General features: G+C 38.3%; 12 protein-coding genes and 2 long non-coding RNA genes across 45 annotated transcripts; 10 read left to right on the plus strand and 4 right to left on the minus strand.

Annotated features, from left to right (window-relative positions):
* The first annotated feature begins 4,812 nt into the window (after positions 1-4,812).
* Positions 4,813-15,247, plus strand: SYNPO2L (synaptopodin 2 like). 2 transcript variants are annotated; one of them, XM_003755098.4, is made up of 4 exons: positions 4,813-5,994; positions 7,028-7,179; positions 7,816-8,330; positions 11,052-15,247. In XM_003755098.4, exons 1-4 carry the CDS (start codon positions 5,890-5,892, stop codon positions 13,286-13,288), a joined length of 3,009 nt encoding a protein of 1,002 aa, XP_003755146.2. In that variant the 5' UTR covers positions 4,813-5,889; the 3' UTR covers positions 13,289-15,247. The 2 variants fall into 2 exon arrangements, with proteins under 2 accessions (XP_003755146.2, XP_003755147.2); XM_003755099.4 differs by lacking the exons at positions 4,813-5,994; positions 7,028-7,179; positions 7,816-8,330 and adding an exon at positions 8,391-9,593 and having other exon boundaries at positions 11,052-15,243.
* Positions 15,248-17,132: 1,885 nt separating this feature from the next.
* Positions 17,133-22,224, plus strand: MYOZ1 (myozenin 1). Its single transcript, XM_012553657.2, has 6 exons — positions 17,133-17,291; positions 18,337-18,434; positions 19,265-19,443; positions 20,639-20,888; positions 21,419-21,584; positions 21,773-22,224. The coding sequence occupies exons 2-6, from the start codon at positions 18,362-18,364 to the stop codon at positions 22,002-22,004; spliced, it is 900 nt and encodes a 299-aa protein (XP_012409111.1). The 5' UTR covers positions 17,133-17,291; positions 18,337-18,361; the 3' UTR covers positions 22,005-22,224.
* A 5,053-nt stretch (positions 22,225-27,277) lies between these two features.
* On the plus strand, positions 27,278-145,713 carry USP54 (ubiquitin specific peptidase 54). 9 transcript variants are annotated; one of them, XM_031956494.1, is made up of 24 exons: positions 43,352-43,417; positions 43,944-44,130; positions 81,654-82,458; positions 84,951-85,043; positions 102,294-102,428; positions 103,281-103,394; positions 103,550-103,632; positions 104,037-104,142; positions 104,247-104,393; positions 106,127-106,276; positions 108,965-109,133; positions 111,243-111,413; positions 118,023-118,154; positions 118,328-118,705; positions 119,724-119,955; positions 123,970-124,124; positions 128,238-128,411; positions 131,343-131,462; positions 132,345-132,522; positions 135,114-136,555; positions 139,603-139,721; positions 139,937-140,074; positions 143,019-143,205; positions 144,322-145,713. In XM_031956494.1, exons 3-24 carry the CDS (start codon positions 82,312-82,314, stop codon positions 144,876-144,878), a joined length of 5,127 nt encoding a protein of 1,708 aa, XP_031812354.1. In that variant the 5' UTR covers positions 43,352-43,417; positions 43,944-44,130; positions 81,654-82,311; the 3' UTR covers positions 144,879-145,713. The 9 variants fall into 9 exon arrangements, with proteins under 9 accessions (XP_003755143.2, XP_031812354.1, XP_031812357.1 ...); XM_003755095.4 differs by lacking the exons at positions 43,352-43,417; positions 43,944-44,130 and adding an exon at positions 27,278-27,400; XM_031956497.1 differs by lacking the exon at positions 43,944-44,130 and having other exon boundaries at positions 43,357-43,417.
* LOC105751144 lies at positions 127,183-150,951 on the minus strand. Its single transcript, XR_001121418.3, has 3 exons — positions 150,646-150,951; positions 128,240-128,428; positions 127,183-127,986 (listed from the first exon to the last, which is right to left on the minus strand). It is a non-coding gene; the product is annotated as an uncharacterized LOC105751144 (long non-coding RNA).
* A 78-nt stretch (positions 150,952-151,029) lies between these two features.
* Positions 151,030-201,880, plus strand: PPP3CB (protein phosphatase 3 catalytic subunit beta). 6 transcript variants are annotated; one of them, XM_031956502.1, is made up of 15 exons: positions 151,030-151,278; positions 161,312-161,512; positions 163,099-163,223; positions 165,021-165,132; positions 166,060-166,205; positions 166,505-166,644; positions 166,748-166,825; positions 166,932-167,026; positions 170,313-170,438; positions 183,126-183,203; positions 188,567-188,593; positions 190,823-190,907; positions 193,862-193,959; positions 198,922-198,951; positions 200,279-201,880. In XM_031956502.1, the coding sequence occupies exons 1-15, from the start codon at positions 151,209-151,211 to the stop codon at positions 200,455-200,457; spliced, it is 1,590 nt and encodes a 529-aa protein (XP_031812362.1). In that variant the 5' UTR covers positions 151,030-151,208; the 3' UTR covers positions 200,458-201,880. The 6 variants fall into 6 exon arrangements, with proteins under 6 accessions (XP_031812362.1, XP_031812366.1, XP_031812364.1 ...); XM_031956506.1 differs by lacking the exon at positions 198,922-198,951 and having other exon boundaries at positions 151,092-151,278; XM_031956504.1 differs by lacking the exon at positions 188,567-188,593 and having other exon boundaries at positions 151,092-151,278.
* Positions 201,881-202,014: 134 nt separating this feature from the next.
* LOC100914408 (annexin A7) lies at positions 202,015-244,003 on the plus strand. Of its 4 annotated transcripts, XM_031956511.1 has the most exons (18): positions 204,898-206,907; positions 207,132-207,287; positions 207,371-207,495; positions 207,759-208,328; positions 208,619-208,712; positions 219,360-219,414; positions 220,789-220,987; positions 222,117-222,227; positions 224,370-224,440; positions 226,430-226,495; positions 232,516-232,618; positions 233,114-233,208; positions 236,239-236,352; positions 236,512-236,682; positions 240,718-240,888; positions 240,973-241,048; positions 242,636-242,748; positions 243,406-244,003. In XM_031956511.1, exons 1-18 carry the CDS (start codon positions 206,723-206,725, stop codon positions 243,526-243,528), a joined length of 2,598 nt encoding a protein of 865 aa, XP_031812371.1. In that variant the 5' UTR covers positions 204,898-206,722; the 3' UTR covers positions 243,529-244,003. The 4 variants fall into 4 exon arrangements, with proteins under 4 accessions (XP_003755152.1, XP_031812371.1, XP_031812369.1 ...); XM_031956509.1 differs by lacking the exons at positions 204,898-206,907; positions 207,132-207,287; positions 207,371-207,495; positions 207,759-208,328; positions 208,619-208,712 and adding an exon at positions 214,051-214,112; XM_031956510.1 differs by lacking the exons at positions 204,898-206,907; positions 207,132-207,287; positions 207,371-207,495; ... (1 more) ...; positions 208,619-208,712; positions 226,430-226,495 and adding an exon at positions 214,051-214,112 and having other exon boundaries at positions 243,406-243,863.
* Positions 244,004-244,509: 506 nt separating this feature from the next.
* CFAP70 (cilia and flagella associated protein 70) lies at positions 244,510-312,138 on the plus strand. Of its 6 annotated transcripts, none has more exons than XM_031956514.1 (29): positions 244,510-244,699; positions 246,468-246,588; positions 248,889-249,075; positions 251,131-251,229; positions 251,387-251,466; positions 254,933-255,109; positions 255,626-255,808; positions 256,489-256,583; positions 259,364-259,463; positions 264,029-264,163; positions 269,918-270,058; positions 270,844-270,921; positions 273,003-273,094; positions 277,543-277,603; positions 283,043-283,234; positions 284,620-284,751; positions 290,217-290,345; positions 293,661-293,794; positions 293,901-294,016; positions 294,210-294,407; positions 303,102-303,245; positions 304,531-304,652; positions 304,944-305,027; positions 305,491-305,643; positions 305,887-306,048; positions 306,785-306,874; positions 308,692-308,793; positions 311,284-311,331; positions 311,968-312,138. In XM_031956514.1, exons 2-29 carry the CDS (start codon positions 246,526-246,528, stop codon positions 312,046-312,048), a joined length of 3,378 nt encoding a protein of 1,125 aa, XP_031812374.1. In that variant the 5' UTR covers positions 244,510-244,699; positions 246,468-246,525; the 3' UTR covers positions 312,049-312,138. The 6 variants fall into 6 exon arrangements, with proteins under 6 accessions (XP_031812374.1, XP_031812373.1, XP_031812376.1 ...); XM_031956513.1 differs by lacking the exon at positions 244,510-244,699 and adding an exon at positions 244,728-245,134; XM_031956516.1 differs by lacking the exons at positions 244,510-244,699; positions 308,692-308,793 and adding an exon at positions 244,728-245,134.
* On the minus strand, positions 304,245-321,060 carry LOC116421947. Of its 3 annotated transcripts, none has more exons than XR_004232544.1 (4): positions 320,972-321,060; positions 310,639-310,981; positions 309,232-309,298; positions 304,245-304,669 (listed from the first exon to the last, which is right to left on the minus strand). It is a non-coding gene; the product is annotated as an uncharacterized LOC116421947 (long non-coding RNA). The 3 variants fall into 3 exon arrangements; XR_004232545.1 differs by lacking the exon at positions 320,972-321,060 and adding an exon at positions 314,604-314,698; XR_004232546.1 differs by lacking the exon at positions 320,972-321,060 and adding an exon at positions 314,181-314,279.
* MRPS16 (mitochondrial ribosomal protein S16) lies at positions 314,783-316,465 on the plus strand. Its single transcript, XM_003758777.4, has 3 exons — positions 314,783-314,944; positions 315,479-315,739; positions 316,207-316,465. The coding sequence occupies exons 1-3, from the start codon at positions 314,932-314,934 to the stop codon at positions 316,329-316,331; spliced, it is 399 nt and encodes a 132-aa protein (XP_003758825.1). The 5' UTR covers positions 314,783-314,931; the 3' UTR covers positions 316,332-316,465.
* Positions 320,434-324,149, plus strand: DNAJC9 (DnaJ heat shock protein family (Hsp40) member C9). The gene is made up of 5 exons (XM_031956521.1): positions 320,434-320,695; positions 320,992-321,126; positions 321,517-321,771; positions 323,228-323,314; positions 323,431-324,149. Exons 1-5 carry the CDS (start codon positions 320,516-320,518, stop codon positions 323,545-323,547), a joined length of 774 nt encoding a protein of 257 aa, XP_031812381.1. The 5' UTR covers positions 320,434-320,515; the 3' UTR covers positions 323,548-324,149.
* A 312-nt stretch (positions 324,150-324,461) lies between these two features.
* On the minus strand, positions 324,462-371,531 carry FAM149B1 (family with sequence similarity 149 member B1). 3 transcript variants are annotated; one of them, XM_023495363.2, is made up of 14 exons: positions 371,376-371,531; positions 368,998-369,102; positions 361,822-361,951; positions 357,554-357,696; positions 357,141-357,257; positions 342,335-342,505; positions 340,781-340,968; positions 338,508-338,632; positions 336,385-336,494; positions 335,549-335,773; positions 334,118-334,244; positions 333,828-333,947; positions 327,384-327,465; positions 324,462-325,782 (listed from the first exon to the last, which is right to left on the minus strand). In XM_023495363.2, the coding sequence occupies exons 1-14, from the start codon at positions 371,420-371,422 to the stop codon at positions 325,709-325,711; spliced, it is 1,764 nt and encodes a 587-aa protein (XP_023351131.1). In that variant the 5' UTR covers positions 371,423-371,531; the 3' UTR covers positions 324,462-325,708. The 3 variants fall into 3 exon arrangements, with proteins under 3 accessions (XP_023351131.1, XP_023351132.1, XP_012396086.1); XM_023495364.2 differs by having other exon boundaries at positions 327,390-327,465; positions 333,828-333,950; XM_012540632.3 differs by having other exon boundaries at positions 333,828-333,950.
* Positions 371,532-371,560: 29 nt separating this feature from the next.
* On the plus strand, positions 371,561-384,394 carry ECD (ecdysoneless cell cycle regulator). The gene is made up of 14 exons (XM_031956519.1): positions 371,561-371,786; positions 372,922-373,142; positions 375,128-375,245; positions 376,150-376,237; positions 376,366-376,544; positions 378,603-378,795; positions 379,211-379,339; positions 380,093-380,218; positions 380,539-380,624; positions 381,580-381,686; positions 382,046-382,238; positions 382,830-382,897; positions 383,261-383,490; positions 384,078-384,394. Exons 2-14 carry the CDS (start codon positions 372,938-372,940, stop codon positions 384,306-384,308), a joined length of 1,953 nt encoding a protein of 650 aa, XP_031812379.1. The 5' UTR covers positions 371,561-371,786; positions 372,922-372,937; the 3' UTR covers positions 384,309-384,394.
* A 24,219-nt stretch (positions 384,395-408,613) lies between these two features.
* NUDT13 (nudix hydrolase 13) lies at positions 408,614-437,053 on the minus strand. 4 transcript variants are annotated; one of them, XM_023495366.2, is made up of 10 exons: positions 436,875-437,053; positions 436,326-436,465; positions 429,118-429,212; positions 423,341-423,480; positions 420,461-420,586; positions 417,676-417,782; positions 415,129-415,254; positions 414,953-415,064; positions 414,412-414,566; positions 408,616-412,177 (listed from the first exon to the last, which is right to left on the minus strand). In XM_023495366.2, exons 3-10 carry the CDS (start codon positions 429,201-429,203, stop codon positions 411,977-411,979), a joined length of 1,053 nt encoding a protein of 350 aa, XP_023351134.1. In that variant the 5' UTR covers positions 429,204-429,212; positions 436,326-436,465; positions 436,875-437,053; the 3' UTR covers positions 408,616-411,976. The 4 variants fall into 4 exon arrangements, with proteins under 4 accessions (XP_031812382.1, XP_023351136.1, XP_023351134.1 ...); XM_012540633.3 differs by lacking the exon at positions 436,326-436,465; XM_031956522.1 differs by lacking the exons at positions 429,118-429,212; positions 436,326-436,465; positions 436,875-437,053 and adding an exon at positions 427,883-428,319 and having other exon boundaries at positions 408,614-412,177.
* A 21,284-nt stretch (positions 437,054-458,337) lies between these two features.
* P4HA1 (prolyl 4-hydroxylase subunit alpha 1) lies at positions 458,338-530,248 on the plus strand. 3 transcript variants are annotated; one of them, XM_031956525.1, is made up of 15 exons: positions 458,338-458,462; positions 479,642-479,752; positions 481,077-481,173; positions 482,553-482,704; positions 492,146-492,283; positions 507,342-507,581; positions 509,482-509,687; positions 513,481-513,657; positions 515,748-515,818; positions 522,160-522,259; positions 523,490-523,543; positions 526,101-526,166; positions 527,087-527,155; positions 527,703-527,799; positions 529,154-530,248. In XM_031956525.1, the coding sequence occupies exons 2-15, from the start codon at positions 479,677-479,679 to the stop codon at positions 529,222-529,224; spliced, it is 1,614 nt and encodes a 537-aa protein (XP_031812385.1). In that variant the 5' UTR covers positions 458,338-458,462; positions 479,642-479,676; the 3' UTR covers positions 529,225-530,248. The 3 variants fall into 3 exon arrangements, with proteins under 3 accessions (XP_031812385.1, XP_031812384.1, XP_031812386.1); XM_031956524.1 differs by lacking the exon at positions 515,748-515,818 and adding an exon at positions 516,963-517,033; XM_031956526.1 differs by lacking the exons at positions 515,748-515,818; positions 523,490-523,543 and adding exons at positions 516,963-517,033; positions 523,600-523,653.
* Positions 530,249-569,762: the final 39,514 nt, after the last annotated feature.

Raw genomic sequence — 569,762 nt, forward strand, 5'->3', positions numbered from 1 at the left:
AAAGCCTAGCTTGTTGACTTCTTGCTAATTGAGTGTTCTATGTGGGGATCAGCCATCCCTCCTGCCATGGTTACAGTCTAAAAGGCTCCTCCTCCACCCATCACATACATCTTATTTGTCACCTACCTGAATTCATGAAGAAGAAGCTGTCTCTTCTATGACCATATTTGGTCCCAGAGTCATAAGTTCTTCAGCAACCAGTTAGGTTGTCCCCAAAGTTCCTGGGTATTCACTAGAAGTAGGCAGAAAATGTCTGGGAACGCAAGGACAGAGCTCCATTACAATTGAAACAAATTAAATTTAATAAAGTATAAACTAATTTTCATGTCACCATTTAGAGAAACATAGTAACAGAGTCACTAGTACCCAGGAGAGACTTCCCTCAGGGTTGACAAACAACTGAGGCATTGGATACACAATTTAGAGCTTTGAAAGGTCTTTGGAAGTCATCTACTACAATCCCCTCATTTTATAGATGGGAAAACTGAGGTCCAAAGTGTTAAGCAACATTCCCAAAGTCTCAAAGATAGAAACAGGGCTGGCACCTCTGACCCCAAATTCAGTCCTTTTAACTACCTTGCTGTTTTCCAGAACATTCTAAAATGGGAGAATCATACATACCCTCTCAGAATGGTATCATCATTAAGCATCATCAAGGAAGACTAATAAGATAGAGGGCCAGGGAGTGATTTAATAAGTTTTAATGGTTTTCAAAGAAAGGAAAGTGAAGGGTAAGGTATTACACTGGAGTGGGGGGGAGAATATCTCATAAAATCAGGGTAACATACAAGAAAGGAAAGGAAGAAGGGAAGAACATACAAGCACAGATGCAGAAATAGATTCGGATGCAGAAATAGATTTCATTCACAGAGAAAAGTAGGAGAAAAGTTCTGAGGTAGGGATGTCAAAGAGATGGCTTCAATTATGAGAGATCATCTTAAGAAATTTTAATGAAAAACAAGTGATTTATAAGTTGACAAAAAGCCTTAAATGCTTTTTGAAAAAAGAATTCTAAGTCCCTTGAACAGATGAGCAGCATGATAAAATTGGAGTTCCAGGATAACTGTAGCAGTATTCAGGAAGCAGAAAGACAAGCAAATCTAAATTTGAGGTGACAAAAGCTTGGTGATAATTAAAGGAGAAAGAAAAGGGAAGTAACATTTATTGTCTACTGTATGCCAGACACTGTGCTTAATGTCTTACAAATATCTCATTTGATCCTCACAACAACTCTGTGAGATAGGTCCTATTATTTTGTTCATTTAACAGTTGAGGAATCTGAGACAGATACCTTTATTTGACTTAATCAATATGACAGAACTGGATTTTTGAAGCTGAATTTTAACTTGGGTCTTTCTTCTTATCTCCAGGCCTAATTTTTTTTTTCCAGCAAATATTTATTTTATTTTTTTTAATAGCCTTTTATTTACAGGTTATATGCATGGGTAACTTTACAGCATTAACAATTGCCAAACCTCTTGTTCCAATTTTTCACCTCTTACCCTCCACCCCCTCCCCCAGATGGCAGGATGACCAGTAGATGTTAAATACATTAAAATATAAATTAGATACACAATAAGTATACATGACCAAACTGTTATTTTGCTGTACAAAAAGAATCAGACTCTCGAATATTGTACAATTAGCTTGTGAAGGAAATCAAAAATGCAGGTGGACATAAATATAGGGATTGGGAGTTCAATGTAATGGTTTTTAGTCATCTCCCAGAGTTCTTTCTCTGGGCGTAGCTGGTTCAGTTCATTACTGCTCCATTGGAAATGATTTGGTTGATGTCGTTGCTGAGGATGGCCAGGTCCATCAGAACTGGTCATCATATAGTATTGTTGTTGAAGTATATAATGATCTCCTGGTCCCGCTCATTTCACTCAGCATCAGTTCGTGTAAGTCTCTCCAGACCTTTCTGAAATCATCCTGTTGGTCATTTCTTACAGAACAATAATATTCCATAATATTCATATACCACAATTTATTCAGCCATTCTCCAACTGATGGGCATCCATTCAGTTTCCAGTTTCTAGCCACTACAAAGAGGGCTGCCACAAACATTCGTGCACATACAGGTCCCTTTCCCTTCTTTATGATCTCTTTGGGATATAAGCCCAGTAGTAACACTGCTGGATCAGAGAATATCAGGCCTAACTTTAAACATATATTAAATACCTTGTATGTACTAAGAACTAGGAGATATATAGGGATAAACCAGTTTAGTCCCTTTCCTATATGAGCTTTCAGCTTTTTATTGAAGAATCAACCAGTGTTTGGTGAGAGATTAGATGATAGAAAAGGAGAGTGAGAAACTGCCAAATAAGACTTCATATGTTATACTTGATTTATAGAGTCAGGGAAATTACAAGATAATGTGGGCCCAAAATGAAGAAACTGAAAAATTGTAATTTCAAATTTCACATTTCAAATAAAAGAGCCAATATGTATCAAAATATAATGAATAGGGTGATTGAACAGTCAGGAAGTCCTGGGTGTGACTCCTTCTTCAAATACTTAACCATGTGAGCCTGGGCAAGTCATTTAAACTTTCTGAGATTCAATATGCTCATATGTAAAAGGATGGAGTTGAATTCAATGACCTCTAAAGTCCCTTCCAATTCTAAATCTACAATTCTATGTTGTTATTTACTCCATTCTCCAATCCACCATAAATATCCCTACAAGCTATCCTACTCATGCATTGATAAACTGATGCCACTCTTCTACTCAAAACTCTCCAATGGCCCATGCATGATTCCCTATCAAATAAAAGTTAAACTTTTTTCATGGCATTCAAGGTACCAATCTTATCTCATCCTATTCTATGCCCTAGAAAAATGGGTTTACTCTCCAGTTGATATATAGGAGTTTCATGTCACCATTTCCTACTTTGATAACTTTGTTCATGATGTTCCCTATTCCTTGGATGGCCTTTCCCTAACTAACAACCAACAACCTTGGCCAGTGGAATTCTTGTCCCATTTTTTCAAGCCCACATTGTGTTTTCTCCTCAAGGAAGCCTTTCCTTACCCCAATTAGTATTGAAACTCCTTTGGGACTTCCTTAGGACTTGTTTATACTTTTGTGCAGTATTTCATTTGTATTATAGTTTGTATATATGTCATAAGATCATAGAGATATGAAAGGGATCTTAGAGATAATGAAAAAATTTCCTTAGTTTAACTCCCTCCTCCATTACTATTTTACAAATGAAAATTCTAAAATCCAAAGATTAGGTGATTTACCAAAAGTTGCTCAGTGTCAGGATTAAGGTCTGAACCTAGTTTCTCTGAAGGAATAAATGAATGAAAAAAAAAAAAAAAACATTAAGTAATGCTTATATATGAGGCATGACTGTCTTTCCCATGGAAAATTTTCTTCTGAATTACTTGGTCTTTTCATACCTAATACTACAAATTCCAGGAAAGATAGGGATAGTGTTTTGTCGAAACTTTATTTCTTCTACAACAATGTTCTGCACATAATAGGTGCTTAAACCTGGTGGTTGTTAGAATGTTTTATTTTTTAATTTTCTGAACGGTTAATATAAAAGTAAAACTGTTCTGTGGATGGGAAGAGTGACCAGACCACTCATTGGAATCTAGCAGCAGCAATAGTCGTAGCAGTAACAGCAGCAATGATAGTAGTAGTAATAGCAGTAGCAGCAGCAGTAGTAGTATATTGTGACCAGCACTACACAAATGGGCTAGTGGTAGTTGCAAATGAGGTTACTGATAATTCAAGGGGGCTATTTATTGAGAGAAATTATGTTGCTTATATAACTTAAAACCACATGTTACTATGAAAGGCATTGCTCTGTAATCAATCCTGGTTTCTATTTTCTATGATCTAACTCTCTGAAGCATGTTGTTAGTTTCTAGGGACTCAATGTTATGTAAGGTTCACAGTGCCTCAGTAATTGTGCCAGAACTTTATGTTTCCCATGATTTCAAGCTTAAATGCACTCTTGATTAATCCTAGGAAGAGGAGAACATCCCAATTCCTAAAGTTTTTATCTTCCTGGGAGTTCCCTACAGTAGCAGCAGCAATAGTATAACAGTAGTAGTAACAGTAGCAGCAATAGTATCAGCAGCAGCAGCAGCAATATAACAGTAGAAGCAGCAGCAGCGCAATAGTAGTAGTAATAGCAGTATCAACAGTAGTATAGTAGTTGCAGTAGTAACAGTGTAGTAGTGGAACAGCGGTAATACAGTAGTAGCAGCAGCAGTAAAAAAAAGCAGTGGTGATGGTGATGGTGATGGTGATGGTGATGGTGGTGATAGCAGCAGTTCTTGCTTGTCCTTCCTTTTTGAAAAGAACTAATGACACTACAAGTCTTGATTTGTGTTTGAATTGGACTTAAGAAGCTGAGAGCTGCATAAAGTCATCAGCCTCACTCTCTCTTTTAGAATCATAGAATCAAGACATAGAATTCTTGGCTGCTGACTGATGTTATCCAGGGATGACGGGGATGGCCTTGGCTTCTTGGATGTCTGACCAAGCTCTAAGGCTCCCCAGTACTTGCTTCAGCAGTCACCTGCTCACTCCACCAGGGAAAGTCTTCTCACACTTGTGGTAGATACCCTCCTCACTCACCAATGGGTTTGAGACTTTGTAACCTCCCACGAGGCTATTGATTGCCAGGGCCATACATACCAATACTCCCGGGATAGACATGGAGACAAGACCGATGTTAAGGTGCCAAACAGCCTCTCTTTATTGGTAATCTCAGCAGGGTTAGCAGGAAGCAAGAGCAAGTGTGTGTATGTCTCTGCATCTCTCTGCATCCCTGAATCTCTCTACATCTCTGCCTCTCTCTACTTTTCTCCACAGCCTTGTCTGCCTATGGCAAAGCTGGCCATTTATATCCCAGTTTTCCCGCATCCCCTCCAATATTTTTTCCCCAGTTTTCCCGCCTCCCCTCCAACATTTTTTTTCCCCAGTAGCCATTTATATCTACTCTCGTCTGGGATTACTGCGTAGGTAGGTCCGCAGAAGGGAGACACCTAGAATTAATGCTTCATCCTAAGAAAAGATCTAACACCTGTAAGACACAACCTCCTGCTTCAGAAGCCAAGCCCCCTTCTACCTCCTGAGTCCCCCCTGCCAGCTGACGTGGCATCCCTGGCAATTCTCAGAAGGAAAGTCTCTGACAAGACTTGATGCTTCTCCTCAGCCTAGTTTAGGCCATTAGCCAAGATGGTTATCAGGGATGAACACTACTCATGCTACAGCTTCTCGGAGCCATGGGTAAGAGGTGGGAGAGTCAGGAGGACACCAGAGGTGAGTCCTTCAGGGACTCCCACCAGAGATGAACACCCCATGCACTCCAGCAATAGTACCAGCAGTAGTGAATGTCACATTGGGTACTGCAAGTCTCTCCTGGGGAGAACTGTTCAAAGGATTGGGAGTAGATGGACTTTGCTAATAAGGATCTGGCTGTAGCATTAGGGACCTTGGAATGGTTGTTATTCTTTGCCTCTGGGAAGGGGCACTGGCCCCCCAGTCAGTGGAGATGGAGAAGTTGCTAGAAAGGCAGGCATCTCAGTAGGACCTGGAGGATAGAGGCTGCAAGGCCTGAGTAGAAGAACATGGAGGGCCAAGAGCTTGGATTAAAATTAGCCTCAGAGTGGCACAGCCTGAGGAGTTGGGGCGGGGGTGAGCCAACAGCTATTTTGAGCACAGCCCCGATTGACGGGACATGTGTCCTGGGCAGTACCGAGCCAAGGGCTGAGCCACCCAACGTGGGGGGAAGGGGGAGGAAAGGCCTAGAGGTTGGTAGCAGTAGCAAGACAGACAGACGGCAAGGACAGGGGTTCTAACCCCTCAAGTTTTTTCCTGGGACAGTCTCTAAAAGTCAGGAGTCACAGGCTGAGTTAAGTAATGGGTGCTGAGGAAGAGGTTCAGGTCACGCTGTCAGGGGGAGCTCCCTGGGGCTTCCGACTACAAGGGGGTGCCGAGCAGAGGAAACCTTTGCAGGTGTCCAAGGTAAGGAGGATCCTTTGATGAGGGAATGGATGCAAGGAAGGGGAATATAAGAGGCATTTGGGGATAGCCACAAAAGGCTGCAAGGAAAGAAACATTAGAGGGAAAAGAAAACTATTGTGTGTTCCACATCTGGGTGAAAGGAGGTGGATCTGAGCCCCTGACTTCATAACCGGGGCTTTTGGACACAGTCCTAGGTATAGAAAGGGAGGTAGGCTTTGTCTTAGGTCCCTCGGATTCCATGGGGGTTAGATCCTAAAGTCTGGCACCCAAACGTGGGTCTGCATAATCTGTCCCCTGCTTCATCCTCATATACATATGAAACTGTAGGCAGTTGGGGAAGGATCCATGCCTCTCATAGTCCCCTGACAAATCTTGCTGGGCTGCACAGACTTTGAGATCTTCACAGATTTAGAGATCTCTCAGGGCTGAGCTCCTCGGGAAGTGGAGGAAAGGGGAAACTCTGGGTACAATCCTGGCCTGTTTGTGATAGAAAGGTATTCTAAACACATAATCCTCTTGAGCTCTCTAAAATTTGGTTGTTGCTGTGGGGGTATCTTTCCTGATTAAGTAGATATTTGAGCACCCTGAGGGGCAGAAATTATCACAGGATCATAGATCTAAAGAGATCCTCCTATTCAGCCACTTCTGTTGTGACATGGAATGTGCGGCTTCTCCAAGGTTGCACAAGTAAGTAGGCAGCACAGTCAGGCTCAGGACTTTGGAGTTCTTGCTCCCTGAGGACTATTCATGAAAGGCAGCCTTGCAGAGAGACTATAAGATCTAGCTTCTCCTCTTTGTGGCATTCCCATACTTTTTTTCTCATGCAAAATTCTGATTTCTTCCCTGCACACTCTGGTTTATCTGCTGAATCTGTCCCATTTCCTCAGTCTTCAGGCTTATCCCTTTCCTCTACAATCTCTGCTCCTGGCTGCTCAGCGTCAAAACTTCCCTTACATTGTGGTTTTTCCTGCCCTAGTCCTTCACTGTGAGCTCTGTTACATTTTATATATTTGTCTAACCTCCATTCCCTTAGATCCGAAGGAGAAGTCAGGCAGGCCGAGCGGGACTTAGAGAACAGGACCAACTGTTGTCTATCAATGGGGCAGCTTGCACTGGTCTTTCCCATGCCAGTGCCATGAACCTCATCGATGCTTCTGGCACCCAGCTCATCCTCACTGTTCGGAGGTATGGCTTCCTTATCCCTCCTTGATCAATGTCCCAAACCCTTCCCCACTTTTGGGGTCTTTCTCACTAATCCATTCTCAACTTCCTAAATTCTGGTGTATGTGTGTGTCTGTGTATCTGACAGTGTGATTGTGGGGGCTCTCAAAATGGTCAGGAGTACATGGATGGGGTGTGTGTGTATGAGTGTTGGTACTTTTGTTTGTTTGTGCTGAGGCAGTTGGGGTTAAGTGACTTGCCCAGGGTCACATAGCCAGGAAGTGTTAAGTAGGGCCGATTTGAATTCAGGTCATCCTGACTTCAAGGCTGGTGCTCTATCTACTGTGCCACCCAGTTGCTCCTCCAGTGCTTCTCTTAAACCTGGCCCACTCCTTTCCCAGCCTATCTTCCTCTTAATCTCCTGCTGCCCACATCTCACATCTTCCTTTTTCGTCCTTTCCCTCCCTTAGCCTCTCTTCTTGTCTTGTCCTCATCACCCCTACTGTATCTCCTCTTACGTTCCAAGCCTGTTCCCTGTGCTTTGACCCAAGCTTCTCCCTTCCTCAGTCCATCTCTACGTTTCTTTGTCAGCTCATTTTCCCATCTTTACCCAACCTACCTCTTGTGACCCGACACTACATTCTTCTCTCCTTTCAACAGGGTAGGAGATGTAGGGCCTGTTCGTTCTCCATCTCCTGGTGAGCTTCGAGTACTGTCTCCTTCATCCCCTCTGAGTCCTGAGCCTCCTGGGGTTGCAGCCCCTCAGCCTTTACAGCCTGGAAACCTGCGATCACCCCCAGACAGTGAGGCATATTATGGGGAAACAGATAGTGACGTGGATGGCTCTGCCACCCAAGAGAAGCCCCGCCGTCCCCGTCGCCGAGGTCCCACCAGGCCCAGCCCTCCAGGGGCCCCACCGGAGGAGGTCTCTTTGTCTGACAGCCCCGCAGAGCCTGCCCCAGCCTGTCTTGAATCCCCCGCTCTGGGAGGCAGCCGTGTGAGCTCTCCATCCTGGGAAGAGGGAGCATCTCTTCAGCCACCTCCAGCTGAAGCTTTGCTGTTACCGCACGGCCCACTCCGACCAGGGCCCCATCTCATCCCCATGGTGGGGCCTGTGCCTCACCCAGTGGCTGAGGATCTCACCACCAGCTACACCCAGAAAGCCAAGCAAGCCAGTGAGTGACTGACACCCTTCCTTGAAATTTGGAGCCCAAATTTCTCTTCAAGCCCACATTCTAAGCTTTTATATCTGCCTGCTTCATTTTTGCCTTTGAATTTATTCTGAGAGAACAGGCAAGGAGAAGTGGCAATTATAGAAGGCAATAGGGACCTTTTTCATGCTCCCCTATTGGGTGGGGGTTTTCCCCTCCTTGATTCAGAGCAGTGAGAAGGTCCAACTGGATCTAGTCGGGGGCCAGAAAGGGATGCTGAGCAAAGAGAGGAGGGCCTATGAACAGATGCAGAGATTTTTGCAATTTGGCAGGGGGCAGATAGGCATGGGGAGTGTTTGGAGGTCATGCTAGAAAACGTCAGGGTTATTTGTAGGTACGCTACCAGAGCCAGTTAAAAAAACTGGGAGGATGAGTCAAGAGAATTTGTAAATAGAGTTTAAAAGAGTGGAGACTTTGAAACTAGGGTGAAATCATGAGAGGCCTGGTAAATGGGGAAGGGTGAAAAAAGAGGTCTCCAACTCTTTATTTCTGGCAAGAATGTGGATCTGTGCAGAAGAGACCGGTAAGTACCATTTATCTCAGGCTCTTTGCTATTTTTGGTGAGGACTACAGAACAGGGTCTCAAAATATCACCCCCAGGACTTCCCTGACAACCTCCAAACCTCAGAGGGCCCGCCAATCCTATCCATTAGCCTAACTCCCAGATTTCAGGACTACAGAACTTCACAGAACACCATAATTTAGAGAGAGTCTGAGATCCCAAGGAGATTTCTAAACTATATAAAGAGACATCCGCCTCTCACATAGGGAGCCAGGCCCACCAAGGTTCCACCCTTGTTGAAATTCTTATCTTTGTCTGCTCTCTCTCATCTCTTCCCTCTTGCCCCTCACTAGTATATTCGCCTATAGGCCAGAGATATTTTTACCCAGTCACTTTTCATGCTGCTGGCCCCAGAAACTCATTGTTTGATGGGAGGTGGGCAGATGCCTATGTCCATCATAGTAAAACTTGTGGTGGGGTGGAGTTAGGGGAGGGGGACTGAGGACCCAAAATAGCTCAGTGAGCTCACTCAGCTGCCAGCTCTGGGGCCAAGACAAAGAGGCTTTAAAAGGTGTTGGGGAAGGCCCAAGCTGGTCCTGCTCCAAACAACGGTGCCTCGATCAGCATGGAGACCTTCAAACCTCTCAGCCAGGAGCCACTCGACCAAGCCAGTTGGGACAAGGCCCCAGGCTCCGGATCTGAGCGGCAGGACCAGCCATATGCAGGTATTACCTGCCCATACTGAAAGGATGCCGAGGGACTAGGATGGCAGGGTATCTTGGGGAACCCGGGGTGGGAGGTCTAAGGTTGCATCTCTTTCTGCCTCCTCTTTCCTGTTCCTCTCTCTTCTCTGAAGTTGAAAATTCCTCCCTTTCCAAGAAATGGGCTGGTGTTCACGTCATGGAAAGTGTTTATGGGCAAACCATAATGTGATATAGGGCATGTGGGGAGAGCGGGCAAACAAGAGTTGCTATTTGTGAATGTGTGTGGAAAAGAAGAGTGAGAACACTCTTCTTTGGGATCTTATATTTGAGCATGTGTGCAAACAGAAAATTTGTAAAGATGAGAACCCAGAGTAGGAACCTATGGGTATACATGTCAAGAACCTAGGATGTAGTCCATGTATTGGGACAGGCCCCTAACAATGAAGTAGCTTGGTAACTTGAGTGTAAAGGCAGTAAGAGCCCATGATTTGGGAGATGGGGGTGGGAGACCCAGGGACAGGTAGTATCCATGTCCTAGGCGGGGTCACAGGCTGCCTTTCTCATCTCCCAGCCCCGCCCTGCCCCAGGGTGCTGACGGGCACAGCAGCTGTGTGTGTGTTCCTTTGTTCCCATCCCCTGGCAGTGGTGCAGGGCAGCTCTGGCCCAGAGGACAGTGCCTTCACCTCCAACATGATGGGGGGGTGAGGGTGGGATTCAGCTGGACTCTGAAGTTTCAGCATCCACATTACTTGTGAGTAGCGTGGGTGTGGAGTTTGAGGGGCGATGACTGAGGCAGGGTAGCTCAGATGGGCTGGAACTATTTCATAAATTGTCAACTGGATAAAGAGAAACCTAATGGGGGGTGTGTGTGAGTGTGGGGTCTAACAGCCCATCTGTAAATTCTGTCTGTCTGTGTGAGCAGAGCTCTCCTCCAGAGGGGCCTTCTGGGGGCCCCAGCTTCTCATCTTTGTCTCCTCAATCCTTTTTTTAATCTCTGCCTGTGAGAAGTGACACCAGAGTCAAAAAATGGAGGCCGGGGAAGGGTTTGGAATGTTGGGGGCAGGGAGAGAGCTAAATAGAGCTGAGGGGAACTAAGAGCACTAGTTTGGGAGGACTGAAGCTGAGCTAGGAGAATGAGGGCAAGGAGCAGAGATAAAGAGACTGGGGAAGGGGGGGAAGCCAGCCAGCCATTGGTGGGAGCTTTGTCACCCAGCTGCCCTTGATTTCACCTTCAGCCCCTAGCAGCACTTTATCCCCTCTCCACATGGATGGCGTGGGGCTTTGGGGTGTGGGAAAGAGGAATAGTGTGAAGGTGAGCTTTTCCAGAGACGGCCAACATTCGATAGGGATTGTAAAGCCTGGAGGGTAGAGAGGCTGACTTGGGCAGGGAAGAGCCAGCTTTCTGGAGTGGGTGGTAAGGGAATTTTGCTGAATCTCCAGAGTATCCGCTGACCATTCCCCTCCCTTCATTTCCTTCAGAGCTACAGCGCACAGAAAGTGTCCAAGAGAAGAGCATAAAGGAGGCCAAGACCAAATGCCGGACCATCGCGTCCCTGCTGACAGCCGCACCCAATCCCCACTCTAAGGGTGTGCTGATGTTTAAGAAGAGGAGGCAACGGGCTAAGAAGTACACCCTGGTCAGCTTTGGGGCTGCAGCGGGAGAGCGAGCAGGGGGGGCTGGCGAGGAGGAGGAGGAAGACGGCATCCCCCCAACCAGTGAGTCTGAGCTGGAGGAGGAGACCTTCTCAGATGCCCGAAGCCTAACGAATCAGTCCGACTGGGACAGCCCCTATCTGGACATGGAGCTGGCCCGCTCAGGCTCAGGCACAGCAGAAGGGCAGGGACCCGGGCCAGGGGGTGGACTCAGTGAAGCCTCAGGGAGAGGGGCCCGGCTTTTTGAGCAGCAACGGCAGCGGGCAGCCTCCAGCTCCCTGGAACGACCTAATGACATCCCACCCTCCCTGATGAATGGGAGGGGTCCTCCACCACCCCGGCCACGGAGCACTCCCCCAGAGGTAGCCTTATTACCGCCCAGCCCAGGGCTGCCCCCTGCCACCAGTCCCATTCCTTTAGCCCCTGGTGGTGGAGCCCCTCTCCCAGGCTCAGCCATTTTTAATCGGTCAGCAAGGCCATTCACTCCAGGATTCCAAGGGCAGCGCCCAGTCACCACTTCAGTTGTTTTCCGTCCCCAGGCCCCAAAGAAGGCAAATGAAAGTCTTGTGAGTCCCAGTCCTTTTCTTCCCCCCTTCTTGTCACCACCCCAAGGTCCCAGCCTGGCCCCCAGCTTCTCCACCCCAAAGGATCCTGGCACCATACCAGTCTCCATTTCCACCAATGCCCCATGCTCCTCAGGCCCAGTGACAGCTACCACCTCCCTATATATCCCTGCCCCCAACAGGCCCATTACACCTGGAGGTGCCCCCGACTCTCAGGCCTCTCACGGCACAGCTGCAATGACCTCCACTGCTTCCATCTTCCTGTCTTCTCCCCTGAGGTCCACTGGACTCCCCATGGCATCCAATCCAAGTAACCCTGCCCCTGAGGCTCCCAGTAGCCGGGAGCAGAGAATATCTGTGCCTGCTCCCCGCACAGGCATCCTACAGGAAGCACGGCGCAGAGGAGCGCGGAAACAGATGTTCCGTGGGGGGAATGAAGAAAAAAAGAATTCCCCCAACCCAGAGCTGCTGTCATTGGTGCAGAACTTGGATGAGAAACCCAGGGCAGGAGGGACTGAGTCTGGTCCTGAAGAGGATGCCCTGAGCCTAGGGGCTGAAGCCTGCAACTTCATGCAACCTACAGGAGGCCGAAGTTTCAAGACCCCACCCCCTGTGATCCCTAAGACCCCACCCCCTGTGATCCCTAAGACCCCACCCCCTGTGATGCCTAAGACCCCACCCCCTGTGGCACCCAAGACCCCACCCCCTGTGGCACCCAAGCCTGCCCCCAAGGGTCTTCCTGATGGTCTGGTGAATGGGGCTGTTCCCTCTGCAGGTGTCCTTCCAGAACCACCTCGGCTACAGGGCCGAGGTGGAGAGCTATTTGCCAAGAGGCAGAGCCGGGTAGATAGGTATGTAGTGGAAACTACACCTGGTTTGGGTCCCGATTCCGGCCCAATCTTTAGTTCCCGACCCCGAAGTCCTTCTCCTACGCCTTCATTGCCTCCTTCATGGAAATACTCCCCTAATATCCGTGCCCCACCTCCCATAGCCTATAACCCACTGCTGTCTCCATTTTTCCCACTGGCTGCAAGGACCCTTCCTAGTCGAATGCAGCCTCAGGGACCCCGAACAACCACAAAGCCAGGTATCAAAGCCATCGACTTCATGAGGCACCAGCCCTACCAACTCAAAGCTGCCATGTTCTGCTTTGATGAGATTCCTCCAACCCCCAGCCCTATCCCCTCAGGGTCTCCTAAGACCACCAGAGTCCATGAGATCCGTCGATTCTCTACCCCAGCTCCCCAATCCACTTCTGAGCCTCTGGCCCCAACTGTGCTCACTCCCAGAGCTTCCACTTCACTGGATGAGCCTATTTGGAGAGTAGAGATACCCCCGACTCCTATTCATGCCCCTAGCCCAGCTCCGACTCTAGAGTCTCCTCGAGGCCTCGGAACCTCTCCCGGTTCCTGCAGCTTCCAGGTGGCCAGGCCCCGGTTCTCAGCTGCTAGCTCTGGGCTGCAGGCACATGTGTGGAGGCCTGGAGCAGGCCATCAGTGAGCTGGGCACAGCTCAAGAGGCCAGAAAAGGGAGTATTTAGCAAGGTCTCCGAGTTCTTCCTGCCACCCAAATCTTCCTCTCTACATACCTGGAGAAAGTTCCCTGACAGGATAGCTTGGTACTGCCTCTCCTGGTACTTTGTGTGTCTAGCTTTCTCTGCTTTGCTGACTTTTTTGTCTGCTTCTCAGCTCTTTCTTTGCTTCTCTGCCCTTTTCACCCTCTTAATTCTGTATTGTTCCCATTTATTTGTGTCTCTCCTTTTATGTTTTCCTGTTCTCTGTAGGCTTCCTTTTATAAGTAGTGAGTTGACTGAACCCAAATACAAAGAGAAGGCACTGCTCTTGTAGCTTTAGGCTTGGATGACTGATGAGAATAAGAATCTGTCTGGCAGGGAGTAGAGGAGCCAGGTTCTGGTCCTTGTTTGTTCTGGACTTCTCTTTTCTTCTCTTCCCCAATCCTGGTCTACACTTGGACACGTGTGTGTGTGTGTGTGTGTGTGTGTGTGTGTGTTTGTGCCTGAGGTGAGGAGAGGGTGGAGGTGAATTCCAGCCTGGATCCAGCCAGTATGTAGAATCCTGCTCTGCTAAGGTCATGTATAGAAAAGAGGAGCCAGGAGCTCGTTCATTTATCTCTCAGGTGATCTGACTAGTTCTCCCCTAAAAGATCCATTTTTTTGGCAAGGAGGGAATCTTAAACCAGATACCTGTTGAGCTGGCTCTCTGATGCCCAATCTCTAATCTCCTTCTAGTGCATGCTCCTAGTCTTCCTTCCTTTTTAGTTAACCACTCTGCTCTTGGAGGTAGGAGTGGGTAAAGAGGTGGGTATGGCAGTGGAGAAACTGAAGGTCTAGAGCAACTTTAGGGAGGGGGGAGGGAGAGCCAAGGATAGTAGCCTGAAGTTTGCCTGGAGGGCAGACAGATTCCTCGGGATGGGAGGACAGTGGGTGGCAATCTCTAAGGGCCTATGGGAGGGTTATGGGGAATGGAGAACTTCCTCTGAGCAGGGAGAAAACAAACATTGGCTTCCCAGCCTCATGGATCTAAAGTCAGGAAGAGGCCACTGCTCTAGGACAAGGCACTTGGCACAGGAAGGGGGGACAGAAGAGGAGCCTAAGTGACTGTGGGGGGTGAGGATGGGTGTTGGCAGAATGAAAGTGGGTAAAGATAGATTGTGCGGGAGAGGGAAATGAGGGCAGAACTTTAGGGATGGGAGTTGTTAGAGAGAGGGATGATACAATAATAGCTAACATTTGTATGGCACTTAGTGTGTCCAGCATGTGTTCAGTGCTTTACAAATATCTCGTTGGAGCCTCACAACAACCCTGGGAGGTAGGTGCTATTATTATCCCCATTTTACAGATGAGGAAACTGAGGCAAATAGCGGTTGAGTGACTTGCCCAGGTGTCACACAGCCAGTAAATGACTGAGACTGAATTGAAACTCGAGTCGTCCTGCCTCCGGGCCTAACGCTGTCTCCCCTGCACCACCCAGCTGCCTCCTGCAAAGCTTGTGCTGCTTCCTTTGAGTCTGTCTTGTCTGTGTTCCTCTCGTGTCCTGATTGCTCAGCTAGGGACAGGAAAACATCCAGAGCCGCCCACTCTGGCCCTTCCCGGGTCCAGATTTCCCTGCTTTAGGCATTAGACCCTGATCTCTGAACTGGGGTGGGGCGGGGGAGCAGGCTAGGGGATACATTCTCCCCCAAACTTTTCTGTTGCTTGGTCTTTGTCTCAAGAGTGAGTCCCTCTACTCTGATTTGTGCACAGTAATAAACTTTGTTTGCTACACCTGGCCAGTTACCTTGCCTCTCCGTGATGCCTTTGTGCCCACTTACTACACCACAATTTCTGCCCTCATTCATTCTTCAGCTGCCTATGTTCCTATTCATTCCCTGCTTTCTCCATCCTTTTACCTCCTCTTCATGGTTTTCCCCCATGTCCCTTACTCATTCTGTTTGGACCCTTTTCCCCCCTTTTTTTCCATCTTTCCCAGGAATACATGCCTACACATACACACACACACACACACACACACATTCTCCATTTTCCTTGAGTGCTACACAACAGAGAATTGACTCTGCAGTTAGTTCTTTGAGACTTTAGGGCCTATTGTCCCTACACTTTTGTCCATCACTGGGACTCTTGAGGTGGGGCTGGCGATAGTGAAGAAACCCCAAGACTGGCCAGAGAGGAAAGACTGCCTTTTTGGGGGGCTTTTAGGGAAGGGTGGGTGCTACAATTCCCATCCTGTCGGCAGGGGGCATGCTTATGCCAGTAATCAGCCCAAGGCTCCATGAAAGCTCCACAGACAAAATTCCCATAGAAACCTAAACTATAAGCAGAGAGCCCACAGGTTCTCCCATTTCAGCAGCAGTTCTAATCAACCACAGAAACCAATATTTTGCTGTTTTGTTTTACATTTACTTTGAATAGTAGGTGAAGTGGACAGTAACAGAAGGTAAAGGATGGGTAATAGGGACCCAGATTGATGTGGATAGCACTCCCAAAATGCAGGTCGGGGAGAGTAAGGGGGAGGTGTTCTGGCATTTGCAGAACCATTCCCTAAAATAGCTAAAGCTCAACAAGGAAAGGGTTAGGAGTATGGGGAGAGAGATCCCAGATACAAAAGTAAATATACTGGGAAGTGCTGCAGCACGCACAGACAAAATAGGGTGAAATCTAGGGTTTGAAGGGAGTACAAAACAGAATTTTTTCACAGGGTTCTCAAAATCTAATCATTAGCTAGATCAGTGTGGGGTGGAAATAATGATAGTAACTTTTGGCTTAAGAATGAGAAGTCTTGGCAGGGCTACTAGGGAATGTGAGGCGGGTGAATCACTTGAGCTCAGGAATTCTGAGCTGCTGTGGCTTTAAAGTGCCCGCACTCAATCTGGAACCAGTATGGTGAACTTTACTGGGTTAGAAGGAGTGTACCCACCCAGGTCAGAAACTGAAATCAAAGTTTCCAGTCTGATTCAGGGGTTGTGGCACTTCCAGCCTGGGTGAGATAGGAGACCTTGGCCAAAAAAAAAAAAAAAAAAAAAAGTTGGGGGGGGGGAGCAGGAATTGAAGTCAGGTAAAAGAACCTGAAAGTTAGGAAGACCCAAAGAAAGCAGGCAGGGCTGGAAAATCTAAGGTATTTCTGGGGCTTTGTCATCCAAAACTTTTGAGCTCCAGACGCAGGACTCATCAAAACAAACATTGGCTTAAAAGAGGGCCAAGAATCCACCTGCCTTTTCTTGAAAAAGCTCCTGGGAAACTGGGGGACAGTTAGGAGAAGGGACCCCACAGATCCTGGGGGCCTGTCTGATGTTCATTTGGGGAGCCTTGGAGATAAGGATCTACTAAAGGTCAGACCTGCTCCTCTTTCCCTAACCAGAAGAGCCTTCTTGGGGTTCAGAACACCCTATATTTCAGTCACAGACAAATTGCCTTTATTTTCCTCACTGAGCTTTCCAGGTTCTTTCACCTTGCTTTCCTGCTCCACATCCCCTCAGCTCCCTCGAGGAGCCACTTTTAGCTTCCATACCTTCATCTCTGTGACAAGACCCCACACCTCTTCACTTCTCCCTTCCCTTTCACTTCATCCCCAGGAGCTTCTTTGTCCTAGAAACTTTTTAGGTCTTTATCTTCCAATAAAAGGAGAGAGAAAAATGGACAAACAAGGCTCAGGTCAATTTTGAATATAGCTCAGGCAACTCCGTTGAGTCTAAGAGTCCTCTCTGTGCCTGGAGGGCGGGGTCTCAGGCCCAGGGTCTCAGTATTCCCCAATGCCATCTGAGCTGCTTTCACTCATCATCTCTATTAATAACCCCCCCTCCACCACCCCCACACCCGCCCCAGCTCAGGTTCTCAGGTCAGAGCTGCTCAGCTCTCCACAGCAACTGGACCCCTGGGGGAGACATTAACATACCCGCTTCTGCCACACACTCCCAACCTGTTCAGCCTGAGGGTCTGAAGCTCCCAGTAGGGCTGGTCCTGTGTCAGTGTCTGCAGCTGTGACCCTTGGTGAGTGCCATCCTACCCTCTTCATCCAGTTGTCCTGTGGAAGGAGGTGGGTGGAGAATGTATGGAGTAAGGGTCATCAGGAAGATTGGGAGAAAAGCCAGGGGGTTTAGGGAGTAGGGGGTTGAAGGGTCCAGGTTGGATAGTTTTGAATGAGTTGGGGGATAGATTAGACCAAAGAGATGAGGAAAGGACACTGGAAGAAGGGGAAAGGGGCTCAGGAAGTCTGGAGCTGAGTGGAAATGGGGAATTAGGAGGTGGGGATGAGTTCATCAAAAGCTCTTAACTTTAACCTGCCTGGGAGGCTAGCCCTTGCAAAATATAAAAGCTATAGCTGGGGAGGAGTTGGGAGGGGTAAGGGGGAGATGGATTGAGCCAAAGCAGAAAGATTGTGCTGAGCTGCCATTTCTGCCTGGGAAGGACTGGGGCCTGTGCCCAGAGGAGAGCTAGGGGCAGATGTTTCTCCCAACCCATCTCCCACTCTGCTCCCAGATCCAATTACAGTGACTTCTACACTGAGCTGCCCTCCTCATCCAGTTTCCTGCTCCTTTGAGATTATTGAATTATTGAATTAGGAATCGGGGAGACCCCTAGTGTTAGGTAAGGGCAGTGAGATTGTTGGGAAAAGGGTGCACAGTTATGTCTCTGAAGACTGAAGTCCAACCCACAGAGGGAATGGACAATTCCTCCTCTCCATGGGAAATATTTTTGGCAGAAACCCCATTGCCTTGGCAGAATGGGCCTCAGATTCTAGCCCTCTACGGCACTTTCTTGACCCTTTAGTGTGACCTATCACTAGCCCTAGCCCTAACTCAGTATTTAGAATCACACTAAGGCAGTGGAGTCTATCTAATGTCATGTCAAATGTCAAAAATTTTCATGTTTTCCAATGCTAGCTGGGGTTACCCATGGAACTGTGATCAGTCGGGTGGGGAGTGGGGAAAGAAAGTATAGAGATCCTATATAAGAAGAGGAAAAGAAAGAAGGCTTAAAAGGGGATGGAGTAATGAGAACTTACTCTTTTGTGTTCTTCCTATAATGTTACCAGCTGGCTGACTTGAAGAACCTGCACAATGCCACTCTCAGGAACTCCAGCCCCAAACAAGAGGCGGAAACCCAGCAAACTCATCATGGAGCTCACTGGAGGTAGGCCAGAGATGCCTCCATAAAAGGCTTTTCCCCACAAAAATCAGTCACCCTCCTCTCCCTTATCCCACCTCAGAGAGATACACAGACAGGCACACCATCTGTGGGCGATATCTAAATCTGTGTCCTGGGGGTCAGGGCAGGGATTTTCTTAGGAGAGGCTGTCTCTGGTATGGGAAGCCTCTTTAAGGATGGTGCTGCTCCATCCTTTTTGCTTTGTTCTGACAAAAGCTCCACAAGACCTTATGTTTCTAGGAAGTCTATCCTTTTGAAGCTGTGGGAATTGCATTGTTGGGCTGATTGCGTGGATTCTTCTGGTATTATTTTATTCATGGAAGGCAAGGGATGCTATAAATGTCCAGGGAGTACATAAAGAGCAGTTGGACTGAAGGGCATTTCCCTCTTTTGAAGTGACCATATCCAGGCAGATTTATTCCAAAATTCATTCTTCCCCTCTACTACTCTCTATTCCATATTGTCCTCTAAGCTCCATCCTTCCCCTACCTCCATAATTCCTTTTGTTCCTCTATCTTTCTGGTATCCCTGCCCCTTCGTGTCCCTATGCCAGTTATTCTCTCCTTTCTATCTCTTTCTTCTTAGCTCCAAGCCTTCGGATAAAAATTCATTCCTACCATGGGAAAAATTCTGCCCTAATATCAAATACTCTCCCCTTCCCTACAGACTTGGAGATTAGGGACTGGAGGCTAACTAAGGTTACATGCCTTTCTCTTGTTGAACTGAATTGAAAACATAAAGGACTACTTGTTACCCCAAAAGAAATCCTGCCCTTGCTTCATTTCCCCTCCCTTCCCCTTCCTCTTCTCCCCAAGGTGGGCAAGACAGTTCAGGTTTGAACCTGGGCAAGAAGATAAGTGTTCCAAGGGATGTGATGCTGGAGGAACTGTCCTTGCTCACTAATCGTGGTTCCAAGATGTTTAAGCTCCGGCAGCTGCGGGTTGAGAAATTCATCTATGAAAACAACCCCGATGTCTTCACTGATAACTCAATGGTGAGCTCTGTACTCTCCAAACCACCTGAGCCCAGACAGCTCTGTCGTGAAACTCGGATGCTGATGTCTCCTATGGCAGTTCTATCCTGAGCACCATTAGCCTTAAGTTCAGAGTCTTTTCCTACAGCTCTGTGGAAAGCACGAGCTAGCAGGGGGTAGGGTGCTGCATCATCTAGGAAGGGGAACAATCCATGGTGGTGGTAGGGGGGACAAGGAAGGCACTGTGAGCTTGTTGCTGCCCTTTACCCTGAGCCATCCCAGGTCTGGGAGCTTTGGAGCAGCTCTCCCTTTTAGGTTGCTTCCTCCAGGCTTGTGTCCTATGCCCAGGAAGATGGAGAGGTGTCTTTTAGCTGAGAAGCCATAAACCTTCTGCAGCTTTCCTTGCAGAATGGGGGCAGGCCGCTACAGAGGGCTAGTGATTAGAGGCACCATCACCTGCTCCTCTGTGCCAGTGGGCCCAGAGCAATGAAGTCACCGAGCTGTTCAGGTCTAACTTTAGGGAGCCAAAAAACACTTCTTCCAGCTTGCCCCCACTGAAGTGGGGGCAGGGTGGAAGGGGATGCAGTCTATAGTTGGTGGGGAAGGTCCTGAGGTCCTCCTGAAGGAGCTGGCTTGGGGTTATTTTTAGGCCCTTCAGCTGAGGCTCGTGTTGTTCTTTTAGCCTTGGATATGGTTTCAGTGTCGGGGAGATCCTGTCTAGCAGCTACTGTCCCCATCCAGGCTGACTCATCATCCCTGAGGGGAAGAAGGGGATGGGGTATCAATCTGCTGCCTTTGGACATGGAGAGGCCCTTTCCAGCCACCTCCCACGGAAACTTCTGTCTTTTGTGGCCTTCCTAGCCCACTAGACCATCTTTGCTTCTCTAACTATAGCTGAATTGACAGGTGCTCTCAGTGTCTTTTCTTCAGGAAGAGACAGGGGAGTGGGGAAGATGGTGAGAAACCTATTTCTCTGTAAAATGTAAAGCAGAGGAACTAAGGAGCTGAGGAAGAGAGCCTCCAGCTCCAGAGCTTATTCTCTCTCATCCCTCATCTGTGTCCCACCCCTGGGGTGAGTCCAGTCGCTGGGTTGTCTGTTATATGTTAGGAAGATGTTTTCTCTGCAAATATTAAGTGGCAAATGTCTTGGCTTATATCCTTTCCCTTGCTCTCATTATTGCTTCTTCACCACAATGTCTTCTTCCTCATTTTTTAGGATCGTTTCCAGAAGTTCCTCCCCACAGTGGGGGGGCAACTGGGAAGAGATGGTCAAGGATCATTCTACGGAGGAGGAAGCAGCAGAGGCCAGATGGGGGGTGGCGGCGGCTCTGGTTCTGTCGGACAATATGGCTCTAACCAACACCATCACCAGGGCTCTGGGCCTGGGTCAGGGGGCAGAGGCGGCCCTGGGAGCCAGGCTGGCGGGGGAGGGGACGGCAGAGAGGGTGACAGTGCTGCAGGGACAGGTAAGTAGTCCATCTCCCAGCGCAAGCTCTTTAGACCACAAAGCAAAGCTATTCTCCCAGCTGCCAGACCCCAGAATGAAGGAGAAATCCCTCAAGTACTTAAGTGCTTGTTAGGTGTCTGGCACTGTTCTAACTGCTAGTAATACAAGTCCAATTAATGAAGCAAGCCTTTCTGGCAAAGAGCTTACCTTCTGAGGGGAGGCCCAGATGTTTGGGTGGATCTGGGCACCTGTGAAGGTGCAGAGCCATTGTCTTTGGGCAAAGATCCTTGGGAGTCTTGTCCAAGGTCATCTCTCTGGCTTTCAGGATTAGTTGCATAAACAAACTTCTCATTCTGTCTACCTTGGGCCCAACTTCCTGTTAGGGTCCTGGAGCCTCCCAGTGGTCCTTAGGATACTGCCATGATTTGTTCCTTGCTTTCTTCTCCACCCACGTAGGGCTGAGATGCTTTTACTTTGATTGGTTCAAGTGAGCTAATATTATTTGTTCTCCTTTCTCTCTATCCCTACCCCATTTCTCTTGGCTCCCAGGAGACCATGCAGGTGGAGAGGGGAAACATGTCACTGTGTTCAAAACCTACATCTCCCCATGGGAGCGAGCTATGGGTGCTGATCCTCAGCAGAAAGTGGAACTTGGCATCGACCTGCTGGCCTATGGAGCCAAACCTGACCTTCCCCACTACAAATCTTTCAACAGGTGGGGACCAGGGAGCAAAAGAGTTGGGGAGATGGGAAAAGGTGGAATGGGTACAGAACCAAATGGGTCATCATGCTCCTGAAAGAGCAGAGACTTAGCTTCTAGGGGAAACATTATCTGTGGAAAACTGCTCTCGGTACTTCAGGACTGAGGACTCTTGTTCTGAAGCATACTTATCCTTTTTCCAGGACGGCAATGCCTTATGGTGGATATGAGAAAGCCTCCAAACGCATGACTTTCCAAATGCCCAAGTTAGACTTGGGACCTTTGTTGAGTGAACCTTTGGTTCTCTATGGCAATAGCCTCTCTAACAGGCCCTCTTTCAATCGCACGCCTGTTCCCTGGTTGAGCTCTGGGGAGCCTGTTGACTACAGTGTGGATGTTGGGATTCCCCTGGATGGAGAGACAGAGGAGCTGTGAAGAGCCTTCCTTTCCCTGATCCCAAACGATTTAGGGAGGAATTGCTATGCAGGGCACCTCCAGCTCTGAATCCATGTGTTTGTAGGAATGAGGGAAGAACAGAAGGAAGGCAAGCTCTCCCTTTAGTTCTCAGTTCATGTTCCCACTAGAAGCACCATTTTTCTAGACACAGGACTCTGTCAACTGTTCTGTCACAGGTAATGCTCAATAAACATCTGCAAACAAATTCATTCTTCCTCTACTTTAAAGTCAGAAAAAAGCTGTTATGCACAGAGACTAACTAGAACCAAAAATGGTAGTAGCCCAGTGTCTTGCACACAGTAGGGATTCAAAAAATGTTTGTTGACTTGGCCCCTTCATTATCATAATTGCACAACTCAGTTCTTGGTAACCGTACAAAGATACCAAAGCACACACAAAGGTCAGCCATACTCTAGCTACATATTCTTCTCTAATTTGGTTTCTTTGGACTTAAGTGAGGTAGTTCAAGTTGCAGGTAAAAACAATGAGTGCATTTTGGGCCAGGACCCTCATTTTAAGTTTGAATTGTTAGCTAGGAGTCAGTTCTACTTTCTTCTCAAACCTATATCCTGATAAGTATTTTATTTTCCCATATTAAGCTTTGTTTTAATCATTTTTTTAATCATGTCTGATTCTTCCTGATTCCATTTGGGGCTTCTTGGTAGGATACTGGAGCGGTTTGCTATTTCCTTCTTTACTTCATTTTAGAGATGAGGAAACTGAGTCAAACAGGGTAAAGTGACTTGCTCAGGGTTACACAGCTAGTCAGTGTCTGAGGTCACCTTTGAACTCAGGTCTTCTTAACTCCAGGTTGAGATTCGCCCCACCTAGCCACCCCTTACATTAAGCTTAAAACTATATTAGGACTTTTGTGATTGTACGTTTGTGATGAATCTCTCAAGAATGCTATAGGCATTGAAGAGGGATGCCTGATTTCACATCTGTATTACCTTTACTGAACTTTCCTGATTTTAATTCTCTGTTCAATCAGGGTCATTCATAAAGTGCCAATTATGTGCCAAGCTAGGGGATAGGGATACAAAGACAAAAATAAAACAATCTGCCCTTGGGGAGTTTACAGTCTATTCAGGGAAAATAACACAAATAAGAAAACTAAAATTGTACACGAAGTAAATACAAAGCAGTTTGGAGGGATAGTAACAACTGGTGGGATCACAAAGGCCTCTTGTAAAAGGTGATGCTAAGCTAGGCTTTGAAGGGAGCTCAGGATTCTAAGGGGCAGTGGGAAGGAGAATGGGAGAGCCTATTTTATACATGGGCAGGAGCACAGAAATGGAAGGCTGAGTGTTGTATGTCAGGAACAGAGTATGGATCAGTTAGGCTGGACCATAGAGTTGGTCTAGGAAAATAAAATATCCTCAGTATGGAATGGGAGACTGGAACCAGATTGTGAAGGGCTTTTAGTTTAAAACTGGCTACTCAGTGTTGGGACCTAAAGGCAATAGGAAGTCAGGAGAGTTTTGGGAGCATGAACTTTTGGAACATTTCTTTGGTAGCTCAGTAGAGGTGAGAGACCAGTGGGGAAGTACTGCAATAGCTTAGGCCAGAGGGACTGAGGGTCTGCATGAAGCTAGCGTCCATGTGACTGGGTCCCCACTAGGGACTAGCTACTCAGCTAGAGTGCCAGTGACCAGAACCCTGTGGATTCAGTTTTGAAATAAGAGCTATAATCTGCCCTCAGGGGCTTGCAATCTGTTTTTGCAATCTCACTGCACATTACTTCCTCTCTCCCCCCTTCAATCCAGTCTAATAACTCATTCCATCTCTCCTGTTCTTAGCACATGCCTGAAATGACCCATTCCTGACCTTCACCTTCTCCTGTCTTCCTCTTTCTAAGATGTAGCACAAGCACCATTTTTATATCAAAGCCTCTTTAAGGCACTCCTTAATGATTGCTAATATCCTTCTTCCCAGCTATGATTAATTTTATATTTACATGGTATTTTTTCTTTATGCTATGTAATTTAATGTGTGTATGTATGTAATTTATACATATCTCTTTCATTTGTTTCTTGTGAGTAGGAATTCAGCTCTAGTATCTTCAGGGTCTAGTGGAGTCTAGGACAGATTGTTGTTCAGCTATGTCCAACTCCTCTTGACACCACAGACCACACTATCCAGTGAGTTTTCTTGGCAGATACCACCAGAATGATTTGCCATTTCCTTCTCCTGTAGATTAAGGCAAAGGGGTTAAGTGACTTGCCTAGGGTCACAAGACCTGTATCTGAGATCAGATTTGAACTCAGGTAAAGAATGACAACAAGACTTTCTGATCTGGGTACCAGTGCTCTCTCCACTGAATTATCTAGCTGCCCCTGCCTAGTAAGTACATAGTAGGTTCTTAATTAATGTTCATTGACCACTGGTTGGGAAAAAAAAAAAAAACACAAAAGACTGATCAGAGAAAAACTATAATAAGGGCAAAAGAGTAAATTGTTATGAGAAATTCTAAGAAGCAAAGCCCACTTTCAGCTAATGAGATCAAGAAAGGTTTCATGGAGAAGATAGCACAAAATAAATTTGGAATATATCTATAGGGCAGCACACTGTCAACTTATACAAAAAACCTCATACCAAGTAGGTGATCAGAAAATAATGTGAGGCATTTATTCAGGGTTGGGGAATAGTGTATAGAGAGCCAGGAAATAAGTCCAAAAACCAGTAGGAGTCCGTTTCAAATAGTAATTCTGGGCAATGCTTCCTTAGATAGGGGTACCTGGGAAGAGAGAGAAAAAAGGGGATTCTGATAGGCTATAACTTTAGGAGGGCTTATAGTCTGGAAACACAGAACACTAGAACTGAAGGAAGGAAGAGTCAGAGATTCCTTGTGGATTAGCTCTGTCTAGGAAAGGGGGTCATTAGAAACTGGAGTATGGGGAGATCTTGGGGCCAGTTAGAAAATGTTATTCAGAGTAGAGATTCCCAGCAATTAACCTGGATGGGTGCTACTCAGAACAGGTTAGGGGTCCAGAGATTCTCAAGGACTGACATAATTCAAGTGCAAACAAAATCCAATTTCAGTCTTATTTTGTTATCTGACACAAATCGTTCCTGCCGATGGCTAAGTGTCAGAACAATTTCCACTTAAGGTTGGTATTTGCTTTTCTATTCCACTGTAGCCTAGCTGGGTACATTTGAAGTGGATGTCCTGTAGCCAAATATTCAGAGGAAGAGATTATTATAAATTTTTTTGATCTGAAGAAGCTTCCTGCAAGGAGTGGCTTAGAAGAGAAGGGAATGCTTACTCGATCTTAAAGCAGGTAGTGGTGACACACTCAACAAAAGCCTTGCCTAAAGATCTCCACCCATGGAGAGCCATGACTTCCTGAGGCAGCACATTAGATTTCCCCTAAATCGGCAATTTCCACCTCTTGCTCCTGCTTCTATTTCATTGCCTTTTACAACACTCTCAAATCCTCCACTGAAACACTGTGATAAAGTGGAAAGAATCCAGGATTTGGAGTCAATGGTCCCACAATTCAGTTCTGCAAAACATCCCAACTCTCCAGTGCTGCTTCCTTCTCCTCTGTAAAATGAGAAGATTGGACTAGTATGTGTTCCCTGAGCTTGATATTCCATCTCTTGCCTTCATGTCTTTGCACAGGGTGTCCCCTAGGCACAGCCATGCCTAAAATGCCTTTGCTCCTTTTCTCTACCTATAATCAATCCCTGGCTCCTTCCAAGGCTCAGTTCAGATGCCATCTCCGCCAATAAGATTTTTCTTGACCCCCAACTCCAACTTGGCGAGTGCTCTCCTTCCACAAACTACTGTAACGGGTACATATTTTAAGCCCTCATGAGAAGGTAAGGTCTTTTGGGACCGAGATCCTGTTTTTTGCCTTTTTTGTATTTATTGCCCTCAGTGTAAAAAAACATTATTTTCTACAAAACAAGCAATTAATACTGAATTGAACTGAAACCAAATTGAACCACTTACTGACTCGGAAACAGATCCTCCCCTTCCCCCTTCCCCCCTCTCTTTCCCTCCTCCTTCCCTCTCCTATCATGTTTCCAGAGCTAGGAAAACCATCTACACCTGTTGAATTCCTACAAAGCCAAATTCAAATGTCAATTCCTTCTTTAAATCTGTCCTCGTTTCTGCAAAGATGGAAGAGCAAAGTCTTCATTGAAGTCCAACTTCTCTTTGCCACTTCAGAACAACAATTATACTCAATAAAACAACTTTTTTTTTAAAGAGGAGAAAGAAGTGAAACAAACTTAAAGTTTAACTTAAGCTTAAAACTTAAACTTTAATTAAAAAGTAGGAATAAAAAAGGGCCCCCAAACAAAAAATCATACTCTAAACCAACACGTTCAATACCCCCGGTGGTTCCAAATGCTAAAGATAGCGTTAAAGTTTGCGAAACTATACATGGTATCATTTGATTCCTGCAACAACGGGCAGTGGTGCTATTATTATTCCTTCCTTACACAGTAGAATGCAGGCTCCGAGCCGGGCAATGTCTGCAGAATTTGAACCCAGCTCTAGCACCACGTGGGGCGCTCCATTTCCCGAGATGGAAAGAAGTGGTGCGGTTGTATTCCGTTGTTTGGGACTCCCTTTCCATTCCCCTCCCTCCCCTCTCAGCTCTTTCTCAGGGGTTCCGTTTTCTATTACAATGCAAGGTCCGTGACAGCAGGGATGCCTCTTTTTGTTTGTAATAGCGTCCCCGCACTTCGGCAGCGAGAGGGAATAAGCGAACGTTAAGCGCCTAGCAGGCGCCAGCCACCAGGCTGGTACAGACTCGAGGGTCGCCAGCCGAGCGCTGGCTAGATAAGCGCTTTATCTCCTCGGAGGGAACGCTCCCACGAGGGCGTGGCTAAGGCCAATCAACCAATGAAAGAGACGGAAAAACAAACAGGTCATCAGCAAATCGCGTCTCCGCAAGCGCCGGGCCCGGCTGGATGACCAATTAGTGATTGGGACAAACGGCGGAGGAGGACCATGCTCTAGGACTCACCGCCCCTGACCCGGATTCTGCAGTTAGACGACCTCTAAACTTACTTTGGACACCGCCCCCTCTGCTGTCGTCCAATCCTGGCAGTGCCCCGCCTTCTCTCTGGCTCACGCCCGCCCTCACCCTCCTCCTCGACCTATCCTCAGATCACCGCCTCAGAGACCGACCCCTCTCGCCCGCCATTTTGCCCTGCCATTCAGATTCTCGCGAGATGTCTGCATCTCTTTCCTCCCCCTCCCCCACTTCTCGCCAGATTCTTTCTCATTGGTTGACGTCGTGGAACTCCGCGGCTCTAGCCGCCTCGCGGTCCCGCGGGGAAAGTCTCGCGAGACGTGGTTGCCTTGGCTCCCTGTAGCTATAGCAGCCGCGGCTAGTGAGGATGCGGCGGCGGGAGTGGTGAGTGCGACACCCTTGGGGGGGCGGGGCCGTAGGTATAGGGGGTGTGGGGAGTGCGAGGGGTATAGGCCCTGAATGGGTCTGGCGTCGGAGTTTTACGCTCCCGGCGGGAGCGCCTGGGCCCTGGGGGGAGGGGGTGTACCCAAGCGAAGGGCAGAGCGGCTTTGGGGGGCGCAAAGGGGCGGGGAGGAGAAACCTAGTTATCAGGGAGGGGGGAAGGAAGAAAAGGGGCGGGATATGGGCAAAGGGGCGGGGCCGCAGCATAGGGGGCGTGGTTGGTCTGGGTGCCCGTTCGAAGGGCCTGGAGCGGGGGTCGGGACGAGGGCCGAAGTAGGGCTGGAGCAGTGGTGGGGGAGGGCGCCCCAGTGCAGGCTGGTATGGGGAGGGGGAGCAGGGGCGGCCGGAGGGCAGCGTGGCGCTGCGTACAGGTGGGGGGAGGGGCCGCAGTGCAGGTGGATGACGAGGTGGGTGTATCCGAGGTGTCGCCAGGTAAACTGCGCGCCGGGCTGGTGGAGGGGTTTCCGGTGTGTGCTGGTGCGGGGAGAGTGGAGGCAAGTGTAATGATGTCATTGCCCTCCTGCTGGTCCCTTAAGGCTGGCTAAGCACTTTTCCTATATAATCTCACCTTATCCTCACTACCCCCTGAAGGGAGACAGGTGCTATCCGTCATTAACCTCTTTGTACCGGTGAGGAAAATGCGGCTGACAGAGACTGAGGGGGGCGAACCCAGCTTGGAAGGCACTGGGTCTGGGTGACGTGGGACCCAGAAAGGGGATGCTTAGGAAAAGGAAAAGCAGTGCGGAGGGAGGGGGGGCCGATTTGTTTTAGTGGATGTGTTGCATTCATATTGTTTCCCCATCTGAGATTGTGAGCTCCTTAAAGGCAGCAACTATTTTTGCGTCATCCTTAGCGTTTATCACATTGCCTGGAACTTCATACGCTTGTTGATTTGGGCATTGATGCAAGTTGATGTCTCAGATCTAGCTCTCCCTTTGTTTCAAGGCTTGTGTCCCAGGTAGGGGGTGTGATCGTTAAAAAGCCTTATTTATGCTGGGACATGAAAAGAAGATTGCTTGTATGCTGCAGTAGTTCCTTACTGAAAATTATTGTTGTCCAGCATACTGCATGTAGTGCACTGGGACAGCAAGATGATGAAATGGATAAAACACATTGGAAGACCTAAGTTCAAATGTGGCCTCAGACTCTTCCCATCTGTGTGACTCAGGGCAAGTCACTTTTTGCCTCACTTTCCTCATCTGTAAAACGAACTGCAGAATGAAATAGCAAACCACTCCGGTATTTTTTGCCAAAAAAATCCCAAATGGGGTCAGGAAGACTCAGACATAACTGAATGACAACAAAATGCAACATACTCAAGCATTGTGGTGCCAAAAAAAAAAAAAAAACCCAAAAACAAACAAACAAACAAACCGGAAAACCAAACCTTGAAATGAACACTTTTACTACATATTTGGATAATGGAAAGATGTGTATACTAAAAAAAAACCCTTTTTTTCCTGTTCACTATAGAATCAATTTACATTATATTTATGGGTTACACATTTGGTGTGAAATCAGTTTAGGTTGTGTGTTTCTACGGTACTTTAAGAAAACTCAAGAGTAAGAAAAGTTTTGTCTTTAAAATAGTTTGAACACAAAATCTGTATTAAAATGATTTGCTGTTACTTGATTATAAGGTCTGGCATGTTGGAAATATATATTTGAATTTTAACAATGAAGTCTTAGGTGGAATGAAAAGGATTCAGTTTTAGGAGACGGATAAAATTGTTACTATATCTAGAACAAAAAAGTCTTCCAGAAGTTACGCTAATATTAGTTGAAGAATGGCGGTGTCATTGAATCCTGAAATGTAGAATAGTGGAGTACTAGATTTGGAGTTAGAGAACCTAGCCCTGGAAATTATTGGCTGTCACCCGGAGTTTGTGGGTTTCACTTTATTATTCTTTGAAAGGATGGGGTTGCATAACATTAATGCCAAAGTGGCTTGCAACTCTAAATCTTATTTCTTCATTGTCTTTGTATCTCCAGGGCCCAAGGAGGCAGGTCATGTATATGAGATAGACAGTTGGATTCAAAGCGAAGAAGGCCTGGGTTTAAGTCCAACTTTCCATGCCCCACTCTTTGTGCTCTGGGCTACTCTTTAGGGCTGTAAGGTGCAGACCTGCATAGGGAGAGGGAGTTTCTGCATCATTTCCTTACAGTAATGAAGCCCTAGGTTTGGTGCCAGACTTCTATCTCCAGGGCTTAGCTGTGGGGATTTAATAAATGCTTGTTGATTGATTGATTGCTCATTGACTCTAGAAATAGAATAATTCTCCATGAGGCAAGTTTGTATAGCTTTCATTATATAGCTTTCATGATTAAGCAATTTATCTTTTTATCAATATTAACAAAATCATTGTACAGCACATGCAGAATTTATGAATCTTATTTTGTAATATTTAAATGCTCGTCATTTAGAACTATTTTGGGTTTGTGGTTTCAACAGACAGAAACAGAGAAGTTTATTTTCTTCCTTTTGGTTTATAATTTTTTTTATTACTCTGTTCAGCAGATAGAAAAGTTTATTAATTAGGACAGCAATTCAAATTCCCTTTTAGCCAATCTTGGACATTAAACCAATTTATTTACTTTGTTATTTGATAAGTCAAAGCACTAATTTGTCATATTGACACCAGATTTACTAGACTATAAGGATAAGGACTATTTTATTTAGTTTTGTCTTGTTTTCCATCCCTGAAAGTAGTATATTATATGTAGCAGATATTTAGTTATTTATCAGTTAAAGTTAGTTACCACTAACTTCAAAACTGATGTTTTCCTCTAAAGTAAGATAAAGAGTTTTGGTCCAAAGATTTCTTAAAACAACAAAACCCTCACAAAAAACAAAGTTCAGTTCAATTTTTTCAATTAACAAAAATCTGGTTTTTTTTTTCTCTCTCCCCCATCTCCCCATTTAAGAAAGGTAGAAAGATTAAAAAAAAAGAAAAACATTCTTGGTTATGTCCAAAAATCATGTTTTATTTTGCACCCTGAATGTTTTTGGAGGTGGGCAGCATATTTTATTGTTGACTCTTTGGAATTCTGATCAGTTATTGTGTTGATCATAATTCTTAAGTCTTTCAAAATTGTTTTTCTTTACAAATATTGCTGTTGTATAAATTGTCCTCTTGATTCTGGCCATTTAGTTCTGCATCAGCTCTTTTTCAGCACAAAAGTATTTAATTACAGTCATATATTATAATTTTTTTAGCCAATCCTCCTCTTAATTAGTTTCCAAGTCTTCACTGCTGTGAGAAGAGCTACTGTAAGTATTTTAGTAGATCTAGGTCCTTTTTCTCATTCTTTTATTTCATGGTGTTATAGGTATAGTAGTATTTCTGGAGCAGAGGGTGTGCAAAGTTTAATAACTTTTTGGACATAGTTGCACTTTCCAGAATGACTGCACCAATTTACAGCTTCACTAATAGTGCATTAATATAAATGTTTTCCTCTGTGTCTTTTTTTTCTTTAATTGACATTTATAAAGTTATTATTGACTTGGATATTATCATTAAGTTATATTTAATAATTAAATTATAAGCTTTTGATAACTTGAATTTTTACCTTAGAAAACCTGTTGATAACCAGTACTTATATAAAAGAGGTGGCTAGGTGGCGCCATAGGGTACAGAGTGCTGGGCCTAAGTCAGGAAGATTTATCTTCCTGAGTTCAAGTGAGATATCAGACGCAGTAACTGTATGACCTTGGTCAAGTCACTTCAGCTGTTTCCCTCCATTTTCTCATCTGTAAAATGATCTGGAGAAGGAAAGGGCAAATCGCTCCACTATCTTTGCCAAGAAAATCCCAAAAGAGTCAGACACAATTGAGGGGTTTGAACAAGTTTTCAGTTATCTTTATGGTTTTTTAATGTCACTTTGCAAGTTCTAATTGTGAATTGTACTTTGCATCACTTGGAATCATATGATTACAGAACTGAAAGGGATTTAGAACTTCCCAACCCTTCACTTTTCTTGATGAAGAAACTGAGGGAGTTAAGGGACTTACCAAAGACTCCCATGTCTTCTCCGCCTCTTCCCCCCCATAAGTGATGGAGCCAGGATTTGAACCCAAGTCTTCTGACTTCATATAAACTACTTCTTTTATTATAATACACAACATAATTGCTTAATTCCTCCTGTTTCTTTATCATCTTTCTATATATTGATTTGTATAGCATAGCCTTATCCCACAATACCAATAGAAACAGTTTATTTTTTTAAGCCCCTCCCATATGTATCACCAGATTGGCCTTTGCTACCTCTGGTAACTACTCTTTAAAATAACAATATTTTAATATTTGTTTCATTTTGTATTATTGCATTAGATTTCCTTTGTAGTACTATGAAATTTATTTTATTTTGTGTATTTAAGGGCGCCATGACAGAAAACTAGGTTAAGAGCCTCATATAAATGGTTCTCCAAGACTTTTCTTTGCTCTCAAAGCCCATCTTTTTAACATTAGTGTTCTGGTGATTCTGTATTTCTGAAAATAATGACATTAGAGGAATCAAAACTGATAGTAACCCAAAGGAAGATGATGTAAGTCAGTAATGTATTGCTTAAGATGATGATTATAATAAGCTGTGTTAAAAAACAACAACAACAACTTGTATGTAACTTGAAAAGGAGATAGGTCAGTCATGTACATATAGTTAGAGCCAGGAATAGCAGACAGGTTTCAGACACCTGTAGGAAAGGTCCTCTGATGGTTTTGGTAGGTTCCCTTTGGAGCAGTTGTGACGAGGCATGAACAAGAATCATCCAGGAAGAAAGGTTAGGCATGTGAGATTGTGTCAGTAGAGGTAACATCCAGGTGCTTTAAAGGCAGAATTAGTTTTCTCTGTGGTATGAAAATCTTGGTCTCAGTGAACTTATGAACACTACTGGGAAAAAGGACAAATACACAAATAATTATAAATAAATGAAAAGGAATTTGAGAAGGAAGATATTTTTATCCAGGAGTGTTACTGATTTAGAGGAAATAGAGTCCAAAGCTTGACTTTAAAGGAAGGAAATGGAGCAATGGTGGAATCCATTTTATATAAGGTGGACAGGATGAGCAAAGGCACAGGAGACCAAGCTGAGAGAGAAAGGAGTTGGGGGAAGGGAGAGCAGCCTCTCTACATCTGGAAAGCTCTCTTTTCTCACCTTTGTCTATGAGTTCTGCTTGATCCTTTACTGATCTTCATTCCTTCCTATTACTTTACATTTTCTTTGGGTAGGGTTCATGTTTTGACTTATCTAAGTACCTGTTGTTTCCCCTTAAGTAGAATATAAACTGCCTGAAAGCAGGTGTTGTTTCCTTTTTATCTTTTCATTTCCCCCCCCCCCCCCCCCTTAGGGACTTGAATTGAATGGAATTAGAATGTGAAGTTCAAGATATGGGAATAAAATGAGGTGAAACTAAACAGACATATGGAATCCTGGTTGCAAAGGGCTTTGATTTTCAGAATTAGAAGCTGCCATTTGAGTCAGTAGATCATTTTTTCCATTAGGTAACTGAAAGCTGATGAAATTGATTATAAAGATAACTCAAGCTGCAATGTGGAGGATGAATTGGAAAAGGTTTAGGCTTGTTGTAAGAAGGCCAATTAAGAGGCCTTTACTTTAATATAGATGAGGTACATAGAGTATTTTTTTTTTTTTTTGAGAGCAGAGAACCAAAGGGGAAAGTGGTTGAACAAACTGGAGTATATGGAATGGAAATTTATTGTGTAACAAGAAATGATAAATAAGAGAAATTCAGAGGAACTTAGGCAGATATAAAGGTTACAGATTGAATAGAACAACGTATGTAGTTAATAGGAATCTAAAAATAAATAAGATCACACAATGGCAGCTGAAAAACCTGGGGAACAGGTAATGGGACATACCACTCACCTGGCAGAGAGACAAGGGACAAAGGCAGGTAGTTACATGTGTATGGGGAGAAGAATGACATTTCCTTCTCTGGTTTTTTGTAAGGGTCAGATAAAATTGCCTAGGTAAAATGCTTTGCCAAGCCTGGTAGAAACACTAGAAATATTATATTTTGCAGAATCCCATCACCACATGTATTATTTTGGCTTAACTGCCTTTGTTACAAGGGAGGGTTCAGTTCTAGGAAGCATTCTTTGGAAATGACAGCAACATCACGAAAGGCATCAATAAAAATCATTTAAAAAATAGGCTATGTGACAAGAAAAGAGAGAGTAAGTCATTAGAGTGTGATGCAAAGGGAATGGAGAGGATGACCTGAATCAAATAGCTATTACAGAGAATGAAATATTAGGACTTGGCAACTGGTTCATGGGTGTGGAAGGGAAGAGTCCAAAGTTATTATTGCTAGGTTATGAGTCTATTAGTTATGAGTTAGAAGAGGGATATGTCCAAAGACCATTCATTGGACTTTACCATAAGATAATAAATGCCCTCAGAAAGGCATTTCAATAGAAAAGTGGGGAAGAGTGAGTAGGTGGGTGAGGAAACAGGCAGTTTGCTTAAGTAACTTTTTCTAGGAAGGAGAAAATAGGAAGGTAGTGAGGATTAATTAAGTATCATACAGTGGAAAGAAAACTAGATTTAGAGTCAAGGATATGTATATGTGAATTCTGGTGACACTGTATTTTAGTGGACCAGTTACTTCAAATTTTTAATTGGTCCTCAGTTATCTACAAAATTGAAGAGACCTGATAGGTTAGAGAGAATCTGTCAGATGGCCTCTATTTCCTTTTTCTTGAAAAAATACAGCCATGCAGACATATATATATGTGTTGCTTATAATATTTTTACAACTACAAGTAAAACTTCGCTAGCATAGAGAGGCTAGAGACAACCAGGCTGTGACTCTAGAATAATACCAGTCCTTGCTCTATACACTAGCTGTTTTTTTTTTTTTTTCAATGAAATAAGAGGCAAAGTTCTTAATTGAGAGAATGGAAAGGGGAGTCAGCTTGAGTTTGAGGAAGAATTAAAAAATTTTGGAAGAGTTGCTATCAATTAGGAGAGTGTATTGGTTAGGCAAATATAAAAGGATTTCCACTATGAGAATCCTCTTGATAGTAACATCAATTAGTAGTAGACTAAGTAAGCACAGTTAGTTGTGTGCTTTTCTCCAGCTCCTTTCAGTAGGTGTGGAAACAGATAGCAGATAGTAATAGTGATCCAGGTGCTTTTGAGGGTAGATTGGTATTAGAATAAAGGAACAAGGGACTCAAGAGTAGAGGATGAGTGTATGGTTCATCAAAGGGTCAAGATGGGAAAGGAAGGAAAGTGTAGCCAGTGCAGGGGTGATGGCCTAGAAAAGAACTGAAGTGTATAAGTTTTAGAAATCATGGTGAAGGAGTAGCTAGATAGTGCTAGATAGATCTGGCCTCAGATACTTGACACTTTCTAGCTATGTGACCCTGGGCAAGTCACTTAACCCTGATTGTTTTGAAAAAAAAAAAAGTCATCATGAATATGAAAAATAGGTTTAGGAATAATAAGACAGAAGGAAAGATAGCATGATAAAAGATTGTGATCAGAAAAAAAAATTCAGAATTCATGAACAGGGAAGTAGATCGCTTGGGTGATGGCAAAATCAAGGATATGACCCTATGTGTAACTGTGGTGGGTTTGAAAAGTTGGCTATGGGAAGTGAGTCAAGTTGAGGATCTAGGAATTTAGGGGGTATCAATATGTGTGTTGGAGCCCTCTAGGATAAAAATAGGATCTGGGGAGGAGAAAAAGATTATGAGCCACACATTGAATTCATTGTTCATATGTAGTCATTCCACTGTCATTAATAATGAAGTGCTAACCCCCGCTTTTGGGATAAGAATAAACTATTTGACAAAAATTGCTGGAAAAATTGGAAGCTAGTATGAGAGAATCTAGGTATTGACTCATACCTAATACTGTATACCAAGATAAGGTCGAAATGGGTTCATGATATAGACATAAAAAATGATATTATAAACAAATTAGAAGAACATAGGATAATTTACCTCTCAGATCTGTGGAGGAGGAAGGAATTTTCAACCAAAGAACTAGAGATCATTATTGATCAAAAAATAGATAATTTTGATTATATTAAGTTAAAAAGGTTTTGTACAAACAAAACTAATGCAGACAAAATTAGAAGGGAAGCAATAAATTGGAAAACATTTTTACATTCAAAGGTTCTGGTAAAGGCCTTATTTCTAAAATATATAAAGAATTGACTCAGATTTATAATAGTTCAAGCCATTGTTCAATTGATAAATGGTCAAAAGAAATGAACAATATTAAGATGAAAAAATTGAAACTATTTGTAGTCATATGAAAAGGTGCTCCAAATCACTATTGATCAGAGAAATGCAAATTAAGACAATTCTGAGATACCACTACACACCTGTCAGATTGGCTAAGGTACAGGAAAAGATAATGACAAATGTTGCAGGAGATGTTGGAAAACTGGGACAATGATACATTGTTGGTGGAATTGTGAAAGAATTCAATCATTCTGGAGGGAAATTTTGGAACTATGCTCAAAAAGTTATCCAACTGTGCATACCCTTTGATCCAGCAGTGTTTCTCCTAGGCTTATATCCCAAAGAGATCTTAAAGAAGGGAAAGGGACCCACATGTGCAGAAATGTTTGTGGCAGCCCTTTCTGTAGTGGCAAGAAACTGGAAACTGAATGGTTGCCTATTAATTGGAGAATGTCTGAACAAGTTATGGTATATGAATGCTATGGAATATTATTGTTCTGTAAGAAACAATCAGCAGGATACATTTTCAGAGAAGTCTGGAGAGACTTATATGAACTGATGTTAAGTGAAATGAGCAGAACCAGGAGATCATTATACACAGCAACAAGAAAGTTATATGAGGATCGATTCTGATGGATGTGGCTCTTTTCAACAATGAGATGATTCAAACCAGCACTACTTGTTCAGTGATGAAGAGAGTCATCTACACCCAGAGAGAAAACTGTGGGAACAGTGTGGACCACAACATAGTAGTCTCACTTTCTGTTGTTGTTTGCTTGCATTTTGTTTTCTTTCTCAAGTTTTTTTTTATTCCTTCTTGATCTGAGTTTTCTTGTGCAGCAAAATAATTGTATAAATATGTATACACATATTGGATTTAAGATATATTTTAACATATTTAACATGTATTGGACTACCTGCCAGCTAGGGGAGGGGGTGGGGAGGAGGGAAAATTTGGACAAGGTTTTGCAAAGGTCACTGTTGAAAAATCACCCATGCATGTTTTTTGTAAATAAAAAGCTTTAATAAAAAAAAAAAAAAAAAAAGAGGTACGATAAAATACTATAGAAATGCTAGTGGGCCTATTCTTAAGTTGATATCTTTTTATTGTTCTCCTTCCAGTACAAATCTAGGAAGTTAGATGGTATCATCTTGGGATAATGTGGCTTGTTTGGGTCTGACACCATTTTTTTCTGCAGGTTCATTTTGTTTTTGCTATTAAAATTTTTTTTGGTTATTATTTTATTTTGCCAGTTAAATTATATTCAGTCTTATGTGATTTTCTACTCTGATGTTTTAACAATGAATTTATACTATAAACTAGTGTTGGTTTTGGCTCTGGGGTCTTTCCATTTGGCAGGGAAATTAAGTATTTGCGGGCTAAAGTAATTTCTAGGTTTTTTTGGCATCTTCATTGTGATTGTTTTATGTCAGTTAAATTCCTCTATGAAAAGGGTGATATTGTCTTTATTTTTACTCCTTTCTTCTTTATCTTTTAGCCTTTCTTCTAATTTAGTGTTGATTTAGATACCAAATTAGTAATAGATTTACCCTAACTAATCAGTGAGTTAACTGTAAACAGGCTGCTGATATTGAAGTGAATAAGCTGGAGAAGAAAATATGATAATCAGATGTGAGGTTTCTGAGTAATCAGTAAGCCCTTTGACTTCTTTTATTTCTTAATTCTAAACCATATTTTAAATGTAATTATTTATGTTCTTTCCTATCTACTTTTATATTGAGGTTACTTGTATCAATACATGTAAAGGCTTTGTTAAGAATTCTGATAGGATTTCTCTCTTTTCCCCTAATATAAGCTATACGCTCTTGATGTTGCTGTTTTTTCCCCCCATCTTATTTTGTGCTTATACTCCTCTGAGCCCTGCAAGATGAGATGGCCAAATATGTCATGAAAAGGGGTTCTCATTGTCTTTGGGTATATAGAAGGACCAACTTTGCCAAGTTTTTTAGAATTTTCCTTTTCTTAAGAGAATATGCGAATGAACAATCCTTACACTTAGCTGTACTTTGTCTCCTGGTTTCATTCTTAGAAAGAATATCAATATTATGAAGATCAGTTCTGGTGTCACAATTTGTTGGTAAATGGACAAAGGACTTATATTGCAAGTATCAGCAGACACATTGTTTATTGATGTTTAAAAATTATAGGATTCTTATCAGCCTCTACCTTTCGTTTGAAAGAGGGTGGAACAAGATCGAGGGCCATTTTGAAGTTTCTTTGTTTAATGGATCTCCACGACTAAAGAATTCTTCATGTGGTGGCAAACCTGCTGACGAGAAGCTACACTCTACAATTAGCCAGATTGGTGCATGGTTAGCAGACTTGTTTGCTGGAGCTATAGTCAGAACTTTTTCCAGGGTAATAGAATCTGCCAGAGTTGATAGTCTGTTGGCATAAACTTTGAAAATTCTGAGTCACCTCTATACCCTGATGAGGCATCATGGTAGAGTTTTTGAAAGTGCAAGACTTTTAGAAAATTTCCTTTAGATCAAAAGTTCTCAAAGTGTGATCCAGGGACCCCTGGGCATCCCCAAGATCTTTTAAGTTATCTTCAAAGTCAAAACTATTGTAACAATACTAAAATTTTAAAATTCCTTATATAAATATCAGTAGCTATAATCCACATAAAAGCTCTTTTGGGGGGATCCCTAGTAATTTTTAAGAATTTATTAAAACCCTGAGAACAAAAAGTTTGAAAGTTACAGATCTAGAACTGTGACTTCATAACTGAGAGCACCTGGTGTAAAAATTCTGTACTGATACTGATAGGTACTTTTGTTTTGGAGAAGTAACAGGGGAACTGAGAGGTTAAATGCATGGGAGACTGGACTTGAACCAAGATCCACTTCCCCATGGTGCTCAAGTCATTAAGCATTTATTTGGTTTTGGGTTAAGTAACTTGCCCAAGGTCACACAGCTAATAGGTGTTAATTTCTGAGGTGAGATTTGAGTTCAAGGTTCCCCTGATTTCTGGATGGATGCTCTATCCACTTCTCCAAATTGCTGTAGTTCATTAAGTATTTAGCAAGTGCTCAGCACTTTGCCAAACCCTGGGGATACAGAGGAAGGTGAAAGCTATCCTTGTCCTTTTGGAGCTCCCAGTCTAATGGAGGAGACAATATGTAAAATTCTACCAATGGGACAGACTGGATCAATGGAAGATCCTTTCAGAGGGAAGTCCCTTCAGAGGAAAGGTGGAGATGAGGAGGAACAGTGTTCTCCCGCCCCTGGAAAAAAAAAAAAACAAACCAAATATCTTATGGAAAAGAAGAGCAAGGAGGACAGTAAGTAACTAGTTGTTGAGTATGTGGGTGGGAGGAAGATATAAGAAAATTCGAAACCCCAAGACAGGAATAAGGCAGAAAGAAGAACAGAACAATATCTAGTTGAAGTGAAGGAAATAGGGCAAAGAGGAAAATTACTAGGACTTGTAGGGACAGGAACAATCAGCCAGCCAGCACTTACTTATTAAACCTCTTCTGTCCAGCTGGCACTGAGAATACAGTAGCTAACAATTAAGTAACCCCTGCTCTTAAGGAACTCACATTCTTTCAGAGGAGACAGGTACTTATATAAACATATAGATATATGTGCAGATCATGGACTTATTTTTAAACTTTATTTTCACTGACAGGTTGTATGTTCCAGAGCTTAATTCCCCCACTGGGGATTTTGGGGTTAACTATGGGGTTGAATCCCTATTCTGATGTATTCTTCCCAGGGTCAGTTGCTTAGTTACATTTAATACCATTGATGTAAAATCCTTGTTTTTTAAAATATATTTTTTCTGGTTATACATGTACATTAATTTTTTAGAGTACATAAGATGGAAGCCCTTTCCAATAATTCTTACTATAAGAATAGGAAAGAATAGCTATAACAGGGACAAAAAAGCAAAAGCAAAGCCATGGTCCAGTTGGGCAGATGAAGGCCCAATGACTCTCATTACCCAAAGACTTAAAGCATGTCATCACTTAGCAATAGTAAGTGCATACTCATTTCTGACTAAACATCCAATTGGAGTTCTTTTCTTCACCATGAACAGATGACAGCCATAGAATATGTGCAAGCACTGAAATGGGTCCCTTCATTCTAGATCATGAATCTAAAAGTAGGCTCACTAGATCCCCATGTTTTGCATATACTCACAGTAGGCTCTCATTAGTCCCCAATTACAAATACTTTATCTACTTATCTCTCTTGGCCACTAGTAAGTGCAAACGTATGGAGATGGGAGGTGGAATATTGTATGTGAAGGCCAGTTTGACTGGATTGTAGAGTGTATGAAGGGGAGTGATTTATGATAACTCTAAAAAAAATAAAGTCTAGGTTGTGAAGGGCTTTAAATACCAAATTGAAGAGGTTATATATTTGATCCCCAGGAACTGGTAGAACAGAATTGGTGAGGGCATTAGCTGGAAACAAATTTAGAATGGATGTGATTAAAAGTTAAAATTGTGAACTTGAGAGTCAAGCAGGTTGTTTTGAATTAACTTATCTTTTTTTCTCTTCTCCAGAGCATCATGTTGTGTTAAGGTAGAATAGCTATGTTAGCATGTCTGAACCTGCCTATTATTGGACCTGTCTGAGCCCTATCGTAGATGCAGAGCTTGTGACATAGAAGCAACAGGCACTTCTAGGAAGCAAGCCAAGAAACTAAATCTACATCTCTTGAACAGCCCTGAAGACCAGAAGTCAAACTTAACTTGGGCTTGGTAGGATTGATGAGCCAGAATAGCTTCCTAGTATAACGATGGTGGGTCCTTTAGCTTTTGGTGGAATAACAATAAAGTATGAAATGTTTAGAGCTTTAAACCTAAGCCAAATAAACTTAATAACTAGCCATCTTAACTGCCTGGTGTTCTTAAATTTGTAGCACTTGTTGAAAAGATTAGTTAAGTACTTGAATCATCTCTATGTGCTGCACTTTTAAGTGGTTAGACTAAACAGAGCTGGAGAAGTCTGAGGAACCAGCATTGAGGGAGAGCAATTTTGATAGTAGGTATCTTTGTTCCTCTAGGGTAGTGGCCATGAGTTGGGAACCTAATATCCATTCAGGAATGAGACTGAGCAGCACTCCATTTTGTCACAGATAATAGCTATTTTCCATATATTCTGTAATACCAGTTCAACTTGACCACTTCCAAGATGGAATAGGGAAACTATTCCTCTTATTTTTTCTTTACTTTCATTGGCTCAAGAAATCAAGTTATACAGCAATGTTGTAATGATGATCAGCTTTGAAAGACTGAACTACTCTGGGTGTTATAGACACTAGATATTTATTAAATGCCTGCTGTATGCAGAGGATACAATGAAGACTGAACTATTCTGATCAATACAGTGATCCAGGATAGTTCCAAAAGACTCCTGATGAAAATTTCCCTCTTCTCTCTTCTTTCCTTTCCTCTCTCCTCCTCTCCCACATATAATTGATATCCTTTTGCTTGCCTTCTCAGTGATCGAAGGAAGGATAGGAGAGAAGGAAAGGCTTTGGAACTCAATTTAAAAAGAAAAGACTAATTAAAGAAAAAAAAAGAAAATCAAGTTATAGCTGCAAGGAGCTGTTTGCCACAAACTCTCTAAGGGAAAAATGTAAAATTTTAGATCTTTTTTTTGGTTGAGCTACACAAGATCTTTCAGGAAACTGGCAGGGTTTCTTCCTTTCTTCCTTTCTTTTCCTTCTTCCTTCCTTCGTAATCCAACTTGAAGAATTAAAGGTGAGTATTCTTTAATGAATTTGATGAATAGTAAAGTATTTTAATTCTATGCCCATCAAACACTCTGAGACCTGAATTATTTTATAGTAAGCTCCAGGGTGGGTTCTGGCCATGGGGAATTCCCACAGAGAATCCTTTAACTTCTTTGAATCTCAATTTCTTATTTGCAGTAGTGATCTCTAAAGTTCCTTCCAGGTCTAAAATCCCATAACAGTATATCACTGATCATTGCTGGGCCTATTGAAATACTACCCTTTTACTCCTAGTGTTAAGTGTCTGTGACTGTTAGGCATGAGAGCCTGAACTATAGGTCTTTGAGTATTGTGTATTAAAATTGCAGCTAATATGCCAAACTTCACTTTCAAAGAAGCCATGCAATATGAAGCTATTCTAAAAGATATATTACTTTTATTCTAATCTAACAAATGGACACACAATATTATGTTGGTTTAAAAGGGAAAAAAATAAACTGAAATCCATAAGGTAACCTTGCTAGGCTACAGCCTAGCATCATGCATAAATTGTTAATAAAATATATTTGATATATTTGTATATGTATATATGTATGTATATGTATATGTATAATATGTATATGTATAATATACACATATTTATATATACATATATTTATATCATATACTTAGTTTTATATAAAAAATATATTTGAAAACTGAATTCTGCAGTTAGAAGTTACATAATCAGTTTTGCCCATCTTTTGTGCTTTACTCTAACTTAAACAGTTAAAAAGGCCTAATAACTAATTTATTACCTTGTTACAGTAGATTACTAGATCACCATACTTAGTATTTGAGGCATACATGTTGTGGTTGAATCTTATTAAAAACCCAAAGAATGTCATGTCCTGCCCCCAGAAACCTACTAGTTTTCATAAGAACCAGTCACATGAGAGTGATCAGCTTTTTTTTTGCCTAGTGTTTCTCATTAAGCATCCAGCTAATAACAGGACAGTATTTTTTGAGAGAAAGAGGCGAAGAGACTTTGACTGTTCCTGACTTTAAAGTGAATCCCACTGGAAATCTTATGTTGATTTGGTTAGACTGGCTTTTTGATCCATTTTCTGATTCTTCTGCATTCCCAGGTCAGCCCCTACTCTACCAGAACATAGCTAGAAATGTTAATAGTGTACTGGGTCTGTGTCTTAAAGAAATAATAAAGAAGGGAAAAGAACCCACATGTGCAAAAATAGTTGTAGCAGATCTTTTTGTGGTAGCAAAGAATTGGGAAATGAGTAGATACTCATCAGTTGGAGAATGGCTCAATAAATTGGGTATATTAAGGATATTGTTCTATAATAAATGATGAACAAACAAAACAACTAAACTAAGCCTAAACAAAAACAACTGATGAACAAACAAAAATTCCATAAGACTCCTGACAGTCCTGTGTGCTGACTAAAGAAATAAGATATGAGCAGGTTTTATTCATATTACTAAAATTAACTGTTAATTTTAAAATGAAGAATGATGCTTTAAAAATCAGATTTCAATTTAAGGAAGGAGATCAGTCAACAAGCATTTATGCAAGCACCTACTATGTGCCAGGCTCTGTGTTAAGTGCTGTAGATATAAATATACAATAACCTGCAAGAATAGCAGGGTGGTAAAGGACTTGACCTATATTTTATATTTCTGAAAGGTTTTCTCAAAACCTAGCATACCCAAGAGCAGCAGCTAGCAAGTGAGACATTTTGCTTATGTATAGTAGAAGGGAGAGAAGTAGCTAAGGTGATTTACCTTTGTCATTCATGTATTAGGAAGGATGGATTCTGCCCCTCAAAGAAGAGTAGCACAAATTATGCGTGTCCCTTTAAAGCTACCGTGACCTGCTTACTGGAGGAGGGGCAGGTTCCTGAAGATCAGGTGTGTGTCTGAAGAGATGAGCTCATCCTTCTTAAGTAGACCTGCCCTAGTGAATGTTTTCCTAATTGCAGGTCCTCCAGCTGGAGAAGCCGGAAATGGTTGAAGCTTCAGGCACTTTGTGAGTAGCAAAAAATAGAACAATTTATTGTAATCTTTTGAAACGTGTGGCTTCCAATTTCAGGGGGGTAAGTGGCACACATGCACACTCAGCTATTTTCCAAGTTAAGGTTTGCAAGAAAGTGTTTGGTCAAGGGAGAACCTGCATATAAAACTGCTTTAACTTGAATGTTCATTGGGAGGGTGACTTTCCATGAGCCACCTCATTAACTCTTCAGGCTGGTTTAACTGACCTCACTGCTTATGGAAGCAAGAATCTTACAGGCTCCTTTTTCTTATGAAGGACTCTGAGACTTGTTTTAGAGCTAAACTGATAGAATTTATTGTGATACTGAAGCTTGTTGTCCTTGATTCTAGATCTCCTTGGGCTGTCCTTATTTTCTAGATTTAGGTGCATCCCTCTGAACCCTAACCCTAAAGACATGGACTAGATTCTAATTGTCAGGTTTATTCTTAAGTAGTTTGGCTTCAAAAGGCAGTGATGTTTTATGAATTGTGGAATGAGACTAAAATAATTTTTTTTTCAGGGAGGGAGCACAGACTACTGGGTGGGAATCAGGAGACAAGTACTACTTAGAGTAATCATAAACGTTGGAGAACTCAGTCATGATCATGATCATTGAAGTTTCTATAGTGCTGTATGGCTTACACAAGACTTGCCTCACAATAGTCTTGTGAGGAGGCAGTTTGTGTTGCTACAGAGAAACTCATCAGGTAAGTGACTTAACCTCTTGTCACATTGCTAGTATTTACTGGCAGGGGGAGTCAAACTTTCCATTAGATTCACAATTTAGATTCATAGGATTATAGATTCTTAAAGTTCATCTAGCCTGACCCTCTTCATTTACAGATGAGAAAAAATGAGGCCCAGCCTAGTTAAAATTCTTTGCATTTGGAAAGGATTCTGCCCTCCTTTAAGGGGTGTGGAAATGTTGGTTACTTTTGTTGTTGTTACATTGGTACCTTAAAGGTTTGCAAAGCTCATTTTCTTCACTAATACCCTATGATATAGGTGCTATTATTATTCCCATTTTACAAATGAGGAAACTAAGATAACGACAAAAAGTTTTCTTAAACACCTACTGTACTCCCAGCTTGATACTGTGCTAATCCCTGGGGATACAAAGAAAGGCAAAAGGCAATCCTTGCTCCCTAGGAGATCAAGCTCTTAGGGGAGGTAATATCAGAATCAAGGCACTAAGCTAAGGAGGATGGGGAAAAGCTTCATGCCCAAGGTGGAACTTGAGCTGAGATTTAAGCAAATCCAGATGGTGGGGATGAGGAAGGAGTTCCAGGTAAAAGGAGACAGATAGGGAAAATGTGGGAGATGGAACATCATTTTAGAAACACTCAGATCAGTGTCACTGGGTTGCATAATACGCAGGAGGAACTAAGAGCTACCTAACTAAGATTATTTAGGGAAAAAAAAAGTGAAAGGTTAGAAGGGACAAGGTTATCAGTTGCTTTATAAGCCAAATTCAATTTTTATAATTTGATCCCAGAGGTGATAGGAAGCCACTGGAGTTCATTATTGAGAACTGCTCCTGATAAAGATCATCTTGGTCGATGAGTGGAGGATGGACTGTTGGGGAGAGAAACTTAAAGCAGGAGATCAACCAGCAGGCTCTTACAGTAGTCTAGACCTGAGGTGAGAGCTAACACCATGGTATTATCAGTGTCAGAGAAGAGAAGAAGGAATTATAAGAGAGATGTTATGAAAATTGACATGACAGAATTTGAAAAAAGATTGGATTTGGAGAGTGAGGAGTCAAGGATGATGTAAGGTTGTTAGCTTGGGTGACTGGGAAAATAATGGTATCTTTGGCTGTAGTAGGGAAGTTAGGGAGAAGGAAATTTTGGAGGGAAAATGATGAATTTCATTTTGGACATGTTTAATTTAAGATATCTGGAAAACATTCAGTTGTTTTAGTTTTAACTAACTCTCCAGTGGGCAGTTAGTTAAAGATGCAAGAGGAAAGGGCAGAAGAGAGATTAGGACTGAGAATCATCCAATCCATGGGAAATGGAGATCTGATAATGTGTAAAGAGAAGAGAACCCAAAATGGAGCTTTGGGAGTTACCCAGGTTAATGAATGTGACCTGGATCTGAGAAAGGGAGGAGGAAAAGTAATCGGGATCATGAAGACCTAGAGAGGAGAGAACCTCAAGGAGAAGAGGGAGGGAGGAGATTGGGAAGAGACTATTGGATATGGATCATTGATAACTATGGAGAGAGTTGAGAGCCTAAAAGACTTCTTCAGCTTCCTAAGCAATTTCAGAGACTCCAGGTCTTCCTTACTGCCCCCCACCCCAGCTGCTGAGCTTTTCACCCAGATCCAGGGACTCCAGAGTCTGCACTCCTTCCACTATGCTGTGTTGTCTCTGTGCTTCATCTTTAAAATAAGAGAATTTGGCTAGGTGTATCTCTATCTAAAATCTTTTCTAGCTCTTAAGATGCTGTTAAATTACTATGTGCCCTGGAGCAAGGTAAATATCTCTGCATAGCTACAGAATGAGGTAGTAATAACTGCTGTCCCTACCTCATAAAATCAAGATGATGGAGAATACACTAAAAACTTTTTTGGGGAAAAAGTGGAATTATGTAGCATGGAGACTATTCTTAGGCAGCAAGGAGAATGGTTTTTTTAAGCTAGAAAAGGTAACACAAATGATGGAAGAGGAAATTGGAACACAAAGTAATTGAGATAGAAATTGTCTTAAGATGAATTTATGGCTCTTGAACCAGGTGAATTCTATATCAGGGTGCCAAATGAATTTAAATAGATGGTTTCAGAGATTATGTTGATAATATACTGAGAAATTATGACAGGAGAATCGTTAAAAGATTTGAGATGGGCCATTGCTGCCTTCATTTTCCAAAAAAGGATGTATTCTACAAAATACAGACCTCTAAACTTGTTGACCCTGGTATAATTTGAGAATTTAGAGAATGGTTACAGAAATGAAATCAAATATTTCTTGAATAAACAAACCTGTTATCTGTAGCTTTTAGGAAAAAGAAGCAGTATAATAGAAGTCAGCATGGATTCACTAGGAACAAATGATGCCAAACTAATACTATTCCTATTTTTCAGAGAATGACTAATTTGGCGGACTGAGGTGAATGCTCTAAGATGAATGTGTATTTTTATTTTTACAAATCATTTATAACATCTGCCACTCCTTCAGATCCAATTCAATTCAATTCACATTTCCTCCTTATGTCAGGAATAAACTCTTCATTTTTTTTTTTTATATATTTTAATATTTTATAGTTTTTTTCCCTATGTTTTCTATAGTTTTATTTATTTATTTTATTTAATAGCCTTTTATTTACAGGATATATACATGGGTAACTTTACAGCATTAACAATTGCCAAACCTCTTGTTCCAATTTTTCACCTCTTACCCCCCCACCCCCTCCCCTAGATGGCAGGATGACCAGTAGATGTTAAATATATTAAAATATAAATTAGATACACAATAAGTATACATGACCAAAACGTTATTTTGCTGTACAAAAAGAATCAGACTCTGAAATATTGTACAATTAGCTTGTGAAGGAAATCAAAAATGCAGGTGTGCATAAATATAGGGATTGGGAATTCAATGTAATGGTTTTTAGTCATCTCCCTGAGTTCTTTTTCTGGGCATAGCTATAAACTCTTCATTTTCACTGGTCTCTCTTCTCACCAAACTTAACAAAATACATTTTTATTGATATGTTTTGTTTTTACACAACCTAGAATTTCTTCCAATATTCTTTCCATTTCCAGAAAACAATCCCACATAACAAATATTTTAAAAGAAAAAAAAGAGGAAGAAAAAAAATCTGTAAAACTAATCAATATATTGAAAAAGTCAGAAAATAACATGCTTATGTACCTTCCACCTTTTCAAAAGAATATGATCTCTTCAAACCATTAGTAGCATCTTCTTTTTTCTTTTTTGCAAGGCAATTGGAGTGACCCTGACTTGGCCAAGGGTCACACAGCTCTTAAGTGTGAAGTGTCTGAGGCATTTTAACTTTGGTCCTCTTGACTCCAGGGCCAGTGCTCTATCTACTATGACATCTAGCTACCCCATCTAATAGCATCTTGATAGCCATAGAATTTGAGAATTTCAGAACTAGTCCAATTTCCTCATTTTAATGATAAGGAAACTGAGGACCCCGACTAGATTATAGAAATATATACAAATATATGATTATAGAATGGCATGCAGTATCCAAAATTCTGACTCCTACAAAAATTTGTTCTTATAATCTCTGAACTTACTTGCAAAAAATATTCATGTTGGTTTTGCTTCCTCAAATAGATTGGAAGCTCTTTGAGTACAGGTATCATATCTTATAATCTGTAGCCTCATTTTCATGGCACTTGTCAATTTGGCTTTATAACAGCCTCTCTGATACTCTTTTCTCAGAGCTCTGGTCCAATTAGCCAGATCTGTTTAACCAGAACACACTAAATATATTTGTATCTTTTTACTCTCCCACTCATCTTGATGGCTCTCTGCTTTCTGAATCCTATCATCCTTTAAGACTGACGAAATTTCATCTTTTTTGTAAAGCTGGTCATCTATGCTTTTTTTTATTATAGCTTTTTATTTACAAGATATATGCATGGGTAATTTTTTAGCATTGACAATTGCAAGACCTTTTGTTCCAGCTTTTCCTCTCCTTCCCCTCCACCCTCTCCCCCAGATGGCAGGCTGGCCAATACATGTTAAATATGTTGAAGTATAAGTTAAATACAATATATGTATACATGTCCAAACAGTTATTTTGCTGTGCAAAAAGAATCGGACTTTTAAATAGTGTACAATTAGCCTGTGAAGGAAATCAAAAGTGTGAGCAGACAAAAATAGAGGGATTGAGAATTCTATGTAGTGGTTCATAGTCATCTCCCAGACTTCTTTCGCTGGGTGTAGCTGGTTCAATTCATTACTGCTCTATTGGAACTGATTTGGTTCATCTCATTGTGGAAGAGGGCCATGTCCATCAGAATTGATCATCATATAGTATTGTTGTTGAAGTATATAACGATCTCCTGGTCCTGCTCATTTCACTCAGCATCAGTTCATGTAAGTCTCTCCAGACATCTCTGAAATCATGCTGCCATTACAAAGAGGGCTGCCACAAACATTCTTGCACATACAGGTCCCTTTTTCCTTCTTTAAAATCTCTTTCGGATATAAGCCCAGTAGTAACACTGATGGATCAAAGGATGTGCACAGTTTGATAACTTTTTGAACATAGTTTCAAATTGCTCTCCAGAATGGCTGGATGTATTCACAATTCCACCAACAATGTATCAGTGTCCCTGTTTTCCCACATCCCCTCCAACATTCTGCATTATCTTTCCCTGTCCTAGTCAATCTGACAGGTTTGTAGTGGTATCTTAGAGTTGTCTTAATTTGCATTTCTCTGATTAATAATGACTTGGAGCATCTTTTCATATGGCTAGAAATAGTTTCGATTTCTTTGTCTGAGAATTGTCTGTTCATATCCTTTGGCTGGTCATCTATGTTAACTGTTATTTCTCCCTCTTCTAAACAAACATCTTTTGATATGTTTTGTTTGAAATTTACCCAGTTCATCAACAGTCATTAAGTGTCTGTTGGATGTCCAGAACTCTGCCAGGTGCTGGGGATACTGTCATTACTGTAAGGACATCTCACTTAGTTTCCTTGTTGATCCCATCTTCATTTTCTCTGACTTCTCTTTCCAAAACATTCTATCCTCACCCTGTTTGTGGTATTTTCTGTCTGAATATAAGTTCTATGAGGATATATTGTCTTTAGATAAGAGACACCCTCAGCCTATCTAAATAGTTATCTCGGCCCTAGTATCTGGACTTCTTTAGGGATTATGAAAGTGTCTGGTTACTTTTCCTTGTCCCTTTACTTTGAATATGCAGTGTTTTCTTTTTCTGATAACACCCAGCTTATATTGCCGGTATTGACAGCTGCATTACAGATATTCCCTTTGAAATCTCCTTTTTTCCTTTTGTTGATTTCCCCTTTCTCTACTCTTCTCTCCTGTGAAATACTTTACTTCTCTATCTTAAGTTGCTTCAGAATACTGCTGATTAGCTGCATACTCTAAATGGGCCTGAGAAGTTATAAAAACTAAATCTGTGTCCTAGGAAACAGAATCTGCTATCAGCAAGCAGTCTTGCTTAGCATTCTAATAAATTTCACTTTCATTTTAGCTTCCTGTTTGTTCTCCAGTCTAGAAGAAGACAATGCCATGACATGCAAGTCATGGATTAAATTGGATTTAAGTTTGGTTAGGCTATCTATGCAAAGTCATCAACCTCATTTTCTCCTCTGGAGTCATCTGGGGTTTAGGGGCAAGATACAAATCAAGATAAATGGAGATGGCCCTGGATGCAGAGGGAGACTTTTTTTTTTTTTTTTTTTTTTTTAAAGATAAGACCATTACACTTTCAATAGACTTGGGATGGGAAATACCATCCGCATCCAGAGAAAAAACTATGGAGACTGAGTGTGGATCGAAGCATGCTATTTTCATTGTTTTTTTGTTTGCTTTTTCTTTCTCATGGTTTTTTTCTCCCTTTTGGTCTGATTTTTCTTGTACAACATGACAAATACAGAACTATGTTTAAAAGGACTGCACATGTTTCACCTCTATCAGCTAGCTTGTTATATTGAGGAGGGGGGAGGAAAAGGAGAAAGGAAGAAAAATTTGGAACAGTCTTATAAAAATGAATGTTGAAAACTTTCTTTATGTGTATTTAGAAAAATAATACTATTGAGAAAAAAATAAGGTAAGAACTCTTAAGGGCTTTATTCCTGGGTGCCGAAACTTCCCTGGGCTGGTACAGAAGCCCAGAGCAGGGAGAGAGCAGGAACTGAGCTGGGGAGAAGGGAGGGGAAGACAGTGTTGCCTGTGAGAGATTATGAGGTAAACCAGATATTGGCTCAGAGGCCAGAGATGAAAGATCTTTAAGGGACTTTCTAGTAGCGGAGTGGTCTGGTTGGTCAGGACCCTAGTTCATGAGGGGGAGTAGTGGGAAAGAAAGGGGCTTCTGTAGCTGGACAGTAGTGCCTGTGTTTTCTTCCTGCTGCCTCAAATCATCCACAGAGATACAAATACCCCAAGCAGTGACTAGAACAAATAAGAATGCCCCTCAACTTCATCACTGTGGAAATTTTGCCCCTCTGGGCCCTGCTCCAGACCTGCAGTTTTCGGAAGTCTTTTCTGTACAACCTCCTATAAGGTGATCTCTTCCTTCTTTTCTACATCTTAACTAATGCTTATTGTGTCTTCCACTTGGTTGGGATGTGTATATACATATCATGCCTATCTTTATATATATTATATACACTGTTGTATGTTCTGTACATTAGAGATTTGTGTGTATATACACACAGATATTTAAAATACATATGTAACAAATACACATGTGTATAAAATACATATGTAATATATATTTGTTACACACATAAACATAGATATAGAATGCTGTATCTTAATTTTCTCTATTGTATATCTGTTGGTGCCAATGAGATTGTAAGCTCCTTAATGGCATAAACTAAGTTTTATGCTCTGTGTTTTTAGGAGACTATAATGTCTTCAGTAAAGTAAGCTTATAGATACTTGTCCAGTAAGAAAAGTTAAAATGTTTTCACAAAAGGGGCCCTTTTCCTGATTTAAAACCTTAGTACTGAGACTGAAAATACCACCTTCTCTTAATTCCTTACTTTTTTCTACCTTGTTCTCAGGTGTATTGAACCTTGACATCCATCTCTTGAATGCAGACAGACCATCTATCATACAGATGATCTGAAGATCTCAAATTGATATGGGCTGCATGGAAACATGCCTAAAAATATGAAGAAGGATTTTGACAGATTGACAGGAATGTTTGTTACTGTTTGGCAGAGCATGTTTCCATCATTCTTTCAGGCTGCCTTTATCATCTGCTCAGGCAGTCCACTCAATCGTGAGATATTTATCTTTGTCTTATTTCTGCTTAGATAAATGTGTGATACCTTATATACATACATGTGCAATCATTAGCAATGTTTTCTGAGCCTGTTGCCTCAAGGGGTCATAGTTGACCAGAGTACATGGTAATTGTTTTCCTGTCTTGATGTAGGTGATAATGTCAGAGGAGTGTTTAAAAGAATGCTAACTATTTAAAGCTCTCTCTGTTACCAAGTGGCAATAATTGTTGTTTTCTTAAGTTTAATTTAAAGTGATGATGTTTAGCATAGGTGTCCCGGTTTTGTAAAAAGGGAAATTGTCTAAAGTCTAGAATGCTGGGAAAGATGGGGCAAAAAAAATCCACATGTATTTTGATTGGAAACTAGGAGGAGCCTTAGAGAGATATAATCAGAACCTTTCATTTTATAAATGTAGGTACTCTGACTCTTCTTATTCTTCTACATACCCCACCATCAAATGCCAAGTTCCATCAATTTTGCTTCCAGAATATTTCTCATATCCATCTTTCCATTTCTTTTATCATTGTCATGATCCACATATAGCTGAATTGTTGCATCAGCCATTTAACCAATCTTACACTTCTACTTTTTCCTCCCTCTTGTTCCTCCTATTGCCTTTCACATAAAGCCTCAATTTCTTAGTCTGGCTTTCAGGGCCCTTTCTCTCTCTATATCTAGTATCACTCAGCTTTTCCACCCTTCTCTTTGCTGACTTGCCTCTATACTTTATGCTCCAATCACTTACTGCTTACATTTTTCTGCCTCCTGTCATTTTGTGTCTGAAATGCCCTTATCTGTTACCTCTGTTGAAATCCTTCTCTCCTTCAAGACTTATTTAACATGCTCCCTCTCCCTCCCCCTTCCCCACAATAAGAAGGATTTTGTCAGAATGACAGGAATGTTTATCATGGTTGGGCAGAATGTGTACCCAGCATTCTTTCAGGCCGTGAAACCATTCCTTATGCTCCCAGTCAGAATTAATCTTTTCTTCTTTAGACCTCACAATAGCATTCTGTGTTTCACTTAAGCAATTAGCATTATCTGTTTTGCATTATGGCTTTGTGTATGTGTGTTGAATCCCCCTACTCGAATATAAGCTGCTTGAACCAGAGAATTATTTTGCTTTGTATATACAAATGCTATATATGTTTAATACTGGTAAATTATTTGCCAAATTGTAGAAATTAGAAAGAGTTTTAAAGCTATTAGGAAATAAAGACTCCAATTGCACATTGGTCAGAGTTTAGTAATACCCTTTAGTTGGAGGAGAGCCCTAAACCTTATTAAGAAGGGTGAATGTAAATTTCATTGTGCTTCCACTTTAGCATTCCTTAAGCTCCCATCTTTCCAGATAAAGAAATGGGGAGAATACAAAAGAGAGTCCATTGAGAGTTCCAACAGTGATACTCATGACTTGGTTTTTAGCTTTAGCTAGCGACCATTCTAGATTTTGAGAAAGTAAATACTCTGCTGCCACCACCATTGATCTTTATCCAAAAAGTGCCTTTCACAGATTTGGGCAGATTTGAACAAAGCTTGAAGTGTGGTGGGACTAGGGGAGTAGGAAAGAGAGGTGGGAATAGATACAGAATTAGAGGGTAGTAGATGTGGCTCTGGAAGAATCCTCAGGCATCATATGGTCCAGCTTCCTCTTTTTACTTTTTACTTCCTCACTTGAGGAAACTCATCTATAAATTGAACAATCTCATTACCCAGGATAATGTAACTTGCTCTCCTCCATTTGTGATGGCTGTCCAAACTATGTGTGCTGATGTATGAGCTGTGTGAACTATCCATTCAATTGTATATCACAGCCTTACCTAGAGACATTTTTCACCTGCTTGGTTTTGTTTTTGTTTTGTTTTTTTGATATAAATAGTTAGATCAAACACTCTTTAATGATTATAGATTTCATTTAGTAGGCTCTTTAGTATTTTAGGGCATTTAGGAAATGAATAGAGTTTGCAGGCTGTAGGCCAAGTTAATATGACTTTGATTTTTGAGAAAATTCTGTAACATGATTAAGGAGATAGGTTGTGATTTTCTAGAAAAGGCATAGAGATTGCATAGTATAGTTTTACCAATAGTAGATCAGTTAAGACTGCCTTTTAAAAAATGTTGATGTGGTTCAATCTTATTAAACTGGTAGTTCTGGGGGATGATTTAGATAGGATTTACTAACGTTTTGGTGAAATATTTGAATCTCATACTCTTTTTTTTTTTTTTTTTTTTTTAATTTAATAGCCTTTAATTTACAGGATATATACATGGGTAACTTTACAGCATTAACAATTGCCAAACCTCTTTTTCCAATTTTTCACCTCTTACCCCCACCCTCCCTAAATGGCAGGATGACCAGTAGATATTAAATATATTAAAATATAACTTAGATACACAATAAGTATACATGACCAAAACATTATTTTGCTGTACAAAAAGAATCAGACTCTGAATTATTGTACAATTAGCTTGTGAAGGAAATCAAAGATGCAGGTGTGCATAAATATAGGGACTGGGAATTCAATGTAATGGTTTTTAGTCATCTCCCAGAGTTCTTTTCTGGGTATAGCTAGTTCAGTTCATTACTGCTCCATTAGAAATGATTTGGTTGATCTCGTTGCTGAGGATGGCCTGATCCATCAGGACTGGTCATCATCTAGTATTGTTGTTGAAGTATATAATGATCTCCTGGTCCTGCTCATTTCACTTAGCATCAGTTCGTGTAAGTCTCTCAGGCCTTTCTGAAATCATCCTGTTGGTCATTTCTTACAGAACAGTAATATTCCATAATTTTCATATACCACAATTTATTCAGCCATTCTCCAACTGATGGACATCCATTCAGTTTCCAGTTTCTAACCACTACAAAAGGGCTGCCACAAACATTCGTGCACATACAGGTCCCTTTCCCTTCTTTATAATCTCTTTGGGATATAATCCAGTAGTAACACTGCTGGATCAAAGGGTATGCACAGTTTGATAACTTTTGAGCATAGTTCCAAACTACTCTCCAAAATGGTTGGATTGTTCACAACTCCACCAACAATGAATCAGTGTCCCAGTTTTCCCACATCCCTCCAACAATCATCATTATTTTTCCTGTCATCTTAGCCAATCTGACAGGTGTGTAGTGGTATCTTAGAGTTGTCTTAATTTGCATTTCTCTGATTAATAATGACTTGGAGCATCTTTTCATATGACTAGAAATAGTTTCAATTTCTTCATCTGAGAATTGTCTGTTCATATCCTTTGACCATTTTCAATTGGAGAATGGCTTGATTTTTATAAATTAGAGTTAATTCTCTATATATTTTGGAAATGAGGCCTTTATCAGAACCTTTGACTGTAAAAATATTTTCCCAGTTTATTGCTTCCCTTCTAATCTTGTCTGCATTGGTTTTGTTTGTACAAAAACTTTTCAGTTTGGTATAATCGAAATTTTCTATTTTGTGATCAGTAATGATCTCTAGTTCTGCTTTGGTCATAAAAACCTTTCCCTTCCACAGGTCTGAGAGGTAAACTATCCTATGTTCCTCTAATTTATTAATAATTTCATTCTTTATGCCTAGGTCATGAACCCATTTTGACCTTATCTTGGTGTACTGGTTAAGTATGGATCAATGCCTAGTTTCTGCCATATTAGTTTCCAATTTTCCAGCAATTTTATCAAACAGTAAGTTCTTATCCCAAAAGCTGGGATCTTTGGGTTTGTCAAAGACTAGGTTGCTATATTTGTTGACTGTTTTATCCCTTGAACCTAATCTATTCCACTGATCAACTAATCTATTCCTTAGCCAATACCAAATAGTTTTGGTAACTGTTGCTCTATAGTATAGTTTTAGATCTGGTACAGCTAAGCCACCATCATTTGATTTTTTTTCATTAATTCCTTGAAATTCTTGACCTTTTGTTTTCCATATGAACTTTGTTGTTATTTTTCTAGGTCATTAAAATAGTTTTTTGGGAGTCTGATTGGTATAGCCTAAATAAATAGATTAGTTTAGGTAATATTGTCATCTTTATTATATTTGCTCACTCTATCAAGAGCATTTAATATTTTCCAATTGGTTAGATCAGACTTAATTTGTGTTAAAAGTGGTCTGTAATTTTGCTCATAAAGTTTCTGATTTTCCCTTGGCAGATAGATTCCTAAATATTTTATATTATCAGTAGTTACTTTAAATGGAATTTCTCTTTGTAACTCTGACTGTTGGATTTTGTTAGTGATATATAAGAATGCTGATGACTTATGTGGGTTTATTTTATAACCAGCAACTTTGCTAAAGTTGTGGATTATTTCTAATAACTTTTTAGCAGAATCTCTGGGGTTCTCTAAGTATACCATCATGTCATCGGCAAAGAGTGATAATTTGGCTTCCTCATTGCCTATTCTTATTCCTTTAATAACAGGCTAGAATCTAATAAGATTGAACTTCAGTAGGAATAAAGTCTAAGATTTGATTTTAAATTTCAGTTGCAGTATATAAAATGAGTAAGCATGACTAAATAACCATTTGAGAAAGATCTAGAATTTTAATGATCTGTAATCATAATTTGAGTTGTTAGCATGAGATGATAGGCCCCAAAGATAATAGTTTGAATTTTGAGAAAGTAATAGATCTTTTATGCTCTGGTTAGATCACATTTGGAGAGTTCTGGGTACCAATTTTCAGAAGGATGTTGATGTTAGTTGGAGAGTACCCAGTGGAAGATCTTGAGCCTATGTCATATGAGTGTCCACTAAAAGAACTGGAGGCATTTAGCCTGGAGAAGAATTGGAGGAAATGTATTAGTTGTTTTCAAGCATTTAAAGAATTGTCATGTGAATGAGTGAGTAGACCTGTTCTGTTTGGTAGTAAAGGTCAGAACCAGGAGCCATGTGGAAAGTTTTAAAGAAACAAATTGAGGTTTGATGACAAGAAAAACTTCTTCATTATGAGCTATTCAAAGTTGAAATGTCCACCTTAGGAAATTGTAGGTTCTCCTTTACTAAAGATCATGCAGCAGAGACTTGTTAGGTATGTTATTTTCATATTCAGGTATTGGCTGGACTGACCACTTCAAGTTGTTTCCACTCTGAAATTCTGTTTCTTTAATGAGATAAACTTTGAACCCTTGCCTCCAAGTTCAGCTGTCTTTCTATTGTCAGTTACCACTAACTAAAATAATACAAACTAGAGGCCTTCTCTTAGGTAACTTGACTTTCATCTAGCTTTAGCCTAAGGCCATTTGTTGTTTCTTTTTTTTGAATTATAAGAGGAAGTAGAAGCCTTATGATTGAGCTGAGGAATGTGAAAACATTGTCATATGTCACATTCCTCCAGGAAAATGTTCATTATCTTTTTAGATTAAAATTCAATTTTTTCTTTTTTTAAAAAATTTATTTTTATTCTGAACTTAGCAAATATAAAATAAAATGGGTATTTCCATTTACATAATAGGACAGAAAAGAGGACTATACATGAAACTGTAGATTTCTATTATGTACATCTTGCTTTAATTTTAAAGTATATAATAAATTCAACCTGTAGCTTTCAAAACTCCTGTTTTTTCTGACTTTTTTTTTTTTGTTTTTTTCTTGGTATTTTTCCTTTTTATTGTAATAATTTCATTTATTTTGAATACATATTGCTTTATGAATCATGTTAGAAAAGAAAAATCAGAACAAAAGGGAAAACCATGGGAGAGATAAAAAAACAGAAAAAAGTGAACATAGCATGTATTAATTTGCATTCAGTCTCCTTAGTTCTTTTTCTGAATGCAGATAGTATTTTCTGTCCAAAGTCTATTGCTTTGAATCACTGAATTGCTGAAAAATATCAAGTCTTTCATAATTGATTATCACTATTCTTACTGTTATTGTGTACAATATATTCCTGGTTCTTTGGTTCTGCTCATTTCCCTCGGCATTAGTTCATGTAAATCTTTCCAGACCTTTCTATAATCAGCTTATTCATCATTTTTAAAAGAAGAATAATATTCCATTACCTCTTCATGATGTTTTTCAAGGTTTTCCAGTATTCTTCTCTTCTTGCTTTTATTGTTTTTTCCTTTTTTAAAAAATTTGTGTGCGCTTTTTCCCCTTACCTGATAAGGATATGAAAGTTGATGGAACCCAGCTATATTACAGCTGTGGTAGCTAGCAACCCAATGAAGTACTTCATCTGTTACTTCGCTGGCCTCTCTTTTGTCTGCACCTCTGCATTTTCTGGGTGGTTAGAAGTTTTCTGCTGTCAGATACAAGATGCCTAGATTGGATCTTCAGTTTATATGCTCTAGGGAAGCTGGCCCAGAATGCTGAGGGGAGTTCAGGGTAGAGGACTGAAGTTTAATACTTCACCTCCTTTTGTGCTGCTAATGAACTGATTTTTTTTTTTTTTAGTTCTTTAGTTTATGACTAAATTGTAATTTTAAAAAATCCAGCAGCTTTGTGGCTGTGACCATGTGTAGCACATGGTTATGTAATGGTAAAAAAAACTTTTTTGATTGAAATTTTTAGTCAATTTTTATCTTTGAGACATATAGAAAATATAGAAGCCATAATTTTGGTTATAGCTCTGCTGACAGCATTGTTTCTAACATTGTCTTTACTGTGCTTTTAAAAGTGGTCCTTTTAAATAAAACCTAGAGGCAAGTGAGCCAGCAGAAGGAGGGAGTTATGTTTGTGACTCTATTTGCCTATTCCCTTGACAGTGGGGACCTCTCTTTTACTTTTTGAATTTATGTCCCTTTGTTTACTTAGTACACAAATTTGGGGACTCAATTGAGAACTTGTTTGACCATAGAGCCTCTTATTTCTATTTTTCTTTTTTTTTTCTTTTTCTTTTTGGAGGCAGTCTGGGTTAGGTGACCTCCCCAAGTTCAGATAGCTGGTAAGTTTCTGAAACTTGGATTTGATCTCAGATACTCTTGGACTCCAGGACTCATGCTGTGTTTTTTCCCTGTGTTATCTAGCGGCCCCATGGGTTTATTCTTGCTACTCATAGATTGAAGTCGTTAGGGAGAGGTGGGGCTTTCATATTTGGGACATTGCCTTTGTGAAAAATAATTTTTGAACTGGATCTCTCAAGTCTAATAGTACACTTTCTTCAATGGTGTTAGGTAATATTTTAAGCATTTAGAAAGAGGAGTTGGTGGCTTGCTTTTTAGTTGTCATCAAATTCAAATCGAACCCAGAAAATCCTGAAATTTTGAATGCAGATAGTGAGGTAATTATGGTATTGACTGTTCTAAATCATTGCAAATGTTTTTTCTAACTCCGTTAATTCTCTCTTTTGTGATTGTCTTTTTTTCTTTAAATTGTCTAGCAGCCTATAAACTCCATCAAAGCTTGTTAAGACCTTTGTGGTCAGGAATGCATCCAGAGGAAATAGACCCAAAAATTGCTTTTCTCAAGACTCTAATAAAGTTTGTGATGTACCTTTCATGGTTCAATAGTTAGTTCCATAAGTACACTTTGTTTATAATTAATTAGAGGCCTGGTCTTTTTGTCTATCTTGTTGCATTGTCAGTGCCGAGTCCTAGTCGGTGGTAGAGAGGGCTGTGCTGCTTGCAGTTTTCCTGTTGGGGGAACCCTGGTTTAAGAGTCACAATTTTCCTTTGTTAGGAGCTGCAGGTAGTCAGCCCCCCTTCCCTGTCTACTTCATCTCTTACAACATAGTGGTAATCCTGCTTTTTGGAGGTTTGAATGCTCCATCCGCTACTGTTGATGCCTGAGTGTGAGTACTCTTAACTGGTAATAAGAATGCTTGGCTTTAAGGACTAGATTGCTCTCTGGGAAGTAAAGATCATTCACTTATGGTATTGGAGGTAGGAATGGTGGAGGGAGGAGAGATATACTTTGTTTTGGTCTTTTTATTTTTATATTATTAATATTTAGATAATTTTTTTTACCCTTCTGGGTCTTTCTCACCTTTTAAGATAAGGGAATTGGAATTCATTTGTTGCAGTGTTTTAAAATCCTAATATTTTTCCTTAATTTAATCAAGGCTAAAGCTAAGAATTGTCTTGAATTTTTATACATAGTTATATGTATTTCTTTTTAATTATTTTCATTATTTTAGTACTTTTCAAAGATAAAGGAAGACTTATTTCAGAGAAGAAGTAGGAAGGTTTACATAGTCAGCTATTTTTCTAGCAGCAGAATGTTGTTGTTAAAACTCACTAAGATTTTGGCAATATATTGTCAATTTGGAAAAATGGCTTGCTGAGTATTTCAGAAGAGCAGATGCTTTCTCAGATTTATTTTTTAATGAGTAGATAGATTTACCTGCTATTTTGGGGGTCAAACTACTTTTAAAAGTAAAGTTGTCCTAATGAACATATTTTCAGTTAGAATTTAGAGGGAGAGAAATAGTTTCTTAATGGATTTTTCCATCAGCATTCTTTGGGATGTTTTGATCCTTTAAAACAACATTTGATATACAAACAAAATATTTTGTGTCACTTGGAGAATTTTGCTTTGAAATTTCAAGGAGTTTTATTAAAAGATCTGTTTCCTTTCCATGTTTAAGCCCATGTTTGTCAGAAGCAGTGCTGAAGAAAATCCCCTTTGTGTTGGACCTTAGGAAAGGGAATGTAGGATTGTTGTAACAAGTGTCTTAACAGTCCCACTTGTTACAGTGGGATTTTATACTGTGACAACATTATAAAGGCACACAATTTTGAAAGACATAAGAACTCTGGTAACAAAGTTGATCAATCACAGATCCAGAGGACCAATGATGCAGCATTGCCCCACCTTTTGACAGGGAAGTGATGGATTAAACTTGCAAAATGAGGTCTTAGGGGAAAAAGAATAAATGCTTGTTAATTGGGGAAAAAAAGTTTAAAAAGCTGTAACTCATAAAAAGCTTGTACTTAGGTAGCTTTTTGCAATTTACAGGAAAAAAAAAGCCTCAAACTGTGAAGCAGAGAGCAGAAGTATTATTACATTTTACAGATAAGGAAACTAAGGCTCAAAGAGTTATTGACTTATTTGTCCATGTCACACAGCTTCTAAATATTCACACAATTCTGTTTTGCTCTAGGTTTTTAAAATTTTTTTCTTTTTTTTTTTTTTTCTTCTTTAGCAGCTTCTGTTACTTTCCTAGTCATGTGCATGTTCACTTACACTGGAGAGTAGTACCAGTCAGTACCACTGTTCTCTCATCAGAAATGAGTTAAGCTGGCTATGTCTTCTCTTCCTACTTCCCTCCCACAGTTCAATTTATGCTGAAATACATTTGAGATCTTGCATTTGTTTGTATCTGTTTATAAATATACGACCCAGTTACATTAAAGAGTATTCAAAACAAAAAAGGCCTTTTGAAAGGAAAATTTAGGGAAAAACCCATGTCTAAGGCATTAGATGTGTTATAAGATGACTGTTCTAATTTTCATTTGTGATTCTTGGGGAGCTAATGAATTATTTCTGTCACTTATTTTCTCTTTTCTTTAAGCAAGACTTTTAACTAGTTTGCTACTGTTGGTGGCATGGAAGTGTTAGTAATTATGAAGTGAAATTCCATTTCTCCTTAGGCTTTCGTTACACAATGGAAGTAAAGATATAACTTGGAGCATCTGAAAAAAGAACAATGATTGTCAATATCAACAAACTGAATTCTTTTCTAAACCTAAAATATGAAGTAGCAATTTATATTCCAAACAGTTTGGTTTTTATTTTGATAATATTTTGTTTGTTTTGGGATGACTGTGCATGTGCAGTGTACTCTTGTTTATTTCAATCTTATAGATAGATACTGGGTGGCTGGGTGGGAGGAGTGTAGAGGAAAGAATGTGGAGGTGGTAGGAGGTATGGCTAAGTAACTTTATTCTCTACTTTCTCTCCATACCATCTGAATTGGAGGAAAATCAGTATATATACTGAGTCTCAACTTGACAGAGAATGAGAATTAGTGGTAAAAGATAGCTTGTTTCCATTGTAGATTGAAAGGCAAAATTAAATGAGCCTTAGTATTTATTTAGCAAGCTAGAATCCCGAGGAAATAAGAATGGCTCAGTTTAGACAGATGGGCCTATAGATAAAGACATTTGGAATAGAAAAGAGCATTTTCCTTAAATAACTAAATAAACCTTGATGTGTTACCCTTGGTATTAATTTGAGATCCCTCTAAATTGAATTATAGGGAGGTTCTTGGATCCTTAGAAGGTAATATCCTACAGTAATGAAAAGAAGTGTGTGTGATCATCACTTATTGTATATCCTCTGACAATGAGTCTTCTGTCATTTTTTTTTTAATTTTTAATTTTTTCCCCTTTTAAGCCTTCCATCTTCTGCTGCAACTTTTGTATCTATTCTAAAGCTACTTCCCATATGTAGGGTGTCTGCTACTTCCTTCTGCACAGCATGATTTCTAGCCTTAGATGAGAAGAGGAACTAGATGATCTAATGACCCAGTGTGCCTTCCATTTTTCATTGCATGTGTTCCCTGAGGAAAGGCGGAGGTCTGGCTGGACCTTTTGCCTTTGCAAAAAATGCTCTTCTGCATCACATTCTCCAACCATAAGTGGTGTCCCTCAGGGATCTGTCTCTAGTTCTCTTCTACTCTTCTTTATATTATGTCACTTGGTGAGCTCATCTTCTGTCATGTATTTACTTGCCATCTTAATGCTGATGATTCCCACATCTACTTTTCCTGCCCCAAACTCTCTGCTGACCCGCAATCTCACATCTGCCAACTGCCTTTTAGACATCTTGAACTAAATAGTTAGTAGACATCTTAAATTGTTTAAAACCAAACTCATTATTTCCCCTCCTCAGCCTTGAGATCAAGGAGTGTCTTTACCTTTTTTTAATACCCACAATGCTTATAGTACCTAGCATGTAGTAGTCACTTGATAAATGCCTCATTTACCAAATTTTTGACTTGTTTTTCATGATTTTCTTACATTACTCATTTCTCTCCCCAAATTTTCTTCTTCCTTTCTTGATTTTCAAAATTTTTTTGAGCTCTTCCATGGCCTGAAACCAGTTTATATTTTTCTTGGAGGCCTTGGTTTGTTATCTCAGTGTGTCAATGTGTGTTTTGATTTTCTTTGTCGCCATAGTAACTTCCTATAGTCAAAATCTTTTTCTATTTGCTTATTTTCCCAGCCTATTACTTGAATTTTAACTTTTTGTTAAAGTGGGCCATGCTTCCAGAGTTGGGGGCTGCAATGTTTCAAACTTCAAGAAGTTTTATACAGCTGTTTTCAAAGATACTTTTAGGGACCTATAAGTTTTCAGTTCTTTCAAGGTGGTATAATCTAAGGAGAAGCATGTTTACTACTCTCCTGGCCTGTCTGTGAATGACCACAAGCATTTTTCTGACCTGGAACTGTGAAGAGAATTTTCGCTCCACTCTGGTGTGCTAGTGCTCTTTGTCATCCTGGGAGTGCCCCCCAAGACTGTGATCCAGACTGGAGAATAGGCAGAGCAACACAGTACTGCCTTAGTGATAGAAAAGAGACCCCTGTGATCTCCTTTTGACCAGTTGTTCAACCCCCTTACAGTCTGTGGACCAAGATTCCAAAAACCACTGCTACCACTGCTGATTTAGTGGCTTCCAAGATCTGCTCCTGGCTTTTTGGGGCTGGAACTGTGCTGGCACGGCCTGCACCAGACTGCTCTACTCTTACCCAGGTGCGACAAACCTTTTCTGCTAACCTCCTAAGTTGTCTCTGGCATCTGAGGTCTGGAAATTGTGTCTGCTGCCACCAATGCGGTCACCTGAGGCCTGATCCTGGTCTGCTCAGGGCTGTGTTGGCACAGCTTGTGCCAGACTGTGCACCATTTCACCCCAGTGTGACAAATCTCTCCTGCCGACCCTCCATTCTGTCCTGGACTGAAAAATTATTCATTCTGTTCTTTTGTGGGTTCTGATCCTTCAAAACTTTAGAGTCACCACCCAAAAGTATTTGGAGGATCTTGGGGAAGAGGTTAGGAGAATCCTTGCCTTTACTCTACCATCTTGACTTCTAACATAGTCCCCCCTCCCTCCCCCCCCTCCCCCCGCCCCAAGGCAATTGGGATTAAGTGACTTGCCCAGGGTCACACAGGTAGGAAGTGTTAAGTGTCTGAGATCACAGTTGAACTCAGGTCCTCCTGACATCAGGGCTGGTGCTCTATCCACTGCACCACCTAATTGACATAGTTTTTCAAAAGAAATAATAGTGTGAAATGGACATTGATGTTTTATAGAAAATCCCTTATGTTGTGCCAAAGCAGTATGAAATAGTAGAGTTTTTTTTGGTCTTTTTATATGGAAATTCAAAATGAATTAAAAAAAAAAAATTTTAAGCCTGTCGGCCTGATTTCTGAGTAGAAAAAGCAATGAAAAGTCACAATGAGTCATTTTTTTTTCCAGCCAAGGGCACTTTAGGACAACTGAAAGAAAGGTCTACAGACATTTAGGTAGGGGCTAGCCAGGAATAAAGCAGCACTGGCTATAGAATAACAACAGTGCTCAGAGAAAGTAAAAATAAATCTTTGGTCAAAAAGGTGTTCTGGGGACTCCTATACTAGCAGTGGCTACAGGATCAAGTGCCATTTGTCAGCTTTGCTGCCTATTGTCCAGTTTGGGGTTGCAGCTCTAGAATGACAAGGAATAATAGCAATTAAGTGGGAATAAGGCCCTATCTGGGTAAGGATAAGAACTCAGACCAGGAAGACAATGACCAGACCTCTTCCTAGATTATACTTTGGAAGCTCTAAAAACTTAGAGATTCTGATCTTGCTATGAAAGTAGCAGCACATGAAAAACAAACTTAGACCAGACATTACTCCGTAGGTAAGCATAGCTCAACTCTAATATAAAGTTCAAAGTCAAGAAGTAGGCTGGGGAAAAAAGAAAGAAAGAAGAATCTGACCATAAAGAGTTATTATAATGATGGGGAAATCCAAGACACAAACTCGTAAGAAGATTATGGCTTGGAAATACCAACAAGCAAAGACTCAACGAATAAATACAGATTGAATACAAATGCAATAAGAATTCCTAGAAGAACTAAAGAAAAATATTTTTTTTAAATAGCAAAAAAAAAAAATTTTTTTTTTTTTAAATCAATTGAGTGGTAGAGGGAAAATTTGGAACAGAAATGGGAACAATATAAAAAATTATGAAAAGAGAATTAACATCAGAGAAATGCAAATTAAGACAACTCTAAGATACCACTACATACCTGTCAGATTGGCTAAGATGACAGGAAAAAATAATGATGATTGTTGGAGGGGATGCGGGAAAACTGGGACATTGATGCATTGTTGGTGGAGTTGTGAACGAATCCAACCATTTTGGAGAGTAGTTTGAACTATGCTCAAAAAGTTATCAAACTGTGATACCCTTTGATCCAGCAGTGTTACTACTGGGATTATATCCCAAAGAGATTATAAAGAAGGGAAAGGGACCTGTATGTGCACGAATGTTTGTGGCAGCCCTTTTTGTAGTGGCTAAAAACTGAAACTGAATGGATGTCCATCAGTTGGAGAATGGCTGAATAAATTGTGGTATATGAATATTATGGAATATTACTGTTCTGTAAGAAATGACCAACAGGATAATTTCATAAAGGCCTGAGAGACTTACACCAACTGATGCTGAGGAAATGAGCAGGACCAGGAGATCATTATATACTTCAACAACAGTACTATATGATGACCAGTTCTGATGGACCAGGCCATCCCTCAGCAACGAGATCAACCAAATCATTTCCAATGGAGCAGTAATGAACTGAACCAGCTATGCCCAGAAAAAGAACTCTGGGAGATGACTAAAACCATTACATTGAATTCCTAATCCCTATATTTATGCCCACCTGCATTTTTGATTTCCTTCACAAGCTAATTGTACAATATTTCAGAGTCTGATTCTTTTGTACAGCAAAATAACGCTTTTGGTCATGTATACTTATTGTGTATCTAATTTATATTTTAATATATTAAACATCTACTGGTCATCCTGCCATCTAGGGAGGGTGGGGGTAAGAGGTGAAAAATTGGAACAAGAGGTTTGGCAATTGTTAATGCTGTAAAGTTACCCATGCATATAACCTGTAAATAAAAGGCTATTAAAAAAAAAAAAAAAAGAAAAGAGAATTAACAGACTAAAAGAGGCATAAACAAAATTCTGAAGAAAATATCTCCTTTAAAACCAGAATTAGCCAAATGATAAAAGGTACAAAACCTCACTGAAGAAAATAATTCCTTAAAAACAAGAAGAATGGCTCCGTTACACGTTGCAAAACAATAAAATCAAAAGACTGAAAAAATAGAAAAGATTATGAAATATCTCATAGGAAAAACAATTGGACAGCAAATTAGCTTAAGGAGAAATAATTTAGAAATTATTGGGCCACCTGAAAGACATGATCAAAAAAGCCTAGATTTCCTATTTTTTAAAAAGTTAATTTTTTTTATTTTCAAAATATATGCAAAGATAGTTTGAACTTAATTACCCTTGCAAAACCCTTCCAAATTTTTCTCCCTCCCTTCCCCAAACTTCTCTCCTACACAGCAAGCAATCCAATATATGTTAAACATGCTCAATTCTTCTATACATATTTCCGTATTTATGCTGCACAAGAAAAATTAGATCAAAAAGAGAAAAAAATGAGAAAGAAAACAAAAAGCAAACAAACAACAAAAAAAGGTGAAGATACTATGTTGTAATTAAGTCCCCACAGGCTTCTTTCTGGATGCAAATGGCTCTCTTCATCACAAGTTTAATGGAATTGGCCTGAATCACCTCACTGTCGAAAAGAGCCATGGCCATCAGAATTGATCATCACATAATCCTGTTGTTGGTGTTAGATATGTTATTTTAAGAAAGGAATTTTAAAAAAGAAAACTTTTGATCAATCTTAGAACCAGAGAGCAAAATAAAAATTAAAGAGCCTATATATCACTTTTTGAAAGAAGTCTCAAAATGAAAACTCTTTAGACCAGTATAGCCAGATTCTAGAGCTCCCAAGTTGAGGAGAAAATTCTGTAGGCATACCAAAAAAAAATTTAAAATACCATGGAGCTATAGTAAAGGACACCCAAGATTTAATAACTATTTCTGTGAAAGAAGAGGGGCTTGGAATATAATATTCTGGAAACCAAAGGAGCAGCTAGAATTACAAGCAAAAATAATCTACCCAACAAAACTAAATATTATACTACTTGGGGGGAAATTGACATTTAATGAAATAGAGGATTTTCAGTCATTCCTGATGAAAATATCAGAGTTAAATTGACAGTTTGACATTTAAACATAAACTTGAGAAGCATAAAAAAGTACACATGAAAAAATCATAAGAAAATATAAAAAGGTAAACGTGAGGAATCCTAAGTTTAAACTTAATTAGTTTACATGTTACCCTTAAGAACTTTTATTATGACAGTTAGAAAAAGTCTACTTAGAAAGCATGTTGATGAGATTACTTTGTTGAAATGGGGGGAAAAAATGGAAGCACGAGAAGAATTTACTGAGAATTGATAAGGGAGAGAAAGAATCAAGGGAGGGCAGAAAATTATTTCACCCAAGAGAAGTGCATAAGGAAGAGTTTTAATAATAGCCTTTTATTTTCAAAATACATGCAAAGATAGTATTCAACATTTACCCTTGTAAAACCTTGTGTTCCACATTTTTCTCCCTCTCTTCCCCCACCTTCCAGCAAGAAATCCAATGTAGGTTAAACATGTGTAATTCTTAACTCTTAATTTATAAGAAATCAAGCCATTCTCCAATTGATAAATAGTCAAAAGATATGAACAGACAATTTTCAGATGATGAAATTGAAACTATTTCTACTCATATGAAAAGATGTTCCAAATTGTTATTGATCAGAGAAATGCAAATTAAGACAACTGTGAGATACCACTACACACCTATCAGATTGGCTAAGATGATAGGAAAAGATAATGCTGAATGTTGGAAGGGATGCAGGAAAACTGGGACACTGATGCATTGTTGGTGGAGTTGTGAACAGATCCACCCATTCTGGAGAACAATTTGGAACTGTGCTCAAAAAGTTATCAAACTGTGTATACCCTTTGATCCAGCAGTGTTCCTACTGGGCTTATATCCCAAAGAGATTTTAAAGAAGGGAAAGGGATCCACATGTGCAAAAATGTTTGTGGCAGCCCTTTTTGTAATAGCTAGAAACTGGAAATTGAATGGATGCCCATCACTTGGAGAATGGTTGGGTAAATTGTGGTATATGAATGTTATGGAATATTACTAAGAAATGACCAGCAGGATGAATACAGAGAGGCTTGGAGAAACATACATGGACTGATGCTGAGTGAAATGAGCAGAACCAGGTGATTATTACACACTTTAACAACAGTACTATATGAGGATCAATTCTCATGAACCTGGCCATCTTCAGCAATGAGATGAACCTAATCTGTTCCACTTAATCAGTGATGAATAGAACCAGCTACATCTAGTGAAAGAACACTGGGAAATGAATGTGGACTGCTTGCATTTTTGTTTTTCTTCCCAGGTTATTTTTACCTTTCTAAATCCTATTTTTCTTGTGCAACAAGAGAACTGTATAAATATTTACACATATATTGTGTTTAAGATATACTTTAACATGTTTAATATGTATGAGATTGCCTACCATCTAAGGGAAGGGGTGGAGGGAAGGAAGGGAAAAGTTGGAACAAAAGTGATTGCAAGGGTCAATGTTGAAAAATTACCCATGCATATTTCAATAAAAAACTATAATAATAAAAAAAGATTAAAAAAAATAAATTAAAAAAACATGGAGTTCTTTTATATGTATTTCTACATTTTTCATGCTGCACAAGAAAAATAGATCAAAATGGAAAAAAATGAGAAAGAAAAAAAAGTAAACAACAAAAAAGGTGAAAATACACTGTTATGATTTACATTCAGTTCCCATAGCCTTCTTTCTGGATGTAGATGATTCTCTCCATCACAAATCTATTGGAATTGGTCTAAATCACCTTATTGTTGAAAAGAACCACATCCATCACAATTGAACATTGCATAATCTTCTTGTTGCTGGGTATAATGTTATCCTGATTCTATTCACTTCACTTACAATCAGTTCATATAAGTCTCTCTAGGCCTTTCTGAAATTATCCTGCTGATCATTTCTTATAGAAAAATAATATTCATATACCACAATTTATTCAGCTATTCATCAACTGATGGGCATCCACTCAGTTTCCAATTCCTTACCACCACAAAAAGGGCTGCCACAAACCTTTTTTTTGCACATGCGGACTTATCACTCTTTTATGATTTCACTGGGCTACAGGCCCAGTAGAGACACTGCTGTATCAAAGGGTCTGCAGAATTTGATAGCCCTCTGGGAAGGTTTTGTTATTCATTCATTCCAAATTGATCTCCAAAATGGTTGGATCAGTTCACAACTCTACGAAACAAGGAAGAGTTTTTACAGTGGAAAAGAAACTTTTCTTTGATTGACTTAATATCAATCTCATCTGAACTGGGTCTAAAAGGGAAGGGGACACAAACACACACATTCGGTAAGAAATCAATCTTACCCAAAAGGGGAGCCGAAAAGAATGGGCTAAGTGAAGGTGATAGGAGAGTGATAAGAGAGAAGAATAGATTAAGTGAGACAGTGGTCAGAAGCAAAACAGACTTTTGAAGAAGGGACAGGGTTAAAAAAAAAGAGAGAAGAATAAATAGAAGATAATAGGATGGAAAGAAATACACAGCAATCATAACTATGAATGAGTGAATGGAGCAAACTCTTATACAATGGAAGAGAATATTAGAATTAGAACCCACCAATTTTTTGTTTAAGAGACACAGTTGAAGCAGACATATTTGGGTTGAAATAAGGAGCTGAAGCAGAATTTATTATACTTAAGTTGAAATTAAAAAAAAAGATGGGTGGCAAATTGATTCCTTCTTAAACAAAACAAAACACAAATAGACATAATTAAAAGGGAATATTAGGGAATCTACATTTTGCTAAAAAGTATTAGACAATATCGATACTGAACATATTTGTATCTGATGACATAGCATCCAGAATCTTGAATGAAAAATTAATTATAGGAGGAAGTAGCAGAACTATAATTCATTTAATTTTTCCTTCAATTTAGCCTCTTTCAGACCTAAATGTAAGTCTGAATTTAACTACTAAAAAAAAAAAAAAAAAAAAAAAAAAAAAAAGTTAAAGAGTTAAAGAGAACTACTAAAAGAGAAGTTAAAGAAATTTTAGAAAAGTTAGGTATGATAGACTTCTGGAGAATTAAGATATCCACCTTCATTTCCCTCCTCTTCCCAAAATATTTCTTGAAATATTCTGTTTAAGATCTTTTTTTGGGATTGAGGATCATGCATTATGGATAGTCCAGTGATTCATAAATTATTTTTCCTTCATTGTTTTCCAAGTCTTTGTTGGAAGGGTTGGAGGAAGTAGAAAATACTTTAGATTTTCCTTTCCTTTTTTCAGTCTTTTATCTTTATTTTAATATATTTTTTGCATCATTATTTTCACTTATTCCATTGTAATTTTCAGGGACGTTATAGGGAAGATTTTGTTATTCATTCATTTTTTATTTTTCCCTCTTGTGCCATGCTGATAATTCTCCTTCCAAGTTCCTTCCTCCCATAACTTTCATTTCTTTTCCATTTTTCCCTTTAATTTCTCATTTCATCGATTAAAACCTTTAAAAAAATTATTTATTTTTAATTGTTGCTTCATCTCTTCTTGAGCATCGCTGTTACCATAATAACTTTTCATGATGGGATTATTTTTTATCTGCTCATTCTCCTAGCCTACTTTGTGGTTTTTTTACTTTATGTTAAACCCGTTTTATGTACTTCCAAAAGTAGGTTTGAGCTGGTCTTATTGCTGCTTTCCTGGGGGTATTGAATTGTACTTTTCTAGGCTCTTAAGCATAGCTCAGAGTGGGCATTTGGAAGCTTTGCCTACTGCTAAAGTGGTCTGATCTAGGACCAAATCTGATTACTACCCTCTTCATCTGACCTCTGCTTATTCCTAGGTTTGGGTTTAAGCCACAGCTCCTGGATTCAATCACTGTTCTCAGTTGGGAAGCTTTGCTAGTTCAGATTGATAGAATTTCAAACTTTCTTTTGGTCTGGGATTCCTACTATTGTTATTCAGTGCAGGTTTCAGACTGGTGTAGAGGCTAGAAATTAGACCCTTCTCTGTTTCTAGGCCCAAGCCATACTGCTACTGCTTGTTTTTGAATTTGCTTCTCTCTCCATACTTGTTGTAGGGCTAGCAACTGCTCCCTACCCTGAAATGTCACTCCTAGGCTCGTGTCCAGTCCTTGATTTGCCCAGGATCTCTGATTTAGAATTGGCTAGGGAGCAATAGAACTGTCTGTTGACATTCCTTCCTGCTCAGTGCACAAGGTTAAATTTTTCTTTATTGAATCTGGGACTTTTCCTCCCCTACCTTACATACAGACTCACTTTGGGCTGGAATGTTCCAAACACCATGCTTTCTCTTCTTCCACCATTCTGTCTCTACTCCTCTCCCCAAGCTGAGTACCTTTTTCGCCCTCCGCAATACCTTTTGTATATATCTTGCTTTAGTTTCATCTTGGTGTCTGCAGAGTATAGCAGGGACTAAATCCTTCTCACTCTCCAAGAAAAATCAAAGAATGGAAAGTAATAGCAACATTTTACTTTTAAACAGTATCTTTCAAAGAACTTAGAGGGCAGTCACATAAAGTAGGCAGGAATCCTTTTTGCAAATAGAGCAATTTGTTCCAGAAATGGTAAGTCTACATAGCAAAATTAGTGACAGGAGCAATGCCCCAACTCAGGTGTCCTGACTCTTAGTTTAGAACTTTTTTCTCTTGCTACCCTTTCAACATACCAACTGCCCAGAGAGAAATAACAGCCATTGGTTTTCTTTTCTTGCAAAAAATCAGAACTGTAAGGATGCTGTCACTTCTTCCAGTTGGGGATGGTGGCAGGAAGTCTGCCTATTTTAATAGCAGAATGGTTCTCTCTGGGACATTGTCACAGCTGACACAGTTGTGACTTAGTAGCAAAGCATATGTTGTACTTTGTTGAAAATATAACTGTCAAAACCTTGGAATTGTTTTAATTTGCATTTGCAAAAGTAGTTTAAGAGCATTTTTTCATGTTTTAAAATTGTTCACATTCATGTTTTCTACTTTTTAAAGTATAGCTTTTCTTCAGGTAGTTCATCTTCAGTTTCCTAAAGGCTGTGACCATGATTTCTAGCAATGTACTCGTTAATTTATAAAAAATTAGATATTAGAGTTCATTATAATGGATGAAATTTTACCTGTAATGACATGTATAGGGGAAGAAATACTTGCAATATATAAACTGGTGATATGAATTATTAAAATGAACAAGAATGGGTTTTTTTGTTTTGGGTTCTGGTTTTTGCTGAAGCAATTCGGGTTAAGTGATTTGCCCAGGGTCACACAGCTAGGCAGTGTAAAGTGTCTGATTCCAGATTTGAACTCGGATCCTTCTGACTTCAGGGCTAGTGCTCTATCCACTGCACCACCTACCTACCCCCAACAAGAATGTTTTTAATGACATATTTTTTTCTTCTACTTGAAGGAAGTTGAATCAAAAATGAATATGATCTTCCTATGCCATTTCTTCCAAATGCCCTTATCACTGCTCCTCTCCCCCCAGTATACATAGGATTTATAGAAATAATGAAATAAAATGGGATCTACTTTGATGCCCATAAGATTAATGAGAAACAACATGGTATGACTCTCTTGAGATGAAATTTAGAGATGTGTTTCTGATTGTATATAGTTTTCACTCCACCAGTTCCCTACATTATGACATCATAAGTTTGGACAAAAATACATATAACTCAAATAAAAAATAAAATTGTTTATCTTCTTTTAATATTTTCTGTTACATCCTATAATTTCTCTGCTATTTTCTTTAGATTTTTTGCATTGATATTCAGTAGTGAAATCAATCTACAGTTTTCTTTTTTTTTTTCTTTTTTTTTTTTTTTGGTTTTTATTTAATAGCCTTTTATTTACAGGATATATGCATGGGTAACTTTACAGCATTAACAATTGCCAAACCTCTTGTTCCAATTTTTCACCTCTTACCCCCCCACCCCCTCCCCTAGATGGCAGGATGACCAGTAGATGTTAAATATATTAAAATATAAATTAGATACACAATAAGTATACATGACCAAAACGTTATTTTGCTGTACAAAAAGAATCAGACTCTGAAATATTGTACAATTAGCTTGTGAAGGAAATCAAAAATGCAGGTGTGCATAAATATAGGGATTGGGAATTCAATGTAATGGTTTTTAGTCATCTCCCAGAGTTCTTTTTCTGGGCATAGCTAGTTCAGTTCATTACTGCTCCATTAGAAATGATTTGGTTGATCTCGTTGCTGAGGATGGCCTGGTCCATCAGAACTGGTCATCATATAGTATTGTTGTTGAAGTATATAATGATCTCCTGGTCCTGTTCATTTCACTCAGCATCAGTTCGTGTAAGTCTCTCCAGGCCTTTCTGAAATCATCCCTACAGTTTTCTTTCTCTTTTCCTTATTTGTATATCAGGATCAATATTTGTCTCAGAAGGAGTTTGGTAAAGTGTTTTCTCTACTTTTACAAACAACTTATATAAGGACTAATTTTCTTTAAATGTTTGATAGAATTTGCTTACAAGTTAAGAATAGGCTAAGTTAAGAGATTTTTTTGTTTGTTTGATAGCTTATTTTTAATTTGTTCATTGTCTGTAATAGAGTTGTTTAGATTCTTTGTTTTTTTTTCTTGTCCCTATACTTTGTTTCTCCTTGTAAAACTTTTACCATGACCTATAATCTTTCCTTCTCATTGAACACTTCCCCTTCTGTTCTTGTCTCCTTAGAGAACCATTTCCTCTCAATTCTCTACCTTCATTTTCCTTGCTTCTTTTTCTTTGTCACTGCTCACTCCTGTCAAACCCAAATCCCCTTTCTTTGCTCCTATTTATATCTCACTGAACAGAACTGGAGAGAGTCTTGCAACTGGGTTGACTGGTTCCATCACAAATTGATGTTGTCTAATCTCAGCTGAATCTCTAAACTACAGCAAGGTAGTTTTCTAGTCAAAATTAATTTTGTATCCCCACAGAGGTTGTTTCAGACTTTCTCTTTTTTTTTTCATTCCTTTAATCAAGATGGATGATTTGAGGTTTTAGCTTGACCTCTTTTGGGTTTTTTGTTTTTGTTTTTTTGGAATATCCCTTCTTATCTTTCCAGTGGTATGGAATAATCTGTTGATTCAGGTTTCTTTTCCTTCATATTTGATAGAAAGGCTGCACCAAAGTATTGATAGCAGCACTTTTTGTGGTAACAAAAAAGACTAGAAAAAAAAAGTAGATGGGCCCCCATTGTTTGGGAGATGTGGTACATGAATGTAATCCAAGATAACATTGTTTTGTTATAAGAAATAATGAACTTGATGGGAAAAGGAGAAGCATGGAAAGAAATATATGAACCAAGACCAACGGGAGGAAGCAGAGCCAGGAAAATAATATGCATGACAACAGATGCAGACTCTGGCAATCAGTCTCTGCTTCATAAAATGTTCATTGACAGGTAAAGGAAAGAATAACCACCATAAAACAATTGAAAATAAATGTTGAGAAATGTCAAAGTACAAATTTTCTAAAGAAGAGATATGAAAAAATACCTTTGCAATAGTGGCAGCCCATGGTTGTGGAACGTTACAAATAATGTGAGTTTTTTCAATGTACTGATAATTTGCCAAATTTTTCCCCCATCTTCCTTTTTATCATTTTTATATTTTGAAGAAATTCTTCATTTCAAAGAGTGGCTTCTTCTGGGAAAGGGAAGAAGAAGAGACAAGGGAAATTTGGATGATATAACAACAAAAGATATCAAAACTGTTAAGAAAAAGCATTTTTTAGGAACTCGTATGCAAAGAACTGTACTAAGTGTTGGGAATATAATAGAATATCAAGGCCATTTCCACTCTCAAGGAGCTCATAGCCTAATGGGGAATAAGACATACAGAGAAGGGCTTACCTCCAAGTCATACAGAAAATGTCCATTGGTCTCTAGAGTTGCAGATACAAAACAGAGTAACAGGTCATCTTTAATGCCATTTTTAATATGTCTAAATACTGTCAAATGCAGTATTTTATCATATATAGTTCTGCTTCCATTTTTTATACAATTCTTTCCTTTTAACATCTAAAATCACTGTGGAGCCAAATCTTCATGATTTGGTTCATTGAAGTAGTACAACCTTTTACTTCTTTCTAATCTCCTGATCAGGAATCAAGTAACCTAGGTTTTAGGAGTAGCTTTTCCCCTAATGAACTGTAGGACTTGTTTCTAGTGTTGAGTTTGTTTTTAAATGATAATGTTGAATACCTAAGTCTTCTTTTGATTCTGACATTTTGTTAAATAACATGGTATCTGGAAGAGGGGCTAATAGTCAAAGGAATATATATATTTAGAAATAGTAGATCTCTATGTTTATAAACAAAGGAAAATGATCCTGTGGAGAGAGAAGATGCTAGAGAAAGCGCTAAGTAAGAAAAAAAGATCCTGAAGGCAGTGGTAAGGCTTGAAAGAGAATAGGAATACTTCCTGCAAGTGCAGTGTCATAATAAGTACAGGGGGAGTGATGCAGAGGGACAAGTATCAGTGTCACATTCTAGGGAGACAGAGAAAAAGAAAAGGATGAGAAAGGGCCACTGGGCTTGGTGATAAGACAAGGAATGACTTCAGAAAGATGAGTTTCATTAAAGTAGTGATAAAGGAAGCCAGAATAAAAGGGGTTAAAAGAGTGAGTCACTGGTAAGGAAGCAGAAACATCGAATGTCCGTTGCTTTTTCCAGGAGTTTGGCGTGCCCAGGATGAGAAAAATAGGAAAAGAGATTGAGGAGGTGGGAGGGTCATATATAGAGCAGGGGAAAGAAGGGCAGAGTTTGAATCCCCTGACCTCAGCTTGAGTCCTTCTTTGCCCCTTTCTGTCTGTGTGACATTGAAGAAATTATTTCCATCACATCTTCAATTTCTTCATCTGTAAAATGAAGAGATTTATTCTAGATGAATTTTAACATGCCTTTTACCTTTAAGGGGTTAGAGTGCTGGGCCTGGAATCAGGAAGACCTGAGTTGAAGTTCTGATTCAGACATTTACTAGCTGTGTGATTCTTAACAAGGCACTTAACCTCTTGTTTGCCTTACTCCATTAGAGACAAAAAATTTTAGTTTGCTATACTGTATTTTAGATTGAAATTTGGGTTATTCTAATTAGATAAGCTATTATTTTGAAATTTTTAGCACCTTTCTAGATTTCTTACAGTTAATATGTTCCCTTCATTTCCAGCGATTTAATATTTATATTACCCTATTGTTTTGTCTTTGCTGGGATGTCCTGCAGTATTTCTTAGTTCAGTATCATCATCATCTATTACTGCCATGATCTTATATGTATGTGGGTGTATCTATACATTATATATCTTTATCTTTATATCTATATATTGTCATTTGAATTGTTAATGTTCAGCAAAATGCAATTAATTTTTGTTTTGTTGCAGATAAAACTTGCTTGTTTTCTCCAAATTATTTGGGTTCTATAATGAGAAATACAATTTCCTTCCTCATAATATGGAAGGTTATCCTGTACTGATAGTTTCTTGTTTCATGAATCGTAGCTTCAGGGCAACCAGTTGACAACTGTCTGTCTCCCTTCATTTGTTGCTAAATTTACTGGCTTTCATTTTTGTCTTGTTTGTTTACAACCTTTAGTTTCTAATACACCTAGAGAAGGTATGATATAAGTTTATTTATTTTTTTATTTAATAGCCTTTTATTTACAGGTTATATGCATGGGTAACTTTACAGCATTAACAATTGCCAAACCTCTTGTTCCAATTTTTCACCTCTTATCCCCCACCCCCTCCCCTAAGATGGCAGGATGACCAGTAGATGTTAAATACATTAAAATATAAATTAGATACACAATAAGTATACATGACTAAAACGTTATTTTGCTGTACAAAAAGAATCAGTCTTTGAAATATTGTACAATTAGCTTGTGAAGGAAATCAAAAATGCAGGTGGGCATAAATATAGGGATTGGGAGTTCAATGTAATGGTTTTTAGTCAGTATGATATAAGTTTAAAAAAAAAGAAGAAGAAGAAGAAAAAGTAGTAGTAGTTCTCTTCAACTTATGGTCTGCATGATACTGACTTTCACAGCTGGCCCCACTCCCCCCTTTTCTTATTTTAATGTTCAGACTGTATTCCGTGGGTAAGTTTCAGGAGGTTATTAAAGTGGATCCTGGAAACTATACCTGTTTGCCAAGTCATTTGGGCTGTTTGCAAAAAGAAGGCTTGGTACTTGACATTCCTTTGTCACAGTTGTGCTGTAGGAATGAAGTTTGACAGGCTGACAGCTATTTAGCAAACTTGAATGGAGTATGTGAATTTTGTGTTAGGGTGTGCCCTTGAGGAAGTATGGGAAGAGTTTTTCTGCTGTATTCCAGAAACCTGGGCATATTTTTAATGCCATATTGGCCACTAAGAAACATTTATTGTTTCTGTGCTTTGTTGCAGTGGAAGAGATATAGCATAAATTTTAAGGCACATCTCTTCTTTTGAGACATTTAGTTGGAGAGACAAGAGACAGATAATTGGAGAACAATAAGCTATTTAATTAAGTACTAAATTTTGAAGTACAGATTAGAAATATTGTGTACTTTCAGAGAAACTAAAATTTATACCTATACATCTATGAGCAAGTCATTAAATTGTAGTATCACAGCATCATAGATTTAAAACTTACAGACCAATTATCTCAATTTTTCTTTTACATACCCTGGACAAATAACTATTTCTTTGGGTCATCTGTTGCTGCTTTTCTTGACTTTAATCTTTACTGTTTTCATCATCTTAGTTTCTGTCATACCTAGAAAAGAAATGATACGAGATGTTTACTTTGTAACCCTTTGACTCTTTTCCTGATGCTGTCCTTATTTTCTTCATTTTGTTGCTTACATAGACTCTGTATATGTGTGATAATTTTTGGTCACAATGAAACTTAGTATTTGTATTTGCAATTTTAGCATGTTTGGAGAAGATCCTTCTACTGGATAAGCCTTGGGCTATCCCCTTCCAGAAACATCCTTACTTTAGAATTTCTCTCTTGTTCTCTCATTGGCATTCTTTTTTTTTTTTTTCCAATTTATTTCTTTTTAAAAATTTTTTAATAGCTTTTTATTTACAGGTTATATGTATGGGTAATTTTACAGCATTGACAATTGCCAAACCTCTTGTTCCAATTTTTCCCCTTCTTCCCCCCACCCCCTCCCCTAGATGGCAGGATGACCAATAGATGTTAAATATGTTAAAGTATAAATTAAATACAAAATAAGTATACATGTTCAAACCGTTATTTTGCTGTACAAAAAGAATCAGACTCTGAAATATTGTACAATTAGCCTGTGAAGGAAATAAAAAATGCAGGCAGGCAAAAATAGAGGGATTGGGAATTCTATGTAATGGTTCTTAGTCATCTCCCAGAGTTCTTTCCCTGGGTGTAGCTGGTTCAGTTCATTACTGCTCCATTAGAACTGATTTGATTCATCTCATTGCTAAAGATGGCCAGATCCATCAGAACTGATCATCATATAGTATTTATTGTTGTTGAAGTATATAATGATCTCCTGATCCTGCTCATTTCACTCAGTTCTCAGGAACTGAGAACTCCTCAGTTCGGATAAGTCTCTCCAAGTCTTTCTGAAATCATCCTGTTGGTCATTTCTTACCAAACAATAATATTCCATAATATTTGTATACCACAATTTATTCAGGCATTCTCCAATTGAGGAGCATCTACTCAGTTTCCAGTTTCTGGGCACTATAAAGAGGGCTGCCACAAACATTCTTGCACATACAGGTCCCTTTCCCTTCTTTAAGATCTCTTTGGGATATAAGCCCAGCAGTAACACTGCTGGATCAAAGAGTATGCACAGTTTGATAACTTTTTGAGCATAGTTCCAAATCGCTCTCCAGAATGGCTGGATGTAATCACAATTCCACAACAATGTATTAGAGTCCCTGTTTTCCCACATCCCCTCCAACATTCTGCGTTATCTTTCCCTGTCAGTCTAGCCAGTCTGACAGGTGTGTAGTGGTATCTCAGAGTTGTCTTAATTTGCATTTCTCTGATTAATAATGACTTGGAGCATCTTTTCATATGGCTAGAAATAGTTTCAATTTCTTCGTCTGAGAATTGTCTGTTCATAGCCTTTGACCATTTATCAATTGGAGAATGGCTTGATTTCTTATAAATTAAAGTCAATTCTCTATATATTTTAGAAATCAGGCCCTTATCAGAACCTTTGACTGTAAAAATCTTTTCCTAGTTTATTGCTTCCCTTCTAATCTTGTCTGCATTTAGTTTTGTTTGTATAAAAACTTTTCAATTATTCAAAATTTTCTATTTTGTGATCAGTAATGATCTCTAGTTCTTCTTTGCTCATAAATTCATTCCTCTTCCACAGGTCTGAGAGGTAAACTATCCTGTGTTCCTCTAATTTCTTTATAATCTCATTCTTTATGCCTAGGTCATGAACCCATTTTGACCTTATCTTGGTATACAGTGTTAAGTGTGGGTCAATACCTAGTTTCTGCCATACTAGTTTCCAATTTTTCCAGCAATTTTTATCAAACAGTGAGTTCTTATCCTAAAAGCTGGGGTCTTTGGGTTTGTCAAACACTATCGTATTAAAGTTATTGACTGTTTTGTCCTTTGACCCTAACCTATTCCACTGATCAACTAATCTATTTCTTAGCTAATACCAAATGGTTTTGGTGACTGCTGCTTTATAATATAGTTTTAGATCAGGTACAGCTAGGCCACCTTCATTTGATTTTTTTTTTATTAATTCCCTTGAAAATCTTGACCTTTTGTTTTTCCATATGAACCTCATTGGCATTCTTGTTAGGCCAAAGGTGAAGTTGAACAGTGGGATTAATTCAGTGATTTGTTTTATTTCAATTCATTTCAAACAAGAATTTTTTATTATTAGGTTTACTAAAGCAAAGCACTGTGCTGGATAAGGGTTAGGTACCAAGAATATGAAAGTAGAAGATGATTGTCTTTTTTTTTTTTTTTAAATAGCCTTTTATTTACAGGTTTATGTATGGGTAACTTTACAGCATTGACAATTGCCAAACCTCTTGTTCCAATTTTTCCCCTCTTACTCCCCACCATCTCCCCCAGATGGCAGGATGACCAGTAGATGTTAAATATATTAAAATATAAATTAGTTACACAATAAGTATACATGACCAAACCGTTATTTTGCTGTACAAATAGAATCAGACTCTGAAATATTGTACAATTATCTTGTGAAGGAAATTAAAAATGCAGGTGGGCAAAAATATAGGGATTGGGAATTCAATGTAATGGTTTTTAGTCATCTCCCAGAGTTCTTTCGCTGGGCATAGCTGGTTCAGTTCATTACTGTTCCATTGGAAATGATCTGGTTGATCTCATTGCTGAGGATGGCCAGGTCCATCACAACTGGTCAAGATGATTGTCTTTTCACAGGGTGTAGTCAAAAAGGAAAGGATAAGATATATGTACAAATGTGTATAAAACAAGCATAAATCCAAAGCAGAAGTCCAGATAATGACTTCTAAGAAATAAATATTATGACTGTTCCTAGAATAATACCACTCTTTGGTATATTTTAAAATTCTCTTTCAGTCCTTATGGATGTCTTACTGCCTATGAAACAGTTGATATTTTGGAAGCATTTTGGTTAATTAAGATATTTTTGCATCTGTTTTTTTTTTGTATTACCTCTGAAATATGGGTAGCACTTTACATAGCTAATAGCAGAGACAGTGTAGTAATGAATGTGAAATTATTACCTTAATAAATGGTGTCTTTAACATTTCTATTTTCCTATTCCCTTATTCTATCCCCCACCCACTCTGTTGGTTGGTTTTAAATTTAAAGTTATTTTCTTTTTACTTTTGGATCTGGAGTTGACTTCAGGATGATCCTCTGCCTTCTTTCTTTAAATCAATTCCTCTCTTTTTAAACCTGGCTCCAAACTCACCTTTGATATAAAACTTTTCAGTTTTTCTTATATTAACATGTAAAAATACACTCCATGTTGTATCTATTGCTAAAGCCCTACCCTAAACATCTTGCCATGCCCTGTGGGTTTCAAAGGCTGTTACAATAGACACAAGTTCAAAACAATTTCTCATCAGCTGGAGAGGCTTCAGTATGAGCCAGCTTATGCGTCATCAGAGAGTCAGTCTCGATTGTTTGGAGGGGTTTATCACCAGAAGGTTAGTTAGTGGATGAAGGAATGTCAGTAATAGCAACTAGCGAAAATAGTGATCTAAGGCTTTAAGAATGGATGTTTGTGTCAGTAGAGGGGAGTTTCCACACTGATGAAATCATAGCTCTTTAGTACTTGAAGTATGTATGTATCTTTTTCAAAGACATTTCATTGGTGTGGGCATTCCTTCCACCATTGCAGATTATGACTTTTTATTCTGGGTGATTCTTTTTTTTTTTTCCTCACTGTGAGTGACACTGTTTTATGTATATATTTCTAAGACTTTAAATTGAAATTGGGTGCTTTCTTTTCATGGTTGACTTTTAAGAAAAGATTCTTGATTTGAGCCTTGTAACCTGATGATAAAAGATTTTTATTAATCTTTCCTGTTTCCCTGGCAGAGAATATGTGAAACTTAACTTTGGACAAACTGGGGAAAATAGTCATGTTTGTAATATTTCTCTTCAAACAACCTTGTTTACAACAAATTCCAGGCTGATAGCTTTTCCTTCCCAGCTTCTAGATTGTTTTCATAATTATATATATAACATGTACATGATATAGGGTACATTTACTTATTGTAAACTCTGTGTCAGAGAGCTATCAGAAACTGTTTAAGTTGAAAGTTGGGTATATGCTTTCTCAATTTTGCTTGATCCTGAAAAGCTGTATGTTTATTTTTGTTTTTTTAAAAATCAACTTCTGTGCGTACCCCTTTCAAACAAATTTCAGAAAAGTTTCCCAGGACTTGTGCCCCACACCTTTTCTTTTTCTTCTGTTTGATTGTTTTGTTTTGTTTTTTTTTTTTTGAGGGGGGGGGGTTGGCCTTTTTTATATCAAGGTTTCAATTTTGTAGTGAGAGGTGAGGCAACATTGGTCTTGGCAGAACACAGCTAAACCAGCAGTCATTAAGTGATGTAAGCTTTTTTTTTTTTTTTTTTTCCTTTCTAAAGCACTCTGGCAGGGCTGGCTATTCCAGTCACAGAAGAAAAGAGGAGACAGAGCTCTCTGATGTTCTGGATGGGTGACTAGAAGAATTTTTGGCAAAGGAAAAACAAAGCACAATGTGCATCTTCTTCCAGGGTAGTTGTGGAATCTTTTTGCTCTTCTGTCGGAATTGGAGTTGTTCTTTTCAAGCCCCAAAATGATGGAACAAGTCAACTATAGCTCCAGAGAGCTTCAATTCATTCCTGTTCGTCTGCTTTTTGCTACTTAGATTCTTGTCTTCAGTTCGGAGGAAAGTGGCTCTTGCTGATCCTGGATGTTTCTGGAACTGAGGATTACATCACCTTTTCAGCAGGGTTTTGTGGAGTTGTTGACACTTTAGTGAAAGTAGTGAATAGAACTACCACTTGAGATGAACATGGATCCCCTCTGTTTGCATTCCTCCTGTTTGGATGTTAGAATCTTGCTACATTTGGGAGCAGTTGAATGACAGTTCTTTCATCTGGACTGGGAAAAATACTTGGGCCCATTGTGGGGAGTTATCAGCTCAAACTTTTGCTCAAAGAAAGTGACTACTCTGCATCTCCACTTCTGTTGAGCACTTAAGCAAGAGGAGGTTCAAGCAGATAAAGACCCTCTGTGTGTTTTGGGGGCTCTATGTGAACAATGTCTTGGAAAAGGAATTATTTTTCTGTAGGACGGGGAAGTGTCCAGGGAATGTTTGCCCCACGGAGTTCAACTTCCATCGCTCCTAGTAAAGGTCTTAGTAATGAGCCTGGACAAAATAGCTGCTTCCTCAATAGTGCCCTGCAGGTAAGGAATTTTAAATTTATTTTCTTTTTTTTTTTAATTGCTGCTGTTTTATTTCTGTTAATTTGTATAAATGTTGAATGTGAGGATTTCTCTATTATCTCAGAAGCTACCATCCTTATTTGTCTAATTTTCTTTGTAATCCTGGGCAAGTCTCTTTATCTCTACCTGGGCCTTTAGTTGCCTAATTGGTATAATGAGAATAATAATACTTTCCATGTTTGAAGGGACTTTGAGGTGGGGGTCAAAAGATCTCTTAAAATTCTTTGTAGCATTAAGAGCTACAATTTTGATTTTTTTTTTATTTGTTTTTTTTATTTTAGCTCTTTTAACTAAGGAAATAAAAATCTGTTAACATATTCAGATATATTTTCCTTAAAAGTAAAAGTTTTCCTCACTTGAAACTCGGTTATTAACAAAATTACCTTTCTCTTCTAAAAGTTAAAAATCAAATCAAATCAAAGACTTTAAAAAAATGAATTGTAGCAGCCTTATGATATTTCATACTGTTAGTATGTTCTTATATTCAGTTCTTTCCTTTTCCTCTCTGTCTTAGCATTCTTTTCTGTGTTGGCTGATAAACAACATCTGGTCAAACGTGCCTGAACAGCACTGTTAGAAAGTGAATTCTCTAGAAGTGATTATCCACCCTCAGATTATTCTTTGTGGTTACTCCTTGCTACTAACCCCTTCCTTGGAGCTGTCACGTGTCAAGATTGTTCTGACCCAGGAGACCATAGGGTTTTAGGGTCACCCTGCCACATCCACAAGAAATCTAGCAGCTGTTTTTCACCTCCTAATTCTTTTGATTTGTACAAAGTAAAAGAATCTGAATAAAACCTATTTTGTTCACCTTGAAGTCTAATGCCCCCTATGCACTCCTTGTAGCAATTGAACAAGTAAAATACTCTGGGGGGGAAAAGCAGCATGTTATGGTAGAAAGAGCCCTGACCAGGGAGTTAAGGTCCCTGATTCTGGACCTGCTGTGCCATATTAGGCCAGTCTTCAGGTCTCTTAGCACCTCCTCTTCCTCATATGTTTAAACAAGGTGGAAGAATTACAAAACCTTCCACAGTTCCTTTCAATTCTCAAATTCTCTAGTTTTATGAAATCACAGACACTTTGTAATCCGTGTCCATTGTTCAAGTCCTTAGAAAAGAAATGTTTCAAGGCTTCTGAGAGGCAAACCTAGAGAGATTCTTGCTTGTAAGTACTTTCATGAAACCCACCTTTTGTAGGAGACTTTTCCATACAGTCATTCTAAACATATTCCCATATTAGTCATGTTATAAAAGAATAATCAAAACAGAAAAATGGCAAGAAAGAAAAAGCAGATCAAAAAAGAAAGTGAAAATAGTATGCTTTGATCCATATTGAGATTCCATAGTTCTTTCTCTGGATTCAGATGGCATTTCCCATCCCAACCCTATTGGAATTGCCTTGCACCACTGCATTGCTGAGAAGAGCCAAGTCTATCATAGTTTATCATTTATGTGCTTCCTTCTTAAACAATAATTGGGGCAGGAATCTATTCCAACTGACCTATGAGGTGGATTGTGTATTTCACTGAGCATTATCTGTAGAATCGAAATTCTGAGTTCTAATCTTGCCCCAGGACGTTCTGTTTGTGATTTCCCTTCTCAATGACTCAGCTGTCAATCTATAAACTGCAAAGGAGGCAGAATCCCTTTCGTAGAAGGAATTTCTTCACTTGGAGGTTTTTTACACCAATAAAATGTTTCAATTTTTAAAAAGTTAAAAAACCATTAACATTTTACAGATTGAAAACCATTATTTATTTGTATGGTTTATTATTTTAAATTTGTGGGATGAAAAGTATGAAGTATCAGTGGCTTTGATATATTTCAGTATTTCAAGTTTCAAAGGAACTTACTAAACAGTTGCCATAAGAGAAACTGAAGAATCCTTTCTGCCTTTTAATACTATCTGATGTTGCTACACACCCTCTATACAAGGGAAGACTCCTGAGATATTGCTCTCTAGGGATTTCAACTTCTGTTTTTTACATTCTTTAGAAAATAGTCTGACCTCTCACTCTCCCTTTGTAGACACAGAGTTTTCTAAAAGGTAAGAAAACAAAACTTGAAGGGCCTAATACAAAACTCATCATATTGAGGTAATTTTTAAAAAAATCTTTTATTCTTACTGTATCTTTCAGCATAGTAAACCTTCACTGCCCAAATTTCCTTCCCTAGATTTAATTTTTAGACTCTCATGATCATGTGTGCTTCTCATTTTTTTCTTTTAAAAATGATAGTTTCTCTGTTACTGTGTGCCCTTCTTACTATCTCTCTTCTTTTTAAATCATTTTTGATGTTTATCTGACATACTAATGAATATCTTCTGCTTTTCTCTCTTCCCAAAGTAGTTTCTTCATTGTGATATAGGTTGGTTTTATTCTTCATAAGATTGAGTATTAAGGTAGAGGGCATTTTTTGTGCAGAATGTTGATATGTTTTCCCACTTCCATTCAGGTTCTATGGCATTTGGACATCTTCCGTCGCAGCTTTAGGCAACTGACTACTCACAAGTGTATGGGAGATTCCTGTATCTTTTGTGCTCTCAAAGTAAGTGTTTGAATCACTCTTATTCCACTTCACAGACAGCACATCCCTAATGTTTTAATTGGCAGTCTGATTAATTCAAGAGGTGCTCTAACTTCACTATTAACTCTTCCAAGTTACTAAATTTTGGTCTTAATAGTTGAATGTTCTGAGCTCCTTTTGAGTCTGTCCAAGCTTTGGTTCATTGTTGGAATCTCTTTAGTTGGAATACTATATTGTTGTTCAACTATTTACATTATTTTCTTTTTACTAATACAATGTAATTTATGTAATCAGACACACAACTGCTAAATTCTTCTAAAGCAGAATTTTGCAGTATTTTCTATTCCCATTAGAAGTTGTGGTATTGATGATTATTGGTTTTTTGTATTATCATAGATGTTAAATTTTAAAGTACTGTTATCCTATTTGTATAATTTGACCCTGAAATTTGACATCCATTTCTAAATTCTAAAAACTCTAGTTATTTAGATGTCAGAGAAAAACAAAACAGACTGGAAAGAGGAAACTCAGAGATCTCAGGGAACTTAATCTTAGGAAAAATGATTCTAATTTTTTGTTGCTGTGTAAGTTAGAGAACTTCTCAAATGAGAACTGTGTTACTGAGGTAGTTCCCAGGGCTTTGGAGTGATGTCAGAGAAGGAGGCACTGAAAAGAGGAAGTAGTTGCTTTTTACTTGGGTCACCAATCCATTTTAGATGGGTAACTTCCCTGGCCTTTATTAGTGCAGCTGAAAGGTGGAATAGTTGTGGTTGGACAATCTTCCTGAATTCTCAAATGAGATTGCCAGAAGCCTTTTTCAATTTCATAAAGCCTCATTTGAAGTAAGTTACTGGTGCACCTGGATGGAGCCAGTTTGTGTCACTGTGGTTAATATTTTCTATTTTGGACAAAGAATTATTATATCCTGGCCAAAAAAAACTGCACAAGACACCTGGAAACATCTTTAGGATGTAAGGAAACTAGAAGAATTTTTAAATATTTTTTAAATTGCAAGTGATTCCAAGACCATTTCTTTTCACACCCACACATGTTCATATTTTAGGTTCAAATGAGGGTTGCAGATGCCACATTTCTATGGAGCTGTGTCTGGAAATCATGGCAAGTGTCAGAGTTTATAAGTATGAAGGCAGAGTTGCTAAATATCTTTTAGTAGCATTCCTTAGAGACATTTCATTTGTATTTTGCTTTATTACTTCTTCGTCCAGCAATGTAATTTTCTCTTTATCCTTTGTTTATAAGACCTTATAACCTTAAAAATTCATTAACTGTGACAAAAGATGAAGTAGAAATAATGGATTAATTGGACAGTGTTGCATGAAACTGGTAGAAGTAAGCCACTAGTATGTAATCTACTAATTTCATCTAGTTGAGTGACTTCAGCTTTGCGGACAGATGCCATTATATAAAGAGTCATTGAATTCTAGCAAAAAACCAACTATATCAACCTATTCTTATTGAAGGAAAATCTGGGCCTTACCATGAAAAATAATCTAAGAACCTTATTAGGGAAATTTAAAGACTGGAGAAATTCCTGAATGGAAGGGTCATGTTGAACAAGAAACTTAGCTCTGCTGTGAATGACTGTTGAGCGTGTACACATTCTCTGTGATGCCTCTTAGAAGCCAGGATATCTTTAAATTCAGTACCAGTTTTGCTCTCCTTCCTTCCTCTTCCTTCTTCCTTTTCATTCCTTGATCATTTGATAAACCTTCATTTATACTTTCTATTTTAGACAAACATACTTTGCCTGTCTCTTATATATTTCTCTTGCCTGGTTTATTGGGGAGAGGTACCTTATTTGTTTTGTTTCCTTCATAGTGCCTAATATACCTTTTGGAATGAAGTAAATATAGTATGTAATTATTGAATAAATGGGCAAGTAATATATGGATTTTTTTTGTAAAATGTATATTTTTGTCTCTTTCTGACCATATGTAGACAAACATACATACATATGCACCTAGACTTTTCTTACATGTTTTCTTAGATTTTCTAAAACTTCTTAAAAGCTGAAATCTTATTTTTTTCCCATGATTTTTTTCTCATAAAAGAACTCTATAGGAAATTATTTATATCAGTCCCTATTTTTCTTTTGACTCATACTTTTAAATGGAAGATGCATGTTTTGAATTTTCAGGGCTTCCTTCTAAGTTTGACATAGGGAATTTTTTCCCCATAGAATTGATGAAATAGTGAACTTTCAGATTTCATTCTGTTAGTCAAATTTAGCAAGTCTTTGTTTTTCTTGAGTATTAGTCTTAGGAAATGTCTGCTGAATATGTCAATTTTTTGACACTGAAATTTTGCATATTTAGGAATATCTATATAGTTATTTGCACAATGGATGCTTACTAAGTATTACTGAGAAATTATTAAAGAAGATGGGATCAGCTACATAGGACATATGAATAAAGGTGCTATTTACCTCTAGAGAAAGAACTGATATGGGACAACTAGATTGCACAGTAGATAGAGCACCAGCCCTCAAGTCAGGAAGACTTGAGTTCAACTCCAGCCTCAGAAACTTAACATTTACTAGATATGTGGTCCTGGGCAAGTCTCTTAACTCAAATTGCCTCGAAACCACCACCTTCCAAGACAAAACAAAAAGAACTGATAGATGTGTATGTATAGTATGATTTTTTTGTGTGTGTGTATCTGTGGCAAATGGTGGCAAATAGTGTTGAGGAGGGAAGGAGAGAAGGAAGAACAGTTTGGAGCTTAAAATGTAACAAAAAGTTAAAATTTTAAAAAATTATGATACTGTCTTACTCTCCCCTAAAATTTTCTCTGATGTTTAATCACAGAACAGAAGTGACTGGATTTTCAAAAACTTTTGGAAGGGCACAACTAAAACTAGACCTCGCCAAGTTTGAAAGATTTTGAGTATTGTCCATTGATGCACTGGCTAACTTTTCCCTGAGGACCAGCTTATCTCAGTGTCTTACAAATAGCAGGAAGACTTTTTTGGTCTGAAGTGAAGGGGGGTGTTATATAATAAACCTGGAAGACATCTATAGCCAGAGAGTAAAGCATTTTGAGTGCTTCCCAGTGGAGTTTGTATTTGGTTCTAGAGGCAATAGAGTTCTGTGAGTCTAGAGTGGCCTGATCATATCCATGCTCTGGGAATGTTGCTTTGACTACTCTGTGGAGTAAAGATAGAAGGAGAGAGAAACTCCCAGTTAGGAAATCTTTGTAGTAGTCTGGATCAGCAGCACACTTAAGTTAGTGCAGTGATTCTATGAGTGGAAAGAGGGGGATGCAAGAGATGTGAAGGAAGTTTCACTTGTTTAAAGCAGATTCAATGGGTTACTCATGTTTGGTTTTTATCAAATAGTTTATTTCAGGTATTCAGGTGCATTTTTGCTTGCTTTGGAACCCTGTACCTGAGATTTGTGAATTGATGACCACAAGAAGTCTTTTACCTCACACCATTCCTATCCAAAATCCTCAGTTTACTACTCGGGGTCTATTTCCATATTTTTTCTTAACCTTTACTGTTGCATGCCTGTAGCACAGAGCTCTTACATATTATTCATCTTGAAAATCTGCTGTTTTCTCTGCTGTAGTGCATGACTTGACTTTGGTGTTCGCTTATTTATTTATCTCAGTTCAGGGGAGGAAATCCGTCCTCTGTACTTAGTATGCCACAGTGATTTTGTTCTCCTTCCAGGGATTGTACTGGAGTCTTTACAGTGCCAGGATGTAAAACAGAGTGGTTTTTGTTATAGGCAAAGAAGAATGTGGCATTGATTGATTCAATTCAGCTAGTCTCCCTAATTAGTGATTTTTTTTTTTGTGCGTGCGTGTGTGTGTGTGTGTGTGTGTGTGAGAGAGAGAGAGAGAGAGAATATCAGCGTAAGGTAACAAAGGCAGGAAAAATGTACATATTTGGACGAATTGGTGTTCATTAATAATGTGAGTCTTGACTGAAAAGCTTTTAGACTTTTCTGATGGGAAAGGAAAAAGCTTGTAGTGGATTTAATGGCTTGTGAATTTGAGGAATCAGTCATTTAACAAATACTTATTAAGTATTTGTTATGTCACCAGCACTGGAGAAGATATTTGTTAACAATGAGAAAGCAAGGGAGAGAAGCAATAAGAAACAGTATAATTTTAAAGTAGTAGAAAGTTCATTATCATTTGGTAATAAATATTTCATCTGAATAGATGAGTAGCATTTGAAGAGATTACACCAGCTCCAGATGGGGGCCACTTCCATATTATCCAGGAACCCTAAGAGTCAGTAGGAAATGAGTCAGGAAGTCAACCCTTGGAGTCAGGAAGTTTATTCTTACATCTAACCTAAACACTTTCTACTTCCTCTGACTTGGTCATCTGTGGAGATAAACACGTGGTCAAAATTTTTTGTAGACTTGAAAACATGTTAATCGGTTCATCTTTTAAAATATAAATTCATTTACCTAGTCATCATTATTTTTTAAATCTTTTAATGAGGGTCATCTAAGTGGTGCAGTGGATGGAGTGTTGCACCTGGAATCAGGAAGATTCCTCAAATCCAGCCTCAGACACTTCCAAGCTATGTAACCTTATTTGCCTCAGTTTCCTCATCTGTAAGATGAATTGGAGAAGGAAATGGCAAAACCACTTCAGTATCTTTACCAGGAAAACTCCATATAGGATCATGGAGAGTTAGACACGACTGAAAAATAACAAGAATCTTTTAATGATTTTAATTGTCTTCTTTGGGTGAATTCATTCAAAGGATCATAAATGTAAAGTTAGAAGGAAACTTTACAGGGCAATTAGCTTAACTTCTCTCCCCTTATCCCAGCCCATTTTATTGGTGAAGAAATGTGCTAGATAGCTTAGCTACATGATCAGTTCCCTCCCCTTTTCACTAATTTTAGCAACTCATTTTTAGTAAACTCAATTACATATATTTATTCAAAGAATCTTCATTTTGGGAAGACAGACTTTTAAAGACTCTTCACCTCCATCATTCAGCTCTCAAAGATCTGTTAAATGCTAGCACAAGCACTGAAAATACAAAGACAAAAACCACTGTTGATACCTGCAAGGAGCCCTCGTCCTAATGTGAGAGACAACAGTCAAGTAGTTATGTCCGAGATACAATTGGGGTGAATAGAAGGCAGCGTCAAAGGGAAGCCCTGGAGCAGGAGAGAGGGAGTAATGGACCATGAATGGCCCTTGACAGGAGGTGGGATTGAGGTTAGACTTGAAGGAGACTGGGGAACCCAGGGGGAGCATTCCCAGCATGGGTTGTTACAACACGGAAAGGCAAGAGATAAGAGGGTCCCGTATATGATACAGCAGATAAACCCTTGTTAGCTGTAGAGTATAAAAAGGGAATAAAAACATTATTCGTTTGCTACTTGTGACCTCTTAGTGTCCAAGATGTGATAATCTGTACGTTTTCATTCCACTTGTGAAAGCAATTTGCCTATATTAGTGCATAAACACAATACTGCTTCATTGTTCTCCTCTCAAAAAAATACCAATTTTCCCACTTCTTAGAAGAGGTTTTGTGGGTTTCTTTGGGACAGGGACAATTCAGTTTAGCTTGATCAAGAACCTTTTGGGTGTAAGGTAAATGTATTTCTGAGTGTTTAGGATGCAAAGATGAAAAGAGACAACCCGGCCAGCCTTGAAGCCACTGACTACAGAATAGGGGGATATGGTGCATGGAAATAAATAATTGTGATAACAGAGCTGCATATACTAAGTGTAAAGCTGAAATCCAGATAAAACGTTATGAACAGTCTGAAAAGAGAGAGGCCACTTTGGATTATCAAGGAGTGAGTCAGTTTAAATAGTCTGAGGTGTCTACCTCTGCTGATCATCTAAAGGAATCAGAGAGAAAAACTCTAATCTAGGAGTGGGGAACCTTTTTTTTTTTTTTTTTTTTTTTTTTTTTTTTTTTTTTTTTTTTTTTAAATCAATGGCTATTTGGATATTTATAACTTCATTTGCAGGTCATACAAAATTTTTAACTTAGAAACTCAAGCAGTGGGAAGTTGCTGTGCCTAGCTTCCAGTTCATCATTGCCTGAGGTTGCCTTGTCAGGGCCAGCCCAAATGAGTTTGCAGGCCTTATACCGCTTGTGGGCCAGATATTCCCCTCCCCAGCTCTAAATTGAGGTGAAAGACATTGAATTTAGCAAGAAGTCATGCTGTTATTTAAGCAGAGTTGGACCTACAGGTTTAGATAATAAAACTACTATAGTATAAGGATGTTTATTATTGTCAGGAAGTTGCCTCAAAGGTGGCCATGGGAAGATAGAGAATAGGATTTTTATTTTGATGTCATACCTTTCAAGTCTGGAAATGGGGGAAAGCCTAAAGCAGAGCCTTGCTCCATTTGTTGTTGTTGTTTTTTAAAATATTCTCTTTACAATACATAAACTTTAGAAACATGAACAGTTTAATATACCCCCCAAAAAAAAGAAGGAAAGAAAAAAGTTCACATGAAATTGTTAACTTTGATGAGATACTTTTGTTTTCTTAATTAAAAAGTATATATATATATATATATATATATATATATATATATATATATCACAGCAGCAAACCATCCTGCTTGTCTGTGGTTCTTTCTGAACTTTTTTACATATATTTTTAAATGTTTCATTGAACACTACTTCTATCACTACACACACAACTCCATTCCTCAACCTTCAAGCCCTGCCACATTTAACAGATTGAACTTTTGATCTTTTTTGTTTTCTTGGGAATTAAACAGAAAGCAGAGAAGCTAGCCATTATCTTTAGGCCTTTGTCATTACATCTGTTTGATTTTGCTTCACTCCTAAACTCATTGGGATCAAAATTGTATAATTGGCTAGAAAAGTGTGTGATGGGTTTCTTTGACATTCCCTTCTCTTTACATTCTCCCCTCTCCTATCTTCTGAGTTTATACCTATAGAGTGTTTCTTGAAGGAAGGGACTGTCTTAGTATTGCAATGTTATCTGTGAAATATTAATATTAAAAGACTTAAAAGAAGATTTCCAGAAGAAATACAGTATTTCTAGATTCTTTATGGAGAATTTATGGACCAACATGATCAAGAATCAAATAGAATGAGAGCTGACAATAAAATAGATCTTTGTTCTATTAAAATAGCCCCCTTCACTTATAAAAAATGAAAAGAAGTCTATGAGAAGATTAAGTTGGATGCTGTATTGTTTTCATATTGGTCCTCTTTACAAGTAAATAACAGTGAGACCAATATCAGACTTTGAGATGAAATGAGTACTCTGATCAGAGATAGTACTACAGGGTAACAAAGTTTGGACTGCAGGTTGTAGTCCCTGGCAAAGTCAAAATCTAATCTATTCATGATGGGCACTAACAACTGAGGGACTCAGTCTTGAATGTATTGTTTCCATTTAACAATAGAGGATTTTTTTTTAGAAAATATAAGTACTTAAAAATTTTTTTATTAAAGCTTTTTATTTACAAAACATGTGCACGGGTAATTTTTCAACATTGACCCTTGCAAAACCTCGTGTTCTAAATTTTCCTCTCCTTCCTCCATTCCCCTAGATTGCAGGTAATCCAGTATATATTAAATATATTAAAATATATATTAAATCCTATTATATATATATGTACACACATTTGTATACAGTTAAAAAAAACTGAAAGAGAACAAAATGCAAGCAAATGACAACAGAAAGAGTGAAAATGCTATGTTGTGGTCCACACTCAGTTCCCACACTCCTCTCTGGGTGTAGGTGACTCTCTAATAGAGGATTTTTTGACCTATTCATCTTGCTAGGGTGATTATTTTATACCACCAATTCATAATAAACAATCTTTGCTGAAGGATAAAAAAAATAAATAAAGTCATTGTCATTTTGTTATACTTTGGTCTCTTACCTAAACCGTCCAGATTAAGGTTGTTCTTCATAGAGAATCAACAGGACATTAAAATAATGCCTTTGCAACTACACTTCCTGCCCAGTGAAGAGTTCTGCAATAAAAATACCATCTGTTCCTCTACCTTCCATATTTCCTTCCGTTCAAATTGGTTTTAACCCTCATTTTTTTCCTGATTTCTATTCAGTTCAGCAAACTCTTGTGCCAGCAATATACATGGAAGTGGTAGGGACAGTTAGCCTGCAAGAAACCTTATCAGCTGCCAAAAAGAGAGGCACATTAATGGTGAACATCAGGAACTCCCATTGATATAGTGCTCTGAGGTCGACAGAGTGCTTTCCTCATTATCTTGGCAAGTGGAAAAGGCCAGTGGTGTTATACCCATTTTACAGAAGAGGAAACTGAGAAGCAACAACATTAAGTGATTGCACAGCGAGTGAACATCAGAAATGGGACTTCCACACAAGTCTCTTGATTCTAAGTCCAGCATTCTTATTACTACACCATGTTGTGCTTAAATAGACATTAGGTCTCTCCTGAGAGAGGATTGGGCATAGTTAATCATCTGGGATCTTTGCATAGACTGGTATTCAAAGAAACTGGCAGCATGTTTGTCAGATAGGTGATTAGGTGATGTATCCAGTCAGCTATCTGTCCCAGGATGAATTCCCCATTTATTTAAACCAGGTCCTGCTTTTCCATTTATGCAGTAGACCTTAACCTATGTTCATGGCTTCACTCTCATGTTGGTGGAAAGGCAGGAAGAAGACTGTCCTTTAGCCTTTGTTCTGGCTGCCTTCCCTGCCTGCCTTTCCTCTGCTATGTCTGGAATCCTCTATCTTCTCGTCTCTACTCACAGGCTTCTCTGGCTTCCTCTAAAACTTCAGTTTGCTCAGATCTCAGCTTCTGCAAAAGTTCTTTCCAGGTCATTCCACATACCACCCCCTTCTCTGATCCCAGTCATCAGGATCCCTCTCCCAGATCCTTCCATCTACTCTATATATATAACTTATATGTATCTAATTTTTTTTTTTACATATTGTCTCTCCTTATTAGAATGAGCTTCTCTATTTTGCCTTTCTTTATATCACCAGTCCTTAGTACGTTATCCAATGAGTTACCTAATAGATATTTGTTGACTGACTTTTAAAAACCTTTCTTTACAAAGATTCAGGATTGAGTTTAGGAAAGATAAATGACAGAAGACAGGACCTGGATGTTTAAATACCATCACTTTCATGGCCTGGAGCTGTAGATGATTTCTGCCAATGATTCCCAACAAAGCTGAGGCCTCCATGAGACAGGAATGGAGAGACTCTGTTTAAATTCCATTGTCCTGAGTGGTGACTGGCTGGCTGGGGATTTATCCTCTGAAGGGCCTAAAAAAGACAAAAGACTGGACCCTGGTACCCCTGGCCTGCTAGATGTGGCCATTCTGGATACCTTGTTTAGTGAGATTATCTGTTGTTACCAAGCCATAGTAGACTGAAACCTAAGTTTTGCCTTTTGCTATAATAATCACAGGAATAATAGCTTAGCATTTGTATGGTGCTTCACAAGTGTTACCTCATTGCACTGTCTTAGCAGGAGATACCTAGACTTGCTCAGGGTCATAGTTTGAAAGGATCTGAAGCTAGATTTGAATGCAGATCTTCCCAGTTCTATCAGTGATTTCCTACTCTTGCTTACTGCAATTCTGCTTTAAGAGTGGTCTTTGTTCATTTTAACTTCTCAACTTATCTGCCGTGGTGGTTCTCAGTTGTAACGTTTTCATTGATTCCCAACTATTAGCTATTTTAAAAGACCATCTCTTTAGCACCATCTCTTGATGAGTGAGTGAATCCAAGAATACCATAGTCATGTCATCAAAATTACAGATAACTCAAAGGGCATTGGGATGGTGTATAATGGTAGTAGTAATCATGATATTGATGGTAACTGATATTTATATAGTGCTTTAATGTTTGCAAAGTCACTTAATCCTGTTTATGAAACCTGTTTGCAGGGTCACAAAGGGATCATGAGAAATAGAATGTTTATAAAATAGAGAACTATATAATATATAAACTATATAATTTGGTATAATGTTCAAATTATAGCATTATACATTTCATTTCCTTTCTTCAGTAGTGTTTGTGCACTCTACTTTTGGGTGAAAGCCTGAGTGATCTATATATACTTAGGTCAGTAGTTAACATATTTTATATTGTATTAGGATTTATATGAATTACCTGTGACCTTTTTTTCATTTCACAGAAGAACTTTTCCTTCTACTCTGACATTGCTTTCCATATCTCAGGTTGACATTTATGTAGGGCTGTGTCAAATTGTATGTGTATTTGGATAGAAATACAGTGGTTAGATTGTGAGCAAAAATCAAGCCAGGTTCTTCCCACTTTTAAAAGGGAATCCCTTCATACAGTCTTCATAAATTTAATTCACCAGATACTATTCTAGACACAGAGAATACAAAACCAAAAATGATCCCTGCCCTCAGAGAGCTCACGTTCTTCTGGGGGTAAGTGTGGGTGTGGGTATATATGGACATATGCAGAGACATATCTATAGATATGCTGGAGATCTGTCAATCTATGCAAAGTAATTTTTTAAAAATCTTTTTGCTTTCAAAATATATGCATAGTTTTCATCATTGATCTTTGCAAAACCTTGTGTTTCAATTTTTTTCTCCATCCCTTTTACCCACCCCTCCTTTAGACAGCAAGTAATCCAATATATGTTAAACATGAGAAATTCTTCTATACACATTTCCACACTTATCATGTTGCACAAGAAAAATCAGATCAAAAAGAAAAAAAAATGAGAGAGAAAACAAAAAGCAAACAAACAACAGCAAAAAAAAAAAAAAGTGAAAATACTATGTTGCATCTACACTCAGTCCCCATAATCCTCTCTCTGGATTATGCAAAATAAATCTGAGGGTGATCTACTACTGTGAGAAGTTAGAAAAAGCTTTATATAGGAAGTAGCACTTGAATCAACTTTCAGAGGAATCTGTGGATTGTAAGAGGTAAAGATGAGGAGGGATTCTAAGTGTTATAAGAATGGTAGTGTCTCTGTAAAGATACAGACATGGAGATGGCTTGTTATCTATGGGAACAGCAAAGAACAATTTGATTGAAAAGTAGGCTAGATGAAGGAAAGTAATGTGATAAACCTGGAATGGTAGGCTGGAGCCAGTTTATGAAAGGCTTTGAAAGCTAAATGGGGCTATTCCATCATTTAGTTCAAATTTACTCATTCTTTTTGATTAATCTCATCTTTATCAGAGTGTTGATATACACCCTTTTTTCCTTTCTAGAGAAATGAATTTCTGAGACAGACATCAGTTTTAGTCTTCATGTTTTCAAAGATAAAGATGATGAAGCATTAGAAGAGGGGCTTAAGTGCTGAAAAGTTTGGAAAGTACAGATTAAGAGGAGAAGATGAAGAATTAAAATTTCCTCTGTTAGGATTGAAGGAGAGAAGTCTCAACAATTGAGTGACTAGGAAAGCTTAAAGTATATGCAAGAAGTTATTAAGGAAATATTCCCAGAATACTTCTGACTGAGGTACCTGTCAAATACCTGAGGCTGCCAAATTTAATAACTGTACCTCTTCCTGCTTCTGCCTTTCCTTTTAGAGAGCTTATAGAACAGAGAGAAGCTTCAGAATTTTAGAGCTAGAAGGAACCTCAGTGGTCATTCTGTCCACTTCTGTTATTTTGCATATTGGAAAACTCACAGCTACAGGGATTAAATAGAGACTAGGTTGTAAGTGACAAAGGCAGGATCAAAGCCAGACCCTTCAATTCTAAACCTAGATTTCTTTCCTCTGAAACAAAAGATGAATTCTGTCTACTATATCTAACTTCAAATCAAACGTCCTCATTGTAAAGATAAGTCTATCTCATCTGAAACCAGTTCCGCTTTTGAACAGTTTAATTGTTTAGAAAGTTTTTCTTTATTATGTATGTAAAGCTGAAATTATTCCTCTATACCTTCTGCCTGTTGGTCCTAGCTTTATTCTCCAGAATCAAACAGAAGCAGTCATGTCTTTCCTTCATAAGAAAACACTTCAGATAATTGAAGACTACTATAATCCATCCTACCTCCCCTCAATCTAGCCAAAATCTTTCTCTTTTCTGTACTAAACATCCCAAGTTCCTTCCATTGATCTTGTATAACTTTGTTTTGAGTTCATGTAACCATCCTAGTCACTATCCTGTGGTTGTACTTCAGCTGTGTTGCTGAAACACAGAAATGGTTTTCATATATAATTATATACATATATAAATTATAAATATATAATATAATAAAGACAGAGAGACAGAGAGAGAAAGGAGAGAAGAGTTTTTTTTTTGTTGTTGTTGTTTTGTTTTTTTTTTGAACATTGAACTTCTAGTAACACAGCTTAAGATAACATGAGGTTTTTGGCTGAGATAGAACACTGCTGACTCTATATATAGAGCTTTCATTCTGCCATAATTTTTGTCATTTTTTCCTCTCAAGTACTGATTTCTAAGTACTTCTTTCTTTTATAGTTCTTCTGTACTTCTGTAATTGATCTTTGGGGCCCAAGTTCAGGACTTTATATGTTTCCCTATTAATTTCATTTGAACTTACCAACGTATCACTATCAAAATCATTTTGAACCCTGATTCATTCATACAGCATAATAATTATCCCAGCTACATTCATAAACACCTATAAATTAATTAAGCATTCATCTTTCATTTGATGTTCTACAGTATAACTCCTTACAAAATATTTTTCTGTCTATATACATTTGTGTATTAAATGTTGACTAGAAGAGGGTCAAGGAAGAAACTTAGGGACATTCTACAATAGACCTCTTCAACTAGGTTGTCTTTGATCTATTATTCAACACTTTTTGAGTTTTATCAGTCAGCCAGTTCTGAACTCATCTAGCCACACCAGCATTCAATTAATATCTCTTAGTCTTGTCCTTAAGAATATTGTGAGAGACCTTTGCCATGTATTTTGCTAAAATCTAGCTATACATTTTTTTAAAGTTTTCAGTTGCAAGATAGGAAAAGCATAAGGAAGAAATTAATCATCTTTTTCATCTTCCCTAAATTCAGGCAGGGAGAAATAATGCTAGATGATGCAGTAGGTAAAGCACTGGTCCTGGAGTCTGGAAACCTTCAGTTCAAATCCTTGAGATAGTAGCTACATATTTCTTCATCTGAAATATGGAGATAAAAATAGCACCAATCTCCCAAAGTTGTGAGAATAAAAAGAGGTGAAATTGTAAAGTTCTTATCACAGTTCCTGGTACATAGTAAAGGATTAATATTTGTTATCTTTATCCCCACCTCTCTATAATTTAAGTAAATTTTCATAGCAGCCACATTTATAGATACTTTGTCCTGGTACTCTTTACAATGTATCTTATTTATATTGTGTTTTGATAATTCAAGTAATTAAACCCATATGTAGGCAGAATTGTTTGCTACCCAGTTGAATAAAGACTGCTAAGGAAGCACCTGCTTCTAGCCATTAAAATCTTGTTGCTTTTGCTCTCAGTCCAAGAAAATTGCACACGGACCAAAAAGTAGTTTGTAATGAGATATACTGTGCCAGGAATGAAAAGGAAACTTCCTCAACTTTCCTCTATTTAGGGGAGTGAAGATGATCCTTAAAGGTGGATTTCCTTTTGCCTGCTTGGCTCCTATCTCCTGAGAACCTTTCAGGAGACGTGCCTCCTGCTTATGCCCTTTCTTGTTCTCTACTTTGGAGTTCAGCAATTGGAAGAATCCCAGTTTTTGTTCCTTATTGGAGCTGCCACCTGTTCATACTGCTGAACTAAATGTTCTTGGCTTTCTTTAGTATGAACAAGCTCTCCCTCTGGGAAAGGTGGGAGGAGGGTGAAAAAGGGAATGGGTGGAGGCCTGTTCCAGAACCAGTGCTCAATTGGAGCATGGCACACAGGGGGTCAGTGTGTTGCCTTAACAGAAGGGCTTTGTGTGACAGCTTCTCTCAGATCTGTGGCTCCACCAATTGCATTATGGGCAGGCTCAGGCAGCTTCATCTCAAACATACCAGCTCAATTCCTGACAATGGAAGACCAATAACAATAATTAAACTGAGAAAACAAAGAAGACAGACAGACAATTCAGAGTTTCAGTATGTAGGGAGAGTGCTGCCTATAATTAGAGGCCTCAATAAAGTAGTGCAGGGTTGAAGATGATTACATCTCTGAACATAGAGTCATATCTGTCAGGGTACATTTACAGAACTGCTAGTTCAGGTAGGGCCCAAACTTTCCCTTTCTTCTCTGGAGAGTTAGTTTATAAAAGTCTTCCCATCTTTTGTCCTCGATGAGGGAAGTAGAAGCTTTTAGAGTGGTCCCACAAGGCAGAAGTGTTTTTTTGAATTATGATCTTTGCTCAGCTGGCATTTCCCTAATGGTTTCTCTAATGGCCCACCACAACTCTCTGCACTCTTACATGTTAACCCTATAGGATGAAATGATGTTTACAGATTACTTGTGTCTTCAAATGATATATTTGGTTAGGATTATAGTGGTGATGACAAGGAAAGGTATAGAGATTTTCAAATAATTGGATTTATTGTTATGGATATTTGTTTGTATCCAAATATCTTATTTTTTTTCATTTTTTTTATTATTTTTAAATCATTTTTTATTATTGTTATTTTATGCACACACACACACATATATACATATACATATATATATGGAGAGAGAGAAAGAGAGAGAATCCCTCCTCATCTTTACCTTTTACAATCCCAGATTCCTCTGAAAGTTGATTCAAGTGCTACTTCCTATATAAATAACAATTTATTGTTATGGATATTTGTTTGTATCCAAGTCTTTATTTTATTTTTAACATGTTATAAAACTTGTCTATTGTCCACTTAAAGAAGCATGAATTTATTATTACTTAGGATTATCTTCTTCATTAACAACCAAGTATAAATGACCCCTCTTTGGCATGGAACTGAATGTTAGCCTTAACCACAGTATGATGAGTTCCCCAAAGCAAGCTGTTCAAATCTTTTTGATGTTGAAGCTACTTGTATTTCTTTCTTCCCCTTTCATCATAGTTCCAAAAGTATCAAAAAGACTGTATCAAAAGATTCTATAGGCAATTCATAAATTGCCCTCTGAAAGAAAGTTACTTTGGGCCTACCTTGATATGGACTAGGGACATCATGTTACCCAAATGTTCTGTTCCAAGAGAAAGAAGCAGCTAAGTTTTTCAAGATCTTACTCTTTATTTAAATGGTGATTAGGTTTTAAGGATGGAAATTACCTGGCAAAACAGGATACTTACTATCTAATAATGTTGAACAGTGTTTGGAAAAGCTATGGGGAAAATACATGTGTTAACTGTGGGAAGATATGACTGGAATGACTATTGCAGGATTTTTCTTCTACACCCTGAAGCCTATTAAATAACATAGAATTGCCATCCTTGCTACTATGTACTGCTTTTCCATATTATGAATCATTTATGAGGAAATAAGGACTGGTTACAAAGTGTTGTATGTATGTGAAGCAAGACTTTGCAGTTGTTAAGGAATCAGAATGAGTTATAGTAAAAAGAACACTCAAAATGAGGAGCCCTGTGTTTTAGGTCTATCTTGGACATTCATTAAATATGTGACCTTGGTAAAATCATAGGATGATAGAAACTTAGAGGGGAGCTTAAATCTCATTTAATTCACTCCCTATTTTAAAGTATGAATTTTCTCTACAGTATTTCCCAACTGGTGTTGCATCTACTCAAAAAGATACACAATAATAGGTAGCTTACTATCTCTTGGTTCCTTCCCTTCATTTCTAAGATAGTATTATTTGATAAAATTTTCTTTATTGAGTCAAAATCTGTTTGCTATTTGAGTTCTAGGTATATCATAGGAAGGCCTTTCTTGATACTTCCAGTTGAGTAGTATCCAAGTGTTCTTTACTTCTTGCAATTGCTTTTTAAATTGTTTATACATTTGTTTATACACCCACCCCTACTGGATGTAATAGAAGCTGTTTTTTTCCAAATGGAGAATAAAAAATATTTTTCCAAACACTTGCTAAGATAGTTTTCAATATACCCTTTCACAGAATCTTGTTAATTTTCTTTCTCTCCTCTCTCCTCCCCCACCCCCAAGGCAGCGAGCAATCCAGTATAGGTTAAACATATGCATTTCTACTAAACATATTTCTGTTTTTGTCATGCTGCACCACCAAAATCAAATCAAAAGGGGGAAAATGAGAAAGAAAAAAAAAACAAGTCAATATAACAACAAAGGTGAAAAGATTATGCTATGAAAGATAGCACTTTCCATCCCATGTCTATTGAAAATGTCTTGTCATTGTTGAAAAAGGCCAAGTTCATCATAATTGATCATCACATAATCTTCTTGTTGCTATGTACAATGTTCTGGTTCTACTCACTTCACTTAATATCAGTTCGTGTGTCTTTCCAGGTTTTTTTTAAATCAGCCTGCTCATCATTTCTTATAGAACAATAATATTCAATTATATACATATATCTTATTCAGCCATTCCCCAACTGATGGATACTCACTTTCCAGTTCCTTTACAATACAAAAAGGGCTTCTACAACATTTTTGCACATGTGGATCCTTTTTCCTTTTTTTTTTTTTTTTTTCCCCTGAAGCAGCTGGGGTTAAGTGACTTTCCCAGGGTCACACACAGTGTCGGAGGTCAGATTTGAACTCAGGTCCTCCTAATTTCAGGGCTGGTGCTCTCCAGAATGATCATTTCACAACTTCACCAACAATGCATTAGTGTCTCAGTTTTCTCATATCCCCTCCAACATTCATCATTATCTTTTCCTCTCATTTTAGCCAATCTAAGAGCTGTGAAGTAGCACACCTCAGAATTGTCTTAATTTGCATTTCTCTAATCAATTGTGATTTAGAGCATTTTTTCATAAGACTAGAAATGGCTTTAATTTCTTTGTCTGAAAATTGTCTGTTCATAGGGAAAGACTTGTGAAATATAAGCTTTTTGAAGGCAGAAATTTTGTCACTTTTGTCTTTGCATAGGTACAAGCACAGAGAGATAGAATGCTGGATTTGGGGACAGGGACACCTGGGTTAAAACCTCCCTTTAGACACTTACCAGGTGTGTGACCCTCATATAAGTCACTTATCAATGAACCTCAGTTTCCTGAAGTTATCCTGGATGGCATCACCTGCATGTAGACTAATGACATTCCTTTTTGTGTTCAGTTAGTCCCCTAATCTTTCTATGGTTGATTTTGACTTTTTATTGTAATACTAAATATATCACTGAAGTTTACTTTGAAGTAACAGAGCACTTGTGTAAAGATTTAACAAGAATTTTGTGCTTTTTGTACCTTCTACTTCTTCCTCACAGGGAATCTTCAACCAGTTTCAATGTAGCAGTGAGAAAGTCCTTCCTTCTGATACACTTCGCAGTGCTTTGGCAAAAACTTTTCAGGATGAGCAACGCTTCCAGCTGGGTATTATGGACGATGCTGCTGAATGTTTTGTGAGTATTTCCCTTTCTCTTTCTTTTGAAGCCTTTAGTATGATAACTGAGCCCCTACTCTTTAGGAATAACCTTAACTGTTAGAACTAGGAGTCTCTTCAATGGTTCAGAGCAATTTTCTTCTAGTTGTTATAGTGCTTGTTGACTCAGGCATATTAATTACTTCATGCTTTGTACCTTCTACTCTTGCTATAGTCTAAAGCTATAACTATAATCCTCATAGAAATCAGGGTTCCCATTAGAGTAAATAATGAGTGTTAGTCAGAAACAGATTGTCCAGAGACATGAATGTTTTGCATGCAAGTGGACCTCTGACTTAAGTATGATCTACTTTGGACAATCACATTGCTTATATTAGTAGGCAATAAGATTACTTTCAGAATTATTTCTTGACCTTAATTACATTTTTAAGTACATAAAAAGAAATTAGATCTGTTAGTTTTGAATAGTGACAGAATATCTTTTCCTCATATAATGAAATACCTAGAACTCCCTAAGGTGCCTTCTAGCTCCAAGATCTTAGGATTCTCTAAGTGATGTCTTTTCTCAGTGGTCAAAAGAAAGGTTGAGGGGCAGCTAGGTGGTGCAGTGCATAGAGCACCAGCCCTAAAGTCAGGAGGACCTGAGTTTAAATCTAGTCTCAGACATTTAACATTTCCTAGCTATGTGATCCTGGGCAAGTCACTTAATTCCAATTGCAAAAAAAAAGAAAAGAAAGAAAGAAAGGTTGAGAGGATCAATAGGAATGGGAGATATTCCTGCCACTCTCCAAGGCTTCATTTTTTCCATTCTTTTTTGTATGAGCTGCTTGGCTACTTTGCCAATTTTCCACTTTTATTCCCTCTGTGGTAGGAGAACCTTCTGATGAGGATTCACTTCCACATTGCAGATGAAACCAAAGAGGACATTTGCACTGCTGCTCACTGCATCTCTCACCAGAAGTTTGCAATGACTTTGTTTGAACAGGTAGGCTCTGTTTTTTGTTTTTTTGTTTTTTTTGTTTTTTTAATGTCCCAATCTTTCCAATAGTCTTTGGCCCAGAATATGAGGCGTCATATGTGAGGACTGTCATGATAAGGGCATCTGATGACTGTGGCTTATTTGTTTTCTTTCTGCCTTAGTGTGTATGTACTAGCTGTGGTGCCACTTCTGACCCATTGCCCTTTATCCAGATGGTACATTACATCTCTACCACTTCACTTTGGTGAGTCCTAGAGGTTTCATCTCATTGAGACTTTTGGGCTTTAATTTATGGTGGTGTAGATAATTTGAGTCCTTTTTGCTTAGGCAATTTCTGAATACCTAATGGATATTATGAAATATGGGGATTATTCAAAAATATTTAAAATAGCTGTTAGTCTTCTTTTCCCTCCTCCTCTCTTCTTTCTCAGGACCCATTTCTGTTGAATGAAGTGATAGAATAAGAATTCTTTGAATCTCCAGACCTTAGGGAGTTCATAGATGTAAGAAGCAGTTTTATATCCTTTGTCTAGTCCATGAGATATGAGAAGAAAGCAGAATATGTGAGTTAAGGCATTTGTGGAAAACTATTTCGTTTTAACTTTGGAAACTTACACCCTCCTCTCCTTTCAATTTATCACACTTAAGCAACCAGGCAATTTGTATGTTGGAGAGGCGAGAGAAGCCATCCCCAGGCATGTTTGGTGAATTGCTGCAAAAAGCCAGTACCATGGGTGATCTTCGGAACTGTCCCGTGAGTGAGGGAGAAAAGGGGGGAGAAGGGGCAGGCAAGGCAGCAGGACACAAATCATTAAAAGATATGGGGATCCAACCACGGTGACAATATCCATGTTTCAGAGTAACTGTGGAGAGAAGATCCGGATTCGCCGCGTACTAATGAATGCCCCACAGATTATTACCATTGGGCTTGTGTGGGACTCAGACCATTCTGACTTGGCAGAGGATGTCATCCACAGCCTGGGTACTTGCCTCAAATTGGGTGATGTGAGTCTCACTTCCTTTGAATATATTGATGTGAAATCCTGTGGGAAATATGAAAGCCTGGTATTGTTCTATGGTAGTTGAGATTGAACACAGAAGAGAGAATATCTTTGCCCACGAACTTTTACAACATAATATGCATAACAGTTAATACATTCAGGAGAATTACCTATATGTTAAATGAGGAAAAGTCCAGTATCTAATTTGAATAATTAGTGAAAAAAATCTTTGCTGAAGAAGTAGACCTTAAAGTATAGGAAAGATAGGAGGATGCAGCCTGGCTAATAAATACTTGTTGCTTAATGGATTTTTAAAAAATTACCCAGTACTGTGCTATTCCAGTTATGGGAGTTAATCTGAAGAAAGGACCAGAGAGGACCAGTGAACTTTATTGGAATGGTAATGTTGAAAGACAGAGAAGAGCAGGATGTGTGTGGAGTTTGTGTCCATTGAGGAGGATGGGAGCAAGTGGAAGTGGTCAGCAGTCTCTCAGTGGTAATATTCAGGGAAGCATATGAGGAAAAGACTATGGAAACAGGACTTTACTAGCACAGGACTGTACCAACCAAGTTGAATACAACTAAGCTATGGATACAACTTATATTCTCTACCAGTTAAAAGTAAGAATAAGGATTGAATGGATGGTTAAAAAACATTTATTAAGAACTTACTATGTACACAGCACTGGAGACACAAATAGAATTCTGCTCTCGAGGAGACAACGCCTCTAGGGGATTTCATCTGTGAGTCAGATGGTGAGGCTCAGTGATATGAAGGGTACAACAGCAAAATAGATACTGATGAAGTTTCTTTAGGGCTATTTACAGTGATAAAACTTCATTCTAATGTTATACGTGTGTGTGTGTGTGTGTGTGTGTGTGTGTGTGTGTGTGTATATAAATATATATATTATATATGTATATATATATGTGTGTGTGTGTATATATATATATATATAATATATATATATACACTATATTTTATAGTGTGTATGTGTATATATATATTTCCCCAAGAGTACCTAGCATGGTATTGGCCACTAAGGTACTTAGCAAATGTTGACTGGACTAACAGATAGGAGTTACTTGGGAGCTACTTTACATTGCCATACTCTCATTTGAAAGCTTGTAATTGTGGGACAGCTAATAGCAACTTAGAGATTGGGGAAATATTGACTTGAAAAGAAATAGATTGTTTTGCTAAATTGTTTGCTCATTTCCAGCTTTCCTGTATTCTGTTCTCATGCAAATAAATGGTCTCTCGAAGAGAAACCTCTTTTTTTTGGAAGATTCTTCTCAATCTCCTGTTGGCCTTAACCCTTCTATTTCCTTTCTTCCTTTCTTTACCTATCTTATTTTCCAATCATCTTTTCCCCTTTCTCTATTTTTTACTTTTTCAGATTCATTCCTAATGGAGAAACCTTTGCATTTCCCATATTCCTATTGTATTTTTTCCCTTTATTTTTTTCCCTGAGACACTTAATTGTCTCAGACAATTTGATTTGAACTCAGGCCTTCCCAACTTAAGGACTGGTGCTCTATCCACTGTGCCGCCTAGCTGCCCCTATTCCCATTATAGTTATCAAAATAATGCTCTTATTGGTCAAGGGAGAGAAAAGTTAGTATTGATAAATATTAAGAAATATTTATAAAACTGTTAAGACTGATGAGGAATACTCTGAGAGTGCTGTGTATATTATGACTCTTCCTCTTTTTTTGGTTTTTGTTTTTCTGCAGCTGTTTTTCAGAGTGACTGATGACCGAGCCAAGCAATCTGAACTGTATTTAGTGGGAATGATCTGTTATTATGGCAAACATTATTCTACTTTCTTTTTCCAAACAAAGATCCGCAAATGGATGTATTTTGACGATGCTCATGTAAAAGAGGTAGGAAAGTTCAAGTGGTTTGTGTGGAATATTATCATAATAAAACCTGACATATGTTTAGTACTTTATGGTTTGAAAAGCAGTTTATACATACATTATTTCATTTAAGCCACACACCAACTTTGTGAGATAAGTGTTGTTAATCCATTTTTTATAGATGGGGAAACCAAGGCACAAAGACATTAATTAGTTTTGCCAAGAATCACACAAATAGTTTTCAAATCCTACCTTCTAAAATCCTCTGACTTAAGAGGCATCCAGACTGGAAGCAGAGCCAGTGGTATGTGGGTTTTTCCTATTTTTCCTATGGTTTAGGTTCAGGAGCTGTTTATCAGAGTCTAAGGAGATAGGATGGTTAGATTTTCCTGTCAGCATGTTCCAGCTTGTCTCTTTTTCAGAGTATCTTGCTGTTTCAACAAGGTTTAGAATCATACATTTACGGGGCATACTTGGATTATTGCTCTTCATGTCTTTTTTTTTTTTTTTTTCCTGGTCTCCCCAGCTAGATTACAAGCTTTGTGAAATCAAAGACATTGTGTTTTATACTTTAGTATCTTTCCCTGCTTCTTTCCTCCTGCCGCTATCTGCCATGCCCATTGCTGAAATTTCTAATAGGTACTCTCCTGCCCTGTCTGGTTTTAACTCCATGAACAAGATGATCCCCAAATTAAACTCATCGCCTCCAGTTGTTGTTCAGTTGTGTCTGATTTTGACCCCATTTGGGTTTTGTTTTTCAAAGATACTAGATATTTCTGCAGCTGAATAGATGAAGAACAGAGGCAAACAGGGCTTAGGGTCACCCAGTTACTAAGTGTCTGAGGCCAGATTTGAACCCGAGGAAGATGAGTCTTTCTGACTTGAGGATTGAAACTTTATTTACGTAGTTGCCCAATTTAATCTCATCACCATGGGGCTAACTTGAGCTTTGATTAACAACACTTCCCTCAGCCTCCTCTCTGATTATAGGTCTAGAAGCTGAAGTACCAAACTTTTTCATTGCCTGCCTTTATAGAGGATAGAAACTGGACTTTCAGCTCAACTCATTTCACTCTCCATCTGCTATTCTACCTGGTTTCAGCTTCATGAAACAAGATGCCCCCAGTGTCCCCTTTCCCATGGCTATAATTGTTTTCCTGCCTCCCCCGATTAGATTATAAACTCATTAAGGGTAAGGACTGTTTTTTTCATTAATTGTAACTTTAGTGCTTAGCATAGTGTCTGGCACATAGTAAAGCATTTATTGAATTGGGTTAGATTGAAAACCAGCTGTTGGAATCCCAGGACTTAGAAGTTAGTTTACCATCAACATTTGAAAGCCATTGTAGAGCAATGGGGAAAAACCTTATTGGAGCCATATAGTATTCCCATTTGGGTTTGGGTCACAGAAATGTATTTTTAGATAAAAGGCCTTGGGAGTTTTATCTATAAGTTGAGTAGAGAACAGTGTTATAAATACAGGACCCATTACTGAGTGAAGCCTTGACTTGTTCTGGGCAGCATCAAATCCCCGTAGCAGTGGGCAACACAAAGCATCTTATTAGGTGATGGAGACTCTTTCAAATTTTGTATAGAGAACAGAGAAACATTTTGGAAACTATACCTTGAAGACCAGAGATTCCATAGCCATAGCAAACTAAATATCTAGTATGGTATGAACTGAACACATTGGATGAGATATTGCCTGAGAGGAGTGCTAATTATAATCATCATTAGAAGCAGTGTGATAAATGTATAGTTAAAATGAGTATATAAATAATAAATGGTGAGTGACTTGATTATTAGGGTGCTAAGAAATATGAATATTATCTTGATTTTCTTTACTTTTCCCCAGTATGTTTTGAAGAGCTCTATACCAAAACTAAATGAGGAACATTTCTCTACCAAAGGGGAATAAGATGGGGGAGGGAATAAACATATATAGTACCTTTCTCTATGCCAGGCACTATTCTAAACACTTTACAGATATCTCATCCTTGCTAGAAACATAACTGGCTTGGTTTTCAGAACAAGGTTGATTTGGGAAAGGTGTTGGGTTATTGTCTCTATTATTTCTAGTCAGTCTTTAGAACTAGGAGTATAGCTGACTCTTAGTACATTGTTTTGATTGAATGGTGCAATCATCTTTTCTGAGCTTAGTTTTGAATTAGTTTTAAAATATAATTGTAACTAGCTCTTGGCCAGAAATGAAATGTGTTTGTTTAGCGAGAGCTAGCAAATGCATATTTGCCTAAAATCTTGCAGATCAAATCTAGAGGGCTCTAAATTTAAAAAGACATGGGAAGGAATGAAATGCTCATGTTTATGTGTACTAAGCTGGATCCCATACAAAATACAGGAAACCTGGAAAGATAGCAAGCAGCAGGAGCTATCTCTGTCACTCTCTGTGACTTTGGAGAAGACTTCTCTGGATTCCAGTTTTGTTATCTGTTGCAGTAGATGGGCTCTGAGGTCCATTCCAGCTCTCAGCTTGTGATCCTATGAGACCTAGTCTTGGTTTCTGAAGGCCAGTTTCAAGGGATGGCTTGAGCAAGCCACTTCTCTCTGGCCCTCAAGTTTATTTGTCTATAAAATGAAGTTAGAGAAGATAATTTCTCAAATCTCTGTAGAGTTGAATATGCTTTGATTCTGTAAGTACTTTGAACTACAGAGATGAGTGAATTCTTACTCTTCTAATTGTTTCTGCTTCAGATTGGGCCCAAGTGGAAAGATGTGGTAACCAAATGTATCAAGGGACATTATCAGCCTTTGCTGTTGCTCTATGCTGATCCACGAGGTACCCCGGTATCTACCCAGGATTTGCCCCCTCAGGTGGAGCCCCAGTCATACAGTAGGACATGCTATGATAGTGAAGATTCAGGTAAGCAACGGCAATCTTGTTCTTTCTTATGATTTTTGGACACGTCCATTGAATATTCAAATGACCATCCAAACTTTTTAGCATGTGGACTGCATGAATTGAAAGGATGCTCTGTGGGGTTTGCTGCATGGCAGCCTCTCAATCAGTTTCAGGTTTGGTATCACATGATAGTCCTAGCCAAATGACCAAGACCTTCCTGGAGAGTCTTGTGTTAAACTAGTTTCTCGTTTGACACAGACCTAGACTGTCATGCTAGATCCCAAAGCAGAAAGGAATTTTTAAATAAAATTAATTAAGAAGCTTGAAATCGAAATTGAATTGAAAATTGAGATTGAAAAAGAATGCAAGCAATAAAATCCTACTGGTTAAATCTAAAATATGGAGGCATCAGTACCTAACACAGTAATATTGTTGTAGAAAACTAACTTTCCATCATTAGTCCCATCCAAGGAGCTGTGTCTGAAAAAGACCAGTGTGATTAGTAAGGAGGAAATAATTTGTTTGAACAGATAAAATGTGGTATTGTTGCTAGCAGTGAAGGATTTTTGTTTACAAGATCCAGATATAGTATAGACAGATCCTACTCCATAAATGAATGGTATTCCAGAAATTTATACAATTCAGGTAAATTTGAAAAAGTACATGTCTGACTTTTATTTCAGAGAGGAGGAAAAGATTATTCTCCCCCATCCTAACCCTAGGCTAGCCTTGGTCAAAATTTTGAAATAGGTTCACTGTAATCTTTTCAGCTCTCTTTCTACATTCCTATCTCCTCTAATAATAACACCCTCTTCTCTGAGAATCTCTTGAGAATCATTAAGCTCCTGTAGTGCTAGGAACTGGGAGTACAAAGTAAAGCCAAAGAGTATGTTCTCAGGGACCTCACAGGCTAATGGAAGGAAACATGCTAACCACATACAGACAAGATGAGTATATTATAAACTGGAGATCATCAACAGTGTCTTCAAGTTCCCCTTAATCTGTAGCTTTAAAAACTAGCTGCTACAAGATAACTCTATAAATGTGTACATATATTGCATTTAACATATATTTTAACATATTTAACATGTATGGGACTCCTGCCATCTAAGGGAGGGGGTGGGGAGAAGGAAGGGAAAATCTGAAACACAAGGTTTTGCAAGTGTCAGTGTTGAAAAATTACCTATGCATATATGTTTTTGTAAATAAAAAAAATCCAAAAAACCCCAAAACAAACAAAAAAACAAAAACAAAACTAGCTGCTAGTGCTCTAGATGATGCAGTGGATAAAACACCCTACCTGGAGTCAGGAAGACCTGACTTCAAATCCACTCTCAGAAATTTACTAACCGTGTGACCCTGGAAAATTTTTTCTCACCAGTTTCCTCACCAAAATAGGGATAACAAAAACAACATACCTCCCAAGATTATTGTAAAGATCAAATGATAATTTTCAAAAGGTAATTGTAAAGTAATTAGCCCAATGCCTATCGCAGAATAAGTGCTATATAAATGCTAATTATGATTACTATTATTATTAGTCCATGGTTCAAAAATTCCCCTATCTTCCTATTCTACAACCTCTAGACTTCCTACTCAAAACTTCATTTATTTTTCTAATGCAGTCTTCTTAGGTGTTAGGGGCAAATTACTCTAATTGAATTAATTCATATTCCTGTATAAATAATTCATCTGATTTTCAGGTATGCTTCCTGAAACAAATTATAAGAATACTTGTTAACGTACATAAATCTCTTAATTTCTAGAATGTCAATCAGTATAATTTCACTTTAGAAAGTAAAATTTTTTTTTTTAAAAATTGTGCAGGAAGATTTTGGAAGCAGGAAAACAATTATTTTTAGTTTTTAAAAATTGCCCTTCTTTTCACAGGGAATTTCCTTTTTCTACTTCTGAACCCATACATTTTCCAAATGCTCTGGGGGTTTTCACAAATTAAAGCTGGGGTTTCACAGGCTTTTTGTTTAAAGGGATCCTCTATTAGTTAGGGTCTGCATGTAACCTTATAGTCCTTTGTCTTGGGAGTCTTTGACTTTAGTTATCAGGACCTCCAGTGACATTTCTGTCTCATTCTTCTTTGTGTCCTGCTTGCGTATCCCTTCCTTTTTTCAGGGAGAGAGCCTTCCATCTCCAGTGATACCCGGACAGATTCATCAACAGACAGCTATCCCTGCAAACACTCCCATCATGAGTCTGTGGTCAGTCACTTCTCATCTGATTCCCAGGGGACAGTTATCTATAATGTGGAGAATGACTCTCTGTCTCAGAGCAGTCGGGACACAGGTAGGAAGCTTGGGGAAGCGGGGGAAAGGCGGATAAAGGAAGAGCTTCATCTGGTTCAGCATAACAGTCATTAGCATCCCAGATGCCCAGTCTGGGTGGGAGCCTTGAAATCACTGAGTGAAACTCCTCCTGAAGAAACCTAAATGACGCCTTTACCTAAGAAAGAGGATTGAGGAGCTCAGGAGATTGAGTGTGGGTATGAAAGGGTCCTGAAGTAACCATGGGAGAAAGAGTTCCCTTACACAGACCTGTTTAGGCAGCGATCATTGAAAGCCATTGGACATGAAGGTTGTTGCTGTCCTTCAGACTCTTGGCTCTGCCCTTTTGGGGCCCTGATCTGTGTGTGCATGCCCATGGTTCTGTTTGTACATCGAACTTGATATTTCTACATGAAGATGCCCTGAGAGAAAGGACTGTGGGGGAAGAGAACCAAATCTATGGACAGAGGGGAGACCTGTCCATTTGTCTTCTATTCTTCTTAAATCATAGAGATGAATAGATGACCTCTAATTAGATTATTCATTTTTGTGAATACTCCCTATCCTCTACTCTTGGAACATATAAGAAAACCCCTCACTCTGCTTAGAGCGGCCATCCAACAGTAACTCTCTCCATTTGTCTCAGCATCACAGAGAAATAATCCTCCTTCTTGGTAAGGCTAATCCCTCTACCCAGTCCCTTCATTTCTCTGCCTTCTCCAGGACTTTACAAGAGCAATCATGTCCTTGTCCTCATGTAACTTATCCCTCACTACTGGTTCTGTCCTCTCTGCCTATAAATGTGATCATGTTTCCCCATTTCTCGGAATTCTAGCCCTTAACTTTTTTTTTTTTTTTGTAACCATCCAGCTATTGTCCTATTCTTGTTCAGCTTCTTGAAATAGCTGCCTACACTTGATGGCTCTTCTTCCTCATTATCCACTTTCTCTTCAAAATTCAGTCATTTCAGTCTGAAAACCCTTGGGGGTTTTCTTGGCAAAGATGCTGGTGTAGTTTGTAATTTTCTGTAGCTTATTTTTTTCTTTTTTTTATTGAAGTTATGTATTTTCAAAACATAGTGATCCTTGAAAAACCTTGTGTGCCAATTTTCTCCTCCCTTTCCCTCACCCTCTTCCCTAGATGGTGTGTGTAATTCAATGTATGTTAGACATGGTAAAAAATATATGTTAAATCCAAAATAGGATACATATTTATACAATTATCTTACTGCATAACAAAAATCAGATCAAAAAAATTAGAAAGAAAACATTGAGCAAACCACAACAAAAAGAGTGAAGTACTATGTTGTAATCCATCCTTAGTACCCACAGTCTTTTCTGGGTGTAGATGGCTCTCATCGTCACAAAATCATTGGAACAGGCCTGAATCATCTTATTGTTGAAAAGCAGCTCATTTTTCAGATGAGAAACTGAGGCAAACAGGATGAAATGACCTACCTCAGGTCACCCAGTTACTATGTGTCTAAGACCAAATTTAAATTTAGGAAACTGAATCCCAGGCCTAGTGCCCCCTCCACTTTGTTGTCTAGCTGTCACATGTTCACTTTAATGATTTGCAAATTAGACTTCCATTTCTGCCACTCTACTTTTTAAAAAGGAATTTAATAAATTCAGTGACTTTTGCTTTCAGTTCTCATTCTATCTTATCCTATCATATCTTATCATAGCTGTTGATACTGTTGATCATCCTGTCCAGTGGTAGATTTCTCCTTCCTTAGCTTCAGAGACACTGTTCTCTTGTGGTTTTCCTGCTTCTCCAACTTCTTGGGGTTTGCTCCTCATCTTCTGACTACTTCTTGGGGATGGGCCTGCCTCTCGTTGACCCTTTCTTCTTTCTTTTTGCTACCTATTGGGAATTTTTACTTCCATAGCTTCACCTGCCACTCCTGGGCCAGTGACTCCAAAGTTTTTATTTCCATTCCTGAATTAGCTCTTTTCTTAACTTGAGACCCACATTTCAACTCCCTGCAAGACCTTATACCTAGATGTCTTATCAACACTTCAAACACATCCAAAACATCATTTTTTAATCTTTTTTTAAACCTGTGGCAAAATCATTTGAGTCATTCCTCATCTTCATAGTTTGTATCACGCTTTTCTCTCTTTTGTCCCATTAGAATTATTACCTGGTCTCTTCCTGGTGCTAATCTAGTCCTCAATACCACTTGCCTCAGTAACTGTAGCATCCTCCTAATGTCTCCCTGCCTCTAATCCCTTCTCTCTCTAATGACAATTTCTGCCAGAATAATCTTTCTTACACAAAAATATGACTGTGTTTACTTTCTGCTCAAAAATCTTCAGTGGCTCCTTATTTTAACAATCCAGTAACATTAAAATTTCTCTGCTTGGCTTAAGCTTTTCTACTTTTCTAGTTCTGTCTTTTGTCACTCCCCTCTACACTTTAACCAAATTGGATCTTTCCTCTTTTCTCCCTAAACACACACTGTGCTTTCCTTCTTCTTAACTTTTGCACATGTTGTTCCCTCTGTCTATAATGGTGTCGTATTTTTTCTTGTCGTATTTTTTCCCTTTTTTGCTTATTAAATTTCTACCTCTCTCTTAAAGACTAACTCAAGTGCTTCTTCCCCCAGAAAATCTTCTCTGAGTCTCCTAATTGGCAATATGTGTCTTCAGATCTCACATGCCATTTTGTTTTGTAGTTCTTCAGCGTATTTTTCATATAATATGGTGAGTTACATGTTTTGGTATTTGATTCCTTTACTAGATCATAGGTTTCCCATGAGCTAGGACTTTGCCTTATCTAAACTTTCTTTTTCTTCCAGTACCAACCAATGTGCTTTGTACAAATGTAGTCACTAAAATATTAGACTTGATGGTATGGGTGAGGATTGAGCTAGTACCCAAGTTATTCAGGAGGAATCAATATTGATAAGGACACAAAAATAACTGGTGATTGCAGGGAAAAGTAAGGTATAGAAGCAATGTCCTTGTTCCCAGCAACATATTTACTGAACCTACATTTTTATATGGAACTTTTGTGAGCTGAGTAGCTTTTATAATGTGTCAGGCTCTGACAGCATAAAATTAACTTGTTACGTGAGGTCTTAAGGTAGCACAGCTAATTTCATCAGAGCACTATTGTTAGTGTTGACATTAGTTTCAGTACATGAGAGATTCATATTGTTCACTGAATCCTCATAAGGGAGAAGTTTTCTCACTCCATTTTTTCTAACTTGATCTATCCTCCTGCCCTCAGATTAGTACTCAGAATAAAGTAAGAAGAATTGTCAGAGTAAGCAGCAAGATGGACTATCGAACATTTGATTAAAGGAATGTCACTGCCTCATCTTGAGTTCTTATAACCAATTGTGCATATATGATTTTTTTACAAGTTCCTATTTGTGAATATAGATTTCTGTATTGAGCTCCCATTCAGGAAATCTGAGCACTTTCTGTGATAACAACAGCATCCCAGTTAGGTGGTACATTCTTTCTAAGCCTAACTTCCAGTTAAATGCTCATTGTTTGCCTCTGAATACATCTGGTTGATTCAGCTTTGGTTTCCAGATGATCATTGTAGAGTGGATGCTCTCAGACACACCAGGATGTATTTGATCTTGCAATCTCTGCCTTTCTGTCTTTGAACACTGACCATTATCTATCAAAGAAAGTTATATATCTCCTCATGCAGCAGACAAGTTTCAGGACACTTTACACAAACATTATCCTTGTCTTTGAGGAGTATATATTGTACTTTAAAATGGTTGGCAATCAGGTGGAGCCACAATGACAGGGAAGAAGACAGGAAGTTGCCTGAACTCTCCCCAGTTTCCCTCAAAACAACTTTAAATCACGCTTCAAAATGAATTCTGGAGGAACAGAATCTACAAAAAGTTAAAATGGTTTTCTATCCCAAGATAATTTAGAACTGCAGGAAAGATATGTCTTGCTTGAATAAAAAAAAGGAACGCAGTACTGCACAGACAATGTTTGGACAAGCTGGTAAGAGTTCCCTAGTCCCATCATAGATCAGGAGCTGAGGCCCAGCAGCACAGCAGGCCAGCAATAAGTGCAGGAGGCTAATGGTCAGGCTCAGAGCCCCATGTACAACTAACGAGTCTAGGCCAGGCAACCCAAGTGCAACTGCAAACTGCCAGTCCCCAGAGTCAGGCACAGATGTTCCTCCTTCCTCCCTACTCTCACAAGAACCTTGAAACAATGTTCCTGGGACCTCAAGAAGACAACTTCAAAAGTCACAAAATAGATTGTAAAATGAACAAAAAAAAAATCCCTGACCATAGAAAGCTACCATGGCGACAAAGAATATCAAAACACAAACTCATAAGAGAACATCAGTGTCAAAATGCTCACATGTGTGCCCTCAAAGAGAAACATAAATTGGTTTCAGGCCCAAAAAGTCCTCTTGGAAAAGTTCCAAAAGGATTTTGAAGATCAAATAAGAAAGGAAAAAGAAAAAATGGGAAAAGAAATGAGAGTTATGTAAGAGAATCATGAGGAAAAAAAATCAGTAGTCTAGAAAAAGAAAACTCCTTAAAAAGTAAAATTGGCCAAATGGAAAAATAGTTACAAAAATTCACTGAAGAAAACAGCATCTTACAAAGCAGAATTGGCCAGATAGAAAAGGAGGCACAAAAGCTAAGTGATAAATGTAATTCATTAAAAATTAGAATTGGACAAGTTGAATCTAATGATTCTATGAGACATTAAAAGTCAAACAAAATCAAAAGAATGTGAAAAAATAGAAGAAAATGTAAACTGCCTAATCGGACAAACAACTGACCTGGAAAATACATCCAGGAGAGATAATTTAAGAATTATTAGACTACCTAAGGGTCTAGATATATTTAAAGAAATTGTCGAGGAAAACTTCCCTAATATCTTAGAACCAGAGGGTAAAATAGTAATTGAAAAGCTCCCAGGAATATTATAGCCAAATTTCAGAACTCTTAGATCAAAGGAAACAAATGCTGCAAGCAGTAAGAAAGGAATGGATTATAACCAAGAATCACCTTCCCACAAAACTGAGCATAATTTTTTTAGGGGGGAGGAGGGAGATAGATATTTACTGTAATAGGGGACTTTCAAATATTCCTGTTAAAAAGACTAGTGTTGAATAAAATGGGGGACAATTATGTGACAATAAGGGTGGGACCAGCTTTGGAGTCAAGAAGTGAGTTTGAGTCCTATTTCTGACACATGGCCTTTGTGATTATGGGCAAGTAGCTTAACTTTAGTGCTGCTCATCTACTCTCTAACACTATTAAATTAAAAAATATATTTGTCAGTATGCCTTGGTGGAGAGTTTTCCTTCCTCATTCCCCAAAAATTCCAAACTTTTTTTCTAAAAAGGAAGATATTTGTAATGAATATTGGTATAGGTTAAAAAACAAAAAATTTTAAAACATTTCATTCAGTTAGTGAAAAAAGGTTTAGTTCTTCTCTTTATCTCTTCTTCCTCTGTCTTTCTCACCCTCTCTATTGCCACATCTGTTCTTTATGTTTCTCCATTTTCTCTTATATCTAATTGCTAAGTACAGTGTGACTTGTCTGCAATCAGTGACCTTAGGGTAGAATGTTATGTACATGTGTGATACTATTCCCTTTGGATTGTTATCTTCAGGAAAATACACAAAGATCTAGGTAATGGTAGAGATTGGGCCACTGGTGTTTACTGAATTAGGCCAGGTTTTCACTTCAGGCTACATGTGCTGAAGGCTTTGTGGATTTATGAAGTGGTCTTCCTTTTGTCTTTCTTTCCTACGATAAGAAATCCCCATACAATTCAAATGTTGCATGAATGCTAAAAGTTTAATGCCAGGGCATAAAGATCCTTTACTAATACTATGTCCATAGGTAAAAGTTGTAGCACTTTGAGCAACATTGTATCTAACGTTTAGTTTGCATCTAATCTTTAGAAGTGATGAGCAAAACTGTGGCTGATTTAGAGTATGAAGATAAACCAGCAAAATTAGAGAACTCTCAATCCCAATGTGTTATCAAGCAGAAGGAAAGGGAATGGAATAAGCATTTATTAGACATCAACTGTGTGCCCAAGCACTGTGCTAATTTCTTTACAATATTGTCTCATTTTGATCTTGTGATGAAGAGAGAGCTATGTGCATCCAGAAAGGGGACTGTAGGAATTGAATGTGGATCACAACAACATTTCTTACTCATTTTTTCCTTTTTGATTGGATTTTTCTTATGCAGGAAGTTAATTATATATATGTTTACATATATTGGATTTAACATATATTTTAACATGTATAACATATATTGGATTACTTGCCATGTGGGGCAGGGGCTAAAGGGAAGAAGGGGAAAATCTGAAACACAGAGTTTTGCAGGGGCCAATGTTGACAAATTATCCATCCATGTGTTTTGGAAATAAAAAGCTTTAATTAAAAAAGTAAAAAAAAAAATTGTCTCATTTGATCTTACATAGAAGTAAGATGATGATGAATTAGGATGCTGAAATTGGGCACTGCAGACATACTGCTTTAAATGACGCCATTAAGGGTCTCAAAATAGGCAGGGGTGGGATTCAGTCAGGTAAGTCTTGTTTTCAAGAAGACCGTGGGAGGAGTTGCATGTTTCTGCTCTCTCCCTCACATTCCCTGTTCTTTCAGGACATCTGACTGACAGTGAATGTAACCAGAAGCACATAGCCAAAAAGGGTTCATTGACAGAACGTAAGAGGAACTCTAGTCGGACTAGGAGGAGAGCCGATGAGCCCCAGTCCTCTGGATACCACAGTGAAGGTCAGTCATGGCCCTTATTTCCTTGTTGCCCATCCCTGTCACTTTTTGAGCTGATGCATTCTGTCCCTTCTTGTTCACCGCACTCATGTACATATAGAGTTAAAGGCATATTTATGTTAATTTGTACTAGTGTAACATGAGGGTCTCTGTGATGGTTTATCTGTGGATTTTAGGAGAAACACTAAAGGAAAAGCAAGCCCCCAGGAGTGCCCCTAAGCCATCCAGCAGCACCAGTAGACTAAAAGATTTTAAAGAAACGGTCAGCAACATCATCCATAGCAGACCATCTCTGACTTCACAAATCAATCAAGGATCTCCCTGTGTGGGGAAAGGAGACCAAGTTGAAAAACGTCCCCCTCGGAGCCTGCCCTTGCACTGTCAAGACTGGGAAGGAGAGAGCACCAGCAGTGAATCTAAATCCAGTTCATCTAGCAAATACCGTCCAACTTGGAGACCTAAGCGTGAGTCTCTGAATATTGACAGCATTTTCAGTAAGGACAAAAGAAAGCATTGTGGCTATACTCAGCTCAGTCCATTCTCTGAGGACCCAGGTAAGGGGATAGTGGGAGAGGAACAAAGTTGACCTAGTGTAACCACATGTGTAGAAACTTTATGTTTTCTAAAGGGTTTACCAAGCCAGTGAAGAAACTATATTAAATGTCTACTATGCATCAAGCACTATGCAGTACACTGGTAGGGGTATAAAGAAAAGTGAAAATAATCCTTGCCTTCAGGAAGCTCACACTTTAATGGAGGAGACAACATAGAAACAGTCATGCACAACCAAGATATAGACAGGTTAATTAAAGATATTATCCAAGAGAAAGGTACAGCATTTGAGGAGATTGGGGAAAGCTTCATGCAGAAGGAGATGAGGAGGGGGGAAATTTCAGACAAAGGGGACAGTCAGTTGGGAGATGAAGTGTCACAACCAAAAGACAAAAAGGAGTTGAGTGACATTGGATTGTAGAGTATGTGATGGACAGTAAAGTGTGAGAACACTGAAAAGGTAAGAGGGGCCAGGTTATGAAGGTCTTTAAAAGCCTTTGAAAGAGGATATTTGATCATGGCAATAATAGGGAGCCACTGTAGTTTATTGGATAGGGAGATGATATGATCTCATCAAGATCAGTTTGATAAATAAGAGGAGGATGTACTGGAGTGGGGTGAGACTTGAAGTATGGAGACCAGTTAACAGGCTATTGTAGTAATCCAGATGTGACAGTGTTGGAAAGAGGAGTCACATGAGAGATGTTACAAACATAGATTAGGTAGGATTGGCAACTGATTGAATTTGGGTTGTGAGAGTGAATAATGATGATTCAAGAATAACTCCTTTTTTGTTGGGTAACGGAGGGTGACGGTGTACTTGATAATAAAGTCTAGCAAAATACATTATGATCCCTAGACATGGCTTGTGCTCACACAATAGTGATGATACGGAAAAGTCAACAGTTGTCTCTTTTTCTGGTTCTGGATAGTGGGTGCTCAGGAGTATCTTTGGATGTAACACTAAATAACACTAAACTCACCCTTTTTCCCCCCACTTCTGTTCTTTGGTTTGGCTAGCTAAAGAGTTTACGTCAAATGAACTAAATAAACCAACTGCATATGACCCCAAAACCAATGGGCCAAGCCTAAAACACAAGAATTGGGGCCCACCCCGACCTGGTATTCACCTTATGGACCAACATCCTCGATTAATCCAGAGGATGGAATCTGGCTATGAGAGCAGCGAGAGGAACAGTAGCAGCCCTGTCAGTCTGGATGCAACTCTGTCAGAGAGCTCTGGCTCCCACAGGTACTGTGCAAGGGATCATTGACCATTTTAGGGCAATGTTGAGAGAGCTCGGCTGTGGCTTTATGGCCCTGAATGGGTGATGAGGCTGGAAACATGGCAGAGCTAGTCAGCTTGGCCAATTTCTATGGGGACACCTCCCTCTGCTGGACACAGGGTTTAATGCAGCCACAAAGTAGTCTGAAAATCAAGGGACTTGGACATAAAAGTCAAATTTGGAATCATCCAGTAAACACTAATTAAATGATTGAAGGAGAGACTCCGAAGCCCATGAATTTGGGAATCTCAGAGACAGGGAGGTGCACCAGAGTCAGATCTCGCTTCAGATAATTGACTTAGTTTTGGGTCTGCCTCTGTTGCAATTTTCTCATCTGTAAAAGGAAGAGATAATAGTAGATTGTGAGGCTCAAATAAGATAATATTGGTAAAGTGCTTTGCAAACCTTCAAGGCCCTCTCCTGTTTGAAAGGAAACATTAAACAGCCCAATATTAAGTTCCTGCTAGAATCTGGACTCTATGTTTGATGCTAGAAATACTAGTACCATAAGTGTAACCGTGCTGTTTGGAAGAGGCATGTCAGCCGGTGGTGGAAATGACAAGTACAGACAAAGGCATGGGGCCTAACGGGGACAGATATGACATATATCTGTAGTGTTTGTAACATAAGGTGATTTGGGAGGATGGCACTAACTGAAGAATCAGGAAGGGCTTTGTATAGAAAGTAGTGATACTTGAGCTATATCTCAAAGAAAGGTTGGAGCTCTAGGAGAAAGAGATAAAGGAGGAGAGCATTTCAGGCATATGTAATTGTTCATACAAAGGCATGGAGTTGGAGGATGGCAGTGTCATCCATGAGGGACCCAGTTTGGTAGGATTACTTGGGGGACAGGGATTGTGGGGGAGGGAAGAATAATATTCAGTGAGAAAGAAAAGAGAAGTTTATATTTTATTCTAGAGCCAAATAGGAGATCAATGAAGTAGGTTGAGTAAGGGAATATAACATGGTCAGTGTCAGAAGTATTAGGATGGAACCCATAAATTTGGCAGCTGATTAGATGTGTGGAATAAAACACAATAAATAGCTGAGGACAATGCAGAGGTTATAAACCTGGTAGACTATGGTTATGCCTTTGACAGAAAAGGATAAATTTGGCAGACAAAGGATTTGGTGGAAAAGTAATGAGCTCAATTTGGGGTATGTTGAGTTTAAAATGTCACAGAGACATATTTTCAACTGAAGTTCAGGTAGAGACTTAAGGGTGGGCCTATGGATAGTGAGTCAGTATCCTAGAGATGATAATTTAAACCAAGGGAGTTGATGAGATTAACAAAAGAGAGAATGTGGAGGGAAAAGAGAAGAAAGCTTAGAATGGAACATTGCGGGATATGCCAAAATTTGAGGGCTTGATATCAATTGTATGGTGAAGACTGAGAAGGAACAGTCAGATATCTCGGAGGAGCACTTGTTGAATAAGTATCAGAAAGGAAAGAGAGGTGATTAATGGTAAAATGCAATGGGGTAGGTAGAGGAGGAGAAGACTTTCAGAGGAAGAATAAGACTTCCAAAGGAAAAGACTATCAGATTTGGCAGGTACAAGATCACAGGAAACTAGGGCATTTAAAATTAAGAGGCAGGTAGGTTTCTGAGAAAAAAAGTCTTTGTGGCAAGTATGTCTGGGAAAGGTCTCCTTTTCAAGATTGAAGTTTATAAGAATAAGAGCCACTCCTCAATTGATAAATACTAATGGACATCAATAGAATTTTTTTTTCAGAGGAAGCATTTCAAACTATTAATTCTCCAAATCATAATAATTAGAGAAATGAAAATTAGAACAATTCTAATCAGAAAGGCCAATGACATATGTTGGAGTGACTCTGGGAAATCAGGAATATTATTTCACTGTTGGTAGAGCTGTGAACTAGCCTAGCCGTGGAAAGAAATTTGGAACCATGTCCAAAAAGTGGCTAAACTCTATATTTGCTTTAACCCAGCAATACCACTACTAGGACAATATCCTAAAGAGACCAAAGAAAAGGACCCACATATGGAAAAATGTTTGTAATATCTCTTTTGTTTCAAAGAACTGCAAACAAAAAAAATGAGTGTCCATCATTTGGGAGGGGGGGATTGTTGAAAAAATTATAGTGTATGAATGTAATAGAATTCTGTGGTGTTATAAGAAGTGGTGGAAGAGATGGCCTTAGAGAAACCTTGTATGATCTGATGCAGAATGAAACAAGCAAAACCAGGAAAAATTCATATAATCATGACACATTGTAAAGACAAACTGCTTTGAAGGACTTTGCATATTTATTATAAGGGTTTTACTTTTCTTTTTTTTTCTTTCAGTGGATTGAGGGGGAAGTGAGAAGAGAGAAAAAAATTGAGGGGGAAAAGTTAAATTTTTACAAATCAGAAAACTTTGTTGTTAAGAGTTTTTAAAGATAAAGATCATTGGTAATTTGGAAGAAAACTATCTCAAGTTAGATCAGAAGTCAAATTAAATTGTAAAAGTTTAAAGAATAAGTGAAAGTAGAAATGGCAAGTATAGATGGGGAGGAGAGAGAGAGAATAATAGCTTGAGCATATCTGACAGCAGTTGAAAAAAAGACCAGTTGATAGGAAGAAGTTGAAGATTTAATATAGGGGATAGCTGAGAATGCAATCTGCTGGAAGATAGAAGTGTATGGAATCAAGTGTACTTGAGGACTTGACCTGAGCAAGAAGGGCCACCTTTTTGTCAAATACCCAGGGAAAGAAAGAGTGAGTGGGAGATGTCAAAGGGCTTTAAGATGAACAGAAAGAGAGAAACTTACATTGAATATCATTATTTTTTTCTCACTATAATAAAAAGGAAGGATGTGGGAGAAGTGTGGAAACAATGAAAACCTCGTACTGAGTAGCGGGCCTGAAAGCTGACATTGGTGCAACATTGCAGGCCAGCTGATAGTAAAATGGGAGTTCCTTGGCCAATGCCATTTTCATTGCTCCAAATACATTTGTTGAATAATGTGCAAAGCAGAAGACTGTGCCTACATATAGTCACATGCACAGTCCCCCTGCCTTTGCTATAGAAGGGCACAGGGGGAGGGCTGGATTTGTAGCCATAAAGAGTTAATCACTGGGGTCCCCAGCCAAACCATCCCACTTTCTCTGTCACACAGGGGAATTGGAACCCCCTTCTAGCTCCTCAATGGAGCTCCCTCAGAGGATCCTGATTGCTCTTTCTTCTAACAAAATTAGTTTGCCAATAGCATGCTTATAAAGCATCAGGAAATACCTCAAAGTATTTATGCTGTGATTGCGCTTTCTACATTAAATACACTGTAATTTGCTACATGTGGGTAGCTTTAGATCTGGGCTTAAATCCTACTTGTATGACCTTGGATAGGTGCCTCAGTTTTCCTTATTTGTAAAATGAGGAACTTGAAGTAGGTGACCTTTGAGGTTCTTTCCAGCTCTAAATCTATCTTTCAACATTATAATTCAATTACCATAGAGAGATCAAGTGGCTTGCCCAGGGGTTACTCACATTGTAAGTGAGAAAGTTGAATCTTCCCAGTTGTATCTGGCCATTATGCCATATTGTCTATTTCCATAATGGCAGCAAATAGATTGTGACAACTTTTAAACTCCCTTGCCTAGCTTCAGGAAGCAGAAAGCAGAAAGCAGGAAGATTCAATACCTAGAGTATGCAGCAGTGGTATGAGATCATCCCACTTTTCCCCCTCATTTTACAACTGAAGAAAGCAAAGAGGAGTGACCCAAGGTCACATGGCTATCAGGCAAATTTGGAACTAGAACTTGTGAGGAAGAAAATAGGGGAGTTTCAAAGTATGGATGATAAAGGGTAACAAGGAGATACATAAAAAGAGAGCTGGGAGATGACTGAACCGTCCCATTTTAGGTACCATTTCAGTAATCATTTTCGTGGTGTTGACTTCTGTCTTCTTGGGAAATAAATCTTAGGAGCTTGATTCTAATGCTGTCACTGTACCCTATGTTTTCTTTTGAAGGGATACAAATGTGAAAAGAGTGCCTGGGTTGGTCCCTGCCTGGCGCCAGATCCCAAAGTCACACAGCAGCAGCAGCATCCTAGAAGTGGAATCAGTTTCATCCAAAAGTGGCTGGACAAAGAACCAGCCTCTCACCTGGAAGGATAAGAACACAGGTTTGTTGAGGTCACTTGCTTAGCTTCCTTCATCCCAGCCTCTTGGAGGCTTGAAAATGAGGTGATAATTAAGGATTAGCCCTTCATTTGGAGACAATTGTGGAAGCATCTTATCTGCTTCTCATTGATGTGTATTTCCCTCTGTCGGGCCATGCTATAGCACATAACATGGTGAGTTATGTGCTGAGTCGGCTTGAATGTTAACATGCATTGGGATGCAAGTATTAAGTCCTGAGCTGGCAGTTGAGAGGAAGGTTTAGTGCAAAGAGGTTCTCTGAGACAATGGTGGCTTTGTCCAGGAGAGATCTATCTTAAGGATGACATTTCATGGAAACAGACTCCTCTCTCCATGAACTTTATATAGGATTAATGTCAGCAGGTGGAAAGGATAGATGGCACTAATAGAGACTATCAGTCAGACCATGAAGATGCAGGACAACCTTGGGACCCCCTGTGCTCCTTAGTGCTGTGCCTTTTGCCCTTCTTGGTAGTTCTCAGTATTACAACTTTCTTCTTATCAAAATAATTTCTCAAGAAAGGATCAGAAAACTCATTTCATACTAAATAAGTGACTAATATTAAGTAACACCAAAGTGTGTTATTTTGGTAAGGGGAGTTCGAATTTTTAACAGAGATAAAAGTCAAAAGAGGTGTCTATGTTGGGATTCCAGCCCTCAGCTCACAGTATAGAGTACGGGGTATAAGTATAGAGTATACTAAGTATAGAGTATACTAAGTATAGAGTATACTAAGTAGAGAGTACGGGGTAGCTCCCTGGAGGGCCTCAGGGTCAGCCAGAATCAGGATGAATTAAAGACCTTATTTTTAGGGGGAGAAGGGAAGGAGGCAGGCAAGCCTAATCCTGGATCCTGGAGTCCAGAGTCACCAGTCTCTCTCCTCCTCCTCCTGCGGCCAAGCGCCTCTGCCTCCCTCCAATCCTTCCTATCATTATCTTAATACCAAACATTCAACAAGCATCAACAGTGTAATTAAATTAAGTGCTCCGTTGTCTGATTCAAGCATACTTTTTTGGAGTTTCAGTCCTTTACAGCTAAGGGTTTGTAGTGGTGGGAGAAGGGGAAAGCCTGTCTTATTTGACCTCTTGAATTTATCCTGGGCTGGCTCCATTCAAGTGGAGTACTAACCTTTGGGGATTTAATGGAAATTGTATGGTTAAGTGATAATCTGGCATTGGCATTCATTTGTTTGCTTGATAGGCATTTTTTTTTAAAGCCTCAACTGGCATGTAGCTCTAGGCTCCAGGAAGGAAAGTTTTATGAGTACCTTCTGTCTCATCCTTACAGTTTCTTGTGTTGGAGGTTTAGAGTTGATAAAATTAAATTCAGATAAGATGAAGAAGAAACTTCATACGTAGCAGAGTACTTGAAGGCTAAGTATAAAATGCTAGGGAAGGGGCCAGTGTCTGATGAGTGAAAGACTGTATGGAAGCTCTGGCCCTTTCTAAATAGCAAGACTCATTCCCCATTTGATACATGGTCAAAGGATATGAACTGGCAGTTTTCAGATAAAGAAATTAAGGCCATCTATAGTCATATGAAAAAATGCTCAAAATCACTATTGATTAGAGAAATGCAAATTAAAATAACTCTGAGGTACCACCTCACATCTATCATAATGGCTAAAATGACAGAAAAAGAAAATGGTAAATTTTGGAGGGGATATGGGGGAAATTGGAACACAAATGCATTGTTGGTGGAGTTGTAAATTGATCCAGCCATTCTAGAGAGCACTTTGAAATTGTGCCCAAAGGGCAATGAAACTGCATATTCTTTGATCCACCATTGTCACTATTGGGTTTGTATCCCAAAGAAATCATAAAAAATGGAAAAGGTCTTACATGTGTAAAAATATTTAACATAGCTCTTTTTGTAGTGTAAAGAATTGGAAATTGAGATGTCCATCAATTGGGGAATGTCTGAAAAAGTTGTAGTGTATGGATGTAATGAAATACTGTTATGCTATATAAAGTGATAAGCAGGATCATTTAAAAAAAAATAAGCTTGGAAGGACCTGTATCTGATTGCTTGCTGTCTTGGGGTGGAGGGTAAGGAGGAAAAAAATATGGGACTCAAAATCTTACGAAAGTGCATGTTGAAAACTTATCTTTATATGTAACTGGAAAAAATAAAAGAAACAGCCAAAATAGTTGAGATTCCCATAGATTTTTAGGGTTTTCAAACTGAAGTTCAGAGAGGGTCATGAATTGTGCCTTGGCATTCCACAAGTGACATGAGAAGCAGATTCAGACCAGAGTTTTATATCTTAAGGTGATTTCTAATGCTGAGGGTCTTTAAATTTTTAGAAGGTTTTAATAACTTCAAAAACATAAGTGCTGCAAAATTTTAAAAAACTGCGTTTTAATTACTTAAATTTCTTTTATACTTGTTTAGTTTTGTGAATTTTAAAAAAAATAAAAGTTTAAATTTAACAAGACAACATTGTCATTCTGTATTTTGTGTACAACAAATTCTGGATGTGACCCTTAATTCTGAAGGATCAGTAGAGAAAGTCCTCTTGCTCAGTCATCTGATTTATTTATTTTTTTGTGGCTTTTTATTTACAAGATATATGCACGGGTAATTTTTCAGCATTGATCCTTGTAAAACCTTCTGTTCTAACTTTTCCCCTCCTTCCCCCCAACCCTTCCCCCAGATGGCAGGTAGACCAATACATGTTAAGTATGTTAAAGTATATGTTAAATACAATATATGTATACATATTCATACAATTATTTTGCTGCACAAGAAGAATTCACCTGATTTATTTCAATCAGATTTTTTCTTTTAGGACAGTGTCAAAATATGTGAGTGTTTTAAAACCTCATTCTTTGGACAATCTTTAAGGCTAGGATTACATATGCAATCTTTTCAGTCACTGATCAATAGCTGCTAAAAGTTCTTTACAGAGTTTGAAATCAACAAGAGTAACAGCACAAGGTGGTGACAGTGCAGAATTTTAATAAGAAACGCCAGTATTTAAAAAATTTTAAAAACCCTTCAAAGTTTTGTGTGTGTGTGTGTGTGTGTGTGTGTGTGTGTGTGTGAGAGAGAGAGAGAGAGAGAGAGAGAGAGATTGATTTAAATTTTGAAGTTATTAAAGGTTCATTCAATCTGGACTAACCCCTCTATCTTGTATACCATGTGAGAAATAGTAAATATCTACTGGCCTTCAGCTGTCCTTTGGGAAAAGGGTGAGGGGGAGAGTAGGAAGAAAGGATATTCCACCACTGACACTAAGGGAGAAGAGGTGTGGTTTTGACCATTGACTCTTCTTTCAGGACAACTATTCCAGGCAGTGAGGAGGGGAATGTAATGGCACTAGTTCCTACAGATCAGTATATAGTACATTTTTTACATGGGATCTGAACAAGGCAGGGGTCTCTGGCTTCCTGGACTTTAGAGCAGGTAGCCAGTGGTAATGATTGAGGAGGAGAAGCATATGCCTCAGTGTTGCCTTATATTTTCTAAAGAACGGATATGGCTTCTTCCCTTCATTTTTGTTTCCTTGGCCACTGTCACTTCTAGAACCATGAAAACAATCTCATCTCCTTCCTCTGTGTTCCAGAACAGCCAACAGATTTCCAGCTTGGTGTTTGCTAGGCCTTGGGCTTGAATGAGTAGTTCTCAAAACCCTGAGCTTAAGAAGTCAGAGGGGAGGGGAAGGGAAAGGGTGAGCTTTGATGCCCTGAGCGTCTTCATCGGTGCACATCCAACAGAGTGACTGTTCTGGTACCACCAGCAGTTTGTTTTTTCTTTTCACTGATCTTTCCAATCCTTTCTCTCAGCATTTATGCCACTTTCTGTCTGGTCATTCGTGAACTCTTTTTATGGTTGAATTTTTTCTGTCATAATGGAGAGGAGGAAAAATAGATAGAAGTTAAAGGACTTGCCCCAACTTCCCCCTGGATTCAGAGTTAGAATTTGGAAAAGCACACCTTTTAGTACTTGGGCCCCCATACTCTCTCGAATTGGATGCAGTTTCTAACCCATGTGCCAGCCATTGTGAGACCTTGTTTACCCTGACTATGGACTGAATAGGTTCTAGGCTGCTAATTTAATCAGTAACAGTGGAGGTTTTTCCCTTGTCTCACAGACCGGGAGTTGTCTTCATCCTCTAAAAGTGAACTGGATGAACTCCAGGAAGAAGTGGCTCGGAGGGCCCAGGAACAGGAACTCCGAAGGAAGCGGGAGAAGGAATTAGAGGAGGCTCGAGGGTTCAACCCCCACCCCAGCCGCTTCATGGACTTGGATGAACTTCAGCATCAGGGTAACTCGTGGATGAGTCTGTGGACAGAGAGAGAGAGAGACAAATGGTTCAACTGGCATTTTTCTTTATCTCCCTATTCCCAAGTTTGAGCAGCATCTCTGACACTGTCAAACTAGAATATGACTAACTTGTTGATTGAGGAGAGGGTCCTTGGTTTGGAGGACAGATATATGATTTAGAGGTGGGGGCAGGAAGGAACAACTTTTGACAATAGGGAATTCTTCATGCCAAAAACTTCCCATCATTTTTTATATACATACATATATTTATTATACATTATACATATATACATATATATATATATGTATATATATATATATATATATATATACTATACATAAATCTTAAATTGAGTGATAGAAAAGTGAAAGAGATTGGGAGAACTGAGTGAAAAAGTTTTTTCAGGTTCTTCCCATATAGTTTGAAGAAGACTTTTTGAGGGTCACTTTGGGTGTAGTTGTTCATCTTGTCTCATTTTCTGGAATCTTTTTGAAGAGTCACTTTGAGAATACACAGGTTTGAGGAGGGAAAGACATACACATAGGTTCAGAAAGGACTGAGGACTGGAGGTGGGTCTTGCCACTTTGGCTTCATGTTTTATTTCTTTGAAATAGGCTCCATAGTCTTGTTAGATGTACTTCACAGCTGGAGTATAAAATCTGAATGTATACAATTTCCTTGGACCACCTTTTTATGAAGATTTCTCCCTTTCTGTATCACTGGAGGTCACATCTCATACTAGACAATCCTCCCCTTCTTTGCTTCTCATCCAAAATGAAGAACACCTCATCGTATTTCCTGAATCAATAAGCTTGTTTCTGTGCATATGTTTGTTAAAATTTTTTCTGTTGTTTTTTCTTTCTGAGTCATCCTTGTAACATCACATTCCTAGCTTCATGTTCTTTTTGAAAGAAGAACCTTCATTCTCCCCACTTTTTCATCTCAGCTAGTTGGCAAGCAAATCAAGGTAACGTGTCAGGAATCAGCTGCCCAGATTTCTCTTTTAGTTTTTCTCATTGACTCCACAACTAATGGATGAGAGAAGTCTAGCTAGGTAACATAGACTTTTGAAGGGACTAAGAAGGGGTGGCAGAGTGGATAGAATTCTGTGCATGGCATCAGGAAGATCTGAGTTCAAATCCAAATTTAGATTCTTACTAGCTATATTGACCCAGAGCCAGTCACTTCTCCTGTTTGCCTCAGTTTTTATATCTGTAAAGTGAGCTGAGGAAGGAAATGGCAAACCCCAATTGGGGTCACAAAGAATGAGACAAGACTGGAAAACAACAAGGGAGTGGTACATAGTGACCACCACTATGGATCCAACTCTGTTCCCAGCGTTTGAGGATCTTATAAAGTATAGCCTTAATCATAAATCTGAGTGTGTAGTTAGTATTGGTAATTTCAACTAATTCTGTATTATACAAATATCCAAAACTTGAAATAAAAGGAGCATCAGAACTCTAAATTCTAATCTTCCTTTAGCCAAACTTATATTTTTGTTAGTTTCCTCTAATTTCTCTAGGATCCTTCAAAGTTGGGGACAAAACAATCTGATGCCAAAGTAAATATTCCTAGGGATCTTTGTCTTCAACCCTCAGTTTGAAAGGAGAGGAAAATCTGTGAAAAGTGATTCAGATATCTTAACCTTTCTTATCTCCCCTCCCCCCAAAAAGTCATGAACTGATTTCCCAAGTCCATATAGTGAAGACATGCCTAAGTACTGGCAAGGGGCACAAGGTTCCAGTTTATCTCGTAGCTTCAGTAGAATTTGCAAATAAGTCATGACTATGAAGGGAAGAGGGCCGACAACAGGTTAAGGTAAACAGAGTCCTTGCATGTGAATCAATCTCTGACTCTCCTTCCCCCCCCCCCCTTTTTTTTGGATGTTTCTTTATTTTCTATGACAAATCTTTTTTTTTTTCTTTTCATATTTTCTTCCTGCCTTCCTTTTTTTTTTTAATATTTGTCATTGATGAAAACATATGTATATGGTGGGGAAGTGACCAGGAGAAGAGGGGAAAGAGCCTTTGAAAAAATATTGTTGATCCTAAAACTCACTAGAAGATAAAAGTACTAGGCGTGCCAAAACCTAACAACCATGCCAGCCTAGTTGCTTTTTTAGGGGGAAGTGTGTCCATGAGGTCTCCAAAACTGGGCTCCAAATCACGCTGCAAGAACTTTGATGTTGGAGGTAGAATTGAAGCAGGAAGTAAGAGTGAAGGCAGAGCACAGGGTCTGCCCAGGGGAGTGGTTCTGGGAACAGCCCTCAGTGCTGAGGCAGGCTGCTTCAAGAGGAAAGGCCGGATGGGACTCCAGACTGACAAGGCTCGCCCCTCTTCCACCATTTATCAGCCAGTTAACTCAGGCAGCCTCTCTGAACTTGAGTTTCCCATGTGGAGAGTGGGGGGCTTGCCTCGTCTCTCTGGTGCTCCATCAGTGTAAGGACCTTTATAGCATTGCCAACCACACAGTGTGTGCCAGGCACTGCTGGACAGATGGGACACAGGGACAGAACTTGAGTCCTTCCTGCCCTCGGGCGGTTGAGGAGGCTGGGAGGAGCCTGGCTCTGGCCATGGCCGCTGATGGTAGCCAATGACCTGTGGGACTTTCAGAAAGTCAGGGAGGTGGGCGGCTTCCTTCTCTAGGAGAGGTGCTCTCCCACCCCAGCAGGCCCTGAGCTGTGTCTTTCTGTACTTCTTTTTCTATTAAAAAACATTCTCCTTCTGTTCTTTGTGCTACTGGAGAAAGCACCGTGGACTCTCCTCAGGCAGGGAGCACCAAGAACTTGTAGCCTAAGGAAGGATTGTGGTTGGTGGCTGGGCCACCTTTGTCCCTTGGGGAGGTCTAGAGGGCCAGGGGGCTGCCTGGGGGTGTGTGAAGCCTACCGGCCCACCTGCCCCCATTTGCATCAAGTGCTGGCCCTTGCAGGGAGGCGGGACCACGCCGAGAGGTCCACCCGCGAGGCCGACTCGGTGTGGGAGGAGGCACTGCGCCGGGAGCAGAGAGGAGACTGTGCCGCAGCTTTGGCGCTCTGTAACGAAGCCATTTGTAAGTAACTAACTCCTCACAGCCGCTGTGCTTTGAAGCTGCCGCCCTTGTCACTGCTGCCATTGCCCTGGCTGACCTCGGCTCTCCCTTGGCTGTCCTGGCCTTCCAATTCGACACCGAGGGCTCTGGGGGGACCACCTGGAGGGAATTCGGCAGGAGCCCACAGGTGATGCTGGAGCCCCCTCTGCTCCCTGGTCCAAGACTGAATCTGACACCCAACCACCCGCTCTGTCTCCTGACCCTCAGGAAATGGGGCAGACAGGAGTGGCTGGCAAGGCAGCTGGAGCAAACAGGCTCTGACCCCGAGCCTGTAACTTTCCACAGGACTATGTGCTTTCCCCCTTTCTTCTCCCTGACTCCTGGGCACTGGCAGGGGTTGAAGCATGAGCTTTGGAGATCTCAGAGGGATTTTTAGGTATGACACTGCATCCACGCTGAGTAGTCCTGTGATGTGAGGCAGGTCTATTTGCATGTCTCATGATGGTCCTGACTATCCTGACTTTTTCCACTTAGAAGGCAGGGGTTGGGCTGGGGCATGAAGCCCAGAGATTTATCCGGCAACCACGCTGGGAAGGCCATAGAAATCACCTGTGGGAAATAAGATGAAAACTCCAGCATTTTTTACAAATGAGTTTCCATTAATTGATCTGAATTCCCTCTGTGACCCCCCACCCTTGGCTTTGGTGCTGCAAGAATCTTCTTGGCCGGGCCAGGCAGCTCCCCGCCCTCAGCAGCCTCTGCATGTTGTGTGTCTTGTGCTCCTGCTGCTGCCTCTTTTAAGTTACTGCATTTCATTGCTCATTTTTGGTTCAATTTTGTTCTTTGTGTGTGTGTTCTGTTTCTGCTGTGTGTTTTTGTTTTTGTTTTTGTTTTGCATTTTAGCTAAACTGAGACTTGCCCTGCATGGTGCCAGCTCTAGCACGCTCAGCAGAACCGTAGTTGATAAGAAGTTACAAATCTGTATCCGAAAAGCACGGAGCCTCCAGGATCGCATGCAGCAGCAGCCACCACCACCGCCACCACCACCGCCGTTGGGGGGCTCCCTCCCTCAGCCAACAAGGTAGTGCCTGGGAAGTTATGAGAGCCCGTGGACCTCAGGGGAGCTCGTGCCACCGTGGGTGCTTTGGAGAGAAAGCAATCCCCAGAAAAACCTGCTCTTCTCCAATGAAATGTCACTTTCTACATCAGGCACAGAGTAGGGAAAGTGCAGGGTCATAGTGAAGTTATAAACATGATTGCTAAAAAATAGAAAGAAAGGTACATGGGAAAGAAAGTTACTTTTATCTTTCTCCCTAACACTAGGAGAGAAAAAATGATCAAAGTAATGAAATTTTATCTATAGAGGAAGCAAGGATTTGGAGAAATAGTTTGAAAAAAGTAATTCAGCATGCCAGTAGATGAAGATATATAAGAATACAAAGAAGACAAGCTAGTTTTAGCCTCCTTCATTAAACGGTCAAGGCTCATGATCCAGAAGCGGGTGATAATTCTTCTGTTGTGCAGGATTCTGCTGAAGCTCTCTGTCCTAGATAGGTAGGTACAGGTGACTCTGGGGACTGACACTGAGAAAATTCATGGGGCAGCTTTGCTGCAGTATTTTACTCAGCATGTATCCAATCCTGGGAAATTCTTTTAAGTCCAGAAAATATTAGTGGCCCAATATCTTGAGGCTAGGCAATCGGCATCCTAAAGATGCTGCACTGTTTATGAGATTTGGCTATCACCCAACTCAGTAGCCAGAGAAAGAGGATTTCTGCTTCTGGAAGAATTTGAAATCTTTTTTGCAGGGGATCCTTTAGTAGTATATATGTGCAGGTAGGGTGGTCTTATCAAATGATCCCATTTGGTGATTACAGGTCACTTAGTCAAAACTTCCAATAGTTTAGTCTCCTCTTACTCTTTTATATACCAAAAAACCTGGAAAAGTACAGGTTAGCTCACAGACCACCAACCCCAACATTGTGAGGGGATACAGTCCTGGACTCATGCACTCACATGATCTATAGAGCCCTGATGTTATATGTGACTATTCTTGGGTACTGCTTTCTAAGCAATGTATCCTCAGATGCTTCATAGCAACATCTATTATTGTATATGTAATCATCTTAGTACCACCCATCCCCCAAGAAAACAGAGCAGAAGGTATTTTGTCAAGATCTTTATTCTGATTTACCTCTAATAGTTCCTCCTTTGCATTGGAGTTCTTTTCATTTCTAGGTATCAAAGCTATAGTTCTTTCTGAAAGTGGGTCTCTTTGAAATAGATGGGATTTTTAAAAGGATAAAACTAAGCTGTAGTTCTGAAAATGGGTCTCTTTGGAGTAGATAGGATTTTTAAAAGGATAAACTAGTAGGTTAGCTTCAAATGCAAATGGGACATAATTTTCAAAAAATAAATTCAATGATGTTGTATGGAAGCTTAATAATATTTTTGAAGTTTAAAAGGGCAGCTCTGAAGAGGATCAGTTATTCTGCTTATGCCCAGGATCTTCTATTTTGTTTTTTAACTTACTTATTTAGGTTACTGATTAGACCTCATAGGGGCTTGATTTAAAAGCAAGTAATTTAGGTTTCAAAACACTCAGCCTAGGAAGGTGTTAGGTAGTTAGTTGATCCATACTAAATAGCTAAACTAGTCGCATATCTAAACCAGTTGATGAATCTTAGTGATTACTATGGTCTTTGTCCACATTGTAGAGCATTTAAAGCAAAAAGTTACAATTATTATTAGTGAAGAATTAAGTAATAGTGGTTAGTTGAAAAAAATCTCTAGAATTTAATTATTGGGTTGGAGAAAAATTTCAGTGTGTAGTGCTCTCTAGTTTGTATTTGATTAGGAAAAATAAAACTTAAGTAGTGGATCTCCACTACGTCTGCTGATTGCAGATCCCGCTCCCAGTACCTTAGCAATAGCACCCACATTTGGTCTTTTGGGATGGGAGGCCTTTCTGTGGTGGGCCAAGGGCAGAGCTTGGAAGCAATCACTTAATCTTTCTTAGCTTCTACTTCCTCATTTGTAAAATGAGGAGAATAATAGCACCCACCTCACAGAGTTGTGATGAGGATCAAATGAAATATGTGGAAAGTGCTTTGCAAAGTTTAAAGCTTTATAAATATCTCATCCACTAATATCACCTCTAACCCTTCTCTTTTCTTCCCTCATTGCTGACCCCTCCCTTCTGCTGTTGGATGTATTCCATTTCCAGGCTTTGCTTTCTTTCTATTATCCACATGTTGGGCCAGCAATCTTTTTTCCTTCTTCCTTTTTAATTCACAACTTTTTAGTAGAATAGGAATGGTGAAGTGGAGTGCAGGGGGCAGTGGGAGTTATAGGCAGGGACTTCTTTCAATGGGATTGTATCACTTTGATGAGAGCCATTTGAGGAAATGCATCCATCAGTTAAGAAAAAAAAGTGACTACTGACTGTGTGTGTTGGGGGGGGAGAGAGGGAGGGGAGGAGAGTGTTGATCATGTGCTTTTTTTTTTTTTTATGAACCCTAAACAATTTCTTTTTTTTATCATCCAGAACATGGAATAATCTATGGAGAATCATGTTGATTCTATGAACAAAGCCGTTAGAATTTGTAATTCTCTGTAGCCTTTTTTGCCATTAGAAACAGTTAATGATTGGATTCTTCCCATTTGTTTCAGTGAACAGTCTGTCCCGCTCCAAGTATTGTTGAGTCAGGAGGCACAGCTGGAACCCAGCAAGGACACCGAGTTTGGGACCAGTTCTTTCTTCCCCTCATCTACTTCCTGTCATGAATCGCACTCATTACTGTCTTCAGAGTCACCTTCTCCACCCACACTACAGTCCAGTTCCCTCAGAAGGTCCTTCCCCAACCTCTTGATTTCCTCTGCTAACGTGGATGGCCATGCTTTCTCTGCTTTCTGTAGGCAAGGTTTATCCCACCAACTGAGGAGGCCTGAGATGGGTTCTCCCCAAGATAGGGAACCTGCAGGAGCCCCAACAGAGGGACTGCTGGACTGGAGGAATAGCAGCAACAGGACTCCTACTCAAGAAGGGAAAAGTATTGGCCAGCAACAGTGCCAAGAGAAAAATGGTCCTGAAGTTTTGCCTGGCCCAGTACCTCCCTGGTCCCATTTGGGCCCCGGGGTCTCCTCTGACAGGGGGGATTCACACAATCCCACCTGTAATCCTTCAGGTTGTTTAGCTTGGTCTGGCCTCCCCATGCATGGGGCCTGTCACTCTAAAGTACCTACTGCTTCCTCCCATTTGCTTCATTTTCCTTCAGATTCTACACAGAAAACTAACAGGTGCCCCCAAACCAATAGTGATGAAACTTTATTCGTTTCACCGAGGGAGCAGGGTGATGAAGAGGTCTTTAATTCAGAAGTCCCCAGCACAAAGGGGCTTGTTCGCTCCCTAGCAGAACAGTTCCAGAGGATGCAGGGGGTTTCCACAAAGGATCCTACTTGTGAAAGAAACTGGGCAGCTGCAGGTCCCCAAAATAGGAAACTGGCAACTAGATTGAGAAAGGAGTTGCTCCCTTCAGACTCCAGGATACCTTTCCCACAAGGACATGGGAATGATCATTCATCTGGTGAAAAAGAGCATAGTTCTTTGGAGGGGAGGGATAGACAGACTTCCTGGGAAGGGCCCTCTAGTTGTCTTGCTCTTTCCGGAAGCCTTTCCCCACACAGCAGTGGCACTTCCTGGGCAGTGGGATCAAATGTGCAATCAAATGTGGCAGAATCAGCCATGCTTCCAGGAAAGCTGTCACAGATGGAAGAGGTTAGGCCAAAGGAGGTAGGCAGTGGTGATGACTTAGTGAATTCTCCTTCCCTGGACCATTGGGTGGGCAATACTAGGCACTCTAGTTCTCTTCCTGATCATGAAAATGGCACATGGATTCATGGGCCTGGGAGGAACCCCTCTCCTCAAGATCCCTGCGTTGGTCTTATCCATCTTGAGAGAAACCATATGTATCTGCACCCACACTGGAATGAGGACACAGAGCAAGAGGCCTCAGAGTTGGAGTCTCTTTTCCAGGCCAGTCTGCAGACATCTCAGGCCAGCCAGCCTGGGCCAGGGAGGCAGGATGTGTCACGGCAACCATTTGGTCATCCAGGTAAGCATGTGACTGGGAAAGAAAATTTTAAACTAGGAGCTAGAGAAATGTAAAAATTAAGTGATTTTTGACTAAGTCATGGACATCAGGTTAGGGTATGGTTACATTTCTTATAGGTATGGACAGATAGCTATTTTTTTTTTTCATCTGGAATAGGGAATCAGGAGTGGATTTTTTTTTTTTTTTCACTTTGGGTTGTTTATTTGCAAAGGAGTGGAATTATTAAAAAGAATCCTTGATCCTCTAGTCAGTGACTTCTGCCTCCTAAAAATTAGAGGCTTTTCAAGTTTACACCCTGCATTATCTTGCACTTAAGAACTAGGGAATACACTGAAGGGTGATGTGATGTACAGAGGACTGACTAATGGGATAAGAAGAATAGGCACATCAACAGACCTTGAGACTGGAAATATTCCATAGTCAGATTAATCCTCTAAGTTCATCCTTTATTAGGATTGCTCTATTAAGCCAAGTCTCCAGTATATTTCCAGATCCTTACAAAGAGCCATCAACATTTCAACTTGCCTTGCTCCCTTCATATGGGATTAAGTTGAAAGCTAATATGAGCCTCTCTAAAGAAAATAGCTAGTTGATTCCTAAAATTCAAAGCTTGTGGGACTATAACTTTGTGACAAATCATTAGTCTCTTTAGGGTCTGAAGGAAAGGAGGTGTCTTGTCTCTGACATATCATACATATTCATAGACACATATACAATCATAGATTACATAACATAATCATGTACTATAACATCTGTAGCTTGGATTCACATCACAGGTGTTTGACTTGTTCATGAATTGAAAGCATGAAACCTTTTTAGTACAAAGCTTGAGCCATTTAAAATTGTAAAACATCAATTTACTGTTCAATTAAAATGAATTTTGTTTTCAAAATTGCTAAAAGAGTAGACTGGGAATCAAGACACCTGAATTCTAGCCTCTGCTTTGCTCTAAATTAGGATGATCTTGAATATCATATAAAAGACAAATGAGGAGTAAAGAGGATATCTGTAAAGTTAAGTATCTCTCAGGCTCCTTTCATCTCTGAAGTTTCTATTTTATTAATTTTTCTCTCTTGAGCATGTAGTTCCACATAGTAGTGCAGGTTCATCTGTTGCAATTACCCAGCATGCCATTTTTATTACATTTTATTTTTTATCAATTAAAAATAATTTTTCTCCTCTCTTCCATCCCTACCACTGAAAACATCCTTATAACAGATAGGTATAGTAATTCAAAACATTGTTGGTCACGCCCCCAAAATATGTTTCATTTTGCACTTTAAGTCAATCATCTCTCTAGCAGGAGATGAATAGTATGCAAGTGTTACTAAGTTTCATTGAAATTCTTTCATCATTCTTTTAGTTGCTATAAACATTTTTATATGAATGGATCCTTTTTTTTTTCTTAATTTAATCTTTAAGCTATAGATCTAGTAATGGTATCAACGGATTGAAGGACTAGATTGATGTTTTGGTCATAGTTCCAAATTGCAGCATATCTTTTAGGAGCTGAAGTATTAAATACCTACTATGTTAAGATCTGCTTCTAACACATGTTAGCTAAGTGATCATGATAAGCCATTTAACTTCGGCAACTCTCTCTGATTATAATTCACAGGCAAACTGCTGATCTGTCTCCATGGAGGGAGCTTTCTTAAAACAGTGTAGAACTAAAAAGAAAATTTCTTTGCCTTGTGCAAATCAAAAATGTGAATCAAAACCTGAAATTAACTGTGCTGAGACCCATACTGAGCTCCAAACTGAGCATAATTTCTTTATTCATTGGAAAATTGAACTGAAATTTTATATGGTTATGTGAGTTTTTAGAAACCATACTGAAACATAACTGAACCCATTTTCTAAAATTATTGACTCAAATCACCACTAGATCCTTTTCATAGTATGCCTCTTCATAGTATGCAGGTAACCCATAGTTATTGTAGGTTGTATACTAGCAAAACATAAGCTCTGGCAAGTTTTAGGAATCTAAAATTTTTTGAATGGTCCTAGTAACAATTTTCTTCTGTGGCCTGAGGACCACCTGAAATAAATTTGGACACTTAGATCACCAAATTGACCCCAGGAAGATGAATTTTGGGGCCACAACATCACTAAAAGAACATTTGCCAAGTTTATCTTTGGCAGGCAAATGGGCAGTTTTTGTTAGTGGATGGAGTTCCAACTCTGGCTAACTCACTGATACTTGAAATTTTAAAATATTAAAGTAAAAGATCAAAATACCCTCTGAACCAAATCAGTTTTTCCTTTGGATAGTGCCTGGTGGAATTTGTCTGCACAAGTGCTGAAGATACACAGAATAAAGTAAGCAGGTATCATCGATTAATCAGAGCAATGATCTCTGTAGGAAGGGGCCAACCAATGTATGTCAGTAAATCGGTGAGCATAGTCCCCAGGGAATTCCTGGTTCTCTTATCTGGTTTGTCTTATCACGGAGCATTTACTAAGTGCTCAATTACATTAAGGATGCTTAACCTTTTAAGAACTATTCAGTAAGCATTAAAATTGACTTCATTCATCAAGCATTCATTAAATACTCACTATGTACCAGGTAGTATGCTTGATGCTGAGAAAGATACTGATTGCTGTGCTCAAGAACAAGCTTGATAACTAGGCCTCACTGCTTAGCAGTAACTCCAGGCAGATCGAGGGTCCCCAGGGAAGAAGACAGGTTTCTTTTGCCACCCTAGATTCTCCACAGAGCTACCACGTCAGACAAATTTCACAAGTGAACGTTGCAAATATACATTTGTGCCTCAAGGCTCTGACAGAAGCTGGGCCTGCTTCCAGAAATCATTTGAGATGAGGCTGTTGGTAAAAGATCTATGTGGGAGAATGTGCAGCTGTCCAGAAATGGTTACGCCAGGCCCTTTGGCTTAGGGTGGGGACCCTTGCTACTTGCAGAGAGGTATCTATATTCTTAGTCCTCTTCTTGCCTCCACTTTCCCTGTGTTTTCAGTTAGAGTTGTCAGGCCCAAAGTTCAGGCCTTCCAGGAAGGGAGTGTTTATGTCTATATTTCCTTTCCCAGGCTCCACAAACATGATAGGGAGGAGACTCCACTCAGCCCCTGGCTTTGATCTCTCACAAATGTCAGCAGTAGAGATGGAACACGGTCTCCATGGGGCAAGCACGGTACCCGTCTCTCAGGTAGTAATCTTGGTGACCCGGACACCAGTTATAGGATGGTAGATTGGGAAGTCAACTGAGGTTCTCAGGGTGTCGGGGGTGGGGGAGCTCAGCAAGGAGATAATGTGAGATTAACGCAAAAAGCATGTGCTTAGATGAGTTCCTCAGGGTCCTTGTGAGATCAGAGCTTGTCGGGTTATCTGTCCCTGACTCTCTTGGTGTCTTTCTCTCTGAAGGCTGTATCTGGCCGAGGCTTGATGAAGGACGAGGAAGGAGAGCTGTACACCGCAGAGAATTTACGACGCGTTTCACGAAGTCTCAGTGGCACTGTTGTCTTGGGCAGGGAGGAAACTCCCATGTCTTCTCACAGTTTTGTAAGTCAAATGAAGGACTAGCTTACCCAGAATACAGCCACATCTTTGACAGAGAAGTACTCGAGAGGAAGTTCAGTTAGTAGGGTAGACAAAAATTGACCTCTGTATTTTGTGGGATTTTCTGGATTTCTGATCTGTATTAGGTGAATAGTCAATGCCCACCATCTATATCTGATTTCTGTTTGTTATCACTCTTGACAACTATGCGTTCAGAAAAAACCTGGTGGGGAGAGGTATCTTTGCCTGAAGTAATTTGATAATTTTCTTCTGGAGGAATTAGGTTTAGAATCTTCAGGATAAAGAACACAAGAATGGCCTGAATTTGAGGGAGGCAGGGACCGGCAATCCACCCCAATATCCTTGCTAGGAGAACTCCATAGACTTGTTGTAACAACTTCAACAAGACTGAATTAGCAGCAAAGCTGTTGCTGGGATCCCTTCAACAGAACCTGAGCTTTAGGCCAAAGGAAAGGAGATAAAGTGAGGGTAACTGTCATGGATTCAAGTGGCATTTGATTTCCAGCTGAAGAGAATAGCCTTCAGTAGGAGAAATGTCATTCATTTCATCAGATTTATTATATGCATGTTGCATATAAACACGCAAATCAAGGAAACAAGGAGAACCCAATATTCCCTATCCTCTTGGAACTCATCTTCCTTCTACTGCAACACAACATTTAAACAGATAAATAATTAGACTATAACTTGAGAAAAGACATTAACAGTTAATGAAACAAGCTTCCTGAGATGATGCCTGAGCTGAGCCTCAAGAGAAAACAAGGATCCATGGAGGTGGAACAAGAAGCCATCCCAGGCTTGGAGACGGCCAGTGCTATGGCCCAAAGACGGGTGATAGGGCCAAGCTCAGTGAGCAGTAATGGCCAGTTTCCCATAAAAAGAAGTAATGTGAAATTTAGGAAGCCCCCTGGAGCCAGATTGGTGAGAGTTTAATGCTGCACCAAAGAAGGAGGACATAAAAGTTTCCCTGAGGCTGCCATAAAACATCCACAGCCTACGCTCTGGTGGGCCAGGAATTTGAGTTCCTCTACTTTAGAGAATAATTTCTCATGTGGATGAAACTTAACATAGGGGAAAATCATGGTTTCTTCAATTACCCCCAATCTGAGTTCTCAGTATTCTCTACAACCACCCACTTGAGAACTATGAGGGCTGGGAAATGAGTGAGAAATGTTCTTGTGGGGGAGAGAAGGTTGATTTGGGGACATTAGCCAGAAGACGGATAATGCAGGTCATTTGCATGCTGAATATTAAGAGGACTGATAGGGGAAACCTGTGGAATTGTGTTAATGGAACCTGTGTTAATGGAAGAAGGTAGGCCAGGATCCTTGGTCCATAGAACTACCTTCTATTCCCGCTTCAGGTCTGTTCATTGAGGGGTCTTTGATTCTCTGACCCAGGCTCTTTACCTTTTTGAATGGAGGTTAAAATTCTGCTAAGAAGCTAAGCACATTCGGATAAGGGGGAAGTATGCACTAAAGGCCCTGGAGCCTTCTCTGTTTCAGTTAGGATATTATCAACCCCCACCCCCACCCCCACCCCCATTCTCCAGGTTGTGTAACCTTGTAGTCTTTCATCTGCCTTCATCTGACAAAGCTAATCTGTTGCTAACGCCCTTTCTATCTAGTCGCTGCCTGAGTAGTTGATATTGATAGGATCAGATCACTGTACATAAAAACCTTCAGTGGCTGCCCATTGTTTATGAAATAATTCAAAATGATTATCTATGGAATTCAGGATTCTTCCAAAAGTGGCTCAAATGTACCCACTCAGGCTTTCCTTTATCCAGCAATTAAACATTTAAGCACCTGTGATAGATATAAAGATACAAAGAATAAAATAGACTCCCCTTTCCTAGAATTTCTATTCCATCATCTTCATTACCTTAAAAAAAAACTTTGTTAAATTCTCTGTGCCTGGCACTCTTCTGGACACCGTACGAAACCGGGGGAAAAAAAGGGGGGTCCTGCCCTCCAGGAATGTTCAGTCAATCCAGAGAACAAAGATGGGAAAAAATTCAGTGGATGTCCACCTCATTGGCTAAAGATGTTGAACAGCTGCACAAATAGAGATTTGGACCGCTGACATTATAAACATGTCCATGTGAAGTACCTTATTTGAGGAAAAAGGGATGAACAGCAAGCAGTGGGGGAGCTCTGTGCCAAGCACCATCCTAGGCATTAAGGATACAGATACGTGTATTTTTACATGTGGCCAAACTGGATTACTTTCCATAACTCATATTCCTCTGTGGAGCCTGGAAGGGAGTGGGCTTCCTTCCTCCCTCCCTCCCTCCCCGAGAGGCGCAGCTACCTCCATGACACCATCACTGCTCCACTCTCTGCACATCTCCCTTCACACTTTATTTAAATGTCTCTCATAGAATTGTAGGATTTATAAGAGTGTTGCTGCAGGGAGTCTCTTTGTGCAGAGACTGGGGGCTTCAGAAATCCCTTCCAACTGGGAGATAGACTTATCCTTAAGATCCCCTAGTCTCTCCCTTTCACTACAGATGAGAAATTGTGAGCAGTTAACTAACCGGCCCACTTGCCCATGGTCACAGAGAATTCTTGTATCTAGTTCCTTGGGAATTTGTCCCTTCCCACCTCTTACTAAGTCGGCTCTAAGAGGGCAGCATGTGTTTCTGAGAGCCTGGTCTGCAGCAGGCACTTGACAACTGATGAATTAAAGAGCAGATCTGAAGCTTGTTGTCTTTAGGGTCTAGTGGTCGGCCCATGTGAGTGGGAAATGCCCCATGAGGTAACTTGCTAGGCTGGAGACCCTTCAAGAATTCTTTCTGCTTCAGTTTCCTCTCTTTGTTCCTAGTCCCTTACTTTCCCTTACTGTGTTTTCCCAATCACACCCTGCTGTGTTAATCCTTATTTCTATGTTTTTTTTTTTCTTTTTTGTCTCATTTCATTATAAGGAAACTTCAAACGGGAGGAAAAAGCCTTTGGAAACCAGGCACCGTTGTTCCAGCTCCTCTTCCCTCTCTGTCATCCATGACCCTCCTGTGTTCCTCCCCAATCCCCAGGTCCTCCCTTCCCAGCCACAGTTCCTGCCCCCTGATGTCCTGATGCCCACCATGGCAGGGGAGCCCCATAGACCCCCAGGTAACTCTTGGATTCCAAATCCTGTGCAAAGAATAGCTGTTCTGCTGAGGGCCTTTCTGAGCTTTTGGAATCATGTATCCATGGGATATGGAATTTGGGATATGGGCTTCTTTTTTTTTTTTTTTTTTAAATTAAATATCAAAGTTAGAATTGTCATTAGATTATTTCTGAGTTAGAAGAAAGGACAGGGGGTACAGTTGTGTGAAGGGCAGGAAGTACAAAGGAAATGGAAGTTTCTCAGAGCTGCTGCTTTTTCTCCCTACCCTGGTCAGGATTTGACTAATGTGGAAGAAGATGAGATGACATGGAGTTAAAAATACTAAGCTTTCCATCAGCTTTGTCCACAAGGATCTTGATTACTTTAAATTATCCTTATCTATGTAGACAAGTGGCCCCTCTGGGGTCCCTGACCTAGCCTCCGAGATAGGGGTCTAAACCCTTCTCATAGGTCCCCCAGTGACCTAGATGAGCTCCTTTAGTTATGATGGGTCAAATTTTTGGATAACTCAAAAGGGTTCATGAGTAGTCTGCATGTGTCAGACCTCCAGTTTAAATGAAGCATAGCTCATTAATGATAAAACCAAGACACTTGTACCATAAAGTATGGCCCTTCTGTAGGCAGCTCCAGCCTCCAGAATCACTCCATCTTATTTTCTCAGCAGTATCCCCTCATTATTAATTCCCTGGGCTTCGCTCTCCAGCTTTAGGGCCTCTCTGGGCCCTGAGGCTATGTGGTAGAGATTGGGGAGTTAGATGGAGAGAAGCCTGGTACAAGGTTGTCCTTGGCATTTGACCAGCGGAAAGCTGAGCTCTTTGGATAGGAACATACACATTAACTCAAGTGCTCATCTGCCTCACTCATAGTGGAGGAAAGTACTTCCTGGATACAGAGCTCACCACAAAATTAAATGGAGGAAGGGAAGGGCACTCTTCAAAGTAGTTAGAGTCTAGGTGGCTGACAAAATTAATGCATCATATGGGAAAAAGGCACAAAAACCCTCATGGGACACATGACGAGAAAGGAAGAGGGTTAAGGATGGTCATGTAGGAAGGAAGAAATAGATTGGACCTACATGGGAGGTACTCAAATCATTGTGATTTTTTTTATTTCTTTAGGAACTTCAAGGAGTATCCAACAGCTTCTGGTTATGTGTGACAGGGGTGAAGCTTCCCGAGGGGCCAGATACATAGGAGGGACCCTGAATTACAAGAGCCTCCCACGCCCTTCCAGAGCTGATTCCTCCTGGGGCCCATTGCCAGAGACCAGCCATTATTGTGAAACCAGAGCATTGGCCATCTCAGGGCTCTGGCCACAGCTGACCAACACTGCCACGCTACCAGACCGAAGCCAGGGACTCCAGAATCCCCAGTCGTGGGGGAAGCTCTTTCATTCCCACTCACACTCTTCCATCAGCTGCCATCCATCATCATTGCCCAGCACTCTTTCTACACCTCCGGAGATATCACAGAATTCTAGCCTTATACCTAGTTCCTCCCGGGGCCCTGGACCCAGAAGAGTGGACATACCCCCTGATGATGATTGGAGGAAGAACAGTTATGCCCCTCAACCCAGACATAGGAAAACAGGAGGAAGCGGGCCTCTTTTTGCCACCTCAGAGGTCCACCGAAGGGGGCTGACCTGGGCCACAGCTCCACAGCACAGTGGGTGGTGAGGGGCTTCTCTGTATTCTTGGCTTTCTCTCACATTAATGTGCCATGTCAGAGCTGGTGTCCAATATTGCCATCATTGCTGTGCCAGGATCATTTCAGTATGGACCTCTCTGTCCTCAGTGGCTCTAGAATCTCAAGACACATGGCTGATGGAATTAAATTCTTAGAAAAAAATGGGCAGCTGCTTTAGGATGAGGTGCTGTCAGAGGGTCATTTTGATTTAATTGTAGCCTTAGAGCCACCCAGAATTTTAAAGGTCAACTCATGAAATGTCACTGATCAGCATCTCAAAGTCATCTACTTGATTTGGTACCCTCAGTCCCCTTGTCCTTGTCCCCTGCTGCAGTCCCATTCTCTGCCCCCCTCCATGTTCGTGTTCTCTTTGGTTTAGACCTCCCTCTGTTCTCTTCCTATAACCCTCTTAAGGCCTTCATTATTTCCTTTCCCATCTCCCAATTTCTCCAAACATGTATAGTTGTATAGTGTCTATCCTTGTCTTGGGTCTGGCCAAAACATGAAGAAAGCCTACCTGGTCAAGGAGTCCAGCCTCTGAGACTTCTCCCCCGACCCCCCACCCGTGCATACCCACTCACCTACATCTTCTCATATTGGAGAATAAGGGTGGACCTGCCAGCACATGCATTTAGACCTTTCCCTCCTTCCTACAGATAGACTAACCAAGTCAAGCACACTAACCCCCCCTTCCATGCAGCAGATCCATTACTGCCACTCACCTCACTTGCCATTGTAAACACTCAGAATAAGTTGAAGTATTTTAGGGCCAAACGTAACTGTTTTTGTAAAATATTTTTGAATAAATCTGAGAGTTCTATTTAACACTTTGACTGTATATCCTTTTCCCTACCATATTTTCCTCTTTTTTTTTTTTTAGGGGGATCCTGGGCAATCAAAAAGAGCTCCCATTTACCACTTGGTTGGTCCTACCAATAGGAGAAATAGCCTGTTAGGGAGGGGAAGTTGGGAATAAGAGGAATATGGGGGCATAGAAAAGTTTAAGAAATCAAAAAAAATCAAAATTTGAAGAGACCATGGTGGTCATCTGGTCCAATTTGTAACAGAATTCACCCTGTGACAAAGCTGACCAAAGAATCTCCACTTAGGGGGAGGGAAGAAGGAAACGACACCCCCTAAATCAGCACACCAACATCTCCTAAGGCATTTTGTTCCACTTTTGGAGAGTTCCAGCTGGTAGGAAATTTTTTCTTGACTCAATCCTCAGTTGGCCTTTTGGCAACTTTTACCCTTTATTCTTATTTTTACCCGCTGGAGCCAAGCAGTGGAAAAAATTCTCATTTTTAAGTGACAGCCCTTCAAGTATTTGAAATTTGCTATGGTGTCTGTCCTGTGCATTCCTTCTCTAAATATCCCTAGTTCCTTCAGGTCATCTTCATAAAGCATGAACTTGAAGTCCTTTAGCCATTCCGTCCTTCCCAATGTCCATCCTAAAATTTACCTTAAATTGATTATGATATTCTGACCAAGACAGAGTAGAGCAGGATTCTTGCTTATTCCAGGGTATTATGTCTCTCAATGTTACTTAAAAATGTGTTTGCTTTTTTGTCTTTCATGTTGTTGACAGGTTGAGCTTGCAAATCTTTTTCAAACTCCTGTCTAGCCATGTCTCTTCAATCTTGTACTTAAAATCATTTCTTGAACCTTGACATTGGTTTCTATTTGTTTTATCTTCAATGACCTGGCCCCTTTGTTCTAGCCTGTAAAGATCTTTTTGAATACTGTTGTTAGCCAGGGTGTTCAATTTCCCTTCCAATTTTGTGTCACTTGCAGATTATTTGCTATCCATACATTAGTCCAAGTTGACAATGTTAACAGTAGGGCCAAGCCTGAGGAACTCTGCTGAGATCTCCTTAATTGACTTCAAACCATTAATGACTACTTTTGGGGACTGGCCCTTCACCAGTTTCAAATCCAGCTAATAGGCTATCCTGTAGTTCACTCCCTTCCTTTTCTACAACAATTGCATGAAAGATATGTGACTAGTATTGCTAAAATGTGGGTAATCTCTATAGGACAGTCCTGACATATATCTGATGAAAGCATGCTGTTTCTGTGAGCACTGATTCATTTTCTAACTATTCACTGTCATTTCAAAATATGTTCAAGAATTTTTTTCCAGGAATCAGTATTATACTCACTGGCTTCTAGCTTTTAGATTTCATTCTTTTCCCTTCTTTGAAAATCAGAACATTTGTCCTTCTATAATCCTTTGTACCTTTCCCATTTTTGATCTTGTAAAAATCACTCAGTGGCTTAATCACATTTAGGATATATGAGCCAGGCAACTTGAACTCATTTCATAGGGCTGCTCACTAAACTCTCAAGTTTAAACTATCAAGTTGGATATCAGTTCCATTTTAGCAGTAGTCTGTTTTTCCCGTCCAAAGATCATCTCCTTGACAGAGAAAACAAGTAAAAAAAAATTTATTTTAAAGGTTCTGCCTTTTCTGTCATCCCTTATTGTATCATACATTCCCCCCACTCCAGCAGCAGGTATAACCCTTATATGGAGTTCTTTTCCTCATAATTGCTTTAAAAGGCACGCACACACACACATCCTTTTTGCTGTCCTTGGCTGTCCTGGCTAACTGCCACTCAGTCTGATGACTCCTGACATTTTTCTTATAGAGTTGTGCCATTTATGCTTTTCTATTTCTTTTGTCCTTCAATTAAACAACAATTAGCACCTACTGTGTACCAGGATCTGTGTTAGGTCTTGGATATGAAGATACAAAGAACGAAACAATCATTACACTAAGGACTTTATCTGTCTTTGGTGGTTGAATTATCTGTATACCCTCACAGGGATCTGTTCAGACAACTCCCTTTTTTCTTCCTCACTGGAATTATTTCTCTTTGTGCCTTCAGAATTCCATTTTTGAGAATTTCCCATCTCAATGGAATGGCTTATAGAAAAGCATCATTTATTATGGTTCCTTTTGTCAGGAGGACCTAGTCTGAGACAGGTACCGACAGAGCTATTTAGAATGTTAAAATGTGTTCAGTTATTTTTCAGTCGTGTACAACTCTTAATGATCCCATTTGGGGTTTTCTTGACAAAAATACAAGAGTGGTTTGCCATTTCCTCTCCAGTTCATTTTATGTATGAAGAACTGAAGTAAATTAGGTGAAGTGACTTTCTCAGGATCACACAGTGTTTGAAGTCGTATTTGAACTCAGATAGTGTTCATGACTCCAGGCCTAGTACTCTAACCACTGCATTACCCAGTTCTCCTGCAGAATATTAAAATATGCAGCAATAAAGTAGCCTACATTTATTAAGCACTTACTATGTGCCAGGTACTATGCTAAGTGCTGTGGTTCATAAAGGCAAAAAATTAGCTCCTGCTCACAAATGGGGAGTACAACATGCAATGATTGTACAATTAGAACAAAATGGAAGCCATCTGAGAAAGAAGGCACTGGGAAAGACTTCATACAGAAAGTGGGACTTCAGCTGAGACTTGGTGGAAGCTTTCATTGAGACAGAAATGGGGAAGAGTATTCCAGGGGGAGGGGGAATAGCCGGGGTAAATCCTCAGTCTGGAAATGAGTCAGGAACTTCAACAAGGCCTGTGAATCTGGGTTACATAGTACTTGCAGGGGAGGACATTGTAAGAAGACTGAAACCTAGCTAATAAGGGTCTTAGTTATGAAGGTCTTTAAAAGCCAAAAAGGATTTTTATATTAGAAACAAGAGCCGCTGGGATTTATTGACTAGGGGGGCAATTGGTCAGATTCATGGTTTAGGAAAATCATTTTGACAGCTAAATAGAACATGGACTGGAGTGAAGAGAAATTTCAGGTCAGTTGAACTTGGCTATTACAACAGGCCAGACATGAGGTGATAAGGTCCTGGATGAGCTTGGTGACAGTGTCAGAGGATAGAGGGAAGAGTTATTTTAGACTGTATCACAGGGCTAGACCACTGACTATATAGGGAGCACTACAGAGACCCACGAGTTGAAGATGACACCTCAGTAAAAAGCCTAAGGAACTGGGATGATGAGAACAGGAGGAGAGAACTCTGGAAAGAGTAGAGAATTTGAGGGGAGAGATGATTTCAGTTTTGGATATTGTGACTTTGAGATGTCCAGTAGGTATTTGTAGAATACAAGATGAGAGGATGGGAAAGAGAAGGCTGGATAAGTAGATGTGAGAATCCTCTTCCAAGAGATGATCATTGAAATAATGGGCGTTGAGATCAAGTGAATAGTATAGAGGGAGAAGATGACATAGGACAAGAGTCTTTTGAGTCCTCCAGTGGAAGAGGTGTGATCCCATAAAGGATCAGACAGGTAAGTGAAGAACCAGGAGAAAGGAGTTTTACAGAAACAGAAGATAAAATGGAGAAGTCATGCAAAGCTTCTGAGAGTTTGAGGGATTGAAGACAGAAAAGGCAAAAAATTAAGAGTTCATTGGTAACTTGAGAGAGATCAGCTTCCATTGAATAACAAAGGCAAATTCCACATGGTACAATTAAAAGAGGTACAATAGGAGAGCTACAGAGTGATAGTTATTGGGGATGGAGTTTTGCAAATGAGGGACACAAATGTTTGCACGTATGTCGAAGTATTGCCCAGATCTAAGGGAAACTATAGGAAGAGAGAAACTTGAAGGGACGGGAAGTGCTCTCCCATCAACCAAGTAACAACCTCTAATTTTTTTTTTTAACTAAATCTTGAACTAGATTCCACTCCACCACCCACAAGACCCTCTTATGGCCAGCTGCAACTAAAGGCACTGACCATTTTGCTTAATAAATAGCACTGATCTTGGAGTCAGGAGATAAAAGGTTCAAGTCCCACTTCCAATTCTTACTGAAGGAAAGCCTCGGTTTTGTCAGCTATAAAATCAGGCTAACACCTGTACTGGGCACTTTATAGGGCCATTGTAAGAAAAGCATTGTTCAAATATCAGGGCGCAAACTATTTCAATTTTACACTGTCATCTTCTTTCATGTCCCTTGCTCCACTCCCTTCATCATACTTTTTGTTCTTCAGTCGTTTCTTTTTTCCCCAGTTGTGTCCAATTCCTTATGTCCCCTTTCGGGGCCTTCTGGGTAGAGACATTGGAGTGGTTTTGCCATTTCCTACTCTAGCTCGTTTGCCAAACGAGGAAACAAACACACTGAGTTAAGTGCCTTGCCCAGGGTCGCCCAACCAGCAGGGGTCGGCAGCCTCAGGAAGACCAGGCCCAGCGCGCCATCCACTTTGCCACCTAGCTTTTCCCTCCCAACTGAGAACCTCGCATCCTACTTGCTGAGGGGGAAAGAAGGTATTTGCCGAGAGCTCCCTTTCCTCCCTTCATTTTCAACTCACGTCAATGACGCCTTTTCGTTACCCCCGTTTCACAGGAAATGGCTCTCCGTCTTGCCAAGGCGGACCCATCTTCTCCGGCGCTTTCCCACTCTCACAACAACACGCTTGTTTTTGGGAAACCGCCACACTCTCCCAGCCCCACCCCTGAGGAAAAGCACAAGTCACGGGCGAATGGCTGGCGCGCCCCCCAAAAAGCAAGACCCGGAGGGAGAGGGGCTACTTCTTCTTCTAACCCCCCCCCCGTGCCACTTTTTTTTAATCCTTTAGAAGGGGTTATGGGTAAAGGGGTCAAGATTCCCCTAAGAAAACCTGCCCCGGCCCCCCTCCCTCGACGACCCTCCTTGCTGCCCCGCCCCCCGCCAGCACCGTCCGGGGCATCAAGGGCCGCGCGCCCCGCTCCGCGGCGCTGTACCTGCCCGAACTGGGGCCGGGGCCTACAGCTCCACTCTTCAAAGATGGAAGTTCTTCTCAGCCATTTCCATTGACCTTTCGAGGTCAAATCAGTCACTACCTCCCGAGTTGTCTCCCCGCGCTCGCAAAACGGCTCCCAAAGTTAGGACAGGCCGCCCAGCGGCGCGCGGGGCTTACAGTCTGCCGGGGAGATGGCACGCCGACGGCTAGGCACCCACAGCTGAGGGCAGGGCTAGGTGGCACTGAGCGGGCGGGAGCCGGAGAGGAGCGCGGGGGTCTTCCCCGGCTTTGCCGCTGGCGCGAACTTTATCCCGACCCCTCGCCTCGGGACGGGCCTCTTTTTTTTTTTTCCTTTTTCCCGGTGGTCGGTAATTTTGCTCCGGTCCCTCGAACGCGCCCAGCCCCCGCCCACGCTCGCGCGGTGCACGCCGGTCGGCCCCAGCCGCGCTGGGAGGAGAGAGGCTCCGCCATGTTCCCCGGCGGCGCTGCCGCTCGGCCCTGCTAGCCGCCGCCCCCGCCCCCGACCCCGCCCGGCCCCTCAGCTGAGCAGAGCCCCGGCCGAGCATGGCCGCCCCGGAGCCGGCGCGGACGCCGCCGCCGCCGCCCCCGCCCGGGGCAGACCGCGTAGTCAAAGGTGAGAGGCTGAGGAAGCCGCGGGAGCGGGGCCAAGGAGGAGGAAGGAGGTGTCTGGCCGCCTCCGGGCGCGAGCGGGTCCGGAAGGGCGGGGGACTGCCTGGCGCGGGAGCGGGTGGTCGGCCCGAGGCCCGGGGCCGCCGTGGCCCCTGTGCAGGCCGCGGTCCAGCAGCACCCTCCTCCCGCCCCGGCCCAGTACGGGGAGCCGCGGGAGCCGAGGGGGATCACGGGGTACTGGGGGAGCGCGGCCGGGCCTAGCGGGGGGCCGCAGACGTGGGAGCCCGAGCGGCTGTCAGGGCAGCGTTCTCTGGGGAGGGCCCGGTCAGCCAAGGCCCCGCGCCGGGAAAGTTGCCCGGTGCCCTTCGAGGTGGGGGCGGGCGCGGGCGCGGGGGCGATTTTTTACGGTGTAGCTTTGCGAACCTCCGTGGGAATGTCAACTTCAGAGATGCTGTGGGGGGTGGGGGAATGGGATCGTTCCCTGTCTTGGTTTGTGCTGCAGCCATACCAGTAAACCACAGGCACCCTGAAATTGTCTGCATTGCCTCGGCCGCTGATTATTTTTCCTTGGAAAGGTAGAGAACAGTACCCCATTTTCTCCTCTGCAAAATGCTGAGTGTTAGACCAGGCCGGGATTTCAGACGCGGACAGATTTTTGTCCCCATTAAATATTGCCTTAACTAAAATACATACGTGTGCATGTATGTGTGTGTGTGTGTGTGTTTCCTTTTGTTTAGTTTTTCCCTTTTTTGGACCCCCAAATTTTGGATATCGGCACCTGTTTTCAAGTGTGACTCTGAGGGGGAAAACGCCTGGGCTTTTGTAGATTATGTCAGCGGGTAACATTGTATCCAGTTTAACCTGAGCACACCTGGAGATGAGCAGTCCAAGGGCAGAAAAGTTATTAGAAGGAGCTGTTGGAGGCCTTTGTGGAGTTAGTAACCCCGAGGTCCTGAAAAGGATAATTCCTCTCGTCTTCTGGGTGCTTAAGGCTTTCACCTGCAGGAAAAGCGGGCCCTGACCCAGATAGAATCCTTAAAGGCCTGTTTAAACTCAGATACTACTCTCTTTTCCGTCTCAGCTAGTGATTTGGGTTCACTTCTGCAATCCCCCTAGGAAGAAGCATCCAGCTCTAGGGTTTTACAAGGTGAGGCTTTGTGAGCGACTGCTTAATTTTCTGTCTGCCTGCTCACTGTAGTCCCTAGGCACTCTGGCAGGGATATTAGATTAGAGCAGTTACATTCCTGCAGCCTGGATTTGTGCTTTTCTTGGGCTTGTGAACCCACCCATCCTTTGTATGGTGATGCTTTATTTTTTTCTGCTTATATCATGGAAGTCAGATTCATTGAGGTTTATTAATGTGCTTTCTCCTCACATTGCATGAAAAGTACAGTGGACTTGGAGCAGAGGGTATTTGGATTAAGAATATAACAAATAAATATTACTTCTCCAAGGGATTTCTTTGTTTGATGAACACTGGATCTTAATTGCTTATCTGTGTCCCTTTTTCCACTGTGGCATGTCCCTTTCTGTGACAATTGTCTTTTTTTTTTTTTTTTTTTTAATGGTATCTCTCAGACATCTAGGATGCCTGGCTTAAGGCATGTGTTCAGGAGTGGTACTAATTAACACTCTTGATGTTCTACTTATTGAACATATTATAAACATCCTAACTTTACCACAGTTCACTGTGAACTTCAGCATTATAGATAGGTTCAGAAAATCTTTTAAGTTTTTTCATCTTCAGGTTTTCATTATATCCTTAATAATTAAGTCATCATGATATAAAGGTAGGAAGCAGCAAAACTTTAAAATTCCATTTACATTCCTATTTTTTTCATTTGTAGCCATATTTCTTTTAGATTTAAGATATGTACTGTTTTCTGACAATTGGAGAAAATAATAACTAACAAGCTTAAACCTCTTCACATTCTTTTTCTAATTTGTCCTATGTTTTATATATGCTATTTTAAAATGTACACCTTGTCTTTTCAACATTCCTGTAAGGGTTGGTTTTTTTTTTTTTTTTTCCCCCCACAAATTCTGATTTTACATTTAATGTCATGGTCAGTGACATTATGCATATTGGAATATGCATATTGTGATAAAGTACTCTGGAAAAAGAAATGAGAAATCATTAAAGAAAAGATAATCCAAATAGCCTCACTAATAAAGGTACTTGTGTTGATTACTATTATAGAATGTCAGCTGCTTACCAGTACGATTGTTTCATTCTTTGAATTTGTATTTCCAATGCCTCGGACCCAGTATTCGACACACTAATTAATACTTGTTGCTTGACTGTTAATTTTCAAGATCAGGAGAATTGTATTTGAAGGTTGTACAGGTTTTGAAAGTTATAACAGTCTGTATCATAATGTTGTGCAAGAAAAATATTTGACAAGAAATATAAGCCTGGGATTCTACTATGAAACTAGTATAATTGAAAAGAATGTCATCTATGTAATTTGTGGTGATTTCATGCAGCTGATTGTGGGTTATCCCCCTGACCTTTCTGTCCCTGGCTAATTAAAGCAGATGCTGCACTGATCCCATTAAGGAAAGCTTAAGCTACTTGATAAGATCAAATTCAGCTTTCTATAGAAAACTAATGTGGACCAGTTGGGTGAGACTATCTACTTCCTCAAATAGTTCTATTAAATAATTGCCTCTTCCTCTATTCAAGAAACAGGAAAGAAGAACCTGGAAAAAATAAAATAAGATCAGTTCTTTATAGTGAGGGGAATATGTACCTGTGTGCATAAAGACCTGAGTGCATTTCTGCTTTATAACCTGCCATACCACTGTTGATTGGATGTTTCAAACAGAAGACATTATATTTATCTTTTTTTATTCCTTTATATCCCCCAAAAAAACACTAAGAAAATGTCGGGTTTTATTCTGATTATCTAGTAGTTGTTCTGTCCACTCATAAGCAGGGATGCATTAGATTCATGAAACTAAAATGTGTGGGTTTTTTTTTTCTAATTCAAAAAGCATTTAATGATTGTTCGATGAAATGATGGGCAAAAATTTAAAAAAAAAAAAAAAACACCAAACATTTTTTGCCTTAAAAAGAGGTAGCTTTTTTGGGTATTTTTTCTAATTACACGTAAAGATAGTTTTCAGCATTCATTTATTATTATTATTATTATTATTATTTTGCTTTTGGGTTTTTTTTTGAATAGCTTTTTATTTTTCAAAATACATGCAGATAGTTTTCAACACACACATTTGTAAAACCTTGCGTTCCATATTTTTCTCCCTTTTTCCACACCACCCCCTCCTCTAGATAGCAAGTAATCCAATATAAGTTAAACTTGTACAAATAATTTTAAACATTTTAAAAAGAGAAAAACCAGCAAGCAAACAACAAAAAAGGTGTAAGTACTATGATGTTGTGATTCAAATTCAGTCCCCACAAATCCTCTCTGCATGCAAATGACTCTCTCCTTCACAAGTCCATTTGAACTGGCCTGAATCGCCTCATTGATGAAAAGATTCATGTCTGTCACAGTTGATCATCCATAATTTTGTTGCTGTGTACAAAGTTCTTTTGGTTCTTCTCACTTCACTTAGCATACTTCACTTGACATCAGTTAATGTAAATCTCTCCAGGCCTTTTTGAAATCATCCTTCAGCATTAATTTTGTCAGATTTTGAGTTTCAATTTTTTCTTCCTCCCACCCTCTCCCCAAGACAACAAATAATCTGATATGTTATATATGAACACTTGTGTTAAACATTTCCACATTAGTTATGTTGTGAAAGAAGAATCAGAACAAAAGGGGAAAACCACAAGAAAGGAAAAAAAAAAAAGTGAAAATGGAATGCTTCAATCTAAATTCAGACTTGGTAGTTTTTTGTCTGGATGTAGATAGCATTTTCCATCGAGTCTTTTTGGAATTGTCTTGAATCATCATATTGCTGAGAGGAACTAAGTCATTCATAATTGATCTTTGCATAATGTTGCTGTTAATTGTATGCAATATTCTCCTGGTTCTGTTCACTTACATCAGCATCAGTTCATGTAGGTCTTTCCAAGTTTTCTAAAATTCTCCTGCTCATGAAATGTGTTTCTTTCTAGAGGTTATTTAGTTCATTTTGTCACTAAGTAGGATTTTCCCCTCATCTAGAGGTTCTTAGGTTGTCAGGAAGGCTGGGTTTGAGTCCTGGCACTGTCTTTACTCTCCATAAAATGCAAGTCTTGAGTGCTATCAATTTCCTTATCTAAGAACTGGGAGTGAGAACAAGAAAGTAAGAGTCATTCATAAAGTTATGAATATAAATCATTTTGTGGCATCTGTATCAATTATAATTGTTTTAAGTTTTTTGTGTTCAGTGACTGAATTAGAAGTGAATGGTGATGGAACTTCCATATCTGTTTTATCCCAATCTTTGGAACAGCAAGTTGACATCATAGCATCATTTTTCATTTCATATTCATATTCTACTTGCCATGAAGATGGCCTAACTTCTATTTTTTCTGATCAGTCCATGCTGATTTGGCCTGCTACAAATTTATATGATTTAATTTTTACTGGACCTTCACTACAGCAAGGCAAGACATCCTATTCTTCATTGATTGATTCACTATTCCACTTGATTCCAGCAAATTGCTCCCACTATCATCCTCATTCTCTCTTATCTCCAGCCACTCTCCATATCCTGGATCCCATTCTTTTGTCTACGAATAGATATAACCACATTTTCCCTCCATCCTTAAAAAATCCTGCACTTGTTCTGACCATCCTCACTACTTATTGGTCCATATCTTTCCTCTCTTTCATGGCTAAACTCTTTGAGAAAGCCACTTACAGTTGGGGTTTCCTCTTTCTTTTACTCTTGTAAACTCTCTGCAGTCTGATTTCTGATCTCATCATTAAATTAAATCTCCAAAGTTACTTTGGTCTCTTATTGGCCAAGTTTAATGACTTTTCCTCATTCCTAATCTTCCTTGGCTTGCAGATTGGACAGGTTTACTTTAATTCTTCTAGCTATTCTATGCTCACTGTGTTTTTTGTGACACTAGTCTCTGGGTTCTCTTTATATTGGTTTTACTGCTCCCTAGTCTTCTTTACAGATTCTTTTGTTGTTTCATACCCTCTGACTGTGAGTCTCTGCCCTTGGGTCCCTTATCTTTTTACTCTCTATTATCTCATCAGCTTCAGTGGTTTCCGCTCAAATCTCATGACTTGTAGACATCTGTCTTTCTCTTTATCCATGTGTCTTACCCTATCCTCTGCTACTCTGTAGACATATCTTAACTACTTCCTAGACATTTGAGCTGAATGTCCCATAAGTATCTCAAACTCATCTAGTCCAAAAATAGATCTTAACTTTCCTGCAAAACCTACTCTCCTTTTGAACTTTATTATCCTGTGCAGAATATCACCATCTTCCCAGGGCCTTGATGTCATCCTTGACTCCTCCTCACTCTCACCCCATATATCCAGTGTATTTCCAAATCTTCCCCTCCCCTTCACAGTGTCTCCCATATATACCCTTTCACCACTCAGAGCTGCAGTTCTCATCACTTTAAGCCCTCATCCCTTCTTTTCCTGTTTCCTCCAGGATCAAACAAAAACTTCTCTATGTGGCATTTAAAGCTCGTCATAACCTGGCCCCTCTTAGCACCTTGCTCCCTGCCATGAGCTCACCATACTCTACAACTTTACTTAAATTCTATTTTTGCCAGATAAGAAAGGACACTTTCCTAGTCTCCCTAGTCTCTTTCAGATAACTTTTATATAGCTTGTAAATGTTTATGTTGTCTCCATATTTATGCTTCTCTAGAGCAGGGACTATGGGTTTAGGGCCTGTGTTCATTGCTTTGCTTAGTGCCTGGCATTACAGATGCATTAAAACTTATTTCCCTGTGAAGGACTCTGCAATTCTTTTGGCTTCTGTGGCAGGCTGCGTTTTTTAGAATGTTCAAGTCAGTTAGCAGGCTTCTTCCATACTCTTTATCTTAGCCTTACTAAAATTGTTTATTTTCATATGGGCTGGCAGGTGCCTAGGCTCATATCACTAAAGTTAATTACACTGCTTCTTTTAGGTATATTTTTTTGAATCAGTTTTAAATGTTAATTTTTATTTCAAAATCCCTTTTTTTAACCTGATTTTTAAAATCTCAAGTAAACAAACCTTAGGATTCTTTTTCTCTTATCCCCATTGAAATATTAACCCAATTAAAAGTAAGACCTAAGTACCATGTATTTCTAAGTAAAGCACTAGAAAATGTGAGAAATAGAGAGAGAACTCTGTGTTGAAGAGGCCAAGGACGAATCATAGCTGTTAAGTAGAGAAGGAAGATTTTCAGGTTCTGCATCTATTGCTATTGTGTGGCTCTGGGCAAACAATACCTTTACCATTTGGGACCCTTGTTTTTTTCTTCTGTTAAATGGGAGGGTGAAATATGTAGCCTAAAGGTTGTCTTTCTGTAAATCTGATTTAGTTTGGATTTAGCAGAATTGGCCAGAGCTTTTAACAAAGCGTCTCATGAGGATATTTGTATTTTATTTTGTTGTTAATGAACTTATTTCATTATAAAGACATATGTAGGAATTAGTTACATAATAATTGTTAGTATGCTCAGATGCAAATTCATTAAATATGCAGCTAGTTGAAACTAATTGGATATCCTTGTATGGCTTGTGTAATGAACTTTGGAATGATAATCAATGAACAATTTTAATTCAGCTCCCACTATGTGGAGAGGAAAGTGATGGGACTTAAGAGAGGAGGATAACAAATCATAAGATGGCTCCTGTTGTCAAGAAACTTATATCTAGTTAAGGATGCAAGGTACAAATCCATGGAGAATGATTAAATAGTGCAAAAGATCTCCTAAGCATAGGATTGATTGCCAAATAAGTGGAATAAAAAAGGATTCAGAGGAGATAGAAATCATCCTGGGGTTTTCAGTGCTTAACAAAAGATTTTGTAGAGAATGTGGAATTTGAGCTGGGCTTTGAAAGATGGATAGAATATGGATAAAAAGAATGGGCAGGAATAGTATGGGAAAAGATAGATGGATTCAAGTTCAAATTCAGGTTTTAGGAATCATGGTTCAGCATTTTGCTTGGAGCAAGGTTTTACAATTGAGAATGGTAGGTGATAATTCTTGGAGGTAATTGTGGAGTTCAATAGATTATACATGACCTTTGAATGTTAGACTAAAGAGTTGATTTTATGCTTGAGGCATGTGGAACATTTTTTGAGTGGGGGAGTGACAGAATTAGTGGATTAGGAAGATTAATTAGGTAGATAAATTTCTCGGTGCATTAGAGAGGACTGAAATAGGAAGAGCAAGGAGACCAATTCCATTATGGTAGAATAGGTGTTGAGAAGAGCCTGAATTAAGGTTGTAGGTAGCTATGTAAATGGAAAGGAAGAAATGGATGCAAGGACCATTGCAAAAGACTTAGGAATCTGACTGGCTAGATATGGGGTGAAAGGAAAGAATAAATAATAATGAGAAATACCTGTGGCTTTCTTGGTAAGGTCCTGGGTGTGCTGTTAAAAGTTGTATTTTGAACAGATCTTGTGTTCTGGCTGTTATTGAATATTCATGAGCTGATCGGGTTTATAAATGTAGTTTCCTAAATCAAACCAGAACTATTCTCATAGCTTGATGAGAACATTGAATCCCATTTCAGTTTGAGAAACTTGTATTTTGGAAGTGTTTGACCTTTTAACTTTTATTAACATTTCTACCATAAAGCAATTTTGGTTTATTTAAAAATCATTTGACTTAAACTTGTATATTATTAAAGCATTTGAAAATTTCAAATTCAGATCTAAGTATATTGTTTAATTTCTAGCTGGGAAAAATGATTTGCAACAATTTTTATTTTGTTAAAGTAAAGCTAAATCACATATAGAGAGAACAAAATGTATTTCCTTGGGCCTTGTTCCAGTTCCTGTCAGCAATAATGGGAATAAATGTGTTTGCAGTGAAAAGAAAATAAGTACCTTCAAGGTTTCTGTCTTGATGAATCTCATAAGGAAAAGCAAGAGGGATTGGTGACTTCATATTATTTTAGAGGTGGTTAACATCTCTTTGTCAATTTTCATCTTCTATTCTTAAAAGGATTGTGCTCTACATGTGTTTTTCAAGTAAGATAATGTAGTTTTTAAAATTTTTCAGCTGCTGGTCATATCTTCCCTTTTTTTACTTCTACCCTCTTCCCCCAATTTATCCATTTATCCATCTTTGTAATATAGTCTATTCCTATTTGGTCCCATCTATTTTGAGGTGATTCTCTTTTTAATACAATACTCATCATAAGTTAATTTTGAAAACCATTTTTGTATTCTAGGATCTTTTTTAAACAGCCTCAGTAATACTAAATGTAGCGGAGTCCCTTTCATAAATCCAAAAAAAGAGATTTTTAAGCAGCAAAAGTAGATATAACAATTCATTTCACTTTGCTTTTAGAATTCTCTAGTTCTTTATTCAAAGACTTTGCTTTTTTGCTTTAAATATTCTGAAAAGTTTGATTATTTGGTTTTTCTGAGGACATGGACAAGTTCAAGTGAGAGAGGAAATAAAAAAATTGTAAAAAGTAGACAAAAAACTTAAGCATAGTAAATCAGGATCCATTTATTATAAGGACAAAGGGCCCTATATAATTAATTTAATTGAATGTTTTAAATATTTGCATGCTTATGTATATATCATTGTGTACAGGGTTGAAAGAAACAATTCTTGCCTTCAAAGAACTTACATTCTATTAAATACAAGATAATTTGAGGAGAGGAAAGTTATAACTGGGAGATACTTGAAGAGTTTACTATAAGAGGTTTGAGTCATGAAGGAAGCTAGGGATTTTAAGAGGTAAGGAGAGGAAGAAAGTCCAGAACCACACCAGAGATTTTCTGGAAAGTCATAAGTATTTTCAAAAAAATATTAAGATTATTTGCCTAATATTCTTCTCTTTTTTTGGGGGGGGGGATGTTCAATGTCTAGTTAGTGATTTGGTACTGATATTCAAGAGAAAGGTTAAGGCTAATGGTAAGTTATCTGCACAGAGTTAGTAATTAAACTTCTAGGAGTTATGAACCCACACACATTAGAGAGAAGGGAGTTCCCCAAACCTTAAAGGTATACTCATTGTTATGAGGTGTGGTTACAATGATGGTAAAGTAGTGAAAATGACTGAAGATATGTAAAAGGAGCATTAGGAGAGAAGAGTGTAATAAAAGCAGAGGAAAAAGTTGTGTCCAGGAAGGAGAAGTGGTCCAAAAGCTGCACAGAAATTAGAAGAGCTGTTTTGGTTCAAGTAAAGTCAGAAGCAATATCACATGCAGTTGAAAAGCTAGTGATATAAGTATAAGTTAAATACAATATATGTATATTTTATGTATATGTATACAATATGTATATTGTATTTAACTTATACTTTAGTATATTTAACATGTATTGGTCAACCTGCCATCTGGGGGAAGGGGTGGTGGGAAAGAGGGAAAAAGTTGGAACAAAAGGATTTGCACATGTCAATGCTGACAAATTACCTATGCATATATCTTGTAAATAAAAAGCTATAATAAAAAAAAGAAAGAAAGAAATGTTAGTGATAATTGAGAAAGCAGAGGCAGCAAACTTGAGAAATCAAGCCAACAAACACTTATTAATAACCTTTCTGTGTGTCAGGCAGTGCACTTGCCACTGCGATTACAGCGACAGAGAACTGTCTTTGTCTTCTTTCTATAGGGCATCCCTTATAAAAATTGAGTCAATTGAAGAGATCTTTTTTGGTTTGTTTGTTTTCATAGGCTGAGGGAGACCTAGGAATATGGTTATCAGGAAAGGAGCTCGTAGGTAATGGCCGACTGATGATGAGAAAGGGAATATTTGGGGAAGTTCTTGGAAGAGAGGAGAGAGGATAAGATCAAGGGTACAACTGGAAAGATTTGCCTTGGCAAGAAGGACCATTTCACTGTCATAGCAGTAACTGAGAGAATAATGGAAGGTTTAGTAGCAATGTCATCAGTAGTGATGCTGTTTTTTCCACTCTTTTAAAAAATTACAGCTGTCCCTTTCCCCCCAACACACCGCTTAACATCTGAAGAAGTGTTTGATCTGGATGGGATACCAAGGGTTGATGTTTTAAAGAATCACTTGGTAAAAGAAGGTCGGGTTGATGAAGAAATTGCACTTAGAATTATTAATGAGGGCGCTGCCATCCTTCGGAGAGAGAAAACTATGATAGAAGTAGAAGCTCCAATTACAGGTAATGCTTCTGTTTTCATCCTTATTTCATTATAAGACAAATATTTGATTAATTGAATTTAGAGAGGCTTTCATTTTAAATAACATTTTGTTTTACATTGACATTGAAATTTTCTTTTCTTGAAAACTGACATATTTAAAGTAAAGTAGATGTTATAGTTTTCTGTATTTTTATGCCTTATCAAACTTTGGGAAGGGGCAGTCATAGGATATATTTGTTTATACAGTTTTCAGGGAATGCAATATAACTGGATCTGGAGTCAGAGGTCTTGGTTTCTAATCTTGTCTGCCATTTACTATTAGGCAGTCAGCATATATTAAGCATCTACTGTGTGCCAGACATTGTACTAGAAATGTAAGTACAAAGAATAAAATTTCCTATTTCCAATGAGTATACATTTTTGTAAGGGAGATGGGAAATAATATATAAATATACACAGCATAAATAAAATGAATAAAGGGAAAGGAATTCCAAATGAACCAATATTTGCATAGCAATTTATAGTGCCAAGGCAACTGCGCTAAACTCTATACAGATGAGACCTCATTTAATCCTTGCAAGATCAGTGCTATTATCCCCATTTTACACTTGAAGAAACTGAGGCAAGCAGAGGTTGAGTGATTTTCCCAGTGTCACACTCTGGGGCCTGAGGTCTGAGGCTGGATTTCAATTCAGTCTTTCTGACTATAGGCCCAATATTGCAATATGTACAAGGAAGTTAAACAAAAGAAAATTGGGAAGAAAGAGCTCTAGCAGTTAGGAGACTTGCGCTATCTCTTTTAATGCCAGAAAGGGAGTCGGTGATGTAGAAGTGAAGGAGGCGGGCAGCATCCAGACTGGAGGTGGAGTCTGTGACGAAGGGACAGAGGAGGAAGGGGTGTCGTATTCTGGGAGGGTAAAGGTGTAGAGGCCACACAGAGAAGTTCTTTTTGTCCTAGAAAAAGTAGGAAGCCCCTGGAGTGGTGGCATGAAGAGCATCAAAGTCAGATGGGCACAAGAGCAAAATCTCTTAGTAGAAAGGATGGGCTGGATGGGAGTGGGGACAGATTGAGGAGGGAAGGCCAGGGAGAAAGCAGTTGCAGTGATCTAGTTGGGAAGGGACGAGATCTTGTGAGTGGAAAGCAGTTTGATTTGAGAGGTTCTGTGGAGCTGATTGATAGCTGGCCTAGGAGTGACTTGGCAGTAAGTCACCAAGCTGGTATCAGAATTGAAGTCCATGCTTTTGCTTTTCCTCTCTCCATTAGAAGATGATTGTAATTTCACTATTTTGTTTTTATTTCAAAAGTAGGATTTCTTTTTTTTCCTTAAGAGGAACTTCCCAGGAAATACATGATACATTGAGGTGGGCAGTTCTGTGACTTACAAGCCTCAAGGAATACCATTGTTTTCTGTTACCTGGTTTCCATATGTTGATTCTGTAAACAGATGACAATGGCTACCCCTATAATTTCCATAGTGAGGCTTCCCTTGTGAGGCTTCTCTTATCTTGTTCAAGTTCCAGAATCTACTGTACTGTACAGGGAAAATTAATACTTGTTTTTTTCCTTCTTCTTAATTTGTTGTCTGTGATTGTCATTTCGTTCCAGTGTGCGGTGATATCCACGGCCAGTTTTTTGATCTCATGAAACTGTTTGAAGTGGGAGGATCCCCTGCTAACACAAGATATCTCTTCCTTGGCGATTATGTGGATAGAGGTTATTTTAGCATAGAGGTATATAACCAGATGTAAATATTCATTTTTGCCTAAGTTGTTGACCCAGACTTGACACATAACTCCTTGGAAAAAAATTTCTTCCAAAATATTTACAAATTGATTTTTTTGGTACCATTCCTCATCATGAACTTAGATTTGTTAAAGCTACCAGTTTAATCTTAGAGGACATAAAAATTTGCTTCTCTGTTCATAACCTTCGTTTCTGTTTTTCTGATAGAAATTGTGAGCATTCTGTTGTCTTTGAGGAGCTAATGCCATTCATCTTTCTGATTCTGGTTTTCTGAAATCCTGTGAACTAGTAATCAGAAATAAAGATTGTCCCTGTGGCTATTCAATGGATTGATTCAAGTAAAATATATTTTATTTCCTTTATTTGAATAATAAGGCACATTTACATAGCACGTTAGCATTTAAAAACACTTTGTTCACAATAATTCATGAGGTAAGTAGTATGTGGAATTGGAGACTCAGAAAAGTTAAATTATTTTTTAGTGTCAGGACAAGAATTTGAACACAGATTTGATTTTCCACTACCACATTGAAAATATGGATCTCCTTGGACAATACATTTATTTTTTGGACTTTGACCATTCCCTCTGGCAGTTAAGGTTTCTTTGATGCAGCTGATTTTATATTATGTTTATTCGTTTTCTTTTTTAAAGTGTAGCAAGCACAAATCCAGGAAGAAATTCCATAGAAAGCAAGTTTTGACCTGCTAAAATAACTTTCAGAATTTTATTTGATAGATTTTCAGTTCAGGTGTCACTAATACTGCCTCACACAAAAGATTGCTAGGTTTCCCAAAATGTAGCTGGCAGCAGTGGAATTCATCCTTTTTTATCCAGGATTTTATCACTTCCTATCCCTTTTAGCATTGATTGATCTTAGTGCTTCAGAAAAATAAGAAATAGTTCATCTTCACAAAAACTTTAGGAGATACCTCTCCATCTTTATCTACCCCCCACAAAAAGAAAGTGATGGAATGTATTTGCCAACTTCAAGAAGCTTGGTGAGCTAATTGGATGTTTTTATGTATGCTTGTGAATACTTTTCATAATAGGGTTTCAAAGTTGGCCCTTTCCTATATAGTTACAAAAGTTAGAAAGCAAGTAACTGAAACCATATTCTGCACCATATAGATGGCCTTATGGAATTATCTGCTCCTTTAAAGTTACTTATTTTTTTCTTATGTAAACAAAATGTGTGGGTATCTTTACACATTTAGAGATAATTCAGGCTCTTAAAATGAGGTTTATTATTGTTTGTTTCCCTGCATGTGATTTTTGTAAATTTCTTGTTTTCCCAAAATGAAGTAAACCCTTTGCCTTTTCTCATTTAATAAGTGAAGAAACATTGCTTTTTTTTTTTTTCTCCAGCCAGTTGTGTTTAATAAAATCTTACTTGTATAAATTGAATGGCATAATTACATGATAAGCCATAGAAAAATATTTTTCCTGTATACAGTCAAGTTTTTTATTCTTAAATAATCTTCCCAACCCTCCACCCCCAGTTAATTTAATTAGATAATAAATGGCCACCTTTTTCAAAGCAATGTTCTGGGTATATATAAAAAGATATACAAGACATGGTTCCTTCCATGTATTAGCTTATATTCATTCAGAAAGAGGAGACAGTGGGCATATTCATTTGAACATTGAACCAACCATAGTCATTTCTAGACCTAATAATCATTGGATAATGGATAAAACAGTGGGACATGGTAACATTCTTTTAACATTAATTCTTTAGTGAATATTGTATAAAAATCCTAAATGAAAATATTTTATTTTACAGTGTGTCTTGTATTTATGGGTCCTGAAGATTCTCTATCCAAGCACATTATTTCTTTTGAGAGGCAATCATGAATGCAGACACCTTACCGAATATTTCACCTTTAAACAGGAATGTGAGTACTGGCAGGAGACTTGTATCTCATTTCTCCTCTCTAAATTATTTGGATAATAATAGTTATGCAGACTTTTTACTTTGCAGAATTGACGTGTTCAAAGGTGTTCAACTTGAAGATTCTAAAGGGTTCTAAAGGATTTAAGGGGAGATTGATTCAAGATTTCTATATTAAATTTAAAAGAAAATTTCATGTGCTTAGGAATAATTTCTTAAAACTGTTTTTGAGAAAAAAGAAAAACAAAATGTAACCCAAAAGAATAAACTCGAGCAAATTTGTGGTAGCATCCTTATATTCTTCCCTCATACTTCTATTGACTATCTCTGTAAGTGTGAACACATTGCTGATCCTGTAGAGTGTCATCCTTTTATGTGGTTTTAAATCTATTGCAATTCCTGCCAATCTGTAAAATTTTTCCTATTTCTTCTCACACTTCCAATAGTAATACAAGCAGTGGTTATAAGTACCTCTCTAAGGAAGGATAGTTGTTTTTTCCTCAGGTCTGGACCTTTTTATCTGGATACTTACTGTTTCTTTTCTTCATAGTAGTGCAAGATCCCTGAGGTCAGGGGACCATTTATTCTTTGTATTTTCAGCCCTTATTACAGTTCCTGAATGGGAATTTTAAAAATTCCTAGAATTGGATTTTCAAAAATACTGAAATTATTTTGACTTCATTTATGACTTTAATAAACACCTTGATTGGTTTGAAAAAAAGGTAAAATGTTGAGCCATTTGCAGCTTTTGCCTTCTCTTGGCATTGTAATGTAAAGATAATATCTGAATACAGTCTATAACATTTTGCTAACATTTATTGGTTAATTTAGGGAAAGAAATTTGTCAATTTTATTTCTCACTTTGCATAGTCTGCCTTTAAAATGATTAGTAGTAATTTAATTCTATTTTTTTCTTATTTCTCCTCTGAAGGTAAAATTAAATATTCAGAAAGAGTCTATGAAGCTTGCATGGAAGCTTTTGATAGCCTGCCTCTTGCTGCACTTTTAAACCAACAGTTTCTTTGTGTTCATGGTGGACTTTCACCAGAAATACACACACTGGATGATATTAGGAGAGTAAGTATAAATATTTCTTAGTTCTAAAGTGGACTTGGGGGGAGCAGGCTTTCTTAGTTATAATTTCTTGTTTTCTTTAAAAAAAAAAAAAACACAATAAAACAAACTTATTTTCGTGATCTAGGTTTGTTATGGTAAAAATGTATCTGTTAATATCTTTAACAGTGTTCTAATAGTGGACACTATGCATAGCGTTCAGGGTGGGTAAAACTTGCCCATGACCATCCTCTCCTCACCATTTGATGAGTTCTTTCTTTTTCTTTTCTTCTTTCTTTCTTTCTTTTTTCTTTCTTCCACAGTTAGATAGATTTAAAGAACCTCCTGCCTTTGGACCAATGTGTGACTTGCTATGGTCTGATCCTTCAGAAGACTTTGGAAATGAAAAATCACAGGAACACTTTAGTCACAATACAGTTCGAGGATGCTCTTATTTTTATAAGTAAGGGGAAAAACCCAGGAATACATCACATTTTAGACAATAAAATGCCATACTCTTCAAAAAGCAAAGTATTGCTTTACTTACAGTTCTTTTCTTTTCACAGCTATCCAGCAGTGTGTGAATTTTTGCAAAACAATAATTTGTTATCGATTATTAGAGCTCATGAAGCTCAAGATGCAGGGTAAGAATTATGATTCCCTTAACCAAATTAACACCTTAAATATAAAATCAAACTTAGTAACTATGATTGATGCTTTACGATGCATATTAAGCTATTTGTTTTGCAGCTATAGAATGTACAGAAAAAGTCAAACTACAGGGTTCCCTTCATTAATAACAATTTTTTCGGCACCTAATTACTTAGATGTCTACAATAATAAAGGTAAGATGTTATTGATAAAAAATTGTTAACAACATAGAATTTTAAATGGCTTAATTTTTTTTTTTAAATAGAGAAAAGGTATTATCTGAAATCATAATCATCTATTATTGAAATTTCAAACTGAGCTACAGGATATAAAGGGGGAGTAAGCAGAAGTGAAGAATGAAAAATGTGAATCCTATGTAAAATCAATTCCAGAACTAATCACCCCAAAATACTTTGGGCCCTGTGAATTAAGTACATTGAGCACGAGCCAGATCAGGATTTTCTGGAATTCCCTGTTGAATCATGCCCTACATTTTGGCTCATAGAATTTTATTGTTTCCATCAAGTTGCTGTTGCTTGGATTTTTGGTTTCTGTCTGTTTAATAATTTACATCGGCTCATTATTTAGCTACCATTCATCTAGTTTAATGTCTGATGTAGGTCTTTTTTCCTTCTCCTGAGCCTTATTTCCAGGATCCCCATTATAAAACCTTTTGGGATAGTGATGTTTTATCACTTTTATTTATTTGTTTGTTTGTTTGTTTGTTTATTTATTTATTTGCTTGCTGAGGCAATTGGGGTTAAGTGACTTGCCCAAGGTCACATAGCCAGGAAGTGTTAAGTGAGGCTAGATTTTAACTTTAGGGCTGGTACTTTATCCACCTAGCTTTCCCTATTACATTTTTAATTCATTCTGATCTCTTAGTAGCAAACATTTTGCTAACACTCTGCCCCTTTTCCCCTCCCTACCCCACTGTGTTTTCCTCTACTTTTAACGTCTTCACTCTTTTGTCTGATTCCACTGTCATGGTTGGTTGCTCTCACTCTCGATATTTGCCCATCTGTGATACTTAGATTTTGTGGTAATGACAGAGTAGCTTAATATAGTTCTGTGTGTGCTGAGGACACTGAAAATGAGATCCAGTATGCTCACGTAGTTCACATTTTCAGAATAAGGACATTAAGAGGCTAGCTCCTATCCTCTCTCTCAATATGTCTGGAATTTAATAGATTGTGTCATTGAGTCTAGTGTCAGAGTGGAGTGGGTGTATCAGGTGGAAGATTGGGGGGGGTGTATGGATGTTAAAAGTGACAGTGAGGTCAGTGCCAAATATAGTTGTTTTTTTCTGTAAGTTCAGCCTATGTAGGCTTTCTAAAAAATTTGTTCAGTAAAGGAATGTGATAATATATGTGAGATCTTCCATGAAGCTCGATGTGAGGACCTTCTATAATAAATTTGATAAGACATACTTCCAGGAACCTTTCACTAGTTACTCCATTTTAAAGTTGCTACTAGAGATGCTAATATCTAGAAGGTAGTGCCATTGGTTGCTTGTAAAGATTGTGTATTGATGTTTTGTTTACAAATCCTTAAGCCATGTTATAATAATACATAAGGAATATAGGGCTCATTTAAAGGAAAAACAAATCCAGATTCGGATTCCATTCTCAAAAACTGGGCAGAATTCTAGATTTATCCTGTGCCAATGATAGATGTCCGCAAATGTGATAACCTCAGACAGTATTACAGGAGCTGGTATTTGGTGCTTAGCACAGAGATTTGCAGCTTTACTTGTTTTCACCTGTCAGATCTTAACCCTGGAATAGATTAAATGATTTTTTTCAGCTCTTGCAAAAAAAACCTAGATCATTGTTTGTCAAAATCATATTTCTATTTGTTTTTACTACATGTAGGAATCACGTTGGTGTTTTATGTTCCTGTGTAGTTTGGATACATTTAAGACATTTTGCTTCATCTTACAAATTTTCCAATTTGTAAATGTTATATTTTTTAAAACTAAGGTTAAAAAGTAGAGATTAGTTTAGAATTCTCAAGGCTAAATTTTCGGGTTTTTTCATATGATGAAATGTGTAGCATTATTTATGACTGCATACCACATATCTTAAACCTTTTGAACATTTCAATACTTCCATGAAAAGCGTTCAGTGATTAAAGCTCTATAATCAATAATAATCATGCCATTTTACATTTCCATAATGCCTTACAGTTTCTAAAGCTCTTACTTGACTTATTTGGTCTTCACAAGAACCATGTGAGGTAGGCACATTACAGGTACTCTTATTTTATAGAGGATGAACTAGGACAGCAAGGGTGGGACACATAGGTTTGTTGACTTTGCTAAGTTTTCATTGCTTGGAAATGACAGTCCGGACTAGAAATCAGTTCTTCTGACCCTTGAGGCCAGGGCTCCATCAAAAAATACATGAATAAAAGCCAATGACAGTTTTTCTAGTTAATTTTATTTTAAAGATATTATTCTCATTGATGACTCAAAATTTCAAAATAGAAAATTTAGATTCAAATTAAGTAACTTTTTATTGAGACTTCTATGTGGAACGCACTGCTGGTTGCTAAGGATATTACCATGACAATACAGGGCATCATCTGTACCTTAATTTGGCTTATAGTCTAATAGATGAAATGTGAATTTTTCAAATATCTCATTCAGAGTAGACAATCAGTGTATAGGAGACAGGGTTCAGATAAAAGGAAAGAACACTTCTAGTTTGAGGAAGATTTCATGATGGAGTGGAGGCATTTGATCCGAGCCTTCAACAACAGGTAAGGGGAGATTAGTTAGATATTCAAGGTGCAAGAAATGGCATTGAACAAAACTCTGGAGATAGGAACACATAAAACATATTCAGAAAATTCTAAGTAGACTAGTCTGTTTGGAGTTCGGAATGTATCCAGGAGAGTGGTGTGAGATAAGTCTGGAAAGGTATGTTGGGATTATGTTTCCAAGGGTTTAGATTTTTTTTTTTTCACTTTTGTATTTTACTAAACTCCTCCCCTCCAAAAACAAAACACAATTTTTTTTCAGTGATTTTATCCCTTATTTCCCCCAAATTGAATGAAATATGCACATTTTAAAATTGAATTATTATTTGTGGATTTAAGTTAAATTCAGCTTGGCCACTTTTTAAAAATTACCTGCTATTAGTTATAGCTCAAGAAGTCTTTATGAAACTTCTACCCCATATAATCTCACCCCTTATTTTTATCATTGAATTATCTCAAGAAGAAAAAACAAATTTTTTTAATTTTTTATTTTTTTGAGAAAAGAAAATTCTTAAAAGAAACCAGGCATTTTGCTCTTAGACTTGAATGAAGATATGGTTGGCCATTTTCCCTTTTCTAAAAGAATGTTGTAGCCCAAAATCAGTGTCCTTCCTTCCCTTACAGTCCAAAAAATGAATTTAATATTTTCCCATTTTTCTGTTACATTTTGTGCTGAAGTTAAACATTCTTACATTGACATTTAAACTTATTTTCCAGCTGCTGTATTAAAATATGAAAATAATGTGATGAATATTCGACAGTTTAACTGTTCTCCACATCCTTACTGGTTACCCAATTTTATGGACGTCTTTACATGGTCACTACCATTTGTTGGAGAAAAAGGTATGATTTACATAGCAGTAATGAACAATTTTACTGCTGCTTCTACTTGAGTTTACTTTTGTATATTGATACTTGCCTAGAGGAACATGAAGTATGGTTTCACCATGGGTGCAGTTCTTATGTCAGTGGGTGTGTGGAGAGGAGAGAGCCTCAAAGATATTTTAGTTAGCTGTTTACAGCCCCCATGTGAGGATGTCTGGGGGGCTGGGAGAAGACTTAAAAATAGCACAGTGTTGTCTACAGCTGTTGGGTTTTCTTTCTTTTTTGTTTAGCTTAAATCTTATATGAAGGAGTGGTGGGATGATTTTGCTCTGGAAGGGACTTTTCTGTACAAGTCTCATTTTCTGGGATGCAAGACTGAAGATTTTTAAATATTAGTCATTTCAGCAGTTCTGTATATGTAATCTCAGCTTCCACCCTTCTTCACTTCTCATACAATAAAATTAATAATACAGAATTTAAAATACTAATTTTCTAACAATTTATGTATACTTTCTACAAAGAATGAAATGTTGAAAAAACACAAATGCTATTGTAAAACTTTAGTATGGTGTCCTTTAGAATATTTAGGATTGATTTATTTTTTATCCTTTTTTGTCACTACTAGAATAGGATTATATAGCAAGTATTTCAATTTCCTTGAATGTAGAATATAATAATATAAGAGAAGTGGGGTGGTAGTAAAACATTGTGTTCCAGTTTCTCCTCTATTTTTTTTTCACCTCTTCCATGTTACGCAATGTTCTTTCTGTACAGGATGTACTGCTTCTGCCAAGGCTGCTTTTGGTACTGAAAGACATAGCCAGTATGCAAAACTGAATGTTTAACAGGTTGTCTGCAGACGGCATGCCAGTCTTTGATAGTTATAAGTTCAATATTAATATAACATGGAGATAGAATTACTATAGTATTTCAGGAGCCAATCAGTTAAGGGCTTGAGATGCAAGGATTCTATTACATGTAAAATCATTTTTCTTTGGACTAGCTGAATAGCTCCGTCATAGAATCATACAGCCAAAGGACATCACAGAGAGGCTTTAGTTTCTTTCCATAGCTCTGGATTGTATTACAGCTAAACCATATTATTTAAAAAAAAAAAAAGATTGAAACTGTTTTTTTGACAACAGTTTTGCCAAATCCTTCACTAAGTTCACATCCTACTCCCCCCCCCCCCAAAAAAAAAAAAACCGTTAAGCAAAACTTCTTAATGGAATGATTGAGCCTTTCTACTTTTGTATTATATTTCGATGTTTATATATGGAGGGAAGAAAATCCTGCTAATTCCCTTTATACTTTTGTCTAATACATCTTCCTGTTTTAATTTAAATTCTTCTTGCTTGAAAGATAAGATAGGAAGTAGCAATAGCAGCAGTTTTTTTTATTTTTATTTTTTTATTTAATGATTTCTAACAGCAGTGTTTTATTATAATTTTTTTCTATACAAAACATATGCATGGGTAATTTTTCAACATTGACCCTTGCAAAAACTTCTGTTCCAACTTTTCCCCTCCTTCCCTCCACCCCCTCCTCTAGATGGCAGGTAGTCCCATACATGCTGAATGTTAAAGTATATGTTAAATACAATATATGTATACATATTTATACAGTTATCTCATTGCACAGGAAAGATCGGATTTAGAAAGAAGGTAAAAATAACTTGAGAAGAAAAAAACAAATGCAAGCAAACATTAACAGAAAGAGTGGAAATGTTATGTTGTGGTCCATACTCATTTCCCAGAGTTCTTTCATTGGGTGTCGCTGGTTCTGTTCATTACAGATCAATTGGAACTGATTTAGATCCTCTCATTGAAGAGAGCCTCGTCCATCAGAATTGATCATCATGTAGTATTGTTGTTGAAGTATAAAATGATTTCCTGGTTCTGTTCATTTCACTGAGCAGTATATCTCTCCAAGCCTCTCTGTATTCATTTTGCTGGTCATTTCTTATAGAACAGTAATATTCCATAACATTCATATACTACAATTTATTCAGCCATTCTCCAATTGGTGGGCATCCCTTCAATTTCCAATTTCCAACCACTACAAAAAGGGCAGCAGCAGTTATTTTTAAAATTAACTTATTTCTTATTAGCAGAATGTCATGGAATTAGAATTTTTGAACTGGGAATAAATGGCCTTAGAGGTCATCTAATCTAGGGGTTTTTACTAGGGTCTATGAACTTATTTTTAAGAAAAAATTTAATAACTATTTCATTGTTATTGTATTTTTTTCTTCTAAATTCCAAATGTTTTCTGCATTATTCTGTGAATGGTTCTTTTGACTCTACTACACTACAAAAGGAATACATGATCCAGAAAAGGTTAAGATCTTGTGCCAGCTCCTTATCTGATTCTTGAAAAAGTTTAAATGTTTAGCTTAGTTAGCTTAATTGATTTCTGGGTTCTTTTGTTCTCCCCATTGTAGTAACAGTTTTACATGATGGTCGGGTGCTAAGTGGACATGGAGTATATAGAGTATTAACTTACAGTAAAGAGGACTTAAGTTCAAATACTACCTGAGACACCTGCTCTGATCCTGGTGAAGTCACTTAAATTTTTTGTGCCTTAGTTTCCTCTTCTATAAAATTGTTATTGCCGTTCAGTTGTGATTCCATTTGGCATTTTCTTGGCAGAGATACTAGAATGGTTTTCCTTTCCTTTAACTCATTTGACAAATGAGGAAACTGAGGCAAGCAGAGTTAAGTGATTTGCCTAGGTTACACAGCTAGTAAGTTTTTATAAAATAGGAATAATAAATAATAGTTAGCTAACAGGGTTGCTGTGAGGATCAAAGGAGATAATATATGTAAAGTGCTTGGAAATTATTAAAATGGTAAATAAATATTAGCTATTATAATTCAACTAAATATTTCTAAGAAATGTTACTTAAGTTTGAGTTGTTACGTGCTTTTGTGTTATGTGTTTCTGGTAAACATATATTAATTTTTTATAATACACATTTCTTTTTGAATTATGTTGAGAGAGAAAAATTAGAACAAAAAGGAAAGAAAACCACAGGAGAAAAGAGAAAAAAACTCAGAAAAAAGAAGTGTACATAGCATGTGTTGATTTACGTTCAATCTCTTTCTGGATGCAGAAGGTGTTTTCTACCCAAAGTTTACAGGATTGCCTTGGAGGTGCTTTTGTTTCTAAATAGCATTGTGCTAACATTAAGCCTCCAAACAGTTCAGAATCTCCTGGTAGGAATCTGTAATTTTACAAAAGAATTTGGCCTGTTTATTATACACACAGGGAAGACCAAGTAGACAATAGATACCTATTGTGGATAGACCAACAACTGTAGAATAGTCAAAACTGAATAAATGATATCACTTTTGCAAAGGTTAGTGTCCATGGATGTAGAACATTGCATATAATGTCAGGTTTTTTTCTACATGATGATTATTTTTTAATGTTTTTTTGTTTGTTTGTTTGTTTGTTTGTTTTCCTTTTTAAAAAGTCTTTGTTATAAGGCTTTTAAAAGCTTTTTTATTTTTTGCCCAGATTTCAAAATGGACCTTTTGTGGTACCTATCCATCAGTATGTATACTGGAACAGGCAATACAGGTGCACAGTGAGGTACAAGAAGAGAGCAGGCTATATTGCTTTCAGGAATTATCAGAGCTCCTTTTACTGACCCTAGCTTCTTGTGTAAATAAAGACCCATCTTTTTCGTATTTTCATATTTCTATTGGCGTCTCTTATATGGCAATGAAATATGGAATACGACTGCTCATGGTGGATGTAATCAAGAAGAGAAGATGGCAGAGATAGACAAGAATAGCCTCACTGTATCAGAAATGGAAGGTCCCCAGCACACTGAGGGGAGGATGTGTCAAGAGTGGCACAGAATGGGCAGAAATGAAATGAATGGGTTTCAATCTCTATTGTTAGAGAAAAATCCCAAATTGTTGCCATGAAAGATTCATTTAAGGTAAAAAAAAAAAAAATAAAAAAAAAAAATAGCCATGCTCAGAGACAGTAGCTTTAATTTGTCTATAATTTCTTTAATCATTAGCTTGTTTAAAATAGGTCAATTTAGAGCTTTTTTCATTTTTATCTTTCTAATTTGTTCCTTTTTTTTTTTTTTTTTTTTTTTTTAACCTTTGCTTTTACTACTCCATGATCTGACTGTACATAGACTGCATTTCTGAAATGATTCCCATCATGGTATTTCCTGTTTATGAAACTATCCTCAGTTTCTTTTTTTTTGGTTATATTATTAGGCTTATTACATTTTTTTTAAAAAGTATTCATGATATACATACATAAGATTTCTGAAAATTCTGTACATTTTTAGATTCCTTCATGTTTTTAGTCCATTATCATGTTTTCCATTGTATTTTTGCCAGATTTTTTCTGCCCATTTAAAAGCTTTAAACTGTACTGAGATTTTTGGACACTCTATATATTGTCTTGCTGTGGAACATCTCATCAGGATCTCTGTAGGAGTTGTCTTATTTCTTTATTCTCTTCAGTAAAGCTCTGTAATAAATATTAGCATATAAGTTGTACTTATTTTTATGGCAGAATTTTTTTTAAGATGCTTATCTTGAATACTATAAAGTTTGATGATCAACTAACTTATAAAATTGTTTATTGTTGCCTTTGTGCAAACAACATAACCAACTTGGATAATTCCTTTGTTCACTTCTTCAAAGGGAACTTTTTGAGTCATCCCTCAATTTAATTGAAACTTCCCTGAATTCTAGTTGCATTTCTGCATGTAGTAAGTACTTAATAAATGCTATTTTATTCATTGTTAAGGAAGAATGGCAATATAGACATATTTCATCTCCTTCAATAGTAGATCTTTGGATAAGATCTTGGATTAAGAGTCCCAACAATTACTTTAATATTTAGATAATCTAAAAGATAGGTGGCCTTTAGCATGCTCTACCTTCCCTTTTCTGCTATTATAACAAGTCATTGCGAAAAGATTTGCATAGGATTGAGGGCTATTTTGTCGTTTTCCTTATGATCCAATAATTCATCACCTAGTTGTCGTGCAAGATCTCTTTTTTTTTTTAATACAATAGTCTCTTCCTAGGATAACATTCAAAGCCTTTCCTACTTAGTGGAAGTTTGAACTTCTATCTGTAGCTTATATCCATCTTACCTAAACTTATACAACCCAGTGACTTCTATACCACAAAGATGCATTTGTGTAGAATATAAGTTCTTTTACAGATTGTTATGGTGGAATATAAGAGGAAAAAAACAGTGGAAGAGAAAATGAGACTGTAGAAATCTTGGTATAATATTCAGGTAGGCTAGCTCACTTCTCAGTCATCATAAGTAGAATGGGAATGAAAACAACACAGAGACATTAATTGTAGCAGATCTGACACATCATTTATATTAAGATTTCCTTAATGAGTAATGGAGCCAATACTCAACACATAGGGACCTGATTGCCTGCTAGATGAAGTGAAAGTAGCACTTAAGATTAAGTTGAGAAGTTTGGACTGTGGCCTTTCCAGATATGCAAAAGAAGGTCTGTTGGAAGTGACGATATCCATTATATTAGGGCTCTTTTTTTTTTTTTTTTTTTTTTTTTGCTTACCATTTTTTTGGTTTGTTTTTTCTTTGATGTAAAACAATAATTTTCCTTTTCCTTGATGGGTGATATAGGAAATAGAGTCCTAGAATTGGAATTAGAGAGACTTGAGCTTAAATCTGGTTTTACACACTTTCATCACTTAATCTCTGTCTGCCTTGGTCTCCTCAACTAACATGAGACTTCTATGTCCCAAGGTTATTATGAAGATTGAATGAAATACTCTTTGTAAAGCACTTAGCACAGTTCTTAGAACATAGTAGGCACTTAATCCTTGTTAAACATTTTTAAAACATTTTATTTGGTATATTTGACATTCTTTTGAGATGGTACAGGGGAGCTGTGCTTAGTGGCTACAGATTATTCCACCATCTTGCCAGAAGTTTTATAGACCAGAGGTATTAAAGTCCTGGGACCTGAACCAGATTAAAATGTAATTAGGAAATGTTAAGCAAAATATAGTGCAGTGTCGATAATGTTGACTTGTGTTTTTCTAATTCAGTAGGGATCTATTTTTATTTGGGTTTGATATCATCATCTAGACAATTTTATATTGTAGATAATATTTTTTAAAATAATATTTTATTTCCCCCCTCCCTCAGTTATGTGTAAAGGGTATTTTAACAAATTGAGTAAAAAAAAAATTTGAGTTCCAAATTTTCTCTCTTCCTCCCTTACTTCCCCCCTCCCTGAGACTGTAAGCGTGTGTGTGTGTGTGTGTGCAATCATGTGAAACATTGCCATATTGGTCATGATGTGAAAGGAGACAAACCCAATGGGGAAAAAATGCAGAACTTGAAGAATAGTTTGCTTTGGGTGGCAATCAGTTCTTTCTATGGAGCTAAATAGCATTCTTCATGAGTTCTTTGGAATTGTCTTGTATCATTGTATTGTCAAGAATACCAAGTTATTCTCAATTAATCTCAATGATTCTCAATCATTGCACAGTATTGCTGTTACTGCGTACAGTATTCTCTGGTTCTGCTCACTCTACTTTGCCTCCATTCATTTCAATCTTTCTAGGTTTTTCGGAAATCATCCTGCTCATCATTTTTCAGTATAGTAGTTTTTTATTATAATCATACCACTGCTTGTTCAACCATTCCCCAGTTGATGGGCACCCCTCAGTTTTCAATGTTTTCTTCCACAAAGGATCTGCTTTCCATAAAAAGAACTGTTATAAATATTTTTGTACAAATGGGTCCTTTTTGTTTAATCTTTTTGGGAAATAGATCTAAGAGTGGTATTGCTGGATCAAAGTGTATGCCACAGTTTTATAGGCCTCTGGGTGAAGTTCCAAATCAATAGACCATATCTTTCTCTTCATAGTTGGAGAGAGATGCAAAATACAATATTTCACTGTGATTATTGCTTGTGAATTATACAATTATACTTGATGATAATATTAATAACTTTTTGCTTTTTAATATTTTAAAATTTACAAAAGTATTTTCCTTACAATAGTGCTATATGAGATAGTACAAGTATTGCTATCCTCATTTTATAGAAAAGTTTATTGAGACTCCGAAAGATGAAAGGATTTGCCTATGAATATACAATTAAGAATTTTAAAATCCATGATTTGATCCCAGATATTCAGGTTTCTAAGTTTGGCACTTTTAAAAAATATATTTTTTTTAACATAACTTATGGTAATAAATGATTCCTTATACCTCTACAGAAGCACTCTCCTTTGAAACAAAAAAAGTACAACCTAACTTAAAACACAACGCATTGACTATGTCTGAAAATATGTGCCACATTTTGCACTTCTTCTACCACCTGCTTCTCTTCTTGAAAGATTGTTTTATCCTTCAGTCTTATGAAAATCACCCTGAAGCCCATTGCATTGTCTGTAATTTTCCCTATGCATATATTAGGATTACACATGATTTCTTGATAGATATAACCATACAGATAATTTCATTCACCAATCCTTTAATTACCTAAATAAAAAGAAGAATAAAACAAGTAAAAATATGTTTGCCAAAAATATTTTCCATTATTGTGAAAGTGTCTTAGGTGGGAAAAGTTTCCATCTTCCTTCCAAAATGAATAGTAAGATATGTCTCTGCTTCTTTTTATGTTACGTTTTCGAGGATTGCATTGAGAAGTACTCAGTGCAAAGAAATTGACCTAGAAACCCATGCAAGAAACATTAAATGGATGAATAATGGAAACAGTTTACAAATTATGAGATGTATTTCATTGGGCAGCACATTGATTTTAGGTATCTTAGATAACCACTGCAAATGGCCCCATTAGAACTGGAGGAATAAGGCAAGCAGCATTATATTTGGGGAGAGTGCATGATTTCAATGATTCTAAGTTTTTCCTTGTCACAAACGCCTGCTTTATAAAACACCAGTATTCTGCTAGTGATGACATATGGCTGGAAATCTTAGAATACTGATTTCATAAGAATGAAGTTGTAGGTGGCTCAGAGAGTAATGGAAAGGCATCTTGTGGGTTGCATCTTATTGTCCCTGATGTCCTGTGCCCTAGAAGTAGCATAAAAGACATTAAGGAGTTGTATAACCAGTAAAAGATGATAGCTATTCATTTAATGAGAATGAGGGGTGACAATGTCAGTTTTCCACTGCTGTCCACAAAAAGAGAAAAAACTTTAATTTCTTGCTCTATTACTTGGCATTGTAGTATAGAGCATAGAGCATTGTGTCTGCTGATAGAATACCTTTCTCAAGTCCAGACTGTCAGCTTCCTTCCGTGACTTTGGTGATCACTTAGCTTTTTCCAGATCTCATATAAAAGATCCTCACATAAAGTGAGAGAATTAGATTATTTTCTCTAAAGCTGTGATCCTAAAGCTCAGAGTACATTGAGTATGGGATGGAAATTTAAAGTAGAGGGCTTAGCCTTGGGAAGGAAAAGGAACTGTTCTTTGTCAAGAATATAGAACAAAAAAAATAAAATAATGAGGCTGCTAGATGGCACAATGAATAGAGCACTGGCTTTGAAGTCGGGAAGATCTGAGTTCAAATCCACCCTCAGATGTTTAATACTTCCTAACTCTGTGTGTGTGTGTGTGTGTGTGTGTGTGTGCGCGCGTGTGCGTGCATCCACGTGCACACACATGCATAAGAGACAGACAAACAGATCCTGGGCAGCCCCAATTGCCTCAGCAAAAAAAGAAAGAAAAATGGAATAATCTAGAGAAGTTTTAAGATGTAAATAAAGAATATTACTAATTTACAAAGTGTCTCTCTTTTTCTTAATATAGTAGGAGAGGAGGTCCTCTAATGAGAGTGAGGTGGGAAGATCTACCCACTGGTAGATCAATCACAGTGGGAAATACAATAGTCATGTAGACTACTGAGTAGTCGTGAAGGCTCAGTTGAGATTTGTTAACATAAATTTTTAGTGGACCATCCTGGTCCTCATTTCAGATTTCCTTCAGCAACAAGCAAATGGGAACAGAGTAAATGACTGATGAAAGTAATCGAGAATTGGAATTTGGCAAGGCATGGGGGTGTTAGGACAAAGGTAGAAAACAGTGAATTACTGAACTGGTTATAAGGCTAGAGGAAAGAGATGGATTGGAAAGATAGGGAGGAGGAAGATTGGAGGGGTGAAATGATGAGGTTTTCAATGAAGAAGCATAATAGGTCAAGCAGAGAACAAATTGGAAGCATAGGTTATCAGGAATTTCAAAGTTCTAGGTTATAGTAGAGTAGTTTTGGATGATGGTGAAGATACAGGTATCCTCATCCCTGTTTGTGGCTGAGGTAGAGTAAAGATAGTTTTGGAATGGGGAGTACTAAGGAAGTTGATAAACTTGGATTTGAAAGGAAATCCATGTGTTTATTTAAGTCCCAAGTATGAGGGCAGGTTAAGAAAGGATTAAGTATGATCTAGAGAGTGATAACAATTTTCAGATGAAAAAATTGAGACCATTTCTAATCATATGAAAAAATGCTCTAAATCAGTCTTGATCACAGAAATGCAAATTAAGACATCTCTGAGCTGCCACACTTCATACCTCTTTGATTGTCATTACCTTTTTCTGTCATTTTAGTCAAATATTGGAGGGGATGTGGGAAAATTGGGACACTTATATTGTTGGTGGAATTGTGAATGGATCCAGCCATTCTGGAGAGTAATGTGGAACTACACTCAAAAGAGCTATCAAACTGAATACTCTTTGCCCCAGCAGTGTTTCTACTGGGCTTATATCCCAAAGAGATCTTAAAGGAAGGAAAGGGACCCACATGTGCAAAAATGTTTGTGGCAGCCCTTTTTGTAGTGGCAAGAAACTGGAAAATGAGTGGATGCCCATCAGAATGGAGAATACCATAACTTTGGTATATGAATGTTATGGAATATTGTTCTGTAAGAAATGATCAGCAGGATGACTTCAGAAAGTCCTGGAGAGACCTACATGAACTGATGCTGAGTGAAATGAGAAGAACCAGGAGATCATTGTACACAATAACAAGATTATACAATGATCAGTTCTGATGAACGTGGCTCTTGTCAACAGTTAGATGATTCAGGCTCATTCCAGTGGTCTTGTGATGGAGAATGCCATCTGCACCCAGAGAGAGGACTGTGGGGACGACGGAGTGTGTTTCACAACATAATGTTTTCACCCTTTTTTGTTGTTTTTGTTTTGTTTCTCATTCTTTTTGATCTGATTTTTCTTGTACAACATTATGATTGTGGAAATATGTATAGAAGAATTGTTTAACATATTGCTGTCCAAGCAAAATAACGGTTTGATCATGTATATATTTATTGTGTATCTAATTTATACTTTAATATATTTAACATCTACTGGTCATCCTGCCAGCTAGGGGAGGGGGTGGGGAGAAGGAGGGGAAAAATTGGAACAAAAGGTTTGGCAATTGTCAATGCTGTAAAATTACCCATACATATAACTTGTAAATAAAAGGCTATTAAAAAAAAACAAACAAACATATTGCTGTCCAGGGGAGAGGTGGGGAAAATGGAGGAAGAAAAAATTTGGAACACAAGGGTGCACATTTGCAAGGATAAATGTTGAAAACTATCTTTGCATATTATACTTTTAAAATAAATAAGGTATTTTTTAAAAATGATCTGGTAGATAACAAAATCTAGGATCTGAATAGGGTAATAAAGATAGAGGAAACTTCTAAAGGAGAAAAGTTTGTGAAGTGATAATGTATAAAGGTTGTCTGAAGTGACATTGAGGAGCAATTTTGCCTATTTCTCCTTGTTAGTGTGTTTAGGACATGAGAGAAGATTCTGGTAAAAATGTGGTCAGAATTGCAGTGTTTTGCTGGGAGATCCAGGATATTGTAAGAGTAAGAAAATGGAAGGAGAATGAGTTTCATAGGATCATAGATTTAAATATAATGGGTAGAGGCCATAAAGGTCAAGTCCAATCACACTTTTGCAGATTAAAAAAAAAGCAACTGAAGCATGGAAAGAGAGTTTAAATGAGTTTAAAGTGAAAAGTGTATATGATGAACCCTCGTTCTCTAGGGGCCTGAAAGGAGGTGGTATTGGGATATTTGAGTAGATAAATATTGTAATTAGTTCTCTAGGGCCTCACCAAGAACACCCCACAATACCTTTTTGATTTCTAGTGTTATTGTGAGGGTCATCTTCCCCTCCTCCCCCCTCCCCCCCCCCAATTGCTGTAGGATCTGTTGTAAGCACTAGAAGCTTTGGTTTTCAATATCAACTTAACATTTATGCAGGACATTGAGGTTTGCTAAGTGCTTTTCCTGCTCACCTTCCCATATGCTTACTTTTCTATGGGGATTTTTATACAATTTTTTCATAAGAACTTGGGAATTGGTTCTATATGGGACACAGAGCTTTTCCAAACCCTGTTATTCTCAATTTTTTTTCTCTCTCTTTGAAACTCTTCCATGTATTTGTCAAGAGCCACTACTAATATTTATGCTCCTTTAGAATATTTCCCTAATCTTTCTCTCAAATGCTAAACTATTTCTTGAGTTAGTCTTAGAAATATCATTCAAATCTTCTAGATTAATTTTAGCCATAATTTCCCATTTCCCCTCACTCTACTTAGCCATTTCAACTTCTATCCAACCTCACTTCTCTTTTCTCCTACAACCACTCTTTTTGTAAGCTCTTAGCTAGACATTTGTGGTCATAGCTTCCTATTTGGTTTTACTGCTTCTTTTTCTTATCTACCTTACCTATGGCTGGTAATGTTATTTTCCTAAAACACATTTGATAATGATAATTTCCATATTCTCTAAACTTGGGTAGGTCTCTGTTTTTCTTTGGAGCAAATATAAACTCTTCTATTTGCCATTTAAAGCGCTTCACAATGTGGCCTTTCCAAATTTAAAATCTTCCCCCCTTCTCATGTTTAATGATTCATCCAGCATGGGCTTTTTGCTATTCCTTGAACCAGTGCTTCTGTGCTTGAGTTCCAGCATTTAACAGGCTTGAAAAGCACTTTCTCCTCACCTTTGCCCCCTGTCAGGCACTCCCTTCCACAGGATTCCCCCAAGCTCCATGTCCTCCTCAGAGTCACCCTCAGCATACAAGGCAGAGTTGGGCACCTCGTGAATTATTAATGGGGCTTCTTGTGGGTCCCACAAGGTGGGGGTGTGACTCCCACGTGGGTCATGTAACTGACTGGGGAGGTCACAGAATTAGAATTTGTCAGCAGTAAGTGTTGGATTTGTATACTTATTTTACATACTTGTTTGTATACCAGAGGTCCCCTAAAAATTTCTCAGGTGAAAAGGGGTCGTGAGTAGAAAAAGTTTAAACAGGCTTGCTTTGGTCTAAGCCCTTCACTTTTTAAGATTAGAAAAGTGAAGCGTAGAGTGGTTATGGGACTTAGTTCAGATCACATAGAGAAAAAATGGCAAGATTGGAATTTGAATTCAGGCCCTGTGTTTCTCAAATCTGGTACTCTTTTCATTGCTCTTTTAAGTTATATAATTACTATAACAAATATATTGGTTTACTGGATATTTTTGAAATGTCACAAAAATAATTAATATATTCCCAAAGCATGTTAGGATAATTAGTAGTTAAATTAGTAGTTTACTTGTAAAATTTATCACATGTGAATGTTTACTACAATATGTGTGAATTAGCTAATGTAATTTGTTCTTTTTTTTTTTCTTTTATAGTGACAGAGATGTTGGTAAATGTTCTGAGTATTTGCTCTGATGATGAACTAATGACTGAAGGTGAAGATCAGTTTGACGGTATGAATATTATTTTTACTGCTTTTACCTAGATCATTCTTTTAGTACCCAGGAAAAAAAAGATTGTTGTAAAAATAGTTATTGCTCTCAGAGAATTTGTATTCCTAGAAAGTAAGATCAATTAGGTTATTTCCTGTTTTTATGAATTTAAAGCATTTTTACTTTTGTAGGGATATATGGTAAAGGTGATGAGATTTGGAAGGAAAGAATAAAGATTGTGAAAGGAAGGGAAGATGGAAAGATTGGTTCCTGGGAGCACTCTAGAAGGAAGGAAAGTGAAGGAATTGAAGGATGATAAAGTGCTTCCTGATTACCTCTGTGTGTTATGCTTCTAGCATATCAAAATTCTGCCTCTTCACTATTTCTTCTGAAAGCCAGCATTAAACAACCCTCAATCTAGAAATTCTTTACATTCCACAAGTTCACTTTTAGGTTGGTAGTTTGACTCTAAAGACATTTCCCCCTGGAAACAATGCATTTAATAATAATTAGAAGGTCCCAGATTTACCCCTAAACACCTATTTAACTCAGGTCACTAATCATACTATATAGTGCCTAACTACTTTGTTTTATTTTTTAAAATCAATTTTATTAAAGTTAGTTGAATTAAATATAAACATTAAATTATTTTCATTTCATATCACTTGATTTTTATCCCAATAGAACGTAAGCTTTTATAGTTTCTACACAAGTGGAAAATTTTGGAACATTTGCTTGCGTGCGTGTGTGTGTGTGTGTGTGTGTGTGATTTTTTTTTTTTTTTCTACAGACTTTCTTATCTAAGTTTGGAGAGGATCTTCACCAAGTTGTGGATATAGGGTGATGGCTTTTTAAAAAATTTTATTTAATTAAAAAAAATTTGTCACAGAAATGCTTGAAGTCTACCCACAAAAAAAAGTTTCATTCAGTCCAGGAAGAGTAACCACACTGATGAAACCATAATTCCTTGAAGTAATAAAGTGATACTTCATAAAACAGATACATTTATTAGTGGAGCTCATATTTTTGGCTTTTTTAATAGATAAATAATATTCCATCGTGTTATAGGCTGTAGTTTTTTGCTTAACCATTCATTCCTTTAGCATTGAGTATTTGAGTTCTTTTTCATTTTTTTGGAGTTTTTTTTTTTCATTTTTAAAAATTATGCTGTTATGAATATGTTTATCCAGATAGGTGGTGTGTTTTTTGTTTTTGTTTTTTTAACTTCATAAAGAGAAACTTGTGGAAAGACAAGTAGGAATAGACTATGAACATATTTGTAGCTCTTGTTAAGTTTTCAGGTTGCTTTCCAGAATAATTGAACCAATTTGTAGTATCAGTAATTTTTGTTCACAGTTTGATCAAGATTAGTTTTACGATTTTTATGTATTTCTTAGAAGGTATGAAATTTTTTTTAGTGTTTAGATTATCAGTTTATTTCTACTGACCTAGTTATCTAATTGAAAATCTTTACAATTTTCATGTATTTGTTAATTTTTTATACTTTTTGATAACATGCTCTTATGATTGGTGCCTGTCATGTACATTCCCCTGCCCCTCCCCTCTTTTAACCTTTTTTCAAATACAGGAGGATAACTACTCTTTGAGTATATTTGCCTGACTAAATGATATTTAGTCTTCATTGTGCTAAAGTTGTTCATTTCAATTTGTTTTAATGTAGTCATCATCACCATCAGTGCCCTCTCTTTGATAGGAATAAGTTTGTCATTCCTACAAAGCTAAGTTTGATGAACTAGAGTTTATTTCTATCATAGTTTTAGTCCATTTCCTGATACTGCTAAGTATTCCTGTATTTTCTGTTATTTCTAGCCCATCAAACTACTTAGAATATCATTTTAAACTATTTCTGATATATTTTCTGGTTAAGTTTTTTGGATCTTAATGATATACAATTGTATATAATTATAGTAATAAAAAAAAGTTTTGATAGTTAATGGGTTCACTAATACCCTTCTTTTGATGTAGTAGGTATCTACTATGTCTGTATTGTGCTGGATACTGAGGAGATAAAGACAAAAATCAGATGTCCCTGTTCCATATATTCTATTGAGAAGACAAATGATATTCATGGAGATAGATAAGGAGAAAATATATAGAAAATAAGTATAAAGTAATTTTTTTTAGGAGAACATATTCCCATCTGATCTTTTTCAACCAACAGTGTACTTGGGGACTAGATTTCTACAGCTCTTTGTATTTGCTTGCCTATGTTTGTCCAGATAAATTTGACTTTTAATTTGTTAAATAATACCATGGGGGTTTAAATTGGGATTACATTAAATTTATGAATTAAAGAAGTATTATAACATTTATAGTCATCATTTATACCTCAATCTATTTGCCAAGAGATTTGAGGCGATTCTTTATGATAGTTATAATCGTCCCATTCAGTGCCAATATGTTTTTCTGTTTACTCAGCTCTTCAGTAATTATAACCCCCCCCTTTTTTTGGGCGGGGGGGGGGAGTCTTGATTTGTGTTTACAGTGGTGAAGGGAGAATCCAGAGGAATCACCTTCTGCCATTGCATTTCAGCAAGTGTTCTGTAATTTATAGTTCTAGATAGTTGTCAGGGATGTAGAGATACAATAACTTTCTCGGGACCCCACAGCCAAAACATTGTGTCAGAAGAGGGACTTATAACCAAATTTTCCCTCTTCTGAGGTTATTGTCTGTCCACTAAGCTGTGCTGACTCTAATTTTTTTTTTTTTTTTTTACCATTAACATTGTGTAATTTCCTTTTTTCTTTTTTTCCCCTCATTTTCTTTTTAAAAAAATTTTTTTTCTATCTTGAATTATTTCTAGTAATGTTTTGCTTTTATTTCCTTGAATTTTTAAAGTATCTATTGTCATTTATAAAAAAGTTTTATTTTTAATTCCTTTCCTATACATTTAGAGTTTCCCAAAAATCTTACTGTAATTTAAAGCTATTAAAGCCTAAAACTACACTAAGACTTTTGGAACAGATTCTATTTTATATGTTTATAATGTTGTGGGGTTTTTTAAACCAACATTTCCAGTTTAAATAGAATTTATGTTTTTTCTGGCCTTGATTCTACTTTTAATGGGAACAATTTTAAAGTTTCTACTTTTGGGTATGATTTCAACCCTTAATTTTGGATATGCTATATCATGTTAAGAAAGGAATTACCTATCCTTGATTTTTTTTTTTTTTTTTTTTTTTTTTTTTTAGAATTTTAATCATGAGTAAATGATAAAATCTGCTAAACTGTCTTCATGGCATCTTGTAACTTCTCTCATATTTGTATTTTTCCTATTAATATGAATGGTATAGAAATTCTTATATCATTGCCATTTTTACATTTCAGAGAGAAATACAACTTGGTCATAATGACTTTTTAAAACATATTTATAACAGTATTTCTATGGGAAAATACATTCAGTGCGCTAACTTTAGATGCCAGAGTGACTCCCCCATGTTAACAACTCTTCAGCAAAAGTCAGGTGGCCCATCTTTGTTTACCAGGCAATAGAAGTAAATAACTGACTCCAAGCCACAAGGGGTTTTTGGATGGGACTAGTGTAAAAACCAGGGGAAGGGGAGAGGTGAACTGAGATCCTAAGGACAGAGGAAGGATCAGGGAAGCTCTTGGGGAGCGACAAGAGCATATATTAGAGAGAAATAAAAAGTTGGTTGGCCCAAGTTTTTCTCCTTTTTTCCTTCTCTTTCCCATCGCCTAAGTTGTTCCTTTTCTCTTCCTTCCTGATCACTTTCTTATATTCACCCTTCTTTGGTGAGTTAGGTAAAGTAAAGCGAGCCAGTAGGATGAGAGATAGTTATCATTCCCTCCCATTGACTCATCTGTCACCACCATAAACTTAATTGCTAGTCTGCCTAGCATTGGAACAAAGTTGGAAAGGAAGGTATGAGGAAAGAAATTAAGCAGCAGTAAGGAGGCAATAACATTGTTGAGAGCAATGAGGTGAAAGTTGTCTTTAGCCTCCAGGAAGAAAGAAGTTCTTAAAGCCTTACTTCAAATTTAGAATCATTTTGATGAGATTACTGAAGAATGTGTTAGGTTGTTAAGTGAGATCTTTGTCACAGTAATTGTTTGTTTTTTCATTGTAATTGGTGGGGAGAGGAGAATACACTTTGTATTTTGTAGTGATGATGATGTCCTTAATATATACTGTCTTTTCAAAAAAAGGCATGCAGCCTGCATATATAAATCATGTGGAATTGATTCATTTAACATCTTTTAAAATGTGCTACCTAAAAAAAAATAATAATAATTTTTAATGTCCACTTTAATCACGAAAGAAGAAATCCTGTCATCCTGATTTGTGGGCCTTTTTTTAAAAGTATAATAAATAAATAATTTAACATGGGGTTTAAGGGTATTATTTTACTAGTCTAAAAATTTGTTATGGAAGCATAATTGTGTAATGAAAATGAATTTGACATTAAAGGAATAGGGCTCAAATTCTAGTTTGCTGCTTATGTTTTCTCTGACATTAGGAAAGTCACTTAACTTTATTTGCTCTTCTATAAAATGAAGATATTTAGCTTATCAATCTATTGGGTTCTTTCTAGTTCAGAATTCAATATAATTAGGAATAGATGCATTAGGGTACGGAATATGTACTGTGCTGATACTCTCCTTTTGCATTCTTTAGTATTGGGATTTTTTTGCGTGTAAATCTGCATGTAAAATCTGCTATTGTGCAACAAGACATTTCCAAAAGTTCTCCAATTAGACTGAGAGCAGAATGTCTACATGCTGTTTTTAGTCTATGTAGAATTAGTATAATTCTGATTCAAGAAGTATTGTACTTTAGATGTTCATATGGTATATTTTTTTGTTTTTTCTTTTATTGAAAATAGGGAAGGTCTACTAAGGTGTGCACCTTCTCTGTACACAATATGGAACTAGGATTCCATTTTGCAATGTTGGTGATCTTCAGAAACCACATGAACTCCTATCCCATTTATGTCATTACTTTTACTTGAAACACATTTCCTTTGGGTGACACATGTTCTTAGGCATGTCAAAATGGACGTGTGCGATTGTTTGTGGCACATTCTTTAGAAGTCTTATGTGTTTCCACGTGTTTCTCCTGTTCTTTAGTTATTTCTATTTTCATCAAATACTATTATGAGTCATGAACCTATCTCCTTAAAATTATCTTCTTGACTTGAGAATTTTCCCAATGGCCTCTCCCTTTTATTCACTAGTTTCTATAGTACTACTTTTTTCAAATGTGAGGACTTTCATTTTCTTCCCTTTCTTCCCACATTCATTCTTCAGTACCACTGCCAAGTTAAATATCTATCTTTTTATTTGTCTCAACCATCTTTTTCTCCATCATTCACTTCCTTTTTTCTGGACTCTCCATCTGAAGAACGACTCATATATGGCAATAAAAAAGGTACAGACCAGACAGAGTTACCTTGTTTTGAAATATGACTTCATAAATTGTTTTATCTTTAAGTTAGCAAGTTAGAGAGTTTGTGTTTATCTAAAATGATTCTCATTGGGCACTGAAAATTTATTTTAAATTTACCTATATTAAATTTTGTTTTGTTTTGTTTTGGAAGTCATATTCCAAGATGTCTGTCTTTCTGTGCATGGAAATATTTTCCCTTTTTTCATTCCTCTCGTCTTTAGATTTCATTCTTTTACCTATTTGTAATACTTTGTATTTCTGCCTGCATGATTAGGGTGTGTTCAGTCGCCTGTCTTGTTCCTTAAAATAATTTTACTGTGAATATTTTATTTTAATATTATGCATGATGTGTTCATAGATTGTTCCAAAATCCTGACTTGTTATAGTGTTTTTATTTCAGTTATTTTTTTAAATTAGCTATATTTCATATTCTATTTGACTTTCCTGAAATGTGTATAAGGTTTGATTTCACCTTGTTATAGTTTCCTCAAAGTCTTAACTATAAAATTATTTTCTCTCTCTTTTTTTCATGAACTATCTGTTCAGTAGAAAAGAAAGTGACTTACAGTGTAACCTTGGACAAATCACAACTTCTCTGCTTCTATTTCCTTATCTATAAAATCTGGGATCTCTAAGGTTACTTTCACTTTTAACATTCTGTAAATCTAATTAATAATTTTTTTATATCTATTAAAATACTCTTTAGCCTTGATTTTATATAGTTCTAATTATCAAATTTGTGGGAAGTTTTGTTTATTTTGGGCAAAACCTGTGTTAAGTTGCAGAAGAAGTATATTCAGTGCTTATACTAACATGGTCTCTGAGCTTCATAATCATTGTAAAATTGTGTTGTAGAACCTATACTCTACAGTCTCTTGTTTTCATCCTAGAAATTGAATTTCTTTTTCAGTTACCTTGAAATGGTTTTCATTTGTCTAGTTGTCATCTTAATTTACATGTGTTTATAGGCTGCTCAATTTATAACAAAGCACTTTAGCACAGAAGACTAGGTCACTTATAATTCTCAAAGCCTACAGGGCTCTACTGGCGTTGCCTCTAAAATCTTTCCAAGCCATTCTTCCTTCCTTTCTTTCATTCCTCCTCCCCTTCTCCCCTCTTCCCTCAAATAAAGATGAAGCACAGCTTTCAGGAGCCATACTCCTGAGGCTAGGAGTGCCTGTAGTTACTATGCAGGAGCAAACATTAATTTAAAAACTAGTATGTGCAGAGAATTGTGCTAGGTGCTGGTGGATTTATAGAGTTTAGATAAAACAAAGTTCCTGCCCTCAAGGAGCTTACAATCTATAGAGGAAAAGTCTGTTTCCCTTCTTCTGTTGAATCCAGACCAGCCCTAGAATTGTTTAGAGGCTGAGAAGAAGTGCATGACTTCTGTGGTTTCTCTAGCTGAGAAGTTCCTAAGTCTTCAGAGTTTCTTTTGACACAGTGAAATAGGAAACATAGTTGGTTGGCTTTTGGAAGGTGAAGCAAAATGTTGTTGACAAGCATCTTTGCTATAACTACCTTCACATAATGCTTAGGATGTACAAGTTTTCACTTTTATCCAAGATAATCCACTCTAGTTAGTTAGGATCTTTCCAATAGAATAGTTATTATAGCATAGTTTTTTAGACCAATGTAATATAAAAGATCCAATGCTATCGTTGTATGATGAGGAGCCTTTAATAATTCTAGCTTGTGTGTTATGGGCTTCTATGAGGATGAAGCAGTAAATTCTGCAGAATAATTGCCAATTCTTTCTTGGCCACTAATTTGACGAAATGTTTTGTATTGGGATGGAGTTTCTTTCCCGTTTGTGAATGATTATTAATTGGCTTCTTTTTTATTTTTAACTAATCACTCAGTAGTGTGCAAGCAAGCAAGTTTGTGGATTAAGTTTTTTTAAATTGTTAATCAGAGCTTAGCATCATATTGATATCGAGTCAAGTGTTGAGAGAGAATCTTTCCAATATAAGATCAGCAAGTTTTCTGTGTGGCTGCAGGTGTCTGGGGGGTTTGGTACAGATGGTGTGTGTGTGTGTGTGTGTGTGTGTGTGTGTGTGTGTGTGTGTGAGAGAGAGAGAGAGAGAGAGAGAGAGAGAGACAGACAGACAGAGACAGACAGACACAGAAAGAGAAACAGGCTAATATTAACTGATATGTGTGAAGACTCCAAACTTGAACCCCTCCCCCCCTTTTTTATTCCATTGAAAGTAGGATCAGCGGCAGCACGGAAAGAAATAATCCGAAACAAAATTCGAGCAATTGGCAAGATGGCAAGAGTCTTCTCTGTTCTCAGGTAATGGTACAATTTGTCAATTATTTTTGTGCATCAGTCATTTTTCTTCTCTCTAGGACACCAAATGTATCTCACTTGGCATCTAGAAGCAATGTGCTAACATTCTTCTGTTAAGAAAGTGGTATTTTTATGTGTTAAACAGAATAATAGAGATTATGTTTGTGAAGTAAACTATTGAGATGTTGCAAGTTAAAATCGTTTATCTATGGCTTCCTGGTGAATTCTCTGAAGATGCCTCATGTGTCAGTCTCTTGTCACCCATCAGGATATATGGGACACTTTCCAGTTTTGTTATCCGTAATGTGTCTCTCTTGTTTCACAACTTTCCTCTCACTTCCCAGCTTTTGGAAACTGACTTTCCATTTCTAATTTAACTCATTAAAGTACAGGGAGGATCACCATGAATGTACTATGAGGAAGACCCAGAGCAAGCATGTCTTTTTTTTTTTTTTTTAATAGCTTTTTATTGACAGAACATATGCATGGGTAATTTTTCAACATTGACCCTTGCAAAAACTTATGTTCTAACTTTTCCCTTCCATCCCTCCACCCCCTCCCATAGATAGCAGGTAGTCCCTTACATGTTAAATATGTTAAAATATGTGTTAAATACAGTATATGTATACATATCTATACAGTTATCTTGCTACACAGGAAAAATCAGATTTAGAAAGAAGATAAAAATAATCTGGAAAGAAAAACAAAAATGCAAGCTAACAATAATAGAAAGAGTGTAATGGGAAGCATATCTTAAGGTTAAGAAATAAAGATAATTTCAGTGGCTCTTCCATTTTTTTTCTTATTTATAAAAGTTAATAATATGTTTGTCCCCTGAGAGCTATTCAGAAGTAGTGAGCAATAGCAATTTAAGCTGATAGGGGAAATGATTAGATGAAAATATTAGTTCTATGCCCATTCTTTTTTAAGGACAAGTTTTTGTGATCTTTTTATTTTAACATTACTTAAATTTTCCATTCTCTCTCTCCCTCTCCCCTATGCTCCTTTCACTGGAGCAGGCTACCTGGTGGTCAGAGCTTGATTACTCTAATTTCATTGTGTTATTCTTAACATGGGCACTAAAATTGTTGCCACTTGATAGGGACCAAAGAAAATTTTGATCCACTTTGTATGTATGGGAGAAAATTCTGTGAGTTTGAAACATCCATTGGACTCTCTTTAAGCCCATTCTAGAGAAGCAATGGGATTGGAGATGATAGGAACTCACTCACATTATGCTCTTTGCTTGGTCTTGCCATGGCAAGGGTATTATGAAGTCACTGAGTTAATGGCAGTATTTCTTGCGCTTCTGTAATGTCTGATTTGCTTTTGTGTTCCCTTTGAGCCCCTCTAAAACCCTAATCCTATTGTGATGAAACACAATATGGAAACAGTAAAATAGGATAAAGAAAATCTCTCTGTCAGGTTATATATTTTATACTTGTCCACTTTTCCTGAAAACTCTTCCTCTGTAATTATTGACTAGATTTGGGGATTTCCCATTATTCAGCAAACTTTTGCTTAACTTAACCTATTCTGCCTAGCTAAGCTACTTTGCTTGGCTATTTATACACTATTGCCAGCAGTTCATCTACTGAAAAGAATTTTGCTGTAGGCTTTTTAAAGATTGTAGTGTTCTGATTGAATGGTCTTCAGAATGGATATGGAACCTGCTGAGAGGCAGTGTCCTAACCGCAAAGGAATCACCCTCCTTGTCTGTGGCCAGTTGTGAGATGGGTTTCTATAGCAAAACCATGAACATGTTTTCCAGCAGTAATAATAATAATAATAGCTAGCATTTACCTTACATTTGAATAGTTTGAAAAACAATAAATATCTCGTATCTTCATAACAAGCCTAGGTGCTACCATTATTTCCATTTTTCAGATGAGGAAACTAGAGTAGACAAGTTATTAAGGGACTATTATAGGGTAACACAGCTAATAAGTGGGATTTAAATTCTCTCCAGGTTCAGGTCTTTATGCACTGCCCCATGTAGCTGTCCACAAGACTTCTCTGTTTGGCTCCTCCCTGTAGGGTACAAGTTCCCAACTCCTTCCCCTTCTTCTATGCCAGGGGTTCAGCATTGTAATTTAACAGCTATTTGAGTACCCACACCAGCAGTTGATCAGGTGCCATTGGGAAAGTTCTCTTCCTGCCCCTTGACACTCCCTACCACTCTTCCAATATCATCTGGAGGTTGCAGCATGTGCCCTTTGGCAAGAAGGTTTTTATGGGATGAGTTGCCATATACACATCATAGGTTTTCCCACTATCTTTCCCTGAAGGCTCATCCTTCTTCCAAACTTGACACTTGCTTCCTTCTAATCACGTTGATTTATCAGCTTCAGAGTCATTTAGAGGACAACCTTGATATGGTCTTCAGTTTTTCACTCACTATCTCCACTTGGGCATCCAGTGATTTACCACGTCTTTCTTGTCTGCCTCCACAACACCTTGCACAGCTGTTCCCTTTTCTGTTGACCTAGCCAGAAATCTAGTTCCAGGCCCCCCCCCTCTTGACCGAACTCTTAACAGTAGCCTCTGAATAGTGCCCTTCGCCTTCAGTTTCTCTATTTTCCTATTCACTCTCTGAGGCAGAGCTGAAGCAGGGATTTTCCCAAAAGTGTTAAATGATCATGTTGCTTCTTCATATGGTAAACTCCATTGAGTCCCTGTTAGCTCTAGGGTCAAATATAATTTCATCTTTTTACTCTCTTTAAAATATCTGTTCCTATACAAGTTTGGTAAGGTAAACATATAACTCGTATATAAGTAAAAGATATTCAGGGAATACATGCTCAAAAAATGTTTGTAAAATATTATTGTAAATAATAATTAGACTAAATTATTAAAGCAGGAGCTGTTTCTTGTCTCTGTCCTTACTTATAAACAACCATTCTGACAGACATTTATAGTGAAAAGTCCTGATATTTGTTGTCTTTGTTTTTCTCCAGGGAGGAGAGTGAAAGTGTGCTGACACTCAAGGGCCTGACTCCCACAGGGATGTTGCCTAGTGGAGTGTTGGCTGGAGGACGGCAGACCCTACAAAGTGGTAATGATGCTATGCACCTAGCTGTGCCTCAGATGGACTGGGGCGCCCCTCACTCTTTGGCTAACACTACATATAATGCATGCAGGGAGTTTCTTCTGCTTTTCAGTTCCTGTCTCAGCAGCTGACATGGGCAGGGTGCCATATATATATATTAGGCAGTTACTGATCAATACTTGATCAGGGTAGATACTTGAGAGTCTGGTTATTTATTTCACAGAAAAAAAATCGCAGCCCCTCAGATTTTCAGTAGAGGATGTGGGGCCAGCTCATGTCATTCATTATGTCTAGGAAGTCAAATGTAATTGATTATTTATTTATTTAGAAGCATTATTAAAACTTCAGCTCTTGCTAAAAGCCCCTACTTTTAAGCATGTGAATCAAGAACATTCAGAATGGAAAAAAATGTGATTCCCAGTTTTTTATTGTTTGCTTTTCATTTATGTAATTGTATTAGATTGTGGGAAATTTTAGATATTTAATTTTAGTGTTAACAGTCTGCTCTGGGCCCTAGAACATTACTATGCACTTCATTTGCTGACAGATTTGTGCAAGGTTTTGTACTCTGGTAAATGATGCCAAAGTTTGTTTTCTGTGGTGTTTGTCAAATGTTCTATGTATAATTGATCGTCTCTGTAACATGCTGTTTCCTTCCTCTGCAGATGTAGCTGCTTTCTTAAATCTGTCTGTCTTTCTCTAGGTATAGCTGTATGTCTGTATAAGTATGTTAAATTAAACTACTCTATCAGACACTTGTCTGTTTCTTGATGTAGAAGCAATTTTGTAGCACCTTGTTTTAAGGTTGGCTGCATTCGCTGCTGCACTCTGTGCATTCTGAACAATTATGTAATCGAGTAGATACTAACTTATTGTTATAAGTGGAGAATAAAGGGGTTGAACTTAAATCCTGTAAGTCAAAATTGAAAGGGTGTTTATTAAGTGTGCCTATATTTTTGCATGAAAATAAAAAGAATTCTCATAAAGCATTCCTGTAATCTGGCTCATTGAATATTTTGTAACAAAAAAAGTTAATTTTTTTGAGTTTCTGTAAATACTTTTTTTTTAGAAAATTTATCACAGTTTAAAATAGGGAAAGAGTGAATGTGAATGTTTCAGACTATGTTCAGTGACCAAAGTCAAGGTTTCATTTCTTTATTTTAAGCAGTGGGGGAAAAAAGTGACATGGATAGGAGCTGATTTACTTCTTTTGCAGCCCCCACTGACAATGACTTTCTTATGGGTCATTGTTCTGCTAAGCAAAGCAGCACCTCTGATTTTGTTCCTCATTCTTAATAAAAAAAAAGGCTCCTTTTTTATATGTGTAATAAAACTTAATGATTATAGGGGAGTGACATAGGAACTTTTATTTTTAAACTTTACTTAAAATTTCAATTTAATTGAATTTTCACAATTTCATTTTATTCACCATAAAATTTAAATGCTAGCATTTCAGACGTTTGTTATTTGGACAAATTATTTTTTACTTGTAACTTGTATATGTCCTATTATTGTATGTGATTGTTTTGTCTACAACAACCAGTAATGTGTATGAGGAATCCCTCAAGCTATTTTGAAAAACATTTCCACAATTCCAGTTTTCCAAAATTTCATACTGAATGAGATTTCTCTCTCTCTCTCTCCCTTCCTTCTTCTTTCTTTCTCTTCCTTCCTCCCTTCCTTCTTCTCTGTCTCTCCCCTCTCCCCACCCTTCTCTCCTCTACTTCCCCTCATCTTTCTCCCCCTCCCCCTTTCTGTCTCCCTCCAATGATTTTTAGGAATTCTGTAATTCTCTTCCAGGCTATGTCCTTCAGTTTTCTCTGGATACAATGTAGTTAATTATAAGAGGAGAAAATAGATTTGAATAGTTTTCTTAAATGTATATTAAATGAAGCAAGAAATGGAATAGTCACCAAATTCTTCCCCTTTTCCTATTCCCAAAAAAGCTTAAATAGGAATGATAGTGTGATAACTTGAATTTTTTTTTTATATTCTTCCATCTAGGATCTCAGAATAATAAAAGTGAACAGAGAGAAGGTTAAGTTACTTAGCTAAATCCCTACTGCTAGTCAGTTTCTCTTAGGTAGTTTGTCAGTTTTCCTTATTTATCCTCAGCATGTCTTGTATTCAGGCTTATTTGCAATTGTCTACTTTGTTCTTTTATTTTCATACTTTTTTGGCATCTCTGTTTATTCTGAATTTACATATATTCCAGTGGTCTAGGGAATTCTTTTGAAAACATTGCTGTTGTTGTTAGAGAATTTTTTGATAAAGCAGCAAAGAATCCCTCTTCTTCATGGACTATTTAATCAGCTTCGATTGGATCACGTGGAAAAATTGAGCCCTAAGTACAGGTAGAACATGGCAAATTCTTCTAAGGCATTATCTTGACTTTATGGCTTCAGTGTTCTGTTGGAGTGATTTCCTGGGACACAAAATATTCTCATATGCAAAAACAAATATAGAAATCTCTCTCAAAGCCACATATAAATGATTTTAAAATTATCTTAACATTTTCAATTATTTAGTTTCTATGACCTTAAGCACAGAATATATGGCATTATTGAAACATGATAAAGCTTGTACTTATTTTGGTTTTTAGTCAAGGAAATGAACCGATAGTAAATAAATTTGATGAACCACACAATAAGATGCTGCCTTCACCAGGACATCTGTCTTGAAGTTGTGTCCATAAATTTCTTAATAACATATTCTTCCTGGTCATTCATTATGCCATTATAATGGCACACGATTCAAACATTGGTGTGCTTGAATCTGTTAGGGCTCTTTTCAGTATGTCCTTGGTAACTGAGAATTGTCGGAGGAAAGAAACTGCTTTTGGAAGAGTTTAGCAATTATCAAGTGATATTCTTTTCATTTTGTTGTTTATGCTTCAAATTATCATCTCTCTTTTCCAAGCAATCTGTTTGTTGTGATGTTCAGGTTTAAATATGGTGTCATGGAATTTTCCAGAAGGTATTTAGAAGCACTCCCAGGCCTCAAAAGACAGCAAGGAATATAGATCTATCTTGGAAAATAGTGTAACATCACTAATTTTTTAAGTCTATGAGGTTTAAGGAAATATGTATTATTACATTTTGAGATATTTTGCCAACTTTATTAACAAACTTTCTTACTATTGATTATAATACTATAAAAGTATATTAAGTGTATATAAAAGTATAAAAGTGGTACCAAAAGTACTGTTTTGATTATTGTAATAAGAATTGCCATGACTCAGTAAGCTATGAACTGATTCACTTTAGTTAACCTCTGTTCTCCAGAAGAATAATTTAAAACACAATCTCTTTCCCTCTTCCCTCCCCTGAAAAAAAAGAAAAAATACGACAGAATTATTGTAAAGATTCACTTTTTCCTATTAGGTTTTTTAAAATTGTAATGCTATTTATCTTTATTTTTAATGAGTGAGCATGCCAGTGGTGAACTGATAGAGGTGGCTGCTTTACCTAATGGCTTCTTGTTTGGGCACATTGCAGGGGCGTTTTCTAATTGTGCAGCACTATATTTTTAAGCTGTGAAGTATACAGTGGATATTACGTGTATGTCTGCTTTGGTTAGTAATGTATTTTATCCATTAAGGAAAATGAACTACTCCTTTGTTCAGTGTTCATGAAATTTCTTTTGGGGCATCAGATTATTTTAAAGTTTTACAATCCAGCAACTGTTTTTTCTTTCCCAGTCTCACTGAATTCTTTAAGATTCTTTGGTTCTCTTGCCCTTATAACTGCTTTAAATTAAATTTGCCTTCATTCTTATAAGATGTTTACAATTAAATTGTCCCCTCAACACTTTTGTCGGCCTTATTGTAGAAGTAGTTGAGATCGTCTTACTGGTCTGGTACTGGGCCCTGTGTTCTCTGATAGAAGATGGAGGCAGTCAGGAGAGTGCTCCTCAGGTGTGACAAGGAGAGCTAGAGCTCTCTATTAAATTATCCTTGGGTTACTTGGAGGGTTTTTTTATTGGTAGGGTTTGAGGATAGAAGTGAATAGAAGATCTTTGACAATAAAAAGCACAACAGACACACTGGAGTTCTCTGACTGGGCCACAATGGCCCACTGTGGGAGTCTACCTCTCATCCAGGAACATATATCTGTATCTGTGCATATATGCCTCGGGGAGTTTCTTGTTGGGACAGAAGAGAAAGGCATTTTCAGGATATAGCCGTGTTTCATTCTAGTTAGAGAAGTATTGGATTTGCTCGATGGCCTTTACCTCTATAGCTTAGGTTATAGGACACCAGTGGGAACTTGTCCTCGGGTGTTAGTCTCTTTAGACTTTATAATTTTGTCTTCATAAGAGAACGCCCTTCTAAAGAGAAAAGGCATTTTTAGTGTTCAGATTATAGCCATGGATGCTTATTGAATTTTCATCATCCTAAAACCACAGCTTCCTTGGATTTTGAAATTTATATTGATATTCTTCCCCCTCTCCCCTTTTGAATTTAAATGCTGAGAAAACCCAGGCAGTGAAGAGCAGAGTTCCATATATGCATAAAAGAAAAGACCCAGGTAGCATCAGTTTTGATTTACTGTTAAATCCTGTTTTGGCATCTCTTTAGAGAATTTCCTTGAGACTGATGGATAGAACATAATAGAGACGCTGTAAAATTCTTGAATCATTGGAGTACTGGATCCTAAATGTACACTTAACATAGGAGTGAGCTGGGGCAGGTGCTGAGCTGTCTGCGTAAAGGAATGACTGTCTCTTCTGTGCCCTGACCATTGTTGTCATAGTGCTGTGTGTAATTGTGCTGTGTCAGGAACTGGGGGCGGGGGAATGGGGTGGAGCTCTCCCTTTGATAAGGGCACGGTTTTTTGGTTAAACTATGAATTGATGTAGCCTGGGGAACTGTGATATTTTAAGTTGATCATTGCCTTTTCTGCTGTACGATATGACCCTTCTCATCTTTCTCGTTCATTTTGCATGCCTCTGCTCACTTCTGTACAGCCACAGTTGAGGCAATTGAGGCTGAAAAAGGTACGATCAGAGTCCTTGCACTGGGCAAAGATCTGTGGTATGTGGGTGGGCATCAGAAATGTCCCCTGGGGGGGGATCTCACTCTCAGCTTGCACAGCCCAAGATGAATCAGACTCACTGACTCATCATATTTACCCGTAACATGCCTTTTTTCTCTCCCTGAAGATTATGGTTCATAGTGATAGGACAAGGGAAGTTTTTTAATATTTTTCTAATACAGTGTTCAATCAGCTTTTAACATTCTTATTTTGTTAGTATACAGCATGCTAAAATTTATCTCACAGTGTCTTCAGTCGCTTATTTTAATGGAGATGTCTAAACTTATCCCACAAAGAGTGATTCACTTCATGTTTTGCATGTTTTTGCTCTATTCTGATTTGTTTTACTGGAGTGACTTTAGATTTGGGGGTGGGTTTTTTGTTTTTGTTTTTTGCCATTTTCTAGAATGCACCCAAATGTGCAAGAATTGTCATATTCTCCCACTACAATTTGGGCTGTAGTCTGCTTCTATGATTCCTGTTTATGTATTTCATGTGTTGACCTCTGATAGTGCACATTGCTGCCTATGTTGCTGCCCCAGCCGTATGTTTGATACATGGTACACAGATTCTGAGCCCCAGGGACTGCACGTGTGAAACAGCTTGTCTGTACCCACAGCGTGGGGATCTTTCTCGTGCATGTATGATTGAGGGATGCACCATGGCATTTGGAGAAGGATTGCCTTGACCTCAGTGGAGGGTTTCTGAATAACACTTGGTGAATGGTGTTCCATTGAGGAGTCTTCTCCTGTAGCATGAGACTAAACACCTTTGGGCGTCAGCCATACTCTTCCCAAACTCATGCAGATATTTTGCCTCCTTCATTTCACATAGGTGATGAGAAGGGTGGTAGTGCCCAGGCCTCCTCAACAGTTCTAATCCAGTAAATTTTAACCTGTTGCACTTGACTCTTTCTTCCCCTCATGTTTCTGGTGCAGTGGAGATCTCAGGGTCTGAGTTAGAATGAGCCTGATGCAGAGAGGTCAGACTGAGGTCAACTTGATACTGTTGCTGGGTTTTTGATGGGATTGGGTTTTTTTTTTCCTTCAATTTTTAAGGCTATGCTAACACTTTCCATCCATAATACTCTATTATTTATTTTCAAATAATTTACATCATGTTTGCCGTTTAACATTTTAGGGGGAAAACTCAACTTAGAAGTTTTTATGCTGCTTATAGCCATGATTGCACCTTTGGGCTTTTTATCTTTAAGAAAAATAATTTATTATTTTTTGAAGTTAGACTTTTTTTTTCCTATTACTGACTTATCAAATTTGCATTTTGTTAAGCAATACGAGGATTCTCTCCACCACATAGAATCTGCAGTTTTGAAGAAGCAAAAGGTTTGGATAGGATCAATGAGAGAATGCCACCCCGGAAAGACGCTGTGCAGCAAGATGGTTTCAATTCTCTGAACACCGCACATACCACTGAGAACCACGGGACTGGCAACCACAGTGCCCAGTGACCCACGGCTTCCCGGGTACTCTCGCATCTCGGGCCCCAGATGGACAGGACACCCAAGGAGCCAGAGGGATCAGCTAAGCTGACTGTAAATGTCACCGGTCCCTTTGGAGAAACCATTGTGCTTTTGAGACCCCAATTCCCTCCCCAGAAGGAGGCTTGAGGGCCCTGGGATGTGCTGTGCTATTGATGAAGTTGCATTGCTGGCAGCCGAGCCAAGGTGGGGAGTAGAAAGCAAGGGGTCTGGGGGCTGTTTTCTGTGGAGAGCATCTTGACCTCCATTTATGCTTGTGATTCACACATTTAAGTTTACAAATGAGAATTCCTCCCTCTTCCTCCTAGAACTAGATTTTTTTCCAATCAAGACTTCAGACACACTTAAATACTATTTATTCATGGATTTTGGTTTCTTAAAATGTCTTTAAAGGTTATATTAGAATGGTCTTAAAATACAATTCTGGGGTTACAAAGTTGTATTTTTGAATCATGGGGAAAATACCAAAAAAACCCAGTTGGCAAATGTTCAAAGTACTGACCTCAAGTCTACAGTCTTCACTAGTTCTGTATTATAGTTTAATTTTTGATTATGGATGCATAATCTATCTCAAGGCAGAACTTTGTTACTTGATCACGGATCCAAAAACTCAATTAGAATCTTTTTTTCCCAAATCTTTTGAGATTTGTACCCTTGGGATTTAAAAAGAAAACTCCTAAATTTCAAAAGTACATAATTACAGAATTGCTCATTTAAGGTATCTTTAAAAAAGCTTGTACGTTGTCAAAGTAAATTTTACTTCAGATCATGTCTGTAAAACTTGACATTGTATTTTGTGTATGCATGTTTTCATTTTGCAAATATTTAATATATAGGCCTATGATGTACAGGTACGACATGTATAAGTTGCCTAGATGTTATGGGGACTTTTAGTTTATTGTGAGTATTCAAATTACTTCAGTAGCCAGCAGGGCTGTTGGCTTCCTATAATTTTTATGAATTCTTATAAAGGAAATGGAAAATGTCCTGGAAGTGTTTTTGTTTATACAAATGCTGCATAGAAGCTATGGTTCAGCTCAACCATTCAGACATTCGTGAAAGCGTAAAGTCAAAACTGCATGTTGAAGTTTTTATTTTGATAGTTACAGGACTGCTTGGTTAAAAATAAATGGAACCATGTGCTAGTTTTTCACAATTATTGGTCTGTCTAGAATGCCGCTCTAGCTGGTATCTCCCTTTACTTTGGTGACCTCATGCCCTGGAACACAGCTCAGAACTCCAGGCAGCGGAGCCATCTCTTATTCTGTTTGCCAGAAAGTGCACCCTGTATGGTCTCCTGTCTAAGTTGGAAATATTATGCATGTGCAGGACTATTTGAATATTTTATAAACAGTAGCACACAATAAATTCCATGCATGGGCCGCTGCTCTTATCTCTGTGTTGGGTTTTATTTGGAAGCTGTGATCTGATCTCACCTGGCTTAGATTTTTCAAATTAGATTTTCTGAACCTGTGTCTATTCAATTCAGTAGGTACCATGGAGCTGGGCACCTCATCCTTTTAAAAAAAAAAAAAAAGTGTTTTATCTCTTTGATAGTAAGCTGCTGTCATGATTTGACAGGTTGAATTGCTGTCATCTGAAAGTTTGATTTCCCCGACATTGTGTTTGTGCTTTTGCCACCTAAATCTATATGGAAGTATATACTGTATATTTGTTGTGTAAATTTGCAAAAAGAAAATGTCAGTGTTTCAGACAATGTTATTGTGCCCTAGAATTAGTTCACAATTGGGGTTAGCTACTTTGTTTTGACAGCAGGCAGGAAAAGTTTTAGAAGCTGCCATTATATGCTTTTAAATTTCCATCTTTGACACCTTTTCCTGGAAACTAAGGCAACTAGAGTTTGGTGGGTTTTTATTTTTTTGTAAATAATACAACATAATTGATAGAAATTTGAATATTACTTTTGTGCAATAGTAATATTAATATATTATAAACATTTGTTGAAATAGTTATTATAAACTTTCCCTTATTATTATAAAAGGTAACCAACAATACTTTTTCAAGGATTGATTTTCTCTTTAAATCAGTCATCTTTTTTTATCCCAGGAACTTTCCCTAAAGGTGTTAAACACTACTCTAAAGATTATGATGCAGTTCACATAGGAAAGATGTGTACCTCTAAAATCCTTTCTAATTGAGAATTTAGCAGCTTGTTATATATACTCAGAGTGATTCTCCCCCTCCCTTAGACCTAATTGATTCACTATTATAACTAAGTAATGTCTCTGTGGGGTGACATTGGCAAAAAGATGAAAAAGGGTACACATGGAGCCCTATAAGTTGGTCATTTTTGAATAGAAACCCCTGTCTGCTCTTCAGAGCTGGTTTCATTGCAAAGTATAGTATTTATCAAGCAATTTTGAGAAAGAAGTGAATGTGTATTATACTAATTAGGATATTAAGAAATTTAATCTCTCCTTAAACATGGTACACACTACAAAAATATAAATTGTAATTTAAATGCGATGTTTCATTGTCTTTGGCATCATTCTTTTTCCTAATAAAGGATGGCTCTTTTGTCATCTGTACCTAAAAAAGCCCCAAAGTCCCCAAACCAATAGACCTTTTTTCCCCTTTTAAATCTCCCAGCTGTTCTGCATTGACACTTGACACAGATTTACTTTTGTAGCAAAAGACTGAACATTGACTAAAAACCTCAAAAAGTCTCCTTTCATTGCTTATACTAGTTGCTGTTCACAAGACTTTCTTGCCTATTGCTATTATATGAATAGGTGGGGAAAATGGAGCCATATTGTGGTTCAGTGTCCTTGGAAAATTTATTCTGCCTTTCACTTAGCTAATCAACATTTATTAAATTCCTACTTTGTATTTTGAAGTTGCCCTATAAGGACTTTGGGACACCTGCCACAATTCATTCTCTACATACATCAAGGGAAATGAACTTGACTGGTGACATTTCAAAATATTGGTGATCTTCTCCAGCTTTTTGTAATGTTTGCAATGCAGGGTAATGCTGCCAAATGAGACATTTGTGAAAAGTCTGGGTCCTTTACAAATATAGGAGGCTGAATATGACCACTAGTCTGTAGATCTTCATTAGGGCCTAGTGGATATGAACTAGCTGATGTCTTTGATGAAAATAAAAATTAGTTTCTTGGTCCTACACATGCAGGTTTAATTGTTTATAGTTAATGTCAGTAACTCTTGCCTGGAAAAGTGAAAGGATGGCTGACCCGATTCTGTGCATGACTGCTAAGATATCACAGGTCTCACCTTTGTGAGTCACTTGTCCTGTGTTATGAATCAGATTGAATGGAAATTTAGTCTAACATTTCCTGAAAATTATACCTTGTGAAGAAGTAGGCAGAGGGAGTCACCTGGTATTTCCACTCAGATACTTTTCCTTTTAGGGAAAGTAAATTTTAGGGATTAAATAAGCTATTTTCCTGGCTGCATGTTTCACTATTTATTGTTGAGCTTTTCTTACCGTCCTTTTTGCTGTTTTCTGCAGAATATATAAGACTGTCAGATTTGGTATATAGAATATTTATTATACTAAAAAGGACATTCTACCCTACAGTATTGATGGAAAGCCTATCCTGGACACAGTTGATTCCTTCATTCCCACCCTGCCCTAATCTGACCACTCTAATTCTCTGAGGTACTGAGTTATTGCCCATCCCAACGAAATACTGATAAATAGATTCCATATGATTTTCCCTGAAGCATAGTCAGATCTGGACTGAACAAAAACATTCAGGATTGGAAGCAGCCTGTGGAGCCAAAGATTCTACCTCTGTCTGTCTGGTACCTTTTTCCCAGCCATCCTTTGGTGAATTTGAGGAGTGTTGACAGCCACCTGAGCTCCATTGGCAAAGAATAGGGGTCAGAATAAGCTAGGTCTTTGGCAGTGGGCCAGTCCCCCACTATTCTCATTAGGGAGAATTTGGCAGTCTAGCTGGCCAGGGCTACTCAATCACAAGGGTCCAACATTTCAGCAGTTTGGAGAGTAAAGTGATAGGAGAAGACAGCTGTAGCTCAGCCATAGCCCAGAGTCTGAGGAGATAAAGCTTTCACTTCACTTGAAAGAAAGAAAAGGAAGGAACCAAGGCTTAGCAGGGTAAGTCACTTCTTCATCAACTTGTCGTCTTAGTTTATAGCTGAGTGAAGTGTTCATCCTCCAGGAGAGTGTTAATCACTGATTAAGGAGCTGAGTGGGGCCGTTTGGGCACACTCAAATAGATATCTTTCTGCTATTTCCTTTTAGTTCTCCCTTTTTCACAAAGACCCCACAATATCCTCCTCTCCTTTTTCTTTCCTCTCCCAAGGGAGAAAAAAAATTTTTTTTAATTGCTGGTGGGTGACTCAGAAAATAAGAATTCAAATAAAAACAGACAGATGGGCTCTTTGGGTGGTACAGGAATGGGGGGGGGGAAGGATTTTGATTTAGTAACCTGCAGGGGGAAACTAAGGATTTGATGTGAGAACTTTAAATCTAAAACTAAATGTGCTGGGGTTGCTTGGGATCAGGATTCTGGGTCAAGGGAGAAGTACTATCTCCATGGGAGGATGGCCACACATAGAAGTTAGAGACTAGTGGAATCTTGCTCCCTGGAAATTAACTTTTTCTAGACTGATGTAATGACCCTGTTTGGGGATGGGATAGGATGTGTGAAGAAGCTTTTAAGAGATTTCATTTCTACCTCCTTAACTTTTTCTGTCTCCTTGAATGTTCTTGCCCTATTCTTTTCCACTTCTGAGCTCTGTCCCTTCCCTTGCTAATCTTACTGAGCTTTAAAGAGTTCAGGACTGTTAGTAGGAATGTTTCAGTCAGGGGACCTGAATTTGGGTCTCAGGCACAGATATGAGGACAGTGATATATATAGATGCAAATGCATAGACCATCTCCATTCCATACCCTTAACCCTCTGCCAAGAAATCACTTCAGTCTGTCCTGCATCGTTCATATGCTTCCCACATTGGCTCTATCATTGCTTACTAGGCTGGGACTGACCATGAGACAAAGCCCTAGGGAGTCCATGTGTCAACTTGTCCCGTGGGGAGAAAAAGTCTCCCTAAAGATAGATAAGTGGGGCAGAGAGTAATTTCGTTATCATTTCTAGCCCTAATTGGCTTCCATTCTAAGGGAGAGTTCAAGGTTAGCCATTAGGTTGATACTTCTGAGTTGAATTGTAAGGTTTTGCTGAGAGTAACTGAGCTAACTAGTCTCCTTCACCCACATACAACAACAAACCTGCTTTCTTCGGTATTGCTGGGGATTTCAAGGGCAGATGGTGGAAGGGAAGCAGATAGCCCCTGGACCTGGCCACTTGTCAGTGTGAGTAGGAGAACTGAAGTCTAGGGAAGGAAATAGGGGATTTGAGCATTTCATTTTTTGCTAACTCTGGTCCTAGATCAGAGGTTGATCCAAGAGTTTCCCCTGTAAACGCAGAAGTTGGAAAGTTTTGATGCTAAGATCAGAACTTTTATCTGCACTCACAAGTGGTTTATTAAATATAACTGGTGCCTATCATTTTTCTTTTACTTGGGATGGTTACTGCAAAGTAGTCCCTCTGTCTCATCATCATTGATTCCTTGTAACTTGCCTTTTCTGCCTTAAAATGGATCCTGGCTTCCCTACTGCTACTTCTAACTGCCATGTTCTCTCTTGCCTTGGTTGTTGTCACTGGCCCAAAATGTTTCTTACTCCCCTGTGAACCAACCCAGGCCAATCTGTTTGCTATACCCATGTTTAAGATGATCCTGTCTCTGCCTTTGCAAATATACCTTCCATCTCATAAAGCTTCATCGCCATCCGTCTCTGTTCACCCATGAAAACTCCGTCTCTTCTAGGAACGTTTTAATTAGCCTCACTTCACTGAAGATGTCTTCACAAAACATAGTCTTCAAGCATTTATGTGCTTGGTTTACATAATACCAATTTATACTTGTTTGTGTCTTTTTTAAATTTTATTATATCTTTTCGTGTCTTTTCCCCCCACCTACCCCCCAGTTAGATGGTTAGCTCTCCCACTAGACAGTTAAATCAGAAGCTGGCTTCTCATGTTATTCAAAATTCCCTATTATGGGGCTCGATGTGCAATAGGCACTCTAAATATTTGTTGACATCAGAAGAGTGCCCTCCCCCGAGAAACTTGAATAAGCTGTGATAGTTAAGCTCTGGCAGGCTTATTCCACAAGTATCCAACCCTCAGGAGGCCGTTCCACTTCTACGCTGCAGACTCCAGCTGACATGGCTCCTCGGCGAAGGCGCAGGAAGCGCTCTGCACCAGTGGCTTCCCCCCAAGGGGCTCTGACCCCCACAGTCTCAGGTCCCAGCATTGATGCACTTGGCTTTCTCTCTTTGGAGAGTAATGTCCCTGGCCTATCCCAGGTTATCCTTCAGAAGCTGAACATGAAGAGCTATGAGGAATACAAGTGAGAACTTTGGAGAGAGGAAGGCTTTGTGTTTTGGGTGGGGGGCATATAATTAGAAGGTGTGGATAAAGCATTTGAAATAATCCCTCATGCCCCCCTCCCTCAGGGACTTGCCTGTGTCATTCTTGATAGGATTAGAAATGGATGAGATTTAGAAAGTATGAAGGATTTGAGGAGAGGATGAGAGTTTGGGGGGCAGGGATTCTGCAATGTTGTTTCTGCAGGGCAGTGGTGAATGGGGGAACCCCTGGGTCAGGCTTTGGGATTCGTAGCCTCAGCGACATGTTCCAGCGCCTGGAAGACACCTTCCAGTTCTGCGCCCGGTGCCGAGTGCTTCCTGACCAACTCCCTGATTGTCAGCTCCTTCGCCGCTGTAAGAGGTAAGATCACAGCAGGGGGAGGTGCCAGGGAGAGTCCTGACTGTGATTCCCGCTACAGACTGATGTGGCCCCTTCTCTACCAGGTGCAGAAATGTTTACTACTGTGGTCCTGAGTGCCAGAAGGCAGATTGGCCGGCACACAAGAAGGTCTGTGGGGAACTTCGGCTTGTGGCTATAGACCGGCTCTTGGAGTGGCTCATGGTCACAGGTGGGGAATAGGAATTTGGGGCAGGGGCTGTAGAAGTGGACACTGGTGATGGGTGGAAAGAAGGCTTGGGGAGAGGGAACTATTACAGGGTCTAGGAGTAGGAAGCAAGATCCTGGCAGAATGGAAAGGGACAGGGAGGATGGGGTAGAGAGAAGGAAGCTCGTATGCCTGGACAGAACTCATTTGGAAAATTGCTTTGTCTCTTACTAGACGTGGCCTCTCTTGCCTCATCTCATTTGGATTTTTCTTTTTTGTCCCTTCAGGTGACCTCTCCTTACCTTCAGGACCTTGGCCATGGCCACCAGAGGCTGTTCAGGACTGGGATACTTGGTTTTCAATGTGGGGGACACAGCTGGATACTATGCTGGAATCTGTTTTGGGTAGTCATGCAATGTCCACCTTGTGGGACAGTGTGGGGCGGCCACGGCCAGACCCAGATAGCCTCCGGGGCTCCCTGCGACGGCTTCTCTCAGACACCCTTTCTCAGCCCCTGACATTGGGATTAGGGCTGCGGACATTGGTGGGGAGTACGGGGAAGCCAGGGGGGATCACAGTGCATGTGGTAGGTGCCTCCCATGTAGAGGCTTTCCTTACTAGCCACAGGGCCTATGATGAGCTCAGACACATGTTTCCTGGATATGCTGGCCTCCACATAGTCATGGTTGGTGTGGACTTGGCTGTGGAATCCCTCCCTCAGCTTTCCTCAGTCTTACCCTCAGCTTCTGGTACAATTCAGCTCAGCAGCTACCAGGGCCTGTATCATGACTTCTGGGAAGAACAAATAGAGACGGGCCGGGCAGTCTGGCCAGACTTGGTAGCAGGGTTTCATCCAGGTAAGGCTGTGACTTCTTAGGGGGGCTGGGATCCCTAGAGGAAATATTAGTGCTCTCTTTTCACAAGAGGAGCCACTGACCTGTAGCTTCTTCCCTCCTGTCCTTGGGATTCAGTTGCTTGGTCTGGTCCATAAGTAACATACTATTGACCTTGGTTGCTCATTAGCCATTCCTGCTACAATTGGGCCCAGATTGGGCCCAAAAAGAAGCTTAGGAGATGGAAGAGAGGTTGTTGAAGTAGCCCCCATGATTCACCACCTTGCGTCTTGCCTTCCCTTACTTGTTCTTAGGTTTCCATGCCAGCCAAGACTTGATGGCTGGCTGGCTGCCCACCCTACTGCTGCTTCGTGATTATGAGATCCCCACTATCTTCACTGTCTATAGGTGAGCTCCTTTACCCGTCCCACACACCTCGTTTTGTATGGAGGAGCTCCTCCTGCCCCTCCTCCCCATCTTCATCCTCTAGGGGTGCCCTTCTTCTCTGGACTTTCCTGCTATGCTCAAAGAACATGACCCTGTTGGATGAAGTAAGACCCAGGCTCTATATAGAGGGAGCCACCGATCCTGAGCTATTTCTCTGCCATCTTTAGTCAACAGGAGCTGACAGCCTCTCTGCAGATCCTCAGAAAACTGGAGACTGGAATCATTGCTTATGGAGATAACCCGTTCACTTCCCTTAAACCTGAGCAAGCCTATACCAACCCCAACAAGCAGCCTGTGTACTGCAGTGCCTACTATATCATGTTTCGGGGGACTGCCCACCATTTGGATGGAGAGGAAGCAGTAGGGAAAACGAATCATAGGATGTAGACAGCTGGGGAAACTTTACAAACATCCTTTGATCCTCATGACAACCCTTAGGGGACCTTTATTAGCTCCATTTTATAATGGAGGAAATTGAGGCAGAATAATTTGCTCAGGGTCTCACAGCTGGTCTCTGTCTGAGGGCAGAACTGCACTTGCTCCCCCCCCCCCCAACACCAGTCAGCTCATAGTCCCTGAATCAGTGTCTGTTCTATCCTTTAAGAAGTGTCCTAAGTACCACCTTTTCTGCTGCTCTTGGGATCTTTCCTGAGGGTTGCCCTCAAACTTTTGTCCTTGGAACTGTCTCTGTTCTGTTAGTATCCCAGGTGCTTGTGAGCTCTTAGTTTTGGACTGATGGAATTCCTCTGTATTACAAGGTCCCTGCTGGTCCAATAAATTTCTTTAGGATTTCTGGAGTCTCTTGTTTCTTAGCCCTGTTGCCTATTTTTGGATCAAATTTACGAATTGATTGGTAGAGGGAACTCCTGAAGAGGAAACTTCTATCAACTCAGTTTTGCAATCTGCTCTTAGACAATTGCCGGAAACATTGCTAATTAAAGTCCTTGCTCAGCTTCACACAGCCAGCCTAGTGTGTATGCTGGATGGGGGACTTAAAGCCGAGTCCTTCTGACTCCCAAGCTCACTCTCTGCATGTCATACTGCTTCTCACTCTCTCTTAAGTTGGGGAGGAAGGAGATACTTCAGATAGGACCTCAGGGCTGAGCTACTCAGATCTGCCAGATGATTGATGAACAGTGTCTTTTTAAAAATTTTTATTAAAGTTTTTTATTTTTCATACTTTCCAAAACATGCATGGACAATTCTTCAACATTAATCTTGCAAAACCCTGTGTTCCAGTCCCCACCCTTCCCTCATGCCTTCCTCTAGATGTCAAGTAGTCTAATATATGTTAAACATGTTAGAAATATATGTTAAATCCAATATATGTACACATATTTATGCAATTATCATGCCACACAAGGAAAAAAAGAGAAGAAAAATAAAATGCAAGCAAACAAGAGTGAAAATGCTGTTCTGATCCACACTTAGTTCCCATGATTCTCTCTCTGGGTGTAGATGGCTCTCTTCATCACTGAACAATTGGAACTGGTCTGAATCATCTCATTGTTGAAGAGAGCTGTGATTACCACGCTAGCACCTCAGATACTTTAGAATCAGCCGTAGTCAGGATAAGCAAAAATCCTTGTTCTTTATTCTTGGTCTTTAGGGATAGAAGTGAAGGGGATGGAAGAGAATCTCTGCAAGCGCCTTCTCCTTCTCCCTCGTCTATCCCAAAGAGTGACCCTGGCTAGTCTTACTCCACCCCCTAGTCCCTCCTACAATCCTCTGTATACACCAATTATTGAGCCAGCCTGGATAGTGGAAAGGACCATTTTCCAAGCATATGCCCTTAGAGTATTCTCCAATCGGTAGTTAGCCTCAAGCATTCAACAGTCCTGACCTTGGTGCATCCACTCAAGAGTTTCAGCTGTCTACAGAGAGCCATGCAGCTAGGTGGTACAGTGGATAGAGCACAGCCCTGAAGTCAGGAGGACCTGACCTCAGATACTTCCTTGCTGCGTGACCCTGGGCAAGTCACTTAATCCCCAATGACTCGGTAGGGGGAAAAAAAATTGATCCTCGTATAATCTTGTTGCCATGTATAATGATCTGGTTCTTGAGCAGTGTCTTTTCAAGCCTGTCCCTTCAGCTTGTTCTCTCTCATCCCAGCTCTTCTTTGTGGAGCTCGGGAGGTTCCTGGGTCTTCCTTTCAGCTGGGCTCTCTCACTTTAGAGCTCTCCACTTCCTCTCAGCACATTTCACATCCCAAGTGGGTGAATGTAATGCTACCTCTTACTCAATAAAATATTGATTGAGCTACTGTGGTCTGCTCAGAATGCAGTGACACGTGCAGAGGAACAGAACAGGATCCCAGTACTTGGAAAAACTTACAGTTTTTAAAAAAACAAACATCATGAAACTGATACATGCTAATAAAATGAAACATCTTTTGGGAGAGAGGGTTTCATGGAGCAAAGCTTCAAGAATGGGTAAAATTTAGAAAGGCACAGAGAATGGTGTGTCCCAAGTAGAGAGAATGATAGCAAAGGTATCAAAGTGGGATCATCCAGGCCATGGTTATAGAACAGGGGATAATCGTAGATCTTGGAGAAATTAGAGATGGAAGGTTTTCAGAGACCATTTAGACCCTAGATTCTTAGCCTTTTTTTTATTTTGTAGATTCTTTTTGGTAGTCTGGTGAAACCTGTAGATCTCTTTTCAGAATAATTTTTAATGAAGATAAAAAATTTTGGTTTAGAAATTAGTAAAAAAAAAAAATGTCATTTTTGTTCATCCAAGCTCACAGACCCCCCCCTCCCAAAAAAAAAAATCTATTCATGAATGCTTTTGAGGACAGGGTTAGGGGTGTCTGAACTTCATGCATTTTATTTTTATACACTTGTTTCCTTGTGCAGCATGATAATTACATAAATGTATATACATTTATTGGATTTAACATTTCTACCATCAGATCCTCTAATCTGGACCACCCATTTAATGTTAATAGTTCAGGGAACTAAGACCACAAAGGTTAAATAATCTGCTCAAAACCACACAAGTAGTAAATAATTATGATTGAAAACCAGGTCTTCTGCCTAAAAATCCACCTTTTCTACTATATTATTCCACCTGACTAGCATGTAGAACATAAGATTAATTGAAAGTCTAGAAAGGTACATTGGGGATCAAATGGGGAGAGCAAACTAAAATTTAAATACTTTAGTAGTCAGTGGGGAGTAGGATAATGACACAATCAGATTTTTGCTAAAGGAATATCAATCTGGCTGCTTTGTAAAATGGTTTGGAGAGGAAAAACTGGATGAGCTATTGCAATAGTCTAAGGAAATAGGTATTGAAAATGTGAACCAGGGTGGTGGTGATGAGGCTGAGAATGAAAAGACAGCTGAAATTCATCATGGAGAAAGTGTGACTTGGCAGCTAATTGAATTTGTTGGGGGGAGAGGAGTAAAAGAAGAATCAAACCAGGTTCTGAGAGGTTGACTGGAAAAGAAAAATGGTGGGACCATTAGAAAATGAAGGAGTTATTTTTGGAGAAATTAAGATTAGATAAAGCATTAGAGACTCCCAATACCTAACACTATGGTAAGCACTGGGAATTCAAATACAAATAAAATTCTTGCCTTCAAGGAACTTACATTCGAGTGGCGTGGGGTGGGGAGAGACACATAAAGGGGAAACTGAAAAGGAGAGAGTTGCTATTCTCAGTGGGCAAGGTGGAACAATTGAGCCTGTTTAGAGGCAAGTGTGGTTGGTGTGGGTCTGTCCAATGAAACCTTTCGGATGGAGGTTCCTAAGAAGAGCTAAACTACAGAGATGTCAAAGTTGGAATTGGAAAAGTCGAGAGGAAGATTTAGAGGCCATAGAAGTCCAGGAAATTGGAATCCAAATTCCAGAGGAGGAGGATATTGGCTGGGTCTTGAATTCTGATGTCTAGCAGGCGGTTGGAACTTTGGGACTGATTCTCCACAGAGAGCGGGAGATAGAAATTTTAAGACTATACTGCATAGAGGTGATAAGCGAAGCTTAGTATTTAGATGATCGATGGGGAAAAAAGATGCGACAGAGAGATGATAAAACATTAAGGTTACTATGTGCAATGGCAGCATGTTAAGCATCGGGGGTTAAATTACCAACAAGACAGCCAATGAGGACCTTGCATTCTCCCCTGGGAGGACAACGCATGAAAGCAGGGCATGTTAATGGCCTGGAAATGCTGTGCTGGCCAAGATCTGGCCAAGAGAAAGGCCGAAGTCGACCCCGAGCAGCCCAGAGTGGTTTCAGGTGTAAAGTCCACAGTTCTCTTGGGGAAAGGAATTGGAAATGAGCTGAGTGCAAATGGCCAGGTTGAGAATAATAAAGATGGAGCTAGAGACAACACAATTTAGAAAATTGTGGCGTATGCAGTAGCAGTAACTGCTGTTTGCCTGGTTCGTTCATATCGATACAGATTTAAAGGGACACTGGAGGGGACTCTAGCCCAGCCTCCTTATTTGAGGTAAGGGAGCTAACAGATCCAGGGAGCTGTAAGGGGATTGACCTAGCTTCTCTAATTCCCCTACTTCCCACACTACAAATTAAACATTTCTCAATGTTGTCTAAGGCTTACTTCATGTCCCAGCCCTTGAGCTTTTTTTTTTTTTTTAACCCTGATAGAAGGGTAAAAGCGCGGGAAGATGAAAAAAAAAATTAAAGTTTGTAAGTTAAAAGCAGGGGGCTATGAAACCTCAAAAGGAGGGAGGTATCCTGGAGAAGAGTGCCTGGGATGATGAGGGAGAATATTTCACGTATAGGAAGGAAACGGTCTGAGGAAAATTGTTTATTTTTCAGACCCTCTTTCAGTTAAAACATGAGTGACCCCGAAAACCTAAGGTTTCGGCTATCTTCAAACAAGTAGAGCTGGAAGGGACTTGAAAGGCTTTTGATTCCAACTCCTTCGCTTTACAGAGGAAGAAACAAGCTGGGGAAGACGATGACATTACCAAGGTCACACGGACGTAACTGACACAGACGATTCGTGTGGGTGCGGTAACGGCAAGAGAAGGGTTAGGGGCGCCGGTGCCTTCCTAAGGAGGGGCAGAGATGCCGCAGCCCAGGAGAATTGCGGCCCTGGCCGGACCGCGGCCCCAGAGGCGGAGGGAGGGGGTGTAGGGGATATTGGGGTGCGGGGGGTGCGGGACAGGACTAGGTGGGCCACTCTCAGGGACGGGGACGCGAGAGGGTGGGGCCGAGGCTCTGCGGCCACCGCCCCCGGGCCAAGGGGAGAAAGGGGGGCCGCACCCCAAGCTCTATCTCCCGGGCCAGGCCCCGCCCCGCCCCCTATCCCGGCCCCGCCCCCGGCTCCATCTTGCGGGCCGGGCCAGCAGGGGCAGTGGCGCGGCTGGGCTACTCTGCGGGCAGGTGAGGAGCCTCGGCTGCCCCCCTCCCCTCGCTGGCCCGGGCCGAGCCCGGGCCGCTCCCCTCGGGTGTAGGAGAGGCGGTGGGGGCGGAGGTGTGGAGAGGTGCTGGGGTGGGGGACGCGGTGAGGTGGGAGCGGGACCCTTCCCCTCCTGCCTCCTCCTACCCCCTCCAGTCCCCTCCTACCCTTTCTACCCCCTCCTCGCCTCTCCCGCCGTCTCCCTCCCTCCCTCTCTCCCTCCTCCTCTTCTCCCGTTTCTTATTCTTCCCCCTCCTTCCCCTTCCCCTTCCCCTTCGGCGCTTTCCCCTCCTGCCCCCTCCCCTTCCCTTCTGCGCTCCTTCCGCATCCTCCCCTCTCGCCCCTCCTTTCCTGAGACCAGCCCACAGTCCAGCTTCCAGCCTCGGAATGGGGCGGCGGACCCATAGCCCCGGGCGGGCGGGGTCCGGGATCTGCTGCGTCACTCCCTCCTCCCTAGTTCCATTCGGCGTTTGGGTCCCCACCCTCCCGATCAGGAAGGTGGGAGCCCTAAGTGAGAGGTCGGGGTGGGGGTGGGGGGATCTTCTCTCCCCCGATCCACACCCCCTCCCACTCCCCCAGGGCTGCCCAAATCCCTCTCCCGCCTCCCCCCGCAGCCTGGGACTGCCGGGACAGGACGGTCTCCGCCAGCCGCCCCAGGACCGCCCCGGACAGCAGCCCTTTCCCGGGCCCCCCTCCCGCGCCCACCGGCCTCTCCGAAAGTCGCCGAGGCCGGCCTCCGGGGGGATCCTGCCAGGCTTTCTGAGAGCTCGGGGACAAGGGGCCGGAGATGGTCCTTCTCCGCCCTGGCTGGGGCCTCCTCCGCGCGCCGGAGGGCTTGAATGGAGCCCCCCAAACGTCTCCGTCTGAAAGACGCAGACTGGCTGTCCGCTGGGACGGCAGAGAACCGCATCCTCCCCCGGGTCAAGGCCGCGTCCTCCCCAGGGTCAAGGCCGCGCCCTCCCCAGGGGGCAAGGCCGCGTCCTCCCCAGGGGGCAAGGCCGCGTCCTCCCCAGGGGGCAAGGCCGCGTCCTCCCCAGGGGGCAAGGCCGCGTCCTCCCCAGGGTCAAGGCCGCGTCCTCCCCAGGGTCAAGGCCGCATCCTCCCCAGGGTCAAGGCCCCACCCCACCCCTCTCTCCGGAGGGAGCTCCCTCACTTCCACCTCGTGTTCGCTGGCTGGTTGGAGACGGGTTTGGAACTGAACCTAAACAAGGCCCTCCCCAGCTGGGGGAGGGGGAGAAAGCTTTTTCCAGGGAAGTAGAAAATAGGAACAAATCTGAGCCGCTACTAGAGCGCTGAGACAAAATTCTCCATTTTTAAATCCTGAAAATGACGCTTTGAAAGGTGAGACTTCAAGGAGGGTTCCAGATATTCTTAGTATTTTAAGCAGCAACAGGAAAGAATGACAGTTTGCACCTTTGTGGGACCAGTCCCCTGTAGGGAAGCCAAAAAGACCACCAAAAAGAACTAGGAGGGAGCTTGGCCACTATGGACCTTGCTTCTGGCAAGTATCAAATTAATATCTAATCTCTCCTAAATTGATAATGGCTGTTAATGAACCACACTCACCCTAATATTTTTCCTTCAAGGACTGATGAATGCTGAGAATTTCAAGAAAGACTTGGGGGTCAGGCAAGCCTTTGGCTCCCGGATATACTTTGTGCTTAGAGGCAACCCCAAGCATCCAACGCATTTATTTAAATGTTTTTCCCACCCAGTGTTGGAAAGCAGTCTCAATGGGGAGGGGGCTTTACACTCTTCTTTACCCTTCTTGTTGAGCATGGATTCATTTGTTTAATACATTTACCGCAGCTGCCTCATTACTGGGCATCCTGCCACATATGTGAGGCTCTGAGAGAAATCCACTCCCTTGTCAGACTGACTCATGGGGTGGAGATGATTTGGGGGGACAGGGGTATTTTCCCCCTTCTTTTGTGAAAGTGGATGTTGCCAGAACTGTGTTGTAGGCCTAGTGGAGTTGAATAACTCCTTGGGGCCTTGCTGGAGCTGAGTTAAGTGATTTGCTTAGTCACTCAGGAGTTTACATTTGCTCAAGCCAGTTGTGAAGTGTACATGGTACCTCCTGATGGCCTCAAATCCACTTCCTCAAAAGTACACCACAAAAAAACAAAAATTCAGGATGCCTGATACCTATGCTTTTTTCTACTATTTTAAAATTCTTAAAAGGGCAGAAGGGGAGGTGACTCAATCTTTTTTGAATCGAGAATCCCTTTGGCAGTGTCTAGTGAAGCCCTTGGACCTCTTTTATAAAATAAGGCATAGAGGATTACAAAACAAAAAAAAAAACTAATGTTGAAATACAATATCGAAATATTTTTAGAAACAGGTTCATGAACCCCAGGCTAAGAGCCCCTGTTTTAAAGAAAGAAATAACCTAGTAAATAAAGAGCAGAGAGTAAAGTCCTAATAGTGGAAATGATGTCCTGGGCCCTGAAAATTTATATTCTTCAATGTTCAAGTGGATCTGATATCTCATGATATGTGTAGTCCCTTCAGCAATGCTGATTGCAACCCATTCAGCAAGTATTAATTGAGTTCCTATTTTGTTTAGCATTGTGAAGAGTTTACAATCTGCTAGGATTAGTTAAGATTAATGTGCACATTCAAAAATAATTAGTAAAAAACATGACAAATGATAAATGGTACAGAAGCTAAGTGGACATGATCAGCCAGGGAAGGCTAGACAGAGGATGTGGGATTTGAAATGGACCTTCAAAAGATAAGTGGAATTTGAACAATAGAGAAGAAAGGGAAACATTTTAAGTTGATGATAATAGCATGAATAAGGTCTCAAGAGCAGCAATAAGCATTTTGTTTCTTGAGTCAGTGAAGCTGAGGGTTCACATCGGTCAGTCAACATGTAATGAGCTTAGGCAGGCTAGGCTAGGCTAGGCAGAGCCAATTATGTAGGACCTTTTGAATGCCAGGGAGAGGAGTGTGTACTTGAGCCTTTAGGCTATTAATAGAATTCAAGGCTTTCAAACTGGAGAGTGACATGATGAAAACACTGTCTTAGATTAATCTAATGGCAGAAGCCACATAAATTGGACAGATGAAAAAGTCGACAGACAGATGAGTCTTGTTACCTAGACACGACGTAACAGGGACCTGCATTTAGTGAAGTAGTAAGGGAAATGGAAAGGTTGAAAGGAATGGCTATGTTTTTGAAAGGAGAACAGATGACTGGATGTCTATAGAGAATGAAGGAACAGGATGGATCAAAGATGATTGAAACTTAGGAGACCATTAATGAAGGAAAATGGGAATTTGTTGGAGCTTAAGGGGAGAAATAGTCATGAGTTTAATTCACCATACTAGTATGAACTAATAATTTAGACCTTTTGCCATTCCAACCTTTCATTTGTTCATTAAACAGCTTAAAAAAAATTTTTATTAAAGCTTTTTATTTACAAAGCATATGCATAGATAATTTTTCAACATTGACCTTTGCAAAACCTGTTCTAAATTTTTATCCTCTTCTCCCCATCCCCTCTCTAGATGGCAGGTAATCCAATACATGTTAAATATGTTAAAAATATATATTAAGTCCAATATATATATGTATGTGTATATATATATATATATATATATACACATGTATATATATGTGTATATATATACATATATATACATGTGTATATATATGTATATATATATACACATATTTATACAATTATCTTGCTGCACAAGAAGAATCGGGTCAAGAAGGAAACAAAAAAAATGAGAAAGAAAACAAAATACAAGCAAATAATAACAAAAAGAGTGAAAATGCTATGTTTAAACAACATCTTTTAAACCACCTAATATTGCCCAGTGCTGTGCTAGTTTGAGGTAGGTGGAGATAAACAAATGCAAAAAAAAAAAAAGGAAATATTGTTAAACTTCAAGGAAAATAAAGTTTTCTGCATGGCGAATGAATGAAAGGATGGCATTAATTATGTGATTGCTACATTCCAGACCCCAGAGAGACAAATAGAAAAGTTAAAACAACACAAAAAAAACCCTGCTTTTCCTCAAAGAAGTTATATCCTAGGAGAAGAGAGAACACATAAAAGAATGAAAGGAAGAGGAGAGTGTTTTGTTGGGAGGAGGTGAAGGGATGCTGAATGGAGCCACAGGGCAACCTATTGGTGTTCCTTTTCCAGAAACAGTGGTAACTTTTCTTTGGCATAAAGGATCACATAGTGGGCAATTCACATATGGCTATCTCCCTGCCTCTAGCAACCAGAAAACTCCCTTCTGTCATCATTTGGGATGTGAGAAGAAAGTTCTTAAAATAATTCCAGTATTACTCTCAACCAAAGATAAGCAGGGAAGCAAATCTACTGTCAAAATATTCTCTGATATTTGCAATGTCAAATATTGCATAAATTATTTCAGAGTTGAGAAGTAGCAAGTGTAATTGATAAAAGGCATATGCTGGTTCCCAGGGATTCTGGGTTTCAATCTTTGCTCTGATAGATCTTGATTATGTGGTCCTGGGCAAGTCACTTAATCTTTCTTAAAACCTTTAACTTGCAAAGTAGTGGTTGATCTGTATTACTAAAAAGAATTTTTCTCCCTACAGAGGAACTCCCAGTTTCTACTTACGAAATCACAGCTCTAGAAAAGAAATTATTGCTGTTATAGACAACTATTCCTCCATTAAATGTAAATAATGGAGAGTCAGCTATAGAATAAATTTGTATCCTCAGTTTTCATAGAATTCCAGACTTCAAGGACCTTACAATCGATATTTTACAGATGAGGAAACTGAGGTTGAGCCCTAATCCCAAAGATACAATTTAGCTTAAATGTCCAGAGTTGTTTTTTTCTTTTCTTTTTTTAATATTCCAAGATATACTTTATTTATGGGAGAAGTTTGGTTTTGATAAGGGAACTTGACAATTTTCTAAAATAATCCAGTCTGCTCATTTCCTTGTTTAATTCTAGGATTAACTGTTGAACATTTGTAGTGTTTATCCAATACAGACATTATATCTATGATTCTATGATCTATGAATTTGGGCTTTCTCATTCTCACTACATAGCTGAGACTCTCATGCTACCCTTGCACTTGGAGCTTGAGGCTGGCTAAATTTTTATGAAACGTCCAGAGTTTTGAAAGAAAAATGTGTTTCTTCATAAAAACAACAAAACCCAATCCAAGCCTATGTGTTTCTAGAGATCTTATACCTTCTAAGAAACTACAGAGAAAAATTCTTTTTTTACAGAATGTCTTACCCAGGATACCCTCCTACAGGCTACCCAGCATTCCCTGGATATCCTGTAAGTATCACTACCAGAGGATGGGGAGGGGGTGATAGAGAAGAGAGTCAAACTTCTTCCAGATCATTTCTTTTTTATTAACAAGCATGAAAGGATCTTGACAAAACCCTTTGTATCATAGGGAACTTAAAAGACTCCTTCCTAGTGGTTCAGTAATAGTTGAGGGTTTGTGATCACTTTTATAAATGGGCTTGTCATTTTCCATCCTGTGGCTTTCTGGGATATTAAGGACTGTTTATATTCCTAAAAGAATGAATAGGACTGACCTTGTACATTTCAGCTTCACACCAAGGGTAGACTTGCCAACCGCCAAGAGCAAAAAGAGAATTTAGGATGTTGTATTCTGATGGGAAACACATTTGCCGCCATGCATGCATCTGATAGAGATGAGAGTCATGATTGTGTCCATAGTTGTCAACCCTGGGGCAACTATTCCCACCAAAGCAGAGAATCTTAGTTCAACTTCCAAGTTTGCAAAATCTAGAAAAGTGAAATGATTTATCTGAGGCCATACAGAGTCAGAACTAGAACTTTTGACCTTTATTATAGTGTTTTCATTCTTAAAAATAATTATTTAATTTTAACTTAATTATATTAACAATATTAATTATTAAGTATTATCATCAATGTTATTTATTTTAAACAATTACTATTTAATTTTTCAAATTAGTGTATATTTCTCCTTTCCACTTCCCCTAGCCACTAAAAATAGTAAAGAAAGAAGGAAGGGAGGTTCTTTCTTCAGTACAAGCTCTAGAATTCCTTCTTTATTACTCTGGAGGAGAGAGGGATCCTAATATTGTATTTTTAGATTTGGGGGATATGAAAACTATTTTTTCCCCAGGACTATATTCAATGGAAAGAAAGAAGGAAACAGGTATTTATTAAATACTTAATGTATGTAAGGCTCCATGCCAAGCTACAAGCTAAAAAAGGAAGATGGCCCCTATCCTTAAAGAACTTACATTCTGATACTGGGAAAATACACAAAAGGAAGATGAAAAATAGGGTAAGTAGAGAAGGGGAAAAGGAAGAAGAAGGGGAATAGAGAAGGATCCAGCAAAAGGTCAAGGTTTTGAAGTCCAAAAAGTCAGAACCAATGCCAGAAGATACCCTAACCATAGCAAAGAACCTTGGCTCTTATGCCTCAGGTGGAAAAACTGAAGCATGAGAAAAATTGATCACTTGCTGGTCCCAAGATGATTATTTTTGACCTAATCTTGATAGGCTTCTGGTCTATCCTCAAACATGAGTGTAGGAGGTGTCTGTTGTTCTGTTAAGAAAGTTGCCAGGGTTTTTACATTTCTCATATTCTTTTTAAATGTCTCGGCTTTACTTGAGCACAGAGTCACTTGGTGATTTTCTGATTCTCAGCCTGCAGGTCAGGAGGCATCTTTTCCACCTCCTGCTGGTCAGTATCCTTATCCTACTGGCTTTCCCCCAATGGGAGGAGGTGCCTATCCTCCAGCACCAACTGGTGGTTTCCCCGGACCAGGAGGTTACCCAGGTTACCCTGCTTCCGGAGGGTATCCTGGTGCCCCACCAGCAGGAGGAGCCCCCTCTTACCCTGGAGGTAAGTTCTACACCTTGGCTGTGGTGATGTAGGAGTAGAGTCCTAGATTCCTTATTTTCCCCATTCCCTTCTTTCCTGTTTGTGGTCAAGCTGTCACTTTCATTCAGATATCGAGTATATAAAGTAGAAAAGCAAGACGGTCCCTTCCCTCCAGTTTTATTACAGTCTGATAAGAAAATAATGTCATTTGGGTGAATTATTAATCCATGATAGAATGCAATAGGAACAGAAGAGAGAGACTGAATGCTCAAAAAAAAATTAGAGGGAGAACTTAGCACCTGAGTAGGACTCTGGGGAGAATAAATGTGGGATAGGGATTCCTAAAGAGCAGTCAGAGTAGAGACTGACTTCAACATTGTTGGGAGCAAAATTAGCACAATGTTCATGGTAAAAGAGCAATTTCTTTTCCTTCTTTTATTATAATTTTTAATAGATCTTAAGAAGCATCAGTTTCCAATAAAACAGACCTGATCTTTAGAATGAAGGCTTTAGGTAGAAGCTTCAAGACACCATTGTCTAAAGCAACGGTTCCAAAGTCCTTTTTGAATGTCACATATACTCCCTTTGGTATGAAAACAGGGACTTTTCAGGATCATATTCTTAAATGTATAAAATAAAGGATAGAGGATGACAAAGAAAATCAATTATATTGAAATATATCAAAAAAATTTTAACTTCACAGACCTCAGTTAGTCAACAAGCATTTATTAAGCACCCACTATGTGGCAAACACCAAAGACAACTTTGGTGCTAAACACCAAAGATACCAAAAAAGCAAAAATAGACCCTGCCTTCATAGGGCTCAGTTTGATGGAATAGAAGGTTTAAGAATCCATGTTTTAAAAATGTAGAGTCAAATTAGCAAAGAAAATGATTAAAATAAACATGTAGGTATGGATTTACGCATATACATGCATATATCTTTGTATATGGTATTTAAAAAACAAAGCACAATGATGTGGTAATTAAATTTATCAATTAGTAGCACTTTAAATTTCATTTAACTGATAGGATGAATACTGATTATGTATAATTCTTGCTTAGAATGCATTTTGGTCATTAATTTTTCAATGTTTTCTCTGAAATTACAACTTTTATTATAATAATTACTAAACTTATCTCTCTACAGCTTCTCCAGGCCAAGGATTTGGAGTCCCACCAGGTGCACCTGGTTTTTCTGGCTACCCACAACCCCCAGTCCAATCCTATGCTGGTGGACCAGGACAGATACAAATCCCAGGTAGGTATTTACTGTAACCAAACAAAAGGCTATACCACATTATTTTGAATTATAACCTAAATATTTCTTTTTAATTTGAAAATCTTTATTTATTTATTAATAGCTTTTTATTTACAAGTTATATGCATGAGTAATTTTACAACATTGACAATTGCCAAACCTTTTGTCGCAATTTTTCCCCTCCTTCTCCCCACCCCCTCCCCTAGATGGCAGGATGACCAATACATGTTAAATATGTTAAAGTATAAATTAAATACAAAATAAGGATACATGTCCAAACCGTTTATTTTGCTGTACAAAAAGGATCAGACTCTGAAATAGTGTACAATTAGCCTGTGAAGGAAATCAAAAATGCAGGCGGGCAAAAATATAGGGATTGGGAATTCAATGTGATGGTTTTTCGTCATCTCCCAGAGTTCTTTCTCTGGGCGTAGCTGGTTCAGTTCATTACTGCTCCATTGGAAATGATTTGGTTGATCTCATTGTTAGAGATGGCCAGGTCCATCAGAACTGATCATCATATAGTATTGTTGTTGAATTGTATAATGATCTCCTGGTCCTGCTCATCTCACTCAGCATCAGTTCGTGTAAGTCTCTCCAGGCCTTTCTGAAATCATCCTGCTGGTCATTTCTTACAGAACAATAATATTCCATAACATTCATATACCACAATTTATTCAGCCATTCTCCAACTGATGGGCATCCATTCAGTTTCCAGTTTTTAGCCACTACAAACAGGGCTGCCACATTTTGGCACATAGAGGTCCCTTTCCCTCCTTTAGTATCTCTTTGGGATATAAGCCCAGTAGAGACACTGCTGGATCAAAGGATATGCACAGTTTGATAACTTTTTGGGCATAGTTCCAAATTCCTCTCCAGAATGGCTGGATGTATTCACAACTCCACCAACAATGTATCAGTGTCCCAGTTTTCCCACATCTCCTCCAACATTCCGCATTATCTTTCCCTGACATTCTAGCCAATCTTACAGGTGTGTAGTGGTATCTCAGAGTTGTCTTAATTTGCATTTCTCTGATTAATAATGATTTGGAGCATCTTTTCATATGGCTAGAAATAGTTAATTTGAAAATTTTTAAATGGACATCAATATATGTCAAGGTTATAATATCTCAAGTGAACCTTTAAAACTTTTTTTTTAGCATAGTGCATAGGCTTATGAACTGCTCTAAAATTTTAATTTTGAATTTTTAATAAATGAGAGTCAAATTAGTTTTCTATTAAAAAAAACAAATAAAACATTTCCAAGTTTAGAAACAAACTATCTCTCAACTTTAATACAAACTGCCTAGTTGGTTTTCCTTCAATACTTATTTCCCTCCATCCTTTGACCAAAAAAAATAATAATCTAGATCTTTCCTCATATAAAATTAAGATTTCATCCAGAGTTTGGAGAAAAGTATTAATTCCTTTTTTTTTTTTTGGTGAGGTAATCAGGGTTAAGTGATTTGCTTATGGTCACATAGCTAGTGTTAAATGTTTGAGGCTGAATTTTGAATTCAGGTCCTCTTGACTTCAAGGCCAGTGTTTTATCCCACTGTGCCACCTGGCTGTCCTGAAAAGCATTAATTCTTTTTTTTTGTTTTTAATCGTTTTTTTATTTACAAGTTATATGCATGGGTAATTTTACAGCATTGACAATTGCCAAACCTTTTGTTCCAATATTTCCCCTCCTTCCCCCCACTCCCTCCCCTAGATGGCAGGATGACCAATACATGTTAAATATGTTAAAGTATAAATTAAATACAAAATAAGTATGCATGTCCAAACCATTATTTTAAAAGCATTAATTCTTGAGGACATGGACTCAATGGAGCATTGAATTCATATAGCACATAGTTCAGGAACAGATTGATAAGGAGTTTCAATTAGCATATTCCAAAACAAACAAATGAACAAAACCCAACATTACTTTGGTGTGTAATTATAACCCTGATTTTACCACTATACAAGATATATAATAACCAATGTACTTTTCCCCTAAGGGGTTCTTTTTTGTTTAATTATTTAGTTTATTTACTGTTTTATTTTCTCCCCATTGCATGTAAAAACACATCAATGTAATTTGGAAGAGCAACCCATTTTTAAAGAGTTGTTATATGGTTTATTTTTTTTAATTTGTAGGTGGGTTTCCCGGAGGACAAGTTCCTTCCCAGTATCCTAGTGGCCAAGCTCCTGCTCCTTACCCTAATCAGGTATTTTGGGACTTGCCCTTTCCAGCAGAAGGGTAACTGGGGAATAGCAAAAAATAATATTGTTCTGCTGCCATTGACAGGTTTACAATATAGAAAAATTGGGGTATCTACAGAGACTCAGTTGTAAACATATTCATGCGGGTCAGATCATACCATCCTAGACCAGTTAGATGTGGGATCCTCATAATTTTGCTAAGGCAAAAGTGAACCAGGTCAGGAGGACAGGATGTATCTGTTGGGAAGTGATCACAGGTAGAGACGAGAGAGCGTTGGTGGATAGCAGAGAGTGAGTCAGCCTTAGGAGCAGGAAGAACTGGATTCAAATACAAACTGGCTGTGTGATCTTAGTCACGTTTCTTGACCTCTCTGGAACTTAGGCACCTCTCCATAAGTACCAGGAAAGTGTTGGTAGAGGGAGTTTCCTTATTTGGGAGTTCTCTGTAGCAGTGAAGTCACAGGTACAGCTCCATTTTCTGTCATGGTAATAATGCTGGATAATGAGATAGATGCCTACTGAAAGTCTCTCTTGGAGATTTAATGCTGTATGATTCAAAAGAGACTACACCGGGCTTTGCTCTGAATTCCAATTCTACCACATGTAGACTGTGTGACCGTAGACATGATATTTAACCTCTCAGTGCTTCAGTTGCTTATCTGTCAAATGGGGGTAGCAACACTCTCTCTCCCCAGAGGAACTAGGAATTCTTACATACGGGACAATTTCTTTGGGCAGGAGAGGGCAGAGAAAAATCCAAGCTCTTCTGTGTGATTAAGATAGCTTGGAGGCAGAAGACATGAGGTGTTTGAGAAAGTGGGAGGCCAGATGGGGAAAACCTGTGAGCCGGGTCTGAAATATGTAGGGAGGCAAGAAGAGTCGCTGGAGGTACATAGATGACAGCAACAAAAATCTGGTCAGGAAGTGAATATTAAAGGAGGAGAGGTAAGCTTCTGAGCGATGGTGTCCCAGGTAAAGGTTCGCTCCCCCGTTCCATGTGCCAGAGCATGTGAGAGAAGAAGCGGCTGCCAAGAAGAAGGTAGAAGGGAAGGGAACAGGCGCCAGAGATGGGTGCTATTGTTCTCTCCATTTTACAGTCAAGGAAACTGAGGCAGACAGGTTCAGTGACATGTCCAGGGTCACACAGCTAGTAGGTCCCAAGGCTGTATTTGAGCTCGGCCCGAGGTCTGACCACACAGGTCCCTCTATCGGGGCAGAGCTTCACAAGACAAAAGGAACTGGAAAGGAAGAGGTTCTGCACCCGTTCTAGGATCCTAGATTCAGAGCAGGAAGGGGCCTTGCTCTCATTTTACAAATCAGAACGCCGACTCGGAGAGATGCAGAGACACTCCCAGTGTAGCACAGACAGTCAGTAACATTTGAGGTTCATGTCCTCTGACTCCCCATTCAGGGAAGTGATCTTTCCTCCTTCTTCCAAGAAGGCTCTCAGTTTCCAGGAGGGCAGAAGGGGGAGAGCTTGCATGGAGTTTATTGGGGGTGTGATGGGGGCACTCTGTCCCCTTCTCCGCTACCATTCAGTGGGTTCCCAGGTCCGTTGGCTCACCTGGGGATGGGGATGAGTACAGCCTGCTCCAACTCCTTGGGAGGGTGTCCTTCTTTGGAGAGGGTTGTGAGGGCCACAGAAGCTGGGGTGAAGGGGTGGAATGACGGTCCCCAGGCTGGGTGAGAAAGCTGGCCTTTCAGCCTTCTGGACCTAGCAGGAGGTGGAGGGTGGGAACTGTTTACCCCCCAGAATGTCAGCATGTAGAGCAAAGCCCCGGGCGCCCTGTTATGGTTCTGACCTGTGTCTACTTCACAGGAGCTGTGGCAAGGCTTAAAGTATTCATCAAATTTACATTTTTTAGACATAATAACATAACCTTGAAACTTGGATAACTGGGCTGTTTGTGGGAATTTAGATTCTTCTGGTACTATTCCCAGAAGGATGATTATGTGCTTCCATTCTGCTTTATAAACTTCATCTGTTCTTTCAGATCAGTCCTGAGTTCTTTCCTTCCTGTCCTGTTTTCTCTCCTATTTCTTTGGATTATAACAGTGAAGTGAGTAAGGCTTTTTATATGCACTAAAGGCCCTTTGAAGTATTATGCTCCAGAATTATTCTTCTTTCTTATGTGCCTTTTTATGCTTTCCTTTGTGTCTCTGCAAAAGATCATTTGTTACTCTTTCATTTCAAAAGAAAATCTGCATGAGTATATTGATAAGTCAATAGATACAAAATAAGTTGGTTTATATCATTGACTTCATTTAACGTGTAGACGACATATTTGTCAATTAAATTAATGATGGAGTTGCTAATACAAAAACTGATGAATTGAATGACAGAATTTGGATTCAGAGAGTCCTTTCCAGCCTGAAACATCTGGCCAAATCTTGTTTAATAGAGGAAAGGATATAGTCCTACATGTGGCTGTAGAATGTATAATACAAGGGAAGAATGACTAGGCAACAGATCAATCCATGGGCAAAACCCTGAGGTTTTATTAGAGTTGTGTTATGGCAACCAAACAATAACAACAATCTAAAGCATACACCGTCACTTCAAAAGAGCTATTCTTTCTTCAGAACAGGTATTCTCTCTACCAACCCCTTGGCAGCTTTCCCCACCTGAATAGGTAAGCTTCAGGAGCTGCTATTGGGCCCAGACTGACCTGCCCTCTGAGTGATGAGTCTTTCCGAGTATTGCTGCACTAGATCTCACCTGGGGCACAGTCCGGCACCAGACTCATGTGTGAAGTTCTGTTGGCGAGGTGGGACCTTCCCCACTCTTGTGTCCCCTCGCATAGCCTTTAAGATCCTAGGACATCTACACAAGGAAGTATCAGACGAGTCCAGGGAAGTCGTCGGCAAGCACTTACTAAGCCCTATCCTGTACCAGGCATTGTGCTAAACCAGGCAGATACAAAATCTGAAACAATCCCTGTCCTAAAAGAACTCACAGTTTAAAAGGCCAAGAGTGTGTGTGTGTGTGTGTGTGTGTGCAATACTATGCAAACAGCTATGTAAACAACTGCCTACAAATGAGGTAAATAGGATACACAGGAAATATTCCCAAAAGAAAGTCACTAGCATTAAGGAAGACTAGGAAAAGGTTAGTAGTACTTAGTGTTAAATCAGGAAGCAGAACTGAGAAAGAAAAACATTCTGGGCGTTGGGAACAGCCTCTGAAAATGTTCAGAATTGGGAAAAGATTAGGAAAAGCAAAGAAACCTACGTTACCGCATCGCAGAATAGGCAATATAAAATGTCAGAAGACTGAAAAAGAAGGAAGAGGCCAGGTTATGAAGCTCTTTGAGTAGCAGACAGAGCATTTTGTATTTGATCCTGCAGGTAATGGGGAACCACTTAAATTTCCTGAGTAAAGTAGAGTGATATGATCAGAACTGAGTGGAGGAGGGACTGGAATAAGAAACTGGAACTTGAAATGATCCAGGGAAGCAGAAGGCAAAAACTGGATCACTGGATCTCTCTGTCCAGTTGGTGGAACTTACAGGGATCCAGATTTTGGTACAACCTAAAGAACTTCCCAATAATTATGGGCTTATAGGGTTTCAAACTGGAAGGGACCTGGAGGTCTCATAATTTTATAATTTTATAGTGAGGAGACTCCAAGCGGTGAAATAGTCCCTAGCTCAGGATCTACCAGATGGTAAATTCCAAAGGTGGAATTGGAATCCACATTTTATGGCTCCACATTCATGACTTTTTCTTCTGTGGATTGCCTTGTAAAGTAATGAGCATCCCATTATGAAAATGTTGAGACATGGAGCCTGGCTATGACTATCACTCCAAGATGTCCCACAGGGGACATCTGTAATGACTGGTGGGTTGGAGTGAATCATGGCCAAGCCTCTTTCTGCCTCCAGCATTCGGTGGTTCTATTTTGTTTTTAACTCCAGTGCAGACAGAGCATGGGGCTTTTGTGGGCTGTAGCATACTGTTGTGGCCTGTTAAGTGGCACCCTAGCGGACAGAGAACCTGGCCTGGAGTCAGGAAGAATCATCTTCCTGAGTTCAAAGCTGGTTTCAGACACTTACTAGCCGTGTGACCCTGGACAAGTCATTTAACACTATTTCCCTCAGTTTCCTCATCTGTAAAATGAGCTGAAGAAGGAAATGACAAATCACTCCAGTATCTTTGCCAAGAAAACTGAAGAGTTGAACATGACTCATTGAGTATAACAACAATGACAGCAAAAGTATAACAGTGTATACTAGTGTAATAGTAAATAGTGTGAGAGGAAGAATGACAGAGGGGAGAATGACAGTTTCTCCTGCTGTCTTAAAGTATTTGTGGATATTTGAGAGGAAGGTAATTCTTGCTATATCCAAAACAGTTGTCTCTCTTGTTCCACGTCATACAATCTGACCATATTACTCTCCTACTCTGGAAATTTCTGTAGCTCTTAACTGCCTCTAGAATAATAACCCTCTTTACCTAATTTGTGTTGGGAATAAGTGTGGTAAAACCCTTTTCCAAATAATGTTTATAAAGGCACTAATATAAAATAGATAAGATTACAAAGGAAACAAACACACGCGCATGTGTGTGTTTGTGTATGTGTGTGTATGCAATTATTAAAATGTTTTAAAAAATAAGTTCGTGAATTCTAAGTTAAGAACCCCTGCCCTAGGATCATGTGAAAGCTCCTCTGTTTGGTTTTTAGAATCCTGACATCTGGTCCCAAACTTCCTTCCAGCCTTATACACATTACTCCCCTTACTACACTCTATTGTCCAGTCCAGCCAGACTCTCCCAGCAACCCCACACTTTTGCACTGGGTTTCTTCCATGCCTGGAACATACTCCTTTCTCATTTCCACTTAACTAGCATTCCCTGTTTCCTTCAAGACTTTTTTCAAGGGCCACTTTTCTACGTGGAGGATCTGTTGATCCATCCTCCCCATTCCAGTTATTAGTGCTTCCCCCTCCAAATTACTGTGTGTTTGTTTTGTATGTATTTAGATACGTCTGTGTCTCCTCCAATAGATGTAAAAGGACATTTCACTTTTCACTTTGTATCTCCAGCCCCTGGCCCAGTTCATGACACATTAATAAATTCTTGGGTTTTACACCATTTTACTTTGGGCTATGAAGGGAGTCAGCACATTATTTGTTCTTGAGCTCTGCAGGGGCTACATTTACTCCACTATGGATCAAGATGGGACCCCTTCTATATCGGTCTTACTGGGCAGGTTGTTGAGTTGGTGTGACTAAAATGATCCATTAACCTGGCGGCCAACTTTTTGGTGACAGGAGGACAGCAGTCCTTCCTACAGTGCTTCTGAGAGCTGTGATTTTGTCAGCTTATAAGCCTTCTACTGATAGCTATCACAAGTTCAGATTTACCGTGGCCAGAAATATCCATTAGCAACCTCCCTGCATTTGGCGAGGCTGGCCCTGGGACAGTCTTCACTGAGCCTTGTATGCTGGACCTTTCTACCTTAGTGAAGAGTGTGAGCTATCAGAGTTTGCTCCTTCTGAGCCTGATGCTATTAACCCAGAGTTCCTGCCATGCCATGGTGAGGCATTAGAGCAGGACTTGTGTGCTGCGTTATTTTTGTCTAACTCTGTATTCTAGGAGATCAAACTTACCTATGACACATCTCTAGTTGCTGATAATTACTTCCTCAAAAGGGACGTTCCTGCTTTATTCAGAGCTTTTCTGGGAATTAAATATGATAATATATAAAGGACTTTTCCAACTCTAAAGTACTAGCTGTTGTTTTCATTTTCCATTGGTACTTTGAGAGCAGTGTTGAGAGGCTGATTTTATACATCAGAGCTTGACATGGAATTACCGGTAGCCTTATAGCCATTCTACTTTTAATTGTGTTTCATTTTCTGCTTCCTTTCCTGGTTGGGTAATAATGGGTGGGAAGAGTTTTAGAAATTCCTGTAAAAAGAGTGTTGACAATAGTCAACACGTAGAGTGTAGACAATAGTTTTTTTTTCCTTCAATAACTTCCCAAATTGGGGAAGTCTCCTCATTAATCTTCATTCCTATTGGTTGTGAACTATCTTGGTAATCCCATTGATATTTTAGGTTCCAAAACCTTAATAATCGTATGCTGTTCTTATATCCTTACCCCTGTGAAACAGTGACTTTGATATTTTAAGAGGAGCACAAACTTGGGAGGAAAAGCTAGACCAGAACAAACAGAGCCCTTGCTGGAGGAGATTTCTAGCGTAGGGACCAAATGGAAGAGGGATGCGAGGTCCTTCAGATGTTTGTGGGGTTCATGTCTGCAGCTCTTATGCCTGTTACCCCAAGCTCCCACACATTTCTAGGCCTTCCAGATGAGATCTGGAATTACTCAAAAGCATCTGCACCAGAAAACCTTTTGTCCTGACTAATGCACAATTGATACCCTGTGAAGCTGATATACAGTATATTAAGCTTAGGATTTACTGATATTACTACCTCAGAGGAGCTTTATTGCCACTATAATAGCCAGGTGTGGATACAGTGAGCTGGGTTCAAAATAATAAAAGGCAAGGAATTAAATTGCCTTTAGTAACTGTATAGTGATCTTAATGCTCCCATGCTTATTCCTAAAGCAAAAATCCATCTTTTTAATGTCATATTATTCTAATGATGGCAAATGGCTGTGAGTCATTCACAGTTGGTGAGAATTTAAGCTTGTGGGGAAGGACAACCTAAACGTATGTGGTGGAGGTGAGTAGGCTGCAACATTTTGCTGATGAAAAATTGCACAAAAAGTGGTGTAAAGGGCGTAATCAGAGAGAGAAAGGAAAGTGGGCCAGTGATGAGGAAGGGTGAGGAGAAACCAGGAGACGGTCTCTGGGTTTGGATGTTTTCTATACATCCCAAGGCCTACAGAGAGGCCCTCCGGGTGTCAGAAGGACCTTGGGGCATAGATTGATTGGAAGAGGGAGCATATTAAAGGTATACCCATATCAGCTTTTGAACTTTAAACCCATAAAACTATCCAAGTATTAGATTAATTCATAATTTTTAAAGACTGCCTGCTCAGCTTCTTCTTTGCATTCTTCTGTTGGTGCTTTTTTCATAACTAAAATATTGGGTTCAGTCATCAGAGCCCCATACAAAGAATTGAATGAAGTCAAGTCACAGGAACAAAGTTATAATGTTTCTCATCTGAAGCCCAGTAGTTGTCACATTATGTTTCTCCTTGCCCTTTCCTTAGCAAGTTAGGAGATTTTTATTTTATTATGTCAGGAGATCTATGTTCTACTATATCGGGAGCTTTTTTTGTCCCACTTTTAGGCTGAGTTCTGCCAAGCACTAGCCACTAGCAAGGAGTGTCTTTTTTGCTCCTCTACCCCACCCTATTTCTACCAACATGGAAACCAAGGCGCTTGCAGACTAAATAATTTACAACCTTGAATAGAAAAGCTAGTCCTATATAATAGAGATTCAGTTTCATTTACCATCTTCTTTTTCTGTTCTGCTCTGTATGTAGAAATACTCATTTTACTTGATATTCTTCATCTAGAATAAAAAATAATTAAAAGGCTAAATGACTTGCCTAATTAGGATCAAAAGCTTATCATCCCATACCCAGAATTTGCAGGGTGTCTCTTTGGAATAGTGGAACATACTAGGAAGAGGCTAATTTTGTTTCCTGAATGTTCCTAATGCTAACATCTAGAATCTTTACAAAAATGTGCCCCTCTAAATCCAGAACTAACTCCCTCACCCTGAATCTTTAAATCATAGCCACTGTTAGAGTTGAATCTTTTTTTTTTTTACCCTTCTTCCCATTCCCTTACCTGTTAGTGTGATAAACATACTAGGAAGAGGCTAATTTTGTTTCCTGAATGTTCCTAATGCTAACATCTAGAATCTTTACAAAAATGTGCCCCTCTAAATCCAGAACTAACTCCCTCACCCTGAATCTTTAAATCATAGCCACTGTTAGAGTTGAATCTTTTTTTTTTTTTTTACCCTTCTTCCCATTCCCTTACCTGTTAGTGTGATAAGGAGAACTGACTATATAGAGTCTTACAAGTTGGATAACTTGCTAATGTAATTGAGCTTCCTTGCCCTATTTGATTTTTGTACTTCTTTTTCCCAGCCAGCAGCCATGACTCAAGGTACTCAGGGAACCATCCGACCTGCTGCCAACTTTGATGCTGTAAAGGATGCAGAAATTCTCCGAAAGGCCATGAAAGGATTTGGTAAAGAACAAATGGGATTTTATTTTTATTTTTTTTTTTGGTCTTCAACAAATTAAAATAATAATACACAAGCCAGGCATTGGGCCATTTATAACCATTTAAAACTGTTTATAGACATTTATAACTACTATCTCATTGGATCCCCACAACTATTCTGGGAGATTGGTACTACTATTATTTCTACTTTACAGATGAGGAAATCTGAGGCAGACAGAGGTGAAGTGATTTTCTTAGTGTCACACGGCCAGTGTAGCATCTGGGGAAAGATTTGAACTCAGGTTTTCTTAACTCTGGGCCTGGTGCTTTATTCACTGTGCCATCTATCTGCCCCAAATTAACTTAAAGCTGCTTAAGGTAAGATAAAAATAGCTTTATAAATTCACAAGCCAAGTGTTCATATGAATTAGTTTGGTCTGGCTTGTGGGCACTTTTCCAAGCAAACTAAGATATAATAAGAGAGGCTCCTCTTGAGGATCTTTGTATGTGATTTTTCAGGGACTGATGAGCAAGCAATTGTGGATGTTGTTGCCAATCGCTCCAATGATCAAAGACAGAAGATTAAAGCAGCTTTTAAGACCATGTATGGAAAGGTACGTGTTGATTTTTAAATTCACTGAGGAAATAGACCCAGTATCCCAACATGGTGATAATGATGAAGTCTATATCTGAGGAAAAATGTTTTACTAATCTGCATAGAACAGTGCTACTGTGACCTGCGATTGTTCAAGGGATTATATTTATTTTTCTTGGGAGCTGTAGCCCTGAAATGGATGATTCCTCTCACAGTGCATTTTACAATCCATCCACTTTCAATATAATTCATGGTTGACCATAAATCCTCCATAGAGGATCCATCAAAATACTGGAGTCCTTCTCCTAATTCTTTTAATATTTTGCAGATAATAGTGCAGTGCTCAGACCATCTGACTCTTCCCTTGATACATGATGGCTCATCCCTTTTTCTGGTCAAACATCTACTTGATGATGCCATATATGACCTGTTGCATGCACGTCCTCCTTGGTAATCTGCTGCAGCCTTCCTCAAGTCAGGTCAACAAGTATTTATCATGTGCTTACTATGTGCCATGCACCATGCTGCAAAAACCCACCATACACTTTCCATAATTCCCTGGGTTACATGTAATTTTAATCCCTTGAGATGTTGGGGTCCATGATTTTAAAAACTCTTAATATTGACAACAAAAAAGAAAGAGCAAATATACAAAGTAAAGAATCAAAAATGACATAAATCCCCTTAGCATTTAACAGAGGAAAACCAAACAAATGAAAAGACAACCAACAAATGGAAAGTGTTTGTGTTGGCTTCCCTTCTAAAGTGAAACCAAAGTGCTGTCACCGTTTTGTCTTTTATAGTTTTATATAATGTACTTCTGGTCATTGTGTATGCTGCTCTGGTTCTGTTCACCTTGCTTTAAGGATAGGGAGAGGGGCTGGACCCATGATTTTATTGATCTAAGGATTTTCTGGATGAGGAAATCTCTATCAGTGCAGATGGGCACATTCTTGGCAACTCTGAGTCTGTAAAAGTGTGCGAGGGAACCGAGAGGCTGAAGCACTTTTTTCCCCCCCCCCGAGGCAGTTGGGGTTAAGTGAATTGCCCAGGGTCACACAGCCAGGAAGTGTTAAGTGTCTGAGGTCAGATATGAACTCAGTTCCTCCTGACTTCAGGACTGATTGAAGCACCTTTTCTAGAGTTACATGGTACATGGACAGTATGGCAGCATATAAACCCCATTTCCCCTGTCTCTGAAACAAGTTCTGTATACGACTAGGACATTGTGCCTATCTGTTTTACTTTGCATTATTTTTTATGTCTTCTTATCCACTATTCAGTCTTCATTTCTTATAAAGATTCTTAGAGACCTTGAATATACTCTTTTTTTCCCCCTAGGGTTTTTAAGAAATATGAAAATTATTTTCATAGTTAGGCCCCCGAAGTTGTTCTAACTAGCCTCCTAACTCATCTTTCTACTCACTTGAGAAATAACTGAGCAAGATTTTCTTGGTCAATAATTACCACTGGTTTATTATTACTGGGACCATTTTTCCTCATTGTCCTAGGGAAAGATTTCTATCTCCTATTTCTTGTATTTGAAAGAATAAAGGATAATCTGTGCTCCTCTCCTTCCCCCCCCAAAAAATCACTCCTCTCACCTGCCTATCTTATTAAGTCTCAATCTGTCAATTTGGAATTCTAAGTCTTTCATTAGTTAGCTAGTTAGTTAGTTAGTTAGTTAGTCCTCCTTAGCATAGACATATTAATCAAGTTGGATTATCTCACTTTATCTCACAAAACCTCTGTTGTCCTAAGGCCAAGAGCTAAAGCCTGATTTCTCTCTCCCAAAACCCAACCCCATTTCCCTTTCTGAGAACTTCTGCAGCAAATGTATGTGGCCTGTACCATGGTATTTCAAATAGTCTTAGAGTTAAAATGCAATTCAGTGTTCTTGCTCTGAAACCAGCTCATTTATATGACATTTTAGGTTTTTAAAGCATTTTCCTCACAGTAACTGTACAATATAAGAAGGGCAATTGTAATTATCCCTATTTTATTGATGAGATGTTTAGTAACTCACTTTTTTTGGTCAGTGATAATATCATTTCCCAGTCATTTGAGCTTGAAATCTTATTCGTCTCTGGCTTTTCCTGGGTCCCTGAGTTTTCTTTCCTCAAATTAATTCTCACATCTGTCCTTTCTCTTCCTCTCCCCCTACAACCATAGTATTCCCTAATAGGCCAGAGCATTACTATGGTTCCTAGCTGGTCTCCAGACCCCCATCTCTTCCCACTCTCCTCCAGCCCTCCACCTTTCTGCATTCCCCTAACCCTGTATTCAACTTCTCAAAACCTTCAGTGGTCTCTACCTGTGTCTTCTTCACAATCTGTGTCTCTATCTTTGTAATTGGGCTTCACTTTATTTCTGTAAATCTGTTCCTCTAACACTAGTCTATTCATTATTTCTCAGCATAATCTATTTTTACTCACACTTCTCTCCATTGCAATGCTTCCTACTTTCTTCTTGATTTATTAATTCCTGTTCATCTTTTACTGTCCCCCCTTCAGTCTTACTCCATAAAGCTTTGACTAATCCTCAGTGAACTCCTGTAGTATTTTATCAAACATTTCTTTTGAGAGCTTTATTGCCTCTTATTATTTATCTTTTAATATTTTCATGCCCCCCACCTGACCTAGATTGTAAGTATCTTAATGTCGAGAATCATGTCTTAAACTTAGTTGTATCCACAGAACTGATTGATTAGTGTCTTGCATATGAAAGGTGCTCAAGTATTTGTTGTCTGACTGAATTGTTCTCCAGTTGTTGTGTGTATCATTCTTATGCCTGTGTGTCTTTCTTTGCATGTTCTATTTTAGTAAATAAAATGTTTCTTAATAGTCTTCCATTGTGTTGGACCAGCTGCTTTAATAAGTGCTTATCGATTGACTGAATGAAATACCTATCTGTGAAATGAATTACGTTTGTGTTTATATTTTTCTTTGTACGTAATTAGGTCTTATATTCAGGTTTTTATGAAAACCTTATTCAATAATTCCCATAAAAACTGATCACATTTTTAAACTCTGGATTTGTAATTAAATAGGATTTAATCAAAGATCTCAAGTCTGAGTTAAGTGGAAATATGGAAGAATTGATCCTTGCTTTGTTTATGCCACCTACGTACTATGATGCTTGGAGTTTACGGAATGCAATGAAGGTACTGTATAATATCCTGAAAATTTTATCTTATTTCAGGTATCAAACCTGCCTTTATCTTTGTAAATTTAGAAACAGATGTCAGTTAACTCTTGCTTTAAGAGAACTTTTTGAATTGAACAATGAGATATGATTTTTTTCCTTCCTCATTTTTGTAAAGGGAGCAGGAACTCAAGAAAGAGTACTGATTGAGATTTTGTGCACAAGATCAAATCGGGAAATTCGAGATATTGTCAACTGTTACCGATCAGAATTTGGACGAGATATTGAAAAAGACATTCGATCAGATACCTCAGGCCACTTTGAAAGACTGCTAGTATCCATGTGTCAGGTGAGTAGAAGACGTCAAAGATATATTGATGGGTGTCTGTGGGAGAAGGTTCATTGTGGCAGATAGTATCTGACTCTTTAAGTACCTTGGCTAACCTTTGTCCTTTATTCTTTTCAGCACCCAGGGTGTTTGTCCTCTTTAGCAGTTTAAAGCCCTTGACAATGACACTGGAGCCTTACTTTGTTCATTCAGTCCATCTGCCATTTAACCACATCTAACCAGCTACCATCTAACTACATTTATTCAGACGCAACTGCACTTGGGAGTCAGAAATGAAGTAGTGGAGCATTATTTAAGTAAAAATTGTTTAGGACAGAATGAGAATGTATTTTTAAAAAAATGCATAATGGAATCAGGACTTAGACTTCAATGGAAATATCAGCTTAATAGATCTTCAAATAGTACAGTATTGTATTAAGAGATAAGGATTAGGTAGACAGAGTTAGAAAGTCAGGGAAATAGGGGATTCACTTTTTTTTTTTTTTTTTTAAAGCAAAATACAAAATCTCAGAGCTAGAAGAGATCTATGCAGTCCTTTAATACAGCTCCTTCATCCCTTTCCTTGTCCTGATTCTTGGGATGTAATAGACAGAGATTTGAGGCTTTAACTTAATTTTTGTGGTAGTGACTGACAGTCTCTTAGGGTTGATTGGCTGGGACAAGAAAGCCTGGCTGAATTTCAGTAACTTCAAGCTTCTTCCTCAAAGATCCATGCCAGTATTCTTCTAGTGATGAACTTATTATGGCTGTGAGTTGTAAGAATCTCCAAATAACTGAAGTTGAGAACTATTCAGAGGGCAGGGGCATGGTGGGCATGAACAAGATGTAAAACATTGCAAACAGAGAATTATGATTAAGGGGGAAAGATGGAGGCTGGTTCTATAGAGAAAATAAGGCAGAACTGATGGATAGTCCTTGAGATCCACTAGTATTTTCTTTCTTTTCTTCCTTCCTTCCTTTTTTTTTTTTTTTTGGATGAGTGTGCACTTGAAGGTTTGCAAAGCATCTTAAAGCATTATTTCATTTGAGCCTGAAGAAACTCCAATACCAGGTACTACAGGTTTTATCTTATTTTACAAATGAGGAAACTGAGGTGGTTACAAAGCTGATAACAGTTAGAAGCTGAATTCATACCCATCTAATGGCATTTTCTTGTTGTGAAGAGAATTCATGTGGATCTCATGTGAGAAATGGCCAACAGTCACATAGACTAGACAGTCATAAGTGGGTTATAATCATCTCTTTTTGAGAGCATTGTATAAATGTGATAAATCAAGCTTAATATTTAATTTAGTTACAATTTCACTTTTTTGGTTATACATGTATATTGATTTTTTTTTTTTTTTACATATTTCCTTATAAATCATGTTGGGAGAAAAAAATTAGAACAAAAGGAAAAAACCATGGGAGGAAAAAAAAACAGAAGAAAAAGGAAAAAAAAAGTGAACATAGCATGTGTTAATTTAAATTCAATCTCCAGTGTTCTCTCTCTGGGTGCAGATGGCATTTTCCAAACAAAGTTTATTGGAATTGCCTTCAATCACTGAACCACTGAGAACCAAGTCTGTCATTGTTGATCACTGCATAATCTTGCTATTGCTGTGCCCCTTCATTTTAATGCCTTTATGGTGTTTTCCTTTTAGGTTATGGAGTTATATAAAAATTATAACTCAGGTATTACTTCTCTAATACAGTTTCTTTAGAAATGAAAGTTATGTTGGAGAACTCAATGAATTAACTTTTTTCTTTGATCAAAAACTTTATTTTTAAAAATAATAATAGCTTTTTTATTTTTCAAAATACATGTAAAGATAGTTTTCAACATCTATCCTTGCAAAACCTTGTGTTCCAGATTTTTCTCCCTCCATCCCTCCCTCCATGACCTTCTCCCTCCCCTAAACAGCAAGTAATCCAATATAGGTTAAACATGTACAAGTGAATTAACTTTTAATATTTCTTAAGTCTAAATGTAGTACCTTGTACCTCTTGGGCTCCCATTGAAGCAAGGCAATCCTTTTATTCCTCTCTGATTTCATTCCCCACAAAAGTTTACCAAAACCTTCCTTTCCCTCAAGCCTTCCACATTCTCCCTTCCCTTCCTAGTCCCAAAGACCTTGCCTGTTACTGTACTGAGATAATTGAAGCCATTTGACATTAGCCTGTCTTCTCCCCTTCTCCTTTTTCCTTGCCAACACCCACTATTCTTTCTGTCTTTTCCCCAGTCTCTGACATGGAGTTGGCCTTTCTCCTTCCCAGGCCAACTACTTCACATGTGCCTTTGATTCTATCTTCTTCCCCATCTTCTCTAAAAGATGACCACCTCAGCTGCCCCATCCTTCCTTCTAGTCTTTGACCTCTCTCTGTCTCCTGGTTCCTTCCTTCCACACTTTTAGCATTCTTGTGTCCCCTGTGTCATTAAACAATGTTCCTAGACCCTCTCAAACCCTCAAGCCATCACCCTTTATCTCTTCTCCTTTTCTCAGCCAAACTCCTTGCTTCCCATCCTCTCACTCTCTACCCTCTTCACTTTGTGAAGCACTTTCATCACTCACTGGAAACTTCTCTCATCAGTGTTATTATTCATTTATTTTGCCAAATCTTATGGCCTTTTCTCAAACCTTATCCCTCTTTAACTGTCTGCTTCATCTGACATTAGTAACCATCTTTATTCCTGGATACTCTTTCTTCTTTGGGTTTTCTGATACTGCTCTTTCCTGGTTTTATTCCCTTCATGTCTGACTCTTCCTTTTCAGTTTCCTCTGCTAGTTCACGATCCAGATCACATACCCTAACAGTGGGTGTGCCCCAAATTTCCCTTTCAGGACTCCTACTTTTTTTTCTATATATTTTTGGTGACTTCATCAAATCCCATGGGTTTTAATTGCCATCTCTGTGTGACTGACTCTTAGATCTACATACTTAGTACCAGGCTATCCCCAGAGTTTAATCCCAAATCACTAATTGCCTTTTGGATGTTTCAATTAAGATAGCTTAGAGGCATCTTAAGCTCAATGCTGTCCAAAGCAAAACTCAATTTCTCCTCCCCCAAACTTTTCTATTTTTGTCAAAGGCACCACTAACTTCCTAGCTTTGTCAGTGAGGCATTTTTCCCAACTCATTCTCCCTCACCCCACATATCCAAGGTGCTACATCTTGCTGCTTCTTCCTCTGCAACATCTCTCCTCTGACCCTTCTCTACTCACACTCACAGTTACTACCTTATTTCAGACTCTCATCATTTCCCTTCTAGATCATTGTACTGGCCTCCTGATTGGTCTTCTTTCCTCAGGGCTCCCCCTACTCTAGTCCTTCCTTTGCAAGTCTGTTAAAAAATTTATCCTTTAGTGCAGATCTGACTATGTCACTCCCTTTCTTAATAAAGTCTAGTGGCTTCTTATTCTGGGATCAAATGTAAACTTCTTTTTAGCTTTTAACACCCTTCACAAACTTGTCCCAACCTGTCTTTCTAGCTTCAGTGGACACTGATCTCTTTCTTGCACTCTGAAGTCTTACCAAAATTGGTTCCCTCACATATGACACTCTATTTCCCAGCTCTTTGCTTTTGTTCTACATGCCTGGAAATGCCCTTCCTCCTTATGTCTTCCTTAGAAAGCTTTCTACTTTTAAAACAAGCTCAGTCTTTCCTGAGCTCTTCAACTGTTAGTACTCTGTCTCTCAGTATTTGGGATTTATTCTCTCCATATGCTTGTTTTGTTTATTTTTGAGGCAGTTGGAGTTTAGTGACTTGCCCAGGATCACCAGCTAGGAAGTGTTAAGTGTTTGAATCTGACTTTGAAGCCAGGTCCCCCAACTTCAGGACTGGTGCTCTATCCACTGTGTCACTTAGCTGTTTGTGTGTGCACACATCTTCCCTTTTTGAATATAAGCTTCTTGAAAGTAAGAATTGTTTCATTTTTTGTGTTTTTAGCCCATTACCTGCCAGATAGTAATAGCAGCTTACTAAAAAATGATCAGGGCATTGTCCTCTTTAAAAATACAGTCTTGGTATTTCTTGTTTCTCCTTTTCCTTGTCAGGGTAATCGTGATGAAAACCAGAATGTAAATCATCAGCTGGCTCAGGAAGATGCTCAGCGTCTTTATCAAGCTGGGGAAGGGAAATTGGGAACTGATGAATCCTCTTTCAACATGGTTCTTGCCACAAGAAGCTTCCCTCAGTTAAGAGCTACCATGGACGCCTATTCCAGAGTATGAGTCTTTTTTTTCCCCCTTAAGACTTGGGTTATGTTTGAAATGTGAAAATGTTTTAATCCCTCTAACTCTTATTTGCAGATTGCTAATCGAGATTTGTTAAGCAGCATTGGCAGAGAGTTTTCTGGAAATGTAGAAAATGGTTTGAAGACAATCTGTAAGAATTTGTGTTTTTGCTTTTTGTTTTGTTTTTGAGAATGGGGCTTATACTTCTCTGTTCTTATCAGTAGATTGGGATATATCAGGAGAGCTTTTTTGTAAAGTTTCTGGGCAGAGTTCATGGCCAGCCTTGTGTTTTGTATAGAGGTCCTGGTGAATTGTTGATATTTAATCTTGGCCCTTTTTGGCTTTGATGATGACTTTCACTCTGACTTGTAAAGGCAGTTTTTAATATAAAATACTTATTCCTGGGGTAAGTAGCAGAACTATAAGTTCCTTACATACACAAGCCTTCATTATGTTTCACAGGTTGGCCAGGGGCTTTTTTACTTTTGAAAAATTGCTGTATCAAAAAACAATTTCTGGTGTTCAGAACCTTTCTGTAAGACAGGAATAGAATTTTTCTACTCAATAGAATGGAATTGAGGGAGGTAATGTTACTAAATATAGCCTCAGCGCTCAGAAAAGAGATATCTTCATAAATATCATTTCATAGTCATAGCTAATACTTTACCCAGGTGGTAAATTCTTTCTGCCAAAATGGAAATAGGAGATAAGTTGCCCTGTCTTCTGAGCAACACCCTCCCTTTTTGAAAACCCTATATTAGCCTCAAGGTAGTCCCACAATTTTTGTTACTGCTGCAAAGTATTTTTTTTTTTTTTTAGGATAGCTCTAATATTCAGTTTATGTTGTCTTGTCTGTTTTGCTTTATAAACTGTAGGGTGCATTGCCTTCATTCCCTTTGCTTTCTGAGCTATTCTGGTTTCAGTTTCCAGAATTATCATTGCATCATCTAGTAACACTGCAGACACCTGTTTAGGAAAGAAAATTACCCTGGTCCCTAGCTAATCCAAAGAAGGCTTTACTGGATTCATAGTTGAGTCCATGGTTTGCCAATATGTTAAAGACCAGACACATACACTTTTCTGGCAAAGAGATCCTGATCTTGAGCCCAGGTCTTAGCACTCTGAAACTGTTGAGGAGAAAGCCTCAGATGGGAGTGTAAGATGTGGCTTGGCTCTCCGAGTTCTGAGTAGTGACCACAAACACAGGAAATTATACCATGTGTCTGGTAGGTTTAGTCCAAGAATTGACAGCCCTTTCTCTCTTACCCAAGTACTTTGGGAAATTTAATTTTTAAAAAGCTGAGAGACCAGTCCAGGTTTCTTACTGCTCAATTCACTATTCTGTCCTTTAGATCCCAGGGTGTACCTTATACCTAGCTCTCAGACGCAGAAGGTAGTGTACTTTTTTACATCTCTGTAGCTTTTAGAACCAGTATTGCTGTTGCTTTTAAATAAGACTTTACTTGCAGTGGCTACAGATTTCCTGGCTTGAGATATAAAATTAGCATCTTCTTTCCAGAACTGTGAGGAACTGGGACATATTTGCCAAAGGGTACTTCCAGGGAAGGAGGGAACCTGTGAATGAGAGCATGCAGAACGGGGAAGCGATATTGATGGCCACAGCAGACAGAGGGAGGAGCTGGGCTAGGAGTAGGGAGAGGGATCAGAGGTTCCAGGTTCAGATTCCTGTGCATAGCTCTGAATATCTCTCTAACTCTGTGTTGTTTTTGCCTGACAGTGCAGTGTGCCTTGAACCGTCCAGCCTTCTTTGCTGAGCGGCTCTACTACTCCATGAAAGGGGCTGGCACAGATGATTCGACCCTTGTGAGGATCGTTGTCACCCGAAGTGAAGTAAGCCTTTCTAACGTTCCACCCGGTTATGTCACACTCCCGCTTAGTGGATTCCTCATTTGGTGCCCTTTAGTTCAAAGTTGCCAGTTGAGATTCTTACAGAGTCAAGGTCATGGAAAGTTAACACAATAAAACATTGGGGAAATTCTCTGACAGTTAGCTGGTCACTGGTCAAGGATGTCCATTCACCTTCCCTGCCTAGAGAGAGTTTTCACTGGCCTTGCAGAGAGACAGCCCGCTGTGATTCATACATAGAGAATAGCATTGTGGAAAAAATACGATGATAGTCATACTTTTGAGAGGCTACCCCCCAGGGGGGTAGGGATGTGCATTAATTTATAGGGAGGTGAAAGATTGATGTACCACTTACTGTTTTGCTAATATAGAAACTTGTGCAAAAAGTCTGCTTCAGCTGTTTCTAAATCCAAAGGCCTTTAAGGTGAAAATATAATAACATTTTGGGAAATATTTGTATAATTACTGTTCTTTACAACTCAGACCTTCATTGCTTAGTATTAGTCATAAAACAAGTACAAGTAGAAAAATGTCCCTGAACTTTTTTCCCCTCTCTGCTTTAGCTGAAATTAGAGCCCTTTTATTGGTCAAGAGGATGCCAAACTTTATTTTTAACAGTTCTGTCCTTCATCTTTTGTGCAGATTGATCTTGCGCAAGTGAAGCAGACATTTGCACAGATGTATCAGAAGACCCTGGCAACGATGATCTCCAGTGACACCAGTGGGGACTATCGCCGCCTGCTCCTGGCCATTGTGGGCCAGTAGGAGGGTTTTGTTTTGTTTTGTTTTGTTTTTAAAGAAACTGGATTAATTCCAGTCTCATTATCTTGAAGACAACTATCCTGCATGCAGCAAAATCAACCGTAGCCTAACCAAATGTGCTTTTTATTAAGGACAGCGTCAGGGTTAATGTGCTTCGTTTGCACATGCTATATTCTTGCCTTAATTCTATTGTTATTTTTATTCTTTACAAAACCAATGTCAAGCCATGATGTGACAAGGATGTAATAATAATGTATTGTATGGGGGAAACATAACTTTTACCACTACTGTCTTATTCAAATCAAGATTATGGAACAAATAAAAATTATTACAGTGTAGCCCTGCATAATCACATCTGACTATAAAAGCAATAATAAAAAGTTATGTGGTCTTTCAAGCCCATTTATGGGTGTGAAAAGGTGAAATCTGGGACAACTTTATAACTACTTTCTAAAAATGCAAATATTTTAAAAAACCATTATAGTAATTTGCATCTTATTTTGTGTGAAATGGCAATTTGTTTACAAGCTCATTTCCCACCTACAGAACAAACGTCACCTCCTTGTTCTTTTCAAAACCAGAATCACTGCGCACAATTTCGGAGCAGCCTTTAAAACCAGCCGCAGCTTAACCCTAACTTGGGAAGGAGAAGGTGTGAAATGAGGCAGCCTGCGGCGGGTTTTGTTCCGGGGGAGCGTCAGGGTCCCAGCAGAGCGGGGCTCCGCCTTTGTTTCTTTGGGCTGGACTGTGCGCCCAGCTCCGGTGGGCGGCCCGAGGGAGGATGTAAATGAACAGCGTGGTCCCCGCGCTCCCGGGGGAAGCGGGCGGGGGCGGGGACAGAAGCCCGAGGCAGAAGGCAGCCGGTGCCCGCGGAACCAGACGGGGGTGGGGAGGGCAGCAAGAGCCGGGGGGGGGGGGGGCGGCGCGTCCGTGGGGGCTGGAGGCGGGGCTGCGCGGCGGCGCGAGCTGCGGGCGCGCAGGGGCCCAGGCCGCGCCCCGAGGGCTCTCCCCAGGGAGCCTGTCTGGCGGCGGGGGCGCGGGATCAGTAACAGGACGGGCGGCCGCTAGGGGGCGCCGCGGAATCCGGAGTCTGCATGACCCGAGTTCAAAGCCTACTTCCTCCGCCGCACTAGGTGACCCTCGTCACCTTCTCGGGGACTCCGTTCTCTCATCGGTAAGATGAGTAGGCGGGCCTCCGTAACCTAAATCTAGGATCCCCACCTCCAGAGCTCCGGGTCACGCGGGGAAGGTGTGGTCTCAGGTCACAACACTCCGAAAGGTCGCGCCTGGGACCACAAATGCCCGCGGGACAGCCAACCCCGCGCATGCGGAAAGAACTTGCGCTGGGCTCGGCCTAGTTCGCGAAAAAAAAAAAAAAAAGATGGTGTCTCGCGAGACTTGCGGGGGGTTGCTATAGTAGCAAAGAAGCGTTAAGATTCCAGTTCCACCGGCTAAGAGGAGCAGCCTTCTTCTGCTCTGATCCCCTCGGTCGGCGCCCCCCCCGCAGTTCCGGACCCCCAGAGCGCCTCTCAGCCGCTGCTGTCCTTCCCGCCTGGCCTCCGCGCGGCCCCCGAGGCTCCCGGCCGAGCGGCTCTGAAGCGCCTGCTGGGTACGGGCGGCGCGCTGCGGGGTCGCTCCCTCTCACCCAGTGCCCCGCGCGGGGCTACGGGACGGTCGCGGGCATCCGGGGCGCCTTCCTGGCCTCGTGCTTCGCGCTGGTTCGGACAGAGAGTCCGCGGGGGCGGGGGCGGGGGCGGGGGCGGGGGCGGGGGCGGGGGGGGGATGGGCCTGGAGTCAAGTAGACCCGAGCTCAAATTCGCTTCCCCTGTAAAATGAGTCACCATACGATAATGCTGGAAAAGAGGTTGGGATAAGTGCTTCTGGGCTCCAGAAGAGGAAGAAATCATAGATCTGTATGAAAAAGATCAGGGAAGACTTGATGAAGGAAGTCCCTGTATATGAGCTGGGATTTGAAAAATAAGTTGAGATTTCAGGGTGAGATGGGTGAAGAAGAATGACATTGCAGAAAATCAATAGGATCAATAGAACCAAGAGTCAGGGAAATAGGCTTTAGGGGGAAAGTGGCATTTGATTTACAGCAGTCAAAGAGTAGGGACAAGATTTCAAACATAGGGAATGATACGAACAGTGCCACAGAGTACAGAGTAATTCTGTTTGGTTGGAGCATTTGGAAAGAATAATAAGAGAGAAGGCTGGAAAGGTGAAGTCGTGTCACATTGAATGCCAGGCAGAGGAACTTTAATTTTAGCTGATAAGCAATGACCCCTGAAAATTTTTTAACAAAGAAAGGACTTCACTAAATCTATACATAAAGAACATTAGGCAGGAAGAGGGTAGCAAGAGAATAGAGAAGAAAGGACAGATTAGAGAAATATTACAGAGATGCATTTAACAGGGATTAGTAATTGATTTGAAATGATAAGTGAGCTAGAAAGAGATTAAAGATAGTTCTTAGCTTTTATATAGGAAAAATAAAATCACCTCTCTGGGGAAACAATAGATTACCATGTATCACCCCCACCCCAACATTTTTGCCTATGTAAAAATGAATATCAAAATCAGCTGTCAAGGGAAAAATCAAGAAAGGATTGCTGAAGGTTTATGTGAAAGTAGGACAGGTTTTTTTATTGTCTTGTTGGGGTGAGGGTTTTATAAACATTCCACATATAAGACCTTTATATGTATAGAAGACCATATATGACCACTAGCTGGGTGGTCACTTTCTTTTCCACTGTTCCCTTTCCTGAAGCACTACCCAGCTGCTAGAAAAAGTAGGAGAAGGGTAAAGAGCTGCAAAGCATGAATAGAAATGATTCCAAGGGCCCTCAAGACAACACTGACGTAAGAATTGTGTCATATATAACACAAGTTCCTTCATAGCTTTTCTGTATTAGAAGACACTCTATTCCTTCTCTTTGTAGGAACAACAAAAAAACTATGTGTTCAGGTTAATCCGAGTGACTCAGTTCCGCTACTACTATGGACACTTCATCCGCAGCTGGCAAGCCAGTCCAGATCACTGTGATGGATGGATATGACCTGGTAAAGTGAATTTTGACAATTTCATGTTTCTTATTTGAGCACCTCATACGTTCTCATGGCTAAGAAATTCTCTGAAAAGACAGAGCTCCTGGAACCTTTAGCTGAGGCTCTGATTCTCCCTGTCGATCATTTCTATTTGTGAAACATTCAGAGCAGGACCACTGGGATAGCAAAGGGGAATCTCATAGGAATGAATGAAAAAGCACTGGCTGAACTCAGGCATCTCTTGGTGATGATGTGGGTTCAGTTCAGACCACTGCCATAAAGCAACTACCCCAATAAAAAAGCGAGTCACAGTTTTGGGTTTCCCAGTATTTATAAGTAATGTTATACCGTAGCTTATTAAGTGCATCGTGTCTAAAACAACAAAGTAAAAAACACTTTATAACTAAAACATTCTAGCCATCTGACCCTTCAGTGAGTCAGAAACTTTTTGCTGCTGGAGGGCTTGTGCTTCCAAGTCAATGATCGTTGACTGCTCAGAGTGGTGGTTGCTGAAGGATGAGGTGGTCTCCAGGATTTCTTAAAAACAACAATGAAATTTGCCCCATCGGTTGACTTTTCCTTTCTCTTTTAGAAGCCACTTTTGGTTATTAACTGGTCTGATTTCAATATTATCGTGTCTCGGGAAATAGGGAAACCTAAAGAGAGGGAGAGAGACAGGGAAATGGCCAGCTGGTGAAGCAGTCAGAACAAATAACATTTGTTAAGTTTGCTGTTTTATATGGGTGCAGTTCATGGTTCCCCAAAACAATTAAAATAGGGGCATTGATCACTGATAGTCGTTCACGGTCACAGAGCACCATAATAGATGTGATAATAATGAAAAAGTTTGAAATATTGCAAGAATTACCGAAATATGAGAGACATAAACATGCTTAGGAACAAAGGCACCGAGACATGCTCGTTGCCACGAACCTTCAATTTGTAAAAAGCACAATATCTGCGAAGTGCAATAAAAAGAAATAAGCCTGTACTCACTATGGGAAAAGCCCTGTGTTTGGGGATTTATTCAGTGAAGGAAAAGAGAACAAGCGTTTATTAAGCACCACAAGCTTCTGTGCCAGATCTGTAAGAACTTGACGATTATCTCCTTCGATGCTAACATAACCTGGCAAGGGCTGCTAGTGTTCTCGCCAGTTTACAGTTGAGGACTGAGGTAAACAAAGGCCGAGTCTGTCCAGGATCACACAGCTGGTCGCTGCTGGAGGCTGGACTCGAACTCGGGGCGCCTTGCCTCTGGCCCCCCGCCCTGTCCCGGCCGTCAGCCGCCTTTCCCTGGCGAAAGTGACAGCTGCCCTCGGGTGTTGGAAAAGCTGTGCGGAGGGGGCGGAGGCTCGATCTTAGCCTCAGGCTCGGCTGGGCCGAGCCGCCCTTCTGTGGCGGGAGTGGGACGTGCGCGCGGGAGTCCCGTCCCGCCCCAGGTTCTGGGGTCCTCCAGGCCCGCGAAGGGCGAAAGGGCGGGAAAGTAATGGAGTCCCGGAGCTCCCGGCAGCTTGCCGCGTGAGAAGGGGTGGATTTAAGGGCTCTGCTGGGTCCCGGGGACGGAAGCACACGGAAGCTGCCTGAGGGGAATAGTGGCGGGGAGAGCCCTCCCACGCTGGAAGTCTCTGCCCGCGGAGTCCCCCTTGTGGGAGAGGCGCGTGGCAGGGGGCCGCCTTTGCCCCGGGGGTCTCCCAGCACTTAGGCCAGGGCCCCGCGCCGAGGACGCTCTCAGAAACGCTCTTCTCCGCCCATTCCGTCCCACTGGCAAAATCCGGGGGCTCGGGAGAGGCCCTCTCAGGCCCGGCTAGCTCGGACACTTATAATCCCACCAAAGAAGAGAAAGTTAGAGTTCCTTTGGGTGATAGTTCGTATCCCCTAGTTATTCTCCTAAAAAAGAGCATCCCTTCCTCGGCTGCCCCTGGGGTTTGCCTACTAGTCACGGTTCCAGAGCTTTGGATTGCGGTCGGAGCAGCCGGATTCAAATCTCAGCCCTGTCATTTACTGTTGGTGTGAGCTTGCTCAAGGCATTTTTCCTCTAAGGCCTCTGTTTTTTCATCTCCGAATGAGGGTGCTAAACATTTAGATGGACATTAATATCCTTTCGCCTCTCCCACCCATGATCCTTTGAACTACAACCTGAGAGAATACAGTGACTTTTTCTTGTGTGAATAGTGTTTACTGTGCCCAGATGAATGCTGAGCACATATTCATGTGGAGCTGGCAGAAAAAGAGAAGATGAGGCCGCGAACTGTGCTTTTGATGGCAAAAGTGCCATTTGAGTGTGATTGTAACAAGTTTATGTTTCTCTTCAATAGAAAGGTAGTAAAGGGGATGCTGCAGTTACCTTTGTTCGGGCAGAATTTAATAATGCAGTCTTGGGAGACTCGTCAAAAATTACCGTTTCTTCTGAAGGGACAGCAAAATACAACTTTACCAGCAGTTTTGAGTTCACTTCCGATGGAGCCAATACTTTAGATGACCTTGCCCACAAACCTGTGTTCTGTAAGTCTTTGTGGTTCTAAATATTTTTGTCTAAATATAAACGGCATGGCCCATATAGAACGATAATAATAATTTTATCTTGGATACACACCATTTCCAAAGTAGACCACAGTTGCCATCTCTCAGTCATCTCTAGGACTGTACACATTGGAAATCAAGAAACGTGTTGGGCTACTGCTCTCCCCTACATCCTTAAAGCTACAAGGGTTCTTGGTAGCCATTCACAAATTTGTGCTTGCCTATCCACTAACAATATAGAGAAAAGTTTCTTTTCCATATTTACAAGAACAGAGCATGGGGGCTCAGCATTCTCTCATTGAATCAGGAACCATATTACATATACATATAGCACACTGAATAAGGAGCCACATTACATATGTGTTGTGTGTGTATATAACACATAGAATCAGGGACCATATTGCATATATATGTGTGTGTATGTATACAAGTATATATATACATATGTATGTAGCACATTGAATCAGGAATATGTATATTTCACATAGAGCACAGTCTGATCACAAGGCACACCAAGTACACTTATTCATCATGACTTTTGGCTATGACGGGGATCTGAAGGTAGTCAGTGGACATGATAGGGCAAGTCAAACATCCTGCCCTGTTGTACATATTTGAGCTCTGTCTGTTTCTGGCAGAAGTGGGAGCATCCCACTGATCACTAATCTCAAGGACACTGATAGTGGATTGATTTTTGTAGCACTCAAGTACAGAACTTTACATCTGTGCATATCATATAACTCCTTGCTCCACTCAATTTTGCCTATGGTTTCTTTACTATTATAAGCCAAGCCTATGGTTTTTCCTTTCCTACCAAAATAACTACCAGCTTCTGGTCTTATTGCCCCAAACTCAGGATGTGATTTTCCCTCCATTGCTTCCTTCAGTCCAGTCTGTTCTCAGAATCAGAATACAGACTTTCAGAAAGCAGAAGGGATCTCAGAGATGGATGGGATGCCAGAGCCTAACTAGGCAAACTTCTCCTGTTGAACAAGACTTTCACCAGCATACCCAACAAGTGGTTTTTGAGTTCATGCTAGAAGACCTCCAGTAAGGTGAAGTCCTCTGTCTTCAAGGATGGCTCATTCCACTTCTGGAATTGTTAGGAAGATTTTCCTTACCTTAATCCTAAATTTGCTTTTTTATGACTTATACTTTATGTTACCAGAGACTTTTTGATGAAAACTTTATTACTGAATTATTTTCTGCTACTCAGCTCTTGATATGACCGTAAGTTCTCTAAATCTTTACTCCTGGGTAGATAATTTCAAATGTTTATATATATGATTTATAATAAAACTGTTGCACTGAGCCTACCCATGTTTTCAAATATAGCTCCCATAAATATACTCCTCCATATACTTTATTGAGTCTATATACCCTTGTTAGTGAAAACAAGATTCAGATGAAATTTAAAAAAAAAAAAAAAACAATACTAATGGCAAATTTGCTCCAGCTGATAGTGAATGAACAATGAAGCTATTGTTGTGTCAGCCCATGTGGTATTTTTACCACTATTTTTACGGGCACCCGGCATAGGTGATCAGTGCTCTTGTGTTCTGTGCTTCCTTTGAACATGAAATCTATAAACTCAAAGTTTAAAAATACTCGTGTGAAAGTTAAAAGTACTATTTGTTATGTTTCTCTGTATGTTGATTTTGTTATGTACAATATACTCTTCTGACTCCTGTCAAAAAACCCAAACCTGCATCTTTGAAAAAATATAAATAACCCAGGAATGGGGGAGCTCGTTTTGTGAAAAGTATTGGAGGAATACAACAATTTGTTTTCATAAGTTGTGTGCCCTCACTACACACAGTTTGGAAATCCCTGCTCTGTGAAAGATGAATAAGAGATAGCTCTTGGAGAGGTCTCATATTGTCCAATAGGAGTAAACAATCAGTGACACTGGGATCCTGTATTCATATTGAAGACAGCTCTCCTTTGTCCCAGAGATTTCTGGTGATCTTATAGCTCTTCTGTTACTTAATGGTGGACCTAGAACCTTTTTTCATATTTAGTGTTTTTCTATCCTAGTGACTGTGTTTGAAGTTTTACCAAAGGAAAAGAAACAGAAAGAGGAGAAGACTACAATTCTGGGTCAAGCTGTTGTGGATCTTCTTCCTTTGCTAGAAGGTCAAGTATAAAAACTTAACAAAAGTCATATATAATAAAATACATTTATTTTAAATCCATGGAAAACCAAAATTCAAGCATGATACATTGCTGCCTCTAAATATCTTAACTAAATATCTAAACTTCTGATCTTAATTAATTTTCTTTGTCTTCACAGGAGAATGCACATTTGAAATAATGGCCCCATTACATCCTGTGGTTGGTTCCCCTTTAGAGAATCTTCGACCAGGAGCCAAAGTGAGTGGGTTTAAAATAAAATGATATATTTTTTTCAATTATACTTTTTTTTAAAATAATAACTTTTTATTGACAGAATCCATGCCAGGGTAATTTTTTTACAACATTATCCCTTGCATTCATTTCTGTTCCGATTTTTCCCCTCTCTCCCTCTGCCCCCTCTCCTAGATGGCAAGCAGTCCTATATATGTTAAATGTGTCGCAGTATATCCTAGATACAATATATGTGTGCAGGACTGAACAGTTCTCTTGTTGCACAGGGACAATTGGATTTAGAAGGTAGAAATAACCCAGGAAGAAAAACAAAAATGCAAACAGTTTACATTCATTTCCCAGTGTTCTTTCTTTGGGTGTAACTGCTTCTGTCCATCACTGATCATCTCAATTATACTTAAAAACAATTTTTAACATTCATTTAAAAAATTTTTGAGTTCCAAATGTTTTTCTTTGCTCCTTTAATCTCCATCCTAAGATGGTAAGCAATTTGATATAGGTTATATATGTGTAATCATGCAAAACATATTTCCATAATAGTTATATTGTGAAAGAAGACACAGACCAAAACAAAACAAAAACAAACCATGAAAAAAATAAAGTGAAAATATATGCTTTAGTCTGCATTCAGACTTCATCAGTTTTTTTTTTTTTTTTCTGGAGATGGATAGCATTTTTTCATCATTAGTCCTTTGGAATTGTCTTGGATCATTGCATTGCTGAGAATAGCTAAGTCCAACTTCATAGTTGAATAGTGTACAATATTGCTGTTATTGTATATAGTGTTCTCCTGATTCTTCTTAATGCACTCTGCATCAGTTTGTTCAAATCTTTCAAGGTTTTTCTGAAAACATCCTGCTTGTCATTTCTTATAGTGCAATAATAGTAAGCGGGGTTTTAATACTTTTAAGGTTACTCTGTAATCTTAAACAGCAATTTGTTCAATCTTATTTACTAGTCTTTTTAAATGCAATTTTATTTTGTTTTACAAGAATCTAGTATGATTTGGATTCTTGAAAATATTGTATTGTGCATGGCAACGACAAGATTACATAATGATCAATTCTGATGGCTGTGGCTCTCTTCAACAATGAAATGAGTCAGACCAGTTCCAATTGTTCAGTGATGAAGAGAGCCATCTACACCCAGAGAGAGAATCATGGGAACTAAGTGTGGATCAGAACAGCATTTTCACTCTTGTTTGCTTGCATTTTATTTTTCTTCTCTTTTTTTTTTTCTGGTTTGATTTAATTTCTCTTGTGCGGCAAGATAATTGTATAAATATGTATGCATATATTGGATTTAAGATATATTTTTACCATGTTTAACATATATTGGACTACTTGCCATCTAGGGGAGGGGGCAGGGGAAGGAGAAAAATTGGAACACAAGGTTTTGCCAGGGCTAATGTTGAATAATTGTCCATGCATATATTTTTTTTTTTCTTTTTTTTTTCTTTTTTTATTTAATAGCCTTTTATTTACAGGATATATACATGGGTAACTTTACAGGATTAACAATTGCCAAACCTCCTGTTCCAATTTTTCACCTCTTACCCCCCCCACACCCCCTCCCCCAGATGGCAGGATGACCAGTAGATGTTAAATATATTAAAATATAACTTAGATACACAATAAGTATACGTGACCAAAACATTATTTTGCTGTACAAAAAGAATCAGACTCTGAATTATTGTACAATTAGCTTGTGAAGGAAATCAAAAATGCATGTGTGCATAAATATAGGGATTGGGAATTCAATGTAATGGTTTTTAGTCATCTCCCAGAGCATGCATATATTTTGAAAAATAAAAAGCTTTAATAAAGGGGGAGGGGGGGGAAGAGAATACATGTAGCCAATCTTTAAAAAAAAAAAAAAAGAAAGAAAGAAAATAATTGTACTGTGAACCATTTCCCAGTTGTCTTTCCTTATAATGTCACGGTAGAAGGTATTGTAGAAAGTTTTTAGGCTCTTGCCACCAAGGGCTGGAGTGTGATAGAAGCAACATCTGTTTCACAAAGGTTAGGCTACTTTTTTGTTAATGGGAAGGGAAAGCTTCTTTGTGAATTGATTGGTCTAGGAGTTTGGGTCTAGAATTGTTGCCTGGAGAATCGCTTCAGCCTATAGAAAGCTGAACTATTCTACTCTTATGGGTTCTTGATTGCCAAGCACCTCAACATAGCCTTCTGTCCAGGTCCTACTTCCTGACCAGTGAGGAGGCAGACAGGGCTTGGACCAGTGGACGAATCATAATTGAATCTCCTTTCTATTGTCAAGTAAACTTTGTATTGGATGTTCTATGGTCTATGAATATTTCATTGTATTCCAGTCCTGCCTTGAGACTACAAGGAACTAAGTTAGGCTTGGCCTACTCAGGAGGCAATGCCATACTCTACTGGTACTCACCAAGATCTTCTGGATGAGTTCCCAAACCTACAGTTTCTCTCCCCTTTAATTTTTTGGTTGAAAGAAGGTGGGGGAGGAAGAGGCGATGGATCAACCCTTCACAGCAGTTTTGTTGCAGCTTGCTATTCAAAAGTCTTTTAGTAGAGTTCTTTGTTTTTGTTTTTACTGTGCTACCATTTTGTGGTTATCCCACTGTATCTCAATAAATGTTATTAATGGTCATTAAAACATAAGCAGTCAAAGAATTATGAATAAGAAGAGTTGTAAATATAGAGAGATCCCATATGTCAAGATTTTTAAATCATATTTTGGTTCCCACAATCCCCTTTGAGTTAGTATAATAAGCAACTTTAGGAGTAGTCAGTATAAAGGAACAATAACAGGAAGTAAGATTGCAAAGAGGAACCTAGAAGTCACCTACAGACCATTCCAGATGAAAGGAGCATAATTTGTGAACCATATCATATATTGACATAAAAATCACATCTTAGGAAGCTTTGTTGAGTCAGGGGAACCCATCTGGGCCTATGATATGTAAATGGGAAACCCATCTGGACCTGTGATATGTAAATCCCAGGCAAGTTCCAGACCAGCAGAACCCTAAATGTTACTGAAAACTCTTGAGATGAAATAGATCTGTTCATTTTAAAGTTTTATTGACAACTTTGAGATGACAAGAATATGTTACCATAATTAACTTTCAGGTGACACAGAAAAGAGTTAGTTTGTTTCCCTCCTAAACTATAAAAATGAGATTCTAAACTCCTGTCCCCCAGGTATTCTTCTATGTCCATCAGGTCCATTTTACTAAGAGTTCCCAACTTTAAACCAATATTGTGTTTCTCAACCCATTTTGTTCCCCATCACTCTGTTACTGCACCCCCTGCTTTTTCATCGCTTGTCTATTCTTTCTGTGCAGCTCTTGCCTCCTTTGAACCTCATTAGTGTGACTGAAGTCTCACTCCCCATTGCCATCCTGATTGTCCTGGTGAGATCAGTTAGATTAAAAACATACAAATCTAAAACATTATTATGATTATTTCAATTTCACCTTCTTTTTCTTCAGTGTTGTCTTGAGGTAACAGTATCTGTCTCAGAGGCATTACTGACTACAGCCCAGATATTGGGTGGGAACCTTTTAAAGGTGACTTTAGAGGCTGCCTATTCTGTGCCTGAGAGTTTTGTGATCACAGGACCTCAACAAAATTATATGGTTGGTTTGCAAGTTCCATCAATTGGAGAGGTAAGGATGTGACACTATATTTCATTTAGGTATGAGTTTTGTCTCATTTATATTATGTTTCTGTGCATAGTTATTTCTTACAAGCCCAAGAAGAAATGCCTTCTTCTAATAAATGGCCTTGTCTCTAGGTTCAGATTCCTCCAAATGAATCTCATTTTTATTTTTTCTATATTTAGAAAGCATTCTCTTGGTTAATTTGATTGGGATAGAATTAAATTAGTCAATTAAGTAATATCATTAATTTTTTATTTAAATGTCTCAACTACATTTACTATCCCTATAATTATTTGTGGGTTTTGTTTACATATTATTAATATTACATATTATTAATATTTTTTACTTTATATGTATTTACATTTTCAATTTGTTTTCTGTAACTATGGAAGATATCAGTGGGGGAATGAGCATCCTCTATTTACTTCTTTATTTGTTAAAGCTTCTAATGTTTTTCTGTTGCAAATTAATTTCCTTTTAATAACATTATTTTTTATTAAAAATGGAATTTATTTTCTATAGAAAGACTATCCCATATTCTTCAGAAGTGGAATCCTAAAACTTGGTGGGGAAAGGGAACCGGTTCCCCGGCCCAAAAAATGGCCTATTTCCAACATCCTGGCACCAGGAGCTCAGTACATTCCTGATTCTTTCATTACTGGTGGTCCTTATGTTGAGGAAGATGGCGAACTCAACAATCCAGAGGTGAGAAAGGTTGAATATATAATATCTGTTCAGTTGAAGATGAACAAAGGGTAACCTGAATTCAGATGTCACTTCATACATTTACTAGTTAACTTTTGTGTATATCAATCAACTCCCTAAAATATCTACTTAGTTATAGCCGAATCAGAATTATAGATCCATGATGTATCACCAAAGCTTAAGGACTTTTTTTTTTTTTTTAAATAAAGGAGTTGGCAAATAGAAAGGATAAATATCAGTCTGAGCATAGACACAGACATGTTTCTTGCATTTTCTTTCCTATGATCATTCTTGTGAAAAATTCATATTTCAGTCACATGCTCTCTCTCTTCCCTCCCTTCCCTCCCCACTTCTCTCTGTTTCTCTCCACACACATATATATGCATACATATACATACATTTATATTCTCTCTCTCTCTCTCTCTCTCTTCTGATGAGGCAAAATCAGGATTAAGTGACACACAGCTAATAAGTGTCAGTTGTCTGAGACCAGATTTGTCACTGGGTCCCCCTGACTCCTAAGCTGGTACTCTTTCCACTGTGTTACTTTGTTGCCTCCTGCATATATTTTATGTGGGATCATTTTTGCTATGAAGGACCCTGGACAGAGATGTTAATTCATGTTGGGAACATAGTATTGGCAATTGTAGTCTGAGGCCTCCAAATTGGTCATTTTCTAGGACAAAGACTTCAGAAACCAAGCAGAAATTTCAAAGAAAAGAATCGTTTGGGATTTGGAAAGTCGCTGCTACCTTGATCCTCCAGCAGTTGCCAAGTAATGTATCTGGCTAAGAAACAAATCTGTGTTAATTTGATTTAGGGGCCATTAAGTTGTTTTGAATTTTGTTTTTTTTTCTTCCTATCTCACAAAGTTCCTGGCCTTTTAGAGCAAGGCTAAATTGAGAGGTAGGGATTTGGGTTTAAAGAACTCTAGCAAATGTTTGTTGTGTATATGTATCTCAATGGATGTCTCTAATTTTTGCAATACCATGGAATAGGAGAATATTCTTTTGGAACACAGTATATTTGTTGCTATTTTCTTTTTTAATTTTAATTTTTAATTCTGAATTTAAATACTCACACAAAAAGAACATACATATAACAGAATGCAAAAAGAGGATTTTCTATGAAGCCATAAATGTCTATTCCATATCACATTTTAAAAACATATAAGAAATTCCATATTACTTTCAAAACTGTGCTTTCTGTTCTTTTTTGTCCATTTAAAATTTTTTTCAGTGGTTCTTTTTTGGTATTAGTATTGCAAACTCTTTTCTTGCCCACCACCAATTATTAAGAAAAAGAAAGAATAAAAAGGTATAACAAAGTCACAGAAAATGAAGCTGCATAGTAGGTCATATCCAAAAACGTGCATAATACATGTTTGGGCTGCTAGGTGGTACACAGGGTCTTAGTTCAGCTCCACCTCAGATACTCACAAGCTGTAAGAAAATCACTTAACTTCTGTCTGCCTCAGTTTCCTCAATGATAAAAGGAGGATCATAATAGGCTCCCACCTCCCAGAATTGTGAGGATCAGATGAGGCCATGTTTATAAAGTGTTTGACACAGTTCTTGCCACATAGTACCTTCTGTGTCAGTGCTCGCTATTCATTCATTCATTCATTCATTACCTTGTATCCCTCACCTTGCTGTAAGTAACATAAAGAGAAAACAACTAAAAGACATGGTTGGAGCTTAAATCAACTTCATTTGAAGAGACAGAAAAAACTTGCTGAGGCTAAATTTTAATAATATTTGAAAGATCATGGAGAACAGAAGAGATGCCCGACAGATTGGAGAAGAGCAAATAGTGCTTCAGTTTTCAAAAAGGACAAGCAAAGAGATCACAAGCTATAGTCATTGGGTTTGACTACAATTCTTGACAGAATTACAGAATATATGTATATTTTAGTCTGCTTTTTAAATTTAAAATATTTTATTATTTTATAAAAGAGAGATGCCATTGGTTACATACTGATCAGAGTTCTTAAGTTTTTCAGAGTTTTTTTTTTTTTTTTTCTTTATGATGCTGTTGCACTTGACTAAATTTTTTTTTCCAGGTCTACTCATGTTGCTCTTCATCAATTTGTATTATCCAGGATTCTTTTAAATTCTGTTTTCTATTTCTTACACAACAATAATCTTCCATTACCTACACATTCATAATTTGTTGAAGCATTTTCTGCTTCTCCAAGAGACAATCTAAGTCACTCCCTTAGAGTGACCCTCTTTTCTTTCTTTCTCTTTCTTTCTCTTTTCTTTCCTTTTCTTTTCTTTTTTTTTTTCTTTTCATTCTTTCCCCATCAGTTTCAGAAAGTCTGTATGGCTTACAGTTCTTCCCTCCCAACCACTATCTCCTTTCTCTTAACTCCTTTCTTTTCCCTATTGCTGTTTGAGCTTTTAGGGATAACTTTGGAGTTGAGTTGAAAATATTTCTGTGCTAAACTCTTTAATTATGTCTATGTTCAACCCTCTTTTGTCTGTGTCAGATAATACTTGAATTCATTTCATGACTTCTTTTCCTCTGCTCCTCCTTCCATGTTTTTATGATCTTTTCAACTACTTTATGAGCAATAGCTAGTTCCCTACCTTTTTTCTACCTTCCTTTCTCTCCCAACACCTATTTTTTTTAAAGCATAACTCAGTTCCCTATGAAGACATTAAGGCTCTGATGTTTTACTTATTTCTCCTTGTAATGGAATATTAGCTCTATATCATCATACCTTCCCTTCCAATTGGTTAAATAAATTTACCTTTTTAGATTCTCTTGACAACTGTGTTCAAATTTCAAAGTTCCTACTCAGCTATAGCTTTTTTTCATCAGAAATTCTTTAAATTTCTGTCCTCCTCTCCTCCATTAAAGATCAAATTTTCTTCTGTAGGATTATATTTAACTTTCTTTGGCAAATTAATCTTGGCAGCAAATCTATATTTTTGTCTTTTAGATTATTGTATTCCAAAATATCCTCTTCTCTGTAATAGAAGCTACCAGGTTTTGTGTGATCTTGTGTTTCCTTGGTTATTTCTGGATGTTTGCAGTATTTTATTTTTCTTTGATGTAGGACCTCTAGATTATGGATTGTGATTTTGGGCACATGATTTTCCTAGACCTATTTCTCACTGCAGTGACAATTTAAGTTTGTGTTCATTCTGTCTCATGGACATTGTATACAATGATGGAGAGCATATCTCAGGTCTATGCGTAGATCATTATGTTATAATTATTCTTGCTTTGCCTTTTTTTTAAGTAAATATTTTGATTGAGTTAATGGGGTTAAACGGTTGATTTGATAAATGGGAAATACACTGGTGGGGACTTGGGAGCTAAAGTTAGGAAAATAACTATCCTCCAGAGTTATCCCTAGAAACCTGAGTTGATTGTGGCCATGCCCTTCTCCCAAGAACTCTCCCCCCCATCTCATCTCCACCCCAACCTCATCCACCAGTGTGAAAACAGATTTAGTGAATGAGCCAACTCAGAAAGAGAGCTTAGAGAGAGAAATCAACTTTACTAAAACTGGCTTTACATAGCTGTCTCTTTTTTGTCTTGTAGTTTTCAGAAACGAATTGCAGATTGCCGTTTCTGGCCAGTGGAGATAACAAGAATTCCCATAATTCCTGTGATCAAAGGGAAATCTGCAAAAGTTGATAAGGTATGTGTTCAAGTTAATTTGCTTACATGGGAAATGCAGTTATATAACATAAGATTTGTCATACTGAGTTCATTATTCATTTAGTTCATTATTCTATCTCTGATTCTGATATCAAAGGACTTGTTTTTTTTTTTAATTTTTGAGTTCTAGATTTTCTCTCTTATCTCTAGCCACAATTAAGAAACCACTTGTGGTTATGCAAAACATTTCCATAAAAGTCCAATTTTTACATTTGTTTTTAAATTTTTTGCAAAGGGCATTTTGAGAGGGGACATATTTGTCCTTTTTGATGTCAGCTTTAAAAGAATAGAAATTTACTATTTTACCCTTAATAACTTAAATGTATTTATTATCCATATATTTGTCTTCCTTTTGAGTCTAATTTTTTATCTACATTCTTATCAGAGTAACATAATTCATAAGTTTGCTATTATTACATAAGTTTTCACTTCCTTTTATTTTCTTAAATTTACTTCCTTCAAATGCCAATGTGGTTTTTTTTTTTTTTTTCTAATTTTGGTGTTCTAGGATTTGATAATTAAGTCTTTCTTCACCTAATCATAATGTTTATTGATGAAATTGAGGTAGCAATACCTAGTTCAAAATAAACATGTGACAAATTCACAATGGCCATTCTCTTTGGCAGAGTTAGCAAGGAAAAAGACAAGTTCTCTTGGGGAATTAACTAGGAGAAAGGAAATACTCCATGAGGTGAGAGTAAGCCATTCATTGACTGGCAGATTAGACTGACCAGAGTTAGCTAGAATAAGGAGAAAGGCACCATTAAAGGGAAGCACTATAATGGGCTGAGTCCTGAAAAGAACTTAGCAAAGATCTTCATCATAAGCTGATCTTTTGTAGGGGAAATAGAGCCTTGAGGCGTTTAGTTTCAGGTGTAAAGGCATGAAACTCAAGAAGGAGGGGTCAAGGAGCCAGACAGAAAGTATCTGACAGACCAGGTCCCAGACCTTTCTAAAGATCTGCTAATTATTATTTCAAAGGTTGTTTAAAGATACTCAGAGGTTGAGAGATGGACAGTGCGTTCTAGAGTTGCGTTCTAGAAAGTCTGGGAATTATTTGATAATAGCTTCTTCCTGACAGGGGAAGAGAATAAAACACATCAATAAAACCTCCAAGATTTCACTAGAATTTCAAGAAAAACTGAGACATCTCACTTGGATGTTCTTCCTATTTCATCTTAGGTACCTTAAGCACATTGGATTTTACTACTCTGAATGATGTGCTGAAATTTGGAAGAGAAAGCTATGAAGGAATGTGTTGCATTAGGAAAAGTCCCACTTCTTTTCCTGATCTGTCTTTGTTTTCAAAGTTTAAAATGCCTTGATAAATGGAAAATGATTTCATGACTTAGGATGATCAAAGAAATGGACAGGCACCTGTCATCTGAAAACAGATTTTTGAAATTAAGATTTCTACTTTTGAAAGATAAATTGTTGAGTGGGGATATAATTGAACTTTATGAAATCATAAATGATGTGATTTACTCTCTCTCCCTGTCAGGAAGAAACATATAGAATAATGGGAAATTAGAGTATTGTTAATTCATCCATCCTCTTCCAATCTAGTTAGCATCTTTAAAGACATTCACAACCATCTTTGAGACAACCCTGATGGTGACTTAACTTTCCCAGACTGTCTTATTCCCTTAAGTTAAAAGTCATAATGTAAACTTTATCAATCATAATTGTATACAAAAAGGAAGTTTGCTTTCCATGACTATGTCGATTGGCATATTTTTAGATAGGACTGGGACCTGGTCTACCAGTGCTTTCTGTCTAGCTCTTTGACCCCTCCTTCTTGAATTCACATCTTTGCACCTGAGGTTAACCCGCAAGGCTCTATTTTCCCTATTAAAAGATCAATTTATGGTGAAAATCTTTGCTAAATTCTCTCCAGGACTGTGAGGTTCTTTCTCTCTCTCACAGTGCTTTGCCTTTAATGGTGCCTTTCTCCTTACTCTAGCTAACTGATCAGTATACCTTCCTGTCTGCTTGTGGTCTGCCATCACAAGGATAATTGAAGGCTTTTATCTTTGGCTTTTGATGAATGGCCTGAGTCTTCCAGTAGTACATATTTCCTAGCTACCACATTAAAATCATCGTGGACAAAATGCTGCAGTCTGTTAGCATGCACCATGTCTTTTTCCTTGCTTTTTGGGCCACTCACATTTTTGATTCTCTGGAGATTGGTGTTATTCTATACCAATTATCATCACCAAGAGAATGGTGGCTTTAAAAAATAAGTAAAGTTGGGATTGTTGAAAGAACTATATCATTTTCAAGTGTAGTCCAGCCTACATTCTTCCCCCATGCACATCTGAGTTCAGCTTATGATCCATCTGCAGAGACTGTCTGCAGCTAGGTAGTACAGTGAATGAAGTGCTGAGCTAGAGTCAGAACAACCTGAATTCAAATCCGGCCTCAGACACTAACTAGCTGTGTGATGCTGGACAAGTTAGTTAACCCTGTTTGCCTCAATTTCCTCATCTATAAAGTGAACTGGAGAAGGAACGACAAACCCCTCCAGAATCTTTGCCAAGAAAACCCCAAATGAAGAATTGGACATGGCTGAAATGACTGAATAACAAGAAGAAACTGATATGTATCGATACATTAACTCATCTAGTTATGTGTTATATTCAATACAATAGGCACTCTTCATTCCACTTGATTTTTCTGGACTAAATGATTTGTCTTATCTCTTTTGAGAAGTTATAGAGTATATTGAGGAGAACATTTAGTATTTGATACTTTGATGCCATTAGTAAGGTCAGCCATACACAGGAGCTTATCTAGAAGATTTCACCATCCATAGGAAAACCCTCTTTCTGTTTGGACATTGCTATGACCATTGGAAATACTTTACACATTAGTAAAATAATAAGAACATTCAGAAACTTGTAATAAGAACACTGAAGGGCTGATGTAATATAATATAAAGATTCGTTGAAAGAACTGAGATGTTTACTTTGGAGAAAAGAATATATAAAGGGGACATTTCAAGTATTTGAATGGTTGTCATGTGGAAGAGGGAATAATAGATTTGTTCTGTTTAGCTCCAGAAGGTAGAACCAAGCATAATGGGCCAGAGCTGCACATAATTGAGTTCTGTTTAAAGTCATGGAGAACTTGTTTTAGAATTAGAACTGCCCAAAAATGTCCCTAAGCGGATTAGATGCCTTAGGAGGGAGCGAACCTCTTTTACTGGAGATCTTTGAAAAGAGAATCATTGACCACTTCTCAGGCATGGGATGAACAAATGGGATTTTTTTTCTAACTCCAAAATTCTATGACTCTTTGTGCCTTGGGTGATAATGATCATTAAATATTGGTTGAAGATGCTTTTTTTTTTTTTTAAACACTCTCAGCTCCATCCCAGGTTTTTTTTTTTTTTTTTTTTTTTTTTGTTAGAGCATTTTCCCTTTGGTAATCACCACAGATTGGAGCACCAGATCTATTTAAGCAATTAACATTAATTAGCTTTTGCAAAAAGATCTTTACTGCAAAGGCATAGCAAGAATTAAAGTTAGGAGGCATTTTCCTCTAAGCATCCAGGGACACATTATCCCTAAACCACCTTAGTTCTTAGGGAGTGTAGGCTTAAAGTTAAAGCAGTTTACACATAGCATTGACCCCCACCAAATTCACTTCCGAATAAGACTGGTCAATAAATGGATAAGTCTACATCTCTGCTACTGCTGAGCTAGGTCAAGCAGGATACTTCAAGGCCTTGGCTTCTACCTTACCGTGCTTGACCTCCTGCAAATCCCAGTATGCATTCCAGCTCCCAGATGGAGGGAAGAGTTAAAATCTTACTTCCTCTTTTCCCACTGAGAGCTCACAACAGTCTTTATTGTCTCTTCTGAACACAGCCAAAGGTCAAAGAAGTAAGAAATTTATTTTGTGTGATTGAATGGCTAATGCCTTTTGAATGTGCCCCAATTCCCATTCAACAGCCAACCTATAATATCCTCACTTTGTGGGTTAGCAGATGGCAATCAGTTACAGAGTGGGTACGTGTGCTCAGAATCTGGAGACAGAGCCTTGCCATTAGACAATATCACACTGTTCCCAAAGCAGGTTCCCAGCCCTTCCATGTGGATGGACTGGTGCCAGGGAGAGCATACCACATGTGTCTTGCCCATGACACTCTACTCTCTGAACTCCCTTTACATCTTCAAGGGGGTAGTCTGCCAGCTGTTAGGCAGCATGTTCCACTTTTGGATAATTCTAAATGATGGGGATTTTTGCAACATTTAGACTAAATTTATCCCTCTGTAGCTTCCCCTTGTAACAACTGGTTCTGCCCTCTGGGGCTGAACAGAAAAAGTCTGATCCTCCTTCATACAATATCTCCTCAAATAATTGAAAATGGCTATCAAGTATTGGAAGGTCTATCTGCACAACAGATGGAAGAACTATGAGCATTCAATGGGTAGAAGTTACAGAAAAGCAAATTCCTTCAGGGCCTTGGCTTTTGAAACAAAAGGAATTCAACGACATCGATTCATATGACTAATAGTTTTTCTGGATTTTTTTCTTCAGACTGAGGATGAAGCACAAGTTTTCTTTCATGGTGTGGCCTATGTTAATATGGTCCCTTTGTTGTATCCCGGTGTGAAGAGAATCCGAGGAGCTTACCGTGTTTATCCTTATGCAGATGGTATAGTATATGAGAAGGTAAAAAAATAACTTCATGATATATGTCTTCTATATTATCATTAATGAGGAAAGCATCTTGTAAAACTTAAAATGCTAAAGAAATATGAATTATCATTATATCAGAATTTTCACATTGTCTGCAAGAATGCACATTTTTTTAAGCAAAGGATTTTGGAAGTATTTTTTACTCTTGGAATATTGTTATACAGTGATATCAACATTAAAGAATAAGAGAAAGATCTTAAGTACACTGGATAAGATTCTCTGTTAAGAATCTGTAGAAAGATAAATGAAAATTGCATAAGATGAAAGCATGGATGATTTGTGGTCTGCAAGGAAGGACAAACACAGACTAATTTTCGAAGTTGAGGTTATGGGACATTTAAAAATTCAGGAATAAATAAATATCATGGAAAAATTATTTGTCACAGTGCAATTCAATAAGCATTTATTAAATTAATCTGGCCAGGAATCTTTCTCCTGAGGTCTAATCCCTTACCACCTACCTGTTGGACATTTGGAACTAAATATCTCTTTGACGTCTCAAACTCAACATTTCCAAAATAGATCCTTCTCCCCCAACCTCCCTTCTTCCAAATTTCCCCTTGTTGAGGCCCCACCTCCCATCTGCTCACTCAGGTTTGGAACCCTTGTCTCATTTTTAGCTCTCTGATCTTCTAAAACCCACATAGCCAGTCGTTCTCAAATCCTGATTTATTTTTCTTTCCTTTTTCCTTCTCTTCCTATTATGGGCCAGAATTCTGTACTTGAAACAAGGATTCTTACAAAGTTCTTTCTAAGTGGAATTGATGAGATAATGGTTATCTAGTTTAGCATAGTGATTAATAGTTCTCTAAGTTCAGTATAATTGATTTAATCTTACAACAAATAGTGGTTCCCTAGTAATATAATGATTGGTTTATACTCCATATACTGTAAATGATCTAATTATAATAGAGCATATAAACTGGGACAAACTCAGCCAGGGTCAGACACGGAGAAAACAGAAGACTGGAGGCAGGAGCTCAAGCTCTCGAAGCCAAGGAGAGACATTCCCTCCATCTCATACCACCGTGGCAGGCTTGTCCTCCTGCTTCCCCCACTGAGACCAAAGCCCATCTGAAGGCCACAAAGAAGCTAGCTGGGCCCCAGGCAAGGAAACTAGACTGTGAAGGAGAAAATAAAGAATTTGAACTTTAACACCGCTTATTCTCGTGGTGATTACTAAATTGAAACAAGGCTGGTCCAGAGACCTCTAGAAAACCAACCAGAACACTACATTTTGGCACCCATGGGGCCCAGCATTTGTTTCAGCAAAGTAATCACCACGAGAATAGCCAGGGATAAAGTCCAAATCCTTTATTGCCTCCTTGCCTGGGGCCTGGGCTAGCTTGGTCTCAGTGGAGGAAATGCAGGAGGACAGGCCAGCTACTATGGTGGTGTGAGATGGAGTGAATCTCTCTGAGTCCGAGGGTTTGTGCTTCAGCCTGCAACCATGACAAAGGTGGACCATGGAATGAATCTGTCTCTGAGTCTGACCCTGGCTGAGTTTGTCCCAGCTTATATGAAGTATACTGAGTATAAACCAATCATTATATCACTAGGAAACCATTATTTGTTGTAAGATTATATCAATCATACTGAACTTAGAGAACTATTAATCACCATGCTAAACTGGATAACCATTGTCTCATCAATTCCATTGAGTTAGCACCTTGTAAGAATCCTTGTTTCAAGTACAAAGTTCTGTCCCATAATACCTTCCCTCCCCTTTCTTGTTCCCTTCCCTTCCCTGTTCTCTTCCCTTCTCTTCTCTGTTCTCTTCCCTGTTCCCTCCCCCTTCTTTTCCCTTTTCCCTTCCCTTCTTTTCCTTTCCCTTCTCTTTCATTTTTCCTTTCCCTTTTTCTTCTCTTTCCTTTTCTTCCTTTCTTTTTCTCTTTGTTTTTTCCTTTCATTTTCCCTTTCCTTCCCTTCCCTTTTCTTATTTTCTCTTTTCCTTTCCTTCCTTTCTCTTTCTCTTTCCCTTTCCTGCTTTCTCTTTCCCTTCCCTTTCCTTTTATTCCTTTCCCTTTCTTTTCTGCTTTCTCTTTCCCTTCCCTTTCCTTTTATTCCTTTCCCTTCCTTTCTCTTTCCCTTTTTTCCCTTTTCCTTTTCCCTTCCCTTTTCTTTTTTCCATCCCTCCCTTCCCCTCCTCACCCCTCCCTTCCCTTATTTTCCCCTCCTCTCTCCATCCCTCCCCTCCCCTCCCCTTCCTTCTTTTACCTTCCTTTCCCCTTCCCTTCCCCTTCCCCTTCCCTTCCCCTTCTCTTCTCTTTTCTTTCCTTTTCTTCCCTTCCCTTCCCCTTCCCCTTCCCCTTCCCCTTTCCCTTCCCCTTCCCCTTCCCCTTCCCTTTCTCCTTCCCCTTCCCCTTTCCCTTCCCCTTCTCTTTCCCTTTCCCCTTCTTCCCCTTCTTCTCCTTGTCATTTTGTTTCACTCAAGCCAGAAATGCAGTGGCTACTCACAGACCTTGTCCCAGTTTGATTGGCATGCGTGCATTGTCCTACTCTATTTCTGACCTGGGTGGTCCCCCCTTCTTGGGGGCTTGCCATACTAATGTTTAACTTAGTACAGACATTCACTTGGTTCAAGAGATCCTTCAGCCTCAATCTTCTCAGTAGCAGGAATTGCTGATGGGTCCCCCGTACTTGGCAGAAGTTTTGCATTCTAACTCTGAACCATCTCCTCACTAATAAAGCCTCCCTTCTGTTCAAGCTCTCATTACCTCTTGTCTAGTGCAAGAGCCTCCCAGTTGGTCTCCCTGAGTAGTCCCTTCCCATTCCAATAATTCCTTTGCAGCCACTACAGTGACTTCTGAAGTACCCGTCTGATCATGCTTCCCTTCCCTTCCTGCCTCGGACCCCAATCAGACCTTTATCCCACCTGTGCAGCTTTATCACACACTGTGCCTGGACTCTGTGGTCCAGCCACATCGCCGCCTTGTTGCTCCTCACGCATGCTGCTCCCTCTATGCTTTTTCCCTGACTGTCCCCTATGTCTAGGATGTAGTCTGCTCCGGCACCCTTCAAGATTCAGCCTTCTGCAGCAAAGTAGTGAGGGCCTGCCTCCTTCCCCTCGAGCTCTCCTTGTATCTGCTTTGTGTGTCTTACATAGCATGCCCTTTGGGCAACCCTCCCAGTTCCCATATTCCATCCCACCCTCCATGGAGAGGCTACCTCAAGTGTAAATTATTCTATCGGGGTGAATCCTGGTAGATAGTAGGTACTAAATACCTGCTGATTGATCATTATTGATGCTAACAGAAGAGAACAACCTATCAGTCCTCCAGATCACTGGAGACCATGGCATACAAAATTGAAAGAATTGGTTATACATACTCTGGGAGAGGACGTATTTCTAGGGGTCCATTGTGCCCCCAAGCATTGGACCTGCTGTCACCTGAAAGGGGGATTTGATTTCTGCTTGACTCTGGAGAACAGAACCAGGAACAAGAGGATTAAGTTGGACAGAGGTACATCTGGACACTGCAAAAGTGGAAGCTTTCAAGCAGAGATTGAATGGCCATTTGTGGAGGATCTAGAGAAGAAATTCTTGGTCAGGGAAAGTTGAACTGAGTGGCCTGTGAGGTTCCTTCTCTCTTAGATTCTCTGGTGGCTAATGAGTGAATGAATAAATAAATGAATGAATGAATGCATGAAAAGCATTTATCGTGTGTTTATTATGTTCCAGGAGTTGAAGTCACAAATACAAAGGTGAGTCCTGTCCTTGTGGAGCTTGTATTCTAGCAAGGGAAACAGCACATTTTGACAGTGATAGCTGGGGAAGGAAGTTTGGATCTTGGAAGCTATGATCTCCTGGCTGCCTTTTCTCAGTCCTCCTCCTTCTTGACCTTTCTGCAGTTTTGGATGCTGATGGCTCCCTGTGCCCCTCACCTTGGGTAATATCTCCCCCTTCATTTCCACGACACAGCTGTCTCCCAGTTCTACTCCCATGTGCATAGAATCCTTTGCTCACATGCCAGCTAAGTATTTCTGCTCTCCATTTTATTCTGTATCATCTACCTTGGTGTTCTTCCCTCTTCCTAGGGCAGCAGTTATCATCCAAAAGCAGATGGCTCCCACGTCTTTGTCCTGAAGTTCAGTTCTGATCCACTTCTCGCAGAACATCTTCCCCTCCATGGCCCACTGGTGTTTTGGCTTCTCCATTTACCCACTCAAACTGTTCTGTCCTGTTCATCCTTCCAGTGATCCAGGTTCATGGTCCCAGTCATCCTTTGCTTTTCTCTTTCACCTATCTACTGCCTTCTAGTCAGCTACCAACACAGATCCCCTTTCTTCTACTTCTCTTCAACACTTAATTCAAGCCTTCACCTCTTGCTTACATTATTATAATCGCCTCTGCTTTCATTGGGAGGTAAGTAGGTGGTGTGACGGATGGAGCCACCAGGTCTGGGGTCAGGAAGGCTTGAGTTCAAATTCAGCCTCAGACACTTAGTTGCTTTGTTTCTCTAGGCAAAACACTTAACCTTGAATGCCTCTGTAAAATGAGGATAATAAAGTCATCTACTTCCTAGAGTTGTTGTGAAGATAGAATAGGATTATATTTGTAAATAATTCAGTTTTATTTCAATCAAATCAATTTCAAAACAATAATAAATACTTATTTCCTTCTTTCTGTCCAATATGCCCTTCATATAGCTGCCAAAATAATCTTCTTACCAAAATAACTATGTCAGATCTCAAGTCAAACCTTTTATTTCTATAATAAAATGCAAACTCCTCAACTTGGCACTGGAGGCTTGCCATTATCCAGCTCCAGTCTACTTTTCCCATTCCTATCCTTCATGGACGCTGTGTTCCTCCTTCATCCTCCTCCTCCATCTTCCTCCTCTTCTTCCTCTTTCTCTTCTTCCTCCATTCTCCTCCTCCTCCTTCTCCATCCTTCTCCTCCTCTTCCATCCTCCTCCATCCTCCTCCTCCATCCTCCTCTTCTATTCTCCTCCTCCTCCATCCTCCTCCTCTATTCTCCTCCTCCTCCATCTTCCTCCTCCTCTTCTTCCTCCTCCTCCTCCTCCATCTTCTTTCTCTTCTTCCTCCTTCTCCTCCTCTTCCATTCTCTTCCTTCACTCAGGCTAGTGCTGTTGTTGAACTCAATTTCCTTTGCATGTGACCTAGAACAGAGAATATACTATCTATGGTTGATTACTGCATTTTGTTTTTTGACTCAAGTTACTTTGGAGTGTCTGGTAAAAGTAAATGTAACCCAAGTCCTGGTTTTGAGTAGGTCCAACCCACGGAGTGTCTTGAACCTGCATACTCTTTCTGGAGACCTAAAGATGGCTGCATAATTCTAATAATATAAAAAACACAACACATAAAGGCAACCCAGCTTGGAATAAATGTAAAGATTAGTATTGATTCTCAGGGTCAGAGGCTGGTAGATGCTGAAATGTGGCAAATGAGGCCAGTTAAAATTCGGTATTGGTCTTGCTTATCACAAAAGAGGATTATAGGAGAAGAAAATAAAAAGGATATGATAACTTTATAAAAAACCCCAAAACACTTTTAAAAGTATAAGATAGCTTCACTTCAAAACTCACTGAGATCCTTAGGGAAACAGGGGAACTGTTTAGTAATCGAGGTCATGTTAGCTTTTTGATTCCCTAATATTGTAATTAAGTAAAGCACTGAACTGTCAAAAAATGACTTATGAGCTTGTCTTTACTTTGTCTTATTTTCCCTCTGATTGATTCTTTCTTTCTTTCTTTTTTTCAGACAAAGTGCCTGTTCAGCCTTTTCCGGGATCTTGGACACCAGAGTAAACTGGGAAACGTTACAGGGGTCAATTCCCCGCTGGTTAAACCAATTCTCTCCAAGAACCTGAGGGAGGAAAAGCCGCCCAAAGAGAAAGACACTGTAAGGAAGGTGTGGAGCTTAGAATATGTGCGGCATGGCAGGTCAAAAATGTCTGGAGGTGGTACTTGAGACTAAAGTGTCTTCTAAACTTATTCCTCATGTGCAGTCTCAGGTATTCAGAATGCATTCTTGACCTCCTAGTGCTGCAGGAGAGCGGTGGGTTCAGAGGTGCACGGAGAACACTAACACAGGATTCTCTTTCAGTCGAAGCTTTATTTTGCAAAAGCAGGTGGGCCAAGGAGCATGGGTAACTAATTGGCAACTAGGGTCAGCGCCAGGAATGCATGTGGACCATAACTCTGGCTCTAAGCCATAGTTAGAAATACTAAAATTGCCAGAAATGCAGAGATTGTTAGACACAATGTCTTTTTAGACAGTATCCTGGCCAGGGGACTTACTGAACTTAGAAATAGTTAAAGCATCAAAGTGGTTGCCTGAGTTCAAGGAACAGTTACTCAGGGAGTATTCCTTGAAAGCTCAAGTGACTCTAACTGTATATTACAGACAGGTCAAAGCTGATCTGGAGGGATCTGATCAGATCATCTGATTTCTGCATTCTGTGGAGAGAGTTTCCTCCATTGGAATTCCCCTATACCTATGAAATCACAGGTCTAGATGTAAAACAGAATCACCACCATAGCAGCAATAAGAGCAATGAGAAAGTCATAGTTTATAGCATTGTCTGTATTGCTTTCCTTGCTAATCCAGAGACACATGATATTTTGTCTGTTGAGTTTTGTGCACTTTCTTTCTTTCCTTTTTTTTTTTATTTTTATTTTTTACAGACATCTAGTATAAAATCCCAGAGCTCAGACAACCCTCTGGAAGGTGATACTTCTCTGAACCAGAATTCAGAAGGACAGGTAATAATGATTCAAAGGCAAAGCCAGACTTATGCAGAAGTCCCATCTTCTTCCTGAGTGTGCATTCTGTGGAAGCTATATTAGACAAGTGTTCATGAATTTTCTGAGTTTTTCAAACTTTATTAGCTTATGTTATAAAAAAAATCTATAAGGAAAGGGCTATCCACACAGCTCCAGGAGACCATCTAGGCTCATGGAAAAGAAAGTACATTTTGAGGGCACCATCCTAACTGTAAAATTTTTTCAAAGCCAGGCTTCAAGCCACAACCTTTAAATCTAAGCCACTATTATATAGGCATCAATTTTTTAAAATATTGTTTTATTTTTTCTGGTTATATATGTAAATTAATTTTTAATATGCATTTCTTTATGAATCATGTTGGGGGAGAAAACCCCCCCCAAAAAAGAACAAAAGAAAAACCATGAGAGAGAAAAAATAGAAGAAAAAGAAAAAAAAAAGTGCACATAGTATGTATTGATTTGCATTCACTCTCCATAATTTTCTCTCTCTGGATGTAGATGGCATTTTCTGCCCAAAGTCTATTGAGATTGCTTCAGATCACTGAACTGCTGAGAAAAACAAGCCTTTCATAGTCGATCATTGCATAATCTTGCTGTTACTATGTACAATATATTCCTGGTTGTGCTTGTTTTGCTCAGCATCAGTTTGTGTAAATCTTTCCAGGCCTTTCTAAAATCAGCTGGTTATCATTTTTTAAACAGTAATATTCCATTACTTTCATATACCACAACTTATTTAGCCATTCCCCAATTATTGGGCATCTACTCATTTTCCAATTCTCTGCAAACACAAAAAGGGCTACTATAAACATTTTTTGTACAGGTGGATCCTTTCTCCCTTTTTTATGATCTCTTTGGGATGCAGGCCCAGTAGAGACACTGCTGGATGAAAGGGTATGCACAATTTTATAGCCCTTTGGGCATAGTTCCATATTGTTCTCCAGAATGGTTGAATCAGTTCATAACTCCACCAACAATGCATTAGTATCCCAGTTTTTCCACATCCCCTCCAACATTCACCATTATTTTTTCCTGTCATTTTAGCCAATCTGAGAGGTGTGAGGTGTTATTTTAATTCCAGAGTTACTTTAATTTGCATTTCTCTAATCACTAGTGATTTAGAGCATTTTTTCATCGGATTATAGATGGATTTAATTTCATCATTTGAAAATTGTCTTCAATTTTTGATTTGATAGGAATCAATTTTTGAGGAAGAATCATTAAGCCTAAACAGAATTTTCTTTAAAAATGCCTTTTCCATTAATTTCTACATTTAGTTTAATTTTTAACTGAAATGTATTTTATATTTTTCATAATGAAATCCCATGGTTTTTAAAAAATGTAATAAATGTGGAAGAAATGATTTTTCTTAAATTAGAAAATTTTTTCACATAACTTTCATGTCTTCCCAACAAAACAGAAAATTTAGAAATCAAATCAAATTAGAAGAAAAGTTACAGATATCTTTTGTATTCAGAGTTCTGTCAGAGGTACAGAGAAATGCATAACATGGTTCTTACCCCCAGCAACTAAAGTCCAATAAGGGAGAGATAATATGTATTATTCCGACACAGATGATATTAATTGCCAAATGAATAATAATGATAGTAAGTGTTGTGATTTCAGAGAAATAAAATAACTTCCTGTGGGCTATAATGTTTGGGAAGTTTTGTGAAAATGGAAGCAGTTAATTTGGAACTTGTGGTTTGGGCAGGATTCAGAGGAACAAAAGAGGAAAAGCAGTGTGGTCAGTGGATGGAGCCATGGGGTCATAGGGTCATGATCCTTAGGTAGGGGACAGAGCTTGAAGTTCTGTCACTGACTTCTCTGTGTAACATTAGGCAAATAGTCACCTCTCTAGGCTTCAGTTTCCTGTGAGTGAGTAAGGATCATTTATCTACCTACCTCTTTTGTTTCTCTTCAGCTTGATCTGTTGCTGGACACACAGTAGCTGCTTAATATATTTGTTAACTTAGAAATGCTGACACTTGTACTCCTCCACTACTGCCAAAAAATTTTTTAATAGAATGATTCAGAGAAAAGAAAAATTGTCTTCACAGCAATACGTGGAAGCCGGAACATACCTCCTTCTGGAGTTTGAACTGGAGAAAGCCTTAGTACCGAAGCGATTGTCAGAAGAACTTGCATCTCGGTATGTAAAAAGATTGACCAGATCTATGTTGTGAAAATAGTATAATGTTATTTAACAGCTTTGACCAGAGTCTCTGAATCCTATGTGCTGAGCAGTGAAATGGGAGATGGAATATTGAATTCTCCCCTTTTCTCTATGCTTCTGTCTCTTTGTGATATAATGAAAAAAAATGCTTAATCTACCAGATAATATCTATGTGGGTCATAGCAGACCCACATCTGTCAGCAGACATTTGGTGAGCACCTACTATGTGTGATAGGTACTGTGCTTAACAGTGGAGTGCAAAGAAAGGCAAAGATCAATCCCTATCCTCAGGGAACTTGCTTTCTAATGGAGGAGATAGCATGGAAACTACTATATACAGACAAATTACATACAGGATAAATTGGAGATGAACAGCACTAGAATTCAGGGAGATTAGATAAGACTTCATATAGAAGAGAGTATGTTCATGGGGACTTGAAGGAAGCTAGGGAAACCAGGGAAGCCAGGGAGTAGAGATGATAAGAGAGGAATCAGGGATGATGGATGTCAAGTGAATAGTACCCCATTGGGAAATGGAGTGTCTTGTGTGAGGATCTCCAAAAAGGCCAGTGTTGTTGGATCCCGGAGTCCAGTGGGAAGGTGTTGAGGAGGAGAGGGATGGTGTAAGGGTAAGAAAACTGGAAAAATGGGGAAGTGAGGTGTACCAAGTTATAAAGGGCTTTGAATGACAAACAAGGTTTTTTATTTAATCCTGGGAGGTAATATGGAGTTGCTGGAATTTACTAAGATGGGGAAGAATTGATCAGACCTGAATTTTAGGAAGATCCATTGAATAGCTAATTGGAGACTGAACTGGAATGGGAGGAGACTTGTGAAAGGCAGATGTGATGAGATAGTTAAATGGAAAATCCTAACTCAAATCTTAATCTTATCTATCTATCTATCTGTCTATCTACACACACATATACAAAACACACAAATATGTGTATATATGACCAAAGATGATAATATATGTAGATAATCAAATATCTTTTTATTATCTAGAAACAGCTGAGTTGACAGCACAGTAAGCAATAGTATTCATAGTGTGAGTGTCATTGATTACATTAAGAGGAATTAGAATTTTCCATTTAAGAATTAATCACTAACTTTTCTTAAACCTACTTGCCTCAGATATTATTCATATTAATTTATCTGGCTCTGATGGATATCCTTTGTCTTAACTATATGATATATATTTTAATATTTCGCTGACATTTAGGGTTTAGATAAAGTCAAATTTGCCCCTCATTGGGGCAGGGTGGTGCTGTGCACAGAGCCCTGCATTTTGAGTCAGAAACATTGAATTCTCACCTTCGTTCCACTATTTATTTCCTCATCTTTAAAATTAGGAAAATGGCACTTGCATTGCTGCCTCACAGTATTAACACAAGGGTCAAATGAGGTTTTCTTGGGAAAGTTCTTGGACAGCTTAAAGTACTAAGTAAATGTAAGCTCTCAGTGCTGTGAGCCGGAGCTCTGCTATGATGTCTGGTCACTGCAGCCCATGGAGGTGTGCCTGAGGAATAAGCCAGCCAGTCCTGCCTGGTCATGGAGGCTTCTAGGATGGACCTCAGAGATGGAAGGAGTCTCTGGACTCTGCTGATGTTTGGAGACTTACCACCAGAACAGCACCCACACATTGGTTAATTTTGTTAGTCACAGCAGTTCAAAAGCCATCTATAAAGTGGTGACTGCATCTACGGAGTGTATATAGATCAGGAAAAGGTCACAAATCCCTAGTGGAGAGAGAGCAGGACGGACTCAAGCCTGCCAAGATCCTCACATGGACAATGGACATGTAATTTCACTGCTTGGAACCACAGTCCCCTCATCTGCAAGGTGGGAATAGTCGTGCCTTGTCATACCTACTGCTAAGCTAGGGTAAAGTGCAAACTCGGACTCCAAAGTGCGCTATAAGCTAATCGTCACCAGGTCCCTTCCTGTGTAGAGGATGGTCCTGGGAGTTTATTATTGGGCACTATCCCAAGGCAGAATGAGCAGAGATCATCCCTTGCAGTAATTGACCCTGTGCTTCTCTGGAGGAGGGAAGATGAAGGTTACGTCTCCTCTTGGGCATCCCTGCTTTTGTGCCCCCTGCCAGCTATCTAGAAGTGGAGTACCCATAGAGTAGGAGCAGTAATGTGGACATGGCTCTCCAGAGCAGGCTGGCACATTTGAAGTGGAGGAGGCCCAGAGTTCTTCCTGGGGAGGAGGCCGTGGAGCTGGCTCTCTCCTATGTGTCAGAGTCCCTCCTCCTCCAACAAGCAGCCTCCTCAGCTTTTCTCTTCCCTCCTCTCTATCTTCATCTCCATTAATTTCTTCCTCATTTCCTATGGATCTACTCCTGCTATCCTTAAAAAACCTTCCCTTAACCTAGTGGGCGTGCAGCAGCTTTGGAGTCAGGGGGACCCTGGGCAAGTCTCTGTGTGTTCATCCATCAAACAGGGACAATAATAGAACCAATTTCACAAACTGAAAGCTCCAATGAGAAAAAAGATGTGAAGCGTTTTGTAAACCTTAGAGCTTTATTTGTTTGCTAATGTTTCCCCAGGCTGTCCTCCTCTTTTCCACTATTCATTGATGATTTCTTGGTCAGTCATTTTTCAGTTGGGTCTGACTCTTTCTGATCCCATTTGGGTTTTGTTGACAAAGACACTAGAGTCGTTTTGCCATTTCCTTCTTCAACTCATTTTACAGATGAGAAAACTGAGGCAGACAGGCTGAAGTGACTGACCCAGGGTCACCCAACCTATAAGTGTCTGAGGCTGGATTTGGACTCATGCTAGCTGCCCCTTCATTGATAAATGACTATTAAAAATGGCCCCTGTTCCCTGCCACCATGCCAAGTCCTTCCCTTCCTTTCCTTGCTGTTACCTGTTTATTCATTCTTCAGTCCCTGCAAGTCTGGTTTCTGTGGAGGTTGATTTCTCTGAGGTTCACGATGACCTCTCAGCTGGACAAATGGCTTTTTTTCTTCCCCCACCTCCCTAGCTCTTTCTGTGGAGGTCAGCATCCCTTCCCTTCTGTGCTGCTTCTTCCCTGAGATGCTGCAGCTGCTTTCTCCTGATTCTCCACCTGTCAAGCTTACTGGATTAAGGCTTCTTAACTTGGGGTCTGTCACTTGTGTTTCATTGGGGTTTGATAACTTTAATACATTTGGTTTCCTTTGTATCACGTGTGGTTAATTATACGGAGCTGAAGCTTTGTTCTGAGCGAAGGTTCATAGACTTTATCGTATTGCCAGAGAGGTCCCTGACCAAAGTTTTTCAGAAAGCTTGCTTTCTATATTTCCTTCCTTGATCACATGCATTCTCACGTATTCACTTCTGTGCTCTGCATGGATGAGTCCAAATCTAGATGTCCAGCCCAGGCGTCTCCCTTGAGCTTGAGCCCCTCACCTCCCACTGCCTGCTGGACACTTCTATTTCTAGATCTCTCTGCTACCTCCTACTCATCATGTTCATATTCTCCCTCCCACTAGCCCTGCTCCCAATCTCTTAGCCTCTTTCCATACTATATATTCCATACTCTTACCGTATTTATTCGCACACATCTTGTATCCCCCAGGACCAGGGTTGTCATCTTAGTTTTGCATCTGTTTATCTTACACCAGGTACTGAGAGTGACCTTGGCCATAGTACAGGGTCAGTCCATTTTGTTGGTCTGAAATGATTTAAGAGCAGAGATGAACACTAACAGAGAATCTGCTGACTCATGACTAGGTGCTCTTAAGGCCTTTAAGATTTGGCCTTCTCAGAATTTATGCTACTATTGTGATAAAGAGAGTGTGTAGTACATAGGATGAGGAAAAGATTCTCTTGCTCTGTTAACCTCTTGGATGTTCAGCCCAGATAGCAACTTAAAAGTAACTAGATGGCACAGTGCATAATCCAGAGTCAGAAAGACCCGAGTTCAACTTTTTCCTCAGATATTTCCTAGAGGTATGACTTTGGGCAAGATATTAAATCTCTCAGCCCCAGTTTCCACATCTGTAAAATTAGGATAGTATAAGTACCTACCTCTTGGGATTGTTATGAGGATGAAGATGAGATAATATTTGTAAAGTGCTTTGCAAATCTTAAAGTACTATGTAAATGCTAGCTATTGTTATTGTTATTTTTCTTCCAGAGAACCATTTTGCTTTCATTTGAAACTATGAGTTCCTTAGCATAACCAAAAAATACGTAAAAGAAAAAGCCAGGAAACACATCTGGAAAAATATCAGACAAGCCCATTGCTTTCCTTGCTTGGCTTACACCAATACCTTATTTAGGGATGTTTCATTTGGATTTATAGTAAGTAAGAATGGAAACTGCCCTTCCCTTTGGGGCAGGAAGAATAGAACCATTCTAGGAATTCAATGTCATAAGCCTCCAGTATTTAATTATAGATAAAATATGACTCTTTTCCTCTCCTATCAGAGTCAAGGAAATCATTCCTATACGACCTGCCCTTGTCCGTCGAACAGGAGGAGCTCAGAAGGCAAGTACCAGAATTGAAATGAAATCACTATAGTTATCTCTTCCACATCTCAGAGATTGGGGGGCGCCCTGTGGTCTGGAAAATTTGCATAATTTTTTGACCCTGCCTTCATACCAGGGAAGAAGTCTGAATTTTTTTTCTTTTATGGGGTGTTTATAATACCTTATTATAAAATTTGGGTTGATAGTATATAGTAGTATACATAAATTTTATGCATTTCTGAGTTTCTAAACTTTTTTTCATGTCATTTTCTGGCCTTTGCATATTATCTGTGGCTTTCACAAAACTCCCCCCAAAATTCCCATTTAATTTCTTATGTCAATGGGCCATATATCAAAACCATGATGGGGAAGGTCATGATGTGAAACCCTAGTGTTAAGATTGTTAAGCATGTGTAAATGTAATGCTCCTGACTTTACATATCAGGTTAAAAGAATAGCCACTTTTGAATTGTTTATCCAGAAGTAGGTATTGGTTATTGAGAGAAAATTGCCTTCTTATCTTTGGTTCCCTTTGAAACCAGTGGTTTCCAGTATAAAGGTGTAATCTGTGTCTGTAAAAGGGAATTTGCTTTCTGTACTTTCAAATGCAGGGCTTTATTAGCATTATTTGTAGCCAGGTACAGTCAACAAAGCTAACTGCCCATGAAATTATATTTATACAGTGACTTGGGTCTTTTGTATCATAAAATTGTATCAATATTTTTTGTGGATTAAATATGTGAGATTGATGGGAGAAACTTGGTGACCACTGAGTGTATTAGGCATTTTGTACCCAGGAATCCCAACTGGTACCATCTTGTCAAATGAAATTTCCCTAAGATATAAATATCCGTTTGTAGCAAGACTTTCTTAGGACCATTCAGGTCACAAAAGACTTCAAGAAAGTGGATGGGGAATTAATGTATGTATGTATGTTTTGTCTTAGAAGAGTTGGGATATATCAAAAGCTGTGAATGCTCAAAATGGCACTAAAGCTTTTGGACTACTCTGTTTTGTGGGTCTTTTGGGGATTGGGGGAAGATAAGGACCACATCAACTTTATATTAACAAAATACTTGGTTTACTTTGCACAGATAATAAGAGTAACAAATTTGATTTTTGTTTTGTTTTTTTTAATTCATCAGGAAACTGCCATGAAAATGGGTTGATATTGTGTTATAATGACCCATTATTACAAGGTATTGTGATAACAACAAAAGAATCTTATACCCTTTATATTGACCCAGTTGTTCAATTCTACAGTTATCACCAATAGTAAAAATCCCAAACCTTATGGAGTTATTTGAATGGTTATGAATAGGATTATTTTAATTCAAACTTCATCATTCTCAAAGTTAACTGTTATAAGCTGTCATCAGACTGGGAAGGAAATTAGTTTGCATTTAGAGTATTAATATATTTCTTTGAACCCACCTTATTAATTCAGTTTAAAATTTTGACTTCAAAGCCAGGATTCTTGACCTCCAAAGTTTCCAGGCTAGATTCCATAATGATTATGTTATTAAGGAAGGTAATTAATATTTGGCAAGGGAAGTCATGATCACTAAAAGTCAGCATGGTTTGATCAAAAATAGGTTATGCCAGGCTAATTTTATTTCCTTTTTTTTAAAAACAAGATTATTAGGTTAATAGATCAAGTTATGCCTTAGATTTCAGCATGGCAGTTGATGAAAGTCTCTTAATCTTATCGGTGTGAACAAGTTGGAGAGAGATAAATTGTATGTTAGTATGGTTTAGATAGATCTAGAAATGGTTGAATTCCTGTACCCAAAGACTAGTGATTATTGAAAGAATGTTTAATTAAATGGAATAAGGCCTTCACTGGCATATCATGGTATTCTAGTCTTTTATTTTTTTGTACTTAATAGTAGTTTTTTCCAGTTACCTGTAAAGATAATTTTCAATATTCATTTTTGTAAGATTTTGAGTTTCAAATTTTTCTCTTCTTTCTCCTCCTTCCCCCTTTCTCAAGAGGGCAAACAATCTGATATAGGTTGTACATATACAATAATGTTAAAATTTCCATATAGCTCATGTTGTGAAAGAAGAATCAGAACAAAAGGAAAAAACCATGAGAAAGAAAGAAAACTGAAAATCGTCTGCTTCAATCTGCATTTAGATGTCATTCTTTCTCTGGATGTGGGTGGCATTTTCCATCAGAAGTTTTTTGGAATTATCTTGGATCACTGTATTGCTGAAAAGAGCTAAGGCTATTATAGTTGATCATCATATAATGCTGCTGTACTATGTACAGCACAAATTGCACTATGTACAATGTTCTCCTGGTTCTGCTTACTTTACTTAGCATCAGTTCACATAAGTCTCTCCAGGTTTTTCTGAAATTCACCTGCTCATCATTTCTTATAGAACAATAGTATTCCATTATATTCATATACCACAGTTTGTTCAGATATTCCCTAGTTAATAGTCATCCCCTCAATTTCCAATTCTTTGCCATCACAGAGAGCTTCTATAAACACTTTTGTACGAGTGGGTCCTTTCCCCTATTTTATGATCTCTTTGGAATACAGACCCAGGAGTAAATACTGCTGGATCAAAGGGTATGCACAGATTTATATCCCTTTGCACATAGTTCCAAATTTCTCCCCGGAATGGTTGGATCAGTTCACAACTCCATATGATGCTCAATTTCTTGACCCTGTTCTGTTCAGCAATTTTTGTCAGTGATTTGCATGAAGTCACAGAGAAGAACATGCTTTTCAGTTTTGTAGATGGCCAGAAACTAAGAGAGTAAACAAATAAATTGAATATTAGATTAGGGATTCAAAAAGATTTCAATAAATTAGAACTATTCAGTTCAATTCAATCCAAATACTTGGTACAAAGCATTTGCTAGGCATTGAAAATATAAATGCAAATGAGAAATATTTTATTGGGGGTATATTTCATGTATATAGGTCAGCAAATACAGAAAACAAACTTGAAAAAGAAAAAAGCATTAACGTCTGAGGACAATTGGGCAGTCTTGATAGTGAAGTCTTGATAGTATGGGAGCTGAGTCTTGAAGGAAGCTAAACATTCTGGAAAATGTCTTCATATTACAGTCATGGAGGAATGGATTATGTAGATACATAGGATTGGGACATATAATAACATGTCTGAGAAACAGTTATGTAGTTTAGCTGGAATGTAGAATATACAAAGTTACGTATTATGAGACATCAATCTGGAAAGCTAGATTAGAGTCAAATGGTGATAGGCCTTGAATAATAAAATGGATATTTTATCCTAGAGGTAATAGGGGGCCATTGGATGTTTTCAGAATGCAAAGTAACATGGCTAGACTTGTCGTGAAATTTTATTTTGGAAACTTTATGGAGATTTGTTTTGACTTACTAATCTAAAAAGGTTAATTTCTTTTTTTAATTGAATTTTCTTTCAATCAGTTAAAGTCCTCTAGCTCTCACCTTCCTCCCCTCAATCCCATTGAGAAATCAAGAAAAATGTTTTAAAAGCTCTGTTACAAACATGTATGGTCAAGCTGAATAAATATCCACATTGAACATGTACAAACATGTATATATACATATATATATATATCAATCATTATTCTGAGTCTATCATCTCTTTGTCAAGAAATGAGCAGCATATTTCATGAGTCCTCTGGATTTATGGTTGATTGGTCATTTATCAAAGTTCCTAATTCTAAAGTGGTTGTTTACAATATTGTTATTGTTTTATAAATTGTTCTCCTGGTTCTGTTTTCTTTATTCTGTTTATACCAGTCTTCACAAATTTCTCTGAAACTAGCCCCTTCATTATTTCTTACAGGACAATAATATTTTATTACATTCATATAATACAAATTGTTCACCTATTCATAATTAACTTTTACTCCTTTAATGTGCAATTCTTTGCCATTTCATAAAGAGCTTCTATAAACATTTTTACAGTTATTATAGTTATAGTTTTATAATTATTATATAGTTATAGCTTTTTCCTCTTTCTTTGGCTTCTTTGGAATATAGACTTCATAATGGTATATTGCTAGGTCAAAGGGTATGTACAATTTAATATTATTTTGTAGCTTCAAATTGTTTTCCCGAATGGCTGGGTCAGATCATAAATATGGTCATACAAAATGAATTCTTACATTAGCTATGTCAGGAAAAAAGGAAGGAAGGAAGAAAAGATAAGAAAGAAAAAAATAGTCTTTAGTCTATATTCTGAGCCCATCAACTCTCTTATATCAACTCTCTTATATAGACCTTCCACCTATCCAACAAACATGGTTAGTATGTTTTCATCATCAGTCCTTTGGAATTGTAATTAGTCATTGTATTGATCAATTACTAAGTCTTTCAAAGTAGATTCTTTTTTCAATATTGCTATTATTGTATAAACTGTTCTCCCATTTTTGTTCACTTTGTTTTGTACTAATTCATGCAGTTCTTTCCAATTTTTTAAAAAACCATCCCTAGCATTGTTTCTGTAATTTCTTTGGGGTATAGACCTAGAAGCATTACTGGGTCAAAGGATATGTACATTTAAGGAGGTTAGATTTTGGGGCAGTTCCAAATTGCTTTACAGAATATTTGTAATAGTTCAGAAAAAGTACTTGTTAATGTATCTGTTTTCTTACAGCCATTATTGGTCATTTTTTGTTCACTTTGTCAGTTTGATAAGTGTAAGATGATTCTGTAGAGTTGTTTTAATTTATATTTTGCTATTTGTGATTTAGAGAATTTTTAAAAAGATAATGGCTATTGATAGCTTGGATTTCTTCATCTGTAAATTTCTTATTCATATCCTTTGACTATTCATTAACTGGAGAGTGGCTTTTATTCTTGTACATTTAACTCGTCCATATATATCTTAGAAAGTGGGCCTTCACCAGGAAGATCTGCCGCCCAGGGTTTTTCAAGTTGAAATTTAATATGAATAAATGTAAAGCCCTAGCGGTAGGCTTAGGAACTCAATTTTCCTATATGCAGGAAAAAGGAGATATGGTTCTACTATAGTTTATATAAAAATAACCTGAGGATTTTAGTCAGCTCTAAAGGTGTTTGGTGGAAATATCTATAAATATATGATAGCACAAGAAAGAAAAGAAGGAAGGAAAGAAAGAAGAATTATCTTTAGTCATATCAATTCATATTGTCCAAAATGAGGGAGATGATAGTATTGCTGGAGTATTGTGATTAATTTGCTACATTTTTGTAAAGACGATGATTGACAAGGTGGAATTCACTCAAATTGCTTAATATAAGTAAAACATTTCCTAAAAACTAAGCAGTCAAATAGGCTGACTTTGGAGCTATTTTCTATGTACTAGAGACTTTTAGGTGAATGCTCTTTAATTGCTTTGTTGAGGTAGTTGAAAAGAGTGTGTCTGATTTGGATTAGGAGATCTCTATAGTCCCTTCTGTCTCTGGGGTGTTATGATTCTATGATTCTGATTCCTCATTTTTACTAGGCAGTGGATGATTACCACACTCAGATCCAGAACATTGCCACGGCCATCTTAGATGAATACCACAAGATGTTTGGCAAAGAGCTGACTACAGGAAAAGATCTGGATAACCAAACTCTGGAGGATCACAAGTGCCAACTCAATTATGAGCTCAATTGTTCTGGAAAATATTTTGCTTTTAAAGAACAGCTTAAGGTAAAACATTCATTCAAAAAAAGTGTTTTCCTTATTCTAATCAACATATCACCCTCTTTACATTCTTTCTCCAAAGAGCTTTTTACTACCAGGAGAGGAGAGAAAATGACAGCTATTTAGTGTCAGGGCTAGGGCTAGAATACATATGCTCCTACCAGATCAGAACTTTTCCTACTGAACCAACTTGGTCCTATCCAAATAGACATATATATCGCCATATTTCTAGAAGCTTAAAATTGAAGATAAAGATCAATCAATAGTTATGCTATTTGAACATAATCCTGATTTCTCAATCTGCCTACACCAAAACAATATTATTGTATAATGTAGGCTTTCCCTGGGGCTTTCTGGGTTGACTCAGCTCAACTCATTAAAGATTTAATCAGGATGTTTTTTATTTGCTTTTATAACACTGTAATAAGTTTCTTGGGGAATAGAGAAAGTAGAAGACATGATTCCTATCTTTAGGGAGTTTCTAATCTAATTTAGTAAGAGAGAGAATACTGATTTCCCCCAGTCTTTAGTATAATTTAATATATAAACACCAAGGCCCACCTTGGTTCCTCTTCATGCCACACCTGATGAAAAAAAAATATAGCATCTCTGGCCTCAAGTAAGTTATTTGCTGACAAAGTATTATGGCTACTGCTTTCTCTATTTATTCCTACAATGTAGTTTCATACAAGAAAGAATATTCTTCATTTCTCTCTAGTCTGTATTCATTTCTCCACAGAAATAAATGCTCTTTTGGGAATCTGGTTGCATTGAACAAAATCTTCAGTAGTCAGTATTGTAAAGAGCAATTTTATTAAATTATAATTAAACTTTTTAAGGCAGATGCAATTGACTTTCCAGCCTTAGCCTTTATTGTTGGCAAAGAGGAAAGTGGTAATATCCCACAAAAAGAAGAATAGGAAGATATGGTGGAAAATCACCTGGTAGAGCTGACTGGGTATAAGTATAGCAACAGGCATATTTAGCTAAACAGAGACAAAGTTGAATTGGAAAAGGAACTGCTGAGAACAATTTTACAATTGTAGAAAATATGCTGAACAAATGCAGCAATTCTGTGGCTAGAAAGGTTTCAAATACACACCAAAGGAGTATTCTCTTTTTATTGTCTGAGCACTAGCAAAGGTGGGAAAACAAAGTTCAGAGGGTCTTGTCATCGGGTTGACTGAAAAATAATGATTTTTTTGACCATAGCAACTTCCAAAGACCACCTATTAAGTAGATGGTAACAGAGACCAAGGGACAAATCATTTAGCCTCTGAAGAGTTAGCAAGAACGGGTTTGGTGCAAGGTCTGGATAGAAAATAGGGACCAGTTTTTTTACTTGGTGTATAGGAAAGTGTTGTGAGATGGACATTTCTGTATTCCTGCAGCATTCAGTGGTGAAGATTGTGAGAGAGAAGTACCTGAAGACAACTGCATTTGAAAACCAGGAAGAGCTGCAAGCGTTTATCAGTGAACTGTATATATTCTTAGTGGATCAAATGCATGTCATCTTGAACCAGGTACCTATAACCACGTTTTCCCTAACTTATACCCACAAAGAATAATGGCAGCACCCTAACCTTCCTCTACAGCAATGGTGTCAAAGACAAATGAAATGTGCAGGGTGTGTATTGACTTTGGGCACATTGTATTTTTATTTATTTTGTTAAATATTTCCCTACTACATTTAAATTTGATTCTGGCCACATTCAAGAATGTTGTGGGCCACATGTGCTGGCAGGCCAAGTGTTTGAGAACTCTGTCCCTGGGATCCTGTTTGTTCTATGAGTGTTCCCATTATTGTTTTCAGCCCCTGACTTTTTAATGGGACAAACACACAAATATGTTCAGTGTATGCTGTTTCTCAACTAACTTGACAGTGGTAATGTTCTGCCATATAGTTGTAATTTCTTTTTTCTACTAGCATTCATCTCTAACGTCCTGGAAGACACTTTTGTTAAGTGCATTGTCTCATCCTGGTACTCTCATAGACTCTCTTCAATTTTTCTTTCACTGCCCAAACTCATCAGAAAATTGACAAGATCACTGGTGATCCTTTTTTATTGAGAAAAGAACTTTCCCTTAATGTTGGGTTGATGGAATCTTTCACTAATGTGGACTTGGAAGCACTGACTTGGGAAAATGGTGGCAGTTCTGTGGAGGTACTAGATTAGAAGGGAGAAGGAGCAAAGACTTGAGGTAGAGACTTGGGATTCTTCTTTGTCAGGATGATGGTACCTAAGCCAAAAGACTAATTGGATAGGAGCAAATAGAGCTGGCTTGCCACTGACAGCCAGACTGATAGGTATCTTATGATATCTGAATATTTGTAATTCTGTTCTTTGTTAGTTTATTTTCACTTATCCTCTGTAGCTCATTAGTGAAATCTTTTTTTGAAAATTTTACCTTCAGTCTCAGGTGTTCAGTTTAAAGGGAAAAAAAAGGACAGTTATATTGAATTTAAAGATGGACTGGTAGTGTCAGCATTTGAAAGCTATAGTAAGGTAACCACTTAACTAATTTGGAAAAAAGGTTTCCAGTAGCAGTTTCCTGCCTTTACAGGGATGAAGGGCAGGTGACAGTTGGCCAAGTGCGCTCTGCTTGATTATACATAGCATGTAACGTCAGAGGTTGCTTGAAGGAAATGCCCAACACTACTTTTTTTTCTACATGGCAGTGTTTATCTTCTTGGTCAAGAGATCTGGTCAGTGAGAGTATCTTGGTGGCTCTCATCCCCATCCGTCAGGAAATGCTTTCTTTTTCTTTTCAGATTTCGATTTAACTGGCCGTCATATGAATAATACATGGTGAAATTGACTATCCAAGTATGGCTGAACTGTATATAGTGCTTTACTCAATGTTATTGACCTTACAGAAGTCACTTAATGCCTTTGAATTTTTTTCTCATTTGGTAAGACAGTTGGATTAGAGAATCATTAAGATTCTTTCTGGCTCCAAAATAATATTCCTAGGCAGAGGAATAAAGTGAAATATATTAGAATAAAAACCATATGTGTTACATGCCTGTGGCTCCTAAACCCTGGGAGCCCCAAATCAGTTCATAGACACCCATGAATTTAAGAGTACCCAGGCTCTAGTTCAGCTACTCAACCTTTAAATAGCCAATAAGCCACTACTCCCCCACAGAGCCCCAGAAGCATCTCCCATCTGGGATCCAAGGCTCTGATTTCTTTTTCAGCTGCATTTTTTCACTTGCTGCTTTACCTTTGGCTGTGATCTCTAATTCTGTTCATTGACAAGGCTGTATAGGGACTCCAATCAATCTTTGCTATGTGTTTATAATTGTGGAGAAAAAAAATCACCCCAGACAACACAAATGCATTGTTGGTGTAGTTGTGAAATGATCCAACTATTCTGGAGAGCAGTTTGGAATTATGCCCAAAAGATTATCAAATTGTGCATACCCTTTGATACAGCAGTGTATCTATCCCAATCAGGGATCCTTGTATCCCAAGGAGATCATAAAAGATTCCAAGTAGATCATAAAAGAGGGAAAAGGACTTGTGAAAAAATGTTTATAGTAGCTCTTTTTGTAATAGCAAGGAACTGGAAACTGAATAGATGCTCATCAGTTGGCGAATGGCTGAATAAGTTATGATATATGAATGTAATGGACTATTATTATTCTATAAGAAATGATGAACAGGCTGACTTCAGAAAAGTTTGGAAAGACTTACATGAACTGATGCTGAAGTAAACAGAACCAAAAGAACATTTGTTGTACACAGTAACAAGTAATGAGCAATTGTGATGGACGTGACTCTTTTCAATAATGAAGTGAACCAAGACAATTCCAATAGACTTGGGTTGGAAAATGCCATTCACAATCCAAAGAAAGAACTATAGAGATTGAATATGGATCAAAGCATAACATTTTAACCTTTTTATTGTTGTTGTTTGTTTGTTTGTTTGATAGAAACAATGTTTAAGAGTTTACACATTAGAGCTCACACCTTTGAGAGTTCACACATAAGCTCACACATTGGAGTTCACAAGTTCAGAAGATTCACAAGTCAGAAACCCACAATCCCACTCTTTCAGAGGAGGAATCAACCTTTAGGTTTGCATCTTTAAGAGATCATATTTAAGAAGCTCTTAGAGCTTCAGTCAGTCAGTTCGGGAGATTGACAAGCTAGAGACTGCAGTCGGGCAGAATGAAGGATTCGGAGGAGCAGAACCAAGATTGAGAGGGAGCTGGAGGCAACAAAGGACAAGCTGCAAGAGCTCTTGGAAACAAGCAGAGAGATAGACCTCTAAGAAAACTAACTGGGCTATTTTGGAAGAGACAATAAAAGATTGTACTTAAATCCCTGGCTGCGTTTGAGGTGATTATTACTCTGAACTGAAACTAAGACTGCCTCCAGAAAACCTCCCCAAAAAACCTGCTCCCAGAGAACGATCATATTTTAGAAAAGAAGAGAACACCACAGTTTTCTTTTTTGTGGTCTTTTTTCTTTTTGATCTGATTTTTCTTGGGCAGCATGATGAATATGGAAATACGTTTAGAAGAATTGCACACGTTTACGCTATATCAGATTGCTTGCTGACTTGGGGAGGGGAAGGGAGGAGAAAGAGGGAAAAACTTGGTAAACAAGGTTTTTGCAAAAGTAAATGTTGAAAACTATTTTTGCCTGTATTTGAAAAAATAAAATACTATTTAAAAAAAAAATCACCCCAGACAACCGTAAGAGAAACTGAGGCAGAGTTCTGAGCCAAAAACACTTTATTAGAGTCTGACTCCCTTCCAGTCAAGTGGACTCCCAACCTCCCCCTCAATCTGATGTGCTTTTCAGGGCACTACTTTTATAGGGTTACAATTATGCTAAATAGAAAACAGCAATTTCTTTTTTTAAAACTTTTTTAAAATATATTTTTATTTTCCCCAGTTACATGTAAAACAGTTTTTTACATTAAAAAAAACAACAACTTTGAGTTCCAGATTCTTTCCCTTTCTCTCATCCCTAACCCCCATTAAGAAGACACATCTGTAGTTATGCAAAAATATAAAAGTAATGTGGTGAAAGAAAACATAGCTCTCTCTCCTCTCCCCCAAGATAAACCTTCAAGAAAAATAAAGTAAAAAAGGGTATCTTTTAATCTGTATTCAGACACAATCAGTTCTTTGTCTGTGATGAATAGCATTTTTCATTGTAAATCCTTCAGAGTAGTCATGTTTGATTGTTTTGCTGAGAAGAGCAAAATCATTTACAACTGATGATCTCAGCTATTACTTTGCTATTACTTTGTACACAGTACATTTCACTTTGTTTTATTCATAGAAGACTTTCCAGGTTTTTCTGAGAGCATCCTGCTCATTATTTCCCATAGAACAATAACATTCCATCATAATCATATATAACAGTTTATTCAACTATCCCGCAATTGATGGGTATCCCATCAATTTCCAATCCTTTGCCCTGCAAAAAGAACTGCTAAAAATATTTTTGTACATATAGGTCCTTTCCCTTTTTTAAAAAAATCTCTTTTGGGATTCTTGCCTAGTAGTGGTATTGCTAGGTCAAAAGATCTGCATGATTTTATAGCCCTTTAGGCATATCAAACAGCAATTTCATTGGATACCATAATTAAGGGCTAAAATATGAATGCCAGCAGGGTCACAAGGTTGTGGGATGGTCAAGTCAGAAAATGTTTCCACTGACTAGACGATTATAAGATGGAACAAGGTTGTGGGATGGTCAAGTCAGAAAATGTTTCCACTGACTAGACGATTATAAGATGGAACAAGGTTGTGGGATGGTCAAGTCAGAAAATGTTTCCACTGACTAGATGATTATAAGATGGAACAAGGTTGTGGGATGGTCAAGTCAGAAAATGTTTCCACTGACTAGACGATTATAAGATGGATGATCTACTTTTGGGTTAGACAAAGGGAGATAACACATACCCAAGATCATTTTGGGGGTCAGGAGAAACTTAAAGCTTTCCATCTTGCCAGTACAGAATTTGAGCAAAACAGTGTAGAGAAATTTTATATCAGCATTCTCGTGGTGCAAATAGGCTTTATAGCTGATACACAAATTATTTCTATTATTTAAGCATGAGGTTTGCAAAAAGATCTCTATCAAAATCTATATCCCTTATATTCCTATATGACTCATACACAATATGAATTACTTATTTTTACACTTACTATTAGATAATTGACTAGATAACATATCACTAAATGAATAACTACTGCTCTTTTAAAAATCATAATGGACTAATACTGATTAGAGTTTAAAGAGATCAGCTTTCTCATCACAAATGAAGTGCTTGATTAGAGTCAAAGCCAACCCAGGCCCAGAGAGGGACTTGTGTGTTTGCTAGGCTTTCCTCTAGCTTTGAATCTGAGAACTCAAATGTCCACCCAACCAAGCTCTACGTAATTTCTGCTGTAACTCTTTAGCTCTTTTCATTTGTTAGGGGAGGCTAAGGATCACCTCCCTTTTATTTCCAATAGTAGGAAAAAAGGAAAGCACTGGTTCTTGTTCTATCAGAGGTCCTGTTTCTTCTCTTTACTTATTGCTAGGATGAAAAAAATATTTCTTTCCTTAATCATATTTTGAAAGTTATAATGGATCATCACTTATTCCTCAATACCTTTTTCACCTGAGTTTCTAAACTATAGTTATCTTTTGGTTGATTTATAAACCTATTTCCAACTTTCAGTGGGAATTAAACACCCAAAATCTTGTCTTGTTTTCCTTTGCTTCTTCCAATAGTTGAGGAACCTGAACAATATCTGTTATTCCCATGCGTTTACCTGCCATCTCTTTGCAAAGTTCATACATGATAAATGAATCTCTGAAGGTTTTCTTCCTGATTCAATTATACCTTATTAATTTATCTAAAAGAAAACTGCCAAGAATTTATATTCTTAGTTTCATACTTTTTAGAGTACTTAAAGCTTCTGTACACCTAATTCACTCTGTTTTCCCCATCTCACCTCTTTGTCTTTGAACAGAACATGCCAGAAGAGGCACAGGGCTCCACGGCTGTGGTCACCCCCACCTCTTCAGATCAACTCCGACTCTTTGCTTACGAAGCCCAGGTCAACGAAGACTTCCCTCTGGCCACAGTGTACTACGAGGAGGTTAGAGAGTCCCTCCTGGTCCTGGTGATTGATCCACAAAGCAGAAACCAGGAGGCCTTTCTGGTGTCCTGGGGGGTTCTCTGATCAATGCTCCTTGTGGGTGATGGGGCCCTTCATGGAGAGCAGGCCAATGGACTGGGCTTCAGAGTCATTTTCCTTAGGTCTCAAGAGTCATTATCTCTGGAGTCTGCTTCGACTCTGTGTTTCCAGCCAATGTGCTTCATTTCCATCATCCAGATATTCTCAAACTATTCAGCTCTCTTAGCATATTACTGAATAGTTATTTTGACTTCTATTTTCGTTCTTTCTTTTTTTTTTAATCTTATAAATTAAAAAAAATTTCAATAGTATTTTATTTTCCAAATACATGTAAAGATAGTTTTCAACATTCATTTTTGACAGATTTTGTGTTCCAAATTTTTCTCCTTCCCTTCCTTATCTCCTCCCCATCCTAAATAGCAAGTAATCTGATAGGTTAATTATGTGAAATTCTTTAATTTTTAAAATTCTTTTTTATTTTTAATTTAATTGGAAAAAGAAAGACAGAAAAGAAAAATAAAACAGAACAAAACAAAACAGAACACTGTCATGTGCCTAGCAGAATGTCAGGGAAGATTCAAAATATATCAGGGAATTTCCAGAAGGGAATATTATCCACATAGGATAAAATAATAGTAAAAGGAATTATATTCATGAGTATCCATCTTTTCTTTACTTCATTGTAGGATGCTTTGTGCACTTTTTAAACTTTGTTCTTTTTTTCCCTTTCATCCCCCCCTTCTACTCTCCCTAAAAGGCTATAGTTAAGCACAGTTATATTTAATAGATACATACAAACATACATACACACTCCCACCCCTGACCACACATATATACATACATTTACAGCTATCCACAGACTCACACACATATACCTATGTCTATGTACACACATACATAGAGCAACAATATACAATTTTTAAACATATTTCCATATTTGTCATGTTGTATAAGAAAAATCCAAGTTTTGTTATTTCTTAATATTTTCTAATTTTTTAAAGAAATGTTCCTCTGATATATGTACTTAACTCAGTATTATAAGAAAATGGGATCCTTTGAAGTTGTACAAAATTTGGTAGAACTGGTACTTGGTTATTTATTCTTTTAACTTAAATCAATTGAGTATAAATTATGTGATAGTGGCTGGGGGAGACACAAAGTTTACATAAGACAATAGTTTCTTCCTTCATGGAAAGATTACTTTGTAGTTCTAGTTATGTGACCCAGAGCAAGTCACTATTGGCCTCAGTTTCCTCCTTTGCAAAATGAGCTGGAGAAGGAAATGTCAAGCCACTTTGGTATCTTTGCCAAGAAAACCCAAAGGAGGCCATGAAGGGTAAGACGTGATTGAAAACAACTGAACAAAGTGGGGTAAGAGACTAGGACAGAAAACTGTACCACATAAGGTTAGATGGCAAATGCTTTGAAGAACTGCACAACAAAATGTTGGAGATGGCGCAAAGGCAAGGTCACGACAGCGAGGAGGGAATCCAGACAGGTCTGCTGGCCCAGGGGGAACCTGGCTGAGGGGCTTGGCAGCTCCCTCTAGTTCAGCATTGTGAGTCACAGCAAGGTGACGCTTTCTAAACATCCTTTCAATTAATGACCATGGTGAACTGAAAGAATTCACAAGGTCTTTACTCAAGGAGAGAAGGGAATGGTCCCAGCTGAGGATTAGTGGCCAAGCAGGATCATGGGATAGGGATGTTCTGGGATGGGCAGGCCCAGGGGAGCCTGTGCCCCACTCTTCATCATAGATGCTGAACACTTTGGTGAGGGTGTGATCCGGGTTTTTGTGTGCTGTGTATATTGGCGTCTTTAATATTATTTCTTTTGCCATTAAGTAAATGGTTACATAGAGAATCTAAAAGAGTCATTCTTGGGAGGAGATGGTTGTGTGAATCTCACCACTGTGTATTTGTGTCATGTCCTTGTGGGGGACTTGTGTAGATCTGGAAGGAGGGGCTAGGGGAAGCATATTTTCCCCTAACACTTATCCCCTAGGATCATGACAGAGTCTGAAGGTTTGTGGATCTTTTCTGGAACTTATGATCTCGGTCACCCGAGCTGTGATCCAGGAACACACTGCCAGCAGAAGTTCCTGGCTCTGGTGCCAATTATCTACTTAGTACCATGAAATTAGGAAAATGTTTTGTTTTTTTAATTAAAATTTTTTTAAAATTTTTTAAAGCTTTTTATTTTCAAAACATATATGGATAATTTTTCAACAATGACCCTTGCATAGTTTTGTTTCAGATTTTCTCCTTCTTCCCCCTACTCTCTCCTTTAGATGGCAAGCAATCCAATATGTTAAACATGTTAAAATATATGTTAAATCCAACATGTATAAACATATTTATAGTTGCTGCACAAGAAAAATCAGATCAAAAAAAGAAAGTAAATGAGTAAGAAAACAAAATGCAAGTGAACAGCAACAAAAAAAGTGAGAATACTATGTTGTGATCCACATTCAGTTCCCACAGTCCTCTCTCTGGTTGTAAATGGCTCTCTTCGTCACAAGACCATTGGAACTAATGTTTTGGTATTTCAATCAACTTCCCAAGGACTGGGAAGATAAAGGATTTCCCTAACCATCACGCCATAGCTCCTAGTGCTGTGCTTCTTTATTTAAGACTTAGCTCATGCTGAGTCTATATGAAGACTTTACTGATTCCACAACTATTATCTCCCTGATTATCTTGTATTTAACTACTTTATGTTTATTATGCAAATATACATACACACATGTATATGGAAGATCTCACTTGATTGCATGTGATATTTTTTAGATTAATGATTCTTTCACTTTTTTTGTCTTTGTGCCTACCACAGTGCCTGGAAAAAGTAGACATTTAGAGAATACTTTATTGATTGATAAAGAGGAAGTCCACATTTAAGAAAGCACCATAAATTTTAATATGACAGAGGAATTTTGTTCAGCTATTATTATTATCAGTTAATAGCAGAAATAATAAAACTAAAAATAATGTGTATTATCTCCTGATCCAAAATATAAGGAAAAGTCAAAATTCTCAATTGTATCACTAAAGATAAATTGACTAACCTTGCCAATAAAATGATAATCATAGAATGAATTAAAATACACTATTTAGCAAAATTAATGAGATTTAGATAAATGCCAAAATATATTCACGAGGTTCTGTGTTTAAATTATGTCTACTATGGGTCTAGCACTAGCTGGCATAAAAATATATGACATGGTATTTCACAAATAACAGTAGGGGCATTAATGCTTCTGCGGTTTCTTGTTTGTAGAGACTGGTTCGTGACAACCAGAACGTGGAGCACTGGCTGGATTATGGCTCCTTCTGCCTTCTGACCAACGATGTTCACAAAGCACAAGAATGTTTTCGTAAAGCTCTTTCACTGAATCAGACAAACATAGACAGGTAGGGAAGGGAGAAAGGAAAGAGGTGTGCATGAGGAGATGTGGCTTTCTGTGGCTCATTAAGCAGCTATTGTGCCCGGAGGCTAATGCTGATGATCTGTCCGCAGCCTACTGCTGTGTGGTCTTCTGGCTATTATGATGGAGCACTATGACCAGGCCGAGATTTTTTTCGAAGATGCCACTTGCTTGGAACCAGCCAATGTTGTGGCATGGACTTTGCTTGGTATGGCAGTCTTGCAATCTGTATTTGTCTTTTGTTTTTTCTTCTGTTGTGAGTTTGCCTTTTGTCCCTCTCGTTATGGATTTTAATCCTTTGTCTTGAATTGTGTCAAGAATATGACTTAATGTAAAATTTGCATCTTATTAGGATGTTAAAATTGGGAATGAAAAAGTTACTCCATTTGATATTTTTTCAGGCTTGTTCTATGAAATTCAAAATAATGATATCCGAATGGAAATGGCATTTCATGAAGCCAACAAACAGCTGAATGCTAAATTAGCCAAGGAAAAGTCAACTGCTGAGACTGTTGATATTGGAGGGAAGCTAGAACCCAGTTTAACAAATGTAGGAGTTGTGAGAACTTCTTCACCAACCAAAGGAGATGTAACACAAGGTGAGTTCATAGTAAAATGTCCTCAGAGTTGGAGATAATAGGTGGATGTTGGGAGGAGGACTGGTCTTATAAGTAGGCAGAGTAGATCAAGGATGTTAGTATGGATCCTTGTCCAAATCTACCCAACATTGTGTTTAAAATTCCTACCTTCAGATTCATTAAAGAGGATTGTTAAGGTTTGTCTTCAAGTCCCCTTTTAAAATGTAGATAGCCTTAATGTAGGGAAACACATTATTAAGATTAGTTTTTTTTAGTGCAAGATCATGTAAGAATGAGGCACAGGTACATTAGGGAGGGATAGGAACACTGGAGGAGCAGCAGGGGCAGTGCTGAAATATGTGAAGAGAAAACACCAAAGATAAATTTTTAAAAAAATAACAATTCTGGGGCAGCTAGATGGTGTAGTGCACCAGCCCTGATGTCAGGAGAATCTGAGTTCAAATATGACCTCAAACATTTAACATTTCCTGGCTGTGTGACCTGGGCAAGTCACTTAATCCCAATTGCCTCAGCAAAAATAATAATAATAATAACAACAACAACAATTCTAGTTAGAGCCATCTTGTTTAGAAACTAGTAAAATTTAATGAGAAAGTAAGAAAAATGGGGACTATAATAATGTTGAGTTTGGACAGGATTGTATTTGGTCACTAACCATGTTTTCTACATCTTTAACGGATTTTAATTGCTATTCAGCAAAATTTCATTCATCAGTTGTACTCTAAAATTAACATTTTAAACCCTTATCCTACTCAGGGCCATAATAACACTTGTAGTCTTAATTATTTTTAAAAGCTTTCTATATCCCCTGGGACAATTTACCCTTTAGAATTTTAGACCACTAAATGCTATTTCTGAAGCTTTAAAAAAAAATCTTTTCTTGGACTTGAATAGAATTTCATAGATGTTAGATATGACAGACTTCTGGAGAACATTGAAAGGAAATAGGAAAGAGTATATTATTCTCAACATGAATGCACATTCACAAAAACTGACCTTTTATTAGGACATAAAAATCTCACAGAAAAATGCAGAAAAGGAGAAATACCAAATGCATCTTTTACCAACCAAATGTAATAAAAACTAACCTTAATAAAGGGCCTTTGAAGCAAATGTTAAATAATAATTAGATATCAAGTAATTTAATTCTAAAGAGTAGATGAATCAAAGAACTGTTACTACTACTACTACTAATAGCTAGTATTAATATAGCACTTAATAGATGTCAAAAATCATGCTAGGTATTTTACAAATACTTCATTTTTATCAAATTAGAGAAACAATAATTTCATTTAAAATAAAGAAAATAATGAGACAATATACCAACATTTGTGGGATGCAACCAAAGTGGTGTTTAAGGGAAAATTTATATCTTTATCAAACATGCAACTAAAAAAAAACCTAGAAAAACATCAAATTAAAAACCATCAAAACACCCAAAATGAAAGTAAGAAAAACCAAAGGAGAAATTAACAAAATTGAAAGTTAAAAAAAACCCTCTACTTAATAACTAAAATTAGGTACTTAAAATACTAAATAAATGTGCTTTTAGATAAATTGATTTAAAAAAAAAACAAGTTACCAGTATCAAAAATTAAAAAGGTAAATTCACAACCAAGGGAGAAGAACTAAAAGCAATTAGAGTTATTTCATACAACTATGTACCAATAAAATTGATAATCTAAATATTTACAAAAATATAAATTGCCTAGATTAATAGGACAGGACATAGAATACTTAAAAATTTCACTCTTAGAAAAGAAATTGAACATAGCCCTAAATCTCAGGACTAGATAGATTTACAAATTAATTCGACCAAACATTTAAAGAACAGTTAATTCCAATACTACACAAACTGTTTTAAAAAATAGGTAAAGAACAGATTTTACCAGTCTTCCTATGGAACAAATATAGTCTTGCAAATGAAACCCAGGAAGGGTCAAAAGAGAGAGAGAGAGAGAGAGCAAACAAACTAATTTCCCCAATGAATATTGATGAAAAAAATTTTAATAAAATATCTGCAAGGAGATAACAGAGATATAGCACAAAGATCATAGACACTATGTCCAGCCTGGATTTATATCAGAAATGCAAAAATCATGGTTGTTTCAAAAGATGCAGAAAAACTTTTTACAAAATACAATATCCATTTTTGTTTAAAACAAACACCAGAAAGCATAGGAATAAATGGAGCTATCCTTTTTTTTAAATTAAAACTTTTTATTTACAAAACATATGCATGGTAATTTTTCCAACATTGACTCTTGCAAAACCTTTTGTTCCAACTTTTCCCCTCCTTCCCCTCACTCCCTCCCCTAGCTGACCAGTAGTCTAATACATGTTAAATATGTTAAAATACATGCTAAGTCCAATATATGTATACATATTTTTATACAGTTATCTTGCTGCACAAGAAAAATCAGATCAAGAAGGAAGAAAAACTGAGAAAGAAAACAAAATGCAAGAAAACAACAGAGAGCGTGACAATGCTATGTTGTGTTCCACACTGTTTCCATGATTCTCTCTCTGGATGTAGATGGCTCTCTTCATCACTGAACAAGTGGAACTGATTTGAATCATCTCACTGTTGAAGACAGCACAAAACGGAGCTATCCTTAAAATAAGTAGATTCTATTTAAAACTAAGAGCCAGCATTATCTGTAATGGGGATAAGCTAGGAGTCTTTCCAATAAAATTAAAGATAAGGCAAGAATTTCCACTATCAGCATTATATTCAATATTGTACTAAATTTTTTTGCTATACAATGAGGTGATTCAGGCCAGTTCCAATAGACTTGCGATGGAGAGAGTCATATACATCTAGAAAGAGAACCGTTGGGATTGAATTTGGATCACAACATAACATTTTCACCTTTTTGTTGTTTGCTTGGTTGGGTTTTTTCCCCCTTTTTCATCTGATTTTTCTTGAGCAACATGAAAAATGTGGAGCTATGTTTAGAAGAACTGCATCTGTTTAACCTATACTGGATTATTTGCTGATTATTTGGAAGAGGAGGGAGGGAGGGAGGAAGAAATTGCAAAGATGAATGTTGAAAACTGTCTTTGCATGTATTTTGAAAATAAAAAGTTTTTAAAATTTCAAAAAATGTAAGCTATAGAAATAAGGCATTAAAAAGAAATTGAAGAAATATTCATAAGCAAAAGGGAAGCAAAACTCTTACTTTATGCCAATGATATGGTGTTTTACTTAGAGAACTCTAGAGAGAAGCAACTAAAAAATTAGTTAAAACAATGAATAACTCCAGCAAAATTGCAGAATATAAAACAAACCCTCATAAATTATCTGCATTTATGTATATTACAAATAAAAATTCACAGAGAAATGCTATTTAAAATAACTATGCACAATCTAAAATACTTGGGATTGGCATCTGCCAAGATGCATACAGGAACTATGTGCACATGATTATAAAACATTCCTCACACAAAGATAAAGCTAAATAACTGGAAAATATTAATTGTTCATGTGTAAGTCAAGCCAAAGTAATAAAAATGTAAAAATATTGCCTAAATTAATTTAGTTATTCAATGCCATACTAATTAAACAATCAAAAAACTATTTATAGAGTTAGAAAAAAAATAATACAATTCATTTGGAAGGAAAAAAAGTTTTGCGAACCAATGAAAAAAAAAGGGGAGGAAGGAAGGGGGCCTAGCAGCATCACATCTCAAACTATATTCTAAAGTTTATTCTACTAAAGCTATATAATTCTAAAGCTGTAATCATCAAAATAATTTGATACTAGGTAAGATATAGAAAGACTGATCAATGAAACAGATTAAGTTAAAATATGGAGAAGTGTATGAACATAATAACCTTATGTTTGACAAATCCAAAGATTCCAGCTGTTCAGAGCAAGAACATACTTTTCAACAAAACCTACTGGGAAAAGTGGAAAATAGGTTAGCAGAAACCAAGTAGAGACCAGTTTCTTACAGGAAAAGTTCACAACCAAACAAGAGATAGAAAGTTTATAGGAAGGAAGACATTTTTATAGCAAGTTTCTCTGATAAAGGTCTCATTTCTTTTTTTTTCCCTCAATAGTACTTTCTCCCTAAATACCTTAAAGATAGTTTTCAACATTCATCTTTGTAAAATTTTGTATTCCAGATTTTTCTCTTTCCTTCCCTTAACCCCCCATTCTCAAGACAACAATCTGATATAGGTTAAATATGTACATCTAAATGTCTAATTTTAAAGATATACAAAGAACTGACTCAGATTTACAAAAATATGGCCCATTCCCTAAGGATGGATATTCCCTAAGGATACCTAAGGATATTCCCTAGGCAATTTTCAGATTAAGAAATTTTATCATTAGTCATATAACAACAAAATGCTCTTAATCACAAATTAGAGAAACACAGATTAAAACAACTCTGCAACTCTGCATTACCACTTCACACATATCAGATTCACAAGTTAACAAAATGGAAAATGACAAATATTAGAGAGAATACGGGAAAACAGGTACACTAATGCACTATCATCAGAGCTATGAACAGGTTCAACTATTCTGGAAAGCAATTTGGAACCATTCCTAAAAGACTATCCTTAACTGTGCATATCCTTTGACAAAGTGATATTACTATTAGATCTGTACAAAGAGCAAAGAAACAGGGAAAAACCAACATGTACAAAAATATCTATAGCAGCTCTTTTTATGGTAGCAAAGTATTAGAAACTGAGGGTATGCTCATTAATTAGGAAATAGCTGAATAAATTATAGTAAATGAATTGCTGTAAGAAATGATAAAGGGGATGGTTTCAGAAAAATCTGTGAAGACTTATATGAACCAATGCAAAATTAAGTGAACTGAATCAGGAAAACAAATTATATTATAATAGGGAGACTTACTAACTGATCAACACAATGACCTACCACAATTTCAAAGGATTAATGGTGAAACATCCTGTCCACCTCCAGAGAGTTGATGGACTCAGAGTATAGATTAAAGTATATTTCCCTCTTTCTCTCTTTCTTTCCTTCCTTCCTTCATTTCCCCCCTGTCTTTTTCTTTCCTATTTTCCTTCCTTGCTTCCTCCTTCCCTCCTTTTCCTATCCTGACTTCTTTCCTTCCAATGTGACCAATGTGAAAATTCATTTTACATGGCTACATATATTTTCAACAGGTTCTTCTTAATAGGTGAGGGAAGGGGCAGGGAAAGAATTTGGACCAGAAAATACATTTGAATTTTTTAAAATTTTATTTTAAAAAACAGAATAAGAAAAAAAGAAAAACAGAAAAGGAATACAAAACAAAAGAGACTATTATCATGTGTCCAGCAGAATATCAGGGAGGATTCAAAATATATAACAAGAAATACCAGATCAAGAAAGTGCATATATATTAGAAGAAATTATATTCATGAGTGTCCATCTTTTCTTTACTTCTTTGTAAATTGTTCTTTTGTTCTTTGCTGTGTACTTTATTTACTTCATTCTTTTTACTACCTTGTGTTTCTCCCAACCACCTCCAAGCAGGCTATAGTTAAGAAAGGATTATATATATATATACACACATATATATGTAGATATGTACATATACACACACAGACACACAACAGACACACACATATCTTTCCTATCCCTGCTTATTCTTTGCATTAATTCTGCTCCATAACTTGACTTACTATTACTTAACCTTCTTCTACCCCTCCCTTGTCTTCTTCCCTCATCCTTTATTATCCCCCCCACCCCATCCCTAACCTCTTATCACTTTATAGATTTTGGAGGGAGTTATACCCATCATGGTATATACGTAATGTTGCCTATTGAACCCATTCCCGATGTGAGGTTTTCAGAACTATGAGCCCTCCTCCCCTCTCTAGTACTTCTGTGTCTATTCTTCCTCTGCCCCTCATTTGTATGACATGGTTACTTTTACCTTAACTCTTTTACTTTAACTCAAAAGAAATCTACCTTTCTTTTGAGCGGCCCTATTGTTGATGTCAATCTTAAACATATGGTATTCCTTTCTTATGTTTAAAAAAAAAAAAAACAAATGATTTATCCATGTTGAGCTCCTTGAAAACTGATCTTTGATATCATATGTTAAATTTTCTATTAAGTTCAGGTTTGGTTGATAGAAAGTCCTGTTCTGGAAGTTCACTGAATGTCCATTTTTTTTTCTCATTCAATATTATAGATAATCTTGGTGGATGTGATATTTTTGGCCTCAGGCCTACTTCTTTTAATTGTTGGTAGATATGATTCTAGGATCTGCAGTCCTTTATTGTGGATGTTGCTAAGTTCTGTACAATTCTAATTGTAGCTCCAGCGTATTTGAATTTTTTTTTTTTATTTCTTGCAATTTTTTTTTTTTTTTGATCTGGAGGTTTCGAAATTTGGCAATAATGTTGCCATGTGCTTTCCACAAAGCATCTAGTTGAGTGGTGATTTGTGGATTTTTTCTAATTCTACTTTGCTCTCCTGTTTCTAACACTCCAGGACAATTATTTCTTGCATTATTGTGTCAAGGTCCTTTTGTTGGTCACAACTTTCAGGCAGTCCAATTAGTTTTATATTTTCTCTTCTTGAACTATTCTCCACATGTCATTTTTCTTATGTTTCATATTCTATTTTTTCCTCTTTTTACAATGTTTTGTTATTTCTAGATCTCTCACAGCTTTACTGGTTTTCCCTTGCCTAGTTCTAATTTTCAAAGAGTTATTTTCCTCTTTGAGACTCTATATCTCCTTTTCTAGTTGGCTAACTTTTTTTTTCATAATTTTATTGTTTTTCTTGGATGGTATTATTTATTAGTTTTTCCTCAATGTCTTTCATTTGATTTTTAATTATTTTTTTGTTTTGTTTTGTTTTGTTTTTTACTAAAATGTCCTTTTCTGAAGATGAACCTGTCTTCTTTATTTCCATAGTGTGTTTCTATGGTGGGGTTCTTTCTTATTTGGTGGTTCATTTTTTTCTAATAGGTATTAATGTAAGCACCTCTAATCCTGAGGTGGGGAATGGTACCTCTAGCTTCACCTTAGCTCTCCCCTCTTACCAGGCACCCCAAACCAAGAGCTCCCCAGCTCCAGCAAGTGCCGGCAGCCAGCAGCACCTCTGCCCCACTGCCTCTGCATTCCTGGTGTGCTGGCTCCTCCTCACCCAGGGTTGTGTCTGGGCCTGGCATCTTGCCTTCCTGGACTTGAACCCCGACTTCACAGTCTAGGAGGTGAAAGACCTGTTCTGCTCAGTCTTCCTGAATTTTCACCAGTCTACATTCACCCTGAGGCTCAAATTTATTCTATTTGTGTTGTGAGGGAAATCGGGAGAGCTTGAGATTTACCAAGCTACTCTACTATCTTTCCAGAATCCTCCGCTATATATTTGAATTTTTAAGAATAAAATCTATTGTCTCTTTCTTCACTTTCTCTGTCACAAAATTTAAGATTATTTTCCCCAAAGTTCCTATCACATCATCCCAGAGACTTTTTCCTCCTTCTTAAGGAGAATTATTTCTGTAATTGAATTTTATCTTGATTTCTTTACTTTTGGAAGAATAAATTAAAGGAAATCAAGGATTTATTATTAACTGCTCTGCTTTTGGCAGAAAGAGGTCTCTGGCACATCCTGATAACTGTCACAACATCCTTCTGGCCAAACTGACGGTCCATTTCCTAAACTCATCCATTTTCTTTTTATGCCCTAGTGGTCTGTAGTATAGACCTCAATGACACTTGGGAAAGAAGCACTTTCATGCTTCTTTCTTCTGGCTGACTTTTTCTCACAGAAGCATAGAGTTAAGAATTGGAAGGAACTTTAGGGTTCAGTGAGTTCAAGCTTTTTTTATAACACATAACAATGGAGTCCAACCCTTCAAGTATGCACACTCAGCCTCAGCTTCACAGCCAGTTAAAATACTTTATCTTCACAAAGAAATTAAGTTGCCCAGTCATATCATGTCTGAGGTGATGCTTGAATAGACCTGTCTTCCTGAGTGCTCCATACATCACAGGCTGACTCTTACTCTTAGTGAATATATTTTCTTAATATACAATGCTATTCTACATGTCTGTTCTACTTCCTTTTGACTAAGATGCCCTTCCAGATCCAGATCCTATTCAAGGATCTCATTCTAATTCTCACTCATAACTATGAGATCAAATTTGCCTCTTCCCTTAGTATCTCCAGCCTATCCTGTTGATTACCCATATTTTTATACATTTGTATATAGATATCTGAGTCTACTAGTTTAATTACTGATTTCCTTTCTTGGTTTTGACTACTGTGAAATTCTTCTCCTTTCCCTACATTGTAACAGACCCAGCTTGGAACATAGACTCCTTTTTCTATCTCACTCCTTTCCTTTTTCATTTAATACTTTTAAAATAGATTTGCAAGACACTGGGCAAATAAATTCTTTCTAATCCTTCTTAAATGCATGCCATCACTAAACAAGAAGCTTGTCATTCCCATATTTTAACCTATGAGCCAGAAATCCAAATCCCATTCTCAGAAATATTGATCCCACCAAGATATAGTCTTTGTAACTTCCCAACAAATATAAACAGAAAACTCAAATACACTTAACTATCAAAGAACTGGCCTCCTTATAAACAGAAATTAGATGTGTAGGATTTTAAAATACATTTTGAAAATTATTATTTCCTATATATAATTTATGAAGAATTTTTCACTGAAATTTTTATTTTATTGGGATTGGGAGATACCATATCCATGCTAGATGAGCTTCTTGAAGACACAACCAAAACCCAGCCTGAGTCTGCTGAGCATCGTAAACCATCGCTCCAGCATCAGGTCCTGAGTCCCATCCAAAGAAATTCCAAGTCATTTACTAAGGAAAAGAAAGGTAAGTGGAAAAAAAGACTTGGGTAGGAAGAAGAGATGAAGAAAGGAATGGCTTTGGCCATAGATGAAATGGGGGGGGGGGGGAAGAGGTGACCCTGTCTGAATTGAAGTTGATAGTATCATATTTCAGCCACTAGACAACTACAATTGTTAAGAGGACATTGTGGAAAGTCACTCTGGGAGAGAACTGTTCAGCAAATAGGATTTATGGTTGAACTCACAGATTGGGAAGGAGACAGGCAGGCAGCAGACTTTTCAGGCCACACAAAAAGGGTGTACTTTAGCAATATATTTTCTTTCAGGGGTTTACTTCACATGAAAATGGAGAATAGTACTTTACATCTGTCCTGCTACTATCACATAGTCTGAATGTAATTCCTTCCTGAAGTATATGTGTGTGTTTATATAGGTATATGTATATATATAAGTCTGTCTATATTTATATCTGTGGGTAAATGTGTATATCAAGGCCCAACCAATTTCAATAGACCTGTGATGGAGAGAGCCATCTCATTCACAAAGAGAGGACTGTGGGGACTGAACAACATAATATTTTCATCTTCGTTGTTGTTTTTGCTTGCTTGCTTGGTTTATTTTCTCTTTTTTCCCCTTTACGATCTGGTTTTTCTTGTGCAACATAATAAAAATGGAAATAAGCTTAGAAATATTGCACATGTTTAACCTATATTAGATTACTTGCTGTCTAGAGGAGGGGGCAGAAGGAAGGGAGGGAGAAAAATTTGGGACACAAGATTTTGCAGGGGTGAATGTTAAAAGCTATCTTAACATGTATTTTGAAAAATAAAAAAACTATTATTAAAAGACCTAAGACAACTCTCCAAACTTATAAAGAGCAGAGTATTTGCCAGTCTGCTGTGGTAGAAAGTTTTCTCCTGGGAGCCCCCATTGAAATGGAAAAAAGGACTAGAACTTGACCCTTTGAGCAAGGGCCACTGGAGATCCTTCTTTCTCCCACCTAGTGTCAGCAAAAGGCAAGTGGCACAAACCAAACCTGATTTATTGTTTTCTTGTTTGTGGAGACGCAAGGAAGTACTTAAGAAAATGTTCTTGCAGATTAAACTTAAAAGTGTGACATCGCACACAAAAGAATTTTTGACTGTCAGGATTTAGGACTTTAAGAATTGATATTTAAAGGAGTCTTCTGCCTTTCAGTCTCAGTTTCTCTGGTGCCCTTTCTCATGGACAGTCTCTGCTTTATTCTCACTTGTCTGCTTCTCAGGTCTTTCCTCTCCTTTCCCTTTCTCTTCTCGTGTGTTTTTTTTCAGGTTCAAAAGGTCATATGTCAACATCCGTTCTGGCTTCCCCAGCCTTTCATGGAGTTTCCCCCAAATCCAGCAGTATCTTCATGGAGACCACACGCTTCTTGATGAAGGTCAATGCTGTTCAGGTAAACCTTGAATAACCCTAAAAAAGAGGTGTTCAGTGAGTTACTATTTCATTCACATTTGATCTTTTAAAGCTCATCTTAGTGTGATCCAGAAGTAGATACTCTTTTAAACCCAAGAGCAGAAGCATCAAGGTATTTGTCATATATGGTATCAAGCACGGCAGATCTGCCCCTCAGGGAGCTGGAAAACAACAGGGGAGGTTGTTGGGGTCCTGTCCACATGGAGGGCTTTGTCTAATAGGAGCTCTAATAAAGAGCTGAATAAAGCACTTGTGTTGTTTTGGAAGATAGATGGGAGAGGAGGGGACAAAGCAGTCCTCCCCAGGCCGCCTTCATGTAGCAGACGTCATTAGAATGCCCACCTGCATGCCCAAGGTGAGGGGTCTCAGGCTTGAACAGCCAAAGCCCAGCACCCTTCTGAGGCTTGTTACTGCTGCGCCCGCCTTTCCTGGGGGAATGAAGCACAGGCGCTCTGGGCTCTCAGAGAGCCATGCTGCCTGACCGGGTCTCTGGGATGGACACAGGCACTCCCCATCCATCTGGGGTCATGTTGGGGGTCGCTCAGTCCCTGGGGCAGCACGCTTCTGGTTCATGGGTTCATAGGGTGGCCTGAAGATGCTCAACGAGGTGCCAAGGTCACACTGGGAGTCCGAGGCAGAGCTGACCTGGGGACTCCAAGGCCGGTGCCCTCGGCGTGGCCCAAACTTCCTTCCTGGTCATGGACAGCATCTGCAATATGTTGAAGTTGAGGATGACCATGCTCCTTCTCTGGGCACGCTCAGAGGCAGGCAGCCTCCTGGGTAACATCCCTGATCCTTGGGCTGTCTGTGCTTTTCAGTTTGTCCACAGAGTGCTCGCCCATGAATTGATGCACCCCCAAGGAGGCCCTAGCTGTGAATATTACTTGGTCCTGGCCCAGACACACCTTCTTAAGAAGGATTTTGAGAAGACAGAAGAATACCTCCAAGCGGCCAACCAGATGGATTACCTGGTGTTTGTCTTTGCTAGATGCTCTTGGGGATAGGTGGTGCTCAGGGAGGGGGGGAGGGCAGGGCAGAGGAAGCAGTCCTGGTTGGGGCTGGGGAGTGAGAGGGAAGCCCCCTTCGATGTCCTCAGGTGCCACAGGCTGGAAGGGACACAGGCCCCCCTCCCTGTGCCTTGGAATGCCAACACCCCTGTGTTGTGGGGCTCCCATTCTCCAGCTTGCTTAGTGACTGTTGTTCTCACTGTGTAGAACCCCAATGTCTGGGGTCTGAAGGGACACTTCTTCTACCTGAATGGAAACTTTGCTGAAGCCAAGGAGTGCTACGAGCGGACTGTTAGTTTTGTAGTGGATGCTGCGGAAATGCACTTCATCTATTTGCGACTAGGATCCATCTATCTAGAAGAGGGAGAGGTGAGGGAGGTGATTAAAAACGTTTCCCTTTTAGACAGCATGGTGTCGGGAGCCAGCCTTGAAGCGGGAACCCTTGGGGTTCTGACCCCTTCTGAGTCTGTGACCTCGGGCCAGCCAACTAGACTCCCCCCCCCAAAAAAACCCAACCAAACAAGCAGCTGCCAGGATGTTTCTGCATCCAGGACTTCTCTGCACCAGGTGTGAATCTTAGGTCTGCCTCCAGATCCCTTATTTGTTGTTGCAGGGCATAGGACCTTCACTGAGCTCCTGTTTTAGCACGGCTCAAAGGGAGTGATTCTCTGCCATGCTGGTTCTCTTGTTGCCTGAAAGCCCCATTTGGGATGAAAGGGAGAAAATCTACTGGATTAGGGCAGGCGTTGTCATGTGAGAGGTGAAGTGCTTTGGAGAGGGCTGTGAAAGGCACCTCTAAGGAGCCAGAAGAGCTTGTTGGTACCAGATAAGGATGGCATTGCTGCCACAGAAATCTCTGGCTTTTCTAGAATTTCTGTCTGAACAAAGATTTTTTGTTTTTTTTTAAATACATTCCATCTGATTTTCTCACTAGTCCCTTTGTCATAGCTAGCACACGTCCAGAAGATGTGAATGGAATCCAGTAATTCATTTACTTCATACTGTTTTGAGAACAATTACATCAGAAACTTCGTAGGGCCTGTGTGCTGCTGTATGAAATCCTTGATCTCTCCTTGATGGAAGCTTAGTAATTCTCTTTCTACAGAATGAAAAAGCAAAGAACACCTACATGATGGCTTGTAAAAGATCACCTTCGTGCCTGACCTGGCTGGGAGTGGGAATCGCCTGCTACCGGGTAAGATAATTAAGCCCTGATAGGGGCTAAAAGTCTGCTTTTCTTGTCCAGGAATCATGTAGTTATTGTGACCACAATGGGGGAATGTCAGAGCAACCCTCCCTATAGCGAAAAGCTCTTCTTCAGACTTGAGGGAACCTATTGAGGGAACTCCTGAGCTTAAGCAGAGCAGAATCACCTTTTAAACTTCAGTTGAATGATTATTTCAACATTCTTTCTTGTGTAGTTTCACTAAAGAACTATTTTAAGAAAACTCTTTGGGATCTGCACTCTAGCAATAGTTAGCTGTGGCTTATTCATCTTCCAGAGTGACTGCACAGAAGGCTTCATTCTGGCTGAGGCTGGGCTTCTAGCCCAAAAGCCTTGGTTCCCTGCTTTGGCTTTAGATTCCCTTTATTTTCTTCTTAGAAATCCCTGAAAAGGGAAAGGGAAAAGAAGGCACCCTGGAGGAGAAGGGTCTGGTTTGTTTCCTGGAATGGCTTTTGGAGGGTTTTAGGCAGGGCTCACAAGGCTGTAAGCAAGCAGCCCTTATCTCCAAGGTAGCCCCTCCACAGCTATTCCACGGACCCCTGCTAAGCACTGACAATCAGGATTCCCTCATGACCCCTACTAATGCATGTGGTTATCAGCACAAAAAAAAAGACATTTATCAGACAGCACAGCAGCACCACAGGCCCAAGAGGTCCCTCCACACAGATACCCACAATGGGTTCTTCCCTAAGTGACCGTACCACCCATGAGGAAGGCTCACAAGCCAAGCACATGCATGACCAGAGCGGGAAGGGGAACATGGCAGGAAGCTGTGCCCCAAACCAAGGAGCGAAGCAGGGCACAAATGTGGGAAACATGTGAGGGGAGGAGCGAGCAACAAGGGCCAAGTGCCCCCCATGTGCCAGGCACCATGGTGAGCATTTTGCAAGCGTTCTCTGGATGCTCACAACCACCCCAGGAGGCAGCTGCCATTGTTGTCTCTGTCTCACAGCTGAGAAAACTGAGGCAGAAAGAGACCAAGTGACGCAGTCAGTAAGTGTCGGAGGCTGGATTTGAACTTGGGTTTTCCCGCTCTATTCAATCTTTTCCTGGATGCAGATGTCATTTTCTATCCAAAGTCTATTGGGATTCCTTTGGATCACTGAACCAAGAAGAACCAAATCTTTCATAGTTGATCTTCGCACATTCTTGCTGTTATTGTATACAATGTTTTCTGCTTGTTTCACTCAGCAACAGTTCATGTAAATCTTTCCAGGCCTTTCTAAAATCACCTTTCTCATCATTTTTTTTTTTTTTTTTACAGAATTATAATATTCCATTACCTTCAGGTACCACAACTTGTTCAGCCATTTCCCAACTGATGGGCATCCACTCATTTTCTAATTCTTTGCTACCACAAAAAAAGAGCTGCCACAAACATTTCCCTCCTTTATGATTTCCTTGGGATACAGAGTCAGTAATGGCACTGCTGGGGCAAAGGGTACACACAGTTTGATAGCCCTTTGCTCAGTATGTAAATGTAAAGGAGTCCAAGGACTAAAAGATTTGAAAACCTCTGCCTTAAACCAGTGAAATCCCAGTCCCAATCTATCTTTAGGGATAATTATAACTTTTCTAAGAGCAGGTTGCTAGAACAGGATTTTCAGACTCACGTGGTTAAAAGAAAACTTAGAATTGGAACTTGACAAGCACAGTAGTTGAAGGGGAATTACTAAACTGTGCTTGTGGACTATCTTTAGAGGTCTTGGTTATTAAGATGATGATAAGAGTTTGATGGTCTTTGCTGTGCTGACTCTCTGCTCATATACTGTCTGTCCTTTGTTAAGCTGGAAGAGTTCTCAGAGGCTGAGGATGCCCTTTCTGAAGCCAATGCCATGAACAACTACAATGCTGAAGTTTGGGCCTATCTGACTCTGGTCTGCCTAAAAGTGAGTCTCCAGCTGTTCAGACACATTTCATTTTTGTTGGTCAGCAAAGAAACTCCCTAGAGACAGAGTCCTAACTTTACATTCTGAGAACTGCAACTTTCTTCCAAAATGCTCTTGAGTGATTCCCATGAGTTCATGTTGCAAGGAGATTTGGACCGTGGCAGGACCCTTAGGGATATGCTTTTAAAAGCTGTCCAGATTGGACCCCATTTGGCTCAGGGTAAGGCACGGTGGCCCTTTCTGTGTCTTTCCATCCTGATAATCTGGAGACGACATGGAATTAGAGCCTGGTGGCCTCTTTCCATTAGGGTCACTGGGGGTTAGGGAGCAGCACAGCGCTAGACTTCCAGAGTTTAAAATTTCGAAAAAAGGAAATAAATGAATAGTGGGAACTTACTCTTTGTGAATCAAATTCTTGAAAATCATTGGTAGCATTACCTGAGAAAAGCCTCAGTACACCTGAGTCCTTGGGCTGCTGCTTCTCTCTGGGTGTCAGTTTCCTCATCTGAAAAGAAGTGAGAGAGGGAGAGCTGATGTTCACGAGCTTTTCCAGCATCTGTGTTAAAATTTTAACTCTATAATTAGTTAGCAGATACTTTTCAAAGTACTTTCATAGATATTACCTCAGTTAATCTTCACCATAACCCAGATTTGCTGGGTTACACCTTTCACATCACAGCTTTCCCCTTCATAGTTTCAACATATCTGGGGTTGGCATAAAATTAAAGGGGAATTTTGGAGTTTTGCAGAAGCCAGAGATGACACATGAAGGCTCGCAGGCAACACAACAAAAGCTTAGAAACTCAGAAGTGCATAAAATAGACATACAGTATTGTATAATATCAACATATTTTATCATTTAATACTATAGTCATTCAGACTTCTGTACAAAGAGAAGGTCAAAAAATTTTCCATGGATTTCTACATTGCAGGGACCTCACCCCTAGTCCCTGTTATTTGGAAGGGCTAATTGTAATCTCATTATTACTTTCATGGAACAATAATATAACATTGTAGAACTATTTGGTACTTTGTGTAAATGTTCATGGAACCAGTTAATGACATTAGGACCCAGGAGGAATGGGTGCCTTAATCACCTGACACTTCCCCTTGTGGTTTATGGCAAGCAAATTGCCTCTCACTTCTCTAATCCATGTTCTTCAGCTGGACCTCCATGGACGTGAAATTCCCTTTTATTTGTTTTGTTCCCTAGATTCTCCTCCCTCTCAACAGTCCTTGCATTGGGCTCCTGGGACCCCCAGCCTCTACTTTCCCCCAAACCTTGTGACAGAGTCTCATCTTGGGCCTCCGGGTCTTCTCAGACCCTTTCTCTCCTGTGTTCAGGAAAGCCCGGTCCTCTCCGTAAGATGCCAGAACCAAGACTACCCTTTCAGTGTGGGTTGCTCATTCTCTCATCCTTCTAAGAGACTGGACCAGCATTCGCTGTTGACAGTTTTGGGTCCTGGTTACTGCCTCACCCTGGACAGTTATATATATTGCTGTCATCTGCCAGACTTAGGTCCCTATTCAGGATAGTCATTATCTGACTCATAGGGTTTCTCTCCACCCCAAACACTGCCTTCACACTCCACTAGTGTTCCCATTATCATCAACAATGAATCCTGTCAAGTGATTATATATGCATTTGATTTGTTCTATTCAAAGTTATAACTATGTAATATATGGTCACTGATTTCAGCCCACTGGAAATATACAGTATGAATCTCCTTGACAGGATTCATGATTTACTCTAATTGGAACCTAGCTGAAAGTATTTAAATTTATTTTTGTCTCTTTCCAGACAATCAGATTCCTCACTTCTTGTGACATGCATTTTCATTTTACCTTAGTTATCCACAGAGATGAATCATATTTTAGATCCAGTATTTCTGATTGGTTATGTCTTCATGATGAACTCATTACTGTTTCCTCCTCTCCTTCCATCTCTCTCTGTGCTTCTAATCTTGTGTCCTGAATGCTGCTTAATGAATTTGTCCTACCAGGATGATCAAGTAACCTGCAGATGTTCTCTGATCTCAATCAAGGTCTCTCTGCTTTCTTCTTTTTTAAATTATTCCTTCCCGATGAATTCTGCGTCATGCTTCCTGCTCATATTGTTTCATAAACCATCTTTACTCAAGCCCCTCTAGTACCCTGCTCTTCTTCATTGTGACAGATGATCTTGTTTCTTATTTGAGAAAAAGTGTAGACTCTTATCATTACAATTGCAAATCTTAGTAGGTTTCTAACGCTTAAAAGATCTTTTCTTGCCATTCAGGCACCGAGAATGACATGTTAGAGCCTCCACCACCCTCATCCCATCTCTCATTTGCCCCTTTCTCTTCCCTCTAAAGTCTCTTCTTATTTATGATGCCTGCAAACATGCTAAGGTCTTTCCCAGTGCACTCATGAAATCATGGAGCTTTTAAAATGTTAAAGTCATCCTGTTTATCATATAACTATCACAAGCTGCTATTGTTTCATTTTCAGGCTGGGAGGAAACTGGAAGCAGAACAGTCTTACAAATATACATTAAAGGTTTGGCTCTGATTCCCCTGTTGATTTGGCTCAGGATAGAAATTACATTACCATGGAAAGGACTGGTTTAATTGCTATTTTATTGTGTTTTATCTGAGAAAGATCATCAGGAAGACTCTTACCATATTTATGCATAGGTTTTTTTTTTTTGTTTGTTTGTTTTTTCATGGAGCTTCTGATTCTATGATCCAGAGCTCCCTTACTTAAGTGATTATGGCATTGATGCCTGGGAGAGTGTAATGAGCACTGCATTGAAAATGGTGGGGGTTCCAGCTCCATCTCAGCCAAGAACTAGCTGAAAGCTCTTGGAAGAATCATTTAATCACTCTGAATTTTAGTTTACTCATCTGTAAAGTAAGGGGTTGGGCTAAATTTAAGAGATTTTCTTGAACTAAGAGTCTATGGGGTCAAACTGGGACATTTCTCTTTGGCCAATGGATGTAATCTATTGCTCCTTTGAGATTTGTGAGCATACATGAGATACTTAAAGAAAGCAAGAAGTTATGACAGCATCTAATCCTAATGAGTAGTGGTAGGGGAGGGTAAAGCATGAGAGGGAGGTGGGGTGAGTGGTTTGAGATGTCCTAGTAAAACTGGTTTGAGATGTTCAAGAATATTCTATCCATTTTAATGCAGCTGAAGCTGAAGGATGAAGCTTTGCTCCAGGAGATCCACATGGTGCAAGACATGGTTGGCTTTGGGAATCCTTCCTTCTAATGACATATTCCAGAAAGACCTTCTTTTGTCATTATATAAGGCAGAAATTCCCTGAGGTCCTGAATCCTAAAGGAGTCAGGCTAGTCCTAAGGCTGAAGAAAAAGACTATCTGCCCCAGCAACTGTTTCATTTTGAGGGTTTTTTTTTGGTTTGCTTTATGGTTTTTCATATTTTTTTTGGTGTGGTTTCTTTTGTTTATTATTGTTATTCATAAAGGTTAATAAAAGATCAAGAAAATATGAAGCTCATCTAGATCATTGGTGAGGGGATAAAGATGGTAGCATCAGAAATGGGGGGATGAGGTGGGAGAATTTCTGGGGGGAGAATAAAAGGCAAAGTAGTTTAGTCAGCCAGGAGTCTGAACTGGATTCTGCTCCAGGTCCTGCTCTTTACTAGCTGCACAACTTTCATAACTTTGAAGCTCAGTGTTCTCATCTGCAAAATGAGTGAATTATATGCAAAACTGACTGTTATGATTATATGGAATCCTCCTAACATTGAGAAGTAATGCCAATGGTCAGGTTTACTGATGGAAAGATTGGAAAGGACATTGGATTCTTGCTTTGGAGGAAGAGTATATAATTAATATAGGTAAATTCCACAGGGATCTCTAGCTGAGGAAAAAAAGGGAAGCACTAAAATGGCTGATTTTTATTCAACCAATGGGATCCATGTAGAGTTCCCAAATGGAGAGGACATAAAGTTGGTCCCTCCCCTTCTTCTCAATGCATATGTAGTCCTAGGCCCTCAGAACTAATCAGATAACTGGCCCATTGCTTACCTGAATCAAGAAAGGACAAAGTAAAGTTTAATACGCTATACCAGAGGCATCAAACATTTTTGTGTGTGTTTATGTTTATATGTATGCATGCCATTCCTCAATAGATAAATGACCAAAGGACATAAACTGTCTTCAAAAGAACTGTTAAGTATTCACTACCACATGAAAAAATGTTCCAAATCACTAATAAGAGAAATAAAAATCTAAATAACCCTGAGGTTTCACTTCACACACCCTGCAGATTGGCAAAAATGACCAAAAAAATTTTGCCACAGTCATTGTTAGACAGGCTGTGGAATAATAAATAGGCACACTAATAATATATTATTGGTGGAGTTGTTCATTTGGAAAGCATTTTGGAATTAGGCAAATAAAATGACTAAAATGTCCACACTCTCTGAATCAGAAAATTCATAACAGCATATCCCTGTACACTTCAAAATATTTATAGCGGCACTTTTTAGGATTACTAATTATAAGCAAAGTAGATGTCCATCTATTGGGGAATGATACATGAACATAATGGAATATTCTTTGCTATAAGAAATGATGTGTGATGAATATAGAGAGATGGACATAAATTGATACAGTATGAAATGAGCGGAGCCAAGAAAACACATGCAAGGTCAACAACAATGTAAATGGAAAGACATACCAAAAAATCAAAAGTAAATAATAAAATTGCAAAACTCAAGACGTGGGAAGAAGAGATACAAAAACATATTCCCAATGTGTGTCTATGTATGAGGGAAGTGGGAGGTCCAAGATGCTACTCTCTGGACAGACCTGGACTCACTCAATGTATTAATGGTACTTTTCCTACCTCTTTGCTAAAACAATACAAATAATACAATTTGTCAAATGGGAAGGCTCTTAGAAGGAAAGTGACGCGGGATACTGTAGTGATGTAAGAAACAGGAAATAGCAATAACACTTAAAAACATAAAGACCTTTACAATCTGGTTTCTGCCTACTTCTATTTATTTTTTTTAAATTACCTTGATTAAATCTGTTCTTCCCAACTGTTTTCCCTACACTCACTGAGCAAAATAAAGAGAGGAGGCTGTTCAGCTCACTAAAGCTAGCCTGTCTACATCCACCTTTGATGTGTTTTTCCCGTTCCTTCCTCAGCAGATCGTTCTACATCATTCCTTTGTAACCTTCAATCTTTTCTTCCCATTATTCACAAAAACACCCAAGTCTGCTTGGCCCCTAGAAAACCCTTACTCTCAAACATTCTGTGTTCAGCTTCCAGTTCAGGCTCTCAAGCTCCAGACTCACATGAACTTTCCTCCAAGTCTTCCTCTTTTCTGCCGCCCTAGAACCCCAGGATTATAACCCAACTTCTCACCGTCGTTCCGCTTAACCAATCAATCGTCCATCTGATTTCTATTGGCCCAACACCTCAACATCCCCTTCTGTGCTTGCCGACTCTCCTCCTCGCTCAGGCTCTTGCCCAGACCATAGCAACGGCCTCACCCCCCATGATAATCCATCTTCCCCAAGGCTACCCAAGTGATGCTCCTCAAACACAAGCCCCCACAGTGACTCCCGCCCTCCGGATGAAGACATTCTAGCAGCTCCTTAAAACCTGCAGGTTCGAAGTCCTTTTAAACTTCCCCACCTCCGGGTTCCGACCTTTCTTTTATCCCCCCCCCCCTTTCCAACGGCCGTCCCCTATTTTTAAACCGATCTGAACGTCTTCCCCACGCAAATGACCTCCTTGGCCCTTGGGCGCGAAGCCTGCGCAGCCGCTGCATTCTCCGCCACAGACCTCATGCATAGTCACGGCATCTCCGCGCGCTCCTCCCTTCCCTCCCACTCCCAGGAAGCGGCAGCTCAGCCCAGGGACTGATGCACTTCGCACGTGAAGAGCAGGCGCCGCACACGCTCGTTCCGCAGAATCCCACAGAAAGCGGGACTAAAGGGGCGGAGCTAGAAAAGCCGACACTTCCGGGTTCTCTGGGCGCAGGAGCGGAGAATCCCCCACTTCCGGCGGCGAGGACGCGGCTCCGGTGGGGCGGTGTAAGCGCGGTTCGGAAGTCCGAGTTCCAACGGGCCTCCTTAGAGACTCCTGGAATCGCGTCTCCGTCTAGCCCGCTATGGTCCAGCTGAGTGAGTGACTATGGGATGGGGCGAAGCCCTGTGGCTTCCTTGGGTTCCGAGAACGAGGGCCGGGGGCAGGGAAAATAGACCGTGGGGAGGCGGGACTCGGTGGGTGCGGCCAATCAGCGAGCCCGCTGTGCGCAGGCGCAGTAGAAGCCCGAGGCCCTGTGCCGCTCCTGGAGGAGGCTGCGGCTTAAGGGGGTGGAGCGTCGGGCGTGGATTGGGCAAACGGAACGTAGTTCCCGCCCCCGGCATTGACCCTGACCCTCAACCTGTGTGTATCCCCGTGGGTTTGTCCCCTAAGTCACGGGCGGTCCTGGATGAGGTGTCTCGCTCCCGTCTTGTTCTCGGGGTATCCCCCGGGTGCCTTAAGCCCGAGCAGGGAGAGCTCCTACTGTGTGCCGAGCATCCTTCCCTAAGCAGCGGGGGGGGGGGGGGGGGGGGGCCTGGATGCGCAGCGGGGGGGATGGGGCTTCGCACCGGGGCTCCCTGCCCGGGGTCGTTCCGAGAGGCTTCTCCCCCTGACCAGCCGCGTCCTCGCAGCTCCCCTCCTCTGGAAGACATACCGGGCCGGCCATGTGGCCATCCGCCTGTCCCTCAGCGGCTGCACCAACCGCCCCTTCTACCGCATTGTGGCCACCTACAACAAGCGCGCCCGCGACGGTCGTTACCTGGAGCAGCTGGGCTGCTATGACCCCATGCCCAACACAAACGGGGAGAAGCTCGTGGGCCTTAACCTGGAGAGAATCCGGTACTGGCTGGGCTCAGGGGCCCACCTCACCAAGCCGGTGGAGAAGCTTCTAGGTAAGGCAGCCGCCCCCCCTCCCCCGTTAGGGTTGGGGCACCCCACGATATCCGTGTGGGCCATTCCTTACATGAACCAACTTCTCCTCTTTCCCAGGAACGACTCCAATTTAGGTTTTCCATTTGAAGAAGCCTTTACAGATACTACAGTTTTCCACTGGTGATAAAAATGTTGAAAAGCCTGACTTTTGCTTTCAACTAGAAGGAATAGTCCTAGTAGTTTGAGGGTCAGGACCAAGGAACATCAAACCTCCCACAATTTATTTTCCTCTTTTTGAGGCTGTAAATGAGTGAGTGAAAGACTGACCATTTTGTGATGGAGGGTGGTGGTGCACACCTCTGGAGAGTCATGGGGACCAGGTTCTAGCTTTTCCTGTAGGCACTACGTTAGGACTCAGTGCCCCTCCCCAGATGCCCCTGAGAAACAATGGCTTTGGCTTTACAAGTGGACATTGTGTTGCTTTTAGGTCTTTGTGGATTTTTCCCTCTGCATCCCATGACTATCACCAATGCGGAGAGGCTTCGTCGGAAACGTGCTCTTGAAGCCATTTCAGCTTCTCAGGCAGAAAACACAGAGACAGCGCCCAGTTGAGCTGTGTGAGCAGCGTGTGCAAGTCCAATCAAGAAGCCTTTCTCAAGTGCTCCTCTGTGCCTGACGCTCTGCTAAAATATACCTTAGTCTCAAGAACTCTTGCTGTTCTGAGGTGAATAAAGGGAGTTTTCAGAGCTTGTGTGTTCTTCTGGAGCAGGGATGGGTGGGAGTAGTCATGCTTTGTAGCTGTGGATCTGGAGGACAGTGGGTCACGTCCTTGGGCAGGCCGGGTTAGAGAATTATCAGGGCAGAGAATTTCAAGAGTTGGAAGGGACCTCCCAAAACGTTGGGACAGAAATGGTATGCATTGGGAAACTTGTAGTTGAAACCAAATGTGAGGGGCTTTAAATACCCCACAAAGGGGTTTGCATAGTGGCAGTAGGATTAGTCACTGAAATCACTGAGGAACAGAGGGATGTAGACAGACATAACTTGGCAATCTCCATATGAAGCTATGCAGAAGATGGATTGAAGGGGGAAATACTGAAGACTGGGATTGAACAGTCCAAGTTGTGGACAACCAGCATGGATCTAATGGTTTTCTTGTCACCGTAAACCTGAAAATTTTATCTAAAAATATCGAATATAGCATTAGAACCCTGCAGCAGACAAGAGAAAAGCTTCCTTGAAACTGACATTGATCCATTAATGAACTATTCCAAATATCCAACTATGATCATCCAGATCATGTTTCTCTAGCTTGAGTTTATGAAACTTTAGCAAATGCTTTGCTGAAACCCAGAACATTATTAATAATCCCAGTGTAACAATCTAGCAGCCCTATCCAAAAAGAGAAAATGAATTTAGTTTGGTGGCTTGTTCTTAAGCAACCAGGCTTCTAGTGATTACCATTTTCTCCGTTGCTCACAAACTACCAAATAAATGACTAGAAGAGACTGAGGACAAAACCCTAGATCCTGCAGATTGTAGCATTTTTCTTTTTGAAAACCAACGCTTTTGCTTATGTCTGCAGGCATATCTGTAGTCATAGGTGACTGGCAATACTGTAGTGGCCTCATTAAATTCTTAGTGTGCCATGGGATGTAATTTGTCCCAGCCACGATACCCGAACTCCTATAGAATAGCAATAATATAATGTTTGTTGGTTGGTTTTTTGCTGTCTTCCCATATATGTTGGGCTTCAGGCCACATCTAATCCTATTTTTTCCAATATGAAGATCATTCTTGACAAAGAAGATGGAAGCTAATAGGAGTCATCTCTGTTTTATTTCTGTTATCTCAGAATGCATGCCTGCTTATGTTTTTCATCTTGCTACAATGACCTTCTCTCCACTTCAAGTTTTGTTGTGGTATTTTCCCCCAAGCCACAAGTCATTCTCTCTTTGAACCTGGCTGACATTTTTATTAAAGGTCCATGTCACTCTTGGGTATTTGTTCTCATGTGTCTAGAGATGTCGCTCATCTTTTGTACATATCCTTTTCAAATCTGAATTCATTGGAGAATTCATTCTGTAACCACATTGGTCTTCAACATGCTTATGTTTTCTTTAACAGAATAATTTATTCTGTAAAATTTTGTTTTTGAGTACATTCCCTCATTCCTAAACCATTATCCCTTTTAGCATCTCAGATCGTGAGTTAGTACCCATCATTTTATTTTTTAAAATCTTTTTCCAAAACCTTTGGGACACTTCTAATTATGCCCAATGTTCTCTTTCATGGCTATTATGAACTTATCACCATCCTCCTCCTCAAGTATTTATTAAGACCTACTACTTGCTAGGTATTGTGCTTGGTGCTGGGGATACAAAAAAAAAAAAAAAGGCAAAAATACTTGATGCCCTCAAGCTCAGCTTAAAGGGAGAGACAGGATGCAAGCATTATTTAAACACATAAGATACATATGGTATAATGGGAGAAAAATCTTAAAAGGAACAGCACTTGGAGACCTGGAAAAGCCCCAAGATGGGATTTGAGCTACATCTTGCAGGAAGCCAACAGGCAGAGTTGAGAAGGGAGAGTATTCCAGCTGTGGGCCGTGTCATGAGGATCACATTGTCAGGATGACAGTGGGAAATGGACCTGCTGCACCTCTCACTTGCAGGTAGAAAGGGCCACACTCATGCATGTCTTCCTAGACCCTCCCGTGGAAGTAGAAAGGACATACTGTTTACAACTGGACCCACATGGGAACTTGATCAAAACACAGCAACAATTGCTCATGCATCAACCAAGGGGTGGGGTGGGCTGGACTCTACAAAAGGAAGCCATATTATGAATGACATCAATTATTAGCACTAGGGGAAAAAAAAAGACTGCAGACAATGGAAATGAATGATTCTTGCAGTGTCTACTCATGTACTGGCATCTGGTTTGGACTACTGTGAAGTTCTGGGACAAGTGAAGGAAACCAAGCTCCAATCTTCCCTCATCCATGAAACACTTGAGTTTTTATTGCTTAACGTGCTGCTGATGCTTGAATATATTTTTTGCTCTGATCGCTAGGGAGGCAGATGCATGTTTTAAATTGCTGTGCAGATTGTTTTAGTTATAATTGTGATTTTGGTTACCAATCATCCCCACATGGCTACAAGGACAGTCAGCGGGCAAAGAGGTGGCATTTAGTAAGATTAAGTATTTCAGTTTAAGATAATTCAGTCAATTTTGTTTGAAGGTTCTATTTTTGTAATTTTGTCTTGAATGAGATGTTTTGCTATTAGGATGCAACCTTTTAATTTGTTTTCAACAACAAGCATATATGGTGTAGTTTGATAAATAACATGTTTGTGCTCCATAAAAAATAAACATGCATAAATCCCCAGATAGGACAGACCACCACAAAAATATTGTAGACAATTGTAAACAATTTTATCAACAGCTTGTAATTAAATAGATGTAATGTAAATAAAACCACGGGACTGACAAATTAGGTAATGGAATTTGATAATATATAAGCTATATATTTTTTACCAAGCTGCATCAATATAAAGCCAGACAGTCACCAGTCGTCTCCTAAGTCATGAGTAATATAGATACCTGAAGAACTGTATGACTGAAATTTAAACACTCCGTCTTTTTCATAGAGCAGTGTTGATTGACAGAAACTTTTAAGACATGATCACCTTGGAGAGAGACGTAGCCTCTGGCTGGGCAGTGAGGAAGCCCTGTTATGAGCACTGTATTTACGGACATATTTGCGGATGTCACTTGTAGGAATGGGGCTGGTGGTTTATTCCTAAAGGGATTAATATTTGTGCTGTCAGAGATAACCGTACATGAAAATTATTCCTTTCCTTTGTTTGTTCTGTAATGGACTCCTTTGTCTAGGAGTCCTTGTCACGTCTCGAGTTAAGATCAGTTTCCCCATAAGAACTGAAGGTGGTTGGAAGGAGAAGTCATTATCATTCCTGTCAGTAGTTCCTGGGACATCTGCTTATTGTCAACCCCAAAAGGTTTACCCTGGTGTCACTTTACAGAGGTGGGCCGACGAATCCCAGAAGAGTCAACATTGCGTTAGGGTCCGAAGGGCCCCTCTCCTCGGGAGGCTTGTTGGGGATGACTCCGGGGGAGCCGGGGCCTGGAACCTGACTCGCTGGGTGGCGGGGAGCCCTCGGCTGGAGAGGGCCAGCCCCCTAAGAACGGGGTGGGGATGCGAGGCAGGTCCCGGCAGAGCTCCATGCGAAGGGGGCGGGAGGAAGGATCCGGAGCGCGCTGGGGGCAGGGAGGCGGGGAAGCCGCAGCAGGACTCCGGGCCCGCCTCGCTTTCCCGCTCGGTAGACAGGCGAGGCCCGGTCTGAAACCTACTGGGGATGACGTAACGAAGGCGACCGGGTCTGCGTCCTCGAGGTTCCGAGGGAAGCGCCTGTTCCCCTGCCCCCAGAGACAAGCCGGGCCAGAGCGGCCATCCGCTCACGGGGGGACCACAACGGACAGGGGGGCGCGGACGAGCGAGCTCCGGCTGCCCCACAAGGACGAGAAGCGGCAGCCCCTGAGGAGATGCCCTCCCCGGGGCGCGTCTACGCGGTTTGCGCCACCCGGCTTTGGGCGGCCGCTATCGCGAGTTAGGCTGCGCTGCGGCTGCGCAGGAGGCTCGGTCCCGCCCCGTGTTTACGTCACATCCTGCCCCTCCCCATCCGGCGGCCGGCTCTTTTCGCGCGGGAAAAGAAAGTAAGCGGCAGCCGGGAGGCGCTAGGCCGTGGACCCCCGCCCCGGGCACGGCGGCGATGGGGCTCCTGGAGCGCTGCAAGGAGGAGTTCGGCACCACCGACCTGTACGAAGTGCTGGGCGTGCGGCGGAAGGCCTCCCAAGGCGAGATCCGGCGCAGCTACCACAAAGTCTCCCTGCGGGTCCACCCAGACCGGGTGGACGAGGCCGGCCGGAAGAAGGCCACCCGGCAGTTCCAGGTGCGCGGCAGCCGCCCCCTCCTGGGAGCCCGGCCCGGTGCCTCCGCCCGCTCCCTGGGCCCGCCCGCAGCCCCGGCTGTCCAGCCTCCGTCAGGGCCCCGGGGTAGCCCCTGCCACCCCTCCCCCGTAGCCTGTGGGGCCCCTTGGCGCTCTCCCCGGAGCCCTCGGCCTGGCACCCCCCCCCCCCCCCCCCCCCCCCCCCCCCCCCCCCCCCCCCCCCCCCCCCCCCCCGTGTAACCCCGACGTGGGCGTGCCCAGGGCTCGGCCCCCATTCACCGGGCCACTCTTCTCCGCAGATCCTGGGCCAAGTCTACGCTATCCTGAGCGACGCGGAGAGGCGGGATCTGTATGATGAGCAGGGCTTGGTGGACGAAGAGGGGGAGGGGCCGGACCGGGACTGGCTGAGCTACTGGCGACTACTCTTTAGGAAGGTACGGGGTGGGGGGTCGGGGCCCGAGACTTAGGAGAGAGAGCTCCCACCGCCCCCAGCCCCCGGGCCGGGCTGCCCTCCGCCGGCCGCATAATGGGCTGTATTAGCTGCTCATCTGGGCGGCTGCTTAAAAGGGAGCCCCCCCCCCCCCCGAGGATTATGTGACTCCCGCAGTCCCCTAGCGGAAGCCCCTCGAGGTCCCGGGCACAGTCCCAGCCTGCGGCTGAGAGCCGGCCCTCTTGGTGGTTCAGATCGCCCGCGCAAGTAGCTGGTGTAGTGACCAATGGCCAAGCTCACCATTAGAAGTTTTTAAAAATACTTTCTCATTTTAACTAAAGATTTAACTGAAAAAGCAGCTTAGCAAGTCGGCGCTTTCCCCGCTTATTTTCAGATAACCTTAGATGACATTAAGAGCTTTGAAGAGAAGTACGTCGGTTCTGAAGAAGAGCTAGTTGATATTAAACAAGCCTATGTGGACTTCAAGGGCGATATGGATCAAATCATGGAGTCTCTATTATGTGCAGAACACACTTCAGAACCCAGAATCCGGGCCATTATACAACAGGCCATTGATTCTGAAGAAGTCCCACCCTTTAAAGCTTTCCTCAAGGAGTCAAAGCAAAAGATGAATGCAAGGAAAAGGAGGGTATGTATGTACTTAAATTCTTATTTGCTGGGGGGGGGGGGGGGGGGGGGGGGGGGGGGAGGGAAAAGTAGTTACTCCGAGAAGAAGGTGGGTATAGTGCAGCAGTTTGACAGTGGCTGGACTGGACATGGCTTTGAAGTTTCCAAAGGTGGTGGAGGTGAAGTGAAACCAGGCTGTGGGCGTGCTCCCATGCTTTCTAACATGAGGTTGCGAAAGGCCTTCAGTGAGGACTAATGTGGAGTCAGCCACAGAACCCATGGCAAATTCAACTTGAAAAGGCTGCAAGCCAAAACTAAGGTGGAGAGACTGTTGGTGCATAACTTTGTTCACAGGTGATTGTGCACTCCGAGAAGCAAAGATACAGCAAATAGGGATCCCTTCTCTGCTGCTTGTGCTAATTTCCACCTAACAATTAACACCAAGAAAACTCGGGTCCTCCGTCAGCCAGCCGCACCGCAAATGGTGAAGTTTGAATGCTGTGGCTAAGTTCCCTTATCTTAGCAGTGGGCTTTCCTGGGAGACCACTTTGATAATGAGGTTGACACACACATTGCCAGAGCTAGCTCAGTGTTTGGGAGGCTCAGAAGGAAAGTGGGGGAGAGGGATTAGACTCACAAACCAAAGGTCTCCAGCCATTGTGCAGACCCCATCGTTGTGTGCCTGTGGAACCTGCACAGTCTCCCAACCCATGCCAGGATTCTGAATCGCTTCTGAAGATTACCTGGCAGGATAGAAGATACCATTCATTGAAGTTCTTTCTTAAACTAAACTGCTTAGCATTCCAACTCTACTGCGGAGAGCACAGCTCCTTTGGGATGGCCATGTTTGAATGCCACATGTACATGTGCCAAAAAGAAATATTTTATGGAGAACTCACACAGGGCAAGCACCCACAAGGTGGTCAGAAAAAACAATGCAAGGACACTCTCAAGGTCTCTCTTAAGAACTTCAGAACGATTCAGGACTATTTGTGTCCGACCTGGGGCAGAGCATTCTGGACACACTATAACGTGACTCTGATATAGTGATGTTATTTTGAACAAAGAACAACTGAAGCAAACGTTATTTCATGTTGTGTTTTGTACTTTAAAAGTATAGTTGTCTGAGTTTAAAAAGCGAAGGAGAAAAGGTAGCTTAAGTTTTTTTATGCAAAAGGAACTAATTTGTGGTTGTATTTGTTTTGTTTTCATTTAACTGAGATGATTTGATAAAAGAGGGAAGAGGTTAACTGAAAATACTTTGTCAAAGTTCTAGATAGATAGCAAGTAGTGGCTATCCAGAGTAACTGGTTTAGAACTTGAAAAAGTGCTTGACTTGGAAGTGGGGTTGCCAAATAGAATGAACAGACTTCCTGCCAACTCAAGTTTAGAGTGAGTCTTAATGCAGAATGTGTTGGTTCTTTTGCTTTTGTGCATTTTATTTGACCTTGAATCTCACATGGGCTTTTGTATTTCAGGCTCAAGAAGAAGCCAAAGAAGCAGAAAAGACCAGAAAGGAGCTGGGCCTGGGAGAGGGACCAGGTGACTTAAAAGCACTTATCCAGGTGAGCTGAGTTCTGGGGGCTCCTGGGGCAGAGAAGACCACTCCCCTTGTGGTCCAGTTCTTATTTTAGGTACCTGTTGCTTTTGTTCTGAAATGTGTTTTTAACTCTTCCAACAGAGCAGACGAAACAATCGGGAAAAAGAAATGGACAGTTTTCTGGCCCAGATGGAAGCAAAGTATTGCCAACCGTCCAAAAAAGGAAAAAAAACACCTTCCAAGAAAGGAAAAAAATAATGAAGTCGATGGTTTTGTTTCTTCTGTAGGCCTTCCATTTAGTTGGAACTTATCCACTTACCTGGATTAAAATTAGCAAAACCTTTAGTACTGAGAAAAACGGTCCCCTCTGGCATAGACTGTCCAGATCAGTGACTATCTCGTGAATAATTTATTCAGTAGTTGCTTCAGCTCACTTTAATTGTTATACATATTTACTGGCAGCCATCTATTGTTTTTGTGAAATTTCTCTCCTTGGAAGAATTTAGTTTTCAAGGAATATTTGTCTTATTTCCACAAGCATTACACAAAAGGAGTACTAGACAAATATTTGTCTAGTACTATCAAAAAAAGGATAAAGACTTCTAGCAGAGCTCATTTGACCAGGTAATAATGTTATTTATTAACCACTAAACTATTCACTGGTGAGGACATTTTAATTCTTAAATCAGCTACTGAGCAGTTTAGTTCTTCTTGTTTCCTTGCTGAGTTTGTTTTCATTTATATAGTAAGCAAGATTAGTTTTATATTTTGCACTCTGGTGCTGGCAAAAATTTCAAGAATTTTCATTAAAAAGAAAAAACTTGCATATAAATAAATTAGTCAAATATTTCATTGCTTCATCCTGAGATTTTTTAAAAGTTGACTTTTAAGTTTGTTTCCAAAAGGGACATTGGGAGTGGGAGAGCCAAAAGATTTGAACTTGACAATAAGTAACTTTTAGAATCTTTGAAATGAGAACAAGAGACTTGCACATTTATATTCACAAGTCTTTCAAGCAAGTTTCCTTAAATATTTAGCAGTTTTATAGTGGAAACTGAACACTGTATTCTTTTCCTCAAATGTCAAGACCAAGACTTCTAAAGTTTGTCACCATGGATCCTCGGAAAGTGGCCGACGCATTGTCATTTACTTCCAGTTTTTAATTACAAACATTAATGGTTTATAAAATATACTCTTTAATCGCATTCATTTAAAAAATATATAATTTCATGGGAGTTTGGATTCCCCCACCTCATACTTTGACACAATGGTAACATTGGCTATTTTGGTAAGAAACAGATGACAGTAAAGTAGCCTCACTGATTTCATGAATTCTTTTTCCTCAAGAGATGATTTAAAACAATAAGACCTGAAGCTAATTATATAATCAAATTTAATTGCAAATGAAACTAAGCATTATGTAAACAGTTCTTGAAGATAAGTTACATTTATACCAGTTGTTAATTCTAAATTTAAATGCCATCAGAAAAACTCCCAAGAGATTCACAGCTTTACTCACTTTTGCTACCCCTGTTCATCAAAGCAATCTGTTTTGAGACTTAACACCTGAAAATCCTATCAATTGATCAAGCCAAAGTTCCACAAAAGGAAATGTATTTGTTTCCCTCCAACAATTTATTGTTGAAGAAAATTTGGCAAAATGGGAGTGCAAGTCTTAGGGGAATCTGACCCAAATGAAGCAAAATTAGTAACATAGGAAATTCCAGTTGTTTATACAATTTTGCCTGAAATAGCGCTTGATCAATACTACTTTGAAAAAGATATCTGGTAAACTGAAATATTCCAGAAAAGCTAAAATAAGCCATATTTGTACTGACATAACATTCTCCAGTTGGGTCTTCATTTACTATCATTTTTATCCCCAGTAAATATGTGGCCAAGTTCAGTCTGGCTAACTTTGGAGTGCACTCTAGGAAGGATTTTCATTTGAATGGCAGTTCAATCTTCTGACAACATTGCCTCCTTAACAATTTCACTTGAAATTAAGAAAAATCAAATTATTTTCAGGAGTTTAAATACAAGCAGAAATGTTCTGGGGAATAGGATTGCTTAATACTATAGCAGTAAAGCTACTTTTCATGCACCTGCAGAAATTGATAATTCTGCTTGACAGATAAGCAGTGATTTTGGGGGAGAGGGAGAAGGTCCATCTTGGGTTACCTTTTGTCCAGTGGAATAGCTTAACTTGCTCTGAAGAAGACAGGTAATCCACACAATCTTTGGCAGACACTGCGGTTTTGTTTCCAGTAGATTATACAAAAATAGCCTTTGTAAAGACGGTTTTTAAGTTTTTCTTGTAAACAAGTTTTGCTTCATTGAGCTGCCTGAACACTGATTCATAAAATTCTCAGAGGGGCTCACAACCACCTGCCGACAAGTTTTTGGTTTTGGGTTTGCCCTACGGTCCCTGTCTGTTTCTAGTGACTGGTCCACCTCGACTTTGAGATCTTGCAATGCCGTGTAACTGAAGACCTGTTAGAAATGATACAATTCATTAAATAATAATGTTAGTGAGTCTTTTAAAGTTGTAATTTTAAAAAATTAAACACACTGATTATTTTTAATTGCCTATATTAAGAAATCCCAAATAAGGCATAAATATTATCTAGTAAGAGGAGCTGAGACATTAGGGAAAATATTGATAAAAGGCAGGGAGAACCTTTAAGAAATGTGGTAAACTAGTTTAGCTAGAGAGTAGTAGGGATCACTTAAAGGAAAAGGGGGAAATAATGTGGAGTGGGGTCTGGAATATAGGCAAAGGAGTTTGGACTTATTTAATGGATAACAAGCCACTGTGAAAGGTTTGTGATCAAGAAAGTGACATCAGCTGCCAGAGCTGTTGCCTCAAGCTATGAATGGATAATGATGGGGTAATGACAGTATAAAAGGAATCAGAACCTGGTTTCAAATTCCTGACTCCAAATACACCATGGGAAATGGGAGATAGGAGAAAAGATTCTGGACTCGAGGCCTATAAAATACTCTTTAAATTTTCTTTAATCATAGAACTTCAAAAATAATCTGGCAACAGTGTGGCTCTGTATTAGAAAAGGAAAAGAAGGGAAAAATGGAGTATAAATTAGTTATGAATTAAATGTTACAGATTGATAGAATCTTTCCATGAAGTTCTCTACATCAGTGAAATATCACAGGTGAAAGCAAAAATGAAGAAATTAGATTTGGAAAAAAATTAAGTTAAATTACATTAAAAACTTTCATGTACTTCCTAGCTGTGTAACCTGGGCAAGTAACCCCAATTACCTCAGCGAAAAAAAAAAGCTTTCATATAAATCACTAAATTTATATGCATATAATTATATAAACATGTATGTATATGTGTTTCTATAATCTATATACAAATGTTTATAGAATATAGTACGATTCTAATTGTTTGCATTGGTCTTCACTAAAATTTGCCATTGAGTTCTCTCCCAATAGGGAGTTAGGGAGATACAGGTGATTCCAAAGAAATAATTATAGTGTATCTGTAACATCTGTAGTAATTGGTGTAGTAATCTGTAATAATTTCCAGCTCATTTGAGCTTTTTCAGAATAACCAAGAACTTGCATTGGGATATATAATACAAGTAACCTCACTTACTAAACCCCTCTGTCCTCATTAGCAGAATTACCCAAATGTTGATGGTAAAAAGAATCCATGTAGGAAGAATCAGACATCCTTAAACTGATTCCTATCACTCCTATCTTAAAGTTTGAAGTTTTAATGTGACCAGTATATTTTGATGAAAGAAAACTAGTTTCAGATTTTTTTGCTAACCGTCCTGCCAATTAATCAAAATATGCCATTCTCTAGACAGTGGTGGTGAAAGAATTGCTACCTTGGTATTTTTCATTAGCTTTATTAGTTTGCAACTGAAAAAGAAATTCTGCAGTCCTTATTAAATTCTATTTATTTGAATCTGATAATAGATCTTTTACGACATAGTAATTATATATATATTACCTTATGTTAACTTTATTCTACAAACCTTTTATATGTAGTATTAAAAAAAAAAGTCAAAGTTTATATCATATTTGTTACCCTGTAGCAAAAAAACAAGAGTAAAGCTTACTTGTACCTGAAGATCCCCTTCCAGCCCGGGACTGATTAGGATAATCAACAATGGTGCAAGAACGTCGACACTGTGTATCTGGCTAGAAGGAAAGAATGAAAAGTAACTGAACCCCTTCATTAATTTTTCTCCCCAAATGATTAAGATTTAATGTTTAAATATCCGTAAGAAGGAAAAAGGCTTTGAATTATTAGAACTACTAATATTGTTATATCCATCTGCCTATCCAAGGGGTATGCCCATTTGAGAACTTCATGCAGACTTTCAACACATACACACACATACAGAATGCCAGAGGCTGCATTCCTATTCATAGTATCTGAATCTTAAATCATTCTTATTCTAAGATATGTATGTATATGTATAGTAAAAAAATATATATATAATATTAAATGTACACAGTACTTTTTTGCCTTTATGTCAAGTTTATTAAATATGTAATTGTTTTTTATTTCTAAGAATATTAATATTCATTCATTGTTGAATGTTAAATAAGGAATGAGACTAGCCTGTATATCAACACTATAAATCTATTTTCCTTCCTAAAACCTGACTTCACATATTTCCATCTTTTTAATTTTAATAACTTAAATTTATCATACTGGGATAACTGATTCACGATATGAGAGTTAATTCTGAATTGGCTGTTTCCAGTCAGACCACTAAACTTGTTAGTACAAAGATAAAAATCAGCATCAAACTAGAATAAAAGTGAGATGAAGATAATCTGTAATAAGAGGGAGTGTGGCTATTGAAGAGTCACAACCTTTCAGGGCTTCTAGGTAACTTTATAAAACTAGAAATTATACTATACTAACTTATATTGGTGGAGAGAGTTTTTTAATACTCATAAAATCAAAGGTTCAGTCCCTATCCCTGCTAACAATGCTGAAAAAAGAGGAAAGGATTAAAGAACAAATACTAATCCATATCATTAACCATTCCTATAGAAATTTAATTCAGATGATCTTTTCATATACTACTGAGGTCAAGAATCCTTTAGAAGAAACAGAATAGCTCTCATAGTCAATAAAAAAGTGAGAAAATCTCAAAATGACAGAATGATATCTGTTCCAATCAAGACAAACCTTTAAACATTACAGTAATACACAACTATTGTCTAACCACTGACACCCAAGATGCCAAAGTTGCTCAATTCTATGAATGTGTATCTTTTAGAAATAATACCAAATAAAGAGGTCATGCTCAGGGACTGGAATAAGCATTGGAATGTTTTCTAGCAAAGCAAAACAACTGGAAAACCGGTTTTACCATGGAGTATGAAACAAAGCAGGGCAGAAACTAAAAGTTTTGTCAATATAACTCTCTGGTCTCGGCAAACACTTTTTCAACAACTCAAAAGTTAATTTTACACGTGAATGTTACCAGATAGTATCAAAATCAGATTGATTATATGCTTTGTAACCAAAGATGGAGAAAATCTACAGTTTAAAAAAAAGTTTTTTACTGCAAAATTTGGATCTAAATGGAAGAAAATGGGAAAAACTATTAGTATTAAATATGACCTAAATAACATCCCTTATATATTAAATGAAGATGATGAATAAACTTAAGAGAATTCAATCTAGTAAATAGAATACAGAGATTTATAATGTTGTATGAGAGGCAGCAACAAAAAGCATCCAGAGGAAAAGAAGCAAGAAAGTATAATGGCTCTCTGAGGCTTTACAAATAGCTAAAGAAAGAAGGAAAGAGAAAGGGAAAGATACCCAATTGAAGGTAGAATTCCAAGGAACAGCAAGGAGAAAGACAAGGTTTTCTTAAGTGAGCAATGGAAAGAAATAGAAGAAAACAATAGACTTGCACTGATAAAATATCGTCAAGAAAATCAAAGATATCAAGAGAATGTTTGCAAAACTGGATATGATAAATGACAAAAAATGGTAGGTACTTAATACATTTAAATAGGAGAATTTAAGAGATAACAAGAATATACAGAAGAACTCAACAAGAAAAGTATTGTTGATCATGACAGTGCAAATCTAGAGTGTCAAACATCTTAGAGAATGAAGTCAAGTGGGCTGTTAGGAAACATTGCTACTAATGCTAGTAGTGATGAAAGAAATCCAGCTGAGTTAATTAAATTCCTAAAAGATGTGCTGCAAAAAGTGTAGTGCTCAATACTTGGAAAACTCTGAGATTATTGGATTGGAAAAGATCAATTCATATTATCTGACAATTGTGCTCATTTCACATGATTAAGATTCTGTAAGCCAGGCTTCAGCAGCAATATGTGAACCAAGAATTACCAAAACATGCTCATTTTCAAAAAGGCTGAGGAATAGAGGCCAATTTGACAATATTAACTGAATTATGGAGAAAGCCAAAGTTCTAAGAAAAAAAATCTACTTCTACTTCATTGATCACACTAAAACCTTTATGTAGCTCACAACACAATGTGGCAAGTCATCTTATTTGTTTCTTCTGTAGGCAGTGAGAATCAAACATGGAATAACTGATTGGCTTAAGATCAGAAAAGGAGTATGTAGCGGTTGTATGTTCACATATTTAACTTAAATGCAGAATATATAATTCAAAATACCAGGCTGAATGAATCAAAAGCTGGAATTAAAGTTGCCAGAAGAAATATCAACAATCTCAGAGATAGATGATAACATTCTGATGGCAGAACGTGATGAAGAATTAAGAAGCTTCTTGATGAGGTTGAAATAAGAGAATGTAAAAGCTTGCTTGAAGCTTAAAATTTAAAAAAAAAGGAGGATCTAAGCAACTGATTCTATCACTTCCTGCCAAATAGAGGGAGAAACAATGAAAGCAGTGTCAGATATTTATATACTTGGGCTCAAAGATCACATAGCAACTTGCAATCACAAAATTAAAAGCTGCCTGTTCCTTGGAAGGAAAGTTATAGCAAATCTGGACTGCATACTGCAAGGCAGATATTGCCTTGCTCACAAAAGTCCGTAGAGTACTCAGGTTTTTTCTACTTGAGTTTGACACCACTGCCCTACATGAATTTTGTGATTTGTCTGTGAGAAAGGACAAGGCACTCTGAAGGTAACATGTTGAAAGAAATGATGTCTAATACAAGTTTGCCTATTACCTCTGTTTTGGGTAAAACTCATGTGCTCATGAGCATGAGCTGAATTTCATTCTCAGAAGAAATCTTGCTGCCTTATGTCAGTCTTAAATATTACTGCCATATATGCCCAGAGGAAAGCAGATTTAATAGAGCTTCTAAAATAAGACTCAGTGAAAACTCCAGGAATTAGTAGTTGTTATTTTTCTCCTTTACTTTTGTTTGTTTGGGATATATTTTCCCTTATAAACATTCCTCTTGTCAAGATCACATCTATTCATCTGTCTCACACTTCACTTTTTCATGTAGAAATAAATAAATGGGTCAGATAGTTGTTAGGGAGCAAATGGCCAAATCCATCACTATCTTGGAACCTTCTGGGGTTCCTCTCTGGTTTCCTGGATACATGAGTGAGCAATGCTGGCAGCTTAGGTTGGCCCCTTCTCTAGCTCTGGAAGATGCTGACAGAAAAGTTGGGACTGAGCCATCTGCAGAACATTGGATGTGCAAAAGTTTTCCCTATAGGACACCGTCCTGGTGTGAAACATGTTGATTAGGAACACTTTTCACCGTTATTTTTTGTTTAGTAATGTCAAGATTCCAAACTTACTTATATTTCACCCAGTTCCTCATCAGAATATTACTTCCCTTCTTCTGGTAGTCCTCTAGAAACGTATTTAGAGGATTACTGTGACTAATATCCAAGGCCACTGTTGACAAAAAAACACTGGCTTTTTTCTCTTGTTTATTCTCAGAGGTCTAAATTGAAGCTTTAAAATATAAGAGTTAATGGTATAGTAGAAAGACCACAAAGAAGAGGGATAAAGCCTTTGATCTTGGTCAGGTGAACCAGGGTAAATCACATCAGCTTCATCATTTGTAAAATGATGGGGATAAATTAGGTGATCTCTAGGGTCATCTAACTACAAGGTGCAATCTATCAGTAAGAATCTTTAAGAAACTTTAAAAACGAGGGAGGATTCGGGAAGATGGCAGAGTAGGTTGGTAAATTTAAAGCTCTCCAGATTTCCCTCCCAGATAGAACAAATTTGCATCTCAGGGCAAACATAGACTGGTAAAAAATCAAGAACACTTAGGGTAGGACAGGTGTCCTCTTGCTACAATCAGAGAAGATCTGAAGAAAGACTGCAGGCTGAGGATTAATTTGTCTGAAGTGCAGACACCTCTGGCCTAGCTCCACAGAAACAGCAAGTGGGGAGCCCTGGAGCTAGCTGGGTGTGGCAGGACCCTCACTAGGAGCCACGGAGACTCTCACTTCCCAGACTATCTGTTAGTCGGGGTTTGAATCTGAGAGGACCAGGGGAAACTCGGCTGACTGAGAACACCAGGCTGGACTGGGCTTCTGAGACATGGCCTTGGGTGAGAAGGAACCAGCATCCTGTGAGTGCAGGGACACTGTGGGCACCTTCAGGAGGAGGTGGTTCTTGGTTTGGGGTTCCTGGTCAGAAGGGAGAGTTGAAGGGAAGCTTGAATATCTCCCCCACAATTAAAGGTGCTTACACTACTATCACTTATTTTTTAAAAAAGTGAATCGGCAAAGAAGAAAGAACTCCACCATTGAAACATAAATCCCAGTCTTCCCTGTTCATATTATCTTTAGAGGAAGACACTTTAGGAAAAAAACTTCTACCCCAAAGAGTAACATAAAATGACTCCCTGCCCAGAGAGAATTTATAGAACTCAAAAAAAAAATTTAAAAATCAAACAAGAGACATTGAGGAAAAATTAATAAATAAAAACTATCCAAGAAAAACAAGAAGCTTGTGGGAAAAAAAAGTTAATTAACTAGAAAAGAAGATAAAGATAAAAATAATGTTTTGAAAATTAGAATTGGGGAGGGGAAGCCAGTGAAGCTATGAGAGACCAAGAACTAACAAAACATATTGTAAAGAATGAAAAAGAAACAAACCACAGAATGTGTGTGTGTTTCACACAGAATGTGAAACATAAGAAAAATGACAGATCCGGTGAACAGTTCAAGAAGATTACAACAGAAAAAAAATATTGAGAAATGTTGAGGGGGAAAAAAAGGACCTTGACATAATAATGCAGGAAATAATCCAAGAAAATTGTCCTAGAGTGATAGAACATGAGAGGAAAATAGAAATAGAAAAAATTTGCCTATCACCACCTGAATGAGATCCTTTGTGGAAAACACAGAGGAATATTATTGCCAAATTTCAAAACCCCCAGATCAAAGAGAAGATTTTGCAAGAAACAAACAAAAAACCCCAATAACAATTCAAATACAATAGAGCTACAATTAAAGTTGTATAAGACTTATCAGCAGCTAAAATAAAAGACTGCAAGTCCTGGGATCACATCTACCAACAATCAAAAGAACTGTGGCCAAAAATATCATATCAGGCAAAATTATAATTTTGAATGAAAAAAAAAAATGGACATTCGATGAATTTTGCAGATTTTCAGGACTTCCTACCAACTAAAACTGAACTTAACAAAAAATTTAACATATGACAATTAGTATCAAAGATCAATTTTAAGGAATTCAACATGGACAGACTGTTTAAACATAGACAAACTGTATGTTTTTTAACATGGGAAAATGTATATGTTTAAGATTCACAACAATAAGGCAATTTCTAAAAGAAAGATTGGCAGAGTAAAGGCAAAAATATAGTCATGTCATATAAATGAGGTGCAGAGGAAGAATAGACATAGAGGCATTGTGGGGGGGTAGGGTTCCTAGTTCTGAAAACCTTTACTGACATTGGGAATGGGTTCAATAGGCAACACTACATATATACCATGAAGGGTACAGCACCCTCCAAAATCTGTAAAGAAATAAGGGGGAAGGGATGGGCAGATGGGGAAGCAAAGGGAGAGGGAAGAAGACAAGGGAGAGATCCTGGGTCAGGGGAAGTTAAGTAATAGCAAGGCAAGTTATGGAGCAAAATTTAAAGAAGCAGCAGGGATAGGAAAGATGTGTGTGTATATGGGGTGTATGTAGGGGTGAGTGTGTGTATGTATGTACATATGTATATATAAATATATCTTTTCTTAACTGTAGCTTGCTTTGGAGTGGTGGAGAATATGAAAGGGAAAAAAAGAATAAATAAGGGACACAGCAGAGAACCAAAGAACAATTTACAAGGAAATTAGGAAAAAAGGAGGGAAAAAAAGAAACTTTATATATACACTTGCTTCTGTTAATTTTTGGTCAGCCCATATCATGCTGTTTTTGCAGCCAATTAAAGGTTTTGCTATTGGCAATGTTAACATCCTAAGCAGTATCCTAAGCCTTAAGTTCCCTGTAAAGTTACATGCTCAGCTTATAAACCAGCCTTTCTGTCCATTTTGTTCCCCAGTGCCAGCGACCAAAAAGGATATTTGTAGTGTACCAAAAATGACTGGGTGGTATTGGGTCTGGAGAAGAAGTCGGGTAGCAGCAGCCTGTCCTGTGGCTGCTGGTTGGGCTCATTCACCACCGCACTGCGCGCTCGGCTGGGATCGGCTCGGGACTTCTGAGGAAGAAGACAAAGACCGGGAGCCAGTGACTAATGGTGAGAACGAGCCCGCCCAAGCCCCACGTGGGAGAGCACCTGTACTCATCAACAACAGGAGCTCTGTACTTCCAGCCAGAACGAGGTCTCCCCAGGAAACCATCCTGCTCCCCATGGTGGATGCTTACACTGGCCGGCTGCCGCTGTGATCCCGCGCTTCTCAAGTGCTCCATGTCAGCAGGGCCAATTGGGGGAAGCAAGTTGTTTCGACTCAGCAACATTGGCGATGAAGACAAGGAGTCAGCTGCTGTGAGGCTGCCATTCCCCAAGAACCCAAATAAAAAAAAGCAGAAACAATTCATTCAAATGCTAATGAAAGATTTGAGTTTAATGTCTATAGGGGGGTGCTTCAAGCTACCCAGGCACAATTTCATTTACGAAAATATTTGGGCAATGCTCCCCAGGGCTTTGTTTGAAATAATATCTGGCTTTTTTTTCTTAAGCGGTCTGGTGAGAGAATTCTGTTTTACATCTGGAAGGTCTCAGAAGTAGGGCTTCATTTACAAGATCTCAATCATTGTAATGCTGGGTCAAGGTACAGGTTAGGAGCATGTCTTTTACAAACAGTACTGGAAGTAATCTGTCTTGTTTGTGAAATACCCTTCTTCAACTCAGGTGTAGCTGAACTACCTATCACTGATACCCAAAACTCCAAGTACAGCCAACTGATTCTGTCAGGTACCAGAAGGTAGAAAAGTATAAAGTGAGTACATAAACTGAATGAGTTAAGGAGGACAGCTGATGAGCAAAGATTGATTTGAATTCATTTAGCAACATAATTAGACTGACATGGCCATTGGAAAACTAAATTATGATCTCACATTCATGATTTCTACATAAATATCCAATACAACAGAATCCTGCTCTCCAAGATGGCCGTTAGTGCTAGTGCCATTGCCCCCCCTCCATTTTCCCTCTCTCCTGGTCCATATTCTCTTTATGGTAAGCAATCTAGTTAAGCATAATGGGTGGTTAAAACAGAAATGTGAGGGGAGGAATCAATAAATGATTGCTTTGGAGTACTATTAGTAGTAAAGCATGTTTAACTTAAAAACAGTCTGTAAAAGCAGGCACAGACAAAACATTAAATGAAGGAATATCCTGGAGGGAATAGGTGAAAGACCCTAAAGGAATAGTTTTCCTGATATGAAAAGTTGCTTATTTGATTTTACAAATAACAGTATCATAAATATAATTAATAACTTTTGGGGAATGTAAAGAGAATTCATTTTCATAAAGACTTTGCCCTCATCTTGAACTAAGCATCATTTCTCATTCCCGCTTGTTTATTATTAACCTCTTTCACAGAAAAGCTATTCTTGGTCAATTCTATACCTATATTTGAATCAACTTCTTAGGCATGGAGATGTGTGAGATCTAAAACCATTTCACATTAAAATCTTTCCTCCTATTATTCATTCTGCATTCAATTTAACCTATCAGAACCAAATTATAACAATGTTTTTTTTTTTTCTCCATCTTAGGTTTCCTACATAAAATTAACTTTTCTTTAGATTTATCAGAGCCCTCTCACTTTAGAGTATAATTCTGAAACCTACAGTCGTGTTCCTCTGATGATTTCATCCATGGGTCTCGGAGTCCCTGAGCGTGAATGACCCGTGCCAATTGGATGAAGGGTACGTGGTGGCGGGTTGCGCCTCCTGGCAGACTGCACCGTATGTAACAGAGAAGAGGAACTGAGCTCCAGTGTTCGATTTGGCCAATTTCGGTTAGAAAGGATGGTACTAGATCCAGGTCTCATAAGTAGTTTGTCATCTATATCTCTAGTAACCAAATAAAAAATGAAAAATTTAAAATACGACTCAAATTCAAAGCGTACATGGAAATAAGTCACAGGATAAAAGTCTTGATTTGTATAATATGTTCAAAGAAAAAACTTCAAACTTTTTAATAAACAATCTAATCCCAAGGAATAATGTTTTCCCAGATCAGATAAATTAATCTTTCCTTAAGAGTGTGCTATAATTTGAATTACAAGCAAAAGTAACTGCTAAAAGCAAACTGTTTATTTGTCATCAGAGCCAACCTTCCTGTCCCTACATCCAAAGTGATGACAGTCATCAAAAAATTCATCCACCTAAAAATGTTTCTCCACTGGCCTGCCATCACACCTGAAATTTTTGTAATGGAATCATACCTTTAAAAAGTCTTAGTCAGAATGCCTCTGACTAGCTGAATGTGAAAGGCATATGTTGTACTACTAGTTCCTTTTAGCAGGGAGCCTACAATTCAATATAACTGTTCCAAGAGTGCCAAGTAGGACCTGATCCCCCTTATATTAGGATGAAGGGTTTGGTGATATACAAAAATCTACAAAGTTCAGGGCTTACATATTTTTTTTTTTTAAAGAGGAAAAGGAAAAAGCCTTTCTTACATGAGTTTGTCCATCAAAGAGAGATTTCTTGGCTGTAAGGGCATCCCATGAACCAACAAACCATTCATATTTGGCTGGCGACTGCCACTGGATGAAGGACAGAGACTCATCTACAAGTGAAAACCAAAAAACAAACAAAACCCCACATTACTCTTTATTTGGCTCTAGAGACCTCTTTTTTTTTTTTTTTTTTTAATCTTTTCAAATATTCATTTGATAGTAAAAACAAAGAGCTTTTATAGGTGGGAGGGGGTACAAAGTGGGGGGTGGGGTAGAGGAACATTCTCCCAATATGCTTCTTGGCAGCTTGCTGATGTCTGCAGTATGTTGGTGAATTGTTCTTAGCCTCAATCCTAGATTGGGAGTGTGTTCTTTCTAGGTTGCTATGTGTAGCCCAGGCAAAGGATATCCTATTCATGAAGAAAATAAACTTTGTCTAATTAAGTATAATAAATCAGAACCTAGGCAATATACAAAGAAAAAGTTCAAATAACTACCACAAATGAAGTAAAGTTGCTCATTTAGTCCTTCTGCTCTGTCTTTAGTCACTGCATAATCTATGACTTTGTGCCTATTATTCCATCAGTTCAACAAACTTGGATGCATTTTGATTTCAACATAGCTCAAGAGGCACTGCGAATGGATTTGTTTTTTTAAACTTAACCTGGTACTTTACTGAAGCCTTGCTTGAGTGATCTCAGATTAGTCCATCATTGGCCCCTAGCTCTTGCTCAGTCAATCCCCTTTCAGTATGAAGGTCAGGACCCTCCTTATGCCAACTGCCACAGAATCTTTTATTTATTTATTTTTTAGGGGCATCTCATGTGAAAAATATATACTTTCAGCCTAGAAGGTTTGTTGATGTGATAAATAGGATTAGGGACATTAATATTAAGGGTCATGTTTGACCAAGTCTGTTATGTATAGATATTATTTGTTTGTTGATGAGAGTTTCTCCCTTTACAGATCCAATCTCTGTAATATTTTAGATTGAAGACATGTTAAAGACTATATCATTATATTACAGAAAAAGTATGAGTTGAGTGGTTTATTTCCAACACATGGACTATCAGATTTTTGTCTAGAAGAAAGCTCGAGTTAAGATTATCTAAGTTTCAATTCAAAAGCTGGAATGAGTTCTTTTCTGAGTCAATAATATTAACAGCTTATTGAAACCTGAGTTTATGAATGAGGATAAACAAGTCACTAATCACAAATAGATGACCATCTTTTTTCCCTACTATAAATTTCTCTAATTTTTTGACTTGCCTATTATGTCTGGACTGTGAGCTCTGTGCATCCAAAAAAAAGATCAATATAAGGAAGGCAGAAAGGAAAAGAAAAAGGAAAAAAGGATAAATGGTGAAAAATGGGAGAGTGAGAAAAAAGGAACAGAAAGAAAAACCCAAGACAATTCTCAAGACTACTATTATTTTAGGATCATGATATCTGAAATGAGAGGAAAATAATATATACTTCATAAAATTTGGATTAATGTAACAGAGATTATCCTAAAAATTATAGTGCTTGGTTGCCTGTTCAAAAAGCCTGGATAACAAACTTCTCTGTGGTCAGAATCTCATCATTTAGCTAAATCAAAACTATAAAAATTTTGTTCATGTTATTTTTACTTATTTTTGTTTTTTATATAATGTTGTTTTATATATATTTTTTCAAAATAATACCTTTTTATTTTCAAAATATATGCAAAGACAGTTTTCAACATATACCCTTGTAAAACCTTATGTTCCAAATTTTTCTCTCTCCTTTTCCCCCACTCCTTTCCCTAGCCAGCAAGTAATCCAATACATGTTAAACACGTACATTTCTTCTACACATATTTCCACATTTATCATGCACAAGAAAAATCAGATCAGAAAGGAAAAAAAAATAAGAAAAACAAAAAGCAAACAAATAACAAAAAAGTGAAAATACCATGTTGTGATCCACATTCAGTCCTGACTCATGTTATTTTTATTATTACAAAATATATTTTCCATCATGAATTAACGAACATAGTAGAGATTTTTCTGATCATACTGACCAAGAAGGAAATTTGACAAAGAGAAAAACTTAACATTATCAGTATCAGGCTACCCAAGAAAATAGCTTCATAAGCTTACCGGATTTGACGTGATGGAGAGCATCTTAGACTGTGGCACTCGAGGTAACACCAATGGCTGTGGTTCATATGGCATACATGGGCTTCCAGAATCAGATCTTGTTGTCAAAGCATTGCTCTCATCATCTACACAAAAGAACAAAGGCAAACCTTGTTCATTTATGAGTCATAACAATGTGTGACTTTTCAAACTGGTGTCATTTTATCAACTATCTTTTCTCAGTTATATTTAGACTAAGTCTTTGAGGGTGAAGAGAAAATGTTAGCAGATACGGTTTTGCTATAAGTAGCAAATAAACTACCTTTAAATGATTTCTCCTCAAATGTATGTAGGTTAAGCAAGAAACCAAGCTTAAGCTTTCTCAGGAAAAAATATTTTTATCTCTGGAATTAAAAGACTCATAGGGAAATGTTTAAGGAATAGCGGATTCTACTATCTATTTAAAAAATTTCTAAAACACGAGTTCCTGGCCTTTTGAAAGATTTGTATACTTTTTTCCATATAAAATTACCAGTATCATTTTACATATTGAAAGTGTGTTAGCCTTCATATAAAACAGAGTGGGGAATGTCCAGCTTGAGGGCTGTATAACGCCTGCAAAATCCATTTGGTCTGGCCCTTCCGAGGCAATCACAACTAATGATGAACTGAAAGCTAGGTACAGCAATCCCCCACTGCTTTTAAGTTGAGAATTTTGTGTGGCCCCAAATGATGTTATAAATATCCTCCCAATAGCCCTTGGCAGACAATAGGTTTCCCACCCCTGATATAAAAAGACAGCATATCTGAGCACTATCATCAGACTTGCCAACACTGGGGCATCCTTTCTTTTAGACTCCCATGACCAATGACCTTTGTCTGCAGTGCAGTGTAAGTTCTTGGAGGGCAGAGCTTACCAGAGTGCCTTGTTCATAGGAATTTCATAAATACTTGATGGACTTAGATTGTAGAATAGCTGCCTGGGAAAGGAGCATAATCTGTGGTCCTTGAAGCAAGTATGGCTAGGTGATCTCCATAGAAATCAGAAGCATCAATGTATCAAATATTTATTGGGCTCTATCTATTGGTGTTATCATTTTAATACTCTAAATAAACTGGTTTATATCAGTGATAGCAGGATTAACAAAAAGCAAATTAAAAGCTGATTTCTCTTTTAGAGATTCAACTATTCCCAGTTACTAAAACCTTAAAGAGAGAAATCAAGTGCAAGTCTTCTAGATCTAACATCTTGGAACATTTCAATCTATCTCATTAAATAACCAAGACAAAAAGAAATTCCTTCTGCTTCTCCTTCAATGTTAAAATATTAGTGTTCCCTATTTCTGAAGACCTGTGGTCTCATGCTGACACATAGCAGTGGAATAATCCTTTCCTATCTTCTCTATCCTTCTTTTCACCTTCAAAATTCTCCAATGAATCCTTTTTCCTTCCACACTATTCCTCAACCAGGTAACATAGCTTCCAAGCCTCCAAATCTGAGGCTGAAGGACTACCTTTAGGCCAAACAGAATGATTTTCCTCATAAATCTCAGAGCCAGTGGTGCTCTAAGAGGGCAGCTGGCACCTGCTTTGTTTCATTTGTACAGATTCCTTTTTCTGGGCACATGGTATTCTGGACCACCCATCTCCACCAGAACCCAATGCTTTGGTCTGGGCAGAGTTCTATCTGCCTCCTTTGCCCCTGACCTAGTTTCTGGTGCAGAGGGCAGGAACAGAGATGGGGCTCAGGATCACAAAAAACTTAGACCTGCGACGCCCCCCAGGAAGTTTCTGAGAAGCCAGGGGTCAGAGGTGGGGCTTGAGCCTGCAGCCTCCAGGCTAGCTGCTCTGCCTACACTCCCTACACTAGCCCCCAATGGGTGGTTAATAAATGCTCACTAAACTGGATTTATGGCTCAAAAAAAGAATAGCAGCAACATACCACCTGGTATCAATAAATAAGGACTATTTTGTGCCTTTTCAAAATTGTATTTGAGGATGCCATCTGAAGATGAAGGTAATGTAAGGACTGTTGCCTCAGGGCTCTAATTCACATCAACATGATGTCAGACCCAGAAAGGCTGAGGCAGAGACAAGGTCCAACCCTATCCTGGGAAGCAGAGCTACTTCACGCTGCACTAAGGGCTGACCCGACACAGCTCAGCGCTAAGGCTGGCAGGAATGCCTATTGGGCACAAGTGACAACAAGCATGACCGCTGCCTGCCAGGCCCTGGCCCAGCCCTGTCTGCCCTCAGACAACAGGAGGGTGTCCGGCTGGGTCTGGGGTCCCTACCTGAAGCCGACTCCTCCCAGTGCCTCCGAACCAGCTCCTCCATGCAGCCCAGCACCTTGCTCCACACGTTGTCAAACACGTAGGCAAGAACATCCTCCTTCATGCAATGAAATGGGGCAATGGGAGGGTAGCCCAGTTTTTTTTTCTCACAAGACAGGTCTAATTTTCTTCCATCTGACCTATCTTCCCTAAGATAGACAGAGAGAAAGGAAGGCAGTCAAGACATTCATATGCAATGTTAAGCATCAGTGGTTGGATGGGGGAGGTATTTTATTCACACCACAATCCCCCCCTTTCTAAGCTGCATGGGCCAAGCTGCCTTCTGGACAAAATCAACTGAACAAAAATGAAGACTACATTTTCATTACTCGTTTCTTCTCTTTCCCCTGCAGGTACTAAGTGATTTCACCCAGCGAGATCTTTTTAAAATTTTGATTGAGTGGGTAATCATGCTAGGTGGACAATGGCAAGGCTAAACACATTTGAACAGTATTTTAATATTGCTATAAATTGCAACTTATGATGGTGTTAATCTGATGCTTATATAATGGTATGAGTGATTCTTATGATGTATGGTCATTTCAATTTTAACAAAACCTTTTAAATCCTACTTGCTGGATGCTGAAGAGACAAAGAAAAAAGGAGGCAGTGTAATTTAGGCTGAGTTGTATGATTTAAGGAAAACTCATCTTTCAGTGAAACAAATAAATAAAATATCTCCGATGCTCTCCAAATTCTACCAATTAGAAATCCAGTTGTTATTAAGAAGTAAAAACCTGGAGAAGTATAAGAAAGAATGGGGGAAATATTAGTTATGACTCACAGTCCAAAGAAGTGAAATGAACTGAGAGACTAAGAGAAGATGAAAGGATCAAGGGGCAGAAAAGGGTTTCTTTGGCAGAAAAGGAATCCTTCCCTCCTTTTCTTGAGGAAAAAAAAGCCTGGTTGTAGTGGATCAGTGGGGAGTCTGGGTTAGCTAGTCTATGACAATAGGGGACTGAATTTCTGGGAGGGATAGAGGAAAAAGGGAACCAGGCGACAGAAAGGATGCTCAAACAGGGAGATGAGGAATCAAAGACAAAATTTTGCTTGCAAAAAGGAAAATTTAGATTTGCTATATGGAAAAACCTCCAGTTGAGAAATAGCTCAAAGTGAAATGCATTGTCTGAGAAGATAGTGGGTTGCTTTTCACTGGAAGTCTTTAAACAAAAGCCGGAAGATCCAGAATACTCAGAGAGGATTCTTGTTCACCATGGGCTCAACTAGATGGTCTTGAGGGGCACTTCTGGCTCTGAGATCAGGAATTTTGGGTAAGGGTGCAAATGTATAAAGAATACACAAATAAATACAGTGCAGGATGAGTAATGAGGATTGGTCCAAGGAAAAATATTAAAACTAGTTTTGGAAGCTAAAGAAAATATAGCAAATTTTTAAAAACATGAAATTAAGATAATTCTAATTCACATCAGTCACTAAATTTAAAAAACAAATTACACACAGACCACAACATCTTGTTGAAAAGAAAGAGGTAAATAGCTAAAGTTAAAAACCCACTTGTCTGTAGTGTCAAATGCCAGATATTCTTCTATTATTCCTTCTGAGACAATCACACCCTCTTCTTCATCTTCTCTTTCTACAGAATATAGGCTTGGAGATTTGGAGACAGAAGCATTTTTATGTCCAGAGGAAAGTGAAAATGGAAACTTCTTACCTCTTATACCAAACCTGGGGGAGAAAGTAGGAGCAAATATAAATTCACTGTGCAATCGTCAATAAATAACAGTTTCTTATAATATAATACTGTCATGGGACCTAAGAAACTCTTAAATCTTTTGTACTTTTCCTAACTCTCCTAACTTATGATCTCTTTTTCCTCTGAGTTACTATTACAGTTATTACTCATACCACTCATTTGACACTTATGACACTTTATGTTGTTTTAATATCTTTTTTCAAGCTAATTTAAAAAATAAGAATTTCAGCTACTTTACACTAAAAAAAACACCCCTAAAATATTTACATCAGTGAAACTCTTTTAATTCTTGTTGTTGATTGACATAAGGCATCTAGTAATGACATGGATATAGTGCTAGGCATGGAGTTAGGAAAATTCATCTTCCCGAGTTCAAGTCTACTATCAGGTATGTATTGGTTGTGTGACCCTGGGCAAGTCCCTTAACGCTATTTGCTCAGTTCCTCATCTGTAAAATGATCTAAATAAGGAAATGGTAGACTACTCCAGGATCTCTGCCAAGAAAAGCCCCCAAATAGGGTCAAAAAGGATTGAACACAAATGAAGCTCAACAACAACAGAAAGTGATTTTCATGGTTATAATTAATGCAGAGGTGCTTTTTCATGCTCAGTTTTTTCTATTAATTTTCATTTATTTCATTAAATTTCATTTAACACAAATATTTCTATACCATATAGTTCATATATATTTTTTCTTTTAATAATAAACAATATTCAAATACAAAAAGACTATACATGAAATTATGTTTCCACTATTTACAATTTGATTTAAAATAGATTAATTTTTACCAAGCAGTAATAAAACAATTATTTCATTGTTCCTTCTAATTTTTTTCTATTTTTTGTTGCTGTTACTAGTGTTATTTACAGAAACTTGAATATGTGTGTATATTGTTATTCTACTTCACATCATATCATGTAAAACTTTCCACATTTTTTTTTATTCTGCATATTTATTATTTCTTATGGCACAATAATGTTCCATTTCCAGCCATTCCTCAATAGTTTGATAAAAGTTATTTCTAGCTTTTTGTAAAGTGCTGTTAGGAATATTTTTGTACAAATATTTTACCACTGTCAACAATATCCTTACAATTAGAAATGTACTCACTGAGACAAAGAAGTATAAACAATTTGTAGCTGTTATTGCATAAATTATATATTGCTTTCCAAAAAGATTACATAAATCACAGCTCAATCAGCAGGTTTAGTGTAGCTGTTTTTTCCAATCACATTAGCACTGATTTATTATTATTAGCCATCTTTGCTAATTCGATGGAAAAGAGGTGGTATCTGGGTAGTATTAATTTATATGTCTCTTGTTAGACTGGTTGAAATTTTCAAAAAAATGTGGTTATTATATGTCTATTCACATATTTTGACTACATAGCTCTTGGGGAATGGCTCCTACTCTTATAAATTTAAATAACTGCCATACAGAATTTTTTCTGCCAAATCTTTTATTGGAAATATTTGTCAGGAGGATTCTGGGGAGATGGTGGAGTTGGTAAATTTCAAGTTCTCCTGATTTCCCCCACAAATAGAGTAAATTTGCACCTCAGGACAAACATAGACTCTAGAAAAATCAAGAATACTTGAGGTAGAACTGGAGTCCTCCAGTTACAACCCAAGAAGATCCCTGTGAGGTGTAAACACCTCTGGGCTAGCTCCACAAAACACCTAATGGGGACTCCTGGGGTAGCTGGGTGTGGGTGCAGCCTCAACAGGAACCATAGAGACTCTCATCTCCCAGACTGTTTGTGGAGTCAAGACCTAAATCTGGGAGGACTGAGGGAACCTCAGCTGATTGGAAACCCCAGGCCCAGCTAAGAAATGGCCCTGGGCAAGAAAGAACCAACACTCTGTGAATGCAGAGGCAAGGAGGCAGGGATGCTGTTGGCTGTGGGCACCTGGAGGAGGGGCCAGCCCTTGGTTTGGGGATCCTGGACAGAGGGGAGAGTTGAAGAGAAGCTTGAGGCACCCTCTTACCCCATGATTAGAGGTGCTTATACTAATACCTTATTTATTAGAGGTTATTAATTAACCTCTTATTAAAAAAAAAAAAAAAAAGAACTGCAAAGAAGAAAAAACTCCACCATAGAAATACATTATGGGAATAGGGAATATTGGGGTTCACCTTCAGAGGAAGACACTAAAAAAATCTTCTACCCCAAAGAGTAATGTGAAATGGGTCCCTGCCCAGAGAGAATTCATAGAAGAAATGAAAAAAGAATTTAAAAATCAAATGAGAGATATTGAGGAAAACTTGAAAAAAAATCCAAGAAAAAAGAAATTATGAAAAAGTTACCCACTAGAAAAAGAGATACAGAGTCTCAAAGACAAAAATAATGCTTTGAAAATTAGAATTTGGCAAGGAAAAGACAGTAAAGCTATGAGAGACCAAGAAATAACAAAAGAGATTATAAAGAATGAGAAAATAGAACAGAATGCGAAACATCATATAAGAAAAATGACAGATGTGGAGAACAGACCAGCCGAGAAAATAATTGGATTGCCTGAAAGTTATGTCTAAAAAAAATGACCTTGACACAATAATGCAAGAATTAATCTAAGAAAATTGCCCTGGAGTGATAGAATGAGAAGAGAAAGCAGAAATAGAAAAAATTCACCTATCACCACCCAATGAGATCCTTTGTGGAAAACACATAGGAACATTATTGCCAAAACTTAAAACCCCAAAATCAAAAGAGAACATTTTGTAAGACATAAGAAAAAACAATTCAAATACACTGTAGCTACAATTAGAATTGTACAGGATTTATCAGCAGCCACAATAAAGGACTGCAGATCCTGGAATCATATCTACTGACAATCAAAAGAACTAGGCCTGTGGCCAAAAATATTGCAAAATTATCTACAATATTGAATGAGAAAAAAATGGGCATTCAATGAACTTGCAGGTTTTCAGGACTTTCTAGCCACTAAACCTGAACTTAATAGAAAATTTAATATATAAGAGCCAATATCAAAGATCAATTTCAAAGAACTTTAACATGGATAAATTGTTTATGAATAGCATATGTTTAAGAGTGACACCAACAATAAGACAACTCAAAAGAAAGATTGGGCAAAGTTAGGATAAAAATAGTAATTATGTTATACAAATGAGGTGCAGAGAAGGAATAGACACAGAGACATTGGAGGGGGGAAGGGCTTGCAGTTCTGAAAATCTATTCACATTGAAAATGAACTAAATAGGCAACATTACATATATACCATGAAAGGTATAGCATTCTCCAAAATCTATAAAGAAATAAGGGAGAAGGGATAGGGAAGCAAAGGGTGAGGGGAAAAGACAAGGGAGGTTAAGCAAGGCAAGTTAGGAGCAGAATTAAAGCAAAAGGTCAGCAAGGATGGGAAAGATATGTATGTGGGTATATATGTGTATGTGTGAGACTATATATGTGTGTGTGTATATATATATATATATATATATATATATATATATATATATATCCTTTCTGAACAATAGCCTGCTTGGAGGTGATGATTGAAGGAGAAAAAAATAAAGTAAATAAGGTGTGCAGCAGAGAACAAAAGAACAATTTATAAGGTAATAAAGAAAAGGTGGACATTCACGAAAATAATTTCTTCTACTAATAGATGTATTTTCTTGAACTGGTATTGGTTGTTATATATTGTGAATCCTCCCTGATGTTCTGTTGGTTACATGACAATGTTCTTTTTTATTTTACTTTGTTTTGTATTCCTTTTCTGTTTTTCTTTTTTCTTATTCTATTTCTTTAAATAAAATAATTTGGGGGTGAAAAAAGAAAAAGAAATATTTGTCACAATGTTCTTTCCCTAAATCTTTTCTTCTTTTTTATTATACATTTTTTGTCATGTAAAAACTTTATTTTTATCTAATAAATGCCAACAATTTTGTCCATATTTCTTCTTTGTTTGTTGAATAATAATTTCCTACCTCTACACAACCTTTTAGCTGGGATTTGGAAGAAGCCAAGGAAATCAGGATGCAGAGATGAGGAGGAAGAACATTCCAAGTATGAGAGACAGCTAGAAAAAATACATAGCTGAGAGATGGAGCATTTGTTCCAGGAACAGCCAGGAGACCACTCTTCCTGGATCAGAGAATCTGGGGGAAGTGGGGGTAAGGTATAAGAAGACTGGAAGTAGGGAAGGAAGTTATGGAATGCTCTCAATTTAGAGAATCTTCTATTTTATCTTTGAGGTAACAGGGAATCAATGGAGTTTATTGAGCAAGGATCAGGAGAAGAAAGGGTGACATGGTTGAACTTACACTTTAGGAAAATCACTTTAGTTGCTGAGAGGAAGATGGACAAAAACTTAAATGGGGGAGACTTGAGACAGGCAGACCCACCAATAGGCTACTGCAGTGGTCTAGACATGAGGTGACTGATAAGGATCTGCACCAGAAAGTTGATGGGGGGAGGAGAGGTTACAAAGGTAAAACCAAGAGGTCTTAACAACAGATTGGATCTGGGGAGGGGGTGAGACTTGAAGAAATCACCTACATTGTAAGCCTAGAGAATGATGAAATTAATAAGTAGTAAGATAGTATAGAGTGAGAAGAGAAGAGTGTCCAGGACAGAACCTTATGTGATACTCAAATCAGACACAAACTAGATGAAAATCCAGCAAAAGAGACTGAGAAGGGATCAGACAGGTAGTCAAATTTAGCAATGGTCTATTTTATTGGACTTTGTCATAAAACCCCTATCTCATTTTATTAGTTCAATTTTTAAGAATTTTACTTTCAGTTTTATTAATCTCTCCTTTGATTTTGATATTTAACTAGGGATCTAAATTTTTTTTCCTAGGTTTTTTTGTTTTTTAGTTTCATGATCAATTCATTGATCTGCTTTTTATCTTTTATTGAGATAAAAGCATTTAGATTTATAAAAATTTCCCTAAGTATTGCTTTGGCTACAATCCCAGAAATTTAAGTATTTTGTCTTTAATGAAATTACTGTTTCTATGGTTTGTCTGCGAAGGAGATATGTAGAACTAAGAAGCAGTAGTGTTCCCCAAACCTAAACTGAAGAACATATCAAAGAGGAAAGAATCATTCCCCACATCAATGGCAGAGAGGTCAAAAAAGATGAAAATTGAGAAGCCACTGGATTTGGCTTTTAAGAAATTGTTGATACTTATGGAGAGAGCTCTTTCAGCAGAATGATAAAGTAAAAGCTGGACTGTAAGGCATTAAGAAAGTTGAGAAGAAAGGGGAGATATGTATGAGAGATGAGCTTCTCAAGGATTTTAGTCATAAAGGGTATAAGAGATATAAGATGACAGTGGGGATGGAGAAATCAAGTGAGTTTTTTCTGAGAGGGGTGACATGGGCATATTTGTAGGTAGGAGACCACAGATTAAGTGAGTGGAAATCCGCTGGAGAAGACAGGTGGAACAAGATCACTGGTGGATGTACGGGGGTTTGCTTTGCAAGGAGAAAGGTCATCTCATCGTGTGAGGTAAGGGGGAAGAAGGGGATAGTGATAGAAAGCATAAAGAGATAAGGGACTTCACCGAGAGCGGCCTCAATTGTTTTCAGTAAAATATGAAACAAGGCTTTCAGCTGAGAGAATGGGATTGAAAAGAGATCAAACAGTCGTAATGTCTCTTGCAGTGAAGGCTAAGTGAGACAGTGAGTCAATTAAGGAGGTGTAAGGGCCTAATTTATATTAGGTAACATCAACGCAGCCAGGACTGTTACATGATTTTCCCCACTTTCCTTAAGCAGCATATGTGGAAGACAGTGCAGATTGGTCTGGTTCAGCAGAGGGGGAAAGAGCAGTTAGTGATGGTCTGGGGGAGAACTGGGGTTGAGGTCCTGGAAGTCACAGTGTGGAAAAACAGTGGGGCTGTATCCTGGAAGGAATGCCAACAGACTGGGCAGATGAGGGAATTTCAGAGCTCATGAACCTGGAAGTGCTGTCTTTGTGAGAGAGGGTATAAACGTCTCTGGGGGAGCAGATGAGGTAAGGTGATAAGGGCATGAGAAATAAGCTGAGGGAGTGTGGGGTTAGGGTCCTCGAGGCAGTATCAGGATGTGTGTGTGGGGAGTGTGAGGGCAGGAGACAGAGAGGACAGAATGGCTGTAAGGTACCAGGCCACGGGAAGGGCAGGGAGGGCCCGAGAGGCTCATCCATGAGCCCAGCTTTCCCTTGGTTGGCAGATGCAGGTGCAGGCACCCCTTCCCTCCCCCAGGGAATCACTGCATGGCCACTGGCCAAATGAACTAGATGCTGATTTTGTGAAGCAGGTGCCAGGGAGGAGGGTGGAGGGCAAACCATGGGATCCATCCTCAGGTTCCCAAAGGCTTCCATGCCTAAGACAGGTCAGACACAAGTGTTTCTGGCCAGAAGGAGGAGCTGGGAGCCTAGGGTGACGCTAAAGAAAAGCCTTCAGAGGAAATGGTTCGGTAGGCCTTGTGTCCACACACAAAACACTTCCAAGCAAAGTCACACTGACCCTCTCAGAGGGGCCTCTAGTCTGGAGAAAGCTCTGAGGTCCTTCCCAATTCTGCTAATCTGTGACTTTTGTGACTTCTTTACAATTTTATACTTCTAACTTCATTTCTATAAATAATTTTATATTTGTCTTTAGTGTGATATTTTGTTATCATAACGCACCATTAATAATTATTTTTCTTAATTTCTCATGTTTTTATTATTATTAAAGAAATAAAATGTTTTATGGGTTTGTTTTACTTCCCTTTTTACTAAAGCTTCAATCTTGACTAATTTTAATGAAGTTATTGAATTACCTTAATATATCATGTTATTTATACCTCTTTTTTGTCTATATTTGTTTCTTTTTTCTTGCCTTGTTATACCTAATATTTCCAAAACTGTCTAATATTATACTGAGAATGGATTATTTAAACATTCATTATTTTCAATTGCTATATTATAGTTTATCTTGAACTTACCATTTCTGGGATATGAAAACCCATAGCTCAATTCCGGGGTTTTAGTTAAATTTTTAATCTCCCCAGAGAGCACTCTCCATATACAAGTTATTAAATAAATGTTTACTGATTAATCCCTAGGTCAAAGTGAAATGAACATACAACTTACTTCCTTGGGTCAAGTCCTAATTAGTGACTCCACTGAAAACAATTGGCAAATATCCCAGTTCAACACGGTACATTCTCTTCTTCATATTCACTTTGGTATCTCAGTCAGTGTTCGTTACGCTGACTCACAAACACAGGTATTGATGGACTCACTCAAGAGACTCTCCAATGCATGTCATAGGTAGGACATTCTTTATTCACTTGTGTTTCTTATGTAAATGGGCAGGCTAAATTTTTTTGAATGGCTGCTGATCTTCCTGAAGAAGTCCTGCAACTTGATAGGGCTTCATTTAAATCATGTCATCCTTCAACAAGAGCATCTGGCAACTTCACACTATATGGAAGCCTTCTTCTATGTAATTCTTATAGGACTTCCTCTGTAACACTGATGGATACTTTAATTTTGACTCCTAAATTAGCAATGCATAGAGGTGTGTTTTGACAGCTAAACTTCAGTTACAGACAATCTACATATCATTCAGTTAGTTATGGAACAGCCATTGGCAATAAAATGTGAAGAATGGATTTGCTATTTTTAAAGCATGTTTTAAATTAAAAACAAAAACAAATCCACAACCTGGAATGCATTTGAGAACTTGTGCTGTACTTTCAACAATTATCAGCTTGTTATTCCTTGTAGCAAAAACTAGCTGTTCATACTGTTTGTTTGTTTTTTTGTTTTTGTTTTTTTTTGGCTTGACTTGATTTTGATAAAAGGATCATGGAGATCTCCACAGTGGCAACTGTCATTTAACACTCTTTGCAACTTTTTTTCCTTTTCCATCTTCCTGGTCTTCTCACACATCACTCCCTTCCATGCACTTCATATTTCAGCCATATGGTGTTATTTACTTCCATCTTTTGGAAGTGTTTTTTGGCACAGGCTATCTATCCTCGAAGCCCAGAATGGTCTCCTTAACTTCCTCTTCTTCAGATTTCATTTCTTTTTGCAGACAGGTCTCCACATCCAGGTTTCTAAGGTTATCTTGTAGCTGCTCTATGTATTCCACATCCACAATTTTAGGTACATATTATTTCCCCTTAGAATGCAAGCTCTTTTGAAGGCAAAGACTATTTCCTTTTTTTCTTTATATCCTCACAGCTCAGTACAATGTTTGGCTCATTGTAAAGAATGGGTTATTGACTGATTAAGCAATTTTATATAACCTTAACCTATCAGTGGGAAATAACTTGTTGAGGAAAAGTCATTAAGGCAACATTTTGGTCTTCCAAATCAAAATTTTTTTTGTAAGAAACAAAACACAAACAACAAGGATTTTTATTCTCTATTCCCCTTTAGTCAACTATGGGGCTGTGAAGGTAGCTATCTACAAAATCCTTTCTCATATAAGATTTGACACCTTTGATAAATGTAAAGCATTTTCAGGAAGATTTTGTTGAGCAGTGTCTTCTTGCCTCTCTTTTCAGAAAACATATTATCAATAATCTTTTCATTCTTTTAGAATCTTTTGAAGATATTCTGAAATAGTGCTTCCAGAATGGTTTTTTTTTTTTTTTTTTTTTTGGCTGAGGCAATTGGGATTAAGTGACTTGCCCAAGGTCATACAGTTAGGAAGTGTTAAATGTCAGAGACCAGTTTTGACCTCAGGTCCTCCTGACTTCAGGGCTGGTGCTCTACCCACTGCATCATCCAGCTGCCTCTAAAATGTCTTTAAAATTATGTCATTTCCAACAGAGGTTTCTTCTGAATTTCTATGTTCAAGAACTTCTACTTTTCACAATTTTAGCTTAAGTTCTACTTCTCCACAAAAGCAGTTAAAGTATAGAGAGTCTATATTCTCAATCCAACCTCTCATCAGCTCTCATGGGTTTAATTATCTTCTTTATGCAGATGAATAAAAATCTATGTATCTAGCCACAGTCTATCTGTTTGCTTATTGAATATATCAAACTTTGTCCTATAGACATTTCAAACTCAACATTTCTAAATCTGAATTCCCTTTGCCAACTTCTCTATTTTTTTTCCATTTACTCAGGTTCACATCTGTGGTGCTCTGAGACCTCATTCTCCCCTATGACTCATTTCTAATCAATTGCCAAATCCTGTCATTTCTACTGACACATCTCTCACAACTATATGCTTCTTTCTCCTACAATTACTATTGTAATTCCCATTCTCATCACATCTCACATGGACTATCACAACAACCTTCTTAATGGTCTCCCTGATTCCACCTCCCCCCCCCCCCCAAAAAAAAAAAATCCATTCTCCACAGAGCAGCCAAACTATTATTCTTAAAGTGTAGATCTGGCCAAGTAACTCCCCTGCTCAATAAATGTCAGTAGCTCTTTATTGCCTTTAGGATCAAATATAAACCTGTCTAGGGCTCGCTATAGAGGGTGCCATAGTGCGTAGAGCACCTGGCCTGAATTCACCTGCCTGAGTTCAAATCTGGATCAGACACTCACTAGGTGATTCTGAGCAAGGCACTTAATCCTAATTGCTTTAGTTTTCTTATGTGCAAAATGAGCAGGAGGAGGAGATGGTCAACTTTTTCTTGGCCAAGAAAACCAAATGGGGTTATGAAGAGCTGGACAACAACTAAAAATGATTGAACAATAAAAAAAAAAATAAATAAGGGCTTCCTAAGCCCTTCACAGGTTGGCCCCCCAACACACCTTTCTAACCTCGTTACTCTTTCTTGTATCTACAATCCAGGCAAATAGACCTTGCTGTTCTTTGCATATGATGATCCATCACTAGTTGTCTTCTATTTAGACAATGTGCCTCCTCCTTGGCTCTGTCTTAGAGCCCTCAAAATGCTGCTCCAGACCCATCTTCTACATGAAGTGTTTTCCATTTCCTTACCTGCTGATGCAACCCTAGCTCTCAAGTGCTGATAGAATGAAAAGCTCCTTAAGGGAAGAGATTGTTTCCATTCTGTCTTTATATCCTCAGTACCTAGCACAATTCCTGACACATGGTAAGCGATTAATAAATGCTTTTTGATTGGGGATGTTTTGAGGTCAAACTCAGTAAAATGATTTTTAAGATCTCTTCCAGGTCTATAAACCTGTAATCCTGTGAAGTGTGGTGGGTCCAGTAGCACTGACAATGTAAACAGACTACTAAAGAAATGCTGGAAATTTTTCCCTTTTCATGTTTATCAGTCATTCTTCTTGCAGTTATATCTAAAATGCTTTCAAGATTATCTGGCTTACAGCAAGCTGATTTCTACTTCCAATAGTTTAAGTTGCTTTTTGGACACTAGTTATAGTCTCATTATCATCCTTCCCTGTAATATTTTGCCTTTGACTTTATATTCCTAATTGGTGTTGGGTTTGGATTTTTTAAGTTCCATTTGGCAAGAACAATTGAGTGCTTGCTTGAAAAGCTTTTGTATGGGGGCAACTTTTTTAATCAGTTAAATTTCTCTTAAGAAAAAATGATGATAATCAGAATCAATGTTCTGAATTTTCTCTAATCTCACTTTTCAGTCAATAGCTTTAGTAGATTGGATTAGAACAGTATAAGAAATATATTCTCATCTTTATCATTTAATTTGCTATCAATTTGCTCTATTTGTTTATCTGATTACACAGAGACAGCTGATTTTAAAATGATTCCCATTCTGGTTAGTAGTCATTTTCAAGTCTAAATATAGTTTTTCTTTTTTTGTGCTGTTTTGGAATCTTCCCCATGTTCAGTACTTTTTGGACTATTCTTGAAGAAAATATTAATTCAGTACATATGTCAGACTTCTGTGTAGCCCAGAAGCATCTAATCGCTATCATTTCTTGATCCTCTTTTCACCTTTATTTGTATTTACATTAAAATGACTACACCTCTTTGAAGAGAGGTATAGAAAGGTGAAGAAAGGAAAGTTATTGACTGGAAGAGGAATTGATTGCTATGTTTTACATAGCCAGGTTCCAAGAAGAGCTATGGGTAAATTTAGCATTCCTCTCTGTTGGCCCACTTAACTCTTCCAAAATAGGGGTCTATGAAAAGTAGCTATATAATGTATCCTTTGAGAAAAAAAATCGGGGGTTGTCTAGCCATGTAAATTAAGTCAGTTAAGCATTTAAAACCAAACCTTTCACAAGCTGATTCCCAATGTATACTTCCAGATTTAGTAAACATTATTCACCTTTGTTAGGATTCTTACAAGGTGCTAAATAAGTGGAATTGAGGAGACAGTGGTTAAATCTAGTTTAGCATTGATTTTATCCTACAACAAATAATGGTTTCCTAGTGATAATGATTGATATATACTCAGGGTATAGAATATAAACAAGAAGCTCTCAGGGCCAGACACAGAAGCCTACTAGAAGCTCTGAGCCTCAGCCAGGATTCAATCGAGGAGATTCACAAGCCAGAAAAGGCAGCTTAAGCTCTCGGAACCAAGAGTACAGAAAGCCTCCAGAAAAACTAGCCAAGCCCCAGAAAAAGAGACAAGACTTTGAAGGAAAAATAAAGGATTTGGACTTAATTCCTGACTGCATTTGAGGTGATTATTGAACTGAAAAGAAACCTGCTCCCGGAGAACATTATATTTTAGAGAAGAATATTACACACCTTCATTACTCTTTAGTCCAGTCTAAACTGATCTTACTGTTTCTCAACAAATTCCAACTCATCTTAAAATCCCCAGCTTGCTAAGGGGATTTTAAGTTTAGCACGAAGACCATTTCCTAGAAGGGCTTTCCTGGCCACCTGGGTTCCTAGTATTACTTCTCTCCCTAAATTATTTCATGGTATATAATATAATGTACATTGACATATATTCATAAAATGCTTTGCAAGCTTTAAAATGCCACAGAAAATCTAGCCATTGTAATTATACATATATGTTATGTACTCTGATGTTATGCATGTTCCTCGAAGGAATGGATAATTTAATTTTTGTATTTGCATCCCCAATGCTGACCCCAGCGCAAGGCTGCTATTAAGTGCTTAATAAATGCACTTTGATTACTAGTTAAGTGCTAGTGAAAGGGCATTCCACCAAACAGGCAATAGACCAAATCAATTCTTGAAAATATTCAATGATTATATCTTGCTACTTAACTGGCTTATTTGCTTTTTCCTATGTATAACTGTCCATCTTGTGCCTTACTTGTACAGGATGATACTCCTCCTCTTCTGCATCTCTTGGAATTATTAGAACTCTTTAAGACTCAATTAAAGCACCACTTCCTAAAAAGAGTCTTTCTTGATTCCAATTGTACTTTCTTCTCAACTCTGTCCCACAAATTATTTCATATTCAGTCACCTGCATATAGGTGAGTAAATACATAATACTTATATGTATACATTTCCTCAAGTAGGATATAAACTCCTTGGAGGCAGGTATTAATTTTTTTGGAGGGTATTAATCTCCACATCTGGCACAGTACCTGGAACATGGTAAATGTATGGCAAATTGGAATGATTAGAATGCAGAAAAGCATAAAGGAAAAAAAAATGGGCAATATGAGAAGTGACATTGAGGAAACAGTAAAACACTTGCAAGAAATCTTCCAATGCACTAAGTAGGTCGTACTTGGAGGATTTGTAACAGAGCATAGAAAAGAATCACATAAAATGAGAAAACATAGTTGGGCTATAGAAAGAACAGTCACATCAAAGAGACCCATCAAAATACTGAAACGAATTAAAACCTTTCTTTAAAAACTACATCAATTTACAGTATAACTTAAAAATTAACATGTACTTGATTCTCTCATTTTCCTGAGATCAATGGATTTTATGATTTTTGTTTACTTTCACAAATTTGATTGATGTACCTTACATTTTTAACCATCATTCATTTCATTGGTGAAAGAGTACCTTTATTTACCTTTCTAAAAATGTTTTATTGTAACTCGACATGCAACAAATATCAATAATTAAACCAAATATGAATCAAATCCTTAATTAACTATTTACATATTTTAAAATGTGATCACAACCAATTTAGCTCTATTTAAATCCTACTATGATGCTTCATCATGGCACCGGGGTGACCCTGGATCCTTGAAGGCTGTGGTACTTTTACAAAAGCCTAGTGATAACCTGTATATCTGTCATCCAAAGACCAACCTGGCCAAGACTGGCGAGGCTCATCACTAAGCTGGCTACAGATGATGAATTTTTTAGACATAATAATTTTGAAAGACCATCTACTAACTTCTCAGGGTAAACTTCATGGGCAAAGGAAATCACTGCTGTCTATAGTATTATATGTTAACCTTGTTCTGACTCATTTCTTATTGGTCCACTCTTCTGTATTTAGTGGTCCTTTAGATCCATTGTTTTTGCAGCACCATAATATTCTAACATTAAAAAGGGTATTAAGAACAATTGCACTGGACACTGAGACATTGCTTAAAACTGTGATCTGCAGTGGTGGAAGAAAGATCACATCTATGATAGAATGGATCTGCCAAAATAAGTTTATTTAATCATTCCACTGAAGCTGTTTGTTTTCAATTTTTCATAATTATGTATAAAGCAGCTATGACTACTTTTGTACAAATAGGGTCTTATTTCCTTAGTAAATAGAGTATTGTTTACTAATAGCTTTGGATAGAAGATGTACAACAGAATTGGCAGATCTGAGGATATGATTGGATTGGGTGTTCTCATTTTATACTGCTATGTTTTTCCATTTCTCCCATTCTTCTGTTGCAACAACAATGTAAAAAATTACTTGTTTTCTCAACATTACCAACTCTGAATGGTTTCAGCTTTGCTGTTTCTGTCAGTTCCCTCACCTGGGATACTAACAAGTGCTTTGCTCCAGAGTCACACAGTCAGAATGTCAGATATGGTTCTTGACTTGATTCCTGCCACTTCCTGACTTGATTCCTATGCCATAACACACAATGCTTTAAGACTTCAGGCCGCAAAATAGGTTTTGACTGGTCCCCTACCCATATGAAATCATAAATCTTGTGCAAAAAGAAAATCCCTTTTCTGTTTCCTCTTTACCTAGAAATCCTCTGCCATCACATTCATAGCTACCAAAATGTAGCATATTTCCACATTTATAATACTTGATAGACTGAGGCTACTTTTGGTCAACAGGTGATAGCCTTCAGCTGGAAAATTCCTTAAAAGTTAAGGTTTAAGATTTTTTATAACAAAATAATATTTTTGATATTTGTGGAAATATGTATAGAGGAGTTACACATAGTTAACATATATCACTTGCTGACTGGGAAAGGGAGGAAGGATTTTATAGGGGTGAATGTCAAAAATTATCCATGTATATATTTTGAAAATAAAAAGCTATAATTAAAAAAAAATTAATGCTTTCTTCGAAAGCACCCCCCAAAAATTTTTAACATAACTTTTATGTAAATAATCTCTGCATAACAGTGGCTTTTTTATAGATGATGCCAGCTCACTAATACAATATTAAATAGAACAAAATTCTAATGGAACTAAACAATATGGATAATCTCATGAGGTTCACTATAATAAAACTTAAAGATCTAACCACTGCTACTTAATAGTAGGCGATAGGGATAAGTATCGTCATGCTTCACCACAAGTAAAAATTTCTACTACTTACACAGTAGATTCTTTTTCTTGGTTCAATGTTGTTTCATGTGAGGCTGAAATAACTGATGGAGACCTAGGATACAATCCATAACCTTCACAAGAAGTAACTATCTGCTTCCCCAGAATCCTTCAAATTAAAGAAAAAGAAAAGTAACTGATCCAAGTTCACATATCATAATCCCACTGAGGTATCAAAATACAAGAATTTTTTTTTTAATGTAGTTTTCTCTTTCTTTTCTTTTTTTGAGAGGCAACTGGGGTTAAGAGTTAGGAAGTATTAAGTGTCACAAAGCTGAATTTGAACTCAGATCCTGCTGATTCCAGGGCCAGTGCTCTATCCACTGCGCCATCTAGCTGCCCCTTAATGTAATTTTTTGTTTTTAGGATCAGATGTCTATCAGATTCTGCTCTCTCCCCCAGTACCTGAGGTGAGGAAAGGTAGACGTCCACTGTTGGCACTCTTCTTGCAGACCCTTTGTATGGATGCTCGACTTTTGCTCATATAAAAGTTCATCAATGACCGTGAACAACAACTGTACTTTTTCTGTGGCATTTCGGTCAAGTTCCTAAAAATAAATATCCAAAAAAATCATTTCCAGATAGGTCTAAGATCTGTTAAATTCATAAAAACCTTTTCAAGTTATTTAAATATTTGTTCAATCTGAAAAGCTATCAAGTTTCCATAAGACAAGTTAAATTATTTGAAAGTTTCAGCATATACATAAATTATTCAAATAATTTCTAATGTTGTAATAACACTGGGACATTCAAAAAAACTTATTCATATTTCTATTTTTAACCTTAAAATGGAAATAACCATAAGGGAAGAACATATAATTCTACTTACACCATGGCTACACATATAGAAAACTTTTGTGGTTCAGTTATTTCAGTTGTATCTAACTCTGTATGACCCCGTTTGGGATTTTCTTGGCAGAGATACTAGAGGGATTTGCCATTTCCTTCTCCAGCTCATTTTACAGATGAGGAAACTGAAGCAAACAAGGTTAAATGACTAGTGTCAGAGGCAAGACTCTGGAACTCAGGAAGTTTTCTAGATTTGAACTCAATGACTTGAGACCCAAAACCCTATTCACTGTACTACTTAGGTGCCTACATAGAAAAACTCTTCAAATTGAAATTTTATTAAACTTTATTTACTATGTACTTTATGTACTATACTAGAGGAAAATTAAATATGCCAGAAGAGGGTGAATGGGATGATTTACTGAACGATGGAGAGAGGCATAACTACTCAACTTTTACTTTATTTTTTATTTTCTTTGTTATGAAGAATGGTCTTTGAACTGGGAAAGATAAAAATAAAAATGGTTAACAGGGAGATGAAACCCAAGATAAGTGAGAAAATAATAAATGATCAACTATTTGCCCTTCATGTATTCAAATGCTTATTCTGCATAAATGACATTCCAGGGTATTAAAAGAATTTGTGGCTGTGACTACTGTCATTAAGTCTAACAAATCATAAAGAGTTGGAGGATCTGTTGCAGGATCAGAAAAGGGAAAATGATGTATTAATTATTTTTTTTAAAGGGGAAGAGGACATGTGATGACCACGATAGCACCCAGGATACCTCAGAATCAGCTAGAGTCAGGATAAGCAAAAGTCCTCAGTCTTTATTCTTGGTCCTTAGACACAGGATTGAACAGGATGGAAATAGAATCTCCACGACCACTTTCTCCCTCGTTTACCACCCAAGTGTGTCTGTGGCTTGTCTTACTCCACCCCCAGTCCCTCCTACAATCCTCTGTATACACCAATCATTGAGCTAGCACAGGATAGTGGGAAGGACCATTTTCCAAGCATATGCCCATAGAGTATTGTCCAATTAGTAGTTAGCCTCAAGTGCTCAGCAGTCCTGACCTCAGTGCATCGACTCCATAGTTTCAGCCCTCTACAAGGACATGTCTGAAACTTTAAGTCCGTTATCTTGGCTTTGATTTCAGGCCAAATTCTACATGGTTAAAAAAAAAACACATGGTTAAAGATTTGGTTTGTTAGCATCTAGAAAAAGATGATCACCAAGAGCCACCATGACTTCATTAAAAAACAGGTAATGGCAGAGCAGCCTGATTTCCTTCTTTTAAAACTTATTAATTAGGAGATAAAGGGACTATTATATACCTGATATAATGAGATTTAAGCTAGCATTTGTTAAAATTTCTCATAATATCATTAACAGGTCATCATCTTTAGTGTAGTAAACCAGGGATTTCTCCTGAGTACCAAACAAGTTAGTTTTATTAATGACTTAGATAAAGATGTATAGATGGGATGCTTATCAAATTTGCATATTATACAAACTGATAGTATAAATTGGGCTTCTTAAACTTTTTTTCTACTAGCAACCCCTTTTTGCTAGAGAAATTTTTACACCCTAGGTAGTATATAGGTATATGAAATAGGTATACAAATCAAATATTTATTACTGATAATAAATCATAATTTCATGGCTCTCACATTCAGTTGCAAGATCCCATATGAGTTTGCAAACCACAGTTTAAGAAACTGGGGCATAAATAACAGATTGGATGAGATTCAGGATCTAAAAGTACTTAGTTGAGTCAAATGATAGGCTAAATCTAATAACACATTTTAAGAGGATAAATATTAATAGAATTCTACCCTTGGATTAAAAAAAGTCACATTACAAGGATCAGATGGGGAAGGTGGTAGGTTAGACAGCAATTTGTTTGAAAAAGGTCTAAACATTTAGTGTTCCCCATACTCGATGAAAAAAAAAAAAAGAAAGAAACATGGTAGTCAAAAAAGATATAGTGTTCAAAATGAGAGAGGTGTGGGTCCCACTGTTCTTTGACCTGGTGAGACTGCATCTTGACTATTGTATTCACTTCTGGGCATAGAATTTCACATGTTGGAACACATTCAGAAACAGACAACCAAGATGAGGAGGAGACTAGAGATCACACTATTAAAAAAGCAGTTTAAGGAACCAGGGATAATTGGCCTGAAGAGAAGATTTAGGTTACTAACTATTTTCAAGAACGGGGAATAGACTTATTCTGCTTGGTCCTGGGGGCAGGATTAGAAGGAATCCTTTAAAAGATAAATCAAATTTATCAAAGATAAAAGTTATATTAAGCCTAATTGGAACTATCTAAAAGTGGAATGAGCTGCTTTAAAAACTCTTTTCCCTGAAGGTCTTCAGAATTTGAATGGCTAGATGGTAAAGGTATAATAGGAGAAATTTCTGATCAAATATATTTTGGACTAGATAAGTCTTTTCTAAATCTAATACTGTGTCAAAACAGTAGAGCTAAATCTGATCAAATATAGTTTGGACTAGATAAGTCTCTTCTAAATCTAATATTGTGTCAAAACAGTAGAGCTAAATTTCTGTCACAGCACTCTTACTACTCAACAGAAAGTCATTCACCTCTTATTCAGCCAGGAGAAGAATTAAACCTATCAGACTGAATTTGCCTTGATGACTAAAAGAAAACAAAACAAGGGTAAAAATAGTAGTGCAAGGACTTGAATACTTATAATTTGAGGATTGTCGAAGGACTTGGAGGGTTTTAAACAGGACCAGGAAAAGAAACAATGCAGGGGCACATCACAGCTGTCTTTAAGAGTCTGAAAGGCTGTCCTAAGGAAAAGCAGCAAGGCTTGAAGGGCAGAAGCAAGAGCAAGGGGTAGAGGTTTCAAATGCTGACTAGATGTAAGGATAAACTGCCCAGTTATCAGAGCTAACAGGAAATAGGAGGTTGTGGATTTGCCTTTACCAGAGGTCTCCGGGAAAAGGCTGGATGAGCACTTGCTGAGTATACTGTGATGGGGATGCTCTAAGAGGTATGGTTTGGCGAAGATGGATAGTAAGGTTCCTTCCAACTCTGAAATTCTATAATTCTGTAATGGGGCCCCAACTGCTCAGCTTTGTGTTAAAACCATATCTTGTCCTAGTCTCTCTGACCATTCTACCCCCTTATAGTCTATTAGAGTAAGTTTATAAATAGTAAGATTACAAACTGTCTCAAATGTCAAAGGAACATAAATTACAAACTGTATCATATAGTAGCAAAATTCCCATCCTGATAATATGTGCTGAATCGGGGAAGCCATCTGGGTGCTCTTCTCCCCTCACTCCCACTCCCACTCCCAAACTTTTCTATTTCCATTGGAAGCACATTGCCTAGTGCTCCTAAGTCAAATCCATGGTTACAAGAGTAATATTCTCTCTTCCTCCTCCCCATCCTTTCCCCCACACTACTTGTTTCCCTTCATCCTCCCATTCCATCCTCATACCATCTGCCTTTGTAATCCTCTCACTACTTGTCTCTGTACTCTCTGTGCCTTGTTAAGCATAATTGCAGCCCCACTTCCTGCCTTCCTTCTGCCATCGTGGGCTTTCTCAGGAAGTACCAAAGAACTGGGAGTGCCTGCCCCATTTCATAATTTCATAAATTAATTATCAATTCAGCTTGAATCTGTCACTCAACCTCCAGATCTGTAAAAGGGTAATGCTAAATTTCTTAAATAACAATATATAACAATTAAGGATACTAAGTCCTGAAGCACAATTATATGATAGTATATTTTAACATAGCAGTACATCAAGAAATGTGGGAGGAAGGTGGTCAATTCTGACTTTCAGTTTTAGATCCTACCCTCTAAATTATTCTAGCAGACTGATGATATGTAAACTCACACCATATCCCCAGGAGAAGTCTGAGCTGCCTTCAGTGGAGATTCCCGTGCCCTCGTAACTTGGAAAGGCAAATGGTGAGTTGCCAGTATCAGCTGATGTAAAAGGTGACTCTTGTGTAATATCAGATTCACTAAATTCACAATTTGAGAAAGGAAAAAAAAATTATGAGACATCTTCATGCTTTTTGCAAAATAAACTTCAGAAATGTATATACAAATGTACTCCCAGAGGAAGAATAGAAAATTTCTAAAATGTACAATTTGCATGGTTATAGGGCACTTAGAGTGTCATGATAACCAGCACTGAATACAATTATAATGTCACATTGTAACACAATATATAAGCGAAACCATTAATATAAAGTGTTATTAATATCTTCATTTTCAAATAATGTAACTGCATAAACTTATGAACTCTAAATATTCTCTCACTTTTTTTTTTTTAACATTTAGCATAAAATAATTTTATCCTGAGCACTTAAGAGCCTGAGGAATTAACGCAACAATTTAAAATAGTCACATATATTCTGGAAAATGAATGAAATTTCAGAAAAACTATTCAGTGGCTTCTCTCAGATCACAATCCCCTGGGTAATATTACTTAAAATGTATTAACATTCCCAATATGCACACTGCTTACAACTACCAAGCACCAAGTAACAATGAAGTTTGATAACACTAAAAATAGAGGTAAATGAAAAAAAGCCTCAACTTTAGAAAAAAGGCTTATTGGAAATAAAACCATAAATACCATTATGAAATCAAAGAAAAAGGAAAAGGACCCATATATACAAAAATCTTTATAGCAGTTATTCTTTTGGGGTAACTAAAAGAACTAGAAGCTAAGGATATATTCCCCACCAAGTGGGGAATGGCAGAACAAATGTGTGTCTATGAATGTGATAGAATACTATTGTGCTATAAGAAAAGATGAAAGAAATAGTTTCAAAGAAACTTGGGGAAACTTGTATGAATTGAAGCATTAAAGTAAGCAGTATTAGGGGAACAATTTATATAACAATATTAATAAGACAAACATCTTTAGAAATTTTGAAAACCCTGATATATGCAAGTCATATTTCCAGAGGATGCAAGATGAAATGTACTACCCTCTTCTAGAAGGAGAGGTGGATTCAGAATGAGATTAAGACATTTTAGGGGGACATAAATGTGTTTCTAAATGTGAGAATTTTTGTTCAATTATGCACATTTATAAAAGGAGCTTTCCTTTATTGCTTTGCGAGTAAAGGGAGAAACTGATTTTAATTGATTGAAAAAAAAAATTTCTGGGAAAAAATCCCATTGAACTTCCAGGCAAAAGCCTCAATTTCGAGTAAGATGGTTGTAATAATATTTTCATTACCTACTTGAAATTGCAGGAATTAGAACAGGCAATGAGAAAACAAAACTTATCGTTCATTTCTTTTATAATAGCCTTTTATTTTCAAAATATATGCCAAACCATGATAACTGTAGAAATATGTATAAGCATGTTTTGAAAACAAACAACTTTAATCAAAAAACAAAATATATGCAAAGATAGTTTTCAACTTTCGATTTTCAAACCTTGTGTTCCTTCCCTTTCCCTTACTCCCTCTCCTAGACAGCAAGTAATCCAATATATGAATATGTGCAATTCTTTTATACATATTTCAACAATTATCATGCTGCACAAGAAAAATCAGATCCAAAAGAAAAAGAAAAATGAGAAAGAAAACAAAAAACAAGCAAATAACAACAAAAAAGGTGAAAATACTACATTGTGATCCACATTCAGTTGCCATAGTCCTCTTTCTGGGTAAAGATGGCTCTCTTCATCACAAGTCTATGGGAATTGTCCTGAATCACCTCATTTTTGAAAAGAGCCATATCCATCAGAGTTGATCATCATATATTCTTGTTGTTGCTATGTACAGTGCTCTCTTGGTTCTACTTACTTCACTTAGTATCAGTTCATGTAAGTCTCCAGGCCTCTTTGAAATCATCCTGCTGATTGTTTCTTATAGAACAATAATATTCCATAACATTCATGTACCATAATTTATTCAACCATTCTCCAACTGATGGGCAGCCACTCGAAAACTATCATTTTTTGGAGATGATATGATGGTATATTTAGACAATCAACTAAAAGCCGTGATGGAATAATTAACAACTCCAGCAAAGTTGCAGGATATAAAATCAGGATTAAAAAAGCATTTCTATATATTACCAACACAGTCTAGCAGCAAGAGATAAAGAAATTCCATTTAAAATAACTGGAGACAATATAAAATACTTGAATATCTATTAGCTTGGACCAACTCAGCAACACTTAATACAAATAAAGTCAAAGCTATACAATTGGAAAAATATTAATTGCTCACTTGTAAGTTGGGTCAATATAATAAAAATGATAATTCTAACTAAATTTATTTATTCAGTGCCATACCAATCAAATTAGCAAAAAATTATCTCTATGATCTAAAATGATATTACAAAATTCATCTGGAAGTCCAACAAGTTAAAACTATCAGTTTTAGGGCACTTAGATAGATTCTCTATCAAGGGAATCAATGAAAAAAAACTTTGAAGAAAGATGACTTTAAAGTACCAGATCTTAAACTGTATCTCAAGGCAGTAATAAATAGTAAATTAACACAGTAATCTGGTATTTAACAGATCCAAAGATACAAGATTTTGCAACAATAACTTGCTGTTGACAAAAATTTCTAGGAAAACTGGAATGTAGTTTGGCAAAAAGTAAGAAGAGACCAATATTTTAAAGTATATACCCAAAATAAACTCAAAATGTGCATGTTATTTAGATTTAAAGGGTAATATCATAAACAAGTTAGAAGATTAAGGAAATTTCACCACCTATCAGATTTGTGGGCAAGAGAAGAATTTTTTGATCAATGGATAGAGAAGATAACAAAATGTAAAACAGTGCAATTTTGCATAAACAAAACCAATTAGGCAAGATTAAAAGGAAAGCAAATGGGGGAAAATTTACAGTGCATATGTTTGATTAAGGCTTCATTTTTCAAATATATAGAGAATTGAGTCAAATTTACAAAAATGTAAGCCATTCCCCAATTGTTAAATGGTCAAAATATATGAACAGGCAATTTTCAGACATAGAAATCAAAGCTATTTCTAGACATGAAAAAATGCTTTAAATCAATGTTGAATAGAAAGACTACAAATTTAAAAAACTGTGAGGTTTTTTAAACCTCACATCTATCACACTGGCTAATATGATGAAAAGGAAAATGACAAATGTTGGAGGGAATGTGGGAAAATTGGGACACTAATACACTCTTAGTAGAGTTGTGAAATTATCCAACTATTCTGAAGAGCAATTTGGAGCTCTATCCAAAGGGCTTGAAAACCGTGCACAACTTTGATCCAACAATACTACTAGATCTATATTCCAAAGAGAATTTTTTTCTTTTTAATATAGCTTTTTATTTACAAGATATATATGCATGGGTAATTTTTTTTTAGCATTGACAATTGCCAAACCTTTTGTTCCAATTTTTCCCCTCCTTCCCCCCACACCCTCCTCCAGATGGCAGGTAGAGCAATACATGTTAAATATGTTAAAGTATATGTTAAATACAATATATGTATACATATTCACAGTTATTTTGCTGCACAAGAAGAATCTTACTTTGAAATAATATACAATTAATCTGTGAAGGAAATAAAAAATGCAAGCGGACAAAAACAGAAGGATTGGAAATGCTATGTAGTGGTTCACACTCATTTCCCAGAGTTTTTTCACTGGATATAGCTGGTTCTATTCATTATTGAACAAACAGAACTGATTTGGTTCATCTTATTGTTGAAGAGAGCCATGTCCATCAGAATTTATCATCATATAGGATTGTTGTTGAAGTGTATAATGATCTTCTGGTCCTGCTCATTTCACTCATCATCAGTTCATGTAAGTCTCCAGGCCTTTCTGAAATCCTCCTGCTGGTCATTTCTTACAGAACAATAATATTCCATAACATTTATATACCACAATTTATTCAGCCATTCTCCAGTTGATGGGCATCCACTCAGTTTCCAGTTTTTGGCCACTACAAAGAGTGTTGCCATAAACATTTTTGCACATACAGGTCCCTTTCCCTTCTTTAAGATCTCTTTGGGATATAAGCCCAGTAGTAATATTGCTGGATCAAAGGATATGCACAGTTTGATAATTTTTTGAGCATTGTTCCAAATCACTCTCCAGAATGACTGGATGTATTCACAATTCCACCAATAATGCATCAGTGTCCCAGTTTTCCTACTTCCCCTCCAACATTCAGCATTATCTTTTCCTGTCATCCTAGCCAATCTGAGAGGTATGTAGTGGTATCTTAGAGTTGTCTTAATTTGCATTTCAAAGAGAATTTTTTTAGAAAAGAAAAGAAGCTGTACATACAAAAACATGTATAGATTTTTTTATGGTGACAAAGCATTGAAAATTGAGAGGCTATCATCAGTTGGGGAATAGCTGAACAAGTAGAGGTATGTGGTTGTGACAGAATACTAGTGTGCGATTAGAAATGACAAATCAGAATGGTTTCAGAAAAACCTGGGAAGACTTACATGAACTGATATAAGGTGAAATAAGCAGAACCAAGAGAAAATTGAACAAAGTTCAAATACTGTACAATCATTAGCTGTGAATGACTTAACTATTTTCAGAAATACAATGAACCAAGAAAATTTAACTTTAACCAAAGACTTATAGTGAAAAATTATGTCCATCTTCTTTCTCAGAAAAAGAAAGAGTTGAAATGCAGATTAAAATGTATTTTTTCAACATTCTTTAATTTTTTTGTATTAGTGTGCATTTCTTTTGCAACATGACCAATGTAATTTAGCATGAGTATTTTTTGCAGATGATATGATGGTATACTTAGAGGATCCTAGAGAATTAAAAAAATTATTAGAAATATTTAACAACTAGCAAAGTTACAGGATATAAAATAAACCCACATTAAGTCATCATATGTACCAACAAAGTCCAGCAGCAAGAGATAGAAAGAGAAATTCCATTTAAAATAACTGTAGATAATATAAAATATTTGGGAATCTACATTCAAAACAAAGCCAGGAACTTTATGAACACAAATACAAAACATACAAATAAAGTTAGATCTAAACAATTGAAAGACTATCAAGTGCCAAGCTGATATAATAAAAAGGACAATTCTATCTAAATTAATCTACTTATTCAATGCCATACCAATTAAACTGCCAAGAAATTACTTTACAGAGCTAGAAAAAATTATAAAATTCATCTGGAAGAACAAAAGGTCAAGAATTTCAAGGGAATTAATGGGAAAAAAATGCAAACAAAGGTAGGCTAGTTGTACCAGACCGAAAACTATATTATAAAGTAGCCGTCATCAAAACCATTTGATACTAAGAAACAGAGAGTGGATCAGTGGAATAGGTTAGGTACACAATCGTCAATGATTATAGTAATCTAGTGTTTGATAAACCCAGAATCCCATTTCTGTGGATAAAAATTCACTATCTGACAAAAATTGCTGGGAAAATTAGAAAATAGTATGACAGAAACTAGGCATTAAGCAACACCTAATACCCTATATCAAGATATGGTCGAAATGAGTTCATGATTTAGACATTAAGGATGATACTTTAAGCAAATTAGGAGAACAAGGGATAGTGTATCTCTCAGATTAGTGTAAGAGAAGGAAGGAATTTATGGCCAAAGAAGAACTAGAGAGTATTATAAAATACAAAATGGATAATTCTGATTATATTAAATTTAAAAAGTTTTGTACAAATAAAGCAATGCAGATTAAAAGAGAAGCAAAAAAACTGGGAAAAAACTTTACATCCAAGGCTTCTGATAAAGGCCTCATTTCTAAAATATATATATAACTGACTCAAAATTATAAGAATACAAGCCATTATCCAATTGATAAATGGTAAAAGGATATGAACAGACAATTTTCAGATGAAGAAATTAAAGCTACTTCTAGTCATAGGAAATAATGCTCTAAATCACTATTGGTCAGAGAAATGAAAATTAAGCCAACTCTGAGGCATCACTTCACACCTCTCAGATTGACTAAGATGACAGGAAAAGATAAATGTTGGAATGGGATGTAGGAAAACTGGGATACTAATAAATGTTTGGTGGAGTTGTGAACTGATCCAACCATCCTGGAGAGCAACTGGGGATTCTGTCCAAAGAATTATCAAACTGTGCATACCCTTTGATCCAGCAGTGTCACTACTGTACCTGTATCTCAAAGAGATCATAAAAAAGTTGGAAAAGGATCCACATGTGCAAAAATGTTTGTGGCAGCCTCTTTTTGTAGTGGCAAGAAACTGGAAACTGAGTGGATGCTTATCAGTTGGAGAATGGCTGAATGACTTATGGCATACGAATGTTATGGAATATTATTGTTCTATAAGAAACGATCAGCAGGCTGATTGCAGAAAGGCATGGAGAAGCTTACATGAGCTAAGTAAAGTGAACACTGTACAAACCAAAATGATCATGTGGTGATCAACTGTGATAGAGTTGGCTCTTTTCAACAATGAGGTGATTCAGGCCAATTCCAATCATCCAGAGAGAGAACTATGAAGACTGAAAGTGGAATAAGCATAGTATTTTCACCTTTGTTGTTGGCTGCTTGCTCATTCTTTTTTTTCCCTCATTCTTGTTTTCCTTTCTTATCTGATTTTTCTTATGTAGCATGATAAATGTGGAAATATGTTTAGAAAAATTGCACATGTTTAACCTATGTTGGATTACTTGCCATCTAGGGGAAAGGGGAAGGGAAAGAAGAGTGGGGAAGAAAAATTTGGAACACAAGGTTCTATAAGGACGAATGTTGGAAACTGCATGTATTTTGAAAAATAAAAAGCTATTATTTTAAAATTTTGTTAATGTATAAGAAAAGACTGAATATAAAAAAAGAAAAGTCACACCCTTATGTATGCAGACTTTAAAAAAGTGAACACTTAGCTACTTAACAATATAATAAAATTTATGTTTTTGTAAAAAAAAAAAATCAAATGAGATACAAAGCACTCTGAAACTAAAAAGTTCTTTGTCAAACAGTAGATATGTAATTTATCATGTTACTAACTTCCAAACTTAACAGAAATGTCATCTGTAAAAGTTCTATGAAAACGAAAGACCCAGCATTTTTACCTCTGGTAACTTGAATCTTTTTCATGGCTGTCATTGATAGGGGAAATTTCATCCAATTGCTCTGGAAGGGGATGATGACTAAGAACATTTTTGGTAATTCCTTTCCTAAAAAAGGTAAAACAATATTATGTTAGCTGAAAAGAAAAAAGGATATTTTTCAAGAATTTGATGATTTAAAATTAATCATCCATTTACATATGAACAAACTTTGGGGTAATCATGTTGACTCCATCTAAAAAGAACTTATTACAAAGAGTCCAACTTATCAAAACCTTGTGGTTTAATATCAGAAAGCCATGTATTATGCTTCAGAGGATTATGGTATCTGTTATAAAATGGTATGGATAATAAATGAAGAGGTTAAATTCTAAATTTGAAAGTCTGATGGGATTCTTCATTTGGTTTTTAATAAAAGAGAAAAGCAGGAAAATTAAGACAATTACTTCCCTAAATCAGACAAAAGCACATTGACAGTGCCTATGAATCACTAGCCTTTGTATATAAAGCGCAAGCTACAAACCCACAGTAAGTAAAGAATTTACTTTTAGTTGTTTTTTTTTTTTTTTCAGCATTGAGGAATGAGTTTGCATCTAAACTCTTTCAACAAGTACCACTTATTTTTTTTATCATGAACTGAAAAACAGCTAGCCAGATTTTAAGTATTAAATTCTTGGTTCTGAAACCGAGACTCTGCTTTTGTTAAGTTTCATAATAACTGGCATTCAGTGATTCACAACTTCATGGCATTACAAGGAAGATCCTGATATTAGAAAGGGGTTTTCTTTTTGTGTTGTGTGTGTCAGAGAACAGCTTAGAAATATGGAAACTACTACATAATTTCCCAAATTCAATCCTAACTTGTTCTATTGATTGAACCTACACAATTATTCACCTGCAGTGTCTGTGCAAAATATATCTATTAATGGATTTTGAATTCAATTGCATTTCATAATGAGCGATGCAGGTTATGTATGTATGAGCATGGATATGTACATATATGTATTCATTTCCTTAGTTTTTCTTGTGTGGCTTGACAGACTTTTCTGAGTGACTATGTATTTTATTCTGGGGTTGATATCAGTGGTATAATGTCAGACAAATAAGAATACTTTGAGGGTCTTTTGTATTTATTGGGAATTCCTCCTCAGTAGTGCTTTTATATAGTAAATATAGATAGATATAGATTATATAGAAAAATATATATTTCATGGAAGATGAAACAGTAAAATACCTTTGCTTGTTGATGAAAGCATCAATGATTCAATGTATCTGTATAGTAGTTACATCTATAAAGACTATCCTAGGATCTTAACATACGCAGGGCAGAAGTCTTGTAGAAGTGTGAGCAATGCTCTGCCTTGTTTTAGTCAAGTCAAACGGCTGCTTTATCTTTCCAGCCTGTGAAGGTGTGATCTCTTAGAAAGGCAATGGGTCTGAGTTAGGCATATTTAATTAATTAATTATATATTTTTTTGGCTGAAGCAATTGGGGTTAAGTGACTTGCCCAGGGTCATACAGCCGGGAAGTGTTAAGTGACTGAGGCCAAATTCGAACTCAGGTCCTCCTGACTTCAGGGCTGGGGCTCTTTTCACTGCGCCACCTAGCTGCCCTGGCATATTATTTTTAATAACTTAAGTGGTACAGACATCAAAAAAGTAGATTTTTGTAAAAGACGCGAGAAAAGATTAACAAGTGATTAAAAAGGATTAACAGAGTTACAGCCCATTGTTCTGTACCGATATCCATGAAATATTAAACACATCCCCCCCAAAAAAACTTGGCGATCTCGTGTGCCATAATGCATTCCCTCCTAACTGCTTATTCTCGTATTCCTCAGAGGCAAGCTCGGCTTCTGCGTGAAACCTTCCTAGGTTTCTTTTAGCAGCTAGCTCCTCTGGGCATATTTGCGCTTACTCATTTTCTATGTAAGTTCTGTATAGTTATCTCGGTGCCTAATAGAAGGTAGGCTTCTTGCAAGAAGAGATGATTTCATTCTTGGCATCTGTACGCCCTGTATCCTGGACAACGCCCGGCAATGCACAAATGTATTTTACAGAAACTGATCCTCCAACTGTGGTTTCCTCGACTTCCTGATATCTACAATGACCCCGACTGAAATACAACAACGTGCAACCCGCCGCCGGTCTATCAGCTGACTAACCTCACCAAAGCATTTCTAAAAGGCGCCTGCGCACAATGTATCTCCAAGGCCCCAGCCAGCCAAGGAGCCCCGGGGACTATGGGAAGCTCCTCCGCCCCCCGGAAGATCAGGGCGGAGCCCTCCAGGGTGCCCCGCCCCCCGCTCCGCCCCGGGAGCAGCACAGGCCGCAGGCCCAGCTCCGGCTGCGGGCCGGCGGCGGCGGCGCCAAGGCACTCACAGCTCCAGGCTCTGCGGAGCCGACTTCCGGGTGTATCTGGAGATCATCTTTCTCCTCCTCAGCCGCCACGCAGGCGGGGAGCCCGGGCTGGTTGCTTCCGGGTCTGGCCCTCCCGCCGGCGCCGGCGCCGGCTCCGCCCCGGCCGCCTCCCGCCACTCTCCGGCCCCGTCCCGCCCCGTCGCCTTGACTCCCGACCGCAGCCTACGCCCGTTTCCCGCCCCCTCCTCTCTCGTCCCCGGCGGCGCCGGAAGTGACGGCGCGTGGCGCGCGGGAGTGATGTCAGCGGAGCCGCGGCGGCCTCCCCGCTCCTCCTCTCTTTTCGGCTCCTATCCCCTCCCTGGCGGGCCCTGGGGGGCAGTGTGGGGCCGGCCGGCCTCGGACATCTCGCCTGCCGGCGGCCGCCTGAGCCCGGTGCGTGTGGGCAGCGGGCAGAGGGCGGGCTTGGCAGAGTGGCCGCCAGGTGGGGCAGCCGGCTTTGCCTGAGCGCCGGGAGGGCGAGAGCCGCGGGGGTGACCTGCTCCGGCGGCAGTCACACCACCCCTACTTCCTTAGCCCTTCAAACTGCGGCCGTGGGCGGCCCGCTGACTCGGCGTGGGGGCCGGCCGTTGGGGACTAAAGCCCGACTCGAACCCCTCGGGCGGCTCCTCGGGGGCCTTGGGGAGGTGGCCGCGGAGGTCAGCCGGCTCTCCGGCGGGAAACTTCTCCAGCAAAACGCCCAGATGCCTTTGGAGACCCCGTCATCGTCCGTGGGGCAGAGGCTTGCTGTCTGGAGCAAAGAAAAAAGAAATGACGAACTAGAAAATCTAGAAAAATCTAGAAAAAAATGACGCACCTGTATTGTGTTCCGTCCCCACATGTGGGCAGTTTATTACCATAGTGTTTATCAGGGTCTCCAGAGGCCTTTGCAGATGTCTCCCTTTGTCCCACCACCGTCCTGCAAAGTAAATTTTATAGCAATTGTACTTTTACGGAGGCAGAATCACGGCTCGGGGTCACGCAGCTAGTCGGGCTGCCCCGAGTAAGGATTTGAACTCAGATCCTGCTTTCCGTCTCTGCTTCACGCAACTGCCTTTGTTCAGAGGGTAGGGAAGAGATGCAAATCATAAGCAAACTGGTGTCGCATGAAATTCAAACCCTGGCCCCCAGATAACTTCTCTTGCGGTTTTCATTCTCACCTTGCTTTCCCAGGGTAATTCATTTAGGATTCATTCAGTACTTATTATATGCCAGAACCTGAAAGGGCTGCAAAAATGAAAAAAAAAAAAAAAGATTTCTATGAAACTTCTGTAAGCACTATAAAGGATTTGTTTTACTTTCCTCTAACACTTAAGACGCATACAGATACTGTACAAAGAGGCCAAAAAATATATAGAGGAGATAGGAGGTGATATGAGAATTCAAAGACAAGAATTTCTGAGTATCAGAGGACGTTGCAGAAGAATGACGTTTAAGCTGCACTTTGAAAGTATATAAGGATTTCAGAAAATGGGGGGACCAGTTACCAAGCGGTTTATGTGATTCATGTTTTTCAAACTTTGAAATGCAGGTGTCTAAGAACAAGAATGGAGGGGAACATGAAACTGTCAGTGGCAGAAGATGCAGTGGAGTATCATCTCTTTCTGTTACCAGAAGAACCAAGAGATCCAGAAAAACACAAACAGGTCCTTCAGAAGTATATTGCAACAATAACAACCCAGTTTGCACCTCTGCTGGTCTCTTATATATGGCAAAATCAGCCTTTTAATCTCAGATATAAACCTGCTAAAGGTAAGGGTTATTTCTCATGTTCCTTACATGTCATTCTTATAAAGAGGCATGATCTTTCTCCTCTAGGTTTTCATTATTCTTTTTGCTCTAATTTCTCTGCTCCCTCTCAGTCCCCCTTCTGGATCGTCATCTGTGTCTTTCTTCCTAATTGAGTATATCCCAAAGCTTTCCCAGTATGTTGCTTCCCTCTTCTTAATACAAATTCTTATTCAATCGTATTATTCTTGCTTTTGTGGATTCAGTGATCATTTCTGCACAGATGAATTCCAGATCTCTGTAGCCAGCTCTAAGTTTTTCTCCTGAGCCCTAGTTACCAACTTTTTGGACATTTCCCCTAGTAATTTTGTCTAATTATGTATGTACAGACAATTTATAATCTTCCCCCTAAACCTACTTCTTTCCTAATTTCTCTGTGTGGAGATTAAAATTATCCTGCCTAATAAGAGAGACTGAGGCAGATGTCTGAGTTAATGACACTTTATTAAAGGGTCCATGGTCCCCTCTAATGAAGTGGATCTCAGATCTTCTTTATGATCTGAAATACCTCCTCCTCAGGGCTCTATTTTTATAGGGCGAGGTGTCCAGTCATTTCAGAACAGATGTACCAAATATAGAATCATTCCACTGAATAAGCAATGTCCACAAGATCACAAGTTGGGTCAAGCAAAGAATATCTCCGCATAAGATGGCTAGAATTCTCCTTAAATTTGGGTAGGAGGAAATGGTACCAGCTATTACCATCAAGTGACCTAAATGATCATAAGTTGATCATCTGCTCTTATTGAACAAGTGATTAGTCTGGAGGTACAAAAATATTTTGGGAGTCTTTCCATGTAGTTGTCACCTTGCCAAACTAGGCCTGGTCATCATCACGAGGCAAAACAAGGGTAGGGTAGAGGAGGGCCTTTAGCCAACTTCCTATAGTTAAGCAAGTGAGTTTAGAATTTGCAGCTCACAGTTCTGGGTCTTATATATAGAACTTTGATATGATTCTATCAAATTGATTAATACTGATTGGAATACACTATGGGTCCAAAATGAATTACTTCTTTCATCTCTCAGGTTTTGTAGTGAATGTGCGGGACCCTGACCCTGGGCCCTAAAGTAGCATATGAAAATTACTAACATAAATCTTTTCTTTCTTTTTTGGGGGGAGGAGAGGAGGTTGGATGGATGTGTGTGTGAAGCAATCAGGGTTAAGTGACTTTTCCAGGATTAAACAGCTAGGAAATATTAATTATCTAGGATGGATGTGCCATCTAGCTGTCCCCATAAATATTTTCTAAAATCACTGACATAAGTACGTTGAGATGTGCTGAACTCACAGAAGGAACACTTGTCCCATAAACTGTTCCTTGGTCCCAGGTAAGTAAGTTGCTGTTTTGACTTTTTAACAGACCCTGTGCCTGGGTTACTGTCTGGAAAAGATTCTGTTTTTAGCAGCCTTAGTATTCGTAACATGATTTAAAGCCAAAATTAAAAGCTTTCTTCTGCCTGACCGCGATTGCTAATTTGGCTATTTGGCCCACCTGTTTTGATGAAATAAAGCTTTGATTTAAAGAAAATCCTGTTTTTGTTTCAACTCTGGACCAAATGTTCTACCAAAGCTGTTAATCTTCACTTTTTGCCTTATGCAGTGTTGGGTGAAGGCCTGGAATTAGCTCAGCTTCTGGCTACAGATACTGGCTACTCAGGTACACCTTTACTTCCTAGGCCAGTGTTTGAGACCATTGAAGCTACAGAAGTCAGATCTGTATGAGTGGTACATTGCAGTATTGCAAAACAACCCACACGGTATACTGACAGAGCCCATTCTTTTTTTTTTTTTTTTTTTTTTTTTTTTTTTTTTTTTTTTTTGATTGATTGATTTGATTTTTGTGGATTATCTTCCATACATATTAGCAAGAGCATTTCTTATCCTGCTGTGTTTTTAGTGATGAATTGGTTTAACTATTAAACACCCCTTGGTTTTCTCTTGTTTTCAGGTAGCATTCCTGCTCATATTGTTGGTGTAACTAAATTTGGGGACAACATTGAGGATGAATGGTTTATTGTTTACCTAATAAAGCAGATTACAAAGAAGTTTCCAGAGTTAGTAGCAAGGTACTACATTTACTTCTAAAAATACTAAAAATCTTTTTGTAATTGTAATTGAGAGAATGACTTTATATTACTCTTATTCAGCCCATTGCAAAATAGATCTAAAAATAACATTGGAAAGGTGTTTTAAGGTACTTTCTATAGTCTTGCTTTTTCTTGTGGAAGATTAAAGTGCATTCTAATTAAATTCAATTTCCCTCAAAGTCCAAAAAAATCAGAAGTCTTTCTCATGAGTTTCCTTAATTGGTCCCTAGCCATACTTTTTTTTTCTTTATAAAATAATACAGCAAAATTTGAAGTAGAATCAATCAATAACTCATGCAGAAAGTAAAATAGGTAAATACTAAGGTGCAAAAATGCTCAATTCCCCTTCATATTTCCTTTAAAAAACATTATGGCAGTTCCAAATACTTCCAGTAGGAGGAGAGCTTAGCATTTGATTTTTGTTTAGTTCTTTTGAAGTCACCACTGAAATTCAGATCCTTTTTAGTCAGCTTTCCTCTACTCAAAACAGATAATTCAAATAATGGACATCTTCCACATAAACCTTTTTCTCTTTCTTTTAAAACACCAATAATATATTTTTGCTAAACAAAGATTGTTCTTCCTATAAGATAATGAGATTCATTAAAGCTCATTTGTCCAGTGATGGAAAAAATTAAATGTAAGTTATCCATTTTTAAAGGCCTTTAAATCTTAATCATCAACAGTGTTTTATATCATTTACAAAATATTGAAAAGAAAATATATTAATGATGGGAAAAACATTTTCATTACTAAAATAATTATATAAAATGCAAACTCTAAAAGTTGATATCAATTTTTACTTTAGTGTTATTGTTGAGACAAAAGTAAATTTGATTAATATTCATCTTCATGAGCAAAATTGACACTTCCTTTGAAATAGGATTGAAGACAATGATGGTGAATTCTTGCTAATAGAAGCTGCTGAATTTCTCCCTAAATGGTTGGATCCTGATAATAGCACCAACAGAGTAAGCACACTTCATTGCTGCAAATGGACAGGGAGGAAATTGTGGTTTCTTTGTGTGTGGATATTAATGAGTTATCATCTTAAAGAGTACTTTTGTTGTTTGTGTCATTTCCCATGTCACTTTACTAGGTATTTTTCCACTGTGGAGAACTGTGCCTTATTCCAGCACCACGAAAAGCTGGGGAAATATCCTGGTTACCTGCCACACCTCCGACAATCCATCAGGCATTGTCCATTATCACCAGGCACTCTGAAAAAATCCTTGCTTCTGAATCTATCCAGGCAGCAGTTAACAGGCGCATCAAGGGGTAAGAAAACAGGTTTTGTCATGTTACAAAAATGTCACTAGAGCATTCTGAACCACAATTAATAATGGGATTTCTTTCACTAGTTTTCTTTTGGACTCCTACCTTCTCTTGACCAGTGTTAGAATTACAGTATTTTTAAAATAAAGAAAATAAGGTTATATTATTTTAAGTTTTTAAAAATATTACAAAGTTAACCATGATACTTAGTAATAAAAATAAGCAAGCCACACGTGGAGAAAATTTCCAAATAAAGTTTACATATACAATAAAGTTTACAGTTTATTTTTTGATTAGAATAGGTAGCATGGTAAAGTAGACAGAAGGTCAACCTTTAACTGCTTTATTAGGTAAATAATAAATCAAAATCATTCTCAATGTCATCCCCAAATTTAGTTAACACCAACAATATGAGTAGGAAAGCTACTAGCGTTTAAGTCTTTTCTCTGACAGGAGCTGACTGTGTGACTATGGGCAAGTCATTTATTCTCTCAAGCAGCTCTAATAACGAAAGTATAGGCAAAGAAATGTTTCTACTCTGGAGGTGCCTTATCCTGAGGAAACAACATATCCTGACTTAAGAGGGGGAAAAAAGTTCTACAACATGTTTTTACTTTAAAAAAAAAAAATAAATAAAAATTAAAGCATTCAGATAGGTCTATATAAATATAAATGTTGTTTTTTTAAATATACATACCAATAATGATGGATTCTTATTCTCCTAATCTCAGTTTACATTACTTTATATAAGTCATTCTAGAGTTCCTTGTTTCCTTCATATCTATCAATTTTGAAGGGGCCATAATGTTTCATTAATTAACATGCCATTATTTATTCAGTCATTCCCCCAATTGTTAAACAGGGAATATGTTTCTAGCTTTTCATTAGTATAAATAAATTAGCCATGAATATTTCTGGATAGGTAGATACTTCATATTAGCAAACCCCATTTCATAGAGAAAGAAAATGAGGCAAAAAGATGTTAAGTAACAACACGTCTTATAGAGTCAAAGTTGAGATTTCAACCCATGGTTTTCCTGAGGTTCTTTTCATACCACAATTACAATTAGCAGGTAAAGAGGAGAAGTACTGTGATTTTACTCTTATCTTATCTATAGCTTGCCCTCCAAGTAATTAGTTTTCTTTATAGCTTGGGCTCCAAGTTTCTTATTTGGCTGTATTTTTGAGGTTAAGAAAAGTCTTCAATGATTTTCTTGATTTTTAAATATTTTGATTTTTTTCTTTCTCACATCCACTTTTAAAGCCTTATGAGCATAGATTCAGCTAACTAAGTGTCTTTTTTTCTTATTAGTTAAGAAACTAATGGGGTTTCTGTATTGTTATTGCCTTTTTATATAATGCTGTTATTTTTGATTATTTCTCTCTCCTATTTAATCATTTTCAGTTTCCATGCAGACCAGTACTATTAAATTGTATTTTCATTATTTGTATGTAGTATTGAATTTTGAATTCAATTATGAATTGAATTTATGACCTAAAATTTAGTTGAATCTTAAATGTATTATTGTTCAGCATGTCAAGGATCACAAAGAAAATAAGAATAGTTTTAGAAAAACATTTGTGTATTGTTTCTTTAAAAGTGAGTACCCTTTTATCCTTGGGAGTAAATAGGAGAATATTAGACTTTATATTTGGAAAACTGACCTTCACTTAACAGAGAAACAATTCAGTCAGTGTGTACTGAATATTATGTACATTGTACTATTTAAGTAATAACAGTCATGAAATTTTTTATCTTGTGTTCAGTATATTTTCTCTAGTTTTTCTCAGAGCAATAATCATTGTTGCTTTTTCCTTGCCCCGGAGTGCCTTTAAACAACAAAAAAAAAAAAACTAATAAATGGTGTCCCTTAAGATCTCTCACTCTTTTCCCCTTCCATTCCTTCACTTTTCCTCCTCTTTCTTTGTTCTTCTTCAGAGTGTATGTATGTATGTATGTATGTATGTATAAATCGAGCTCTGCTCTTCTCCTCAAGACCACCAGAATCCAAAACTATAACATGATGTGTAGGTTCTTAACAATATTGCTGTCCATCATAGGTACCCAGAAAAAATACAGACATCCTTTCATCGAGCTCACTGCTTCCTCCCAGCTGCTGCTGTGGCAATTTTGAAACATCGTCCTCAGCTGGTAGCTGCAGCTGTCCAGGCCTTTTACTTACGGGATCCTGTTGACCTTCGAGCTTGCCGAATTTTCAAAACGTTCTTGCCAGAAACACGCATAATGGCTTCAGTAAGATTCTGCTCTCAATTTTTAATTTTTTCCCCTTTGGTGGACTGGAATTTTGTCATTAAATTTTTGTAAGGAATGGCTGATTTAATAAGTCCCCATTTGTCTTTCTCCACTAAAATAAGAAAGAAACTCATTTTCAAGGACTCTGTGTAATTGTCAGCATAAATTATTGTCATCTCTTCTGTAGAATGTAGGATTATTTTTCACCTTGCCCCAAATCTGTCATTTAACAAGGCTGATGCTAACAACCACATCAGAAAGCTGAAAGTAAGGCAGGGGAATAGATGGTCCTTTTATATGTTATCTTAAATTGTGTTAAAAGTCTTACTTTAATGTTACAAAAGAGTGTACTGATTTTTTTCCCTTCAGGAAATTGTGATTAATATATTTGTTTTTTTCTTCTTTTTTTATGCAGGTCACATTCACAAAGTGTTTATATGCGCAGTTGGTACAACAGAGATTTGTGCCAGACCGCCGAAGTGGGTATAGTCTGCCTCCTCAGTCTCACCCCCAGTATCGAGCACATGAACTGGGCATGAAACTGGTAATATTTATGGGAGATATTTTTAATTTCTTTAAGTTCAGAATAACTCCTAAAATCAAATGGTTCTTTTTGAAATGTCTGAGATCATGCCTAATTTATCAGTAATTTTTCTTCATTCAAGAACAAAGACCATTCAAAGACAATCAGGGAATTTTCTTGATCAGAAATACGTTTTTATGATTTTCCTTCTCCTTGTATACTTTTCTAGTATATAGGTGTGCATGTATTCAGAGAAGCAAGTCTGTTTTTTTCCTACTCTAAATGAGCACAATAATTAAATTTCCTTTATCTTAAATGATATTTTTTCCTCAAAGAGGTCTTTGAACTCATAATTCTAGTTGAGTTGAAATTCATAAATGTGTCTTGAACTTGTTATCTAGTCAATTGCCAGGAGTGCTCTTTAGAAACTTAAAGATTTTTCTGAGTTTTTGCCATCTTTTTGTAATTCAGAGGATAATAGGAGTAAGAGCTGGAAGAGACTTGAGGGAGAATCTAGTTCACCTTTTATTTTCCAGATCAAGAACCTGAGACCCAAAAGATTGAGGACAACTTGCCTAAGAAGATACAATTAAAATGTTAGAGAACTTCTTATTCTACAGCTAGAGCTCTTTACCATACTTGTAAATACTAAGAAACTTGGTATTCAGTCTAGGTTTTCACAGAGAATCTCCAGCTGGCCTCGCCACCTTGAGCCTGTGCAGATAGAACAACAGTCACTTTTTCCTCCTTTTTATTCCTGTGTCTGTGATTTAGGCTCATGGCTTTGAGATTTTGTGCACTAAAGCCAGTCCGCTTCCTGAATGCAAGAAGTCTTCAGTGACTACCACCCCTCTTTGGAATGGCTTTCTTGACAATCTGAAACAGAATGACTATTTTGAGGTAGGGATAATAATGTATTCTTTACATGGACATTTCAAGAAGAATTAAACCAAATGTTTTAAAATCCTTCCACAACATTTTGTGTGACTTCACATGTGCCTTTTCAATGCAGGGAGGGAATCTGGAACTGAAAGTTTTAAAAATAAATGTTGCATTTTACATGTGTCTGGAGGAAAATAAGAAAAATAAAATCCTTATACACTTGTGTGACATATGACATTTGGGGTAGAATCTCTGGAGTGTGAGACAAACCTAGAAATTTAATACCATAGTGTTTGTGATTTATCATCTACTCAGCCTGAATGATCTGCATTTTTCAGGGAGAGATAGAAGGTTCTGCTAAGTACCTGCAGAAACTACACATGGCAGAGAACTACTTTCAGCAATCTGTGAATGGGCCAGAAAAGTAAGATTGTCCCTTTCTACCATTGGTATTTTATTTATCAAGAAAGATAAATAATCATTGAAAAATGTGGTTTTTAAATATTATGTCAGGCACCATGCTAGGCTTTGGTACTTGAGATATAAATACAAAAAGTGAAATATGGGTCATTTTATCATATCTAGGGGGATTAGGGAATAGGAGGAAGCAATATGTAAACTGGCTACCTGGGACTTAAAAGGGGAATTGTGGAAGAAGAGAAAGAGAAATCCTGATAAATCATGGCTAACTCAGACATGAGTAAAGCTCATGACAGGGGAAAAAAAAAAAACCCAGGAAAATTGTTTAGGACAGAAGTGTCAAAGTCACAGCTCATCAGAGCAGCATGAATCAGATTAAAATGTGATTGGAAAATATTTAACAAAATAAATGAAAATACAAGATGACGTAGATCATGTTAATTTGTTGTTTTCTAAGTCAATATCCTGCCTTTGGGGATCTATTCTGTGGGTTAGAAGTCAGCAAAGGGCACAGCAGATTGAGCTGCTGGCTGCACTGTGCCCTGTAGGAGTGACCCTGGCAGATGTGGCTATGCCCTCTACAGAATGCCAGGGATCTGCTGAGCTCACGTCCCCATTTGTAAATGACACCATTTTTTCTGGCACTTAAGTTCACAATCTTGGCTCTTTGATTTCTTCTTACTTTGATCGCAAATCCAGTCAGTTACCAAGGGATGGCGAAAAGGACACTGGACTAGAAAACAGAAAACTTGAGTTCTAGGCCTGGCTCTTTATCACCAACTGGTCTTAAGCAAGTTCGTGCCCTTTCTGGGATCTTGGTTTTCTTGTATGCTAAAATGAGGTTGTTGAACAAGATGATCTCATGTCCTTGTTAGATCTAAAATTCCAACATTGTGGATTAGCCAATTGCTGGGCTTCAAGTTTCATAAGTTGTACATTATTTTCTTTTCTTGTTGTAGCTTTCTTGACATAACTCCAGGGGAAGAAATCTTAACCTTATTACAAACAATGCCCTTTGAACTGGAGGAGCTTAAGAAAGAAGATGCTGATCTCCCCTTAGAGGATGGTAAGTGGTTCTCTTTGAGTGGAAGAGCTGGTAAGAGAGATTACTGTATCTTTGAGTGTAGTATCTCTGAATGTATTGGTGCAATATGGTTATCATTTCATGCTTCACATGAATAGACTATACCTTTTTTAAAACTACTTTTTGGTTAACTACTTCTGAATTCTTTTTTGGGAGGTGAAAGGGAGGTGAGACATGACAACTCCTGTGTTCATGTTATTTTTGAAACCCATAGAAATTGGTTAGAAGGAGATATTCAGGCACAGAATAATTATTTTTATTTGCCCTGTACTCTTAGTGTGTTCCAGGACCAATCTTGAGCAGGTTCTAGAAGTGTTCTTATATACTTTCTTCTCTGGTAGATGATCACTGGTTGTATCTTTCACCGGATCAGCTGGACCAGATTCTGCAGGAGACCGCTGGTAAAGGCGAACCGGGTCTCATTCCCACTCCCCCAGGGGAGAAGGAGCGGCCCTATGACCTAACCAAAGTCACGGATAGTATGAAGGCCTTTGTGTCCAAAGTCTCCACCCACAAAGGAGCAGAGCTGCCCCGGTGTGTACCTGACTTCTCCCTGCTCCTTGGGGTGTGGCCCCCTGGAGCCTGGCCCTGGTATTTCTGCTGCCTAGTGATTCAGAGCCTTTTCCTCCCTACCCCTGTCAGGCAGTGGGGTTCCTGTAGCTTCAAAGGGAAAAGTACTGTGGTGGCAGGAGGAGGGCCTTCCCTCCATCCCTGCTGTGCTGTTCGCTACCTCTGCAGCATCCCTGGGCCTGAGTGCCAGCTTTGCCATGAAACCATGGCCAGTGTCATGTTTCCTATCTGGAGAATCATGGCGTGGGGCAAGATGAGAATATTAATGACTCCCATTTATAAGAAAGTGTTTAGAACACACAACAGTGCCCTGATGGAAAGCGGGGGGGGGGAGGGGGGAAGAACCTGCTTGACGAGCAGGCATCAGGGATCTTGACCCCCAATCTGTGCCCCTTTGGCATCTGCACAATGGGTCTCTGTCAGAAGCAGACATCAGGGCAAGAGGTTCACTAAGAAAGAGGTTGTCTCCAGTTGGTCGGTCACCTGCCCAGAGTGGGCACGTCTGTGTTGAGAGGCCCCACAAAGGCCTCATTGTAGCTCTCTTTGGACTCCTAGGGAGCCATCGGAGGCACCTGTCACTTTTGATGCAGATTCTTTTCTCAGTTATTTTGACAAGATTTTGGGTAAGTCACAACATGCTTTTTTCTGGCATTCTCTAAAGGAGTTTGAAGCTGATAGAAGGTCAGAGACATGTGCTGTGGTCTGCAGAGGGCTTTTCTGGGGAGGAGGTGGGGGTGCAGCCTCAACACTCCCCTGGGCTTGCATCTGGAAAGCTTTGCTGGGAAGTGTTTTGGGGCACCTTTCGGCCTCGGTGCTCCTCTGGGCCTGCCTCTGCTGACCAGCACTGACCTTTGAGGCCTTCTTGAACGCTATTGCTCTGGGTCCCATTTGCACTTTCTCGCGGCTATACCTGAAGCAGCCAGGCCTAGTCCGCGGGGACAAGCTCTGGGCCATGGCTCTCCTTGGGTTTCTTCTCACTTGCACAGGTCCAGATTCTGGGGAGTCAGACTCTGATGATTATGGCAATGATGATCTGGATGAGGAGAACTCCGAATACCTTGACAGCGATGATGACTTAGACTTTGGAACCCAGGACCCTGAGGAAAAGGTCTCTACTAAAGAAACGCTGGACAGCATTAAGTCATTAATGGCACAGATGGACCAGGAACTCGCCCAGACGAGCATTGGGAAAAGCTTCACCACCTGGAAACAGAGGGTAAAGCCACTTCCTTCTTTCTCTCAAGTCCCTCAGAAGTAAGCGGTGTAATTTCTGGGTGGGCACCCTTCCGTTCTCCCTTTGTACATGTCATTGACTTCAATTGGATTTCCTGTTTGACAAAGAGAAGGCTCCAGAAGAAGGCCTAGGATTGCTTTTACTTCTTGCAGTGGCTGAATTCAGTTCTGAGTGGGGCCCAGCAGGGTCAGTAGAACCAGCACTGATTGTGACAAAAAGAGGTGGGGGGAAGCCAGAGGGAGGGACAGACCTGGAGAGAGAAACCAGCCACGTGCTTGGAGCTTGGAGCAAGCTTACAGTGCCCTCTACAGAAGGAGGAAATTTGTTTGGGTTGGTAGTCAGAGTCCTGCAGATAATATTTCACTATTTGGAACCAAATGTGCCCATTTTGAGATGAGCTCTCCTGAGAGATGTCTTCCTGCCACAGAGGTTGAGTCCTTTCTTCTCCTTTTTGGACTCAGGTTCCAGTTTTTTTAGCTTTTTGCTGTTTCAATTAAGTTTCAATCCTTCTTTCCTGACTTTGTAGAATCTCATGATTTTTTCTTCTCCTTGGTCTTGATTAATTCCAGGACAACTTGACAAAGGAACCGTCTCAGACTCTTGGCAACGATTTTGATGATGATAAAGCGACAGCAGATGGTTCTGTTTTGGAACCTGTGGATGTGGATCTGAATTTGGTCTCAAATATCTTAGAATCCTATCACTCCCAAGCTGGACTGGCAGGACCTGCTTCCAATCTTCTACAGAGCATGGGTGTACAGCTCCCTGATGACGTAGATCACAGACATCCCAGCACATAACTGAAAGTGTAACAAAATCTCCAATAAAAATTCTATCTGATATGCCCTCTGTTATTCTACTCACTTAATAAAGGCCATTCAAACAAGCCATGATCTCTAGAAAGTCTGCTTAGATTTCTGCATGATTTTCCCACTCAGCCTGAGAATAAAAATATCTTCTTTCTTTGTAGAAATAGCTCTCTTCAAAGGCATTGTCTTTGACCCTCAGTGTCTATGACAACTGCTTTTCTCTTGGCTTGACTTTGCCTCCTTCACTCAGGATTACCTATTGCAGTGCTAAGTGCTGAGGATACACAGAAGGGCAAAAGACAGTTCTGAATCTCGAGTAAAATCTTGTTGTCTGGCATATAGTTCTCCTTGGTTTTGTCCTCCTCCTTTTCCTAGGCAATGCTCTTTAAAAAAAACCAAACATTTATTTTTATAAGATCTTGATTTCCTTTTTTTTCTCCTTCCTCTCATCCTTTCCTAAGATGGCAGTCAATCTGATAATGGGTTGTATATGCACAATCATACTAATACATTTCCACATCACTAGTGGAAAAGGATTCAGATTGAAAGGGAAAAATCAGAAAGAAAAAAATGAAAATAATAGTTGCTTCAATCTGCATTCAGACTCCATAGTTCTTTGATATAGATAGCATTTTCCATCATGAGTCTTTTAGAACTCTCTTAGATCATTGTATTTCTGAGAAGAGCGAAGTCTATCAATGTTGCTGTTACTGTGTGCAGTATTCCCTGGTTCTGCTCATTTCAGCATCAGTTTATTTAAATCTTTTCTGGTTTTTCTGAAATCTGTTCTGACTATGGTCTTAAACCAACAATCCACCACCAGGTAGACTTCAGCTATGGAAGATTGGTGGGGATCCTCAGCATGACCAGGGCAGAATGTAATGAGAAAGCTTTGGATTCTATGCCAAGGAATCCCAACTTCCACTTTGTTGGGGCCAAAAAAAGATACTTCCTTGATGAGATACAAAGACTGAATCTGGATAATGGTCTGTATTTTAGTAGCATGTGGTCATCTTCCCTCTAGGCTAGGCAGTTAACAGGGACCTGTTTTCAGACCAAGGCTTGATGGAATTTAGATAAGCCAGGGATCAATTAGGGCAGAACTGAGTGAGTTCTCTCCCTCTGAGTCCTGAATTTATTAATTCAAGCTGCTTAATGCTTTGTACAAGTCTTTCCTGGTATCTAGGTATCTAAGGACCTTTAACTCATATCAAGGGAATGGAGAACCCAGTTCACCTAGAATATCTATGTTCCTGTTGGATTTGGCACTAAGAATTTATCCCGATCCTTCAGCAGTAAAGAGAACCTTCTTATGAATATGGGCAAATGACTCCATTAATATAAAAAGACTCTAGGGCATTAATTCCAGTAAAAGGAATCGTGAGTCAAGTAAGTTTTTAGAACAAAATTGAGAAGCATTGATAGGGCCTCCAGAATTTGAGAGGTAATTTTCCTTTTATTTTGCATTACTGTGTTCTCATTACAGAAATTCTTGCCTTATGTCTGTGAAAACATGTTTTTAATTTCTGCTTAATTCCCAGCTGTTTGACTGTGGGCAAATAACTTTTCTCAGCCTCATTTTCCTTATCTTAAATGGAAATAATGATAGTTCCTAGCTCAGAGTTTTTGTAAGGATCAGAAAAATAAGTTGTATAAACTTCTGCAAACCTTAAAATTTAAAAATGTTAATTTTTCTTTTTTAAAATTTAATTTAAAAAAATTTAGCAAGCATGTATTTTTTCTTCTTTCCACTCTCCTCTTCTCCACTAGAAAAAGAAAATAACCTTTGTTTTAAATTTGTATAATCAAGCCAAATAAATTCTTATTTTGGCCATTTAAAAAAAAATTATGTCTCATTCTGCATGTATAAGACCATCACCCATCTGTTATAGGGCAGGTAGCAAGCTTCACTGTGGAACTTCTGAAATTATGACTGATTATGGAGTTGATCAGAATTTTTAAGTGTTTGAAAGCTTTTTTTTCTTACTGATCAGCACATTTTATTTATTTTTCAAATAATGTTTTGTTTTTCCCTCATTAGAAGAAAAGACAATTTTTAGCATTAATTTTTAAGAACCTTTGAGGCACAGAGCCAAGATGGCAGAGTAAACAGGCCTTTTCTGAGCCCTTCCTGGCCTCCCTCAGATCAGCACCAGATCAAACCTCTAAATGGGTTTTGGAGGGACAGAACCCACAAATATTTGGAGTGTAACAAATTCCAGAAGAAGATTTTTTAGACAAACTTCAGGAAAGACTCTCAATTGGGCAGTGAGGGGAGGGAAGGGTCTTGCAGGCAGATGCAGGCCCATTACAATAAAGTGTAGGGAGACTGTGGGCTGGGAGAATCTAGCAGGAGGCTTGTAGACAAAACACAGCAGCACTGGCTGTTCAGCCCTAGTTCAGAGGCCAGTGGATCAGCAGATTAGCTGTGAGACCTCCAACACAACTACAGAAGGCAAATAAAATAATAATGAGCCTGTTGGCCATACCTAACCAGCATTGAAGGAAGCCAGCAGCACCATCAGGCTATTTATAAGAGGACACTTAGGGCAGTCTCCCTTTTGCCCTAAGAGCAGACCTCAACCTTCAAAAATGAGCAAAAAGAGCAAAAAGAGCTCTGACCATGGAAGAACAAACCTCAGCCTGAGGACACTAAAGGCAAAATATCTCCAGGTGAAGCCCTAGAGGGTGATATAAGTTGGTATTTATCTCAGAAGGCAAGAATTCAAAAAGGATCTTAAGAGAGAAGAAAAATGAGAAAAGGAAATGAGAGCCCTAGAAAAGGAAACACAGAAATTGTCTAAAGAAAAATAACTCCTGGGGTAGTTAGATGGCAGAGTGGATAGAACACTGGCTCTGGGGTCAGGAAGAATCCAGTCTCAGACCCTTAACATTTCCTAGTTGTATGACCCTGGGCAAATCACTTGATCCCAAATGCCTTGCCAAAAATAATTTTTTTTTAAAAGAAAGAAAATCACTCTTCAAAGAATAATTTTGGCAAAACAGGAAAAAAAATTCTTTGATACACAGAATTTCTGAAATGAAAAAAAAAAATCCAATGAATAAAACAACTTATTTAAAAGTTCTCATTAAAAGAGAACTACAAGAAGAAATAGACAACAAAACTATACTAGTGGAGAAATCTCAACCTTGCTCTATCAGAACTAGATAAATTAAATCACAAAATAAATATAAAAATATTAAGGAGGTAAATAGAATTTTAGAAAAATTAGGTATGATAAATCTATGGAAAAAATTGAATAGAGACAGAAAGGAATATACATACACAAAAATTGACAATGTATTAGGGCATACAAACCTCAAAATCTAATGCAGAAAGGCAGAAATAGTAAATGCATCTTTTTCAGATTATGATGTTATAAAAATTGGGGAAAATAGACCAAATATTCATTGAAAACTAAATAATCTAATCCTAAAGAAGGAATAGGTGAAACAACAAATCATAGACATATCCCCTCAATTTCCAATTGTTTGCCACACAAAGGAGCTGCCATAAATATCTTTATACAAATAGGTCCTTATCCCTCCCTCTTTTTTTAATCTCTTGGGGATACAGACCTAGTAGTAGTGTTTCTGGATCAAAGGATATGAAATTTTTGTAGCTCTTTAGGCATAGTTCCAAATTGAAAGCTGTTCATTTTTTACAATGTCATTTATAGTATAAATTGTTCTTCTGGTTCTATTCACTTCATTCTACACCAATTCATAAAAGCCTTCCCAGCATTTCTCTGAAACTCTCCTCTTTTTAGTTTTTTAAAACACAGTATCATATTCATGTTTAGCTGTTCTCCAAATGTTGTATCTCCCTGGTTTCCAGTTCTTTACCAACACAAAAAGAACTGTATACATATTTTTGTACATATAAGCACTTTTTCCTCTTTGATCCCTGGCATTATTATGCTTAATGGTATTACTGGGTTAAGGGGATATGCACAGGTGGTAACTTCCTGAACATAGTTCCAAATACTGGACCAATTCACAACTCCACCACTGGTGCAGCATTGTGCCTTACTGCTAAGTCATACTAAGAACTGGCCCAAAGTGACATCCCCAGTTTTTCTCCTACCTCATTAAAGTGGGCCTCTCATTAAATCATGACTATCAATATGAGTCAAGTGCCTGGCACACAGTGGACACGTGTAAATGCTAGCTGTCATTATTACAATTATTATTTACCATGTTGGCCAGCATCCTTGTTTTCACCTTCTTTAAATCCTGCAGATAAGAGAAGGTTTTTATTGCTCTTTTCTCCTTTTCTCTCTTTTAGTCTGTATAGCATTCCAGCCATTCCCAGCTCCTCCAACCAGCATCTTTGAAGAAGAAATCTGTGGTGTTCTCTTCTTTTTTATAATATGATGGTTTTCTGGGAGCAGGTTTCTTGGGAGGTTTTCTGGAGACTAAGGTTTTCCCCAAAACCTTAGTTTTGGTTCAGAGTAATAATCACTGCAAATGTCCTAGAAAGAGCAGCAGGTATATGTGATTTAATATCTCTGGATTTGAATACAGGAACCTGGGTGATTCAAGCCCACTCAGCTTCAGTTTTTTTTTTTTTTTACCTGTAAAATGGAGACATTAATAGCACCTCCTTCCCCTACTAGATGTACACTCCTTGTAGGTAGGGACTATCCCTTTTATTTGCATTTGCATGCCAATACGTAGTCTGACATATGTTGTTGAATTGTTTTAATTATGTCCAATACTTTATGATGCCTTTTGGGGTTTCTTTGGCAGAGATATTGAAGTGATTTGCCATTTCCTCCTCCCGTTCATTTTACAGGTGAAAAACTGAGACAAACAGGGTTAAGTGACTTGTCCAGGGTCTCAGCCAGAAAGGGTCTGAGTCTATATTTGAACTCGGGGAGATGAGTCTTTCTGACTCCAGTTCTTGCACTCTATCCACTGCATCACCCAGGGGCCATGTAGTAGGTGCTTAATAAATGCTTTAACTATCTATCTTTCTTTCTAATTTCATATTTCTAAATGTCTAAGTTCTACATTGTTATTTCTAGGGTTCAATCTCACTTTGAGATCAAGTCCTAAAGCAGACATTGTGAAACTAACTTGAATCAGTTTGGTTTTTCCAGGGGCCATCTCTGAGATAGGGATGTTGGTATTTGCCAAATAGTATAATAAGCTTTATTTGTTTGCAACAGACAGACCTAAAATCACTCATGGAATATTCTGTGAAGGATTTTTAAAATCTTAGAAGAAAGTCATCATTTGACAAAGCATCCCAAGTTACAGCTCTAGATCACCTCCCTAGTTACACAATGAGCTGTCATTTTAAACTTCAAATAAGACCCAGGGCAGCCCATGAGGAATTCTAGTCAGCTCTGTATTTGTGTGGATGTGGTTTATGAATTGGATAATGAATTGTAGTGACTCTGAGCTCTGGGATCCATATCAAAACATAAAAAGATGTTTTTGACAAGAGAAGTGTAGTGGAAAGAGCACAAAATTCAGTCAGGTTCCAGTTCTGAGAAGAGGTATGCAACTTCAGATACTTCATTTATTCTCTCTGGGCCTTAGTTTCTTATCTGCAAAATGGAAAGGTTAAGTATCTGAGACCCTCTTCTGTTTTATGATTCTGGCTCATCATAACCAGTGGGTCTGGTTATATTTTAAAAAGCTTTCTATATGAAAAAATGATGTTTGCCCCAAAGGGAAAAAAAAAAAAAACTAATGGTATTTGAATACAGATTGAAGCATACTTTTTAAAAACTTTATTTTTCTTGAGGTATCTTTTTTTTTAATCTGTTTTCTTTTGTAACATGACTATATGGAAATGTTTTGCATGACTTCACATGTGTAACCTATATCAAATCACTTACCTTCTCAATTGAAGGGGAAAGAACAGAAGAAGGGAGAGGATTTGGAATTCAAAGTTTTAAAAATAGGAAAAGGGGGAGTAAAGGCAAGTTTTCTCCCAAGTTCCTCCAAATTACTTTAAATAATGGCACCAAACAAATTTTAGAATGTCAGAACACACAAAAAGATGAACTGGAATGTTTTCTAGCCAAAGACAATTTAGAAGGTCAGCAGGAAAGATCTAGGATGCCCCAGCTTCAGCAATGCAGAAACAGGCCTAGAGGCTTCTGAACTAGTGGGAATACTAGTGGTTTCCAGACCTCTTAGCTCAGAGACCCCAGAGACTAATAGGAAGGTTAGTTGAGTGAGAGGGTCTTGGGAAACCACCAAACCACTATAGGTTTGGGTATTGACGGTGGCGGCAGCAGCTTCCAGAAGCCCCAGCCCACAGGTGGATCTCTTTGTTAGTATCAAGGAAGGACTCTGTTGCTTTAGCACACTAGAACTTATAGCCATGGTGGAGCAGGGACCCCCCCTCACAGCTCCAGGGCAGAAAAAAGTTTTTGTGGTCAGGTCCCTAAAAGGATCTCTGAAAACAACTGCACAAAACCCTGAAGCTTGGGACAGAGCACCTTTCACCCCCAAAACAGAGTCCTACTTTTATAAAGATTTAAAAGCTGAGTAACAGAATGGGAAAATGAGTAAACAGCAGAAAAAGATTATGACCATAGAAAGTTACTGTGGGGACAAGGAAGATCAAAACAAACTCAGAAGAACATAACAAAGTCAAAGCTTCTATATCCAAAGCATCCAAGAAAAACATGAATTGGTCTCAGGCCATGGAAGAGCTCAAAAGGGATTGTGAAAATCCAGTAAGATAAAGGAAAAATGGGGAAGAGAAATGAGAATGGTGCAAAAGGAAGTACAAAAAGCTAATGAAGAGATGAATGCTTTAAAAATTGACCAACTGGGAAAGGAAGTACTAAAGATCATTGTGGAAAATAATTCCTTGAAAATTTAATCTAAGCAAATGAAAGGTAATGACTTTATGAAAACTCAAAAAACAATAAAAATCAAAAGATTGAAAAAATAGAAAACAATGTGAAATATCTCATTGAAAAAACAACTGACCTGAAAAATAGATCTAGGAGAGATAATTTTTTGTTCTTCCTGAAAATCATGATCAAAAAAAGAGCCTAGACATCACCTTTCAAGAAATTATCAAGGAAATTTATCCTGATATTCTAGAACCAGAGGGTAAAATAAAAATGAAAAGAATCCACCAAAGTTGTGAACGAATCCAACCATTTTGGAGAGTAGTTTGGAACTATGCTCAAAAAGTTATCAAACTGTGCATACCCTTTGATCCAGCAGTGTTACTACTGGGATTATATCCCAAAGAGATTATAAAGAAGGGAAAGGGACCTGTATGTGCACGAATGTTTGTGGCAGCCCTTTTTGTAGTGGCTAGAAACTGGAAACTGAATGGATGTCCATCAGTTGGAGAATGGCTGAATAAATTGTGGTATATGAAAATTATGGAATATTACTGTTCTGTAAGAAATGACCAACAGGATGATTTCAGAAAGGCCTGAGAGACTTACACGAACTGATGCTAAGTGAAATAGCAGGACCAGGAGATCATTATATACTTCAACAACAATACTAGATGATGACCAGTCCTGATGGATCAGGCCATCCTCAGCAACGAGATCAACCAAATCATTTCTAATGGAGCAGTAATGAACTGAACTAGCTATACCCAGAAAAAGAACTCTGGGAGATGACTAAAAACCATTACATTGAATTCCCAGTCCCTATATTTATGCCCACCTGCATCTTTGATTTCCTTCACAAGCTAATTGTACAATAATTCAGAGTCTGATTCTTTTTGTACAGCAAAATAATGTTTGGTCATGTATACTTATTGTGTATCTAAGTTATATTTTAATATATTTAACATCTACTGGTCATCCTGCCATTTAGGGGAGGGGTGGGGTAAGAGTGAAAAATTGGAACAAGAGGTTTGGCAATTGTTAATGCTGTAAAAGTTACCCATGTATATATCCTGTAAATTAAAGGCTATTAAATAAATAAATTAAAAAAAAAAAAAAAAAAAAAAAAAAGAATCCACCAATCAACTCCTGAAAGAAATCTCAAAATGAAAACTCTTGGGAGTATTATAGCCAAATTCCAGAACTCCCATGTCACGGAGAAAATATTATAAACATCCAAAAAGAAATAATTCAAGTATAGTGGAGCTACAATCAAGATAGCCCAAGATTTAGGATTAAAGGATCGAGGGTTTGGAATATGATATTCCTGAAAGTAATGGAGCTAGCTTTGCAACCAAGAATCACTTACCCAGCAAAGCTAAGTATAACCCTTCAGGGGGGAAAGTAGAAATTTAATGAAATAGAGGATTTTCAGGCAATTGCGATGAAAAGATCAGAGCTGAATAGAAAATTTGATTTTCAAATACAAGACTCAGGAGTAATCAGAAAGGCATCTCATAAGGGACTTAATAAGGTTTATTTGTTTATAGTCCTACATGAGAGGATAATATTTGTGACTCATAAGAACTTTCTTATTATTATGGCAGTTAGAATGAGTATGTATAGACTGAGGGCACAGGTGTGAATTGAATATAATGGAATAATATCTAAAAAAATAAAGCTAAATGGTGAGAGAGGAATGTACTAGGAGAATGGGAAAGGGAGAGGTGAAATAGTGTAAATTATCTGCCATAAAAGAGGTAAGACCAATTTTTTTTCAGTGGAGGGGAACAGGGGAATAGGAGGGGAAATGAGTGAACCTTACTCTCATCAGAATTGGCACAAAAAGGAAATAGCATACATACTCAATATGGGAATAGAAATCTATCTTAGCCTGCAAGAAAGTTGGAGGGGAAGGGATTATGGAAGGAGGAGAGGATGATAGAAGAGAGAGGATATTGAGGGAGGGGTTAGTCAGTAGCAAAACACTTTTGAGGAGGATAGGGGGAAAGAAGAGAGATAATAGAATAAATGGGGACAGGGAAAATACACTTAGCAATAGTAATTGGGAAAAGAATTTTGAAACAAGTTTCTCTATGAAGGCCTCATTTCTTAAATACATAGGGAACTAAGTCAAATTTATATAGATAAAAGAGTCATTCCCCAATTGATAAATGATCAAAAGATATGAACTATGCCCAAGGGCTATAACATCATGCATATATTTTGTCCTAACAATACTACAACTAGGCATGAATCCCAAAAGAGATTTAAAAGAAAGGAAAAGGATTTGTGTGTATAAAAATATTTATAACAGCTCTGTTTTCAAGGCAAAGAATTGGAAATTGAGGGAATGTCCATCAACTAGGGAATGGCTGAATAATTGTGGTATGTGATTATGATGGAATATTATTCTATGGTAAATGATGGGCAGGATGCTGTCAAAAAAAACCTGGAAAGGCCTATATTAGCATAAGCAAACTGAAATATATTGTGTACAAAGTAATTGCAATGTTGTGGGATCATCAACTTTGCTCTTTTCAGCAATATGATGATCCACAATTACTCGGAAGGACTTATGGTGAAATACAAATTGAAGTATACTCTTATTTTTTTTACTTTATTTTTATTGAAGTTTTTTGTGCAGGGGGCAGGAAGATTTATGTTTTCTTTCACAACATGGCTTTTATGGAAAAGTTTTTCATAACTTCAGATTGTTTTCTTAATGGAGGGTGGGAGTGGGGAAGAAGGAAGAGAATTTGGAACCCAAAGTTTTAAAAACAAACACAAAAAATTGTTTTACATCTAATTGGGGAAAATAAAAATATCTAATTAAAAAGTTTTTCAAATGAACATTTTAAATAGTTTTTAAATGTAACAGAAAATAAAATACTAAATATTTTTTTTAAAAAGAAATTATTTTAAAAGTGAATAAAAAGCTGTCTATCTTAGGGTAGGGTAATCCTAGAGTAATTTGTACATAAATGAATTTTTTAAAAGTCATAAAACATTTACTATGTATCATGTACCATGCTAAATGCTGGGGATACAAACAGCACAAGATCTCATGAGCTCCTATTCTAAAGGGTGAAAGCAACATGTACAGAGGACTTAGCTGCAGGGCCTATGGCAAGATACAAAGGTCTTGAGGGAACATTTGTAGGTCAGATGGCAATATCTTGGGATCCAAAAGGGTAGTAACCAGGCAGATGACATGACCCAATGATCCTTTATATAGAAGGATTGTAGTTGGTGACATCCAAGCAGTGTGAATAGATCTGTCTATTGACAAGCACAGGGCAGGGTTAACAGGAAAATGGAAGGACCTGACTGACCACCATTGGGCATGGAAAAATGGGATTTGGAATAAAGTGGGAATTCTTTTTCACAGAGAAGGATTTAGAAGTGGGGTACATCAATCCAGCTAGGAGAGAGAATGGAAAAAAGAGCAGTGTTAAGAAAGATGAAAGTATCATTTTCATATCAACTTACATCTTAGAAAAGTTGCATGTAAGAGGCTTATGGCCTCTTAGGAACTTTACTTCAAAGTGGCCCTCCATCTGTGATAAATTGCCTAAACTTTCTTTGCTGTGACTCAGGATGGTACTGTTTCTTCTCATTACAGCCTTATATCAGGAGAAGAATCTGATTGCATCGGGTATTATCATCTGTGCTATGGTCCTCATGTTCTTGGTGCTGCTCCAATTGATTGCATCACTAAACCCACTGAGAATTAAAAAAATTCACCTACTATACAGGTAAAATTTTGAGAACTGAGATGTGATTCTTCTGAAAGGGGAAGGAAAAATCTGGGATCTCTGGACTTTATTCTCTTGTACATTTTTACTTTTCTTATTATGGTAATTCCCACATACGACTATTAAACCTTTTAAAGATATTTAAATTATATATGTATATGTACATATATACATATTTATATTTGTAATATAAAATACAAATATCTTTATATTTTCTTTGTAATTATGGGGAAAAAATAAATTAGGAAGGCTTCTGGTCACTTGCTAGGCTCTTTGGATAGTATTTGGGCTATAGACAAAAATCTCCAAGCGAAGGTAGGTTCCACTTTTAAGCAAGTTATTCAACCTCTCTCTGCCTCAGTTCTATCATCTATAATATGATGGGAAGGAAATAGACTTAAATGACCTTTATTGGTCCAGCTCTTAACATATGAGCCCATAAATATCAACCCAAGCCATTTGACTAATGCCACCTGTAAGAGGATAGTCCCTCCATGTTGGGGCTCTTTGCCCTGCTGATTTTTCTTGCCCTTTCTTTCTTTATCGAGTGTTGGTTCCTCATCTCCTTGGGGCACACATGGTTCTCCAGAGGGATTATAAAAAGGTGCAGGTCTCTTTCCAGCTGAGTCTGTGTGTAATCTCTTTCCACATTTTTCTGCTCATCCTAAACCTCTTTGTACCTCTTTCCTAAGGCAAAATTCAAGAGTATAATTCAAATGTGTAGCCTAATTATGAAACAAGGTAATTCCAAAATAAGGCTATTATCATTAGTGGGGGTTGAGGAAAGAAGGAATTCATTCATTGTCTAGGGAACATTGTTCAGCAGACACAAATGGAAGAAAGGCCAAACATTGGGGAAAACGCTCAGAAGTTATTAATAATTATATAATTAATATGTTATATTAATTATATACTTAATAATAATAATAATTAATCACTTGAAAAGTTGTTCAAGCAGTTCAGAGTTGGGAGAAATATAGATTAAAATAACTTTGTCCCCATAAAATTAATAGAAAGTTAAGAAATATATATATATATATATATATATATATATATATATATAAGAACTATAAAATTCTCTGAGGTCCCTTCATCCATAGATGGTCTTGATTTTCTATTTGTAATCTCAACACTTAGCACAGTTCTTGGCTTTTTATTCATCCATTTAAATATATGAAATTCTATCTTGGCCTAACCATGAGGAAATAGTGTTCCTTGCAATAGAAAGCCCTGTGGCTTTCCAGATGGTAACTAAAAAGGTTTTTACAAGACTCATCATATTCTTTGATCCAGTTCCCTATCATCTGAACAACCCTGGGATGCTATTAGTTCAAATAAATCCAATAAGCATTGGATAAAAGTAGCACCCATTATATGCCATTGCATTGGGAGTAGGAATACAAAATTACACAGCCCCTATCCTGCAAGAGCTTACCTTGTGGGGCAAGGAATAGAAATGACACATTCAGGTAATTAAAATTTTAAAATGAATAAAAACATGTTGTAGAAGGGGGAACTAATAACTAAAAAATCAGAAAAGGCTTTTTGTTGAAAGTGAAACTTGAGCCAAACCTTAAAGGGAATGAATGATCCAAGATGCACAAAGGAGAGAGACTTATATGTGATACTTTAATGTATCAGCAGTAGGAGGAGAGTATTCAGATTGTATCTGTTCTTCCTTCCTTAGACTTACCAGTACAATAACATGCACGGGGTACTCTAGCAAATGTTTAACAACTGACTCTGGAAGCAGAGGGAGAGGGAAATTGTACATGATACTTTTAAGTTTAATCTTCCCCATTAACATTATCTCCACAACTTAAGTCTAAAAAATTTACAAAACCACAAATCAATCCTGTTTTGCAGTTTTCTCATTTTCTGGATCTAAACACTCACATTTAACAATCATCTCTCACCAGCTTTTTTAAGCTGGCTTCAGCACACCCCTGGAACAAGTCACTGATTTAAACATCAAGGAAGTGTGATATTCAAGATAGCTATACTTGAGGCACAATCCCATAGTGATTTTATGTGCAGGATTGTCTTTCTTAGGCTTCAGTATCCCTCTAGAGTCAATTTGATCTGAAACCGCCGGGCTATTTCCCTAACACTTCTTATTGTGGCGAGGGGATGATAAAGCGAATGACTCAAAATGTTAAGATTGTTTAAAACTGATTACTCTTGTACCATATCTGGGCTTACTGCCCTCTCTGCTACAACCTTCCTACCCTCCCACCCAATCACAGATCTTAGTTAGACATACTCTATGGACTCCTTTATTGAACTTGGTGAAAATGAAAGAAAAAAGTCAAGTAATTCTATTGGAACCATCCACCTCCAACTGTTTTCCAAAGCTCTCATCTAGGCCCTTATCCGGGTTCCTCACATTTGACTGGGAAACATCATGGATAAGAGATCAGGGAAAGGGAATGTAACCTGGGATTTTAGCCATGTCTAGGGCATTTTGCATGAGACTTTCCTAATGGTGCAGCAGTATGTGACTAAATAAAGGGGAGAATTGCTGTAACAGTTTTAGAGACTTGTTTTTTCTTTGAGAGAATAATATGTAATTCCAGACATTCTCTGAGATTAACTTCAGACATAAGGGGATAGCGTGGAAGCAGCAGACATGTAGCAGAAGCAGACTCCTCAACATGTCCCTGATTTCCAGCTTGTCTCCCTAGAGATTTCTGAGGAATTTCCCCTTGGATAGCATCATTATCTCTCTTGGTTGAATGAGATCCTATCTCTCTTCTCTCTAGAGAGCTAATTCACTCTTGTGTATTTTCTGGTAAACGACAGAGCTATGATTTCTTTTTTGCTATGTACTTAGACAAATGGACAAGATATCAGGTCATATCCATGCCTTCCCAAGAGCCACCTTCAGACCATTAAGATGGATGTTAATATTTTACATGGGCACACACATATATTACAGGAAAAAGAGGGATGTATATAGTAATGGAATATTATTGTTCTATAAGAAATGATGACAGGCTGATTTCAGAAAAGCCTGGAAAGACTTATGTGAACTGATGATGAGTGAAGTGAGCAGAACCAAGAGAACATTGTACACAGCAACAAGAAGGTCATCAACTGGGATGGATGTGGCTCTTTTTAACAATGAGGTGATTCAAGGCAATTCCAATAGACTTGTGATGGAAAGTGTCATCCATATCCAGAGAGAGAACTGTGGAGACTGAATGTGGATCAAAGCAAAGTATTTTCACCTTATGTTGTTTGTTTGTAGATTTTTTTTTTTTTGCTTCTTGTGTTTTTTCCCTTTTGATCTGATTTTTTTTATGCAGAATGACAAATGTGGAAATATGTTTAAAAGAACTGTGTATATTTAACCTATATAGTATTGCTTGCTGTCTTGGGGAGGAAAGAGGGGAAAAGAGGGAAAAAAGTTTGGAACACAAGGTTTTGCAAAGGTGCATGTTAAAAATTATCTTTGCATGTATTTAGAGAAATAAAATACCATTAAAATAAAGAGAGATGCATATAAGTAGAAGCTTGTCTTGATGGCAAAGAGAGAGAATAGTCTTCCCCTGCCTCTTTCACTGAAAACAAGATGATCAATAACTGCCAGTTTCAGGACTCAAGGTCCTTCCTCCTCCTTGCATTCTAATCCTTCCTCCATTTCAAGATTTTGGTTGCTTCCCATAGGCTAGTAGTCCCTAATACCACAGGTGTAAGAAAATTGGGTTTTGGGCAATGGCTGCTATAAACCCCAGTTCAAGTTACTTCTGTCATCTCATGGAAATGCAGAGAGTCCACACATAAAAGCAGTCTCCAATTGCCCCAATTCCTCAAATGATGAACAGGAAGTCTGGATCTCAAGGACATGGGAGAAAGAGGATTGTAGACCTGAATGCCTGTTTATACAGCCTGATACATTATTGCATGGGTTCCTAACTACTCTTAATAGCACTTCCACCCACATGTGCAAGAATGTCTGTGGCAGCCCTTTTTGTAGTGGCAAGAAACTGGAAACCGAGTGGATGCTTATCAGTTGGGGAATGGTTGAATAAATTGTGATATGTGAATATTATGGAATTAATATTCCATAATATAATAATTGTTCTGTAAGAAATGACCAGCAGGAGGATTTCAGAAAGGCCTGGAGAGACTGACATGAACTGATGCTGAGTGAAATGAGCAGAGCCAGGAGATCATTATATACTTCAACAACAAGACTATATGATGATCAATTCTGATGGACGTGGCTCTCTTCAACAATGAGATGATTCAGAGCAGTTCCAATAGTCTTGTGATGAAGAGAGCCATCTACACCCAGAGAGAGACTGTGGGAACAGAGTGTGGATCACAACATGGCATTTTCACTCTTTTTTGATGTTGTTCACTTGCATTTTATTTTCTTTCTCATTTTTTTTCCTTTTTGATTTTATTTTTCTTGTATGACAAGATAATTGTTATATAAATATATATTGGATTTAATATTAAAAAATTAGCATACTCCCTGAGACTTCTAGGAAGGAGTCCAAATATACCCCCGCTTTCTTCACAGGTCAACACCACCAAAGGTCAATAAGAATTTAAAAGTAAGAAATCATAAAGCAGGTACAGGTTACAGGGTTAGGAGCTAACTTATGCAAAGGCAAGAGAGTGGATGTTGTTTAGAGGCTGGTAGGAACACAAAGGATATGGGGGGATAGGATGTGTACTTTGGAGCTAAATGTGAAGAACTTTTCAGAATTTTGTAGTTTTATCTTTGAGATCATAGGGAGTCAATGAAGTTTCTTGAATTGGGTATTGGTATGGCCAAGCTTAAGATTAAAGAATATCACTTCAGCAGCTGTGTGGAGGATGGACTGGAGAGAGGAAACTGGAGGAAGGGAGATCAATGAGAAGGCTATCATAATAGTCCCAAAGTGAGAGGCATTGAGGATCTCAATTAAGATTAGTATAGTATTGAGAAGGTGTCAGTGTAAATGGCTTGAGAGAAGAGAAGATTTGTAATTAATTATATGGGCATTATGAGTAAATTAGGGGAAAAGATTGACATGTGGCAGTGAGATCCCAGTGGAGATAAGCTAGTTTAAATATAGAATTAATTCAATCAGCACAGTTGTGTGATTTCCTCCAGAGACATACAGCAGCATGGAAGTAGGAGGGGAGAAAATAATGACAAAAGCAATCCAGAATTAGGGTTTGGGAAGGGATAAGCAACAATAGATTAAAGGGGCAAGGTATTCAAGAGTATAGAATGAGATTAAATAGAATTGTCAGTGTTCTGAAAGAAAGAAAATTAGTTCTGAGCAGAACTGATGGCTTGGGAAGGCTGGCAGTTGTGGGTGGGTGGATGTGGATAGAGAATGGGTTTAAGAGAGAAGAAGCACAGGGAGTGATGGACTGATAAGAGACAATTTAGGATAGATAATAGAATTTTAGAGAAAAGGAATGTGGAAATGAAATGAATGTGGAAAAGAATGTGGAATATTTGTAGGTAGTGAGCAGATTAAAAATTTGGCCAGCCCCAATGTAGAATGAAGAAAAAGATCATGGGGATTGAGGAGGCTGAGGAACTGGGAAGCAAATGAATTTTGAGGAGACAAAGCATAATGATAATAAAAATCATAGCTAGTATTTATATAGCAATTTAAGGTTTGCAAAGCACTTTGTATATATTACCCCATTTGATCATTATAACTCTGGGGTATAGATTATTATCTGGTTTTACAGAAGAGAAAACTGAGGTTCAGAGAAGTTAAATGATTTGCCCATGATCACATTGCTAACAAGTATATGAGACACCATTTGAATTTGACTCCAGGTCCCAAGTATGTTTATCTGTTGCACCACCTAGATGCTTATTTATATAGCATATAAAACATTTTTTATGAAATGGCCAATCTGTTCAAAGATATTTATAACTGTTGTATTTGTAATAGTGGAAAACTGGGAACAATCTGGCATTTAGGATCCTACACAGTGTTGAGGTTAGACACCAACCAATCTGTCTTATTTTTCATCTCATATACTTTCTGTTCAATCCAAATCACTAGCTGTCCCCTAATCTTCATCTCTTGTGTTCTGCTTAAAACACAGGCTATTTCCTCATGAATGGAATGTATTCTTCCTCATCTAAGTTCAACAAAGTCTCTCTCACTTTTTAAAAACCAGCTCATCACCTCTTCCATGAAATCTTCCCTGATGCTACAGCTTAAAGCACATTCCCTCTTTCAACTTTTCCTACAGCTATTTATCATACTTTGTCCTATCATAATCTACCTTGTATTACTTTGTGTGTGTGTGTGTGTGTGTGTGTGTGTACATTTTCTCCCTGTACTCTTCCTAGATTGAATCAGTTTGAGGTCAAGAAGAGTTTACCATGTTTTTACCATGGCTTTACCATGTTTTTAAAGCAGATCAATTCCAGTTTTTTTATTTAAGTTTTTTATATTTTATTTTCAAAACATATGGATGAATAATTTTTCAACACTGACTCTTCCAAAACCCTGTGTTCCAAATTTTCCCCTCCTTCCTCCCAATCTCTCCCCCAGATGGCAAATAATCCAATATATGTTATACATGTTAAAATATATGTTAAATCCAATATGTGTAAACATATTTATACAACTATCTTGCTGCACAAGAAAAATCTGATCAAAAAGGGAAAAAAATGAGTAAGAAAACAAAATGCAAGGGAACAACAACAAAAAGAGTGAGAATGTTATGTTGTGAACCACACTCAGGTCCCACCCTCTCACTGGGTGTACATGGTTCTCTTCCTCACAAGATCATTAGAACTGACCTTAATCATCTCATTGTTGGAAAGACTCACATCTGTCAGAATTGATCATCTTATAATCTTGTTGTTGCCATGTATAATAATCTCCTAGTTCTGTTCATTTCATTCAGTATCAATTCATTTAAGTCTTTCCAGACCACTCTGAAATCATTCTGGTCTCCACCTCTCTAGAACAAAGAGTTGTAATCCTCAATATTTTTCTTTTACATTTTTTTTTTTTAGGGAGGAAACTAGGGAGATAGTCCAGACCTGCAGATTGATACGATAGAATGGAAGAATAAAGGGACAAAAGAATACAAGGTGAAGAAGGACAATGTACTGTAGAAGTAGATACGCTGTTATTTATATTAAAACTATGAAGGGAGGGAAAAAGAATCAGAATTTTCTCCCAGTGATGGACTGAGAGAACAGAAGGGATTGAAGACCAGAGATCTGGATGAGGATGAAGCACAGGTAGTGAAGTTCTTCAGTTCAATTGATATTTATTAAAAACTTAGTGTTGGGGAATTCTCTCAACCATCCTGTCTATTTACCCATCAGTTGGAGTCCAATGATTGTGGACCAAAGCCACAAATTACTAGCAAGCTAAGGCATCTTTTCATTGACAGTAGATTCAAATTCATGGGGTATAGAGGTGATTTGTGTAAACTTTCAGGCCCATTTAGGGCACAGCCAACCAGGAACATTCTGAAAGAACTTAGGATAGAAAAATAAAGCATTTCATAGGAGAGGAATGTGCAGAGAAAGAGAGGGATCAGTCAAGGAAGAAAAATTCAGTTTTGGGGATACAACTGGCAGGATTTATTATAATAAATCAATCCCTGTTCAAAGACGGAAGAAAAAGAAAAAAGTCCAAGTATTTTCAGTGGTGAAAGAAGCTCTTTCTTCTACAGGGATTCTTCCAAGGACATCAAGTAGTTGTTACAAAACTGGAGTTCATAAGCTCAAAGTTATCAAAGTCAACTCTTTGACACAGCAGTGTTTCTACTGGGCCTGTATCCCAAAGAGATCTTAAAGTAAGGAAAGGGCCCCACATGTGCAAAAATGTTTGTGGCAGCCCTTTTTGTAGTGGAAGGAACTGGAAACTGAGTGAATGCCCATCAGCTGGAGAATGGATGAATAAATTGTAGTATATGAATGTTATGGAATCTTATTGATCTCTAGTTCTTCTTTAGTCACAAATTCCTTCCTCCTCCACAGATTTGAGAGGTGAACTATCCTATGTTCTTCTAATTTGTTTATGATATCATTCTTTATGTCTAGATCATGAACCCATTTCGACCTTATCTTGGTGTAAGGTGTTAAGTGTGAGTCAATGCCTAGTTTCTGCCATACTAGTTTCCAATTTTCCCAGCAGTTTTTGTCAAATTGTGAATTCTTATTCCCAAAGCTGGGGTCTTTGGGTTTGTCAAACACTATATTGCTATAGTCACTAACTACTTTGTCCTGTGAACCTAACCTATTTCGCTGATCAACTAGACTATTTCTTAGCCAATACCAAATGGTTTTGGTGACTGCTGCTTAATAATATAGTTTTAGTACAGCTAGGCCACCTTTGTTTGCTTTTCTTTTCATTAGTTCCCTTGAAATTCTTGACCTTTTGTTTTTCCAGATGAATTTTGTTGTTATTTTTTCTAGGTCAGTAAAATAGTTTCTTGGGAGTTTGATTGGTAAGCCATTTATTTCTTTACATACATACACACACATGCACACACACACAAGGCCTCATATATAAAAGAATCAGCAGCAGCAATGTGCTGCTAAATCTTTAACAATAGGCTCTCTAGGGAGAAAAATGTACCCATATCAAACACATTCAATCTGCATTATTAATATTTTTTCATCACTTTCTCAAGTCTAGACAATCAACATAATAATAAATGAATCAGGTCATCTTCTTAAATCTAAATCAGCATAACAATAAACTAATCCATCACTTTCTTAAGTCTAGACTATTGACATAATAATAAACTAATAAATTTGTAGTATTTGCTGGTTTCTGAAATATAAATGCTCATACTGAAAATTTAACAACCAGTTCTCTCAAGTTTAAGTTTAATTTGGTTCCATCACACCTCTACTTAAGTAGGCATTAACAAATACTTAAAACAGAAAACAATAACCCATCATACCTATTACACTCTTTTGGGAGGTGAAGACAACTTTGTGGGGTTGTTCACTTGTCACATTTATCTATAACCCACACTGGCCAAGCAACCAGATCTTTTGGCTGGCCAGGAATGGCTTTTTGAGTCCCTTCATATCATCCTATCTGATCTTATCTTTTCTTTCAAGAAATATCTTCCACTGAACATCTAATATCAATTCTGGAATCCAGGAGCCCTCAAACTCACAAAGTGACTTGGGAAGCATCCATCTTGTAAGATCCCTATTCGGTAATTTGTTTTAGTTTATTATTATGTTGATTGTCTAGACTTAAGAAAGTGATGGATAAAATAATAATGCAGGTTAAATCCTCAGAAGCTTTCAGGTGAACACATGCTTATCTATAGGTAAATATATTCATCAGAGTATGACATGAATATGTAAATAAAGTATTTGAAACTGATCACTAGGTAAATAAAGTATTAGAGAATAAAGTTTGTTTTTCAATAAAACTTGTTTTAAAATTATTAATAGTTATGAACCACTACATAGAATTCCCAATCCCTCTGTTTTTGTCCACCTGCATTTTTGATTTCCTTCACAGGTTAATTGTACACCATTTCAAAGTCTGACTCTTTTTGTACAGCAAAATAACTGTTTGGATGTGTATACATATATTGTATTATATACTTTAACGTATTTAACATGTATTGGTGAACCTGCCATCTGGGGGAAGGGATGGGGGGAAGGAGGGGAAAAGTTGGAACAAAAGGTTTTGCAATTGTCAATGCTGAAAAATTACCCATGCATATAACTTGTAAATAAAAAGCTATAATAAAAAAATTATTAGTAGTATTGGCCCAAGTTAAGGCATCTCCTCACTGACAGCAGATTCAGATTCATGGGGTAGAGTTATGGTTTGTGTGCTACTTCTTCCCCAAACTGCTAGTGCTCTTGGACAGAGTCCCATTTGTCCAGTGTGTTTGCTGCTCTGCCCACAGAAATTTTATTCTGAAAGTCTGACCCTCTCTGTGTTCTTTCTCATTCTTGGTCTGAGCTTTATAAAATGCTTATTTTACACAGTACATGTTTCTGTACCAACTCCATAGACGCCAAACATGGGGACACAATTCTGCCACAGGGAAGGAGATTCACACCAAAAGGCATTCGCTGTATACACTTTTCTAGCTTTGAGAAATTAATAAAAACAAGAACTCCTATTTCTAAAGAGCTTTAATGTTGACAAGGGTTACCTGGGAGGTAGGTGGTGCATTCCATTTTGCAGATAACTCTGAGGTTCAAAGACATTCCAGGTGATATCTATGATCACTGTGGTAGTTACCAGAGTAAAACTTTGAACTTGTAGCTATTGATGTCGTATCCAAGTCATTTTTCCATTATATCATGTCGGAAAAATTTGATTACAGAGATTTTAAGATTAATTTTATCCTCCAAAACCCTGTCATAAGGTATCCAATCAGTCAAACAAACATTTATCAAGTGCTTTCTGTGTGCCAGATACTGTGCTTAATACTAGGGATACAAAGAAAAAAACAGGCTCTATGGAGACAATAAGAATTTTACACATTGTTGGATTTCAACAACTACCTTGGATGGTGGGTATTATGTCCTTATTTTACAGAGGTGGATGCTGAGGCATGGAGAGGTTGTGACTTGTGTATAATCACATAGCTAATCAATACTTGAAGCAGGATTAGAACCTGGTTTCTCCTGATTCTAAATCCAGTTTTCTTTCTAACATTCCAAATTGCTTCTCTGTAGATTTCTAGACAGAGTTTGAGACTTTAGCAACTGAACACCAGATGGGGGAATCTACCCTCCTACTGGCTCTGTTCAGAGTCATCCTCCATCTTGGAGATCTTTTTTATTAGTTTTTTTTTCCTCCATCCAGCTCTATTTTACAATTTACAACATGAACCTGCCTCTTCACTCCAACCTTTCTACCACTTACAGCAGAAATAGACATTCCTAGTTCAAAGAAATGCTGTCCCATTTGTCCAGGAGGCCAAAAAACCACCCAAAGTGTTCCCCACTTGAATGTTCTTAAGCACTATAGTGATTTGAGATTGAGATAAGAATGTAGATTCCCTATGCTCACATAACCTAAGCCAGGACTGTTAATCTCCATGGTGTCATAGACCTTTTTGAGCAGGTGAAACTTATGGATGCCTTCTCAGAACAATGTTTTTAAATACATAAAATAAAATACACAGGATTACAAAGAAACTCAATTATAATGAATGCAGTTTTCAACACATTAACAAAAAAATTCACAGATGCAGGTTGAGAATTCCTGCTAGAAATATCCAGGAGAAGGAGTTCCATTAATGGGTGCTGTGAGAGAACTCCTATGGGCCGATATTCCAAGTTGACTTCACTTGGGAAAAGATGCCGGAATTGCACGTGACACTAGGAAGCACATGAGAGTTTGAGGGGATAGCAGTACTGCCATTCACTGGAAGAGGTACAATTTGCTTTGATTTTTCTTTCTTTCTTTCTTTCTTTTTTTTTGCTGAAGCATTTGGGGTTAAGTGACTTGCCCAGGATCACACAGCTAGGAAATGTTAAGTGTCTGAGACCAGATTTGAATTCAGGTTCTCCTGACTTCAGGGCTGGTGCTCTATCCACTGCACCAACTAGTTGCCTCCTGATTCTTCTTTCTTCATTAATGAATTTTTAAAATATATATATTATGCTCAGGATTGTGCAATAACATACATTTGACAAAAGCCCACAGACAATTTTAAGAAACTTTATTCCTACTCATAAGAAGAAAAAGAAGACCAGCGGGGACGATCTCTGTGGTCTCCATTCTTGAAAAGGTGAGAACAAAATTCACAATCAGATTCAAATCCCACAATCCCTGACTTCAAATTTATGTAGTTGTAGACAAAGGGCCAGATGATCCAATGGGAAACTGCCTCTTATCTATGAACCAGTAAGTGATGTTTTTTTTCTAAGTTGCCTATAAGGAGTGAAAAATGGGGTATATGTATGTACACATAATACATAACATATTTGTGTGTATATATGCATTTGTATGGGTTTACATAAAGGCTGATAAACCCAGAGATCATGGACATACTCCCATTTGGTCCATGGTTTCAGTCAGTTAATTGTACCTACTTCATCCACTGGGAAATAGATTTCTCCTCTACTTGCAATGAACCCATATACACAGAGGAATGAAAATGAGTCAGAATTCCTTTGGCAAAAGAGAAGATCTTGAGATCAGATGGGATTTAGACAGAAGAGAATCCCAGGTAGAGTCCTCTGCTAGAGACACTTTCTTGTCAATGAGAATCTAAAGCTACAGGATAATTAGAGTCAAGGAACTGATGGACAACATTGAAAGGTTTGCAATGTCTTAAACATTTCAGGTATTGTGTGTAGCCAGGTGACTGATGGGCTGTCTATTCATTACCCAAAGATCAGTCTCATTAAATTCCCAAGGCCCCTTGTAAGGTGATGGTGTATGTATGTCCTTTTTTTGGCACGCCATTTTTCCACTTAAAAGTTTTTTTTTTTAATTACATACAAAGATAGTTTTCAACACTCATTTTTGTAGATTTGAGCTCCAAAGTTTTCCTCCTTCCTTCTTCTCCAAGAGAGCAAGTTATCTGATATTATATATGTACAATTATTTTAAACATATTTCCATATTAGTCATATTGTGAAAGGAAAATCAGAACAAAGGGGGAAAACCACAAGAAATAAAAAACAAAAAAGGAAAATTGTATGCTTTGATCTGCATTTTGTCTCCATATATCTTTTTCTTGATGTGGCACCCCAATTTTTAAAAAGCATTTATAAAGTCATGGAGAAGTTGTAACCTGTGCTTGTAAGAAGAGGGGAGTCTCAAGATTGATGAGCTCATGGCTTCTTGAAATATTGAAGATTTATATTTTGAATTCTACTTTTTATTTTGTATAATAATGGGAAGACATCTAATGGATGAAACAGAATATTCCATGTATAATTTGCCTATCATTGGATAATGTAAGTCCAAATGTAGTGTGTTCCAGTATTCTGATGAAAGAATATTTTATATGATTTTATTGTTGTGTAGAAAGTCCATCCCATGAGGTCAATGGGCAACCACATTGTAATTTATAATTTTAAAGCAGAGGAATCTTAACCATTTTTTAATGTCATGGGCTCTGATGTATGATAGCAGTCTGATGAAATCTAGGAATTCCTTTTCAGAATGTGTGGAGAAAAGGTGAAGAACTTACAGATTAAGCACATATTGATCAGGGACTGTTATCCAAAGCCTTAAAGGCCTCAGTTTAGGAAGCATGTGATTTCAGATAAGGCCCAGACTACGTTCTACTGTCCAAAAGAGGATCCGTGGTGAGGAAACATGTAATTTTAGATAAGGTCTGGACTATATTCTATTATTCAAAGAAGGACACTGGTGGGAAAGCTATACATCTACTGCATTCCACTGACCAAATAGGGGAATAGACTTATGTGACCAATCATACCATATAGAGGGTGGGATTTTGAGGGTTCTTTGTCTGAAATGTATAAAAGTTGTGAACATTTTCAAGGGAATGGCCCTGTCCTGCTGTGAATTCGGCTCACAGACCAGCATGGGGTCCACTTCTCAAGATTCTAATAGATAATTCTTTCTATGAGTGATCTCTGAGTAGTCACTTTGGGTAGGTCTTTTTGTCCCAAACAAGAATAATATTTTTAAATACATAAAATAAAAACATACAGGATTATAAACAAAACCAATTATACTGAAATACAGTTGTCAAAATATTTACTTTTAAAAATTTCCCAATTAAGAAGTCCTTTCTTAGAGAGTTGCTTGAGGTATTGAAAAATTAAATGAACCTGGTCACATAGTGAGGTTAACACGTTTCCTTGATTTCAAGGTCAATGGTCTATCCACTTTATTACCCTACCTTTCAGTGTATTCATGTTAATAAGTAATGACCTGCCAGTATAAAGGGTGAGTTGATCTCATGGGAAGGTCTGTGTAAAAGGGACATTGTTGCCCCTGTCTGTAGGTGCCTAGACATATATTTTCCTTCTCTAGACATATGTTTTCCCTAGACGTGTACACTTTTTCCATTGGTGGTAATGATGTGGGTAGGGTTGTGAAGAAGAGATGTGGGAGGGATGGGTGTGAGATCCTTGGTCTCCAAGGTACCAAAGTACCAGTGGACTCGTAGCAAAGAAAATTTGCTTACTAAAAAGCTGTGATAAAAAGGCTTTTATTGTTAGAAAGACACCAGGATAACTGGCAATTATTCTCAAGAGAGAAAGGATTTTTGCAAAGAAACATTTTCTGAAGGCCTACTTCATACAGAAATAGAACAACAGAACAGAATAGGCAAGACTACTTAAGTTTGTATATGAAAGGGCATATTCTCTGATATTCTCCTTCCTGACTCCAGAGGATGTGGGACCATCTAGGTTTGTATATGAAAGGAGTCATTCTCTGGAAGTTCTTCCTGATTCCAGAGAGTCCCTTTAAGTTTGTATAACTTTTTGTTGGTAATTTTACATAACTTTACAGGGCTGTCTGGTTTCGCTCTCATCAGTAATTTATCTGTTTCTGGGAGAATATGAGGCGGTCTCTTGATAGAAGTGTTTTATTAGTACTTATATGCCATTTCACTAAATGCATCTATTTAAAAAAACAAAAAACAAAAAAGTAATGGCTTGGGATAAAGTTGCTCTGTTATCAAGGAAAGGGACCCAAGTGATAGGTTTCAGGCTAGAATTTCAGTCATTAAAATAAGTACCTATTCTGAGCCCCCAAATAGTAGTATATTATGTGTACTTCAAAGAGCTGGATCACTGGGAAATAATAGATTTGGTTCACTGAATTCTATCTAACACCTTATTAACTGTTTTCATATTGGTGGGCTACAGTCCCACGCTGCTCCCATTAAGTCTGACTTCTGTAGGCTTGAAACTAGCCCATATTCTTTCTCTTTTGCTTCCAGATTGCAGCCTTTACCCAACAAGTGACTAGGACTCTCTGTTCTTCATAGAACAGTAAGAATTTCTTTACATAGAAAGTAAGGAAATTAGGCTAAATCATTGACTGGTAGGAGAACCACCATTTTTGCATTTGATTGTGTTAATTTGCCTCCTCTGCATCGGGAAAACCAGAGGCCAGCCTGGCTCTAACTTGTGCTTAACTTTCCGAGGTTCCAATTTTGCCATTTACTGATTTACCAGTAACCCTGAGGCAGGTGTGGCTTTTGGGAATATTTGGGGGTATTACAAGTTTCTAATTCTGGAAATATTTGCGTTATTCGATGTTTCTAGTTCTAGGAGGCTGTTTCTGTGTTAGACTCTACCATGATAGAAAACAGAGTTCTGTGTACTTTACATGTCACTAGTCTTTGTCAAAACAGTTGGTTATTTGGTTACCAAGGACCAACAGCTCAGTAAATCACATGGTAGTGAGAGCTATTCTCCCCTCCCCAGTTGCAACAGCTAGAGACAGCCATCAACATGTCTCTGCTCTAGGAGAACATAAGGAGGGGACTGGGAAAAGCATTCTAGGCTAGCGGCATCCAACTGCTACCTCTCAGGAAATGAGTGATGTATTAAATATAACAGCAGAGATTTCTGATACTGCTGCCATGAAACTGTCCCCTGATTCTAGTGACTCACATAGAAATGGTTTGCCACTTGCTGTACATTTAAAAATATTCGGCTGAAAGTACTGCTGACATTCTCCCCAAACAACCTCAAGATTATTTTAATCCTTAGGGTAAAAACTTGGAATCCTAGCTATAGAAACCCAACAGGCCTTCCATCAGGAAGACTTTGGTGTCAAAGGGAAAATTAGAGAAATCTATAAGAAAGAATCTACATTCATTTGTATTTTCCCTTTCTACTAGTGTCATCTCGCATATGACCTTTATTTTTAAAAATTCATTGTTATTTTATTTTCATAGAGATCCACATTTCCCCCCACTTTGAGAAGGCAAGAAAAATAAAACCCTTTTACAAACATACATAGTCAAGCAAAACAGATTTTTACACTGGCCACCCAAAAACCAAAGTGTCTCATTGGGCACTGATTACTTCCCCTGTCCACCAGGAGGTGAGGAGTGCGTTTCATCAGTGCTCTGGAATTGTGATTGATTATAATCATAAATCTGTCAAAGTTACTGTCTTTACAATATCTCCATCCTCATATAAATTGTTCTGGTTCTGTTCTCTTCATTCTACATCAGTCTTACTGGGCTTCTCCCCTTTATCTTTTCTTTCAGCACAATAGTATTCCATCACCTCTGTATACCATAACTTGTTCAACCATTCCCCAACAGATGGGCATCTCCTCAGTTTCCAATTCTTTTCCATCACAAAAAAAGAGATGCTGTAAATCTTTCTGTATGTGTGAGTCCTTTTCCTCTTTGATCTTTTTGATATACAAATCTAGTAGTGATATTGCTGGATCAAAGGTGTAGACAATTTAACAGCTCCTAAGGCAATATTTAAATAGAGTTCCTTCTCTGGCACTGAACAATGCTGCTTTCCTTTTATCTAATCATTCATTCGTCATTTAGTAAGCACTCATTGTTCTGGTGCAGGCACAAAGGCTTATGTTCCTGTAACACTGGAAGGATGTGCAAAGTGCCTTCTTTATAATAGCCCTTTGAGGGGGAGTGTCCAGGTATTAATATGCCCACTTTACAGCAAGGGGACAGAGACTCTGAGAAGCTAAGTGATTTGCCCCAGTAACAAAGCTGGCAAGTTTGGAAGCCTCTCACCAGACTCAAACCCAGTCTCCCATTTGTTAAATTACGGGGCCTCTCGCTCTCCTCCTAATTGAGGTCTCTCATGAGAGGCTTGCCTTCTCCACATCACAGGCCTAATAACAATAACAATGCTATATATAAATGTCAGCCATAAGGTTTTCAAAACTCTGAATTTGCTGCTTCCTCACACTGACCCCACGAGGTAGGTTCTACTGGTATTCTACTGAGGAGAAAGCCAGGACTCGGTGATGTTATAAATGACTTGCCATTAGTAAGGATCAGGGGTGGGATTCCTATAATGCTCTCTCCATCGTCCCAAAATGCGTCTCAGCTTGGGAGGCTGGCTTGCCTCCGGCCACTGTTGCTCGCCTCCATCAGTCTTTGCTATGTCCCCCAAGGATGTGGAAGAGAGATATCTGTAGGTGTCTCGATGGGGTTAAACAAGATCTGAAGAGGAGCTCTGCTTTTGGACCCACTCCCTAATCAACTGGTGAGCAATGGCCACCTTGGGAGGTAACCAGAAAGGGATGGAGCCATCCTGCTGACGGGCAGGTGGGCTTTTCTTCCTGAGAGCGGAGACCACCTCCTCCAGGCTGAACCAGCCTGCCGCCTCAAGCTCCTGGGAGTTCACGTGGATCTGGGAGACACAAGAAATAAAGATGCTATGAATTTTCTGAGTGTGTGATAGGAATATGTTTTAGGCTCTATTTGCCTACGCGATCTTAGACTAGAAATGTCCTTCATTTTCTTCCTCCAGCTCTTAAAATAACTAGGTTTTTTTTTTTTCAAGATTCATTTCAAGGGCTATTTTCTACATAGGTCTTTCTTGAAGTCCTCTCCCCCTCAAAAGAAAACCTTATTTACTTTGTATTTATTTACATTAATTATCTGTGCATGTGTTCCTCTAACTCTCTCCACTAAGAGAATGTAAAGTCCTTGAAGACAGGGACCAGTACTTACATGGTACTTGAAATATAGTAGGACCTTGATAAATGCTTATTGAATTAATGAATTTTGGTAGTATAGAGAACACAGGGAAGGAGAAGTCCCACCACTGTGTGGCTCTGTGCCTCTCTGTGACTTTGTTGATAAAAGTCCCACAGAATTGCATGAGGAACAAAGTTTAAATAAAACAGTTCCAACACTTTGTCCAGGGTCACCCAGTTGATAATTGTTCAATCAATCAACACGTATTTAAATGCAGTTTGTTCTGCCTGCTATTCTTTGCTGAAGCTGGGTTGGAGAGTGTCAGTTTTCCCCTGCTGTCCCTAGCATGGTAAGAAAGGTGAGAAAATGGTTTTCAAACAGGTCTTATGGAGAACAGTATCCTGAACCTGCTGTCTGGTCAGGATAGATTCAAAAATCCTGTTGGAGTGGGAGAGTCCCAGAGGTCAGGGGACAAACAAATGACGAGCACTAAAAAGTGAGCTCTCCTAGCTAGCAATGTTGGCACCTTAAAGTCTGTAAAGGGCTTTACAAATATTATCTCATTTGCTCTTCACAACAATCCAGAGAAGAAGCAGTTGCTGCGGTTACCCCCATTTTATAGAGGAGGAAACTGAGGCAGAAAGAGGCTATGTGACTTGTTTAGGATCCCACAGCCCGATAAGTGTTTGATGCTTTCTCCTTCCAGGTCCTGGGCTCTCTCCTTGGGATAGTGGGTCAGTATATGGGATGGCATCTTTTGTCTTACAAGAAGCTTATTAGCCTTTGTGGCCCCCAAGAAAGGCTGACACAGATCACTCTAGACACTGAAGCCCAAACACCAGGGTGCCTTTGGCAAGCAGAGACCGGATGACTTCATTTGGGCTGGGTCATGAGACGCCTGGGAATTTCAACAGGTGGAGATAATCCAGGCAGAGCGTGTTAGGGACTCTGCAGAAGGGGTTCCTATCCTGGGCGGCAGACTAGAATAGATCAAAGCTTCTCAGACTGTGACTTGTGGCCATAACTGAATGGGGGGAATCATAAAAATCTGCCCCCAATACAAGGTTTCTGAATGCAATGCCCTCAAATAAATTCTAAATCAAAAGCACAATGAATCTAAGAAACACTTTGGGTTGGTTGTACGTTTGATTTTGAATTAATGGCAGCACTTCCCCGTGTTGCATCTCACAACGTCCCTGCAGCCTTGATTCTGATTCATGCACATTTTGCCCTGTGCATGCACAAACACTGCCAGAAACCCCTTGGTTCAGATTTAGGATGGGGTTGCATAAAAAAAAGTTTAAGCCTTGGGCAAGTCACTTCACCCCAATTGTCTCAGGAAAGGAAAAAAATAGTTTCAGATGCCTTAGACTAGATCTCTGAAGCCGACTCTGATTCTAAGAGTCCATGAGACCAGGACAAAAGTCTCTAATGATGGAAGTCCTTTGTCCTGACTTGGCCAAAAAGGTCAAATTTGGTACCAAGAAAAAGAAACAGCGTCAGGCTTAGGTGTGTGTATGAGGAGGGAGCCAGGAAGCTAAATATCTTTTATGGAGACTTGTATGTATATTATTAAAGAGTATTAAAGAAGTATTAAAGAGTAAGAAGGCTGGATCTGAACTCGGGACACTTCTATTTGAATCTCTGTGATCCTGGGCAAGTCACTTAATTTTTCTCACTCTTACAGAGCGAGTTTTACAAATGGGCATCTACCTCGTGGACAAATGAGATGATGGCAAATCTCAAAGTGCTCCATCAATGCTAGTTGCAGTTATTACAAACTCAGTTCCAAACCCAATTACTCTCCAAATCTCTTTTTCCTCCAACAGAATGCAAGCTCTTTACAGGGTCACATGTTATATCTCATCGGCCCCCACTAAACACCTAACAATGGGCTGGTTGTGTGTTGGAACCACACGGAGGGGTGGACAGAGAGAGGCTCACCTCGGTCTGGCCCGGCCCCACGGTAGCGTGGCAGGCGATCATGAGCGTGCCGTTAGGGAAGGGCCAGTGCTGGGACGCCGAGTACTGCAGGCTCTCCACCTCCAACCCCACCTCTTCGGCCACTTCTCGCCGCACGCTCTCCTCCACAGTCTCACCTAGAAGCACTCGGGTTAGTTTGGGAGAACCCTGCAGCGGGGAGGGTGATTTGGGGAGCCTGTGTGTGGGAGACAGAGGGTCCGGCATCAGGGCTCCAACTGAGTCATCGGGGTGCTGCCTCACAGCCGGCAACTCAGGACCCCCAGGTGTGGAGTGTGGATGTTGTGACAGAGGGAGGGGGCGAACTCAGACAAGGAATAGAAGCCAGAAGGCGGCCGGGACCCTTGCCCATCGGGTGTCTGGTATATAACAGGGACACGCCAGGGGCTTCTCCAGGGATGTCGGGGGTGCTCGAAAGTTTAAGCTTTCAGATGACGGGACACAAGGAAATAGCCAGAGGGACAGACTCCCCCGTGTGCAGTGTCTGTGTCTGAAGGCTCCTTACCCATATCACAGAATCCGGACAGGGCACTGTACATCCCCTTAGGGAAGGAGCTCTGGCGGACAAGCAGGCATCGGGTCCCATCGGACACCAGGGTGATCACCACTGGGGACATCTAGGGAAGAGCGAGGTGTCAGGGGCTGCCACTGGACCACCCCAGTCCCCACAGCAACGCTCACCTGAGGGTAGTGGGTCATCTTACTAGAGGGGCACACGCGCTTGCTGCCAGCCACATTCTTCTGGGTGGGCTGCCCGCTTTTGCTACAAAACTGATGGCACTCATGCCAGTGGAGAAGGGAGTGAGCCTGAGCAAACACAAAAACAAACTTGGGTCACTCCATGAGCAGCCCAGTCTCTCCAGCACCTCCAAGAAGGCGTGGCTCCCTGCCAAGTGATTCCTGCCCACTTTTTCCTCTGCAAAGTGATAAGACCATCGGATAAGATCCAGAAAGGACCAGAGTGGGAGAGACCATTTCTTCAAACTCATTTTTTTTTTTAACCAGTAAGGAAAAGAGTCACCTAAAGCTGCTCAAGCAATAAGCATCAGGATTTGAATCCAGGATTTTGATTCCAAAGTATGCAGTTTTTCCATTGCAGTGTGAAGGAAAAGACCTGATAATGTTCCTCTGATAGTTCAGCCTCAATAAAAAGTCTATGACTTTTTTTTGCATCTAAAAATAATCCAAAGTTACCTGATGAGACTGGTTCTGATTCAAATGTCTTTAGTTGTTCATTTAAGTTCCGACCTCTGTTATCTGTTCAGATTTTCCATGGGAATGTAGAGGGCCCTTCGGATGAGGGCTCACGGACACTGAGTATCCTTGACTTCCTTTGTGTGGGAGCTGCTTTCCCACCCACACACGCTCAGCCCATGTATTACTTAGTAGCCCCCCCCTTAGGGAGCTGCTTGGGGTACGTGTCCACAATCACACAGCTAGTGAATGTCAGGGCTCAGATTCAAATTTCTGGGCTCCCTCCCTCCCCCACATTGGGCTGCGTCAGTAACATCCTTGTGCTTCAGAGTCCAGAACCAAACCCTTAGCGATGGCCATTCCCAAGATCATGGGCTCTTTGGTTTTAGGGCATTTTTCTTAACATAAGAGAGCCAGAAGGAAGCTTGCTTATGTGTACATGTACCTGTGTCTATGCCTTGTTTATCAACTAGCAATTTATCTGTCATCTACTATATAGATTTAAACACATACATATAAATATACATACACATGTATATCTGTATACATACTATGTACACATGTGTACACACATATATTTTGTTCACACACCAACATATAGGTATACACACGTGCATATATACAATATGATTCTGTATAGATACACATATGTGTGTGAAATGCCCAGTGAGTTTTTGGCACTCTCTTTATATGAGTATCTATATATATATGTACATGTGTATATACATCTCTATATTCATAGACATATGTATGTATAAGTGGGCAGGAATCATTCAGAGTGGGAGTATTGGAAGGGAGTTGACATTTTTCTTTGAATTTCTGGAGAAATTCATCTAGGTAATGTTGCAGATGGATTCCCCCCCACATATATGTATATATATGCATTTTATATATATATATATATATATATATATAGGCACTGAAGTAATATGGAGATAGAAAGAAAGGAAGAAAGATAAAAAGAGAGAGAGAAAAAGAAAGGAAGGAAGGAAGGTAGAAAGAAAGAAAGAAAGAAAGAAAGAAAGAAAGAAAGAAAGAAAGAAAGAAAAGAAGGAAGAAAGAAAGGAAGGAAGAAAGGAAGAAAGGAAAAAGGAAAGGGGGAAGGGAGGGAGGGAAGAACGGAGGGAGGAAGGGAGGAAAGGAGGAAGAGAGGAAGGGAGGAAAGTGGGACAGGCATATCACACAGATTTGGGAACTTTTCTGAAATTACTACTCCATCATCCACACTAGCTGTGAACCCTTCCTTCCAGCATGCTGGGGTGTGATCAGATCTAGGGATCATCTTTTTTAGTTACTTACACTTAAAAGTAGTTTCCTAAATGGGATTCAGGGCTGCTAGGTAGCAGTAGATAAAGGGCTGGGCCTGGAGTCAGGTAGAATCATCTTGCTGAGTTCCAACCTGATCTCAGATACTAGCTGTGCGACTCTGGGCAAGCCACTGAACCCTGTTTGCCTCAGTTTCCTGATCTGTAAAACGAGCTGGAGAAGGAAATGGCAAAACATTCCAGTATCTTTGCCAAGAAAATCCCACTAAAAAAAAAAAAAAAAAAGACTGAATAATAACATCAGAAAATGAGATGTAAAGAAATGAGGGGGAAAAGTCTGCAGCTCGGGAGTGACATTTACAATGTACAAAGGTGGGAGAGGTGTGTAAATGCCTTGACTGAGTCAGTCACCTTGTGTTACAGGGACACTCAGTGAGGTTCACAGCTTCTGTCCTCAAGTTCTTTCTGTTCTTTGGTGAAAATCAGGTTTCCTTAACCTGTGCAAGTCTTATTTGTTATCCAAGCCAGATATAGCTGCTGGAAAGTCCAGTCCAGCCCGGCCTGCCTTGCTTCTGGGGGGACAGAATGAGCAATCTCCATGTAGCTTAGGTTCTCTTTTTGAAAAGGTCTGTGGGAAGTCCTCGACCTGCAGGGTAAGAGATCAAATACTGGCTGCCTCCTACATACACCCACACACCTCTGCCTGGGTACACACACATCCCTCCCCAAGCAACATATGCCCTAGAAAAGGGAGAAGGCGAGCATCTACCGTGGCGATCAAGGAAGCATCTTTCTCATTCAACTGGAACAGAGCCTTTCTTAGCTCAGTAAAGGAACCCTGGAGCTGAGTTTCCATTTCAGATTTCTGCAAAGAACCTAGGAGAAAAATGAGACACAAAACAATGGGATACTTTGAAAATATAAAGGCCCCTGATTCTATTCTAACAGAATGTTTCTAAACTGGAAATTAATCTGGAATTATGTAAGAAAAGATAACTACCTGCTCATATCTTTTGACTTAACCATCTCACTACTGAGCATGGAGTCCTAAAAAAGTTATTAACAGTAAAAAAAAAAAGTTGCATAATAATAATAATAATAATACTAAGCATTTATAGCATGAATTAAGGTTTGCAAAGCACTTTACAAATATTATTTGTTTATCCTCACAATGACCCTGAAAGTGCTCTCATTTTCCTTATTTTATAGATGAGGAAACTGAGGTAGAAAGAGGGTCACACAGCTAGTAAAAGTCTCAGGTCATATAAGTACAAAAAATTTTCATAGAAGCTCTCTTCTCAGGGCAAAAAAAAAAAAAAAAAAAGGGAATTGAAGGGATGTCCATCGATTGAGAAATGGCTCAATAAACTCTGGTATGTGTTTGTGATGGAATATTGTTGTTCTTTGGGAAATGATGAGTAGGATGCTCTCAGAAAAACAAACCAACCAACCTGGAAAGTTCTTCATGATCTCAAAGTGAAAGGTACTGTATACAAAGCAATGTTCTGGGATGACCAGCTGTAAATGACTTTGCTATTCTCAGTAATACAATCATCCACGACTGTTTTGAAGGGAACAGTCATCCTTATCCAGAGAAGGAACTGATTGTAACTGAATACAGATTGAAGCATTCTCTCTTTTTTAACTTGATTGTTCTTGAGGGTTTTTATTTTCATTAGGGTGGGAGATCTATATTTTCTTTCATAATTGACTTTTGTGAAAATATTTTGCATAATTTCACATGTGGTTTCTTAATTGTGGGTGGGGATAAGGGAGAAAACCTAGATCCCCACCCACAATTTAAAAACAAAAGTAAAAAATAATTGTCTTGAATGTAACTGGGGAAAAATGTTAAATAAATAAATCACATAAAAAAAAAGTCTCAGATCAGATTTTAACTTAGGTTTTCCTGACTCTAGGGCCAGCACACTTATCTACTGTACCACCTAGCTACCAATGAGTTCATGTAATCATGTAGATGTAATAATCATTTATATCATAAAGTGACATGTAAACTATAGGTACATATCCATATCTTATATATAAAATTATGAGTATGTATGTAAGGAACCTGCTTATAGGAAGTGCTAAATAAATTGAATCTAAAACATACAAAAATAGTTATGGTAGCAATAAAAAATAGAAAACAAATTATTGCCCATCAATTCAAACATTTATAAAGCACCTCCTAGAATAGAGATATAAGGGCAAAAACATTTTCATGGAGAAATTTACCATGTATAGAGACACAGATAGAATAGATAGAGAGACAGACTCAATACAAAGTTGATATAGAATAATACAAAGGAAATACAGGAAACAGAGAGCATTAACCCCTGGGAGAATGGGAGTCAGAAAAAGTCTCCTGTAGAAAGGGATACATAAGCTATGTTCTGAAGAAAACTGGGGACTCTAAAGAAACAAAGGAGAGGAGGAAGAGCCTTCCAGTCATGGTGGATAATGGAATGGCTGATCCAGTTATGACAAGTAAACATAATGGACTAAACTATTTAGGAACCATGAATATGAACAATGAAGGAAAAGGTGGGAAGACCTGTATGAACTGATACAGAGAAAATAAAGGAGATCCTAGAATAATATATATGGTAATATAGGTGAAGACAATATATAATGATGTAGGTGAAGACTGAATAGTACATAATCCACTTTGATTCAAGATGCCTGATGCTGGATGGAGTGCCCTCCTCTTAGGAGAAGATGGTATATTATGGTCAGTCAGCCAGTTAGTCAATAAATATTTACTAAGTGCCTTCTGTGTGCTAGGCACTGCATAAAGTGCTGCATATGGAATTTGGGACAATCCATCAGCTCTTACATCAAATGATTTTAATTATTTTTTGTTGTTGTAAGGGAAAGTACATGAAGAGAAAGGGTTATAGGGAAGTGACTGTTCCTCAATAAAATGCCTTACTTAAACATTACAAAAGTAAAAACTCCCAGAAAAAAAGTCCCTCTCCAGTCAATGGACATACAAAGTATTATGAGCCTGGGAGGGATATTTTAATTGGACAGAATGGGATTTCCTTCAAGTCTCCAGCTGCCCCCATCTCTAGAATGATGAGTTTATGACTTAGTCTATTCAGGAGTGAGGATGGACTGATATACAGTGGAAATACAGAGGGAAAAAATGCTAAACTTGGTGTCAAAAGCCCAAGGTTCAAATCCTGACTCAGACAACTGCTTAGGCAAGTTAATTAACTCCCCCGACCTCAGTTTACATGTTTGTAAAATGAAAGAGATGGGCTAGATGGCCTTGGAGTTCCCTTTCAGCCTTAGATCTATGACCATGAAAAAGTTTCAAACACTTAGCTCTCCAAAAGGGATTGAATGGTCTGCTCAGGAATGGGTTGGGTTGTCCCTCACAATGGATCTCCCAGCAAAGGCTGAACATCTGGGATGATGTTGAGGGGGTTCATCCAAGACCATTGAGGGATAATCTCCAAGGTCTTCTAACAAGGAGATCAGGGTTGCCTCCATCAGAGTTTTAGGATCCCCTTTATTCCAGGGCAGCAAGGACCAATGAGCACCCTAACCTGAGGGGTTTCCCAGGCCCAGATCCAGGGCAAACCAGGCTTCGAGCTGGTCTGAGCAGCCAATCAGGACTGATTGTTCTATCTTCTGTGCGTCCTGTCCAAACTTGCCTAGGAATCTTTCCAAATCTAGAAAAACAGAAAAAAATAAAGAGGAGGGGAGAAAAACAAGAGAAAGAATTAAACCATCATAGCAGGAGTTCTGTTTCCTAAACTAGAAAAAACTGTACTTGGGGGGACTGGGTTTGAGAGCTGGATCTGTCATCAACTGTGTCTTTGAACAAGTTAACTCCCCTCTCAGCCTCTATTTTTTCATCTATAAAAATCTAAGGTTCCTCCTTATTAATATTCTATGAACCCAGGAAAATAATTTGGACTCTGCTATGGAAAAATGGAATTCCACTGTTTCACTTACTGCTAAAAAGGTGATGGTAGAAAGGGATACTGTAGGGGGACTCTGGTGCAGTTATGGCTAACTTTGACAATCTCTGAGACTCCTAAATTAAAAGTCTATAATCCTACTCTACTTACTTTCTTACCATGGGGGGAAAAGGTGTCTGGCTAATTATCATGTTTTCCCAAGGAAATTTTTAATAGGGAAGGAAATTAAAATTTAGGAATTTTTATTCCTAAAAATAGGAATTCCCTATTTTTAATAGGGAATGTTAAGCACTATTATTTGTGCTTAATAGTAAGCACAAAGCCGACTATGTGCCAGACACTGGGCTAAATGTTTTATTAATATGATCTCATTTGATCCTTACAACAATCCTGAAAGATAGGTGCTATTATTATTTCAGTTTTACAGCTGAGGAAATTGAGGGCAGGCAGTTTAGGTGATTTATACAGGATCACAAAGCTAGTATGTGCCCGAGGTGGGATTTGAATTCTAGGCTTCTATATCCTGCACTGCTAGCTGCCTTGGATGCAAAAAACAATTTCTGACTTTCAATATCCCACTCATATACCTAAAATGGAATAAAGGAGTCACTAAATCATATTTCTAATGTTTTAGATTAGCAATCCTCAAATGTTTTAGTCTCAGAACTCCTTTGTGTGCTTAGAAATTATTTTTAATTTTTAACAGTATTTTATTTTTTCCAAGTATATATAAAAACAATTTTAACATTCATTTTTACAAAATTTTGAATTGCCAATTTTCCTCTCTTTATATAGGTTTTATATATATACATACAACTTGTAAAACATTTCCATCTTAGTCATGTTGTGAACTTTTTTCCCCCTGAGGCAATTTGAATTAAGTGACTTGCCCAGGGTCACACAGCTAGGAAGTATCTGAGACCACAGTTGAACTCAGGTCCTCCTGAATTCAGGGCTAGTGCATGAAAAAACTCTTAACAATTATTCTATCCAGAGAGTTTTTGTTTATGTGGGTTGCATCTATCAATATTTATTGTATTAGGTATCAAAACAGCTGAGTATTATTACTAAAACAGTTTTGACCTTGCATACCTCATAGAAGAGTCTTAGGGATCCCTGGGGGTCCTCGAACCACATTCTGCAAATTAGTGGCCTTAGAAATAAGGTCTCTTGGAGAAGGGCAAAGAGATAGGATTTGGAATCAGATGGAACCCCAAGTTGGACATTCACTAGCTGTTTAATGTTGAACCACTCTCCCTCTCCAGGCTTAAACTTCTCCATCTCTCAACTGAATTAAAAGCAGATCTGAATTTTGCCATCCCATGAATCACAAAATCTGGCCTCCAGATTTCCTCACTGCTTGTGTTAATATAAAGGGAAGGGGGTCTCCTCTGAGGTCCTGATTAGCACAAGCCTAGCACGGCATACAGGGCGATAACTCACCCTTCCCTGCTCTGTACTGAGTCTCAGCAGAGTCTGGTGATTTTCTACCAGTCTCTAATATTCTCCACTGTTAAAAACAGCACTACCCCCCACACCCCAATATCTGGGACCCCACTATTTCACTGTATACACTGGTGAGTGTCAGATTCTCACATATATCCTTTATATGAGCTTGCAAATTTCAGGGCAAATGACAGGATTCTCAGTCCTGGTTTTGTAAGATCTCTAGGTTTCTCCCAACATTTCCATCACACACACACACACACACACACATGTAGTCTGGACACTTGGTGCTTTGCTCTATTGCTTATATCACCCAGAAGGCTTTGGGGGATAATTTGTGGAGATCCTGAAGATTTTATTTTCTCCTCAAAGACCTGATGGAAATGCATCTCTGCGTATGAGAATTCTGTGAGTGAAGATCCAGTAAAAAGGAATAAATCCTTGGCTAAATGTGAGTCACTCACCTTTAGTTACAACCCATTCATACAAACAACACAATATTTTCCCTCTCAAAAAATAGGATCCATAGCATTTTACATTTTCTCCAATTTTTTTTTAACAATTTCATTTAAATTCCATTGAGTTCCAAATTCTATCCCTTCCTCCTTTCCCCCCTTCCCAAGAAGGCAAGCAATCAGATATAGGTTATATGTGCATTTCACATTTTTTAAAAATGCAAATTAATACTGATTTATATAGAAGGAAGAAGGGAAATGGTAGGTGAATCCTTGGGAACTACTATTCTAGGGACCTCATCATCATCATTAACATTGACTGAGGACCCTATAGTACATCCAACAGAATCATTCATAAATCAACAGGCATTTATTAAGCATCTCCTGTGTGCCAGGCATTGTCTCTGAAAATAAGACAAAAAAGAAACAGTTTCTGCCTTCAAGGCGTTTGTTTATATTCTTTTGGGGAAAACAATCATTATGGATGGGATGAACTTAGGGTTCAATTGTTTTAGAAATCCACAAAGCTTCAACACTGGTTGGCAGCCCCCTAATGACAGAGTACTCAGACTTGTGGCCAGTTGGGCCCCTTTAGGCTTACCTGAAGCCCCAAACGGAGGGACCAGGTATCTGTCCCCAGACTTCTGTAGCAAAGGGGCCAGACTATGGAAAAGGTAAAACATTCCTGAACTCTGGGCTTTTCGACATATGTCATCATCTTCTTTAAGTTCGAACAGGTACCTGCCGTTGGAACAGAGATGCGTCATTATGGGACCTAACCCAGTTCAATGCACAGTGCTAATTATGAAGGTGACTCTTAGATTATCAGACAGCTAATATCTACGAACGCCATGTTTAAGGGCCCATCTCTGAAGAGTTTCAGGGTGCCTGAATGGAAGGCACCAGCAGGGTTTGTGGCAGCGGCCATAGGGCAGATTCCAAAGCAGAGGTGAGGGTCAGTACGTTACTGCTCACTCCGGAGATGTAATGACTACCATGAGCTCAGTAGCAGCCGACTTTGGGTGGAGGATGAATAAACTCTTCATGTTCTTCTGAGAAAACAGAGCCAGAGGGAGCTTAGGGAACCCTTTATGGGTGCTCACACTTCCGTTTCTACTTTGTGGAGTGCTAAAAGTTGAATTTGGATTGAATTCCTTATTGGGTTTATTTATTTGTCTTTGTTTTGTGGGCTGCCATGGCCAGCCTGCTTTTGCTGAATTTCTCTGGACTGAGCTAGACTCGCTGGTCCCTCTGAAGCAGCTGGAATGCTATTAGAACACTCTCCAGCCCATTGAATCTGCCCTGGTCAGTGTCCCACTGGCCCAGCCTTCCCATTAAATTCAACAAGTGTTTAGGAAGTGCTACTATTTGATTAAGTGATAAAGACATAATGATGAAAGAGAGAAACAGGGAGAGGAAAGGAAAGAGAGAGAAAGAGGAAGGGAAAGAAGGAGAGAAAGGAAGGAAAGAAGAATGGAAAGGGAGAAGTAGGAAAGCAAGAAAAAAGAACGGGAGGAAAAGAAAGGAGGAAATAAGAAAAAAATGAGGGGAGAGGAAGGGAGGAAGAAAGGAAGAAAGGGAGGAAGAAAAGAAAGAAAGAAGAAAGGAAGAAAGGGAGGAAGAAAAGAAAGAAAGAAGGAAGAAAGAAAGGGAGCAAAGAAAGGAGGGATGAAAGGAAGGAAAAAGTGAGGGAAAGAGAGAGGAAGGGAAAGAGGAAGGAAGGAAAGAAAGAAGGAAAAAAGAAAGGGAAGAAAGAAAGAAGGAAGGAAAAGAGTGAGGGAGGGAGAAAGGAGAGAGGGAAGAAAGGAAGGAGAAAAGTGAGAAAAGGAGAGAGGGAGGGAGTGAGGAAGGAAGGAGAGAAGGAAGGAAAGAGGGAAGGAAGGAGGGAGATAGGAAGAAAAGAAGGAAAGAAGGAAGGAAGGAGAAAGTAAGGAAGGGAAGGAGGAAGGAAGGAAGTGAGGGAAGGAAGGAGAAAGGAGGGAAGAAAGGAAGAAAGGGAGAAAGAGAAATAGGAACAATTCAGACCTCAAAAAGCTTATATGCTATAGGAGAATATAATATGTTCACAATAAATAAAAAACAATTTCAAGAGCCAAAAACAAAATGCTTGTATTTGGGGTGTTCATGGAAGATGGCCCCTGAGCTGCCTTTGAAGGAAGCAGGGATTTGAAGAAGCAGGAGTGAAAACCAAAGGATCGCAGATCCAGAGCTGGTGGGATCTTAATGGTCATCTAGTGCAATCTCCTTACTTTGCAGATAAGAAAACTGAGGCCAGAAATGTCTAGTGAGTATCGGACTTGGAGTGTGGAAGACTTGAATCCTGCTGCAGCAAAGGTTAGCAGTGCTGAAGCCTCAGTTTCCCCGTTTTGCAGAGGCCCAGGTAGGCTTGCCCAAGGTGCACAAAGGGAGTGACAAGGGCAGCTCCCAGGACCACAGGAGGTGCAGCCTTTTCTGCTGAACATCTCAAGGCACCTCCAGCCCACCAGGGGACCCCAGGAGCTGTGTCCCGTTTGGTGACTTGTTTCTATTGATGGTTTTCTGGGAAGTCTAGGATCTGTGATCTCCCTGGTAAGGAAACTCCATTGGCCGGGGCGAATAAAGAACGCATTATAACTTTTTTGTCTCAGTGTCTGGGGCTGAGAGGGTATGAGACTCACCTGTGGTCACTCAGGAGAAGCAGAAGCAAAGACCTGAAATAGAATCTTGTGGACTGGAGGGCTGACCTCTACCTCTTACCCCACACTGCCTCTCAAGGTTATACCGAGACAGGCCTTGGCCCTGTGAGAGGTGGCTAGATGGAGCAACAAATAGAATGCTTGTCCCGGAACCAGCAAGATCTGAGTTCAAACCCAGCCTCAGACACTTACTGGTTGTATGACTCTGGGCAAGTCACTGATCACCTTAGTTTTCTCATCTGTAAAATGAGGGTAATAGAACACCTACCATAAAATAAATGCTCTGTAAATACTAGTCATTAGTATTCTCACTGCAGACTTGCAAAGGTTAAAAAGGTGCAGATGGGTATCTTCCCTGGGACTTAGAGTCTTAGAAAGTTGCCTGGTTATACAGCCAGTATGTGCCACAGAGGGCACTTGAATTCAGATCTTTTTAGTTTGGAGAACAGTTCTCCATCCAAATTTTTTTTTTTAAAGTATTTTTTTATTATAGCTTTTTATTTACAAGTTATATGCATGGGTAATTTTATAGCATTGACAATTGCCAAACCTTTTGTTCCAATTTTTCCCCTCCTTCCCCCCCATACCCTCCCCCTGATGGCAGGTTGACCAATATATGTTAAATATAAAAAGTATAAATACAATATAAATATACATGTCCTAACAGTTATTTTGCTGTACAAAAAGAATCAGACTTTGAAATAGTGTACTATTAGCCTGTGAAGGAAATCAAAAATGTAGGCAGACAAAAATATAGGGATTGGGAATTCTATGTAATGGTTCATAGTTATCTCCCAGAGTTCTTTCACTAAGTGTAGCTGGTTCAATTCATTACTGCTCTATTGGAACTGATTTGGTTCATCTCATTGCTGGAGATGGCCATATCCATCAGAATTGATCATCATATAGTATTGTTGTTGAAGTATATAATGATCTCCTGGTCCTGCTCATTTCACTCTTTTTGTTGAAGTATATAATGATCTTTCTCCATCCAAATTTTAAATTTTTTTAAAAAGCACATTAAAAAAAGGAACAATCTCTTATGGGTTATTAATTTCTTTCCTTTCATTTCAGAGTACGTGGGAAGGAAAAGAACCAAAAAAGCTAATATTTTTAATAGTCCATATGAAAAAAGTCAGCATCTTATAGATTGGTTTCACTAAGTAAGGGAACACTGGTTCAGAGTACAAAATGTAACATAGTTTTTGGACATGTTCAACATGGCTGTGTATGTATATATACACACACACACACACACACACACACACATATATTTTTTCCTTCCCCCTTTGGTTGACTACTATACATATTGGTTACAAAGGTTTTGTTTTTCTTTTTTTCTTTTTCTAACTATGTGGGCAAGTGAGGGGAGAAAAAATAGTTTTTTGTTCATTGAAATAAATAAAATTAAATCTAGAAAAAAGAAAAAAAGAGGATCTAGTAACAAGATGTCCAGGACTTTCCCTCTCCCCTTTCAAATCACTGGCTCAATCGGTCACTTCAAAGACTATATGAAACATAGGACTTCAGTATTTCCTCCTTTCTCCTTCCAGGCCTCAAGGAAAGCCATTTCAGTCTGTGCTAAGCCCTCCTCAGCCTCAGAGCTCAAAGTGGGACCAAGGACTCACTGACCTTGGGGAATATCCCCTGGCAGAAATTCCAGTCAAATGGACAATCAGCCCACAGGTGTGCAACTGAAAAGGCCAGGCCATTTTTAGAACACCAGGAGGTAGTTCTGGCTCAGTGTCAAGTTCCAGCTCGGGAGTCTGTTTGGGACCTTTAAAACAAGAGCTCTTATGGGAGACCAAAAGGCTGGGCCAGAATTTTAGTCCCCCAGGGTTTCAAACAGTCCCCAGCACCAGGTGCTGCCCGCTGAGAGAAGTGCCCAGGGAGAGAGGGAAGACTCGACCCACTGGGGCTTTCCAAATATAAACAGTGACTGGGAGGCTGAGGGCCTGGAACAAACATCAGCTGCCTTTCAAAGGAAGGGGGAAGGTCCGTGCCTTGTCCTGGCGACCCTCACAGTAACACAGAATACCCGCCTGTCACCTCATGGGAAGGGGGAGCCTGGAGTGTGGTTCTGGCAGTTCCCAGCCTCTCTTCAGGAGGAGTGGACAGTCTAGTGACCCTTTCCTTCATGTCCAATTGTTGTTTAGTTATTTTATAACTATGTCCAACTCTTTGCGGCCCTGTTTGGGGTTTTCTTGCAAAGATACTGGAATGCTTTGCTATTTCTTTCTCCAGCTCATTTTACACAGAAGGGAACAAAGGCTGACAGGATGAAGGGACTTGCCCAAGAAATGTCTGAAACTGGATTTGAACTCGGGACTCCCTGACTCTGGGTTTGGCACTCCATGACTCTATGCACTTTAATCTCCCCATTTTTATCCCTTACACACTCTTATGTTGCTGCCACAATGGCTGCCTTATTCGCCATATACAACATTCCACATCCTTCATCAACTCACAATGCTTGGGATGTTTACGTGCCAGTATTCTCTCTTTCTCCTCCCACTAATTACAGTACAGATGGTACAGGGGAAAGAACTCAGGACTTGTAAAGGGAAAACCTGGATTTAAAAACTCTGTTCCTTCCTCCCTTTCCCCTCTTGGAATCCTTCCTTGTTCTTCAGGTGTGACCTCCTATTATCCATGAGGTTATTCTTAATCTTCCCAGTTGTTAGCGCTCTCCTGGCTGCTCCCCCTTCCCTAAATAAATTTCTCTGAATTTATGTTTTATGTTTTTTATTTCATCGTCCATGTGCAAGTTGTATTGGTGCCCTTCATCCCAAGGAAGACTAGGAGAAGGTCTTTGAAGGAAGGGACATGTCTGTTTTTGGTTTTGGATTTCTGGGGTGTAGCAAAGAGCTTTGAACAAATGAGTTTAATACACAAAAATATCTGCTCCTAAGACAGATAATAATAAATTATCATGTTAAAAGCACAGGTAATTAATTTAATTAATTAAGTTGAAATATTAAACCACCAGAGTTGTCATTGAGGTCCCCAAATTCCTCATTTTGCTTCAGGGTTCAGCTCAGTCACCTCCTCAATGAAGCCTTCCCTGATTCTTCCTAAAGTTTCCTTGAACTCATTGTCAGCCCACTCTCACTCCCAAAAGAACAAAAAAGCCACTTAAGGACACCTATTTTTGCCAATTTTTTTTTTTTTTGCTCATTTTTTTTTTTTAACCTCTCACTCTCAAAGTGCTTACATGTAGGAGTTTGGAAATATACCTTTGTGTAACTGAATCAGTCCCAGGCCCAGGCCTGATCCCTATGTGCTAGACTCTACAGTTAGAAAACAGCAATCTTGCTTCTCAAGAGTCACAGATTTAGGTCTAGAAGAGGTAGTCTCTGTCCTAAATTTTTCCTTTTCATGGATACAGAAATATACGACCAGAAAAATCAAATTATTTTCCTCAAGTCATGTAGGGACTAAATGACAGGGTTTTTGAACCCAGGTTTTCTCTTTACAAGTTCTGAGTTCTTCCCCCCTGCACCAGCTGTATTGTAGTTAGGGGAAGAAGCAAGAGATAATGCATGCACATAAATAAACATGATTTATTGTTATCAGCAAATGCGTTCAGCACTTTGCTTGGGAAGCTCTGGGCTAAGCAGCGACTGCTCTTCTTGGTCTTATGCCAATGGAAACACACTGCTGGGGCCCCAAGCAGGAAAAAAGCAGAACTGGGGACGCTTACCGCATCTTGGCGACATAGGTGGAATGCCGCCTGCACGCTTGAGGTGTTTTCCAGGAAACTGCTCTCCCGAACAGACACAGAGACATCACCAGGTCCTTTGAAGTGAGAAGGAAAAAACGTTGCATGCAACAGAAAGAAATGAGCCCTTAGGAATGGAGCTGGATTTTCATCAAAGACATCTTGAACCATCTGGAGAAGACCATTTAGTACCATTTACAAATATTATCTCACTTAATCCTCACAATAATCCTGGGAGGGACTTATAATTATCATATATTATTATATCCATTTTACAGGTGGGAAAACTGAGGCAAAAAGAAATTAAAAAGGGGTTAAAGTGATGTGAGAACTGCACATTAAACATGATGGTGAGACAGCAAGAAGAGGTACAGTCTATTTAGAAAGTCACCCCCATTCATGTAATGCCCCAGAAACTTCAGCAACAGGGTCTACATTTCAGCCTTCCAAACAAATTCAGCAAATGGTCCTTCTCTAATCCGCCGCTCCCCAGAAATACTTCCATCTGCTCCTTGGGGAGGAGTGGGGAGCCCTGAGCCTCGGAGAGCGACGTCTGTGGGTGCTGCTGTGGGACTTTAACTTAGGCCGATGTTGCCTAGGTTCTAATACCAAGAAAATGCCCATCACTCATGGCTCAGCTATGGGGCGCCGACTCACGGATTCATTTCAGAGTCACTGGGCAAGGGAAGGCAGCCAAGCATTTAATGTGGCTTTGAAATTAAAAGCCACAGAAAATCAAGACTGACCAGTCTTTCTATAGAAAACCTGATGGCACATTGGGACTTTTGTGAAACTGTTTCAGGTCTGACATAAAAGGGGGCTGAAAGGGGAGAGGGAGAGAAGAGAAGATGCCCTCCTGGGGGGTGGGGAACGTACACGGCCAGGAGGGGATCCAGCCAAAGAACAGCAACATGGGGGGCTGGGGCTTCCTCCAAATGGAGAGTCTGAGGGGGCCGGCCAATCAGAAGGAGAGGCTGAGCAGTGAGCATTTAATTCTCTTTCAATACAATATTTGTATTTTTTTTTAGTATGAAATGAAGTTTACCTCAAAATGTTTCATTGATCATTTAGTTGATATCTATAAAACTGTGATTTTTAAAACGTCATTTACTACTACTACCATCACCACCACTATCACCTACTACTTTTACCAGTACTACTATAACTACTACTACCACTACTACTCCTCTACTGCTAGCATAACTAGTACTATTATATACTACCACCACAATCACTATCACCTACTACTATTACTACTATCACCAATATTACTATAACTAGTATTATTACTACCACCACCACAATTACTACTATTCCCACTATCACATCGCCTAGTACTATTACCAGTACTATTATAACTACTACTATCTCTATATTACTAGTATCATAACTACTATTACTTCTATTACTATTACTACTATGACTACTACCATAACTGGTACTATTATTACTACTACCACCACCAATACTACAATTATTACTCTTACCAGTATGATTACTACTAGTGGTTCTACTACTACTACTACTACTACTACCACCACTACTATAACTACTACTATTACCATCACCATCTACTACCACTACAACTACTACTATTATTCCTACTCCTACTACCACATCACCTACTTCTATTACCAGTACTACTATAACTACTTTACTACTATCACCACTACTATTATAACTAGTACTATTACTACCACCACCACTATTACTACTACTCTCACTACCACATCACCTACTACTATTACCAGTGCTATTATAACTACTACTACTTCTATTACTACTAGTACTATAACTACTATTACTTTTATTACTATTACTACTATGACTACTACCACCACTACTACCATAACTGGTACATTACTACTGCTACCACCACCACTATTACTCCTACTCCTACTACCACATCACCTACTTCTATTCCCAGTACTACTATAACTACTATTACTACTATCACCACTACTACTATAACTAGTATTATTACTACCACCACCACAATTGCTACTATTCCCACTATCACATCACCTACTATTATTACTAGTATTATTATAACTACTACTACTTCTATTACTACTAGTACTATAAGTACTATTACTTCTATTACTATTACTACTATGACTACTATCACCACTACTACCATAACTAGTACATTACTACTACTACCACCACTACTATTACTCCTACTCCTATTACCACTATACTACTATAACCTTTACTACTACTATCACCACTACTACTATAACTAGTACTACTACTACCACTACCACCATCACCTACTTCTATTCCCAGTACTACTATAACTACTATTACTACTATCACCACTACTACTATAACTAGTATTATTACTACCACCACCACAATTGCTACTATTTCCACTATCACATCACCTACTATTATTACTAGTATTATTATAACTACTACTACTTCTATTACTACTAGTACTATAAGTACTATTACTTCTATTACTATTACTACTATGACTACTACCACCACTACTACCATAACTAGTACATTACTACTACTTCCACCGCCACTATTACTCCTACTCCTATTACCACTATACTACTATAACCTTTACTACTACTATCACCACTACTACTATAACTAGTACTATTACTACCACCACCACTATTACTACTACTCCCACTACCACATCAACTACTTCTATTACTAGTACTACTATAACTACTACTACTACTATCACTAATACTACTATAACTAGTACTACTACTACCACTATCACCTACTACTATTACTAGTACAACTACTACTATTAGTTCTATTACTACAACTACTACCACCACCTACTACTACTACTATAGCTAGTACTATTACTACCGCCACCACCACCACTACTACAATTATTACTATTACCAGTATGATTACTACTAGTAGTTCTATTACTACTACTACTACTACTATCACTACTACTATAACTATTCCTATTACCATCACCACCTACTACCACTACTACTACTCCCACCACTACTACTTACTACTATTACCAGTACTACCACTACTTCTATGCTACTTACTAGACTTACTAGCTGTGCAAGCTTGAGTAAGACTTGACATTTGAGCCTTAGTTTCCTCATATGGAAAACAGGGATAACAGTAAGTACAGCCGATAGTTCTGAGGATTGAGTCAGGAGTTGTGACTAAACTACGTGGGCCATTTCACCCCCGATGTGCCACTTAGACCAAGAGACCCATGCTGCAGAAACTACTTTTTTTTTTTTTTTTAAGACAATTCAGGTTAAATGACTTACCCAATGTCACACGATTATTAAGTATCTGAGGCTGAATTTGAACGTGGCTCTTTCTGACTCTAGGATAGTGCTCGATCCACTGCACCACCTGTGGCCCCCAGAGAAACTTCTTTATTCTGGAAGTTCACTTATTCCTGGACTTCTCTCATTGGAAGTGACCTCCACCCCATGGCCTCTCCTGATTGGCTGCATCCTCACACCTCAGTTTCCTTATTTGTATAGGCTAGATGGTCCCTAGGGCCCCCTCACCTTTAAGTTTACACCCAGGGTTTCCCAGATGGCAGCTCAGTCTGGAATCTGAAAGCCATTAATTCAAGTCCAGTCTCAGATTTGCTGTGTGACTGAGCAAATCACTTCATCCCTGTTTACCTCAGTTTTTACAACTGTAAAATGGGAACAACAATAGTACTTCTGAGGTTTAGCAGAGATGATTTTTGTAAAGTGCTGAGTCCACATGGTAGATGCTTAATAAATGTTTCCTTCCTTCTGTTGTATTCTGTATTTTGTGTATAAATTTGATTATTTATCTTTGCAATAAATTCTTTAGTTTATCACAAAACCAGTGCTGCTTATTGTTTTAGTGGTCCCCTTTGAAGCATCCAGACATGGTTCTTGATTTTATATCTCTGAGTCTGTGAGCCATTCCATGACCACACCATAAAATCTACATTCTGGCCCTAGCGGGATGTGGGGCCTTTTAATGTGGGGGAGTGATGCTCCTTCTCCTTCTGGGGGGGGGGCAGAGGTGGGGCTCTCCCCTGCCTGAGGACCTCCAGAATGAGCATTCACAGATCTTGGGCCGGCTGACACTGAGGCCAGATCCAGGTTCCACTGGGGTGGTAAACAAGCTGGCGTACTCACTGCCACCTGCTCAAACACCGCATTAGGGACAGAATGGTTGTTTTTGTTTGAACTGATGGTCAAATCATTAACAACGTTTTACTCCTGACCCTGCACTGAGGTTGAAGGTTCCTTTATCACAAAAACACCTCAGACAGGAAAAAACCAAACCAAACGTTCCTTACCACGGCATTATTTCACTGTAGCGGAAAGATCAACCTAAGTCCAAGTTCTGTTTTCTTTTCAGTGCAAATGTTTGGGTTCGTTTAAATCAAAGGGAGACAGAGGCCAAGAATGGGCACCGGACTCAAAAGGCCATTTTTGGCTTGACCATTAACTTACTGTATTGTAAGTGAGCTTTTATCCAGCACCTTAAAAGTTTGCAAGTCTTGTCTCATTTGAGGAAACTGAGGCAGACAGCAGTTAAGTACCTTGCCCAGGGTCTAAGTGTCTGAGGCTGGATTTGAATTCAGGTCTTTATGATCAGCTTTAAGTAAATCACTTAATTATAAAACAAAGTAAATTTGTAAGCATTGTGTCTTAGTTAAATCTAATTCACATATGGGTCAAGATGTCATTGTGTGAGATCACTGGTTCTCTATGAAAATGAAGGACAAACAACAATATTAACTTGCTGCCTTCCTCTCAGGATTGGTTGTGAGAAGATCCATTGGGATAATGGATGGGAACGCTCTTTTTGCATTAAAAAAAAGTGTTATCATTTCCAGAGGCAGACACCTCCTCAATCTCTTTCCCAACTTGCATAGGGCTCACAAATACCATCATGTCTATCTTGCCTAAAAGAAAAGGAAACATGTCAACATCAAGAAGTCAAGGAGAACCAGCACGATGTAATGGACAAATGGAATCATGAAGAGATGAGTGCAGATCCTCCTTTTGACACATCCTGGCTACATGAGCATCAACAAGTCATTCCTTCAAGTTCCAGCTCAAATTCCACCTTCCACAGGAAGCCTTAGCCATTCTCCCTTAATTTAATGCCCTGTTTCGGATAATGACCCTGCATTTAAACTGCAAATCGTTATCCACAGAAGGAGTTTCCTATAACTGAAATAGTCACTGAAATGTAGTAATGTAATCACAGGGCTGGATGGGGTAGATATGTAAAGGTCCAAACCAGGAACTTTCCCAGTAAGGGACTTAGAGACAAGCCCATCCAAACTCCTCAATTTACATGCATGAAACTGAAGCCCACGGAGGTGAGGAATAGTTATAACATATTATAGTATAACATACTACATTATATTTCATTTCATATCACATTATGTCAGCATAGTTAAGGCTTTAATGTCTTCAAATTTTCTGATTCCCCCCAGATGTGATTGTCCTGATCCTCAAAACTCCTTCTGGGGACTTAACTGAGTACATGCTTCCCACAACGAACTCCCCAAGAGCAGCAGAGGCTCCATCCTAGTCTCTGCGGGCCCGGCACCCAGCCCAGTGCCTGGCACACAGTGACACATGCTGAATGGAGCAGAAAGGAGGCCGGTGTGTTTTTTGTGGCCCAAATAAAATGTTCCCAGGCCAGAAGGTTTTTCTTAACTATGACTTTCTTCCAACAAAACAGCATTCCTATTATTCATCTCTGAACTCTTGGAGTCTGAGGAGACAGCGGCTACTGGAGAAAATAAAAGCCAAGTCCCAGGGCCTCATTTTGTGAGGATGAACAGACCCTCATTCTTACACTAAAAATGGTTACTTAGAAGGCCTATTTTTCTTTTCAACCGTTGGACCTCTGTCTCCTCATCTATAACAACCAGCAGGGTTTATAAACTGTTTTATCAAGTATTTTTTTATTTTCTCCCAGATCTGACATTGTTTGAAATTTCTTATAGGACAAGTGCTAAAACACTCTGAAATACCAGCAGGAAAAAGAGTGACATTTATGTAGGACTTTTTTTTTACAAAGCACTGTATGTATGTATACACACATATATTTCTTCCAGTTGTTATTCAGTCATGGCTGGCTCTTTGTGAGCTCATTTAGAGTTTTCTTGGCAGAGATACTGGAGAGCTTTACCATTTCCTTCTCCAGCTCATTTTGCAGATGAGAAAACTGAGGCAAAAAAAGATTATATGACTTGCCTAGGGTTACACAGCTAGTAAGTATTTGAGAGCAGATCTGAATTCAGGAAGATGAGCCTAGGATTACATTCCACATTCCCAGCCTGGAGCCAGGAAGACTGATTATCTGTCTGTCTGCTTGTCTATCTGTCTATCTATCCATCCTATCTGTCTCTATCCTGTTGATCTATCTGTATATAGTCTCATAATAATAACTAGCATTATCTATTGTTATAATATTTATAATAATTCATACTTATCTGCATGTGTATATCTCTCATAACTAGCATTTACATAACTTGCCATTTTTCAGAGCATTTTACAAATATCTGATCTTCACAACCACCTTAGGATGTAGGTTCTATTATTATCCCCATTTTCCAGGTGGGGAAACGGAAGTAGAAAGTTAAGGACTTGCTCAGGAGCACACAGCTAGTGTCTGAGGCAATATTCAAGCTCAGACTTCCCAACTCCAAGTTTTGTGCATTATTATCCAAGGAACTCCGGAGCTGCCTTGACAAGAGTGTTTTGGGGTGGGCAGGACAGATATGACTCACTTTATAGGTGAGATGACACTCAGAGTGTGCTGTCCCTTGGTAGCTGGAAGGCCTGGGTTAAGTCCCATCTCTGATACAGACAGGCCTAGTGATTATGGGCAAATATTGGTATCTCTTGAAAGCCGTTAGTTATGGATGGACTTGCCCGTCTGTACCAACGGATGAATCTGCCCATTGGGAATTTCCCTACACAGAGGAAATTATAAATTGGTTTTATTTCCTCAGTCTCCCCCCCCAAAAAAAAAAAAACAAAACCCGGGTTTTAGAAAAAATTAAAGAACGGCCTAAGCTAGGAAGTGACAAACTCCAAATCCGGTGTGCGCCAGCAAACAAAAAGCTGGCATGCAGGGGGAAGTTCATAGTTCCTAAGGGTGCTGTTGGGGCAGCCTGGGCCTGGAGGCCTGAAGACCCGAGTTCAAATGCGACCTCAGACACTTACTAGTGTGAGTAAGTCCCTGGGCAAAGTCACTTGATGCTGTCCGCCTCAGTTTCCTCAGTTAACTGGAGAAGAAAATGGGAAACCGTTCCAGTGTCTTTGCTGGGAAAACCCAGAAGAGGGTCTTGAAGAGCTGGACGCCACTAAACAACAAAAAAAGAGAGATTATTCTTCTTCTAGTAACTAGTTCTAGTCCCTGTAAATTAATAGAAACTGATGGGGAAATTTAAAACACTTAGAAGAGGCAGCCGGGGACAGCAGGACTAATCACAAAGAGCCCGGCTTTGCTTGCTGCAAACTTAACCTTGTGGCCTTCAGTTCCCCCCCCGGCTAACATGAGGGGGTCAGCCTGGCTGGCCCTGGGCCCTGCCCCCTCTGCTCGGAGTCCTGGGGGTCCGGTTCAGGAGGGAAAGTGCCCTTAGGGGTCCTGCAGGGAGGGCGGCAGGGGCTAGACGAGTGAAAGTGACCCAGGACGTTCCAGTCCTAATTTCAGCAGCAAATGTCATCACCTGATCCCAGCAGCTGGGGAGACCTGCGTGTGCCTCAGTTTACCTGTATTCACCGCCCGCTCAGTTCTGCAGGGAGGACTCCCCAGGCCTCCGGAATCAGCAGGCGGCTGGAATAGCCCAGGAGCCCCAGCACTGGGGGAAAGGTTAGGAAGTTAGTTTTCCTTGAAGCGGGCTGATTGTGTGGGTCTATTACAGACTCGCTTCCCAGAATCCTCTCCTCCTGGGCTTGTCGAGTGGTGTCTTCTGGGAAATGTAGTTCAAGTCATGCATGTCTTCCATGTGGCCCCTTTTGCCCATGAAAAAAAGGAATTGCTGATTTCAAGGGGCCAATTAGAGAAACAATTTTGTCCCTGGGAGGGAGGAGGCGAGTCTGGGACAGGAAATTGCAAAGGGGCGGGAAAACATGCGGGTCATTCCCTCATTGCATCTTTGTAATTCATCATGGGAAATCCTTTGGGTGATGGAGAGTGACTGCCGTTGCTCCCACTGCTTGGGATCTCATATTTTCCCATTTTAGTTACTAATTCCTATCACAATCAGATCCATTTTCGCTTTTGTTTTTAAGGAGTCAGGGAGGTGGGAAGGACGGATGGACTGTTGGCTCTGGAATGAGGAATTACTACCTGCAGTTTCACTGGATGATCCTTTCTCGTCGGTAAAATGGGGATAGTGACAGCATCTCACAAAGTTGTGAGAATCAAATGAGAGAATCTCTGTGAAGGTGCTTTTTCTTTCTGCATCTTGTTCACTCTTTGCGTCAATTATCACCTCTATCAATCGATTAAAAAAAATTTATTAAGTGCCTTCTATATGTAAGGAATGTAGCAATTCTTATTTGCAAGAAAGTGATGGTCTAGGGGCAGCTAAGTAGTGCAGTGCATAGAGCACCAGCCCTGACATCAGGAGGACCTGAGTTCAAATCTGGTCTCAGACACTTAACACTTCCTAGCTGTGTGACCCTGGGCAAGTCACTTAACCCCAATTGCCTCAGCAAAAAAAAAAAAAAGTGATGATCTAGTGATAGACACAATAAGAGCACGTGCATTTCTGTTAAAGCTCAAGCCTGCACCAAGACTTTCGGGATAACCTGAATAAGTATATACAGAAATATCAAAATAATTAATAACAAATAGTTTGACTCCCAACCTTCAACTGAGGCACATTTCATTGCCTCATCACCAAACTGAACAAATCCAATTTTCTGCTCCTTGTCTTGGTTCCTAAATCTGCCTCTTTTCTAACTTCTTCGTTTCTGTTTGGAGTACCACGTCTTATCATAGGTTTCAAGATCTCAAAGCCATCTTTGATTCTTCTTTCTCTCCAGTGCCCTCTGTCCAAGAAGCTGCTGTCTTACATCAGTCTTGCATCAGTCTTTCTACTCATTCAGCCACCACTGTAATTTAGGCTCTAATCAGCCTTCATTTAATATTTTAACTGCCTCCTACCTTCTCTCCCAGGATTGGGTCTCTCCTCCTCTATCCACCTTTTGTGTAGATGGTTAAATAATCTTTCTAGAGCATTTATCTACGATTGTGTCATTCTCTACCTCAGTATTATAAATTCAGCCTAGACAACCCCATAATATCTTCCTTCCCTGCTTTATTTCATACCCCTCCCTTTCCTGTTTTTTATGTTTTAGCAAAACAGAACTCAGGTTATCCCAATTTTCCACATCTGTGCAATATGTGTGTATTTGTAGGTCATCCCCTAAGCCCAATCCTATTCTCTATAAACCAAAAATTCTTAAATGTTGGCTTGTGACCCTTATGGCGTCATGTATCTAAGTGTGTGGGGGGTGTCAAGAAGTTATGATTTATTTATAATAAATGTTTGATATACCCAAAGTCACGTAAAAAATTTTTGGCCAAAAAGGGATTGTGAGTGGAAAAAGTTTAAGAAACTCTGCTTTAGACCAATATTTTTTGAAAGGTATGATTCCCCCCTGCTAAAAATGATCTTTCCCTTCTTATATTCTCTTTAGGCATTCTACCTGAATCTCTATTCTGCTTTTATCATCTTGTATTATTCTAATATATATATGTGTGTGCACAAATTGGATTTTATTTCTAGTGTAAGATCCTTGAGGGCAGGAATTATGTTACTCATCTTTTCCACCTTAGAATTTAGCACAGGATTTCTATATATTCCAATATAATAATTATCTCTGATTTTGTCAGTGTGGGGGACTTCCAACATGTGGACACTCCCTCTATTGAGGCAAACTGAAGAGCTTGAAGCTGAACATCACACAGCTAGGAAGTGTAAGAATGGAATTCGGATGTCTGTCTTCCTGACTCAGCATTCTCTATTTCTATTTCACTCTGTTGTGGTGACAGCCTATTCTAGTCCCTAGAGATTGTCTGCTGATCCCTTTCATAGATATGTGTCACCTCAGTATATAAAATGCATATATATAATATATATAATAAATAACCTTAAATGAATATTAACCTGTTTACTATACAGAAAGCAGGCTTTAAAATCAAGATTGACTCAGGAGAATCGAGTTATTCATGTCTTGAACAACTTTGATGATACCTTTGTATGTGTATATGGTTTTTTTGGTTGTTGTTTTGTTTTGCTTACATCATATTCCCAAGTTTTCAAATCCTTTATCTAATGAGCTACAGGTTTTTCTGTGGGCTCTGGAAAATTTAAAGATAAATAATGCACAGAGTCCAGGCCAGGCCACCAGAACAGGTCCAAAAAATTTGCAAAGTCAGCCAGGAGGCGAATTACTCTCTCTACGCTTTGTTTTGTCCCTCCTCCACTCTTTCACTCAATTATAATGTTTAAAAATCCCAGAGCAGAAGACATAACAGAAAACATCTTACAGAATGGTGGAAAAGGGAGCCGGAGATTCTTAAGAATCTTAACATTTTTAGATGGTCTAAATTACTGTTACTCTAAATGTAAGATCTTTGTCCAAAAATGGAAGAGTTGGACATACGGGTCACGAGTATATTGGTAGTGTCACTAGAAATGAAATCAAAAGATATAAAATCGTTGCTATAAAGGAAAGAGCCTCACAAGTGCTCACCTAAGAGCTGGATGAAGAAGTTGGCAGTGTTGGTTTCATTGAGTCTGCAAAGGAAACAAGAACATAATTTTATGGGCTATTAGGTCTTCAGGCCTTGCAGTATTCAGGTTGAGAGTAAGCAAAAAGACCACTATGAATATAATTGTAGCTCAGGTATCAAAATCTGTTGTAGAAGATAAAAAAGTAGAGAAATTATATGAAGAACATTCTAAGATTTTTCCAGTCTGACAACTTTAGATCCAAACTTGGAGTCATGCGACCCCAGTTAGAATCTTGGTTTTTGCCACTTAATACCTATGAGACCCAGGACAAGCAATGATGTCATATCTCAATTTCCTTATTAATAAAAAAAATTAAATTGTAAAATTGTAACCCCATAGGGTTGTTAGAGATCAAAGGGGATACATGCCCTGTTCTCACCAAGGGGATTCAGTTCTGAGTCCATGCAGATTGGATTCAGTTCTTGGAAGAGTTTGACCATGAAGGAGTCAAGTTTTTTCTTCCATTTTTTTAGCTCATCATGCACCCACTCTTAAATAATATCTTAAATAAAATCTAGGATTTGACTAACATCCAAGGTCTCTCCAAAAAGTCACTTTCAGAAAGTACAGAGTAGAGAGGTTTAGAAACGCTATTTCCTCCATTGCAAAAGAAAAAAAAAAATCCACATGCTACATTGACTTAAAACATGAAGCAGTGGCCCATAACTCCTATTGTACTCTCTCTGGAGGATGATATTTATATATGCTCCAAAGTCTATTGGCTCATTGGTGGAAATGAAGGCCCCATCCTGCATGAGGGACCTGGGGAGGTGGCAAAAAGTAAGAGCTTCGGTTCTTAGCCAGTTCCCCTTTAGTCACTCATCATTCTGGTACTCCTGGCCAAAGCTGGAAAGCTGCAGGAGAAAGAAGATGGAAGAGGCCTCCGGGAAGACTTGAGGGGCTCAGGAAATCCTTATCATGTCCCTAAAAACTTTGGGGAGTTTCCTTTTGGGTGAGATTCAGGATCTTCTCTCTTGATTGAGTTGAGTTACATTGTTCCCAATAAGAGAGTTCCTTTACTAGGGTACAATTATATACACACACACATACATATATACATACATGTACATCCACACATAGATGCACATCTATACACACACACACACACATATATGTCTGATAAACATTCTCCCATGTGTCTCTTCTCTGATTTCTAATTTGCTATGATTTGGATAAATGGGCTTCTTTGCTATTCTCTAAATATGTTTATTGTGAAATTGGTATTAGGTGGGAAAGAGTCAAGCATTGAATAGGGAACTTCGGGGTTCCTCCCTTCCCACCCCAAATGATAAAGCAATAAAAATTTAATTCAAAGTTGATCATATTTCCTCAATCAAAGCTTCTTAAATTGTGGTTCTTAATCCCATATGGGGTCATGTAACTGAATGTGGGGCTCATAAAATTATGATTTATTATCAGTAAATGTTTGATTTGTAGACCTATTTTATATGCCAATATACCCAGTGTTGTGTAAAGATTTCTCAGGTCATGGAGTCAAGGAGTCATGAATGGGAGAAGTTTAAGAAGCCCTGCCTTAGGTAAACAATATTTAAGAAAGCAAATAGTTATACTCCCAGCCCCATATCCCATTCTCTGAGGAAAGTAGATTTGATGGCCTTTGGACCCAATTCTTGTTTCTCTTCTTGGAAGGAATGAAAGTCTTCCTTGGAGAAGGGTGAGGGGATAAGAGGCTAGAAGTGTCTATTCTGCCTCCTTTTGAAGTGCACACACACATGTACAATGTCCTCCTACACATGGATCCTTCTACACAGGGACCAGCTCCTCCACTCATATCACTATACATAAAACATGAAACCATGAAATATTTGGGGGGCCACTGAGCAGACACTTCACTTTCACCTCGGAGCTTCCCTGTCCAAGGCACTCATTCAAGGTCCATATCTTCTAGCATCCTTCTGCTGGTGATCTTTTGCTCTCTACCAAGAAGTTGCCTAGAGATTATTTCCTGGTGGATAGCCAGCACCCAAACCCAGGAACTCCAGGACTCCTTGGATTTAGAAGTCACAGCTGGAAACAGGAGAGATATTTGGTGACCTGTACCCATTGAAAGAAACACAAAGTAGCCAAGGAGCTATGGCCTTGAGATCTGGTCTCAGGCTCACTGGGAAAGCATGTGAATTTGCTGCAATGTATGAATGAAGGTCTTTGTCAGATTGAAGGAATCCTGTCCACCCTCCTTGGTTGTCCAAGGGAAATGTAGAAGAGTTCCAACATTGATGCAAAAAGAACTCAAGAAGGAGTTCTCATTCCTTTTAAAGAATACTGATCCAGTGACTTTTATGGCTCAGTAATCAATTCTCTTTCACATTTGTTCTCCCCTCCATCAGGACCAAAGGATTAATAAAAGATTGCTATAATCCCAAAGTACAAGCCCAGTGCTCAGCACTCAGCCAGAGTATGTCTATTGGACGTGGCCATGGGCCTTGAGCCATCCTTATTATACATGTTCTATGGAATGGTCCTTGCAGGCCTTGATAGAGTAGATCATGAGGATCTACTGATCACCTATAATACAGAGAGTGTTATGTAAATGCTAGTTATTACTCAGGCATCTAGGTGATGCAATAGATAGAGCACAGGGCACTGAGTTAAAATCTGATCTCAGTCACTTTCTACTCTGTGACCCTGGGCTAGTCACTTAATCCTGTGTGCCTCAGTTTCCTTATCTGTAAGAAATGGCTAACCACTTCAGCATCAAGAAAACCCCAAATGGGGTCACAGAGAGTTGTCCATATCTGAAACAACTGACCAACTACCACCACCAACTTGTTCAAACTTCCCACGCTAGCTGTCTTTGGAATCTTAATCACTTAAGGAAATACTGAAAACAATCATAACATCTCCAAACAGATGCCGATTCTGAAAAATGGAAAATGGAAAAAAAGATAAAGATATTGACTGATTATGACCATTTCCTACAGGAGTGTAGTGACCACAATGAGGAAACTAAAGAAGCCCAGAAACAATTTTAGGCTAAGATCACTTGAGCATCTTGTCAAGCAGAGTCATGGCAGCCAAACATAGCTGAAAGTTGAAAGTACAACCTCATTTGTAAAACATTATGGAGGAGGATATTGGAAGATGAGTCTCAGCAAACAATGAAAAGCAACAGAACAAATAGGAAAAGACTGTAAAGAGTCCCCAATTAACCAGGTTATCCCAAAGAAACAGAAGAAACTGAGAATAACAAATAGGTGAAAAATGAAATAGATTTGCCAGTATTAGTAGTCTTACTTCCAGTGACAGTGGAACTACCACAGTTGAATCCCACCACTGGAGTACCTAAGATGCTACCTGAGTTAATACAAATGACATGTTGTTAGAAGAGGAACTTAGAAAGAGTAACTGGATTAGATTAAGTGCAAATAAAAGAAATCTAGGATGCAGTCAATATAATTTTACAGGTATTCAGGGATCAGTTTTAATATATCTCAAAGAAAGAAACAAGAAGCCAAACTTTTGGAAAAGTAAACCTAATAGTTTTAGTGCATAAAATAAATCAACCAACTGAGAATACAACAGAAACTATTGCCCCACAGAGTTACCTCTTCACTTCTATGAAGTTTTATAAAAATTTCCTACATATATAGAGAATATTCTTGATGAAAATATGAGAAAGGGAAAAAGCTAATTCCTAAAGATGATTTTCTGCAGCAACCCAGATAGGTGGGGCTGTAGGTCACGCTAAATCCAAAGTCAGGAAAAATCTGAATTCAGATGTGACTTCAGTCAATTACTATTTGTGATCTGGGATAAGTCACTTAATCCCTTTTTGCCTTAGTTTCCTCATCTGTAAAATGGGTATGATAATAGCACCTACCTCCTAGGGTTGTTGTGAGGATCAAAGAAGAGGACAATTGTAAAGCTTTTAGCACAGTGCCTGCCACTTAGTAAATGCTATATAAATCTTAGCTATTATTATTATTATTATTCACCTATGAGATCAATGTCACTAACAAAAGTTTGGCCTAGAAACCCACATAAGAAGAATAAATAGATGAAGAATACATATTGTTCATACATTTATGTATGAAGAATAGATATTGAATACAGTATTGACATACTGTCATTTAGATGGAATTTTAATTTCATCTGAATGAAATATCTAAAATGCCCATTGAACTATTTCCCATGTGTCTTGGACAGATATAGCTAATGAGCTCAGTCCATAAATTAATATTACTAATCAATTAGTTCTTAATTAATATTAAGAGAAGAGTGGCCTGGATTCATGTATAGCATTTTCCATGATTCCAAAATTGCTTTAAAATGTTCTTTTAAAAATTTATTTGATATCCTTCTAGTGATGTGATATATTCCTCTGAATCACTGTATACCATAATCCCCAAAGCAGCAAAATTGTGAGTGATTTTGAGGCTTTTATGGTCTACATGATATCGATTGTCAAAAAATCATTACATGAAGTCATCTCTATGGTTACATCTAACAACAGGGAATGAATGTACACAGTGGACAATAATTTTATTATAAAAGATAGACTAGTGAGGAAAACATGCTAAATTTTCCTTCCAAAAACCAGGGCTCAAATTATCACATTTCTACCAGTTTTTTATTTGTAGAAATTTGAACTATTCATTGAACTTCTCTGACCTTCAGTTTTCTTATTGATACAATGAATGGGGTGAGCTAAAGTAGAAGTTCTTAATCAGGGTGCACAGACTTCCATTAAGTCCATGGATAGATTTGTGGGGGATGGTTGTCTGTGACCCTGGGTGGGAAAGATTCCATTTGTATTTCAACATAATTGATTTATTTTGTAATTTTATACACTCTATCTTTTACATTTAAAAACTGCTGAGAAAAAGTCCATAGGCTTACTAGATTACCAAAGGTGTCCATGACATTAAAAAAAATATTGAGAGCCCCTGGACTAGATGATCTTCGAGTCCCCTTCCAGATATAAATCTATGATCAATAATAACTTGTTTGTAAGAGGTGGCAAAAGAAATATCATCAAGTTTTTCTTGTGCAGCATGATAAATGTGGAAATTCACTTAGAAGAATTGTACATGATTAACCTATATTGGATTACTTGCTATTTGGGAGAGGGAGGAGAAGGGAGGGAGGAAGAAAAATTTGGAACACAAGGTTTTGCAAGGATGAATGTTGAAAACTATCTTTGCATGTGTTTTGAAAAATAGAAAGCTATTATTATTTTTTAAAAATATAAAAAACAACATATCATCAAGGAAAATCCCAAGTAGAAAGGAGGGTGGACAGCTGGTAATGTTGTGGCTAAGGTGTTGGACTTGGAGTTAGGAAGATCTGATTTCAAATCCTGCCTCTGAAATTTATTAGCTATGCAACTTTGGACAAGTCATTGAGCTTTTTTGTTAACTCTGTAAACTCATGCTTTCAAGGTCCCTGCTGGCTCTAAATCTATGAATTTATGTTCATAAAGCTAGGGAAGAGAAAGACATATGGGTAGATTAAATGCTTCACAACTACTTGCAATGACTATTAAAAAAAAAATAAAACAAAACTTCAGGGAAGGACCCCAAAGCATGGGAATGGATGTTCTGCAGAAGATTTATAAGAGAATTAGGATGAAGATTCCAGAGGGTGAGTTGTGAATGAAAAGCAGTTTGCATTATAAGAAGGAGAATTCCCACCGAGGGAAGAAGTCTTCACATTGAAGCTGGGAGTGTTCATGCTCTTGAAATCTAAGCCCCAATCCAGTGCTGCTGTGGGAACTGGGCTTTGTCTTTGAGGGATTCAAAATGAGCCCCAGGCTGCAGAATCCTAGCCCAGCCTCCAAATGATAGGATGCAAGAGGAATGATATGCTTAAAAATAGCAAATAGCAGAGAAAGGAAAGAGAATAACCTTTCTAGGCCTTTAATCCCACAGGCTTCTGGTTCTATTATTTCTGTCACAGTATGTCTAGTGACTGTACTGTATATGGAAGCACAGGGCATAAAACTAGAACATGTAGAGAGATGTTACAAGTACAAAGTCACTTGTTTAACTGTTAAAGTACTTTGTTACTTTTTCACTGAAAAGTAATAAAACAGTCATGCCTTTCATAAGTTAAGCCTTAAATGGAGAGCTCCAGGTGACCCACACAGAAAGCTAAAGCTAGAAATTGCAGAAATAAGCTAACCTAGCTTTGCCTCCTTAGTTGCCTCCCTTCTCTTTTCTTTTCTTTTCTTTCTTTCTTTCTTTCTTTCTTTCTTTCTTTCTTTCTTTCTTTCTTTCTTTCTTTCTTTCTTTCTTTCTTTTTCTTTCTTTCTTTCTTTTCTTCCTTCCTTCCTTTTCCTTTCCCTTCCCTTTCCTCTCCCTTCTTTTTTCCTTTCCTTTCTCCTCTCCTCTCTCCTCTTCTCTCCTCTCCTCTCATCTTCTCTCCTTTCCTCTCCTCTTCTCTCTTCTCCTTTCCTTTCCTCTTTCCTTTCCCCTTTTCCCTTTCCTCTCCCCTCCTTTCCTTTTTCCTTTTTTTTCCCCTTTCCTTTCCTTTCCCCTCTCCTCTCCTCTCCTCCCTCTCCTCTCCTTTCTTTTCTTTTACTTTCCTTGCCTTTCCCCCTATTTCACCAAGTTTGGAAACACATTGGTCACTCACAAATTGCTCTCATTACTGAAAACTCTGACCCATTCTATTCCTAACACAGGCCAGTTTGCCTCTTCCTTACGCATGGATGTCTCCATGATGCTGAAGCTGATAGCTAACTTTACTGGTGACAGGCTTCATACAGATACCCAATTGGTGCGTGCAACCCTACTGAAATTCAGAACTTTTGAACAGTTCATCCCCCCAACCCAGCTTCTGCAGTAGCAGGGACCATAAATATGTACCACTACCAACATGTTGCTCTTCCCATGTATATTGTCACATTCATTGTGTATATTGTTTTCCTGTCTCTGATTACTTCAGTTTGCATCAGTACATACATGTCTTGCCATGGAATTAAAATTCTATCAGAATCCAAAAGCTATGGTTAAAAGACAAAGATCACATATGCCACAAAGGAAAACAGAAAGCTTAGGATATAAAAAAGTCATGAATGGCTTGCATACATTAAAGTATTGTTGGTACAGTATAGTTAACTTTGAATTGTTCAAGAGATTATTATTCATGGCTGGTAGACTATTTTCTTAACTTTCCCTCTTCTAACATTTTTTGATGTCTCTCTTTTGGCCATTTAGAAATAGAACTCATTAGTATTTTCATCAGACCAAGAACAGAAATAAAAAGAAAAACAGTGAATCAGTTTTACTACTTATTAAAATATTTGGTATTAAAAATATTTTAAGGAGTCATGGATTATAATCATGGTTAACTTTTAATTATTTGCAAATGGATTAAATTTTCTATTACTTACCTGAGGAGTTCATTCATGCTAAAATTCCTACAAATAATAGGCAAAGAAGAGTCACTTTTCTATAAATATTTCTTTAAAATCAAAAGCTACCATTCTTTGAAATACAAAAACATTAAAAGTGTTTCTAGTGATTACAGGAGTAAAGCAAGGATGCCCCCTTTCCCTAATTTTACTTAATTTAATTCTAGAAATGCTGGTGATGGCAGTAAGGCAAAAGAAAGAAAATAAGAGCACAAGTATTGGTTAAAAAAGAAAAAAGACAAAATTATCACTATTTGGGATAGTTTATTTTGAAAAGCCTTAACAATTAGCAAAGAAACCAAAAGAAATAATAGTTTCAATAGAACAGGAAGCTACAAAATAAATCCACAAAAATCCATAGCATTTCTATGTAGAAATAACAAAACACAAGAGGAAATAACAGAAGTCTCATTTAATACAACTATGCATAAAATGCATATGCATAAAATACTTGGAAGTCAATCTGCTGAGGTATATATGAGATATGTAAATATAATTATAAAATTTCCTTTAAAGAAACAAAGAATAACTTAATAATCAGAGTAATATTCAATGCTTAGATTAGTCCAAGTCAATGAAATGACAATGCTGCCTAAATTACTTATTTAGTGCTAAATACCAAGGACATAATTTGTTGTTTTTTGTTATTCAATTATTTTTCAGCTATGTCTGACTCTTTGTGACTCTATTTGGACTTTTCTTGGTAAAGATATTGGAGTGATTTGTCATTTCCTTCTCCAGCTCATTTTACGGATGAAAAAACTGAGGCATATAAGGTTAAGTGACTTGCCAAAGTTCACATAGCTAGTAAGTGTCTGAGGTGAGATTTGAACTCAAGAAGATGAGTCTTACTGACTCTAGGACTGGCATTCTGTCCACTGTGCCACCTAGCTACCCTATATATTTTGTAGAGCTAGACAAATAATGACAAAATTTATTTGACAAAATAAATGGTCAAATATCTCAAGGGAAATAATGACAAAAGTAGGAGGGAAGGGGGAATAGCACTTCTATCTTAAATTATACAAATAAACAGCATTCATCGAAATTATTTGGTACAAGTTAAAAAATAAAAATGTAGATCAGAGGGCCTGAGAAGATAAGGAAGAATCAACAAAAATAAAACTTCTTTCCTTTGTTTTTTGCTTTTTTATTGTTTCAAAAATTTGAAAGATATATTAATCAAAAGTTATTTTTTGTCTTGAATAATATTTTATTACTTTACCCCAATTACATGTATTATTTTAAACATTCATTTAAAAATTTTCGAGTTCCAGATTCTATCCTTCTTCTCTCCCCTCCCTGGGAAAGTAAGCAATTTTAAAAATAGTTTATGTGCAAGCACATAAAACATATTTACATATCAGTCATATTGTAAAAGAAGACACAGATTAAAAAAAATAAAACCCACCACAAAAAAGTAGAGTGAAAAATAATATGCCTCAATCTGCATTCAGACTATCAGTTCTTCCTCTGCAGATGGATTTTATAGTATTTTATATTATGAATTCTTTGCAATTGTCTTGGATCATTGAATTACTGAGAAGAGCCATGTCATTCACAGCTGATCATAATACAATATTGCTGTTACTGTGCACAATGTTCTTCTAGTTCTTGCTTCACTTGAATCAGTTCGTGTGAGTCTTTCTAAGGTTTTCCTGAAATCATCATTTCTTTTTTTTTTTTTATTCAAGAAAGTCCATTTTATTTTTAACATTTAACAGCGCCTTTTCTAATTACATGTAAAGATAATTTTTAGGATTCATTTTTGTAAGATTTTGAGTTCCAAAATTATTCTGCCTCCTTTTCCCCTCCCCAAGAGAACAAGCAATTTGATATAGGTTATCCATGTACAATCATATTAAGCATATTTCTATTTTAGTCATGTTTTGAAAGAAGAATCAGAACAAAAGGGAAAAACCATGAGGAAAAAAAAAAAAAAAGAAAATGCACTTTGATCTGCAATCAGACTCTACAATTCTTTCTCTGGATGCAGTATTTTCCATCACGAGTTTTTTGAAATTATCTTGAATCATTGTATTACTGAGAAGAGCTAAGTTTATCATAGTTAATTATCACACGATGTTGCCATTAGTGTGTATAATATTCTCTTGGTTCTGCTCACTTCACTCACCATCAGTTCATGCAAATCTTTCCAGGTTTTTCTAAAATTTACTGGTTCATTAAGTCTTATAGAACAGTAATATTCCATATCACAATTTACTTGGCCATTTTTCTGATTGATGGACATCTCTTTAATTTGCAATTCTTTGTCACCATAAAAAGAGTTGCTATGTATATTTTTATTCAAATAGGTCTCTCCCCTCCCACACACCTTTGTTTCCCCCTCCAATTTCTTTGGAATACAGACATAGTAGTAGTATTTCTGGTTCGAAGAATATGCAAAGTTTTTTAGCTTTTGGGCACAGTTCTGTGAGAAATAATTCATTTGGACTCCTACTCTATTCTAATTAATATTAATCAGTTAGCTATGATTCCATAAGGCTTGTAATTTTAAGTTCTATATATTAGGCTCCAGAGCTGCAGATTTTAAGTTCACTTGCTTAATCACAAGAAGCTAACTAGAACTCCTCCACTCTTGTTTTCCTGGTCATGGTGATGAAGCCCAGGGAGGAGGTGACTCAATTATATATAGAAAGTCCCCCGACTTTTTTTTTTTTTTTTTTTTTACCTCTGAACCTCTTTCTCTTGTCCAACATGAACAAGTGACTATCTTATGACTTAATGGAGATATTCCATGCTTCCACCTGTGATCCTGTTGTCCAATACAATTTTTGGCCCTCAAGAACAAAGTCTATCAACCAATGAAATTCTTCATTTTGCTATTCCTCTTTTCCATATTTGGATATCAAACTTTATGAAAATAATGGACAAGAAGGAGGGGGCATTTCCTGTCAATACCCTAGGGCAAAATCCTGGCTGCCCAGGTTCTAGCTACAACTCTGACCCACATGTCACTTTTTTTTTCTAATCGTGTGTGTGTGTGTGTGTGTGTGTGTGTATGTGTGTGTGTGTGTTAGATAATTGGGGTTAAGTGACTTGCCAAGAGTCACACAGCTAGGAAATGTTAAATGTTAAGAGTCTGAGACAGGATTTGAACTCAGACACTTTTTTAAACTTTTTAAACTATTAAAAAAAAGATTTTGGAAAAAATTTGCCTATTCTAGAATCCACATTATATGAAAATATATAGTAAAGGCTTCTACATAAACAAGCATTCTTTAATAATTAATAACATTTATGAAACCTATTATCTAGACTATGATAAGTGGCTGGATGGATAATCCTTAGATATAATGCATCAGTACGTTTTTTGGACAGATATTACAAATGGACAATGAATTTGGCTCATAATTAAATAAAAGAAAGGGAGTTGTTTGGATTGCAGCTGGGAAATTGTGAAATGCTTTTAATAACCTTAAGCTTTTCCCTGAAGCAAAACGTCATATTTTAAAACAGTATTTTTCCAGTTTTTTTCCTTAGAAACCATGATTCATGGAATACTACAATCCTTAAACAAAATTCACTTATGGGGTCACCAAAAGGGGCGAAGAGAAGATGGATATAGACTTCAGGATTTCCAATCAGTGAAGAATTATGTACCTGATTTAGCATAAAAGATATCATTAAAGCTATCTTTCCTGAAAGAGGAGGTGAGATAGTCGAGGAGGGAGAGCAAAGGACCACAGAGGGCCAATCTATATGCTCTACCACAACCAAAATAATGTCTGGATGTATAGGGGACTATCTAAAGAGTATAGTTCATTGGCAGAACTCTGGGGGTGGGGAGGATTTATAAGAAGTGAACAAGAGTCATACAGGATAAGAAGTAATATACACACTATAGTGAGTATATATATATATATATATATGTGTGTGTGTGTGTGTGTTACAGTACATCTAACATGTATATACTACAGTGTATATATAAATATGATATATATATATATATATATAATACGTATTATATAGACAGGAGAGTGAGGGATTAAGTAGAAGTTTAATTAATTTCAAAGTGAGGAAAAAGCTTCTTGCAAGCAGAATTCCTCTTGAGGAGGAGGGCCTAATATGTTGGGCAATGGCAACGCTACATAAGAAACCGCAAATGGGCTGGACCATGACATTATCATTTATACGTTCTAAGTAGCAGTTCTCAAGGAAGGCTCATGTATGGACAATGCAGGTGGTCCTGGGTCCTGTGGGAACAATCTCCAAATAGAGAGCAGGGTACAGAACCAGAGTTAGTTAAAGTGGCAGAACCAGAAATGCATTTCACTGGTTCAGTTCACTTAGCTGTTTCAAGAAACAAGGATTGTGAAAGTGTCAAGAGATATGATGAATGGGATATAAGAGCTGTAAATCCCTCAGGGAATACCTGGTGTTGGTCAAAGCATTATATTTTGTCAGGAGGTGAGATCATTTATAGCTCAAAGAATTGTTGTTATGCCAAATTCAGGTTAATTCAGATCTTAGCCCTGAAAATGGGGAAAATGGGGTCTCCAAATATCTTGACAATATACATAAGTATGTGTATATACACATATACATATTTTACTATATATAAAGATATATATCTATATCTATATATAATTGTTCTAAGCAATTCTAAGCAGTAGAGACACAAAGGGAAGGGAATAAACATTTATTATTATTATCAATATTGTAGCGAATATTTCTGTAGTGCTTACTAAATACCAGGCACTGTATTAAGTGCTTTATAATTACTTCATTTGATCCTTACAATGTTCCTGTGAGATAGGAGCTATTATTATCTCCATTTAACAGTTAAGTAAATAAATATACAGGTTAAATGACTTGTCCAGAGTCACATGGCTAGTAAATGACTGAGGCTGGATTTGAACTCAGGTCCTCTTGATTCTATCTATTTTAACACTCAGCCTAATATAAAGCCAGAAAACTTGCCCTCTAGGAACTTAATTTTTTTTTTTTGATGGGGGAGACATGGCATATAAACAGACAAAGATAACTCAAGAATAAGTAAAACAGGTTGATAGTGCAATGCATAGTTTGCTAGACCTGAAGTCAGGAAAATTTGAGTTCAAATCTTATTTTATACACTTACTAGATGGGTGATCTCAAACCTCATCTTACTTTATTTTAGTTTCCTCGTCTATAAAACAGATATACTAATAGCACCTATCTCCCAGGGTTGTTGTGAGGATTGAATGGGATAGACTTTGTAAAATAATTTGTAAACCTTAAAGCACTATATAAGTGTTAGCTTTTATTATTAAGGTTAACAGACTGATGGAAGTAATCAAACAAGGAGTGATCAATTATTGTTGTTGGGAATTTCACCTCTTTTTAAGCTGTTCTAAAATGGTAGCACTACTCACTGACATAGACTAGGGAGGTAAATATCACAACTTTTTTTCCCCTCTAAAGTAATAAATGGATGTTGTATTATCACCCACTCCCATTTTACAGATTGCTCCATAAAGTCATGATATAACTAGGTCCAAAATGTACTAAGCCAAACAGAGAGGTCCCAAAAGGCAACCTTGGAAATGGGTTGTTAGATTTCGTTACTACTGCTGGAGCAAGACTTGGCTTGACCTACCAAATAATACACAAACATAAGAAACGACCCATTATCAACTGCACATGAACTACATACTCCTTTGGAAATGGATTGGTGAAGTTGAACAATGAGTTGCTTACATTATTGGTTGTTAGATCAGAGAATTACATGTCCAGGAGTCCCCTGTAAGAAGTCTGCAAAAAGACTTTGTCTCATGGGAACAAATTCAACCAGCAAGGCTAATTTCTTCATATTGAACAGTGGCCATTCCTCACAAAACCATATTCCACAATTTTCTTGAATTCTGTTGTTTTCCAGGAATTCAAAGCTTTTCCTGATTTCCTTTCCCCCAGTTAAGAAATCTTTCCCTCTAGAAATCACTTTCTATTTTTTTATACATATTTGCATACTCCTCATCCCCAAATGAACAAAAATTCCTTCAGAGCAAAGACTCTCTTTTTTTTTTCTTTGTATTTTCAATGTCTAGTCTAGTCATCCAATCAGTCAATAGCTAATGAGCATTTATTAAGCACCAACTGTATGCTAGGCTCTTTGCTAATTTGGTGAGATTCTAAGAAAGGCAAAAACAGTTCCTCCTCTAAAGGAACTCACATTCTAATATGTCTCGAACTTTATAAATAGCTCATTTTGGGGGATTCGGATTGGACTTAGTTTTTTTTTATAGTTTTTTATTTTTGCAAATATATGCAAAGTAGTTTTCAATATTCATCTTTGCAAAACCTTGTATTCCAAGTTTTCTCCCTCCCTCCCTTCTTTCTCCTCCCCTGGACAGCAAGCAATCCACTATAGGTTAAACTTGTGCAATTCTTCTAAACATATTTCCATATTTGTCATGCTGCACAAGAAAAATCAGATCAGAAGGGGAAAAAAACATGGAAAGAGAAAAACTAATAAGCAAACAAATACCACACACACACACACACACACACACTCGCGCACACACACACACACACACACACACACACAAAGGTGAAAATGTTATCTATGCTTTGATCCACATTCAGTCCCCATAATTCTTTTTCTTGATATGGATGGCTCTTTCCATTATAAGTCTATTGGAATTACGTTAAATCACCTCATTATTGAAAAGATCCAGGACTTAGTTTTTTTCTAGAGACAGAAGTTAATAGTAGTACTAATTTTCAGAACAGGTTTTTTTTTTTTTTCCTCTGAAGCAATTGGGTTTAAATGACTTGCCCAGGGTCACACAGTTAGTATTAAATGTCTCAAGTTGTATTTGAACTCAAGTTCTTCTGACTTCAGAGCCAGTGTTCTCTCCACTCCACCATCTAGCAGCCCTTCAAAACAGTTTTAAGCATTACTTATTTGCATTTCTACATTTTAAACTGAGCAGAGTACTTTCCTCTCAACAATTCTTCTATTTTTATCTCCATTTTATAAATGAGAAAATTGAGGCTTTAAAGACTTAAATTATTTACTTGCTCATCATCATGCTGATAGTTAAGTATATGAGCAGGGATTTGAACTGAAGTCTGTATTAGCAATACAATGCCTGGGACAAGCACCTCAAGAAGCATCTTGGACAATCAGCACAAAAAGTACCCCAAAATCTTTTTTTTTTTTTTTTTGGAGTTGGTGGGAGGGAAGACCCTATTCATTGAGACGTTTTCTATTTTTACTAGTTATTCTTATTAAACAGAGCAAATATCAGATGTTTTACCTGCAGGAATACATGTCAACACTTTCTCTGTTTCAACACCCTGAGGCAAGGCCCAGATTGTTTTCCTGTGGTTACAATTCTGGTTTCTTCTGATTGCAAGTCTAGCTGTTCATTTTGTTATTATTTCATTTTATCCCCACGACTTAACAACGGGGGTAAAACAGGTAATAGTGATGCTTTTTGACAGCTGAAGAAATTTAGGGATGGAGGGCTTAAATTATTTGCTCAGTGTCACACCTAGTTATCTGAGGGGCTGGGAAAAACATAAGCCTTTGAATCCTCAGTCAGCACTTTTGCCCTTGACTTTGAGCCAAGAGTCAGGAAGGCAAAATACACTATTCTCCATACAGAACACACCATAATTATTCAACTGAACACACTAGGGATTTCTTCAACTCTCTTCTTAACCAAATAAAGCTTGTGTTTCTGGCATTTTCACTTGGCTGTCTGTGCCCTTGGAAAGCTGATTTGGGTGGAAGAATGCCTGGTCTGACTAGGGTTTGCTTTAAACACCCAAATTGGGTGTTTTTTATTTACAAACAGAAGCATTTTTCTGATATGCAGCTGATGGTTTTTATTAGAGTGGTATATTTTTAAGCATAGACCATACTTGGATGGATGGTTACTGAAGATTTCTCAGAATAACCTTTATATTTCCTGAAAATATTGATTGGAGAATTTTATGGCTAATAGTAAGAGGTGCCCTAATGAAGAAACATGCTAGAAGAGATTGGATGTGGGAAAAAAGAGCTATTATCTGTCTTTAGGTATGTATTGCTTTCTATATATCAACATTTCACTATCTCTTATATCAATTTATTTGGACTAAATGAGGTCTTCTGTCCAACAATGGAGATTTATTACTACCCTTTTCATTCATGTGGTTCTGGCCTGTGTCCTCTTTTTTGTCTTCTAAAGAAGATATTTCATTGGTTTATTGGAAAACTAAGTCTTTCAGCAATCCATGGATCCTAGTACATGCAACTTACTTTCAAAATCTTTTTAAAAATACATTTAACAGGTTTTCACCATAATTAGGTTTTCTCTTCTAAAGTCCTTCTTTAGGGTCTCATTGTGACTCAAAAGTGTTAACTGAGCCAGAACTGTAATTAGCACAAGGACAATCAGGATTTTGTCTGAGGGCACTGCATCTTCTTCTCAGGCTCATTCCCTGTAGGATGGGTAGAATATTTTTTTTTTCCTACACTAACCACCATGCTGTAGTTACTTGCTTTCCCATTTATCATATTTCCACTGAGATATGGAACATCTACTCTCCAATTATATTTGCACCCAATGTTGTACTACATACTCTTGCACTCAGTTGAATTTGTTCAAAGGCACAACTTTTAAGATTTACTCTGGCAGAATGGACAGATGGGAACAATTTGTTCCAACAGCCACGAAGGCAGCTTAAACAAGTGCTGCGAATGCTTAGATCTTGGTCAGACTTTTGTCCTGCCACTGGACTTTGATGGAGAAAGAGAAGTTGATGATTTTGTGTAATTCTGCCTCCCTTAAAACAGATTCACTCTCAAGTCATCCATCATTCACTATTACATCATGATGTCATTTGTCCTCTTAGGAGACTAAAGATGAGCAAAAGCAAGATGTAAAGGCTTTGTCCAAAGATCATTCCAAGATGGGAGACCATCAACATCAAGAGACGTGCCATACCGACTAAATGTGAAGTTTAGGGTTTGTGATTAGTTGTGATGGTGGGAACTTCCAGCCATTGAGGTAAAGGGTCCTGGGTGTGAGTTTCAATAACACTTATTCAGTAAGTGGCAGCTCTTTTCTTACACTCTTGTTTTCTTCCTGCCTTTGGGAGTCTATTCAGGTATATTTGTTTCCTGTGATGTGATCAACAGACATAAATGAATGGAATGTAATTGAGTTGGACCACGGTAGGTGGACCTTTTCATAAAACAATCCCCAGTCTTGGCAACTGTATCCAGACGGATATTATGAGATGAATGACTCATTTACTGAGGTTTCAACTCAACATGTATTGAGCATGTTCAAGGCTGGGAACTGAGAATGTAAAAGGAAAAATGAAACTGTCCTTGAGTACAACCTCCAGGACTTTATATTCAACTGGGGAAGTAGGGAGAACTGCATTTACACAGACAATTATGAACAAGATTGATTGATAAAAATGAAATCAAAGTAGTTTGAGAAGGGAGCCATTTCTAACCAGGAGAGCCAGATTTCTATAGAAGGGGAAGGGGAAATCTTAAAGTTATCAAGTCCAGTCTTCTCACTATATGTAGGAATCAAATCTGAGGATTAAAGTAATTAAGTGACTTATCTAATGGCGAAGGATTTTGTAAGGAAGCAGAGTTGAAATCCTGAAACCGACTCTGCTCTTTCCCCCAGTCTTCCAAAACTTGCAGATTTATGGAATAATGGAAAAAGCTCTACTTTCATAGTCAGAATTGCTGGGTTCAAATCTCCCCTTTGGCACTTCTTTAACCACTTAAATTCCTATAAATGTTCCTATGCAAACAGCTTTAGATTTATAATGCTACCATAATTCTGACCAAAAAGAGAATAAACATATTTTTTTGAGCACCTATTATGAGCTAAGCCATTTAAAAATATTGTCCTATTTGATCCTCAAAATAACCGTGGGAGGTAGGAGCTATTATTATCCTCATTTTATAGTGGCTGTGTTCCTATTAATCCCGTTCGATTCTTTGCGATCCCATTTGGGGTTTTCTTGGCAGAGAAAAAAAAAAAGTGGCTTAGCTTTTTTCTCCAGTTCATTTTACAGGCGAGGAAACTGAGGCAGACAGGGTGAAGTGACTCGACAAGGGTCACAGAACTGGTATTTAAGTCCAGATTTGAACTCAGAAAGATGCCCATTTTATAGATGGGCAAACCGAGGAAGGCGGAAGTTAAGACTTGCCCTGAGTCTTACAAATTAGGGGATGCAACAAGTTACCCGATAAAAATACTAACAGCAACATTTGCATGGCCAGGCATTGTCCTGCTGTTTCATTTGGTCTTCACAACGATCCTTCTGCATTTTACAATGGGGGAAACTGAGGACGGAGAGGAGATGGCTCAGCCGGGGAATGCCACAGATTTCTGATCATAGCTAACACTGGCACGAGGCGCTAGGCACTGTGCTGAGCGCTTTACAGTTACTCTCTCATTGGCCCTCACGACAGCCTGGCAAGGTTATCCCCATTTTGCAGTTGGGGACACTGAGGCAGGCGGCGGGGAAGCGTCTCAGTGACGTGACATACTCCAAGATGGGCCGGCAGGAGGGACCCTGAAATCGGGGGGGGGGCACCCCAATCCTGCCTGGCTTCTCCCGGGCATCCTTTCTCTCCAGCGCTTTTCCTCCCTTCCCTTCCCTTCCCGTCGGTAAAAGGCGCCCGCAGGCGTGGCCCGCGGCGGTCGGCGGACCTTCCACTGAGGAAAACCTCGGGCGCTTAAATTGGAAGTACAGGCGGGGACGTGGGCGAGCCCGAAAATTCAGCCTAAGCCACCGGATAGCGGCGGGAGCCGGCGCACGCGCACTTCTCTTCTCCTTGGGCTCCAGCCCCGCCTCTCTCCTAGAGAGTCTCCGAGTCTCCTCCCCCTCTCCTCGCTCGGCGGTCTGGGATGGGCCAGCGGGCCAAGGCGCCTGCGCACCAAGCTGCTGGTGTGATCTCGCTCACGTAGAGCGGGTCCAGCTTGGAAGCCGGAGTGCGAGTCCCCGCCCCCGCCCTCGCAGGGAAGGGGCGGGGCGGACTCGCGCGCCGCCGGAGGCTATAAAAGGACTTACGGGCTCCCTCTACCGCTCAGTCGAGCTGCTGCCAGCTGGAGAGGAGAGAGTCCTCTAGTTTACGGGCAAAGCGGGGTGTGCGCAAGAGGTGGGGGCGGGCGGACGGCTTCTACCCCACTGCCTACCCAGGTGAGAGGCGCCTCGCTGTCAGCAGTCTCCAGGGCCTATGGAAGCCCGGTACCCCCTCTTCTCTTCCACTCAACTGGGCTGGGGGTGGGATGTGCAAGTTAGAAAGGGGGGGGGTCGCCCCTGCTTATACCATCTCCTTCTCTCTTGTTCCTCCATCCGCAGCCGCTCAGGGGGATTTCGCCCTCTTGGAACCCCTGCTGCTTCCATGGGCTCTCCTTGTTCCCTTTTCTTTCTCCTCACACCCACTTTTCTCCTCTCTCCACTTCATCTTTTACTTTTTCCTTCTCTTCCCTCCCTCTCCCCCTGCATAGCTTCAAAGCTGACTCGCCCCCTCCCCCCTTAACAGCTTTGTCCCTCCCCCCTTACAGCTTGGTCCCTCCCCTACATCTCCCCCACTTCCACTTGAGTAGTGCAGCAGCCTGAATTCTTAAGAGACCTGGACCCACCTTCTTGAATTTTCTTTCTGAGCTTTCAATTTATCAGCCCCTTTTCGTGAGCCCCCTCACATACCTGTCCTGCCCCCTCCCCTGGAGTCTCCCTTACTGAGACGGGGGTGGGAGCATGGGAAGGGGGGGGGTTTGGGGGAACTGGGCGTGGAATTCTTGGCCTGCCAAACAGATGGCAAGCATGAGATGATGGAGTGAGGCTGTCTCAAAGTTCTGAATCCCACTTACCCCCTCCTCCCCCGCCGAAAGCTGGACGCCCTGCCGCAGGTATGCAATTGTAGGGCTCCTGCCCGGGCATCAGGTCTCTGGAAGTAGAAGTGCCAGAAAAGTCCGAGCGCGAACTCCTCTCTGGCGCGCAGGGACTATAGTGAAAATCTCAGCTGTGGAGTTTAAGTTCAGGGCCCAAGGTCTCGGCACTTCGTGCGCGCAGAGGAAATAGCCACAAGTTGACACAAGTTAGCCAGAGGAAATCTTCTTCTTTTTAAATTTCCTTCCCTCTTAGTCATCTTCTCTAGAGTGAAATCGGTTTGCATTAAGTTTTTGTAAAGCGTTCGGGTAGGATGAAGTGTGTGCATTTTAAAGATTCCCTCAGTTAAATAATCACCCTTTGTTTAAGATATACCTGGAATGGATCATGTGGCTAAAATGCTGTTGAAGGGAGTACATTAATAATTGGATCCTGTATTCCTTCTCAAAAAAGTGACTAATTCACTTTTGTGGAATAGGTAGCCACAGCAATTCATATTTCAAAGAAATCTGGTAACAATGTAATTAAAAGAAAACCACTTTAGCATGTTTAGGTTGGACTTGAGAATATTGTGGTCATTTCAAGTTTGTACTTTTCTTTTTTAAAGAATGGATTGTGAAATGGAGAATGTATTCTTGAAATTGATTTAAGAAGCCAAAGATGGTGTGCTTTAACTTAACTGTTTCTTGTGTAAGATCCCTGTTTCTTCGAAGAGGAATGAGTGGGGGAAGGGGAAATACGTGGCAGCAACATTCTTTCTACAACCTTAGAAAGGCTTACTTCACAAGAGAAAATCACTTATTTCTCTCTTTTTTTTACATTTATAGTATGGGAGTGTGGAATAGGCATTATTAAGATAGCTAGTTAAAGATTCCCCTTAGTAAGCAGGAATGGAAGTAGTTAATGCTTTTTTTGGAGGGATTTTCTAGCCTTAGATTTCTAAAAGCAAAATGGAATTTTCAAAAAAAAAAAAACCCCATTGATTTATGTTCATAAAGATGGAAAGTTTTGAATAATTGCTTTAATTTTTTTTATGTCTAGATTAATGCTTTTTATGAACTTTTTAAAGGCATACGTCCATAAATAGGAATTTCACATTTTAAGATGCATAATGGTCAATCTGGAAAATGTGGATTACACACTTTTGAAAGAATATTATCAGTTTGGATTTTGCTAAAGCATGTACTTCTTTGTGCTTTGTATTTTGTAGACATTATAAATCACTGAAGTCAGATGCCTGTTATAGATTTGAGACTGGAAATAGACTTTTTAAGTCTTACAGATTTCATGCAGGTGACCTTTTGAACTAAATTGAATCCTTAAAGTTCTGAAAACCAAGGCTTAAGTATTAAAAACAAACTTTTTTGTGGCTAGGCTGTGTTGTTGGAACTGAAAAGAAAAATTATGAAAATAAATTATAAATTTTTGAATGCAAAAATTATATTGAGAAAGCTGAAGCAGCAAAGCTTTTTTTCCACTGGCTAGAAGAAATAAGAATGTTGGGTTGGCTTTAATATTTGTAATAGCAAGAATCTTTAAAATTCATTTTTAAAAATTGAATGCTAACAAAAACCCAGTGACAAGTACCCTATGCTGCAACACCTATCTCAAGAGAATTAAATTAAATTCCTGTTATTTTATTCCAGTCCTTTTACTTAAAGATTCTTATTAAATAAGCAGAGCCAGGCACTGTGCTAATGAGCACTGGGGTTAAAAGGAAAGGAAAAAAAAACAGTTTCTTCTCACAAGAACTCACTTTTAATGTCAGCCATCATGCAAACAACTATTCATATATAAGATATTCAGGGTAGACAGATGGAAGATAATCTCACTGGGAAGATACTAGAATCAAGGCAATTGGGAAAAGGTTCTTGCAGAAAATTGGATTTTAGGAAGTACTAAGGTGCTAGAGGTGAGGAATTAAGAGCATTCCAGGCAGTGGGAATGTAGCCAGTGAAAATGCTGAGAACTTAGATAACATTTTCTTAAGTGAGACTTGCTGAGATGACAATCTTATTGAATTGAGTGAATGGAAGGGGAAGTAAGGTGTGAGAAGACTGGAAAGGTGGAAGGTGTTAGGTTTTAAAAGGTTTTAAAATCCCAACAGAGGATTTTGTATTTGATTTTGTAGATAATAGGGACCCATTGAAGTTGTTTGAGAGGGTGAGGTAGAAGATAACATGATTGGTATTTGGAATGAGGATGAAATGGAGTGTGGAGAGTCTTGAGACAGGGACACCAACTTTTAAGCATTTGATTTCTGTGGAATGAGAGGCTCATTTTATTGAAGAAACAAACAAACAAAAAAACTTACAGTTAATTATTCATTGGAATGGAAATATGGTTCTGTTATTAAAACAATGCCTTGGGGGATATAACACTTAGAAAATATTAGAATATTCTTTTGGAATTTCTGTATATCACATAATTTTCCTTTCTTGAAAACTGAGTTGAGTAAGTAGTCGCCTAGTACCTTAGTCTGTTTAGAACATGATGGACAGCATGAACAGACTGTCTCAGAATTGGAGGAGACCTAAGAGACCAGCTAATCCAACTCATATCTGAACAGAAATTCTATCTATACATTTCCAGTAAATTGATCACTTGGACTTTGCTTTAAGGGTATGAACCCAGTAAATACAAGTGCATTTTATTCCACTTTTGGATGGCTCTTGTGGATGGCAATCATGGTTTTGGATGGCTGTTTCAGGCTTAAGTTGCTTCTCTGAAACTTCCATGCTAGTTAATATGATCTCTCTAAATCTTTCCTTCTCTGGACCCTCTAGCTTCATTTTCATCAATGTCCATAGATCTGGTCAGGCCCCACTTAAGAACTCTTCCCTAAGGCTTCTTTCTGTTTTCCAGGCTAAACATTCCTAGTTCCTTTAAATAGGGTTTTATCATTTCCCTATCCTGTGAGGCTCTTTTATATAAAAATTCAGTCCAGCAAAAATTTATTAACTGTCTGCTGTGGTCCTGGTATTATACCTAGTTTTAGGGATACTAAGATACAAATGAAAACTATTCCTTTCCTCCCAAATAGCTTATGTCCACTTGAGGAAGGAGAAAGAAAGAAAATGTCCACAGATAAAAATTAGCTCAGCAGAGAAAAGTTCTTGCACTCTTGGAACTGTTAAGAACCTCATTCAGGAGATGATCTTGAAGCTATCTCTAGAAGGCTTTACAAGCAGAGGTTTCTAGGCAAGAGGGAAAGCCCATGCAGAGACACTGAAGTAGGATATGGAGCATCAACTGTGAGGAATATCACATTGATTAGTTTGACTGGAACATAGTGAGTGAGATGAGATGTTTCATGATAAGGCACACACATATAATCTGGAGCTGGGGTAATAAAAAATACCAGAGAAGTTTATAGTGTATCCTAGAGTCAATAGGAAGCCATTGGAACTTCTTGAGTTGGGAAGTGATCTGTGTTTTAGGAATAGTTGTATATATTGGAGAGGGAAGAGGCTAGATGCAGAAAAATGAGTTAGTTTATTGTAGCAATCCAGATGAGAAGTGCTAAGGGCTTGAACTAGACTGGTGATGAATGAGAAGGGAATGGATGGGAGGGATACTATCTTGCAGTGGTAGAATTGATAAGACTTGGCTTTTGATTGAATATAACCTATGAATGAAGAGCTGAGATGATTCCTAGATTAGGGACTTAGATAAAGAATGGTGGTGCTCTTAAGAGAAACAGGGATGTTAGCAAGAGAAATAAGGGTATGTATATGTATATGACATTAATTGGAACATAACTTGAGGTAATCAATGGGGTGGGCTGATCTGTCTACCAGCCAAGTTAATGACTTGGAGCGGAGGAGAAAAATGACTAGATATGTAGATTTGGGAGTTAACTATAGAGAGATGTAGCTAAACCTATGGGAGGTGGTGAGATCACTCAATATAGAGAGAAGAGGACTTCCAATGGTAGGATAGGAGTGCAGAAAAAGGGTGGAACACTGATGAGCCTGAGGAAGAATTTGAGAAGGATCACATAGGACATGAATCAGCCAAGGGGGAGAGAGTATTTGGAACAGATAGTCAACAGTATCAAATGCTACAGAGAAGTCCCAAAGGATGGCTGGGAAAAAATTGTTGGATTTATTGATGAAGAGATCATTAGTGAACTTGGAGGGAGGATTTAATCAACTGTGGGTTTCCAAGGCAAATTGCAAGGATTGAAAAGTCAAGGGGAGAAGGGAAAGAAGTTTTTCTAGGCAGGGAGAAAGGACATTACTTCAAATGAAGATTTTTAAGGATGGGAGAGATCAGGGTGTGTTTATAGACTCTAGGGGAGAAACTGATAGAATAAAGAGATATTGAAAATTAGGAAGAGAGAGAGGATGAGTAAAGGGTCAAATTTTAAAGAAGAGAAGGGAATATAAATCAACATAAGTAGAAAAGTTGGTTTTGGCAAGGGAATTTGAGGTGTAAAATTGGAGAGAATTGGGAATTTGTAATAATTGACTTCAGTTTTGTTTTGTTTTTAGGAAAGTGTCAGTCAAAATTCTCTGCTGAGAAGAACTGTGTATTTAATTTGAGGAGAGATTTGGAATAGTGAAGGGAGACAAGGGAATATGAGTTTATTAAGTGTGAAGAACTTTTCAAATATCTCATTTGCTTCCTACAACAATCCCTGGGGTAGGTGCTATTATTCTCTTCATTTTATAGTTGACCCAGCTATGCCATTTCAAGGCTTATACCCCCAAAGAAGTCAAAGAAGGAAGAAAAAGATGTACAAAAGTATTTAAAACAGTTCCTTTTGAAGTAGTTCCAAACTGAAGGCAGGCAGAACCTAAATGATTTGCTTAAGGTCACAAAGCTAGGAAGTGTCTAAGATTGAATTGGAACTTGGTCTTCCTGAGTCTGGGCCCAGCACTCTACTCTACTCAGCATCTATCTGCCTTGCTAGAATGGATACTGGGGAATCCAAAAAGAAACAAAATAAATGGAGAACAACAACAGGACAGGCAAAGTAGATAACTAGTTTAGCAGACCTAGTCAGCATGCTTTTGTGACTTTTATTAGTGATATTTAGCAGTAGTCAAGTAGAACCAAGTCAGTTCAGGAAAACTTCATCACCAAATAAGGGAAAGAGAAGATTACAGAAAGTAGGATGGATGATTTTCATTTTATAAAGCCAAAAAAGCTTTTGTACAAACAAAACTAATGCAGCTAAAATTTGTAGAGAAAAGATAACTTGAAAAAATCTTTGTAGCAGATTTTTCTGATAACAGTTTCATATCCCAGGGCAGGGCAGCGGATAAAGCACCAGCCCTGAAGTCAGGAGGACCTGAGTTCAAATTTGGCCTCAGACACAACACTTCCTAGCTGGGGGACCCTGGGCAAGTCACTTAACCCCAATTGCCTTAGGGGAGGAAAAATCTTTCACATCCCAGGTCTAAAAAGAACTGATTGAATTTTATAAGAAAGAAAAAATTTCAAAGTATTTAAAAACACATATAAAATGATCTACAATCACTAATAATAATCACAAAGAAATATGAACTAAAGCAACTCTGAAGATCATGCATGTTTGTAAAAGTTAGTAATTTTAGATGACAAATATTGAAGGGTCTACAGGAACATGAACTATGAATTGGCCCAACTATTCTGGAGATAAATTTGGTGCTTCTCCTTCCTAAATTCATGTCCTGTGATCCAGCGGTGCTTATACTCTCAAAAGGGTCAAAGAAAAAAGACTATATATATATATATATATATATATATATATATCAGTTCTTTTTGAAGTAGCCCCAAATTGAAAATTGATGAATGACTAAAAAGATTATGGTTAATGAATATAATGGAATATTCTATAGGAAATGAAGAAATAATTTGTATAAGAAACTGGGACATGTGTGAAATGACTAGAATGTGAGCAATTTATAAAATGATAGCAATGTTGTCAAGAAAAACAACTTTGAAAAACTTCAGGACTTTGATCAGTACAGTGGATGATAAACTATCTTAAGTCTATAAGAATGAAAATGAAACACATTGCTCATCTCCTGTCAGAAGAGTGATGGCCTTAAATTGCATAATGATACATATTATTTTTGGATGTGGTCAGAATGGGAATTTGTTTTGCTAGAATACGCATGTTTTTATGAGGATTTTCTTTCTTTCTTTTTTTCAGTGGGGATATGTGGGAGGGAGAGAGAATATATGTTTGGAAAAACACTTTTTTTTAAAAGAAATAGATGAGCTGAACTAGGATAAGGGACAAATATTCAAGGGACAGTATAAAGTAGAACTAGTTGGAAAATGAATTCAGAGCAAAGGGTGTTGATGTGGAATAGCCAGGAGGGCTGAAGTGACTGATAGTGCATTCTTTCTTTGTTGTGTAGGAACTCCCTGCAGAGATACATCACAACTCCCCTTAAAATTAGTTACCTGAATTTTAGCAAAGTTGTGGCTTGTACACAGTCACCCAGCCAGTAAGTGTCAAAGTTGGGATTTGAATTCTGTTCTTCTTGGCTATTAAGTCTGGGACTCCATCCACTCACTCTCATGCCTCTTATCTTGAATACATGGTAGTTTTGATATGACTAGTATTCGGAATGAGGTCAGAGATTTGGTTGAATATAGAAAGCTATTTTAGTTTGCTGGAAAAATGTATCAAGAGGTGAATTCATTGGAACATGTTAAACTGTACTGCCTTTCAATCCAGATTACAGCCTGGCCTCCTCATTAACAATGCTCTGTAGAAAGAACATTACATCTGGCCTGAGTGGATGTGGGATATTGTCTTAGTTGTGCTGTGTGACCTTGTAGAACTCACTCAATTTTTCTGGTGTTCAGTTTTCTCTTAAGATAGGGATGCTACTTTGGATTGCCTGATAGACATTATGAAGAATAAATAGATAATGCATGTAAAATTTAAAATTTACCAAGGGCTACATCAATATGAACTAAATGAATTAAGGTTAGTCTTCACCTCTGCATTGCCCTTACCCTTTAAAGATTATCCCTAGCTCAAGGTTCCATCTCTTTTCTACTTCATCACCAATACTGGTGATCTCCATCTTTCTTCCCTTGTCCCATTTCATAGTATTTCATTTTTTCCAATTACATATAAAGATACTTTTCAACATTAATTTTTAAAAATAATAATAATAGTTTTTTATTTTTCAAAATACATACAAAGATAGTTTTCAACATTCATCCTTGCAAAATCTTGTGTTCCAAATATTTCTCTTTCTCACTCTATGTCCTCCCTCCTCTAGATAGCAAATAATACAATATCGATTAAATATGTGCAATTCTTATGAACATATTTCCATATTTGTTATGCTGTACAAGAAAAATCATCTCAGAAAGGGGAAAAAATTAGAAAAAAAGATGAAAATACTATGATGTGATGCACATTCAGTCCCCACAGTCCTCTCTCTGGATGCAGATGGCTTTCTCCATCACAAGTTTATTGAAATTGCCCTGAAATTCTCCTCATTTAATATTCACTTTTGTAAAATTTTGAGTTTCAAATTTTTTTCTCCTTCTCTCTCTTCTCCCCTTCCTAAGACAGCAAATAATCTGACATAGATTGTATATGAACAATCATATTAAATATATTTGATCTCCATCTTTCTTCATCTTTGCCAATTTACACAAAGTAAAATTATGCTTTCTGTTCTTAATTTAAATTTTATTGTTTGAAAACAAAGCATATGCTACACAGTAAGATTTTCCCCCTACATTGTTTCTCTAAAGTTTCCGTTGGTAGTTATTTTTATTCTGATACAATATTACTTTTAATTGTTTTTGTCTCATCTTTTTTATGTATGTATGGATAGTTTTTTGAGTCTACTTTTATTACTTTAAAAAGTCAGAAATCGCTGGCAAACTTTTAACAAATCTTAACAACTTGGGGAAAGGGGGAAGATACCTAGAATTTAAGGTTCTGTCATCTTTGAAAAAAATTAAATGATATATTCTTACTAAGACTGTGAAATGTGTTAAATCCAATGAAGATTTTGTGAAGATCTTAGATGTAAAGTGTACAGTCGGACCTTGCCTACTAAAAGTATTGGCACATTTTTCTCTTATTGTAGTGAATAAATAAAATCATTTTCTCCTTTCTTAAACTTCTTCCCCATTCTACATTTATTTGGAAATATTACCTGGGTTAGGGGGATCTGATCTCTTTGTTCCTAGTTAAAAAACAGATTTTAAACACTGAGTACAAACAGCTGTTATATTCCAAATGTGAACCCAAATTCCACTGTGAGTTCTTTTCTAAATGATTTAACACTATTTTATAAATCCTTTTTGTTGGTTAAAACTAAACATTTGTTAGACCTTTTAGCCAATTAGTTTGAAGTATTTTGAAACAACATTGAAAAAAAACTACTATTGTGATTTGGAGCTTGGCAGGAGGGAGAACAAAACTGGAATATGTGTAGTTAATTTTGTTAAAATGTAATAACTTTTTAGTTATGAGCTTAAAGTCATGGTTCTTTCACAAGATTGAAAGTGGCAAGGATGGTGGGAGACATTTACTAGTATTGTTGCTTTTTTCCCCTCTTGAGACATTTTCTTTTATTTAAATATATTTTTTTGCTATCTTTTGTTTTGATTTTACCTCAGTGTTCCCTTCTGTCCTCTTCCCTCTCCCAGGTCATTTGGCAGAAAAATATCTTTAAGAAAAAAAATGAAGAGAACTCTTCCCTCCATAACAAAATCAACAGTAGATTGGAGAGAAAATCTGGCAAATCTCTCTCTGTCTTTGTCTCTCTTCTTTCCCCCCTTCTTCCCTCCCTCCTCCTCTCTCTCATCTCTGTCTCTGCTCTTTGTCTCTGTCTCTGTGTGTGTGTTTCTCTCTCATATCTATGGACCCCTTCCCTTCAACCTTTTTGAGGAAGTTGGAGTTAGGGGAGTGTTATCTCATATCTTTTCCTTGTGGCCAAGTTAGTTCTTTTGTAACATTCATTTTCAGTTTTTCTTTCCATTTAAATTGTCATAGTCACTGAAACTTTCAAGAGTAAAAATACAACTTTTGGAGAGTCCTCAAGGCATAGCCCATTGGGACTTCTGGGATTCCCAAACCTGTTATTTGGACTCTTGACTAACTGACATTTACAAATATTATTTGGTGGGGTCTACCTTCTGTATTTATTGCTTAATAAGAACTTTTACCTCTCTGGTATTTTAGGGTTATAAAGTACTTTCATGTACATGATTTCATTTGATCTTCAAATCAATCCTGTGAGGTACATAGTAGAAGTAGTATCCTTCTGTAAATAATGAAGTTTGGATCAAAGATGGCAGATGACTAACCCAAGTTAATAAGAAGCCTAGATCTGCCCCTAGGTCTTCTGAATCTAATGCTAGTGCTTTTTCAGTGATACCAAAACAGTAAGGAAGGAGAAATAAGAATAGTTGAGTGTTTTAGAGTTCAGTGAGAATTTTATTAAATGCCTTTTTAGAAAAATAAATGTAATAGCAAATCTGTTTTCAAGATGTTGGCCATTTAGGGGAGAGGATGTTGGCCCCCTAAAAATTAGGGAAAATGGCCTTCCCTAGTTGTTTTAGAGAAAAAGGCATCTCTCTTACTTTTGCCTTGGACTTGTGCCTTGTATTTTTGAGGGAAAGTAAAAAAGCAGGGAACTTGACTAAGCAAGAGGGCATTATCAGCTCCATTAGTGTTAATTCCACATTTTGACTTAGATTATGCTTGGATTATCCTTTTGGATTGTTGGAAGATCTCAGAATCCAAGGCTTTCAGTGGAGGATAAGAAGAGGATATGAAAATCAAATTTAGAAATAGCTATCTAGAAGGTGACTGTTAATGGTATATTGGGTGAGTAAGAGAGGATAACCTAGAAATTATAGATTATAATTTAAAATTAAGATTACAATACATTCAACGGGATTTTTGATGGAACAAAAAGATTAGTGACTGTCAGAGTTTATCATTTCTCATAATTCATATTTACTCTAGTTTTGAAGGGATGGCTGTGGGAGACTATTTAGAATTTTTTTTCTTATAAGAAATTTGTTTTTAAAACAGACCATTATTTACCAGATTCTGTGTTCTAGTAATTCAGTGAATGTCTTGTACTTCTAATTCAATGAATCCTGATAATTCGAAGTTGTAAATATTTACAGTATAGTAGAACTGTTTTGAAATCCATGCGCAGGCTTTATTGATCCTGCTGAACATGTGGAGCAGTGCTTTCCTGGAATATGTGTGGTAGTGAAGCTTTGTGTTTGCATCAATAGTCCTCTTCTCTCCAAGTCCTCTTTTACCTAAGCTTCCTGGAGAGGAAGGGAAATACTGTTGGACGTCCCAAGAATCTTTGCTACGATTTAAAGCCAACATTTGAACCTTTAATATTCTAATAGTATTTGTGTGGTCATAATTTACTTATTTCAATATTGATGTTTGTTATTTTTTAAGTAAGGTATGGCATTGGGATGTGACCTGAGAGACACAAATGTGGAAGAGACAATATTTGTGCAACAACTGCCCTCTTAAGCATCTTCTAGGGTGCTTGAATCTTAGGTTTTTATAACAAATTATCTGACATAAAATCATTAATAGAGTGAAACTGAAGACAAATAGAAGTGAAGGATCATTGGTGGTGGTGGTCCTAATAAGAGTTTGCATTGATATAGTAAGCCTTTGAGGAAAGTAATGCTCATTATTATTTTTATAAAATTTTATGTGGTGCTTTAGAGTTTATAAAGTATTTTATATCTTCCTTTGAGCTTCTCAGCCATATGAGGTGTAGGTATTAACTATAGATGGTGTAATGCCCAGTATACAACATGAGGAATTTAAGGCTCAGATATTGTTATTTTCACATGGTGACAACAGCCTGTGCTGGAATAGAACATCAGGTCTTCCTGACTCCACATCTGGCATTCTGGTCACAGTGCCCTACTGCACAGTAAGTTTCATCCTCAGTTCAGGGATGAACTTCTTGCCCTTGATTAGCTAGCTGGTAAATGTCAGGTGGGATTTGAATTAGTGCTTTAAGTGGGCAACAGAACAAAGATGATAGGGTTGACTGGTCAGTAAACATTAACTTAGCAAGTGATAGAATCTCTTAGGCATTCAAAATATTGAAGGAGAACACTTGAAATAAGCTTGTTGTAGGTATTTTTATAGGCTAAATAGTTCAGTATTTCATGTGTGGATCAAAGAAGACAGAAAACATGGAAACCTTACATTAAACTAATACATTCTAACTGCATTTCTCAGAACGATGGCTAGAGGAGAATTCAACTAGAAGAGACTACAAAATAATTTCATTTACATAATATCAAAAAGTTTTGCATAAACTGTGGCAGCTAGGATGAGGGAAACTGCTAATTTTAAAGTCTTTGAAACTCTGATAAGGGTCTCTAGCTTGTATATAAGAAATTATTACAGCTGTATGACTAAGAGCCATTTCCTAGTGAATACAAGGTAAAATACACATATACATACACACACAGACGCAAATAGTCCACAGTCGGATTACAAACTTTTGATCATAAGTTTGTTCTAAATATGACAGAAATGCAAATCAGCTCTGGGATTTCACCTTACATTCAGAAAATTGGCAAAAATGACAAAAGGTAGAGATATTATATGTGAGAGGAACTGTGAAAAGATGTGGAATGCAACAATTTGGGAAAGCAATTTGGATTTATACTGAAAAAATAACTTCAATGTTTATAGCCTTTGATCTAGAGATGACTTCTTACTATATGCACCAGGGAGGTAGCAGGATTCCCCCTATGAATATTTTGAATAGCAATATATTAAATAGAAGCACTTTTTGTTGGAGCAAATACTTAGAAACTATAGAGGATGCTTATTGATGGCTAAACAAATTTTTGGTGCTATGAATACTGTATCACAAGAAACAACAAATGTGAAGAATTCAGAAAAACTTTGGAAGATTCATGAGCCGTTACAGAGTAAAATATATTTGGGAACAACAATAAATACAACTAAAACAATGTATATGGAAAAACAATAAAATGAAATTGAATATTGTATGGTTTAAATGACTAAACTGGGCCTTGTAAAGTTGAGAAAAATTTTCCTCCTTTCCTTTATTGGAAAGGTGGGGGCATGATGAATATAGGAAAAATTTTATTATTGCTAGCTTATAGTAGTAGATGGTTAGTTTAGCAGAATTTTTTTTTCTTTCTTTTTTTTTTATCTTTTTTATAAAGAAAGGCTGGGGGGGGATTGAGAGGAATGGTTGGAGATATATTGGGAAAAGAATTTAATATGAAGACAAAAGATATCAATAAAAAATTTAAGAGCCAAAAGAAAAACTATGGAAGTAAATACATTGTATTCATGTGTGGAGTCTTTAAACTTTCTCCTAAAATAAAAAAAAAAAAACTTTATTACATTTTTATGATTACATTTATTTTATTAGACGGGAAAATTGTTCCTTTATAAATATTATTAAATTAAAAGCAAATAATTGAAGAAGTCCTATTTGAACAATACCAAGAAAATTCTAGACTCCTTAGTCAGTCCAAGACTTGAGAAGCCGTGCACTTTGGCAGGATCCCAGGAGAGGAAGTCTGTTCATCTGTTATGTTCTAGAAGCTTTTCCCAAAGAGGCTCTGTTGTCACACAGCCAATAGAACAGTTTTTATTTCACTACTCTGTGTTTTTGGAAATGTGGAGTATACACTTGGGTGGAGACTTGAATCTTTTTTGGAATATTTAATTATGATTCAAAGGATTGCAGATTTAGAGATAGAAGAGACCTTCATAAACTAGTTTAATACGTCATTTCACACATGAGTAATCTGAAGCCAAGAGAGATTGTCATTTGCCAAATGTCACATTAGATAGTCAATGATAGAATCAGGGTTTGAACCTAGGTCCCCAACTCCAAACTCAACATTCTTGTCTGTTGTGCCAAGTAGTTTATTTTGTTTGAGAATCATCATTTTTAATGATATAATTTGTACATTTTCCTTTAATTTCATTTTTGTAGATGATTTCTTTTGTTATAATAAAATTATGATGATCCAGATCCAGTAGAAAGAATATTAAGATTTTATAAGCTTCCTTTCAGACTCGGTATGTGTGGCTTTGGGGAAGCCTGTTTCTCCTCTGTAAAAAGAGAGTTTGGATTAGATAGACCCTCAAATCCAAATCTGTCCTATGAATATGAAAATCCATGCCTTAAAAAATTAGAATTGAATATTTTTATCTGTTTACCATGGCAATGTATGTTTGATAATTGTTGTTTTCATTCTAAGTAATGCAAAAAATAGCCTTAATGTTTTTATTCACATTGTTTGACTATTTGATGACTTTTATATTTATGGATTATGTGATATTATTTCTAATAACTAGTAAATGAATAAATTATATATTTAAACCTTGTTAAAATAATTTAAAATGTGGACTAAAAAATGAATCTTTCTTTGGCTTTAAAATCTTGTGATCCTTAAAGGCTACTAAAATTGATAAACTCTTAGTTAATAACAAGAAGGAACACATTTCCAAAATGAAAGATAATGAATTTAAAATTAAGGAAATTTTTTAGGAAGTATTATATTTGCATAACTGTATGTGACACAGTAATAGTTTTGTTTATACATATGTGTCATAATAGTAGTTGAAAGTGGCAAAAATGATAACACCTGAATTGACTTATAAATTAATTAAATATCAATCAATCAATAGTAGTGAGACTGTTTTATAGAAAAAGATAAAATAATAACTGGCTTTATATTGAAGAATAGATACTTTAGAATATCAAGGAGTACTTTGATAAAAGTAGATCTAGTACTTGAACTACTAAACTTGGAAAGTAATCAAGCAGTGATTATCAATAACTACAGGCATACCTTGGAGAATATTGTAAGTTCATTCAGAGCCCAATAAAGTGAATAAATTGAATCACATGAATAAAAAAGAATTCTATGATCCTATGAAAAACCCTATTTAAATGTTAAGAATTCTTCTGAGATAAGAGTGAGTTTCTTAGGAAAATTAGGTGGTTGCAAAAGAGAAAGGGAGTATTAAGTGCTGAAGAGAAATAGAAATCACTCTGTGCAAAGTAATATATCTTTTGAGTAAGAATAAAAGACAAGTTCTTTCTCCTGCAGAAAAATTGTGATTGGGAGCTTATTTTTTGTAATACTTTTTGAAATCTTATTTGCCCTAACCTTTTGGTTAGTTGGGAGCAGGCACAAGAGAAGTCTCTTGTTTATTCTGTGTTAGAGACGATGCCTTAAGCTTTGGAGAGATCAGTGACTCTGTACTTTGACCATTACCAGATCAAATGTATTTTTTTTTCTTGAAAAGTTCACAAATAATAGAATTTCAGAGTTAGGGTAGAAGTGAGGGCTCAAAAGTACAAGCTATCATAAAAATGAATTTCTTCTATGCCAGACCCAACAAATGGCCTTCAAGCTACAAGGAGCTCATTCTATTTTAGAAAACTCTGATTATTAGGAATTTTTTTCTTTTTCCTTTTTACAATTTTTACTCATTGCTGTTAATTTTGTCCTCTAGGGCTCAAGCAGGACAAAATTAATTCCTCTTTAATAGCTCTTTAAATGTTTGAGACTGCTGTCCTGTTCTCTTGAATCCTTCTCTTTGCCTTTTTAAACATCTCCTGATCTTTCAAGTGATCTTATGGCATGGACTTGGGACTTTCCACAATTTGGTTGCCCTTCTCTGGATATACTTTGGTTTATTGGTGCTCTTCTTGAAATGCATTGCCTGGGATTGAGCACTTTATTCCCTTACTCCTAGGCCTTTTGACAAAGATGGTGCTTGAGTGTAATTTAAAAAAAAAATAATGACTTTTTATTATCAAAATATATGCAAAAATAGTTTTTAGCATTCATCTTGGCAAAATCTTGTGTTCCTTTTTTTTCTCCTTTTCTCCACCCTTTTCCCTAGACAGCAAGCAATGCAATATATGTTAAACGTGCAGTTCTACACAATTATCATGTTACACAAGAAAAATTAGATCAAAAAGGGAAAAAATGAGAAAGAAACAAAAAACAAGCCCATAACAACAAAAAAGGTGAAAATAATGTTATGATATATATTCAGTCCCCACAGTACTTTCTCTGGATGCAGTTTGGCTCTCTCCATCACAAGTCCATTGGAATTGGCTTGAATCACCTCATTGTTGAAAAAATGTACTCTCTTGTTGTTGCTGTGTACTCTTGGTCCTACTCACTTCCCTTAGTTTCAGTTCCTGTAAGTCTCTCCAGGCCTTTCTGAAATCCTCCTGCTGATTGTTTCTTACAGAATAATAATATTCCATAGCATTCATACATTATAACTTATTCAGTCATTCTCCAATTGATGGGCATCCCCTCAGTTCCAGTTTCTTGCCACTACAAAAAGGGCTGCCACAAACATTTTTGCACATGTGGGTCCCTTTTCCCTTTCTAAGATTTCTTTGGGATACAGACCTAGTAGAGACACCGCTGAATCAAATGTATGCCTTGTTTGATAGGCTTTTGGACATAGTTCCAAATTGCTCTCCAGAATGGTTAGATCAGTTCACAACTCCACCAACAATGTATTAGTATCCCAGTTTTTTGGGTGTAATTCTTAAAGATGTAATTTCATTGTGCAGATACTCACTTGAATGAATTGTAAACCTCATCACCTTTGTTGGTAGTTTGTATTCTCTCCCAGCTCTCTTTCACCTCCAACCCCCAATTGTCCTTGGCTATGTAAACTTGAAGTGATAAATCTCTCCATTTAGCTAGAGTGGCTCTTGGAGAGTAGTCAGGTAGGGGCCCCATATTCTTAGGTTTCTCAGCCTGATGGGACCTGTCAGAAAGTATGCTGTTCTGGCAGAGTTCTCTGTAAGAGCTCTCAGATCACCTCTATGCCCGATACGGCAGTAGAAGAAAAAAAGTGGTGTACATATTGTTCCTGCTTTCTCGCTTTCTACTTGTCCCTCCTTAAAGAAATATATCCAAGATTACTTTGGATTTCTCAATTGCTAAAGTCCTAGTATACTTTTCTTAGTCCACGTCCTTCCTGATTTCTCTGTCATCTGACACTCTTGATGACTCTTTTCCTGCTTGTTTTCACCTCTCAGATGACAGTGTTCTAATAATAACTAAAATTTATATAGCACTCCCTATGTGCCACGCACTGTGCTAAATGCGTTACAGGTATCATATCATTTGATCCTCACATTCCTGGGAGGTAGGTACTATTATCATCCCTGTTTTACAGATAAGGAAACTGAGGCAGAGAGGGTAAGTGACTTGTCACATGGATATTAAATGTCTGAAATTTGATTTAAGTTCAGGTCTTTCTGATTCCATGCTCTGTGGAACTACTTAGTGTTCTATCTTTGTTCTTCCTCTTCCCCTTCTGTTCCCTCCCCAGAAAATAATTCAGAGCTCTTCACTCCAACTGCAGCCTGTCTTTCCAGACTGCTCACACATTCCTTGCACTGCACATTTTAGCCAATCTGGCTAACTTGCTGTTCCTATTACTTGGTATTTCATCTCTCAGTCCATCCTTGGAATGCTCTCCTTCCTCGCTTTATCTCTCTGAGCCATGGAATGGAAGATTTAGACCTGGGAGGGACCTTAGAGGCCAAAGCCCAAGCCTTCTTTTAAATGAGGAGCCCAAGGCATGGAAATATTAAATAACTTGATTTCTGACTTGTTTACTGCCCTATCTATTATGAATACCTGCCTTCTTTCAACCTCATGTGCTACCTCCCACAATACTCTTTGAAGGAATTGGACCAGCATGGCAAACTGCAAATTTATGAAGGGATAAGGGATGGTGACAGACTTGTAGTTTCCTTGAATAGCTGAAATAATAATTCCGGGCACTAATTTTGAGAGAGCCATGCCAAGAGGCTCTTTTTGTTGAGAGATAGGACTTCATCTTAGTTGATCTTTGCTAGACTCTCAGCTCTAGAACTAAGAGGGACCTCAGGCCATTTAGTCCAAACTCCTATTTCAGATAAGGGCCAGGGAAGGCAAAGGACTTGCCTAATAACACACATGTAGAGGAGGGAAGAGACTTTAAAACCAAGGTCCTCTGACTCCAGAGTTAGTGCGCTATCCAGTGAACTTTACCTAGAAAGATCATGGAAAATAGTAGAGGAATTATACTCAGGTCTTCCTGATTCCAAATCTCTTATTTAGTCTGCTTCATCATTTAGCTCTTTAGGATGGCATCAGCACCAGGCTATGACAGACCACCCTCATTGTCTTTTATTGGACAGTTGCTTGTGGACTGTGTTGGGTGGATTTGAGTCAGGAAAGCCTCTTCTGACATTTGTTAGCTTTGAAAGTCTGGCCCAAAAAGGGGGAAGGATAGTGATGATAATAAGACTTCCCATTTCACAGTTTTTTTGGTGGTGATTAAATAACAAGATAGAGAGAGCCCTTGTCAAACATTGAAGGCTATATGTATTAGATATTATTATGATGGGGAACACCACAGATACAATTTACCTAGATTTTATCATGACATTGGGTATGCTATTCTTATAGAAAAGATGATTAGATGCTGTTTTATCAGAGCATTGAGTATCTTGCTATTTTTATGGAAAATATGGTGAAATATGGGCTAGAAATATCATGCAATTATATATATTTAAAATTAGTTGACTGGCTAAGATCCCAGAAGTAGTTATTAGTGGTCTAATGTTACCTTGAAAAACTTGTAGTGAGTGGAATGCTCCTAGGACCCTGGGTTTGGTCCTGTGCTTTTGGCCTGGAAACTAGGAAGATTCAGTTCAAGATCTGTATTTGCACATCTATTCTCTGTGTGACTTTGGGCATGTCACTTAATGTCTAATTGCTATTGTGAATTTACTAAGACTGTAAGTGGCAGAGAAGGTAGCTGCCCACATTGATAGAGCTTTCTCAAACATAAATTTAGGGTTAGGGTTATATAAATATATATATATATATATATATATATATATATATATATATATATATAGGGTTAGGGTTACATAAATATCACTGTAAATAAGCCTAGTGCCTATTCCTTTCATTGGCATGAATAAAGGGGGTATATTTATTAAATGGGTATGACATAAACCAGGGTAGAAATTATGACTATCTGACTAGAAGATAGCCCAACTAGAATATAAGATCTTTCAGGTCAGGGTCTAAGTCTCACTTTTGCCTTTATACCCTCAGTGCACATCTAGGTACTTAATTAATGCTTGTTGATTCAAAAAATTCCTGACAGACCATCTCATTGAGTCCCATCTGATAAGATTTTTCAAATTCAAACATTTTTCAAATGTTCAAATAACAGTTGACATATATATATATATATATATATATATATATATATATATAGATCTCCAAGGTTCACAAAGTGCTTTACTTATATTTCAAATTGTCATATATGAGCCTCAGCAATCCTGTGAGGTATATGCTGTTCACCCTGTTTTATGAATGAGATAATTGAGGCTTAGGGTATTTGTCCAAATTTATATAGTTAATAAGGGCTGAAAACTAGATCCAAATCCAAGAATTCTTTATACCAAACCCAGGGTTATGATCATTATTCTGTACTTGCACTTGAGTTAAAACAGCAATAACAAAAAAGTTTCATAAATACAAGCTGGGTATTGGACACTTGGTGAGCACTTGACAAATGCTTGTTGATTGACTAGATTTGAGGGGAGGCGTGGCTAGTTGTGGCTTCAGAAAGATTTGGGAGGTTTTAGTATGTCAGCCAAGGAAAATAATACAATCTGAAAGAGGCACGTTATTGAATAATGAAGTGAGAGTTCTGATGTGCTCAACTCTGAAAAGACCAAGCTGGAAGATTTTAGTTCTGAACACCACATTTTGGGAAAGACACTGAACTGGACAATGTCCAGAGGAGAGCAACCTGAATCAATTGAAGGAATTTGGGGATATCTGAACTTGTCTGCCTTCCGGTACCTGAAGAACTGTAACAGAGCGCCCAGGGGACAATTAGGAAGGCTGGATGGGGTCAAAGAAGTGCTTTTGGACTTGATATAAGAAAATTGTCTTTTTTTTTATTATAGTAACTTTTTATTGACAGAACCCCCATGCCAGGGTAATTTTTTTTTTTACATTATCCCTTGCACTCACTTCTGTTCCGTTTTTTCCCTCCCACCCTCCACCCCCCTCCCCTAGATGGCAAGTAGTCCTATATATGTTGAATATGTTGTAGTATGTGTGCAGATCCAAACAGTTTTCTTGTTGCACAGGGAGAATTGGATTCAGAAGGTAAAAATAACCCGGGAAGAAAAACAAAAATGCAAACAGTTTACATTCATTTCCCAGTGTTTTTTTCTTTGGGTGTAGCTGCTTCTGTCCATCATTGATCAACTGAAACTGAATTAGGCCTCTTTGTCAAAGAAATCCACTTCCATCAGAATACATCTTCATACAGTATCGTTGTTGACATATATAATGATCTCTTGGTTCTGCTCATTTCACTTAGCATCAGTTCATGTAATTCTCTCCAAGCCTCTCTGTATTCATCCTGCTGGTCATTTCTTACGGAACAATAATATTCTATAACATTCATATACCACAATTTACCCAACCATTCTCCAATTGATGGGCATCCATTCATTTTCCAGTAAGAAAATTGTCTTGAGAGAATTATCCACAAGTTGAATGGGTTACTTTAGGATAAATCTGTTTTCCTTAAGGCTGCTGTTACTTGTTCTTTATTCAAGAGGATCATGATATCTCAGGGTGTTGATGTTATGACTTACAAATGAATTAGGTTTTAGTGAGGGAGAGCAAAGTCACCAGCCTCATTTTACCCTTCAGAGCCATCTAGGCCTAGTGGCCAAATATAGTCAGGATAATTGGAGATGGTCCTGGATGTCTTTAAGGATAGGTTAGCTGAGAGAAGAAAGGGCATAAGTATTATTAAATACCTGCTATGGGCCAGGAACTGTGCTAAGTACTTTATAAAAATTTCATTTGATCATTACAACACTGAAAGGTAGGTTCTATTGGTATCTCCATTTTCTAGTTGAAAAAACAGGCAGACCAAAGTTAGGTAACTTGCCTTGGATCACAGGCCTAGAAATTGTATAAGATCAGATTTGAATTCAAATCATTCTGATCCCAGACCCATTGCTCTATCTACTGCACTAATCTCTTAAGAGTTCTGTTGTAGAGGGAATTATTTTTCAAGTATAGATTAGATTAGATCATCATTAAGGTTCCTTCCAGCTCAAAAATTCTGATTCTTTTCAGAATAATTGGCACTGATATTCATTTAAGTTGTTGTTATAGGGAATAGATGTTTGAATATTTGATTCAATGTGCATAGAAATTATGTTTTCAGCAATGTAAAATGCCTATCAAAACATCTTCACTGAGAAACAAGTTGGAGCTGGTTTCTGACTATCACTCCATATATATCTCCAGTAAGGAGTTCAAATATAATATGTGACAGCAACATTTAAGAATTTCATTCACCAAGAAAAGAAAAAAGAAATTCTTCAGAAAGTTAAAACACCAGTTGTGATTTTGTCCTTTTCTAGGTTTTGTGACTTTCTATAAAATTGCGCCTTCCAGGATGTTCTGGTGCATTTTAATCATAGGACTCCTGTTCCACCATTCTGTGGCCCATACTGACTTCTTTACATCAATTGGTAAGAACTTGTTCTATTTCTATGTAAACAAGTTTGATTGGTGTTTGTTACCTACTGGTTCTCCCCACCAACTTCCCTTCCTTATCCTATCACAGCACTAATTTCCATTCTAAAAGTTCCTTCTAATATTTAAAAAAAATTTAGGTGACTAAATTATTTACAGATAATCAATGTTTTACATAAAACTTGGCTTTATTGGCTGCCATAATTGCATAACCCAGTAGTTGAAACTTTAACTTGGATAGTACATATTTCTCTAGCCCTCTTCATCATTTGAATGTAATTCTTTTAAAAATGCTATTTTAATTTTTTTGTTATTCCGAATTAGATAAATACCAGCAAATATGATCATTTCTATAGTCAAAGAAAAACAGAAAAAGAGGATTGTATAAGAAACCACAAATCTCCATTAGATATAGGTTGCTAGTTTGTTTTTTAAACCATATAACACATCGAGAACATTAGTTCCAAGGTTATTCTGTTTGTCTCTTTGACCCTGGACCTCCTGCTCTGTGCATTTGCTCATTTTTTTTGCAACACTACTGTTCCACTTTGTCCACCCTTATTCTTTGTTTAAAAAAGAAAAAAAAAACCCAGCTTCTTCCTTTTAAGAGGGAAGGAAGGGAACAAGCCTTTATTAAGGACCAATCATGTGCCAGGCATTGTGCTAAATGTTTTAGAAATATTACCTAATAGTAACCAGTAGGCATAGTTAATCATACACCAGTGACCTCCCCATCATAACAATTGGTTTTATGTCCATTGACAAATTACTTGCATCTCTAAGTCTCAGTGTCCTCAGGTGTAAGATGGAAATAATGCCTGAAATATCTGATATAATTTTAAAGAAAGTGCTCTCCAAAACTCAGAGTACTTTACAAATGTTTATTTTCATCATCATCCAATATGAACATTTCTTGAATAAATCTCTATTATCAAGTATGTAAGTGTATTCTCTTTTGGATTAAAAGATTCAAACCAAAATAAATTTATATTTTTAAAATTTGAAATTTTGATTCTGAGCATTGAAATGTGTGAATGTGTTTTTTTTTCTTTTAAATTTTCCAGCTGTAAAGACAATTTTACTAGCACAACTGGAGCTTGGAAAATTGAGTAGCTTAAAAATTAGAAGTTAAACACATGTTCAAGAAAATTTTTGGCTACATCTTTTTGTTTACCAGAAAAACATCTGGTAGATTCTTTCCAGTTCTCAACTCTTTTTCACTTAAATTCTGTAATAGAATTTTTCATGTCTTGCACTTTTTAAAATTTAAGAGATTAAAGAAAATTGATTATATCACTTTTAAAAATTTCTCTTGTTTAGGTCATATGACAGATCTAATCCACACTGAAAAAGACCTGGTAACATCCCTGAAAGACTATATTAAAGCCGAGGAGCTCAAATTGGAGCAAGTGAAAAAGTAAGCATTGGGTTTTACAAATGAGATTTGGTGAGGACTGCTGCTCGGCTGTGTGAGGGATACAATAAGGATACCTAGATTTCAGGTATTCCTTTGCTAAGGGAAGCCATGTGACAGCCTTCTGAAGGGATAATCCCTAACCAGACCTGGGGGCAAAAGGGTAACACATAAGGGCAAGAACTGAGATAGCTGTGGGGAATGGACAGGGCTGGCTGGTGGGTGTTTTGGACAAGGTTGTCAGGAAAGACTAGCTCATCCACTTGGGTAGAGATAGAATATATATAAAAAAAGATGAGACTAAGATGAATTTAAAAAATAATAATAAGCAACAAGACACTGAGGTGCTAAGATCCAGATTCCAGTCCTGCCTTTGACACAAACTAGCTGAGCAACTATGGCTAAGTTATTTCATGTCTCAATATCCAAAACATCTCTTGAAGAAGTTACAAATGAGTTGCATGAAGGGAATTTTCCCTTAAGTTCCTCTTACAAAAAATCATAGACCTGGACCAAATCAAAAAATGCTATTTACATAATATCTTCCCAGAATCTCATTTGAACCTGAGAACTCTGTGAAGAACTATACTACTAAGGTATTCCCATTTTACAGAGGAAAAAACTAAGGCTCAGAAATAAAGTGGAGTTTAAATCTAGGTCTTGACTCCAAGTCAGTCATGCGGTATGCTACACGCTACATTTATAACAAGTCATAAAGTTTAAATTCCAAGTGACTAAGTCAGTCTTTTACATAGTCCTCCTTGGAACCTTTGATAAATTGAGTAAATACAATTTAAGTGTAGCTAAGTGAGTTACAAAGTAAATTTCTTGCGCTTAAGGACAAGCAATAAAATTTATTTTTAGACACATATTTACATGGACCCTTTCAGAGCAAACTTTTTTTTGAAATAGCATTTTATTTTTCAGATACATGCAAAGTTAGTTTTCAGCATTTGCCTTTGCAAAACTTTATGTTCCAAAATTTTCTCCCTCTTCCTCTATTCTCCCCTCCCAAACATAGCAAGCAATCCAATATGTAGATTACACGTGTGCAATTCTTCTAAACATATTTCTATATCCACCATAAACTTTCTGAGATACTAACAGGTACTAAGTCACATTGTACCCACATTGGATGGCCCAAACAAAGGATCATAATGGGCAGCTGCATTCTCTCAGAGTTTAGCCATATAGGCAAGTTAGGAGATCACATCTACCACTAAGTTTTGGGTGATTGAAATCATTAAAACTTGTGTGTGTGTGTAATATAATTGTTAATCCAGTAATTAACATGTTAAGGAATAGATAACTTCATAATCTTGCATTTTAAAAGGTTTCCCTTTTAATTGATAATATTCCACTCATGTGTTTGGAATGTTCAGATGGGCAGAGAAGTTGGATCAGCTAACCAGTACAGCAACAAAGGATCCAGAGGGGTTCCTTGGGCACCCTGTAAATGCATTCAAGCTAATGAAACGATTGAATACTGAATGGGGTGAACTGGAGAATCTGGTCCTTAAGGACATGTCAGATGGTAAGTCTGAAGAGGCTTTAAGGAAAGCCTCATTCTGTAGTGATTGCTAAGAGTAAGGTTGCATATCTACTGGTCATCCTGCCATCTGGGGGAGGGGGTGGGGGGTAAGAGGTGAAAAATTGGAACAAGAGGTTTGGCAATTGTTAATGCTGTAAAGTTACCCATGCATATAACCTATAAATAAAAGGCTATTAAATTAAAAAAAAAAAAAAAAAAAAAAGAGTAAGGCTGCAGTTACTCCTGAAGCACAGAGTGTTTGTAAGTAACTGAAATAATATCCAGATAGGCTTTATCACTGATCTCCCTTTTTTTTTCCCCTGCTAATAAAGCCCCCAAACTTGGCTAAGCCATGCTGGTGCCATGTTCTTGCTGATATAATCCTTGAACTGAGATTCTGTCTCCAGAATTAGATTGTGAGAAGAAGGACTCAATTATTTTTTGGTTGGTTTGATTGGTTAGTTGGTTTCTCTTTTGCTTTGCTCTCTGGAAAAAGAACAATGCTTCTTAGCTTTTTTTAAAATTAGAAATTGTATAGGAAAATATATCAGAAAATTAGAACAAATCATAAATCTGAAATCAAATGGAAATAGTTAAAAGTTTTAAGTCTTATTTAATTAATCCTAGCTTTGCATGCAAGTTATTAGCAGTCTAGACTTTCTTCTTTTTATATTCTCTTTTATCTAACTGGTGCTCTTCACAATCTTGTCTAGTTTCAGCAACCTTGGTCTTGTCTCAGTCGGATGATAATTTTAACTCCAGTCTCTAGGCAGTGAATTTGGTTTGGTAATGCTATCATGTCTCCAGTTCTTGCAGAATCTGCTTCTCTAACCATGACTCTGGGTGGGAGGGAGCCCATTTATAAAATTTACTTCTTTTTTTTTTCCCCATTTGACAGACTAGTTTTCTTGGACTCATGACCTTGAAGGAACTTAGCTGTTCAGTTTATGGGAGAAGTTTCACTTGGGCATTTAAGTTCTTCTCTGCCGAGACTCCTAAGTGTCTTCTCTTTTCCATAAGAGGTTTTGGAATTGTCTCCATCACCTTGAAGTCAGACTTTGGAAGTATTCTCTTCTCCCTCACCCCTGTCCTGCTTGGTTTGCTTGAAATAAATCCCCTTTTGTTTTGGTGGGTCCTGATTTAGGTTGTGTATGTGTGTGGGTTTTTGTTAGATTTTTTTGTATATGTGTGGTGAAGTTGTCTTTTTCAACTTTTTTTTTCTGTTCTGGCATCTGAATCCATTCTTCATTTGAGGTCATGAGTTGTGTCCTGGGATCATGATACTACATCTCCGTGATTTCTCTCCTTTAGCTTTGTGTCTTCATGCTACTCTCAGACTAGTTTCCTGTTTCACTTTCCCCTTTAGACTAATTCTGTACTCTCCAGTGTATCTTCCCTGACTTCCAGCCCTTTAGCAAATCTGAGGTGATAGACATATATGTAGGGGCAATGAACACTAATAGGTAACTGTCTTGAGTTCAGGAACTCTCCTTTCGGATTACTATATTTTTACTCACTCCTAGATGAGAGGTTTGCTTGGATTTAGGTTCAAAGTTAAAGAAATTCTTTAACCACTTAACAGTAACAAAACATTTTTTCTTCTGCACCCATTCTCCCAATAAAAATAAAGTTTTGACATATTTGACACAGCTGAGTTTTTTGGTTAAAAAAATAGCAATTTTTTTCTTTGGAAATTTTTTTTACTCAAAATTAGAAGCAACAACAAAGAAGTTAAGGCCTTGAAAACCATCCAGTTCCTGTCTTGATTAGTTGACAAATAATAATTTCATGGTCATATTTCTAATTAGGTTCCTCTGTTAAAGATTAAGGTGTTTTATTTTAAATGCAAACATTCTGGGTATGACTATTTCTAACCAACTCTTTGGCTGGCATAGAGTTGCTGAGTAAATGCTTTATAAATGAATTAATTTAGATGTTCTTGAACTTATTTTGTTATTATGACTTTTCCCTTCCCAAATAATTTTCAAAAAGGTGACTAATACAATATTAAAGAACAAAAACAATTAAAGAGATAATAAAAATGGGAAAAAGTAGCAAATATATTTATAAATTTGAGTTGCCTTGAATATATTTTGAGTATCAGCTTTTTAAAACAGGATATGCTGTCCTGACTCACTGAGGTACAATGCACTTTTTTTCCTCAATAGTATTTTATTTTTCCAAAGATATATAAAGATATTTTTCAGCTTCAACTTGTGTTTCAAATTTTTCTTCTTCTCTCCTTTAATTCTCCCCTCCCAAAAATCGCAAGCAAACTGATAGAGATTAAGTATGAATACAATTTTTAATAATAGCTTTTTATTTTTTTAAAATACATGCATGCAAAGATAATTTTCAACATTCATTCTTGCAAAACCTTGTGTTCCAAATGTTCCTCCCTCCCTCCCCACCTCCCCTCTCCCCTAGACACCAAGTAATCCAATATAGGCTAAACACGTGCAGTTCTTCTAAACATATTTCTACATTTATCATTGTTGCACAAGGAAAATCAGAACAAAAAGGGAAAAAGAAATGAGAGGAAAAAACAATCAAGCAAACGATAACAACAAAAGTGAAAGTACTATGTTGTGATTCACATTCAAGTCCCCATAGTCCTCTTGTTGGATGCAGATGGCTCTCTATCAGAAGAAGGAATTGCCTTGAATCATTTCATTGTTGAAAAGAGTCAGGTCCATCAGAGATGATTATCATAAATCTTGTTGCTGTGTACAATGTTCTCTTGGTCCTACTTGCTTCACTTAGCATGAGTTATTGTAAATTCTCTCCAGGCTTCTCTGAAATCATCTTGCCCATTTTTTCTTATAAAAGAATGATATTCCATTACATTCACATACCATAACTTATTCAGCCATTCTCCAGCTGATGGGCATCCACTCAGGTTCCAGTTCCTTGCCACTACAAAAAAGGCTGCTACAAACATTTTTACACATGTGGATCCTTTTCTCTTTTTTATGATTTCTTTGGGATAGAGACTCAGTAGACACACTGGTGGATCAAAGGGTATTATTCCCAGTTTGATAGGCCTTTGGGTGTAGTTCCAAATTGCTCTCCAGAATGGTTGGATCAGTTCACAACTCTACCAACAATGCATTACTGTCCCAGTTTTCTCACATCCCCGCTCTAATATTTATCATTATCTTTTCCTATCATTTTAGCCAATCTGAGAGGTGTATGGTGATACTTCAGAATTGTCTTAATTTGCATTGCTTTAATCAATAGTGATTTAGAGCATTTTTTCATATGACTAGGAAATGGCTTTAATTTCTTCATCTGAAAATTGTCTATTCATATCCTTTGACCATTTATCAGTTGGAGAGTGGCTTATATTCTTATTTATTGAGTCAGTTTTCTACTTATTTTAGAAATGATACCTTTATCAGAAACCTTGTATGTAAATTCCCTCCCCCTCTCCAGTTTTCTGTTTTCTTTCTAATTTGCTGCATTTGTTTTATTTGCACAAAACCTTTTTAATTTAATATAAAGAAAATTATCTATTTTACATTTCATAATATTCTCTGGTTCTTTTTTAGTCCTAAATTCCTTCTTTTGGATATATAGATCTTCAAGGTAACTATCTCTTGTTCTCCTAATTTGCTTATAGTATCACCCTTTATGTTTAAATCATGAACTCATTGGACTTTATTTTGTTAGGTATTGATCATCAACTAGTTTCTACCATACTATTTTCCAATTTTCCCAGCAATTTTTGTCAAATAGCGAGTTCTTATCCCAGAAGTTGGAGTCTTTGGATTTATTAAGCACTAGATTACTATAATCATTGGTTATAATCTTGGAATGCACCTTTTTTAAAAAAAATTGTTGAAATACTAACAATCACACGAAATCAGAACATTGCAAGAAATCAAAACATCACATTTGAAGTTATGCTTGTGTTTCTATTATAAGCCTCTAAAGAGTTCAGGGTATAATTTTATTAGAAAATAAACTAACCTTTAAAATCAATATATTCTATCAGTTTGATAGAATCCGCCCCCGAAATTTTTTTAAAGATATTCTTAGCATCAATCTTCTAGACTGAGAAAGGGCCAGGATAGAAAATGTAGAAACAAAATTATCTGTATGGAGAAAAAAAATGATAAGGACTTAAGTGTTTTACCTCTCAGGTACCCCTCCTTGCATTTGCAAGCAGCCTCATCATCTTTTGATCATATTTTTTTTTGATGAATTCCTTTACTGCTTGCACTGTGACCCCATGACTGAACTGAAGCTTCCTTCTCTAAAGTTACCAATGATCTCTTAACTGCCAAGTTCAGGGGTCTTTTATCAGTTCTCATTTTCTCAGCAGCATCTGAGATCGTGGACTCTCTTTTTCTGAGTTTTTGTGCTTATTCTTTGTTCTCCTTTGAGCTTCTTGATTGCTTATCTTCATCTTTTTTATTGTATCATCAACTAAAGTTACATCTCAGATTAGTCCCATTTTTCTCCTATTTATCTATATTCAATGACTTCTTTAGTTCCAATGGGTTCAGTTATCTCTACATAGTAGAGATGCCTCTCAGATTATATATTTATGTAGCCTGGTCTGTTTCTGAGTGTTGTTCTTTTCATTATCAAATGCATATTGGACATTTTGAACAGGGATGTCCCATAGGCATTTTTTCTTTAATACTTTCCAGAACAACTTTTCTTGGGACCTCTTCTCTTTGGGGCATTCATCTTCCTCTGCAGCCTTCTCACCTGGGAGCATCATTCTCCATTCTCCCTTCCTTCCAGGCCTTTCATTTTAGGGAGAGACCCAGGATAGCTAATTTTAACATTCTCCTCCCTGCTCTGCTTCTTGTTTTCTGGCTTTTGTCACCAATTTTTAGCTGCTACCTTATCTTGTAGGTTTCCTCAGAGCAGGGCCTTCTCACCCAGTAATATTTATGTTGCCATTCTTCTCCCTCTGGTGAGTTCCTCTGGGGGCCTTCATTTTGGAGAGGAGCCCAAGCCAGCCAATTTACATTTCCCACCTGGCTTTGCATTGAGCTCTTGGTGTGAATCAAGGCTGAAGCTTGATGGGGCACAATTGGAAAAATGGTGAGGGAGCTCAGAATTCAAGAGAGGAAAAGACAGCGTAGAGCTGAATTGGGTCACCAAAGAGTCAATATGGGGAAAAGAAAAGAGAATGACTAGGATGAGACGGTGACTTGGGAGAGAATTGAAAAACAAAGGGATTAGAACGTGAATGAAAACTTGGGTTTGGGAAAAGAAGATAGCAGGGCACGTGGAATCCAATAGATAATGGTCGAATCAGAAAACTTCAGAATGCTCAAATGTGAAGATGGTACTTTTGTGAGTGGTAAGATTAATGCTATGTTTGAGATGCTTAATACCAGAATTATCTAGAAAATGGAGATCAATTCATGATTTAGAAAGGTAAAGACTGAAAAGAGAGCTGAGGTTTCTATGAAGTGCTAGTCAGATAATTACAAATGTTTCACAAATGATAAAGAAAACTGGAGTATATGCTAAGACATTTTTTTAAAAAGGAAAGGTATCAACATGAAATGATCTATTCCCAAATTTAAGTACTTATTTGTGACATTATTTGATATTGATTTAGACGAAGTAATACAGAAGATGCTGATAGAAATTTATTTTGGCTTAAGGAATAAGGCTGAATGATTTAGAAATCCTTTACAATGTTAGTCTCAATGATTTAAAGTGTAGTCATGCCCTGTAACGCTGATATAAATATACAGCTCATTTCCTTTTTTTTTCTTAAAGATTGCAGTTCTCGTGCTTTGTTATGGAAAAACACATTTTAAGGATTTTTCTCCTATCTTCCACATGGAAATTTACATGTTTGGGAGTTGACGTTTCAAAGTGAACATGTTTCAGTTAACTTTGGACCTCTTGAACTACTTGCTTTTCATATACATTTGTCCATTAGAAGAAACCGTCTGTCCCTCTGCTGGCCAAATAAAATTTTGAAATTTCCCATAGTTTCAAACCATTTTTGGAAAAAAAGTAACTATTGTGATCAAATAATGTTATCTCAGTATTTATCCTAATACCACTGCCATCACCACGGTCTCTGTCTCCTCCTCCTCCTTCTTCTTCTCTTTCACCTCCTTCTTCCTCTTTCTTATTTTTTCTATCTGCCACCATCCATTGATGAGTTAGGGGGATGTCTACCTCAAGCATCTAAAGACTTCCCCTGGTGAATTAGGTGGATGAGAACAATTTGTTCCAATGTCCATAAAGGCTGCTGAAGCAGGCACTGTGGAACGCTTAGAGCTTGGTCAGACACTGAAGATGCCGTGGTCATCCACTGCATCCTGGGACATTGCCAGTCTTCTTGACTTTGATAACATTGGAAGAGAGAGTGAGGCTGATGACTTTATGCAACTTTACATCACTTTAACCTAATTCATGAGCAAGTCAAGACATCATTGATGTCTTTGATCTTCTTCAAATGAAAGACAACAAGAAGCCTTTGCCATATTGAGGAACATCTACTTTTTCCCCAATTCTTTGCTCCCACAAAAAGTGGTACTCTAAATATTTTGGTGAACTTGAGGTCTATCTTTTTGTTACTGACCTTTTTGAGATAGGTACTCTGTGGTGGAGTCTCTGGGTTGAAAAGTTGAAAGACTTGGCCGTGGAAGCCAAGCTCAGATTCCTTGAGTCCTCCACTGGAGACCTTCAGTCACATTGACAGAGAACCATTCGTGACTTTTTTTTGAATCTGGCAATTCAAGTCAGTTCTGAATTTCTCAAATTATATTATCATCTGGTCCAAATTCTCCATTTTCTTCATAAAAAAATAGTTTCAGATACTTTTATCATATGCTTTTCTAAAGTCTAGATAAACTATATACTATTTTTCTGGTGTTTGAGATTTAATAACTGCTAAAAAGGAAACTAGATTTCCTTGTCTACCTAATTTTTAGTGTGATCTATTTTTGATGACACTGACTTGATGATTTATAATTACTGCTTCCCTTTGTAGATGTCCATCTCTTTAACATTCTATTCTAGAATTTTTCCAGGATTAAAAAACAGGCTTATTGTCCTATAATTTCTATACTCCATTCTTTTCCCATTAAAAAAAAAATCAAGACAAGAATTGTCCTTTTATAGTCTTGCAGTTCCTCTCATTTTCCATGCTGTTTCAGATGGTACTGAAAGTTAGCAATCACATCCGCCAGTTTCAGGTTATAATTCATCTTGGATATCTGACTTGAATTCATCAAGGACAACCAGGTGCTTGCTTTCTATTGCTTTCCTTATCTTGGGTGTCAATTTCTTAGTAGCAATTTTTGCTCTCTTATTTCTGGTGCAAAGGTCTTCTTGACAGAGAAAATCAGTTATTAGAATCCATTTCTTCTCTGCTCTATGCAAAGGCTCTATCCATCTTCTTAGATATTCTTTTTTCTCCCAATATTTAAAACAAAACAATAAACCAGCAACCTATTGTTTTTGTTGCTCTTAGCCTTAGAAGATTGCACTTTTTTCCTATACCAGCTTTTCTAACTTGCCTTTGCTTTAGTTTTCTTTCCATTTCTTTTTAAGGTATTAGTTAGTTAAGTTTCCTGTGAATCCATGGTAGTCTCTTCAGTCATTTCTAATTTTTCTTCCCCATTCAAATTGTTTCTGTGACTTTTTCATTCTTGAAAAATTTTTTTAACATCTTCTGGGCTGACTTTCTCCTGCTGAATTTTAATTTGTCATTCTAATAGTCTTTCCTTTGAAAATCTTTGAAATTTACCTTTTCCAAATCTGGGATAATTGTCAAATGATGACAAGATTTCTTTTCCTCTGTCATTCTCCTTCTTTTCTTTTCTCTCCCCCGTTCTCATCTCATCACTTCTACTTCAGCAATTTCCTCCTATTGGGAAGAATTAGATTCAGAATAGGATTGCTCCTTGTTGCTTCCCTGCACATTTTGGAGGATGAAAATTGTTATTAAGTCAAGTTAAAAAATCATTACCTTACTTAAAGAAAGAGAGGGAAGAGCAGATGTCTGAATAACTGAATGACTCTCCAGTCACTACTATTTCATGCCTGTAGATCATGTTTATGATCTGTTTGCCCAGATGTCTCATTTTTCTTAATTTTTTTTTGTCTGTGTGATCTATAGTCTTGTTTTTGTTCAGTGCCCAGCTCTTTGTAACCTGTTTGGGATTTTCTTCATAGATATTAGAGTGGTTTGGCATTTTCTTTTTCAACTCATTTTATAGATGAGGAACTAAGGCATTATATGCCTTAATTAAGGCTTGCCCAGAGTTGTGCAGCTAGTAAGTTGTCTCTGAGACCAGATTTAAATTCAGAAAGATCAGTCTTTATGACTTCAGTCCTAGCACTATATCCACTGTGGTACACTAGCTGTCTTGATCTGTGGTCTTCTCCGTAACAAAATCATTTCTATGTTTCTTTCTTATCTTCATCCAAATGCTGTCTACATATATTTTTCTCCAGGTTCCTGGATTTCCTTACATAAACTAAATATACTGTCTTAATATATAATTGTATCTTCCATTCCCTATTCCCACAATCCTATTTCTACCCCTTTGCTGTCTTGTTTCTTTTGAGTAAAGAATACCTACCTAGGGGCAGCAAGGTGGCATAGTGGATTAGGCACCAGCTCTGAAGTCAGGAGGACCTGAGTTCAAGTCTGGCCTCAGACACTTAACACTTCCCGGCTGTGTGACCCTGGGCAAGTCACTTCATCCCAGTTGCCTCAGCAAAAAAAAAAAAAAAAAAAAAAAAAAAAAAAAAGAATACCTATCTAGAGCCATATTTAATCATGGATTTTATCCTATGATTAAAATTTCAGTGATATCATGAGGTCAAATTTTTCTACTTGATTTTGACCTTTTGTTTTCATTTCTTTATAGATGTTTGAGGTCAAGTGTATTACTGCTGTCTTCTTTCTTGAATTTTTTTGTCTTCCTGTGAAGATATCACAGGATATCATAGACTTTTCTTCTCTAAAGCTATATAGGACATCAATAGATAGTTCTCTCCCTCAGTACTTCTTTTTGGCTTAAAATCCTTTCATTTATCAAAATTTGTAAATAGGCCAGAGTTTTTACCTGAAAAATCACAAATTTGTTCATCCTTTATAAATCCTCTATGTTTTGCTTCCTATTTTACTGCCAAGCAAAATAATCATCAATTCACCAATGCTGAATTTTGAATCTACTTTTATCTCAGTGTAGATGTTGATAGGAAAGAGAGAGACTCAGATTTACATCTACTTTCTGTGTTAAACATACTCTAGAGTTTTGATCAAATTGAAATCAACTGCATCATTTTCAGTAATTGAATTCTTAACAAATACAAATCTTTTTTATTCTCTTATTTTCATATACATTAGTTTTGATGGTTTTTTGCAAATCTGTGTGCGAACTTTGAATTGATTACCTAAGTAGAATCTGGAGGCTTAATGTCTCTCTTTTTCTCTTTTTCCAGGCTTCATTTCCAACCTGACCATTCAGAGACAATATTTCCCTAATGATGAAGATCAAACTGGAGCAGCCAAAGCCTTGTTGCGTCTCCAGGACACTTACAATTTGGATACAGACACCATCTCAAAGGGTAATCTGCCAGGTAAGACGAGCCTGTGCTTCTGCCAAACATCTGTCACCTGACTGATGTGTCGAGTCCATTAGGACTCTGACAATGTGAAGCGCTTTTGTACTTTCAGATTTGTAATTGATAGGATGACTGGTAGTCTTGAGGCATGAAACAACCTTCCTTTTTCTATCACTCAATAAATTGGCTGCATGTTAGAATCTGATCTTGGGAGACAAAATTGGTTTAAAGAAATAAGGGAAAAACCTTTTTCAGAATTTTTTTTCTTCTTAAGAAAACCTATTAGTTTTCCTGCTTTGTATAGAAAATTTCTAGAAAGTTGGCTATTACAGTACGTATATACCATGTTTCAAGACAGGGCATGTGGCGGATATACACAATCAGATTTTTTTAAAGTGTTCTGCATTGTGCAGGATATCCTGCTTTTTAATTTATTTCTGGCAAGAACCTTTCTTCCCTTTAGCTGCCAGCTGAGCCTGGGATATGAAGTCTTACTTTGTCACCACTCTGTGCTCAGATTTCCTTGATTCTATTGCTTAGAGAAATAGAAAATTATATCTGTTGCCACCTAGATTAATGCTAAAGTGATCTTTTGAATTGATTGATTTTACATTTTTTTATTATAGCTTTTTATTTACAAAACATATACATGAGTAGTTTTTCAACACTGACCCTTGCAAAATTTTATGTTCCAAATTTTCCCCTCTTTTCCCCCCTTCCTTAGATGGCAGGTAGTCCAATACATGTTAAAGTATATGTTAGCTACGATATATATATTATAACTCCCATTAATATATATGTGTATGTATATATATATATATATTTATTTATTTATACAGTTATCTTGCTGCTCAAGAAAGATCAGCTCTAGAAAGAAGGTTTAAAAAAAAAACTTGAGAAGGAAAACAAAAATGCAGGCAAACAATAACAGAGTGGAAATGCTATGTTGTGGTCCACACTCATTTCCCATAGTTCTCTCTCTGGTGTACTTCATTACTGAACAATTGGAATTGGTTTGGATCATGTCATTGTTGAAGAGAGCCAGAATTGATCATTGTATAATCTTGTTTTTTTTTTTTTTTCTTGTTGTTGAAATATATAATGATCACCTGGTTCTGCTCAATTCACTTTGCATCATTTCATGTAAGTCTCTCCAGGCCTCTCTGAAATCATCCTGCTAATCATTTCTTATAGAACAATAATATTCCATAACATTCATATACCACAATTTATTCAACCATTCTCCAATTGATGGTCATCCATTCAGTTTCCAGTTTCTAGCCTCTATAAAAGGGGCTGCCACAAACATTTTGTACAGGTGGGTCCATTTCCCTCCTTTAAGATCTCTTTGGGATATAAGTCCAGTAGAAACACTGCTGGATCAAAAATTTGATAATTTTTTGAGCGTAGTTCCAAATTGCTCTCCAGAATAGTTGGATCCATTTACAACTCTGCCAACAGTGCATCAGTGTCCTGGTTTCCCCACATCCCCTCCGACATTCATTATTATCTTTTTCTATCATCTTAGCCAATCTGAGAGGTGTGTAGTGGTATCTCAGAGTTGTCTTCTAACTCCTGCCCTCTCCCATTCTTCCACTTATTTTGAGTTTCTGCTTCTCTACTGGCTCCTTTTCTACTGCCTACAAACATGTCCATGTCTCCCCATGCAGGAAAAACTCACTTAATCCTTCCATTTCTGCTAACTTTTCTCCTCTATCTCTTTGGCCCTTTGTAGCTAAACTCCTGAATGTTATCTACAATGAGTGCTTCCACTTTCCCCCCTCTTACTCTCTTCTTAACCCTTTGTATTTTGGCTTCTGACCTTATCATTCTACCAAAACTGTTCTCTCAATTTACTCACGATCTTTTAATTACCAAGTCCAATGGCCTTTTCCCAATCCTCATTCTCCTTCATTTCTCTGCAACCTTTGAGAATGCTGATCACAGTTTTCTCTCTGGGTTTCAGGACACCACTTTTTCCTGGTTTTCCTTCTCCCTCTTTGATTGTCCCTTCTCTGTCACCCCTGCTGGATCCTCCTCCAGATCATGTTCTGTCCTGTGCCCTCTTCTCGTTCCCCTTGGTGGTCTTATCAGCTTCCATGGATATAATGGCTATCTCTATGCTAAAGATTCTTAAATCTGTTTTTTCAACCCCAATCTCTGGTGACCTCAAATCTTGTATCTTTATCTACTTTTTAGACTGGATGTTCTAAAGTCAACAGGATGACCTGAGGAATCATCCTGCATTCCTCACCATTGTTCTCCTTCCCCTTCACTAGTATCCAAGCTTTTACTAAGGCTTGCTGATTTTACTTTGCAGCATCTTTCACTGTCTCCATCCTGGTATAGTCCTTTGTCCCTTCACACCTGGACCACTGCAGTGGCCTGGTCATAGGTCTGCCTGCCAGTCTCCCTGTGCCAGCCCTTTTTCCATCCAGCCACTTTCTCTACTCAGTAACTTTCCAAAGTGCAACTCCCTACTCAGTAAACTCCAGGGGCTTCCCCTCGCCTCTAGGAGCAAGACCAAAATGCCCTGCTTGGCCTTCAGAGGGCTTTTACCTTTCAAGGCTTCTTATATTTTATTTCTCTCCCCATACTCTTTGATCCAGTGATACTACCTCAAGGGTGTTCCATGTATAAGACACACTCTCTCTCTCTCTCAGCTCTGGGCATTTTCTTTAACTGTTCCACATTCCTGGAATGCCCTCCCTTCTCCATTCTGATTACTGACTTCCCTGGCTTCCTTTAAGTCATAACTTATTCACACCTCCTACAGGAAATCTTCCCCCTCCTCCCCGACCTTGGTTTCAGTGGCTTCCCTCTGTTAATTATTTCCCCTATATCCTGTATATAGATTGCTTTGTTTATTTGTTTACATATTGTCCCTCACATTAGATTGTATACTCTTTGAGAGTTTGCCACTTTTTATTTCCCCATTGCTTAGCATAATGTCTAGCACATAACAGGTACTTGTTGTTTATTGAAGTAAATTGAATTGAATAAAGGTTACATTTTCTGCTTATCTTCTCATTTCAGAGGAGTGCCAGGTGAAAACATTAAATCCTAGTGTAGTCTGTAAGTTTTCAAAGATTTGTGACCTTTTAGTGATGAATTTTGCTTCTTTGCTCTGTTAATGTACTCTCATTTTTCTGATGAGAAGAATGCCTGCTTAATATAAAAATTAACTTTTCGTTCCTTTGTTTCCTATGAATTTTCTAAGTTTCTTGTAGTGAATAACTGATATATTGTGGCATATTATTGTGATGGAATACTACTGTGATATAAAAAATGACGAATTGCATGAAACAATGTAGGGTGAAATGAGCAGACCTCAAGAGAACATTGTATACAGTAACCTCAATAATATTTAGAGGAAGAAGAACAAGAAGCAACTCAAAATGTAATAACTTCCACTCCCCTTAAAAAAGAAAGAAACATTTGTTATTATCCATCCAGCTAGGACAAAATCTTGATTTAATCTACAACTTTACTGTTGATTATATCCACTGACAGCTCAATATCTTATCTCAGTGATGTATTACTATGGCTTTTTTGACTTAAAGAATTTTAACTCTTATTTTAATTCATGTTGAGAAAGTCAATTGTTTTTATTTGAGAAACATTTTTTAAAAATTTGTACTCAGGCTACTTAATTTTCTCTACATTTTTTTATTGTAAACTTAATATACAAAAGAAATATTATTAAGCAGAATGAAATTTCTAAAATTAAAATCATTTAAATTTATACTGAGGGAAAAATACAGTTTTAAGCATTGCAACAATAACATTCATTTGCTCTTTTTCCTGTTCTGAATCCAATAGTGTACTGAAGATCTCTTGCCTTTCTTTTTAATAAGATTACAGTCAATAAGTTTTGATTCATTTGACTCTGATTTTGTATCACTTTATATATTTAATTTCTTATGTTTTTATGTTCTTTGGTACTCAACTTTTTTTGAATGGTACCATTAATATATTTCACTGAATCTGTGATCTTAAAAAATATGGGTGCACATTATACTCAGTCTGTTTTGTCTTTGTGGGTGACTCATGTTCACGTCTTTTTCCCAGAGATCTGCTCAACATGCTGGGAGCCTCTAGATTTCTTGACACTGAATGGACACTAGTGGAGCACATGGGCTGCCCATCGGTTATCCATTGTTTTTGCTATGTCTGCTATATTCCTTTTCAGGTCATGCATCTCTGCTATTCTTTATGCTCCTTCGTCTGCTTATTTCTTGATTAGTAAGAGGTAGCAATTTTTTTTTTTTGCACCTACCAGTCACCTCTTTACCTATTGCTCTTTGGATGGCCTGTGGTTTCAGAGACGAGTATTACATAATTTTCAGTTGTATAGCCCCACTGAAAGGATTATTCAAATAGATTTAGATCATCTCCATCCACAGCTGTTCATCCTGGGTGGCTCTTGTTCATGTTGTTTCAAAAGTTTGCCATAATACCTACCTTGATTTCTCTTGCTATTGAGGGAAAGGGAAGGGACCATCCTGCTTGTCTACCTGTCATCCCTCAGTCCTGCCACATGAGCAACCTATTTTTTTCTCCCCTGATGATGTCTTTACTCCCAATCTTTGTAGAAATTCCTTGTTGGTTCTGTGTTTTATTATTTACACCCATCATGTGCTTCTCCATTGTTCTCTTTGTAATATTCACTTTTAATTCTTCAGAGGCAGTTGTAGTCTTTGTCTCATTGCTGTATCATAGAATATTAGTATTGAAAAGATGGGCCTTCATGGGAAGCTTTGCCCTTTTCCTAGGACAGCTCAAACTGCTTTCTTTCTCTCTATTCTTGGGCCCAATTCATTGTCCAACACCAGAGTCTGTCAGGAATAAAGGTACTGATGAACCAGACTATGGGTTTATACAATTGAATATCTGTACAATAGGCTTGCTTTATCCACTTAGTTTTTTTTCCCTATGTGAATAGTTAGATTGAACTTGTGAGAATACAGATCTTGTTTAGTCTATTCTGTAATGTTCTGGGGCTTCATTTAGTTAATATAATATTAACCACAAACAGGTATCTCTGAAGGAATTCTCCACCCAGGATGGAGTCTCTGCTGAGCATTCTACATGAGGTCAGACAATTCTGGCAAACAAATGTCTTTTTTTCCCCTCCTTTTTTATACCTTGCTATGTGTTAATATTCAGAGCGTCTTTGAATGAGTTTATCTGCTACCTTTTAAGCAATCTTGACATGTGTGGGAGATTAGCTTGTTAGAAGAAGAGAGCTTGTAAAGATGGTAGATTTCGTTGCAATGAAGCAAATGCTTGTTTATATTCAGCACATATTAAGCATAAATGGATACTTGTGTTTTTCATATCTTTCAGTCAGTTGTGTGACTATGAAGCTTTGGTCTGCTATAATAAGCTATCATGAAAGTTTGCCTTTTCCTGTTTCATACCTTATGAAAGGTTCACCTAATGTATGTGCAGATTATTATTCTTAAAATTTTGTATAGAATAGTAAAGCAGGCAAATGGATTGATAGCTTTGGTATTTTCTTTGATGCCCTTTTTTGATAACAAGGTCCATGAGTTTTTTTTAATAGCTTTTTATTTATAAGATATATGCACAAGATATGTCAATTTTTCAGCATTGACAGTTGCAAAACCTTTTGTTCAATTTTTCCCCTCCTTCTCCTCACCCCCTTCCCCAGATGGCGGGTTGACCAATACATGTTAAATGTTAAAAGTGTAAGTTAAATACAATATATATATATATACATGTCCATACAGTTATTTTGCTGTACAAAAAGAATCGGACTTTGAGATAGTCTATAATTAGCCTTGAAGGAAATAAAATAATGCAGGTGGACAAAAATAGAGGGACTAGGAATTCTATGTAGTGGTTTATAGTCATCTTCCAGAGTTCTTTTGCTGGGTGTAGCTGGTTCAATTCATTACTGCTCTATTGGAACTGATTTGGTTCATCTCATTGTTGAAGATGGCCAAGTCCATCAGAATTGGTCATCATATAGTATTGTTGTTGAAGTATATAATGCTCATTTCACTCAGCATCAGTTCATGTAAGTCTCTCCAGGCCTTTCTGAGTCATCCTGCTGGTCATTTCTTACAGAACAATTCCATAATATTCATATACCACAATTTATTCAGCCATTCTCCAATTGATAGGCATCCACTCTGTTTCCTGTTTCTGGCCACTACAAAGAGGGCTGCCACAAACATTCTTTCCCTTCTTTAAAATCTCTTTGGGAAATAAGCCCAGTAGTAACACTGTTGGATCAAAGGTATGTATGCACAGTTTGATAACTTTTTGAGCATAGTTCTGAATCACTCTCCAGAATGGCTGGATGTATCATGACTTTTTTTTAAGCCTTTGACATATTCTGCTCTTTCTTCTATTTTGAGAAATAATCTATTAGTGTCCTTAATTTGTGTGCCTCTAGAATGATCCCCCCTCTATCTTGCCTGTTCTAGACCAGCTATTTTTTTTTCCCATCTTTATTTTCTTTAGAGGTGGTTTTACTTCTTCTGTATGTAATACATCATGGATGTTAGGATCCAAACGTGGTGTTTCCACTATCATTGATAAAGAAGTTGTAGAACTCTCTTGATAGTGTCTTTTCAGTTTATTTTGTGCATTGTTCTTTTCTTTGTTTTGTAAATCATTGTTTTATGTTCTTTTAAGTCAGTATTGTATTGATATTGAGCCTTTTCTAATTCAGTAATCTATATGAAGCTTATTTAGAAATGATTCTTACAGTTTCCCATCTGCCAAAATAGAATTAAGTTAATTTCCTCCTTTGTGATGTTTTATTTGGTACTTACCATGCTCGTTGCTCCCTGACAGTCTTGTAGAAGAATGTACTCATAATATATGTGTAACATTTCTCATAATGTTTAATCTAATAATCTTATAAGCTTTTTACCTCTTTTGTTTCTTACTCTTGAATTGTGTTTTGAACATTTTGCATAGTCTTCCATTTCATACATCTTTTGCATGTAAGTCACCAAATTGAAGTTTATGTTGATTTAATTCGGGAAGTCTTAGTGAGGGCTTTTTTTTTCTTTGATACCTTTTGTTTTTATACCACCTTCATTCTCCAGTATGTTCTCTGTGGGTTTTTTGAAGAATTTCTCTACCTGCTGATTTCTTTGCAATAGAGATTGCAATTAATTTGTAGTGGTCATTTTGCAAATGTATGATGGGGTACAGCAAGAGGAGATGACCAAGTGTCCCATGAAAAGTATCTGCTTGTTTTCAGTTGCTTGAATGTGAAAAACCCTTGTGTTTAACTGCAACTTTCTTTAATCTTCTCATTTTATAGTAGGCATATGAAGACTGATATGATTGAGTTCCTTAATTGATTTATCCATTTATTGAAATGTAAGATAAAAATCTTACATTTAGAATGCCAGTAGCTAAATCAGTAATTGTATGTAGTCTCAACATGAATTATTCTCATTATCCTTTGTTCCTCTTTCTCCTACTTTGTAACTGTGAAAATATAAGAAAATAGTGAAATGAGCAGGACCAGGAAATCATTATATACTTCAACAACAATACTATATGATGATCAATTCTAATGGACATGACTCTCTTCAACAGTGAGATGAACCAAATCAGTTCCATTTGTTCAACAATGAAGAGAACCAGCTACACCCAGTGAAAGAACTATGGGAAATGAATATAAACCACAACATAGGATTTCCACTCTGTTTTTGTCCGCTTGCATTTTTAATTTCCTTCTCAGGTTATTTTTACCTTATGTTTAAGTCCGATTTTTCTTGTGCAGCAAAATAACTGTATGGATATGTATACATATATTATATTTAACATATACTTTAATATATTTAACATGTATGGGTCTGCCTACCATCTGGGGTAGCAGGTGGGGGGAAGGAGGGGAAAAGTTGAAAAAGAGGGTTTTGCAAGGGTCAATGCTGAAAAATTACCCATGCATATATTTTGTAAGTAAAAAGCTATAATAATAATAATAAAAAAAGAAACTATAAGGGAACTATGAAGAATAGAGGCAGTTAGTATTTTTATTTGTTTCATGGATTTCCAGGGTCAAAGAACTCACTACTTGTAGAGGGCCACAGATAGTGGGGCCTGATGAGAAGCAGTAAGCCTCTTTGTATTCATTTAGTTAGCCTGATCCTTGGAAAGTAGATGCCTTGTGGCTAGAGCCATATTCCTGATGATATTTCAACATAGTGTAGAACCTGCTAAAATTTACCTTCTGCTTGAAAAGGCAGCTCTGTAATGAGGCATCAGAGGAGGGAATTTGTGGAGCACTTTCATATACTTTGATTTATTCACCTTTTCATAATGATTGGATATGCAGATTGTTTTTCTCCCTGCCCCACCTCCATACAGATTAAGTGACTATTAACTCCCCCTCCCCCGCCTTTTTTTTTTTTTTTTTTAGCAGATCCTTTTTCCCTTTCAATAATGTCCTTGGGATCTAATTCCAGTAATAGGATGGTTGAATCAGTTTTGTATTGTTTTTCGAAATGTTTGCCTGTAGTCTCCTGTGAAGTCTGGGTTAGCTCCCTGTTGACCTTAGGATCAACCAGAGTTGGGATCAGCAAAGGTCCTTGGTCTTTAGGGAGAGAAGTAAAGGAGACAGACAAACCTCCATAAGGCTCGCCACCAACCTCCTTTTTCCTCCTCAAAAGTGACCCTGACTTGTCTTACTCCACCCACTAATCCCTCTTACAATTCTCTGTATACACCAAAAGATGGAGCCAGCACAGAATAGTGGGAAGTGCCATTTTCCAAGTATATGCTGATAGAGTATTGTCCAATTGGTAATGAGCCTTAAGTGCTCGGTTGTCTGATTCCAGTGCACCTATTCAGAGTTTCAGCCCTTTACAGTCTCCACCTGTTGTAACATCAAAGTGAATTTTCATCATGTTCATATTTTGCTAATTTTATGATTAAAAGGTAGTATAATGTTTCAATTAAATTTTTTTCATCATAATATAGTTACTAGACTATTGGATTCACATGTTGTAGGTAAAGCCTGAATAAATTAAAAAGGCATCACATGAAAGAGCACAGCTTTTCTTTAGAAACCAATAATTTATAATTAAAAGCTATTTATAGCTAAAAGATGATAGACAACTATGATGACTGCGTTAGTACCCTGGATACCTTAGAATCAGCCAGAGTCAGGATAAGCAAAAGTCCTTGATCTTTATTCTTGGTCTTTAGAGGTAGGATTGAATTGGATGGAAGCAGAATCTCCGTGGCATTCCTTTTTCATCTCCTACCCAGAAGTGACCCTTGCTAGTCTTACTCCACCCCTTAGTCCCTCGTACAATTCTCTGTATATACCAATTATCAAGCCAGCACAGAAGAGTGGGAAGGGCCATTTTCCAAGCATATGCTTATATTGTCCAATTGGTAATTAGCCTTAAATGCTCGAACCAACCTCAATGCATCGACTCAAGAGTTCCAGCCCTTTACAGACCACTACATTGTAGTTCTTTATTGTCTCTCTGAGGAACATTGATCTATTATATATTCTCAGGTAATCACCATCAACAATTTACCATTCTAACCAAATAAGGTTTACCTCTATTTCATCTTCTCCAATAAATGCAAATCATTTTTGCAGTATTTATCTTTAGAAAATACAGACATGGGATACTTGAGTTTGTGTCTGTATTTGTGACTGATGAAACTGAGGGACTGGCTGGGGAAGTCCAAAGGCAGGAATGGGTGAAGTGGGCTGTGACCCCCTGGATGCATTGCTGAGGAAAGGGCTGAGGTGGGTGCTGCATGTGTGGCATTTGCTACTGCTGCTGCATTTGTTGCAGCTGGATGTGCTGTAGCTCCTGCTGCATTTGACATTGACAGTTTTTCTGGCTATGTTGGTGCTGATGCAAATGCTGTTGTACAGTGAGGTTGAAAATGGTGCTGTTGCATTTGTTATTGGGTTTGCTGATCCAATCAGTGCTGGTGCATCTGTTGTAGCTGCTGCTGTTGCTACTGCATCTGATGCTTCTGGGTTTGCTCTGTGATAGTGTAGCAACCATGGCTGTTCCCATCTAGCCAATTAATGAGGCTGAAATGTTTGTTGGCATGTTGGCTGCCATGGTAACAGTAGCTACAATCTGATTCATTGGTAGTCTTATTAATTAGGGGTTTAGGAACAATTACCCTGGGAAGTGACTGTGGATGAATCTGACACTAGTGCGTGTTGAGAAAGAGGAGAAGGGAGAATGAAAAATTAGGAGATGCCAGAGTCTGCTGTACAGAATGAATTGTCTGAGCTTCTGCTATTCTGCAGCAGCCTTGGAAACGAGACTTGCTTAATAAGCAGCAAATGCCTTTAGTTATTCTTTCTTGGCAGCCTCAGTTTTCCTTTCATATCCCTGCTTTTGTCCTTCACCCAGGCTATCCCACATTGTTGCTACTGTTTTTGAAACGTTTCCAAAGGTTGTATTGAGATTTTGACCTTTAATTGCAGCTTGTGTATCTCTGGAGAATAGGGCATATGCTAACACTGGTTTCTGTGCTCATTGGGTTATTTCTTTTTCTTTGGAATTTTGGGCTTCTTGCCAGAATCTGGAGTAACTCTTCTTTCTCCAATGGCTCTTTCTCATCCTCATCATCTTCACTGATGAGCTTGATGGAGAAGGTGTTGCTGGTTTGCTTACAGGACATGAAGGAAATACATGATGGCATCCCCTAAATTTAATCCCATTTGGTCAGTGAGCTGAGATTGGTTGATGGTTGTGGGTTTGGGCAGCAGGAACAAGAGCATCATCATCATCTGGACAATAGACAATGCACAAGGAATGGATTTGATGATATGGCAACTTTTGTGTGTGACCATGTTCAAGGTGCAATCCACTGTCATGGATTATACCATTCTGTACCACAAGATTTCTTGATATTATAATAGAAAGATCGAAGATTAGAGAAAAAACTGAAGTGTAAATCCATTCACTTATGCAGAAAGTGAATCACTGAGGTCTTGAAAGTGTAACAGGACATTTGATATTCCCAAGTTAGAGAGGCAGAATGGTCGGTGGGATTTTAAACTCTGTCCCCAAGGCTTAGAGTAAGGATTATTTCATAGGCAGTAAGAAAGACACCATTTGAATATTACTGTTCTGTAAGAAATGACCAACAGGATGATTTCAGAAAGGCCTGGAGAGACTTACACGAACTGATGCTAAGTGAAATGAGCAGGACCAGGAGATCATTATATACTTCAACAACAATACTAGATGATGACCAGTCCTGATGGATCAGGCCATCCTCAGCAACGAGATCAACCAAATCATTTCTAATGGAGCAGTAATGAACTGAACTAGCTATGCCCAGAAAAAGAACTCTGGGAGATGACTAAAAACCATTACATTGAATTCCCAATCCCTATATTTATGCACACCTGCATTTTTGATTTCCTTCACAAGCTAATTGTACAATAATTCAGAGTCTGATTCTTTTTGTACTGGCAAAATAATGTTTTGGTCATGTATACTTATTGTGTATCTAAGTTATATTTTAATATATTTAACATCTACTGGTCATCCTGCCATTTAGGGGAGGGGGTGGGGGGGGTAAGAGGTGAAAAATTGGAACAAGAGGTTTGGCAATTGTTAATGCTGTAAAGTTACCCATGTATATATCCTGTAAATTAAAGGCTATTAAATAAAAAAAAAAAAAAAAAAGAAAGACACCATTTGCTTTAGCCATATTCAGATTGTTGTAATTGTTTCCAAAATTGAGTCAGTCAGGACCAAGGTTATGTTTTAAGAGAGACCTTTGATGTCTTTCAGATAGTGCTCCTTTTTGTCTGATGAATGTGTGTGTGTGAGCCCATGAAATTTATTTTCAAAAATCCATCTCTTTCCTATTTTGAGTCAGTTGTTAATGCTGAATTTTTAGTTTTCTCACTTGCCATTCAATTCAGTAAGCTTTTGTTAAGCACCTTTTCTGTATTTAGACATTGTGCTAGATGCTGGGGATAAAAAAACAAAAACAAAATCCCTGTCCTCAAGAAGTTTACATTTCATGATACATCGATATAACTTGTACACAGATAAGTAAATAGAATGCAGGGAAGTGGTGGTGTGAGTGAAAAGAATTCAAGAAGACCTTCCTTAGGAGAAGGCCCTGTCCCCTTTTCTCTACTCAATTTGGCTCAGGCCTTCATCACCTCTCTCATCCATGACTGCAGAAGTTTCTTGATGAGTCATCTTTCATACAGCCATCCAAGTGATCATTTTTAAAGTTCTCTTCAGATGAGATCACTTTCCTGCTTAAGAAACTTCAGTGACTGCCTATTGCCACCAGGATAAAATGCATATTACCCTCTTGGTCCTAGAAAGTCTTTCACCATCTGGCTCCAGCTTCTCTTTGTCTGATAGCTGTCTTTGGCTTTCTGTCATATACTCTTCCACAGTGTACCTGGAAGGTACCCATTACTCACCACTGCTTTGTAGCTTCCTTAAGTGCCCAGGTCAAGTTCCATTCTATCCTTATTCTCCTCCACTTACCAGTGGCCTTTTATCCATAGCTTTTTATTGCAATCATGTCATTCATAGCTTTTGATTGCATACATGTTGTTCCTCCCTGTATAATGGAAGCTGCCTGAGAGTCGGTCCCAGGATTGTTGTTTTTCTTTGTATCCCTAGAGCACAGTGCTTGGCATCTGGGTATTTAATAGAAACTTACTGAATGAATGAAAGAAGCTAGGGATTGTGTGGAGGGGTAGGAAAGAAAGAAAGAGGAGAAAGGAGAAGGGAAAGAAGAGGAAGGGAGAGGGAGAGCATTGCAGGCATGGGAGAACCATCAATGCAAAAATCTAGAAGTGGAAGATAGTTAAGGATTCAGCTAGAATGCCAGGTGACAGGAGTATAGAGAATATGGAGCTTTAGGAAAGACGTCTGAAATAGTCAGTGAGAACCACCTTGTCATGGGCTGCTTTCAGTTCTGTGATCAGTCAGAGATCTCAGGGAGTCGCTGAAGAGTTTAATAGAATGTAAGCTTCTTGAGGTAGCTGGGTGGCACAGTGGCACTACCCTTAGAGTCAGAGGATCTGACCTTTACTAGATGTGATCCTCAGCAAGTTATTTAACCATCTGCCTTAGTTTCTCATCTGTAAAATGAAATAGAGAAGGAAATGGAAGAGCCCTCCAATATCTTTGCCAAGAAAATTTGATGGAGAGTCTTAAATATGACGAATATATGCTTCTTGAAGGCAGGGAGCAAGAACCAAGGGCCATTTTGTCTAGTGTCTTGTATATAGTAAGTACTTACTGGGTTGAATTGAAATTCTTGTATCTTTTTTTAGATGAAAGTGACCTATCTTAAAACTAGATATTTGGTAGTTAATATTTTGTTGCCATGTTCACCTCAATATTCTATAACCAAAAGATTTTTTAAAAAGATTTTTAAAATGAGCATAAAAGAAACTTTATTTTTAGGCTCAGAATACACAATCGTTTTCTGAATTTTCTTTTAGAAAAGCCTGAGTTCCCTGTAAGCTCCAGGAGTAGGGAATGACAAATGATTAAAAAATTAGCTAAATGAGTTTGGTTCCTCTGTAAGATTCCTGCTGGTTCTTGATTTGTTTCTTCCCTGGAAACTGATAATGTAATTGAACTTTATTTTTAGGGTTAAATAAACAAACATGAAAAACTACTGAATAAGTATTTCTTTATAGTATTTTGATAACATTTTCTGAGGACTTTGTTGAGAGAGTTAATTTCTTCCTAGTTCAATTTCTGTCCCCAACTGGGTAAAGATGAAAATAAAATACACCATCCTCTAGAAATTATGTATTGCTTTGTAACTTCATGGCTTGACTAAATTACAATTCTGAACCAACTCAAGAAGCATTCTACCTTTTTTCTCCAAAACAAAATAATAGTAAATCCAAATGCAGTAAGTTTCTGATGTATTAAATTTAATCTCAGGTGATAGCTCTGTTAAACAGATTTTTAAAATAAGCCACAAATTCTTTTTTCTTCTAGCCACTTTGTAAAAGTCAGCTTATTTAAGAGAGACATGATTGCCTATCTCCTCAAGTGATAATTTATTTTTTATCCTAATCTTGGTACAAAATTTTTTTTTTCTAAAGTTAGCTTATTCTCTGAATTTCTCTTAAGATAAGTGGTGGTGGTGGGATACATTATGGTGAATACTTCTCTGTTAAGGCAAAGTATAGACAGGTTTTTGTTTCATTGTTTTCTTTTCCGTGTCAGATGTGCTTTCTTTGTCAACAGAGTTTATGCATCTCATTTCTCTCCCTGATGGGCACTAAATCATAGTAACTGAAAGCAAAAAAATATAATTTTCTCTTGCAGGCCTTTTATTGCGCATTCAGAAATAACTGAGCTGTCTTGGTATGTTGAGCCTATTCTCTAGGAGAGGCAGCAGTGGAGAAAATGTTGGCATTAATCAGAGCATCTGGATTGGACTTTTGGTTTTGTTTTTTGCTACCTGTTTTTCTCCAGGAGAGCCCATGTAGTGTAGTGAGAAGAGATCTGACCTTGGAATTAATCTCTCTTTGTTTCAGTTTGCTAACCTATGAAACTGGGATAGAGATGGATACCTTTAACATCTAACTCATGGGTTGAGGAGATGATGTACAAAAAGCACTTGTATGACTTGAAAACATTAAAGTGCTAGCTTTCTTTGTGACTCTGGGCAGTTTACTCTTCTGGTGTTCAGTTTCCCCCTTTATGAAGTTTCTCATTTTCTTTCTTTTCTTTTCCTTTTTTTTAAGTTTTTAATTTCTAAAAAACTATGTTCTCTTCTGCCTTCAATCTGCTTTGAGCTAACAAGAACTACATAGCTAGTAAATATAACATTTTATATTAATATCAGAACTTCCTATGTGAATTAAGAGGAACAAAATTGTGGTAGTGTGCTAGATAACACATTTTCATTACTTGATAGGTTGATAGCATATTAACTCTGGGAGATGTTAAACATCTCAGGAACTTTAGAAAAAATGTAACTTGTATTACCTTCTTAATGGATTCTGTTTTGAAATTATAAGGACAGACACTTGTGGTATGAGACTCTTTGTATCTTACATGTTTTGTTCTTTTTGTAGGAGTAAAACACAAGTCTTCTCTGACAGCCGAGGATTGCTTTGAATTGGGTAAGATAGCATACACGGAGGCTGATTACTACCATACTGAGCTGTGGATGGAACAAGCCTTAAAGCAGCTGGAGGAAGGAGAAGTGTCCACTCTTGACAAAGTCTCAGTTCTAGACTATTGGAGTTATGCGGTGTATCAACAAGGACACTTGGAAAAAGCTCTCCTGCTCACCAAGAAGCTTCTTGAACTGGGTAGGTTAGAACTGAAACTCTCTTGAAGTTATTCCTGAGCTGGCCTATTGAGTTAAGTGAGCTGCCTGCCTTCCCCATTCTTCTCTCTCATATTCTCAAAATAAATTTCTAGGAGTCAGTTTTGACAAAACTAGAGTGTCACTCTGTTAAAGATGGCCTGAGTTTCTCTACCTATTCTCTTAAGGAATTTCATTAATCACAATCTAAAACTAATGCTCTCTTAAATTATAGCCTGCTTCCTAATTTTTATGGCCATAGAGTTTGGTATGGGTTTTTTGTTTTATATATTGTATTTTTCTTCAAATTAATTGTCAAATACAATAAGTCAAATACATTGACTTACAATAAATTTTCCTTCTTGTAGATATTTTGAATTTAAAAATAATGCTAATAATAGTGCTAATGATATGAGAGAGAGATAACATATGATTTGATCCTTATGCAGTTATCACAATTATTAACATATCATAATGTACATTATATATGACAATAATACAACTTATGTAATATAAATGCTTAATTCTTGAACATTTTATTAGTTCAAAAATAGGGTTTATACCCTATAGTTTAGCTTAGGTTGCCAAATTTATTTTTTCTATCTTTATAAAAGAAGTTTACTTCTTAGAGAACCAGAACTGTAAGATTCTCTTGAAGTTTGTCTTGCTGGAAATCTGGTTCACATTTCCTTCCTAATATGTTTGTTATGCGATGCATAACTCTTTCTTGGCAGGGCACATGGCATAATGTAAAAGTAACCCTTGAAATTCAGAAAGCATTTTCACTTTGAACTCTTTCTTAACAGAGTAAATTGGAGTCACAAGTATCATAGGTAATATCTGAATGATCAGGAGTCATTTTATAGTCCATATGATAAAGATTTCTAGATTAATTTTTATTTATGAGATATCTCTTTTTCCCTTCAAAAGTTTCAGCCCCCTCAGCCTTGAGAGCAGGCAGCTGTGACTAGCAATTCTGTGGTAACTCTTGGTTTCTAGTGTAACTGGAAATTATGAATTTAATTTATTTTTCTCTTCCTTCTCAGAATATTAGAATTAAAAGGTTTCTAGACTTCAGAGGTAGCCTGATTCTGAGATTACTTCTGTGTCATTGCTTTATTTAATTTAATTGAGCAATCATTGCTTTTGACCTCTGCCTATTATTTTCTTTATACTTAAATACAATTTCTGATTTTTGTCTGTATGACACTCCTTTTGTCAATGCAGATTGAAAACCCTCTGTGGCTTAGTTGATTGTCTTTTAAGAATTAGTGGAAAAAAAATTCATCCCACTATAGCTATTCTGATGATTAGTCTCTCTGAACTTCACTATGAAGGCATCATGGCATGATAGTAAATATAGTAATGGAAAGTGTGGGATTGAAGTCAGAAGACACAACTTTGGATCACCTGCCTGTGTGACCTTGGACAAGTCACTTTGAAGGCTTCAGTTTCATCATCTGTAAAGTGAGGTAGTTGGACTAGATGATCTGTAAGATCCTCTTGAGCTCTAAATCTAATAGGCATTGATGGACCTAAACTTGAAGTATTTCAGGGCAGGACCTACCAAAATCTGTATTCAATTAGCAGTGCCTTTTGGGAGTCCAGGGTTATTTCTGTGACATAATGAAGAATCAGAATGAGAGATATTAGTAGATATTATCCCACATACTGATAATTTTTTTGGGGGGGGAGGTCTCAGAAAAATCTCCTTTGTTCTGGGTACAAGTAAGATGAGTAAAGCTTTCTTTGATGATAATCAAAGAAATTGTGGTTGAGTAAATTCCCAATGTAAATATAGTATTTGTTAGCCTGAAGTAAATGATTCTTCTTCAGGACTTTTGTGTTGTTATATGTGCTGATCCTTAAATATCTGTGGTCTGTCTTTCTTACTGTGTCACTAGATCCTGAACATCAAAGAGCCAATGGTAACTTAAAATATTTTGAGTATATAATGGCTAAAGAAAAAGATACCAATAAATCTACCACAAAATCTGCTGCTGACCAACCTGAGCAGGAAAGTGCTCCAAAGAGAAAGGGACGTGCCAAGGATTACCTGTCCGAAAGGCGGAAGTACGAAATGCTGTGCCGTGGGGAGGGTCTCAAAATGGTAAAGTAGAACAGCCAACTTTGTGTGTGTGTGTGTGTGTGTGTGTGTGTGTGAGAGAGAGAGAGAGAGAGATATTTAGAATTCAAAGAAGAGGCACCTGAAAATGCTGGAAATTGACACTCAACATAGGGAAGGTTAAAAGTGCCTTTATACCCAGAGAAGATACTGAAGTCGTTGCATAGATAGAAATTTTTCTTATGATGATGAACATTACCTTTACAAATTTGTAAACATAACATTTGTGTTATCCCAGTCATCCTACATGACAAAGATTTTTTTAAACCATTTCTAGTGTAGGCCCACAGAGACTTTAGGCTTCTCTTTATTTCATTTGAGGGCTGTCAATGAGCATTTGTTGATTATCTACTTGTTGTGGACATATGGTAGGTGCTGGGATGTAGAGAAAAGTAATAAGACTGTGCCCTTAAGGACCACCTTGCTTTCTATTTCAAACACAGATTCAAGTAAGGTTATTTAAGAATGTCACTCATCATCCTATGTAGCATTTCTCTTAGTAGCACCATCAATAGAAAGCTCAAATTATGATGTTGGAAGCAATCTTGCTGGTCTTGCCTTTGAGACCTTACCAAACCCTGTCTTACAGTATCCTGGACAGGTAGGACTTAGGGAGGAGCCTCACCTCCCATGGAACCTATTCCATTTTGGGGTAGCTATAATTTCACTAATTTTTGTTCTGTCCTTATCCTCTGGAGCAGCAGAAGACAAATCCTCAGTTCAGTCAATAAGCACCTTTTTTGGGAAAGTGCTAGCTATACAAAGTCAACGGTGAGAGACGTAGGTTCAAGAAGTTTGCCTTCTACAGGGATGTGATGTATACTTGGATAAGCAAATGTGGTGAATTATACAAAGTCATAAGAGGAGAAAGAGCTTTAATGTGGGTAATGGGAGGGAGGAAGTAGCAAGGTCTTCCCACAGAGCTAAGATTCGAAAAAAGTTGGGGGATTCTCATGGTCAGAGAGGCAAATAGAGAGTACTTTTCAGTCATGAGGCATAGCCTTTGCAAAAACACAGAATGGAATCCCGTGGAAGGGGCCAGTAAGATAAAGAGTGTGTGAAGAAGAGTGGTATAAGACTGTAAAGATAAGTGGGAGCAAGATTGTGGAGAACTTTAAATGCCAAGTTGAGAATTTTGTATTTTATCTTAAGAGGCAATAGGAAGCTAGTAAAAAATATTATTATTATTATTATCATTATTGTTTTTAAAAGAGTCAGAGCTGTATTTTAGGAATAGCATTTTGGCAGCTATATTTTGGAATAGTAGAAGACTTGAATAAGAAAGTTGTTGAAGGAAGAAAACAATGAGAGCCTGAAAAGGGGTGATGGCCATTCCCAGAGTTAGTCCTCTCCTTGCCCTACTCCAGTCTTGAGCCATAGAGCTCGATCTTCAGGACCCTCCGTGGCAATTCGGAACAGAGTGCTGGTAACCTCGGTATCCCCGGGACATTAAGAATGTCCTGCTCTGAGCTCTGTGCCCTCTTCTTACTGGTAGCCCTTTGCGCTTTCCAGTTTCCCCATTGTGGGCTTTCCATTCTTGCTGCCTCCAGACACAGAGATTTGCAGACCACGGCTGTTTCTGGCCTATCAGACTAAGAGGTAGGATTATTTGCCCTGCTGGCTTTGCTGATGGTTTCTTTTTCTATTGCCTGGCAGCTTCTAGATGACTTTTTTGGATGTTCTTCTGAGGTGGAAAAATCACTTACTGTAGATTCTCATTGGACTTCATTGTCATTATGTAGTTAGATATGAATGTCAGGTTTTTACTGAAATAAGTATGTAGAAGTTGAGTGGTCTGCTTCCCTTCAGGCAACAACAGTCTTAGCCAGAATGTGGTGCATAGCTTTTAAGTGTTAAAAAGAGGTTTTTGAGATTGCTCCTAGAGGTAATAGACCCTGGAGTTTATTGAGCAGAGAAGAGATTTGGTTGAGTTTGTGCTTTAGGGCTGTCACTTTGGATACTATATGGAGAGCAGATTATAGAGGGGAAAGACCTCTATAAAGGGGAAAGAGGCAGAAAAACCATTAGGAGACTATTACAATTATCTAGATAAGAGGTAATGAGGGTGTGAAATAGGGGAATGGTTACATGACTGGAGAGCAGGAAAGGTATAGGAAAAGTGAAAGTCTTTTTGAAACTTGACTTTGCTATTCATTATGTAGTTCAGTATGTTAGCTCACCTTTCCAGCTTTGTGACACCTGCAAATTTGAAAACTATTCCATTTGTGCCTTATCCAAGTTCACTGATGTTTACTGCTGATCCATGGAGGTAATGCATGAATCTTCTCAGCCTGACATTGAACCACTTAAATGCCCATTCTTGGGCCCCAGCCAGTTTTGAGTTGATTTAACTCCACATTTATGAGAGCTCACTTTGAATTATCTTTTTCACAAAAATAGCATGAGAGACTTTATCAGATGCTTTGCTAAAATCCAAGTAAAAATTTTCACATTGATATACCAGCTTAGTGACCCTGTAAACAAAAATAAACCAAAAAAGGAAAGGAGGTTAGTTTCTCTTAGTCTCTTCCTTTTATGTTTTTCATAAAACATGACTGTGTAGTTATGTACAAAATTCTGTGTAGACTCTGTTGCCCTCTAGTTCAATTTATATCATTTTCTCCATGTTTCAATAAATTCCTTATATTTGAAATTTCTTCAAGCAATATAACATAATATTCTATTCATATATAATATTTCCTCCCAGCCATCTTTGATTTGATGGGCATCCATTTTTTCTTTCTTTTCTTTTCTTTTCTTTTTTTTTTTTTTTTTTTTTTTTGGCTTTGTAAAAAAAAGTGCTGCTGTAAATATTTTAGTACATGGGAACTTTTTGCTTTGGACTTCCTTGAGGTTGATACCTATGAGGAGAATTTCTGAGACAAATAAGAAGAGGGTTTTTTTTTTTTGAGTTTTCTAAATTGAAATGACCCTTTTTTGATGTGACCTTGATGATTCTCTGTAATCATCCCTTCCTTCTCTAAATCATTCTTTCTCTAATGTGGTGTAGAATTTTGCCAGAAATTAAATAAAACTCAGAAGCTTAGAGTTAATAGGCTTTTTTTTTTTTAAAGAAAATAAAGACATTTGGCTTTTTCCATCCCTCCAGCATCTTCCCTGTTCTCTATGATACCTTGAGGATATCTAGAAATTGTTTGGGAGAGTGGGTTGAAAAGGAGGTTTTTTAACCAAAAGAAAGTACTTCTTTATAATAAGGAAGCTGCCCAATTACTATGAAGAATATGAAGAAATCTTGGATTTTTATTTTGAGGAACAACACCTATTTCTTTCTTTATTGTCTTCTTCACACACACACACACACACACACACACACACACACACACAACCACCACCGCCACCACCACCAACAACAAAATTCATTTTTCATTCTGAAAGTTGGCTTGTTTTTAATGTCAAGAAGGGTATCTGTCAAAGCTCTTTGAGATAGTTTTATTATATGAGAAGTAATCTTCTTGCCCATCAAAATAGATTAAATTTACCTGGTAATTTCTTACTTAGCTTTGTATCCTTTCTAGTGATTGAATAATTATTGCTAATCACAATACAAAGACTATATAGTATTTTCCTGTGACTGAAAGATTTCTCCCTGCATAGCACCAAGCAAATGCATTGTAGTTTCTGCTTTTAAGGTACCCAATTCATTTAAGGATCTGGGGTTTCCTACAAAGTACTTGGAGAATCTGGAGAATTTTGAACTATTTTCCCATATCCACAATATTTTCTTATGTTTTCCCGTTTCTTTCCATTTTATTCTCAGACCCCTCAGAGACAGAAGAAACTCTTCTGCCGCTACCATGATGGCAATCGGAACCCCAAGTTTATCTTGGCTCCAGCCAAACAAGAGGATGAGTGGGACAAACCTCGCATTGTTCGTTTTCATGAAATAATTTCTGATGCTGAGATTGAAATTGTTAAAGACCTAGCAAAACCCAGGGTAAAAATTTCATTTTAATTTTTTGGAGTTTTATAGATAGTGCCATGTGGAGGAACTTGGTTTGGTTTTTTTGAAGTCTGACATGATTTTATAGTGTTTTTTTTCCTCTTTGTAAGACTTTAAGAATGAATTGTACTGGATTGTGACATATCTAACTTATTTTTTCTTGGGTTTATGGCTTACCCTAAGTAGAATGCGTGGCTTCTAATATAAATGTGGCAATCAGATTCTGTTTCTGCCAGTTTTTTTTTCCCCCAGATTTACATTGTAATTGTGTTTGAACCACAACTTGGAAAAAAAACATACTTTTTTTTTTTTTTAAATAATTCTCCTTTGAGCATTATGCTTAGGAACTTTTTATGTTCTGGAGTTTTGTAATCTATTAGTCTGGGAAGGTTTCTGCTTTTTCACACCTTCAATAGAAAATGCATTCAGAAAATGCAGTTGAAGTATTAATTTATTTTAGGTCCCTTGTTACTATGTTTTAATGCTAGCTTATATGTTTGTCATCCCAACAGTATCATGCACCATTGTAGGGGAAAGCATAACCCATCATTTTGACTTCTACTGTCTGACTCTCATTCCATCCCCTTTTACCTCCTTTTAAGAGCTTAATAGCACAAACATGAGCATGTAAATGATAAGAAATTAATTTTTATTTTATGAGAGTGTGACAGGAACTAGACCAATGTTATTTCATGGTCCAGGCCTTCTTTTTTTCCCATTAGCTCATTTTAAAAGATGTTTTGTAATTGTAGAATTAAATAACTGTTTTTGATTGTGTTGGAAAGGGAACAAACTGCCAAACTATTTGCATACAGAATAAACAGTAGAGGAGATTGTTAATTTAATGTGAATAGCTTCCTTGGTTCCTTCAAAAATGAAAGGTTAAAGTTTTTTGAGCCTTTTAATGAATTTTTAAAAAATCTGAATTAAGCCATAACAGCTGTTCAAATTGGTATTCTGTAATTTTTTTTTTTTTTAACCAACAGAGGAATACTTTGTAAAATGAGGAAAAGTGACTTACCATGTAATGACTCTCTGCTTTAGCCTTCAGTAATGGGACCCTAAACTTGAGGTCTTATAATTTATAACCTTGTGCAAAAAACTCTATATGTGCTATCAATTCTTTTCTGAATTTCTGTCTCAGTGAATCATGTCCTATAATAATCCCTACTAGATAATAATAAATTTTAAATGGTGTAGTATGGATTCCCTTGGGAATATTGAATGCAAGCAGAGTACACAATTAAATCCGTGTCTAGTAATCTGTCTTTGAAGATGAGGTCTTATAAAGATGTTGTAGTTAACAAGTTCCCGAATTTATCAACAAAATTTACTAACCTTATTTGGATCAGCTATATCCTTCCATTTTGAACTCAAAATTGCTTCATCCAATCATCTTTAGAATTTAAGATGGAATATTTTTTTAATCTGCTTGTTTCCTTCAGCTGAGAGGAAAGTAACTCTAAATGATGCTGATCTATTTTAAATTGCCTCCTTATCAACAATTTTAGGAGATCCTTCACTTAGAATTCACAAGAAGAATCAAAGAAGAAATGTGTTTGAGATATCCACTCTTAAGAGATGTAATATCCTAGTTTTTAAAAGACAGATTCTAGCTAAAAAAAAAAAAGTTGTTTAGCATGGAATAGAGAACTGATCTCAGAGTCAAGAAGACTGATCAAGTCCTATTCCAATACCTACCACACCCAGTCAGCTCATAAACTATAAAATATTTGTTGATCTGCTTTGAAAGAGGTGTTCCTTATATCAATGAAATCACAAGTCTAGATGTTTAAAAAAATATCATTTTTATAATTACATACACACAAACATTATAACTATCTTTCTACTTCTTACCATAATCCCTTCTTCTTACTTCCCTCCCCCCCCCCCATCCCTCAAGTCCTGTAGGGAAAAAAACTCAAAAAACTTAAAACAATCTGCTTTGAAAAGCATTGTATCTTAATGAGTTTTTCCTTCCCTGCCCCTTCCCCCAACCCCTACCTCGGGATTCTGATTGGTCGGATAAATGTGATGCAATTTTTGTTTTTATAATACAACTATTTTGATGGTTGGCTTCACAGCTGAGGCGAGCCACCATTTCAAATCCAATAACAGGAGTCTTGGAGACGGCCCATTACAGAATTAGCAAAAGGTAAGAGAGACAAACGCGGAATATTTTGCCCTGTAATGAGTGTTGTATACTTCCCACAGGTATTGTGCTCATTCAGGGAGAGAAGCTTGTTTACTAAACAATATTTTCATTTTTGAGTCTCCAGCTCAAGTCACCACCATTGTAATACATGTAGAGAAGCCGCTCTTGTGTTTCACAGGTGGAGCCCCTCAGCTAGAAGTGAGGGCTTTAGTTTTTAATTAGTTACATTCTCATTTTCAGGGAATTAATGTGACATTTTGTAGCTTTCCTCTTGAGATATAAAATATCCCTGGAAGTGGTCTGATGTCTGTTTTTTTTTTCTTTGTCCCTGCCAAGAAAACTAGTCCTAGATGAGTCTGGCAGCCTGAGATGCTTATTAATGTCCATCACATCCAGTGCTACAGAGAATACAGATTCTCCCCTGTCACTCTAGTATCAGCCTTCAGAAACACTTGTTCATCAGTTATATAACATCACTTTGTCCAGAGTTTTAATCTGTTTTTGTCCCATTAAGATTATTTTTTAATTTTACAAATTTCCTGACTAAGATTTGGCACTAAGAAAGAATAGTACTTTTCCCATCTCTCAAGGAATTTTTCCAAATCCTATAACTTGAACTCAGTTGTCTTACTGTTTTCTCCAGCAAAATGCCAAAAAACAAACAACACAACCAAACAACCTTATTTCAATGATATTTTTAAAAGATGGATTTCTACTAGCTATTAATTAGTGATGATTTTCTTCATGAAAGTCATAACTTGATTATACATGTTATTATCTCTGTAGATGAAATCTAGATAAGAAAAACAAAATGCATTTGCCTTCTAGAGTTTGGGGACAATCCTGTGAAACACAGTGCTAAAAGTTATTTGTAGGAAGCTTCAAATGACTTTTTTAAAAAAAGTGAAAGGACAACCAATTTGCAACTAAACATGTTTATCCAATTCTCCTTGATTTGGAAGTGGCTCCCTTTGCTGCCACCTTTCTAACTATTTTTGCCAATTTGAGAGCATTACATACAATCCAGACCAATCGGAACCTTTCTGATCATCTATGGCTTGGCAAAACAAAACTAAACCAATCAAACAAACAAAAACCAAAGCCTCCTATAAGAGTAAGTTCTTGTCCTTTCTCTTTTTTGTAGCTGAGCCGGGCTACAGTACATGACCCAGAGACTGGAAAATTGACCACAGCACAGTACAGAGTATCTAAGAGGTAAGGGGAAAACAGCCAGTGAAACATGGGTGAAATGAGAAATTCTCCGGCTGATCCCATTTGGTTTAATCTTCAGGCTTTTTTCTTCCCTTTGTTTTAACTGGGGAGCCAAAGGGAGAATTTAGCTGTGCTTATGCTTACTGCTTTTTGGAGAATGTAAAGGAGATGGAACATAATGAAGTAGCATCTTAATAAGATGGTACTAATAAAAGTTACTTACATACCTGCATGCGTTTTCCTAAATGTCCAACATGTCAGAGCTGGTTACTATTAACTCACTTTTTAGGCAAAGCCTGGAGAAATATGATTAAGATTCAAACCTATCTAATAATGACTGTAATCTTTTGAGCTATCTAAAAAAAAAATCCAGTGGGAATACCAGATCCTAAATGACAACAGAAAAAAATCAATCCTGCATATAAGTGAAGTTGAACTTTCACTGCAGAATAAATTAATTTCCCAAACTTTATGTCATATGCTTTGCTATCTCTCTTTTTTTTTTTTCTGGAAGGAGAGGGGTGAGCAACGAAGTTGTATGATCCCAAAAGGTCATTTAAAAATCAATACTTCAAAATAGGAGCTTTGGAAGTGAAAGTAAAGCATACCTACTTGGAAATGAGTAGGCAGTTTCAGCCCATGAAGGAGAGGAAATCCAACTGAAATAACCATTTTGTAGCATCTGCAATACATCACCTTAGTGGTGCTAAGGCTGGAGAGAGGGTCTTAATTTAGCATTTCCTTGCTTTGACATGATTCCATGTCTCCTTTTGTATTAGCTTAGTTTTCAGTCTCTCTCTGTGTGTGTTCTTTTCATAACCAAAATAATCCAGTGGCACTCAATTTATATTTGCTACAATGTGCTTTTAGTTTGGGCCATATGAGGAGAATTCCATTGAAGGAACCTTCTAAAGGCTGCTTGTTCACAGAATCTGCTCTGTCTGGGGACAGTCTTTCCTTCGATAACATAACCTCTTTCTTCTTTAAAGCTCCCATTCTAAGGGAAGTCTATCTTTTTTCACAGGAATTAGACTGTTATTTATTCTGGAGACTTCTGTACAAAATGATCGCCTGTGGTACTTAACTGCTAAATGTTCAGATTAAGCTAGTTATTTCAGGGAACTATCTAGAGAATAAATAAAAAGTGCAAATTTAATATATTGGTAAATTCTTTCAAGGCATGTAGATAGGCTTTTTGAATATATTGCCTTTAGGGTTATGGGGCTTTTTGCCAACACTTTAAAAGAAAAACTTTGTTGATAAATTTTTTCAAGGCATATAGATATATAATAGGCTTTTTGAATAAATATTTTTTCTTAGGGCTATGGGGCCTTTTGCCAGGCATTTAAAATAAATCACTCCTAGGAGAGCAGCCTAGAAACATAACTTTTTTCTCAATGACCAAATATTTCTAAACATTCCAGATTTCTTTAAAAAGAAACCAAACCTCACATATTATAATGAGACCAGTCTTCTGAAAGACAGAATTCCTGGATTTCTGGGAAGGGCACAGTTATAGTTGATGTAGAACGTGGCAAAGGAAGGCAGTTTAGCCAGTAGCATCAGAAGTCATGACAAATTGTGAGTAATGCCAGAATAAATTTAGTGTTGGCAAAGACCAGATATATGTGTGTGTTTTTAAAGCAGCCTGGTTAAAAAAGTTTCCATGGCACAGTGAGATTTAGAGAATCTCTCTTAGGAATATTGGACCTGCCACCTTTTCTTTTCCTTTTAAAACAATCTTCTTGCCTATAAAGCAAGAACTAAGAAAGTGATTCTATATAAAACTTTAAATATGATTTCAAGTCTTGTCAATAGTGATTTTTAAAAATTATTTTTTAATACTCTTCTTTCTGAGCTATTGAAACTAGTATAATGATGGAGTTTTATTGAATGAAGGCCTTTTGACTAGTGAATTTTACTTTTCTGATAATTTAATAAATATTTCAAGCTACATTTGAACTTTTTTTCTTCATTGCAAATCTCATTTAAAAATATGGTACTATAATTTGGTACTGTGTTTAAGTGGACATTTTATGTTCCTTTCATGAATTATACTTTAAAGGCAGGATGGGGAGAGAACCTCTTCCTGCAACACAACATGAGAAAAAATTTGTGCATTAATGTCAGTAAGCAGTAATTTAATTTTTGCTCTGGGACTATCTGTATTTTGAAAGGGTCAATGGAGAACTTCAAAGTATTATTTTTTAAATTTATAAAAAAATGACATCATCTTCAGCTGAAATAAGAATTTTCTTGTTCCTCCAAAAAAGGGTTTCTTAGGCAAAGTATGTGTATAGATCTCTTTCTGTTAGAAAAGAGGACTTTTGTTTCTTCCACTGACCATCTGCAAGTTGCTGGCAAGTCACCTATGTCTTTTCAAACCAAAATTTTGAAATACTTTTTGTTTAAGGTTCCTTTCAAGATGAAGCTAACTGTGGCTTAGTATACAAGTTGATAAACAGGATTTAGTGTCTGATAAATGATATTCTGTAGGCAAATTAAAAGAACGAGCTAAAATTGAAAAATAAGAATTTATAATAGCATGCTTTAAGTTTCAGAAGAAAAAAGATCATATTTGATGCTACTGACATTTCTGATGGTGAGTTTTACCAAAAAGTGTACTTTGAATATAGATACAACAGTTAATGACAACAAAAAAACCCTCAAGACTTTGCTTTAGCAAAGAAAGGGGTGAACCTCTTCATATGAGACAGGAGTGAAGGAAGGAAGCAGTGGCAGAAGGCATCTGAATGATGTGAGATGAAAGGTTGGGAAAGAGAAAGCTCGCAGGGGAACCCTCAGCTTTTTCAGTGAAAGATGGAGCAGGATTGAGGGTGAGAGAAGGGAAAGCTATGGGAAACTTGAGGAGGGATGAAAAGATTTAGGAGAACTGTGGTTTGGGCTAGAAAAGTGGGTTGATAAGGGAGGTGTCGCAGCACTGTCCAGAGTCAGTGAGTGTCCAATGCAACATAAGTTTGTATTGGATCCAGTCAGCATGGTTTTAACGATTTTTCCAGGTTCTTTCAGCAGCGTATTAGGCCTAGAGAAATAGAGGCCATATCTTGACTGAAGGAGGCCCCAAATCATCCAGGAACTGGCAGAGAACTTATTGAAACTTACAGCCTGTGACTCCAAACTAGGGTTTGCTTTTTTTAAAATAGTGCAGCTGGGACGTAAAACCATTCCAGAAATAAGGATAGTAAGTAGAATCTGGTTCTTTTGATTAATAAATAAATGAAAAGGCTAAGTAAGGAATATGCAGTTTTTCATAAACTCTACAGGGGCCGAGATAAAGGTGGACATGCATTTACTTTTCAGGATAGAGGAGATGGCAAGAAATGTAAATGTAAATTTACCTTTGTACTCCCATCTCAATAACCATTCTTTTTTCTGTTTAAAAGAGGATTCACATAAAGTTTATAATGGACAAAGGAGAGAAAGACAAGAGAGATTACATAAATGTGTAGTTTTTCCCTTTGAACAATTATTCTCAAGAGAAAGTAAGTTTTTTGATTGCTTGTCATACCTCCAGGCTTTGAAGGGCTGTCTATGTTGGCAATTAATTTTTGTTTACTTTTTGCTGTTCTGAGAGAGACTATAGTGTTCATATACCTAGCAATGTGAGTGCCTTGTTAGCTTTACTGTGTTGGCATTTGCTAATATAGACATTGCAGAAGAGACTTGTCATAGGCAGGAAATTGAACATTAGAAGGCGGCTTCTGTTGTCAGACAACCACTGAAAAGTCAGAGGTGGTTCTTGGCTTATGTAAGCAGGCTGTTTTGCAGTTCTCTTTGTATAGTGATTTTTTGTGTCATGAATTTGTCCATGGATGTGGAGAAGAGGGAGGAGGGTGGAGGGAGAAGGGCCAGCACACAAATCAAGGTCAGGTTGGGACCTGGTTAGAACCAAGAAGAAAAACATGGAAAGTTGAACACGTAGGGGTCAGTTGGCCATGGACGCAGACAAGAAGGGAAGGGTTACTCAAGGGCCTGGGACAGACATATCTCTCTCAGGGTCTGTGTGTGTGTGTGTGTGTAAGGGTGGTGGATTCAGAGTCCTGGAATAGGGGCACAGAGAGAAAGAACAATATTGTAACTATCATTAACATGGGTATTTTTTTAGAATGCAGGTTTTTTCAGAATTCTATACGTAATAAAGTCAAATTTGCATAAAGGTGAGAACTGTATTTTAAACAATTGGCTTTGAATCCCTTGCTAGAACATGTGAACTCGTTGCAGACAAGTAAAATAATGGAGCCGATACTTAGGATTTTAGTTTTGCTTCAGTCTTGTTTAGGAAATCAGAAGAGCAATGCTGATTTCAGATAATATTTTTATCTTAGAACATAGCTGGGTGAAAATTTTATGACCATTTTTCTGTCCTTTTTATATTGCTTGATATTTAATGTAGAAAAACGCTAGTATTTTAAAAATATTAACCTGTGGAGTTTTTTAAAAAAGAATTTTAAATGATGTAAATTAGGAAAAGAAGGGAGAGAGTCTTATAGTACCTTTTTTACTTAAAGATTCAGAGGAATTCTACCTCTCTTCTCACTATCCCATCCTAAAAATATGATAGAGTGAATAAATGAGAAAGTATTTATTTAGTACCTGCTGTGATGGCAGGTCCCATAGTCACTTTGGCCAGAGATACATACAGAAAGACAAGGTTCTCTTCTTTTATGTATGTTGGCATTTTTAATAACAAATCCGCTGGCACAGACCACAGCCCTTCTGTAATTTAGTAGATGCTTTTTGAGAAGGGCTATGATGGAAAAATTAGTGGCCAGCTTGCTGATGAACCTCTCTCCCGACCTAGCCAGGCTGGGCTTTTGCATAGCCCTGGGTGTAGAGCTTGGTTCAGCACTTGCCAGACCTTTCCCTTGTCTACCATAACATCTACAGCCCTTCATGCTGTGGGGATGCCTCAGAATCAAACTTTGGAAGAATATCCATAGCTAAATGGGGGAGTTGGAGACAGGAATCAAACAACTTAACTGGCTATCTTTGGTTAAAAGGCTAATTGGAAGGTTTGTTATCTTGGAGCTTATTTTCTAAATGACAAACATCAGTCCGCATGTTATCTTGGAATCTTGTTGATGCAAGTGATGTGTTTTTGGTTTTAGCGCCTGGTTGTCTGGTTATGAAGACCCGGTGGTGTCTCGAATTAACATGAGAATACAGGATCTCACTGGATTAGACGTCTCCACAGCCGAGGAACTCCAGGTAGGTTCCCCAATTAAAAATGAAAACTGCTTCAGCCATGTTGCTTCCCTTCAAAGACCTTTCATCTTGGCCATTCCCAAAAGAGCTCCTTCTTAATGTATTTACCAATACCACATTTAAAAACAGACCTGACTTGTTTTAATATCACTTGTTGCTCAACCTCCAATCAGGTGAAAAGAACTCCTCTGTAGGAGAATTCTTTGACATTCATTGGATTAAAGTAGTATCTTTCTAATGGATTCTTAAAGACTTGTTTAAATATCAAGCAATATATATATATGTTTATATATTTATGTATATGTGTGTATATATACATAAAATAAAGGACTAGGAGAGGAAAGGGATGATATATCTACAGAGTAAAAGAGAAGCTTAACTTTAAAATATCTATTATATATTATCTACATATATATAGATAGATATCCTTGAGAATGTCTAGAAGGTCTGTTGACTTTATGTTCAGTTATATTCCTTTATTCTTTTTTCCTTGCTCTAGTTTTCATAGGGACCACTAGCTATCCTAACTTTGGTTTTTGTAGCATGGAAGGAAAGTTATAACTGCCTGATTGGGGGCATCAGGCAGAAAGGAGTGGGAGAAAGGGAGAGTGTGAGTGAGTGAGTGTGTGTGTGTGTCTGTCTCTCCATGTGTGTTTAATTCTTCCCTGTTTTCAGCTCTTCAGTTGTTTTTCAGTTGTGTTCAACTCTCAGTGACTCCATTTGGGGTTTTCTTGGTGCTAGAGTAGTTTGCCATTTCCTTTTTTAGATAATTTTACAGATGAGGAAGGGAAACAGGATTAAGTGACTTGTCCAGGGTCACACAACTGCTAAGTGTCTCAGTCAGGATTTGAACTTGAGAAGACAAGTCTTCCTGATTCTAGGCCTGGTGCTCTATCGACTACATTAAATGGGGAAAAACAAAAACCTGGCAGGACCAGGTCCTAGTGTGAGTAGAAAACAGCGACAGTGAGGTATTTGCCAACATTTTGGACTTTGGAAAAAGCATTGATCTTCCCTGAATGTTTCCTTTGAGATTTTAATGCTGAATCAGGATATTGCACCTGCATTGATTTTTGAGTGAGGGCACTAAGGAAGAATTGGCTTTTCCAAAATTTTGCTGAAATGATGGTGAAAAGTTCAAAGGTTGCACATAGTAAATGACTCCCCTTCTCTCCCCTAACTTTCCAGGAACTGTAACTGCTTTTAGCTATGTTGCTTTTCATTTCACTGTAGGTAGCCAACTACGGCGTAGGGGGCCAGTACGAGCCTCACTTTGATTTTGGAAGGGTAAGTGTAGCTATTCTTATATTTTGTTCTTTATGTGCATTGTTTCTCTTTTTCAGGTGGCAAATTATGGAGTGGGAGGACAGTATGAACCCCACTTTGACTTTGCACGGGCAAGTAAAAAGATGAAGGGGTGAAAATAATCCACTAAAGTATAGGCACACAGTGTTTCCACACTCTTGTTCTATTATTATTTTTTAAAAATTTCTTGGCCTACCACTTCTTTTAAATTATTTGAGTGAAGCTCACTAAAACCACCAGGGGAACAGATGAATGAAGGGGGTCACCATTTAGCTTGTCAGTTGCATTAAATCAAGAATGTTGTGGTAAAAATGATGAATTTTATATTTTAAAAAAGTCCAGAATTAGCTATATGTGTTATTACCTTCTAAGTTACAAATCCTTTGTTTTGTATATTACTGGTAAATTGGACCTAACTTGATTAGAATAAAGTTAAATTGAAAATATAAATGTCATTTTCAATTAGGAAAAAAAGTACCTGAAAAGAGGTCCTTTGCTTTCCAGTTGTTTGACTTTCCTGGAGTTTATTGTGCTTTTAATTAAACTCAATTTTTGTGATTTACACATGTAGCTATTACTAAAATAACACTACTGAATTCTGGTGACTTTGGGTGTCTGTGAATTAATATAAAGTGGACACTGCTGTGATCTATTAGCTAGCTATCTACTAACTGTTATGTAAATATTTTGTTCAGAATCAGTAGGATGAAAAACACTGTTGTTTCTTGATTAGGATAGAAACTAATACACATACATGTCAATTGCATGAATCAGCTTTTGAAATGATCTAAATCCATATAAACCAAATTATTTCATATGTGAATAGATAACAGGAGCATATCCTTTAATCCTGGAGAAACAAAATAACTTTTAACTTAAACCAGTAAAGATTAGCTTTGTTCTTATAGTCCCAGCTATGAAATTGATATTAGTATATAGCACATGCTTTTATCTTTGACTCATAGTCTAGCTAAGGAAGGGAGGGAGAAAGTATTTACAGTATTATTGTGAAATAGTAATTCCTCCATTCTTCAGACAATTTATGCTTAGGTTTATTACGCAAATATTGTCCTCTTTTATCTTTCAGAATGAAAACCACATTTTAATCACCAGCATTATTACCCCATTACCCAAATCAGGGGTCATAGAATCTTTGAGGTTGGCAGGCATTATCTAATTATGTTCTTCCCTGCTATGTGAATCTATTATACAAATAGAAATCTGTCAGGATCAGCCAACCCTTCTGTAGAGACAACTCTAATTATTAGGGAGTCCTTTCTTTTAAGCCTAAGTCTGTCGATCTTCTTAATATCTAATTTTAATTTAGTAAGTCTGTTTTTATTCCAAATGACAGATCAATGCTTGAAGACAAAGATTGTGGTTCTTCTAAGTTTTTCTCTAGGGTAAATATCCCCAGTTATTCTGACTCATCTTCCCATGTTATAATTTTGATCAAATGGCTTCTTTCTTACTTTCTGGACATGGTTCAGTTTGGGATACCATCTTTTGGGAAGGTGACAAGTTGAACACAGTATTCCAGATGAGTTTTAGGTAATAAGATAATAGGACAACCACCTCCCTCATTGCAGTAATACAATTTAAGATTGCTTTAGAGGATGCTATACTGTTTGTCTTGCTAAGTCTCTGATTAATTACACAAAATTATGAGAAATAGCACACTGTGCCAAATATTTCAGTTAACTTTCTTAGATACTTTTATGTTTAAAAACATCAACTTTTGTGGTGTCCAACCCTTCGGTGATTTCAGCAAAATTCCTAGGTCCCAAATGGGTCTGTGCCAGCAAAAATACATTTCTCAGTCCTCATATCTTAATAGGCTAAAAATGACTCATTTTGTGTGATTTAAGCAGTAGCATAAATTGACACCACTCTGTAAAAGTAGATTTAAATCATATTTTCCTGTAGAGAGTTTAAAATGCTAGCTACCCCAAGAGAAAGATAATACCAAGTAACTTAATTTTTCTGAAAATTTGTTCTTGGGTAGGCCTCATGGTGGAAAATTCTTTGAACTTTTTTTTAGTCTATTAAAAAACCAGTGTGTGACCTTTTTGTACTTCCCCTGAAATGTCTTTTGGTAACTGCCAAAGGAAGGTTCCTTTCTTTACCTGTGGAAGTTACTTCTGGCCTTTAGAATTTCAAAGGACTTTATAATCAAAGATCAATTGCATGATAAGTATAAATCTCTAGTTGGCTTGAAAATAGGTGATAGGCTTCACATATGAACACTGTTGAGAAAAAAAGCTTCCTTTTACTATACAGAAATACTTGGGAAATTGGATTTGATAGATAGTCTCTTTTCTGTTAGTATTTTGGTAAAAAAAAAATTAGCATACATATATATTGAAATTGTTTAACTTTTCAAATGTCAGTCAGATATTATATGGAAAGCACCAAATATGCAAAGGAAACTCTGGTCTTTTCGTGTGAGCTTCAGCCTACGATTGATCAGTTGCCATTATATCGATTATTTGGTTCATAAAGGTTGACATCTATTTAATCTTCACTGCCTTATCCACAGAAAGATGAACCAGATGCTTTCAAAGAGCTGGGCACAGGCAATAGAATCGCTACATGGTTGTTCTATGTAAGTTCCCTTGGGCATTTCTGTTTTAATTGGGAAAGTTGTTATGGGACAAATTCTGTTAGAACAAAAACAATTATCTGTGTGACAAGAGTGCAAATCTCCATTTTTTCAGGGGCTATTTGATGTGATTTTGACATATCCAGAGAATGGACAATATCACATAATTTGCTTATACTGAACTTTAATACCTACAACTATAACAACATTAGGCTTTGTGCCTCTAATTTGTATTTGTACCTAATAATTGATAATAGTAGTATTAGATTTTACATAGTACTTTTAGGTTCACAAAAAAAGCACTTTGAATATATTATGCCATTTGATCCTCACAACAGTCCTACACTATCCACATTTTACAGAGGAGGAAATTGAGGCTGAGAGACGAAATGACTCGTCTAGGATCATACAGCTAAGGGTGTGCCTGAGGCAGCATTTGAACTCAGGTCTTCCTGATTACAAGACCAGTCTCTATCTACTGTACCACCTAGCTGCCTTTAAGTTGGCTACATTAGTCTTTTCTAAAACAAGTTGACTTTTAACATCCTAAATTAAGATTTTCACAAGAGTTGAGTAGACACAGATCCTTTATTTCATATCATTTGAATTATAATAGCATCTTCAGTGAAGTTATACTCTGAGTGTAACACAAGTGTCACAAATTCCAGATATTAAAAATCCATGTATGAAATCTGGTAGTCTCAGTATTTAATTAACCAGATGCTCTCTTGTGTTTATCACTCTTTTCTCTAAAGATAGAAGCTAGAGAGGTGAAATTGGTCCCCATCATCTTATTCCTCCCCCCAAGCTGGCATGGATGGTTCTGGGTGAAGCCTCCAAAGTCCCTTTAGATGCCCATGGCCTTTCAGTGTCTGCAGAATCTTTGAAGAGTCTATCATCCCTTTTTTGCGTGTCTTTTGTAGATGAGTGATGTGTCAGCAGGGGGAGCTACTGTCTTTCCTGAAGTAGGAGCCAGTGTTTGGCCCAAGAAGGTAAATTTTGCCTTTAAATCTAGAAGAACCACTTCTCAAATTTGTGATCTAGTTAAAGAGCTGTGCTTTTAAAATTCAGTTGCAATTGTGTATTTTTGTAAGGCTTGCCTGCTGAAATGTGCAGTTGTATGTATGTATCTGGTGTGGGGTGGGGAAAGAGAAGACTGAGAGTGTGTTTTAAATTTTCGGACCCCAGAGAGACTCATTTGGGGCTCACAGGGTGGTAGGTGACCCTCACCCCCTACAAAAAAAGAAAGCTGAAGATTTTTGGCTCATTGTATTCTTGATGTGACTTCATCTTTCTTGGTATAGATTGTAATCCTGCCACACTGTCTTATCTTTTTCACTTCTTAAAAGTTAAGGATTTCCAAATCCTAAGGGTTTACTCTCAAAGACATGGATATGGCATAGGGAGTGGGGGAGACAGAAAAGGCTTTACTTGAGAAGAATCCTCCTTTATAGGAATGTGAAGGATGTTAAGGGAAGGGAGAGCCTGGTTTATGTGCAATTTGAAGATGAGCTGGTTTTTTTTCCTCCCATTTCTCAGGGGACAGCAGTGTTCTGGTACAATCTATTTGCAAGTGGAGAAGGCGACTACAGTACAAGACATGCAGCCTGTCCAGTGCTAGTTGGAAACAAATGGGGTAGGCATCTCATCTCCTGGATTCCTTTGAAAATTTGGAGTTTTGCCCCACACAATAAAGTACAATTGAATATAATTTGGAAACTTCCTCCTATCAAAAGCAATTTGGTACCTGTTCTGCCTCTTGGAAGGGGGAAGTAGGAAGGCTGTGGACAAGAGACATGACCAACTGGACCGGGCACCCAGAACTGAGGCTGTGTCCAAAACGGGAGTTGTTTCAAGCCAGACCTCCGTATTAGACCACCTTAAAGACAGCTTATCTTTAAAAAGTGATGGCACGTAGGAAGAAAAAGAGAACAGTTGCTTAAAAACTTCATAGAAATTGAATTGAGGAAATCAGATATTTACGTGGCACTTAATTTCTGTCACTTCTGAATTTATTAGTAGTGTCTGTAGGCTCCAAGCCCTAATCTTGCTTAGTCTTCATAGCTTAAAATATAATGGTGGGTAATCGGTTCTGTAGCATCAAGCAGAAACTTGTATTGCCTATAAACAAATAAATAGGCAGATAGATAAATAGATCAATTAAGTAAATGGATGAATAAAAAACTAGATAGCCAAGGACTCTTGAGTTCTGAAGATTTTTCTTTTCATACAGGGCGACTTTTGACTCTAGTCCTACAATCTCCGTTTTCTGAAAATGTAACTTAGATTCATTTGTGTTTCATAGGAATCCTAGGGTGATTGCCTTTAATGCTTCATTTTTAAAAGCAGCCAATACCAGAAAATGAAAAAAAAGTTAAAATATCTAGCAACTTCTCTCCCCCTTCTTCTCTTCCCCACCTGTTTTCTTTTGTATTCTTAGCAGATCAGATTTTAAAAATTCTTAACCATATTTTGATTTCTTAAATTTTAGCTCACATTGGGTTTTTATTGATAATTTACCTCTTAGAAGTCAAATAAATGGGAAGAATTCATAAAAATAAATTTTGTCATTTAGAGGAATCTCAGAAATAATCCCTCCTTCAGAGGCTCAACCTTATGGACATCAGCTTTTGTTCATTTTTTTTGACTAGTTTTATCATTGAATTTCAGTGTGATTCTTTTTGGTAAACTTAGATATTTTATGTATTGAAAAAATTGATTCTTAGAAGAGGGTTGCTCGTAGCCCTCACCAGGTACTGCACACAAAAGTTAAAAACTTTGCTCTAGTCCAGTTTTTCAGAGAACTCGTGCCTCATTCCGAGGCATCGAGGTCTGTGTCTATGGGAATGGGCACCTAAAGCCTCCAAATCTGGTGTTCTTACCACTATCCCATGCTGTTTTTCATAGGAACATGAGGCATGTGGTATCTGGGAAGACTCGAGAGAGAGATGAAGAAGAAATAACCTCTTTTTTTTTTTTTTCTCTTCTAGTATCCAATAAATGGATTCACGAACGTGGACAGGAATTCCGAAGACCATGCACCTTGTCAGAGTTGGAATGATGCAGACTTCCCCATTCCCTCCCTTCTTCCTGTCCTTTAAATATGTGTATTGCATAGTACACTTTCCAAATTTAGCAGTTTACAATCGACTAACAACACTCCACTACAGATTCAGTCTCGAACCTCATCCCGTGTTTCATCTGTGGACAGTCTCCCTTTTTTTTTCTTTTTAAACAAACAAAACAAAACCTGTTTTTGTATGTAAAACCTTAGGGTATCATGAGAAGGGACATCACCAAATCAGGGTCTCATCTAAGAAGGCAATAAGACTGTAATAGGATATATCCTGAGGAGTTTCTTGACTTTCAGAGAAATCTAGTGTGTGGATCTCCAAGTATAAAAATGACTATCCCAATCTGTGAATGGTGGGTAAGCATGGGCAAGCTGATTTTCAAGAGCAGCTTCTTTGGCCATGGAGATCATCTTCCTAAGCAATCCCACCCCCTTCATCCTTTTGTGCTGAGAGTCTGCCTGAAAGCTGGCAGGGTTACATGGCTGTGCTCTACACTTGGTGCACTGTACAGTTTGACCCATATATATGCCAGCCTGTGGTGAGCTTTCCTGCCTTTTTTGGCACATCATTAATCTTCATCTTGTGTCATCCACCTCAGAAGTGCATTTGACTTAAAGACTCAGATCAGTTGATACCCAAAGTATGTTAGCAGTTTTGCCAAATAACCTCCTAGATATTGGCTTTCCCCAAAATCCCGAGACGTTGTTGTTTCTCCTCTCTTCTTGAATAATTGTGACCATACAGTTGCTGCTTTTCTCACATCTTAGTGTTAATGCTTTGCCAGTTATTCCTGCCAGAGCAGGATGGTGACATTAGCATTTTGAATCAACAAGTGTGCCTTAGGAGACTGGAAAGTTAATGTGCAAGAAAGACCTTTAAGTAATGAGGTAAAATTACAAGCATTGAAAGCTTTTTATTCCTGAAAAGCCAAATTGTTTGCTTTTTCAATTCTGAAATGTTTTGTGACAATGACCTATTATTTATAATCTTAAATCTTTTTTTTTAAATATTGCTGGTTCTGTGTGTTTCTTTTGTTTGAATACATTTCAGAGCAGATGCTTGCCTCTCTCTTAGTGGTAGGTATTCCATGGTCTGGGATACAGGGTGACTTCTGCAGGCTCTTGCCTTCCTTTCACATTGATCCTGCCAAGTTGTCAAACAGAAACTTAATCTTAAAAAATACATGGTCATGCCTTTAGGAGGTTTTCAAAGGCTTAGTAACATTTTAACCTGAATGAGTTTTCAGAAAGATTTCTTACTTTAACGTGGTTATAGGCATAATGATAGTAATGGTACTCAAATGCTTTTTTCCCCCTATTTTTAAAAATATGGTGGTGTATGATCCTGTACTGTGCCAGATTGTTTTCTACAATTATAGGTTACAGAAAAGGTGCCAGCGTGTACTGGTAGAGAGAGGTTTCCACACTTGGAAGTTTCTTTAACTAATAAAATCACAGATGCAATCCCTGTCCTGTATTATAAAACTGTAGGAACCTAATGAAGTATGTTAATTAGGTCTTATCCTAATTTTCCAGCAACACATACAAATATTCTTCTAGCTAATCTATTTCATGCAGACTTTTTGTGGCATTGGTAATCTATTAGGATCAAGCTTAATCTAATACCATTTTTAGAACTTTTAATCTTCAACAACTCTTTGAACAATAATTATTCAGAGAAGAATATGGTTGATCATTCTGAAAAAAGTAGCTATCATTTTTGTTCTTTCTTTATCAGTTTAATGAATTCCATCCCTCCTTTCCTTCCTCTCTCCCTCCCCCCTCCCTTCCTTCCATTCTTCCTTTTATTTTAATAGAAACAAAATGAGAATTAAGTATAACATTTCATTTAGTGAGTAAATTCTGAACAAGTCACACGAATTACAGGGACTTTGATTCCCCCACATTTTGGGGAAATATTATAAGCCAATTGTATTTCCGCTCAGTATATCATATTGGGCTCAAGAATTTATAACTGAAATATCCAAATAGAATTTACCACAGTAAAAAGTCATATTTCTCTCCACTTTATAAATCTTAATACAGCAGGGGCAATTGGTAAAATATGTTCTAAAATCATTCTCAGACTGAAAATTTTGCACTACCACCTTCAACTTAGGTCATTATATTTGTTCATCAAATAATGGACAGAATATTTTTATTTAAAAAAAATTAAGACTGTGGAAACCCTATATTGTCCAGACTAGAGGCTACTCAGGAACTTGATCTCAGCATTAACAAGCTTTGGCCTGTTCTGTGTCTATCTCTTGGACAATTTACCCCCTTCCCCCTAGGCAAAGTGGTAGCTTCCTCCCTCCTCCAAACTCCAAACTCCTACTCTAAGGCTCACCATAATGTGCACTACTACTTCATAGCAACAGGAATTCAAATAAATATTAAAAATAAAAGGCAACTTTTATTTTGACCAAAACACTGTGCTGGAATTGAAGGGAAATTCAGAAATAAAACAGGGAACCTGCCCTGAGAGAACTAGTAATCTAGATGAAATCTAGATTAGAAACAAAGGGATATAAAGTATGAAATAAATACAAATCTTAATCTTACAAATTCAGACTAGGAAACAACATAATGATGCATCTTGTTTCCCTTTTTTATATTGATTTACTTTGTATAGATAAGAGTAACTGCTCTAAGGGGATAGCATAGAAAAGTAGAATAATCAGAAGCCAAATAAGATGAGCAATTATTCAAAGAACTAGCTTTCAAAAGCATATGAAATAGGTCCTTCATACTATTCATATACATGCATCTCATCTTGTTTCTTCCATAGTCACCTGCTCTAGAGACGCAGTTTTCTTTGCTTATCTTTTCTTAACTGTTTTAAAGACTGCAGAATTTAGAGCTCTGTCTGTGAATGGCCCCTTCTGTAAAACATGACTGGTGACTTACGGTAGGTCATTGACTTTACTGTTTGATTTCTTTCCTAATTTTTCAAAAAATAAAAGTAGAGCAAAAATAAAAATAAAAGTCCTCCACATTCTGTTGTAGTTAAAGATTGCATCGTGGGGCTTTATTAATAGAGTAATTAAGTTTCAAATACATTGATATGAGAATTTCTTGATAGGATGTGATCAATATGTATTTTAGGAGTTTTGTCCCTAAAACCATATTAAAGTCTCAATTAGATTGAAATATAATTGCCAAATTCTTTTAAAAAATTATAATTGTTGGTTAAATTTGGGAATGAAACTTCTATCTAATGAGAAACAACAAAATGACCAGAAAGGGGTATATACTGCCCACTCTTCGGTAACTACCAAGAAGCCAGCATTGTTCTTTCAGCATTCTGATTCTGGGAGGGAGTGATAGAGTGATCATCACATCCCCTCTGTAAGGATGAATGGTAACAGCGATGTGTTCATGTCCTGATATCAAGGCTACTTGCAGCTACCCTTATTTGTATGAAACATGCTTTGAAGACAGCATTAGTCAAAAAGGATTTCTGGATACTTTGGGTTCATTTGGAATCTCAGTTATATTTATTTTCATCCTATCTGTTAGCCTTGCTGTGATCCAAATAATAAAGGGCAGGAGTTTCTATTTGCTTGTATATCTGTTCCAAGGCTGAATGTATTAGCTTCTGTGTGTGTGTGTGTGTGTGTGTGAGAGAGAGAGAGCGGGAGGAGGAGGCAGAGAAAGAGGTCTTTTTTTCTCCTAAAAGAACTGCAAGGGAAAATATTTTTTCTTTATTGATGAAAACTGTTTCTCAACCCTCTGTGTCCAGCCCTTTCCCCCTCCCACTCTAGCTCCCTCCATCTCTGCAGATCCCACCTTAAATTTCTATACCAAAGCTAGTGCTTTATTTACATAATGTTCTTTTTTGATCCTTAAAACACAGAGGCTAGCTTATCCCCATTTTATGAATGAGGAAACCCAGTATTGGTTGGGAAAACTTAATGACCTAGCCAAGGTTTAGGCAAACTAAGGCTAGTCAGCAGCACTCAAATGCCACTATGCTGGGCTGCCGTTAATTTTTTTTTTTTTTTTTTTTTTTTGTGTACCGCCTCCCCTATAGTCCCACCAAGTCATAAAGTCACTGTCAAAAATACTACCTAGAGGAAAGGAGATCTATGTTGGTACCAGAGGTCCACCTATCTTCTTTGACCAGGCAGAAAACAATGTTTTTAATCATGTCTCTGTTTTAGAAGCAATACTAAATCAGAAAGCAAGATAAATTGTTCCTTAAATACCTTCTTGAAAAGGGAAACATTTATTTATTAACTTAAGGAACTAGTCTTGCAAATTCAACTGATATTTAGAAAATGTCCCCTGTGCAAGGCAATATAACAGGTAGTAGAAGAGGAGATCAAGAGCTCAACACATAGTCTCTGCACTCAAGGAACACTGACAGTTATCACGTTCACATTCTAAAAATGACTTTCATTTTAAACTTGTCGCATTGCTTCTTTGTTCCTGCTTGTTGTGCTAACAAATAGGCTTTATCTCATTCTCAAGACATCACTAAAATTGTATCTTTCTCACCAGTTTTGGAATATCATGAATTTTTTGAACTTTCATCTTTTGCATTAATCTAATACAAAATGACAACCCTTCAGATTTTATCACTCCTAAGTAGTTACCAGTCATCTCACTTATTCAGAGAAGAAATAGTACATCCAACGTTATCACCTTCTGTCTTTTCAATATGCTCAAACTATTCATAGTTTAAGCCATATTTGTCAGGTTTGTCATAGGATTGTACCTCACAAAAGAGACATTTCAGCCTTTGACTAGCTCCTGAAAGATGTAATTCATTTGGAGGTGGGGTAGTGCTCTGTGGCTCTGATGGCTAATTCATTTGTTTCCATACATTAGTTTTATTTTTATTGATTTCTATTTTCTGGATAGCAGGATGTTAGGAAATCATGACCACAGAAATACTTCATAATTAGGATAATGAGTTTTAAAGAATTAAGTATAACCCTGATATTAGGATTTTGATGTGAATATAAGGAAGGGAGGCTTAAAACTTAGTAAGGAAAAATCTGTCATATGGTGTTGTATGTTGAGCTACTCAAGTATTGGAAATAAGAGCCAACAGATGGCCCGCTCCTTTCCTGCGTTATTAAGAAAACTAGAGGAAGACTTTCAGCTTCTGAGGGGGCTCTTTTGTGGAGCATAATGGATAAGATTCAAACAAGACTGAAAAATTGAAAGGGGCGGTAGGATTGTCTCCACCTGTGAATAAAATCACAGATCTCTCAAAGGATCCGGCAAAGTCCCTCTGTCGGCTTATCCCACACTCCACTGTGGCCAAACAGACCTCTCCTCATCAACAGAACGTGCCCCTTACGTAAAACTGACCAGAACTCATAACTTCCAAGTCCTTTGTCAGGATTTCTTTCTCCCGGTGGTTTCCAGCCCGATCCTGTGACCATCACGATCCATTGTATCCTCTCTGTAAGAGCTCACACTCAATATTTGTTGACTTGAAAGACTTCTTGCCACCATCACCTCCAACGAGTCTTAGGGTCTAGACTGGCAGTGTCGAGTCAAATAAAACAGAGGACACCAAACTAGGCAAAAGTGCCAATGGGACGTGCTGGCTTAGAAAGCCACATATTAACATTAACTTTTGTTAATTTTTTTGTTGTTGTTGTTGTTAAATATTTCCTAATGACATTTTACTGTGGTTGCAGCAGCACCAGGGAGATTTGTAGGGGAGATGAGCCGCATGTTTGACACCTCTGATTGTGAGAACTCCCTTCTGGAAGTGAATCAGAAGTTCATTTAAATTTGAATTTCAATTGTTCTTTTTCCCTTATGTGTGTGTGTGCTCATGCTTTAATCATATCTCCTCAGGAATTCTCAGACCCAGGAGAATCTTCCAACAAGGAAAGTGTTTAATGGTAGAATAAGTTACCAGTGAGGTAATGAGCTCTTTCACAGAAAGGTTCCAATAGCATGTGTTGGGGGTGAAGAGGAGTCTTTTGCATCAACTGGAAAGTTGGTACAAAGGCAAAAAAGGGGTCTTTTCAAGGAGCCCCCATTCTAATGGACAGGAATACATGTCAACAACCATATATACAATGTAAATGAGGAAGGCACTGGCTATGGGGAGACTGAAAGACCTTTTGCAAGAAAGATAGAACTTCAGTTGGGTCTTAAAGGAAGCTAAAGGATAAAGATGAGGAGACAGAGCAAGCATTTCTGGCATGAGGAAGAGGGAAACCAGTAAAAGAGCTCCCCAAGTTGGATAATGACATGTTGTGTTCAAAAAACTGCAGATAGAATTGGAGTGTACAAGTAGCGGGTAAAGACTCCCACTCAAGAGGTGAGAAGAGGTCAGGTTGTGAAGGGTTTGTTTGATTGATTCCTTATCCAACTAATTTTTTAAAAAACACATTTCCTTATGAATGATGTTAGGAGAGAAAAATTAGACCAAAAGGGAAAAACCATGAGAGAAAAAGAAAACAACAAAAAAAGGGTACATAATATGTGTATTCAGCCTCCATATTTCTCTCTCTGGATGTGGATGATATTTTTCATCCCAAATTTATTGGGATTGCCTTAGATTACTGAACCTCTGAGAAAAATCAAGTCTTTCATAGTTGATCATTGCACATTCTTGCTGTAATTATGTACAATGTATTCTTGGTTCTGCTGGTTTTGCTCAGCATCAGTTTGTGTAAAACTTTCCACGCCTTTCTAAAATCAGGTTGTCCATTATTTTTTATAGAACAATAATATCCCATTACTTTCATATGCCATAATTTATTCAGCCATTCCCCAATCGATGGGCATCTACTTATTTTCCAGTTCTTTGCCACCATGAAAAGAGGCATCACAAATAATTTTTGTCGGTTCTTTTCCCTCCTTTATGATTTTCTGGGATACAGACCCAGTGTGGTACTGCTGGATCAAAGGGTATGCCGTTTTATAAGTCTCTGGACATAGTTCCAAATTGCTTTCCATTCTGTGGATCATTTTGTGAAAGATTTCAAAAGCCAAATGGACAATTTTACATTTGATCTTGGAAGAATAGAAAGCCACTGGAATTTCTGAAGTCAGGAGATGACACAGTCAGACCTGAGCATTAGGAAGATTAATTTGATGAGTGAGTAGAGAACTGACTGGAGTTAGGAGTGATTTGAGGCGGGGAGAACAGCCAAGGCCATTGCAGACATGGGGTGATGAAGGCAGGCACTCGGATGGCAGCTGTGCCAGAGGAGACACCTCTCTTGTCAAATGATCTACGATGATAGCTGTCAGGGATGATTGAATCAAGTGAAATATTTATAAGGATGAGGGGAATGAGCATCCTTGTAGGCAGAAGAGAAACAGGAGCAAGAGAGAGACTGAAAATTAATGAGACAGTGGGGATTACAGTAAGGATAAGTAATTGGAGTAGATGGGATGGGATGGGATGGTTAGAGGATTTATATGATTGTGGGGACGATATCTGAATGATGTAACGTGAGATGCAGGGGAGAATAGAAGAGGGAGTAATTGGTGAAAAGCCTCCATTTTTTTTCCTTGGGGAGACATGAGCCTAGGTTTTCAGCTTAAGAGGGAGGAAGAGGGAGAAACCATGGTCAAGTACTTGCAGGTACCTAGTGTAATTTCTCCTTGAGCACAGAAATGACCTTAGTGATGTCAAGTAGCTTCTTGCAATTTGAATCTTCTAGGGTGCTGAATTACAATCAGCTGAATAAAGCCTCCCAGAGCTCTTTTATATAAGACCTTTTCATCAAATCAGCCAAGGGTGACATAGGAACAAGAGGGCACCTTGTCTGTGTCTGTCTGAGACTGTGGCTCGATTACTGTCTGAGAATGGAGCTCTATAGCAGCCTGCCAGCTAGGGCTCTCCAAGCTCATTAAATAAATCTAGGCTCTAATGCTGTATTTTAAAATCCAGTGGCATTTGGAAGGACCACAAATAAAAGTGATAGCATTATAGGATTTTAACTTTGAAGAGGTATTAGAAACTACTCAGTCCCATTTCATTAAAAAAATTTTCTCCTTTCCTCCTCTGATTTTTAAATTCTGAACTTAAACACCAGTAACAATAGTCAATGAAAATACCAAGAAGATTTACACACATAGAGAAAACCTATGAAGACAATTGCATCAATTTTTGTATCATACCACTTGCTTTATAATAAATTGTGGAAAAGTATAAGAAATAATATAAAAATAAAAATATAATGACTTTTACTTTCAAAATGGTTTTGATTATATGTTTTCAATCCTTCTTAGTCTGGTCGATGAATTCATCTGATGCCTGCTCCCCCACCTCTTCCTTCATGTTTGTACATTCTTCTCAAGCACCTCACTTTTTTATTAAAGTTTTTTATTTTCAAAATATATGCATAGATAATTTTCAACAATCACCCTTACAAAACCTTATGTTCCAATTTTTTTCCCTTCCTGCCCCACCTCCTCCCCTAGAGGGCAAGTAATCCAATATTTATTAAACACGTGCAATCCTTGTATTCATATTTCCACAATTATCTTACTGCACAAGAAAAATCTGATCAAAAAGGGAAAAAAGAGAGAAACAAAACAAATTGCAAGCAAACAACAAAAAGAATTAAAACATTATGTTGTGATCCACATTCAGTTCCCACAGTCCTCTCTCTGGATGTAGATGGCTCTCTTCATCACAAGACCATTTCAATGGCCAGTTCCAACTGGCCCTAAATCACTTCATTGTTGAAGACAGCTATGTCCATCAGAATTGATCATTGAATAGTCTTGTTGCTTTGTACAATGTTCCCTTGATTCTGCTCATTTCCCTCGGCATCAGTTCGTGTAAGTCTCTCTAGGCTTCTCTGAAATCATCCTGCTAGTCATTTCTTACAGAACAATAATATTCCATAACATTCATATCCCATAACTTGTTCAGCAATTCTTCAATTGATAGACATCCATTCAGTTTCCAGTTTCTTACCACTACAAAAAGGGCTGCCACAAACATTTTTGCACATGTGGGTCCCTTTCCCTCCTTTAAGCTCTCTTTGGGATATAAGCCCAGTAGAAACAGACCAAAAAGTCTGGCACAGTTTGATAACTCTTTGGGCATAGTTCCGAGTTTCATTCTAGAATGTTTGGATCAGTTCACAACTCCACCAATGAATGTATTAGTGTCCCAGTTTTCCCACATCCCTTACCAATGAATGTATTAGTGTCCCAGTTTTCCCACATCCCTTTCAATATTTATCATTATCCTTTCCTGTCATTTTAGCCAATGACCTTATCTGAGTATAGGGTGTTTGATGTGAGTCAATTATTATTAGTCATTGACTATTATGTCTTGTGAACCTAATCTATTCCCTCGATCGGCAACTCTATTTCTTAGCCAGGAATACCCTATTTTTAAAGGTAACAATTCCACACCTGTCTTTGTATTACTGAATTTCCTTTTTCTTGCCTTCTTTTAAGATAATCAGAACAATCTGTGTTCCTCTGTTTTTCTTATTAAAATCCCTCAATAGTTTTTGAATCCATGAAGGTCCTGAAAGGACACATCACCTCACTAGAATATTATCATGCTGCCTTTCCAGTTGCTCCAATAAATTTGCCTCTTTAGGTATCTTTGGATTTTTTTGTATATATCTTAAAAGTTCCTTCCCAGCTGTTTTTCTAATCAGAAATATTCAAAAGTCCTCTACTTCAATAGGAGCAGCTAGGTAGTACCATAGTGCATAGAGTTCCAGGCCTGGAGTCAAGGGGACTTATCTTCCTGAGTTCAAATCCAGCCTCAGACATTGATTAGCTGTGTAACCCTGGGAAAAATCATTTAACCCTGTTTCCCTCAGTTTCCTCATCTGTAAAATGAGTGGAGAAGGAAATAGCAGATCGTGTCAGTATTTCTGCCAAGAAAACCCCGAATGGAATCACAAAGAGTTGGACATGACTGAAAAATGAATAAACAACAACTTTTCTATAAATGACCTTTTTCCTTTTTGTAAGATTACACCCAGTTTTGCAGGATAAGTTATTCTTGATTGTAAGCCTATTTCTTTTGCCTTTGGAGTATGGTATTCCAGGATCTTCTCCATTTTATGGTAGAAATTGCCAGCCCTAATGTGCTCCTGATTGTAGCTCCTCTATGCTTGAATTGTTTCTTTCTGAATACTTGCATTATATTTTCTTTGGCATAGGAGATCTGGATTTAGACCATGACATCCCTGGACCTTTTTCTTTTGTTTTTATATTATGTTTTCAGGAGATAGATTCCTTCCCTATCTTTTTACTTCTTCACTGGGTTCTAAGATATAGAGGCAGGTTTTTTTTAATTAATGAGTTCTTAAAATACAGTATTCAGGATATTTTTAAGGTTTTTGGAAAGCCCAATAATTCTTAAGTTATCTCTCTGACACATTTTTTAGATCAGTTGTTTCACTTCCTTCTTTTGTTTTTCATATTTCTTGGAATTAATGATTTCTATTTCATATGTTTGGTTTTCAGGGAATCCATTTATTTAGATAAAGTTTACCATTTTTTTCTTGTAAAGTATTTATTCCAATTCTTTCCTCTGGATTTTTTATTTTTTTAAACTCTTGTTTTATTTATTCTAGGTATTTATGTTGTCCTTGTAGAAAATCTATTTTTCCCCTTTGAGTTGTTGCAGTTGTTATGGAGTTAGATATACAATAATTCTTGATAATGGTTGAAGTCTTCTTTGATTTACTATTTCTTTAGCTTTAGTTTCCTGAACTGGGGCTTTGTTACAGGGACATCTTCTGCTGTGCTTTTGGAGGGAGTATTCATTCTGACTTAATCTCACTCTTGGCCCTGTAAGTATCTGTCTCTGATCTTTGTGATATGGAGTTAGGACCCTTAGAGGTCAGAGGTCTTAGAGTTCAGGTACTGGATCTTTTGAACTCTCTGTAGCATCTTAGGACAGAGCACTAATGAATGACCTCAGGATCTAGGTGCCTGGGGTGACTTGACCTAGATTCCTCCTTGCTCTTTTGGTTACTGCCCCTCTTGGGTCTTCTAAGACCTTCATCTTAGAGCTTTTGTATTGGACTGTGGCTTTTTTTTAAACTTCCTGGGAGCTTTTCTGGAAAATAATGAATCTTCATGTCCCAGTTTCTACAGAGTTAACACAGTTTAAAAAAAATAATAGCTTTTTATTTTCAAAATACATCAAAGATAATTTTCAACATTCATCCTTGCAAAACCTTGTTTCAAATTTTTCTCCCTCCCTTCCTTCATCCCCTCCTCTAGGCAGCAAGTAATCCAATCTATATTGAACATGTATAATTCTTCTATACATATTTCCACATTTATTAATCGTATAAAAAAGGAAAAAAAGAGGAAACAACAAAAAGCAAGCAAACAACAATAAAAAAGTAAAACTAATGTGATCCACATTCAATCCCCCAGTCCTCTCTCTGAGTGAGATGACTCTCTCTATCACAGGATCATTGGAATTGACCTGAATCACCTCATTGTTGAAAAGAGCCACGTTCATCAAAATTGATCATCACATAATCTTGTTGTTGCCTTGTACAATGTTCTCCCGGTTCTGCTTACTTCACTTAGCATCAGTTCATTGAAGTCTCTCCAGGCCTTTCTGAAACCATCCTGCTGATTGTTTTTTGAAAAACAATAATATTCCGTAACATTCATATGCCATATCATATTCAGCCATTCCCCAATTGATGGGCATCCACGTGGTGTCCACTTTCTTGCTACTACAAAAAGGGCTGCTACAAACATTTTGCACATTTGTGCTCCTTTAAGAACTCTTTGGAATACAGACTTAGTAGAGACACTGCTGGATCAAAAGGTATGCCCCGTTTGATAGCTCTTTGGGCATAGTTCCAAATTGTTCTCCAGAATGGTTGTATAAATTCACAACTCCACTAACAATACATTAGTGTCCCAGTTTTCCCACAAACCCTTCAACATTTATTATCTTTTCCTGTCATCTTAGCCAATCTGAGAGGTGTGTAATGGTACCTCAGAGTTGTCTTAACTCACATTTCTCTGATCAATAGTGATTTAGAACATTTTTTTTCATATGACTAGAAATGGTTTTAATTTCTTTATCTGAAAATTGTCTGTTCATATTCTTTGATCATTTATTAATTGGAGAATGGCTTGAATTCTTATAAATTTGACTCAATTCTCTACATGTTTTAGAAATGAGGCCTTTATCAGAACCCTTAAATGTAAAAATGATTTCCCCATTTATTGCTTCCCTTCTGATCTTGTCTGAATTAGTTTTGTTTGTACAAAACCTTTTTAGTTTGTTTGTACAAAAGCTTTTAAACTTAATATAATCAAAATTTTCTATTTTGTGATCAATAATGATATCTAGTTCTTCTTTGGTTACAAATTCCTTCCTCCTCCACAGATCTGACAGGTAGACTATCTTTTTAACTCCCAATTTGCTTATGTTATGATCCTTTATATCTAAATCATGAACCCATTTTGACCTTATCTTGGTAAAGGGTGTTAGATGTTGGCCAATGCCTAGTTTCTGCCATACTATTTTCCAATTTTCCCAGCAATTTTTGTCAAATAGTGAATTCTTATCCCAGAAGCTGGAATCTTGGGGTTTATCAACTAGATAACTATAGCCATTGACTATTGTGTTTTGTAAACCTAAACCAATTATACTGATAGACTACTCTATTTCTTAGCTAGTATGAAGTGGTTTTTGATGACTGCTGCTTTATAATATAGTTTTAGATCTGGTACAGCTAAGCCACTTTCAATTGCATTTTTTGTCATTAACTCCATTGAAAATTTTGATGTTTTGTTCTTCCTGATGAACTTTGTTGTTATTTTTTCTAGCTCTGTAAAGTGATTTCTTGGCAGTTTGATTGGTATGACACTGAATAAATAGATTAATTCAGGTAGAATTGTCATTTTTATTATATTAGCTCAGCTTACCCATGAGCACTTTGACTTTATTTGTGTGAAAAGTGTTTTGTAATTGTGTTCATATAGTTCCTGACTTGTCTTGGCAGGCAGACTTCCAAATATTTTATATATCTATTTTATACTTATCTATTTTAAATGGAATTCCTCTATCTGTCTCTTGTTGCTGAACTTTGTTGGTAACATATAAAAATGCTGATGATTTATGTGGATCTATTTTGTATCCTGCAACTTTGATAAAGTTGTTAGATGTCTCTAGTAGTTTTTAGTTGATTCTCTAGGAATCTCTAAATATACCATCATATCATCTGCAAAAAGTGATAATTTAGTTTCCTCATTATCTACTCTAATTCCTTTAATTTCTTTTTCTTCTCTTATTGCTAAAGCTAACATTGATAATACAATCTTGAATAGTAATGGTGATTGTTTTTCCCCCCTGGTCTTAATGGGAATGCTTCTAGTTTATCCCCATTATGTATGATGCTTGTTGGTTCTTTTAGATAGATGCTAATGATCGTTTTAAGAAAAACTTCCACTTATTCCTTCTCTTTTTTATAGGAATTTTTTTTATTTTAATAGGAATAGATATTGGATTTTGTCAAATGCTTTTTTTGCATCTATTAAGATAATCATATGATTTCTGTTAGTTTGATTATTGATATAGTCAATTATGCTAATAATTTTCCTAATATTGAACCAGCCCTTCATTACTCATATAAATCCTACTACATGGTGTATTATCCTAGTGATAACTTGCTGTAATCTCTGCTAATGTTTTATTTAAGATTTTTGCCTCAATATTCATTAGGCAAATTAGTCTATGATTTTCTTTCTCTGTTTTGACCCTCCCTGGTTTAGGTAACAGCACTATATTTGTGTCATAAAAAGAATTTGGTAGGACTCCTTCTTTCCCTACTTTTCAAAATAACTTACTATTTAGAAATACTATAGTTTTAAAAATACTGATTTTCATAATAGTGGGGCTGGATTGCACCCACAAAGAGAAAAATGTCTCACTATCTTGATTTAAAACAAATCTTCCAAGCATCATTTTAAATTTCTGCAACAATTTGATAAAGGTTATATGAAATTTGGATAGTTCAAGGAAGTCTTTTCAAAGTGTATTTATAGTGTTACTACTAGCCAGTTTTCCTTTTAATAATGACAAGAAGTGAAATCATTTCCTTTAAAAAAAAGAAATTGTTTATTGGGTTTAGAGATATTTACCTAGGAGTAAACATCTTTACTTCTCAGGATGTTTGCGTGCTAAGGATGATGTTAGTGATGATGTCCAAATATGAAGTAAAAGAGAAGAATCAAGGTACTTCTTCAGTATCCAAAGAACAAACCTAGGATTCAAAGGACCTGATTAGAGCTCCAGGAGCCTTCCACTAGGGAAAATTGTGAGTTGCACAGATAGCTTAGGATGAAACGAGCACATCTGCCCAAGATGCCAGGGGGGGAAAGTCACCTATCAGGTCATTCTTAAACTGATGAATTTTTCAGTAAGTGAACTTAATTAAACAAACTTCACCAGGGGTCTTTGAGCAAGGCTAGATGGCCATTTTTTCAGAGAGAATTGTGATTCAGGTGAGGGCTAGACTAGGTGGTATCAACGGTCCCTTAGTCAATGTTGCTGTGAGTGTGCTCCCAATGATTGCCATGGCATCTGGTGCAGAGTAAGCTCTTTGTTAATGAAAATGTGTTATGGAACACCCAGGACTGAAAAGTTTAAATCCAGGAGGTCTTAGGAGTCACTGAGTCAAACCAACTCATTTTACACATGAAGAAACTGAGGCACAGAGAACTGAAAAATCCATTATACAACACAGTCCCCTTAGCTAAGGGCATAGGTTGTCGTGCCAAATATCCTCATGGAGACTGAATTGGGATCCCAAGAGCTTAACTGAATGAGTATGCATTTGGTTTCCTGGGCTTTTAAGTTAAACATGGAACTAGAAAGAAATGGCAAAGTTCACTTGGATTCTCATTGTGTTTTGAATTTCATTAATGAAACTTTTCTATTACTCTAATTTTAATTGTTTTATCAAACATCATTACAAAAGTAAATTCTTTAGCTTAAGGAATCAGTATTTCTCTTTCATAATCTAATGGCTGGCCGTCCCCCATGAAAGTCTCATGGCATGAGAGGTGTGCTTTGCATCCAGTCAGCCTCATTAACATTTCTGAATCCTTTTATTGCAGTTGGGTTGCCAAGCCAACAAATTGCCTAGTTTTCTAAGCAGGTAAATGGATTTCCAAACTCTCAGTTCCTCCTCTATAAAGGATGCATTTTATATCATAGCATGATTTTCCAATGATTTTTGCAGAGTTAAATGATCATCCAGTTTTCCAATTTCCAAGCTTTAGACGTGGAAGCTGGCTGTGAGGAAAGATTTTGGATTGGATTGTTAGAATTGAGGCCAGGGAGAAAAACAAGAGGTATTTCCAGAAGACTATCTCAGGGCAACAACCTTCCTTTTCCTTATCTGTAGCTGTGTAGATATTGCTAATAACTTACAATAGACAAAGATGTATTTCAGATATTCATCTAAAAGGGACATTAATCATGATTGAATACATAAATGCCTGACTGTAAAGGACAGGAACTCTGGAGAGACTTCTGGCTCTCTACACCTGACCTTGATACCAGTCTGATACTAGGTCTTAGAGGAAGTATCAGCCTTATATAAGTTCCCAGAGTTGGAAAAGTGAAGAGTAAAAAATGGAAGTTTTAAAGAAATTAGGTTCAAAAATATATAAAGAGCTAGTATAGAGAACAGCATTGGGACATCTAGATGGCACAGTGGCTAGAGCACTGGAGAAGAGCATCAATTGGTAGGTCAGTCAATTAGAAATGCTCAACTAACAAGTACAGGTAGCTCAGAGGAGTGGGCTGGAACTGGTATCCAGAATTAATAATAATAACAATAATAACAAAGCAGTAACAACAATAATGACTGATGATTATTTGATGCTTTACTATTTATAGGAAACTCCATCTATGACATTTATTTGGTCCTCACAAAAAAATGAGGCTTTTAAAAATTTGCTTTTTGTTTTTCATGATTTTTCCTTTTTGTTCTTATTCTTCTTTTATAACAAGATTAATATAGAAATATGTTTAAGCTGATTGTTTGCTGTCTTGGGAAAGGATAAGGGAAGGAAGGGAGGGAGGAAAATTTGGAACTCAAAGTCTTACAATGATGAATGTTGAAAATTATCCTTACATGTAATTGGAAAAAATACTATTAAGTGCAAAAAATAGGAATCAAAAGAAAAATACTGGTCCCTTAGTCAATGTTGCTATGAGTTTGTTCCCATGCTTGCCACATTACCTGGTGTAGAGTAGGCACTTTGTAAATGTTATTGTGAGGTAGGTGATGCTAATATTATCACTCTCACTTTACAGATGAAGAAAGAGGGTCAGGAAAGTTTAACCAAGTGGAGCTGAGATTTGAATCTAAATCCTTCTTATTCCAGATCCAAATGTTCTTTGAAAAATATCTTTTATTTATGCTTCTTATAAGCATTACTGTCACTTACCAGTAATTCCCAACCCATGATGAGTACTCTCTTGAAACAAGTGCAGTTAAGCCAAACAAATTAACGCCTTGTGTCGGAAAATGGATGGCTCATGTTGCATCAGAAATGTCACAGCTTAGAATTCGTTTTATCACCTCAGGCTGAGAGGCAGGTAGCACCCTATACCCCCATCATCTGAAGTCATAATTGTTCACTTCATCAATCAGTCCTGGAATCTTTTGCTATTATTTTCCTTTAATTATGGAGTCATGGGATATGCTGTATCTTCTTCTCTGACTGTACATCAGTTCATATAAGTCTCCTCACAGATTTTTTTCTGAATCCAATAATCTTTCCGTGTGTGTGTGTGGGTGTGTGTGTGTATGAAAAGAAAAAAGGGCGGTTGCATATATGTATAAAACATATGCATATATGTATAAAACATATGCATATATGTATAAAACATATATGCAACCGCCCTTTTTTCTTTCCATATATATATACATACATAAGATATATGTATATATATATATATATATATATATATATATATATATATATACACACACATATATGCAACCCCCCTTTGTTTCTAAAGTTTCAGTTTCCAAGGAGCTTATTCTGGGGAAGAGGGGACAACGTGTAAACATATTTAAGGAAGAGGGAGAGGAAGCGAATACTAACAACTAAGGGTATTAAGAAAGATTTCCCAGAAGGGATGGCATATAAGATGAGTTTTGAAGAAAGCTAGAGAGAGATTAAGAGATAGGAAATAAAAAGGGAGGGCATTCTAAACATGGGGGACAATTTATGCAAGAGCATGGTGTCTAGGGATGGAATTCCAAGTTTAGGGGAAAATAAATATTTCAGAGTTGTTAGAACAAAAAATATCTGAAGGGAAATAGTGGTAGTCTGTACCCAGATTACGCCAAGATATTTTATTCTAGAAGCAATAGGAAGCCATTGAAGTTTTTTTGGATCAAAAATCTTCTATTTTAGAGGAATGATTTTGGCAACTGTGCAGCAGACAAGTTGGAGATGGGAGAGTGTGAAAGTTTGAAGTCCAAATAGGAAATTTGCAATAGACCAGATGAAAGGTAATCAAACTAGGGTGGTAGACATATGAATGGAGAGAAGGTGGTAGACATAAGAAATGTTGTGAAGAGAGAATTGATCAGCAACTGATCAGACATCAGCAGGTGGAGTCAAGAGGAAGGAATCAAGGATGACTTGGATTGATCAGCAAGATCAAGAACCTGAGGAACTGGAAGATTGTGATGACCTCAGCAGAAATAAGGAGTAGGTTTAGGATTGAGAAAATAAGTTGTCTTTTGGATATGTTGAATTTGAAATGTCTATAGGACATTCAAATAGAGATTCTGACATTGAGAGTTAATAATGTGTGACTGGAACTCAAGAGAAAGATTAGAATTGATCTATAAATCTGGGAGTCATCTGCCCAGAGATGATCACTGAACTCAGGGGTATTGTTGAGATCACTGAGAGAATGATGAATATATAGAGAAAAGAAAGCCCCAAACAGATTTTAGGAGCAGAACAAGCATAAATGAGGATCCAGCAAAGGAGGTAAGGTAAGAAGATGACCAAGCTAGAGCAGAGGGAAGAGGAAATGATGGAGGAAGAGATGGTCAGTACTGCCAAATGCTGAAAAGAGGTCAAGAAGGATTGCAATTAGCACATAGGGGATCATTGGTAGCCTTGGAGAGAGCAGCTTCAGTTGAGAAGTAAAGCTCAAAAAAGGCACGTCAAAGAGGTAGCATTTGAATAGGGCTTTCAATGAAATTTGAATAAAATGAATAATATGAAAATGAAATGAATAAAATATCAACTGGTGGATAAAGTTCTAGACTTGCAGTCAGGAAAACCTGAGTTCAAACCTGGGCTCAGACATTTGCTAATTAATAATCCAGGCCGGGTCATTTACTTCCACTGCTCTCAGTCCCTTCATCAATTAAATAGAAATAATCGTAACACCTAGCTCTTAGGCTTGTGATAAGTATCAAATAAGATAACCTATGTAATTTACTTTGAAAATCTTGAGAGATATAAATCTTAAAATATTAGAGGGAAGATATAAGAACAAGCCACCCAATGAACAAAAGCCTGGTAACAGGACAGACTATTGCCAACAGAGAAATAGTTTGGTGAGAGATGGGCTAGTGGGGAGAATTTGTAGCAATAAAGAGGGTCGGTAGAAGACCCTGTTTGCCAAAGAAAGGGGTTTGATCTTTACTGAGGAGGCAATGGGGAGCCATGGAAGCCCAGGAGCAGGGACATCCCATGATTGTCAATTAACTAGCATTTATTAAATGGATAGGGAGGGGATGCAGTGGATAGGTCACTGGGCCTGGGATCAGGAAGCTTCATCTTCCTGAATTCAAACACAGTCTTAGGTTCCTACTAGCTGTATGACCCTGGGCAAGTCACTTCACCCTGTTTGCCTCAGCTTCCTCATCTGTAAGATGAACTAGAGAAGGAAAAGGCAAAGCACTAAGTATCTTTGCCAAGAAAATGCTAAATTGGGCCATGAAGAGACAGACACAATGGAAAGACAAATGCTGGGTACTTTGTTAGGTCTGGGGGTACAAAAACAAAAACAGTAGTCCCCTCCCTCAAGGGGCCTACATACTATCAACTAGATGAAAATTTCTTTTTTTCATTTTTTTTATTAAAGCTTTTTATTTTCAAGACCTGAATATCTTTTCAACAATGACCCTTGCAAAATTCCAATTTTCCCCTCTTTCTCCCCACTCCCTCCCCTAGATGGCAAGTAATCCAATATATTAATATATATATTTTTAACATATTTACCATATATTGGATTACTTGCCATTTAAGGGAAGGGGTGGGGGAAGAGAAGAGGAAATTTGGAACACAAGGTTTTGCAAGGGTCATTGTTGAAAAATTATACTTATATATGTTTTGAAAATAAAAAACTTCAGGAAAAACAAAAATATATGTTAAATACAATATATTATACATATTTATACAATTTAAAGGAGAACTTCTTAATCTGGGGTTATAAACTTTTGAAAATCTTGATTATTGTATTTCAATAAAATTAGTTTCCTTGGTAATCCTATGTATTTTATTTGATATGTTGAAAAACATTATTTTGAGGAGGGTCCATAGTTTTCACCAGACCACCAAACAGTTCTAGACCACAAAATAATTTAAGAACCCTTGCATTAGATATATTTGATTAGGAAGATTAGTCTTCTGTCAGTATTTAGGATAAATCAGAAGGGAGAAAACTGGAGAAGAGTCTATCGAATTAGGGTCTTTTAACGTCCTGACCCAAAGATAGAATTGTGTGGCAGTGGAGACCTTCGAGTAAAGGAGGCAGATGGTAATTAGATTGAGGCAGAATCCAGACCACAGTGTGCTTCCCTCTGAGAGGAGGTGATGATTCTGTGCAAAGAAATAGGCCCCCATTGACTCAGGGGCCCCGCTGGAGCCAAAGGTGGAGGCAGGCTTGACTCATGTTGAAAGCACCTGGACCGCAGCCCTGCCCTCGGCAGCCCAACCATTCCTGAGCTGAGCTCAAATTCCGGGGGCCAGATGCCAGACAATGCAGCCTCTGTGGCCCAAGGTGGACGTGTGAGAGTGTCCGCTGACGCCGTTATCCAAAAAACAACAGTAGGACCTTTTTTCAGTAGAGGAGTTATTAGGAAACCAAAACTAACCAGGGAAAAACAGTCCAGATGCAGCTCTGGGCTTGGGAATAAATGCCAGAAATGAGAGTGCTTAAAGATTAATGAGATGACAAATTCCCCATTCCCTTTGCTCCACCACACATACACACACACTTTTCCATGGCCAATAGCTCTCTTTATTTGAACTAGCCCCTCAGGAATCGATCATCAACAAAGAAGGCAAAGACTAGTTTGCCATGAATGGCTAAGAGCTGTAGAGGAAGCAAGTTATGAGGCAGAGGGAGCAGCCTGCTCATACCAGAGCCACGTCACCAAGGCTGGGGATGCTTAGCCTTGGGAAAGATGTGTGAGAATGGCCCAGCTGGCCACTTCAAGTATGCAAAGGGATGTTGGGCCATAGCAACAGAGCTGCTCTGCATTTTTCCATAGAGGATGGTGTGAAAAGGTTGACCTTAAAATAGGAAAGTCCCTAGGAGAAATTTTGTGTGATAAGAGATGTGGGGGCTTATTCTCAGAATCAGGTTTCTGAGAATGGACAAGGCAACTAAAGGAAACAGGGGAATGGACTATATATCTTATAAAAGCACTAGGAAATATAAAAAAACCCAGTATGACTAAAAAGAAATATTAACTTTTAGTATTATTTTTACTAGAGTGTTTGATTGAAGTGGACTTAAAAAAAAAAGGAAAAAAAAACTTAAAAGGACTCATCTACTAAAGTTCATTAGCCGAAATATAATTTCTCTCTTAAGAAAAAAAGCACACCAGCATGATAAATGTAGAAAATTGTTAAGAAGTGTTGTGATTCACGGAAGAGCTGTTGGAATACACGGGAACCACCTAACAGTGGCTGCTGGAGATCCAACCCAGACCTGCAGAATGGATCTCCTCTTGTGAGAGGATGACACAAGGAGACTGAGAGGCAGTTGCTGTTCTCTGACCTCTCTGACTGAGAAGCAATTGCATTGTCTGACTTCTCTCCTCTTCTCTCTGCCTCCAATTTATCTCATTCCCAGTCCACAACACTGTGTTGAGAAAGGCTGTTTTGCGACTCATTCAGCTGCTATGATCCACAGCTTGTGGAGGCTTTCAGAGAATGGACCTGTCCCTTTATAAGAACTATCCATGTTTAACTTATATCAGATTACTTGCTGTCTAGGGCAGGGGGTGGGGAGAAGGGAGAGAGAAAAATTTGGAATACAAGGTTTTCCAGAGTGAATATTAAAAACTATCTTTGCAAGTATTTTAAAAATGAAAAGTTGATATTTTAAAAAGAGTGAATATAAAAGTTACAATAAAATGAATGACATTAATTTGTAAAAAAGCACACATATAGTAATAATCAAATGTATCTGTGAACTCAGTGATTCATATTTTTTCCCCCTAATGATAAAATTTGCAATCCAATTAGGCCTATACATCTTAATTATATCTTTTTTAAAGTTTACTAAAGAATGTCTACCCATTGTGTTGGAGGTCTTCCTTGATTTCTCCTGACATTTCCCAGGAACTAATTGCCTCTATCATTCTTATCAAATGACCAACCCATCTTCTCTTCTTATCATGTAACACAATATAAAAAATAATTACCAGTATTCATATAATGCTCTAAGATTTATAAAGTACTTTACAAATACTTTCTCATTTGACCTTCAAAACAACTCTGGGAGGTAGATGTTATTGTTATTATCCTCATTTTACAAATGAGGACACTGAGTCAGGCAAGGATTGAAGTGACTTTTCTGAGGTCACAAAGTTAGTAAATGTCTGAGGCAAAATTTGCACTCAGGTCTTAACCTGGTGCCAGATCCAGCTCTCTAATTATCTTCATCCAAGCTGTCTTAATGACATCTTTTAGTTCGTTTTTTTCTAAGTGTTCCCTATTGACTTTTGCACCAACTGTGCACCTCTCTATTGGTCTCTGTGGGATCATCTCATTTAATTCTTTTGAAGTAGTTATAACCCATAGCCCACCACCATATGGAAGCACCAATCAAATGGTGACGTCAAAAATCTGGCTTTTATGGGAAGCTTAAGGTCAGGGTAATTTCCTACAACTTATAGTAATAGGAGAGAGTAAACTTTAGACTGACAATACAATCGTGCTTTTTAAATACTAATGGGCATGGACCTGTCATAGACAAGGCATTGTCTCAGATATTTGGAAACACAAGATAAAAAGTGAAATAACACCTGCCCTCAAGAAGCTTACATCCCACTGACATGATACAAACAAATAAACAGAAGAATATATGGATGGTAGCATTTTGCATTTTTGTGATGCTTTAAAATTTGCAAAAACATACTATCTCATTCAATCTTCATAACAACCCTGGGAAGTAGGTACTATTTTTATATCAATATTGCAAATAAGGAAACTAAGGCAAGTTAAGTGACTTAGCTAGAATCGCACAACTATTTAAAGTCTGAAGGAAGATTTGCACATGGGCCTTCCCAAGTCCAGTACACTATCTCCTGAGCTACCTAGATGCTTACATGATACTTGGAAGAGGATTTTTAAAAAAATAATAGCCTTATTAATTATTAAAAATAATAGTTTTACAAATGCAAAGATAGTTTACAACATTCACCTTTCCAAATTTTTCTCCATCTCTACCTCCTTCCCCTTTTCCCTAGACAACAAGCAATCCAATATAACTTAAACAAGTACAATTTTCCTAAACATATTTCCATATTCATCATGCTGCACAAGAAAAATCGGATCAAAAGGGAAAAACACAAGAAAAAAAAACCAAGCAAACAACAGAAACAAAAGATAAAAACATTATTCTTTGATCCACATTGAGTTTCATCCATATTTATCCATAGTTTCCTCTCTGGATGCAGGTGGTTCCATCACCAGTCTATGGGAATTGCCTTGAATCACTGCATTGTTGAAAAGAGACAAGTCCATCAGAGTTGATTATCATGTAATCTTCTTGTTGCTGTGTACAATGTTCTCTTGGTTCTACTCACTTCACTCAGCATCAGTTCATGTAAGTCTCTCTAGGTCTTTCTGAAATCATCCTGCTGGTCATTTTTTACAAAACAATAATATTCCATAATATTCATATATCACAATTTATTCAGCCAGTCTCCAACTGATGGGCATTTATTCAGTTTCCAGTTCCTTGTCACTACAAAAAGGGCTGCCACAAATATTTTTGTACATGTGGGTCCCTTTCCCTTTTTTATGATCTCTTTAGGATGCAGACCCAGTAGAGACATTGCTGGATCAAAGGGTATGCATGGTTTTGTAACCCTTAGGCACAGTTTGTAGGATTGGAATGCTACCAACTAATGATCAGAAAGGCTTCCCATAGCAAGGATGCTGTAAGAAGACAATGCAGCAAGGGAGGTCAACAATCATAAGGTTCTGAAGTCTTGCTTAAAATCGAGTAAGTCATTTTGGCTTGAATGGAGTGGGAGTAAAGGGGAGTAACAGGTGCACAGGGCATGCTCTGATTAGTCCTTCCACCTGGGTCATACAAGCAAGCACCCGCAGATATTTGCTGCTCACTTAGTGTGGGGTCTCTTCTGGCTATGCTTTTGTTATTTGTCTTTCATTTTTGAAGAAGACCAATGACATCTCAGATGATACCTTGACTAGCTGATAAATTGGAGGTAAGTGAAGGAGAGCTATCAATTACGAGAGACCTTGGCATTTGGAACCATTAAAAGAAGAGGCAGTTTCTGACTGGTACTCTCGGGGCTACAGCTCTCCCAGTGCTGGGTATGACTCCAGTGAGAGACTGGGGAGAAGGGTCTTTCTTTATCCAGGTGTCATGATGATCCCACCTGAGTGCAGCCAGCTGTAATTTCTCTGCCAGAAAGATCTGGAAGTGATGATGGAGGATGGAAGCAGTTGGTGGAATTGTAGCAGCAGTAAGAGTTGGCAGTGGCAAGGGAAGCATGGGCATCCCAGAAGATGGCCGTGGGAAGCTGTGTCTTAACAGAAGCATCGCAGCTTTGCTGGGGTGAACAAGTTTAACTACTCAGGCTCTCTCCATCCTATTAAAAATCTGTATCTTTTTGGTAGTTGGTCATCATGTGTTTGGAAGCAAATCTCTCATCTGGTTGGAGGCAGAAGGAAAATATTTATATATTTTCTGTTCTGTCCATCAGGAAGGGCAAATTTTAATGCCTTCCATATCCTTGCTATAGGAGTAATGGGAAATGAGATGGGAAAAGAAGAGTTGGAGATAGATTGTAGAGGATTTTCAATGGTAATAAGTCCTCCAAGCTGAAGAATTTGACAAAGCTTTGGTTAGAGATAAGAATGGGTATGCTTTTAAATTCTAGGCTCCAAAATTAGAATTAAAAATTTTTTTAAAGTATAATAATTTTATTGATACATTTCACTTAAAATTTATTTTTTATTTATACATCTTGTTTTGATACAGCAGTCACACCCTAGCAGATAAGTCCCATAAACTGCATCATCTCCTCCCCCGCAAATTAAGAAAAACTATCTGAAGGACTAATTGTCACTTCCCGTTCCATTTTGGTCCTTCACTTTTTGTTCATAGAAAGGAAGACTGAGTGCTCTAATGTAAATTATTCAGTACCCTCATTATCCATTACATTTGACCTGGGGTTTTTTCTTTTAATGCTGTCTTCATTTATCTTGTTTCAATCACTAGAGATGGAATTAGCTTGTTTCTGTTCATTTCACTCTGTATTAATTCATAAAAATCTTCTGAGTTTCTCTGAATTTTTCATATCATTTGTTAAAATTAAATTTTATTTTATTTTCAGTTCCAAATTCTCTTCCTCCCCTCACTCCCTTCTCTACCCATTGGCATAGATATGTAAAACAAATTTCTGTATTAGCCATGTTCCATGATGAAAATGGAAGCGAGAAAAATAGAAAAAAATTCTTCAGTCTGCCCTCTGAGTCTAGTATATCATTTTTTATAACACAGTAAAATGCCATCACATCCATATAATGTGATTTGTTTGGCTAACTGTCCCCTCTTTGTTGGGTACAAAGTTTATTGTTGGGCACATAGCCTCACAATAATTTTGAATGATAGTAGCTGACATTTATGAGAATTTAATATGTCTAAATGGCTTCACATAGCTTCTCATTTGAATCTCAACAGACTCATACATACCACTGAGTTAGTTGTAATTGTTATTCCTATTTACTAGTTGAAGAAACTCAGTCTGAAAGAAGTTAAATGGCTTGCCTAAAGTCAGAGAACTAGTATGGTAGGCCTAGAGCTAGAAGGGATCTTGGAATTTGGCCTAAGAAAACTCGAAAGTATCCTTATTCTATCTCCCACTCCCAGTGATGAGTATGGCTATATCTCCTTCTTAGGATCCTAGGGGTACCCAAGATAGGTTAAAGGTGATTCTTTAATGCTATTAGCTCAAGCCCCCACCAATGTCCTTTCCCTCTAAGATTACCAGTGGACATGAGATGTATTTTTAACCAAACAAGGTATAGAGACAATTACAAAAGAAAATTTTGGTTAGCAAATCTACACAAATAAAATAGTGCATCTGGGATTAGAATGGAGATAGTCTAATGGGAATTATATATCTAATTATTCAGATAAAGTTTTGGCATTCAAGATTAGAGACAACTAAAAAATGTGTATGTGCTATCTTTCTATGTATATGTATATATACACATATGTATATATCTATAAGTCATCCTCCCATTACTTGTTTTTTAATTAATTAATTTATAATAGCATTTTATTTTCAAAATATACGCAGGGATAGTTGCAAAACATGTTCCAAAGTTCTCTCTCTTTCTTCCCCTCTTTCCCTCTCCTAGAAACAAGCAATCCAATATATGTTAAACATGTGCAATTGTTCTTTGCATATTTCCACATTTATCATACTGCATAAGAAAAAGCAGATCAAAAATTTAAAAAAATGAAAAAAACACAAACAACAAAAAGAGTGAAAATATTCTGTACTGCATAAGAAAAAGCAGATCAAAAATGAAAAAAAAAATGAAAAAAACACAAACAACAAAAAGAGTGAAAATATTCTGTTGTGATCTACACTCAGTTCCCACAGCCCTCTCTCCTGGTGTAGATGACTGTCTCCATCATAAGACCATTGGAACTGGCCTGAATCATCTCATTGTTGAAAAGATGCAGTCCATCAGAATTGATCATTGTATAATCCTGCTGTTTCTGTGTACAATGTTCTCTTGCTTCTAAGTCTCTCTAGGTCTTTCTGAAATCATTTTGCTGATTGTTTCTTATAGCACAACTTATTCATAACTTATTCAGCCATTCTCCAATTGATGGTCATCTACTCAATTTCCAGTTCCTTGCCACTACAAAAAGGGCTGCTACAAACAATTTTGTGCATGTGAGTCCTTTCCCCTTTTTTATGATCTCTTTGGGATCCAGGCCCAATAGAGACATTGCTGGCTCAAAGGGTATGCACAAATCCTCCCATTACTTGTAGTCAAACAATATTAACAAAGAATCTCAAAAGAAAAATTGCATACTAGTAATAATCAAATGAAATAGTGCTCAAATTACAAAAATAAGAGAAATGCACATCAAAACAACTCTAAGGTTTTGCCATACATCCAGAAAATTAGCAAAAATGACAAAAGATGAGAATGGTTTGAGTTTGAGTTGTAGAAAGATGGGCAAACTAGTTGATTACTTATGGAGCTATTAATCTGTATGACCATTTTGGAAGTTGTGTGTTTTGTGGTTATTCTAATGGGATTTCTCTATTATTGCCTCTTGGGTTCTAATATTATTTATATGAAAATGCTATTGATTTTTGTGGCATATTGTGAAGCTTATGATTTTCCTGAAATTATTAATTGTATCAATTAGTATTTTTGCTGTTTCCCCTAGGATTTTTAAATAAATCATCAGGTTATCAACAAATAGAGATAGCTTTATTTTCTCTTTGCCTTTCTTAATACCTTTAATTGCTTTCTCTTTTCTTATTGCTAAATTCTAAAATTATATGAAACTCTAGTAGGGAGAGTTGTTAACTTTATATTTTTTGAAAAGCTTTCTAGTACATCCCTATCATGTGTTAAAATTTCATCCTGTTTTAGTCTCCCTGTCTATCTCACCCCTCAATCTCCACCTCTTTGTCAGTATAATAAGTTTATAAGTAGCCAGTATAAAGTAACAATAGCAAGAAATAAAGCTGAAAGGAGAATGTCGAAGCCATGTCCAAATTGTCTCAAAGATCAAAGGAGCATAATTTACAAATTGAATCATATATTAACCAAAAATTACATCTTAGTAAAATGTTTTAAATCAGAGAAAGCCATTCAGTATATGCTGTTGGGATTTTTGGACCTATAACATGTAAATCTCACATAAATTTCAGACATTTGCAATAAGATCAGCAGAACACAAAATGGCGTTGATACGATGTGGATATGTTAACTTTAAAGTTTTATTGACAATTTTGAAATGCTTTGGATATATTAATGCACAAACTCCAAAGTGACAAAGAAGTCTATTGTCTTCCCACACAGACACACACAAATCCTACAAAAATAAAATCTGTCTCTTGAGTACTCTTCCATATCCTATGGCTCCATGCTACTTGAGTACTTTCAACACCAATCTATGGTTATTTTTTTATTCATGTCTTCCTCATCCTCTTCCTGATGTTGCCTGCCTTCCTTCACTATTCCAGATCCTGTCCCCACACTATCTGTCTCTGCCTTTTCATTTGTTTGTCTCTATACTTTCTTTGACATTTTCCCATGCACTCTCTGTGTCTTATTATTGAACATCAGCCTCAATTCCCACTGCCATCACAGTATTTCCTATTAAGTACCCAAAGAACCAGGAAGGGCTGCTCCATTTCATAATTTCATAAATTAATTATAAATTTATTGTATGTATGGAATGTGATTTGCATGTGATACTTGATTTAGCTTTTATAGCGATACTTTAAATGATATTTAAAAGATCTTCTATTCCTATAGTTTGCAAAGGTTTTTTGTTGTTGTTTCTATTGAGATAATCAAGTAGTTTGGATAGTTTTGCTTTCAATATGATTAATTATGTTGAACCATCTTTGCATCCCTGATATAAATCCAACTTGGTCACAATGAATGATTTCTTAGAAGAATTGCTTTAGTTTGTTCAATAGGATTTTATTAAAATTTTTGAACTGATGTTCATCTATAGCTCTCTTATCTTTCTGTGGTTTAAGAATTAGGATCACATGTATCTCATAAAAGACGTCTAGAGTGCTTTCTTTCCTATATTGATAATAATTTTGTATTATTGATATTATTTGTTCATTAAAAATTTGATAGAAATCTCCTGTGAATTCATCAGGTCCCAGAAGGTTTTTCCCCCTTTCCCATCTGGTGGTTCCATTATAGCTAATTCTAATTCCTTTTGTGAGACTAGAGTATTTAAGATCTCTTTTTGAACTTCCATTAATTTGTGTATTTTATATTTTAAAAGATATTCCTGTTTCTTTTGTATTTTCAGTTTTAGTAACAGATTGTGCAGAACCTATTGGTTCTGATAATTCTTTTTATTTCTTTTTTATTTTTGTTGTGATATTACCTCGGCCATTTGCTATTTTGTTGATTTGACTTTCTTTCTAATCAGATTGTCTAAAGGTTTATCATTTTGTTAGGTTTTTTTTTCTCAAAGAATTAGTTTTTGGCTTTGTTTTTCATTAGTCTTTTTTATTGTTGTTGTTCCCAGTTTATTTCCTTCTGAATATCACTTCTGCTTATTTGGGGCTGATTTTTTGGTTTTCTCATTTTAAAAAAGTGTATTCAGCTCACTAATCCTCCCCTTTTCTATTTTGTTAAGAAATGTTTAAGGGAGAGAAATACATTTTTCCTCTGAGAAGTATGTTAGATGAATCACAGAAATTTTAGTATGTGACTTCATCATTATCATTTTATTTCATATAATTACTTAGTGTTTGTTTTGTTCTTTAGTCCACTCATTATTTAGGACTTTATTATTAAGTTTCCATTTGGGTCTGTTTCTTTTGTTCATGCTTTTCAATCATGTTTGTTATTACTATTATGGTCTGCAATGGACATTTATTAGTGCTGCCTTTTTTTACATTTATTTGTAATAGCCCTATGCCATAATGTATGGTCAATTTGTGTAAATGCTATGAAATGCACATATTATTTAAGAGAGCCATTCAGAAGATGTCAAGTCTTAACTCTAGTTTCTCCAGCAATTTGTTCAACTCTTTATGTATCTTTTGTTATTATTCTGTTATATTTGTCTATATCTGAGAGACACTAAAGTCTACTACTATTATTGTGTTGTTCTCTTTCTCTTCTTGTATTTCAGCTCATTTTTCCTTTATGAATTTAAATGCCAGGGATTTGGAAGATGTAAATTTTCTATTTATATTGGTGTTCTGTCTATGGTTTCTTTCAGCATAATGTAATTTCCTCATTTATCTTTATGTTGCGAATTTTTATTTTTGCTTTGTCTGATAGCATGTTTGCAACTCCTACTTTTTTTTGCAATCACCTAATGCATAATGAATCTTGTTCCATTCTTCATTTTTATTCTGCACACATCATTACTTTTCTCATAAGCAACAGATTGTGGGGTTTTGTTTTCTTATCCAGTCTGTCCCTCTGTTTCCATGTTATTAGGTTAAGCCATTCACATTTAAAATTATGAGCCAGGCTTATATTTTTCCATTTGCCTCTAATATAGCTTTTTGTCTAAATTATGAGATTTTTGTTCTTTAAAAACAGTACTTTGTCTCTTTGTTATTTTTGTTTAACCTGCTTTAAAGAAACCCTATTCTCACAGACTCTTTTCCCTTCACCCTTCACCTTCCCTCCTATTTGCCACTCTTTTCTCTCATTTTGGAGTTTTACTTACAGATTCCTTTTCTCCTTTTTATTTTACCTAGCTATCAGATTTCCTTCCTCTTCTTGCCCTTATTAAAGTAGTTCATTAAAATTTTCTTGTCCCCCTTTGACTTCTTTTGTTTGTTGTATTTTATGTACCTTTTTTTCTAAAAAAAAAAAAAATATTTCTTTGCCTTGTTTTTTTCATTATTTTCTTATTTTTCTGTCTATTCTAAATTTTTATTCTTTGATTTATGGTCCTTATACTTGATTTCTTCTTTAGTCTTAGTGTTTTTCATGGAAATTAAACTTCTAAAGTATCTATTTTGAGTTCCCTCCTCTAAACAATTTCTATATTCTTGCCTTGTAAATATTGTTCTCCCCCTTTTCTGTGTGCCTCATAATTAGAGATATTGTAGATAGAGATAGAGTAGAAATATTGCTCCAATGTAGAAATTTTCTTACCTTCCTAATTGTGTGGTGCATTTCTAGCTCTACTCACGAATAGTTTATTTTTCATTAGCCTTGTGATCCATGGTCCATGCTTTCTCAACCATTGGCAGCCCCTTGGAACTCTGATTTCTCTTCTTTTAAGGCAGCATGCTGTCCATGAAGATACATCATTCTCCCAGAGGTAGCAGTCTCTCCGAACATCAAATAGCTAGTTGCTATAGTAGCTTAACATTTATATCGCACTTATTCTATATCAGGCACTGTGCTAAACACTTAATAATTATCTTATTTGAGCCTCACAGTAACTCATACATATTATCACTCCCATTTTACTGATGAGGAAACTGAGGAAAACAAGGTTAAATGATTAGATTGGGTCCCACACTAGTTTTTGCAGCTAGATTGGAATGCAGAACTTCCTGATTCCAGGTCTATGGGAGATAAGAGACTTCAATAAGTATAATCTGCAGGGATTTGGCAGCTGAGAGACAGCTAGGTGCAATGGACAGAGTGCTGGACCAAGAGTCAGGAAGTCCTGATTTTTGAGGATCAAATGAGAATATTTAAATTTTACTTTCATCTCTATCTCAAGTATTTTTGGAAAGAAATCTCTTACTGATTCTTTTATTGTTCTTTGTTTGTTTTTGTTTTCAACCCCATAAGTATCTTTTTTCTTTCAAGTTTTTTTTTTCTTTTTAATCATCTCTGGAGACAAGATAATTTATTTCATTACATGTACTTTTCTTGGCAGCTGTATTTGTTTACCTTTCTGGTATTTCTGTTGTTTAGGGGGTTTGCAAATTTAATGATGTACTTTCATCTTTTTTTTTTTTGTAGGATGGTTTCAAATGCCTCTTTTTTTTCACTGACAGGTTCAAGTTTGCAAGATATGCCATTTTGGTTTGTTTCTGGAGTTCTTTTGCTTTTGAAAAAATATTTTTGACATATATTTCCCATGTATATATAATATATACATACATGTTGCTATATAACACATACATATACACATGTGTATATATATATACATACACACATGCATGTATGTATGTGTGTATGTATATTTATCTATATCTATCTATCTATCTGAAACATTTTCCCTTCTGTAGTTTCTATTGGAAAGAACTAACTGATCAAATGAAGGGGCCACAAGAGTGGCAGGGAGCCCAACATCTGCCTAAATGTTAGGAATTTTCCATACTGGAAACTCCTAACTCCTAACAAAGTAATTAGGATTAAACACATTATGTTTTGTCTAAAATAAACTGCCTAAAGAAGCTTGAGTCCCTCAGAGTTTAGGAGTCATTATACTGATCCACAGACTTAAGTGAGCTGACTAGTGTAACAGGGTATTACACTGGTCAAGCCCTTCATTTTTTAAAAAAACTATATATATTTTATTTTATTTTTAAATTTTCAATTATACTTTATTTTCCAGATACATGTAAAGATAGTTTTTAGCATTCATTTTTGTAAGACTTTGTGTTTCAAATTTTTCTCCCTTTTTCTTCCCCTCCCCTCCCCCAAGAAAGAAAGTAATCTGATATAGATTAAATATGTGCAATCCTTTTAAATATGTTTCCATATTGGGCATGTTGTATAAGAAGACCCAAAGGGAAAAAATCATGAGAAACAAACAAACAAAAAGTGAAAATACTATGCTTCTATCCATACTGAATCTCCATAGTTTTCTCTTGATTGGCATTTTCCATTCCAAGTCTATTGGAATTGCCTTCGATCACCTCATTGTTGAAAAGAGCCATGTCCATCCTAGTTGATCATCACATCATCTTGTTACTATGTACAATGTTTTCCTGGTTCTGCTCACTTCAGTATCAGTTCCAGTTAGTTTTTCCTGGCCTTTCTGAAATCATCCTGCTCACTATTTCTTATAGAACAATAATATTCCATTACATTCATATACCCTAACTTATTCAGCTTTTACCCAACTGATCCACTCAGTTTCCAGATCCTTGCCACTACAAAAAGGTCAAGGCCCTCATTTTGCACAAAAGTGATACAGGTCCTGACTCTTGCAACTTATGTAGCCTTGGATAATTCACTTTATTTCTCTGTTTCTTTGTTTCCTCATCTATAAAATGGGGAAGCTGACCCAAATGATTTCTAAGGTCTCTTCTAGCTCCAGGCTAATTATCTTGAAATGTTTGAGACAGGACTCAAAGTCCAGGACTCTCTTTACTGCACCAGTAGCTTCTAACCCACTTGAGCCCATTGTCCTTGGAAGCACTTTTGTTCTGTGTGCTTTCAGGGAATGTGTAATAAACATGGCAATTTTTTTTTCCTATTTTGTATTTAAGTTTAAAATAATTTTTAAAAAAGAAAAAGATGAACATAAACATTTCATTAATAACTTTAAAAATGAAGTAAAACTTATTTTCATTCTAATTAATAGCTTCCTGACACATAATATGCAAATGTAATCAACAGGCAGTTAATAGTATAAACCAGGTTAGAAAGATTGTTAATAGAAATAGACACATATCTTTTGTCAATGAGCTGAAGAGGAAGATGAGCCTCTAGAGAAATATGTGCTGAGACATTTACGATATTCACTTTTAACTGTGATTCCAGCATTTTAGGGACATGGTTTTTGTGCCTATAGATTAGAGTCTGGAAATTTTGTAGCAGCAGCAGTTGAAGTAGTAGTAGTAAGTTGTAGTAGTAGCAGCAGCTGTAGTAATAGCAGCAGCAGTAGTAGTAGGTATAGCAGTTGTACTAGTAGTAGCAGCAGTTGTGGTAGGAATAGCAGTAGCAGTAGTAGTAAAAGGAATAGTAGTAGTAATAGTAGTTGTAGTATCAGCAGTTGTAGGAGTAGTAGGAGTTGTAATGGTAATAGCAGCAGTAGCAACAATTGTGGTAGTAGTAACAGTTGTAGTAGTAGCAACAGTTGTATTAGTAGCAGCAACAGTAGCACCAGAAGCAGTAACAGTAGTAATAGCAGCTTAACAAAAGTAGCAGCAATAACAGGAGTAGCAGCAGCAACAGTAGCAGCAGCAGCAGTAACAATAATAGCAGCAGCAGCAGCAGTAGCAGCAATAGCAGCAGTAGTAGTAGCAGTAACAGCAGCAGTAACAGTAGTAACAACAGTAGTAGCAATAATAACAGTAGCAGTAGTAACTGTAGTAGAAGCAGCAGCAATAGAAATAGCACTAGCAGCAGCAATAGCAGTTACTCATATTTATAATAGCAATTTAAGAGTTGTAAAGTATTATATATGTCTATATATCTCTATATCTCTATATCTACCTAGCCTCATTAGATGCTCAAAAAGACCCTGAGATTTTGGTTCAATTATTATCCCTATTTTATAGAGGAGGAAACTGAGTTCTAGAAGGCCAAGTACTTTGCCCCAGGTCCCACTGGTTGATCAATGAGTTTGGGTGGGGAAGGAGAAAGTGGAGCATTTGAACCTCCATTTTCTGACCAAATCTGGTGAGCCAGGTTTCTTTCCTGTGTACTTTCTTTTAAAGTATCAACAAATTGGATTCAGACCATGTTGCCTGTCAAGAGAGTCTCAGTTTGAAAGACAGCCTCAGCCTTGATATTCAGCACATGCAGGGATCACCAATTCAGATGTCAACATCTCAGAAATAGGAGGAGAGGAAAGGGCTCATCTGGGGGCCGTCTCCTGGCTTCTTCCTTTGGCTAGTGCTACCAGTAGTCGGGGAGGGACTACTCCGAGGAAGTGAAGCCTGGCCTATTAGAGTTCCAAGGGGAGAATAAATGCTTTGATGACAGGTAACTGAGCGGCTTCAGTGCTGCTACTCATTTTCTCCATGGTGCTGTCACAGAGAAAGGCCAGCTACACATTTCCCCTCAGAATTCTAGGGTTCCTTGACAGGCTTGGGGGTGTATTTTCTCAAATGCTATTGTCTTGTGTCCCTCCTGGCTATTTCCCTCACTTAGATGTATGTGACTACCACCCAGTTTACATAACCATTTAATATCAATTTACTTTTATGAAGGGATATTTACTTTGAAGATGTAGCAAGAACTGTGTACAAACATTTCTCCTTAACCCTTCAGGCACACTCTTTGCCTTTGGGGAGAGTGGGTTCACTATTAGTGCCATCCCTCCATAGCGTTCGTGGTCCCTCCATGTTCTCATCCAGATGTGGCATCTGGGGAGGTCCTCAACTACAGCTGGGCAGAATCCCAAAGGTTCCTCCCTGGTTCCATCCCACATTATCTCAACTCTCCTAGAAACAAACTTCTGAGTTTCTTCATTAATCAATATTAATTAAAGAGCTGCTATGTACCAGACACTGTGCTAAGTGCTAGAGATACAAAAAGAGGTAAAGGGCAGTCCCTGTCATCAAGGAACTTATAATTTAAAGAGGGGTGGGATAAGAAGAGACATTATATGCTAATATATATTGTGTATATATATATATATATATATATATGTATGTACATATGTATATATATATGTGTGTGTGTGTGTATATATATATATATAAGACAAACTATAAGACTAAATAGGAAATGACTAATGGAGGGAGAGCACTAGAACCAGCCCAATTATATTTTACATGATAATGAGAAAAGAGCCATTAGACTCTTTCTGCTTCTTCAGCTTTAGGCGAGACATAAGAAAATTTCCTAACAAGTAGAGTTTTGGAAACTAGATGAGCTCCCTTAGCAGATGGTGATCAATTAATTGGCAATTTGATTAATTGAGGCCCAGGGAATGAATGCATAGTTCAATGCAAAGCTGGAAGCATTTATTGGGGGGGAGTACAGAACATGCCCACAGGAGAACAGCAGAACCTAGTCTAGTGCTCTAAAGACTGGAGGTTTAGAGAGTAGTTTATATGGTTTAGAACAATGGGTGACAGCAGAATAGGAGGAATACAGAGTACCAGGAATCAGGATATTTGTGCAACTCTGTCCTTTTGGGGATAGGATGAACCAGTTTGAGCCAGCCCTGTGGTCTCTGGTATAGAAGAAATGTTCCACTTTCATCCAGGGGACATGGCAAAGGATCACTGTCATGTCAAACTCAGGCAACATTCATTCTGCCTCCTGATCGGTTGATTTTGATTCCCAGGTTATTTCAGTCTCTCCTGTGTAATAAGGCAAGCAAATCAAGGTGATTAGTAAATTTATTATTGATTTCATTTTTACATTAGTTAAATAAACCCTTTTTAGAGACCCTATAAATAGAATTCCTGTTCTGTATAACTTGGATAGAGCAGCCTCTGAGATAGTTTCCCTCTCCGATTTTGTGATTTTCTGGTTCTGTGTAACTTGGAGAAGACAGTTATCTTATATATTATGAACTCATGTATATAAGTATCTAATTATTTGATTTTTCACTTGAGGGAAGGAGAGAATGACAGCTGAAAGGAACTGGTAAGTTTATGAAAGGGCAGCTAAGTGGTGCAATGGAGAGAATGCTGAGTCTGGAGTCAGAAAGACTCTTCTTCCTTAGTTCAAATCTAGCCTCAGATACTTACCAGCTGTATGATCCATTTAACCCTGTTTGCCTCAGTTTTCTCTAAGCTGGAAAAAAGAAACGGCAAACAACTCTAGCATCTTTGCCAAGAAAACTCCAAATGGGGTCACACAAATGAAAATGACTTGAATAACTACAACAACAAAGCTCATGGACTTTGGGGTCAATTACTAGCTCAATACAAATATGAAAAACCATCAGAAATAACTTCTTTAGTTGGGAATTTAATACCAATCTAAAGATAGGAGACAGATGAATGTTCAAGCATTCTCTATAAAAAGGATGGGATTAGAAGAGCTCTCCTTGGTTTACTTTGGTACAGTCATGAAGATAAGAGAGAGAAGAAGGAGAGGGAAAGGAGAGAGACAGAGGGAAGAAGACAGAAACCGAGAGAGGCAAAGAAACAGACAGGAGACAGGAAGGAGGAGGAAGAGAAGGAGATGAAGAAGATGAAAAAGGAGGAGGAGAAAGAGATTGATGAAATTGATGAAGAAAATGGTGAAGGAGGAGAAGGAGGAAGAGAAGAAGGAGAAGGGAAAGGGGAAAGGGAAGGAGAAGGGAAGGGGAAAGGGAAAGAGAAGGGGAAGGAAGGAAGGAAAGAGGAAGGAAGAAAGAAGAGAGAGAACAAGAGCAATCAGAAGAATCTTTGTTCTTGGTTAACATGTATAAAACATACATTAAACTGAAGTCAAATTACGTGACTGGGAGCATAGCACAGCATAGATATGGGTCTTCCCTTGCTCCTCAGCCTTCTGATAAGTGCACAGTCTGACAGACACAGAATTCCACCCAGATTACTCTCCTTCACTTTATGAGTTTTACTTTTAGTGGAGGAAGTAGAGAGTTGGGGCGTAATCATAATAAGGAGCCTCAGGACTTCCAGAGCTGCTTTTTCCATAGAGTAGCTCAGGGAGTTTGCTCTACAACCTGAAAAAAGATGGTGCTGATTTCATTCTGTGAAATGTTGAGTAGCTAGCTATTGTAGCATTTGGCTTCTTATTCTTCAATGCAAATCCTGCCTCCAACGTTTACTGTTCCCTTGATTCTGGGCAAGTCATTTGTCCTCTCTAAGCCTCAGTTTTTCTATGTATAAAATGGGAATAACAGACCTGCCTCAGAAGGCTGTTGGGAGGGTCAATGAATGCAAAGCTCTTACAAGTGTTAAAGTGCTCTGTGAATTAGTTTGTAGTTCCTTAGATTGTATAGCTCAGAAATGCACATCCTGTGAGGAGGGAAAGGTCATTGCTTTGAGAAAGGGACCAGATTTGGATTTGATTGGGCCTCATGATGGGGGTGAGGGAGAGGAGGCAGAGGAAGGCAGAGGGCTTGGCTGAAGCAATGAAATCTGCAGAATGAGAGGAACATTTCAGTTGTAAGTGTGCTCTGCTTGGTTTCAGAATTTAGGTGGATGACTCTGATTCCATTGTTTCCATTCAATTCAATTTCATAAGCATTTATTAAGGATGTTTGATGTGGAGAGTGGGCCTCAGAGTTGGGGAGATCTGAGTTCCAATCCTGCCTTTGGCCCTGGTGTGACCCAGAGGGAGACGTTTAACCCCTCAACGTTCCGGGCAGCTCTTTCAGAGGAGGAGATGCTGCTGCCTGACCCTGAATCTCCTGGGCCAATGAAGTCACAGGTCCAGACTCTCACGTTAGTACCATGTTAGGTTCTGGGGCTACAAAATGAAACAAAAACCAGTCCCTGTCCATTTGAGTCAGGACAGAGGTCTGAAATCTAGGGGAATAAGGAAGGGGAGCACCTAAGCAGAAAGAAGACAGGGAAGGAGGGAAGAGGTAGAAAGAAAAGGAGGGAGGGAGAAATGAAGGGAGATAGGAAAAGGGAGGAAGTAATGGAACAAGGGAGGGAAAGAGGAAAGAAAGAGGGAGGAAGAAAGGGAAGAAAGGAGAGAGAGAGGAAAAGAGGAAGGGTTTATTAAACATCTACTATGTGCCAAGTGCTTTACAAAGGCAGAATTTGGAACAATGGGCAGACGCTTCAGACGTGCGTTTGGCTAAATGTTAGGAAAACTTGTGTACAATTAGAACAATCCAAAAACAGAGGATGTCTCCTTGATCAGTAGTGAGTTCCCCGCAGTGGAGATCTCCGGGCAGAAGCTGGATGGCCACCTGGCGGCGGTACTGAGACAGCACTAATGCTCAGGACCAGAGCCGTAGAACTCTATCAGGACTGTGAAGACACCCTTGAACTAGGTGATCCTGACATTCTACGTTGGATGGGAATTAATTACCCATGGCCCCCCCAGCAGGCACAGCTGTCCAGAGTCAGCTCCCGAGGTTATTTATTTATTTACTTATTTTTTTTGCTGAGGCAGCTGGGGTTAAGTGACTAACCCACAGCTAGGCTAGGAAGTGCTATGTCTGAGATCACATTTGAACTCAGGCCCTCCTGACCTCAGGGCTGGTGCTCTACCCACTGCGCCACCTCGCTGCCCCAGCTCCTGAAGTCAGAAGGAGGAAGAAGGGACATTCAGTTCCATAAAGAGCCTGGATTAGATGGCCAGCCCTGTGCTGCCTGCGGGGGTAATACAACTCCTGGGGACATTCAGTCCAGAGATGGCAATATAGGGAAGGTCTCCATGGAAGAGATCCACCTCCACCTGGGGTGGATGCTCTCTCCACGTATCAACTACTTTCTAAATGCCCCAGGAGTTGAATTGAGATCATTCCACTACGAGCAGAGGATTCGTGAAAGTATTCTGGTGTAATGGTAAGGGCTCGGTTTCTAGGAGTCCGCCATCGAGTCTGGCATTTACTAATAAGCAAGTAAGCGCTCTGAACCTGGGCATATTCATATTTGTCCTATCTCCCTCATAAGGATTATGAAAAAAAGTACCAATCTATGAGGTACCGGAGAAGCTTAAATTATTTTGTATTATTGTCACTAATAACTCCTGCTTTAGCCATTGTCTCTACACACTCTTCTCTCCCTATCTAAATTCTTTTCTTCCTTCAAGAGCCTGCTCAAGTAGCTCATTCTCCAGCCTTCCAGTCCTCTGTGATTGTTTCCTCCTTAACATTCCTGTGTAGAATATTGTTTCCCTTGGCACTTGGTGCATCTTTGTAGTGGATGGAGTCCTGGGCTCCGAGTCAAGAGGACCTGGACTCAACTCTTGCTGCTGCTGTTAACTGGCTGTTAACGCACAGGTCTTTTAACCCTTCTGAGGGGCAGTTTTTTTTCATCTCTAAAATAATAATTTGTTGCTGTTGGTTATTAACTCCATGTAAGTTATTGACTCCGTAGACCACAGGACACCAGAACTATCTATTGGGTTTCCTTGGTAAAGATACCGGAGTGGCTTGCCATTTCCCTCTCCAGTGGATTAAGGCAAACAGAGGTTTTCCCAAAGTCACACAGCCAATAAAGCTGTATTTGAACTCAGGTCTTTCTGACTCCAGGCACAGAGCTCTTCTCACCGAGTCACCAATAATAATAATACCCAAATAATTAGGGCACCGTATTCTTTGGATGCTCAAACGATTACTTTACAACATCAGTTATTATTGTCATTATTTTCTACTGCTCTGTCCATGTGTATCTCCAATCAGACTGTAAACTCCTCAAGGACAGGAGCCAAGTTTAATCAGTGAGGGAGTTGTAGCTTCTGCCCCATTTCTAAATAGCTGATTACAAAACATAATAAACGATAGAATGTAAGCTTCCTGAGGGCAACAATCTTCCTTTTTTATGCTCCCAGTGCCTAGCAGAGTGACTTAGCAGGTGCTAAGTATAATGTTTGCTTCATAAATTGAAGTGAATCATCAGAACCAAAATCTCATTTTGGATATTGGGTGACTTTGCAATTTGCTCTTTGGGATCCAAATGGAAAAGGAAGATGATGGGGTTGAGGTTGGAAAATAAGAATAAGGACTCATCCCCCATCTATGTTTCATCTCAACATTGGCTTCTAATGCCAAGTCTCAGATATTAGCACATACTGGCACCCAGTACTATTTCAGGGACTCAGATCATTCCATTTAACAGAGAAATCATTTATCACCTCTACTCCCAAGGTAGCAAAGACATATCATAAAGGGGTTTGCTGTAGGTTAGATATAGATCTTGAAAGGATTTCTGAGGTCTTGCAGTCCAGTTTTCTTTTACAAGTAAGGAAACTGAGGTCCAGGGAATTTGTGACTTAGTCGAAATGGCACAGTTGGGATCTGACACTGGAGCCAGTACCCCTGAATCCCACAATTTGGGCTCTTTTGGAATTGACTAGAAAGTTATCAGGTTTCTCTGTTATAGAATCAGAGACATGGGAGGCAGGAAAAGGGGCCTTTCAGTCATTCAGTGTCTGATCAACAAAATGAATGTAGTTGAATATTCTGAGATTGGACTCCTAGTTCACACTGATAAGAGGTTTTAACTTAAGGCAGTGGGACCCAAGGGGCAGCTAGGTGACACCATAGCAGATTGAGCATCAGACCTGGAGTCAGGGAGACTCACCTTTCTGAGTTCAAATCCAGCCTCAGACATTCCTAGCTGTGTGAACTTGGGCAAGTCATTTAACCCTATTTGCTTCAGTTTCCTCAATTGTAAAATGAGTTGGAGAAGGGAATGGCTCTAGTATCTTTGCCAAGAAAATCCCAAATGGGGTCAGGAAGAGTCAGACAAAATTGAACAATAGTGGGGCCCAAGCAAAAGCACATGGAGCTGGGAGTTAGGCAACCTGATTAGCTACAGGGCTAATCAATTAAT

The sequence above is a fragment of the Sarcophilus harrisii genome, chromosome 2 (genome assembly GCF_902635505.1).
Source record: "Sarcophilus harrisii chromosome 2, mSarHar1.11, whole genome shotgun sequence".
NCBI classification, from domain to species: Eukaryota; Metazoa; Chordata; class Mammalia; order Dasyuromorphia; family Dasyuridae; genus Sarcophilus; species Sarcophilus harrisii.

What these genes read in the sequence shown, in the direction of transcription:
- DNAJC9 (XM_031956521.1), top strand. Translation starts at nt 320,516, where the DNA reads ATGGGGCTCCTGGAGCGCTGCAAGGAGGAGTTCGGCACCACCGACCTG. An exon ending in AGGCCACCCGGCAGTTCCAG is followed by an intron (nt 320,696 to 320,991) that starts GTGCGCGGCAGC and finishes TCTTCTCCGCAG; the next exon opens with ATCCTGGGCCAAGTCTACGC. An exon ending in ACTTAAAAGCACTTATCCAG is followed by an intron (nt 323,315 to 323,430) that starts GTGAGCTGAGTT and finishes CTCTTCCAACAG; the next exon opens with AGCAGACGAAACAATCGGGA.
- NUDT13 (XM_012540633.3), bottom strand. Translation starts at nt 429,203, where the DNA reads ATGTCTCTGTGTCTGTTCGGGAGAGCAGTTTCCTGGAAAACACCTCAA. An exon ending in ACCTATGTCGCCAAGATGCG is followed by an intron (nt 423,481 to 429,117) that starts GTAAGCGTCCCC and finishes TTCCAACGGCAG; the next exon opens with GTACCTGTTCGAACTTAAAG. An exon ending in ATGCTTCCTTGATCGCCACG is followed by an intron (nt 415,255 to 417,675) that starts GTAGATGCTCGC and finishes GTGTTTGCTCAG; the next exon opens with GCTCACTCCCTTCTCCACTG.
- ECD (XM_031956519.1), top strand. Translation starts at nt 372,938, where the DNA reads ATGGAGGGGAACATGAAACTGTCAGTGGCAGAAGATGCAGTGGAGTAT. An exon ending in TGATCTCCCCTTAGAGGATG is followed by an intron (nt 381,687 to 382,045) that starts GTAAGTGGTTCT and finishes CTTCTCTGGTAG; the next exon opens with ATGATCACTGGTTGTATCTT. An exon ending in AAAGGAGCAGAGCTGCCCCG is followed by an intron (nt 382,239 to 382,829) that starts GTGTGTACCTGA and finishes TTGGACTCCTAG; the next exon opens with GGAGCCATCGGAGGCACCTG.
- PPP3CB (XM_031956502.1), top strand. Translation starts at nt 151,209, where the DNA reads ATGGCCGCCCCGGAGCCGGCGCGGACGCCGCCGCCGCCGCCCCCGCCC. An exon ending in CATATATGGCAATAAAAAAG is followed by an intron (nt 188,594 to 190,822) that starts GTACAGACCAGA and finishes TTCCATTGAAAG; the next exon opens with TAGGATCAGCGGCAGCACGG. An exon ending in ACGGCAGACCCTACAAAGTG is followed by an intron (nt 193,960 to 198,921) that starts GTAATGATGCTA and finishes ACTTCTGTACAG; the next exon opens with CCACAGTTGAGGCAATTGAG.
- P4HA1 (XM_031956525.1), top strand. Translation starts at nt 479,677, where the DNA reads ATGTTCTGGTGCATTTTAATCATAGGACTCCTGTTCCACCATTCTGTG. An exon ending in AAATTGGAGCAAGTGAAAAA is followed by an intron (nt 481,174 to 482,552) that starts GTAAGCATTGGG and finishes TGGAATGTTCAG; the next exon opens with ATGGGCAGAGAAGTTGGATC. An exon ending in CCAGTGTTTGGCCCAAGAAG is followed by an intron (nt 527,156 to 527,702) that starts GTAAATTTTGCC and finishes CCCATTTCTCAG; the next exon opens with GGGACAGCAGTGTTCTGGTA.
- LOC100914408 (XM_031956511.1), top strand. Translation starts at nt 206,723, where the DNA reads ATGGCTCCTCGGCGAAGGCGCAGGAAGCGCTCTGCACCAGTGGCTTCC. An exon ending in AAAGGCCATGAAAGGATTTG is followed by an intron (nt 232,619 to 233,113) that starts GTAAAGAACAAA and finishes GTGATTTTTCAG; the next exon opens with GGACTGATGAGCAAGCAATT. An exon ending in TCGTTGTCACCCGAAGTGAA is followed by an intron (nt 242,749 to 243,405) that starts GTAAGCCTTTCT and finishes TCTTTTGTGCAG; the next exon opens with ATTGATCTTGCGCAAGTGAA.
- USP54 (XM_003755095.4), top strand. Translation starts at nt 82,312, where the DNA reads ATGTCTTGGAAAAGGAATTATTTTTCTGTAGGACGGGGAAGTGTCCAG. An exon ending in CTGGAAGGATAAGAACACAG is followed by an intron (nt 124,125 to 128,237) that starts GTTTGTTGAGGT and finishes CTTGTCTCACAG; the next exon opens with ACCGGGAGTTGTCTTCATCC. An exon ending in GCACGGTACCCGTCTCTCAG is followed by an intron (nt 139,722 to 139,936) that starts GTAGTAATCTTG and finishes TTCTCTCTGAAG; the next exon opens with GCTGTATCTGGCCGAGGCTT.
- MYOZ1 (XM_012553657.2), top strand. Translation starts at nt 18,362, where the DNA reads ATGCCACTCTCAGGAACTCCAGCCCCAAACAAGAGGCGGAAACCCAGC. An exon ending in TGACAGTGCTGCAGGGACAG is followed by an intron (nt 20,889 to 21,418) that starts GTAAGTAGTCCA and finishes CTTGGCTCCCAG; the next exon opens with GAGACCATGCAGGTGGAGAG. An exon ending in CACTACAAATCTTTCAACAG is followed by an intron (nt 21,585 to 21,772) that starts GTGGGGACCAGG and finishes TCCTTTTTCCAG; the next exon opens with GACGGCAATGCCTTATGGTG.
- SYNPO2L (XM_003755098.4), top strand. Translation starts at nt 5,890, where the DNA reads ATGGGTGCTGAGGAAGAGGTTCAGGTCACGCTGTCAGGGGGAGCTCCC. An exon ending in AACCTTTGCAGGTGTCCAAG is followed by an intron (nt 5,995 to 7,027) that starts GTAAGGAGGATC and finishes CCATTCCCTTAG; the next exon opens with ATCCGAAGGAGAAGTCAGGC. An exon ending in CCAGAAAGCCAAGCAAGCCA is followed by an intron (nt 8,331 to 11,051) that starts GTGAGTGACTGA and finishes CATTTCCTTCAG; the next exon opens with AGCTACAGCGCACAGAAAGT.
- MRPS16 (XM_003758777.4), top strand. An exon ending in GCCGGTGGAGAAGCTTCTAG is followed by an intron (nt 315,740 to 316,206) that starts GTAAGGCAGCCG and finishes TGTTGCTTTTAG; the next exon opens with GTCTTTGTGGATTTTTCCCT.
- CFAP70 (XM_031956514.1), top strand. Translation starts at nt 246,526, where the DNA reads ATGGACACTTCATCCGCAGCTGGCAAGCCAGTCCAGATCACTGTGATG. An exon ending in AAGTTCCATCAATTGGAGAG is followed by an intron (nt 255,110 to 255,625) that starts GTAAGGATGTGA and finishes TATTTTCTATAG; the next exon opens with AAAGACTATCCCATATTCTT. An exon ending in TGGGAATCGCCTGCTACCGG is followed by an intron (nt 306,875 to 308,691) that starts GTAAGATAATTA and finishes TCCTTTGTTAAG; the next exon opens with CTGGAAGAGTTCTCAGAGGC.
- FAM149B1 (XM_012540632.3), bottom strand. Translation starts at nt 371,422, where the DNA reads ATGATCTCCAGATACACCCGGAAGTCGGCTCCGCAGAGCCTGGAGCT. An exon ending in GCTCCGCAGAGCCTGGAGCT is followed by an intron (nt 369,103 to 371,375) that starts GTGAGTGCCTTG and finishes TACCTTTTTTAG; the next exon opens with GAAAGGAATTACCAAAAATG. An exon ending in TCTCCATCACGTCAAATCCG is followed by an intron (nt 336,495 to 338,507) that starts GTAAGCTTATGA and finishes TTTCACTTGTAG; the next exon opens with ATGAGTCTCTGTCCTTCATC.